The sequence below is a fragment of the Myotis myotis genome, unplaced genomic scaffold, assembly GCF_014108235.1.
Source record: "Myotis myotis isolate mMyoMyo1 unplaced genomic scaffold, mMyoMyo1.p scaffold_m19_p_1, whole genome shotgun sequence".
NCBI lineage: Eukaryota > Metazoa > Chordata > Mammalia > Chiroptera > Vespertilionidae > Myotis > Myotis myotis.
This window is the reverse complement of record NW_023416313.1, coordinates 90,297,335-90,830,167: the sequence shown is the minus strand read 5'-3', so window position 1 is coordinate 90,830,167 and position 532,833 is coordinate 90,297,335. Positions and strand designations below refer to the sequence as shown.

Sequence of the window (532,833 nt, the reverse complement as noted above, 5' to 3'; positions counted from 1 at the left end):
CTGTTGAGAAATCAGCTGACAGTCGTATGGGTACTCCCTGTAGGTAACTGACTGTCTTTCTCTTGCTGCTTTTAAGATTCTCTCTTTATCTTTTGCTCTTGGCATTTTAATTATGATGTGTCTTGGTGTGGTCCTCTTTGGATTCCTTTTGTTTGGGGTTCTCTGCGCTTTCCTGGACTTGTAAGTTCATTTCTTTCACCAGGTATGGGAAGTTTTCTGTTATTATTTCTTCAAAAAGGTTTTCAATATCTTGCCCTCTCTCTCCTTCTGGTACCCCTATAATTCTGATGTTGGTACGCTTGAAGTTGTCCCAGAGGCTCCTTACACTATCTTCATATTTTTGGAATCTCTTTTCTTTTTTCTTTTTCGGTTGGGTATTTTTTGTTTCTTTGAATTTCAAATCTTTGACTTGATTCTTGGGATCCTCTTGTCTGCTGCTGGATCTCTGTAAATTATTCTTTATTTCAGTCAGTGTATGCTTAATTTCTAGTTGCGTCCTTTTTCATGTCCTCCATGGTCTCACTATACTTATGAGGGATTCATTAAATTTATCGGCGGGTTTCCATAAAATTCTTGAAAACCTTATAAAACGTGGCCTTGAACTCTATCCAATCGTTTGCTTTCCTCCATTTCTGCCCATTTGTGACCTGTTTCTTTGTCTCCGCATTTTGGCAGCTTCCCTGTGTTGATAGAGTGCCCTGCGCGCCAGGTTGTCCTGTAGGGCCCAGTAGCTCAGCCTCCCCAGTTACCTGGGGTGACACTCTGTGTGCACTCTTGATGCCTTGGTTGTTTGTAGAATCACTGGAGGAATTGACCTCCAGGCCAATTGGCTGAGAATCAGCTGTGTCTAAAGTGGGCGAACTTCTGTGCTGAAGACACCCTTCTGGGGCAAGACTTGCTTCAGTGGGGCTTTGGTGCTCACTGAGTCTGCTCCCTGAGTGTGTCCCTTATGGATCTGAGGAGTTGCAATCTGGATGGTCCAGTGGCTCTGGATTCTAAGGAGGTGCTAATTCAGCCTCTGCCTGAGGCCACACAGCAGGAGCCACGAAGAGGCTCAGCTGTGAAGCAATGCAAGCCGCTGCGGGGCCTTGGGCCTTCTCTTGGAAGTTCCGGGTCTGCCTGGCTGGGCTGCAGTTAGGTACATTCACATGCAAAAGCCTCTGCCGCAGCCTGGGTGGGACGGGGCGTCTCAGGGAATCAAAGGGCTGATCAAGGAGCTATGGCCGATTCTCCGCCCGAGTCGCGGGTCTCAGTGTCCCGGTAACGGCTGCAAGCACCTCTGAGGGAAAGCCGCCTCAAGTTCGCCGCTGCCGGACAGACCAGCTTCTCCCGTATGAGACCTGGGTCCCCAGAGACTTCCAGGAACCGGAGTTCAGAGCAGTCCGGAGTTTGTGATTCAAAAAGACAGCCGCGTCCTCAGGTGCCACCCCCTTTCCTCACGCGCGCGAGCCGCCGTACCTCTGCACTTCACCTCCGCAGCACTCTGGCTCTCAGCGTGCTTTTCTTTCCTTCTAGTTGTAGAATTTACACTCAGCCAGCCTTCCTGTTGTTCTGGATGATGTTTGCTCAGGTCCTTTGCGGTAATTTTCAATTGTTGTGGGAGGCGACAATTTTCCCGGTGTTTACCTATGCCGCCATCTTAGTTTTGGTCCCACTATGCTTTAATTATGCTCAATTTGTAACAATGAAAATACATCCTGCATATCAGATATTTACATTACGATTCATAACAGTAGCAAAATTACAGTTATGACATAGCAATGAAAATAATTTTATGATTGGGGTCACCACAACATGAGGAACTGTATTAAAGGGTCCCGGCATTAGGAAGGTTGAGAAGCGCTGCTGCAGATGATTCCACTTCCCAGCTTCAAGTCATCCCAGCTGGTGGCAAGTGGAAATGCAATGAGCTGGCCTCACTGCAGATTTGTGCAGCAGGTAAGTGCTGCTTTAAGACACGAGGTTTGGAGGTGGTTTATTAAGCAGCAATAAGTAACTGGCACAGATACTGACATTGAGAACAGAATGCTGGTTTTCAAAATGGCGGCCAAATAGGTGGACGTGCCCTGCGCCTTCTCATGGAGCAGATAGAAGGAACAACTAAATCGAATAACTTCCACCCGGAATTGGCGAGTTAACAGCTGGTGAGACAATCCATGGCTGGAAATTACAGGGGACACCTGGAGAATGGTAGGATCCGGGATCTGGGCTGGAGAGAAAGACTCGCGACCACTGGGACAGAGGGTCAGAAAGAACCTGCGCGGCACCAAGTCCGTCCCTTGGGGACACGGTAACACTGGACGGTGGAGGGTCCGCAGGACGGCTGGCAGCCGGGCATCTAGATTTGAGTCCACAGCCATGAGAGGCCGCGCCCAGGAAGGCAGCCTGAAGAGCTGCCGAGCAGCGCGGTACCAGGGGGAGAGAAGCTCGCAGTGGCGCGGTTGTTTTGCCTTTACATTTTCCTTGCTTTTACTCACTAAACCCAGTTCATAGGACCTTTCCATTACAAACCCTCACCGCGGCTGTGGTGCAGTTTTGTGGAGGCTGGGGAGAGGCTGCGGAGAGGAGCAGGATCGGGAAAGGTGACCAGGAATCCGGCCCTGGCACATCCCGGAGCCTCCAGCCCTAAGCAGCCATTTCCTCCTGAAGAGCCAGCCCCTCGCAGCGCCCGCAGGGCAACTGGTGCAGCCCAACCCAACCTCAAGCTTTGCAGAGGAAACAGACTCTAAATAGAACCAGGGAGCCCTTGGGAATTGGGTTGAGGTGCTGTTTTCTCCTGAAACCAATACAGCAACACCCCCACCTAAAGCACATGTCAGAAATAAATGCTTGTGTAAATAAGAATGAAAGCAGACAGTGAAAGTAGGCAGATTGGTCCTGCCAGCCTGCAACCAAGACTGTGGAGACAGATACAGAGGAGTGGTGGATCACTGGGAATTTCTACACAAGCTGACTACCTACCAGGAAACTGAGAAGTGGCAGACAGGACAGTAGAGAGGCGTCTTAAACCAGCCCCCCCGGGACATTAAAACGGGGCTGAAATGAATGACACTTCAGTTTTTTATTTTTTATCTTTACCTTAAATTTTTTTTCTTTATTATTCTTTAACTTTTTATTTTTTGTATTATTTTTCATCATTCCATTTTTATTATTTTAACATTATTTTATCTTATTATCTTTTTTCCACCCTTTTCTTCCTCACTTCTCCCTTTTTCATCCTGTTTCTCTTCTCCTATCTCTGCTATATTTTTTCTCTCTACACCTTGTTAAAAATTGATCTTCCTTATCTGCTTTATTGACATATTATTATTGTAGTCTCTGTTGGCTTACTCATATATTTAATTTCCTCTCCCCTGCTTCAAGTCCATGCACGCTTCTCTTTTCTCTTTCTTCACTAGTCAGTTTTTTTTATGCTGTTGTTTTTCCTCTCCTCTCTTGATCTCTTCTTCTCCTAATAGCTTAATTAGTTCCACTCAGTAAACTCAAACCTATCTACATCTCTCCTCTATTCTCCTTTTCCAAAAATAGATGAATATATAGATAAATTATTTTAAATGTTTTTTTGTTATTTTTTTATCTTTTTATTTTTTATTTATTGACTAGAGGCCCGGTGCATGAAAATTCGTGCACTGGAGGGGGTCCCTCAGCCCAGCCTGCCCCCTCTCAGTTGGGAGCCCTCAGGGGCAGGAGATAACCCAGCGATCAGGAGAAGGTGACTCCCCATCACAACCGACAGACATGCCTCCCACAATGTTGTTGTTGCAGCTGCTGCCGCTGTTGCTCCCGGGCATCTCTCTGTGCTGTGGTTCATACTCGCCATGCTGGGGTTGTGCCCCAGGTGAATGAGGTTTAAGGCCTGGCCCTGGGGGTTCAGGCCTCCCATTGCTTGCTGCTGCGGAGGGACAGCAGGTCCTGGCCCGTTGGTTGCATGGCGTTCAGATTCAGCAGGCTGGGCTAGAGCTGAAGGCAGGGCTGGCTGGCTACTTACTTGGTCATGTACTATTTGATGAGAGCTGCCATCAGTTGAGGGTTTGACTTGAGGATGTTGAGCATGTGCGGCTGCTGAGGGAGCTGGGAGACTTCAGGGTCCGTAGCAGGTCCTGCAGGGCACCTGGAGAGATACTCTGAGGGGGCTGCACCTTGGGTCTGCATAGACATCACAGGTCTGGGCATGCCTCACATTGGCTGTTGCTGGGGGATGGGTGTCAGCTGCCACTGCCAGGGCTCAGGGGGCAGAATAACAGGCCCACTGACTTGGTTGGGTCACATTCAGGCCCATGGGGGCCGTCTGGCTCTCAGGGGTCTCTGTGCCTCAGGGGCATACCGTTGTTGGTGCTCACCCAGTACAGGTGCTGCTGCTGCAGCTCACGTGCAATCTGCCGGGTGCCTCCACTGCTGCAAGTGGGCTGGGCAGTGGGCGGTGGGGCTGGCACCTGGTTGGTGGGCTTCCCAGTGCAAACTGTGGTGGGGGGCTGAGTTCTGGCCACGCTGGAGAAGTCGGCTAGTGACATGCTCACAGGAGAGGTCTGGGGTATAGTTGGCGGCTGTGGTGTCCAGGGTGTGCTGGGATGCAGTGTGGGGGGTCAGGGTGGTGCTGAAGGAGGGGAAGGCAGACTCAGCTGAGGCACGGTGTGGGTGTTGATGGTGGCATCCACTGGCACATGAGCTACGCGTGCTGCCGGCGGTGCTGTATCTCCTGCTGGCGGAGCGTCTGCTTGATGTCGAGGCAGTAGGGAATGGGGCACGTGTTTCTTGGCAGTGTTGGGCATGGTAGCAGCAAAGGGCAATGAACTATTTGCACACTCCGCAACCTCCATTGGTCTTGTGCTGGCAGCCCTTGGTGTACTGCACAACCCATCTCATCTTCTGGAAGGACAGCTGTGGGCACTCGGTGTTGCAGTACTAGCGGGCATGCCTCAGGGACTGGATGCAGCACTGGATGGCCTGGCACTTCCACTCCCGGAGGCTCCTGAACTGTGGCTCACCTGCCACCCCTGCGGGAACAGAGGCAGCCCTGCCTCCTCCGCTCCAGCTCCCCCGCCTCCTCCGCTCCGGCTCCCTGCCTCCTCCTCTCAGGCTCCCCCGCCTCTTTGCTCTGGCTCCGCAGCTGCGTTACCACCTCCTTCCCAATGGCTCCCTCAGCAATGGCAGCGCTGTTTTCCTGAGCAGCCAAGACCTCTCAAGACCTCCTCTTTCCCTGACTCGCCAAGAAACAGGCTGTTTTGGAGCCAACTTTTATTGTACTTGCTGCGGCGATGAAGCAAGCATTCCACCAGGCTGCTCACACTGTCCGCTCTCAGCGGCTGCCCTCCAGGACTGGAGGACTCTGGCGGGGCTGAGAAGACTGGACACTGTCATCTTGTGGCTATGGATGCTGCCATCTTTGTGATGGAGTGGCAGTTAATTTGCATATTACCCTTTTATTAGATAGAATTATTTTGTTTTTTACTTTTCTTCTTATCCACTCATTCTCTTTCTACCACCTCTATACTGAACCATGACCATTGCCCTATTCATTCAATTTCTCTACCTTACTTTCTGGAAATAAGCTCTGCCTCTACAGATTCTGTCCCCCCTACCCCCCTTTTTTTTCTGGGTGCTTGTTGTTTGAATTTTTTTGTTTATTTTTTTGTCCTGTGGAGTTTTCTCCACATACATGTATATTTTTTCTCCTTCATTTTGCTTCTTTTTCTTTGTACTCTTACCTTTTCCCTTTTTCTCAGTACCATTTTTGCTTTCTTTTATCTCTCCTAATTCTATTTCCTCTGGTGGTCACTTTTATTGGGGTTATCGGTATCGTGAGTACATTTGTGTTTTGTTCCCTTTGTGTCATATCTTGTCGAGTTGTATTTTGTGTTGTTCTGTCAATGTGGTAGAGAGTGAGCCACATAACCAGAAACACAGAGAGGATACTCCATCCATGAATGGGACAATAACACTCAAGACACAACTACACCAGGAGAACCCAAATATCCCAAGTAGGGAACATCCGTAAAATACCCAACCATAATACCTGAGAGTTGCAACACTGGATCCCACAAAACATCTACTATACAAGAAAAACTCAAAAAAATCTGGGTGACATAGAATTTTGATCTAATACATAGTAAAAACCCACAAAGGAACAGCAAAAAATGGGGAGGAAGAGAAACACCACACATACAAAAGAAAAGGAGGAATCACCAGAAAAGGAAGTAAACAAAATGGAGGCAAGCAATTTGTAAGAGAAACAATTCAGAACAATAGTTATAAGGACACTGAAAAGGATGGGAGACAAATTCAACATGTGTAAGAATCAAGGGGAAATGAAGAAGAACCAAGTGGAAATGAAGAATGACATATCTGCAATAAAGAACACAATGGAAAGTATCAACAGCTGAGTAGAGGAAGCTGAGACTGCATCAGCAAACTAGAAGACAAGGTTAAAAAAAATACCCAAGCATAGCAGCAACTGGGAAAAACAAACCTTAAAAGCAGGAGGAGAACGTAAGGCAGCTATGGGGCAACAGGAAATGACCATCTGCATGGTAGTGGTGCCAAAAGAGAGGAGACTGAGCAAGGAATAAAAAATCTGTTTGAAGAAATAATGACAGAATACTTCCCTGATATTGAGAAGAAAAAATTCACAAAAGTCCAAAATGCACACAGAGTCCCAAACAAGATGAACCAAAAAAAAACAAAAAAAAAAACCCTGACACCAAGATACATCATAATTAATTAGCAAACACCAACGACAGAGTAAGAATCTTAAAGGCTGACCAAGAGAGACAGAAAGTTACCTATAAGGGTTCTTCCATTAGATTATCAACTGATTTCTCAACAGAAACACATCAGGCCTGAAGATAATGGAATGAAATATACAAAGTGACGGAAAGCAAGGGACTGAACCCAGCAAGGCTATCGTTCAAAATTGAAAGGGAAATCAGGAGCTTTACAGACAGAAAAGGACTAAAGGAGTTTATTACCACCAAGCTGGCAGTGTAAGAAATGCTAAATTGACTGCTGTAAAAGGAGAAAATAGGAAGGGAAGAAGGAAAACAGGAATAAAAAATAAAAATGGCTACAAACAAATACCTATAAATAATAACTTTAAACATAAATGGACTAAATGCTCCAATCAATAGACAATCAGTGGCTAAATGGATAAAATATCATGACCCATGCATATGCTGTCTACAAGAGACCCACCTCAAAACAAGGGATTTACACGACTGAAGGGATGGAAAAATAACTTCCAGGCAAATGGAAATGAAAAGAAGCTGTGGTAGCAATACTTATGCCTGACAAAATAGACCTCAAAATGAAGGCCACAACAGGAGATAAGGAAGGCCACTACATAATACTAAAGGGATTGATACAAAAAGAGGAAATAACACTGGTAGACATATATGCACCCAATGCCTAAGTACCCAAATAAAAACAACAACAACAACAAACAAAAACAAACAAACAAACAAAAACACCTCCTGGAAGATATCAAGGGAGAGATCAAAAACTATAAAATCATAGTAGGGGACTTTAATACCCCACTGACCTCACTGGCGAAATCCTCTAAACAAATAATCAGTAAAGAAACAGCAATACTAAATGACTCACTAGATCAGATGGACTTAATTGACATCTTCAGAACATTTCACCCCAAAACCATGGAATATATGTTCTTCTCAAGTGCACATGGGACATTTTCAAAGAGAGACCACATATTGAGTCACAGGCAAAGTCTCTCCAAATTCAAGAAGATTGAAATCATATCAAGCATCTTCTCAGACCAAAATGGCATAATATCAGAAATAAACTACAACAAAAGTAATAAAAAAATTCAAACACTTGGAAGCTGAATAGCATGCTATTAAACAATGGGTAGGTTACAAAAGAGATCAAAGAAGAAACTAAAAACACCCTGGAAATGAATGACAATGAAAACACAACAATCCAAAGTCTATGGGACACAACGAAGGCAGTCCTGAGAGGTAAGTTTATAGCTCTACCAGCCTACCTCAAAAAACAACAAAAAAATTTCAATAAATCATCTAACTCTACAACTTAAAGAATTAGAAAAGAACAACAAGAAAATCCCAATGTGAGCAGAAGGAAGAATATAATCAAGACCAGAGGAAAATAAATGACATAAAGACAAAAACAAAACAAAACAAAACAAAAAATGATCAATGAAACCAAGAGCTGGTTCTTTGAAAGGATAAACAAGGTTGATGAACCTCTAGCCAGGCTCATCAAGAAGCAATGAGGAGAGAGGATCCAAATAAACGAAATCAGAAATGAAAGAGGCGAAATAACAACAGACTTCACAGAAATACAAAGGATTGTTAAAAAAAATACTATGAATAACTCTATTCCAACAAACTGGACAACCTGGAGGAAATGGACATATTCCTAGAAAAATACAACCTTCCAAAACTCAATCAGGAAGAATCTAAAAACCTCAATAGGCCAATAACTATGGAAGAAATTGAAGCAGTAATCAAAAAGCTCCCAGCAAAAACAAAACAAAACAAAAAAAAAACAAAACTGGGGCCAGATGGCTTCACAGGGGAGTTTTACCAAACACGCAAGGAAGAACTAAAACCTATCCTGCTCAGACTATTCCAAAAAACTCAAGAGGAAGGAACACTTCCAAGCACATTCTATGAAGCCAACATTGCCCTAATACCAAAACCAGATAAAAAGAGAACATGATGAAAGATAATTACAGGCCAATATCCCTCATGAACATAGATGCCAAAATCCTCAACAAAATCCTAGCAAATTGGATCCAGCATTACATCAGAAAGATCATACACCATGACCAAGTAGGATCTATCCCAGGGATGCAAAGATGGTACAGTATCCACAAATCAATAAATGTGATACATCATAAACAAATTGAGAGATAAAAACCACATGGTCATATCAATTGATGCAGAAAAAGCATTTGACAAAATTCAACACCCATTTTTGATAAAAGCTCTCAGCAAGGTGGGAGTAGAAGGATCATACCTCAACATAATAAAAGCCATATATGACAAGCCCACAGCCAACATCGTACTCAATGGACAAAAACTAAAACCATTTCACCTAAGAATAGGAATGAGACTGGGATACCCACTTTCACCACTCCTGTTTGCTAGCCATAGCCATCAGACAAGAAAAAGAAATACAAGATATCCAAATTGGAAAAGAAAACGTAAAACTGTCATTTGCAGATGACATGATATTGTACATAGAAAACCCTAAAGAGTCCATCAAAAATTATTAGACTTAATTAATGAATTTGTCAATGTAGCAGGATACAAAATTAAGCCAAGAAATCTATGGCATTTTTATACACCAATAGTGAACTTACAGAAAGAGACATTACAAAAAAGTTCCATTTACCATTGCACCAAGAAAATTATGATACTTAGGAATAAACTTAACTACGGAGGTAAAAGACCTATACTCAGAAAACTACAGGACACTGAAAAAAATAGAAGAAGACATAAACAGATGGAAGAACATACCATGTTCATGGATTGGTAGAATCAACATCATTAAAATGTCCATACTAGCCAAAGAAATCTATAGATTCAATGCACTCCCCATTAAAATTCCAATGGCATATTTCACAGACCTAGAATGAACCCTCCAAAAATTCATCTGAAATACTAGTTTAAAAAAAGACCCTTAATAGCTGCAGCAATCGTGAGAAAAAAGAAGAAAATAGGAGGGATCTCAATACCAGATATTAAGCTGTATTACAAAGCCACTGTTCTCCGATAAGGGTTTAATCTCCAAAATTTAGAGGAACTCATACAACCTAACAAAAGGAAGATAAACAATTCAATCAAAAAATGGGCAAAGGACCTATATAAACACTTTTCGAAATTGGACCTAAAGAAGGCCAAGAGACATATAAAAACATGCTCAAAGTCACTAATCATTTGAGAGATGCAAATCAAAACAACAATGAGGTACCATCTCACACCTGTCAGAATGGCTGTCATCAACAAATCAACAAACAGCAAGTGTTGGCGAAAATGTGGAGAAAAAGGAACCCTTGTGCACTTTTGGTGTGAATGCCACTGTGGAAAACAGTACGGAGTTTCCTCAAAAGTTAAAAATGGAACTCCCATTTGACCCAGTAATCCCACTTCTAAGAGTATATCCCAAGAAATCAGAAACACTACTCAGAAAGGACATGTACACCCCTATGTTCACAGTGGTATAATTTATAATAGCTAAGATTTGGAAACAGCCTAAGTGCCATCAGCAGATGAGTGGATTAAAAACCTGTGGTACATCTACACAATGGAATACTATGCTGCTGCTATAAAAAAGAAGGAACTTTTACGATTTGCAACAGCATGGATGGACCTGAAGAGCATTATGCTAAGCTAAATAACCCAAAGAAAGATAAATATCACATGATCTCACTCATTTGTGGAATATAAAGAACAACATAAACTGATGAACAAAAATAGATCCAGAGACAGAGAAACACCAAACAGACCGTGAAACCTCAGAGGAAAGGCCGGGAGGGTAGGGAGTGGGGGGCTTGTATGCATGTATATTAGCGTAACCAATGGAAACAGACACCGGGGCAGTGAAGGCTTGTCCTGGGTGGTGGGAGTGGCCGGGAAGGGGTTGATGGGGGAAAAAGGAGACATATGTAATATGTTAAACAATAACAAAATTAAATTAAATTAAAACAGAGTGTTGACACTAAAATAGAATCACTCACACACTGGGAGTGCCTTTGAACTGCAGGTGGATGGAACCTGACATAATGTAGAGAAGCGTGAGAATAAAAACCAAAAGGCCTCCAAGAAATGGTGAGTGGAGGCCTGATGGCCTCTGAGGAGGCTGACAGCAAGGGCTTCTGGCATTTATCTGCCTAATTTTCATAATTTTTTTCCTAAACTGCTGTAAAATCAGCAAAAATGCCTTGGCAATTTTAGCATAGTTTCTAGCATATTGGTTGGCACTCAAAGGGTTAATTGACCTTTTCCTACAAATATGAAATGTCATCAGTATCAATTTCTAAAGTCTTACATATATTTGGGGTGTTTGGAATTTCCCATTCTGTTCCAATCATTTATCTGTAAATAAATACTTTCTGAAAGTTTATAGCACCTGATGATAGCTAGAAGGGTAAACCGGTGTCTACTGTACAAAATTTTCTTAATTTCATCACAACAATGAAAGATAGCATGTAACTGAAAATATTTTTTAAATATCTTTTATTGGTTTTTTACAGAGAGGAAGGAGAGGGAGAGTTAGAAACATAGATGAGAGAGAAACATCTATCAGCTGCCTCCCACACGCCCCCACTGGGGATGAGCCCGCAACCAAGGTACATGCCCTTGACTGGAATCAAATCCGGGACCCTTCAGTCTGCAGGCTGACGGTCTATCCACTGAGCCAAACCGGTTAGGGCTGAAAATATTTTAAAACATATTTACTTGGTTGTAAAATTGATAAACATAGGAAGGCACACATTTTGAGAAAGTGAGTCTTCCTAATCAGGACCACAGCCATCTTCCCACTCAAAGTTCCTTCTGAGGTCCCGCCATTAAGAACATAGGTGCACACTGATATAAAGCGGTTCTTGGATTTTATCCAAAGAACTTTTAGCTCAGAAGGTGATCGATTATGGGAATTATTTCTCTCATTATTCATTTTTCTATAGCATGTGACATTATAGTGTACAAATGTGTACATCCTAAGTAATAGAAACCTTATATGCAAATCGACCGAACAGCAGAATGACCAGTCGCTATGATATCACTGACCACCAGGGGGAAGACGCTCAACGCAGGAGCTACCCCCTGGTGGTGAGTGTGCCCCCACAGGGGGAGCTCAACTCAGCCGGAAGCTGGTGAGGGCAGTGGCCGTGGCAGCAGCCTCTCCTGCCTCTGCAGCAGCACTAAGGAGCATTGAGCAGGCTGGAGGTAAGGAGCGAGGGGTCCTGGACTGTGAGAGGGTGCAGGCCTGGCTGAGGGACTCCCCCCATTCCCTCAGCGCTCGAATTCTGTGCACCAGGTCTCTAATCTAGTACAAAATGCTGTATATACTTAATTTTGTTTCCATTATTGATATGCAGTTACATCACTCAAAAGTTGTCAGTAAAGTGTTCTGTAAGAGGCACTGTGAGCGGGTCCTTATGGTGTTGTCTTTGCTCATGAAGTTGGTCTGAGGGCTAGACCCCAGGTCAGGTGTCCACCAGGGAGGAGCTGCAGGGCCCTGGCTGACAGGAGGCTGCTCCCACCTGCTGAGACCCGCAAGGGGCATCTCTCCCAAGTCCACCCGCCTCCTCCCAGTGGACCCCGGGCCCCCAGCCTCCCAGTCCCCATCACCTGCTCATCCTGTCCCTATCGTTCAGGCCACTTTTCCTGAACAATAGGATTTTTTTCACTTTCCGCACGTTGCCCACGCTGGCAGCTTTGTGGATCGCTCCCATATCTGTGTCTCGAAAGAGAGGCCTTCGGGCTCCCACGCCACTGCTCCCAGGATTGGTGGGGGAGTCCATGGCCGCCACCCTGGGGCTTTTCAGAAAAGAAAACACCTTCTTCATGGCGGAGAGTCAGGGCTTCAGAGAAGCCGCACCTTCCCTCCGCTTTTCGCGCCTCCTGAGCTCAATACTAGCTCTCTAGCCAACCACCTCACGCCACAGCATTCAAGCAGGGCAGTTTGGCAGTTTAGCAGCTCTCCCCTCGGAATCACAGTAACCAAGCAACGGCCTCTGACATCACTAGGCATGTGCATAGGGCCTTGTGGTCAAGGGCAGCCAGAGCCCATGTGCAAAGCCCAAGTAACTCAAATCGCAGAGGCTGCCTGGTGGATGTGTCTCCCTGGTTAGAGCTTCTGCCTGAGCACCAGAGGGTGGCGGGTTCCATAACTGGTCACGGGCATGAACCTAGGTTGCAGATTAGATCCCTGGTTCCATCAGGTGCGTTCGGGAGGAAGTCAACCAAAGTCTCCTTCATATCGGTGTTTCTCTCTCTGCCACCCCCACCCCTCCTCCTTCCCTTCCTTCCACAAAGAAACAATTAATGGAAGTAATATACTCCGTGAGGATTAACAAAAATTAAAATTAAAAAAAATCTCAGTGATTGTCTGTGGGCAGGTCTGGGTTCTGTTCAAACATCCCTGGCAGTTGGCCAGGTGTGTCCAGAGGCTTGCAATAGTTACCCGGTGAAAAAGCAGTCTTTGCTTACGACCAGGGCTAGGGTGGTGTGGAACTTCAGGATGCTCAAGGTCTGGTCCCTGAGAAAACTCACGTTAAAAACACCTCTACATCTCCCAGTGCCCCAGTTTATATCTGTTCCACATCCCTCTGGCCCCAGCCAACCTCTAGGGAATTTAGCAGATGCAACAACAGAAGGATGTTTTCATGGTTTCAGAGATTGTGGCAATATGTGTCTGCAGGTGCAAATTTAATGAGAAACCAGTGCCCGTTCTCCAGATGAAAGCACCTTTCCTCAGGCCTCTTAATCCTCCCCCTTTGGCCTACCTCTTACATTTAATTTGTGTAAGAGGTGGGCCAAATAAATCTTTAATCAATCCAAGATTTATTTTGGAGCATGGTGTTCACATTTAAGAACTTCCTTAAAAAATGGCTATTCACCTGTCCCAAACCACCTTTTCTCACCTAGTTTAAAATGTCACTTTACTGTGCATTAAACTCTCAGATTATGTTTTTTTGTTTTTGGGTGGTCTGTTTTATCCATTGAACTGTCTGCTTCTTTTTGCATCAGCACTGCACTATTTTAACTTCTTTATAAAACGTATTGTAGTGTTTTACAGTTTCAATGGTCCCCGTCTTTATTATTCTTTTTCAGTCTCCTCCTGGCAATGTTTACCTTAAAATTATTTGAAATGAAGTTCTAATCAGTATTCCAGGTTTTAAAAGAAATCTTAGTGAAATTTTAATTAGCTTGAGAATTAATTTTAACTGACAATCTCTTAAATCAGTATATGCCGATACATATGATGTCTCTCAATTTATTTAAGTCCTATTATATGTTCCTCTTAGCTTTTGGTAGTTATTTTTTAAACAAATCTTTAAAAAATAATCTTATTTATTTAGACAGAAAGAAATATCTGTTGTCCCACTTATTTATTCTTTCTTGTTTGCTTCTTATATGTGCCCGAACTGGGATTCAAACACACAACCTTGGCATACCTGGACCATGCTCTAACCAACTGAGCTCCCACGCAGGGCGATACTTTCATTTTTGGATTTTTGGTTTGTTCTTGTTGTCGACACGATTAGCGATGTGGTAGTATTTTTTCCTTATGTAAATCCTGCCCACTTTAGACATATCAGGGATTTTTCATTTTTTATTGTGATAGAATATTTTTCCATTATAATTATAAATGATTATTATATTAATATCTTTACAGTTGACAATCAGACTGAAGACGTTTTCAAGATGTACTTTTGTAACTGGTGAAGGAGTTGACAGTTTATGGCAGGTTCGCAGGGAAGGCAAACTGGATGGTAAAGATTTCACCAGAAAGATGTAATATTGAGGAATTTTTTTGATGCAGATGAAAAAACAAGAAAAGTAAAATGCAAGCAAGAGAGGCTGTTTTTATTGAAGGGTAAATTTTTTTTTAATGACATAAAATACCTATTTTTTCCTCAAATCCCTTTAGCCAAATTTTTCAGTAATTCGCTTACTGAGCTTATCATCTTCACCAGTATGAAGCCTCTTGTGCTCCATACATGTTCCATATTCTTTAAGATTTACAAACTTAAAATCTAAATACACATTTCCCCTTGCTTTCATCTTTCTCTATCAGCAACTCCTGTCTTTCCATCTTTATTCCATTTCTTAGGAAGGTAAACTAGGTTGACTCCATATTCCACAGTAACTGGTATGAACATGTGCGCCCCCACAGAGACTCCTGTTAGTGTAGTTCTTGATGCAGCAACTCCAATAGGACCACGCCTGCTGTGGTGGGTGAAACGCACAGGAGCAGGAGCAGGCCCAGGGCAACAGCTAACGCAAACCCAGCTGACTCAGAGCGCACCACATCCCTACTGCATTTGCTAATGATTTCAGGAGCTAGCCAAAATGAAGAGTAACAGAAACCAACACTGCATAAAACGCACCAGGAAAATGTGAAAGTTTGGTACACACATCTTACAGCAAGACAAACACATAGATTTTAATTTAGGGAGTTATTCTTCTGAGGCCATTTATTGCCATTTTGTTCTTTGGTTCAATAGTTCGCAAAATTGCTTGGAAATGGAAACCCGGAAGCTGAATGCCTGGACCTTCCACAAAAATTGCTGCTGGTGAAGGGGTCCCTGCTGAGGGACGAGTGCCTTCATTGGTAAAAGAACAATTAACCAAATCAACAACAAAAAATTCTCAAGATGACTCAGCTTAGCTAGACCAACTGGTTTTTGGGCATGGGAATGGTTTCAACGATGATGACCAAGCATTTGCCTCCCTCAGCAGCCCAATTAGAAAATGACCTATTGTACCCTATTTGCTCCTCAGATTTACAGGAGAGGCTCTCTGTAGTGACATGTGACGAGAAGGCTCTGACATTCCTGATTCAGCCTGCATTGAGGATCAAAGACATGACCCGGCTGCAGAGAGGTAGGAACCAGTCACCAGGACTCCAGGTCAGTGGACCCTAGAGTTTCTCTATGGACCAGAGATAGAGTAAACGTTAGGCCAACTCTGAGTGTCTGCATTTCCTTGGACAAACAAGCAATTGGAATTTAAAATTTCCCATTCCTAGATTTTTGTAAAACTAATTTTGTACCCAGAGCAGATGCCCTGTAGTAAGGTATTGCTTGGAATCCTCATGCGTATCTAAGACTCAAATAATGCCCTGGTTCTGCTTTCCTGCACACTCATTTAAGTTATGCTAATGGAATTCATAATGTGTAGACTAGTATTTATTTTGTAATGAAAAATGACTGAGAGATGGATGCCTTACCAAATCCCTTAGCAAACATTTTCCAATTCCAGTTCAAAGGCTGTCATTAATGTGTTTTCCCTGTAAGAGTAACCAAGAAACATGTGGAACACTCTTCCACAACCGATTCATTTGTTCTCTGGGATGTGCAAAACCAGGGCAGACTTGAAAATGACCTGAACTTTGAATGTCCTTGTGAGCCAACACACAGATCCATCAGCAGGTGCAAGTCCTAACTGAAGAGGTGCAAAGAGAACTTTGGTCCAATCTTTGGCTGAATACTAAGCAATGCAGACCCAGCAGCAAATCTTAGGAAGCAAGAGTTAAACATTTTATAAATGGACAGACACGAATGTCTGCACACTCCAAAAGGGACAAACTTCACAAATTTGCTGGAGGAAACTTATTAAACAAAACAAGGACAACCCTTTAAAAAGAAAATCGACTCCATATTGCAACACTAGCTGAAATTCAATAAGATTAGAAAGAAAAAAAAATTAGAAAACAAAGAAATAAGAAAATGTGACCCTTACTAAGGAAGAAATAGAAACTATCTCCTCAAGATGTTGAATTTATCATAGACTTAAATGCATCTGTTGTGAACGTGTTCAAAGAACTAGTGGAAGCCATGTTTAAAGAATTAATGAAAATGATGATGAAAAGAATGCAATGTATGGAGAATCTCTATTAAGATAGAGAGTATATGAAAGGCCAAATAGAATTTGGAGATGAAGAATACAATGATCTGAAACTCATTGATTTGACATGGTAGAAGAAAGAATGAATTGACCCTGAAGAATCAAAAGAAATTATTCAATCTGAAGAGAAGAGAGAAAACAATGAAGAAAAGTAACAAAGCCTGAGAGACCAGATCAATACCAAGTGTTTCAACACATTTGCAAGAACAATCCCAGAAGAGAGACAATAAAGGACAGATAAGTATATTTGAAAAAACTAATTGTCAAAAAAATTCTCAAATTTGCCGTGGCCGGGTGGCTCAGTTGGTTGGAACATTATCCCATACACCAAAACACTGTGGGTTCAATTCCTGTAAGGGCACATACCTAAGTTGTAGTTCTGATCCCTGGTCAGGGTGTGTATGGAGGCAACATATAAATGGTTCTCTTTCACAATGGTGTTTCTCTCTCTAAAATCAATAAACATATCCTCAGATGAAGATAAAAAAACAAACTCATGTTTGATGAAAAACATAATGAACATATCACAGTCCAACTATTAAAAGTAAAGGCTGAGAAAAACTTCTTAAAAATAAGAGATAAACAACCTATCACCAAAGGAGACCAAAATTTTGATTAATAGCTAACTTCTCTCCAAAAATAATGGAAGTGTCTCTGGGGTAACATATTCAAAGTTATTTAAAAAAAACAAAACTGCCAGTCCAGTATGGCTCATTGGTTGAGCATCAACCTATGAACCAGGAGGTCACAGTTCAATTCTCAGTCAGGGCGCATGCCAGGGTTGCTGGCTTGATTTCCAGTAGATGGCATGCAGGAGGCAGCCAATCAATGATTCTCTCTCATCATTGATGTTTCTCTCACTCTCCCTTCCTCTCTGAAATCAATAAAAAATAAATTTTTAAAAAAGAAAATCTTTAAAAAAATAAAAAAGGTCAGTCCATGTATTATGCTATACCCAGCAAAACTATTCTTTAAAAAAGGCAAATTAAAGATATTCCCAACAAAGACTGAAAATATAAGATAGCAGTATAGTATTGTATTGTTGAGTTGTAATATATAAAGATATTACAAATGACAATAGCACAAAGAGAAGAAAATGCTAAAATATAGTTAATCCATGTTACCAGAATTAAATTTGTATTATTTTGAAGTGTACTATGATAAGTTGACGTGTATTATCATCCCTAGAGCAACCACTAAAATGTAACTTAAATAAAAGAGGAACAGGAGACCTCTTTAGCTATGAAAAAAACAGAAAACAAAAAGTGATATAGCAGATATTATAAACAACTATATCAATATTAAACATGAATGAACCATACCCAACTGAAATAACAGAAGAGATTGCCAGACTGGAATTTAAAAAAGCAAGATCCAGCTGATAAAGGACTTGCAGTCACAATATGTGATTTCTTAAAATGAATAAAACAACAGTGCAATATACAGATGATGATGTACTGTAGAACTGTATACCAGAAACCTACATAATTTTACTGACCGATGTCACCCCAATACATTCAAATTTTTAAAAAAAGAAGAAGAAGACTATAAGAAGTACTGTACAAGATGTGGAGACACTGGAACCCTCAAACACTGGTGGTTGGAATATAATATTGTTGTATAGTTATTTTGGAAACAATTCCTCAGGTTCATAAAAGTTACCACATGACTCATCAACTTTAATCCTAGAAGTCTACCAGGAGAAATGAAACACAAATCCACACAAAGACATGTACACACATATACATATACACACACAAAGAGGGAGAGGGTGGAAGGGAAGAGCAAAAGGGAGGCGGCAATAGAAAATTAGGCAAATGAACACAACTAATGAATCTCTGTCAAGAGTAAATGGAAATAACTTCTATTATTCTGTTAACATTTCTGTACGTTTGAAATTACATCAAATTTAAAATTATTTTTAAAAGGGGCACAAATATCATGTGGCAAGTTCCTGCAATCAACATCCTCAATGAAGACCATATACAGCTTAAAAGTTATTAGAAAACTACAGGTAATTTTAATAAAATCACTTCAAGAATATAATTTGGTTAAATATAAAAAGCAATAAAATATACTCTAATTTTTCTATTGAGTTAAATAAATTTGTAAATCCTGTAACAGCATGTTCATATTCACAAAATCTGAATGAAAAACAAACACAATTTTCCATTTCTGATACAGTGTAATTCAAAAGTTCATTTTGAAGGGGACTGAGCTTTTGATCTAATTTTCCTTTCAATATCAAGCATCATTATATACTTATTCAAAATTGGAAGTGTCATTTTTTTATGTAACAAAAGACTGCAGTCCTGAAATAAATTTCATTAGTGACCATGATAATGTTAAAAAAAAAAAGACCACAAAAATGCATGGTACATTTTTAAAAGTTTATAATCACTTAATTCTGATTGTACCTTTACATTTACAATTCACTATTTTTAAGATTTTTTTTTTTTAAACACAATTTTATATGTGGACAATCTGGAGCATAATTAAGTGTATCTTAATGAAGTTTCCACAGATGTATGTAGAAATATGGTGTACCAGCAGCCAAATAGCATCACTTCTTTATCAAAGATCAATGGTACTACCTAAAAATGAGGACAATTCTTCAACAATTTCATTTTTTCTAAGTAAAAAGACTTCCAAGGAGCTCAAGGCACAATTTTATTCACATCTAGTAGAGTAACCCAGCATAAAATCATTATTCATGTGCAACTTAATAACTGATGGACATTTCTCAAACAAGCTGTTTCAATCCTGATAGTTCTTTATTTTCTTTAACATAGTTGCTATGGATTGCTAATTTGCAATAGGTGTCATCATGAGAATAACCAAAAGTAGATAAATGTGACAAAAGGTTGAGAAAGTGTTTCACACACTTGAGTGATACCAGGTCAAAAATGGGAGAGAAGTGTTGCAAAAGGAGAGTACTGCAATGCTACTTATATTCTTGCAGTAAAACCAGCAATGGACCCATTTCAAGAGAGATCACCTCAATTCCAATTTCTTCCCTTCAAGAACAATTTGAATCTCTTTGGCATCCAAAGTCTCGTAGGTCAATAAAGCTTCTGCTAGATTCTTATGCTCTTTTGCATGAGTCTTCAAGATATGTTTTGCTCGTTCATATGAGTCCTAAAATAGAAAAGCAGATCTATAAGAGGCAAAAAAAACTTAGGAGAAGCAAAAGCCATAAGAGAGAAAAGAAAAAATCTATGTACCCTAAAAATGTGTATCAATTTATTTCTATTTATAAAGATAAAAGCATTTAAAAAAATTTTTATTGATTTTAGAGAGGAGAGAAACATCAATTTGTTTTTTTCTTATTTAATCCTCACCCGAGGATAAGCATAGAGAGAGGAAGGGAGAAAGAGAGAATCATGGATGTGTGAGAGAAACATCAATTGGTGGCCCTCCTTATGTGCCATGACCAAGAATTGAACCAACAACCTTTGGTGCACAGGACCATGCTCAACCATGGAGCCACTCCAGCCTGGCCATTGGCTGACTCTCATACGTGCCCTGTCCAGGGATCGAATCCATAAACTCAACTTATCTGGACAACGCAACTAAGCTACCCAGCTAAGGCAAATAAAAACATATAAAAGCTTGGTTCCCAAAAATAATACTTTTGTACTTTCCAAATGTTTTATTTTTTACCTCAAAATCTATCACATAGGAAAATTATTACCTAGGTCAAGAGGTACTTTAAAAAATTAAAGTATACTTTGTATTTATCTGCTTTTTAAATAAGGCCTCTGAACATAGAAATCTATTTATCTATTCAGTATGTATGTTTAAAAAGAAGGAAATTTGCTCCTTTTGCCTCTTGATTTCACTGATTTATTTAACAGCCAGAAAAGACCTATTATTTCTGTTTTTCACTTGTATAATATACTTTCTTGTTAATTTGTGACAACTATAACAGTATTACTACAGCTGATCCCTGATTTCCATACATTTTTCTTTGCAATCCACCTTGAATTTGTCACTTAAGTCCTTCAACTGTCTTTCCAAAAGTGAGTTTGGGTTGAGTTTATCAGGTCGTAAAATAAAGACACTACTAACAATTCATTTATGGCAGTGTCACATTTGTCTGTACAATGTTTTTGCCAATATTTTTATATTTAGTCATATTTTTGCCCTTATAAAAATGGGTGGAAAAGAACTTGGGCCAGTGTTGACTGGCCCCCAGGCCTCCTGGCCATCCTAGCCAGCTGGCACAGCAGGGGTGGCTAACGGCTCTGACCACAAGACCACGCCTGGGATTGGGCCCAGGGATAGAGGTGAGCCCCACCTGCCGCTCTGCCTGAGATCCTGGGGTTGATCTGAGGATCCCTCTCAAGCCAAAAAGCCAGGACCTTTGCAAATCCATTGATTCTGGCTGGTCCCAGTCTTCGGGGACCCACGCCACCATCACAAGTAGCAGAAGAGGATTTCTGGGCTGATCCTTACCAACACAGATGATGTAAACACTCTGAACCGTGATGTTTTTGTATCAATGTTTGTGCAATAATGAATGTACTCCCTCTTCTATCAAGCTCTACTCCTTTCAAGTTCATGCTATTTGACTACAGCCTTACCCAACAGCCTTCACTGTGCTAACTAAGTCCACATTCACTAAAGACTTCTGGCTCTTGGCTTAGTCTTCTCCATTCCAAGACCTACCTTCATGCAACCTCAAATAGAACCATATCCAACCTCTGAACTAGCTCCACATCCATGAATCTTTCCCAACTTTTAATCTTCACTACACTACCTCCAGTTCAACAAATATGAAACTGACCTTATGACCTACATCCTTGCCAGCCTTAGGCCATGACCAGTGTTTACTCAGTAAATGATACAACTGAGTTGCATGGGGCAGAAATCTAAAATATTGTTTTTAGATTCATAGCTGCTCTCTCAACCAAAATATCACAAAGGCATTTGGTTCCACTACATCAGTATCTCTTGAACCCACATGTTTCTCAATTTCTACATTTCACCACCCGAACCCGAGCATCCATTATACCGTGACTAGATGACCACAGTACCTACCAACTGATCTCACTGAATCTACTTTTACACACTCTTTTATCCTAATCTGTATTGAACCCTGCAGTCAATATGACCTTTGTTTTGCTTATTCAGTATTCTGAGCATATGCACACTGCTAGGCACAAGCAAATAACACATGCTGAATATATGTCAGAATGGGAAAACAATAAAGAATCAATAATATAGTTCATTCTAATAACTCTTATGGTTTTATAAATAAAAGAAAATTAAATATTTATAATCACTAATATAAACTGTTCTTAGTCTACAGTCAGAATAAAATAAAGATCCAGTCTATGTATGACCACAGGTCTCTAACAACATATTTAAATCAAGGTTGCCCCCTGGCCAGTGTTGCTCAATGATTAGTGTTGCTCAATGATTAGAGCATCGGTCTGTGCACCAAAGAAGTGTGGATTCGATTCCCAGTCAAGGCTCATCAAAGGCACATTCCTGGGTTCCAGGTTTGATTCCCAGCCCTGGTAGGGGCCTGTGTGGGAGGCAATTAATCAATGTGTCTCTCTCACACCTCTCTCTCTCTCTCTCTCTCTTTCTCTCTCACACACACACCTCCACCCCTCCACCCCAGCCCCATCCCTTCCACTCTTTCTAAAAATCAATGAAAAAAATATCCTCAGGTGAGGATTAACAAATAAATAAATAAATCATGGTTGAAATAGTGCACCTATTATCTTTATTATCTTTATTTCTAAAGAACAAAAGGGTTTAACCCAACTATTTAGGCACATTATGACTAAATAAATAAATGTAGAAAAATATGATCATTACCTTCAGAAGGATTCTGATTTCTTGTTCAATAGCTGATTGCGTTTCTGGACTTAGTTTCCCCGTATCACTGTAGGTCATAACTCCAAGCTAAAACAAATGGAAAGAAATTGAACAGAAAACAAAACAAAACAAAAAACTCCACAAATAAAACATAACAGAGGGCCCTAACCGTTTTGGCTCAGTGGATAGAGCGTCGACCTGTGGACTGAAAGGTCCCAGGTTCGATTCCGGTCAAGGGCATGTATCTAGGTTGCGTGCACATCCTCAGTAGGGGGTGTGCAGGAGGCAGCTGGTCGATGTTTCTCTCTCATCGATGTTTCTAACTCTCTATCCCTCTCCCTTCCTCTCTGTAAAAAATCAATAAAATATATTAAAAAAAAAAAAACACATAACAGAGGAAGTACCATCCTATACATAAGAAAACCAATTTCATGGAGGGAAATTAAGAAATTCAATATAAAATGGCCTTAAAGGCAAAGAAATTTTATCATTTTTCTGAAAGTATAACACTAAAACTAAAGTGTGAGCAAGACAGAAAATTTAAAATCATAAGTATGCTAGTGAGTGCCTTCTTAGAAAACTCTGGCAGCTATTCCAAGTCCAGAAATCCACAATTCAGAGTATTAGAATTGCTTCATGGAACCACAGCGATAATGCAAGAAAGTGAAAAGGGTAAAGTATGGCAGGCTCAGCAAGTAGATTTTTTATGTCATATGAATAGAAACGGCAAAGTATTTGTCTTACATTTTGTTAACTCATGAACGAATAATTATTAGTGTTCAAGTAGGTAGAATGGAAACAGAATACTAAACTACTCAGAAAATAAGGTTTAGTTTAGAATAAGCAAAGACAACTCCATTTGGAATGAGACAGAGGAAAGTAAATATTATCAATTTAAAATGAAAACCCTCTCTCAAGAGACACTTGGCACATATCATTGGAGACATGAGGAATAATAAAATTAGCCAATACCTTTTCACTCATTCCAAATTTGGTAACCATCCACTTTGCTATTTTAGTTGCATTATCAAAATCACTGGAAGCACCTAAAATTTTAAAATAAACATAGAACTCATTTTAAAAAAAATATCTTTAAACCAACAAACACAATTTGAACTAACGCCATTGTTTACAGCCAACCTGTTGTTATATGGTCAGTTCCAAATATAAGCTCCTCTGCCACTCTTCCTCCCATACTAACATCCATTTGTGCAAGCAGCTGAGCTCTGGTTTCATTCCACCTGTCATTCTCAGGCAACAGGGAAACCTAGACAATTGAAAAACCGAAAAAAATTCAGGGAGTTTTGGAACACCTACAAATAACCAGAATTATCATCTGGTCCTCCCACCTTACTTAATACCATGATGCTGAAAGCCCCAAGACATTTAGTAGAGATGACCATCAGGTGACTGATGACAAAACCAGCAATTTATAAAATAAGGAAAATTATTTTATAAGTAACAGGTAGATAATGCTGATATAGGACTCTTTTATCCTCTGTTGCACAAAAAAGCTTAAAATCTCTACAATTAGAAAGATATGAGAACAAAATTTGTACTCAATAAGAAAAATCTTAGAAAAACTACTGAGCCAGTACATTTCTTTTGTGGGGGGAAAAATGCAATTACATAACTAAGAATTATAATTTGCTGCTATTCCAGAATTAAATTTCATATTGTAATATATAATATCTGGAATATTAAGGATATTCTTTATTAAAAGATAAATTTCACAAGGATCTCTAATTTCAAGATGGTTCAGGAAGTTAAAGAAAATATCAACAGCCCTAGCTGGTTTGGCTCAGTTGTATAGAGCATCAGCCTGTGGACCGAAGAGTCCCAGGTTCGATTCTGGTCAAGGGCACATTCCTGGATTGTGGGCTCAATCCCCAGTAGGGGATGTGCAGGAGGCAACCAATCAATGATTCTCTGTCATCATTGATGTTTCTATCTCCCTCTCCCTTCCTCTCTGAAATCAATAAAAATACTTAAGAAAAAAAGAAAAGAAAGAAAGAAAATATCAACAGCCCTAGCTGATTTGGCTCAGTGGATAGAAGGGTCCTGGATTCGATTTCAGTCAAGGGCACATGTCAGGTTGCGGGCTCAATCCCCAGTGGGAGGCGTGCAGGAGGCAGCCGATCAATGATTCTCTCTCATCATTGATGTTTCTATCTCTCTATCCCTCTTCCTTCCTCTCTGAAATCAATAAAAATATATATTAAAAACATATGAGAAAATATCAAAAAATTTAGCAAGTAGCTGAATGTTGTCTTAAAAGGATTTTATCAGCAATTTCATGCATATCCTTCTGGAAAGTGCTATCTAAAAGCAAAGAAAAACTGCAAGATACTTACATGTCCAAGTGTTGGCCCTCGAGGCATGATTGTAGCTTTGTTGATAGGCATTGCATCTTTAGTGTAATATGCAATAATAGCATGGCCAGATTCATGATATGCAGTGATGGTTTTGTTTTTGTTATCGATTTCCACACTTCTACGTTCAGGCCCTAAAAGCAAAAAATTAATCAGGTTAAATGCTCCATTAGAGAGATATATTTAAAGGAATGAAACCTATCTGCTTCAAAGTTGTTCTCAGAGTAACATGATTTAATTTCATTAAGAAATATTTTAAACAAAGTAAAAGCTTAAAAATAAGTACATATTAACTACAATGTCAACTGAAAACCAAAATTGTTAGAACTATCATCTTACTCTCATAGCCAAAGGGAAAGCTTAATTATATTTCTAGAAATTAAACTTTCAATTTAAAAGGAATGTCTTATCTAACCTGTTTTGAAGCCAATTCATGAGTTATAGTAAAAAATACTAAGAAGAGTAAAATTAACTATCCTTTCATCAGCAATATTAGACAAGAGTAAAAACATAGGCACCCATGATCTACATTTGTCTGTGAGAGGCCAAATTGTTTTTCTTCATTCAAATATATATTTTCATGTCCCTATACATTTGTTTTTATTATTATTTGTTGTTGTTAATCCTCACCTGGGGATATTTTTTCCATTGATTTTTAGAAAGTGTAGAAAGGAGCAAGGTGGGGAAAGGGAGAGAGGGAAAGAGGGAAGGAGGAAAGGAAGGAAGGAGGAGGGAGGAGGAAGAAAAAGAGAAAAACATTGATGTCAGAGAGGCACATCGATTGGCTGCTTCCCACACCTGCCCCAATTGGGGCCCGTGATCTAACCTGCAACCCAAGTGCATGCCCCTGACTGGTCATCAAACCCTCAGCCCTTCAATTCTCAAGCCAAGATTCTAACCACAGAAAAACACTGGCAGGGCTACCTTTGTTTTATTAATAACCTCTCAAAATGAAGAATTTATTCTCTAACATACTGAATAGTATAAGACAGGAAAATAAAGAAAACCTACCCATTAGAATTTTATCTTTGGAAAATTCAAGTTCTTTCATGGTAACCATTTCTTTTCCATCAACAGCTGCCTTTAAAGCAGCTTGGTTCACAAGATTCTCCAACTCTGCTCCAGAGAAGCCAACAGTACCTCGAGCTATGATTTCTGGATCAACAGCTGTGTAGATATAACACAATATATTAAAGTTCCAAAACAGCCAAAAGAAAGTTTGCCAGAAAAAACCCAAATTCCGAAAGAAAAAAACAAAACAGCCATCGTGAACTATAATTTAAAATATTTATCTTAATTAAACTAAAAAATTTATTTTACTAACTTCTAAGGGGAAAAAGTCAAAATTGTTATAAGTATTACATTAAAACTGCCATTGGGACAAATAACAAAAGCTCTTAAATTTAAATAGCTTTGTGAAAAAACAAAGAAATGTAGAGTTATCTGATCATTTAAAAACCTTCAGTTATGACCTACATCATTAGTGGCCTAATGACAAATTGAAAAAGCATACTCATAGACATTTTTTTTTCCCCTAAAATTTCATTTTGAAATATTCTGGACATAAAAGCTCCCTTTATTATGGAAAACTTATTTGGTTTTTTGTTGTTTTTTTTTCCTTGATTCAGCTATCTTGAAAATACTGCAGCTTTAATAGCTGCTTTTATTACTCAGGTTGGTCCATGATATTTCCTTTCCATGTGTTTTGTTTCACAGGTGGTTTTCCCCTCCTTTGACACCAAAGGGACTATATCATGAGATACTGTGCTCATAATATGCAGGTGTTTTTTCTATTGTTTCATATTTTGCATTTATCTTTAAAAACATACATACATTCATCTTTAAGTATTATCTATCTGAATACTCAAAAGAAAACTTTCATTCGAATCAGAATTCAAAATGATAAAATCTACTGGATATGCATTAAGTATGAAATGGACTTTAAAAAAAAAAAAGGACATATAAATGCAAGAAAAAATGATGTATAAAGGAACTGGTCTTTTAAAACATTGCTCAAGTAACAACCACAAACAGGATGGATTGACATATTACCATTTTATGGAGATAACAATGTTTATATCATGGAATAAGACTTACACTGATCAAACTTTATTTTATTGAGATACCATTTCAAAATTTCTGTTCGACCTCTTACATCTGGCCTTGGAACTGTAACCTGCATGTCAAAACGACCAGGACGAATTAAGGCACTAAAGAGAAAATACAAAAAGAAAATGAAAATTAGTAAGCTGACTATGCTGAAGGTCAAGTTAAATAGGACCACCACACTCAGGAGAGGTTAGAAAGACAATGCAACCAGAGGTTAGATGGAGTTCTGAAGGTAAGTATTCAGATAGTTCCTTATAAAACATGGCTCAAGTAAGTTTTAATAACCAGAAGACAGAGCAAAGGTATACATTGATAAATGTGTACCTACAGACAGCAGACACCCCTCAGAAACAAAAATGTGCAGGTCAATCAGCCAGGGAACAGATAATTCTAAACCAGTCTATTAGAGTCTCAGGCAAAGACAAACTATCAGATGAAACAAAAATATGAATAACTTTTATAATAACATCAATAAAAATTTAAAATTATACTAAATTTTATTTTAAAAGTGCTCTCCAGCCCTAACTGGTTTGGCTCAGTCAATAAGGAGCATCGGCCTGCGGACTGAAAGGTCCCAGGTTCGATTCCAGTCAAGGGCATGTACCTTGGTTGAGGGCACATCCCCAGTGGAGAGTGTGCAGGAGGCAGCTGGTCGATGTTTCTCTCTCATCGATGTTTCTAGCTCTCTATCCCTCTCCCTTCCTTTCTGTAAAAAATCAATAAAATATATTTTTAAAAAATAAAAGTGCTCTCCACCCAAAAACGTTTTTGTGATATATAAGTTGTCAGAGGCCTTTTAACAGCTTTATTGAGTTAACTTACATATCACCAAATTTAAAGTAGGTAATCCAGCATGCTCTTCCTCTCTCTTGAGCAATTTCCCTTCCTCTGGGCTCCTTCTCTCGGCATTTCTTTTTCCTAAACCCCAAGTGCCCTTCTTTTGCCTCTGTGGCCTTTCCTGTGCCCACACAGCCCACCTGGCTTACCTTTTCTATTTCTGTGACTTTCTAAATAAACTTTCTCTTATAATTTAAAAAATCAGTGGATAATTCAAAGCTCTTTAATATACTCAGAATTCTGTAACCATCACCACAATCTAATTTTAGAATGTTTTCACCACCCCTCAAAAATAAAACACAAAAAACCATATCCACTGGTAGTCACTCCTCATTCTCCCCAGCCTCTGGCAACCATTAATCTATCTACTTTTTATTGCCCTGGATTTACTTATATTGGACATTTCATATAAAGGGAACCACATAATATATGATGTTTTGTGATGGACTTCCTCCCCTTAGCATCATATTTTTAAAGTTCATCCATGTTTCAACATATATCAGTACTTCACAAAAATTTTCTTTCAATACTTACTTATCTAATGCCTCTGGGAAGTTTGTGGCTCCAATGATGATAACTCCTTCATTGGGTTTAAAACTATTTAAAAAAAAAAAGTACTTTTTCACTAAAAATTAAAACAGCACACATATATAAATGCTCTACATAAAACTGTTTATCATTAATCTTAATAGCAAAGAAAAAGGATTGGTATTTTTATGCCCCAAATAATATCTTTATTTTTTAAAAGAAACAAATGTTAGCACAGTGTACTTCACTACAACTGCTAATATATAGTCACCAAATCATCTGTGATTATATACCTGCACAATATTTGTTTTACTTAGGAAGAGATGACCTGACACAAGAAGCTTGGGCACCTGACTAAATTTTTGAAAAATTATTTTCAAGTTTACCAATTTAAATTATATGCTCCTAAACTTCCTATTTGGTTCCAGAATGTGTTATAAGAAATATTTTTGCTTCTTTCCAAGCAACCCCACCTCTTGCTTTTTATATTATGAAAACTGGTGCAAGCTTTTAATCTGTCGCAACACTAAAATCTGGTCACAAATTGGGTAGGGACCAGCATACTCTCCCTTTACATCTCCAAATAGTATCAGCAGGAATCACTGCTTTCCTGTCATAATAAATAAAAAAGGTGCAACTATCACCAACCTAAATGAGTTGATAAATTAACTATGCTATTAGAATTCGAAACAATACAATCCTGAAAATAGCTTGTCTTGACCTTCTGCATGAAGGACTACTGTTGCCTACAAACATAAGATTTTTCCTCTCTCTAGAATGTTACCAAATATATTCCAAAGACAGAAGATTCAATTACCCATCCATTTCAGCAAGTAGTTGATTTATAGTCTGCCTTGAATATGGATGCATTGGAGATTCAATTCGCTTCCCACCAACAGAATCTAATTCATCGATGAATATAACACAAGGAGCATTCGCTTTTGCTTCCCCTAGGAAAACAGAAAAGATTCAAATTTTATCTTTTTTTTTTTTTTAAATATATTTTATTGATTTTTTACAGAGAGGAAGGGAGAGAGATAGAGTTAGAAACATCGATGAGAGAGAAACATCGATCAGCCGCCTCCTGCACATCTCCCACTGGGGATGTGCCCGCAACCCAGGTACATGCCCTTGACCGGAATCGAACCCGGGACCCCTCAGTCCGCAGGCCGATGCTCTATCCACTGAGCCAAACCGGTTTCGGCAAGATTCAAATTTTAATGAAAAATCATATAAATATTAAAAACCTGCAAAATTGTCAAAAGCCAACAAAAAGTATTAGGGAGGAAATACAACAAAACGGATTTCGTTGTGTTCTCTCTTTTTTTTTCTCAATGATGAAGAACAATAGCCTTAGGGTACTCTTCTCCCCTCCCCATGTGGGAATCTGTACGGTGAGATTCTTTCCCCTTCCCCACGTGGCTAAAAGAAAAAAAAAAGAACAATAACCTCAGAAGGAAAAAAATAATTATACCATAAAGAATGATATATATTAAAAACAGCCGTAGCCCACATGGCTAAGTGGTTAGAGCATCGGCCTATGTACCAGAGGATCAAGGGTTCGATTCCCAGTCAAGAGCATGTACCTGGGTTGCAGGTTCGATCCCCAGCCCCAGTCAGGGTATGTGTGGGAGGCAACCACACACAGATGTTTCTTTCTCTCTTCTCTCTCCCCCTAACACTCCCCTTCACCCTCTCTAAAAATTGATGGAAAGCCTTAGCCAGTTTGGCTCAGTGACTAGAGTGTCGGCCTGTGGGCCAAGGGGTTCTGGGTTCAATTCCGGTCAAGGGCACGTACCTCGGTTGCAGGCTCCTCCCTGGCCCAGGCCCTGGTCGGGGCACATGCAGGAGGCAACCAATCGATGTGTTTCTCTCATATCAATATTTCTCTCTGTCTTTCCCTTTCCTCTTCCACTCTCTCTAAAAATCAATGGAAAAATTTCCTCGAGTGAGGATTAAAAAATAATAATAGATAAAAATAAAAATCGATGGAAAGAATATCCTCCGGTGATGATCAACAAACAAACAAGTAAATAGAAACAACTGTGTATTCACTCATTCTTCCTACTTGTTTCAACTATATACAATCAGGTTTGAGGTTAATTACATACTATAGAAATGATGAACTAAATAAAAAACAAAACAAAAAGACCCAGCTTTTCTGCAGCGCCCAACTACATCTAACACTTCCATTAGCTACTGTGACTGTATTTGGGAAAAAAATACAGTTCTGTTTTAGCTCACTTATGAGATCCCCTGAAACCAGCCCGGCCAGCATGGCTCAGAAGTTGAGTATCAACCAATGTACTGGGAGGTCACGGTTCAATTCCTGGTCAGGGCACATGCCCCGGTTGCAGGCTCAATCTCCAGTAGGGGGTGTGTGTGCAAGAGGCAGCCGATCAATTCTCTCACATCATCATCTCTCTCTCTCCTTCTCCCTTCCTCTCTGAAATAAAAAAAAAAAAAAATTTTTTTTAATTCTCTGAAACCAGAACCCCCAAATAGCTTTGTTCAGCTGAATAACAATCTTAAGTAGAAAGAAAGGGTAAAAAAAACCTCTTCCCCTGAAATTAAAAAAAAAAATTAGTATTGTATAAAAGATACATTTAAACATACTAAAAAGATTTCTTATGCGGCTGGCTCCCACACCCACAAACATCTCATCAAATTCTGATCCAGAAGCATAATAAAAAGGAACATCAGCTTCTCCAGCTACAGCCCGGGCAAGAAGGGTTTTTCCTGTTCCTGGTGGTCCAACTAAAAGAATTCCTATTAAAAAAAAGTATACAAGAATAATTGAAATTAAAAACAAAAACAAATTCTGACATAAATCTTAAAAATGAATAATTAATTTATAATGTTGAGGTTACAAGCACATCAATGACCAATATTTTGAAACATAGCAAAATATATTTCTCTATACTAATAATTCACTTCAGGATCTTCTCCATAACTCATTATCTTGTATCATCTAAATACTGTTTACATATCAGCCATAGACAGGACAAAATCTTGGGGGAAAAGAATATAAACTTATGACTAAGCAAATAAGATTCACATAAAACAGTTTGAGACCAAACAACAAATGTAATGCATGAACCTTGAACTGATGCACCTCCATAAAAAAGCACATCATTTAGGCCTGGCCGGCATGGTTCAGTGGTCGAGCACTGACCTATGAACCAGAAGGTCAGGGCTCAATTCCTGGTCAGAGCACATGCCCAGGTTGTGGGCTCAATCCCCATGTGGGGCATGTAGGAGGCAGCCGATCAATGATCCTCTCTCATCATTGATGTTTATCTCTCTCTCTCCCTCCCTTTCTCTCTGAAATCAATAAAAATGTATGTATTTTTTTTGTTTGTTTCTTTTTTTTTTTTTTTTTTTTTGTTATTGCTTAAAGTATTACAAAGGGTGTTACATATGTATCCATTTTATCCCCCCTCCCTAGACAGTCCCCTAGCTGTATTTTTTTAAAATTCTAGGGGCATCTGTTGAAAATTTGAAAAATGCTGGTGAGTTCATGATATTAAGAAAATAGTGTTTAGTTTTACTTGGTAGACTAAATTATTATTTTTATTTAGGACAATGTCCTTATTCTTACGTGATACATAGCAAAATATTTAGATGTGAACAAAGTAGTTAATGTCTACAGCTTTCTTTCTAATTTTTCTGTATGTTTGAAAATTTTCATAACAAGTTTTTCATGTTAGGATAATAGAATTCCCTGGTTTACATAACTTTTTCATTTTTCAGACATTTCAAAAAGCAACAAAATTGTATTAATGCTATATATTAATATTAAAAATACTTTTTTAAAATATACTAGTATTTTTCTATTGATTTCAGAGAGAAAGGGAAAGAGGGAAATAGAAACATCAGTGATGAGAGAGAATCATTGATCAGCTGCCTCCTGCATGCCCCCTACTGGGGATCGAGCCCACAATCCAGGCATGTGCCCTTAACTGGACTTGAACCTGGGACCCTTCAGTCCACAGGCCCTTGCTCTATCTACGGAGCCAAACCAGCGAGGGCTAAAAAACTCTCTTTAAGAAAAACTCCAAAATATCCTGCAGACTATACTTGTATTCTCATGTTATTGTTGTTCCAAAATGGTTTAAATCATCCTCATATCAATTTCTGTAGAGTATATCTTGGTACCTGAGAATTTTCCCACAAATTTATAAAATATTACTTTGATCAGAAAGAAAAATAATTTTTGTTTGTTTTAAACATGTTCCTTATGACGTTACAGTACTGATTTAATAAGTGAACTCTACATTAAGAAAGATTCATGCATAAAAGAGAAAAAAAAGATTCATGCAGATATTTTTATATACTAGTGAACAGTCTCAGTAGAGATACTATAGAGTATAAAAACAAGCCTTATATAGTAGTGCCTCTTGAACTCACTAAATCCATTTCTAGCACTGGAATCTACAATAATTTACAGATAGCAAATGAATAAATCTAGAATTTGTTCTAAGGAAATAATTAAGCATGTAGGCAAAGCCTTAAGATATTAAGATAGTCACAACAGTGCTAGTTTAAATAGTAAAAGATAAGAAATAATTTAAAAGTTCAATATAAATGGTTAAACTAAAGTATCCTTCTAGAAGGACACTATAAAGTCATTACAATTCTGTACCTAAGTCCAATATTGGGTTTTTCCCTCACATCAACAAGCAATTTTGATATCAGCTGTTTATCCTACAATTCAATTCAATTCTGATACTACCTGGAGAAAGCATTAGATTTCCACAAGTTAAGAACTCAGTACCATACACTGTTCCCCGCTCCCTCTTGAGAGCTTTCCCAAAGGCAAGACCAGGTTATTTCCTATGCTTTTTGGCTGGTCAAAGGTTCTAATGTCTTCCTCCTTGGATATTGTTAATTTGCTAGAGTAATTCACAGAACTCAGAGAAACATTTATTTAGTAGATTACTAGTTTATTATAGCATGTTTACTTGGAGCAACCATATGGTGGGGCAAGCAAACCCCATCCTTCTGGGTTTCTATGGAGACCTCATTACATAGACATGATTAATTAAATCACTGGACATTGAATACTGATTCAACCTCAAGCCCTTCTCACTCCCCAGAGGTGGGGAAATGGTGTGTGTGTGTGTGTGGGGGGGGCGGGCGGGTGGCGGGCGGGGGTGGTACTAAATGTTCCAACCTTCTAAGCACAAAGTAAGTTCTCCTGGCAACCTGCCCCCATCTTCAGGTGTTTTCTAAAAGTTACCTCATTAACACAACAAAACACACCTTTATTTTAATATATATATTTATTGATTTCAGAGAGGAAGGGAGAGGAAAGAGAGATAGAAACATCAACGATGAGAGAGAATCACCGATCGGCTGCCCCTTGCACACCCCCTACCGGTGATCGAGCAACCTGGGCATGTGCCCTTGACTGGAATTGAACCTGGGTCCTTTCAGTCCACAGGTCGATGCTCTATCCATTGAGCCAAACCAGGTAGGGTGAAAACATACCTTTAATTGCTCTCTTCACTATGAAATTCCAGGTTTTAAGAGCTCTGTATTAGTAACAGGGACTAAGACCAAATATGTTTTTTACTGTAAATCACAATTATCACACAGTAATTAAAATTCATATTGAGCGTGGCTGGTATTGCTCAGTGGTTGAGCATCAACCCATGAACCAAGAGGTCCCTGGCTCAATTCCTGGTCAGGGCACATGACCAGGTTTTGGGCTTGAACCCCAGTGGAAGGCGTGCAGAAGACAGCCAATCAATGATGTTTCTCTCTCATCAATGTTTCTATCTATCCGTTCCCCTTCTTCTCTCTCTAAAAAATCAATTAAATATATTTTTTAAAAATAAAAAATCATATTGAGTAATAACTGTGAGAAAACATCAGACAAAACCAAACTGAGAGTCATTCTACAAATTTATGTGTACTCTATACAATTTTGAAGATCATAAGAAAACCCATCCTTATCCCTGTTTAAAAAAAAAAAAAGCTGAGGAATTTTTTCAGATTAAAGAAAATCTAAATGTTATATGTGAACATGAATTGGGTCCTCAACCTGGGTTGGGAGTGCAATGAGGGAACTTAACTAAAAAGGTTATTATTGGGACAAATACTGAAATTTGAATTTGATAAATTTTAGATCATTGTTAAGTTTCCCGATTTTAATAACTGTACTGGAGTTATGTAAAGAAAATATCCTTATTCTTAAGAAATATATAATGAGCTATTTAGAAATAAAGAAGCATACATGATGTAATATTTAGAACTTCCTCTCAACTGTTCAAAAAATACATGTATGTAAAGAAAGTGAATGAGCAAGTAACCCAAAATGTTGTGCATGGGTTGAGTAGAGTTCTTTGTCAGATTCTTACAAACTGACTTAAAGTTTATATGATAAAATTTAAAATTACACAAAAAAGGGTTATAGAAAGGTATGTTCAGAATGAGCAGTTATTTATGAAATAGTAATTAAGCACTAAACTTTAACCAGTTAAATCTGATAACAATTAAGTTAGTAATATATTACACTATTTTTTTTATCGTAAATATGGTAAAGGGAAAATATCTTACCTTTCGGAAGTTTGCCTCCAAGCACAGTAAATTTTTGTGGATTTTTCAAGAATTCCACAACTTCCTGTAACTCTTGTTTAGCTTCCTCCACCTAAAATGACACAATTTACCAAACAATTTTAAATAAAGATTTGATTATCAAGGCCTGCTCCCTGGAAATTGGAAATTTAATTGGAATTTTTTTTTTGTTTCAGTAAAAGGAGTATACAAAAAATATCCCTTTATAAATATACAAAGAGTTTTTTCCTGGCCCTTACTGCCAATTATGCAAAGTCTCCTTATATATCTCAACAAAATACATTTTAAACTTCTTTCATTTTCAAAAAATATTGTTTCCTCCAGTTAACAAAAACTATTATATTAAAAACTCTATTCAAATGTGTCAGTGATATTTGATCAAGTTTAAAATCCAGAATTTTTTTGGACCTGGTTATAGGCTTCAAGGGCAAATTATGTGGACTTACTATATTTTATTAATGATAAGTATATTACTGTATGATATGTTACTAACAGTATATTGCCATGCTATATTAATGATAAGGAATCTGTGTTTAACTTAAAACATTAATTTGTGATTATGAGGCTGTTTTCATTATACGGAATTTCTACTAGATTATAAATTATTCAGTTCCTCATAAACACCAAAAGGCATTAACTAGAATTGAACTATGATGTAATGATTTATTTTTAATCTTTATTGTTGAAAGTATTATATAGGTCCTCCTTTTTGTAATGATATTTTGTAAAGGGATATGGCCAAAAAAAGTTTAGAAGATTTAATCCCCAAAATATTGTTTGCAGAACTGTCATTTTTAGCACGAATGAAGCCCAATCTCGCCAACAAAAATAGTAAGTAGAGCATTAGCTCACTTTTTAAAACTCTGATGTAAGATTACAAAAGCTCCCTTTCAGAAATGGTGAGACATTTTCCTAGTTAGCATACTAGAAAAGTCACAAATGCAAATGATATCAAAAGTCACTACTGCCAGAATGATACCAAAAATTAGTGCAGAAGGCCAGATGTTAAACAACATAGGTGCCCTAGCCAATGTAGCTCAAAGGTTGGAGCATCAGTCCACACACCAAAGGATCACAAGTTCGATTCCCAGTCAAGGGAATGTACCTGGGTTGCAGGTTCGATCCCCAGCCCAGGTCAGAGTGCCTTTGGGAAGCAACCAATGGATGTGTCTCTCTCACACTGATGTTTTTTTCTCTCTCTCTCTCCTTCTTTCTTCTCTCTCTCTCTCTCTCCCTCTTTCTTCTCTCTCTCTCTCTCTCTCTCCCTCTTTCTTCTCTCTCTCTCTCTCTCATCAATAGCTCCATGAACAAATAATGAACATTAGGTCTTTAGGTCCTTTATTCTCTCTTCCTCTAGCAAACATTGTTCTTTGTTCAAATACATGCATGGCTTTCCCCATCTTCTTCATATCTTCACTTATGTGTCACCATCTCAGTTAATCATTCCCTGAACACCCCAATTAAAATTGTGACCTTTAGGCCCTTGCCGGTTTGGCTCAGTGAATAGAGTGTTGGCTTGGGGACTGAAGGGTCCTGGGTTCGATTCTGGTCAAGAGCACATTGCCCGGGATGTGGCTCAATCCCCATCAGGGGGCGTGCAGGAGGAAGCCAATCAATGGTTCTCTCTCATCATTGATGTTTCTATCTCTCTCTCCCTCTCCTTCCTCTTGGAAATCAGTAAAAAAAAAAAAAAAAAAAAAAAAAAAAAAAGGTCACCTTTAGAAATTTTGAAAATGGCAGCAGAATGGATAGAAGTTACTCTCACCTCTTCCCAGGACCATATCAGAGTAGTGACTAAAGTACAGAACAATCAACTTGAATAATCATCTGTCCTCTAGTTGAACAGAAGGCTTATAACTAAGAATTTACAGAGGAACCCGCATTGAAACAGGTAGGAAGGGCATGTGCGGTGGGTGAGAATCCTTTGGGCTATTTTGGGTGAGAGTTCCCTTAGAGAAGCATCAGCCCTATGCCAGGTTACCTAGCCCAAAGCACTAGAGCCCACACGGTATGTGGCTGCGAAAATCAGCAGGATTCCACACACCATCATGAGCAGTGGGAATGCTCTCTTAAAGGGTCAGTGCACAAACATGGTAATCACCTTGGCCTCTACCAGAGAACAGCTGCTGGGGGTGAACTGGAGTCACAAAGGGAAACAGAAAATCTGAACAGACCAATTAAACCAATGAAATCAAAGAAGTAATCGAAAAACTTCCAACACTCTCTTTGTGCATCTACTATGAGGATGAAGACCATTGTCAGCAATCTGACTGTTGACATTCCAGAAAATGTCCACATCACTCTGAAGGGACTGTGAAAAGCCCCAGAGGCACCCTGTGAGGAACTTCAACCATGTCAATCTAGAATAGTCTCCTTGGGAAGAAAAAGAAGAGGCTCCAGGCTGACAGATGGTGGAAAATAGAAAGGAACTGGCCACCATTCACACAATCTGCAGTCATGTACAGAACATGATCAAGGGTATTACAATGGGCTTCCATTACAAGGTTGAGGTTTGTGTATGTTCACTTCTCCATCAATGTCGTTATTCAGGAGAATGGTTCTCTTATTGGAATCAGAAATTTCTTGGGCAAAAAATATATCCACAGGTTTCAGATGAGATCAGGTGTTGCTTGTTCAGTAACTCAAGTCCAGAAAAATGAGTTAATTTTTAATAGATATGACAATGAATTTGTATCAAATTCAGCTGCTTTGATTCAGCAAGTCACAACAGTTAAAAACAAGGATATCAGAAAATTTGGGATGATATCTATTTCTGAAAAAGGAACAGTTAAGCAGGCTGATGAATAAGACCTACGTTGTCCAGCTATAGAAACAGCAAGATGCCCAATCTTCCTTCAGACTTATTTGGGACATTTTAAATATGCAAAACAGCCATGTTTTGACTTGGAGGGAAAGAAAACTCTCCAAGAAAACAAAGGTTCTAGGCCTGACTGGTTAGAGCATCAAGCAGATATGCTAAGGTTGTAAGTTCAATCCTCAGTCAGGGCACATAGAAGAATCAACCAATGTCCCTAGCTGGTTGGCTCAGTGCTTGGAGGTCAGCCCTTAGACCAGCCGTGGGCAAACTACGGCCCGCGGGCCGTATCCGGCCCGTTTGAAATGAATAAAACTAAAAAAAAAAAAAGACCGTACCCTTTTATGTAATGATGTTTACTTTGAATTTATATTAATTCACACAAACACTCCATCCATGCTTTTGTTCCGGCCCTCCGGTCCAGTTTAAGAACCCATTGTGGCCCTCGAGTCAAAAAGTTTGCCCACCCCTGCCTTAGACTAAAGGGTCCTGGGTTCAATTCTTGTGAAGGGCACATGTGGGATGCAAGCAATAGATGTGTCTCTCTCAAATCAATGTTTTCCCCTCTCTGTCTCTCCCCTTCCCTTTCCCTCTCTCTAAATATCAATAGAAAAATATCCTTGGGTGAGGATTAACAAAACAAAAATAAGAATCAACCAATGAATACATGAATAAGTGGAAAAACAAATCAATGTTTCTGTCTCTCTCTCCCTCTCTCTCCCTTCCTTCTTCCCCCCATCTCTCTCTCTCTCAACTCTCAAATCAATAAATTAAGAAAAAGAAAAGGTTCTTAACCAGATGTCTTCAAAGGTCAATTTTACTAAACATTCAAAGAAGAACCTATCCTCCTTAAACTATTCTAATATTTTCAGGAGGAGGAAAGACTCTCATGCCATCTTATGAGGTCAGCATTATTCTGATTCCAAAACCAGAAAAAGACATTACAAAGAAATAAAGTGATAGGCCAATATCCCTGATGAACATAGATGCAGAAATCCTCAGCAAAATATTAGTAAACCAAATTCAGCAATACATAAAAAGATTATACATCATGATCAAGTGAGATTTATTGCTGGGGTGCAAGGTTCGTACAGTATCCCCAAATCAATTAATGTGATACATCTCATAAATAAAATGGGTAAGAATCATAAGATCATATCAATAAATGCAGAATAAGCATATTGACAAAATCCAGCACCCATTTATAACAAAATCTATCAGAAAGGTAAGAATAGAGGGAACATACCTCAACATAATAATATGACATACCTACAACTAGCATCATATTCAACAGGGAAATACTGAGTGTTTGCTTTAAGATCAGTAACAAGAGAGGAGTGTCCACTTTCACCATTCTTACTCAACATAGCCACAGCAATCAAAAAGAAGAAATAGCCGCTCCTGGTGCTGCTTGTGTGCTCGTTTGGTGCGGACCTGGTACCTCTTTTGTGAAGCGGCAGCTGAGGAGACTCCGGCGCTCGCCATGGCCGACGAAAAGCCCAAGGAAGGAGTCAAGACTGAGAACAACGATCATATTAATTTGAAGGTGGCGGGGCAGGATGGTTCTGTGGTGCAGTTTAAGATTAAGAGGCATACACCACTTAGTAAACTAATGAAAGCCTATTGTGAACGACAGGGTTTGTCAATGAGGCAGATCAGATTCCGATTTGACGGGCAGCCAATCAATGAAACAGACACACCTGCACAGTTGGAAATGGAGGATGAAGATACAATTGATGTGTTCCAGCAGCAGACAGGAGGGGTCTACTAAAAAGGGAACCTGCTACTTTACTCCAGAACTCTGTTCCTCCAGACCAAGAAGACATTCTCAATTAGAAAACTGCAATTTGGTTTCAACACATCTGACTACTACAGTATAGTTTTCTCTATTCTTTCATTTTCCCCTTCCCCATTCTTTTATTATTGTACATAAAGTAACGGATGTATGTGCACAAGCATTTGCATTTTTTTTTTTTTTTAACTAAATGGCCAATGGTATGTTTTGATCTACATCAAATGGAGATGGGATGGGGGAAAAATACTGGTTCTGTGAAAACACCCCCTTTCTCCATTAGTGGCATGCTCATCCAGCTCTTATCTTTATATTCCAGTAAGTTATTTTGCTCTCACTGTTTAACAAAAAAGAACAACATAAAAATTCTTGCATACCTTGTTTGATTGGAGAATTTTAATGTTTTTCATTTATCATTGTAAAACCAAGGACAATTTTATAACTTTTTTGTACGTAGCTGTTACATGTAGGGCAATCTGTCTTTAAGTAGGGATAAATTACTCTAAAAAAATGAATCCTAGATAGTTTTCCCTTCAAGTCAAGTGTCTTGTTGTTTAAATAAACTTCTTGTTTAAAAAAAAAAAAAAAAAAAGAAGAAATAAAAGGTATCTAAATTGGAAAGGAAGAAGTAAAAATGTCATTATTTGCAGATGGCATGCAAATTGTATATGGAGAACCCTAAAGATAAATGAATTCAGTAAAGCAGCAAGATACAAAGTAAGTATTCAGAAATTAGTTGCATTTTTTAAAAAGATATGCTTTTATTGATTTCAGGAAAGGAAGGAAGAGGGAGAGAGAGATAGAAACATCAATGATGAGAATCATAAATTGGCTGCCTCCTGCACTCCTCCTGAACAACCCAAGTATATGCACTGGCTGGGAATCAAATGGTGACCTCCTGGTTCATAGGTTGATGCTCAACAACTGAGCTGGTTTGGTTCATTGAGTACAGCACCATCCTGAGCACTGAAGAGTCGCAGGTTCAATTCACAGTCAAGGGCACATGCCTGAGCTGCAGATTTGATTCCTGGCTCCAGCAGGGCACATGTGGGAGGCAACCAATTGATGTGTCTCTCTCACATCTATGTTTTGCTCTCCCACCCTCCCACTTCTTTCCTTCCACTTTCTCTAAAAAAATCAATGGAAAAAATATCCTCAGGTGAGAATTTAAAAAAAAAAAAAGAAGAAAACAATTCCCCTGATTTAGAACTCCATAAAAAAAAACACAAACCCCTACAAATAAATTTAACCAAGGACGTAAAAGATCTGTATTTGGAAAATTATAAGATCCTAAAGAAAGAATCTGCCCTGTGTGGCTTAGGTGGATGGAGTATTCAGCCCTGCACCAAAGGGTCGTGGATTTGATTCCCAGTCAGGATACACACCCAGGGTGCAGTTTCAATCCTCATTTGGGGTATGTATGGATGGGAGGCAACCAACTGATGTTTTTCTCTCTCACAATAATGTTTCTCTCTCTCCCTTTCCTTGTCTTAAAAAAATAAAAAAGAAATTAAAGAAAGAAAAAAAACAAATTGAAGAAGAGACAATTAAATGGGAGCATATACCAGGCTCATGGACAGGAAAAATTAACATCAATAAAATATCCAACTACCCAAAATAATCTATAGATTCAACACAATTCCTATCAGTGGCATATTTCACAGAACTAGAATACTCCAAAAATTTATATAGAACCACAAAAGACCCTGAACAGCCACAGCAATCTTAAGAAGAACAAAATTGGAGATATCACACTACCTGATATCAAATTATACTACAAGGCTACAGTAATCAAAACAGCATGATAAAAACTTAAAAACGGGAGAAACCAAGATGGCGGCATAGGTAAACACCGGAAATTGCTGCCTTGCACAACCACTTCAAAAATACAACTAAAAGACAAAACGGACATCATCCAGAACCACAGGAAGGCTGGCTGAGTGGAAATTCTACAACTAGAAGGAAAGAGAAAACCACACTGAGACTCAGAGGAGGTGTGGAAGTAAAGTGCAGAGGTACGGAGGCGCACGTGGAAACGGCTGGCAACTGAGGACGTGGTTGTCTTTTTCAATCGGGAGGGAGTCACATGCTCCTGACTGCTCTCAACTCCAGTTCCGGGCGAGTCTCTGGGGACCCAGACTCCTAGGGGGAGAAACTAGACTGTCTGGCTTCAGGCAGAACTCAAAGACAACTTTCTCTCAGAGGTGCTTGCAGCGATTACCGAGGAACACTGAGACCCGGGACCTCTTAGGGCAGGGGTGAGGATCAGCCATAGCTGTTTGTTCCGCCCTGTTGATTTCCTGAGACCCCGCCCCACCCAAGCTGCTAGCAGAGGCTTTTGCATATGAATGACCTGGCCCTTGGCAATCTAAAATTACCTAACAAACTGCAGCTGGGTCAGAGAGACCCAGATCATCCAAAAGAAGGCCCAAGGCCCCACAGCAGCTTGCATTGCTTCACAGCTGGGCCTCATCTGGGCACCTCCAAACCCCAAATAAAGAAGAGGAATCTGCAGATCTCTCCGTAGTTCCTGCTGCGTAGCCTCAGGCAGAGGCTAAATTAGCAACTCCTTAGAGACCCAAGAGCCAGTGTACCCAGTAGTCAGAGTGGGACCATCCAGATTACAACTCCTCAGATCCATAAGGGACACACTCAGGGGGCAGACTCAGTGAACACCAAAGCCCCACTGAAGCAAGTCTTGCCCCATAAGGGTGTCTCCAGCACAGAAGTTCTCCCGCTGCAGACACAGCTGATTCTCACAGCCAATTGGCTTGGAGGTCAATTCCTCCCAGTGATACCGACAACAATCAAGACTTAACTACAACAAGACTGTGCACAAAGCCCACAAAGGGGTGCACCAAGAGTGTCCACCTCAGGTAATTGGGGAGGCTGAGCCACTGAACCCTATAGGACACCTAGCACAGAAAGCCACCCTATCAACACAGGAAAGCAGCCAAAATGAGGAGACAAAAAAAACAGGTCACAAATGACAGAAATGGAGGAAAGCAAACTACTGGATATAAAGTTCAAAACCATGGTTATAAGGTTACTCAAGAATCTTCTAGAAACCACTGATAAATTTAGTGAGACCCTCCATAAATCTAGTGAGACCCTCGAGGATATGAAAAAGGACCAACTAGAAATTAAGCATACACTGACTGAAATAAAGAATATTATACAGAGACCCAACAGCAGACTAGAGGATCCCAAGAATCAAGTCAAAGATTTGAAATACGAAGAAGCAAAAAACAGCCAACTGGAAAAGCACAAAGCAAAAAGAATCCAAAAATATGAAGATAGTGTAAGGAGCCTCTGGGACAACTTCAAGCGTACCAACATTCAAATTATGGGGGTGCCAGAAGATGAGAGAGAGCAAGATATTGAAAACCTATTTGAAGAAATAATGACAGAAAACTTCCCCCACCTGGTGAAAGAAATAGACTTACAAGTCCAGGAAGCACAGAGAACCCCAAACAAAAGGAATCCAAAGAGGGCCACACCAAGACACATCATAATTAAAATGCCAAGAGCAAAAGACAAAGAGAGAATCTTAAAAGCAGCAAGAGAAAAACAGTCAGTTACCTACAAGGGAGTACCCATACGACTGTCAGCTGATTTCTCAACAGAAACTATGCAGGCCAGAAATATTCAAAGTGATGAACAGCAAGAACCTACAACCAAGATTACTTTACCCAGCACAGCTATCATTCAGAATTGAAGGTCAGATAAAGAGCTTCACAGATAAGAAAAAGCTAAAGGAGCTCATCACCACCAAACCAGTATTATATGAAATGCTGAAAGGTATCCTTTAAGAAGAGGAAGAAGAAGAAGAAAAAGGTAAAGATAAAAATTATGAACAACAAATACATATCTATCAACAAGTGAATCTAAAAATCAAGTGAAGAAATAATCTGATGAACAGAATAAACTGGTGAATATAATAGAATCAGGGGCGTAGAAAGGGAGTGGACTGACAATTCTTGGGTGGAAAGGGGTGTGCGGGGTGCAGGAAGAGACTGGACAAAAATCGTACACCTATGGATGAGGACGGGGGGGGGGGGGTAAGGGCAGAGGGTGGGGTGGGAACTGGGTGGAGGGGAGCTATGGGGGAAAAAAGAGGAACTGTAATAATCTGAACAATAAAGATTTAATTTAAAAAAAAAAAAGACTTAAAAATATACATAAAGATCAACGAAACAGAATGGAGAGCCCAGAAATAAACTCTAGCCCAGCCGTGGGCAAACTACGGCCCGCAGGCCATATCTGGCCCGTTTGAAATGAATAAAACTAAAAAAAGAAAAGACCGTACCCTTTTATGTAATGATGTTTACTTTGAATTTATATTAGTTCACACAAACTCCATCCATGCTTTTGTTCCGGCCCTCCGGTCCAGTTTAAGAACCCATTGTGGCCCTCGAGTCAAAAAGTTTGCCCACCCCTGCTCTAGCCTCTATGGGCAAGTAACATTTGACAAAGAAGACTACAAAATATAAAACTAAACTCTCTGACATTTCTCGCAGCAAAGTTTTTCTCTACTTTATTGCCTCTGAAAAGGGAAACAAAAGAAAAAGTAAACAAATGGGATTACATCAAACTGAAAGGTTTTTTGAGCAGCAAAGGAAACCATCAAAGAATGAAAAGACAATCTACTGAATAGAAGAACATTCAATTCCATGATAAATGGTTACTATCAAAAATTTACTAAAAACTCATACAACTCAACACCAGAAAAACAATCAAATTTTATTTTTTATTTATTTATTTATTTTTATTGCTTAAAGTATTACAAAGGGTATTACATATGTGTCCATTTTATCCCCCCGCCCTAGACAGTCCCCTAGCCTCCCCTATCCCCCAATGTCTTATGTCCACTGGTTATGCTTATATGCATGCATACAAGTCCTTTAGTTGATCTCTTACCCCCCTACCTCCTGCCCCGCAACCCTCCCCGGCCTTCCTGCTGCAGTTTGACAATCTGTTTGAGGCAGCTCTGCCTCTGTATCTATTATTGTTCAAAAGTTTATAATGGTCTCTATTATCCATGAATGAGTGAGATCATGTGGTATTTTTCCTTCATTGACTGGCTTATTTCACTTAGCATAATGCTCTCCAGTTCCATCCATGACGTTGCAAATGGTAAGAGTTCCTTCCTTTTTAGAGCAGCATAGTATTCCATCGTGTAGATGTACCACAGTTTTCTGATCCATTCATCTACTGATGGGCACTTAGGCTGTTTCCAGATCTTAGCTATGGTGAATTGTGCTGCTATGAACATAGGGGTGCATATATCCTTTCTGATTGGTGTTTCTGGTTTCTTGGGATATATTCCTAGAAGTGGGATCACAGGGTCAAATGGGAGTTCCATTTTCAGTTTTTTAAGGAAACTCCATACTGTCTTCCATAGTGGCTGCACCAGTCTGCATTCCCACCAGCAGTGCACAAGTGTTCCTTTTTCTCCACATCCTCTCCAGCACTTGTCGTTTGGTGATTTGTTGATGATAGCCAGTCTGACAGGTGTGAGATGGTACCTCATTGTTGTTTTGATTTGCATCTCTCGGATGATTAGTGACTTTGAGCATGTTTTCATATGTCTCTTGGCTTTCTGAATGTCCTCTTTTGAAAGGTGTCTATTTAGGTCCTTTGCCCATTTTTTGATTGGATTGTTTATCTTCCTTTTGTTAAGTTGTATGAGTTCCCTATAAATTTTGGAGATTAGGCCCTTATCAGATATGACATTGGCAAATATGTTTTCCCACACAGTGGGTTTTCTCATTGTTTTGTTGATGGTTTCTTTTGCTGTGCAGAAGCTTTTTATTTTGATGTAGTCCCATTTGTTTATTTTTTCTTTAGTTTCCAATGCCCTATGAACTGTATCGGTGAAGAAATTGCTTCGGCATATGTCTGAGATTTTGTTGCCTTTGGATTCTTCTAGAATTTTTATGGTTTCCTGTCGTACATTTAAGTCCTTTATCCATTTTGAGTTTATTTTTGTGTATGGTGTAAGTTGGTGGTCTAGTTTCATTTTCTTGCATATATCTGTCCAATTTTCCCAACACCATTTATTGAAGAGACTATCTTGGCTCCATTGTATGTTCTTGCCTCCTTTGTCAAATATTAATTGAGCATATTGGTTTGGGCCGATTTCTGGGCTCTCTATTCTATTCCATTGATCTATATGCCTATTCTTGTGCCAGTACCAGGCAGTTTTGAGAACAGTGGCTTTGTAATACATCTTGATATCTGGTATTGAGATCCCACCTACTTTGTTCTTTCTCAGGATTGCTGCAGCTATTCGGGGTCTTTTTTTATTCCAGATGAATTTTTGGAGAGTTCGTTCTAGATCTCTGAAGTATGCCGTTGGTATTTTAATGGAAAGTGCGTTGAATTTATAGATTGCTTTGGGTAGTATGGACATTTTAATGATGTTGATTCTACCAATCCATGAACACGGTATGTTCTTCCATCTGTTTATGTCTTCCTCTATATCTTTTTTCAACGTCCTGTAGTTTTCTGAGTAGAGGTCTTTTACCTCTTTAGTTAAGTTTATTCCTAGGTAGCTTAATTTTTTTGGTGCGATGGTAAACGGGATTGAAAAACAATCAAATTTTAAAATGGGCAGAGGACCTAAATAGATGCTTCTCCAAAGAGGATATACAGATGGCCAACAGGTATATAAAAAGATGCTCAATGTCACTAATTATTGAAATACAAATTAAACGACAATGAGGTATCACTTCACTCCTATCAGACTGGCTGTCAACAATAAATCAACAAACAGGTGATAGTGAGAATGTGGAGAAAAGTGAACCTCTGATACTGTTGGTGGGAATGGTGATTGATGCAGCCACTATAGAAAACAGTATGGAGTTTCCTCAAAAAGTTAAAAATGGCCCTAACCGGTTTGTCTCAGTGGATAGAGTATCGGCCTGCAGACTCAAGGGTCCCAGGTTCGATTCTGGTCAAGGGCACTTACCTTGGTTGCGGGCACATACCCAGTAGGGAGTGTGCAGGAGGCAGCTAATTGATGTTTCTCTCTCATCGATGTTTCTAACTCTCTATTCCTCTCACTTCCTCTCTGTAAAAAATCTATAAAATATATATTTTTTAAAAAAAGTTAAAAATGTGTCCGGCCAGTGATTGAGCATTGGCCCATGAACCAGGAAGTCACGGTTCAATTTCCAGTCAGGGCACATGCCCAGGCTGCAGGCTTGATCACCAGTAGGGGTCATATAGGAGGCAGCTGATAGATGTTTTTCATTGATGTTTCTATCTCTCTTTCTCCCTTCCTCTCTCTAAAACCAATAAAATTTAAATATATATATAAAGGCAACTTGGGTAGAATCCATGCTCTTTGAAAAACTAAAAATTAAAAATGGATCTGCCCCCCCTTCCTGGTTGAGAAGGCTAGAGATTTTGCTTTTTTTAAAAAAAACATAGTATATCCTGGACACTGGAAATCATTTTAAGTTTATATATATATAAATCTTTTACAGAGGAAGCCAAGCAGAGAGAGGTTTAGGTTGATTAAAAATGGGGGTGGAGTAAGTGTATGCTACACGGAATTACAAATAAATACAGAAAAACTTCCTGAATAATCAACTGAAGACTGGCTGGAGAGAACCCTGATAACTGAGAATGGAAAGTGGAGTCTACATAGAGACTGGTAGGATGAGTTGAGGTGCAAAGGGGCTGGTGGAGCTCCCACAGTCAACAACTGAAGTACCAGAGAGATATCTCAGCTGTGGGGGATTGATATTGAGAACTCTGGGGTCTAATCCCCAAGATGGACCCCAAGTAGAGAGCACCAGAACTGAAAAGGGTGCCTACATAATATCTGACTGTGAAAAGCAGCAGGTTTGTTGCCTGCAAGAGAGAGACAGCTGGAAAAGCAGGCACCCTCTTAAGGTACAACACACAAATTTCCATGTGTAAGTCAGTCACCCTGTGCTCCAGCAGAGGAACTGGAGTAGACTGGAGCTGTTTGAGCATAAGCCAGGGTTGGGGGATCTGGGATTAGAGCTCAGAAGGCAGGCACCACGGTTTCCTGTGCTAAATCATTTCCTCATACTGCAGAGGTCATCTTTCTCACACAGATAACTGCGATAGTCAGTGCTGCCCTTGAGGGGAAAACAGCTGACCCACCCTACTGGAAAACACCTTGCCCCATGGTGTGCAATTTCTGAAGTCCATAAAGAGACTGAGAATATAAGAAGGGAAACCATAAAAATCTTGGAAGAATCAATAAGCAGCAAAATATCAGACAGATATCGTAGCAATATCTGTACCGATAGAGCTCCTAGGGCAGTGATGGCAAACCTATGACACATGTGTCAGAGGTGACACACGAACTCATTTTTTGGTTGATTTTCCTTTGTTAAATGGCATTTATATATATATAATAAATATCAAAAATATAAATCTTTGTTTTACTATGGTTGCAAATATCAAAAAATTTCTATATGTGACACGGCACCAGAGTTAAGTTAGGGTTTTTCAAAATGCTGACACGCCGAGCTCAAAAGGTTCGCCAGGACGGATCTAGAGGGTATTATGCTAAGTGAAATAAGTCAGATAGAGAAAGATAAATACCATATAATTTCACTTACGTGTGGCATCTAAAGAAAAAAATAAATGAATAAAACTGAAAGAGACTCATAGATACAGAGAAAAAAATGGCTGGTTGCCACAGGCAAGTAGAGTTGGGAAACAGATGAAAAAGGTAAAGGAATTAAGAAGTACAAATTAGTAGTCACAAAATAGTCATGGGGATATACAGTACAACATAGGGAATATAGTCAACAATGTTCTAATTACTATGTATGGTGTCAAGTAGGTGTTGAAAATATCAAGAGGATGGTCTAACCCAGTGATGGCGAACCTTTTGAGCTCGGCGTGTCAGCATTTTGAAAAACCCTAACTTAACTCTGGTGCCGTGTCACATATAGAAATTTTTTTATTAATGCAGTCATAGTAAAACGAAGATTTATATTTTTGATATTTATTTTATATATTTAAATGCCATTTAACAAAGAAAAATCAACCAAAAAAATTAGTTCGCGTGTCACCTCTGACACGTGTGTCAGAGGTTCGCCATCACTGTTCTAACCACTATACTGCATACCTGAAACTAGCACAAAATAATACTGAATATAAGCTGTGGTTTGAAAAATAAAATTTTAAAAATAATAAAACTGTGACCTTTATCCCAGAACTCCCCATCCTCTTTACACCTTGCTCCATTTTCCACCATCATCCTTTATCACTTAACATCTATTATTTCCTTATATACCATATATCCTTGTCCAATTCCTGTTAGAATTAAAACTCCATGAGAGCAGAAATTTTTTTCAGTTCTTCTATCCCAGTACGTAGAACAGGGACTGGCACTTAAAAGACACCATTAATTATTTGTCAAACCAATGATTTAATTAATTGCCTATGAACTAGCAGTGAACCATTCTATTCACTCAAGGATTAGATCTATGCACTCCAAGCTTCTAATGATGGCTTGGTCTTTCCGGTAACCAGCCCTCATCGCCCACCAACAGACACCTCATTAGGACAGAAGACCCTCCTTATCATCCAAGAAATTCCAAGGGATTTAGAAGCTCTGTGTCAGAAATAGTGCTCTAAGGCCAAATAGTTGAACAAAAGATGCTTCCAGTTCTCTCATCACATAGGAAATTATGAGTGTTTTAGGAGCTCTGCTCTAGGTACTGGGTGCAGAGACCAATATATATATTTTCTATTATTCACACCTTTAAAATAAAATATTAACCTTATACAGTTAATGTTTAAAGAGGTGAAGGTAAACTTTTTAACTTACTCCTTTAACATGCTCAAAGGTGACATTTTTCATCTGGACAGGATCTACTGCAGAATCAAGCCCCGTTGTTGTCCGGAAGCGGACTAAAAGAAAGAAAATGTTCATATGTTTAAAAGATTCATATAATTCCAACCACCTTATTTTTTCCTAAGCAAGAAAGCAAAGCCCAGACAAATTATATATCTAACTTCACATACACTAAATTAGAGTGAGGAGTAAACACTAGGTTTTTTTGGATTTGTGGACCATATTCAAGGAATAAATGACTCACGTTGAAATTACATCATTGTATTTTCCAATTAAAATTAAGGATAGCCAATGACAGAAATCTTAAATCAATGGTTCTCAAACTCCAGAATGCATAAACATCACTTGAAGTATGTTAATGCAGGTTCTCAGGTCATGGCACAGAAGTTCTGGTTTGTAGATTTAGGAAAAGGGCACTGTAGAGTTTGCATTTTTAACAATCATCTTCAGTTATCGTGATACAACCAGTCAGGGATCTACACTTCGAAATATTTTGCCATAACAAAACATACAAATCTAGGCATTTAAAAATAAAAAAGTAAAACTTAACACTTGCACTTTTTAAATAGCCTTCTTCCTCTGACAACTATTATTATATGCTGTTAGATGAATTACCAATAATGATATCACTAAGAATAAGAAAGGTAGTAAAAGCCCTAGCTGGTTCGGCTCAGTGCATCCGCCTATGGACTAAAGGGTCCTGGGTTCGATTCAGATCAAGGGCACATGCCCGAAGTTGCAGGCTCCATCCCCAGTAGGGGACGTGCAAGAGGCAGTCAATCAATGATTTTCTCTCACCACTGATGTTTCTATCTCTCTCTCCCTCTCCCTTCCTCTCTGAAATCAATAAAAATATATTTTTTAAAAACAGATAGTAAAAGTTTGATAGAATAGTAAAATATCTGGGATCAACTATGGGGAACAAGCAAATCAACTAGGCAACGAAAAGCTTTCTTAAACTTCTCCCCCTTTGGTAAACTTCCAGACTAGACAGATATAAATGAGTAAACTAAGTAATTTCTAATTTCCTCAAAATAAGTCACAACTATTATCTTTAGGATACTGAAATATAAAAGCCAAATGTGAGCAGGCAAAAACTTAGGATTAACAAGAAATACTTAGCAAATCAAGAGCATACAAGTCGGGAGAGCAGATTTAAAATAGCAATTCTAGAATACACATAATTAGTTTAGCCCACTAAATTACTTTTTAAGACTTTAATATGCTGAAACCGGTTTGGCTCAGTGGATAGAGCGTCGGCCTGCGGACTGAGGGGTCCCAGGTTCGATTCCGGTCAAGGGCATGTGCCTGGGTTGCGGGCACATCCCCAGTGGGAGATGTGCAGGAGGCAGCTAATCGATGTTTCTCTCTCATCGATGTTTCTAACTATCTCTCTCTCTTCCTCTCTGTAAAAAATCAATAAAATATATATATATAAAAAATTAGAGTTATTACCCTAAGGCAGTGCATTACATACTGTAACGTGTTTTGCAAAATGTAAGCCATTAATTAAAAAAAAAATCAGAGGTCAAGCCATCCCTCCCTCTAACAACCCACTCTATTATTCTATACTGGGTTTTTTTTTTAAAAATTCCTGTATATTTTTTTTACTGATTTCAGAGAGGAAGGGAGAGGGAGACAGAGAGAGAGATAGAACCCGCAACCCAGGCTTGTGACCTGACTGGGAATCAAACCTCGACCTCCTGGTTCATAGGTCAACGTTCAACCACTGAGCCACACCAGCCGGACACTGGTTCTTTTTTTAAAACAGAAGGAAGCATGAGATGGTGAATCTAGATGTAAAAGCGATTTCTGGATGTTAAAAACCCCGTCTCAGGTTTCAAGTCACACAAAAAACTAAAAATATCTCAGGCTACATGCGAGTTCTAGGATGAAGTCCTGATCCAAATCAACTGATGTTCTTAATAATACATCAGTTTTTTTCTCTCAAGGTAATCACGAAGAAAGTAAAAATAGTAGTTGAAAAAGCAATTAGAGCCACTTAAACCTCACATTACTTCATTTCAGATTGGGAAACTAAAAAACTATAGGACACATTTAATTTTATATAAAGTAATTTTTAATTCATTCAACTTATTAATTTGTCTTTAAAATAACTGTATCACTTTGTACTTTGTACTGCTATTATAAAATTCTGCTGCATTTTTTTTTAACTTAATAATTGGACCGGTATAGATATCCCTGGCCAGGTGGCTCAGTTGGTTGGAGCGTCATCCCATACATCAAAAAGTTTAGGGTTTGTTTCCCGGTAAGGGCACATACCTAGGCTGCAGTTTCAATCCCTGGTAGAGGTGTGTATACACAGGAGGCAACTGATCGATGTTTTCTCTCTCTCTCTCTCTCTCTCTCTCTCTCTTTCTCTCTGTCTCCCTTCTTCTTCCTCTCTTTAAAAAAAAACAAACAATAGTGAACCTCTGTGAGGATTATAATCTAGGAAACCAACCACTATCACTACTAGAAGTTGAAATAACATTTTCACTTTAACACAATCCTTGGAACTTTCACAAAACATTATTTTCTCAAAATGCGCAAAACTTGAATTTGTACAGTGCCTAGAGAAACTTTTCTTGTAATCCACAAATCAATGTAAAGTTTTCTTTCTTTAAGTCTTAAATATTAAATAGACTATGAAAAAGAAATGAGTATGTGAAATATTTTTTAAGATTAAATTAGTACATCAGATAAATAAAAAGAAACTTTACCAGATAAAAATGGGTTTTTTAAAAGTCCATAAATGCCTAATAGCAGCAGAACAAAGAGAATCAGACGAGTTCGTCTTAGAGAATCTGGAGAAGAAAGAAAAAGCCGTAAATCAAATGATATCAATGAGAAATGACAGCTCAATGAGATGCAAACATTAGGTTACTGATGGTAATCATATTTCATCACACACTTTTCGGACCTGGTGTTCTTTTGCATAATTGCCATAATTTCCTTTTAGCACCTTGCTACCAAAAACTTCATAAAGCCTTGACTTTGGTTTCTCAGTTGAGAAAGGGAAAAATACTAGCAGATATTTCCATTTCTGCACAACTTCAGTTATAAACATAATACAATATAAACAATTAAAAACTGGATAAGTAGTAGGAAAGTTATTCATAATCACTTGAAGGTAGAACTTTGACTTCCTTTCATATACTCTCTTCAAACATGAATGTCAAATTAGCTTACCATTGGTTTTTTGTGTTAGTGCTTGAGCTTTCAGAAAACCCTCTGCAAAACCAGTTTTAAATGCATCTTGGTGAGCCTCAGGTATGTTTTTGGTTTTCATGAGTTTGTCCAAAGTCTCAACATCTGATCCCCTGTCCCGCAAAAGAAATCCCTAAATACACAAGCAATTCATTAGTATTAACTAACTGTAAAAGGTAGTAACACTCCCCAGAAATATTCTGACCACTCACACACTCAAAAATTTATAGAAATTCTAGAATTTTTTAATCTTATTGTTAGTGTGACAAATTTTATAAAAACTCAATAATAAATTACTTAGTCAATGGCTAGGAAACTAACAGTGGATCCTATACCTATGTCAATTAAGAAATTCTCTGTAAAAACACTATACTTAAAATAGGTTGACTTAGGGTTCTAATTGCTTGATGTTCAAACTCCTTTGATGAATAAACAATTATCTGAATGCTTTCCATCTATTGGAGAGAGATATATAAAGTTTTGACATTATATCAAAAGTACTAGGTATGGTGGTAAACTAAATGCTACCTAAGGAAGTCAAGAAAGGCCTTTCAGAGAATGGGATATCTTAGCCACAGAGAACAAACAGCATGGACAATCTAAAAAGGCATGAAACAACAGTCTTTAGAGCTGAAGAACTACAAGATTATGTGACAGGACTTTAAAATGCAAAAGAAGAAGAAAGTAGGAGTACAGAGGGGGTTACACATTGAGAGATGAGAACAAAAAAATGTAAAGAAGAGAACAAACAATAACATGCCTTGTGTTTCATGGCAGGTGACAATAAAGCAGGGGAATACAATTATGACATGTAATACATTTTAGACAGACTGGTGGGTGGCAGTCTGGAGGCTAAACTGAAGGTAGTAAAACTAAAGGCATGGAGACTACCTGAGTGCCTGTAACCATTTCTTGCCTAGATTACTGTAAAAGTCTATGCAATAGACCTGGGAGGGGATAAAAAAGAGATTTAAGAAGCTGGGTTGGATCAACAGGATTTTAATGATCAATAGGACTTAGTGACTAATGGATGTGGGAGATAAAAGATGGACACATCAAAGTTGATCAGCAGGCTACTAGCTTGAGTGGATGCTACTCATAAGCAGGTATAGGTTGGTAGGGAAAAGAAATAGAGTGAGATGTCTAAGGCCAATGGAGAGATAAGTCTGACACCCAGAAGAGTTGCTGTTAGGATTACACAGGATACTCATCCTTTATAAGTAGAAAAATGGAGAAAATTAATAAGCCTGCAAAAGAACTCAGATATTGAAGGTTCTCATTTTAATAACTACAAAATTATTGCTCTTTCAAACAAACAAACAAACAAACAAACAAACAAAAATGGTCTAAATTACCTTCACAAATGATGGTGCTATATACTGTGTTTCTGCTAATCTTTCAGAGGTGGACTGCAGACGTCGTGTCCTTGATTTTAACGTTTTAAAACTCCGAGACTGTATGAAAACTGAATGAAAGTGTCACATTTACTTCTCATTGTACATTTTGTACAAGAAGAGAATTATGCCTAAGATTCAAAATGCTGACACCAGACCTGTACATCCTAGGTCTTCATCTTATTTTTTAATAGTTCTTTCCCTGCCACTTCAACACACTTGTCATTATAATGGATTGATCTATGTAATCGACTTTACTTTTATTTTGGTAATTTAAAAATGTAAAAAACAAAAAACAGATGTGTATCAAATAAAAATCAGTGTCTCCTAATTCCTCAAATCCCACTCCTACTTCCTATAAGTAACCAGTTTTTGTTAATTCCATGACTATACTTCTATGTGTTTAAACACATGTTCTTTCTATAAAAATAGTATATACCTTTCTGCCATTGTTTTCTTTCACTTAATATATCATGGACATTTTCAAAATAGGTCAGACAGTACATTCAGCTTAATGGCTGTTTATAGTTTTCCAATTTTTTATCTGGATAAAGCAATTTATTTAACTATTTCTCTACTCCAGACATTAAATGCTTCCTATTTTTTTTAAAAAATACATTTTTATTGATTTCAGGCAGGAAGGGAGAGGGAGAGAGAGATAGAAACATCAATGATGAGAGAGAACCACTGACTGGCTGCCTCCTGCATACCCCCTACTGGGGATCCAGCCCGAAATCTGGGTATATACCCTTGACTGGAATCGAACCCTGGACCCTTCAGTCTGCAGGCAAACGCTCTATCCAATGAGCAAACCAGCTAAGGCACTTCCTATTTTTTATTGCTAAAAATAATGCTGCAGTAAAATTCTTATGCCTATTTTCTTACAGTACATGCAGACAAAAATCCTAATAGTAAAATTGTAAGATTTACATGGTTTAACACTTAAGAAATTGCCCTCTAGAAAGCTATTATCAATTTATACACCCACCAATGAATATGATTATCCTTTTCTCCACAGCCTTTGCAACAATGGGTAATATAAATCTTGTTAATTTGTACACATCTGATGGACAAAAAGTAGTATTTTATTTTAATTTGCATCTTGGAATAGAAGTGAGAGTAAAATTTGGAAAAAAAATTATTTTTATTATTTTTATTTCTTTAGTAAATTGACTACTCATGCATGACCTGTGCACATATTTTCACTTGCAGAATATGTATACTACCCTTCAGTTATATTTATTTCATACATTTCTTTTAATGTCTTTGTCTCTTAATTGATACAGTAATTTATAAAATTAATGTAGCCCTATCTTTTAATCTGTAGTTTTTTTGCATTGTACTTTTTATTAATTTCATAGAGGAAGGAAGACGGAAGAAGGAGAGAGAGGTAGAAACATGAATAATGAGATAGAATCATTGATTGGCTGCCTCCTGCATGCCCCCCACAGGAGATGAAGCCCACAACCTGGACATGTGCCCTGACTAGGAACTGAACCATGACCTCCTGGTTCACAGGTCAATGCTCAATCACTAAGCCACGCTAGCAGAGCTTCTGTACTGTGCTTTATCATAAGTAGAAAAATGGAGAAAATTAGTAAGCCCACAAAAGAAATCCGATATTGGAGGTTCTCACTTTAATAACTTGAAAATTATTGCTCTTTCAAACACCCAAACTATGATTTTAAAGGTAGTCTACTGACTTCATCTAATACTTTGATTTTTTTTGTCAGACCTTTACCTACTTAGAACTTTTGTTTTAATGTAAGAAAAAAATCAGATTCTGTTTTGTTTTGTTTTACATCCAAGTTTAAAATCAACTTAATTTTCATAACAAGTCTTTACTAGAATTGTACTGAATTGATAAATGTAGGTGTGAATTGATATTGTTATAATACTAAGTCCTTCTATAAAGGATTATGGTATTTTTCTTTGTATTTTACTCAGCTCTTCCTTTACTTCTTTCAGTGAAGTTTTCTACACACACACACACACACACACACACACACACACAATGTGTGTATACATTATGTTGCATGTTTCTTGTCAGGATAAAATATTTAATGGGTTTTGAAAAAACTGTAAATAAACTCTATTGCTAAAATAACCATTGATATTTATGCATTTATCTTGCATGGTATCTACGTAATGAACTCTTACTACTTGAGCAGCCTTTCAGTTGATTTTCTTGAATATCCTGATAAACAAGCATCTTACCTAAAATTATAATTCTGCTCCCCCCTTTTTTAAATCAGCTGAGGATATTTTTCCATTGATTTTTAGAGAGAGGGGAAGAGAGAGGGAAAGACAGGGAGAAATATTGATGTGAGAGAAACACATCAATTGATTGCCTCCTGCATGCACCCTGACCAGGACCCGGGCCAGCGAGGAGCCTGAAACCGAGGTACATGCCCTTGACCAGAATCGAACCCAGGACCCTTTTGGTCAGCAGGCAGATGCTTCATCCACTGAACCAAAGCGGCTAGGGCCCCCTTCTTTTAGCTTATATATAATTCCCTTCTTTTTCTTTTTAATAACATTGCTCAGAACCTCCAAATTACTGCTGCACACAGGATATCACACACCTTGTTTCTAATAATAATGAGATCCAAGAGCTATCCTTAAGAAATTAAAATTTATACTCTAACTTTTTAAGAATCTTTAGGAAGCACAACAATTAAAATATATCACACAGCTTTTTATCATACACTGAAATAACATTGCTTTTCTTCTCTCTTTTACTCCTTAATCATAATTTTTAGCACATTGTAAACTTGCTTTTTCAGAATTTACAGTTTCCGTATCTATATTTTTAAGCTAAATCGATCCTTTGTATTTTTTGTTGCTAATATTTTAGTATCAGTCATTTCATAAAATAAACAGGGAAGCCTATTTTATCTTTTCCTTATTAATAAAATAGTTTGAAATAGCAGGAGACTGCTAATCCTGGAAAACAGAATATAACCATAAAGACATCCCAGCCTAGTGCTTTGGGGCAAAGGAACTGTATTTCAAAACTGTCACTTTTCCATTTTTACAGTATTGTCTTATCTCTTATTGTGTCAATTTTGCTAATTTATAGCTTGAATAATTATGTTCAAACACATTTTTATTTACAATATAAAACTATACACAGCATCTTGTAACTTTTTTATTTTTTATTATATAAATTTCAGGTGCACATTATAATTTGACTTCTGTACATACTATAAAATTATCAGCCCCCAAAACCTAGTTACTATCTATCACCATGCAATTGAGCCTCTTCGCCATTTTTTGCCTATTTCCCAATTCCCTTCCTCTATGTTCCCTTCCTTATCTGCTCTGTATCAATGAGTTTTTGCATTGTTTGTTTTTCAAGATTCCACATGAGTGAAATCATAAGGTATTTGTCTTTCTCTTTCTGAACATTCTTATAATTTTATAATCTTCACTAGAGGCCCGGTGCATGAAATTCATACACTAGGGGGTGGGGGGTCCCCTCAGCCCAGCCTATGCCCTCTTGCAGTCTGGGAGCCCTAGGGGGATGCCCGACTGATAGGGAGGCAGACTTCAGGCTGAGCGGTGCTGCCCCTGTGGGAGCACACTGACCACCAGGGGGCAATTCCTGTATTGACCGCCTGACCCCTGGTGGTCAGTGCATGTCACAGCCACCGGTTGTTCCACCATCCAGTTGATTTGCATATTAGCCTTTTATTATACAGGATTATCTGTGGCAGGTCTCACTTTTCAGTTCTAATATTGTTTGTATTTCCTTACTGTTTCTTAGACAGATTTGTCTGTTCTATTTTCTTAATTTTTTTTCCAAAGTAAATTTGTTTTTGGCTCATTCGTTTGTTCATTCATTCTTTCAATCATTCATTCATTCATTGTTTTAATCTTTACTCAAGGGAAGATATTTTTCCATTGATTTTTAGAGAGAATGAAAGGGGGGAGGAAAGAGAGAGAGAGAGAGACAGACAGACAGACAGACAGACATTGATGTGAGAGAGACACATCAATTGGTTGCTAGCCAAACACGTCCTGACCAGGGCCAAGATTCAAACTTGGGACTCTTCAGTCCACAGGTGAGCCAACACTCTGACCACTGAGCAAAACTAGCTAGGGCTGTTCTTGATTTCATTAAGTAAAATGTTCTTGCTGTTATATTCACTTAATTTCATGTCTGTTTTGTCCATATTAATTTCTATTTAAAACATTCTCAAAATGATTGTTAATAGATTTATTTCCCATCCTCATTTCCTAATAGCTTATACAATGCTCGATATATCAGTATATCACCAACCCAAACATTTTGATATGCAGATTTTCATTGTGGTTCATTACTAATTGTTTGTCATTTCAGTTTTGATTTTGATATTTCCCTTCAGTCACAAGAAACTCAGAAAAGTATCTTTAAATTTCCACATATTTAGGTTATTTTTTTAAAATATATTTCTTTATTGATTTAAGAGAGGAAGGGAGGAGAGATAGAAACATCAATGATGAGAGAGAATCATTGATTGGCTGCCTCCTGCACACCCCCTACTGGGGAACGAGCCCGCAACCCAGGCATGTGCCCTTGGTCAGAATCGAACCTGGGACCCTTCAGTCCGCAGGCTGACGCTCTATCCATTGAGCCAAGCCGGCCAGGGCTATTTAGGATATTTTTTAACTCTCCTTTCTGTTATTCGATTTCAGTTTTGTTGTATGATCAGAGACCCTGACCTCTGAGTTATAAATGTTTTGAAAATGAAGATATACTTCATACCCTAATACAGTTATAAATGTTTTGAAAATGAAGATATACTTCATACCCTAATAATTTTGGTCTCCATGAATATTTAAAAATATATCATTCTTAAGTATATTTCTGTCTTCTGCATTAACAATTTCTTCAGAGGATTATTGGTCTTGTTACTCAACTTCATGCATCTCTTTCATGCTGCAAGCTTTCCTCAAATATGTGAAGAGTCTTGCTAATTCATTGACAGGTTTCTTCAAACCTACCAAGGTTGTAAATGCATTTAGACTATAAAATATAGACTTATGGTGAATCAGCAGGATGCCTTCAGTGTATGATTCAAGTCCAAAAGCAATCTGAAGTACTACTGTTGTTTCTCTCTTCAACATCAGAGTTCAAACCAGGAGTCTTCAGAGACAAACTCTTCTCAACACACACACACACACACACACACAGACCCATATTGCAAAGGTGTTTCTTGCCAATTGTAGCCTAAAATTTAAAAGCTGTATCTGCTCTGCAATTGGCCCATTTCTTGATATCTTTCAACTGTTTACTATATCAACCATCCGAGAGCCCATTATACTTTATTAGAACTTTGTGGGTTTTACTAAGTTCCACTGGAAATAGTATAGACTTCTTATACTGAGTTCCATAAAGGTAGATAGCATCTGTCATTTTTTTTTTAATATATTTTATTGATTTTTTACAGAGAGGAAGGGAGAGAGATAGAGAGTCAGAAACATTGATGAGAGAGAAACATCAACCAGCCGCCTCCTGCACATCCCCCACCGGGTTGTGCCCGCAACCCAGGTACATGCCCTTGACCGGAATCGAACCTGGGACCTTTCAGTCCGCAGGCCGACGCTCTATCCACTGAGCCAAACCGGCTTCGGCAGCATCTGTCATTTTTATTTATTACTGTGACCTAAAATCCATCACTACTGCCTGATATAATGTTATCATATGATAACCAATAAATATGAATAAATGCATATTTGATTTTGCTAGCAATTTGATGCCATCTACTTCATAAACTACTAGAGGCCCAATGCACAAAATTCATACAAGGGGCTCAGCCCTCTCAGCCCCAACTTCGTCTGGAAGATCGTTCAGGCATCTGGTCTAATTAGCATATTATGCTTTTTCATTATTATAGATGTATGTAAAGTCCTCAAATTTCTGACACATTTATGAAATCCCTCTTCTTGCCCTGACTTCTCATTTTTCTATTTTTTTTCTGTCTTGCATTAGTATTTTGAAAATGAGGGAAAGTAAGCAAATGTGCTTAGTCATTTTGAAGCAAGTATACCCTAGGCTATGATTTACTATGGCATTTATCACATTCAAAATTTAGCTCCTACTTTATATTTTCCATAGATATACCCAAACTAAATAACAAATACTCTATAAGTTTTACTGTGTGCTACAAATGAATGTTTTCAATAGTTAGCATCATTAAGAAAGACAAATCAGAATTTATTAAATACATCTATTTTTTTCCAAAATAAATAAAGTCATTGCTTCATACCTGGCCAGTACTGAAGATCTGAACAAATGCTCTTCAGAGTTCTTGAATGTTGTCTGTACAAGCAAGAGGAACGTAAAGTACTAAATACATCAATATAACCTAGAGGGGAAATGAAAAAAGTAAATGTTTTAATTACAAAACCATAAAAAAAATTCATATAAAACATAGTTTTACCAAGTATTAGAAAAAATCAAAATATGTTTTGCCTTTCATTTGTACATACTTTTATATATATATATATATATATATATATATACACACACACACACATATATATATATGTATACATATATATATAAAAGCACTGCTAATCTATACTAATAAAAGGGTAATATGCTAATGAGACCAGGAGACCTTCCGGTAGACATTCTGGACGTCCTTCCAGACAAAGCCACTGTGGCAGAGCCGAGGCAGAGGTGGTTAGGGGTGATCAGGCCAGGAGGGGAGGGCAGTTGGGGGCGAGCAGGCTGGTGGGGGGGGAGCAGTTGGAGGTGAGCAGGCCAGCAATGGGGCAGTTAGGGGCATTCAGGCCAGCAGGGAGGGCAGCTGGGGGTGATCAGGCCAGCAGGAGGGGGCAGTTGGGGGTGATCAGGCCGGCAGTAGGGGCAGTTAGGCGCAATTAGGTTGGCGAGGGGGGGGGGGGGGGGCGCAGTTGGGGTGAGCAGGCTGGTGAGGCAGTTGGGGGTGATCAGGCCAGTGGGGGGATAGTTGGAGGCGAGCAGGCCAGCAGGCAGAGTGGTTAGGGGCGATCAGGCCAGCAGGAAGGCAGGCAGGTGAGCGGTTAGAAGCCAGCAGTCCCAGATTGCGAAAAGGGTCCCAAATTGGAGAGGGTGCAGCCCGGGCTGAGGGACACCCTCCCACCCCTAGCCCCCCACACACACACACACACGAATTTCGTGCACCGGGCCACTAGTCCAAATATAGTTCTTCACCACTTTACTATCCATCACTTGTCAATTGTGTTATCTGATATACAAATATAGCAGCCAATGAAATTAAATTCAAATTAAGTGGTAAAAGACATATATGTGTAGCTAAAGTTACTTTTTTTAAAATATATTTTTATTGATTTCAGAGAGGAAGGGAGAGGGAGAGAAACATCAATAATGAGAGAGAATCATTGATCGCTGCCTCCTGTACGCCCCACACTGGGTATCGAGCCCACAACCCGGGCATGTGCCCTTGACAGGAATTGAACCAGGATACTTTCAGTCTGCAGGCCAACGCTGTATCCACTAAGCCAAACCAGCTAGGGCTAGCTAAAGTTTCTTTTACTTAAGAACATAAAAAGATAAAGAATCATTATTTCCTAGAGACAATTTAAAATCCTCTAATGAACAATGTGATAAAACCAGATATACTGCGATCTTTCTCTCTCAAGGCTTCCATAGATTTGGAACAAAGAATGGTTCTTCTATAGCTATAAGCCATGAAAACTTTGGGGTTCCTTCCTAAGTCCTATTCTTAACTAATGGGCCCCATCCTACTTTATTTACATGAGCCTGCAGAAAAGTTATGAAGAAACAACAAAAACAGTGGTTCTCATCTGTCCTTGTATCCCAGTAAGGATTCAATAATTCTTCTAAGAACCCTTAAAGTCAGAAAACCCTTCCTAATACCTCTGTCTGCCTAAGCCTAAAAAATGGCTGGCAGTAAGGATACATAAGTAAGAAAACTAGAAGGGCATAATAGTAAAAATATGACAAAAATAATAATAATAAAAATTTTACTCTACTGAATACTTACTATGGGCCACAGGACTTTAAATTATTTCATCTGGTCCTCTAAAGTGAAATAATTAGAAACCATTAACAAAACAACAAGAAAGCCCACTGTACGGGAGAAGATACTTGCCAATGCTATCTCAAATAAGGGTTTAATCTCCAAAGTTTACAGGGAACTCATACAAATTAACAAAAAATAAACAATCCAATCAAAAAATGGGCAAAGGACCTAAACAGACACTTTTCACTCAAAAGAGGACATACAGAAGGCCGAGAAACATGAAAACATGCTCAAAGCCACTAATCATCTGAGAAATGCAAATCAAAACAACAATGAGGTACCATCTCACACCTATCAGAATGGCTATCATCAACAAATCAACAAATGACAAGTGCTGGAGAGGATGTGGAGAAAAGGGAACCCTCGTGCATTGCTGGTGGGAATGCAGACTGGTGCAGCCACTGTGGAGAACAGTATGGAGTTTTCTCAAAAAATTAAAAATGGAACTGGCATTCGATCCAGTAATCCCACTTCTGGGAATATATCCCAAAAAGCCAGAAACACCAATCGGAAAGGATATATGAACCCCTATGTTCATAGAAGCACAACTTCTAATAGCTAAGATTTGGAAACAGCCTAAGTGCCCAGCAGCAAATGAGTGGATTAAAAAACTGTGGTACATCTACACAATGGAATACTACGCTGCTATAAAAAAGGAACTTTTGCCGAAACCGGTTTGGCTCAGTGGATAGAGCGTCAGCCTGCGGACTGAGAGGTCCCGGGTTCGATTCCGGTCAAGGGCATGTACCTGGGTTGCGGGCACATCCCTGGTGGGGGATGTGCAAGAGGCAGCTGATCAATGTTTCTCTCTCATCAATGTTTCTGACTCTCTATCTCTCTCCCTTCCTCTCTGTGAAAAATCAATAAAATATATTTTTTTAAAAAAAGGAACTTTTACCACTTGCAACAGCATGGATAGACCTGGAGAGCATTATGCCATGAGAAATAAGCCAGTTGGAGAAAGATAAATATCACATGATCTCACTCATATGTGGGATATAATGAACAATATAAACTAATGACCAAAAATAGATCCAGAGACTAAGAAACACTGAACAGACAGTCCAACCTCAGAGAGAAGGCAGGGGCGGGTAAGAGATCAACCAAAGGACTTGTATGCATGCATATTAGTATAACCAATACACACGGACAGTGGGGGCTTGTCCTGGGGACATGGAGTGGTGGGGAGATCAGTCAGGGGGAAAAAGGAGACATACTTAATACTTTAAACCAGTGGTCCGCCGACCACTGGTGGTCGTGAAGTCCAAAAGGTTGGCGACCACTGCTTTAAACAAACAAACCAAAAAAAAAGAATCCCCCCAAAAATAAATAAAGTGAAATAGTTATTCCTCACACTCATATGAAAAAAACAGCAATTAAAGAAATTAAATAAATACTAATCAATCAGAAGCAGAATTGTATTTCATCCTAATCTACTCCTCACTCTTTTTCTGTTGTTGTTGTTAATCCTCACTCAAGAATATTTTTTCCATTTATTTTTAGAGAGTGGAAGAGAGGGAGGGAGGTGGAAGGAGGGAGACACACAGAGAGAGAAACACTGATGTGAGAGACACATCGATTGGTTGCCACCCACACACCACAACCAAAGCTGTGGATCAAACCTGCAACCAGGTCCGAGACCCTCTAACCACTGAGAAACACGAGCTAGGGCTAATATTTTTATTATTGACATTATTACAGATGTCCCAAATTTCCCCCAATTTTGCCTCTTCCACCCAACCCCTGACCCACCTCAGGCTTTCACCACATTAGTATTTGTGTCCATGGGCAATGCATATATGTTCTTTGGTTAATCTCTTCCAGTCTCCCCAACCCCCTCCCTCTAAGATCTGTCCATCTATTCCATGTATCCATGCCTCTGGTCCTATTTTGTTTGTCAGTTTATTTTGTTCATTATATTCCAAATACAAGTGACATCATGTGCTATTTGTCTTTCTCTGACTGGCTTATTTCGCTTAGCATAAAAATCTTCAGGTCCGAGCATTATGCTAAGCAAAATAAGCCAGTCAGAGAAAGATAAATATCACATGATCTCACTCATTTGTAGAATATAATGAACAACATAAAACTGATGAACAAAAACAAATCCAGCCCTAACTGGTTTGGCTCAGTGAATAGAGCGTTGGCCTGTGCGGACTGAAGGGTCCCAGTTTTGATTACGGTCAAGGGCATGTACCTTGGTTGCGGGCACATTCCCAGCAGGAGGCAGCTGATCGATGCTTCTCTCTCATCAATGTTTCTAACTCTCTATCCCTCTCCCTTCCTCTCCGTAAAAAAAAATCAATAAAAAATATATTTTAAAAAAAAAAACAGATCCACAGACAGAGAAGCATCGATCAGACCGTCAAACCTCAGAGGGAAGGTAAGGGCAGGCGGGGGTAAGGGGAAGAGATCAACCAAAGGGCTTGTATTCATGCATATAGTAAGCATAACCAATGGACACAGACACCAAGGGGGTGAGGGCATGAGTGGGAGGCTGGGGGGGAGAGGGGGGGTCGGGGAGGGCAATGGGGGACACATATGTAATACCTTAATCAATTAAAAAAAGTTTTTTTAAAGAAAAAAATAAAGTCTGTGATTCTAAATCAATCAATCAATCAATCAATCAATCAAAATCTCCAGTCCATCCATGCTACTGCGAAGAGTAAGAGTTCTTTCTTTTTTATAGCCAAGTGGTATTTCATTGTGAAAATGCCCCACAGCACTCTTATCCACTCATCTACTGATGGGCATTTGGGCTGTTTCTAGGTCTTAGCTATTGATAACACTGTCATTAACACAGAGGTTGCAGATTCAATTCCCAGTCAGGGCACATACCTAGGATGAGGTTTCGAGCTCCAGTCGGGGTGCTTGTACTGATTTTAAAAATCTGTTCTTGCCCGGCTGGTGTAGCTCATTGATTGAGTGTGGACCTATGAACCAGGAGGTCATGGTGTGATTCCAAGTCAGGGCGTATGTCCAGGCTCCATCCCCAGTAGGGAGGCATGCAGGAGGCAACCAATCAATGATTCTCTCTCACCATTGATGTTTTTATCTCTCTCTCCCTCTCCCTTACTCTCTCTCTGGAATTAATAAAAAAATATATATATTTTTTAAATCTGTTCTTTTATCAATATAGAACAAGTATTTTGACAAGCTTCTAACATTCCTTGTTTAGGCATCATCCAAAAAGAATTCATAAAGCTGACATCTCTTCCAACAAAATACCCACTTATTGTTACAAGACTCAAGAAAATATGTAGACAGTCTATAAAAAAAAGGGACTGTGACAGTTTCTTCAATATATTCTGAGATTAGTAGTATGTTACATGGAATGCAATATATGTAGTATAATGTATTAGATCCTGGAACAGAAAATGAATCCTAGTGGAAAAACTAGTGATTTGAAAAATTAAACTTTTATTTGGTAAAAATCTAATTAAGTCTATAATAATAGAAGTCTGTAGTATAGAACTTTGTACTACCTTTACAACTTCTCTGTAAATCTAAAATTATTCCAATATAGCCCTAGCCAGTGTGGCTCAGTTGATTGGATGTCATCCTGTATACCAAAAAGTCACTGATTTGATTCCTGGTCAGGGCACAAGCCCGGGTTGTGGGCTTGATCCCTGATGGAAGGGGGGGGAGGGGGGGGCGGCCAGGGCGTGCAGGAGGTAGCCAATCAATGTTTCACTCTCACATCAATGTTTCTCTCTCACTCTCTCTAAAATCAATAAAAATATCTTTTAAAAATAATATAAAATAGCCCAGCTGGATTGAGCATTGAGGTTCGATTCCTGGTCAGGGCACATGCTCAGGTTTAAAGCTTGATCTCCAGTGCGGGGCATGCAGGTGGCAGTCGATCAATAATTCTCTCTCATCACTGATGTTTCTATCTCTCTCAAACTCTCCTTTCCTCTCTGAAATCAATAAAAATATATTAAAAAATAACAAAATAAAATAATTCCAATATAAAAAGTTGAGAAGGAAAAGAAAAAGAAAGGAAAGAAGGGAGGAAGGAAGAAAGGAATTAAACAAGTAGCAAAGAATCTGGTACACAGTGATTGTGATAATCACTACTATAATTATTAATAGTATTAAAATTAATTAAAACAAAAAATATATTAACTTACCATATTTATTTTCAAAGAAGGACTGTGCAGAGACATGAGATGTATGCCAATGGGAAGAAATGTTTTTGCCTTTACAAATTCCAGGAAGTAGACTGTCTACCAATTGATCAATCTGTCCAATTTTTAATTCAGATAATCCAAGGTCCCTTAAGTTAAGCACAGGCTGTAAAACATTAAGTCAACGAAGTAAACATTAATGCTATCAAGATATTTAATTTATAGAGTACTCATCAGTTGAAGCAATATGGGTTTTTAAAAATCTAACAAATATACTGGTTTCCTTTTTCTTTCTAATATATAAATTGGTGAAAATATTTTCATAGTTCTTGTTTTCTTAAGGTCAGGCATGTGAGTTTTGACAGAAGTTGAAAAAAATTATCTTCTCAATGGTATCATCACTAGTCTTCAGAGCTTTAAAGCACCCTCCAATCTCTAATGCCCATAAACAAAAGCCCATCTATATTCTATATATATAAAAGCCTAAGCAACCAGTCGACCAAACAACCAGTCGCTATGATGCGCACTGACCACCAGGGGACAGATGCTCAACACACAAGATCGGGCACCCTCTTGTCTGGATTGGGCCTGTGGGGACTGGGCCAAAACTGGCTATCCCACATCCCCCGAGGGGTCCTGGATTGCAAGAGGGCACAGGCCAGGCTGAGGGGCCCCACCAATGTATGAATCAGTGCACCGGACCTCTAGTTTGATAAATAAAGTGTATGCTCTGCTACCACAGGATATCTCACTCCTCTGGCCTTATTGCTAAGATCCTTCTTTGAACTGACAGGTTCTGTAGTTAACCATATCTATCTTCTAATGAGGAAAACTAAACAAAGTAAAAAATATGTGAAAACTATGCAATATACCTATCTAAAATAGTTCTAACGTAACAAATAAATAGGACTTATTTTTTTTGCCCATGTGAGATGACTGAGACACTAAAGACAACAATTATAAGCCCCAGACAGTTAGAACATCAAGTAAGAGAGAAAAAAGAAACAGAACAAATGACAACTTTTTATAATATAGCTTTAGATTGATGTCCAGGAGTTTATCAGTTATTAGCTTTGTAAGAAGTCATTCATATTCTTAGAATCCATTTCCTTGTTAATAAAATGACTATGAAATATGTCCTGCCTATTTCATGAGATAGTACAGGTCAAAGGAAGAGATCATGCTGTGTTCATCTACCTATCTTATCCCACACATAGTAAGATAAAGGCATCATGACGCAATTTTTTTTCATTTTCACATTTACTCTTTATTATGTGGTATGTAATGCAAGTATGTACTATGCTAAAATACTTATATTTCCAAAGTACATTTTACATGGTACAGCCCATAGCCTCTGCAGAAGCATTATTAGTAACATGTGTCTTTATACTTTACAATCCATTGTTGGTTGCTGTGAAAAGTTTAACAGATGAAGAAAAAATAAAACAAAGCCAAATAGGAATACACTTTTCTAAATATACACATATACAGCTTACAATGGACTACAATAAAAACAAGTCAAATAGCATTTGATGTAGTATCTATAAAATGCAGACTGTAAAAATAGTCAAAGGAACATGAAATATATTTTAACTTTAAAAATGCCTTAGAAAAAAGTCTTAACAACCAAGAATCTGATATGGTGAATCTGAAGAATATTACATAGAAAAGAATCTAGAAAAAGGCTTAGGTGTTAAATGTTTATTTCCTCTTGCTCAGAAAATGAGGAGTATAAAATTTCTCAGTGTGACTTGTGCAGCCCTTCATAGGCAGTGCCCATCTTGGCCCAGCCAGATTTCTTAAGTCTACAAACAAAGCGTGAGCTGAACATCATCCATGCCTGCTGAAAATGGCTTCTGACTCCCTCTTTTTCCTAGGACAAGTTTTTTTCTGGGTTTTTGTTTGGTTTGATTTTTAAAACTGTTTCTACAAAGAGGGCATAAGAGATTTAAAAAACACACACAAAACTTTCTAAGAACATTATTTTAGAAAACCACCACAAATAGAGCCGGTGAAGCTCTTCTCTTTCACCTCTTTTACTGTGGTTCATTGTTTTGTAGTATATGTTTTGCGGTTGTTGGTTTTTGTTGTGGATTTTTTTTGTTTTTGTTTTTGTTTTGGTGTATGTGTGGGGGGGACTTTTACCTCAAAGGAATTGCTGAAAATTCATTACTTATTTTTATCCCTAACATTCAGCACCTCATCCAGAAATAAGGGCCCAAGATCAAGCTTCACGGAGAGGCAGAAACTTGCCAGATCAGAGGGGGACTCCTCTGGTTCAGTCTTTTCCTTGCCAAGCTTGCACAAGGGTGGAATGGTCAAACATGTCCTTGGCACGGGCACTGTTCTGAAAGGTTAGAGGAGTAGCTCTCCCTACCCTAACTGCACTGCCACGCGGACCCACTGGAACCACATGAGACATCTCCCTGGTGGACTGTCCCATTCTCCAACAGACTGCTTTTCTCCTGAGCCTTTTCCTCCATGACAGTCTCACAGTTAAGCCTGGGCAGCTTTGTTGGCCCAAAGGTCTCCTGTTTGGAATCAAATGTCACTAGTGACAATAAGGACAACATGAGTGCTTGTGACCCACCATGGTTAAGAGGGAGATGGCATTTTAGAGCACAGGGGAGGGCATTTCTGGTTCTGCTGGCCCAGAAGGACTCATTATGCCCAGGGAACTCATTCTGGTATAATTCCTCTGGGTTTCCAGGTAAAAAGGTCACAGGTTCCTTGAAGTAAGAAAATGTCTCCAAAGACGTCATGCTGGCCCTCTGCCAATGTGAATAGTGTGGCAAAAGTCTCCAAGGGGATGACTAACATGTCAGGAGACAAAATGTTCTTCAGCCCCGGCCTGTGTAGTTCAGTGGTTAGAGTGTCAGCCTGCACACTGGAGGATCTAAATTCCCAGTCGAGGGCATATACCTGGGTTGCAGGTTCAATCCCTTCCCAGGTCTATCAGTGAGTGTGGAAAGAAACTAACTGATGTCTCTCTTTCACATCAATGTTTTTCTCTCTCACTCCCACTCCTTCCCTTTTCCACTCTCTCTAAAAAAAATTAATCAATGGAAAAAATATTCTTGAGGGTTAATTAAGGGTCTTGGCATTTTGAGAATGTCTCTTTTGCAAAAGGGAAAAAGGGACACTTTCTTCACAGAGGTTATATGTTTTCAACAATCCCTTCTATAGGACCTGTCTCACCACTTGTGTCAGGTACCTTCAGAAGTGGCTATGAAAGGAGACAGAGGTCAAAAAGACCTCCCTAAAGTTTCAGCAAAGCGGGGCTTTCTGAAGAGCCAGTTACAACATCCAATCCCTTTCACAACATGGAGAAATCAGCAGCACCTGAGGATCTCAGCTGCCACCCCAGCTGCTGCCTGGAGGCTCGTATACAGTCCCTCCCTGCTAGTGCAGACCCAGCCTCACAGCCCAAGGCTGCTGACCTCCAGGCACCTCTGCCGCTGGGGACAGCCTGCTGGAGAGAAGGTGCGAGCAAAAATATTTCAAAGTGTCTTTTAAACTGTTAAAAACTATCTCTTTCTGAACAAAGCCACAGTGGCAGGGGCCGAGGCAGAGGTGGTAGGGGAGAGCAGTTAGTGGGATCAGGCCGTCAGGGGAGAGCAGTTAGGAGAATCCAGCCAGGAGGGGAGAGCAGTTATGGGGATCAGGCCAGCAGGGGAGAGCAGTTAGGGGTGATCAGGCAGGCAGGGGTCCCGGATTAGAGAGGGTGCAGGCTGGGCTGAGAGAACCCCCCTACCCCCATGCACAAATTTTGTGCACCGGGACTCTAGTACAATATAAAGTACATTATCATAACGGAAACAAAAGACTACAGTATTCAACAGCTTTTTTTCAAACATATTTTTATTGATTTCAGAGAGGAAGAGAGAGGGAAAGAGAGAGAGAAACATCAATGATGAGAGAGAATCATTGACTGGCTGCCTCCTGCATGCCCCCTACTGGGGACTGAGCCCAAAATCCGGGCATGTGCCCTTGACGGGAATTGAACCCAGGACCCTTCAGTCCACAGGCCAACACTCTATCCACTGAGCCAAACTAGCTAGAGCAAGAGCTACTTTTCAAAAGTTATCTTGTAAAATGGGAAGCCCAAAAGTCTATTTATAATGCATAGACTTCAAAAGGCAAACAAAGATTCTTAATGAAGACAGAAAATTATTCCCCTTACTCAGAGTGTCATCAGGTCTTAGAAACATAAGAGAAACAGAGTACATATAAACATGGCAATTTTCATGCAACATGTTAACTGCCACTAAAGAGATGACTTCTAAAAATGGTGAGAGAGCCCTAACTGGTTTGGCTCAGTGGATAGAGTGTCAGCCTGCGACTGAAGGGTCCCGGGTTCGATTCTGGTCAATGGCATGTGCCTTGGTTGCGGGCACATCCCCAGTAGCGGGTGTGCGGGAGGCAGCTGATTGATGTTTCTCTCTCATCGATGTTTCTAACTCTCTATCCCTCTCCCTTCTTCTCTATAAAAAATCAATAAAATCTATTTTTAAGAAAAAGTGGTGAGAGAACACAGAACACAGAGCAACTAATTTTCTAAAGTCAGAGGAGGCTTCACTGAGGTAACACCTAATTTGAAAAACGATGGGGAAGGAAAACTTGGAGAAGGGGGCAAACAAATAGTCATCAAAGGGCTTGGGATGTCTGAAATGTAGTAAAAAGTTTAGTGATGAAAGGACTATAGAACAGAAAGGTGGGCTATGGCCAAACTGTGAAAAGCTTTGTTTGAATTTAATTCTGTAGGTAATATGATTAGTTTTGTTTTACAGGAAGAAAACAGAAAATAAAGATGATAAACTGGCTGATGGAACAAGAGAAAAAATTATATGAGCCTAATTTAAGCCCTTAGAAGGATGGAAAAATAAATCATAGACAAAAGACATTTGAAGAAACCAGTAGAGAGCATAAGGATTGAGAGGATTTCTGGATGAAAGCCCCCCAAAATGTACTTCCTTACTGACCTAGCAATTTCACTTAATGAGTCAAAGATTTAGCAACCTGGATAGTAAAATGGTGTTGTTTATAGCAACAAAAATTTAGAAACAATATCCAACAACAGGACATCATACGATGAAGACTTTGAAGACATTAAAAAATTGGAAAATGTATGACATAACAAGTTCATAGGACTATTAACACCTTTCGTACCACACAGAAATCTCTAAGACATACACCAGGGACCGCACGTTTTTGGGCAAACTGCACGTTATTTAAATCATAATAACTACAGATCATAATGCACTTTAGGTGTTGTTTTTCAATAATTATAACATTTTTATTTACAAAAACAATTAAACAATTAAAGTTCCTAGTACTTTTTTAACGTATGGTACTGCATAAAACATTTTCTAAAAGCACCAGGAACTTGAAAATGAAGACTATTCGAATGACCAAAATACAATGTAACTGCAATGCTTTATGGGTTCGTGCAATTATATAGTTTTTCGTAGATTGACCTGCACTTTCCACCAATGAGAACGCTTCATTCGATGTGGACAAGACAGTGTGTTGACAGCTAAGGTCCATAACAGATGGCGTGTGAAAAAAACGAGAAAACTCGTGAGCGGTCCTTAACAGATGACGCGCGAAACACAAGAAAGCTCGTGAGCGGTATGAAAGGTGTTAAATGAAGAAAGCAAAATCCGGACTATTAAATGAAGAAAGCAGAATCCAAATCAGCACTGCAATGTTATTCAATTATCTATATTTATAAAAGGCTAAGCGACCCGCCAACTTGGCCGGTAAGTATGAAGTGCAATGACCACCAGAGGGCAGACATTCAATGCAGGAGATGCCCAGCTATAGCAACTCTCACATTCTGGGGCACCCTTCGAGCCAGCCAGGAAGGGACTGCGGGAGGTTGATGCCAGGGCATGTCCAGCCCGCCTCGCCAGTCCCGCCCTGTCAGCCACCTTCTAATCAATTTCCTTTCAATGTGCAACGAATCCGTGCACCGAGCCACTAGTAAAATATAAAAGTGCTAGAGGCCTGGTGCACAGATTCGTGCACCAGTAGGGTCCCTCGGCCTGGCCTGTACCCTCTTGGAATCCGGGACCTCTTGGGGGATGTCGGATAGCTGGTTTCGATCCAATCCGGACAGGAAGGAGCCCAATCCCTGCAGGCCTGATCCAGACAGGAGGGAGCCCGATCCTATGCATTGAGCATCTGTCCCCTGGTGGTCAGTGGGTGTCATAACAACCGGTTGACCGGTCATTTGGTTTCTTAGGCTTTTATATATATACAGATAAAAGGGAAAAAAAAGAGCTGGTTTGGCTAAGTGGATAGAGCATAGGCCTATGGACTCAAGGGTCCCAGGTTCGATTCTGGTCAAGGGCACCAAAAAAAAAAAAAAAGAGGCATGAAATATAAACACAAAATGTATGCATTATATCTGAGGAATAATAGGTTCATAGGTGAATTTCATTTCTCCCATATACATATTTTCCAAAATTTCTAAAATGAATATAATTTTACTGCATGTAGCATATCTAAAACACATAGTATTTTCCTTAGGAAAGCTCTCTTGACCTATAATTTGGAAGAAGGGTGTCAGGATGTAGAAAAACAATGGAATGCCTACAGAAAGAGGCAACAGGAATTGGGCAAACAGTATAAAAGGAAAACATAAAGATGATGCAAACAAAGTTTCAAATAATTAAAATTTTATCTTAAGACTGACCTAACAACTTCCTTCAACTCTTCCTCAACTGTCCTTTGCCATAGGCCCTGATATCAGAACTAAGTACATAATCTATTTATTGGTTAAAGTGGCTTTTAAAACTTACCTAAAGATTATAATGTTTTCTATTTAAAAAATGTATTCTGAACTATAATAAGCACCTCTCTTATTAATGAGCTTCATAAACCCAAGGGTTCCCAGGGTAGGAATTCCCTATATCCTAGGCAACACTGATTTTATAATTCTCTAAAATACTGAAAGTACAGTTTCATAGCTTATACATTTCACTTGCAGGTACCTACATTTTAGTTGTTCAATTACACTATTCTATCCTCCGTGAGACTTGGCAGGTAAATATGGTCGGTTAACTATGGGTGCACTGCTACTACTGGAACAACACAACAGAAAATCTGCATAGTATCACACAAGTAGTAACCTAGAAGTGAATACCAAGTTTATTTCCATATAAAATTTTATAAAAATGAAATAAAGTAACTTTTCTAACTGTACAATAAAGCCATGATTAGACATCTTTAATCACAAAGGAGATTAAAGATTAAGCTGATGACAAAAATCACTTTACAAATGTCTAAACATAGAAAAATGCTTCAAACATGTTTACAATGTACTAAATCAAAATGCTTTCTCACACAACCAAGGTAAAAACCATTACCTCATTGCTGGGAGCCTCATGCTCAGGAATCACATCTCGATGCTGGTTTTGAGAAACTGATGCACTGACAGAAGATGATGTGCTTTTTGGAGAATGGAAGGCATTGATGAGATGACTCAAAGGAACTGTAACCTAGAAAATGATGTAAGTTGATATTTAGCAATGTACCACCACAAAATGAAATATTTCAAAGCATATATCCAAAATTTGATACTTCTCAACTTCTCCCCTACACCTTCCTGTTCTAAGTCACCATCACGTATATGTAGATTTTTATAATAACCTCCTAACTGCTGCTCTCCCTGTGTGTGCTCTAGCAAAACTAAAGTCAGATCCATCACTCCTGTTCAAAACCCTCCAATGGCTTCTCTTTTCACTAAAATAAAAGCCAAAGTCATAAATACTATGATACACACAGCCCTCCTTGGGTCTTTACTACCTCTCTGAATTTATTCACTACTATGCTCCCCCCACCCCCCTTCATTCTCTCTGCTCCAGCCCCACTGGGCTCCTTGCTATTCCCGAAACACACCTGGCAGGTTCTCACTTCAAGGTCTGCACATTATTTATTCCCTCTTGTCAGTTAGTAACATAGCCTGCCCTTATACACTCTTGAGTTCTTAACTCAAAAGTTCATCTACGGATCCTGAGTGTACCACTCTCCTGCACTGTGAATCTCTGCATTGAATGTCACTGTAAAGTATTCAGAGCTCAAACTCCAGGCCAAACCAGAGGCTAGGAGGCTATGGTTTTGAGCTCCCACTTTCTAATCACTAGGTCTTACTGATGACCAGCCCAGCCCTGATGCTATCTAGTACATAAGCTATTTATTGGTTAAAGAGGCTTCAGAAAATCTGAAGTCACTTTATTGACAGAAATCACCTTATTCACTTTATTAGCATATATCACTTTATTAGCATAAATCCAGGAGTGATCCAAAAGGACTTCTTATAAATAATTACACTCCTATGGCTCACAAAATTCAAAAGATTTTTTTGCCCTGGCTAGGTAGCTCAGTTGGTTAACCATCATCCAGATACACCAAGATTGCGGATTCAATCCCAGGTCATACAGGGCACATAAAAGAATCAACAAGTGAATGCATAAATAAGTGGTATGACAAAATCGATGTATCTCTCTCTCTCTAAAATCAATAAGTAAAAATTCAAGAATAAAAGAAAGGAATTCCAAGGGATTTAGAAACTCTGCTAAAAATGGGGAACACAAACGAAATCTTTATTCTTTATTATACAACACTAAAATATAAATTCCATGTGGCAAGGGATTTTTTTTCCTTATATTGCCTTATTTTTCTCTATTTTATTTATATAATATAAAATGTTTCATAAATTACATTTTTTTCTTTATTTTATTCATAACTTACATATTTTATTTTTATGTTATTCAATACCACAGCTCAGTGCAGCAACAACGCACAAAGTAGATGATAGATAAATATTTGTTGAGTAAATAAATTAAATAGGTTCTGCCTATGCCAGGTTTTGTACTATGTGCTTTACTTATATTATCACTTAATCTTCATTTAACAGCCATAAATTTGTTACTATTACACTTCCTATTTAATTAAAACAGCAAGAATTTAGATAGGTTCAGTGGCATGTTCAAAGTCACACAGCTAGTAAGTACAGGAGCAAGAATTCTAACCCAGACCGTCTGAATACAGGTTCCAAGTAAAGACTTTTCATTTCAGTTATTGATACAAAAATAAATGTATTATGTTAATTGAAACAGGCTGTAAAACTATCTGTAAATCTGTTCTTAACTATGCCAACACATACTTGTGTAGAGATTTAAAAAATATAGAAGAATTTATTTTAAAAAGTGATCTCTTTGAATAGGAGATTTTACAGGTCATCTTGATTTCATTGTTTATATTTTTCTTTTCAGCATTTTTGGCAATGAGCTGTATTATTTTTAGAGCCAGAGTGAAACAGAAAGTTCTTTTAAAACTAGGGGAATAGCCCTGGCTGATGTGACTCCCATGGTTAGAGTGCCAGCCCAAGCACCAAAGGGTTGTGGGTGGGCCTGAAAGTTGGGTGGGGCTAGGTAAATAGTGTTATCCAGACTGATGGAGACTCAAATATGGTACCCATCTGCCAGCTGGGGGATGGGGGGGGGGGGGGGGCGGGCAGGTGAGGGCTCAGCCAAAGAACAATATGCCAGAGTGTTCTACAAAAAATGTAAATCTGATCATGTTACTCCCTGCTTAAAAGCATTCAATGGTTTTCAACACAAATGAAATCTAAAGTCCCTTATTGTAACTCCCTATATGGTCTGTTCCAAGACTTCTCCCCAACCTCATTTCTGTCATTGGGCCTCTTAATCACCACACTCTAGCAGACACAGTGTTCTTATTTTTGTTTCTTCCGGCTGCTAAGCTCTTTCCCATACTGGGACCTCCAGATGTCCTTCCATCCTTCTGAGATACCATTCATTCTTTTTTTTTAACATATATATACATATATGTTTTTATTGATTTTAGAGTGAGAGGAAGGGAGAGGGCTAGACAGAGGGAAACACCTATCAGCTGCCTCCTGTACTCCCCCTAGTGGAGATGAAGCGGGAAACCCAGGCATGTGTCCTGACCAGGAATCCAACCTGAGACCACCTCTGGGTGCATGCTCAACCAACTGAGCCGCACCAGCCAGGGCTCCCTTCATTCATTCTTCACTTGACTGACTTCTACTCATCTACTTCACATCAGCATCAAGATTCCACATTTGCTTTCTTTACCTGGCACATTATTGACACCCAGTAAATAATCACTTCTATTTTCTATTATCCAGCAAAACAAACAACAAAAAAACCCAAGGGTGTTTGAGCTACACAATTATATGTTTTTCTGTCTTTTTAAATATTTTTTATTGATTTCTGAGAGAGAAGAAGGGAGAGAGAGAGAGAGAGAGAGAGAGAGAGAGAGAGAGAGAAACACCCTGTGAGAGAGAAACGTGATTATAGTGGTACACACTCCAAGCGGGATCGACCAGCAACTCGGGTATGTGCCCTGACCAGGAACCAAACCATAACCTTTCAGTTCACTGGATGACACAACACAGGGCATAATTATGTTTAAACCAAGAAACTAAAGAGCATTCAAAAAAATACTTTAACATCTGAATATTTTCAAAACCCATTTGCAAAATTTTAAGAACTCTGAAGGAAAAAAAAAAAAACCTTCAATATGACACAGAGAAAAGACCATGTGAAAAACATGTGAAGATACATGGCCAACAAGTCAAGGGGAAAATGTTACCATCAAAAGAGATTTTTAAATGAACCCAGAACAAAACTTTGCGACAAGTGTTTAGTGCTTACGAGGAGATAATTGAAAACTCTTGGAATCATTTTTCTCTGCCCCATCTTTTGCTTTAAGAAAAGATGGGGAGGAAGCGGAATCAAAACGTTAACTGCAGGCAGTCAATAACTTGAAAATATCTGACATTTCTGGTCCAATAAAAAAGAAAGAGCTTTCGTGGCAGATCATCCAAATTATTACAGCACGTTTCGGTTCAATTCCATTTAAGGGGAAAGAGAATAGGGGATCGGAGGCAGGAAAATGGGAAGCAACTATTTACTTGCTTCCTTCACATCGATGGCAAAGAGGACTCCTGTCCTCCCCTATGGCGTCGATGGCAAGGAGGTCCCCCCACCCAACCTCTACGCCCGAATGTCCGGCACTAAACAATGCCTGATGGATTCCCCAACAAAAATTCCACGCAGTCAACTCGACAAGCCAAGATCCCCATCACGCTTATGTCACGGCCCTGCTTCACCGTCAGCCCTTGACTCTGAGCGGTGCCCCGGATCCATTCTCGCCCCCAGAACTCATGTTGGTCTAATCGATTCCCTCCAACGATCCCTTAGGTAGGAGAAACTGCTTCCAAGAAAAGCAAATGGCAAACAGACGCGGGCGGAGGGGGACTGGGGGACGGGCTGGATGCCGGGACTCACCTGGGGCTGCACCGTGCTCGACAGGGAAAACATCGCCTTCGGGCCCTCAGCGACCTCAGCCGCCGGCTGAAACTGCCCGTCTGTCCACGCAAGGAAGGGGCGCAGCCCTTTTTCTCCCTCCCCTTACCCACACTCTCCCAAAGAACGGAAAATGGCCTCCCCTCCCTACAGCTGCGGCACCGATCTTCTGCCCCGGAAGCAAAGCTCTAACGCAACAGTACTTCCGGGGCAGGGCAGCCCTCGGCCTCCCAGTGGCGTCTCTGCGGGTGCTGCTGGCCCCCGAAAGCAGTTGATGATCATGCGGAATAGTACATTGGCTAACCGCGAAAGCTTCCTTGGCTGTATTTTCCTGTTTCTGAGGGACCGGCATGCATCCCGTTAAACCTTTCTGCAGCTTCCTTATGCAATGCATTGTGTCCCGACTGGAACAGAATGAGCTGTAAGGTCTTTTGTTACAAGTTTTTTTTATGTCTTCACAACAAGTAGAAAATTCTGACTCATGATCCTAATCTGTTTCAATCAGGCACGTTACATCCGGTTAAAATGTCAGATTATACCACCCGATTCCTGCTCTTCCAGTTTCTCGACGTCTACGATTTCACTAGCTACCATTTTCCAGAACAAACCCAACCGGTTTACATTTCAGGGGGGAGCAGGGGGAGCGGGGGAAGGTCGCGAAGGAGTTTTTTTTTTAAATGCAGGAAGTCGGGATCCCAACAGCCTCCTCTGAAGGTCGAGAGTTAACTCTTCAAACCCCGCGGTTCCGCTTCAGGGACCCGCTGTCCCTTCTCGTGTTTGCAGCACCGCCTCCCCACCCCCTCTTATTACAAATAAATTGGGCAGTGGCCACTGCCCTGGAGTCGCGTGTGGTTGGTTGGAGAAATTCCCAGCGTCCCCGCCCTCACGCCCATTGGATCCTGCGGCGTCTACAAAGGGGAAATGACTGAGATGGGGCTGCGCGGGGCTGGACTAGGCGAGCGCGGCGTCGTCGTGACGTCACGGCTGCGGCGGCGTGGGCGGGGCCTTACTTTGAACCCAGTTGGCGGGAGCGGCGGCTGGGACCGGGGCTCTGGCGCGGCTGCAGGCTTCAGTCTGGGCTGGCCCGCAATGGAGTCCACCGCGGGGAGCGAGAAGGAGAGCGGGAGAGGCGCAGCCACAGGGAAATGCGTGGATAGGATCTCGGTGCCAAGACCTCCCTCCATCGAGGAGTTCACCATAGTGAAGCCCATTAGCCGGGGCGCCTTTGGGAAGGTGTATCTGGGACAGAAAGGCGGCAAGTTGTATGCAGTCAAGGTAAGAAGCTCTTATTTCTGCCCCCTGGATGAGGCAGGCCCCGGGGCCGCTGCAGCAACTAGATTGGGTGGCCCGGTTTGCTGACGCCTGCTCGGACCGCGGTGGGCTGACTTCTCAGCAGGGTGACATCAGCCCAGGGCAAGTTGGTTGTCTCAACTCTGCCCCACCCTTCTCTTCACGCCGCGATTGCTTAGGAGACACCAGAACTTCTGAATCCTTTATACCAGCGGTTCTCAACCTGTGGGTCGAGACCCCTTTGGGGGTCGAACGACCTTTTCACAGGGGTCGCCTAAGACCATCGGAAAACACATATATAATTACATATTGCTTTTGTGATTGATCACTATGCTTTAATTATGTTCAACTTGTAACAATGAAAATACATCCTGCATATCAGATATTTACATTATGATTCATAACAGTAGCAAAATTACAGTTATGAAATAGCAACGAAAATAATGTTATGGTTGGGGGGTCACCACAACATGAGGAACTGTATTAAAGGGTCGCAGCATTAGGAAGGTTGAGAACCACTGCTTTATATTGATTTGGCCTTTACAGGGATTAAGTTTGAAACTTTAAATGTGAAAGTTATTTTCCAAATTATGTCTTAATTCTATCCGTTCGACATAGATTAATGTCTGACCTGCTATATAGCGAGAAGATCTCATTAAACAACCTCATTTTTTTTACCATCAAACCTTCCATTTTAAGTCTAGAATGTATTTTTATTTAAAGACTAAACTGAAATATGTCCTAAATCAGCCTTTTATCCTTGCAGCGGTATGTAGCATTCCAAAAGCATTCAAGAGCTTTCAATGTGTTTGAAGTTGTTCTGCTCATTCTTGCTTATCCAGTCTCATAGTTTCAGATGACTCACATTTCAGCAGTCAGTGTCCATGATAAAGGGAAGGGGAGAGCCATCTGACCAGCAGGAGAAAGTTTCAACTTTCTATTGGACATTGCTATATAAATGTCTAGCAGGCATCTCCCTGTTCTACTGGCCTAACTTTGACCACTCCTCTCCACTAACTGCCTGAATTCTGTCTGAACCTCCTGTATTCCCTCTCCATTTAATACCAACCACCACCATTATCCCTGTCATAACCTTGTGTCATTTAACTTTCCTCTATTTCAACTGTGTAGCCTATCTTCTCAAGAAATCTTGTCAATTTTGTCTAACATTCTTATTACCCCTTCCATTCCAATTCCCAAGTCTGCCCTTCATTTTGTCTTCCTCCTTTAATTCATTCTCTTTCTTTATTCCTTCCTTCTTAAAGTAGAGTTTGGCTTTTAAGTAAATTAAAGATTGGGTAACCATCACCACAGTGAAATTTTAGAACATTTCTATCACCCCAAAAAGCTCTCTGCGGCCCATCTGCAGTGCCTCCCCCTTCTACCCTCCTCCCAGGTAACCGACAACCTACTTTCTATCTTATAGGTTTGTCTTTTCTAGACATTGCATATAAGTAGAATCATACAATATACGGTCTTTGGTTTCTGTTCACTTGAAATGATATTTTTGAGTTTCAACAGGCCTTCATTTCCATACTAGTCTACTAGAATAGCTCCCTAACTTGAAAAACTTTTTTTTTTTCATCCATTCCTTAGTCCGTGGCACACAAGCTAAAGTCTGCATTCCTTAGAAAAGCATTCATTTGAAAGAAAGAAAGAAAGAAAGAAAGAAAGAAAGAAAGAAAGAAGAAAGAAAAGAAAAAACATTTCTGCTTCATTCTGACTCTAAACTTCCACCTGTATCTTCCACACATCCTGTGTTCTAGCCACTCCAGACAATTGACTAGTCCCTGAATTTTGCATTTTGTCTTCCTTCTGAGCTTATCTTTATTCTGGTCCCTCCTTAAGTGCTCTTCTTCTACCCTTCTCTGCTCTTCGCCACCTATGTTGTTTATGTATTAAGGTTTATCTTAGCCTCCCCTTCATACCTTCCCTGCCCTTTTAGATCCATCCCATTAAAATGAACTCTTCCTTGCTTCCTATGTTCCCAAGATGCTTTGCTTTTCCTTCTACTGTACTTTCTAAACAGTCATTATCCATTGTTGAAATGAAAACCAATGAAACAAATTCATTTTTCAGTATTTATTGAGCATCTCTTCATTTGTAAGATCTGGGCTACAGTGGTGATCAAAACAAACCTGCATTCATGGAATTTCCATTCTAATGGAATGATAGGTTACAAACTAGCTTTGTCAGTTTTCCATAGTTTTCTTATGGTAAGGATCTAAGGTTGGAATTGACAGTGTACTCATGATTTTATTAAATACCTCATCTTCTTTTCCTTGCGATAGTCCTGAAATTTGATCTCAATGTTACTATTTAGTTAGGGCTCTGCATTTAATGTAGATTATAGTTTTGTCTCTCTACTGGTTACCTTGAGACTTGAAAAAAGTAGTGTTTGGTGTGTCTTTTTTGTAAGGCAGCATTTGAGACTAAGTTTCAGTAGTTCTAACCATGTATTAAGATTTTATTTTCTAGGCAAACTTCCTACATTCTTTCTCTTTCTGATTCTATTTCCATCCATCAAAGAATCAGAAAGTGAAAAATATATACAGTGTGTCCCCCCCCAAGAAAAATATACACACATTTTTGAATAATTATAAAGGCAGTGTTTATGAAGATACATTTCATTTTCAAAATTGAGCTCTTAGCTGTTAAAGTGTGTATACATTTTTTTGCGGGGGACACCCTGTAATAAGTTACTCTTTCTCTGTGCCTAGGTTCTGGTTATCTGGGAGCTATTAGGAATATTACTACCTTTTTTTTAAAATTTTGTTTTATTGCTTAAAGTATTACAAAGAGTATTACATATGTCTCCTTTTTGTTTTTCCTCCCTTGACCTTCCCCTGGCCTCCCCTACCCCCCAGTGTCTTGTGTCCATTGGTTATGCTTATATGCATGCATACAAGTCCTTCGGTTGATCTCTTACCCCACCTCCCCATCCTCCCCGACCTTCCCACTGTAGTTTGACAGTCTGTTCGATGCTGCTCTGCCTCTGTATCTATTTTTATTCATCAGTTTATAATGGTCTTAATTATCCATAAACTAGAAGCAGGGTGCACAAAAATTTGTGCACTGGCAGGGGTGGGGGATCCCTCAGCCCAATCTGTGCCCTCTCATAGTCTGGGATCCCTCGGGAGATAACCACCTGCTGGCTTAGGCCCGCTCCCCTGGTGTCAGATGGCACGCCCAACCCTGCAGTGTCTGCCCCGTCTCCCCCGGTCACAGATGGCAGGCCTGGATCCCGCACTGGGTGGGGTGGCTGCTCAGATAGTGCTGCTGCCCACTCCACACACGGCAAGCCCGGATCCTGCGCTGGGGCAGGCCGGCGGCTCGCGATTGCGCTGCTGCCCACCCCACCCCGCACACAGCAGGCTCGGTTCCCTGGCCAGGGCGGCCGGCGGCTGGGGATCGCGCTGCCACCAGCCCCAGACGGGGTGGCAGAGTGGGATCTGCCTGCAGTATGCAAATTAGCTGCCATTTTGTTGGCGGTTAATTTGTATATCACACTGATTAACCAATGGGAGGCGTAGCGAAGGTATGGTCAATTACCATGTTTGTCTATTATTAGATAGGATAAGTGAGATCATGTGGTATTTTTCTTTCATTGACTGGCTTATTTCACTTAGCATAATGTTCTCCAGTCCCATCCATGCTGTTGCAAATGGTAAGAGTTCCTTCTTTTTTACAGCAGCATAGTATTCCATTGTGTAGATGTACCACAGATTTCTAATCCATTCATCTGCTGATGGGCACTTAGGCTGTTTCCAGATCTTAGCTATGGTAAATTGTACTGCTATGAACATAGGGGTGCATATATCCTTTCTGATTGCTGTTTCTGGTTTCTTGGGATATAGTCCTAGAAGTGGGATTACTGGGTCAAATGGGAGTTCCATTTTTAGTTTTTTGAGGAAACTCCATACTGTCTTCCATAGTGGCTGCACCAGTCTGTATTCCCACCAGCAGTGCACGAGTGTTCCTTTTTCTCCACATCCTCTCCAGCACTTGTTGTTTGTTGATTTGTTGATGATAGCCAGTCTGACAGGTGTGAGATGGTACCTCATTGTCATTTTGATTTGCATCTCTCGGATCATTAGTGACTTTGAGCATGTTTTCATATGTCTCTTGGCTTTCTGAATGTCCTCTTTTGAAAAGTGTCTATTTAGGTCCTTTGCCCAATTTTGATTGGATTGTTTATCTTCCTTTTGTTGAGTTGTATGAGTTCCCTATAAATGTTGGAGATTAAACCCTTATCAGTGATAACATTGGCAAATATGTTCTCCCATGCAGTGGGCTTTCTTGTTGTTTTGTTGATGGTTTCTTTTGCTGTGCAGAAGCTTTTTATTTTGATGTAGTCCCATTTGTTTATTTTTTCTTTAGTTTCCAATGCCCTATGAACTGTATCGGTGAAGAAATTGCTTCGGCATATGTCTGAGATTTTGTTGCCTTTGGATTCCTCTAGTATTTTTATGGTTTCCCGTCTAACATTTAAGTCCTTTATCCATTTTGAGTTTATTTTTGTGTATGGCGTATGTTGGTGGTCTAGTTTCATTTTTTTTGCATGTATCTGTCCAATTTTCCCAGCACCATTTACTGAAGAGACTGTCTTGACTCCATTGTATGTTCTTGCCTCCTTTGTCAAATATTAATTGAGCATATTGATTCGGGTCGATTTTTGGGTTCTCTATTCTATTCCATTGAAAAATATGTCTGTTCTTGTGCCAGTACCAGGCAGTTTTGAGAACAGTGGCTTTGTAATACAGCTTGATATCTGGTATTGAGATTCCACCTACTTTGTTCTCCTTTCTCAGGATTGCTGCAGCTATTCGGGGTCTTTTTTTATTCCACATGAATTTTTGGAGAGTTCGCTCTAGTCTGTGAAATATGCCATTGGTATTTTAATGGGGAGTGCGTTGAATTTATAGATTGCTTTGGGCAGTATGGACATTTTAATGATGTTGATTCTACCAATCCATGAATATGGTATGTTCTTCCATCTGTTTATGTCTTCCTCTATCTCTTTTTTTAATGTCCTATAGTTTTCTGAGTAGAGGTCTTTTACCTCCTTAGTTAAGTTTATTCCTAGGTAGCTTAATTTTTTTGGTGTGATGGTTAATGGGATTGCTTTTTTAGGCTCTCTTTCTGTAAGTTCACTATTGGTGTATAGAAATGCCATAGATTTCTTGGCGTTAATTTTGTATCCTGCTACATTGCCAAATTCATTTATTAAGTGTAATAATTTTTGATGGAGTCTTTAGGGTTTTTTATGTACAGTATCATGTCATCTGTGAATAATGACAGTTTTACTTCTTCTTTTCCAATTTGGATGCCTTTTATTTCTTCTTCTTGTCTAATTGCAATGGCTAATACTTCTAGTACTATGTCAAACAGGTGTGGTGAGAGTGGGCATCCCTGTCATGTTCCTTTTCTTAGGGGAAATGGTTTTACTTTTTGCCCAACTACCTTTGGATTTTGTTATAAGAAGAGCAGACCTCCTACCTTGAGCTAGTGCACAGGCCCTGTCGGAGCCCAGTGCAGCAGGTCAGGGTGATTACTTGTTCGCCAACATGCTGGGCATGTCGCTCTTCCTGCTTGTCATTCTCTATCACTATGTGTCCGTCAACACTTCCAAGAAACAGGAATGAAAGTGGCACCTTCTCCGCCCCAGGGTTCCAGGATATGGTCTGAGGCAAGTCAGTCAAAGACCATTTGCTTACTCTTTTTCCTTCTTAAAAGGGATGTGATACTTTTGACACTAGATATCAACATTAGCAATTCTCTGTTGGAAAAATTCTGCTTTTGTTTTTTTTCCACATTAGCTGTTTTTCTGGCAGTTTCCTGGTGGCAATCCAAGGTCCAAATGACATCTAGGCGTTTTCTCCCTCTGGTTGTTTCTTGGTGGTAATTTCAACCCTGAGAACAATTTGTAATTAAAAATGAATGTCTTTTGTCATGTTGTCTACTGTAGGTTGTCAAAAAAGCAGACATGATCAACAAAAATATGACTGATCAGGTACAAGCTGAGAGGGATGCACTGGCCCTAAGCAAAAGCCCTTTCATTGTCCACTTGTACTATTCACTGCAGTCAGCAAGCAATGTCTACTTGGTGAGTAAACAATTTTACTTTTTTGTCTTCAATCAGCAATCACTGAGCCCAGTGACTTAAGACTAAAGTCTTCGAGCTCCGAGTACCTCAGTTTAAATTCCAGCTCTTGCACTTACAGTGAAACATCAATTCTCTAACTTCTCCCATCTCCAACAATTGGGTTCTCTATCAAGTTATTTACTGAAAAAATGTCTCTGATTGTGGAACAACCCTTTCATGCTGACTCATCAGCGTGACAAAGAGCATCTCTCAGTACTACATGCCAGGTGCTGTGCTAGGAACAGGAACAAAAAGATGAAAACATATATTATGGAAACATTTAAACATATGCAAAAAAAATCAAAAGATTAATGTAATGAACTTGATTAGCCTTTCATATAATGGTTTTTGTCATCCTTGAATTCATTGCCTGGATATATTATCTTATTAAAGCTTGAAGATGATGATTTTTACATTTCTATTATTGTTTTAGTTCTGATTAGCTAGAATTTTTCTATAAAGAACTTTCCCTTGTCATCCAAATTATTACTCTGAAATACAGCTTTTATGAGGGAAGCAGAATAAGTACTTGATTCTTTTCCTTTCATCACCAACTTTCAGAAGAGCTACTTCCAGATGTTTATAGTTTTCCTTTTAGTTTTTGTTAAGTATCTTTATAAATTCATGGAACTGTATAGATTTATAACACATAGGTTGTATCCACTGTAGTCATGTTTCAATTGTCCCATCTTAAGTGAATGGGGACCCCTTTGGTTAATTATCTTTTTATACTGTCTTAGACCACAATCTAGGTGATAGTGATTATTAAATTTCATTGCCACTAGGCTATCATTCCTTTTAGGCCTTTTCAGTGGATGGACCAGGAAATACATCTTTATAGAAAGACAAAATTATAACATGAATTTATACTGGTATTTTCAGCTCAATGGAAGGTTATAGAGTTTTTACTTAACATCTTGAAAAATATATAAATTATAAAATGATTGGGAGAAAATTTTTGTATTTTTTTACCCTGCGAATCTGAGATCCTAGTAACATTAACATAATTACTTGCTGTAACATACAATAGATGTATAGCTAAAATATTTTGAGAATAACAATACCAATATTGTTTTGCTAACAGTAATAAAACAATTGGATTTGATTTTGGATTTCTTTGAAGTTCTTTTTGTCCTTTTGTTATACTTTCAAGTTCTGAGTTTTGATGTCACTTGAAATAATACTCTGTGAGGGTATGATGTAGATCTAGGTGCATATGTTACCCTTTTATATCAAAGATTTCTACTGAAAAGCAGGAATCCATAAAAGTTCTAGAAGAAAATTTATATCAGTATTTTTATAATCATAGAATGGCACAAAATTTACGTAGTACAACATAAAACTTGCTTAAATTTTAAAAACATGTGACACAAAATACCATATGCATGGTCAAATGACATGTTTGGATAAAATAGTTATTGTCCAGAAGAAAAACAGGCTAATTTTACTACTATGTAAAGAGATTTGCCAAGCCGGTATACCTCAGTGGTTGAGCATCAACCTATGAACCAGGAGGTCATGGTTCAATTCCCAATCAGAGCATATGCCCAGGTTGCAGGCTCTATCCCCAGTGGGGGGCATGCAGGGGTCAGCCGATTAATGATTCTCTCTCATCATTGATGTTTCTATCTCTCTCTCCCTCTCCCTTCCACTCTGAAATCAATAAAAAATATTTTTTTAATAAAGAGATTTTACAAAGCAATAAAAAAAGGATAAGTACCCCAGTAGAAAGTGGGCAAAGAATAGAAGTAGTTCATAGAAGAAATATAAAACACCAAAAATAATATGTAAAGATACTACATCTCCCTGAAAATAAACATTTAAACTGGTCTATCTTTTCTTTCTTAGATTAACAAAGATGAAAAGGATTGGTAATCACTGTTGATGAGAATATATTTCCAGTACTAGTAGGGCATATGGCACAGATTCTGTGCTTAATAACTGTTTTTAATGATTGATTTCATCAATAAATATTGATTAACTTCTATGTACCAGGGAAACTACTAACCTAAGGAGGAAAGAAATGACCTTGTTTTATGAAGTTCTTAAGTAGGCAGTATTTTATAGCTTAAAACTATAGAAAATTTTGGAATAATAACCAGTATGTATAAAAGAAATAATAGAACTTTGCAACCACACACAGCAATAATGAAATGATCTGTAGTTGCATAATGCTAAAATCACTGAATGAAAGTTTGTTGAGAAACAGGTTATTTATGTAGCTTCAAAGTATCTCCCCCAGATTAATTATTAATTGCAAAGGGGGAAAAGTACTTCTTCAGTGAAGAAATCTGGAAGTCACAACTTTAAGTCATCAAAGATATCATCACCAGTAAAAGAACACACTGATGTTAGTTGAGTGTCTCACCTGGTGGGAGTCACGGAAAAGGACTCAACATTGCTAATGTAGTATTCCTGCCCAAAATGCATAACTTGAATTGAATCATGAAAAAATAATCACGTGTCATAAAAGACTGCTTCCCACTATCCCCCCTAAAAAGCTAATAACTGTTTCAGATTAAAGAATACTAAAAAAGACATGACAACTAAATCCCATTCCTGATTCTGGCTTAGGCATGAGGGATGGGCAGAAATGCTCTCAGGGACAATATTGAAATCAGAGAAATGTGAATATGGACAATGTGTTAGATAATTGCATTATATTAGTGTTAAGTTCTCAGAATTATATTATGCCATAGTTAAGTGAGAACATCCTTTTTAAAAAATATATATTTTTATTGATTTCAGAGAGGAAGAGAGAGAGGGAGAAAGAGATAGAAACATCAATGATGAGAGACTCATTGATAGGCTGCCTCCTACACGTCCCACACTGGGATTGTAGCCTGCAACCCAGGCATGTGCCCTTATCAGGAATCAAACTGTGACCTCCTGGTTCATAGGTCGATGCTCAACCACTGAGTCAGGCCAACCGGGCTGAGAACACGCTTGTTAGCAGATACATGATGAAGACTTTAGTAGTGATAGTTCATGATATCTTCAACTTATTCTTGATTATTTAGCAAAGATTTAAAATTATGCATTAATATTTGCTAATGCTGCCATATAGTTTTTTCAATTAAACTCTTTTACCTGAACAAAATTACCTGCTTTTATGTGTGTTAATAACATTAATAATTGTTATTTTGAAACATGATTATCTTAAAGGTTCGCATAAATATTATTTATTTTATAGTCATATATGCGGAGAGGGAAAAAGTGAATTTGGCAAACTATTTTAGAAACTATATGGTTACCTTGCTCACCAGAATATTGACTGAATCAACGAAACTTTTTGTACAAATGTACAAAAGTTGCAAATAAGATTCCTAAGGAATTTACAATGAAGAAGGGAGACTAGTGTAACACACAGGAAATAATTAAGGAATAATATAAATGTATATAATTAAGAGTAGTCAGAAGGCAGTTTTATGGGGGATGAGGAGAGTGGAAGGCCAAGCATCAATGTCATCATGGAGGTGGGATATATACAGACACATGGATAGATTACTAAGGTTGGAATAAGTACAAGGGCAAGGGAAAAGGGAGGAGACCATTTGCTAACCAGTTATGATCCTTTGTTATTGTATTTTGTTAATTCTAAGACTTTATTGATTCAAAAATTCAAAAAAAAAACCAACTATATGGTAGCCCTAGCCATTTTGGCTCAGTGGATAAAGCGTCAGCCTGCGGACTGAAGGGTCCCTGGTTCGATTCTGGTCAAGGACACATACCCAGGTTGCAGGCTTAATCCCCAGTTGACTGTATGCAGGAGGCAGCCGATCAATGATTCACTCTCATCATTGATGTTTCTATCTCTCCCTCTTCCTTCCTCTCTGAAATCAATAAAAAATATATATATTGAAAAAACAACAACTATAGTGGGGCCTTGACTTACTAGTTTAATTCGTTCAGAGACCGAGCTCGTTAAGGAGCTCGTTAACTCAAATTACTCTATCAACTCAATGCAAAAAATCAGCCGAGAGACAGCTGGTATCTCAAAAAACTCGTTAGTCAGGACACTCGTAAGTCAAGGCCCCACAGTATATGGTAACATGACCAAACCTGGTATTAATGCAGACTGAGTGGCACCATACTAAACTATGGTTCTTCATAGAGAACCATACTAAAACTATGTAACTGTGATGCTCAAATAATATAAATTTTAATGTAGTCATATTGGTTTTATTTTCCAACATTTATGTTCCTTTCTGATAGCTAATGGAATATCTTATTGGTGGAGATGTGAAATCTCTCCTACATATATATGGTTATTTTGATGAAATGATGGCTGTGAAATATATTTCTGAAGTGGCACTGGCTCTAGATTACCTTCATAGACACGGAATCATTCACAGGTAAAAACTGACTTTTCTGTAGACTATTACTTAAAAACACAAATAATCAAATTATGTTTTAAATATTTGCATAATCATTTGCCCATATATCCAGGTTATCTAAAGTCTATTATTGACATGTGAAATTAACGGGTTCCATCAGTTCTCTCTTTGTGTCCTTGTGTTTTTAATAATATGTTGCTTTGATCATGAGTGTACCACTTTATTATAATAAATATTGAATTGTTTTTTTTCCAATCCTTTACCACCATACAAAATTACCATATTTTATAATCCCAGCTGATTTACGGTGGGCAAAGAAATTCAGGTTTAGTGGTTCTGCTCTATGAAAGCTTGTTATTAACCTCCTTGAAAGAAGTAAATAGGATTTTGACCTAGCTTGAGATTTATTTTATCTAATGACATTGATTTCATTTATGAACTATCTAGTGAATGATGCAAAAGATAACCATTAAATTAGTTTTCTTTGTTATAGATTCATATATATAAAAGGTTGTTTGCTTTTTAGACTTTTCTGTAGTTTCAAAGTCACCAATGAGTGCCTTATATTAAAGGAAATAAATAGGGTTTGAGACTTCTGTAACTTTTCTTCCCCTCAAGAAAACTCTAACATCAATACTAGCTCTCTTTTAATCATATCCTATTTATTTTCTGTATGTGCAGGGATTTGAAACCAGACAATATGCTTATTTCTAATGAAGGTCATATTAAATTAACTGATTTTGGCCTTTCAAAAGTCACTTTGAATAGAGGTAAGAAAAATAGCAGGTAAGTACCTTTTATAAAATCCAAAAAATTTTAGCACTGGCCAGGTAGCTCAGTTGGTTGGAGCTTCGTCCCATATACCAAAATGTTGCGGGTTCGATTCAATTAGGACACATACCTAGGTTTGGGTTTGATCCTCAATTAGGACCCCTACAGGAGGCCACCTATTGATATTTCTTTCTCTCTTCCTCTTCTCTCTCTCTCTCTCTCTCTCTCTCTCTCTCTCTCTCTCTCTCTCTCCCCCTTCCCTCTCTCTAAAATGAATAAAAAACATATCCTTGCCCTAGCTAGTTTTGCTCAGTGGATAGCGCATTGGCCTGTGAACTGAAGAGTCCGGGGTTTGATTCCAGTCAAGGGCACATGCCCAGGTTGCAGGCTCAATCCCCAGTTGGGGGTGTACAGGAGGCAGCCTATCAGTGATTCTCATTATTGATGTTTCTCTCCTCTCTTCCTCTCTGAAATAAATAAAAATATATTTTTTAAAAAACACATATCCTCAGGTGAGGATTAAAAAGAAAATCCAACAAATTTTAGACACCACATTTCATTAACTTACACTGTTTTTTTATAATTATTTGTTCTGAAATAGACTGGAAAGATGTAATGGTACCTTTCTTTCAATTAAAGATGAAAAATATAAATAATTATTTTTAAATCCTCAAAGGTCCTTGAAGATCTTTAGATCTTCGAAGAGGAACTCACAATTTCTGGGGTTTTTTTTTACTTTTTACCTCTACTGAAACTGATTCTGACCAATTAAACATTCCTAAAATAACTATAACATGGTGAACAGTTAATAGCTAAAGAACTTATCCAAATATATTTGACCAACAATAAGACCTTATTAAACAAGGGGTAAAGAAAATGAAAATACAATTCACACACACATATTAAAAATAATAAATGATTCATTTTACACTATTAAACTAGCAACAACAAAAAAAGAACTTATTGCTTTATCAATATGAGGTGTAAATGGCCCTAGCCAGTTTTGCTCAGTGACTAGAGCATCAGATCCTGGAGTGAAGGGTCCCAGTTTCAATTCCGGTCAAGGGTATGTACCTCAGTTGCAGAGAGCATGCAATGTTTCTCTCTCCCTGTCTAGTCCCCTCCCTTCCGCTCTCTTTCTAAAATTCAATGGAAAAATATCCTCAGGTGATGATTAACAAATACACATATACTAAGGAAATTAATTAGAAGAAATATTTTAATATCTCTATTCGCCCTTTTCTATAATAGAAATGTCAACCAAATTCACGATAGACAATGACAGATGGAAACATGCGCGTGTAATTGGCTCCAGTGAGAGCTTTTATATGTATCACACATGTGTGAGTCAACTTAGCCTTTTATGTATATAGATAAACTTGCTTAATTCGACCTGCTTTCTGATTTAGCTAAACATTTTTCAGCCCAGTGAAGCACCCCAACTTCACTTTCAGGTAATTGTCAGCAACACAGAGGTAAATATCAACATGAAGCATAATATTATTGTAGATCGTGGAGGGAGAAGAAAGGGTAAAATATTTAACTGTAGCAGTGTTTGACTATATTCTGCACCGTGAGAAAACCTGAAGTCATTTTCAAGTTCCACCATTTCTTCTTTTCAGTCGGATCAAGTTTCTAAACTTTCTAAATTGCCGTTGTCTTGCTAATGAAAAGAAAATAGGATTCCACTGAGTCTCCTATCTACCTACTCCAAGACTTCTGTGAGGATCAAATGAGATGAGGCACGTGAAAATGCTTCATAAACATTTGGTTGAACTATAAAATGTTTGCACCTGACTATAAAGCAAGTCAGGTTTCTGGGCTGAAGAAACTTCAAGGAGGCTAATCGCTAGGGAGAGGAAGCTGGGTGTTGCTATGTGGCGTCATTACCCGGTGCCCACAGCGACAGTGTCCAGGCTGGGCTGTGGGCCACATTTTGTGCCATGAGGTCTTGGTAGCGTTGGCTGCAATTTGGTGGGATGTCGCTCCGGGGTGGTGGCAGGGTCTGTGTCCCACTTAGGGAAGCCAAATGTTGTTTTGTCGGTGCCAGATCTGTGGTGCCGTTTGTTTTTAAATGGCTAGTACGCATCATGGCAGCACCTGCGTTGAGCATCTGCCCGCTGGTGGTCATTGCTCGTCATAGCTACTGATCAGAGGGAAGGACAGACACTTAATCTTTTATATACTGGTATATAGATGACATAAATGAAATTTGTTACATTCAAATTTTCAGTCAATTTTTAAAAGTTTTATATCCCATGCAAAGTTATATCCTAAACTTCTCTTACCATTTTTGACATATCTACACTAATAAAAGACAAAGATGCTAATTGACTGTACCTTCGCTACACCCATCAGCCAATCAGAAGACTATGCAAATTAACCCAACAAAGATGGCTGCTAAATTTGCATACTGCAGGCGGGGCGGCACAGCGTGAGCCACTGCCTGCCCGCCACCATCCGGGCCTCCCGTGTGCGACCCAGGGTGGCAGGGCAGGGCAGTGCGATCCGCCGCCATCCAGGCCTGCCACCTGCGACCCAGCACAGAATCCGGGCTTGCCATCTGCGACCCGGGGAGCAGGCCTAAGCCAGCAGGTTGTTATCTCCCGAGGGGTCCCAGACTGTGAGAGGTCACAGCTCGGGCTGAGGGAGTCCGTCCCCCCCCACACACACACCCCCCGCTAGTGCACAAATTACTGAGCACCAGGCCTCTGGTCCTATATAATAAAAACCTAATATGCAAATTGACTGAAAGGCAGAATGACCTGTCACTATGATGTGCACTGACCACCAGGGGGTAGACGCTTAACACAGGAGCTGCCCTGAGCCCGCAGGCCCCAGGCCAGCCAAGGTGGGTGCCAGTGGGGGCCCCCGATCGCCCTGCTGGTCACTCCACAGATGAGCCCTGGTTGCCAGCCAGGCCTAGGTTCCCTACCCATGCACGAATTTCATGCACCGGTCTTTAGTCAAGAAATAATATGATATTATATGTGGGTGTTGAATTATTTTATTTTACAGTGTTATATAAAGATCTGTGTTAATTTCTATCTTGACCTATATTTGCATATTTTAATTAACATGAAGGGCCCATAATTTGTATTAATTCCTTAAATAGATTCTGATATTGAAATTTAATTTATATTCCTATCTTTTGATTTCTTTCTTAGTTTTGCTTACCACCACCTTTTCTAATATTTTATTTACCAAGAATTATTTTGTTGCCAGTTAGATAACACTCTTGTTTAGTGACTGAGTACTCCCTGAAAAGCTAAGACTTTTTGTCATTACACTGAATTTTAGTCATTCCAGAGCAAGACTGTTTTATCAGACTAATGATTTCAATCAGTGGCTTAGTTTTTTTATGTTTGCTCTATGGCAGTGGTCGGCAAACTCATTAGTCAACAGAGCCAAATATCAACAGTACAATGATTGAAATTTCTTTTGAGAGCCAAATTTTTTAAACTTAAACTATATAGGTAGGTACATTGTTATTAACTTAATTAGGGTACTCCTAAGGCTTAGGAAGAGCCACACTCAAGGGGCCAAAGACCCGCATGTGGCTCGCGAGCCACAGTTTGCAAACCACGGCTCTATGGCATCTGGCTTTCCTGTGTCTGGCACAAGCCAATTGGTAGATAATTTAATGTGGAAAGAGGGGCAAAGTTCAGGACATATGATTATAGACTTAGTCAATGACAGTTAAAATTTTTAAAAATTTCATATACTTTTCTTTCCATAGATATCAATATGATGGATATCCTTATAACACCATCAATGGCTAAACCTAGGCAAGATTATTCAAGGACCCCAGGACAAATATTATCTCTCATCAGCTCTTTGGGATTTGTAAGTACTTGATAAGAAAAAAATCACATAACATGGCCTTTCATGATTGCCATTTAAAATATAAAATATTTTTCTTTTTAAATAAATGATCAAAATGAATGTAAGTAACCCTAGCAGGTTTGGCTCAGTGGATAGAGCATCAGCCTGTGGACTGAAGGGTCCCAGGTTCAATTCCGGTCAGGGGCATAGGCCCAGATAGCAGGCTTGATCCCCAGTAGGGGGCATGCAGGAGGCAGCCAATCAATGATTTTCTTTTATCATTGATATTTCTCTCTTCCTCTCCCTTTTTGAAATCAATAAAAATATATGGTTTTTTTAAAATTAATGTAAGTATGAAGCATGTGAGGTTACTCTGAGAATTAATCTACGTAGGTCTATGCACTTACCAGTAGGTGGTGTTTTTGTGAAGATAAATATTAACATTTATATTTGTCTTTCTCTTTTTTATAGCACCCACCAGTTGAAGAAGAAAGTCAAGACTCTGCAAATACTCTTTCAGCCCATGTATCTGAAACATCACAGCTTTCTCAAGGACAAATTTGTCCTATGTCTGTAGAACAAACGGACAGTACTCCTTATTCTAGCAAACTACTAAAATCATGTGAGTATAAAAGAAAAAAGTTTACTTCTAATATCAATTTAGCAATAAAAAAATACAAATATTTGAATACTCTGTGGCATGCCTGTATTTCATTGTGTAGACACTACTTCTGACAGGGATTGTTGCAGATGTTTAAGTCAACAGAACAGAAATTCTAGCTAATGAGATAATCTTCAATTATCTATAGCATTAGAATGACCATTGGGTAGATTTCACTATATTGGGTCTATGGAAATCTTATATAGAGAAGATGTAGTACCTGTAATATTGTTATGTGTTTGTAAAATTTCTGAAAGATTTTTTAAATAAAATAGTCAAAGAAAAGTTATAATTTTTTAAGTAGCATACAATAAAATACAAAGCCACGTTCTAGAAGAGGAGAGTGGGACACTTGACATTTATATGGTACTTAACATCACTCTTTATTACTTGGCAATTTAGTTCTCCGCACTCATGTTCTTCATCTTGGGAGTGTGAATAACAGAGTGTTAGTTGTTTCATGGATGTTACCTCATTTTTAATTTGGTCCTCAACAAATCTGTACATGTCTAGAACATATACTGTTATCTTCTTTTTGCAAATGAGAAAGCCATTATTTGAAAACGCTTAGTCACACACTAGTAAATGGGTAAGCTGAGTCCTGGTTGCAAATACAATTCTCTGTTCACTTGTCCTTTCCTCCAAATTAGTGAATCTTGTTTCTTCTGTCAAAACCCACTATAAAAATGAAAATACCTGAAATACATATATATAGGTTCAATAAACAAAGACTGATAAAATACCAGGTGTACCGGTTAATAATGTGGGTTTTTTTCAATATGATGGAGTTAACACATATGCTGATATATATGCGATTTGATATGTATGCTATTTTGTATTGACAAGCTTCAAAACTTCATATGTCAAATTCTGAAGATGTTAACATCATAGATATTTTTACGCTTAAAAATGTTGAACTTCGTGCCAAAAAAGCATTTGCCAGAAGTTTTAATACATTATTTTGAAGAAAAGTGCTGCTGAAAGTTATCGTATACTTTGGGAAGCTTATGATGAACATGCTCCATCTCAAGATGCTTGGGAACACTGGTTAAAATGCTTTAAAAGTGATGATTTCGATGTGAAAGACAAAGAACGTCCAGGTCAATTTGAACCACGCTTTGATTGTAAAACGACCGGAATGGGCCAGAAGACACGGCAAAGTAATTTTGCTTCATGATAAAGCACCATCACACACTTAAAAACCAGTTAAAGACACATTAAAAGATCTTGCTTGGGAAGTATTAACCCACCCGCCATATTCACCAGACCTTGCTCCTTCAGATTCCCACTTGTTCTGATCGATGGCACACGCACTTTCTGAGCAGCACTTCAAAGCGTACGAAGAAGTGGAAAATTGGGTCTCTGAATGGTTTGCCTCAAAACAAGGAAAGTTCTATTGGGAGGGTATCCTCCACAAATTACCTAAACATGGGGAAATCTGTAACTAGCGATGGACATTACCTTGAATAAAGCACTTTTGATGTTTCTCTTGAAATTACCGTGTTTTCTTTGATTACAAAATCCGCATTATTAACCGGTACACCTGGTATATAATATGCCAATGTTATTTTATAGCCTTAGTCTTAAGAAAAAATAATTGTAACTCCCCTAGTCATTCTTTAGTCAGAATTAGATAGCTGCAAGGCACTGTGCTATGGATAAAAAGATGGATAAAAGATATCCTTGCCTCACAAGAAATTATACTTTTGTGGTGATTATAGGTATAAAATGGTAACAATAACAATGAAATAAATGTCACAGAGGCATACTTTTATGCAAAACAGAAAGTGACAAATACTAACTTGGAAAATCAGGAATGGTTCTAAATAAAGATATAGCAACAGCCAAGCTAGACTCAGAAAGAGGAACTTAACTCCAAGTATAGTGGAAAAGAGCATTTCAGATAGAAGCACTAGCATGAAAAAGGCATGGACACATGGAAGTATATTCATATTCCACCTTCACACCATAGGGACTTACTGTATTATGTGAGAACTAGAGGCGTGGTGCATGAATTTGTGCACAGGTGGGGTCCCTCAGCCTGGCCGGTGATTGAGGCCTATCGGGGCCAGCCAGATGGGGGGAGGGACTGCAGGAGGTTGGCCAGCAGGGGGGATGGGGAGGGCCCACAGGAGGTGGCTGTGGGAGCACACTAACCATCAAGGAGTGGCTCCTGCATTGAGTGCTCCCTGGTGGTCAGTGCGCATCATAGCAACTGGTCGACAAGTTGTTCAGTCATAACGGTTGCTTAGGCTTTTATATATAGAGACTAGTGGCCCGGTGCACAAAATTCGTGCACATTGAAAGGGAATTAATTAGAGGAATGTAATTTGGTCTCACTGTCTAATATCAACAATAGCTGAGCGTGAGGCAGTCCGCGTTTCTGAAATTCAATGACATGAATTTTAGCTATTACTTTGCCAAATAAATGGAATTTACAGATATCATTTAAGAGCATTCAGCTTAATATTAAAAACTCTGGCTACCAAGTCAGGTCTGTTTTCAACTTTTTGCCAGCGTTGTAAATTGTTTGCAATATCTGCCCATTTGGGGTTGCATGTCATGGTTATGAATAAATCGGGCTTGCCATACTTTGTTACAATTGCCATAGCATCCCGATATTGCTGCTGCATATTTCTGGGACTACCCTCAGAAGATGATGGAAGTATTATCATTGTACCCAGTTAAGGGCACATACCTGGGTTCCAGGTTTGATCCCTGGCCCCTATGTTTCTCTCACTCTCTTTTTCCTTCTCTCCCTCCCTCCCTTCCACTCTTTTTAAAAATCAATGGGAAAAAACCCTCAAGTAAGGATTAATTAAAAAAAATAGCTCTGGCCTTTCTCGCTCCCTGGCCATCTTGGCGGCTGCATCTGGTTGGGGGCCGTCCCGCACTTGAGGCAGGAAGATGGTGGCCGCAAAGAAGATGAAAAAGTCGTTGGAGTCGATCAACTCCAGGCTCCAGCTGGTGATGAAAAGCAGGAAGTACGTGCTGGGGTACAAGCAGACGCTGAAGATGATCCGACAAGGCAAAGCGAAGCTGGTCATCCTGGCCAACAACTGCCCGGCCTTGAGGAAATCTGAAATAGAGTACTATGCCATGTTGGCCAAGACTGGTGTCCATCACTACAGTGGCAATAATATTGAATTGGGCACAGCGTGTGGAAAATACTACAGGGTATGCACACTGGCTATCATTGATCCAGGTGATTCTGATATCATTAGAAGCATGCCAGAACAGACTGGTGAAAAGTAAATCATGGGAAGTCTTTCTTTAATAAAATTGGCCAGAGCTTGGTTTAAAAAAAAAAAAAAAATAGCTCTGTTGTGCAATACTTAATACTTTGCCTAATTATCTGTAAAGATTCAGGTTCCATGAGAAATTAAGAAAGATGTGTCAGCTCTAACTGGTTTGGCTCAGTGGATAGAGCGTCAGCCTGCAGACTGAGGGGCCCCCGGTTCGATTCCGGTCAAGGGCATGTACCTGGGTTGCCGGCGCATCCCCTGTTGGGGGTGCGCTGGAGGCAGCTGATCATTGATCGATGTTTCAAGCTCTCTATCCCTCTACCTTCCTCTCTGTAAAAAAAAAATCAATAAAAGCCCTAACCGGTTTGGTTCAGTGGATAGAGTGTCGGCCTGTGGACTAAAGGGTCCCAGGTTCAATTCCGGTCAAGGGCATGTACCTTGGTTGTGGGCACATCCCCAGTGGGGTGTGTGCAGGAGGCAGCTGATCGATGTTTCTCTCTCATCAATGTTTCTAACTCTCTATCCTTCTCCCTTTCTCTCTGTAAAAAATCAATAAAATATATATTTTTTAAAAATCAATAAAATATATATTTAAAAAAAAAAAAAGATGTGTCAGCCCTAGCTAGTTTGGCTCAGTGGATAGAGTGTCAGCCTGTGGACTGAAGGGTCCTGGGTTTGATTCTGGTCAAGGGCACATGCCCAGGTTGTGGGCACGATCCCCGGTAGGGGGCGTGCAGGAGGCAGCCAATCGATGATTCTCATCATTGATGTTTCTATCCCTCTCCCTTCCTTTCTGAAATCAATCCTATATAATAAAAGCCTAATATGCAAATCAACCAAACAGCAGAACGACCAGTTGCTACGATGTGCAGTGACCACCAGGGGGCAGACGCTAACGCAGGAGCTGCCCCCAGCCCGCAGGACCCAGACCAGCCAAGAGTGTGGCGCCAGACTGGCCAAGGCAGATGCCAGCTGAGGTTCCCCCCAATCGCCCTGCCGGTTGTCCCACAGATTGGCCCTAATTCCTGGCCAGGCCTAGGGACCTAACCATTCTCAAATTTAGTGCACCGGGCCTCTAGTAAAAAAATTTTTCTTTTTTTAAGAAAGATGTGTCATAAGCTTCAATATTTTCTCTTCCCTACAGGTTTTGAAACAGTCGCCTCCAACCCCAGAATGCCTGTGAAGTGTCTAACTTCTAATCTACTCCAGTCTAGGAAAAGGCTGGCTACATCCAGTGCCAGTAGTCAGTCCTGCACTTTTGTATCCAGTATGGAATCTGAATGCCACAGCAGTCCTACATGGGAAAAAGATTGCCAGGTTAGAATGAAATTTATCTTAACGAAAACCAATTATGTATGTGAAATTAATGATAGAAACACTTTTTATCTTTTCATTTAAATTCTGTATGGAAATGAAACTGTTACATCAACAGCAGTAAAGGTACTCTTCATTTTCCTGTACATTCGGTCAAATTCTTTTGAAATATTTTACTTTTTGCCCTATCAGTGGATAGACATCGGCCTGCAGACTGAAGGGTCCTGGGTTCGATTCTGGTCAGGGGCACATACTCGGGTTGCGGACTTGATCCCCAGTTGGGGGTGTGCAAGAGGCAGCTGATCAATAATTCTCTCTCATCATTGATGTTTCTATCTCTCCCTTCCTCTCTGAAATCAATAAAAAAATATTTAAAAAGAAAAATACATATATTTTACTTCTTATTCAAATGTGAAATTACTCATTTTATATGAGATTTCAATTTTTAAAATTTTTGCTCTAAATTGATAGTAAATGTTTGTCTTCTAGACACCTAAATAGACTTTTTTTAATTTCCTACCTGTGACACAGATATTAGCTTGTTGATTTTTTTAACCTATATCTTATTTTTAAACTAACACTACCTCTTTCTGTACTGTTTTCTGCCAGTTTCTCATTTAATGGAATGGCAACTCTTCTGGATAAGAAATAACTTTTACCTAAGAGTTTTTTGGTTTTTTTTTATTAAATTTATTGGGGTGGCATTGGTCAACATGAACATATAGGTTTCAGGTGTGGGTTTCTATGTTACAAGATCTGAATATTGCACCATGTGCTCACCACCCAAAGTCAAATCTTGTCACCCCCTAACCCCCAGAAATAACTTTAGACCACAAAGATAATATATGTGTACCTTTAAAAGCTTCTATTCTAAGAAAATTGCTGCTAAATGAGTGGATTTACTTAATTATTTTACTTAGATTATATATTCTGTTTTTGCTATTTTTAAAAGCTATTAAAACTGAGAGGAACTAAAATTTTAAATTGTAATAAAGTTGCCCTCCTAAAATTTCAATAAAATAATGTTAGATTAGCCCTGGCCAGTGTGGCTCAGTTGGTTGGATTATCATCCTATACACCAAAAGATGGCGAGTTTGATTCCTGATCAGGGCATATACTCAGATTCTGGGTTCAATCCCCACTGGGGGCTAGTATGGCAGGAAACTGATCAATGTTTCTCTCTCACATAAATGTTTCTCTCTCTCTCTTTACCTTCCTCTATCATATCAGTGGAAACATATCCTCGCATGAGGATTAAATATAATAATAATCATCTTGATAATAAAAGGCTACTATGCAAATCAACCAAACAGCGAAATGTCCGGTCGCTATGATGTGCACTGACCACCAGGGGGCAGACGCTCAATGTAGGAGCTGCCCCGTGGTGGTCAGTGTGCTCCCAACTGCTGGCTTAGGCCCACTCCTTGCAGGGAGTGGGCCTAAGCCAACATTTGGACATCCCCCTAGGGCTCCCGGACTGTGAGAGGGCGCAGGCCGGGCTGAGGGACCCTACCACCACCACCACCACCACCCCCAGTGCATGAATTTCATGCACTGGGCCTCTAGTAATAATACTAATAATGTTTGTTAGAATAATGGTAGTGCACAAAGAATAAACCTTCTGTTTGATTAAATAATTTGGATTGTATTTATTCCTCATTCTCAATCATATGATTTTCTTTATTGTTGGATATTTGCATTTTAGGAGCAAGGTCAAACTATTTTTTAGTTAAGACAGGATTTCTCAATTGTTTTTCTTTTTCTCCTTATAGGCTGCTCTGTAGGTAATATGTATATGTTACAGAATAAACCAGATTTGCATTACTAGTACTATTATTTCATTTCTGTCCTATTCAAGAAAAAAATATACTATTTTAACTGTACACAGCTTTGCCTTCTTCCTCTACTTCTGCATCTCTGAGGCATGCAATGATTGGATTATAGAAGGACAAGGGAACCCTGATAAACCCTATGCTAATCCCCAATTGCATCATTTCTGTGCTTACAGATCAATGAGTTGTAATGCAGGAATTTTCTTTGGTTTATGACTAAGTGCTCCAAATTAATACTGAGTTAATAAAATTTCATTTTCACATGTCAAAAATAGGTACTATTAAAGATAGTGATTGAAGACTCCCTTTAATTGAATGATCTTGTAAAAATTCTAATTAATGCACCAATTTGTAATATTAGGTACAAAGCTCATATCACCCAAGAACAGGGGTCCTCAAACTGCGGCCTGCCGAAAACATTTATCCAGCCCTCCGGGTGTTTTTGCCGCTGCTGCCTGTTGCTTAGCAGCCGACTAGTTTTTTTTAAAACTATAGTCTGGCCCTCCAACGGTCTGAGGGACAGTGAACTGGCCCCCTGTTTAAAAAGTTTGAGGACCCCTGCCCAAGAACATCTGAGATGGTTGGAGTTCAGTTTTCAAGAAAAACATTTTATTATTAATGTATCATTAATTCAACTTATTGACAATGGATTTAACCCATGTTATTTTTGTTTTTTCATTATAAATTACCACTAATTTAGCCTCATCCTTATCAGCTTGGTGTTATTATACTTGTTTGAAGTGATACATGCTTGTATTAATAATATTTTTGACTATTCCCGCCGGCCTGGCTCAATGGTTGAGCATTGATCTATGAACCAGAAGGTCACTGTTTGATTCCCGGTCAGAGCACATACCCAGTTTGCGGGCTCAATCCTGAGGTGTGGGTTGTGCAGGAGGCAGCCCTTGAATGATTCTCTCATCATTGATGTTTCTCTCTCTCTCCCTTTCTCTCTGAAATCAATAAAAGTATATTTAATAAATAATACTAATAATATTTTAGCTATAATTTACTATTAACTATATTTATATCAAGCCCTGGACTTTTGCAGTTCAAAACAAAATCAATGATATTCCTAATGCTGCCTTACCCCAAAATTTGTCTAAATATGTTGCCTGTTAATTTATTCTATTTAAATAACATGTAATAGAGTATCAAATAAGTATTATAGAGTAATTGATTTACATTTTAGACCAGTGTTTCACTCTAAATAATGTGTATAAATGTATGCTGTAATTGTATGCTATAATTTATGCTGCTTTTTAATTATGTGTTATCATCGTTCTGTTGTTCCATTGGAAAGTAGGAATAGGTAGCATAATAGTTTATGAGGCATTTATTCCACCTAAGTGGACAGAGGTTTAATAGGTTAAAAAAATCTCAGCTTTATATAACTAAAAAACGGTTCTCCCTCTCCTCTTAGGAAAATGACGATGAATCGGGCTCTCCAATGATGAGTTGGAACACAACTGAAAAGCCTTTATGTACAAAATCTATGAATGACATCGAGACCATAAGTTTCAATAAGAAGAATCTTGAATTAGCCCTTTCTCCCATCCAGAATAGTAGTGCCATTCCTGCCAGTGGAAGCTCTTGTGTAAACCTTGCTAAAAAGTGCTTCTCTGGGAAAGATTCTTGGGAAGCAAGAGAACTGGATATAAATAACACTAATATGGCCACTTGCACAAGACAGTCTGGTTTTCATCAGTCAAATCAGGGGACTGTAAATTCTGCTGGTATAACTGAAGAGCACCTTGGGAAAAAAAGTGTTAAGAGACATTTTGAGTTAGTTGACTCCAGTCCTTGTCAGGAAACTATACTGAATAAAAAAAATTGTATAGAGTATAAGCATAGTAATGTAATGAGAGATTGTTACACAAATCAAAGTACAGGCTTAACAACTGAAATTCAGGACCTTAAATTATCAGTATATAGAAGTCAGCAAAATGACTGTACTTATAAGGAGAATATGGTCGATTCTTTTATGGATAAACAACAAACACCAGAAAAAACAAATATCCCAGTGATAGCAAAAAATCTTATGTGCGAACTGGATGAAGATTGTGACAAAAATAACAAGGACAACTTAAGTTCTAGTTTTCTATGTTCTGATGATGATAGAGCTTCTAAAAGTATTTGTATGGACTCTGATTCATCTTTTCCTGGAATTTCTATATTGGAAAGTTCTTTAGAAAGGCAGTCCTTAAATCCAAACAAAAGCATTAAAGAATCTTCTTTTGAAGAGTCAAATATTGAAGACTTTCTTAGTGTATCACTCAGCTGCCAAGAAAGTACCTTGCCAAAAGGGGATGAGGATCCTGTTGTCCAAGACAGTAACCAAAAAATGTTAGCTCCTTCTTCAGAGGTGTTGAAAACATTAACCGTCTCTAAAAGAAATGCTGTAGCTTTTCGAAGTTTTAACAGCCATATTAATGTATCCAATAGTTCAGAACCATCCAAAATGAGCATTAATTTAGATGCAATGGATATTTCGTGTGCTTATAGTGGTTCATACCCCATGGCCATAACCCCAACTCAAACAGAAAGACCCTACTTGCCATATCAGGTATGTATACCTTTCTAACACTTTGTTCTTTGGATGGTAGAAAAGTAAACTATGAAAGCCAGACTCTTGCCTCTCAGCTGAACGGTATGATATTAAGCACACAGTTTTGGTTTACTTACTGGAAAATTTGTTGGAAGTTTTAATGCAGAAAGGCAAAGCTAGTGGTTGTACTGCTCTATACACTTACACATATTTACGATCATCGATATATATAAAAGTCTAAGTGACCGGCCGGCCGGCCAGTAGCTATGACGCGCACTGACCACCAGGGGGAAGATGCTCAAAGCAGGAGTTGCCGAGCTGTGGTCACTTGGCAGCAGCAGTTCTCAGGTGACGCACCTGGAACCAGAGAGGAGGAAGTCCAATTCCGGGGGCTGTCACCCGAGAACCACCCTCTCCCTATCTGGGACCCCTCAGGGGATGTCGGAGAGGTGGTTTCAGCCCTATTCCCACAGGCCAGGCAGAGGAACTCCACTGGTGCACGAATCCATGCACTGGGCCTCTAGTATATTTATAACTACATATTTTCACTTGACCCCAGAAAATCTGTGAGTTATAAAATTAAAATCTACTCTGCTCTCTTCTAAAGACATATTTAGGTGATCTCTTCTTTACAGAAAAAACGTTGAAAATACATATTCTAAATCTTATTTTATTTTTATTTTCTAACCCCTTTTATTTTCCCCTTGGAGAGACATCATAATTTAAAAAAAGTAGAAATTTGAGAGTTACAAATTGGGTTTTCTATTCAGAACTTACTGGGTGACTTAGAAGTCCCTTACCCTCAGAGTCTGTTTCCCTTCTGTCTGTAGAATATAATGCTCTCTGTCCTGCTGAGCTCAGAGTCCTTATGAGACAACAAAATACCTTAAGCACTTAAACTCCAGTTAGCACAAGAGGTTATTTATATTTAGTTCTATCTTACATATTATCATAATATTTCAGTCATTTGTCAGTCTCAGGCTCCTACAGTGGAGTTTTGGGTTTTTTTGTTAACGTTTTCATTTTGTCTTACATGTCCAGATCTCATTGAAATAGTTGGTGTTACCTAAACTATTGAGTATTGTTAGATATGAGGACTTTGTATAATTATAATTCTTTATGAGTCCTTTTTCAAAATTAAGGATATGAGTATGTCCTTTATGCCCAGCTTTTTTGTTTTGGCATTTCTGTTCACTGTAAAAAAAAATTAAGATATTTATTGTCTTTTTAAAATTTTTTTTAAATTAGCAGACCCCAAGTCAGGTCAAGTCAGGAACTCCGTATCGAACTCCAAAGAGTGTGAGAAGAGGGGCAGCCCCAGTGGATGATGGGCGAATCCTGGGAACCCCAGACTACCTCGCACCTGAGCTGCTATTAGGCAGGGCCCATGGTAAGGCAGACATGTCTTGAGTTTTTGAAGTGTACCTATCACTACATTTTCTTTTGAGGTAAAATTGTTTTAAATTTCTTTGGTACTTGGATTACCTGAAGTAGAAGAAAATTAATTACTCATGCATTACTCTTTCCTCCTACATATAGCATTTGTTACCGGGAAAAAAGGCATGCAGCCGTTTGTTGTTTGCTTCTGGTATAGGCTCAGTGACCCAGAGAAGCCCCACCTTTCAGCCCTGGTTTCCTTTGCTTTAAACGTCTCCTCAAGTCTGTTGTAGCTTGGGCTCAAAACATACAAAGTTGAGCCAATACCTCTGTTCAGTCTGCAGAAACCTGTTCCTGTTTAGCACTTAACCTCACTTGTACCCTCACCAGAGGGTCAAGCCAGAAATGAACTATTTTTCAAATTGAAATATAGGAAAAAAAGGATGACATTTTCACTTATCCTTTTTTCCCTTCCTACATTCTGAAAATGAGCCGTATTTGTGTCCGAGGGTTACTGTAACAAAGTACTATCACCTGGGTGGTTCAAAACAATAGAAATTTATGGTCTGACAGTTCTGGAGGCTAGAAGTCTAAAAATCAAAGAGTTGACAGGACCATGCTTGGCTTGTAGGTACATCACTCTAATCTTCCCTCTTCATATGTGTTCTCCTTTGTCTCTGTAGTCTCAGGGCTGTTCTTAGGAAGACCCCAGTCATATTAAATTAGGGACCCTCCCTACTCCAGTGTGACTTCATCGTAACCTAACTAATTATGTCTGCAAGGACCCTATTTCCAAATGTCACATTCAGGGAACTTCAAGGTTAAGAGTTCAACTTATCTTTTTTCAGGAGGGCATGATTCAACCCACAACATAACCCTTTCTTCTACATCTTTATATATATTTACTTCAGAGAGAAAGGGAGAGGGAGAGAGAGAGAGAAACATCCATGATGAGAGAGAAAATCATTGATTGGCTGCCTCCTGCATGTACCACAATGGGGATGGAGCCTTCAGCCTGGGCATGTGCCCCTGACCGGGAATTGAACCATGACCTCCTGGTTCATATGTCGACGCTCAGCCACTGAGCCATGCCGGCTGAGCCCTTTCTTCTACATCTTTTTTTTTTTAAATACATTTTATTGATTTTTACAGACAGGAAGGGAGAGGGATAGAGTGTTAGAAACATCGATGAGAGAGAAACACCGATCAGCTGCCTCCTGCACACCCCCTAATGGGGATGTGCCCGCAACCAAAGTACATGCCCTTGACCAGAATCGAACCTGGGACCCTTCAGTCTGCAGGCCCATGCTCTATCCACTGAGCAAAACCGGTTAGGGCTCCATATCCTCTGTTGTTTTTGCCAAAACCGGTTTGGCTCAGTGGATAGAGCGTCGGCCTGGGGACTGGAAGGTCCCAGGTTCGATTCTGGTCAAGGGCATGTACCTGGGTTGCGGGCACATCCCCAGTAGGAGATGTGCAAGAGGCAGCTGATCGATCTCTCTCATCGATGTTTCTATCTCTCTCCCTTCCTCTCGGTAAAAAATCAATAAAATATGTTTAAAAAAAAAAAAGAAAAACTCTGGAGACTCTTTAAAAGCCAGGTTAGTGGTCGTAGCGTGTGAGACCCCAAGCTCTCACGGCAGCCACCTCTCAGAGTCACTGACAGGCCTGTATTCCCAGTCCGCTCCTTAGACATGTTTGTTTTCAAATTTTCCACAAGTATTTCCATAAGTAGCTTAGAAAAGCCAGTCCCCAGTTATCTTCCTGTCCAATTTTTTCTCATCTATCATCAGTTCAAATGTCACCTATTCCATAAAATGCCCCTCGATCAGTTATGGAGACTTACTTATTCACTGCTGTATTACTTCATTAGAAACTGTTGAAAGCTCAGGTCACTCCACCTATGTTATAGTTAGTTGTTATATTTTAGTTACTGTATTTTCTCCACTACAAAAGCTTAAGAATGTTTCCTAAGACTCGTGTCTGAAGTTTCCCTCGAGATCGCAGTCCAGGAGAATTCCTGGGCAGCACTCAGTCGCCGTTGAGAAAAACCTCTCCACTGTTGCAAGTGGACACATTTACTGTTCACCTTTATTAGCCAAAGCAATAAGTTCCTCGGGGCACGTAACTGGTTTTGTGCAGTGAGCACCCCTTTTGCTAAGTCATGGATTTGCTAACCCATTTACTGTATTACAATGTGCATGTTCTCTAACTTAGGATAAAGTATGAAAGTAAGCTTCAGATGTAAAGATTTACTTTATCAGATCTTGCCACTATTTTAGTGGGGCACCTAGGTACCTCCGCTACCTAGTGATATATTTTTAAATTTTTATTTTCTATAAAAGTGATTTGATATATCGTTTTTAAAATAACAAGTCATACAAAGCAATTTATAATCAAAAGGAGAAAAAAAAACAAAAAATAGCAGTTCTCTGTTCTCTATCTGTTCCCCTCACATCCCCATCCCAGGTCCCAGGGACAGTCCCTGCTCCTTACTACATGTGCACCTCTCTGTTTCCCACTGTCATGCTGAGGCACAGCTATGACTCCTCTGATGCCCTCCATGGTCTTCCCCTCGCCATGCAGACATAGGAACTCTGCCAGATTCTCCCATAGCTTCTTTTTTTTCTTTTTTCTTTTCTTTTTTAATTAATCCCCAAGGATATTTTTTCCAGAGGATGTTATTTTCCATTGCTTTTCAGAGAGAGTGAAAGGGAGAGAGTGAGGGGGTGAGAAGGAGAAAGAGACAGACAGACATTGACATCAATGTGAGAGAGACACATGGACTGGTTGCCTCCCAAACACACCCTGACTTGGGACCCAGGTACGTGCCCTTGGCCAGGAGTCGAACCTGAGACCCTTCAGTGCGCAGGCTGGTGCTCTAACCAGTGAGCACATCGGCCAGGGCACTCTCATAGCTTCTTGTGCATATTTTTGTTTCAACTCTCTTAACATTGTGTTAAAATTATCCGTGTTGTCTCTCCCAAAGCAGGCTATTTTCTCCTGAGACAAAGCTCTTTCTTAATCATCTTTGTACCCCTTATACCGTCACAATCCCTGTTATCTAATTCAATGCATGATGAGAGAATGAACTCAGAATTTTAATACAATGCACCTAACTATTGTTTTCTTACCTGCAGGATTTCTGACTTCCGGTGAGTGAGCTCTTTTAAAGCAATATGGCAAAGCACATTAAACAGAAAAGTCAAAGTATAACTAGATCACATTGCAGAAAAAAATTATTTTTCACTTCAGCTCACTTATGAATTATAAACATGAAGTATCTTCTGTCTTCTGAGCAGGAAGACATCCAGGGTTGCTCTGCTCTGTGAAAACAAATGTAGGCGTGCAGCATTTTTTATAGTTTTTAAAGGTAGCAGAGACTGAAGATACCACTTTTCTTTTTTTTTTTTTTTTTACTACAACAGAGAAAATAGGCTTGATAAAAACAATAAAATTAGCAGCTACAAAATAGCTGGAATTTTCTAAACCATTTAATTCTGTTATTATTAGAAAATAAAAAGTATAAACAGTATCAATATACCAATTATAGAAGTGGGTTGTGAATTAGAAAGTCAGTAGTATAAAATCAGTTTGTTCTCTTTCTCGGGCTGATGATATAATTGCTACAATTAATCCCAATATATGATCTTATTAGACTTTGACTCACATATATGGGTATGTGTGACATATCCATGGAGAAAGCATGTATGTTTTTGACATGAGTACATTTGGGCTGAGCTGGTCGAAGGGTCCTAATTTCTAATCTAAGTAAACTAAATAAAATGTATGTTTTTTCCTGATGTCCCCCTACTTTTCTGTTGTCTGGTTATATTCATTATATTATCTAACCTACAGGAATACTTTCTTGGTGCTGCTTTTAAAAATCTACTAACTGAGGTGGTTTGTATGTTTTTATAGTGATTACTAAAGACATAAAAGCCTGTAGACCCTTTACATCTTGTGTTCGCAGGGGAAATGGGGTTATGTTGCTTGCAGGTGAAAAGGCATTCTATGTGCATGTGATTATTTTTCCTAATGGCATATTCCACAGTACTTTCCTATTTGTTTTAAAAGGGTGGCAGTTGTTTAAACATTGTAATGGATTTTGCGAAATTGGATTTTAAGAGTGATTTCCAGGCAAATTTAGCACTAGACTATAGAATCCCTATTCTAAATTTGTACTAAAGTTAACCATTTTGGGACTAAAGTTAATCTTTGGTTAGTAAATACCTTATTCATGAACAGAACTAAACAAAAGCATAAACCAGATCATACGGTCATTTTAAAAATAATCCTTTAAAACATCTTTGTATATAATTGGTGCTTTCAATAAAAATACTATTTAGAAATCAGTTTTACCTACTTATTAAGACTTAACTCCTAATTACCTCAAGCTGTAGTTTAAGTGAATATTATTTGTTAAACTAATTTATCCCTCTATGAACTTAAAAGGAATAAAACACATGAAAACACTTTGTAAGTAAGGCTTTCCATAATTACCAGGCTATCCTCCAATTAGTATAAATGTAGCTACTTCATCTCATACTTTGTGAAGTGCGTGAAACATGAAATCAAAATGTTATTTCCCAATTTGAAATTGAGAGGTACTGTAATTACTTTTAGAGAATAATCTTTAGATTAAATGCATTCCTGGGTTGTGTTTTAGGATTTAGAACATGTAACTATCCAGAATATTAGGTTATTAATAAATGACCAAAGATAGCTTTAACTTTTCTTTAACTAGCTGTATTAAATGCTAATTTTAACTTCTTAGAAAATAGAGAAGGAAAGTAATTTCCATATTGCATAAATGAAGGTCATCTGACTGTACCTTATGAAGCCAGAAGAAAGCCTTAGGAAATGAGTGCTTTGTGCCCAAATATCCATGTACTAATGTTTTAGTTGATCAAACATTTGTGGAAAATTATTTCAAATTCAACTACTTCCTTTTAAATTCTAGGTCCTGCGGTAGACTGGTGGGCACTTGGAGTTTGCTTGTTTGAATTTCTAACAGGAATTCCCCCTTTCAATGATGAAACACCACAACAGGTATTCCAGAATATTCTGAAAAGAGGTGATTCTTTTTCTCCTATTAAGATAGATTCATTTATCTCTGTGTATTATATTGAGCAATGATCAATAAGCTTATTCATATTTGTAGATATCCCTTGGCCTGAAGGTGAAGAAAAGTTATCTGATGATGCTCAAAGTGCAGTAGAAATACTTTTAACTATTGATGACACAAAGAGAGCTGGAATGAAAGGTAAGCTTTTGTATTAATAAACTCTTTTACCCTTGATTTGTTTCAGGGGCAGAATGTTAATAATATGAAGTTCACAGTACTAAAGATAATTTAACTGTTAAATTTGTTTTAACAGATTTTTAGTTTATTTTTGCCCTCTAGGTATCCATTGATATTTTTGTCCTTATTCTACATTAAAATTTACTGTGGTCAGGTTGTGACAGTCACTCATTTAATTTTATTAATCTCAAGCAGGTACCTGAAACAGTTTTATCTTGTCAGTGTCTTAGGTTTATCAGAGCCTAATAAATACAAAGAAAAAAAATACAAGAAATACTTTTTTACCAAAACTTTAATTCTATAATTTCATACTGCTTCTTTTCTGATACCATTATTGATTGATAAATGTATCAGGTACCATACTACCTGAAATAAGACTAATTGGTCCATTATGATCCATTCAGTGGTTTTTTTCCACTGCAGGGATATGTTAAACTATAGTTTTGAACTGCTAGTAGATCTCATCAGCTGCCATCAGATCCTTTTTTGTAACAGGGTATATAGAGAGACAAATAAGCATTACATTTCCATTTACAGGGTATATTTAGAAAATTTAGCTTTAGTAATATGTCATTTGCATCAGCTTCTGAGTGTCCCCTCTAATAAGTTCCGTAGTTTGTTTGTTTGCTTGTTTGTTGTTTAACAAATCCTATAGAGTGACTTTTAGGTGCCAGACAATGTTGTTTCGGGTACTAGAGGTACCCATATTCCAGTGGAAAGACGAAGTAAACAAATGCAACCATGACATAATGCCATCTAGTTGTAAGGACTATGGAGAAAGATAAAGCAGGCCCTGGCAAATGTTGCTCAATGACTAAAGTGTTGTCTTGTGCACTGCCGGCTCATGGATTCAATTCCAGGTCAGGGCATATACCCAGGTTATGGATTCAATCCCCAGTTTGGACACATGCATGAGGCAGCCAATCGATGTTTTTCTCTCCCTCTCCCTCTTTCTCTCTAAAATTAATGAAAAGCATATCCTCGGTTGAGGATTAAAACAAAACAAAAAAAGATAAAGCAGGGTGAGAGAATACAAAGTGATGGTAGGAGATATTTTTTAGATGGAGGGGTCAGGAAACCTCTGTGAAAAGTGGACTTTGAGCAAAAATGTGTATAATGTGAGAGTACAGACATTTGTGTAAACTGAGCTCTAAAACTGACTTTAGAACAAGGGCTCTCAACTGGGGTGACTTTGCTCCCAAAAGGACACTTGGCATTGTCTGGAGACATTTTTGGTTGTCACAGTTTGGAGCACTGAGTAGGTAGAGGCCAGGGAGTCTGCTCCCCATCCTACAATGCACAGGAGAGTCCCCACAACAAAGAAATATCTGGTCCCAAATTTCAGTTGTGCTGAAGCTGAGAAACCATTTTTCAGCAAATAGCTATAATGTACAGTAATTTGCTCAAAATAAGTGGAGACAGAAGAAAGGCAGTTTTACCAGTGACCTCAGATTTCTGCTTGTTTAATGAACAGTTTAGTTTACATAGGGAAGCCGATGGTAGGGGTATTCTTCAGTTACAAAACAGTTGCTTCAACTGTTTTAGTTCCTTTTAACCTGGATTAGAATTCCTTTGTAGATTCAGTTTAAGTGAATAGCTATGATGAGAGGGTCATAAAGCACCACATCACATTCAGATATCACAATTTAAGAATTACTACAGCAAGTAGCTCTAAAGTAATCCATGCTCAGATATTTATTTTGAACAATTAAAAGACAAATAAATTCTCTAAATGAAAATTGATTTTGCTGTGTTATCCCTCTTGCTACCAGTCTTTCAGTTTAGGAAAAATGCAACATGTAGACATATGGATTTTCCAACCCATTACCCCAATACAGACACATAATTCTTTCCCGTCTGTGTAGTCTTCTCCCAATATTTTCCTCAAATATGATTCCTGCTTTTTTTAATTAGTTACTGCCTTAATGTCTACTTCATTATTTTGGCAATGCTCTTATTATTACCTCATGAAGTGAAGGATTGAGAAAGGTGGTATGTCTAGCAACTAAATATCAGTGTGATCAAAAGAGCACACTTTCATTTTAGTCGGTAGAAGGTAATAGGAAAGATGATCATCCTGCTGAATAGTTAGTGTTTTGTGAAGGTGCAAGTCAGTGATATCAAGGAAGTCAAAGAACCATAATAAAAATGTGTCAGAAGTGTCATCCATGTATATGCTGAAATCACCATGACAGATAAGGATGGAGCCAGCCCAGACAGCAAGGGAGTGGAGATGAGCTTCTTGCTGAAGTTATCCAGGGCAATAGGTAGTGCTAAGGACTGTAGAGCTGTGAAGAGGTGGGATGAGAAGACTTGGGATGAGAATGGGACATTAATCAGGAAGATGAGTGGTTTGGGAGCTGTATGGGGATCAGGAAGTAGAGCGCACTCGCTCTCTTCAAGTAAGGGATTTTGTGAGAAGATGCAGGCAATGAGAAAGACTTCTGTTAAGACAAATCATTCAATCACTCATTTGACAAATACAGATCAGGCACCTGTCCTATACCAAGTGATATACAAAATGACACAGTGTGTGTCATTGAGAAGAATGTGGGTAAATAGAGAGACAGACAAACAAATGCCTATGAAAGTGACATAAAGTAGGGCAAAGTACATGTGAGAGTGTCTCTTCTTCATTCCGATAGAACAGTACTTGCTTAGGTAATGCTGTCATATTATTTCATTTTGTTTTCTATTTTTCCAAAGAGTTGAAACATCATCCTCTCTTCAGCGATGTAGACTGGGAAAATCTCCAGCATCAACCTATGCCTTTCATACCCCAACCAGATGGCGAAACAGATACATCATATTTTGAAGCCAGAAATAATGCTCAGCACTTGACCGTATCTGGATTTAGTCTATAGCACATAAATTTTCCCTTTAAGCTAACCTTGTCTTATAGAAAAAGCTACCATAATTATATATTCCTTAATATGATTTTTATTTAAGGGGGGGAAATCATTTTTCCTGGATCAATGAGCTTTTATATATGGTTACAGCTTCCACAGAGGTAAAAGGCCATCAAGAATATACGCAATAAGTTATCTTAATCTCAAAGCTTCTTTCATCTTATTTATTTTGTCACTGCACTTTATGAAAATTAATGCATCAATAAAACTAGAATGGCACTACCATTTTAGAGAAAGTGAGCCTTGAGCTGGATTTTCTTTCTCTTCTGTTGATTTCAGTCCACCATTCAGTTCGGTGTTAAAATAACAAAACACTATCCAGTTTTATTTTAATGTAATTTATTTGTACATGATTGCCTACAAAAGCTATAGTCTCCAGGGCAATCCTTTAAAGCTGCATTTGTGACCTCAATATGCAGCTGGAAAGTTTCTTCATTCAGTAGTGTAGCTCCTTTTGGGAATGAGGGACAAACAAAAGAACTATGGTTTTGGCTGACTTTCCTATGAATATAGTTTTGCTCCTTTGACTGTTTGCTTTGCTTTCTCTACAATGCATATCTGTTTAAAATAGTTATGGAAAGGTTAGTCGTGATATACTGTAGCAATTTTAACAGCTTGTTCAGTTTTAGTAAAAAATGTGATGGTTTACATCTTAAAATAATTTGTTTAAAATATATGCAGCATTACCAGCCTGATCCTTTATAAAAAATTTACCTTGGCTTAATAAATATAATTGTAACATACTTCAAGTGTATTATTTGTCAACATCATTCTTTTATACACGCACTAAGATTCAGCTTCACAGACACATTGAGGCTTTCAGCATACTTACCATTCAAAAGAGCAGAGTTCAGCCGAAACAGGTTTGGCTCAGTGGATAGAGCGTCGGCCTGTGGACTGAAAGGTCCCAGGTTTGATTCCGGTCAAGGGCATGTACCTGGGTTGCGGGCACATCCCCAGTAGGAGATGTGCAGGAGTCAGCTGATCGACGTTTCTCTCATCGATGTTTCTAACTCTCTATCCCTCTCCCTTCCTCTCTGTAAAAAATCAATAAAATATATTTAAAAAAAAAAAAGAGCAGAGTTCAAATTGAAGTGTACTGTATGTAAATTTGCTGCTAATCTATTTAATACTATTGTTCCTTTTGCATTTGGCTTTATGTTTTTACTCTCCAGTACCATCCCAGTAAAAGCCTTGCTAATGTAGCTGAGAAAGACAGGACAAGTGTAAAACTTACAGTGAAAGATAGACAGTTATAAATAGTGCTATATAATTTAATCCATGGCTTAATGTTTTTACTGAGCTTGTTTTGCTAATAGTAATGATTACTTAGATTTAACCCTCCTAATAGTCGTCTCTTCTAATAAAATATTTAAAGTTATTAAAACTTCATTTAATATAAATTATATATTTCCTTAATTAGGTAAAAGAATAAGATTATTTTTTTAATCCACGATTATTGTTTTTTAATCCTCACCAAGGATTTTTTTTTAATAAAGCAGGAAACTATGTTTTATAATTCATGAAAGAAAGCTAAACTAAAAAAATACTGGTGCTCAAAAGAGTAAGATCCAATCCTAGAGGTTTCCTTATGCTCAGCAGGTGGGAATGCACTGATATTTCACTTGCTGGCCATGCCCTGGACCAGGGATATTTTCCTATTGGGGAAATGTACAGTGACTCTGTTCCCAAGGCAAACAACCATGCCTTTAAGTGGAAAAGTGTGCTGTTATTGACCTAGCATGTGCTGCTATAGTCGCCTGGAACTCTGCATGCTGTAGTGGTGTTTACTGGGAACAAGTGGTATATTATCTAAAATTAACCCTTTACAGCATCTGTCAAGATGCGGTGGGTTCAGATACTGGTTAAAGAAAAACCTGAGGCTTCCGAGCAACGTGGCTGAGTAGGTAACCTCGGCACTTGCATCTTCCCACAAAACCCTAACCCTAACCCTAACCCTAAATCACAACTAAAACTATAAACAACCATCACTGAGAGCAACCTGAAGTCTAGCGGAACAGAAGTCCCCTAACTAAGCATATACAGAGAACCCACATCTGAGCCTGGTAGGAGAGGTGGAGATAAGGAACAGGCAGATCCCACACCCACATACAGTTAAAAAAACAGAGATGGATTATCTCTGTTGCGGAAGGTCCCCTGTGAATCCAGGAGTCCCAGCTCCACACCAGGATCTCCAGCTCAGGGTTCCAGTGCTGGGAAGAGAACTCTCCATAACTTCTGGATGTGAAAACCAGTGGTGATTGTGGCTGAGTGAGACAAGGTGGCTGGAAACCCAGGCGTCCCTCTTAGAGGGCCAGCACACAGACTTAGATTCACACCCTCTGAGCTCCAGTGCTGGGGCAGCAGCTTGAAAGGCACCAGGGACATAAGGGAGGAACTGAGTTGTCTGGCTTCAAGGCGAGGGTTGGAGGGCAGCTTTCTCCCAGAAGAAGTGCTGGCAGAGGCCATTGTTCCTTTGCTGAGCCCTCCCCTTCACAGATCCAGGGCCATATCTGAGTATCCACCTTTCTGGCTAACATCATTCACCCTGTCCTGGTGGTTCCCCGAGAGCCCAGCCCACCCAACTTGTGGGCCCACCCAAGCTGCTTCCAGTGGCATTTCAATACACACAGCCTGTCTTGGCTAATGCAGCAGACTTTCCTAAAATCTCTCAAAGGCCCACAAACCCCAACAAGCAGCATGTGGCCTCAGCATGCCCTGTACCTCTTGTTAAGTAGTGCCAAGCCTGGGACTAGCAGCAACTGGTCTCAGCTCACAGCTTGGCCTCTCCCAGACACCTCCAAGGCCAGCACAAGTGGCAGCCATATGCAGCTCGCTTTGCAGCTCATGCCAGGTGGCCCTGGGCAGGGCACAGGCAGTGGCTGATCTTGGTCTGCACCTCCCAGTAGGCCCCTGAGCCAAGTCACCCAATAGACATCTTCAGATTACACTGGAGCTGCCCCCAACCTCCTCTACCAGCAACACACTCAAGGGAAAGACTCAGCTGGCACCAGAGCCCTGCTGAAGGGAGTCCGGCTCTATGAACAAATATAGATACAAAAACATAGAAGCATCGAACAGACTGACAAACCTTAGAGAGAAGGCGGGGGATGGGGTGAGGGGGGAGAGGTAAGATGCTGGAGGCTAAGTCCAGCGGGTCATAATAAATGCGAGAAGTCCTCAAAAGATTGAATGGACTCTTTCAGCAGGGCTGAAAATCTGCAATTCCCCCAACCTGATGGTCCTTTACTGTTTACCAAACCTTACCTTTGATATATGTATCTGCTTTGCTAGAGGTTAAAATGTGTGAATAAAAAGCCCTGGGTCCAGAGATTCGAGGAGCTTAGTCACTAGAACTAAGTTTCCATCTGGCACCCCAAAATGCCTTCCAAATTCATATTTCTTCTCTAGTCTCTTCATTCATTTATGCACAGCCCCTTCTCCAGATTCCTTGAACCCTTGTAGATGTGGAAAAGACCCCAGCAGTAAGAGATCAACCAAAGGACTTGTATGCATGCATATAAGCATAACCAATGGACACAGACAGTAGGGGGGTGAGGGCATGTGCTTGGGTGGGAACAGCTGGGGAGAGGCCAATGGTGGAAAAAGGAGACATATGTAACACATTCAACAATAAAGAATTTTTTTAAAAAAGGTACAAAATATTCACAGCACAATTTCCTAAGATGTTAACAGTAAGTAGACTTGCATTTTCTCCTTTGTGGCCTGAGAGATGCTTTTTTGTCATCTGAAAGGGTTGTCAGGTCAAGAGCTGATGTTTTGTTCAAGGCAGCTGATCAATGATCCTCTTTCACTGATGTTTCTATCTCTCTCTCTCCCTTCCTCTCTGCAATCAATCTATAATAATAAAAGCACAATATGCTAATTAGACCAGACAGCCTTCCAGGCGACCTTCTGGACGAAGCCTGGGCTGTGAGGGAAGCCCGGGTCCTGGGTGCAGGAGGGAAGCCCAGGTCCCGGGTGCCAGAGGGAAGCAGTGCCAGCAGCCAGGGGAAGGAAGGCCTACTCTTGAACGAATTTTGTGCATTGGGTCTCTAGTAAAAATATATTTTAAAACTCCAGTTCCAAGCTTCTGTACTTTAGTCCACATGTCCCATCAGTGAACAAGCCTGAAAAATGGTAAATTCAATTGGGGAAAAAATGTTTTATTGATTTTTAGAGAGGAAGGGAGACAGACATAGAAACATCGATGAGAGAAACATTAGCCAGCTGCCTCCTGCACACCCCCTACAGGAGATCAAGCCCACAACCCTGGCATGTGCCCTAACCAGGAATGATCCTGCAACTTCTTGGTTCATGGGTTGATACTCAACCAGTGAGCCACACCGGCCAGGCTAGCAGGCTAATTTTTAAGTTAATAATTTTGTATGTCCCACAAGTGATGTTATAAATACCCAAATGGCCCTTGAAAGAAAAAAGGCTCCCACCCCTGTCCTAAGTGTTAAAGAGCACTTGGGGCATCTTTTGTTCTAATATTTGGTCTTTGATCCCAGTTACTGACACAGGGCTCCTAGATCCCTTGGAATTTCCTGGGTGGTAGGAGTGTCATTCATTCTAATGAGGTGACTCCTGGACAGGGCTGGTGACTAGAAAGACCAAGTCATGATTAGAAGCTTGGAATTTTCGGTCCCATTCCTCCATTTTCCAGATAGCGGAAAGACTGGAAATGGAGTTTAGGTTTGATCATGCCTCCATGATGAAGCTACTATAAAAATCCCACTAGTTCAGGGTTCAGAGAGCTTCCAGGTTGGTGAACACGTGGAGGTGCTGGGAGAGCAGTGCACCCAGAGTGCAAAGAGCTCCATGCCCTTTACATAGCTCTTCCTTCTGAGTTCATCTGTATCCTTTACCATATCCTTTTATAGTAAACTGGTAAGCAGTAAGTTTTCCTGAGTCCTCTGAGCCACTCTAGCAAATTAAATCAACCCAAGGAGGGCATTGTGGGAATTTCCATTTGTAGCTGCTTGGTCAAAAGCACAGGTGACAATCTGGACTTGCAATTGGCATCTAAAGTCAGGGGAGAGCAATCTTGTGGGACTGAGCCCTTAACCTGGGGGAATCTGATGCTATCCAGGTAGATAGTTGTCAGAATTAATTAATTAATTTAAATATATACTTTTTATTTTAGAGAGGAAGAGGGAGAGAGAGATAGAAACATCAATGATGAGAGAGAATCATTGATCAGCTGCCTCCTGCACACCCCACACTGGGGATCAAGCCCTCAACCCAGGCAAATGCCCTAACTGTGAATCAAACTGTGACCTCCTGGTTCATAGGTCACTGAGCCACGCCAGCCGGACGTGTCAGAATTTATTTAAATGCTAGAACACCCAGCTGTTATCACAGAAGTGCTTATTGATGTGAGGGGGAAAAAATCCGCACAGCTGGTTTCTGAAGTGTGAGTAGTGTAAGAATAAAAGAAAACACAGGAAGACTGAATTTTTTTCTATGCAACTGGTTTTTAGAAAGAAGCATCTGACATGTTTTCAAACTTAACATTTACAACTGCAAACAAAAAGGCAATGGAGTCTGGCTGATGTGCCTAAATGGTTGAGCATCAACCCATGAACCAAGAGGTACCTGGTTTGATTCCCAGTTGGAGTACATGCCTGGGTTGTGAGCTCCATCCCTTGTGGGGGAGGGTGTGTGCAGGAGGCGGTTAATTGATGTGTCTCTCTCATGGATATTTCTATCCCTCTCCCTTCCTCTCTCTCTAAAATTAATAAAAATAAAAAAGTTTTTTAAAGGCAATGCAGCAACATCTTCAAACTTCAGAAAGGAAGAAAGACATTTTTATACATGCAAAGTCCCCAAATACTTCCCTCTTGTGCATCCTTCCTTATTTAAAAAGACACTGCAAACCAGGCTCTATCAAAATAAGAGAGTGAACCAAAAGAATCCATAGAATAAGGGAAGCAGACTGTCTAATAGAGGAGTTAAAGAGAACCCCAAGGATAATGGTCAAGTGTGAGCCTAGGATAAGAGCTGTGTCCCAGTCACAGAGGGCAGCAAGTTCAAAGCAGGTCAAAAGTTTCCAGAAGACTTTGTCAGATATATGAAATTGATAGAATATCAATGAAATTGATATTCTGGTGTGTCTGAATGTCTTGATAGGTTATTTAGACAACGGGTGTAGAATTAGAGATTGAATTATTGATAAGTAGAAAGAAAAGCTAGCAAATGAAAACAAGTTAACTCCAGCAACACTGAACAGGTGGGCCCTGGCTGGTGTGGTTCAGTGATTGGAGCATCTGCCTGCACATCAAAGGATCGCGGGTTTGATTTCTGGTCAAGGGCACGTACCTGGGTTGCATTTCCACCCCCATCCCCAGTTGAGGCACAGGCAGGAGGCAATCAATTAATGTGTCAGTCACATCAATGTTTCAGTCTCCCTCTCTGTTTCTCTCCCCCTTCTTCCCCCCTTCAACTCACTCTGAAAATCAATGGGAAAATATACTCGAATGAGGATTAAAAATAACAATTTTAAAAAGCTGTGCAGGAGCCCTGGCCGGTTTGGCTCAGTGGATGGAGCATCGGCCTGCGAACTCAAGGGTCCCAGGTTCGATTCCGGTCAAGGGCATGTGCCTTGGTTGCGGGCACATCCCCAGTGGGGGGTGTGCAGGAGGCAGCTGATCGGTGTTTCGCTCTAGTCGATGTTTCTAACTCTCTATACCTCTTCCTTCCTCTCTGTAAAAAATCAATAAAAAAAATATATCTATATATATATAAGCCTAAGTGATTGAACAACCCAATGACTGGTTGACTGATTGCTATGATGCACACTGACCACCAGGGGGCAGATGCTCTACACAGGAGCTGCCCTGTGGCGGTCAGTGTGCTCCCACGGCCAACCTCCCACAGCCCCTCTCCCCGGCCAGCCAACCTCCTGCGGCCCCTCAGCCCAGCCAACCTCCCACTGCCCCAATCGGCCCCAATCGCCTGCCAGGCCGAGGGACCCCACCTGTGCACAAATTTGTGCACTGGGCCTCTAGTATATATATAAAAAAGCTGTGCAGGAAAGGAAAATGATCATAGGTTAATAAATTGCTCAGCTGTGAAGAGTCTTTGCATGGCCCTAACAATATGAACTCTGAGTACTGATCGAACCTAATACAAATGTGTGAGGAGACAATTCTTCATGGCTCTCTTGCAATTCTGCCTGTCTTGTGAGTGAGGCACTTATTGCCCTTCATTCCAGACCATCTTTTCAAGGATGTTTGTACAATGAACAGCCTTGGAAGACAGAGATGATATCTCTTTTTGCATAAATGGCAGGATACTTGCTAATGTAATATAGACTAGAGGCCCAGTGCACAAAATCGTGCACGGGTAGGGTCCCTAGGCCTAGCTTGCAATCAGGGCATTCTTACACCCACTTGCCAGTCCTCAGTCCAGCCCCACCACTGCCACCCACCCCGGTTCCTCTTTTGCCATCCAGCGATCAAAAGGACAGCCCACTCTACCTTAGGTGCCTTGTGCCATCAAAGGGCACCTGGCCCTTTGCTCCCTTTAAAGAAGTAAAATAAACACCCTCTCTCTTCACCTATCTCTTCTCTCCCTTATGAATCCTTTCACAGCCAGCATCAACAGACAAAACCTTAACAATGACCTGGGAAACTCAACCAGAAAGGGCTATATGCTGTGGGAGGAGGTGCAGGGAACTAGGGCTGCCCCCTGGCTCCTGCCCCGCCCTTCCTCCCTCTGTCCCTGCACTGGCCCAGCCGCCTGGCTCAGCCCCTCCCCCATGGCAAACTGCTCAGCTCAGGCTCTGGCCCCGCCCATCCAGGGGGAGGAGCATGCACAGTTTCTTGCAGACACAGAAGCAGCTGTGGAATGGGCAGGTGGCGGATTCTTCCTGAGGAGGGTGTTTGTCTTTAAAGCTGTTGTTCTCCATCCACCTCCCAGCAGTGAAGGCTGAGGGTCACTGCAGGTGCTGAAGCCCTTGTTGAAGTCTCCGCTCTGGAGCCTCTCACAGCAGTGAGTCCGCATCCCAGGATGCTGTGGAGTGGAGGCACCACATTCCTTTTGGAAGAAACTGAAGATCCATTGGAGCCTGCCGGCCAGGGGAAGGGACTAATAGGTCTGCCTTCTGCCTGCTCGCCAGTCCCCAGTCCGGCTCTACCACCACCCAGCCCAGTTGCCCAGGGTTCCCTGGTGGCCATCCAGCAATGGGAGCCTGCGGGCTGCAGGGAGGGACCAAGAGGTGGTCAATGCATGTATAGCGACTGGTTGATCGGTCGTTCTAGTCGTGACGCATGGCTTTTTATATATATAGATAAGGTCTCTCTCTCTCTAGTAAAATTTTGCCTGCTTACTACCATTAGAAAAGATTCAGGTTCCTAAAGTCAGCATTCCTCTCCTGTAATCCATCTGCAGGTGTCACCTGGCTTCTTGGCATCACTCTGTGGGAACTGGGCCTGGAGCATCAGTACAAACTTGCTAATACTCTAGCTACTAATGTTGGACCAACACTTCCAGTGTCTATCTCTGCAAAACGGATTCACATGAAACATCAATGGTCCCCATTCCTCTCTTGTGGTCCTGTGCCACGCCAGCCAATCAGAGCAACTATATGCAAATTAACCCAACCAAGATGGCGGCCGACAAGCCACAGAGCTGAAGCAAGCAGGAGGCTTGGTTGCCCTGGCGATGGAGGAAGCCAAGCTTCCCGCGGCCAGCTGTAGCCTCTGCAAAAGGCAACAAAGTTTCAATTATAGAAGATAAATAAATCCCAGATACCTGCTTCCAGCCAGGCTCCACTGGGAGCTTGGGTGGCTGAAGGCTTTGGCCAGCCTGCAAACAGCCATCAGCCCCTCACCCTAGATGGCCACACCCTCATGGGGTGAGGGTCCCTGCTGGGGGCTTGACCAGCCTGCAAACAGCCATCAGCCCCTCACCCAGACTGGCTAGGGACCCCAGCAGGACCCCCACCCTGATCTGGGACACCCTTCAGGGCAAACCAGCCAGCCCCCACCCAGGCACCAGGCCTCTATCCTATATAATAAAAGGTTGATATGCAAACTGACCCTAACAGCAGAGCGACAGGGAATCACTGGTCACTATGACACACACTGACCACGAGCGGGCAGACGCTCAATGCAGGTGCTGCCCCCTGGTGGTCAGTGTGCTCCCACAGGGGGAGCTCTGCTCAGCCACAAGCCAGGCTGACGGCTGCCAGTACAGCGGTGGTGGGAGCCTCTCCCACCTCCTCAGCAGCGCTAAGGATGTCCGACTGCAGCAAGGCCTGCTCCCCGCTGGCAAGTGGACACCCTCTGAGGGCTGCCGGGCTGCCAGTGGGATGTCTGACTGCCAGCTTTGGCCCAATCCCCTGGGGAGCGGGCCTATGCCAGCAGGTGGTCATCCCCCAAGGGGTCCCAGACTGAGAGAAGGCACAGGCCAGGCTGAGGGACCCTCCCGAGTGCACAAATTTTTGTGCACTCGGCCTCTAGTGTGTGTGTGTATATATCAGTGGTTCTCAACCTTCCTAATGCCGCGACCCTTTAATACAGTTCCTCATGTTGTGGTGACCCCAATTTCATTGTTACAAATTGAACATAATTAAAGCATAGTGATTAATCACAAAAACAATATGTAACTATATGTGTGTTTTCCGATGATCATAGGCGACCCCTGTGGAAGGGTTGTGACCCACAGGTTGAGAACCACTGATCTATCTACACTAATAAAAGAGAAACATGGAAATTGGTGTCACTCTGCTATGCCCACCAGCCAATCAGGATGAGTATGCAAATTAACCCAACAAAGATGGTGATTAATTTGCATATGCAGGCGTGGAGTGAAGACTGAAGGCTCTGCCTGAGCGAAGACTGAAGACGACTGAAGATGACTGAAGACTGAAGAGGCTTGGCTTCTCCACTGCAGCTGGAGCAAAGGCCTGGGTCCTGGGTGCCAGAGGAAAACTGGTGCCGGCAGCCAGGAGAAGGAAGGCCTATTGCAGGAATCTCTTCATGCAACGGGCCTCTAGTCTATATATAAAAGGCTAATATGCAAAGTGTCCCCTTGGGAATTCAACCGGGAGTTTGATCACTCACTATGACGTGTGCTGACCACCAGGGGGTGGCGCAGAACATAACAGGCAACCAGTGGCAGTGGTGGAGTGCTGAGGGAGCAAGAGGAGGGGGAGGTGGAGAGGCGGGGTAGAGGGGAACCTGATCAGCCCTGATTGCTGGCCAGGCCTAGGGACCCTACCCATGCACGAATTTTGTGCACCAGGCCTCTAGTAGATATCTATATCTATATCTATCTACTAGAGGCCCGGTGAACAAAATTTGTGCAGGGGGGGTCTCTTAGCCCAACCTGCACCCTCTCCAATCTGGGACCCATCAGGGGGTGTCTGACTGCCTCTCCCAATCCAGGAATGCTGGCTCCTAACCACTCGCCTGCCTGCCTGCCTGATCGCCCCTAACCTCTCTGCCTGCCTGATCACCCCTAACTGCCTCTGCCTCCCCATACCCAGGACCCAGGATTCCCTCCTCCAGCCGGTCACAGGCACCTGGGACCCGGGCTTCCCTCCCTCTGACCGGCCCCAGCTGCAGGGGACTGTGGGCAGGCGGCTTCACCTGGGCTGCAGCCACAGGCACCCAGGACCATGGGGAAGGCGGCTTGTCCCTCTCCCAGGCCGCAGCCCCAGCCAATGGTGCCTGGGACCACGGGGCAGGTGGCTTGACCCTCTCCCGGGCCACAGGCACAGGCGCAGTCGCTGGCGTCCAGGACCACAGGACCACAGGGACCACGGGGTGGATGGCTTGTCCCTCCCCCAGGCTGCAGCCCCAACCGCTGATGCCCAGGACCGTGGGGTGGGCGACTTGTCCCTTTCTTGGCTGCAGGTGCAGGCGCAGCTGCTGGCACCCAAAACAGCAGGGACCGTGGGGTATGTGGATTGTCCCTCTCCCTGGCTGCAGCCTGGCTGGTCCCCATTCCTCTCTTGTGAGCTCATTTCTGCCTGGCTGGTCCCCATTCTTCTCTCCCCAGTGTTGAGTGTCTGAGCCATTATGCCTTGATGACATGATGGCATGAGAACCATTTGCATATTAGCTCTTTATTATATAGGATATATATATTAAGTGTATATATTTAAAAGATCTCTTATTTGTTTTTTAAAAGGAAAAGGACATTCATCATTTTCCAGCTATGAAATGTGGTACAACTGGGAAGGAGGATTAATGGAAAGCCATTGCAGGTAGACTTCTATAACATGCAGCAGAACATTAATATCTTAAATAACACAAATAGCTAACATCACTTTTATCACTATCTGTAGAAGTTAAAAGTTATGTACTTGTATTAAAAACACAAAACCCTCTCACCATTTTCCACCTAGGAACAACTGTATGTATTTAAGATGTCTGATTTAAGGAGCATTGAGTGGCTATAAGAAGCTATTTGGTATAAGAATTGAAACTAGATTTTTTACTGGTTCAGTAACATTCACAACTAAATGAATAAATGAATTAAACTTTATCCCAATTTCTGATTTTTATAAAATTATATGTAACAGCATGGCTTTATTTTGAAAAAGTATGATTCCTTTCTATGAATTCCTACTATTTATTTTCATTTAATCCTTATTGTATAAAAATCAATGCACTTCTAACAGCAACACGTAATAAAAACCATATCATTTCTCATTAACTTTTTATTTTTAACTTAGATTTACAATAAACTGAAAAGATCATTAAAAAAATATCATCGCCGTCAATTTAAAAGTTTAAATGAAGTTCATATTAAACAAAGCAGTAACACTATAGCCTATAATAACATCTTTATTTATATATACAAGAACTGTGTGCAAAGTGCTTTTCAAACTATAAAATAAGACTTTGGAATAGGATACAAAGAGTTAACCCTAGGAATTAGTATTCCCTAATGAATTCCCTTGTAATGAATCACAACTGCTTACTTTCTTAATTTGCATTTTATTTCTTTATATACTAAAAAAAAGCCACCATTTTTGATACCAGATTGATATCTAATTTTTAAAAATAATCCATGATTCATGGATCTAAACTTTTTCCCTAAATTGAGGAGTTTTTAAAATATTAGTCCTGGCCGGTGTTCTCAGTGGTTAGAGAATCAGACCAGGCACCTAAGGGTCTTGGGTTTGATTCCTGGTCAAGGGCACATACTTCGGTTGCAGGTTCGATCCCAGGCCCCAGTTGGGGTGTGTGAGAGAGGCAACCAATCAAGGTGTGTCTTTCACATCGATGTTTTTCTCTCTCTTCCTTTCTCCCTCCCTCCCTCCTTTCTATTCTCTCTAAAAACCAATAGGAAAATTATCCTCAGGTGAGGATTAACAAAACAAAAAAAAAGACGCACAATCATATTAGATCCCTCTCTAGGGACACATTTTAATTAAGATGGGATTAAAAAATAAACATCAAGTTACATGAAAGGAAAAAAAGAGTCTTGGGAAAAGCAAATTGTATTCTTATACATTTTTCTTCAGGCAAACAAAGAACCACCCTCCATAAAAGAGATGTATTACTTTCTCTCTTATTGCAAACACTCTGAACACATGATGCTAAATCCAGTTTCATACATATCAAGAATGCTTAAAACATTTGCTACTAAACCTTTAAATCAAAGATACCTTTAAAGTACAAAGTATATCTAAATAAGCAGATAGACAGGAAAAATAAGTCCAACCTAGCTGGTGTGGCTCAGTGGTTGAGTGTTGATGTATGAACCAGGAGGTCATGGTTCGATTCCCAGTCAGGGCATATGTCCGGGTTTCTGTCTCTATCCCTGGTAGAGGGCGTGCAGGAGGCATTGGATCAATGATTCTCTCTCATTATTGATGTTTCTATCTCTCTCTCCCTCTCCCTTCCTCTTTCTGAAATCAACTAAAAAATTATTTTTTAATTCCAAACAAAGTTGTTAAAGATCTAAATTACAGTCTTCTTTCTAGTTTAAATGTGAGAGGTAGAGGAGAGAAACTTAAATTTGCATTAATGGGATATGCCTTATTCATATGGAAGTACATAGCGTGTTAGCTTACAAATCCTTTTAATATCCCTATGAAATAGGCATTTATCAAATATTATACCCCGATGAAAAACTGAGGCACTAAGAGGTTAAAAGTCCAGGCTGGGTAGTTTACCAGTTGCAGAAAAGTAATTTTCATGTGAATCCTTTTTGACCTTTGTAAAAACAGTATAAATAAGGTCTTTCATTTTATATTTCAAAGCACCTGATGAAGCAGAAACAAGATATACTCAGTTAAAGACAAATGATTACAAAGGAATAAATGTATAGGATTTAATAAAAATCTTATTAATGATCTGCAGGCTCAGAATAAACTTTCATACCTTAAGCCCATCCTTCATCTTTCCCATCAGAAAGTTATGTCTATTCTGTGAATCATTTGTAAAAACTAAGCCTCTTATATATGGCTCTAGTTTATAATAATGTTGTTTGAACACTAAAGTCAGAGCTGTGAACACCCAACAAAGATCATAGAAGTTTTCCACTTCTTGACATGACAATTCAGTGACTAAGATATAAAGTCAATTTAATCTACTTGAAATTTACTTCTGGTTTGCATTCTTTCTCATATTTAATTTAGAAAATTAAAAATACCCAGTTATAAATCTAATCTCATTATCACAACTGTACCTAAGCAGCTTATATTTCTCTACAGGAGATAATCAGGTAAACATGTTACCAAACAATAATTAATAATTTAATGTCCTTCAAGTTCAAGGGTAGGGGAAATCTATGTATGCTTATAACCTAGTTGAGATTGATTATTCAAGTATCAGCAATATTAGTCCTTAAAATGTTATCATTGTGTAGTGCAAAATATATATGTATATATATGTACACAAACCAAAGGATTGGACAACAAAAAGCAATGTAATAATCACAAACTAGGATTTTCTTGTGATTCCACAATCCATTTCCTTCCAAGGTCATCCAGGCCTAGTAGTCTTCTTGAGTAAAATACCATTTTCTTCAGTTCAGTTTTCTTTAAAAAGAAAGTAAAAACCAATTTCCTATGTATAAAAACGCAACCTGAATATGAAACACACCCCATGCCAAAGAATTCTCTAACATAATCCTAACATTCAAATTCAAAATAAAACCATAAACCCACAAATGATCCTTATAAACTTATTTCATGTCACTTATAGTTCAATAGGAAAGATCTAATTGCAAGTGCTGATATTATCAAATGGTTTATAATAAATAATTTAAATATATATTCCTCCTCCCACAGCTTCTAAATTCTCAATCTCTTCTAGTTGGCTATTACAGTTCAGATTTTTTTACATTATTTAATAATTTATGAAATTGGAAAGGCTGTTAAACAAAATAGCTTAATAAAACGACAAGTTGACAGATGTACAACCTGGACTATTAATTAATATATATTATGTATCTGTTACATTTTGGGCACTGTGCCAGGCACTGGGGATTTAAACATAAATGAGGCAGGCTCTCAACCCTCAAAAGACCTCTTAGTTTAATTGAGGGGGGGATATATATAAACCAACAATTCAGATATGTATAATGCAATGGTTTTAATGATAGCAGAGTGAATGAGGTATCAGAGAATTGGTGGGCTTATTATCACAAGACACAACAATCACATGTGATCTGAGTTCTGAGAAAGATTCCCTGAGCTGTAATTAAAATCTCTATACCCTCCCAGCACTCAAGATGCCAAAATGGCTGAAACTGTCTCAGCACAGATTTATTCCTCTCCTCTGTGGAAATGTTCATATACAACCCCTTTGGCGGAAGTGATATTTTAAATAATCAGGTCATTCCTTATCCTGTGAACAAATCTTCTTAGTTATACCTCCTTGGCAGGAGTGACATTTTAAGTAATCAGATCAACCCTAGCTGGTTTAGTTCAGTGGATAGAGCGACGGCCTGAGGACGGAAGAGTGCCGGGTTCAATTCCGGTCAAGAGTATGTACCTTGGTTGCAAGCTCCTCCCTGGCCAGGGCCCTAGTGGAGGCACATGCAGGAGGCAACCAGTTGATGTGTTCCTCTCACATTGATATTTCTCTCTGTCTTTCCCTCTCTCTTCCATTCTCTCTATAAATCAATAGAAAAATATCCTTGGAGTGAGGATTAAAAATAAATAAAATAATAATAATAGCAATAATCACATCAATTTTCATATAACTCATGGCATAAAGAAAAAAGGCCCCTGCAGGAATAAAACTGTAGGTGGTTCTAAAGACTCAAGTGCCTGAGCAAGTTTTTAGCAGACATGTTAGCTGGAAGGTGCTTGAACAGTTAGCAAGATTTATCAAGAACCAGTGTAATGCAGATTACTACACGAAGTCTTTTGCAGCCTGGCTGGTGTGGCTCAGTGGTTGAGTGTGGACCTATGAACCAAGAAGTCACTGGTTCAACTCCCGCACGTGCCTTGGTTGCGGACTCAATCCCCAGTGGGGGCCGTGCAGGAGGCAGCCAATCAATGATTCTCTTGGATCATTGATGTTTCTATCTCTCTCTCCCTCTCCCTTCATCTCTGAAATCACCTCTGAAAAAAATAAAAATATTTTTTTAAAAAGTCCTTGGCAGCTCTTCCTTCTTGTGGCCATCGTAGAAGCACCAGCAGTCAAAATGAAGTTCAGTCCCTTTGTGACTTCTGACCAGAGCTAGAACCATAAAAGGCATTTCAATGCACCTTCCCACATTTGAAGGAAGATTATGTCTTCTCCTCTTTCTAAAGAGCTGAGAGAGAAGTACAATGTTCAATCCATGCCCACCAAAAGGATGATGAAGTTCAGGTTGTTCGAGGAAATTACAAAGGGCAGCAAATTGGCAAAGTAGTCCAGGTTTACAGGAAGAAATATGTCATCTACATAGAACCAGTGCAACAGGAGAAAGCTAATGGTACAACTGTTCATGTGGGCATTCACCCCAACGAGGTAGTCATCACTAGACTAAAGCTGGACAAAGATCCTTGAACGTAAAGCCATATCTCACCAAGTAGGAAAGGAGAAGGGAAAATACAAGGAAGAAACAATTGAGAAGATGCAGGAATAAAGTAATATTATATACAACTTTCATTAAAAATTAAAAAAAAAAAAGCCTTTGCAGATTTATACAACTTAGTCTATAAATCCTAATCCTCTACATTATTCTATGACAGTGGGGAAATAGAGTGGACATCACTCTCTTTAGAACTTTAGAATGTTTTTCAGCCTTTTAATGAAATCTCTCTCTCTTTTTTAAATTAACTTGCAAAATGCAGGGTATGGTGTGATAGGGAAGAAAATATACAAAAAACAACAAATAAGGGAATAGGAATAAAATTCTGCCCTAGTCCACTGAACTCTACTCTGGTTGTACTGCTGAGATTCTTTTTCCTCCTCAGAAGCACGGGCCTGCCTTTTTGGGCCGGTACCATCTTCACCAGGCCCCACTGAAGAATGTTTCTCCTGAGATCCTCTCCACCCCTGCCTAATTTGGGGTGATTATTTTTTTAAGAGTATGTTTATTGAAGTTGGGACAGTGAAACAAGGAAGAGCTTATGACAGAAGCAACAGGAGAGAGCCTAGGCAGAGCTGCTTTGGCTCACCAAGAAGTAAAAGTCACAAGGACAGAAGTGAGCCAAGGTGGGGCTGCTATTGGCTCACTGGAAAGTCAGAGAAAAAGAGGCCGTGAGGACTGGGTCAGGGGGTTAGCCCAGAAGAAGTTGCCAATGCCTATTGTTCCCCTGGTCACAAGTCTCCAAGTCTTCTAGGGACCTTTAGAGTTTTAGGATAAAGAGACTTCACTCAAGCAGGTGTTGTCCAATGGTTAGAATGTTGGCCTGCACATCAAAGGGCTGCCAGTTCGATTCCTCGTCAAGGATGTATACCTGTGGTACAGGTTTGATTCCCCGGCACCAAATAAGGCACGTTTTGGAGGCAACCAATCATCTCTTTCTCTTTCTCTCCCTCCCTCCCTTCCTCTCTCTCTAAAAATCAATGGAAAAAAATATCTTTGAGTGAGGATTAAGAACAAAAAAAAAACCACACAAGAAAATTCACTTGAAAAGGAGATTCAAGTGGGTGTGCTACAAGAGGGCTCGCCTTTCCCAGGTTTGTGTGTGTGTGTGTGTGTGTGTGTGTTTTAATATATTTTTATTGATTTCAGAGAGGAAGGAAGAGGGAGAGATAGAAACATCATGATGAGAGAGAATCATTGATCGGCTGCCTTCTGCATGCCCCTACTGGGGATCGAGCCCACAACCCGGGCATGTGCCCTTGACCAAAATCGCAAAATCGAACCTGGGAACCTTCAGTCCTTAGGTTGATGCTCTATCCACTGAGCCAAACCAGCCAGGGCCCTACCTAGTTTTTAATGACTATGTTTCTACTGAAAGCTCAGTATTTCCAAAGAAACTATATGACAGCAAATTTATTAATCTGAGCAGACTGATAAAGAAAAATAGTCAGAAAAAGTAATACATTAAGAATAGTCATTTGGCCGAAACCGGTTTGGCTCAGTGGATAGAGCATCGGCCTGCGGACTGAAAGGTCCCGGGTTCAATTCCGGTCAAGGGCATGTACCTGGTTTGCGGGCACATCCCCAGTAGGAGATGTGCAGGAGGCGGCTGATCGATGTTTCTCTCTCATCGATGTTTCTAACTCTCTATCTCTCTCCCTTCCTCTCTGTAAAAAAATCAATAAAATATCTTTAAAAAAAAAAAAAAAGAATAGTCATTTGGACTTAACAGGTCTGCTTTTAGTATTTAAGTCATAGATAATTTATTATTATTATCATTATTACTATTATTTTCCCTTTTTCAAATTTTATTTTTTTCACATTTTATTTTTTTAAAATATATTTTATTGATTTTTTACAGAGAGGAAGGGAGAGGGATAGAGAGTTAGAAACATCGATAAGAGAGAAACATCGATCAGCTGCTTCCTGCACACCCCCTACTGGGGATGTGCCCGCAACCAAGGTACATGCCCTTTGACCAGAATCGAACCTGGGACCCTTGAGTCCGCAGGCCGATGCTCTATCCACTGAGCCAAACCAATTAGGGCTATTTTTTTTACATTTTAATTGTATTTCTTTTTAAAATATATTTTTATTTATTTCAGAGAGAGGAAGGGAGAGGGAGATAGAAATAGAAACATCAATGATTAGAGAGAATTATCAATTGCCTGACTCCTGCATGGTCCCTACTGGAAATCAAGCCCACAACTAAGGCATGTGCCCTGACCAGGAATCAAACTGTGACCTTCTGGTTCATGGGTCGACGCTCAACCACTGAGCAACACCAGCTGGGTACATTTTAATTGTACTTTATTTTTTCCATTACCTTTTATCACCTCTATGCCCTCTTCCACCCCCACCCATCACTTTCCATCCCACTCATGGATAATTTTAATAGCAGAATTATGAGGTTAGGTAACTGGGGAGAGGTGGCACTACAGGAGACTGTTCAGGGCCGATTTTTGAACAGGTTTGCAAGTATTCTTCATCTTCATATCACATACAGAAAGATTTTTCTAATCCACTGCAAAGTAATGTGAGAAATTTCTTTTACTTTTAAATTTACATTCTTCTATCCTTAGGGGGTGTGGAGAGGGTTCAAGCAGTGGACCTTATTACTATTAATGTTAAAAAAATGTTTTAAAGCTCACTACAAAATAGCCATTTATGTTCCATATGTATAGGATTATCTCAGTGTGTCTGTTTAAGTCCAGATGCACATTTATTAGATAAAATTAAAGCTTTTTCATATCCTATGGCACTTCAGTTTGCCATCCTGCCAATAGTGAGCTTCAGCACACAGTTCTGAAAGCTTACTACATACACACACTGTAGTAGGGGATGAGGTACAGGATGGTCCCTATTATGAGTAGGGCAAATCATCTCCTGCTCACACTTTTCCCTTCCTAACAGGATTCTTGATCTTCCTTTTCATCTCCATAACAGACCTAGCTCCTCCAAACCATGCACACTGGTCTCTAATCTTTATTCCTGAAACATCAGATTAAATATTGTTAAACCCTGCCAGATCAAACCTTGCCTAAATCCTCCTAAGGCAAAAATTTATTTCAAAATCAAACATGGCTCTATCTCGAACCCCATTTAATTTGGTACATATATAAGCAAATAATACATAAAAACACTATATTTCATCCAAATGCAGTCACGCAGTGCTATATAACTTGCAATTTGGAAGAACTAAACACCTAACGTACAACAGAAAATTTGATAAAAATTCAATAACAACAAAGTAGAAAATTAAAAATAGGGGAAAATTTCTTCACTCAGAGACATCTATAAATAACTGAAAGGGATATTTAGGAGAAATTGTGTATATATCTACTGGTAAAGAATATTTTTAAAATATAATTTTAGAAAAACTGCTATTTTGGGTGACTGCTGAAGCAAAGTATAGTTTGCTTTTTCAGCCTTTAATAAAGTGACAAGATGCCTTCATCTTGGACATAAATTATTAACCAAAGTAAGTTTTTTGTCTTATGCCAAATTTCTCTACTCTCCAACTCCCACTTTCTACATAGGAAACATGAAAGGGAACTTTGAAATGCATTGCAAACTATGTAAACACCTGGCTTTAGTGCCACTGTTCCCTGCAGCTTAAATTCCTGCATGTTGAAAAGGTTTGGTTCTTTTTTCTTCCTGTTATCAGGGAAATCAGAATTTAAAACATTGTTTAGCCAACCACTGTAGGAGAAATGTAAAACGTATTAAAGAAGAAAGGACTTAAAGTAAGGTCTATATCTTAACAACTGAAATGACACATACACAAGAGAAGCAGGAAGGGAGTAAATAATATTGGGAAAGCAAATTATGCCTCTGAAATCCTACTAAAGTTTTTCAAGTGGGCAGGTATATCAAAAAGCATATTTGGTTCATTTGGGAACATAAAGCAGAGAACAAAGAAGACTGAAACAATTCACCTAATGTCACAAGCATTTCAGTTTCTCTACTATAAAATATAAAGAGCCCTAGCCAGATTGGCTCAGCAGATAGAGCACTGGACTGCGAACTGAAGGGTCCTGGGTTTGATTCTGATCAAGGGCACATGCCAAGATTGTGGATGTGCAGGAGGCAGCTGATCAATGATTCTCTCCCATCACTGATGTTTCTATCTCTCTCTCTCTCTCCCTTCCTCTCTGAAATCAATAAAATATCCTCAATAATAAATGCCTAATATGCAAATTGACCAAACAGCAGAACAACCAGTGGAACAACTGGTTGCTATGATGTGCACTGACCACCAGGGGGCAGATGCTTAATGCAGGAGCTGCCCCCAGCCCATAGGCCCCAGGCGAGCCAAGGGAGGTGACTGGCAGCAATGGGGAGCAGGGCTGGTGAGTGTAAAACGCCAGGCCGGCCAAGGCGGGTGCCAGCAGGAGCCCCCGATCACCTTGCAGGTCGCCCCACAGATAGGTCCTGATTGCCGGCCAGGCCTAGGGACCTTACCCGTGCATGAATTTCATGCACCGGGCCTCTAGTCTATAATAATAAAAGTGTAATATGCTAATTAGACAGGATGTCCTTCCAGACATCCTTCTGGAGTGACCTTCTGGATGAAGCCAGGGCTGTGAGGGAAGCCCAGGCCCCAGGTGTGTGCGGGTGCCAGAGGGAAGCCAGTGCCAGCAGCCACACACACACACACACACACACACATACTAGCGGCCCAGTGCACAAATTCATGCACCTTAAAAGAACTGTGAGCCGTGAGGCTGCAATGGGCACAGGGGCGGGTCTCGGCCCATCCTCCACGCCCCTGCCCGGCCGCTCCTGACACGGCCCCTGGCCCCCTGTCTGCCAGCAGTCTCATTCCCACCACTGCCGCTCCCACGCTCTGACAGTGCCGGCCCTGCTTGCACCCGCTGAAGGCATGGAGCAATTGGGGCCAGTGCCAGAAGCGGGTGTGAGCAGCAGCTGCTGCCCTGATCACCCCTCAGGAGCAGGGGGAGGTAGAGAAGCCCTCGGGGCAAGCAGCAGCTGCCGGCAGCCGCTGCTTGCACCCACTGATGGCGCCAAGCGATCGGGACCGGTGCCGGGCACCAGCAGTGGGTGCGAGTGGTGGCTCCAGCACCAGCAGTGGGTGCAAGCAGAGCTGGTTCCAGCAGCAAGTGCGAGTACCGGATGGGACCACGGCACATGGGAGCAAAGAATTTTCAGTAACCACCAGAGGCTCGCCCCAATGACAGTGACCAGCACCCTGCCTTGGTCTGGCAGTTCCGCTCACCTGCTTCACCATCCTGCTACAACTGACACCCGCCATGTTCCACGCATACCCCCTGGTGGTCAGCGCACGTCATAGCAACCAGTTGTTCCAATGTTTGGTCTATTTGCATATTAGCCTTTTATTATATAGGATAACTGGAGCATTTATACTAGTGTCTGATAATCCCTTCATAGAGAAGGGCAAATGTTTGGTTTTTGCTTTTGTTATCAAATGTAGTAATTAGAAACTTGGGTTCTTTGGTAGAGGAACAACACGCCCATTATTATGTAAACCTAGATATTTTTTAAAATTTATTTCTACTGCACTCAAAATCTTATTATTAAGTTCCCTATTTCTTTTCCCCATCTGTTGTCACTTAATGGGAAATGGTGACAAAATACAAAAACATAATCAGTGAGGCCAGCAGTGAGGTAAGCAATTTCCTATGGGCCCATCCATGGAAAGTAACTCAGTTTATATAGTGCCCAAAAAAGTGCTTTAAGGATTTTCTTGCACCTAAGAGTTTTGGCCTCAGGTATTCCTAACCTAGATAATCTCAGAGCACTTTCAAGAATTGCAATCTCTTACTCTCATATTTATCTCAGTTACCTCCTAGTATCCCAAACTGGAATTCCTGGCCCTCAAATAAGAATAATCCCTATTTCTAGAGAATGTTCAACTACAAGCTGAGCATTTTCTGAAAATCAATATCTATATTTCAAAGGTATAGAGAGCATGCAGGGTTTTTTTTTTGTTGTTGTTTTTATCTATCCGTTGTCCTTTTTTTTTTTCTTTAATCCTCACCTGAAGATATTTTTTCCATTGATTTTTAGGGAGAGTAGAAGGGAGGAAGAGAGAAACATCGATGTGAGAGACACATTGATTGGTTGCTTCCTACACCTGCCCTGACTGGTGCGGTGATCGAACCTGAAACCCAGGTATGTGCCCTTTACTGGTCCAAGGGCTGACACTCTAACCCTCAGCAAAACTGTCCAGGGCTCCATTGTCCTTTTTATTAGTAAAGGGCCCAAAATAAAGATCAGACTTCAAGAACATTGTTTCTTCATAACCCATAAAAGTAAGCCTATAACCATTTTGTTATTGCTGCTTAAATCAAAGGTGCATAAATCTACCATATACTCTCAAGTGAAAAAAGGCTTAAGTCCAACAAGTACCTAGAAACCCACCATGTATCATTTCCAAAATAATTTCAATCTCACGATCAGTACAACATTCAGTATGACAATATATCCATGAAATGGGCCTATCCTTTTAACTGCAGCTAAAGGCTCTTCTTTATTAAGAGTTTATGCACCACTTTGAATTATAAAACTGTAATATTACCTTCTCCTTCTTTGATAATATAAATACACCAACCACTGGGCAATAAAAGGCCATATGATAGCAAAGGTTAATGCACCAGGAGACATCTCGAAGGGCCACCACGATGATCTCTAACAAAATAAAATAAGCTGGTCAGCAATCTATTACATAGTGTATGTATAAACTTAAAAACAATTCACAATTCTGAAAATATATAACTAATAATAAATCACCTGATAAAGAGAGGAGGATAATCTGTATTTCAGACAATAATTTGGCAAATAAACTTTAAGGAGTAGTTCAGACTTAAACAAACACAAAATAAATATATGCTTTTAATTTCAAAGTCCTAAAGGGTAGATGTCATCTGGAATTCTTTAAGGGCTTAATATAATCTAAATTAACTGTAACTTACTTGAAACCCTGGCTCGTAGATTTAAAAAAGATTTCTTACCTGTGAGGGAGGCAGATTACTAGTCTGTAAGGTTGATGATTTTGCCTATAAATACAAATGAAAGTGATTTAGCTTTGATAAATAAGAAAAATACAATAATTTTTCTTTTTTTAAAATATATTTTTATTTATTTCAGAGAGGAAGGGAGAGAGAGATAGAAACATCAATGATGAGAATCACTGATCAGCTGCCTCCTGCATGCCCCTACTGGCGAGCCCACAACTCAGGCATGTGCCCTTGCAGGAAATCAAACCCGGACCCTTCAGTCCACAGACCAACACTCTATCCTCTGAGCCAAACCAGATAGGGCTACAGTAATTTTTCAATTTCCTATCTTAAAAACAAAACTGAAATTAGTTTATTCTCTCTTCTTCTGTTATGATTTGATTATCCTGAAAACCATATTGACCAAATGACAAGGTCCCTAGCATTTTTTAAAGTCCCTGAAATTACTAGCCTAATAAATACTTTTGACGTTTTATATTTTAAATTTTAGAAATTATCAAAATCTTAAGTTGCCCAGATGGTGTGGCTCAGTAGGCTGACCGTTGAGCTATGAACCAGGAGGTTTCAGTTTGGTTCCCAGTCAGGCTGGATCCCCAGTAGAGGGCACACAGGAGGCAACCAATCGATGATTCTCTTCATCATGGATGTTTCTATCTCTCTCTCCCTCTCTCTTTCTCTCTGAAATCAATAAAAACGTTTAAAGCAACAACAACAAAAAACCTTAAATTAACCTAAACCATTACTTATTTTACATTTTTATTTAATTACCTAATCAACTTTTCTCATGAATTTATGGATTTTTTTATTTTAAAAATATTTTTATTGACTTAGAGAGAGAGGATGGAAAAGGGAGAGAGAGAGAGAGAGAGAGAGAGAGAGAGAGAGAGAGAGAAAGTATCGATGTGAGCAAAAAAATCCGCTGCCTCCTGCATGCCTCCTACTGAGGATCAAGCCTGCAATTTGGATACGTGCCCTAACTGGGAGTCGAATCTGCAATCTTAAGGTGCACCGGACAACATCCAACCAACTGAGCCACAGCAGCCAGGGCTATTTATTGATTTTTAGAGAGAAAGAGGGAAAGAAAGGGAAGAGAGAAAAAAATATTGATTTGTTGTTACACTTATGCATACATTGGTTGTTTCTTGTAAGTGCCCTGATGGATGATCGAACTCACAACCCTGGTGTATCAGAATGATGTTCTAACCAACTGAGCTACCTGGCCAGTTGGTTAGAAATCTTTAATTTCCATACAATCTACCAATTTACAAACACACTTGAGAACTGCAGTCTTCATCATTAATTAAAAATGTAAAGATTAGCGCTGACGAGTATTGCTAAACAGAATAGCCCATGGACCAAAGGGTCTCAGGTGTGATTCCCACCCAGTCAAGGGCACGTGCCTAGGTTGCAGGATCGATCCTGGGCCCTGGTCAGGGTGCATGAGGGAGAAAGCAATATGTTTCCCACTCATCAATTTTTTTCTATCTCTCCTCCTCCCTCCCTCTCTCCCTTCCACTCTCTCCAAAAAATCAATGGAAAAAGTATATCCACAGGTGAGTATTAACAACAATAAAAAATTGTAAAGATTACATACATGATATCCAAAGATATGTTTTGGAACTCCATAATAAGTTATAGCAAAAGAGATATTGATAGATTTGAAAAATGTATTATTAGTGTTATAGGTTTTAACTTTTTTCCAGCTTCATTTAGGTATAATTGACAAATAAAATTATATATATTTAAAATATACAACTTGAAGATTTGATATACGTATACATTAGGATAGGCATGGCAAACTTGCAGCCAGTTGGCCACATGCCTCATATAAATGAGGCATTAGGAAATGATTACCATACTCAAGTTAATTAACACCTCACATAATTACCTTTGGGGGGAGTATTGTAGGTTTTTATTTTTTTCTTATTTTGTAATATATTTTTTACTTCAGTGAGGAAGGGAGAGAGACAGATAGAAATATCAATAATGAGAGAGAGAGAAAAAATAATAATAATGAGAGAGAATCACTGATTGGCTGCCTCCTGCACTGGGGATGGAACCTGCAAACCAGACATGTGCCCTGACCAGGATCGAACTGGTGACGTCCTGGTTCATAGGTTGATGCTCAGCCACTGAGCCATGGTGGTCGGGCATATTGCAGGTTTTTTTTAATGAGAAATATATATTAAGGAGAAAAATTTGAAACTAATTTAGGAAACAAAGCTCATCCCAAACACAAGTTTCTTTAGGCTAGATGTTAGAAACTTATTATTCCAGTTTCTCCATTAATTATAACTTCAGAGAAATGGTATAAAGATTAATGAGATCATTCATTGATTCATTCAATAAAAATTTACTGAGTGTCTATTATGTAGTAGTCACTATTCTGGGCATTGAGCAAAGTGACAGAAATCGCTGACCTAATGAAGCTTATATTCTAATGGAAGGCTACAGGTAATAACAAATAAATCAGTAAAATATACTGTATGTCAGGTAGTGATAAATGTCATAAAGAAAAATAAAACAGAGAAGGGAGATGAGACATATTGGAGGAGGGAAAGCTTAGAAGCAGGAGTGGCCCAGGAAGGCTTTGCTGAAATTTGAGCAAAGACCTAAACAAAGAACAATTGTAAGCTACGTGGGTAACTTCTGTGCAGAGAGAACAGCAAGTGCTAAGACCCAGGGTGGGAGGGAGCCTGCTGCTGGCAAATGTGTGTGGCCCAGTATGACTACACCTTACAGGTAAAACTAACTTAATTTTCTCTGGATGCTGCACTAAGTCTTCAGACCATTAAGGTGTTAAAGAAGTTACAGTTCTAGTATACTCAAGTTGCAAATGTGGAAACAATCCAGAAAAGGTAAAGATTTTTATAACGTTCTTGTAATAGTACCTTGCAGGCATAATAATATCTAACCAAGAAATTCACTTTAATGGCACTTCTCCAGGCTTAAGAAATAGAAGTATCGCTTCTCGGCCTTTTGGCTAAGATCAAGTGTAGTATCTGTTCTTATCAGTTTAATATCTGATACAAAAAAAAAAAAAAAAAAAAAAGAAAGAAAGAGAAGGTAGTCCTAACCGGTTTGGCTCAGTGGATAGAGTGCCAGCCTGCGGACTGAAGAGTCCCAGGTTTGATTCCGGTGAAGGGCATGTCCCTTGGTTGCAGTAGGGGGTGTGTAGGAGGCAGCTGATCAATGTTTCTAACGCTCTATCCCTCTCCCTTCCTCTCTGTCAAAAATCAATAAAATATATTTTTAAAAATGTTTTTTAAAAAAAGAAATAGAGGGTAGATTTACAAAGTTGAGCTCGCAGTTATCTGATGATTTATCCAAGGTCCCATAAGTCAATATGATTTAGAAAGGAACTCAAGGTGAGCAAATCAGCAACTACTAACAAATACTAAGACAGAATCAGAATAAATGCAACTATAAGTAAATTTTTTTTCTAAGTAACAAATGCTCTGGAAAGGCAAATGAAGATTCCCAAAGGCACTTGCTTACAACTAAGAAGTAACTGGAAATCTATATATATCAGGGGTCCTCAAACTTTTTAAACAGGGGGCCAGTTCACTGTCCCTCAGACCGCTGGAGGGCCGGACTATAGTTTAAAAAAAAACTATGAATAAATTCCTATGCACACTGCACATACCTTATTTTTAAGTAAAAAAACAAAACGGGAACAAATACAATATTTGTATTCGCATGTGGCTCGCGGGCCGTAGTTTGAGGACCCCTGATATATATAAAAGCCTAAGCGACCATTAGGATAGAATGACTGGTTGCTATGACGTGCACTCACCACTAGGGGGCAGACGCTCAACGCAGGAGCTGCTCCCAGCCCGCAGGCTCCGATCGCCAGTGGAGCCTGCCTGCCAACCTCCTGGTCCCTCCCCCTGGCCAGCAGTCCCTGATTGCCTGATTGGGCTGGGCCCCCGGGCTGGGACGGGGAACCGGGGGTGGGTGGCGGCAGATGTGGCCCCTTTCCCAGGGGGGCCAAGGGCCGGCTCCCTCCTCGGGGCCAGCAGCCAACCTCCTGGGTCCCTCCCCTCGTCCCTCCCCTGGCCAGCATGCCCCAATCAGCCTGCTGCCCATCTGCTGCAGTGGTAGTTGGTCCTTCCCCACAGCCGGCAGGCCTCCAGCAACCTCCCAGTTCCTCATCCTGCCGGTAGGTCCTGATGACCTGATCAGGGCCTGTTCCCGGGAACTGGGGGTGGGTGGCAGCAGACACGGGTGGTGAGGGAAGGAGGAGGGGGGAGGTGGGGAGTCGGGGAACCTGATTGGCCCTGATTGCCAACCAGGCCTAGGGACGCCACCTATGCAAGAATTTCGTGCACAGGGCCTCTAGTACTTATATAATAAGCAGCATAATTTTTTGCTTTAATGATATTTATCCATATATATTGTTAAAGAAAAAACTCAATGATACTTGTCAAAGAGAGAGAAACACTGATTTGTTGTTCTATTTATTTATGCATTTATTGGTTGCTTCTTGTATATGCCCTGACCAGAGATTGAACCCCAACTTTGGCATATTAGGACAAATATTAGCTCTAATCAACTGAACTAACTGGCCAGGGCTAAAATTGTATTTTTAATATACTTAAAAGAATAAAATATCCAGAGAATTGCCCTGGCTGGGCTATTTACACAAATTTTCATTCATACAAATGAATTATGCAAAATTTAAGGGGGAAAGTCCTTAATCTGTCAGAATCTTTTTTTAAAAAGACAAGGACCCCATCCAGCCAGTGTGGTACAGTTGATTGAGCATCAGTCAACCAAGAGGTTGACAGTTTGATTCCTGGTCAGGGCATATGCCCAAGTTGTGGGCTCGATCCTCAGTATAGGGCATGCAGGAGGCAGCTGATCGATTATTCTCTCTTAGCGTTGATGCTTCTATCTCTCTCTCTCCCGCTCCCTTTCTCTCTCAAGTCAATGTAAATGTTTTTTTAAAAAAATACAATTAAAATGTGAAATAATAATAAATTATCCATGAGTTAAAATACTAAGAGCAGACCTGTTAAGTAAGTCCAAATGACTACTCTTAATGTATTACTTTTTGTGACTATTTTTCTGTATCAAGTTTGCCCAGATTCATAATCATATAGTTTCTTTGGAAATACTGAGCTTTCAGTAGAGAGGTAGTAATAAAACCTGGGTAGGGGCAGCCCTCCTTGGGGCACACACATTTGAATCTCCTTTTCGAGTGAATTTTCTTTCTTTTTCTGTTTTGTTAATCCTCACCAGAGGCTATTTTTTCCATTGATTTTTTAAAAAATATATTTTATTGATTTTCTACAGAGAAGAAGGGAGAGGGCCAGAGAGTTCAAAACATCGATGAGAGAGAAACACCGATCAGCTGCCTCCTGCACACACCCTACTGGGGATGTGCCTGCAACTAAGGTACATGCCCTTGACTGGAATCGAACCTGGGACCCTTCAGTCTGCAGGCCATCGCTCTATCCACTGAGCCAAACTGGTTAGGGCTTCCATTGATTTTTAGGGAGAGTGGAAGGGAGGGAGAGAGAGATAGAAACATCAAGGAAAGAGAAACATCACACTAATCAATGTGTCTCTCTCACATCGATGTTTCTCTGTCTTCTCCTCTCTCACTCTCTCTAAAAAGATCAATGGAAACATATCCTTGGGTAAGGATTAACAACAACAAAAAGAATCAGTAACTTAATATATCTTTACAGCATTTTTAAAAAAGATTTTATTGTTTTATTGATTTTTAGAGAGGAAAGGAGAGTGAGAGAGAGAGAGCAAAACATTGATGTTAGAATGGAACATTGATGGGCTGCTTCTTGCACATCCCCAGCCAGGGATCAGGAATTGAGCCCACAACCCAGGCAAGTTCCCTGACTAGAAATTGAACCGTGACCTCCTGGTTCATAGATCAATGCTCAACCACTAAGCCACACCAGTCAGGGCTCTACAGCATTTTTAAAAGAGGTCAAGATAGAGGACAATGCTTACTACAAAAGAATGAGTCTTTCATGATGAACTCTCCGGCATTAGTATGATCTATTTATTAGTTACTTAAATTAAACTATTTTTAAAGTTCTTATTCTTCTACCACCAAGCAACCTATTCCTTCCTCCAAAATGGTACTGCTAATTTTACACTAAAATTTTACTATTATTTTAACTGGCATTTAGCTTTTGGGTCAGTTTGAAGTAATATTTTCGAAAGTAGGTCCTATTTATTTATTTTTTAATCATTAAAAGACATTGATTTCTGTAAATTTGATCAATATAGATTATACAGTTTCAAAACATCAACAAGTAGACAATAAACTTGGAAGCTTACCTGTGAAGCTGTTAGTGTTTCCAGTTTATGAAGTCTCTGAAGGACGTTCTGCATGTCCTCCTGCAGTCGCATGAGCACAAGAGCAATCTGCTCATTGAGGCTGCCTCTTGTTCCTCTATCTGAACCCCAGCGTTCCCCATCACCTCCACTTCCCATTTGCCGACCCTTGGTTCCTTCGCTCAAATGTTGCATCCTATGTCCTATTTTAAGAGAGCAAAAGAGGTTAGTTGTAAGTTATTCCTGTAAAAGTAGAAATAGTGTGTTTTATTCATTTTCCTATTATTTAAGATCTAACTCTCCTAAGTGGAGTGGGAGCAATCAGGAACTACACAAAATAAATTACTGGGGTCAAAGAATAGATACGTACACTTCTATTTATATTGATATATTCTTGGATTTTTTTTTTTTTAAATATATTTTTATTGATTTTTCACAGAGAGGAAGGGAGAGAGATAGAGAGTCAGAAACATCGATGAGAGAGAAACATCGATCAGCCGCCTCCTGCGCATCCCTCACCAGGGATGCGCTCGCAACCCAGGCACATGCCCTTGACCGGAATCGAACCCGGGACCTCTCAGTCCACAGGCTGACGCTCCATCCACTGAGCCAAACCGGCTTCGGCTATTCTCGGATTTTTGTTTTAAGGTTTTATAATGTACTTAATATACTAGTACATGACTAAATGCATATAATTCACAAATGATATATACATATTCAGGGTGCATTCTCAAAAATTCTTTACTAAAAGTAACAATATTGAAAATATTTGAAGACTTTCTTTAGAGTATTAAAAACTATATTAAATAGCTATATTTTCCTTTCTGGTCACTGTAAGTCTCTCAAGTGATTTAAAATGCTTTTCTTGGCATTTGCTGGTTTGGCTCAGTGGATAGAGCATGGTCTTGCGGACTAAAGTGCTCCAGGTTCAATTCCAGTCAACAGCACATACCCAGAGCTGCATGCTTGATCCCCAATAGGGGGCATGCAAGAGGCAGCCGATCAATGATTCTCATTGATGTTTCCATCTCTCTCTCCCTCTCCTCCTCTCTGAAATCAATAAAAAAATATATATATTAATAATAATAAAATAAATAAAAACAAAAAATGTTTTAAAAATAATATAAAAATAAAATGCTTTTTTTATTATAAATTCCATTACAATTTTATAAATATTAAAATCTCATTACTATAAAAATGTTACTATATATCCATTTATTTTTTCCTATGTATATATTTACAGAATTTACCCCTTATACACGATTTTGTATCCTACTTTAAAAAAATACTATAAACATTTATAATCATTGAATTTTATTCCAAAAACATTGAAATGGCTGCATAAATTCCCTAGTAAGACATGAAGTAATTTATTCAATCTTATTATCTACTTTTGGATAGGTATGATCAATTCAAATTTTTGCAATTACAAATAACATTGAAATAAATGTCTTTGTATATAAATTCTTGTCTAGATTTCTACTGATTTTTTTAGGACAGAAAGATCTGAAGAAGAATTACTGGGTCAAGGGTTAACAACTCTGTGGAGGTTCCTCACGAGTGTTGCCAAGCTATTTTTTAGAAAGGCTGAGATGTTCTGTACTGCAATGTATAAAAGGTACCACCATGGTACCCTACCTTTGCAGAAATGAAATACTTTAAGTTTTTACATTTGCTAATATAATGGGTAAGTTTTGCTTGTTTTTTGTTTTTTTGTTTTTAATATATTTTATTGATTTTTTACAGAGAGGAAGGGAGAGGGATAGAGAGTTAGAAACATCAATGAGAGAGAAACATCGATCAGCTGCCTCCTGCACACCCCCTACTGGGTATGTGCCCGCAACCAACGTACATGCCCTTGACCAGAATCGAACCTGGGACCCTTGAGTCTGCAGGCCGATGCTGTATCCACTGAGCCACACCGGCTAGGGCTGCTTGTTTTGTTTTCCACAATAAACCGAAAATTATCTACCTCATTGCCCTTCAGCATCCTGGAACCCTAAAGCAGCAGTATTCACAAAACCATGTCTTAATTTGTTTTATGTAGGTTTTTTTCAACCAAATTCACAGATAATCCTTTAATGTTTTATGATCTCATAAAATTAAACAGGGATTTTCCTTTTATTTTAGGTGTACAACATAATGATTTGGTATTTGGATATATTGCGAAATGATAACCACAATAAGTCTAGTTAACATCCGTCACCATATGTAGTTACAGATTTGTTTTCTTGTGATAAGAACTTTTAAGATCTATTCTCTTAGTAATTTTCAAATATATAATATAGAGTCATTTAACTGTAGTCACGTTGTATATTATATCCCCATGATTTATTTATTTTATAACTAAAAGTTTGTACCTTTCAACTACCTTCACCCATTTTGCCCTCTTTCCACCTCTGGGAACCACCAATCTGCAATTTGTTCTCTGTATTTATGAGCTTGTTTTTGTTTGTTTGTTTTTTAAATTCCACATAAGTGAGATAACATGGCATTTGTCTTTACATTAATTCTTTTTTTTTTTTTTGACAATACCTATTCATTCCTTACTATGAACAATTATTTTCTTTTCTTCCCCATTCAACTCTCTATTACCTCATCACAATATTATTCTTTTTTCTTTTTTTTAAATATATATTTCTTTATGGAGTTCAGAGAGGAAGGGAGAAGGAGAGAGAGATAGAAACATCAATGACAAGAGGGAATCACCGCCAGAACCGGTTTGGCTCAGTGGATAGAGCGTCGGCCTGTGGACTGAAAGGTCCCAGGTTCGATTCCGGTCAAGGGCATGTACCTTGGTTGCGGGCACATCCCCAGTGAGGGGCGTGCAGGAGGCAGCTGATCGATGTTTCTCTCTCATCGATGTTTCTGGCTCTCTATCCCTCTCCCTTCCTCTCTGTAAAAAATCAATAAAATGTATTTTAATTAAAAAAAAAAAAAAAAAAGAGAGGGAATCACCGATGGGCTGCCTCCTGCACACCCCCGACCGGGGACTGAGCCCACAACCCAGGCATGTGCCCCTAACCAGAATCTAACCTGGGACCCTTCAGTCCACAGGCCGATGCTTTATCCACTGAGCCAAGCCAGCCAGGGCCACATTATTATTCTTAATGCTTACTTTTTTACTGTTAAATATTATTTTATTTGTTGTAACATTTTATGTATCTGAGTTGTCAACGTTAAATGATATCTTTTGACTTAAGTGAAAAAATGTAAAAAAGACAAAGAATTTTAATTTTTTTTTTCTTAAGAATTTTAATTTTTATCAAAAGTAAGTAAAATAAGCATCAGCACAGTTGGAGGAACTGCTAAGTGACTACTCAGGGAGTGAAAGTTGGCTGCCTCAAAAAATTGCATAAAAGATATAAATATAGAAATGCCCCTCCCCATATTTTTTAGAGAAAACACCACTATGCCTTGCGGAATAGAAGGAGAGAACTAGAAATTTTAAAAAATGGTCAGATGTTATGTACAGATAACTTTTAACACTGCCTTTATAAAGTGATAGTTGTAATGTTTTTCCAATCTAGAACCTACCATTTTGCTAATTAGGTTATAAAGACAGCAAAAAAAAAAGAAAGAAAGAAAAGAAAGAAAGAAAGAAAGAATACACACCTCTCCCTCTTCTGACATTAGAGAATTCCTCATTTTCTCCACCCCGTTTCTCAGGGTGTGGCGCTCCACTGTTACTTCTGCCATCTTCTCCTCCATGCTTTACTTCACCTTTTCCTTCGACTGCTGCCACCTGCATCTCCCCAATGTTGCCATTTCCAGGAGAAATTTGAACATCTTCAGGAAAACCAGAATTTTCCAAGGGCTTATTGGGATCACCACCCAAGTAATATCGATATGGTCCATTGTTTGATGTAAAGCTATCTAAAGACTACAAATTTAAAACAAGACTTAATTAAAAAGCTACAAACACAAATTATATACCACAAAGTTTTCTTGTTAATAGATTACTGTTTTTATTTTTAAAAATTTCATGTTATTATGAAAGTACATAAGACACTGGGGGATAGGGGAGGCTAGGTGACTGTCTAGGGCGGGGGGGAAAAATGGACACATATGTAATACCCTTTGTATTACTTTAAGCAATAAAAAAATAAAATAAAATAAATAAAAAATAAAATGTGAATATATTTTAAAAAAATAAAATAAAATTCTTCAATTCATATTCTGCCTCCTATATGTAGGGAAAAAATGGGATAGAAATGAATCATCCATGAACAAAGAATTGAGAAATTATGGCAATAAATTGTTCTCATGAGTTACTCACTCATCCAAGAAACATTTAAATGTCTACTTTAGCCTAGTTACTATGCTAAACAGTAAGGACAAATATGAAAAAAAAAGAGAATCTCTGCAAGAGGCTTCTACTCTTAGCAAAAGAGAGAATATTATTATAACATAGTTTGATAAGTATAATGAAAAAGATATACAAAGGCTGTTACAGGAGCTCATACTGGGCTTGGTCAGGACAGCCTTCCTGGAAGAAATGATATGAACTAAAACTTGAAGAACAACATAGGGAAGAGGTGGCCATGTAAAGATGGAGGTCCCAAGTCAGGGAGCCTTGGGGCAAGGAGAGCTGGATGAAGCAAGGAACAGATTGTCCCCTGGAGCCTTCAGAGGAGCACAGCTCTGCTAACTTGATTTCAGATTTCAAGCCTCCCTATACTTCTAGAACTATGAGATAATAAATTTCTTTTGTTTTGTGTAAAAAAAAACCCCACAAAACTTTAAGAACAGATGAGTATAAGCCAATTCCAAAGTGTGGTAATGATGACAGCATGTACCAATAACATAGTAGTGGGATAGAGGATGATTTGAGAACTTTTGAGATTACAGAATCCATAGGACTTGAAGACTGAATGTGGGGAGAAAGGGAAAGGAAAAGACTACATGATTTGTGAAACCCATCAAAAGAAACATAGAGGATAAGGAGATTCAGGGGACAAAAAGAGACAATGGTGTGGTTATAGATAAGTAAAAACATTGAGATTCCTAAGCAAGATGTCTAATAGGGCAGTTAGAATTCAGAAGAGAGATATAGCTTGGAGATATCACTTTGAGAGTATTTAGCATGTGATTGATGGTTAAAACCAAGGTAGTAATAATTAGGAATATATGCCTGAAGAACACCAAATTTAAGAGGTCAACAAGAGGAAGAAAAACTCACAGAGGAAGGTTACAAAGGACCTCAGCAGTATAAAAAGAAGCTCTTAAAAAATGGTGTAATGGAAGCCAAGAAAATATTTTCAAGGACAAAGTAGCTAATATTGTTTAATGATATTCAAGTGAGATGGGAAATGTAAAGCATCCATTCAAATTAGCAACAAACAAACAAACAAAAATTAGCAACAAAGTCATGATGATACATATCTGAAGAGAATCAATATCATGAATGAACACAACCAACAGAAAGCCTGACTATAAAGGGGAGGAGGGAGATAAGACAATATTTAGAAGGCATCAGAAGGTTCAGAGAGTCTTTTCTTTTAAAGATGGAAGAAGTATAATAGCTTGAGAAAAAAAAAGAACCAGAAGAGGGACATTGTTTGGGAATAGTCTGGAAGGTATAAAAAATGAAGGTTCCCAAAGAGGTGAGAGAAAAAATAATACATTTTAGAGAAATTGGCTTGAGGTGGGAAGGTGACAAAGACTGAATGGGTGTAGCTTAGAGTCAGTAAGTCAAAGACGTAAGTGTCCAGGCGTGAAGTTGGAGTAACAACCTAAGAGCTGCTATCTTCTCAGTGCAGCAGAAAACAAATTTACTTTATGAAAGCAAGGAAAAGGTGAAATGGGACTAATAAATATCAATCCCCTACCCACACCTCTCATTCTGGTAGAACTCTAGCTCCTTATGCGTTAGGTGCTACTCAAAGTGTGGTCTGCAGACCAGCAGCATTAGCATCAACTGAAAGCTGATTAAAAATGTAAATTCGTGGGTCCCATCCCAGACCTATGAAATGAGAAAACCTGGGGTTCAGGCCCAAGCATCTGTACTATCACAAGCTCCCCATTAAAATTTGAAAAGTACTGCTTAATAGATAAGGAGAATGTATAAAAGAAAGGGGAAAGAAAAAAATCTAAAATGTTTCTCTCTCTTATACTCTTATCTTAGAAATCTAACTCACCTGATAAAATTGCAAATGTTCTACTGGTATGGATTGGTTTTCTGGTTTGAAATATCAGAAATATCGATATGTATATTTATTTATTTTTATTTGTTTATTTATATATATAATATTTCATATCTTCAAATATCAATTTCAGTTTCAGAACAGTACTTCCAAACCATTATCTATTCCTTCCATTAAGTGGTTATTCTAGAACAGCGGTTCTCAATCTGTGGGTCGCGACCCCTTTGGCGGTCGAACGACCCTTTCACAGGGGTTGCCTAAGACCATCCTGCATATCAGATATTTACATTACGATTCATAACAGTAGCAACATTACAGTTATGAAGTAGCAACGAAAATAATTTTATGGTTGGGTCACAACATGAGGAACTGTATTTAAAGGGCCAGAAGGTTGAGAACCACTGTTCTAGAACATGTTTTTTTTTCAGCTTCTGCAAAGTAGTAACTGCTAATAATTTGATCTTTTAAAATCTCAACCTTTGCCCTTAACCACAGCCGATCAGTGATTCTCATCATTGATGTTTCTATCTCTCTCTCCCTCTCCCTTCCTCTCTGAAATCAATAAAAATATATATATTTTAAAAAGAGTGAGCTTAGCCCTGACCCATGTTGTTCAGTGGTTACAATGTCAGCCTGTGCACCAAAGAGTCACTGATTCGATTCCCAGTCAAGGGCATATACCTAGGTTGCTGATTCCATTCCCAGCCCTGGTCAGGGCACATGCGGTAGGCACCCAATTGATGTCTCTCACATCGATGTTTCTCTGTCTCTGTCTCTGTCTCTCTTTCCCCTCTTACCTCCCTTCCACTCTTTCTCTCTAAAGATTAATGGAAAAAAAATCCTGAGATGAGGATTAACAAAAACAAATGAACAAACAAACAAAAGAGAATGAGTTTAAATTAAAAATAGATCAGATAATAAAAAAGATTTTAATTATACTAGCAGATTGACTAATACCTCAATGGATAAAAAATAGATGAAGCTTTGAGGACAAAATAAATAATGACTCTTCATGTTATTCTAGAAGTCAAAAGAAAGTACAGTAAAAGGAACTCATTATAAAGTGATAACTGAACTACAGAGCAAGAATAATGATGGTGTAATTGTACATAGAATATAAGTGAATTCAATGTTCTCGTGGAAGAAGGAAAAAAAGAAAACTATTACAGAAGCAACATGAGAAACAAACATTCTACAGACTATAATCTTATTTTTAAACTTTTTATTATGGAAAATTTCAAACATACTAGAGTACCAATCACTGTTTCAACAATTATCACTTCAGGGCCACTCTTTTTTTAAAAAAATATATTTCTTTATTGATTTAAGAGAGGAAGGGAGAGGGAGGAAGAGAGAGCAACATCAATGATGAGGGAGAATCATTGATTGGCAGCCTCCTGCCCAGCCGCTACTGGGGATCAAGCCTGCAATCCAGGCATGTGCCCTTGGCTGGAATCGAACCCGGTACCTTCCAGTCCACAGGCCAACGCTCTATCCACTGAGCCAAACCTGCTAGGGCCAGGGCCACTCTTGTTTTATTTTACCTATGACTCCCATGCTCATCCCCAGTGAATTATTCTGAAACAAATCCTAAATATCATATTATCAGACTAAATGCTTTATTGCAACATGATAAATACAATAAGTACACAAAATTTCAAAAAATATAGTTTACTCTTGTTATGTATATTGGGCTAGGAACATGCTTAATTGCTACATTCAAGAGGAAATTATAAATTTTTTAGAAGTACTTTTTTAAGTGGAAAATAATAAGAAAAAGAAAATCTTCAAATCATAATAGGCAAAACATAAATGTGGTATTAGTTGTTCACAAATAGAACTTGGAAAAACAACTTGATTCTTAAGGATTCCAAAATTGATCACAGAAATTACATACATTTTTTAAAGTATCCACCTAAACAATTGTGGGTGACAACTTATAATTAATCTGCTCTTAGAGAGGATGGATGACGTGGTAGGGCTGCATCGTACCTAAGAAGGTTCCCTTCAAGAACGGACATCTGCACTAGGGTTTAAAGGATGTGAAAGAGTAAACTCTGTGTATGTGGCAATGAATGGTGGATTACATTCCAGCAAAATGAATGCAAAGATGCTGGTGCTGGAAGAAAGAAGGGGAGATGGGTTGGCATATTAGAGCAGGGGTGGGGAACCTTTTCCTGCCAAAGGCCACTTGGATTTTTTTAACATCATTCGCAGGCCATACAAAATAGCAACTTTAAAAAAGCCTGCTATATTTGGTTAAATACTTAAATAAGTCACTCCTAATGCCTTGGCAGGGCCAGACCAAATGATTTTGCGGGCCTTATTAGAGGAACAGAGGGAAGGCTAGGGTAGGTATGAGCAAAGTCCAAACATGAGAGTGGTATGAACAGAGGCCAAAAAGATAAGTAGGAGCCAGATCAGGCAGAGCTCCATGAAGGAGTTCAGTTTAACAACTGACTTATAGAGAAAACTAGAGGCCTGGTGCACGGATTCATGCACCAGTGGGGTTCCTTGGCCTGGCCTGCGGAGATTGGGCCCAAACTGGCTCTCCCAACATCCTCCAAGGGGTCCCGGATTACAAGATGGCACAGGCCAGGCCGAAGGACCCCAACGGTGCACAATCAGGGCTGGGAAGGGACCACAGGAGGGCTCCAGGGTGTGCCCGGCCCATCTCGCTCAGTCCCAGTCAGCCGGACCCCAGCAGCCAGCTAACCTACTGGTTGGAGCATCTGCCCCTTGGTGGTCAGTGTGCATCATAGTGACTGGTTGAACGGTCAAATGAATGGTAGGACACTTAACATATTAGGCTTTTATTAAATAGAATAGGAGCAAACCTAGAATCTAGTAACCAAATATTTACTGATTAATCTCATCTAGTTCTTTATCACCAACCTTCCCCAATGAAATCTTTTTAAAAAGAAAAAAGTAGCCATAGCTAGTTTGGCTCAGTGAATACAGCGTCGGCCTGCAGACTGAAGGATCCTAGGTTCAATTCTGGTCAAGGATACATGCCCAGGTTGCAGGCTCAATCTCCAGTAGGGGGCGTGCAGGAGGCAGCTGATGGATGATTCTCTCTCATCACTGATGTTTCTATTTATCTCTCCCATTCCCTTTCTCTCTGAAATCAATAACAATATTTTAAAAAAAGAAAGAGAAAAAAAAAAGAAAAAAGTAGTCTGGCCAGAGTGGCTCAGTTGGTTGAGCATTATCCTGTGCACCAAAAGGTTGCCGGTTCAATTCCTAATCAGGCATATACCAGGGTTTCAGGTTTGATCCTTGGTAGGGGAGGCAATGGATTAATGTTTCCCCCTCTCTCTCTCTTTCTCTCAAAATCAATAAAAATATTTTTTTTAATTTTTTGAGAAAGTTAAGAGGTAAATTTAGATGCATTATAACATTTTTTAAAAATATATTTTATTGATTTTTTACAGAGAGGAACGGAGAGGGATAGAGAGTTAGAAACATCGATTAGCTGCCTCTTGCACACCTCCTACTGGGGAAGTGCCCACAACCAAGGTACATGCCCTTGGCCGGAATCAAACCCGGAACTTTTCAGTCCACAGGCTGATGCTCTATCCACTGAGCCAAACCGGTTAGGGCACATTATAACATTTTTAAAAAGGGGAAATACAAAGAGAAAAAGTTAAAATCATTACTTCAGGGAGGCAAAAGAGAAATAATTTTCTATAAGGCACACTGAACTTTTAGAACAATGGAAGGGAAATAGTGGTAGGATTCAAAACAACCAAACATAAATACAGCTGTCAACGCTGCTAGTCATTAACAGAAAAAGTTGTCAAAGAGGGAAAAAAAAACCCATGTAGTTTTGCCCTGGCCAGGTAGCTCAGTTAGTTGGAACATCGTCCCGATACGCCAAGATTGCAATCCTTAGTTAGGGCACATACAAGAATCAATCATGAATGCATAAATAAGTGGAATAATAAATCCATGTCTCTCTCTCTCTCAAATCAATAAAAAATTGTTTTAATTCATGTAGTTTTAATTATTTTTTAAATGATAGCTTCTAATACGGAATCTTAATTAACTAAAATGTGAAAAGAATTTCAACTCAAACTTTCAGTTCAACATATTAAAGTCAATGTCAAGTACAGATCTGTTTCAAAATTATTTAGTTTTCTTAAATGTTAATCAATGTTTCAAACATGGGGACTAGCATAAATTTATTGTCTGCCTACCCATCCTACCTCTCAGAATATTTACAAATATTATAAAATATAATAGTTAAATTATTTTGAATATTCAGGAATTTAATATATTTTCTAATTCACAAAAGAAAATTTAAAATAAAAATGTTTAAACATTTTAGAGGTACATTTTCAAAATGATGAACAGCATGTACATCTGGTATTAACAGAAGTTATGCAGCAAGCCTGGCTGACATAGCTCAGTGGTTGAGCATCAATCCATGAATGAGGAGGTCACTGTTTGATTCCTGGTCAGGGCACATGTCTAGGTTGCGGGCTCGATCCCCAGTGTGGGGCATGCAGAAGGCAGCTGATCTATGATTCTTTCTCATCATTAATGTTTCTATGTCTCTCTCCCTCTCCTTTCCTCTCTGAAATAAATAAAAAATATATATATTTAAAAACAAAAAGAAGTTATGCACCAAATTCTGATACACCACTTTGAAAACTTACCTATCAAAAAATGTCATTTTTCACTAATAATGGGGTGGTGAGGGTCTGGGGCAGAAGGCAGGGGTGGGTTGTAGGGGATTAATGGGGGAAAAGTAGGGGCATATGTAATATTTTCAACAATAAAGAATTTTTTTTAAATGTCATTTTTACCTCTTCCTGGCCAAGTTGTTCCATGGAATCACAGTAAACTTCACTGTCTGAATCACTTGTCAAATGCTGAATTCCTGAAACATCTTCAACATGATCATCATTTATATCTAAAGATGAAAAAATGCCCAGATAGAGTAATTATTCTCTAACTGAAGAAAAAATGCATTTATCCTATTTTCAAAATTGATTAGCTCTATATTATTTTCATACTGGGAGACAAATTTGATTTACCAAGCCACAACTGTTTTTCTTTTAACTTACCAAAACATTAAATTTAGTTGATAATTTTTATATGAAAAGATATCAAAGTATTTTACAATGGAATTATACAAAGATACTGCCCAGATCAAACCTTATAGAACTCAATAACCTTATAAGGGAAAACTGAATAGCAGCTAGGAAGCCTAAAGTTAGATGACTATTGCAAGTTTGATTGTACCATTTAGAAATTATATTTCTTAGTTACTTGGCTGAATTGCAATAATGTTAATAATTCACCATATATATATTATAGGCTCACCCCTACAGCCCTAAAATATGAAAAGAGTATAGCTTACCTTGCTGATTGAGGAGAAAGGTATCCTATAATCAGAGTTTTAAGTTAAAAGAAACATCAGGAATAAGAGTAAAAATTTCAAAATTTGCCCTGGCCAGTGTGGCTTGGTTGGAGCATCATCCCATACACCAAGAGGCTGTGGGTTTGATTGCTGGTCAGGGCACATACCCAGGTTGTGGGTTCAATACCCGATTGGGGAGTGTACAGGAGGCAACCATTCCATGTTCCTCTCTGACATCAATGTCTGTCTGTCTCTCCCCCCCCCCCCCCACTTTTCTGTCTCTCTCTCAAATCAATTGAAAAATAATTCAAAATTTTATTTTAAAATGCTATATAAAAACAAATTAAAAATCTCAGTGAAAAACATAAAAACCCTGGTCCTAATTCACTATCTTTCAAAGATATAAACCCTTATAATATAAATAAACCCTTATATACCATTGAATAAGAGATTTTAAATTCTAAATTGCTCCTAATATCTTGAAATTATTAAAAGAATACCTTATTCATAGGAAAGAGACTCAACAAATAAATATGGGAGAATACCTTGGTGAATGCAGACAGCAGGTTTTCCAGTTTGCTCCAAGTTTTGATCTGCAGGTTTTACTTCTTCAGTGCTTCTGCCACTTGGGGAAGAACTGGCATGGATATCATTCTGTACATCCTGAACAAAGCTGTCTTTATCATAGCCATTAGTGACAATGATTTCCAAATTCTTATGCTCTGTGGATTTCTTCATCATTTTCTTATCTTTTATGTGAAATTGGAGAGATTCATAAAAGTTCACATTAGGTCAACTTCTGCATACTCTGTTCTGATATCAAGCTACCCATATCCCTTTGAAGGGTTTCCTACTAGGAGCAGAGAGATGGGGTACTCCTAGAAAAGGGGTGTTTTATATGCTGAGAACTCACACAAATTGTATTGGTTTCAAAACTGTTTCAGTTCACTGTAAATTTCTCAGAACCTCCTTTGAGAGATAATCTCTCAAGGTCTTCACACTCTCTCAGGAAAAGCAAATTGTTCTATGAGACCGAGCAGTACAAAGGGGTACATATAGCAAATAAAGAGATCCTTCAAAGAAAGTATTGCTTGTCTTGTCTTAATGGAACCAGAAGGCAAACTTAAACTGGGCAGTTTGTTTTAGTGTCTTTTTGCCTCCTTTCTAAAACAATCTTCCAAGAATCACTGGTACTCTTACTAACAAGGATCCTCTAATTCAGGGCCCTATGATTCCAATCTTCCCTCTTTGTCAAAACTTCTACCTGGCCCTGGCCATGTGGCTCAGTTGGTTGGAGAGTCAGCCTGTGCACTGAAAAGTTACCAGTTCAATTCCTGGTCAGAGCATATACCTAGATTGTGGGATCAATACTTGGCAAGTATAGGAGGCAACATATCAATGTTTTTCTCATACATCAATGTTCCTCCCTCTCTTCTTCTCTCTCCCTCCCCCTCTTTTGAAAAAAAAAAAAATCAGTAAAAAACCATATCCTTGGGTTAAAAAACAAACAAAAAACCTTCTGTTTGAATCCTATTCTCTTGATTCCACTCTATTCTTGACAAGACATTCAGAGTATGATTATCTCCTCTCTTTGATAACATATGCATATTCATATTGGAAACAATACACCAAAGGAATATATTTCTAATGCAGATTTCAGGTATCACATTGGGAAGAGTGGCCTATTCCTGTTAGCCTTCAATGGACATTTGTCCCACCTATGCATAAGCGTGACTGTTTCTGTAGCCCTTTTGGAATACAAAAACCTGGTTATAGGGTCAACAACCCACATCCCACCACTTCCTACAATGCCAAATCAGCCCAAGCCTCTCCATATCCTTTTATCTTATTTAATGTAAAATTATTATCCCACCATCCAAAGATTACCATTATCACTTTGTTCTGCTCCTTTCACTTCTTCCTGGGCCTCTTCTTCCTCAGACTCAGCTCCACTATCACTGCTTTCAGCTTTACCATTAACAGTTTTGGCATTTGGAGGAGAAGTTAGAACATTACCAAGATCTAAAATATAAAAATGACCATTTAATTTCTAATCATATAACATACAATAATGCTGTGATCCTATATAACAAAAGGCTAATATGCAAATCGACCGAACGGAGGAACGACTGGTTGCTATGATGCACACTGGCTACCAGGGGGCAGACGCTCAACGTAGCAGCTGCCCCCTGGTGGTCAGTGTGCTCCCACAGGGGAGCACTGCTCAGCCAAAAGCCAGGCTCATGACTGGCAAGCACAGCAGCAGTGGCGGGAGCCTCTCCTACCTCCACAGCGGTGCTAAGGACCGACCCCTCAGGGGTCCCAGACTGCGAGAGGGTGCAGGCCAGGCTGAGGGACCCTCTCCCCCTGTGCACAAATGTCATGCATCGGGCCTCAAGTTTACAAATAATAGGATAATTCTGAAGTAAACAGGTTCTGATATATAATTATAGTATTCTTTTCATTCTTTTTTAAGATTTCAGAGAGGAAGGGAGAGAGAAAAGAGAAACATCAGTGATGAGAGAGAATCACTGATCAGTTGCCTTCTCTCTGCCCCCTACTAGGGATGGAGCCTGCAATCTGGGCATGTGCTCTGACCAGGAATCGAACCGTGACTACTTGGTCTATAGGTTGATGTTCAACCACTGAGCCATGTCAGCCAGGCAGTATTCTTCTCTTTGACTACAAATATTACATATATTACATAAATAAATCCCTTCAATTATCAGTTTATAATAAAATGATAAAACAATATTAAAACCTTTCTGAACAAGGTGAGGATAAGTTATTTTTAAGTTAACATCAATCAAAATAGTAAAGCTAGAGATGAATGATCTTCTTTATACATGGTAAATGAAGACAGTTGCTATAAGCTAGCATATTAAAAACATAAGTATATTATTTTTGGTCCTAATAGCAATCATATTATAGTTAGACTACATTAAAAAAATTTTCCTTTTATTACTTTTAGGGCTTCAGGTGCACAACTTTTCTTTTTCTTTTGTACAACTTATATCTTTATAAACTTAAAAAAAAAAGTATCAGCCCAGCTAGCATGGCTCAATGGTTGAGTGTCGACCTATGAACCAGGAGGTCACAGTTTGATTCCTGGTTAGGGCACATGCCTGGGTTGTAGGTTCCATCCTGAGTTGGGGGCGTGCAAAAAACAGCCAATCAATGTTCCTCTCTGATCACTAATGTTTCTCTCTCTCTCTCTCTCTTCCTCTTTCTCTCTCTCTCTCTCTCTCCCCCACTTCCTCTGTGAGATCAATAAAAAAATTTCATAGTATCAGTTAATGTGATCAATCGTTTAAAAAGGCATATAGTCCTATTGCCCAAACTCATGCTATGAGAGTAAATACATCAGAGCTTCTCATATGTTAATATGTACAGTAATCTCCTAAGATCTAGCTAAAATGCAGATTCTGAATCAGTAAATGTGGGCTGATCTCAGATTCTGCATTTCCATAAAGCTCCCATATGATACCAATGCTGATGGTTACTGGACCTCATTTTGAGATACAGGGAATTACATTCTCATCGACTCTTTAAGCTACTAAAGACCTCTTAAGTACCTACTGGTCAAAAACAGTGGTCTTTCTCCATAAACTTTTGGGCTTTATTTTCACTTATATATATGCACTTCGGATGATTCCCTGCATCATGAATAACATATTAAATTTCAAAATCTTCATACATCTTAAATAGTCAGACCTATATTCTTTTTTTAATTTTTATTGAATTTACTGGGGTGACATCAGTTAATAAAATTATGTATGTTTCAGGTGCACAATTCCATAATACATCCTCCGGATATTGTACTGTGTGTTCAACACCAAAGTCAAGTCTCCTTCCATCACCACTTATCCCCTCCTTTACCCTCTTCTACCTTCCCTCACTCCCTTTCTCTCTGGTAATCACCATACTTTTGTCTGTGTGTAAGGGTTTTTTGTTTTGGTTTGGATTTTTGCTTAATCCCGCAACCTTTCCAGCCATCCTCCCAATGCCCCTCCCCTCTAACAGCTGACAGTCTGTGTTCTGAATCTGATTCTCTCTTTTTCTTTTTCTTTTTTTAATCCTCATCCAAGGATTTTTCATTGATTTTTTAAAAATATATTTTATTGATTGTTTACAGAGAGGAAGGGAGAGGGATAGAGAGTTAGAAACATCAATGAGAGAGAAACATCTATCAGCTGCCTTCTACACACCTCCTACTGGGGATGTGCCCGCAACCAAGGTACATGCCCTTGACTGGAATCGAACCTGGGACTTTTCAGTCTACAGGCCCATGCTCTATCCACTGAGCCAAACTGGTTAGGGCTCCATTGACTTTTTTAGAGAGAATGGAAGGGAGGGGGAGGAGGGGAAGGGAGAGAGAGAAACATCAATGTGAGAGAGACACATCAATTGGTTCCCTTCTGCTCTAGCCCCGACCGGGGCCAGGGATTGAACCTACAACTGAGGTACATGCCCTTGGCCAGGAATCAAACCCAAGACCCTTCAGTCCCCAGGCCGAAGCTCTATCCACTGAAGAACCAGCCAAGGCTGATTTTATTTTGTTCATTAGATTCCACATATAAGTAAAATCGTATCATACTTGTCTTTCTCTGACTGTTTTATTTCACTTAGCATAATACTCTCCAGGTCCATCCATGCTGTCAGGAAAGGTAAAATATACTTCTTTTTCACAGCCAAGCAGTATTTCATTGTGTAAATGTACCACAGCCTTTTTATCTACTCATCTACTAATGGGCACTTAGGCTGCTTCCAAATTTTGGCTATTATAAATAACGCTGTTGGTGTATATATTCTTTGGAATCAGTGTTTTGGAGTTCTTCTGATATAATCCCAGTAGTGGAGTTGTTGGGTTCAGACCTATATTCTTATTTAAGTCTACCTAATTAATGAAACTAAAGACTTAAAATTTAAATCTATCATAGGCATTGTGTTCTAGTCTCACTTAGAAAATCATAGTAGCAGCATAGTTCTTGAATCTCCCTTATTCTCCCAACAACCAAAAAAGCAAGAAAAACAACAGCAAAAAGAAAAATACCAAAAGGTTAGAGCATCGTCCTGATATGCCAAGGTTGCAGGTTAGATCCCTGATCAGGGCATATACAAGAATCAACCAATGAATACATAAATATGTGGAACAGCAAATCGATGTTTCTCTCCTTACATCTCTCTAAAACTCAATTAAAAAAAACACCCCAAATGCCCATCAAATGAATGACTGTCAAACACTATTTGATAGCAGCAAAAACAGCATTACAATAGTCCAATAATGTAAGTTGTAGAAAGCAGAGAATTATTAGTGAGCCTTATTCCACACCCCAAAATCAATTAATGTAACATACCACATTAACAGACTAAAGGACAAAAGCCACATTATAATGGCAGCAGATGCAGAAAAAACATTTGACAAAATTCAACCTTCTTTCAAGATAAAAATGCTGAAGAAATTAACAATATAAGAGAATTTCCTCAATCTGACAAGAAGCATCTATGAAAACTCACAACTAGCATTCATACTTAACATAAAAAGACTGAATTTTGTGGCCCCCAAATAAGGAGCACCACAAAGACGTCTGCTTTTATTATTTCTATTTAATATATTGTAGAAGTTCTAGCCACGGCAGTTAGGCAAGGAAAAAAAAGATACAGAGCATTCATATTGGAAAGAAAGAGGTAGAATAATCTCTTTTTTTACAGATAACTTGCTATTCTATATGGAAAATCCTAAGAAATCTACAAAAAACTATTAGAACTAATAAATAGTTTGATGACGTTGAAGATACAAGGTCAATATACAAAAATCAATTATTGTTATGTGTTTCTATAACCTAACAATAAACTATCCAAAAATAAAATTAGAAAATGGTTCAAATTACAAAAGCCCCAAGAAGAGTAAAATACTTAAGAACACATTTGACAAAAGAAAAGTGTAAGAAGAATTATACACTGCAAATGACAAAACAGTGTATAAGAAACAGTGTTGTAAGAATTTAAAGATCTAAAAAAGTGAATTAGAAGGCAATATTGTTGTGATGACAATACTTCCCAAAGTGATCTATAATTCACTGCAATCCCTATCAAAATCTCAGCTGGCACTTTTGGCAAAAATTGACAAACCGATTCTAAAATTCATCTGGAAATGCAAGGGATCCAGAATAGTCAGAACAATCTTGAAAAAGAACAAAGTTGGACAGCTCAAACTTTCTAATTTCAAAATTTACTATCTATATATAAAAAAGCCTAATATGCTAAGTGTCTGACTGTTCGACCAGTAGCTATGATGTGCACTGACCACCAGGGGGCAGATGCTCAACGCACAGGCATGGAAACATGGAAGAGACTGATGAATCTCAGAGGGAAGAGCGGCGGGGGGAGGGTGGGAAGAGATTAACCAAAGAGCTTATATATATAGTAGAGGCCCAGTGCACGAATTCATGCACCAGTGGGGCCCCTCAGCCTGGCCTGCAGGATTGGGGAAAACAGGCTCTCAGACATCCCCCGAGGGGTTTCGGATTGCGAGAGTGTGCAGGCGAGGCAAATCCACCAGTGCACAATTGGAGCCAGGTAGAGATGCAGGAGGTTAGCCAGCCAGGGAGGGACCGCGGGAGGGCTCCAGGGCGTGTCCGGCCATCTCGCTCAGTCCCAATCGGCCAGACCCCCCAGCAGCAAGCTAACCTACTTGTTGGAGTTTCTGCCCCCTGGTGGCCAGTGTATGTCATAGCGAGTGGTTGAGTGGCCTTAGCATATCATTAGCATATTATGCTTTCATTGGTTGAACAGATGACCAGACACTTAGAATATTGGGCTTTTATTATATAGGATACTAGGGGCCCAGTGCATGAATTTGTGCACCTTGAAAGGCACTGTGGGCCATGAGGCTGTGGTGGGCACGGAGGCGGGTCTCGGCCCATCCTCTGCGCCCCCACCCTGCCCCTTCCACCACAGCCCCCAGTCCTCTCTCTGCTAGCAGCCCGCTGCTGCTGCTCCCACATGCTGATGGTGCCAGTCCCACTCACACCCGCTGACAGCACGAGGCGAATGGGGCCGGTGCCAGCAGTGGGTGCAAGCGGGGCAGGCGCCCTCAGCAGATGCAAATGGAAGCTGCTGCCCTAATCACCCCTCAGGAGCAGGGGGAGGTAGAGAAGCCCTCAGGGGCGATTGAGGCCAGCAGGGCCGCTCGCACTCGCAGATGGCACCGAGCAATCGGGACCAGTGCCAGGCACCGGCAGCAGGTATGAGTGGCGGCTCCAGCGCCAGCTGCAGATGCAAGTGGTGCTGACGCTGACAGTGGATGCAAGCGGGGCCATCACCAGCAGCGGGTGCAAGAGGTAGCTGCCAGCCCCAATTGCCCCTCAGGAACAGGGGGAGGTGGAGAAGCTCTGAGGGGCAAACAGGGCCAGCAATGACAGCTCGCACCCACTGACGGCGCCAAGTGATTGGGGCCTGGGCCAGGTGCAAGCAGTGGGTGCGAGCGGGGCTGGTGCCAGCACCACGTGTGAGCGCGGGCTGGACCACAGCATGCATGAGCAAAGAAATTTCAGTAACCACCAGAGGCTTGCCCTGATGACAGCGACCAGCACCCCTGCTCACCTGCTCTACCTTTCTGCTGCAGCCAACACCCACCATGTTCTGCGCTCTGCCACCTGCTGCCGATGCCAGCCATGTTCTGTGAGCACCCCCTAGTTGTCAGGGCATGTCATAGAAACTGGTTGTTTGGTTGTTCCGCTGTTCGGTCTATTTGTACATTAGGGTTTTATATAGATAGACTAGAGGCCTGGTGCACTGTGCACTGCTGGGGTCCCTTGGCCTGGCCTGTGGGGACCAGGCTTCAACCAGCTGTCCAACATCCCCCAAGGGGTCCCGGATTGCAAGAGGGCACAGGCCAGGCCAAGGAACTCCACCAGTGCACAAATCTGTGCACCAGGCTTCTAGTATATGTATAGTCTGAAAAAGCCCATGGGGAAAAGATACATCTGTTCTATTAACCCTACATGGCTATTTTGAATAAAATGCTTTGTTTAAATAAAAAAGTCAACAGGGTAGCCCTAGCCGGTTTGGCTCAGCAGATAGAGCTTTGGACCAAAGGTTCCCAGGTTCAATTCCAGTCAAGGGCACATACCTTAGTTTCAGGCTCCTCCCATGCTCGGCCCATGGCCAGGGCTCTTGCAGGAGGCAACCAATCAATGTGTTTCTCTCACATTGATGTTTCTCTTTGTCTTCCCCTCTCTCTTCCACCCTCCCTAAGAATCACTGGAAAATTATCCTCGGGTAAGGATTAGCAACAACAACAAAAAGTCAACAGGCAAACTATCCTGCGATGTGGCAATATTTTACAAAATTGCAAACACCCAACAAACACCCATATCCTTTGGTCCAGCAATTATCTTTTAAATATTATTTCTTATTGCCGAAACCGGTTTGGCTCAGTGGACAGAGCGTTGGCCTGCGGACTGAAAGGTCCCGGGTTCGATTCCGGTCAAGGGCATGTACCTGGGTTGCGGGCATATCCCCAGTAGGAGATGTGCGGGAGGCAGCTGATCGATGTTTCTCTCTCATCGATGTTTCTAACTCTCTATCTCTCTCCCTTCCTCTCTGTAAAAAATCAATAAAATATATAAAAATAAATAAATAAATATTATTTCTTATTTTATACTTCCACATATATAGAATGACATTTGGACATGGTCAAGTTCAGCAGCATTTGAAGATCAGAAGAAGAATTAATCTAAATGTACATTAAAATGGTACGAATTATGTTACAATGCCCTTACCACACCTAGACTCAGATATGATTCAAAATACAGAGTATTCTAACTTTGTAAAAGTAAAACACTATATATACTGTATATCACATAACATAACAGAATGTAGGCAGCGCTCACTAAAAAAAATTAAGCCTTGGCCAGTGTGGATCAATTGGTTGGGCATCATCCTGTATGCTAGAAGGGTACCAGTTTGATTCCCAGTCAGAGTACATGCCTGGGTTTTGGCTCTATCCCCAGTAGGGGGTGTGCAGGAGGCAGCCCATCAATGTTCCACTCTCACATCAATGTTTCTCTCTCTCCCTCTAAAATTTAATGAAAAAGTATTTATTTTAAAATTAAGATTTTTTTCCCAGCAAAATATATGAATAGTTATACTAGATCAGCGGTTCTCAACCTGTGGGTTGTGACCCCTTTGGTGGTCGAATGACCCTTTCACAGGGGTCGCCTAAGACCATCGGAAAACACATATATAATTACATATTGTTTTTGTGATTAATCACTATGCTTTAATTATGTTCAATTTGTAACAATGAAAATACATCCTGCATATCAGATATTTACATTACGACTCATAACAGTAGCAAAATTACAGTAATGAAGTAGCAACGAAAATAATTTTATGGTTGGGGGTCACCACAACATGAGGAACTGTATTAAAGGGTCGCGGCATTAGGAAGGTTGAGAACCACTGTACTAGATGGACTAAATAAAGACTTCAAATAACCATGTCATTTTAAGTTAGGGTTTGCCCCTCAATTAGTTCATGTCAGGACAAGTTTTGCTGCCAAATCTATATATATAAAAGCCTAAGTAACCGAATGACCGAACGACTGGTTGCTATGACATGCACTGACCACCAGGCTCAACACAGGAGCTGCCCCCTGGTGGTCAGTGCGCTCCCACAGTGGGAGTGCTGCTCAGATGACCAACGGGTGCCAGACGCAGGGCTCTCAGCTGGCGAGTACCGCTGCAGCAGCATGAGCCTCTCCCAATCGGAACTGACTGGGCGTGAGCCTGCGGAAGGTGCAGGAGGGCTGGGATGAGCAGAAGCAGCAGGCAGGAGCGGGAGGCAACATTGGACTGCTGGTTTCTGCCTGATCCAGGCAGGCCACACCGAGGGACCCCCCCGGTGCACAAAACCGTGCTCTGAATCTCTAGTGAGTTATAAAAAAAACACAAAAAACCCTGGGTTTATAAAGCTTTTATAATTTTTAAATTAAAACTAAGGAATTGTACATCTGTCTCTGAAAAAATAAATAAATGAGCATCTGCCTCTGGCCAGTAGGTATGACACTACTAAAGCAGGTCCAAAGTTATGCCCATCTGCATCCTACAAACATGATTCATAAAGAGAAAAACACTTAATATTCTTTTGACTTGAATAAGCCTGAGTAAGGAAGAGTATTTTATAATATTTGACTCCTCTAGGCAAATCAGATATAGCAGGTATGGTATAGAGTTATGCCTAGTAAGCAGTCACTATCAGTTATGGCAGACACAAACTGCAGGCCTTATGACAGAACAGGATGATTACCGTCCTGAAACACTATAATTTCCATCAATTAGTAAAAGATGCCTTATAAATAGGGATGACAAAGAAAAGGGGATACCATATATATTAAAACATGTATAATTTTCATTTAAATTGACTCTTATCAATTCATTTCACTCTGCTTTCTAATAAAATTTCACTCCTGCTAATATATAAAAGATATACATCTTTCAATCATTTATGGAGTACACAAAAAGACACAGACACTGGCCCGAAAAAAAGGAGACTTATGTAATACTTTCAACAATAAAGATTTTAAAAGATATATGTATATTTAAAATAAATAAGATCAATCAATCAATAAATAATAAATATAAAAAATAGTCATTGATATTTCCATCTCCCCCTCTCCCTTCCTTTCTGAAATCAATAAAAAAATTAAAAATAAAAATAAATAAAATCAAAGCTAGGTGAATTCACTGATACCTTATTTTAGCTTGCTAAGCTACAGTTAAACCAAGCACTTGCCCTGGATTGCGTGGCTCAGTTGCTGGAGCATCATCCCATACATCAAAAGGTTGTAGGGCCAATTCTTGATCAAGGCACATGCCAGGCCTGTGGGCTTGATCCCCAGTAAGGGGTATGAAGGAGGCAGCCGATCAATGTTTCTCTCTCCCTGCTTCCCTCTCTAATAAAAACATATTTAAATAATAATTTTAAAAATAAATAAAATCAATAAAAACATATTCTCAGGTGAGGATTAGAAATAACAAACAAAAACAAACACCTAGCACTTTAAAGTAAATATAGCATTTTAAAGTTAGCTAAAAAATGGTTTCAGCCATGATACTGATAATAAAATATATAAAGCAAACTAGAAAATATAATCCATCAAAATAAAACTATGAATTCTGTTATAATTTTATACATACTAAGTGAACTACCTATCATGTTTTAATAACTTAAGAGTTAAAACTTAAGATTTTTATAATATTTTTAGTATATTTTTATTGATTTCAGAGAGGGAGAAAGAGAGAGAAATATCAGTGATGAGAGACGACATTGATCAATTGCCTCCTGCATGCCCCCACTGGAAATCAAGCCCACAGTTGGGCATGTGCCCTGGCCAGGAATCAAACCATGACCTCCTGGTTCATAGGTCAACACTCAACTACCAAGCCACACCCGCCTAGATATATTTTAGAACTTTATGCAATTTATTTGCTTGGATTTAAAACTCTTGAGTGACAAGCTTGTAAGTTATATAAATTTGTGCAAAATTCTTTGATATGTAAATTTTAAACAAAATTTTACATGGATTTCACTATTCCTACCTTCTAAGTATTTAGAGATTTTCTCCAGTCGGACTAGCATGTGAGAATAAAAAAAAAAAAAATTAGGCATATAAGTATTAATGTATCATAATGTATCAGTTGCTGAGTTAAAAATGACATAAAACAGTCCAACCTGAAGTTAAATCAGAACTTCTGCCACTTTTTTTGTCCTCCACAATTTCATAAAATGGACCTATGACATGCAGCAATTCTTCAACTTTCTCAGTCATTGGCATTGTTTCAAGAATCTGTAATCAAAAGAAACAAATCTTGTGAAATCACAAATTATTAAGCTGATCTAAATTACTAGCCAATAATACAACATTTTGATAATTTTGAGATATGAGGTTCATTTATAGACTCTCTTAAGTATCTATATTAATTATATACTTAATGGATATAACCTCCTAGAAAAGTTTCAAATATATTAAAAACTTAAAAATGTTCTCATTTTGCCCTAGCCAGTTTGGCTCAGTGGCTAGAGTGTCAGTCAGCCTGCGATAATTTTTTATGAGCATGAATGATGTTATAAATATCCTTGATTCCAGTCAAGGGCATATACCTTGTTGCAGGCTCCTCCCAAGCCCAGGCCCTGGCTCATGCAGGAGGCAACCAATTGATGTGTTTCTCTCACATTGATGTTCCTCTTTGTCTTTCCCTCTCTCTTACACTCTCCCTAAAAATCCATGAAAATACGTCATCGGGTGAGGATTAACAACAACAAAAATAGTTCCATTTTGAAAACTAAGTTTCATGTAAAATTTTATACAACAATTTATAAATTGTGCATTAAAAACTAAGGACACTAATGGTAAATAAAATAGAAAACTGTGGGATTAGTATAAATTGTATGTTCTTTGACTCTATGGTATTATTATTTTTTTAATATATATTTTTATTGATTTCAGAGAGGAAGGGAGAGAGAGAGAAAGAAACATCAATGATGAGAATCACTGATTGGCTGGCTCCTGCACACCCCCTACTGGGGATTGAGCCCGAAACCTGGGCATGTGTCCTTGACTGTAATCAAACCCAGGACCCTTCAGTCAGCAGGCCAACACTCTATCCACTGAGCCAAACTGGCTAGAGCTCTATGGTATTATTTTTAACTAGAGGCCCGGTGCACAAAAATTTGTGCACTCGGGGTTGAGGGGGGGTCCCTCAGCCCGGCCTGTGCCCTCTCGCAGTTTGGGACCCCTTGGGAGATAACGACCTGCTGGCTTAGGCCTGCTCCCGGGTGGCAGAAGGCAGGCCCAATCCCTAGGTGCAGCCCCTGGTTGGGCTCAGAGCAGGGCTGATTGGGGAGTTGGGGCGCTGCCCCCTGTCATGCACAGAGCAGGGCGGATTGGGAGGTTGCGATGCCACCCTCAGTCACACTCAGGGTAGGGCCAATTGGGGGGTTGGGGCACCGCCCCCTGTCACACTCAAGGCAGAGTCGATGGGGAGGTTGTGGCGCCACCCCGTCACGCAAAGAGCAGGGCCAATCAGGGGGTTGGGGCACTGCCCCCTGTCACGCACAGAGCAGGGCCGATCAAGGGGTTGGTGAGCTCCCCTCCATCATGCACAGAGCAGGACCCATCAGGGGGTTGGGGAGCTCCCCCCTGTCACGCACAGAGCAGGGCCCATCAGGGGGTTGAGGAGCTCCCCCCCTGTCACGCACAGAGCAGGGCCCATCAGGGGGTTGAGGAGCTCCCCCCTGTCACTCACAGAGTAGGGCCTATAGGGAAGTTGGCACACTGCCCCCTGTCACACACAGAGCAGGATGGATCAGGGGGTTGGGGCACCGCCCTCTATCACCCACAGAGCAGGGCCGATCAGTGGGTTGGGGCGCCGTCACTGTCACACTCAGGGCAGGGCCGATGGGGAGGTTATGGCTCTACCCCATCACACACAGAGCAGGGCCCGTGGGGGGGGTAGGGGGGTTGGGGCGCCGCCCTCTATCACCCACAGAGCAGGGCCGATCAGGGGGTTGGGGCGCCTTCCCCTGTCACGAATGGAGCAGGGTGGATAGGGAGGTTGTGGCCCCATCCCCTGTCACACACAGAGCCGCAGGGCGATCAGGGGGTTTGGGCGCTGCCCCCTGTCATGCTGATCCCAGTGCTGGGAGGCCTCGTGGCTCCACTGATCCCAGTGCTGGGAGGCATATTACCCTTTTACTATATAGGATAGAGGCCTGGTGCACGGGTGGGGGCCGGCTGGTTTGCCCTGAAGGGTGTCCTTGATCAGGGCAGGGATCCCCACTGGGGTGCCTGGCCAGTCTGGGTGAGGAGCTGAGGGCTGTTTTCAGGCTGGGACTGAAGCTCCCAACTGCTCCTTTTTTTCTTTTTTCTTTTTTTTATTCTGGGCCAGCTTTAGCGCTGAGGCTCCAGCTCTTAGGCCTCCGCTCCTGAAAGCAGGTATCTGGTTTGTTTCGGTTCTCGAAACTCTGTATCAACTCCAGCTCTGAGATCCCAGCTCTGAGATCCCAGCCAGCTGAAAGCTGGTTTCTGGAGTTTTGTTTAGCGTCTGTATTTGTTACAATGTTTGAAACTGCAGGCTCAGAGGCCTGCAGGGGCAGGCGGGGAACATTGGAGTCCTCTGTCACTGAAGCAAGCAAGCCTCATGTTAGTTTCAAGCTGCCTGGCTGCCAGCCGCCATCTTGGCTGACAGTTAATTTGCATATTGCCCTGATTAGCCAATGGGAAGGGTAGCGGTCATACGCCAATTACCATGTTTCTCTTTTATTAGTGTAGATAGGGCACAAAAGTAATGTAGAAAATAACCACTTTTAGACACCTTTACAACTGTGGGCCAATTTAGAATCATCAAATTTAAACAGCAAGGTATATGAACTAAAAAGGCATTCAAATAAATAACTATCAATTGGTGATTGGTGGTAATGCTATATGTCAAAGAAAAGCCGTAATGTGCTTCTTTAAGTCAGGGGTGGGGAATGTCCACAGGCCATATGCCCCACGAAATCATTTGGTTTGGCCCTGCGAAGGTATTGGGGATGACTTAATTAAATGTTTGACCAAATATAGCAGGGTAATTTTTAAGTTGATAATCTTTTATGACCCATGAATGATGTTATAAATATCCAAATGGCCCTTGGCAGAAAAAAGGCTCCCCACCCTACCTTAAGTGAAAAGGTATGAATGTACATATAAAAAGAACACAGTACATACAGATTTCAGTACTATCCTCGATTTCAGGCATCAACTAGGAATCTCAGAACATATACCCCATGGTTAATGGGGGATTAACATACACTGATCTATCTTTAAACTCAACAGACATAATGCAAATTATTCAAATACTGAATGATTTTCTGGAAATCCCCATAATGCAGCCTGTAAAATTGTACAGAAAACAAAATTTTATATTTCTTTTTGATTATAAATCAAAATAAACTATATATAAAAACATAGATTATTTACCCCAAACCATGCTAGTTATTCTATTCCCTCAAAGCTAAAATCCTATTAAGTTATTTTAAAAGAATTTTTATTCCTGCAACTTTTTTGGTGGTATTTCACAAAACAGTTTATAAATCATGAAAAGCATAGTTTTCATAAAACATTATCTATTATAACATATAAATAAAATTAATAAGGCTCCTTAAAACCTTGAATGCAAAAGCATGGAATAAGATTTATACTAAAAGAGTAATTTTAAAGAGCAATAGTACAGTGATTTGTCAATTCTATTTAAAAACATAATTCAATGACTGCTTCAGTTAAGTAAATTATTGCTATTAGAAAAAATCCTGCCCTAGCTGGTTTGGCTCAGTGGATAGAGCATCAGCCTGCAGAAGGGTCCTGGGTTCGATTCTGGTCAAGGGCACATGCCCAGGTTGTGGGCTTGATCCCCAGTAGGGGACATGTGGGAGGCAGCTGATCAATGATTCTCTCTCATCATTGATGTTTCTATCTCTTTCCCTCTCCCTTCCTCTCTGAAATCAATAAAGATATATTTTTAAATAAATAAATATAATTTAATAAAAGAAAAAATCTCAAATTCAGTTATGAAATCTTTGGGATAATGTACTATCCCCAATGATTATTTGGAGCATGTAATTTTATCTACTGATGTCCACAGAGTTAACATCTGAAAATAAATGAAAACGCTAATCAAGTTTTCAATCTATGCACATCTTAAATTTTTAAATTTACCTCTAAAAGTTTTCTATAAACTTTATTATATTCACAGTATAAAATGAAAATTCTAAAGTCTCAGTAAAAATAGCTGGTGTATTCTTTTAATTAGAGAAATAGTTATGAAATTCTACAGGCACAGTGAGAGCATTTTAAAATAGCTAAAAAGCAGCAGTAAAGCTTTAATCTTTCTGGGGAAAAAAGCAGAATACACATTGTTTCACCACCCTCTCCCCAAATTTAAACTGTGGCTACATTATGTATTAATAAAATTCAAAAGGAAAAATGAGTAAATTTTCTTAATGTGTCAATCCAGATTTATGGAACTAAGGTGTACCCTAAAAATTATAATGATATTTAAGGTAAAGAAAAGACATAGTTATCAAACCAAAAAAGCTTTAGATTCTCTTTCTCTCTCTGAGTTTGAAAGGCTCCTTTGTTGTTGTGTTACTGATAGTTAGCCAGAAAAACTAAACTCTGCCCTCTGTTATAAACAAAGTCGCTAAAAAAAAACTTGTGGAAATGTAACAAAGGGCACAATTTGAGCAGTGTAGACGTGATTAAAACAAAACAAACCCAAAAAACTAGTTTGAATCTACCAAATTGAAATTACTACATGGATTAATACTCTTAAACCACCTGGCAAAAGAAACCTATTCTTTTTTTTTATAGATTTTATGTTCAAAGATAATTTATTTAAGATTATAAACAGACCTAAATTTTATAACTTCTGATCCATCTCCAAGATATAAATGGTCTTTTATAAAAAGGCACCAAGTTCATTTTTAAAATCTAAGATTTCTTCATAAATTTGCTCCTCTAAGCAATGCCTTGAACAGACTCAAAAGAGTTAACAAGGAATGCACTTAAAAAAAAATCTTTATTGTTGAAAGTACTATGTGTGTCCTCTTTTATCCCCCATTGGCCCTTCTAGCCTGCCTCCACCCCTCCCCAGGCCTTCACCACCCTATTTTCTGTGTGCATTGATTATGCATATATGCACGCAAGTTCTTTGGTTGATCTCTTCCTACCCACCCACCCTTGCCTTCCCTCTGAGTTCCACAGTCTGTTCCATGCTTCTATGTCTCTGGATGTATTTTGTTCATCAGTTTATTTTGTTTATTAAAAGGAATGCACTTTTTAGTAATCAGAGAAACTAAATGCATCCTTATTCTGCTTCAAAGGATCTTTGCATTGACCAAAAAAATGCTTGTTACTGAGAAATAGTGATGGTAATTTATGAGTCAAAAGGTGTATAAGACCATTGTGAGGAAGGCTTATGAACGATTTCACCTAAATAAAAAAATTCCAAAGCAGAAATGCTTTCTAGACAGTCCAGGTACTTCTCAGACTCTAAGGGACATCAATATTTTGAAATATTCATATTTATGCACTTTCTGCAAAAGTGAACTATCCAGGAAGACAGGGAAAAGGAAAAAACACGCAAAAGAACAAAATATGATGTCACTCCAATGTGATATATCTAAGGAAAAAACACTTAAGATGATCTTTGATGAACTTAGACAGATAAAGCCCTAATAAATTCAATAATCTAGGTTCTATATTCTAACAGATTATAATCTCCTTGTTCCTTAAAACAAAGCAGCTAATTTGCCTAGTAACAAAAAATTAAATTAGAATGGTTCTAGATGTTTTTATTTTTTATTTTTATTTTTTCATATATTTTATTGATTTTTTTACAGAGAGGGGTAGAGAGTTAGAAACATCAATGAGAGAGAAACATCGATCAGCTGCCTTCTGCACACCCCCTACTGGGTATGTGCCCGCAACCAAGGTACATGCCCCTGACCGGAATCGAACCTGGGACCCTTGAGTCCGCAGGCCGACGCTCTATCCACTGAGCCAAACCGGTTAGGGCTAGATGTTTTTATTTTCTTCTATGAATTATTTTCCCTACCTTTTTCATTTCTTCAACATATGCAATCATGGCTTCCTCTTTGGTCATATCACCCAATGAACTCCAAGCATCCCTAAAATTGAAAATATGCACATAACAACAAAAAGACACCTGGTTTTTCTTGAAATAATTTTCAATTGTTTTATTTCATTGATGAACATTATATTAGTTTCAGGTGAATAACCCAGTGAGTAGACATTTATATTTTAGTATACTAGTATGTGCGGTTGAAGTGAGTAGTGATTAGACATTTATATAATTTGTGAAGTGATCACCCCGATAAATCTAGTACCCATCTGACACCATACATAGTTACTACAATATTATTGACTATATTCCCTATGCTGTACTTTACATCTCCACAAATATTTTGTAACTACCAGTTTGAAAGACACCTGATTTTCAATTGCTCAGAATATAATTTATAGTTAATAATATAGGGTCATAAGTTTAAACCGAGCTCTACTTAAGGTCATGTTATATTCCCAAAGGATCTCTTTAAATGCACCACCTTGAATAAAAGTATCACAGTGAATAAACTGACAAATTAAACAGTATTTTAAATTAATAAGTATATAACCCATGTATAGACTATAGATTATAGATGCTTTACTATATAGACTATAGATTACTCATAAATATTTGCTACAGAAGTTTTTATATCATTATAAAGAACAATGACAGAAATAAATATTTTAGAAGCCTCTACATGAACTGTCACAGCTATGTTTTAAACCAAGTTTTGGTTTAAAGTGCCCATTAATTTAAATAAAAGTCTAACTTTACACATTTGAAAAATGGCAATTATTTCTTCAAAAAAGATAAAACTGAGGGACAGGGACATTTTAAACCCCTAGATAATGAGAATAGTCCTTTAAAACTTTTGCCTAAAATGAAAACCTCTCTTCTTATTATTTTTTGTTTGTTTTGCTAATCCTCACCTGAGGATATTTTTTCCATTGATTTTTAGAGAGAGTGGAAGGGAGGGGGAAAGACTGAGAGAGAGAAACACTGATGTGAGAGACACATCGTTTGATTGCCTCCTGCAGGCCCCACGACTAGGGCTGGGGATAGAACCCGCAACAGAGGTACATGTCCTTGACCAGAATTGAACCCGGGACCCTGGGCTGATGCTCTATCAACTGAGCCAAACCAGGTAGGGCAAACACCTCTCTTTTTATATATTTTTTCTGGAAGCAACTTCTTTTTTTGGAAGTCAATTCTGAGGAAAAATGGTAAATAAACTTTCTTTAAAAAGATCAAATATGTTGCCATTATACTTAACCTATTATTATTATTTTAATATATTTTTTAATTGATTTCAGACAGGAAGAGAGAGGGAGAGATAGAAACATCAGTGATAACAGAGAATCATTGATCAGCTGCCTCCCGCACACCCCCCCCACACTGAGGACGAGCCTACAACCTGGGCATGTTGCTGACTGGGAATCTGTGACCTTGTGGTTCAGTACATAGGTGGATGCTCAAACACTGAGCAACACCAGCTGGGCTTAACCTATTATTTTATGACTATTCATAAAGCTCTCAGAGAAAACTAAGAAAATCCTCAAAAGAGTTTAAGGACTTAAAATTCAGAAAGAAGAAATTTAGCCTTCAAAATGTGTGGCTCTTAAGACATACTTCACCAATTAGCATGCTCTATTCATAATGAACAGTCTAGTTAGACGTTTTGTTAGATATTTATACAGTCTTCAGGAGTACTTAAAACATCAAATGTTGCCTGACCAGTGTTGCTCAGTGGTTGAAAGTCAACCCAGGAAGCAGGAGGTCACCAGTTCAACTCCCAGTCCGGGCACATGCCAGGATTATGGGCTCGATCACTGGTGGGAGGCATGCAGGAGGCAGCCAATTAATGATGTTTCTCTCTCATCAGTGTTTCTATCTCTCTATTCCCTGGCCTTTCCTCTCTCTGAAATCAATAAAAATATATTTAAAAGAAAAAGAAAAATGGCAAAGCTATCTCTGGATTTTTCTTTTTTCCATTTATTTGATTGATTTGAGAGAGAGAGAGAGAGAGAGAGAGAGAGAGAAACATCAATTTATTGTTTCACTTATTTTTGCATTCATTGGTTGATTCTTGTATGTGCTCTGACCAAGGATTGAACCCGCAACCTTGGCATATCGGGATGATGCTCTAACCAACTGAGCTACCCAGCCAGGGCGACTCTGGATATTTTATTATTCTTTTAAATATATTAAAAATCAAATTTTAGCCTTGGCCACTTAGCTCAGTTGTTTAGAGCCCTGTCCCAATACACCAAAGTTGGGGTTTAATCTCTGGTGAGGGCACATACAAGAAGCAACCAATAAATGCATAAATAAGTAGAACAAGTCAATGCTTCTCTTCCACTCTTTCTTTCTTGTCTTTCCTCTCTCTAAAACAAAATCAATACATTTCTTTAAAAATCAAATTTTTATTCAAGTACAAGAAATTCATGCACTGGGGAGGGGGGGGTCCCTCAGCCCGGCCTGCATCTATGAGCCCAGTTTCCCTCTGTGGGAGTGCACTGACCACCAGGGGGCAGCTTCTGCATTGCATGTCTGCCCCCTGGTGGTCAGTACACATCATAGTGACTGGTCATTCTGGTCGTTCCACCCTAACAATGGCTTGGGCTTTTATTATATAGATAGTGGGACAAGAATGATGCCTTAGATAAAATGTTAGTAGGCAGTACCTGAATCATGTTCCTAGTTAGTTTTTATCTTAAAGGCTCAAAACAACGTCACTTTACAATTCACTATTTTTCATGTCACGTCAAACAGGCAGGAAAGTTTGTTCCTTTAACTCTGTATGGGAGTTGCTCTTAGCATAATAAAAAGAAAACAACTCCAGAAAAGAAAAGACTAACTGAAAATTCTTTTATTATCTCTGGTGTACCTACAGCTTGTGGTTTTATTGTTTTCCTCTCTTCCTCAAAATATTCCTATTTGTGTGAAATTGTATTAAGAGTACAACAATGAGCCTTAACCGGTTTGGCTCAGTGGATAGAGTGTCGGCCTGCGGACTGAAAGGTCCCAGGTTCGATTCCAGTCAAGGGCATGTACCTTGGTTGTGGGCACATCCCCAGTGGGAGGTGTGCAGGAATCAGCTGATCAATGTTTCTATCTCATCAATGTTTCTAACTCTCTATCTCTCTCCCTTCTTCTCTGCAAAGAAACAATAAAATATATTTTAAAAAACGAGTACAACAATGATAAAAATTGTATCCTATACTTAGAACATTTTATGCACAGGATAATATGGGAGTGCACTGACCACCAGGGGGCAGCTTCTGCATTGCGCGTCTGCCCCCTGGTTGTCAGTACACATCATAGAGACTGGTCATTCTGGTCGTTCCACCCTAACGAAGGCTTAGGCTTTTATTATATAGATAGTGGGACAAGAGTGATGCCTTAGATAAAATGTTAGTAGATTATATATATAGGTATATATATATAATCACATAAATAACTATCATTACAATAAAATTTCCTTCACAGATCTCTATATAAAATTACCATTTATATCTTCCAATAGGATCCCAGAATCCAGGTCTTGATAGTTTACAGGGGCCTTCAGTTGCCTGCTTATAGAAGCTATAGAACTTGAGCATCATTTCATTTGTTGGCTGGAATGAACCTTTTGGAAAAATAACATTAAATAAAGGTCACTTGAAAAAATATAAATAAATAAATAAAGGTCACTTGGAGAATACAATTGATGATCTAAGGCTACAAAGTCACTGAGCTATACATATTGTAATTTTCAATAGTTCATTAATAGTTCAAATAATTATTTCTATCCTACAAAAAGAAAGTTATGGCTCTGTTAGTTGTTTTACTCTTTCAATTTTAAAAACTCTGAGACAACACTTTAATAACGCCTAACACAGTTCGATAGATAAAAAAACAGCTCTGGCCAGGTAAGTCAGTTGGTTAGTGTGTTGGCCCAATAAGCCAATGTTATAGGTTCTATCCCCAGTCAGGGCACATACAAGAAGCAACCAATGAATGCATAAATATGGAAAACAGTAAGTCGATGAAAAAAAATATTTATATATACCCAACTTCTCCTCTCAATCCCTCACCCTACCACTAATGTACAAGCAAGTGTCATTTCCTGTCTGGACTACACCACCTTCCCTGCTGGTTGATTCTATTCTTGCGTTCCCTTCAGTATGTGTTATACCCAGTAACCTGAATGATTATTTAAAAAGTAAATCAGCCCTAGCTGGTTTGGCTCAGTGGATACAGCATTGGCCTATGGACTGAAGGGTCCCAGGTTTGATTCCAGTCAAGGGTATATGCCCAGGTTGCGGGCTCAATCCCCAGTAGGGGGCATGCAGGAGGCAGTGATCAATGATTCTCTTTCATCATTGTTGTTTCTATCTCTCTCTCCCTCTTCCTTCCTCTCAGAAATCAATCCTATCCAATAATAGAGAAACATGGTAATTAACCATAACTTCTCTACCCCTCCCATTGGCTAATCAGCGAGATATGCAAATTAACCGCCAACAAAGATGGCAGCCAGCAGCCACGCAGTTGAAGCGAACATGAGGCTTTCTTGCTCCAGTGACGGAGGAAGCCAAGGTTCCCTGCCTGCCGCAGCCCAGCTCTGAGCTCCACATGCAACAATGTTGCAATTATAGAAGCTAAACAAACCCAGAAACCTGCTTTCAGCTGCCAGCAGGCTCAGAGCTTAGAGCGCCAGTGATGGCAAGAGAGTTTCAATTATAGAAGCTAAACAAACCCAGATACCTGCTTTCAGCCAGCCACAGCCTCAGACCTGGAGCCGGCTCTCAGCTCCAGTGACAGCTATGGAAGGTAAATAAATCCCAGAATAAAAAAAATATTTAAAAAAAAGAGGCTGGGAGCTTCAGTTGCCCACCAGCCTGAAAACGGCCTTCAGCCCCTCACCCAGACTGGCCAGGCACCCCAGTGGGGACCCCCACCCTGAAGGGGGTGTGACCAGCTGCAAACAGCCATCAACCCGTCATCCAGGCTGGCCAGTCACCCAAGAAGGACCCCTACCCTGGTCCGGATCACCCTTCAGGGCAAACCAGCCAGCCCCCACCCATGTACCAGGCCTCTATCCTATATAGTAAAAGGGTAATATGCAAACTGACCCTAACAGCAGAAAGACTGGGAATGACTGGTCACTCTGACACACACTGACCACCAGGGGGCAGATGCTCAATGCAGAAGCTGCCCTCTGGTGGTCAGTGTGCTCTCACAGCGGGGAGCTCTGCTCAGTCACAAGCCAGGCCAATGGCTGTCAGTATAGCGCTGGTGGTGGGAGCCTCTCCTGCCTCCTCAACAGCGCTAAGGATATCCGACTGCAGCTTAGGTCTGCTCCCTGCTGGCAAGTGAGCATCCCCTGAGGGCTGCCGGGCTGCCAGAAGGATGTCTGATTGCCATCTTAGGTCCAATCCCCTGGGGAGCAGGCCTCAGCCAGCAGATGGTCATCCCCCGAGGGGTCCCAGACTGTGAGAGGGCACAGGCCGGGCTGAGGGACGCCCCCTCCTCCCCGAGTGCACAAATTTTTGTGCACCGGGCCTCTAGTAAAAATATATATATATTTTAAAAGTATAGTAGAAGAAGACATCAAATAGTTAAAAGAGGATCTCTGGATAGTAGACATACAGGTTATTTTTACTCTGCTTTTGCTCGTTTGTTTTTAAAATATTTACTGTCAGTATATATTACTTTTATATCAAAAATTATAAATATAAATATTAAAACTATAAAAATTTTTATATTTTAAAAACTTTATAGATTGCATTGGTCAGTGTGCTCAGTGGTTAGAGCATCAACCCATGCACTGAAGGGTCCTGGGTTTGATTCCCAGTCAAGGGCAGGTACCTGGGTTGAAGGTTTGATACCCAGCCCAGGTTGAGGAGTGTTCGGGAGGCAACCAATCAATGTGTCTTTCTCACATGGATGTTTCTCTCTCTCTCTCTCTCTCTCTCTCTCTCTCTCTCTCTCTCTCTCTCTCTCTCTCTTTCTTTCTCTTTCCCTCCATTCCACTCTCCAAAAAAAAATGGAAAAATATCCTCAGGTGAGGATTAACAAAGAAAAACTTTATAGATTACATAATAAACATGTAGTAATCGAAAGCTAGTAGTATATGAATGTGAAAATTATGGGAGACAAGATGAGAGCTGGTGTTTCAGGTTTTGCCAAGAGTGAATAATTAATTCCAAAATCACAATAATAATTATCTCTACAACATATGCTCATTTAGGAGTATCTATTAGATATACTATTTCAATGAAAAGTCCTTCTTTATATAGCAGAGGGAAATTTTTTTTAAAACTACAGTTAAAAATTGTTATCTATTTAAGTAGACAGATCTAAATTTAAAACATCAAAATCCTCAACTTACAATATCTTCAGGAAGTGAATCAAATAAAGTTTAAAGGTTTTTGGTTAAGGTGGATGACATATACGTTAGCATAGGTTACAGCCAAAACTGATAACATATAATGAAGGTATTCTGTAAGATACTGAATTAAAGTATAATTTCTGTCCTTAAGTTTCTCACACATGATAAATTTGATATATGTGTTTAAAGTATTATCTAAGAATTAAAATTTCTAAAGGTCAAGGGAATACCAGACATAGATGTTATAGGATTCATTATAACCTTAGGCCTTAAGTACAGATTACGCAAAAAGGAAAAAACAACAAACCCTGGCTGGAAAGCAAAAAGAAAAAAAAAAAAAAACACCCTGGCTGGTGTGGCTGTTGATTGAAACTCCCATACACCCAAAGGCTGCCAGTTGGATTCCCCATCAGGGCACATTCCTGGGTTGTGGGTTTGGATTCCTGATCAGGGCACATGCCTGGGTTGCAGGTTCAATTCAAATGAGGGTGAGTACAGGAAGCAGCTGATGGATGTTTTTCACATGCATCAATGTTTCTCTCTCTCACTCTCCATCACTTGCCCTCTCTCTCTTAAAAAAAAAAAATTTTTTTGTAAAACATCCTCAGTGAGGATTTTTTAAAAAAAGATTATAGCCAGCACCGGTTTGGCTCAGTGGATAGAGCATTGGCCTGGGGACTGAGGGGTCCCGGGTTCGATTCCGGTCATGGGCATGTGCCTTGGTTGCGGGCACATCCCCAATGGGACATGTGCAGGAGGCAGCTGACCGATGTTTCTCTCTCATCGATGTTTCTGGCTCTCTTACCTCTCCCTTCCTCTCTGTAAAAAATCAATAAAATGTATTTTAAAAAAAAAAGATTATATATATAATATATACAATATATATATATTATAATATATGTAGAATAAAAGCCTAAGCAACCGTTATGGCAGAATGACCAGAACGACTGGCTGCTATGATGCACACTGACTACCAGGGGGCAGACGTTCAACGCAGGAGCTGGCCCCTGGTGGTCAGTGTGTTCCCACAGGGGGAGTGCTGCTCAGCCAGAAGCCGGGCTCACGGCTGGTTAGTGCAACAGTGGTGGCGGGAGTCTCTCCCACCTCCACGCAGCACTAAGGAGCAACAAGCTGAGCAGTAAGGAGCAGTGAGCAGGTGGGCGGTAAGGTGTGAGGGGTCCTGGACTTCGAGAGGGCACAGGCCATTATATATATATAATATATATATAATATATACAATATATAACATATTATATATTGTATATATATATATTGCTCTGGCCAGTTTTACTCAGTGGATAGAGCATCAGCCTGCAACTGAAGGGTGCCGAGTTCAATTCCGGTCAAGGGCACATGCCAGGGTTGTGGGCTCAATCCCCAGTAGGGGATGTTCAGGAGGCAGCCGATCAATGATTCTCATCATTGATGTTTCTATCTCTCTCTCCCTCTCCCTTCCTTTCTGAAAGCAATAATATATATATACACACATACTAGAGGCCCAGTGCACTGGGTTGGGCGGTGGGGAGTCCCTAAGCCTGGCCTGCACCCTCTTGCAGTCCGGGAACCCATGGGGGATGACTGACAGCTTAGCTGTCAGTTGGACATCCTTAGTGCTGCTGCTGAGGTGGAGAGGCTCCCGCCACCACCGTGGCGCTCACCAGCGGTGCTCCCCCTGTGGGAGTGCACTGACCACCAGGGGGCAGCTCCTGTATTGAGTGTCTGCCCTCCTGGTGGTCAGTGCATGTCATAGCAACCAGTCATTCTGCAGTTACGTCGATTTGCATATTAGCCTTTTATTATATAGGGCTAGAGACTAGAGCACGAAATTCATACACAGGGGGGAGGGTCCTTCAGCCCGGCCTGTACCCTCTCCAATCCAGGACCCCTCGGGGGATGTCCTACTGCCAGTTTAGGACCGATCCTGGCAGTCAGACATCACTCTTGCAATCCAGGACCTCTGGCTTCTAACCGCTCACCTGCCTGATCACCACTAACCGCCTCTGCCTGCTGGCCTGATCGCCCCCTAACTGCTCCCCCATGCCAGCCCGATTGCCCCCAACTGCTCCCCCCTGCCAGCCCGATCACCCTTTAACTGCTCCCCCCTGCCGGCCTGATTGCTCCTAACCACCTCTGCCTAGGCCCCTGCCACCGTGGCTTTGTCTGGAAGATGCCTGGTCTAATTAGCATATTAGCCTTTTATTAGTATAGACTAGAGGCCTGGTGCATGAAATTCATGCACTGGGGGGTGGGGGGGAAGAAGGGCGATGTGTCCCTCAGCCCAGCCTGCAACCTCTTCAATCTGGAACCCCTCAAGGGATGTCTGACTGCCCATTTAGGCCCAATCCCACAATCCAGGACTGCTTGCTCCCAACTGTTCGCCTGCCTGTCTACCTGATTGCCCCTAACTGCTCCCCTGCCAGCCTGATCGGTGCCTAACTGTTCCCCTGCTGGCCCGATCACCCCAACTGCCCTCCCCTGCTGGCCCGATCACCCCAACTGCCCTCCCCTGCTGGCCCGATCACCCCAACTGCCCTCCCCTGCAGACCTGGTCCCCCCCCCAATTGCCCTCCCCTGCAGGCCTGGTCCCCCCCCAACTACCCTCCCCTGCCAGCCATCTTGTGGCCACATGGGGCGGCCATCTTGTGTGTTGTAGTGATGGTAAATTTGCATACTGGTCATGGCTAATTAGCATATTCAGACATGACTAATTAGCATATATTGACTAATTAGCATATCACTCTCTTATTATATAGGCCTAGAGGCCCAGTGCCTGAATTCGTACACCAGTGGGGTTCCTTGGCCTGGCCTGCGGGATTGGGCTGAAACTGGCTCTCTGATATCCCCTGAGGGGTTCCGGATGCGAGAGGGCACAGGCCAGGCTGAGGGACCCCACCGGTGCACAATCGGGGCCGGGGAGGGAACGCGGGAGGGCTCCCGGGCATGTCCGACCTATCTCACTTAGTCCTGATCGGCCGGACCCCAGCAGCAAGCTCACCTACCAGCCAGAGTGTTTGCCTCCTGGTGGTCAGTGCATGTCATAGCAAGCGGTTGAGCAGCCTTAGCATATCATTAGCATATTACACTTTGATTGGTTGAACAGCTGACCTGACACTTAGCATGTTAGGCTTTTATTATCTATAATAATAATAAAAACATAATATGCTAATTAGACTGGATGTCCTTCCAACGGCCTTTCAGACAAATCCGGGGCTGCGAGGGAAGCCCAGGTCCCGGGTGCCTGCTGGCAGCCTGGGGGAAGGAAGGCCTACTCTTGCACGAATTTCATGCATCAGGCCTCTAGTATGAGATATAAATATGTATATGTACTAGTATATACATGATCTTACTTTTTGAAAAACAATCCAGGGCAAACCAAACAATTTAAAAGTAAATATTTAATAATTCATAACTTTTGTCTCAATATCAATTTACTTTCAGAAGATAACAGTATTTTGAACATTGTCCAACACAGGTGCCATTTGGCAGGATATCTTAACTGCAATATCTTCTTAAATATTATTTAATAGAAACTTTATTTACATTTACATGGGTTTCTTAATAAATGATATGTAAAGAAAAAAGAAAGTAAAAAATAATAAGGAATATGTAATGTCAATAAAGGTAGTAGACTAGACACAGTAAGTCTAGCTTTATTAATTTTCAAAAATATATAAAAATATGTAGTTTAGGAGAAAAGATGATAGTACAACTTATACAAAACTCTGAGAATCATGCCTTTCTATAAGCCCTCTTAATCAGACATTTTATAAAATCACTACCTAAATAAGTTCCTATAATACTTCTTTACATTTTGTTCACTCACTCTTACCTTTCAATCCCCCATATTTCCTCCTCCAATTTGATAGTTGACATTACAAAGGAATACTAGCCCTAGCCAGTTCAGCTCTGTGAACAGAGAGTGGGCCTGCGGACTGAAGGGTCCTGGGTTTGATTCCGGTCAAGGGCACATGCTCAGATAAGTGCAGGAGGCAGCCAATCAATGGTTCTCATCATTGGTGTTTCTATCACTCTCTCCTTCTCCCTACCTTTCTGAAATCAATAAAAATATATTTTTAAAAAAGAATACTATTTTGTGTATATTTGTTTCCAAACTTTTTGAATCTGCACTTAATTAATTTTTATTAAATGGTGTTGAATGTTCAATATGCAGCCAAATGATGATTCATAAGAATAGAGAAGATGATATTAAATACTATAATCATACATTAATGTTGTATTCAGTTAGTATTACATTCTGTCACAATAATAGTACTTAAAAGCATCATTTAAAATATAGGGGGTTTTTTTCAGAAGGATATATTGCAGGAAGATAGAAAGTGAAAAATAAGCTTCTCCACAGAAAAAAAAACAAAACCCTGAAAATTTGAATAATGGCCTTAACCTTTCCCACATCGGTCAAAGACATAAACTTATAAATTCAAACAGTACTGCAACCCCAAAGAAAATAAATATGAAGAAAACCATACCTAGACACATCCTAGTCAAATTGCAGAAAATCAAAGGTAGAGAAAAATCTTCAAAGTAGCCAGAGAAATGACACATTAAATACAAAAGAACAACCTGAATTACTTTTCTCCCAGGTCTAATATGAGTATAATAAGGAGAAACTAGTACAATAGCAAAAAAAAGTAGTAAATATATATATATATATATTACAATAAATAGTTTTACAAATGAACGTAGTTGTTCTTTCTTTTTTTAATTTTTAAAAGATCTTTATTGTTGAAAGTATTGTATATCATACAGGAAATATTTAAACGTTACATTGGCGTTGGTTCTATTGCATTGAAAGAAGTTATGAATAGCTAATTTGTAAAGATTTGGGAGGTATTGTGTTTGATCTTGTCTGTGAAAACAGTTTCTTTTTTTTTTTATTGTCTACAGTTTTACATATGTCTCCTTTTTCCCCAATTGACCTCTTCCCCCAGCCCTTCCCGGCCCGTATTTGTTCTTTCATTTCTTTCCCTTCATGTCAAAGTTTTCAAAAGGCTTAAACAGTAGATTTTGTGAGTATGCGCCACCAGGCTCCCATGCCAGTTTTTTAACATACCCAAATCCGCAGTCATTAAAAAACAAGGCTTTTGCTTTCAACAACACTATAAGGTACTCAAAATCTGGATAACGTATTTGTCTCAGGCTTGAAAAATCAGCAAGGAATCAATTCACATATAATGCCTCCCTTTCGTTACACTGCTTTTAAAGCAGAAAAGAAGTGGGTTAAGTAAGCAAGGGTCGAAGCAGAGAGATTAAAAGAGGTGAGAATGACGGAGAGGTGAGGTTCAGAAACTGGGGCCTCCCAGGCCTCCGCGGGAGGCTTGTTCCCCCGGGGCCCCCAGTGCACGTACCATTTTTGGGCAAACTCTGGATCACCTTCACCGCCGCCTCAAACCTGGTTTCATGCACGGATCTCGTGTCTGCCATCTCCAGCCGCCAGAGCCCGCCCCGGTCGCAAGGTCTGTGGGCTGGAATCAGAAAGCAGCAGCACCAGCTTTCCCAGGAGCCTGCATGAAACTGGAACAAGGAGCGCCGGCCGCGGGTCACACATGCCCAAAGGGAGGCGGCCCAGCAGCCCAGCTGGCCAGCTCCCCTGCCCTATCCAGGGCACCCCGACCCGGGCGGCCCCGCTCCTGCCTCCTCCCGGGGGCGTGACCGAGCCCAGGAGCCGGCCCGCGGAGGCAGAACTCACCGAGAGGAACACCATCTCTAGCAGGAGGGGGAGGGGCTCGGGCCGCCGGCGGTCGCGGAGCCCTTTTCCCACCCGCGGGACCCGGGCGGAGCGGCCACACCCCCCATCGCGGCGGGGTCTCCGGCCCTCCGCGCCCGCCCCGCGGCCCCGCCCAGAGCCAGCGGAGGACCCACTGGCTGTGGCCGCCGCCCCTGCCGCGCTGCAAACTCCACCCACCGCCCCCCGGCCGCGACGACGACGGGCCCGAGATCCGCGAAAAGGAGTGAAATGGGAGGGCGGGGGGCGCGGTGTCCACTTTTGGAACAGACGAGACCCAGGCGTACACACCAGCGCGGCGAGCATGGGAGCAGCACGTGTCCATACTGCTGGCCAAAAAAAAAAGACTGGTCATCAGCGCCCGCCGTGTTAGGTTAAGGTTAGAGGAAGGTGATGGGACGTAAACAAAGGGCTTTAGACCGGGAGAGGCTCGGTGCGAACCTGAAGTTCTTCCAGTTAAGCCCTGGCCGGGGTGGCTCGGTTGGCTGAGCATGGGTCCCGGGCACTTGGAGGTCCTGGACCCATTCCCGGCCTGGGTACGAGACCGGGTCGTGGGCTTCATCCCCAATAAGAGGCGTGCAGGAGGCAGCCAATCTGTTTCTCAATCTCTCTCTCCCTTTCCCTTTCTCTCTCTAAAATCAATAAAAACATTTTTTTTTAAATTCTACCATTTAAGTTCTGTGACCTAGGTCAAGTTAACTTAGCCTCTCCCGTGGCAATCTTTACACGACCCCGAAGGTGGATGAAAGGTTTTCGGGATAATGCGTGGAGGTGTTTCGCAGCGCTGGGCTCGCAAGTCTCCGACAGCTTTAGCCGCCAGGAGAAAGGACGCTGGTCCCAGCAACAGCGAAAGGAAGGAGGGGCAGGTCGCCTGCTGCCAGTCTGGCCGGGACAGGGAGCGCACCCTCCCCTGCCTCTCTAACAAGGAGCCCCCAGGAAGCGGAGCCCGGCCTAGCTCCTTCCCGATTTCATAGGCCACGGGGGGGGGGGGGGGGGAGCGGGGGAGGAACTTGTGCGGATCGGCAGCCCTAGACGGTACCCGGGCCGTCACCTTTCCTGCACAAGCCCGGTGTCCCGAGGCCCCTAGAAATCGCTCCCAGGCCCACTGTGGGGGGCCGAGATGGGTCGTGGGGGTGGAGTCCGGCGGCCCGGAAACCCCCAAAGTCGCCAGGTCCTTGTCAGTTCGGGATGGGTTAGGAGGTTTACTAGTACAAATCTACCACTACAAACCTATAGCAATTACTCTTCCCTCGAAGCCGCAGTGCCGGCGTTTACCTGGGTATTGCCGGGCAAGGCCTGTTCGGTAATGTCCCTGACGCCTGCCCCGAGGACTTGTGGGAAATGTAGTCTTCCTCGGCTTGGCGCTTCCGGACTCCACCTCCCGGAGGCTGGTGTTCCTCCCACCTGTTCCGGTTAGGCTTCTGGGTGCGCAGGCCCCTGAGCGCTCGCGGCAGAAACCCCTCCTTCCTACTGCGCCGCGCCTGGAACAAATTCAGAATACCACATCCGCTTCCGCCAGAGGGACCTGCTGCGGTATTTATCGCAGGGGTTCTGGTGTGGTCAGACTTCAGTTAGAAAATTGGGATCTCATTTCCTGCTCCTGATGCTTAATAACTTCGAGGTTATGGATAAGAAAGCAAAAGTGCCGTCAGGTAATAAGGACGACGGCCGGGTTTTTGCCAAGCTTATGAGACATATTCCAAAAACAAGCGAAGGTGTGTACGAATGAGGAAATTGACTCATTACCTGATTTGCCCAAGGCCGCGCACCTTAGTTGGTAGCAGAGCCTGGGGTCAGTCAGCCCAGACAAAAAGAAACGCTTGCTTTAGATCTTGGGCTTTTAACAGAACACCAACGTGTTAGAGACTGATAATTTTTTCTAATTTACTCAAACTAGGAAGACTTGATATGTTTACTATCTCCTGCTTTTCCTACCTTTTTCTTGTTCTTAAGCGTTCTTTACAGTTCCAATTTAGTCAGTCATGCATAGTTTTAAAAAAGGGTTGTGCCCTAACCGGTTTGGCTCAGTGGATAGAGCGTCGGCCTGCGGACTCAAGGGTCCCAGGTTCGATTCCGGTCAAGGGCATGTACCTTGGTTGTGGGCACGTCCCCGGTGGGGAGTGTGCAGGAGGCAGCTGATGGATGTTTCTAATTCTCTATCCCTCTCCCTTCCTCTCTGTAAAAAATCAATAAAATAAATTTCTTTTAGAAAAGGGTTGGGTGTTTATTTCTAATCTAGGACTTCATTTTTAAAACGTTGTTAAGCTTCTGGAATAAGCTGGTTTACAGCATGTTTATAACAGCACTATTTGGTAAATAGCCCCAAACGGGGAAACAACTCAGTGACCAGCAGCAGTAGAGTAGGTAAATATGAACTACTGAAGAGCAATGGGAGCAATGAACCACATCTATTCAGCCCCGTCACATAAACATAGTGTTAAGGGAAAAGAATCTAGATCCACAAAAATGTAAGATTTCATTAATACAAAGTTCAAAATCCGGCAAAACCAATGTATGTTCAAATTCAGGCTGGAGGTATAGTGTCTGAAAGGGGGTGAAGGAATTTCAGGGTTCTGTTAATGTTCTGTTTCTTGAATTAGGTGCTTGTTACATGACTACGTTCACTTTGTGGGACTCTGTTGAAATATGTCGGAAAAAATATGTAGCTAAGATTTGCTTATTTTTCTTTGTGTGTGTGAAAATTCAATTAAAATTTATATTAAAAAATTTTAAGTGCCATGAAGACAAGAGAGTGATTACCTGGCAAATGTATCTGATGCAGATGGGGAAGATGTCACTGAGGAAGCAACATTTGAACTGTTTTTTTCTGGGATGAAATGGTATTTACAAGCAGAGAAGATGGGAAAGAACCATTCTAGGGAAAGGTGGGACCGCACACCATATGTGATAAGTAGTAACTTTGTTCGTGTGAAGGAACCATAGATATGAAGGAAGGTGGGACAAGGCATTGGATGAAAAGCTGGTTAAAGGTCATGTATGCAATGCAAAGGAGTTTGTACTTTGCTCATAAGTCTATAGACTATATACTTTTGTATCAGCTACAATTTGATCTGGAAAGCAGGACCACTATGATTGATATGGCATAAGATTAATTACAGGGATTAGACTTTATATATTTGTGAGGCTGGTAACGAGGCTTATAGAAGACTACGGCCTCTGTGTCTGGAGGTGAGCCTAAAATTGCTGTAAGTCAGAATGTCTTATATTCAGGAACTGATGTGAAATAGGGAAGAGCAAACACAAACTGAAACCCCTAAAGACAAAGTGGAACTAATCAGGACAAATTGAATCCTATATTATCTCACCACCTCTAAACTCAATAACATGGATAACCTTCAGAACAAAATGGCACCAATCTCCATAGAGCTGAACTCATGCCTGACCTAAGACTTAGAGAAACTGTGGGCCACGTTGCTACTCTGTGCCTGGTACCCTTCAGAGCTGCTTCACTTTTTCTGCCAAATCTCGCAGTAATTCTTATGGCCAACCCTAAGTTAGAACAATACAGGGAAGAGAATTCTGGAGATACAGTTCTAGCTTCTCTAAGAATGGTGACTCAATACAAAATTCACCACAATTGTTCTAATTGTTGTTCTCAGAGCGACTAAACAAAATTTATTCCAGGAATATATACAAAGGTAAACATTTAAAATCTGCTAACAGAAATAAAAAGAGAAAACAACCCTTGGCAGTTATGGACTGAATGTTGGTGTCCTCAGAATTCTTAGGTTGGCCGTAACCGGTTTGGCTCAGCGGATAGAGCGTCGGCCTGCGGACTGAAAGGTCCCAGGTTCGATTCCGGTCAAGGGCATGTACCTTGGTTGTGGGCACATCCCCAGTAGGGGGTGTGCAGGAGGCAGCTGATTGATGTTTCTCTCTCATCGATGTTTCTAACTCTCTATCTCTCTCCCTTCCTCTCTGTAAAAAATCAATAAAATATATTTAAAAAAATTCTTAGGTTGAAGCCCTAACCCCAACATGACTACTATGTTAAAGCTTAAGTGAGGTCATAAGGGTCAGACTCTACTCCAATAGGACTGGCACCCACTGTGTGAGAACACAGCAAGTAGGCAGTCATCTGTAAGCCAGTAGAGAGCTCTCACCAGAAACCAAATCAGCTGGCACCTTGACCTTGGACCTCCAGGACTGTAAGAAATGAATTTCGGTTGTTTAAGCTACCCAGGCTACAGTATCTTCTTATAGCAGATAAAGACACCAGCCATGTTTCTGAAAATCATAGCCAATTAGATAAAATAAGAAAAAGAAAAGAAATGAGGTATAAATATTTTAAAAGAAAAAATATACAAAATTATTATTTTTAGATAATACAATTGTCTATCTAGAAAATAATATTGAGTAGACTGAAGTTCTATTGAAATTAATACGAGTTCAAGAAGATAAATAATTTTAGATGAATACACAAAATCTTCAGTTTCTTATTAGAATTTAGGAATAAAAATGTCAAGCCCAAGTAGATTAAAGAGTTAAACATAAAAAAGTAAAACTATAAACTTTTATCTTCACTTTCTTTTGAAACTACAGACTTTTAGGGGATAAAGTCTTAATACCACAAGACAAAAAATGAATAAGATATAAGAATCAGGAAAGAAAACGTAAATATTTCATTATTTGCATATGATATGTTATCTACATAGAAAATTTAAGGGAAACTACAATTATTATAACTAGGAAAAGGTTCAGCAGTTTGTTGAACATAAGATCAATCAATAGTGATCTGGTAAAGTAATAAATTAAATAATGTTATCAGAGAAATCAATTTATCACAGCAATAAGTTCCAAAGTATTAGCAATAAATTCCACTAGAAACAAATAAAATAAAATAAAAATAAATTTCACTAGAAACAAATAAAAGATGTGTAATACCTTAAAGAAGAAAAATCATAAAATTTATCAATGGGCATAAAAAGACCTGGATAAATGGACATATGTTAATTATATTCAAAACTTTAAAGATAAAAAATATTTTCAAATTAATCCATAAATACAATATAACTCCAATTATAATTCCCACAGGACTCTGAGGAACTTTATAAACTGACTGAAAACCCTAAAGTAAGGCCCAGAACAGACAAGATGAATCTCAAAAGAACATGAAGGAAAGTTATTATTAGGGAAGGCTAACTGCTACAGTCAACACCTGCAGTAACTCAGAGGTTTAACACAATAAAGTTTACCTTTCATTATGTCATAGTGCAATAGTTGGTGGAAGAAGAGCCAGGGGAAGGTGGATTCTACTCCATTTAGTCATCCAGGAATACAGGATCCTTCTGTCTAATGACTTCATCATCCCGTAGGACCTTAGAGTCTTACCCTGGCTCCACTGCATCCAGTCAGAAGAGGTTAGAGAGAAGGCATAGAGAATCTCAAGGGATATTTTTAGGAGCCAGGTCTGGAAGTGGCAAAAACCACTTTCCACCAACATTTCATTGGTCCCACTTAACTTCAAGCAATTTTAGTCTATCTAAATATGCAGAGGCCCTCGCTGGTTTGGCTTAGTGGATAGAGCATCGGCCTGGGACTGAAGGTTCCCGGGTTTGATTCTGGTCAAGGGCACATGCCCAGGTTGCGGGCTCGATTCCCAGTAGGGGGTGTGCAAGAAGCAGCCAATCAATGATTCTCTTTTATCATTGATGTTTCTATTTCTCTCTCCCTCTTCCTTCCTCTCTGAAATCAATAAAAATATATTTTAAAAAAATTATCTCTTAAAAAAATAATAAATATGCGGGGGGGGGGAGGGGATTGGACTTGGTGAACAAATAACAATCTCTACCACAAAGAATTGACCCTGAAAAATAGCATACTTAACAATCAGTAGTAATTAATAAGTGTGATGTTGACTGAAAAAAAACTAGTTTAGCGGGTCAGAATAAAGAACCCAAAGATAGGCAGACATTAAAAATTAGTGGAGCCCAGCTGGTGTGGCTCAATGGTTGAACATGGACCTATGAACCATGAAGTCGGGGTTCTTTTCCCTGTCAGGGCACATTTCCAGGTTTTGGGCTCCATCCCCAGTGTGGGGTGTATGGGAGGCAGCTGATCAATGATTCTCTCTCATCATTGATGTTTCTCTCTCCCTTCTTTCTTCCTCTCTGAAATCAATAAAAAAATATATATATATATATTTAAATTAATGTAGAGCCCTGGTTGATGTTTCTCAGTAGTTAGAAAGTCATCCAGGGTCATGGGTTCGATTCCCAGTCAAAGGCAGGTACCTTGGTTGAAGGCTTGCAGGCTCTATTCTGGGCCCTAGTTTGGGCATATGCAGGAGGCAACCAATCAATGTGTCTCTCACATACATGTTTCATTCTCTCCCTCTCTCTCCTCCTTTTCCTCCTCCCTCCTATCCACTCTCTAGAACTCAATGGAAAAATATCCTCAGGTGAGGCTAAAAAAAATAAATAATTATTAGTGGAGAAAGGATGAAATCCTATATAATAAAAGGCTAATATGCAAATTGTCCCCTCAACCTGGAGTTCCACCAGGAGTTCGACCAGGACACCAATTGCCTGTGGCCCCTCCCCCCAGCCATCCCCACCCCAGATCACTCCCACCTCCACCCTGATTGGGGGGGACCAGCCAGAACCCACCCATGCAGAAATTCCTGCACCAGACCTCTAACCCTATCTGATAAAGATGTAATATGCAAATTGACCATCACTCCAGCACACAAAGATGGCTGCCCCCATGTGGACACAAGATGGCCAGCAGGGGAGGGCAGTTGTGGGCAATCAGGCCAGCAGGGGAGGGCAGTTAGGGGTGATCAGGCCTGCAGGGGAGGGCAGTTTGGGGGGGCCAGGCCTGCAGGAGAGGACAGTTAAGGGCAACCAGGCCAGCAGGGGAGGGCAGTTAGGGGCGACCAGGCCGGCAGGGGAGGGCAGTTAGGGGTGATTGGGCTGGCAGGCAGGCGAGCGGTTGGGAGCCAGCAGACCTGGATTTTGAGAGGGATGTCCGACTGGGATCGGGCCTAAACGGGCAGTCGGACATCCCTCATGGGATGCCCCAGCACACACATACAGCTGCTCAGCAAAGGCTAGGACACTTCTTTGTTGAAAGAATTAAAGGAAATCTCTAATATTTGCTTACTATTAAAATAACTGGGTAGGTATTTTGGTGGCTACACGTGACAAAGAATTCAGATATTACAGAAATAGCACAGATGTCCTAGCGGCTGCTAGGACCTAGCCGGTTTGGCTCAGTGGATAGAGCATCGGTTCAAGGACTGAAGGGTCCTGGATTCGATTCCAGTCAAGGTCACATACCGGTACCTTGATTGCATTCTGGATCCTAGGCCCTGGTCAGGGCACGTGCGGGAGGCAACCAATGTTTGTATATCTCTCTCTCTGTTTCTCACCCTCCTGTCACTCTTTCTAAAATCAATGTAATAGGAGCTGCCAACCCTGGCTGGTTTGCTCAATGGTTGGAGTGTCAGCCTGAGGAACAAAGAGTTGCAGATTTGATTCCCAGTCAAGGGTAGATACCTCAGTTCCAGTTTGATGCCCAGCCCTGGTCGGGGCATGTTGGAAGGCAACCAATCTATGTGTCTCTCACCTCAATGTTTCTCTCTCGCTCGCCCTTCCTTCCACTCTCTAAAAATCAATGGGAAAAATATCCTCTTGTGAGGACTTAAAAAAATATGTACTGCCAAACCAAATTGATACTTCCAAAGTGATTGTGCCCTTTTATACTTGTATACTCATGTATATACCCTACTGTGTGTGTGTGTGTGTTAGATGCAATACATTCTTGTCAACACTAGATATTGTCTGCCTTTTTTGGGATGTGGAGTGGGGTGTCTGGCTTCTTTCACTTAGCAAAATGCATTTGTGATTCATCCATGACTTTGTATTTGTATATAGTTTATTACATTTTATAGCTGAATAGTACTCTATTGTTTGGGTATACCAGTTTGTTCATAGAGTTAAAGGACATATGCATTGTTCCCAGCTTTTTGCGATTATGAGTAAAGTTATTATAAACATTTATATAATGGATATTGTATGGATATAAATTTTCGCATCTCTTGGTAAATATTTAGGAATAGGATGCTGGGTTATATATTAGGTGTATGTTTGGCTTGATAAGACATTAATAAACTTTTCCACTGGGGCTGTAGCAGTTTGTAGCCAGTAATGTATTTGAGTCTAGTTTTTCACATTCCACTAGCACTTGCTGTTATTGGGATTTAAATCTTAGCCATTCTAATGGATACACAATGTAGTCTTTTTAATTTTGCACTGCATCCTTAGAGCGTACTGTTATCTTATTATGGTTTTAATTTGCATATCCTTGATGAGTAATGAGTTGAATGCCTTTTCATATATTTCTTGGCCTCTTGTGAAGTACAGTCTTCTTCTTTTGTCTGTTTTTCACTCAATTGTTTATCTTTTAATTGACTTGGAGGAGGTTGTTTAAAAATGTATATTCTGGAATGCATCCTCTTTCAAGTGTATGTGTTATGGCTTATCTTTTTATTTATTTTTAAATTGTTTTGAGAGAGAAACATCGTTTGGCTGCCTCCCACACATGCCAGACCTGGGTTCAAACTTGCAACCTGGGTATGTACCCTGAGCAGGAATTGAACCAGCCACCTTTCAGAGTATGGGCCACTGTTCCAACCAACTGAGCCACACCGGCCAGGGTTCTTTTTACTTAGTGTCCTTTAATGAACAAAATGTTTTAATTTTAATAATGGCTATAGTAGGCTGACTATTGGTCCTCCAAAGATGTCCATGTCCTTATTCCTGGAAACTGTGAGTATATTACTTTACATGGCAAAAGGGACGTTGTAGATGTAATCAAGATAAGGATTTTGCGATGGGGAGATTATCTTGGGTTATCTAGGTGAAACCTATGTAATCATAGGGTTCTTATAAGAGGGAGGGATGATGGTCAGCGTCAGAGAAAAGGAGATGTGGTGATAGAAGCAGAGTCAGAGAGATTTGAGATGCTCTGCTGTTGACTTGGAGATGGAAGAAGGGATTCCTTGAACTAAGGAATGCATATAGGCTCTACAAGCTGAAGGAGGCAAGGAAATGCATCCTCCTTAGCAGCTCCAGAGGGAACAAAGCCCTATCTACACATTAATGTTAGCCAACCAAGACTTCTGATTTCCAGATCTGTAAGCTAATTAATTAGTTTTGTCTTGTTGCTAAATTTGTTATCGCAGCAACAGGAAAAAGTGAGTTATATTTTCATTTTATTAAAGAGCAATTTATCAATTTTTTCCTTTTTTTTTTGTTAGTACTTATTGTATTCTAGTGAAGAAACTTTTGCCTGCCCAAGCTTGTGAAATTACTGTATGCTTTCTGACAGAAACTTTATTGCTTTACATTTTATATTTAGACCTATGATATATCCTGAAATAAATTGTGGGAGTATGGGGTGTGGTAGGTTCCATGTTCAAAGTTCTGCAGTTTCACAGCCTTCTCGGGAAATGTTTTCTTCTCTGGAATCACCCTGGCGCGCCCCCTTCCGGCGCTTTTAGGAAACTCCGCACTCCCCCCCCCTCCCCCCCGCACCCGTCTGCCCCGAGTGGCCCGCGTTCTCTTTTCCGGGGCTCTCTAGGACGCATGCGCTTTCGACGGGGAGGCTGTGGGAAACTACAATTCCCAGAAGATCATGTCAAAGGGGGTTGGGGGGGAATCCCGTGGTGGGGGAGGAGGAGGGAAAGGCTGAAGGCTCGCGAGAGAACGAGCTGGCGGCGTCGCGCGAAGTGGGTGGAAGGGGTGGAGACGGCAAGGAGGAAGCGGAGGAGGTGCAGTCCCACAATACTGGGCGGGAGGGCGGGCGGGCGAGCGGCTTGTATCCGGGCGGCGAGGCGCTCGGAGTCTCCGCGGACCCTGCCGCCTGTCCCTTTAACGCGAGAGGAAGCGATGCGGAGGGGTGGAAAATGGCAGAGCTGCAGATGTTACTAGAGGAGGAGATCCCGTCCGGCAAGAGGGCGCTGATAGAGAGTTACCAGAACCTGACCCGGGTGGCGGACTACTGTGAGAACAACTACATACAGGTGAGGCGCGGGCGGGCTGAGGACCCACCGCCGCCGCCGCCGGGCGCCCAGCCCACACTGGGCGGGGTGGGAAGCTGCCCCGACCTCCGCGGCCGCCGCGGTCCCCGCCGCCAGCCCCCGTCGGGGCAAGTGGCTGGGCTGTGGGAGTCGGGCTGCGATACAGGAAGTGGCTGAGGTGGTGGAAACCCAGAGCAGGGGAGAGAGAAAATGGGCGAGGGCGCGGGGAACCCGCCGCGGGCTCGGCCCCCCGAGTGGCGCTGGCCCTCGGCAGGCAGCCTGCCCGTCTCGGGTCTCGGGGCTCGTGGCCGGAGTCCCAGCTGCAGCCTCGTTGCCTCCGCTCGGAGCGGGGTCCCGGGCGGCAGGAGCGGGGAGAGGAAGAGGCCGGGAGGAGGCGCGGGGAGGAGCAGCAGCAGCAGCAGCGAGAGGAGAAGCGGGGTGTGTGTCGGGGGAGGGGAGGGTGCCGTGGGGGCGATTATGTCAGTGCCACCCGGAGGGTGTGTCTTTCATTTATTTATTAAAAAAAAAATTGGTCATGAGTCACAATTACACAGACCTCCCCGCGGAGAGGAGGAAGCGAGTGGGAAATGAGGGAGGGCGTCTAGGAGAAGTTCATCTCAAAATTCCTTTAAATTGAAGGGTTGCGTCTCCGCCTGCCCGCTCGTCTTCACGGCGGGCTTCCCCCCTCGTTTTCACTTCCGCCCCACCATCCCGTGTGTCTAGAGGGGGTTAGGGCTCTGCGTTATTTGAAGACACAAATGATCTTTACGTGGAAAGTGTCTTAAATACTCCCGTCCCCAAAAGTTCTTGGACGGTTGGCTTCTTAAATAACTTAAAGTACAAGGGTGTAGTCGCCGCTTGCTGATTTCCTGAAGGTTTCTCTCTTTCCAACTTAAGTCAATGTATGTGATATGCCTCCAAAGTGATGGCCGTGCCTATGCGGTTTTAGAACCATACGGTATTAGTTATTGTAGATTTATTAGAAAAAGTCGGAGGCCTTAACTGTGACAGATACTTGTTTTTATTTTAATGATTGAAAGTGAATTCAGTGGTGTGGTAGATTGGTTTGTAGATCTTTTCATAAACCAACAGTTTGTGGTTGAAGTAAAAAAAAAAAAGGTAGCAGAATACTTTGTGTCAATATAATGGCACCCAAAAATTCGCTTGTTAGTGATAAGGCATGACCAAAATATTCTTTGAAAGATTAGGATTATTGCAGTTCAGAGCTAAAGTATTTATAGAAAGCTTCCCACGTGATGATCATTTTTAAGAACCAGTAGTTTCTATGTTGGCAAATGCTTATCCTCCCTATTTTTAGAAGAAGATTCTGTTTTCAGAATATTTTGGATATTTCTCAGTTTCCATATTAGTAACATGGTATCCTCAGTAGCACTACTAGGAGTTTCTCTCACAATTTTTTAAAAAAACTTTTACTTGAGGCATTTTACTGATAAACTTGTTGAGTGGCTGCCACATCTACTCTATTTCTTGTTTTTACAAACTTTAGCCCTTTTAAAATACTCTAAAATCTAGTAGAAGTGTGGATATAGTTTTCAAATAGAAAAGTGATCTTACAGTTTATTGATATTGCAATAACTTTTATTCAACTTGACATGAAAAGCCTTCAAATTGAGGTGAATCTCAGTTTGCTGCAGGTTTTTAGGATTTTGATGGAGTCAAAGGGAGAGGGCAGGAAGTTAAATTGCCCCCATTCCAGAAGTAATCTCATTATAGAAGTCAGAAGATAAGTACTTCACAAAGGTGTCTTTTTTTTGTTTTGTTTTGTTTTGCATGTTGGGAAATCTGACAAGTATATGGTGTGGCAACTACTAAGTATTGGCAAATGCAAACATGTTTTAACCTGTCTGGTGACTATTTCTTTCCCAGGTAGTTGTCTGCTGTAAAGCTTTTTCTCCCCCCTACCTGACCGCTTTCCTTTTCCCCTCTTGCTACCATCATGTAACTTGGAAGCACTTTTTGACTTATTGGTAATATCCCTAATTAAGCCATATTATTTCTCATGTAGCCTCTTTTAAACATGTTAGTACTCTTAGTACCATGGTACCAAGAGCCACCATCAGTGGCTCCAATTTTCTTTTTTGTGGTCCTAACCTTTACATCAGTGAGGTATTTTGATCTTACTGGGGGAAAGAGATGTTTATCTTAGTAGCCTTTAAACTTTGGACTGCATGATGCATTAGGTGCCATCCTGAGGCTCAGACAGGCTTAGAAGATGATGAAGACTTTGTGGAAGTTAATGTGGTAGCTGATTTGTGAGCTGTTGTACTGCTAACTTTGGTGCTGTGTATCGGGAACTAAGAGAACTAAAAATACCCATTTGAAAGGCTTTTGAGATCTTTCTGTATCCTTTGTATACCTGGTTGGGTTATAATCAACACCCTACATATTATATATCTCCTCTAGGGCAAGTATGTGGTTTTTATGTTGTGAGGATTTTCTTAAGGTTAGTTAAATTACTGCCTAGGTGATTTTTATCCTGAGAATTCAGTTTTCATTTTGTTGTTTTCCTACAGTTTGGAAGTACTGTCCAGTTACACCAAAGTATTTATTTAAAAAAGTAGATTATTAATTTCAGAGAGGAAAGGAGAGAGAGATACATAGAAACATCAATGATGAGAGAGAATCATTGATCAGCTGCCTCTTGCATACCCCCCACCGGGGATTGGGGACCGGGGATCGGGGATGGGGATCGAGCCCACAACCCAGGCATGTGCCCCTGACCGAAATAGAATATGGGATCCTTCAGTTCGAATTCTGACGCTCTATCCACTGAACCAAACCAGCTAAAGCTAGACTAAGGTGTTTAGTTGACAAGTTCTTTTGGCTCTAGTGTGGTTGAGTCCTTGAGTTGTTCGTTACTTTAATTATTAAATTGTATTATTAATAACAAAACTTTTCCAAAAAGTACATTCTCTCAAACAGGACAGGATTTTTGAAATTGTTTCAGGGAAATAATATTTAAAATAGAAAGTGTTTTTTATAGAGAGACAAAGAAAAATCTTTGCCCTTTTTCCATCTTTTGACCAGTTTGAATATTTTTTAGTAGATTATGTCAAGGACAGTTACTCTTCAACTTGAACATACTTACTTGCTCTACTTTAGGGTCTACACTGCCTTTATCATGGGAACTATTTTGGGGGAACAGGAAGTGAGCTAAGCTAAAATGAGTAGAGACTGCTTAAGAAAGGTTTCTCAGAATGCAAATTTCTATGTTGGGTAAAGACAGAAACATCTTAAGTTAATTTAAAATTTTGGCTAGGATTTCCTTCAATAAAAGAGTTTTATTTGGGTTAACAAGTATATTCTAAAGTTTGGGAGTATAAAGGGGATCTCATCAGTGAGCTACTTAGTAGTTTATTTCTTCCTCCTATGACACTAGTTTGTGCTAATTTGCTCATTGTGCACACTTGATCTTGGAGGACAGGTATTTTTGAGCAGGAGCAGTTTGGGATAGGTAAAAGCTAAAATTTCTGGTACTGAACAATTTATGCCAATTTATAAATGAAGTCAATTATTAAAATACTTATTTATCATGAGCAATTTAAGGTTCAGAGAAATTCAATACTTAGTCTAAAGTTCCATATCTCATAAGAGATAATGCCTGGAATTAAATCCAGATTTTCTGATTGTATATTCTAAGTTCTATTTTTTTTTAAAATATATTTTATTGATTTTTTACAGAGAGGAAGGGAGAGAGACAGAGAGTTAGAAACATCGATGAGAGAGAAACATCGATCAGCTGCCTCCTGCACACCTCCCACTAGGGATGTGCCCGCAACCCAGGTACATGCCCTTGACCGGAATCGAACCTGGGACCTTTCAGTCCGCAGGCCGACGCTCTATCCACTGAGCCAAACCGGTTTCGGCTCTAAGTTCTATTTAATGACTACTGAGTTAGGGTGCTTACTTCAGGATAGGGGATAAAAAAAGATGGTAATAGAGAAGGGATGAGGATAATATACTTGCTTCTATTTATTGAGTACTTATTTTGTCATAGATGCTGCTGGTTGATTTGTATTATCTTTACTCCTTGTAAAACCTCTCTATGATAGGCAATATTCTCTTAAAGATCTGGAAATTAGGACTCAAAAAAGTTAAATGAATTTTGTTTGATCAGATAGTAATTGGCAGCCAGGATTTCTGCCCAACTCTGACAGGTTCCACAGGTTCCACAGTTGTGCTCTTTCTATATCACACTGCCTCCAGCTGTAAATGAGTCTAGAACTCAGACTATGCTTAGATATGTCATGGAATAGACTCTTGTTGGGCATGCCTGGGAACCTGACAACTATTTTACCATTGTTTCTTCTGAATTCCAAGTGGCAAATATAAGAACTGGTATGTGTGTAATTTGGGGATGGTTGCTTTGGCACTTGAAGTGTTGAATTATAGGAATCATAGGCTAATTTTTCCCTGAGCTCAGTGGATCCTTTTTCTTTCTGTGTATCCTTGCCTGTTTTTTCTATTCTGATTCAGCTTTACTTTGATTAGAAAATTTGTAAAACAATTAATAGAAGTTAACAAAACAAAATGTTTTGGAACATTTTGATTTCTACACAAACTAGATTCAGGTAAAGATAGTCAAAGTGACTGAGGAGATTAGGACAGATTGGAAATGGTAGAACTTTGACATTTGCACTTTATTTAATTTTTTAATCCTCATCCGAGGATATTTTTCCATTGGTTTTTAGAGAGAGTGGAAGAGAGAAGGAAAGACAGAATTATTGATGTGAAAGAAACACATTGGTTGTGGGCTGGAAAGGAACTGCAACCTAGGTACATGCCCTAACCCAGTAGTTGGCAAACTCATTAGTCAACAGAGCCAAATATCAACAGTACAACGATTGAAATTTCTTTTGAGAGTCAAATTTTTTAAACTTAAACTATATAGGTAGGTACATTGTTATAAATTTAATTAGGGTACTCCTAAGGCTTAGGGAGAGCCACGCTCAAGGGGCCAAAGAGCCACATGTGGCTCGCGAGCCGCAGTTTGCCGACCACTGCCCTAACCTAAAGACTCCCTTGGAATCCTGTATATTTCCTCTGTAACACTTATTACACCTGTTTGACATTTGATGCTGGTCTCTAAGAAAGCAGGTCAAGGCTTTTCTTGTTTATTTCTGTATCTCCAGTGCCTGCCTAGCACATAAAGCTCTCAAAAGTTTACATGAACTGTATAAGCAGTCTGGAAACTTGGTTCTGTTCCTCATTCTATATTTTCACCAGCCTTTAACTGTATTTTATCCTCTATAAAAGGATGAGTTTGAATTAGATTATGTCCAAAGTGACAATTCTGATGATATTTAGTAGAGTTTGTTTCTCACTTCCAGCCCTACAATTCCCATGTTTTCATTAGTTTATTTTTGAGTTCTTCAGTTTCCTCTGGAAAAAATAAATCTCTTGATTCTCTTCAACAAATGGTGTTGGGAAAATTTGACAGGCACATGCAAAAAGATGAAACTAGACCGCCAACTTATACCATACACATGAATAAACTCAAAATGGATAAAAGACTTGAGTGTAAGCTGTGAAACCATAAAAATCCGAGAAGACAACATAGGCAGCAAAATCTCAAGACATCGTGCGGAGCAGAATTTTCACTGGTACATCTAGGGCAAGAGAAACAGGAAAAAATAAACAATTGGAATTGCATTGAACCAAAAAGCTTCTGCACAGCAAAAGAAACCATCATCTAAATGAAAACGGGACCCGGCAGGTGTTGTTCAGTGGTTAGAGTGCCAACCTGCTCATGAAGGGTCTGAGGTTCAATTCCCGTACAAGGGCACATATCTTGATTTTGGGCCCCTCCACCCCCATCGAGGTGCCTGGGGGAGGCAACCAGTTCATGTTCTCTGTGGGAACCATGCCAGTGTCCCCAGATAGTCAAGGCAAATGGGAGCATAGAGGCCTTGTTATCAATACACCAGAATGGCCAAGGCCACCCTGAGCCTGAGAATCATTATCAGACTCTGAGCCTGGGAACCTTTACCAGCCTTTGATGCTGGTCTCTGGGAATCCTAACTGAATTGCACAGAAGTGCCTTTCTGTAGCAAATGGCTGATGGCAAAGTGCCTCTTTTGTTAGAGCTTGTTTGAGCATGTATATAAGCTGTCACTGACCAGGGGAGAGAGCAGCTGGGCAGAGAGCTCCAAGTAGAGACTTAAGCACAGAGAATGTAGCTCCTATGTGTGTGGGAGAGGCTAGAGAGCTCACAAGGAGCTGAGAGCTGGTACTGCCATGATACAAGGCTAAGAACTCAGAGAGAGCTCAGATATAGCTATTAGGTTAAGCAGCCAGTGTGCTGGGAGAGAGAAGCTCAGAGGTAGTTACTATGTGAGGCTACAGAGACCAGCCAGTGTGCTGGGCAGGGGAGACAGGAGAAGCTGCCGAGCTGGAGAGCTCAGGTACCGCTATGATGTAAGGTGGTGAGTCTAGGGGACAGTGTGTGGCTGCTCAGATAATAGCTGTGGGTACAGAGATTAATGCTGCTTTTGTGGGGAAGATGTACATGTTAACCAGCTGGTGTCTGACTGCCTGCTTGTATGGACTTTTCTGTGGAGAATTGTTTTGTCTGACAGCTATATGGCCACTGGCTTCTGCAATAGAGACTCATTCTTATACACACACAACCTCTCATGGCTTCTCTCTCTGCCCCACTGCCGAGAATTAACCTGTGTTTTTGATACTTGTTGGACTAAGTTCCCAACAGTTAGTACAATGGTCAGGGTTCGAGAAGGACCTGCCCTGGCGTAGTCGGGAAGAATTGAGAAGAATACATGGACTTAGAAAAACTCAGAGCAGCAGTGCTGAGCAGTGTTCCTGCGGTCTCTGACAGTTTCTCTCACATCGATTGTTTCTCTTTCTTTTTTCCCCCCCGCCCCCAGTCCGAAAATAAATGGGAAAAACAGAAAAATATCCTCAGGTGAGGAATAACAACAACAACAAAAAAATGAAAAGTGGACCCTAGGAGAACATATTTTCCAATGATACATCTGATATAGGGTTAACTTTTCAAAATATGTAAAGAACTCATACAACTAAAAGGAAGTCAATCCAATTAAAAATGGGCAAAGGACCTGAATAGATACTTCTCCAAAGAGGACATACAGATGACCAATAAACATATGAAAAAATGCTCAATGTCACTAATTGCCAGAGAGATGCAAATTAAAACTGCGATGAAGTATCACCTCACACTGGACAGAATGACTACCATCAGTAAATCAGCAAGTGCTGGTAAGAATGTGGAGAAAAGGTACACTAGTACACTACTGGTGGGAATGCAGACAGGTGCATCCATTATGGAAAACAGTATGGAGTTTCCCCCCCCAAAATTTAAAATGCAACTGCCCTTTGACCCAGCAATCCCACTTCTAGGAATATATCCTAAGAACTCTGAAACACCAATCAGAAAGAATATATGCACCCCTATGTTCATAGCAGCACAAATTATAATAGCTAAGATCTGGAAACAGCCCAAGTGCCCATCAGTAGATGAGTGTATAAAAAAGCTGTGGTACATCTGTACCATGGAATTCTATGCAGCTATAATAGGTATATCAGTTAATAATGCGGATTTTGTAATCAAAGAAAACATGACAATTTCAAGAGAAACATCAAAAGTGCTTTATTCAAAGTAATGTCCATCGCTACCTACACATTTCTCCCATCTTTCAGGTAATTTGTGGACACTGTCCTAATAGAACTTTTCTTATTTTGAGGCAAACCATTCAGAGACCCAATTTTCCACTTTGTACGTTTTGAAGTGCTGCTCAGAAAGTGCATGTACCATCAATCGTAACAAGTGGTAATCTGAAGGAGCAAGGTCTTGTGAATATGGCCGGTGGGTTAATACTTCCCAGGCAAGATCTTTCTTTTCTTTTCTTTTTTTTTTTTTTAATTTATTGATTTCAGAGAGGAGGGAAGAGGTAGAGTGATAGAAACGTCAATGAGAGTCATTGATTAGCTGCCTCCCGCACGCCCTCTACTGGGGATCGAGCCCACAACCTGGGTATGTGCCCTTGACCGGAATCGAACCTGGGACCCTTCCGTCTGCTGGCCGACGCTCTATCCACTGAGCCAAACCTGGCTAGAGCCAGGCAAGATCTTTTTTTTTTTTTAATTTTTTTTATTTTATTGATTTTTTACAGAGAGGAAGGGAGAGGGATAGAGAGTTAGAAACATCAATGAGAGAGAAACATCGATCAGCTGCCTCCTGCATGCCCCCTACTGGGTATGTGCCTACAACCAAGGTACATGCCCTTGACCAGAATCAAACCTGAGACCTTTGAGTCCGCAGGTCGATGCTCTATCCACTGAACCAAACCGGTTAAGGCCAGGCAAGACCTTTTAACATGTCTTTAACTGGTTTTGAAGTGTGTGATGGTGCGTTATCATGAAGCAAAATTACTTTGCTGTGTCTTCTGGAACATTCTGGTTGTTTCACAATCAAAGCGTGGTTCAAATTGATTATTTGTTTTCTGTAGCGATTAGTATTAACCGTTTCACCTGGTTTTAGAAACTCATAATACACCACACCTTCCTGATCCCACCAAATGCAGAGCATTGTCTTCCTTCCGAAGCGATTTAGCCTTTGCAGTCCATGTTGATGGTTGACCCAGATCAACCCATGATTTTGTGCATTTGGGATTCTCAAAATAAATCCACTTTTCATCTCCAGTCACCATTTGATGCAAAACAGACTTTCTGTCGTGCCGTTGAAGCAACATTTTACTAATGACTTTGCGGTTTTCCATTTGTCTTTCGTTCAGTTGATGTGGCACCCATTTTCCTTCCTTTAAAATCTTTCCCATTGATTGTAAACGAACAGAAATTGTTTGCTGAGCAACGTTTAATCTTTCTGCAAGTTGTTTTTGAGTTTGGCACGCATCTTCATCCAATAATTGTTGGTCTTCAAACTATTTCGGTTGACCTGGATGTTCTTTGTCTTTCGCATCGAAATCATCACTTTTAAAGCGTTTAAACCAGCGTTCACAAGTATCTTGAGATGGAGCATGTTCACCATAAGCTTCCCGAAGTATACGATAACCTTTTCTTTAAAGTAAAGTAATGAATTAAAACTTCTGCAAATGCTCTTTTTTTGGCACGAAATTTGACATTTTTAAGTGTAAAAATATCTATGATGTTAACACCTTCTGAAAATTCGACATATGAAGTTTTTTTAAAAAAATATATTTTATTGATATTTTACAGAGAGGAAGGGAGAGGGATAGAGAGCTAGAAACATTAATGAGAGAGAAACATTGATCAGCTGCCTCCTGCACACTGGGGATGTGCCCGCAACCAAGGTACATGCCCTTGACTGGAATTGAACCTGGGACCCTAGAGTCCACAGGCCGACTTTCTATCCACTGAGCCAAACTGGTCAGGGCGACATATGAAGTTTTGAAGCTTGTTGTCAATACAACAAAATAGCATGCATATCAAATTGCATATGTATATATATCAACATATGTATAATTCCATCTGTTGAAAAAAATCCGCATTATTAACTGGTACACCTAGTAAAAAAAGGATCTCTTACCCTTTGAGACAGCCTGGAGGAACCTGGAGAGTATTATGCTAAGTGAAATAAGCCAGTCAGGGAAAGACAAGTATCACATGATCTCACTCATATGTGGAATCTAATGAACAAAATAAACTGACCAACAAAAAAGGGTGAGGTATGGAGGCATGGGACAGATTGACAAATCTCAAGGGAGGGGGGAACAGGAAGAGATGAATCAAAGAACTTACATACTTATGCATAGCCTGTGGACACAGACAATAATATGATGAAGGCCTGAGGTGGGGCAGGGGATGGGTGGAGGCAAAGGGGGGGCAGGTGGGGACCCTCTGTAATACTGTCAGCAATAAAAATGTATATATTTTAAAAACCTCTGATTTACTTATACCTATCTATTCCTTTTGTTGTAGTTATGAACTATGCTTCCTACTAAATATTCTTAAAATCTTTATATTAAAATCAATTTTTCTAAGTCTTATTGAAAAGATTAGATATAGGTGATGGTGTGTTAAATTAGAATGTCTGTCTTTATCCCTTGAGGAATTTTCTATAATATAGATCAACAGTACTGAAGCTTATGATCTCAGGACTCTTTTATTTTTTTTATTTATTATTATTATTTTTTTACACTTGCAGCATTTGTTTGGTGGTGGTGTCGCGTTGGTTACAGTATTAATAAAGTCATGAATTAAAAATCCACTAGATATTGGTAAGGAATGGCTCTAAATACTTTTTTGTCTTCTGTTTTTATTAAATGTCTAAAAAACGCAGAATCTTATCAGGACTCTTATATGCTTCAAAAATATTGAGGGTGCCAGAGAACGTTTCTTTTCCTTTTTTTTTTAAACTATTTTTTAAAAATATATTTATTGATTTCAGAGAGGAAGAGAGGAGAGAGAGATAGAAACATGAATGATGAGAGAGAATCATTGATCGGCTGTCTCCTGCACACCCCCCACTGGGGATCTAGCCGCAACCCAGGCATGTGCCCTCGGCCGGAATCGAACCTGGGACCCTTCAGTCCGCAGGCTGACACTCTATCCACTGAGCCAAGCCGGCTAGGGCCAGAGAACGTTTCTTTAGGTGGGTTATATCTATCAGTATTAACTATATAAAAAATTAAAATGGAGAAGTTTAAAACATTTTTTAGTTCATTTAAAATAACATGTAGCATCTGGCTGGTATGGTTCAGTGGTTGCGCATTGACCCATGCACCAAGAGGTCACTGGTTCAGTTTCTAGTCAGGGCACATACCTGGGTTACGGGCTCAATCCCCATACAGGAGGCAGGCAATCAATGTTGTTTCTCTCTCATCGATGTTTCTATCTCTCCCTCTCCCTATAAAAAATCAATAAAAACATATTTAAAAAACAAAACAAAACAAAAATAAAATACACGTAGTTCTGGCCAGTTGGTTGGAACGTCCTCTGTGCACCTGAAGATTGCGGGTTTGATTCTTGGTCAGGGCACATTAATATATTTTTTGAGAAATAACCATAGATTTCCAAAACAAAAACAGTTGAATGAGAAGAATGGCATTGTTTTACATTATTGCAAATTTCTTTAGTGACTGGCTAATAGAAGAAAGCTAGATTCTCATATCTGCTTCTGCATTTAACCTGTTGTGATATTTTATTTTGGATGAGAATCTTTGGCTTCATACAATTATATAGTTGGAAAGGAAAGTATTTTCCATAGCCTGTGCATTAAATTGTGAATAATTTTCTTTGATACTACATCACAACTTGTCAGATAGTAGTTTCTTAAAGATTGTTTGCAATGTGGACTTTTTTGAAACCATATCAATGAACAATCTGTACTGCAGTACATTAAAAGTTGTTGCATGGGTCATTCAGAAAATATTTGTTCACTGAGTGATGCAGATTTGAATATTGGCACATTTCATTATATGATACTAGAGGCCTGGTGCATGAAAATTGGTGTACTCGGGCGGGGGGTGTCCCTCAGCCCAGCCTGCGTCCTCTTGCAGTCCAGGACCTTTCGGGGGATGTCCATTTGCCAGCTTAGGTCCATTCCCCAGGGGATCAGGCCTAAGTTGGCAGTCAGACATCCCTCTGGCAGCCTGGGAGCCCTCGGAGGATATCTGGGGAGCAGGCCTAAGCTGCAGTCGGACATCCTTAGTGCTGCTGAGGAGGCGGGAGAGGCTCCCACCACCACTGCTGCACTCACAGCCCTCAACCCGGCTTGTGGCTAAGCGGAGCTCCCCCTGTGGGAGTGCACTGACCACTAGGGGGCAGCTCCTGTGTTGAGCGTCTGCCCCCTGGTGGGTCAGTGCACATCATAGCGACTGGTCGTTCCCCGAGCTGGTTAGGGTCAATTTGCATATTACCCTTTTATTATATAGGATGAAAAAAATCATATTAATATCACCACAGATGTTATGAGTCATAATTGAACAGCTTCCCAAGCTCACCTTGATGGATACAAGTTTTCCAAAATTCTAATTTTTCTTGAAAGCTCTAATTGTACTCTTGGCAACAAATATTTCCAATTATTTTCCTTCAAGTAATGGGCTCAATTAGTACATTTTTAGGAAAATGTTTGCCAAATATCCAATCTGAATAATCAGTTTGTCATTTCTTTTTTGAAGAATAATGAAGTCATTTTTTGGCTGTCTATGGCTTGCTTATTTATTTATTTTTATTAATCCTCATCTGAGGATATTTTTTCATTGATTTTTAGGGAGAGTAGAAGAGAGGGAAAGACAGAGAGAAACACTGATGTGAGAGAAACACATCGATTGGTTGCCTCCTGCACGAACCCCGACCAGGGCCCGGGCCGGGGAGGAGCCCTGCAATCAAGGTATAATATGTGCCTTTGATGGGAATTAAACCCAGGACCCTTGAGCTCTATCCACTGAGCCAAATCAGCTCCAGTGGTCGGCAAACGGCGGCTTGCGAGCCACATGCGACTCTTTGGCCCCTTGAGTGTGGCTTTTCCACAAAATACCAACTTCTGCGCATGGGCCACGAAGTTTCAATCACACTGTACATGTACGCCTGCCTGTACGTGGTATTTTGTGGAAGAGCCACACTCAAGGGGCCAAAGAGCCGCATGTGGCTCGCGAGCTGCAGGTTGCTGACCACTGAGCTAGGCCATTCTATGGCTTATTTAGCTTGCAAATAAATTGTACAAGTGCTTTTCCCTAAAGGCAACCATCACACTTAGAATGCAGCAGAATTACTTTATGTAGACTTTCCATTTTGTCACACAGAACCTTAAAAGGCATCTTAAGGGTCAAGATTGAATAAGATTAGTACTTTTTTCTGCTTTAGTAAGAACATTTAAAAAATACGTTTTTATTGATTTTAGAGAGAGAGGGAGAAAGAGAGAGAGAAATGTATACGAGATAGAAATGTATACGAGATAGAAACATCATCGTTTGGCTGTCTACTTCACGCCCCCTGCTGGGGATTGAGCCCGAAACCTGGGCAGTGCCCTGACCAGGAATTGGACCAGAGACCTCTTGGTGCATGGGTTGACCAACATTCAAGCACTGAGCCACACCAGCCGTGCGAGAACATTTTTAAGTGAAGCCAACTTTTTTCCTTTGAGTGGTTGGCAGTAAAGAACTCAACGACTACTAGTACATTTGGTGACACTGTCTTCATTTGTGCTAAGAGGCTAGTAATTTGCTTTTGCATTATCAGTGCAAATGTCAACACAGAACAGAAAGCAAATGCAAGAGAGGATATCATAGAAAAATTTAAAGAAGGCAATCTATTTTTACAGATCCAAAGAGTATCTCAAAAAAACTCAAGAGCTGTTAATACAGCATCATAGTGCTTCAATAAAATGTCAGTTGGAACTCAGAAATAAAGATCTGGAATATGAACTCTTCCAAAATGAAAACTTCTCAAAATTGTAATAAAATAGAATTGGAAAAATATAAGCAATTCTACCGAGAAGAATTAGAAGGTAGAAAGTCATTGGTGAATAAACTAAACAAGACTAATGAGAGGCTAGCAGAGGTCAGCACCGAACTTTTCCTGCAGAAACAGCAGAATAGATCTTTACTCAGCACTCCTAATATGAGGCCAGTCCTGGAGACACCTTGTGTTGGAAATCTTTTTTTTTTTTTTAAATATGTATTTTATTGATTTTTTTTTTTACAGAGAGGAAGGGAGAGGAATAGAGAGTTAGAAACATCGATGAGAGAGAAACATCAATCAGCTGCCTCCTGCACGCCCCCTATTGGGGATGTGCCCGCAACCAAGGTACATGCCCTTGTCCGGAATCTAACCTGGGACCCTTCAGCCCGCAGGCCAACGCTCTATCCACTGAGCCAAACCGGTTAGGGCTAGTTGTATTTTTGAAGTGGTTGTTCGAGGCAGCAAACTCCGGCGTTAACCTATGCCGTCATCTTGGTTTCATTCGGGCGATGGTTTTCTTTTTAATGCTGTTGTATTCCTTTCAGTGGTTCTCAACCTTCCTAATGCCACGACCCTTTAATACAGTTCCTCATGTTGTGGTGACCCCCAATTTCATTGTTACAAATTGAACATAATTAAAGCATAGTGATTAATCACAAAAACAATATGTAATTATATATGTGCTTTCCGATGGCCTTAGGTGACCCCTGTGAAAGGGTCGCGACCCACAAGTTGAGAACTGCTGCTAACTGGTATTTAGACTTCTTCTTGGTTAAATTATTTGGTTTGGATTCAGTATGTGGTAATTTATTAATAAAGTATTTTCCCTCTTGTTTCTTTCTTTCTTTTTTTAAAAAGTATATTTTATTGTTTTTTTTTTTTTTACAGAGAGGAAGGGAGAGGGATAGAGTTAGAAACATCAATGAGAGAGAAACATCGACCATCTGCCTCCTGCACACCTCCTACTGGAGATGTGCCCGCAACCAAGGTACATGCCCTTGACCGGAATCGAACCTGGGACCGTTCAGTCCGCAGGCCGACGCTCTATCCACTGAGCGAAACCGGTTAGGGCCCTCTTGTTTCTTTTACTTTATAACTGTGTATGAACAGAATATCACTCTGTTCACATCTCAGGTTTTTTTAAAAAATATATTTTTATTGATTTTTGAGAGAAAGGGAGAAGGAGAGAGATTGAAACATCGGTGGTGAGAGAGAATCACCGATCTGCACGCCCCATACTGGGGATCGAGCCCACAATCCAGGCATGTGCCCCTGACTAGAATCAAACCCAGAGCCTTTCAGTCCCTAGGCCAGCGGTTCTCAACCTGTGGGTCACGAGTCCGTTGGGGGTCAAACGACCCTTTCACAGGGGTTGCCTAAGAATATCGGAAAACACATATATATAATTACATATTGTTTTTGTGATTAATCACTATGCTTTAATTATGTTCAATTTGTAACAATGAAATTGGGGGTCACCACACATGAGGAACTGTGTTAAAGGGTCCTGGCATTAGGAAGGTTGAGAACCACTGCCCTAGGCCAATGCTCTATCCACTGAGTCAAACCAGCTAGGGCTCAGGTGTTTTTTTTAAAGAGCTGCGAGAATGACTCTGCATCTTAGATGATTTTGTAATAGCTGTAATTTAGAATTTCAATAAAAATTTATTAATTGATTCTTACACTTTTGTGAGTCCTTTACTTTCATGTAACAGATTAAGAAATTAGGAAAATGTAGTTTATCAGAAAGCATACTGGCTCCGATTGTTTTGTTTGCAAAATATGGTTAATGAATCCCTAGGATTGACACAGCTAAGATTGATTTTGTGAGACTGTATTGTAAGCTGTGTGAGGAAGTCAATGGTAGGACTAGATACTTTTGTTGGTATTTATAGGACTTTTTTTTTTTTTTCTTTTAAGCAGAAGTACTTTGTTTTCCTCAAGTCAGTTAAGTAAGGGTTATGCTGATTGTGAAAGTATTAATTACCACTTTACCTTGCAATTTGTGAAACGAAGCATTATACTGCATTCTTTAAGGAATTTCCTGGCAAAGCACACTTATTTGGGTTTGAATTAAGGATGTGAGTTTGTTACTTTGGTGAGGAATACCATAAAAAAGTGTTACATATTTAAGTTTTGTTTTATTTATAGAATCTGTCCATAGAGTATTAGTTGTTTTGTAGATCAAAAACATTCTTGTAGAGCATCTTCCCGATATGCCAAAATTTCGGGTTCAATTTCCAGTCAGGGCACATATGAGAATCAACCAATGAATGCATAAACAAATGGAACAACAAATTGATGTTTCTCTCTCTCTTCTCTCTCAAATCAGTGAATACATTAAAAAAAAAGTAATTTACAGAAACATTCTCAGCTATCCTGAGAAAGCTTTCTCTATTGTCTTTCCCTTTTGGTTAATTACAAATTCATGTGGTACATTTAACACACTTTACTAAATAACCCTTTTCTACCATGTAGTTCCTAGTTTCCTTGCCACAATTTACTACACAATTTAACTCCCCCTTTCTTTTGTCTAATCAATTCTCCCCAATTTGTTGCCCTTATGTTAAGATGGTGTATAAGCCTTAAAGTATAACCACTCCTTTGAGTTGCTCCAGTTTTCCCACATATATGCATGTTGTATATATAAATAAAACTTTTTTTCTGTTAAAAAAAATTCATGTGATACACCAAATAGATAATGATGACTTGGAGTGGTTAATCTTAGGGAAAATACTTTAGTAGTTTCACTCTAACACATTAGAATTATACTTTGTTCACTCTTAGGATTATAGACTGGGATGAAGTGTGGCCTAGTGGAAATACCATGCCTTTCCTTTGGGCAAGGTACCAGAGCTCATCATTCCCCGCCCCCCCCCCCCCCCCCCAAAGTTGCCTTTCTTGTGTGTGGTACAGAGTACATATTAAAACAGAATTCCTGTTTCCATTCTTGTCTTCTCTGTATTTTCCAATCTACTTTATAAAACTGCAGCTGAAGTGATGTTTCTAGAGCCAAAAACTGGCCTTGTCTTATCTTCCTAAAAATGCTTCAGTGGTTCCCCTTTAGCCTCAGGAAGTCTAAATTCCCCAAGGGCCTATAGGATTTCTCTAGCCTTGTGTTGTATTTCCCTATTGGGCCTGCTGACTACTTAAGCTTGTTCACCTCCAAGCTAATGTTCTTGTTCATTTCATTTTGCTTTTGCTCTTTGCCCTTCCCTTTACTGACACCCAAGCTGCTTCTGTTGTTCAGAACATTACTAGCAGGTGAAATAAAATTCCTATCGCTTAAGTGCATATGACAAGATTAAGAACTTCGTAAAGCCAAACCGGTTTGGCTCAGTGGATAGAGCGTCGGCTTGCGGACTGAAGGGTCCCAGGTTCGATTCCGGTCAAGGGCACGTACCTCGGTTGCGGGCACATCCCCAGTAGGGGGTGTGCAGGAGGCGGCTGGTCGATGTTTCTCTCTCATCGATGTTTCTGGCTCTCTATCCCTCTCCTTTCCTCTCTGTAAAAACTCAATAAAATATATTAAAAAAAAAAAAAGAACTTTGTAAAGATCATTGGACTAGGATTCAGATCTGAGTTCTAGTCCTAGCTTCTTTACTTACAAGTTAGAGTATTCTTGGACAAATTAGTATCTCTAAGCTTGATATGTGCCTTTATCTGTGAAACCAGGATGTTTGCTTAGTTTACTCTGTGAAAATATTTTGAGAACTAAATAGTTATACATAACAGTTAAAAGTATTACTGTCAAGCCCTGGCTCGTGTTTCTCAGTGGTTAGAGTGTTGGCCCAACCACCCAAGGATTGCAGGTTTGATTCCTGGCCCAGGTGGGGGCATGTGCCTGAGGCAGCCAGTCAGTGTGTCTCTCTCACATTGATGTTTCCCTCCCTCTCTCCCTTGCTCTTTTCCACACTCTCTGAAAATCAATGGAAAGCCCTGGATGGTTTGGCTCACTGGATAAAGCGTCGGCCTATGGACTGAAGGGTCCCAGGTTCGATTCTGGTCAAGGGCACATGCCCAGGTTGCATGCTCGATCCCCAGTAGGGGGTGTGCAGGAGGCAGCCAATCAATGATTCTCTCTCATCATTGATGTTTCTCTTTCTCCCTTCCTCTCTGAAATCAATAAAAATATATTTAAAAAAAATCAATGGAAAAAATATCCTCCAGTGAGGATTAACAAAAACAATAACAAAAAAAGTATTACTTTCAATATTCTATTTTGGGTATTTATAAGTAAAGGGTGTATTTCTTTTATTTTTTTTTATTTTTTTTAATTTTTTTTAAAATATATTTTTATTGATTTCAGAGGGGAAGGGAGAGGGAAAGAAAGATAGAAACATCAATGATGAGAGAGAATCACTGATCAGCTGCGTACTACCTGCCCCATGTGGGGACCAGGCCTGCAACCCAGGCATGTGCCCTTGACCAGAATTGAACCTGGGACCTAGAAGGGTGTATTTCTTAATGTTTGAGGAAAAATATTAAGCTGTAGATTGAATTATGCCTCCCCCTATTTATATGTTGAAACCCTAACCGCCCATGTTACTGTATTGGAGATAGGGCTTTTAAGGAGGTGATCAAGGGTTAACTAAAGTCATAGGGTAGAGCATCCCTTAGAACTGGTGCCCTTACAAAAGAAGACGAGATATCAGAGATCAATTTTTTTTTAAAATATATTTTATTGAGAGAGAGAGAGAGTTAGAAACATCGATGAGAGAGAAACATCGATCAGCTGCCTCCTGCACATCTCCTACTGGGGATGTGCCCGCAACCCAGGTACATGCCCTTGACCGGAATCGAACCTGGGACCTTTCAGTCCGCAGGCCGACGCTCTATCCACTGAGCCAAACCGGTTTTGGCAGAGATCAATTTTTGTTCACAATGTGAGAGGACACAGCAAACTAGAAAGAGAACTCTCACAAGAAACAATCCTAATGTTGAATTTTCCAGTCTCTAGAATTTCTGTTTAAATCTCTGTCTGGTATTTTTGTTATTAGTCTGAACAGACTAATACAGATTAAAATATAATTGCCATGTGGGAAGGGCAAACTAGACTGATTTCTCAGATAATATTTTAATGAGTAACACAGTCAGCTGTAAATTAATGGATTAGTTTAGAAAATAGCCTTAATTATTTGAGTTACCCTAATTTTTTTTTTTGTCTATTTGACTAGGAGTATTACTACAAATTGTTACTTTTAAGTTTAATCAAGACTCTTTTTATGAAACTTATTCTTTCTTTTCCTCATATACAAGTTAAATTATTTAGAATGTATTTGACTGTAGGTAATAAAACTCAATTGGATTTAAATATTAGAGAACATTATTTTATATCACAAGAAACTCTAAAGTAGGATTGCCCAGGGTTGGCTAATTCTTTTTAGAAAAAAATATTTTTATTGATTTCAGAGAGAAAGGGAGAGGGAGAGAGAGATAGAAACATCAGTGATGAGAGAGAATCATTAATTGGCTGCCTCCCGCACGCCCCCTAATGGGGATCGAGCCCACAACCCAGACATGTGCCTTTGACTGAAATCATCCTGGGACCCTTCAGTCTACAGGCCAACATTCTATCCACTGAGCCAAACTGGCTAATTCTTTAGCTCAGTGTCATCAAGGATTCTTTTGTTTTCCTCCTCATATTGGCAGGATGGTAGAGAGGTTTTATTAGCCTTATTCGTAGTGTCTGCAAGATAGTTGCAGAAAAAATGTTACGTGTTTATCTGGAAATGTCACAAAATGAGAGCACAAATCATAATCCAACTATTAACATGCTGATTTATCTGGTGAGTTAGTTTGTATAGGTACTTAATTATACCAAACAAAATTAGATTCTGCTGTATATACAGATATATATTCTGTTGGTTTTTTTCTCCATTAAGATTATATGAAGAGAATTTGCTTAGTTAAAATCATTTTTTCTGATTATTGAAAAAACTCGTTACAGAAAAACATAAATATTAAATCACCCATATTTGACCACCCAGAGGTAACTACTAATATATTGGTAAATTTTCTTTTAGATGGTTTTTGTGTGTCCATTCTGCACATTGCTTTTTTTAAAAAAAGCAGGCCTATAATTATTTTATAACCTCCTTTTATTATTGAATATTTTATATACCTTGTGGTTCATACTCATGCTTCTTTTCTTCACTCTCAGCCCATACCTGTGGCCTTAAGAGGAGTTTCAGTTGACTGAGGCAGAAAAAACTTAATCCTAGTTTACAAATTGTTCTACATCATATGCTGGTACCATCTGAAGATGGCTATCTGTAGCACTGTCTCCATACGCAGTGATGACTCAGAAGTGCAGTGTTGAAAGGAAATTCTTCCAGTGGGTAGAACTTGGAGCAGTGTTTCTAGTTGTTCATTTTGCCTAGAAAGAGAGATAATTAGAGATGTAGATCCCTTCTGATTTGTGGCAGTAGCTAATTGTTTAGGTAATTCAGTATGGACTTGGAAGGAACATAATTGGAAGTATGTAGATACCTTTTTGAACGGACACAGTAATATTTGTATTTGGTGTGAATGTCCATCAAAGAGCCACCTCAGCAAAGAAGGACCTTAATAATCAGGTGGATGTCACCTCTGGATTTCATCCTCTTTCCCCATCCATCTCTATCCAGTGGGCTCATGAAAAAAGGACCTCATGGTGGCAGGTATGGAGGTTGTACATATGCTCAGCAAAACGGACTTCCACTCACCAACACCAACCTGGCTACCTTTACTGCTGAATGACCACTTTGCCAATAGCACAGAGCCATTTTTAACCCCCAGAGATTGCACCATTTTTCTAGGGACAAGCTAGATATCTGGTGGCGGGTGGCTTTTATTGAACTACCTTCATAATGGAAATGACAACACTTTGTTCTCCCTGAAATAACTACCTACTCTGGGTATGGATTTGCCTTCCCTCCCTGCTCTGTTTCTGTCAAAACTACTTGTGACTTTCAGAATGCCTCAATTATGTCATGGTATTTCATATCACATTATTTCTGACCAGGCAGTTCATTTTGTAGCAAGTGGAATACGGCATTGGGCTCATGTTTGTGGAATCCTGTTCTTACCATGTTCCCCATTGCCACTTTTTGCTGCACAGGATGATCCTCCAACCAACTGAATCATAAAGGCCATAGCTCTGGGTTTTTTTTCCTGTTATAAACAAAGATGGTATGGCCATTCTTAAACATATAGTTTCTTTGATTAGGTCTTTTATTTCTTTGGAGTAAATTCCTAGAAGTGAAGACTATATCTATTTTAAAGAACTGTGATACATACTGTCTAATTGCACCCTTCAGCATTATGTGAAAGTGCTTGTCCAAGATACACTCTTTTTTTTTTTTTTTTAAATATATTTTATTGATTTTTTACAGAGAGGAAGGGAGAGAGATAGAGAGTCAGAAACATCGATGAGAGAGAAACATCGATCAGCCGCCTCCTGCACATCCCCCACTGGGGATGTGCCCGCAACCCAGGTACATGCCCTTGACCGGAATCGAACCTAGGACCTTTCAGTCCGCAGGCCGATGTTCTATCCACTGAGCCAAACCGGTTTTGGCCAAGATACACTCTTGATCATCATGGATCTTTCAGTTTAATTCTTTTTTTTTGATGAACTTTATTTCTTTTTATTTATTTTTTAAAAATTTCTTTATTGATTAAGATACTACATATTAGTTTAATTCTTTTAAGATAATATGGGAAGATAATTTATTAAATGGGAATTAATGGGAGGAAGTGAATGCCTTGAACTGAGTATGAAATACTTAAACTTGTTACTAATTTTGTGTTTAAATGTAGTTGCTCTTTCTAAAACTGGGTTTTTTACAAGTTTTGCATTAAGCCTGTTTTTAAAATTATTAGTCTTATAGTATGGTGCAGGATGGTAAAGAAGTTTGTCTGGGATAAGTGTCATTGACATAGGTTATAATTATGATAAAACTTAAAATTTCAGAGTCTAATTATCTAGTTATTAAGAGATGCCTTGCTCTGACCAGTTTGGCTCAGTGGATAGAGCGTTGGCCTGTGGACTGAAGGGCCCCAGGTTCGATTCCGGTCAGGGGCATGTGCCTTGGTTGCGGGCACATCCCCGATGGGGAGTGTGCAGGAGGCAGCTGATCCATGTCTCTCTCTCTCTTGTCGATGTTTCTAGCTCTCTATCCCTCTCCCTTCCTCTCTGTAAAAAATCAATAAAAATATATTAAAAAAAAAAAAGAGATGCCTTATGAATATAAATTGACTTGTAAAGGTATAAAACATTTTTATATTAGGGCTGAATTTGGAATTTTATATAATGGGTATATTAGCTATTGATTGTGTTCTTTAATTAAAGAAGAGACTGTGTTACAACTCCACTTCCTGTCCATTAAAGAAAAAACTGACACAGCCTTGGCCAGGTAGCTCAGTTGGTTAGATCATTGTCCTGATATGCCAAGTTTGTAGGTTCAATCCCCAGTCTCAGGGCACATACAAGAAATCAACCAATGAATGCATAAATAAGTGGAACAACACTCAGATGTTTCTCTCCATTTCTGTCTCCCCTCTCCCCCCATCCCCTTTCTCTCTTAATAAAAAACAAACACAAAACTGTGACATAGCAGGCAGCAGAGACATCCCTTAGATTTTGTCTGAAATGAAAGGGTTCATGCTAAGTGGGAGGTGGTAAGGAGGAGATGTGCTGAAGCTCACAATGACTAGGTTTCAACCTGAGTTGTTATGAAAAAAGTAGTATTATTTTTGCTGGATATTTGCCATAACCTGGTGGTTTTTTTTTTTTTTATTTAGTTTTCACTTTTATTGGAATGGGAATTGTGTTGAAGAAAATTAAGTCATTTTAATATTAGCTGTTACCAGAGGCCTGTTGCACGAAAAGATTCGTGCAACAGGCCTTCCCTTCCCCTGGCTGCCTACACCCGTTTTCCTTCGGCACCAGGGACCCAGGCCTTCACTCTGGCCAGAGCCGCCTCCAAAGCCTTCCGCTCCGCCAATTTGGCCTTCATATGCAAATTAATCATCATCTTTGTTGGCGGTCAATTTGCATATCTTGCTGATTAGCCAATGGGAAGCATAGCGAAGGTACGGTCAATTACCCTGTTTGTTTATTATTAGATAGGATTGAGTGTATCTATACCTTAATCCCCATGATTACATATTTAATAGGTTTGTCAATAGTGAACCAGCATTTGGTCTGTGCACTCTTTTTTCCCCAATTCTCTCATCCCTCACCACAAAGTGATGGATTCCTTCTGGAATTTTTCTCAGATCTCAAGCCAACCAAACCTTTAGGTTAGCTTTCAGCAAAGTAGATGTTTTTTGTTTGGTACTTTAATAGTATATGAAACTCTTCCTGTTATAGGTGTTAAGACTTGAAACTTAAATCTTTGCCATCAGCATTAACATATATTTTTTCAAAGGGGCCCTTAAACCAAGAGGTTTATATGTGTTCCTTATATACTGTATTTAATCAATTCTAAGAAACTTTCTCCTCACTCCCACATTTAAACATTTCTGAAATTGGGATGCTTTTACAATTAATGGTGTTCTTAAAAAGCTGTCAGCCAGGCAGCAGTTGTCATTGTTTGTACTTGCATGAACTTGATTGTTTTTGCTGGTGGTTTAACTGGATTATTGTAACCTGTCAACAGACCATTTGGGGACCATTTGAAGAACGGATAGAGTCCTGCCTTTTGTCTTAAAAAATATTTTTTTGGCACCTGCTGGTAAGATTAAGCCAGCACCAGCATAACAATTTGCAATGTTGTCAGCAGCTTAGCAGATAGTCCTGGAAATAATTGTGGAGCCTTATTTTATATACTAGAGGCCCGGTGCACAAAATTCATACACTGGTAGGGTCCATAGGCCTGGCCTGTAGTCAGGGCCGATCAGGTTCCTCTCCTCCCCACCTCCCTGCCTCCTCCTTCCCTTGCTCCCTCAGCACCCCACCTCTGCGCTGGTTGCTCGCCATTTTTCATGCCATTCCCTGGTGGTCAGGGCACATTATAGTGAGTGATTGAACTCCTGGTCTCCTGGTCGAACTCCCGAGGGGACACTTGCATATTAGCCTTTTATATATATAGATTTGTGTGGCTTTATTTTTGGCATTCATGATTAAATCTTTATTGGCATGATTTGATTGGCAGTCACCACTATGTTTATTCAGGGCTTGACTAACCATTTCTATTTCCATCTTATGCCTCAGAAACTTCGCTAAGTAATGACTGGAAGAAGCATTGGGAAGGGGGACTTCTATATGGAGCCTTATTTTATTTTTGTAAAAGATTTTTAAGAATTGATTTTTAGAGAGAGAGGAGGGAGGGGGAGAGAGAAACATCAGTGGGCTATCTCCTGCACACCCCTGGATTGAGCCCCAAACCCAGGCGTGTGCCCCTAGGAATTGAACTGGCAATCTTTTGGTGCATGGGATAATGTGCAGCCACCTGAACCACGCCATCCAGAGCTGGAGCCTTATTTTATTCTTATTTTTTTCATTGATTTTTAGGGAAAGTGGGAAGGGGGAGGAAGGGAGAGTGGGAGGGACGAGGGAGGGGGGAGAGAGAGAGAGAGAGAGAAAGAAACATTGATGTGAGAGAGACACATTGATGGTTGCCTCCTGAGTGTGCCCCAATTTGGGGGTTGGGGAATGAACTGCAGCCCTTTGGTGCTCAAGCCACTGATCCACGATGGCCATGGCTGGAGTCTTATTTTAAAAGATGTATTACCCACTCTGGGAGGGTAGCTCAATTGGTTAGAGAAGTGGTTGCCAACCTGTGGTCCGTGAGGTTCGAAAGATTGGCAACTGCTGGTTTAAGGGAATTTTTGGAGCAGCAGTCACCAACCGGCGGTCTGCGGACCACTGGTGGTCCGTGAGGTCCGAAAGGTTGGTGACTGCTGGGTTAGAACATTATATTAATACACCAAGGTTGTGGGTTCAATCCCCAGTCAGAGCACATACAAGAGGCAATCAATAAATGCATAAATTAATGGAACAACAAATTGATGTTTCTCTCCTTCTTTTCCTTCCCCTCTCCCCTCTCTCTCTAAAAATCAATTTAAAAAAAGTGTCATCTAAAGTTCACAGTGAAAAGTTCACAGCATCAGCTAAATGGTGTGTGTATATATATATTTTTCAGTCCTCACCCGAGGACATTTTTTCCTGATCTCTAGAGAGAGTGTAATCTTTAGAGATCAATGGAAAAGAGACACATTGACCGGTTGCCTCCTGCACATTCCTCAACCAGGGCTGGGGATCAAACCTGCAATGGAGGTATGTGCCCTTGACCAGAATGGAACTTGGGACCCTACAGTCCACAGGCTGATATTCCAACCACTGAGCCAAACCGGCTAGGGCTAAATGGTATTCTTGCCACTATTTAATCTGAATCTCATCATGAGGGAACATACACATCTAGATTGTAAAACTTTCTATATCTATAGTGTAACTGGCCTGGATTTTAAGAAAAGAGATTAGGACTGGAGAGATTGTTCTAGATTTAAGGGAACTAAATAGCTGTGAACAGTCTTTGTTTGGACCTTGGATCATACAAAATAAAAGATGTAAAGGTTTTTTTTTCGTAAGTTGGATATATTTGAGTTATGAACTCTATAGTAGTAATGATTCTCTTTATGATCAAGGGTGACATATACAGTTCACCGTAAATAAATCTGAAAGAGGGTTTTCTATAAGTACAAAATAAAAATTCTTCTTAAGAAAGCATTCTGACATAATTGAGTTGGCAGGTTTTTCTAAGTGATAGATAAAAACGGTATATCTAACAGTAGCTGGTTTGCTGGAGTCATTCAAATACAGTATTTCTTTTGTAGATTTAGGTTATTTTTAATAGATTCTCATGAAATTGCTTCCATAATATAATTGGAAAAACCTTATTTGAACATTTAAAAATTCTATGGGAAAATACTGACTTTGAAAAAGTTTCTGGGAGGTTTGGATGAGAGGTAAGTTAAGTTATTAAAAAAGGATGTGGTGCCCTGGCCGGTTTGGCTCAGTGGATAGAGCATTGGCCTGTGGACTGAAGGGTCCAGGTTCAATTTTAGTTAAGGGCACATGCCTGGGTTGTGGGCTGGATCTCCAGTGGGGGGTGTGCAGGAGGTAGCCGATCAGTGAGTCTCTCTCATCATTGATGTTTCTATTTCTTTCTCCCTCTCCCTTTCTCTCTGAAATCAATAAAAATATATTTTAAAAAAATGATGTGAAATTTCTAGAAAGAGTGAGAGGAAAGGTAACGGTAGAAGCAACATGGCAGAAAATTAAAAAAATACACGAAACCAACTCTTTTGTTACCAAGCAGTTACATCCTTTGCAGTTAGGACGAAGAGAAATTATTGCTCCTCCGAAAACCCCAGATTATTTTCAAGCCCTCTTGGCAGACTTTAAGGAAGGGTTCGAAATGAGTAAAAACGGCATTTTAATAAAATAGTTATATTATTATTATGAAATGAATTTGTACACCGGGGGAGGGAGCCCACAGGAGGAGAGTGGCTGGCAGGCCCCGATTGGGTAATTGGGGCTGGCTGGTGGGGAGAGGGACTGCGGAAGGTTGGCGGGCCACCAGTCGTGGGAGGTTGGCTGTGGAAGCAAATTGACCACCAGAAGGCAGCTCCTGTGTTGAGCATCTGCCCCCTGGTGGTCAGTGCGCATCATAGCAACATGTTCCGGTTGGTAGAAATGGTCGCTTAGGCTTTTATATATATAGATTTTGTTGAATAGTCCAATACTATAGGCTATATGTTAAGTATAGGTTTCTTTTTCTATATAGGATATCTTTCAGTAAAGTAGGGCCTTAACTTAAAAGGGGGTACTCTTTTTATATTTTAAAAAAACCTTATCCGAGTATATTCTGTTGATTGGTTTGGTGGTGAGGGAATGGAGAGATAGATAGATAGATAGAGACATTGATGTGAGAGAGAAGCATCGATTGGTTGCCTACATAGTGTAGCGTCCCAACTGGGTATGGAACCTGCAACCTGCAACTCAGGTAGGTGTCCCCTCTCTCCTCTTCTTCCTCCCTCCCTCCCTCCCTCTGTTCTTCCCTTTTGCTCTCTAAAAAATCAGTGGAAAAAATATCCTTGATTGAGGATTAACACACACACAAAAAGATTAGTGAAACTTAAATTTTAATGTATTTGAGATACAAAACTTTGCAAGCATTATAAAACCAAATAAAATGTGAATTTATAAAACTAAATCTGACACCAAACTTAAAGCACAGGTACATGGGTTTATCATATTATTCTTTCTACTTATATATATATTAGACTCTATACTAATCTGGGGAATCATAAGAGATATTTATAATTAACTGTACATGTTTTCATGTGAATTGCTACAATTTCTAAATAATGCCATATTTTGTTTGGTCACTTAGAGGAAGTTGAATTTGAACTTGTTTTTTAACAGGGCACAATACATTGATGCCCTGATTAAAATCAGGGTCTTAATATTAACAGAATTAAAACAAGGAAAGTAGGCAACTAACATTTATTGCAGTAATCATGAAGCTATTGAAAATTGCTTTTTGAAAAAGATGCTATGGCCCTAGCCGGTTTGACTCAGTGGATAGAGCATCAACCTGCGGACTAAAGGGTCCTGGGTTCGATTCTGGTCAAGGGCACATGCCCGGGTTGCGGGCTCAATCCCCAGTGGGGGGCGTATGGGAGGCAGCTGATCAGTGATTCTCTCTCATCATTAATGTTTCTCCCTCTGCCTGCCTCTCTGAAATCAATAAAAATATGTAAAAAATAAAAAGAAAGAAAGAAAAGGAAAAGACGTGAGGGAAGAATAGCACCTGAAAAATGCTCATTATTCAATTTTTAAAAAAGCAGTATATATGTAGCTATAGCACCCAGATGTCACTTTTTACATTCTTGTATAGATACATATATTGAAGAGACTTGAAGAAAGTACACTAAAATGTTAACACAGTCTATTTAAATGATAGGATCATGATAATTTAAAAAATATTTTTTATTAGTATATTTCTCTTTTTTATGTTAAAAAATAGGCCGAAATTAAAAACCCATATTGTATTTGTTTTCATTTAGAATGTATTTCTTTTTTTAAAATAATTCTTTATTGTTGAATGTATTACATATATACCGAGTGTATTTCTATTCAGGCATAGTTATGACAAGGATTTTTTTTGTGTGTGTCTCTTTTGGGGTTCAGGTATTTTCATGTAAGAGAAAGAGGGAGAAAGATTTTTCCAGTGGTAATTGGTGAAGGTGGAGACTCTGATGGAGAGGAAATATGGTTAAAGGTAGATACATGTATAGAGAGATTGCTTATGGCTAGTAATTTCCACTTTAGATAGTAAAAAGAAAGAGATTACTTTGCTTGTATAGTCAGTCACCTTGAGGGATAAGAAAAGGACTTACAGGAGTTGATATTACTTGAAAAGGTTCTTTACTCCAGCTAGCAGATCCTGACTCAGTAAAGCTTGGTTTCCACAAGTAGATAAGCTAGGAAGAACAGAGAGCTGGTTTTATGTATAGACTTTCATAAAATTCAATTATCTAAGGAATTTCCTGTTTAGTTGTTGGCTACATTGTTTATTTTGAGTTTAGTTCCTTTAAATAGTTAACATTTTCATTTAGAGCTAAATATATTTATTTCCATTCTAATCAAACTTCATCATTGGCATAAGAGGAGTGGCAAATGGATTTCATATCATGTGTCACCTCCTAGTGATTAGTTAAGAGTGTTTAGACTGCTATAATTGATTAACAATGTTTGTTTTAGCTGCTTGGAGAAATTCTGGCTAATTGTCTCTTATAATCCATTTTGTATGATTCTTGGACCATACAAAGGCTGCTTGATAGTTATACAGTAAAAGCATGAAAGAGTGAGGGAGACCAACTATTGGATACTAAACTTACAAACCTAAAATAAGTGACAACAACCATCCCTGTGTAGATTAACTTTTGACTTTTAGTAGAGGACATTAACTGTGACTATACTATACTCTCCAGTAAGGTAGTCACAATCCACATATGGCTATTGAGCATCCTATCTAATAAAGAGGTAATATGCAAATTAACCCTCACACCATCACAAGATGGCTGCCTATGACCAGGCCGGCAGGGGGGTTAGTGAGGGACGACCAAACAGCTGAACAAGCAGGCTGCATGGGGTGACCAGGCTGGCAGGGGGCTTAGTGAGGGATGACCAAATGACTGAACAAGCAGGCTGCGTGGGGAGACCAGGCCAGCAGGGGGGAGCAGTTGGGGGTGACCAGGCCGGCAGGGGGGGCAGTTAGGGGTGACTAGGCCAGGGGGGAGTAAGTTGGGGGTGACCAGGCTGGCAGAAGGGGATAGTTGGGGGCGACCAGGCCAGCAGGAGAGGCCATAAGGGGTGACCAGGCCGGCGGAGGGGGGTGGATTGTTAGGAACAACCAGGCCAGGAGGGAAGGGGCAGTTGAGGGCAACCTGGTTGGCAGCGGGGGGCAGTTAGGGGTGACCAGGCCAGCAGGGGGGCAGTTAGGGGCTACCAGACCGGCACGCATAGGCAGTGAGGGGCTATCAGGTTGGCGGGGGGGGGGGGGCACTTAGGGGCGACCAGGCAGGCAGGCAGGTGAGCTATTAGGAGCCAGCAGTCCAGGATTGTGAGAGGAGGCCCGATCCCCGGGATCGGACCTAAACCAGCAGTCAGATATCCCCCAAGGGGTCCCGGATTGGAGGGGGTGCAGGCTGGGCTGAGGGGACCCTAACCCCCTTGCACGAATTTCGTGCACTGGGCCTCTAGTTTTACAGTATGCCTAGTTTGACTGAGAAAATGAACTTAAATTTTATTTAACTATATTTTAAATTTAAATGTGAAATGGAAGCAGTGTAAAATACTATTTTCTGTTAAACATAACTTTGTTGTTTTTGTAGGACTACATTTTATATTAACTATTGCATCAGACATGCATGAGAGGTTTTTATTTCTAGGCCTGTAAGTATCACCCATTTCTGCTATCACTGCATTGAGAACACTTAGCAATTAGGGAAGCTGGGAAATAAAGAGTAAGTTTATGTTCTGGTGGAAGGGAGAATACATTTTAATACAAAGCTAACAGGTTGTCCTCTACTCATGAAAGAAAAAAAAAAACTGTGCAATGTGTAGCCAATACACTGAAAACAAGGAAACAGACAGGTGAAGCTCTAGAATACAATGAATAACTGAAAATAACCCAGTCTCACTCAAGATTAAAGATTACCAAGTCTAGATTGGTAAGCAAACTAATAATAGATGTTACTTCCTTAGCCTCATGAAGGGCATGTGCAGAAAAACCTACATTTGATGTTTTAATGACAAAAGATTGAATGTATTCCTTCTAATGTTAGGAACAACTACTTCTATTTAACAGTAACGAAATTCGCCCCTGTGAACGAAATTCGTACACTTGGGGAGGGGGAGGGGTTCCCCAGGCTGGCCTGTGCCCTCACAATGTGGGAGCCCTGCGATTGATCTCCCCAAAGACGTAGGCCCCGCCCAACCATCTGGGGCTCCTCGATGGATTGCCCCAAAGAGGTAGGCTGGAGTCGCCGGGACCTGCCTCAGTGCCCAGTGCCACACATGCAGTGTCAAGTCCCTGCCCACTCACGCGCGCCCGCTGCTCATGCAGCCTTCTGGTGATTGATTGTTACAGCATGAGGGCATCATGGCATGAGGGCGTGATGCTCACATAGGATTTTATTAGTATAAATTGAACTGGAGTTTCTAGCCAGTGCAATTGACCAAGAAAAAGAAACCAGGTATACAGATTGGAAAGGAAGAGGTAAAATTATGTTTATTTACAAGCAGCATGAGTTTTTAGGGAAGACTGTTGTAATTGATTTAACTACTGATTGGTATCTACAAAAAGAAGCTACAGTTAATAAGGGAATTCAGCACTGTTGTAGGATTGAAAGATCAATATTCCAAAGTGAGTTGTATTTCTATATGTAATGAATAATTGGCAATTGAAATTATAAAAACAGTCTTCTTCATGATACAGTCAAAAAGTATGAAATATAACAAAATGTCTGCAACTGGTACATAAAAACTATAAAGCTTTGTTGAAAAATTTAAGAGACTAGAGTTATTAAATCTAGTAGTTTTAAATGTATGCAGCAGTGAAAAAGAAGAACCTCTCACCCTTTGAGACAGCATGGAGGGACCTGGAGAGTATCAGTCAGAGAAAGACAAGTATCACATGATCTCACTTGTGTGGAATCCAAGTAACAAAATAATCTAATGAAAGGAGTGGATCCAGAGACATGGAGGCATGGAACAGAGTGCAGAATCTCAGAGGGAAGGTTGTGGGGGAGGGTGGGCAGGTGGGAGGTAATCAGCCAAAGACCTTTATGCATATACTAGAGGCCCGGTGCACAAAAATTTGTGCACTCGGGGGGGAAGGGGGGTCCCTCAGACCGGCCTGTGCCCTCTCGCAGTCTTGGACCCCTCAGGAGATAATGACCTGCTGGCTTAGGCCTGCTCCCGGGTGGCAGAGGGCAGGCCCAATCCCTAGGTGCAGCCCCTGGTCGGGCTCAGCGCAGGGCCGACTGGGGAGTTGGGGCGCCGCCCCATTATGCACAGAGCAGAGCAGATTGGGAGGTTGTGATGCCACCCTCAGTCACGCTCAGGGTAGGGCCAATTGGGGGTTTGGGGCACCGTCCCCTGTCACACTCAAGGCAGGGTCGATGGGGAGGTTGCGGCGCCACCCCGTCATGCACAGAGCAGGGCCCATCAGGGGGTTGGGGCACCGCCCTCTATCACCCACAGAGCAGGGCCGATCAGGGGGTTGGGGCGCTGCCACTGTCACATTCAGGGCAGGGCCGATGGGGAGGTTATGGCTCTACCCCATCACACACAGAGCAGGGCCCGTTGGGGTTGGGGAGCTCCCCCCTATCAGGCACAGAGCAGGGCTGCTCAGGGGGTTGGGGCCCCGCCCCCTGTCACACACAGAGCCGCAGGGCGATCAGGGGGTTTGGGCGCTGCCCCCTGTCATGCTGATCCCGGTGCCGGGAGGCATATTACCCTTTTACTATATAGGGTAGAGGCCTGGTGCATGGGTGGGGCCGGCTGGTTTGCCCTGAAGGGTGTCCTGGATCAGGGTGGGGGTCCCCACTGGGGTGCCTGGCCAGTCTGGGTGAGGGGCTGAGGGCTGTTTTCAGGCTGGGGGTGACTGAAGTTCCCAACCGCTCCTTTTTTTCTTTTTTTTTTTTTTTTTAATTCTGGGCCAGCTTTACCTTGAGGCTTGGCTCCAGCTCTTAGGCCTCCCTCCGGTGCTGAAAGTAGGTTTCTGGCCTTTGCTTACAATGTTGCGAATCTGCTGGCTGAAGTCCAGTGGTATTTGTTACAATGTTTCTTAAACTGCCTGCTCAGAGGCCTGCAGCTGCAGGCGGGGAACCTTGGTTTCCTCCAACGATCGTCCGTCACTGAGGCAAGCAAGCCTCATGTTAGTTTCAAGCTGCCTGGCTGCCGGCCGCCATCTTGGCTGACAGTTAATTTGCATATCTCGCTGATTAGCCAATGAAAAGGGTAGCGGTCATACGCCAATTACCATGTTTCTCTTTTATTAGTGTAGATGTATGGTCTGTGGACACAGACAATGGGGCATGGCGCGGGGGGGTGGGGGTGGGGGGGTAGGCTTGGTCTGTTGCACTGTGTAATACTTTCAACAATAAAGAATTATTTAAAAAAGTAAAATAAAATAATCAGCCATTTCCATACTTTTCTAAAACTCAGAAATTTGATTAAAGGAACAGTATATCAATGTTTGTTTCTAATAACATTTATAAGTTAAAAAATAAATAAAGGAGACGTGAGTAATAGTAGAGGGTTACTTTGTTCATGGGTTGGAATATTTAATATTGTTAAGATGAAAGTTTTCCTTAAGTTGATATATAGGTTCAATACAGTCTCAGTCAAAATTTCATCGGGCTCCTTTGTGGAAATTGACAAGCTGATTATAAAGGTTATCCAGAGCAATCTTGAAAAAGAAAAACAAGTCTGGGGAACTGACTTAAAGAATTACGATAGCTGCCCTGGCTGGTTTGGCTCACTGGATAGAGCATCGGCCTGGGGCAGGGGTCCTCAAACTGCGGCCCGCCGAAAACATTTATCCAGCCCGCTGGGTGTTTTTGCCGCCGCTGCCTGTCCTGCTTAGCAGCTGACTTGTCCCGGGCCCACAGTGCGCATGTGTGGAATGTCTGAGGGATAGTGAACTGGCCCCCTGTTTAAAAAGTTTGAGGACCTCTGGGCTCTGGGGACTGGAGGGTCCTGGGTTCGATTCCGGCCAAGGGCATGTGCCTTGGTTGTGGGCACATCCCCAGTGGGGGGTGTGCAGGAGGCAGCTGATTGATGCTTCTTTTTTTTTTTTTTTAAATATATTTTATTGAGTTTTTACAGAGAGGAAGGGAGAGAGATAGAGAGTCAGAAACATCGATGAGAGAGGAACATCGATCAGCTGCCTCCTGCACATCTCCCACTGGGGACGTGCCCGCAACCCAGGCACATGCCCCTGACCGGAATCGAACCCGGGACCTTTCAGTCCGCAGGCCGACGCTCTATCCACTGAGCCAAACCGGTCTTGGCTGATCGATGCTTCTTTCTCATCAATGTTTCTGGCTCTCTGTCCCTCTCCCTTCCTCTCTGTAAAAAATCAATAAAATATATTAAAAAAAAAAGAATTACCAAAGCTATAGTAATCAATACAGTGTAGTGCTGGATGAGACTTAGCAGATATATCAATGGAACCCAAAAGTGCCCCAAAATAGACCCACACTGATGCAACTAATTGATTTTCGAGTAAAGAGATAGTCCATTGAAGAAAAGATAATCTTTTCAACAAATGATGGCAGAACACTTGAGTATTTATATGCAAGGAAAGAATTTTGACCATCATCCTAACCTTATATCTTATGCAATAAATTAATATGAAATACATCGTAGATATAAGTGCAAGAGCAAAAATTATAAAACTTCTAGGAGAAAGCATGACAGAAAGATTTTAGTGACCTTGATTGAATTTGGAAAATAATTTTTAAAATAAGACACAAAAATTATAAAATATAAAAGGAAAAAAATGATAAATTAGACTTCATCAACAGAAAAACATTTTCTTTTCAAAAGACTACAGACTGAGAAATATTTGCAAAACCTGACAAAAGATTTGCATAAGGAACTCAATAGGAAGGCAAACAACTTAGTTAAAAAATGGGCAAAAGATTTGAACAGAAACTTTATCAAAGAAGAATTGGATGGTACAAAGGTTTTGAAAAGATACTCAACATTATGATTTGAAGGAGAAATGGAAATGAAAACCAAAATGAGATATCATTATGTACCTATTAGAATGGTTAAAATTAAAAAGACTGACCATAGCAAATATTGCCAAGGATGTGGAGAAACTAGAACTTACATACATTGCTGGTGGGAATGCCAAATGGGACCACTATCTGGGAAAATAATTTGGCAGTTTCTTACAGTGTTAATTTAAACATGTACAATATTTAACTTACTATGGACTTAGCAGTTCTACTTCTAGATATTTACCTAGGTATAGCCCAAGAGAAATGAAAACATGTCCACACAAAGACTTGGACTCAAATATTCATAGCAGCTTTATTCAGAGTAGCCCCAAACTGGAAGCAACCCACATGTTTATCAGCTGATGAGTGGATAAGCAAATTGTGCTAAACACATACAATGGAATATTACTTAGTAATAATAAGGATGAATTTTGAGGGCAATATGCTAAGTGAAAGAAGCCAAGCACAGAGCACTATATACTTTTGATTCCATTTATATGATACTCTAGAATAGGCAAAACTGTAGTGTAGAAAGTAAATTAGTGGTTTTCCAAGGTCCAGAGGATGGGGAATTGATTGTAAAGGACATGAGGGAAAAGTTCTTTATCAGGCTTATGCTGGCGGTTACACTACTGTATGTATTTGTTAAAACACATCGAATTGCATACTTAAATTTTCTTTTTAAGTATTAAGTATATATTTTCTTTAACTATATCTCCTACTTCAGTAGTACATATGGGTGAAGTTATTTTCTCTCAAGTAATTGATACTTCATACCTGTGTTTAGTACTTTTAAATAAATATGTAGACACTTACTATAGAGATGATTTTATGTGCAAATAATGTATAGACATTCTACCCATTCGATTTTCCAAAAACAATTACCTTTTTAAAAGAAAAGCACACCACGGATTTTAAAAGGCTTTGGATTCCTCTGCTTCTACATTGCTGAGCTGGAAAAATAAAGCTTGTTTTACTAGGAATCTCAAGTTAGAATTTTCTCCAAAGTGGAAATGATAGAGCATAGTGCCATTTCAGAAACAGACTGTTCAGCTTTCACCCCAACATCCACAATTGCCAGGTTAAAATAGTCAAACCAGACTATTTAAAATAATCCAAGAGAATTGGGCTTCAATATATGAGGCCACTATGTTCCTTCTAAGATGTTAATAAACCAAAACATGAAATACTGAAATCAAAACAAAGGATATGAGTACTTAAGGGTAATTATCATACTGACTGTTAGTTCCTTGTTATATCTCTCATTCTATAATGTTAGTAAAGGGAATATTTTGACTGCAAAGAAAATTTTATTTTATATATCACTAGCCATAAATTTTTGTCATTAGTTATTACATAAATGCTGCCTAGTGCCATTATCCAAGTGGCATAATACTTTTATGTCCATAATTTACTTCTGTATTTACAGAATTTTCATGATTTACATAAGTACATCTATCAGTGAAGGTTTAACATTGAAATACAATCTAGCATCCATAATATCTGGTATTTTGCAGATAGCAATGTAGGAGATGTATTTTTTTAAGTGTTAAATACTCTTTATTTGGTATTTACACATAAGCCACTACAATGCCTTCCATTCAGTAAAAGGCAACAGTTTAGATGCAGGGAATTTTAATTAAATTGGTATTGTTGGGACCAAAAAGATAAAATGGTCACTGCCAGCTTATGTGCAGCCCTTGCCTTTTAACAGGCTAATGAACACAGCTTGAAACAAGCGAGTCTTGCAGGTCTAAGAGACAGTGAAGGGACATCCTTAGAATTTAAACATATTAATACATATTAATACAAGTTATATAAATCTATAAACCAATCTCCTATAGGTTTTGAGATGGCACTCACCACCTCTATGAAAAGTTGAACAGTACCAGTCAAGTCCAATCATATTTTTAGGAGAACCAAATACCATCAAAGCTTAAAAAGCTGACCATATTCATTTTTAAAAATATATATATTTTATTGATTTTTTACAGAGAGGAAGGGAGAGGGATAGAGAGTTAGAAACATCGATGTGAGAGAAACATCAGCTGCCTCCTGCACGCTCCCTACTGGGGATGTGCCCACAACCAAGGTACATGCCCTTGACTGGAATCGAACCTGGGACCCTTGAGTCTGCAGGCTGACGTTCTATCCACTGAGCCAAACCGGTTAGGGCCTGACCATATTCATTTAACCACAAGCCAAACTTGTTTAAATCAAGACTGCCCCGAAGAAATGCTCTATCAGTCATTCATGATGTGAATTCTGATGTATGAGGTCAGTTTAAATATGGTACACGTAAAGAAAGTCATGAGACATTTGTAGTAAACAAGGCAGTGGCCAACATTTACTCATTGGTAGCTTTTTTGAGATAAGCTATAAAGTCTGCCCTTTCTGCAGTCTTCTTTTTTTAATTTTATTTATTTTTTGTTAATCCTCACCTGAGGATATTTTCCATTGATTCTTTTAGAGAGTGGAAGGAAGGAGGAGAGACACAGAGAAAGAAACATCTATGTGAGAGAGACACATTGATCGGTTGCCTCCTGCTCATGTCCCAGGTGGGGCCGAGGATTGAGCCTGCAACCGATGCATTTGTCCTTGACTGTAATCAAACCCAGGACCCTTCAGTCTGTGGGCCAGCACTCTATCCACTGAGCCAAACCAGCTAAGGCTCTGCACTCTTCATAGTGCTAGTGAAGATCATTTTTGTTTCAGGGAAGTACTTCTTGGGATTCTCCAAATACTCCATCAGTGTAACCTCTCCCCAGGTGGTACCTTTGTTCTTGTTGGCATCTGTGTAAGAAAATCTAAGGGCCTGAACTGTCTTTCGCCCAAATAGACTGTGGAGATTGCCCAGTCTTGTGCTTGCCTCCCTTTTCCACAGTATGGCACTGGGTACACTTCTGAACAAAAATCTTGGCCTCAAGCTCACCCATTTTTAAATTGCTCTTTGGTCGCACGCAAGGAGACTCTCTCGCAACATCCTGCTCTCTTGGAGTTGTATTTTTTAAAAAAATATTTTTATTGATTTCAGAGAGGAAAGGAAAGAGAGAGAGAGTGATAGAAACATCAGTGATGAGAGAGAAATGTTGATTGGCTGCCTCCTGCACACCTCCTATTGGGGATCGTGCCTGCAATCCCAGGCATGTGCCCTTGACTAGAATTGAATCCGGGATCCTTCAGTCCGCAGGCCGATGCTCTATCCACTGAGCCAAACCAGCTAGGGCCTTGGAGTTGTATTTTTTTTTTTTTTTTAATATATTTTATTGATTCCTTACAGAGAGGAAGGGAGAGAGATAGAGAGTTAGAAACATCGATGAGAGAGAAACATCGATCAGCCGCCTCCTGCACACCCCCCAATGGGGATGTGCCCACAGCCCAGGTACATGCCCTTGACCGTAATCGAACCCGGGACCCTTCAATCCGCAGGCCGACGCTCTATCCACTGAGCCAAACCGGCTTCGGCTTGGAGTTGTATTTTTAACCACTTTTCCATTTGAGTCATCTTAGGTAAAAATAAATCAATAATTTAGACTTCCTAAGTTTCTAAAGGAGATTTCCCAGTGTGCTTATAGATTTGGTTAGACAGTAAGATTGTCAGAAACAACTTCCATGTCCACATCCTCTTGTAATTTCTGTAACATTTTATCTTCCAGCTGCTTTCCGTTGCATGCAAAGGAGGCCCGGATGAGATCAGTGTTTTGCTTGCTTCTTTGATGTTGTGAACTTTCTGTAGTTCTTTATTTTTCTCCAACATGTTCATTATACATTTAGTTTGGCGTTTCTTTTTGATCTCTTCGACTCTTCATTGCATCAGCCGTTTCATTCCACAGCTTTCACTGGTATTTGACAGGTTCATTTCTACATTTTTCAAATTCAAATTAATTATTCACTGTAAGCTCTTTACCAGTTGTTTTCTGGAATGCTTCAGTCCACCTGACCTTGTGAGGGTCGAGTTTCTTTGTAAAGTTTTTATGACACTTGGATTTACAAAAACCGAAAACCTTGCAATTTTTTCGGAAAATGTCATGCTGTGGCAGGGGCATATGGGCCCCAAACAGAAAATAATACTTCTTGATATACATGTTGAACTCGCATAGATACCCATCACTCAAATACCAAATTTGAAAGGAAGCCATACTTAATTGTTTTGTATTGTATGTATTTCATACTTTAATAAGATGGTTCCTAGCATCTTCTAACTGACCAATGACTTTTTGTTTTTTTAAATTTTCTAATATTGCTACAAACTCTTAGAAATACTTTATGTATAATTCCGTTATAGTTATCCTCATTGACGTTTACTAGAACATTGTCCCATCTTTGGCCCTATAGCAGCTTATTCCAGTTGATTCCTGAGTCCTTAGGGTCTACATGACCCTAGAGTAGTCCTTGGTTCTTCTACATTCTTTGTGATATACATGTTCCAAGTGCGTATTGTACATTTCTTGTCCTGGACCTGAAGCCATCTAGGAGTTTTGGTTCCTTGCTTTGGAGAGTAGTATGAGACAATTTGAATAATAAGTGGTGCTTGCGTGGCTGCTAGATAGTCATTGTTTTTAGGCCTTTTTTTTTCTCTCCTCCCCTCCAGCTTTACTGAGGTATAATTAACCAATAAAATTATAAGATATTTAAAGTCTATGTCATGATAATTTGATATAGACATACATTATGGAAGGATTTCTCCCATCTGGTTAATTAACACATCACCTCACATATTTATATTTTTTTGTGTGTGAAAACATTTAAAGTTCCATTCAGCAAATTTCAGTGATATAGTATTATCAACTATAGTTATCATGTTTTATACATTTAGGCCTTTTCATTGGATAGAGCTAGGGTATTTGATACATGATACAATATGATAAAATACAAATTGGTTTCAAACTAATACTTTCAGTTTAAATCCAGATCTACAGATTTTTTCTTTAACTTTGTCTGACATCAGAATTTCTTTTGAACCATGCCAGAAGTCTCAGTTCTTAATGACAAACATAATTAATGACTTCCTTTATGCCACATTACACAAACAACAGTCTCAGAATAATAATTTCAAAACTACCGTCAGCAGTAAAGTGATTGAAAGCAGTTTCAGTTTTTTTTCCTCTTTCATTATTTTTATCCTAAGGATAAATCCCATTAAGAGAATATAATCAGCCTTGGCCGGTGGTTCTCAGTGGTTAGAGTGTCGGCCGGAAAACTGAAGGGTCTTGGGTTGGTTCTCAGTCAAGAGCATGTACCTGGGTTGCAGGCTGGATCCTGCACTCCAGCATGTGCGGGAGGCAACCAATCATTCTCTCTCGCTCTCGCTCTTGCTCTCTCGCTTTTGCTCTCTTTCTCCCCCTTCCTCCCACTCTCTAAAAATAAATGGAGCCCTGGCTGGTTTGGCTCAGTGGATAAAGCGTCAGCCTGCAGACTGAAGGGTGCTCAGTTCGATTCCTGTCAAGGGCACATGCCAAGGTTGTGGGCTTGATTCCCATTAGCGGGTGTGCGGGAGGCAGCCGATCAGTGATTCTCTCTCATCATTAATGTTTCTATCTCTCCCTCTCCCTTCCTCTCTGAAATTTTAAAAAAAATTATATACACACACACACATATTAAAAATAAATGGAAAAAATATTCTCAGGTGAGGATTAACAACAACAAAAAAGATATAAAATTTCAATTTCAATTACTACAAATAAATAATAAAAAAGAACATACAATCAGCCTTGGCAGGTGTGGCTCAGGTGGTTGGGCATCGTCTAGTGCACCAAAAGGTTGCTGGTTGGTTGCATGCCCAGCTCTGGTAGGGGGCATGCAGGAGGCAGTTGATCAATGTTGTGCTCTCACATCAGTCTCTTCCCCTCTCTCTAAAAAACATATACAATCAAATGACTTGCTTTAAAGTAACTTTTAGAATGTTTCCTTTCTGGTTAAGCCACTAGTTTGAATTACATGAGGCTCCTTGATTACTTTTACATTTAATTTTGGTGAATTTCTTTTTTAAAATTTAATTTTATTTCATCATTGTGTAAATTATTACATAGTTTCTAAAACAAATCTACAAATCAAAGTAATGTTTAAAGAATTTTATCCATGTTTCTTCAACTAACCCACTCACCCATCTACACTAATAAAAGAGAAACATGGTAATTGGCGTACGACCGCTACCCTTCCCATTGGCTAATCAGGGCAATATGCAAATTAACTGTCAGCCAAGATGGTGGCCGGTAGCCAGGCAGCTTGAAACTAACATGAGGCTTGCTTGCTTCAGTGACGGAGGACTCCAACGTTCCCCGCCTGCCGCTGCAGGCCTCTGAACCTGCAGTTTAAACATTGTAACAAACATAGAAGCTAAACAAAACCCCAGAAACCTGCCGGCTTCAGCCAGTAGGATCGCAATATTGTAGCAAAGGCCAGAAACCTACTTTCAGCAGCGGAGGCCTAAGAGCTGGAGCCAAGCCTCAAAGCTAAAGCTGGCCCAGAAAAAAAGAAAAAAAAGAAAAAAAGGAGCGGTTGGGAGCTTCAGTCACCCCCAGCCTGAAAACAGCCCTCAGCCCCTCACCCAGACTGGCCAGGCACCCCAGTGGGGACCCCCACCCTGATCCAGGACACCCTTCAGGGCAAACCAGCCGGCCCCACCCATGCACCAGGCCTCTATTCTATATAGTAAAAGGGTAATATGCCTCCCAGCACCGGGATCAGCGGAGCCGCGAGGCCTCCCGGCACCGGGATCAGCGTGACAGGGGGCAGCACCCAAACCCCCTGATCGCCCTGCGGCTCTGTGTGTGACAGGGTGTGGCGCCCCAACCCCCTGATGGGCCCTGCTCTGTGCGTGACAGGGGGCTGCGCCCCAATCCCCTGATTGGCCCTGCTCTGTGCGGGACAGGGTACAGAGCCCCAACCCCCCTGAAGGGCCCTGCTCTGTGAGTGACAGGGGGAAATGCCCCAACCCCCTGATTGGCCCTGCTCTGTGAATGACGGGGTGGCGCCGCAACCTCCCCATCGACCCTGCCTTGAGTGTGACAGGGGGTGGTGCCCCAACCCCCCAATCAGCCCTGCTCTGTGTATGACAGGGGGCAGCGCCCCAACTCCCCAATCGGCCCTGCTCTGAGCCCGACCAGGGGCTGCACCTAGGGATTGGGCCTGCCCTCTGCCACCCGGGAGCAGGCCAAAGCCAGCAGGTTGTTATCTCCCGAGGGGTCCCAGACTGCGAGAGGGCACAGGCTGGACTGAGGGGCCCCCCTCCCCCCCGAGTGCACAAATTTTTGTGCACCGGGCCTCTAGTCCTATATAATAAAAGCATAGTATGCAAATTGTCCCCTCAACTGGGAGTTGTCTGGGAGTTTGATCAGGGGGTGGAGCTGGCGGGGGGGGGGGGGGGGCAGAAAGCCCTGGCTGCAGCAGCAGCAGGTGGCCAGGGGAAGGGAGGGAGTACCTGGGCAGCAGCTGGCAGCCACTAGGGCCTCTAGTATGTAGTAAAAAGTGTTACCTTGGCTAGTGTGTCTCAGTGTTTACAGTGCTGGCGTGTGCACTGAAGGTTCCATTCCTAGTCAAGGGCACATGCCTTAGTTGTGGGTTTGCTTCCTACCCCCGTTCTGGGAATGCAAAAGGCAACCAGTTAGTGTGTCTCTCACATCAGTGTCTCTCTCCCTTTCTCTCCTCTCTGCCTCCTTCTCACTGTTTTCTCCCTCCCCCCTCTTTTCTACTCTCTCTGAAAAGCAATGGAAAAAAATGTCCTTGGATGAGGATTAACAACAAAAAACAAACAAATGTTATGATTTACTCAAGCATATATTTTTCTATCTTCCTTTCTAGTGAAATAATAGCATTCTATAAACATATTTAATATATAATATTTTTCCTATATTTCATATCTATGATAAATTTTAATTTAGAAAATAGTTATAGTAAGATATTAACAACAATAACTAATAAAATAGAACAATTTAACAATACACTATAATAAAAGTTATGGCAACATGGTCTCTATTCATGTCTTCCATGCAAAATTTAATACCTTTTCCATCTTAACATAGTACATCATGTACTGTGGCTATAAATTTTATAGTTTGAGGTGCTATAGCAAAACTAACATGAATTTCATTTTCCTTCACAATTTCATGGATGAAAATTCATTCTTACTAGATTTTAGCAGCCTCAGTATACAATTGTTTATTAAGTCAAGAACTTTTACCTTTTCACTTAAAGGAAGCACTTTACGGCTTCTCTTTGGTATATCTGAATTGCGAACATCATTATTGCTCTTTGGGACCATTAAGTAAAATAAGGGTTACTTGAACACAAGTAACTGTTTGTAAACTATTTGTTAGACTTCTGTTCCATTTTTTTTCTATTGATTCTTGACCTTTCTTCATTTTTAGATGATATAAATTAATGCTATCTAACCCTTTGTGATAGAGTAGTAAGTTGCTACCTCCCATCCTCATCCCCAAAGACAAGTTTATTACTCATCTTTAAACTTCACTCTGAGCTTTGCTTTGAACTTTGCATACCACCTTACTCTGAGGTATAGGAGTTTGGGAAAAACTGGTGGGTAGAGAATTGGGTAATAAGAGTCACAGTAGTTTTTATGGAGATCAGAGACTTGATCATAATGGGTAACAGGGAGGTTTGATTTCCAGTGGTAGTTAATGTAAACAGGAATATAAGGTGGAATGGATTTAGTCCATATCATTGTTAATGGGTGTTGGTGATTTTTTTTTTGGTTACAATTTGTTAAGTAGAACCTCAGGATGTCATCAGATGGTGAGCCAAGGTTCAATAAAAGACTGAAGGGGAAGTGAAATAGAGAAGTTTATTACTGACAGGTCCCGGAGGAGGTACACAGTATTCCTCGAGGATACACATGGAGAAGCCAATGCAGGGGTGCAGAGAGAGTGAGCAGCAGGACCTGGGCAGATGCCTTTATTAGGGTCTGTGGGTGGAGTGCTTTGGGGTTCCTAGGCTAAGGCTGGATTGGTCAGTTCAAACCAAAAAGAGTGGGTTTTTTATAATCTCTAATGGGAATGGGGTCTTATCTAAGGGGAACTAAAGGGGAGGGAGCTGGGAGGCAGGGGATACTTTATCACGAGGGGTTTTGGGGGAGTCGTATCAATCGCATGTATATATTTACTTGTGATTCTTGAGGGCTATTATCTAGGGCATGTACTTGCTTAGAGGAGCTACTGTCAGTTCAAGAGCCCTTCAGGCCTGTTACCAAGGCAGCAATATTATGGAATAGTTTAAATTCTCAACAAGGGTTGGGGAGCTTGGGCAGACTTAAGGTTCTAAAGATGTAATGTGATAAATTTGTGGTTCAGGAGCTTTAAGCAACTTAGCACCACCTGTTACAGTGTGCCTCTGATGTCAATTGCTTGGTGGCTCCTTTAGTGGACCTCAATGGACGGGCTGCTCAGGAGGGAGTAGTTCACATCTGGCTGACAGGGATTTCTGCTATGGCTTTACAAGTGTCAGACTATCATCAGAATGGCCCATTTTTTTTTTTTTATTCAATTGGGTTTTTCTATTACAAAGAACTATAACTCTGCCTTTCTATAGAATATGTGTTTAATAAATATTGGTTGTTTTTGTTCTTATTTCAGGCTACAGACAAGAGAAAAGCTTTAGAAGAGACCAAAGCCTATACAACCCAATCCCTAGCTAGTGTTGCTTATCAAATAAATGCATTGGCCAACAATGTACTCCAATTGCTGGACATCCAAGCCTCTCAGCTTCGGAGAATGGAGTCTTCCATCAATCATATCTCACAGGTAACATCTTATAAATAGCTTTAAGCAACCGGCAGCATATGTCAAAGGAATAGATAGCCTGGATATATGGATTCCTTACTCATTTTCTTACCGACTTACTATAGTTATTATCACTTTCAGTTTTAGCTTTGAGGTCAGTAAACCAACTCTTCTTTTTAAAAAGTTTTTGTTTGTGTGGTAAAATATACACAACATAAAATTTATCATTTCAACCATTTTTAAGTGTATAGTTCATTAGCATTAGGTATATTCACATTGTTGGGCAACCATCACCACTTACCCTATTTCTCTTATAAGATCTTTCTTGAAGTAAAGTAAATTGCACACAATTAAAGCACAGTTTTATAAAATTTGATACTTACATTATCCATGAGACCATCAGTACATTCAAGATAATGAACATCCTCCCCAAATTTCTTCATACTCCTTTGTTATCCCTCTTCATTTCCTATACCCTGTCCTCATGCTTTCTGTCACTATGGATTAGTTTACATTTTCTGAAATTTTATATAAATAAAATCAAATATTATATACTATTTGTTTGTCAGGCTACTTTCAATCAGCATAATTATTTTGAGATTCATTCATATTGTATATAAAAATAGTTCACTCCTTTGTAATGCTGAGTACGATTCCATTGTTCCACATTTTGTTTATCCATTTATGGTTCTTTTTTATTTTGGAATATATTTTATTTTTATTTTTTTAAAATTTTTGCTTGTGCCATGCACTTTTTTTCTTTTTCTTTTTCAAATCATTTTAATAACGTGGCAGTCAAAATACGAAAAGCAGACTCAAACTTGTTTTTTTTAAGGGGGGGGGTGCTACAATGATTGCTTCCCACAAGCATGATCTAAGGTAATGATGACACTGATTCCAAGGAGCAAGGGTGGTAAGAAGGCCTCAAGGCTCACAGACTGAAAAGCTTGGTTTCGGAAAAGTCTCAAGGGGTCCCAGGTGGCAGGAGAGACATGAAATTTAAGGGACCTTCACAGTACAGGGCGCGGCTGCTGGGTCATCAGTACCTTGAAACGTTTCTTGATGGTCACTCTGTGTTGAGAGTATTTGTCGTCTGGGGAGAACCGAGCAGGATGGGCCGAGCAGGTCTGTTGTCCAGTAGGATCAAACTTCTTCAGGGTATAAACCCGGTCTCCCTGTTCATTGAGGTAAGAGTGGAGAAACATCTCGCTGAAGCAGGAGGTCCCAATTCCGTCTGCACTTCTCGGTCTCCTGAGGGCCTCACGTGGTCGCCTGCCATGCACTTTTTAAAAAATATATATTTTTATTGATTTCAGAGAGGAAGGGAGAGAGAGGGAGAGATAGAAACATCAATGATGAGAGAGAATCATTGATCGGCTGCCTGCTGCACGCCCCTCACTGGGGATCGAGCCCACAACCCAGGCATGTGTCCCTGACCTGAATCAAACCTAGGACCCTTCTGTCCGCAGGCTGAAGCTCTATCCACTGAGCCAAACTGGCTAGGGCTGGAATATATATATATATATATTTTTTCAACTTAAAAATTAGCCTGCTATATTTGATCAAACATTTAATTAACTCACCCCTAATGCCTTGGCAGGGCCAGACCAAGTAAATGATTTTGTGGACCTGGTACGGCCCACCCGGGATAGACGAACAGAGACAAAGCGCATGGAAGCCAGAGCTGCAGAGTGTGGAGTGGGGAGGGCGAGGCTGGCACTCAGGAGCTGGGGTCCTTTTTCCTCCTCTGGAATCGCTGGAACTTGCCCTGAATGGCCAGGGCAGCCTTCTCTGTCTCCGGCGCTGTCAGGTCGATGTCCACCTCCTCCTCCCCCCCCTCGGCCTTCTTGGCATTGCAAGCTTCCCCCTTTTCCTCTGGGCCAGGTGCCTGGTTGGCTGCTGGGGATGTTTTGGTGTTAAGCTCGCTCATCTCGGCGGCTGGACAAAAGGGCGGACTGAGGGAGCGGGCGGCAGGTGCAGCGCGGCGTGGGCCTGGGGCGATGGCGGCGGGGCTGCGGGCTGGGCACGGCTGCCCGGGAGGCGAGGAGCGTCAGTGCGGGGCCTCCGCTCCTCGCCCGCTCGCTCCCCGCCGGACCCGCCGCCTGGGTCAGCGGCCAGGTCGCAGCCCGTCTGTACCCTCCCCTGGAATATATTTTTATTGACTTCAGTAAGGAAGGGAAAGGGAGAGAGAAATAGAAACATCAATAATGAGAGAAAATCATAGATTGGCTGCCTCCTACAAGCCCCCTACTGCTAGGGATGGCTCACCACTGGGGCCTGTGCTCTGATTGGGAATTGAACAATGACCTCCTGGTTCATAGGTCGATGCTTAATCACTGAGCAACCCAGGCCGCGCTATCTGTTTACATGTTGATGGACATCTGGATTGTTTTCAGGTTTTGCCTATTACAAATAAAACTGTGAATATGTGTACAAGTCTTTATATGGTCTTGTGTTTTTATTTCTCTTGGGTAAATTAGCTTCCTCTGAGTGGAATGGCTAGGCCACATGGTAGATGCTTGTTTAACATTATAACCAGATTTATAGCCAAATTGTTTTCCAAAATGATTATACCATTTTACCTTCCCATCAACACTAATGAGAGTTTTAATTGCTTCACATTCTCACCAGTGCTTGCTCTGGTCAATTTTTAAAATTTTAGCCATTCCAATAGTTATGTAGTAGTGTCTTACTGTAGTTTTAATCTCCCTTTCCCTAGTGATTAATGATGTCGAATATCTTTTCATGTGGTTTCTGTAGATTTCAATATTTAAGCCTTGCATTTCTTTGTCACATTTATTCCAAAGTATATCATATTTGTCACGCTCTTTGGTATTTATTTTAAATCTTAACTTGAGTTTTTTCTTGCTTATATATACAGAAATACAATTGATATTGATAAACTGTGTGCTTGTTAAAGTCACTTACTAGTTATAATATTTATTATATAGATTCCATTGTATTTTCTACATAGAATATCATGTTTATAAATAAAAAGTTTTACTTCTTTCCATTTTATATTTTTCTCGCTTTTTACTTTTATTTTTGTTTTACTGCACTAGTTTGAAGCTTCAAGACCATGTTGAAATAGGAGTAGTGAAAGTGGTCATTGTTACCTTGTTGCTATTTTAGTAGAAAGCAGTCTTTTACTATAAAGTATGATTGTAGTCTATATGTTTTTCAGAAATATGCTGTATGAAGTTGTTTTCTTGTGCTAGTTTGCTGAGAGTTCTTGTCAAAAATGGGTAATGGATTTTATAAAAAACTTTTTATTTGTCTGTTGAAATGATCATGTATATATTTTTTGGTCTGTTAATATGGTGAATTACATTTTTTTTTCTTTTAAATGTTAAACTGCCCTTGCTTTCCTGGGATAAACTACTTGATTGTGACGTATTATCCATTTTATAGATTTTTAGACTTATTTTGCTAAAATTTTGTTAAAAATTTTGTTTCTATGCACCTGAGAGTCTGTAGTTTTCTTATAATATCTGGTTTTGGTGTCAGTATAAATGTGGTCTTACACCAGGGAAGCTCCTGCCGGGTTGGCGCTGGCGCGCATAGGCATCTGGGAGCCTGGGTTGGGGCGGCGCCCGCTTGTGGAAGCCAGCAGCGGGGCCTGGAGCTTCCTCTGCGTCGCCATGGTGATGCAGGGAAAGCTCCTGCCCTACTGGAGTGTGTGTGCGGTCACCGGTGGAGGTTCTCGCTCTGCAGCCGCTTGCGTGCCCGCCGGCACCAAAAAGCCTGTGTCCCTGGGATAGGCATCCTGGGAGCCAGGCCACCCTGAGCCTGTAGGTCTGTGCCTAGGCCTGGAGCAGCTGGGGTCCCGGAACGTGACAGAGGGTGCACGTCAGGCTGAGGGGACTCTCCCCCCATTCTCCCCCTCACCTCCCACCCCCCCCCCATGAATTTCGTGCACCGGGCCCCTAGTCTTTTTAATAAGAGACACTCATGAAATATTAAAAATTATTCTTAGAAAGGAATAGTAGGTTGGGGAATAAGTACAATTCATGACCTGATATTTAAAAGATAAATTGTGATTTAATGTTCTCTTAAAACTTCATATTTACCTTAGATCCTACTTTGGATAAAAAATGGTTATACGTAAATTAAGCACAAATTTTTTTTTTTTTGAGATGTATGTATAGTTATCTGGAGTATTCTTATATTCTTAAGAGGTGACAGAAAAGTGTCATTGGATGGTACTAAGAAATTTCATATGGGTCAAAGTCACAGATCCAATTTTTCCCAGTATTAAATATATATTTCAGAATATATATATACACTGATACCAGTGTTTTATATTATGTATTCCACCAAAGTCTTATTTTGTAGCTCATCTTTTCTAAATAGAACTATTTTGTAGTGTTTATATAGGTCATTCTGAATCAAGTTAACTTCACAGTTGATTGGGACCTTGTTTCAAGCTTATTGAACAAAGCTCTGTAACTCCACATTGTGGGCACAGGGCCATTTCCAGAGCCTGGTCCAAATAAGCAGTAACAGACGAAGATTGTCTCTTTCTTGGCTAAAGGCTTTCTCTGTTTGGCTTGTCTCAGGACTCTTACACTTTTTCTACTTGTTTCATACTCCTCTCCTTTTTCTATTCAGGGCAGAAGTGTTTCAGTTTTTATTCTGTAGTTCTTATTTTAGCAAACATTTATTGCGCTTTTAAACTCATATAAAGTTCTTTGCTTGAAACCTATAATTCCTGCTCTGAATTGGCAGAGGCATTTGTGAGGCTAGTCAGCCTTCCAATATGATACAGAAAATATGTGCAATATTAAATAGTTTTGCTATGTCATACTTCTTTCTTGCCTGCTTTTTTTGTCTTTTGATAATTAAGAAAGGATTTTTCTGGAGGATTTTAAAAAGAAGAATGCCCCCTCTCCCCACCCCCAGATTGATAAGGGAAAAGAGAGCATAATTAAAATAACATTTTTGTACAGTAGTTTTAAATAACCATATCTTAAAAGATAACTTGAAAATATTATCTCTTTATGAGATTTAACTTTTTAACATTTGTTTTAAGAACATATATTTCTTTTTTTAAAAAAATATTTTATTGATTTTTTTACAGAGAGGAAGGGAATGGGATAGAGAGTTAGAAAATCAATCAGCTGCCTCCTGCACACCTCCCACCGGGGTGCGCCCTCAACCAAGGTACATGCCCCTGGCCGGAATTGAACCCGGGACCGTTCAGTCTGCAGGCCGATGCTCTATCCACTGAGCCAAATTGGTTAGGGTGGAACATATATTTCTTAATAGAATAACTTGGAATATTTTAATTATTCCTCTAGAACCTTATTCAGTTTCTAATTTCATTTTGAAAATGGCTGCTCTGTCCTTAAAAAGAAATTGTGAGTTTGGTTTTCAATTTTCTTAGTCTTTCTTTAATAACTCTTTTATTGATTTTTTTTTTAAAAAGTCATGTGTGATACTGCCAGTCTTTTTTTAAAAAAAATATTTTTCTTTATTGATTTCAGAGAGGAAGGGAGAGGGGAGAGAGAGAAACATCAATGATGAGAGAGAATCATTGATCGGCTGCCTCCTGCACGCCCCCTACTGGGGATTGACCCCGCAGCCCATGCCTGTGCCCTTGGCTGGAATCGAACCTGGGACCTTTCACTCTGCAGGCTGACGCTCTATCCACTGAGCCAAGCCGGCTAGGGCTCTTTTATTGATTTTTTATCATGCCTGTATACCATAGACAGAGAGAGAGAGAGGGAGAGAGAGAGAGGGAGGGGGGGAGAGAATGGAAAAAACATTAATTTGTTGCTTCACTTATTTATGCATTCATTGGTTGCTTCTTGTATGTGGCCTGACTGGGGATCGATCCTGTAACCTTGGCATATCAGGGTGCCGTAACCAATTGAGCTTTCTGGCCAGGGTTATCTTTAATAACTTCTTTTAAAAAATCTTAATTGTTCAGAGTATTACAGATGCCCCCCCCCCCATTGTCCCCCTCCACCTGTTCCGTTCCTCCCCAGGACTTCACCACCCTATTGTCTGTGTACATAGGTAATGCATATATACATGTAAGTTCTTTGTTTACCCCCTCCCCCCAATTGGGAGGCATTGTAGATCAGTTTGGGAAGACTTGGCACCAGTAATACTACATTGGATGGGAGTGGGGCAATGAGAGAGATGTATGGTTGTGAGTAGGTAGCGGTGTGTTGTACCTGGCTATGGAAGCCACATAATTTTTTTTAGGCTAATCTTTCAGATTCCCATTTCATTTTTCCCCCCAATTTCTTCCCTTATTTATTATTGGATGGGGGAAGAATTTCATTTTATTGTCATTTGATGTTTGGGCTCTAAACAGAAACACTGTCCTATATTAAGCCTAGTTTTTGGATTTTGTGAGCTTTGAAATATGTATAAGGTCTTCAGGAATATACCCGCGCCATAAAAGGTGATTCCCCCTAAACATGTTCATTTTATCCATTACTTCCAGATTTATCTCATATACATTCTCTTTTGACTTTATCACCTCTCCTTTAGTTGCTGCTGAATCAGCAAGTATGATCTTCATTGATCAGATTTTGCCTTTGGGTTTCTATCTTTTCTTTAGTTTGTCTTACCTTGGAATTATTGAGTTTCAAGTTTCTAGAACCTTAATGCTCAGTAGATTGGCTCTGAGGAGACCTCCAAAATGCTATTATTGCTAGTGGCAAAAATGGAGATTTAAACATAATGCACATTTTAAAAAAATTTATTTTTAAAAATAAAAATTATATATACTTAAGATGTACAATATCATGATTTAATATACATTACATAGTGAAATAACTACTGTAAAACTAATGAACATATCTTCTTATATAGTTAACTTTTTGGTGATGAGACCACCTGAAATTTACTCTCTCAGCAAATTTTTGCTATATTAAATACTGGTCATCATGCTGTACATTAGATCTTTAGACTTACTCATCCTCCATAACTGCAACTTTGTAGCCTTTGCCCAACTCTGGTAACCACCTTCTACTCTGCTTCTGTGTGTTTGAACTTCTTTAGATTTTCCATTTCTCCCAGCTCTGCACCCCTGGTAACCACCTTTTATTCTCCTTCTGTGTTTTCTACTTTTTTAGATTCCACATATAAGTGAGATCATCCAATGTATGTTTTCTTTCTGTGCCTGGCTTAGTTCACTTAATATAATATCCTCCAGATTCCACATTCATATATTTCTAATACACAATGTGATATGTCTGTTTTTGTATTAACATTGAGAAATACTTTACCTTAATTGCCGGTTTGAGATTGGATAGTTTGAAATAAGATTCATACTTGGTTAATTTTTTTAGTATTTTCATATTAAGCAATATTATAGATTCTAATAGTACCCTATCCCCATGTTAGATAAGCAAAATGGAATCTTATTGAACTTAAAAACTTGTATAAAATTTCAGAACTAGTAAGTCAAAGAGCCTAGATTTTCTGATTGCATGTTTGTGTGTTGTTTTTTACACCAGTGCTTTTCTGCTGTGCTTCATAGGTCCAGGGATTGCTACAGATGATCACCTGGGCTTTCTAGTCCCTCTCAACTAGGGTAACTCTTAAGTTTTATCTCCAGTATATTAGAATTGAAAATAAATTTTCTTTATATTGATCTGCTTCTTTTGCTCTCTATAGGTGAAGCAAAAGTGTGAAAGTAAGGGCATTCAAGTATGTGAAGGAATGATCTTCCTGAAAAAGCTAACTTTGTCTTGGTGAACAAAGTTGGTATGCATGCTGTTGTTATATAAATGTTCCAGTCCTGTTCCCCTCCTCCTACCTACTTTATTCACTCGCTCTGCCATATGGAGGGTTGTGTGTTGCCTGATGGATTGTGATTTGGACTTTCATGATTGATTCCTAATTGGGAGACCAGAGAGGGTGTAGACTTGGGTAAATTTTTCAAGTAATTTTTTTTCCTTTTTATTTTTTAAAATGTGTTTTATTGATTTTAGAGAGAGGAAGGGAGAGAAAGAAACATTGATGCAAGAGAGAAACATCGATTTGCCTCCTACTGAGGATAGAGTCCATAGCCAGCAATCTGGGCATGTGCCCTGACTGGAAATCGAACCAGTGACCTCTTGGTGCATGGGACAACGCTCAACCAACTGACCCAACACTGGCCAGGGTTCTTTTTATTCAATTTATTGGTGTGACACTGGTTAACAAAACTATACAGGTTTCAGATGCACAATTCTACAACATACCATCTATACAGTGTATTGAGTGTTTACCGCCCCAAGTCTCTGTACATCACCGTTTATACCCCATATACCCTCCTCTACTCCTCTCCCTCACCTCCCTCTGGCAATCATCACACTGTTGTACATATCCGTCAGTGTCTGTCTGTCTGTCTGTCTGTCTCTCTCTCTCTTTCTCCTCTATTCTTCCACCCTTCTACCCAGTCAAGTAATTTGAAATAGTGTCCGGAATAGTTCTACAATGATTGAAGTAAGTAAGAAGGCCGAACACATGATTTTAAGGAGAATTATGGACAAAATGGTGTATGAGAAAAATGTGGAACAAACTTGAGCCATTTTGAATTTTTTTTTCCCATGAAGACAGGAACCATGTGGGATGTTCTTTTAATAGGTTTTAAGCCAGTAAGAGATCTTTAAAATTTTTCATTTTGTTTTCTCAAGTTTACTGGTGTGGTTTTTTTTTAAGAAAATTAAATGTATTGGGGTAACATTGGTTAATAAGATTACATAGGGTTCAAGTGTACAAATCCATGATACTTCATTTGTATATTACATTATCTGCCCACCACTCAAAGTCAAACCTTACTTCGTCAGTATATATTTGACCTCCTTTACCTTTTACTACTCCCTCACCCCCTTTCCTTCTGGTAACCACCATACTGTTTTTTTGTGTCTATGAGATTTTGTTTGCTTTTCTTATTCATTTGTTGCTTTCAGTTTTATATTCCACATATGAATGAAATCACATGGTTCTTAACTTTTTCTGTCTGATTTATTTTGCTTAGAATTATATTTTCATGGTCTATCCATGTTGTCACAGGTGGCAGTATTGTACCTTTTCTTATGGCTGGGTAGTATTCCATTATATATATGTACCACATCTTGTTTAATCTAATCATCTATTGGAGGAAATTTTGGGTGTTTTCATGTCTTGGCCACATGAATGATGCTGCAGTGAACATAGGGGTGCATATATCTTTGCAAACTGTTTTTATAAAGATCACTATGCTTATATCATGGAGATCAGATTGGAATGAGGCTAGATTGGATGCAAATGATCACTTAGAATGCTACTGTAGTAGCTAGGTTGAGCAATGATAGTAAATTGACTGGGATTAAAGTGTTGGAAGCAGAAGGAAACAAATTTCTATTTTGTATGTATATATTTTCTCTTAAAAAATAGAGGTATAATAATAGACAACACTGTTCATTTCAGGTATACAACATTGGTGCCAGATAACCAGCCCCAGTTTTCATAGAATTCTACAAAGAGAGCTAATTGATGCCTGCCCTGTGAATTAGGTGTATTAAAACAAAGGAACTCTCAGCTTAGGGGACCAGATATTTTATAATGGGCAATAAGCATTCCTTACCTTTGCTGTGTGTATGTAGACACTGTATCTTCTAAGGCATTTACTATATAAGCTAGAGGGCCAGTGCATGACATTCATGCACAGGTATAGGCACGGGTAGGGTCTCTAGCTGCTGCCTGCCACGGGCTGGGGCCTCCTTCCTCGGCTGTGGGCTGCTGGCCGGGGCCTCCCTTCTCCAGCTGTGAGCTGCCAGCCGGGGCCTTCCTTCCGTGCTGCCCCGTGGTGTTCAGCGCATGTCGTAGCAAGCGATCGAACTCCCGGTTGGTCGAACTCCTGAGGGGACACTTTGCATATTAGACTTTCCTATATATAGACTAGAGGCCTGGTGTACAAAAATTTGTGCACTCGGGGGGGTCCCTCAGCCCAGCCTATGCCCTCTTGCAGTCTGGGACCCCTTGGAGGATGTCCACCTGCTGGCTTAGGCCCGCTCCCTGGGGGATCGGGCCCAAGCTGGCAGTCAGACATACCTCTGGCAGCCCGGCAGCCCTCGGGGGATGTCCACTTGCCAGCGGGGAGCAGGCCTAAGCTGCAGTCGGACATCCTTGGTGCTGCTGAGGAGGTGGGAGAGGCTCCCACCACCACTGCTGTACTGACAGCCATCAGCCTGGCTTTTGGCTGAGCAGAGCTCCCCCTGTGGGAGCGCACTGACCACCAGGGGGCAGCTCCTGCATTGAGCATCTGCCCCCTGGTGGTCAGTGTGTGTCATAGTGGCCAGTCATTCCCAGTTGTTCTGCTATTAGGGTCAGTTTGCATATTACCCTTTTATTATATAGGATAGAGGCCTGGTGCACGGGTGGGGGCCGGCTCGTTTGCCCTGAAGGGTGTCCCGGATCAGGGTGGGGATCCCGCTGGGGTGCCTGGCCAGTCATGGTGAGGGGCTGATGGGTGTTTGCAGGCTGGTCACACCCTCTTTAGGGTGGGGGTCCCCACTGGGGTACCTGGCCTGCCTGGGTGAGGGGCTGATGGCTGTTTACAGGCTGGTCAAGTCCCCCTAACCCCCAGTGGGGACCCTCACGCCATGGAGGTTTGGCCAGCCTGGGTGAGGGGCTAATGGTTGTTTTCAGGCTGGTCACACCCCCTTTACAGTGGGGGGTCCCCACTGGGGTGCGTGGCCAATCTGGGTGAGGGGCTGAGGGCCGTTTTTAGGCTGGCCAAGCCCCTGGCGACGGAAGCTCCCAGCCTCTCCTTTTTTTTTTTCTTTTTTTTTTTAAATTAAATCTTTATTGTTCAGATTATTACATTTGTTCCTCTTTTTTTCCCCCATAACTCCCCTCCTCCCAGTTCCTGCCCCATCCTCCGCCCTCACTCCCCACCCACTGTCCTCATCCATAGGTGCACGATTTTTTGTCCAGTCTCTTCCCGCATCTCCCACACCCCTTTCCCCCCAAGAATAGTCAGTCCATTCCCTTTCTATGTCCCTGATTCTATTATGATCACCAGATTATTTATTCACTTGATTCTTAGATTCACTTGTTGATAGATGCATGTTTGTTGTTCATAATTTGTATCTTTACCTTTTTCCTCTTCTTCCTCTTCTTAAAGGATACCTTTCAGCATTTCATATAATACTGGTTTGGTGGTGAGGAACTCCTTTAGCTTTTCCTTATCTGTGAAGCTCTTTATCTGACTTTCAGTTCTGAATGATAGCTTTGCTGGATAAAGTAATCTTGGTTGTAGGTTCTTGGTATTCATCACTTTGAATATTTCTTGCCACTCCCTTCTGGCCTGCAAAGTTTCTGTTGAGAAATCAGCTGACAGTCGTATGGGTATTCCCTTGTAGGTAACTGAGTTTCTTTCTCTTGCTGCTTTTAAGATTCTCTCTTTGTCTTTTGCTCTTGGCATTTTAATTATGATGTGGTCCTCTTTGGATTCCTTTTGTTTGGGGTTCTCTGGGCTTCCTGGACTTGGAAGTCTATTTCTTTCACCAGGTGGGGGAAGTTTTCTGTCATTATTTCTTCAAATAGGTTTTCAATATCTTGCTCTCTCTCATCTTCTGGTACCCCTATAACTCTGATGTTGGTACGCTTGAAGCTGTCCCAGAGGCTCCTTACACTATCTTCGTATTTTCGGATTCTTTTTTCATTTTGCTTTTCTGGTTGGGTGTTTTTTGCTTCTTCGCATTTCAAATCTTTGCCTTGATTCTTGTGCTCCTCTGGTCTGCTGTTGGGAGTCTGTATAGTATTCGTTATTTCAGTCCGTGTATGCTTAATTTCTAGTTGGGTCTTTATCATAACATCGAGGGTCTCATTAGTTTTCTTGAGGATCTCACTACATTTATCGGCGGCTTCTAGACAGTTCTTAAGAGACCTTAAAAGTGTGGTTCTGAACTCAATATCCTCCATTGACAGTTTTGTCCTGTTTCTTTGTCTCCGCATTTTTTATGCTTTCTTGGTACACCCCCTAGTGGTCTTTGTGCGCAGTCTTGTTGTTGACGGCAATACCGGGGGTGATTTGACCTCCAGGCTAACTGGCTATGAGAGTCCGCTGTTTCTGCAGTGGGAGAGCTTCTGTGCTGGATCTCTAGAGCGGTGCTAATCTAGCGTTTGCCTGAGGCTACCCGGCAAATGGCTCTGCGCAGGGCTTGGGCGGGGCGGGTAGGAGGGGATCTACAGGGCAGGCTGGAGCGAGCAGTTATGGCTGCTCTCAGTTCCGTCCCTAGGGGCTCTGCCTCACAGAGTCCCAGCAACCGCTCAAACCTTGGAGAGAAAGCTGCCTTCGAGTTCCGACCGAAGCCAGACAGTCCCGCTTCTCCCGTTTGAGTCTGGGTCCCTAGAGACTCTCCCGGATCTGGAGCTCAGAGTCTGAAACTCCCTCCCGATTGAAAACAACAACCGCGCCCTCCGCCGCCAGCCCGCTCGCGTGCACTCAGCACCTGAGTATTTCACTTCAGCACTGCGCCTCCTCTGAGTCTGGGTATGATATTCTCTTTCCTCTTAGTTGTAGAAGTTCCACTCAGCCAGCCTTCCTGTGGTTCTGGATGATGTCCGTTCCGTCTTTAGTTGTTTTTTGAAGTGGTTGTTCGAGGCAGCAATCTCTGGCGTTAACCTATGCTGCCATCTTGGTTTCTCCCTCCTTTTTTTCTTTTTTTTTTTTTTCCTGGGATTTATTTACCTTCTATAATTGAAACTTTGTAGCCTTGAGAGGAGCTCAGAGCCGGCCAGGGCGGGCAGGAGTGAAGCCTCCTGCTCGCTCCAGCTCCGTGGCCACGGCCAGCTGAAAGCAGGTATCTGGGGTTTATTTATCTTCTATAATTGAAACTTTGTAGCCTTGAGAGGAGCTATGAGCCGGCCAGGGCAGGCAGGAGGGAAGCATCCTGCTCGCTCCAGCTCCGTGGCCATGGCCGGCTGAAAGCAGGTATCTGGGGTTTATTTATCTTCTATAATTGAAACTTTGTTGCTTTGAGTGGAGTTCAGAGCCGGCTGTGGCAGCTGGGAAGCTTGGCTTCCTGCATCATTGGGGCAACCAAGCCTCCTGCTTGCTCCAGCTCTGTGGCTGCTGGTCGCCATCTTGGTTGGGTTAATTTGCATATAGTTGCTCTGATTGGATGGTGGGCGTGGCTTAAGGTGTAGTGAAGGTACAGTCAATTTGCATGTTTTTCTTTTATTAGTTTAGATATCCAGAGCAAAGGCACTCAGGTGTCTTTCCTTGTAAGATGTGCAAAAGTGCTGGACACCCAAGGGGAGTTGTTTTCACGTACCTTATTTTGGAGTTGTGAAAACGTTTTTGATAGAGGTTTTTTCCCATTCCATTTAAAAAATTATGGTAAAGCCCTAGCTGGTTTGGCTCAGTGGGTAGAGTGTCGGCCTGTAGACTGAAGAGTCCAAGGTTTAATTCCAGTTCAATGCCTGGGTTGCAGGGTTGGTCCCCAGTGGGGGGCATGCAGAAGGCAGCTGATCAATGATTCTCTATCATCATTGATGTTTCTATCTCTCCCTCTCCCTTCCTCTCTGAAATCAATTTAATAAGAAAGAAAAGAAATATATCTCAAAAAATTATGGTGAAATGAAATCTTAAATGAACATTAATATTAAACTTGTGGGGTTTTTTCCTAACCATACCCCCATCCCTTTATTTTTTTTTTTTTTCAGTTCAGTTTGTGTCCTTGCTTTTTCTCACCTAGATTACCATAATTGCCTAACTGGTCTCACTAGTCAGTAGTCTTGTTCTGTCTGTCATCAATACCTGTGCCAGAGGAATCTTTTAAAATGCAGATCTGATGATGTTACTCAATTTAAATTTTATTGGTTTCCTATTACTATTAGGACAAATTTAAATTGTTGAGCAGTTGTATTATTTTTCTTATGCTAACTACTATCCAGTTTTTAAGTGTTGACAAGTAAACTTAAAAATAATTTTAAGGCCATAAAAGCCAATATTAGCTAGGCTGTGACATCTGCTCTTAGTTTCTCTTATACTATTGTCTGCAACATGCAGTTCTTTCTGCCTTGAATAACTTCCATATTTGCCTATTCATCCTGAAAAACCTACCTCCTCTATAAAGCCTTTAAGTCAGTGGGTCTCCACCTTCCTAATGCCGCGACCCTTTAATACAGTTCCTCATGTTGTGGTGACCCCCAACCATAAAATTATTTTCGTTGCTACTTCATAACTGTAATTTTGCTACTGTTATGAATCGTAATGTAAATATCTGATATGCAGGATGTATTTTCATTGTTATAAATTGAACATAATTAAAGCATAGTGATTAATCACAAAAACAATATGTAATTATATATGTGTTTTCCGATGGTCTTAGGCGACCCCTGTAAAAGGGTCGTTCGACCCCCAAAGGGGTCACGACCCACAGATTGAGAACCGCTGCTTTAAGTGAACCCATCTCAATTTAGTTTGGTACCTTGCTCTGAACATCTTTAATTTTTTTCTTTTGTTAATCCTTTCCATTGCTTTTCAGAGTGAGGGAGGGAAGGCAAGAAAGAGAAAGAGAAACATTGATGTGAGAAAGACACATCTATTGGTTGCCTCCCACATGTGCTGGACCTGGGGGTGGGCAGTGAACCGGCAACTCAGATACATACTCTTGACTAAGAATCAATCCTGCTACCCCTTGCTCTGCTGGCTGAGACTCTAACCACGGACCTACACCAGCCAGGGCTGCACACCTTTAAGTTCCAATAAACTGCATGTGTCACTACTGCACTTATCTCATTGTATTCTAATTATTGATTTACTTTTTTTTTTTGCATCCTCACTACATAAAGTGTAATTTACTGTGAGTATGACTCCAGTCATTTCTCACAAACACCAAATCTTTAGGAAAGAAAATTGCTTTGGAATCAAATCCATTAAATTCATTTTTAAAATTACTTTTAAGCTATTCCCTGTTTTGAACCTTGAGGATATTAATTTGCTTAATTTTGAAGGGAAAAATATAGTATTCACTGGAAAATAGATGTGATACAGTTATATGGTCCAACCTGTTTATGATTCAAGATATATGGGCATCATATTTATTATTTACTATACTATGCCTAATAATATTCTCTTGCATTGTTTATATTAAAATACAGACGGTGGACATTCATAAAGAGAAAGTGGCGCGAAGGGAGATTGGTATTTTGACAACAAATAAGAATACATCAAGAACTCACAAAATAATAGCACCTGCAAATATGGAGCGCCCTGTAAGGTATATTCGGAAACCTATTGACTATACAGTTCTGGATGATGTGGGCCATGGTGTCAAGGTAAGCATTTTTATTGCATTAACTTAAAATAACTTATTTACCCAGTAAATATTTTGGATAGCAAAATGCTGATAAAGATTATTTTCCTGAAGAATTAGTAGATTGTCTTAGTTAGTAACTAGCATTACAATTTTCATCGAACACTTATTTAGTATTAGCTATGTATTATACCAAAATGGGGCGTAATTTTAGGATAGGCTATATTCAAGAAGCTGTTAAAACTTGAAGTGGCTATTCATTCACTGAGCTATTTTAATCCTAGACTATATTATAAACTAGAGGCCTGGTGCATGAAATTCGTACATGGTGGGCGGGGGGTTGTCCCTCAGCCCGGCCTGCGCCATCTCCAACCCAGGACCCCTCGGGGGATATCTGACTGCTGGTTTGACAAAAATTCAAATTTTTTGTCAAAAACTGGCAGTTGGACATCCCTCTCGCAATCCGGGACTGCTGGCTCCTAACCGCTCGCCTGTCTGCCTGTCTGATTGCCCCTAACCGCCTCTGCCTGCCGGCCTCATGCCCCTAACTGCTCCCTGCCAGCCTGATCGCCCCTAACTGCCCTTCCCTGCTGGCCTGATCGCCCCTAACTGCCTTCCCCTGCCGGCTTTATCGCCCCTAACTGCCCTCCCTTGCCGGCCTGATCGCCCCTAACTGCTCTCCCCTGCCAGCTTGATTGCCTCTAACCACCACCGCCCTGCTTTGTGGGTCCTGGGTGTGGGTATCAGGCTCCCTCCTCCCTCTTGTCAGAGTCTGGAGCGTGCCGTGGGATCCAGAGTCCAGTCCCCGCCCACCCGCGTGCGCCTGGAAATCCCAAGAGACCCAGACCAGGCTGGCCCCACCCCCATTGGGTGAGACCCAGACCTGGCTGACCCCACCCCCGTCAAGCCCCACCGGCATGTCAAAGTCCCCAGCCGGCTCTGGGAGGAGACGCAGTGTCAGTCATGTTCTCGGCCGGCATCAGGCAGGGACACAGGCTCCTGCTGATCAGTTGTTACAGCGTGAGGGCATGACGACCATTTGCATATTAGCCTTTTATCATTATAGATTTGTTTTGAATACCATATCTTGTTTTCTCTCTTTTTTAAAAAAAAAATATTTTTATTGATTTCAGAGAGGAAGGGAGAGGGAGAAGGAGAGAGAAAAACATTAATGATGAGAGAGAACCATTGATAGGCTGTCTTCTGCACCCCTCTACTGGAGATGGAGCGTGCAATCCGGGCATGTGTCCTTGACTGGAAGCGAACCTGGGATCTTTCAGTCCACAGGCTGACGCTCTATCCACTGAGCCAAACTAGCTAGGGCTTGTTTTCTCTTTTTTTAAAATATATTTTTACTGATTTCTGAAAGTAAGGGAGAGGGAGAGAATGATAGAAACATCGATGAGAGAGAACATCAATTGGTTGCCTCCTACATGTCCTTCACCAGGGATTGAGCCCACAACCCGGGCATGTGCTCAGACCGAGAATCTAACCAGTAACCTCTTGGTGCAGGGGTCGATGCTCAAACATTGGGCCACACTGGCTGGCTTAAATTCAGTTATTTTAGACTAGATTTTTAAGATATTTTTAGACTAGATTGATCTATAGGATTTGGATTTTGAGAGGCTGGAAGAACTTTTTTGTATTATTTAACTTGTCTTTGGATTAAAATTTATATATATCTTACACATGTATATGTGCAAGTGCACACACACACTCATTTATTCACTCACTTGTTCTGCTTTTGCCCAATCTTGATTTTTTCTTCCTACCAAAGCAATATATACTCATGAATAAAGTTTTTTCATCCTCTTAGAATATCTCCTATTGTCCCTTCAATAATAATTGTTTAATACACAGTACTTAGCAGAGTATAAGATGAAACCACATTTTACAAGGATAGGGTGAGAATATTTAACTATTTTATATATGTATAAATGGGAAGTGTAAACACAGCATGATCTATACTGAAAGTATACACATGTGAGTTTTGGCAGTCTACATTTTTGTAATACAGGTATTTTAGACTCGGGGTTTTTTAAACTTTAAACAAATTATGATAAAATATAATCACATAAAATTTACCACTTGAAGTGTACAGTTCTGTGGCATTAAGCACATTCATATTGTTATGCAGACTTTTTCAAAATGTATTTTTTTCTTTTTAAATTACAGTTTATATACCACATAATATTAGTTTTAGTTATACATCTCAATGATTATATAACTTACTAAGTGATCATCCGGATAAATCTCATACTCATCTGACACCACGTATAGTTATTAGATTATTATTGATTGGATTTCCTATGCCCTACTTTACATCTCCATGACTAATTGTTACTACCAATTTGTACTTCTTAATCCCTTCACCTTTTTCACCCATCCCAACCCTCCTCCTACCTGGCAACCCTCAAAATGTTTTCTGAGTCTGTTCTGCTTGTTTGTTTAATTTATTTTCAGATTAAATTGTGAATAGATATGTATTTATTGTCATTTTATTGTTCATATTTTTTATATTTTCCCCCCTTCTTAAATAAGACCCTCTAATATTTCATGTAATACTGGTTTGGTGGTGATGAGCCCCTTTAGCTTTGTCTTGTCTGGAAAGCTCTTTATCTGTCCTTCCATTCTAATTGATACCTTTGCTAGGTAGAGCAATCATGGTTGTAGGTCCTTGTTTTTCATTACTTTGAATATATTTTGCGAATACCTTCTGGCCTGTCATTTCTGTTGGGAAATCAGCTGACAGTCTTTTGGGAGCTCCCTTGTTGGTAACTAACTGCTTTTCTCTTATTGCTTTTTGTTGTTGTTAATCCTCACCAAAGGATATTTTTTCCATTGATTTTTATTTAGAAAGAGTGGAAGAGAGGAGGGGAAAGAGTGAGAGGAAAAAACATCGATGTGAGAGAGACACATTGATTGGTTGCTTCCTGTACATGTTTTGACCTGGGTTGGGGATCAAACCTGAAATCCAGTTACTGCAAACCAGGTACGGGCCTTTGAATGGGAATTGAATCCGTAACCCATAGGTGTATGGGCCAGTGCTCAAACTACTGAGAACACCAACTAGGGCTCTCTTGCTTTTTTTTTTTGTTGTTGTTAATTCTCATCCGAGGCTGTTTTTCACTGATTTTATTTTTTAAGAGAGAGTGGAAGGGAGAGAAGGAGGATAGGGGGAAAGAAACATCGATGTGAAAGAGACACATTGATTGGTCACCTCCCCCACACACCCCAGTCAGGGCCAGGGATTGAACCTGCAACCCAGGTACATGCTCTTGACTGGGAATCAAACCTACAATCCTTCTGTGTGTGGGCCAAAGCTCTAACCACTGAGTTACACTCGCCAGGGCTCTTGATACTTTTAAAATTCTCTCTTTGTCTTTAACCTTTTGCATTTTAATTATGATGAATCTTGGTATAAGTCTCTTTGGGTTATCTTGTTTGGGATTCTCTGTGCTTCCTGGAGTTGTATGTCTATTTCCTTCACCATGTTAGGGAAGTTTTCTGTCATTTTTTCAAATAGGTTTTCAATTCCTTGCTCTTTCTCTTCTTATAGCACCCCCATGATATGAATGTTAATATGCTTGAAGTTATCCCAGAGGCTCCTTACATTATACTTATATTTTTGGATTCTTTTATTTTTCTCTTCTGATTGGGTGTTTTTTGCTTCCTTCTGTTCCAAATTGCTGTTTTGATTCTTGGTTTCATCTACTCTACTGTTGATTTCCTGTAAATTATTCTTCCTTTTCATTAGTGTATCCTTCATTTCTGACTGGTTCTTTTCTATGGTTTCCATGTATATTTTTATGCTGATTAAGTCCTCTCTAAGTTTATCTACTCTTCTCCTAGGCTCTTTGACATCCTTATGAGCAATGTTTTGAACTCTGCATCTAGTAGATTGCTTGAATCCATTTTGTTTAGTTCTTTTTCTGGAATTTTGTTCTGTTCTTCCATATGGGTCATGTTTCTTTGTCTCCTAATTTTTGCAGCCTCACTGTTTTTTTTTTTTTCCTTTCTATGTATTAGGTAGAATTACTATGTCTTCCTGTCTTGATAGAGTGATCTAATGTAGCAGGTGTTCTGTAGGGTCCAGTGGCACAGCCTCCCTGTTTAGCTGAGCTGGGCACTCTAGGAGTGCCCTTTATGTGGGCTTTGGTATACCCTCCTGTTGTTGTTGAGTCTTAATTGCTGTTGACACATCAAGGGGAAGGATTTATTCCAAGGTTGATCGGTTGCAAGGACTGGCTGTGACCATCGTGGAGTATCAGCTATGCAGGGTCCCACCCCACAGAGCAGGATTTCATCAGGTCTTTGGTGTCTGCTGAGTCCACCCCTTGAGTGTGTGGCTCGTGGAGGTGATTGGGTGGTGCTTCAACCTGGTCCGAAGCTTTCCAGTGGGTGTGCTTGTTCTGGGGACGACCCGGAGGTATAGGACAAGGTCAGTCACTATTTGTGTTCTGCCTAGGTCAGTGGTTCTCAACCTGTATGTCACGACCCCTTTGGGGGTTGAACGACCCTTTCACAGGGATTGCCTAAGACCATCGGAAAACACATATATAATTACATACTGTTTTTGTGATTAATCACTATGCTTGAATTATGTTCAATTTGTAACAATGAAAATACATCCTGCATATCAGATATTTACATTACGATTCATAACAGTAGCAAAATTACAGTTATGAAGTAGCAACGAAAATAATTTTATGGTTGGGGGTCACCACAACATGAGGAACTGTATTAAAGGGTCGCGGCATTAGGAAGGTGGAGAACCACTGGCCTTGGGCCACCCAAAATGAGCTACAAAGCAATCTGCAGATGGCTGGTATTTATGCTGGGCTTTGAGGTGAGGTGCCCAGGAGAGACCAAGCTATGAACCAAGCCAGCTGCCACTATTGCTGCGCCTGGTACTACTTAGTGAGAGGTGCAGGGCATGCAGAGGCCAGATGCTGCTTGTTTGAGGGATTATTGGAAAGTCTGACACAGGAGCCAAGACTGGCTATTCCTATGTAAAAGCCCGGGAAACAGCTTGGGTGGGCCCGCAAGTTGGGTGGGGTCGGGTGGGGTCTTAGGGCAGGGCATACCCTTTTAGACAGTTGGATGGAGACTTGGATATGTCATTTGTTGGCTCATCAGTGGCCTCTGCCAGCACTCCTGTCAGGGAGAAAGCTGAACCTCCAGCTCTCGCCCTGATGCCATACAGTTCAGTTCCCCTCCGTATGTCCCTGGTGCATTTCAGGCTGCTGTCCCAATGCTGGAACTCAGAGTTCAAGTAAATCTGTGTGTTCCTTTTTAAGAGGAACATCTGGGTCTCCAGTAGCCCTCCATTTCAGCCACAGTGCTTGCTGTTTGTTTTTAAAGAGAGAGGAAGGGAGAGGGAAAAAAGGAGGGAGGGGAGAGAGAGAGAGAGAGAGAGAGAGAGAGAGAGAGAGAGAGAGAGATAGAGAGAGAGAGAGAAACATTGATGTTAGAGCAGAACTTCAATAAGCCGCCTCATACATGCCTACCACCAGGAATCGAGCCCACCACCAAGGCCTGAGTGAGAATTGAACCAGCAACTTTTTGGTGCATGGTCAATGTCCAACCAGCTGAGCAACACCAGCCAGGGCTCCTCCCAATTTTTAACCACCACATGTGGTTGTGATACCAGCCTATTCTTTTTTTTTTCTTTTTTTTAAAATATATTTTTTATTGATTAAAATATTACATATGTGTCCTTATCTCCACGTTACCCCCCCCCCCCCGCTCATGCCCTCACCCCCCCCCCCCCCCCGTTGTTTTTGGTTAGGCCTGAAGTCCTTTGGTTGATCTTTCCCCCTTACCCCCACTCTCCCCTACCTTCCCTCCAAGACCCGACAGTCCAATCAATGCCTCTCCGTCTCTGGATCAGTCCTTGTTCATCAGTTTACGTCGTTCATTATATTCCACAAATGAGTGAGATCATGTGGTATTTATCCGCTCTCCAGTTCCATCCATGCTGTGGCAAATGGTAAGAGTTCCTTTTTCTTCTTCCTTTTCTTAAAGAATACCTTTCAGCATTTCATATAATGCTGGTTTGGTGGTAATGAACTCCTTTAGCTTTTTCTTATCTGTGAAGCTCTTTATCTGACCTTCTATTCTGAATGATAGCTTTGCTGGATAAAGTAATCTTGGTTGTAGGTTCTTGTTATTCATCACTTTGAATATTTCTTGCCACACTCTTCTGGCCTGCATGGTTTCTGTTGAGAAATCAGCTGACAGTCGTATGGGTACTCCCTTGTAGGTAACTGACTTTCTTTCTCTTGCTGCTTTTAAGATTCTCTCTTTGTCTTTTGCTCTTGGCATTTTAATTATGATGTGTCTTGGTGTGGTCCTCCTTGGGTTCCAGCCTGTTCTGAGTATTCACCCCTCCTGCCAGTCTTGAAAGTGGTTTCTTCTTTATATCCTTAGTTGTAGGACTTCCCTTCAGCTACATTTCAGGCGGGTCTGAATGATGATTGTTCTGTAGTTTAGATGTAATTTTGATGTGGATATGGGAGGATTCAAGTACCACATTTATCTACTCTGCCATCTTGACTGGAAGCCTTAAAATCTATTTTTGACTGGGGAAGGAGGATGAGTGGTCTGTTAGAATAGTGTATCTTAGAAGCTTTTATGTGGCGTATTTGTTCATATTTTGTTTGTGTGTTATACAAATACAAACATTTATTTTTTCACCAATAGTGTATTGCTGATTTTTTTTATTTTCTCCACTTTTCTGACTTTTTAAAAAAGATCATTGTGTCCTGGACAGTTCGCTTAGTGGTTAGAGCAGGGGTGGGCAAACTTTTTGACTCGAGGGCCACAGTGGGTTCTTAAACTGGACCGGAGGGCCGGAACAAAAGCATGGATGGAGTGTTTGTGTGAACTAATATAAATTCAAAGTAAACATCATTACATAAAAGGGTACGGTGTTTTTTTTTTTTTTTTAGTTTTATTCATTTCAAACGGGCCGGATCCGGCCCACGGGCCGTAGTTTGCCCACGACTGGGTTAGAGCATCAGCCTGTGGACCAGCCTGTTGACCGAAGGGTCTCGGGTTTGATTCCCGGTCAAGGGCACATAGCTGGCTTGCAGGTTCAATCCCCAGCTTTCAGTCAGGGTGCATGCAGGAGGCAACCAATCAGTGTGTGTCTCTCACATCATTGTTTCTCTTATCTTCCTCCCCTACTCTTTCCCTCTCTCCTTCCCTCCAACTTTCCCTTCTACTCTCTAAAAATCAATGGAAAAAATACCCTCAGGCAAGGATTAGGAAAAAAAAAGTCGTTGCTTACTTAATTATTTCTAACATATCTTATACCCAAGGATAATGTTATTCAGGTTTAATTTCTAAATCCAGGTGTAAAATGTAGTGGCTAGGTAGAATTCCAGACATTGTTTCCAGATAAAAATGAGCAATATCGTTCTAAAGACAGGTACATTCCTCTTTAGGATAATATCCTTAATGTTGTCTTTAGGATCACCTAAAAAATGTTAAATATATATTTAGGATAGCACATATTATGGAAAGAACTTGAAACCCCTAAAATCTATAAAAAGTTAGGTTCTACAACATGACAGTGTTCTTAAGTGGCATAGCACTTATAGTGGTGCCTTAGGACTGTACACATTATTTCATACTAGAGGCCTAATGCACGATATTTGTGCAAGGGGCTTGGCCCTCGCAGCCGCGGCGGCTTGCCTTGGCCCTCTCTACCCTGGCTTCATCTGGAATGCGTTCAGCTGTCTGGTCTAATTAGCCTATTATGCTTTTATTGTTATAGATTATTCATATATGTACATGTGTTCATATTAATACATATGTATGTGTTATTTGATATATAGACTAGATGCCCAATGCACGAAATTTGTGCAAGAGTAGGCTAGCCTTCCCCTGGCTGCCAGCACCGGCTTCACTCTGGCACCTGGGACCTGGGCTTCCCTTGCAGCCCCAGCTTCGTCCTGAAGGTCGTATGAAAGGACATCTGGAAGGATGTCCGGTCTAATTAGCATATTACGCTTTTATTATTATACACTAGTCATGTTTCATAGAAGTAGCCTTTAAGATCAAAGCAGCTTCGCACGGCCTGTGTAGCTCAGTGGTTGAGTGTCGATCTATTAACTCATGGTTTGATTCCCTGTCAGGGCACATGCCTGGGTTGTGGGCTTTTGTGGGATGTGAGGAGGCAGCTGATCTATGATTCTCTCATTATTGATGTTTCTATGTCTTTCTCCCTCTCTCTTCCTCTCTGAAATAAATAAAAATATATTAAAAAAATAAAATTAAAAAAAGATCAAAGCAGCTTTTCTTCAGTTTTGAATTCGGGCTAAACTGGTTCAGAAGGTATTGGCCTGCTTAAGTTTGGATCCATCAAGTTACAAACAGGAGGGTTTCCAGACTCTATTTCGTAGTTAAAATTTGGCTAAGGTATTAACCTGCATAGTGATTTTGTTTTTAGACTTGGAGGTGTTTCGTCATTTTTCTGAATTTGAAGCAACCTGTTATTTTGAATTGTAATATTTGCAGTGTACCACTTTAAAAAATACTATACTACTTTTCAAATAATGAATACTCATATTTATGCATTTGTTATCCAGTAAAGTCTTAGGTCTTGTACACTGATGTATTAAAGTAGCCTTACATATTATGTGTTACGGTATTTGTTTTCAAATCTGAGTTTATCATCTGTGATTTATTTGGAATAGTTCCATAGGATAAAATACAGAACTAAGAAATTATTGGGTCTGTATGAGATTGGCATAAATAAGTGGTAGTTTCCTTATGAATATATTCTTCTTTTGAAAAATATGTGATACACATGAATATTTCCCAGCTGCTAATGGATATCTTTTTCTTTACAAAATATTTGAAGTAATGGCTGGGTAAAAACTTATTAACAGGAAATGAATAACTGTAAACATAAACCTGTCCTATTAGGTATAACATATTTAGAATTAATTTCTACTTTTTCCCCCCCTTTTTGCCAACGTAAAGTGGCTAAAAGCCAAGGTAAGAGATATTATTTATCATTTGATACACAGTTTTACCTCTATATTGATAGAGGCTGCAGAGCCACTAAAATTTGAAAACTCTTCCTTCATCTGCCTGCTTTTTCCCCATAGGATTTATATAGATTAAATATACTCAAACTCAATACAAGTAGCTACATTTAGCTTGGATGTGTCAATATATCAAAGATATATTGACATCTGCATTTATATAGGAACATTAATTTTGCTAACATGAATTGCTTTGCTTATTTTTTGATAGTTGCCTTGCTTTTATTGACATAAACAGAAGGTTTCCCAGACATCATATATGACTTTGTTTCTTAGTTTTTAGGATAAAGATGATTTTTTAGATGAATATTTTAGCAAATTGACACTGAGATCTATAGTTTAAATTCATGAATACATTTTTAAAAATTTTAGGAAACTTCATATTTGAATGCAGATAAGTTTAATCTAGGTGAACATGTTTAACAATAAAATAATATATAAAATCCAATAATTTCACCTGTATTTTTGCCATAGATTGGTATGAATAATAGAAAAAGCCAAGTGCAATTGGTTTCTTGACATTTTAAAATGTAGAACCAAAGTCTGTTGTTAAAACTGTCTGGGAATCCTTACTTCACATTCTGATATTAAAAATAATAACTTCGTATCAAAACACCAAGAGAACAATTTGATATAAAAATAAAAGCTCTTTTTCCTGCATTATAGCATGGAAATAACCAGCCTGCAAGAACTGGCACACTGTCGAGAACAAATCCTCCTACTCAGAAACCACCAAGTCCTCCCATGTCAGGCCGAGGAACGTTGGGGTAAGAATCCAAGTAAATTTTACAAGAAAATTCATATAGTAAAGGAAAAGATTATTCTGTGACTTAAGTAAATGTAGGGGTTCTTGCTATGGACCCCTCTCAGTGTGACGTTACCTTTTACAAATTCATTTTGGTGCTTATTTCCATGAGCAGAATCCAAAATGAATCTACTTATTTTATAATATTCTCTTCTATGGAAGTCTGTACTAGACAAGTTCTTTTGTGTATGTGGAAATGTGCATTATTTATTTATCTTTTTAATTCCTTTAAAAAAAAAAGAGCAATTTGACTTAAGTTTATTTCAAATGAAATGACCATGTATTCATTCTATGTGGTGCTTTCACAAGTATTTACAATATTTATATTACAGAACTTTGAATAAGTGGTCTATTTTGTATAGTTTGGCTTGGTGACCTGCAGCTTTTCTGTTTCCTCTATTACTTTCTACCTAAGATTTAGAGGCTCTTTACCTGGAATATTTCTAACGGTGCTTGTGCTAGGTAATCTTAGGGCCCTTCATATTTTTTATTTTATTTATTTTTTTTAATCTTTATTGTTGAAAGTATTACATAGATCCTCTTTTTCCCCCCCCATTAACCTCTTCCAGCCCGCTCCCATGCCTTGCAAGGCCCTCACCACACCATTGTCTGTGTCCACAGGTTTTTCATACTTCTCACCACACCATTGTCTGTGTCCATAGGTTTTGCATACTTCATACTTGAGTAGCTTTGTGAGAAGACCAGTTGGGGACCAAAAAAGATAACCATTGGTGGTGTTTTCCTTCTCAGTTCTTTGTGCAATAAAATATGTGAATATTTGGTAGGACACTTCTGAAAGATTGTTCACCTTAACATAGAAAATAATATATTAGAGCTCTTTTTTTTTTTTTAGTGGAGGGCTGGGAAATAATTTTCATAGTAATAGGGATCAACAATCAGCCTTTTTTAAAAATAGACTCTTGGTTTTTATTTTCATTCTGTAAAACTCCTTACCCCTGCAAAAAATAGATGAAGTTATTAAATAGAAAAGTTAAAATCACTTATTTTTTTTTTAATATATTTTTTATTGATTAAGATATTACATATGTGTCCTTGCCCCCACGTTACCCTCTACCCCCCACCCCCCCCAACCCCGCTCATGCCCTCACCCCCCCGTTGTCCATGTCCATTGGTTAGGCCTATATGCTTGCATATAAGTCCTTTGGTTGATCTTTCCCCCTTACCCCCACCCTCCCCTACCTTCCCTCCAAGTCCCGACAGTCCAATCAATGCCTCTCCGTCTCTGGATCAGTCCTTGTTCATCAGCTTATGTTGTTCATTATATTCCACAAATGAGTGAGATCCTGTGGTATTTATCCGCTCTCAAGTTCCATCCATGCTGTGGCAAATGGTAAGAGTTCCTTTTTCTTCTTCCTCTTCTTAAAGAATACCTTTCAGCATTTCATATAATGCTGGTTTGGTGGTGATGAACTCCTTTAGCTTTTTCTTATCCATGAAGCTCTTTATCTGACCTTCTATTCTGAATGATAGCTTTGCTGGATAAAGTAATCTTGGTTGCAGGTTCTTGCTATTCATCACTTTGAATATTTCTTGCCACACTCTTCTGGCCTGCATGGTTTCTGTTGAGAAATCAGCTGACAGTCGTATGGGTACTCCCTTGTAGGTAACTGACTGTCTTTCTCTTGCTGCTTTTAAGATTCTCTCTTTATCTTTTGCTCTTGGCATTTTAATTATGATGTGTCTTGGTGTGGTCCTCCTTGGATTCCTTTTGTTTGGGGTTCTCTGCGCTTCCTGGACTTGTAAGTCCATTTCTTTCACCAGGTAGGGGAAGTTTTCTGTCATTATTTCTTCAAAAAGGTTTTCAATATCTTGCCCTCTCTCTCCTTCTGGTACCCCTATAATTCTGATGTTGGTACGCTTGAAGTTGTCCCAGAGGTTCCTTACACTATCTTCATATTTTTGGAATCTCTTTTCTTTTTTCTTTTTCGGTTGGGTATTTTTTGTTTCTTTGTATTTCAAATCTTTGACTTGATTCTTGGGATCCTCTTTTCTGCTGCTGGATCTCTGTAAATTATTCTTTATTTCAGTCAGTGTATGCTTAATTTCTAGTTGGTCCTTTTTCATGTCCTCCATGGTCTCCCTATACTTATTGAGGGATTCATTAAATTTATCGGCGGTTTCCATAAAATTCTTGAAAAACCTTATAACCGTGGCCTTAAACTCTATATCCAATCGTTTGCTTTCCTCCATTTCTGCCATTTGTGACCTGTTTCTTTGTCTCCGCATTTTGGCAGCTTCCCTTTGTTGATAGAGTGGCCCTGCGTGCCAGGTGTCCTGTAGGGCCCAGTAGCTCAGCCTCCCCAGTTACCTGGGGTGGACACTCTTGGTGCACTCTTGGTGCCTTGGTTGTTGTAGAATCACTGGGAGGAATTGACCTCCAGGCCAATTGGCTGTGAGAATCAGCTGTGTCTAAAGTGGGAGAACTTCTGTGCTGAAGACACCCTTCTGGGGCAAGACTCGCTTCAGTGGGGCTTTGGTGCTCACTGAGTCTGCTCCCTGAGTGCGTCCCTTATGTATCTGAGGAGTTGCAGTCTGGATGGACCCCCTCTGACCACTGGGTACAGTGGCTCCTGGATCTAAGGAGGTGCTAATTCAGCCTCTGCCTGAGGCCACACAGCAGGAGCCACGAAGAGGCTCAGCTGTGAAGCAATGCAAGCCGCTGCGGGGCCTTGGGCCTTCTCTTGGAAGTTCCAGGTCTGCCTGGTTCGGCTGCAGTTAGGTACATTCACATGCAAAAGCCTCTGCCGCAGCCTGGGTGGGGTGGGGTCTCAGGGAGTCAGAGGGCGGAGAAAGCGGCCATGGCCGATTCTCCGCCCGGAGTCGCGCGTCTCAGTGTTCCGGTAACGGCTGCAAGCACCTCTGAGGGAAAGCCGCCCTCAAGTTCGCTCGCTGCCGGACAGACCAGCTTCTCCCCGTATGAGACCTGGGTCCCCAGAGACTTCCCGGAACCGGAGTTCAGAGCCGTCGGGAGTTTGTGATTCAAAAAGACAGCCGCGTCCTCAGGCGCCACCCCCTTTCCTCGCGCGCGCGCGCGCGCGCCGCCGTACCTCTGCACTTCACCTCCGCAGCGCCTCTGGCTCTCAGCGTGCTTTTCTTTCCTTCTAGTTGTGGAATTTACACTCAGCCAGCCTTCCTGTTGTTCTGGATGATGTTTGCTCAGTCCTTTGCGGTAATTTTCAATTGTTATGTGAGGCGATAATTTCCCGGTGTTTACCTATGCCGCCATCTTAGTTGCTCTCTATCATGACCAATCAAAATCACTTATTGAAAAATGAATGGTATTACATCTAGAATCAGAATGTGCTATACTTGTCCATTGTCTATAAATTTCCATAATGAGGTAGGAATAAATTGCAGAGGAGATATTTAGTTTTCATAATGTACAAGGACAGTGGCTTATGGGTGACTGAACTGGGAATAATGTATATGTCAAAGTTTGATATTGAGCATTTCAAAAATTATAACCATTATATTTAGAAGTAGGATTAATACTTTTCAATTACCCTTTCCTACGATTTTTCTAGGAAAAGGTAACACATTTTAGTTTTTGTGAAAAGTAACAAAAATTCATTTACTCCAATTAAGAATTTTTTAAAATAACCTTTATTATTAAAAATGTTTTTAAAACTTGCTTTCTAATTCTGGCTGAGTAGCTCACTCAGTTGTTTTGAACGTTGTCCCAATATGCCCAAGTTATGGGTTTGACCTGTCAGGGCATATACAAGAGGCAACCAATGCATAAATAACAGGTTGATGTTTTTTTCTTTCTCTCTCATCAATAAAATTAAAAACACACACAATAAAACACTTGTCTTCTACTTGGTTACAAAGGGACAATCACATTTGGGGGGAAATGCCATTTTATCTTATTCATTATTCCTTTCTTTGACATTTCTTTAGACGGAATACGCCTTACAAAACCCTGGAACCTGTTAAACCTCCAACAGTTCCTAATGACTACATGACCAGTCCGGCTAGGCTTGGAAGTCAGCATAGCCCAGGCAGGACAGCTTCTTTAAACCAGAGACCGAGGACACACAGGTAATCCTTCAGGTTGAGTCTTTGACCATTTGCAAGTTGGGATTATTAACTGGTCACAAACCCTGTACAGTTGCTGAGTAAAGTACTATACTGTTAACACAGAGTATAAAAGTTGAGGTAACAATATTGTATAAGTTTCTGTTATAACTTCTGTTTTTTTTTTAGATTTTTAAATATATATTTATACTATAAGCAGATTGCTACTATTTCTTCCTTTTGACAGAGGTACAGATATGTATTTGGACATAAGCTAAAGAATGTTTTTTAAAACAGTCTTTTAAAAAAGATTAAGGTAACTACTCTTAAATGTAGGGTGTCCCAAAACAATGAAAATGTATACAAACTTAACAGCTGATAGCTCCATTGATGTTTATTTCTTTTTAGATTTAACCTATTGGAATTAATATTATTCAAAATGTGTGTACATTTTTCGAGGCCATTCTGTATTTTGGGATAATAGGTTAAATATTAGGAATTATACAATGTGATTTAAGCTTTAAGAGGTTGGAAAAAGGAAGACCTAGCTTAGATCCGAGAAAGAATTAATAGAGTTGGTATGCTCTAGAGCAGCGGTTGCCAACCGGTGGTCCGTGAAGTCCGAAAGGTTGGCGACTGCTGGTTTAAGGAAACCTTTGGAGCAGGTTGGCGACCGCTGCTCTAGAATATGTTATTGTATGTACCGTTTTTTAAAAATTTCTAGAAATCAACTGCCCAGTGGGTTTTTAAAAACTTGGTTTGGGAACATAACATAAATTTAGAAAAGTATTATTCAGTATGTAACTTAATGGGTTAAGACAATTTGAACACATTGGTGTAACCATCACCCAAGTCAGAAAATGGAACATTACCAACAATCCAAAAGTCCCTCTTAGACCCTTTCCTAACTATTACCTCTACCTTCTCCCCCCAGAAGTAGCCACTCCATTTTGGGGCACATTATAAAGATACATTGTATAGTTTACTTTATTTTATTCTTTAACTTTACCCTCCATTTAACTTGGGGAAGAACCTCTCCTTACCTTGACTTTTTTTTGGGTTGGTGTATTAGAGGTAAAACTTAGCAGAATTGCCCAGACAGCATGGCTCAGTGGTTGAGCGTTGACCTATGAACCAGGAGGTTGCAGTTCGATTCCTGTTTGGGGCACATCCCTGGGTTGGGGGTTCAGTTCCCATAGTGGGGCGTGCGGGAGGCAGCCAATCAATAGTTCTCTCTCGTCATTGATGTTTCTGTCTCTCTCTCCCCCTCCCTTCCTCTCTGAAATCAGTAATAATAATTTAAAAAACTTAGCAGAATCATTTTTTGGGTTTTAACTAAAGAGGGTATCTGGCTCTTAGATTCTGTGTAATTGACATTTGTTGTTATTGCTGCTGTTAGTAAATAAATGCTTACATTGGTATATGCAGTTACTATATCAGGTCAAGTTCAGTGAGTACCACAAGTGTTCTTTTTTATGTTTGTTATTGAATTTATATTAAAACATGGTTTTTCTCTATCGTTTAGTTATATTCAGCAGCCAGTTATTAAGAGTTACTTCATTAGATGCGAGGGATATACCAATATGATATAGTTCTTTTTTTCAGAAGCGCATTCTGTTAAAACAGGGATCAACAAACTTTTATAAAGGGCCAGATTGTCAATATTTCTGGGATTTGCCTACATTACAGTTACATAGCTCCCCATTGTAGTATGAATGCAGCCATGGATAGCATGTAAATGTTCGAGTGAACATGCATTCCAATAATATTTTATATATTGTAGTGAAATCTGCCTTTCATATAATGTTAATGTGTTATAAATATTCATCTTTTGATTTTTTTTTTAGCTACTGAAAAATGTAAAAAACGTTCTTAGCTCATAGGTCATAAAAATCAGATCATGAGTCAGGTGTGGCTTAGGTGCTGTAATTTGCCAACCCCCATGTTAGAAAAAAGCCAGTAATTGTAGAAGAGAATAATTAGTGGGGAAATATTCATGTCTGTGATGTATTGGTGTTACAAAGCAGTGTACCTGGCTTGGAGTTAAGGGAGTTCTTCACATTGAAGCTATTTTTGTAATAGAAATAGCTTTCTTTGCTTTTCTTTCATTAGTATGCACTGATGTAATTATAGAATGATCACATTGGAGAAAAACATTTTTTATCTAGGCAGTACAAGTCTGCCCTGTTGATTTTTTGGGGGGCCTATTAGGCGAATTATGTTGGTTTTAAAGTATAATATGGAGCCTAAGACTACAAATGCACATCTGTACATTTGCATACATGTACATACACACATTGCTTACTAAAAATGATTATATAGTGTGAGGTCTTATACCTAAAGGGATAGTAAATCTATAGGAATTCGAAAAGTAGGGAATTGGTTAAAGTTGAACAGTAATGACTATTCTAGAATGCCTGACACTGAAACCTCACTGCTGCCTTTTTTGTTGTTTTGCTCATTTTCCAGAAAATACTCTATTTTAGCACCATTCTTTGAAATGAGAGGTTTTTATACTATTTCCATGCTAAAATTGGTTAAACTTTTAATTTCCATAGCATCTGTACATTTTTTAAAAAAAGAATAGTTTATTGATTTCTTTTTAAGAAAGAGAGGGAGAGGGAGCTGAAATATCAATCAGCTGCCTCCTGCACACCGCCTACTGGGGATTGAGCCTGAAACCCAGGCATGTGCCCTGACCCAGAATCCAACTGGCAACCCTTTGGTGTACAGGATGACACCCAGCCAACTGAGCTATATCGGCCAGAGCAGCATCTTGTTCATTTTCTTTTGTGGCATCTGTCACACTGTTTGTTTAGTTTTTAAATTGATTTCAGGGAGAGGAAGAGAGAGATAGAAACATCAATGATGAGAGAGAGACATTGATTGGCTGCTTCCTGCACGCCCCCTACCAGAGATTGAGCCCGCAACCTGGGCATTTGCGCTGACTGGGAATCAGAATTTGAGCTCCTGGTTCATAGGTCGATGCTCAATCACTGAACCAAATCAGCCAGGCTTTCACACTGTTTTTTAATGTCTATTTTTTCATTCTTAACTGTGAGCTCCATGACACCATGGTTCATGTCTGCCGTATTTACTACTATTCATAGTAGGTTTTAAATAAATCCTTGTTGGCTTATTGTATATAAGATTTTCATTTCTCAATACGATGATCTCTTCTGATAGTTCTGAGTACTATATTAAGGTTATATTGGTTTCCAATAGATTGAGTAGAGTGAAACACAAGAATCACAGTGGTTAGAATATCAGTCCACATAGTGAAGGGTCTTGGGTTCGATTTCCAGTCAAGGGCATGTACCTGGGTTGCAGGCTCAATTCCAGGCCCTATTCAAGGCGAGTGTGGGAGGCAACCAATCGTTATCTCTTTCGCATCTCTCTCTCTCTCTCTCTCTCTCTCTCTCTCTCTCGCCCCTCCCCTTTCTTTCCTTCCCCTTTTCCCTCCCTCCTCTTTCTCCTCTCTTCCTCCCTCTCTTCTGCTCTTTATAAAAATCAGTGGAAAGAATATCCTCGGGTGAGGATTAACAAAATTTTGTATTGAACAGTTTCTAAAATTTTTTTACATATCTATATATATAAAAGCCTAAGCGACCATTACGACTGAATGACCTGAACAACCGGATGATGAGTTGCTATGACATGCACTGGCTGCCCCCTGGTGGTCAGTGTGCTCCCATAGCCAGCCACCCGTGGTACCCTCCCCCTGGCTAGCCAACCTCCCGCAGTACCTCCCGTCCTCCCTCCCTCCCCCGCCAGCTGGCCCCCATCGGCCCCTGGTGCTAAACCATTCCTAAACTACCTGCGTCTGGGTCAGGGTTTCATACATAGCGGAGCAGCTCCCTCACTGCAATCTATTGAAAGTCAACCCTCGACATAGGGTTTGTCTCACTCCCATCCTCTCCCTTCCTTGGGGGCCGCCGGCCTGCTATGGTGGTGGTGTGGCGGCAAGGGGGCCAGTCAGGGAACCGTGCGGTGGCAGGGTACCGATGACGGTGGCATCGGAGGCATCCGTTCCTTCCGCACCTGGCCTGGCAACTGTTGTCTCCTCTCCCTCCAGGCCCTGGACTGGGATGGGGAACTGGGGGTGGGTGGGTGGTGGCGGATGCGGCCCCTTTCCCAGGGGCGCCCAGGGCTGGCTCCCACCTTGGGGCCAGCGGCCAGCCTCCTGTGGTCCCTCCCCCCGCAGGCCCTGATCCACCTGGCCCCGATCGGCACAGCACCTATCGGCCCTGATTGCCGGTCAGGCCTAGGGACCCCGGCCGTGCATGAATTTGTGCACCAGGCCTCTAGTATATCATAAAAGGGAGTAGTTAGTGGCTTTGAGTTGATTATTATTATTTTGGGCGGCTAAATCACTAGAATTCCTTTTTTCACAATTTTTTCTTTTCTTTCTAGTGGAAGTAGTGGGGGAAGTGGAAGTCGAGAGAACAGTGGAAGCAGCAGTATTGGCATTCCCATTGCCGTGCCTACACCTTCACCACCCACTATTGGATCAGGTATATTATTTATTAATCTATTTTAATATGTGGTAGTACTTATGAGCTTGGTTATGGAAGCCTGAAATAATTTAGTTATATTAGATCAAATTATTTATTTGTGTGATTGTTGCTAGAACATAAACACAACAAATTTAAGAACATTTTTGGATTAGTTTTTACACAATCTTAAGTGTGTTTTTTTGTCTGTTTTACCAGCTCTTTCTTCTTACATATAAAGCATATTGGACAGCTTTATTAAATAACTTTTTGGCCATTCTGCTTTAAAAAGAGTTGCCGTGGGCATAGTCAAGAAAATTTATTATTTGAAGAACAAGCTAATATTCTTGTTTCTCCAACCAAAGGATTAGAGACTATATTGTGAATTATGTATCAGTACGTTTTGATGTTGCCTTTTAGGCTAGTATCTCAACTTGTGTTAATTTATTTTGTGACTTTACTATATTTATGTATGATATTCAACATACTTATTTCAGTAAAATACCATGAGTAATAAATGGGATTAAAAAAGGAAAAGTTCTTTTACTTTTTAGATTACATAAATGTTTAAGAAATTATTGCAAAGCATTAAATTAGTCCCTTGATTTTTTTAGTAAATGCAATGAAGACTTTGTAGGAAAATTCTTATTTGTTTGAACATGCTTTACATATGGGAGTGTGTGTCTCTCTTTTTTTCTTCTTACCCAAACATTTTACTTTCTTACTGTTTCAGAATGTTTAGTTCTCTTTCTTGTACTCTGACCTGCATTATAAACTATCTTATTAGAAAACGTTTCTGTCCCTCCTCCTCCTGGAGCTCCAGCCCACCTCTTCTCCCAGTGAGCACTGTGCTAGGTGAGACTGCACAGCCATTGGAGCGATTTAACTTAACTCTGCATAATTCATAACAAACTCCTCTGTTAGACTACTAGCCTTTAAAGTTATTAGGTTATAAGTGGTAATGCAAAGGTTAAAGTGTTAAATCTAATTTGCACTAATTTCTTCTGGTGAAAGGCCTCTGAAGTTACATACAAAACAAATATAAAATAACTCTTTTAATATAAAATGTTTCTATGCTTAGCTTATCTCCAATTTAATGTGGTTTGTATTTGTTGTTTGTTTAGATTTTTCTAGAGAAATTATAGCAGTGATTGTTCAAAACCATTTTTTAAATTAGTAATGTAATCTTTTAAAAAATGAAACTTTATTTGGAACTCCCTGGTATATACAACAGTCAAAGTACTAGAGTGAAGGTGGAAGACAGGAGGAAGAAAAATGAAAAGAAATAGATGTATGGGATAGGGTGCTCGAGACTTTCCTGTGAATCACAATTTGAAAAATACTGATATAGTCCAGTACTTAACGCATGTGAGGATGCCATGAAACATTTTTTTCCCCAGTAAAATACATTTAAATTGTTCCCAAGTTTAGGGTGACTAGATAGAGCATATAAGGAATTCCAAATATAGACTCCATATAAAACCAATAGGCCTAGAAATACACATTATCAGTAATCTGGGTAGAAATGTATAATGACGTGTTTCAAATAATGCGAGCTATGTTACATATTGTGAAATAAGCCATCTAGTAGCATCTTTCAAAACATTTGCACTTGTACTCAAAGGAAAAGGGGCAACAGGAGGTAATATGAAGATCCCAATAGAAACTGTTTACAGAAAGTTTGTATGAAAAAAAAATTCCCTCAACCTGATTGATAATCAAGAAAATGAAAATTAAAACCACAGTGACATACTGTTTCTTTTCTACCAGGTAGTTAAAAATGAAGAAGTCCCTTAGTACCAAATGTTGGTGAGCATGTCCAGTAACAAGAAAAAGTACATTGCTGGTCAGAATTTATTAGTTGATACACTCACTGGGGAAAGTAGTTTGTTAGCTAGTCAAGTTGAACGAGTTTTTACCTTAGATTTACCAATTTCATTTCATATTTACCCTAGAGTATTGGTTCTCAAAATATGATTATGAGACTTCTGAGAGTTGCCAAGATTCTTTCATGGAATTCTTGAGGTCAGAACTATATTCATAAGATTTATTTGCCTTTTTCATTCTCATTCTGGTACTGTGGACTTTTCCAGAGGCTAGATAACATATGATGAAATCATTACTTTGACAGCTGATGGAATGTGTATTTGTGTATTCATGTGTTTAAAGATATATCAGTTTTAATTTCTATTACTTTTATTATAACCCACCTCAACCAAGCTTTTTGAGGTTCTTTAATTTTAAAGAATGAAGCCTAAGACCATGAAGTTTAAAACCACTGCCCTAGAGCAGTGGCTTTCAGAATGTGACACCCAGAATAGCAGCATCATCACTGGGGAAATTTGTTAGAAATGTGAATTTTCAGGTCCCATCTAGACTTACTTAGTCAGAAACTCTGAGGACTGGAGCCCAGCAATCTGTATTATAACAAGCTTTCTGGGTGCAATTCTGGTCAGTGCTCAAGTTTGAGAACCACTATTCTAGAAAAATTCAAGAACCGTATTTAGGAATGCTCATAGTAGCGATATTAAGAATAGCAAAACTCTGGATGTAACCAAAATGTCTAGTAATAGAATGGATAAATTGTGGAATGTTTACATGTGAATGTAGCTATAAGAATTAATATATTGATATACTTATCAACATGGGTGAATTTTAAAAAATATCAAAGGAAAAGAGCAAGCCAACAGAATACATAATTATTTTATTATAAATATTTATAAATTTGCAAAATCTCTGTATATTGTTTAAGATTCTATATCTGCGATTTTTTTTAAGCTATGTATAGTAAAGAAATAGAATGTTTAACACATATATTTTGGAGTTGTGGATCCAGAGGGGGCATACAGGAAACTCCAGTGATACTAGTAATATTCTGTTTCTTGAAGTAGGGTATTTATCTTATTTTATTAAAAAAATTATATATGTATTTATAAAATAGTTATATATAATCATTACAAATATTATATAACATATTAGCATATAACTATTTGCATTTATGTATATGTATAATTTATATAACATAGCTATACACACACACACACACACACCCTTTGGTATTATGGTTTATTTTATAATAAAATATTAAAATAGGCATAGTTTGGAACTGCTGAATAAGTTGGTTTTGGGTTTTAAATCAAGAAAAACAACTTGGATTTCATACATTTTTATACAGGTAGAGAAATATAAAAATCATTATAGTGAGAATTGTATTAAAAGTAGCTTTAGGCTTACTTCTTAGCTTTCTAGAAAACCTAGCTGTCCAGGGTTACTCATGAAAAGCTTTTAAATCGACTATTATTTTAAAAATGTGTTTCTATTTTGAAAATGACCATGTGGATGATTCAAATAATTAGTGACTGCCTATGGCTTGGGAGTTCCAAAATGTTAAATATTAGCACTTTTAATGAACAACCTCTGCTGAACAGTTTTATCTAATAATTTTTATCACCTCTAGGGGAGGTTAAATTAGACAACTGAATGAAAATAAACTAGGATGCTGTCTTTTTTACATAGTCATGGTTAGATGTTTAGGTCAGGCAAAAAAATAATACTGTTAATCCCAAAGTAACCTTTGGAAAGTATAGTTAACTTTAGAGGCTTTGAACTTTATTAACCTTTTAAGTATTAAACTTTTGAAATGTTGGTCAAGATGACTGAATAAAATATTAAGCATTATTAATACTTTAGTAAGTTTAGATATGCATGATAATTTTATACAAAAGATTGCTTTGAGTATAGTATGGAGAAAAAGACCTCCAAGCATGGAGAAAGAGAATGGATTTCTATAAGAGCTTTGAAACTGGAAGTTGTACTTCTCTTAAAAATGATTTTACTATAATATGTATTGATAACTGCTGATACAAGAAACATTCAAATTTTAGTACAATTTGTGGAAAATATGCTGAACTCTTTAAATTTTATAATTAAACCTGGATTTGGCTGGATAGAATCTTACACAGTTTTTTTGAAGATTTGGCAACGGAAAGGAAGAAGCTTGTAAATCAAATATTAATGTGTTCACATTTAAAAGCTGACGCTTTCTACTTCAGACTATCCTTTGGTGCTTATTTTGTTAGAGAGACACAATTTACATATAAAATCTATGTGTGCTAAAATAATACAGTAAAAATGTATACATAATATTAGCAAAATATTTGGGATTATGCTAAATTAAATGGCTTAAGAATGTAACTTTATTTACTTTTGCAGCTTCCCCACTATCTGTTTTTCCTTCTTCAGAGATGGAGCTATTTGTGTTTTATCTTTACTTTTCTCTTTATTTTTGCTGTGGGCCTTAAAACTAATAAATACTTCTTACTGTGAGTCTCCCTCTCTTTGTTCTGCTATTGGAGGTGATATGCAGTGCTCAAATTCTTTGTTGGTTGCCTTTGACTAATGCTTTTCAGCGGCCCCGGGCTCAGCTCCTGGTTCCCAGTATGGCACAATGACCAGGCAGATTTCTCGACACAACTCTACCACTTCCTCGACATCTTCTGGTGGATACAGACGAACTCCCTCTGTGACTGCTCAATTTTCTGCTCAGCCTCATGTTAATGGAGGTCCACTTTATTCTCAGAATTCAAGTAAGCTTTTGCTTTGCAGGCGTACAGCACCACTGAGCTCCTTTAGAGGGAAATTGTTTGAAATTGTTATTTTGCTAGTGATAGACAACAATTGAAACCATGCCGCTTTCTATTTATTTAGTTGTTTCTTCAATCATACTATTTAAAAAATTATCACTTTCGCTCAAATAACTCAGGCTTACTGTACTTTATACTAAAATTTAACTGATGCTTTAAAATGATATTTTTATTACTATAAATAGAACTAGAGAAGAAAAACTGAAATTAATTAAATTGAATTTATTTTTATTGGCATATTTGAGGCTGTTCAATAACAAGAGAATTTAAAACATTGTGAATATTTTTCTTTAAAATAACAGAATTGCTGGCTATCACTTTTAAGCTTCCTAAACTATGCTGAAATGAATTCAAAACCATTAAAAAAAAGTTAGTGATGTTTGCTTATTATGTCTCTGAATAAGATAACAGTGGGGAGGATTTTTAAAAAGTTTCTTCTTCACCTTGAATTGCACATCTCAACACTAACTGCAGTCAATGTTTAAAAGCTGATAAGGTTAGAAAACCGTTTGGGCATATAATGTCAGGAAGTTTGAATTGCTTGTGGTGGTTATTAATTTCACTTTCCATATCAAGATGCTTAATCCAAAAAGGAAAAACAGATCTGAAATGAGTCTATTGTCCAGTATTTGTTATTGGCTTGAAGGGTGATCACTGGGACTAGACTGAAACACACTTTCCCCGTAAGCTTTTGTAACTACTTTCTAGAACTGCATGTTTTATTGTTGACTTAGGAAACACTGAGTAAAATCGGTAGTTACAGAATAGTCATGGGGGGATGTGAAGCAGATAGAGAATATACTCAATAATATTGTAATAACTATATATGGTGTTAGATGGGTACTAGATTTATTGGGGTGATAACTTCATAAGTTATATAAATATCTACTGTGGTTGTAAACCTAAAACTCATATAATATTGTATGTCAACTGTAATATAACAATAAAAAAGTATTAAAAGAAAATTAAAAAACACCGAATACTCCGTGTTAACATAGGAAGTTGGTTTAAGTTCTTTTTATTTATAGTGCATGTTCTGAACATGTTTTTTAAAAAATATTTTTTATTGATTTCAGAGAGGAAGGAGAGGGAGAGAGAGATAGAAACCTCAATAATGAGAGAGAATCATTGATCAGCTGCCTCCTGCACACCCCCTAATGGGGATTGAGCCTGCAACCCAGGCATGTGCCCTTGACCAGAATCAAACCCGGGACCCTTCAGTCCACAGGCAACACTCTATCCATGGAGCCAAACCATCTAGGTCCTGAACATGTATTTTAAAGCAGAGCTGGGGAAAGTTACATTATTGGGGTTTTTTTTGTTTGTTTAATTTTTAGAGTTAAAGATTAATTGTATTATAGCAAAAAAAATCTCATATGAATTGAAAACCACTTTAGCAAAAATGTCAGAATTCATAGGTAATCCTAAAATTTATAGTTTTTTTTTCTAGACTAACATTTTCATCTAAACGACTAAAAAACTTTATCAGTTAGAATTTTACCTTATAGTTTCCTTGGTCTCCTTTGATAGTGAAAGGTACCTAGCGTCTGAATATTCCACAGATTATCTGATTATTAACCTCACTAGTTTTATAAACTTCTTTCATTTTACACTGCACTTTTAGATCCTATCTTTATGTTTATTTTTTTTCTTTTCCTCAGTTGGACATTTAAATTTACTCTGCAAATAGAGTTTTTGGTGACTTCACATAATACACGTTTGTGTAGTTTTATTTAACAGTACTGGGTGGGTTATTTACAGACAAGACATTTTTATTACTGAATGTCTATCTTTTGGATATTGTAAAGTAAGTTTAGCTTCAGATTTTAAAGATATTATTATGTCTTGTCAAATTAATCATCCTTTAGTCTGAATTACTGTTGGTGTTGTAATAGTAGATGTGAATGTTTTTAGTGTTTTGATGTGCATATTTCCTCTTCTTTCTAAATGTGATGGTAATTATTAGTATCTTCACAGCAAAGCTTTTCTTTTTCTTGACATACTAACCAGCATGGCTAGTTACTAAGGGTTGTTTCTAGAAAAAAGTAAAACACCTGAAAAATATGTGGGAGTTTTTAAAAATAAAAAACTATAACATTTTATTCATTGAAGAGCCTTCTATATACAAATATCAGATGGAACAAGGCCAAGTCAGTGAATTAAATGCTAGTTTAGCCACACAATGAATATTAATTGCTTTAAATTATTGCTTCTTTAAACACTGAACCTCTCAAATTTTTACACTTACCAACAAAATTTTTAACTTGAATTAATTGAAGTAACTTTTTGATTACGTGATCTTTGGGAACCAATGAATTGTTTTTCTCTGTCAATTTAGTGTCACTTGTTGTGACTACCAGTAAACTGAGTTTTGTTATCCATTCCTATTGACTTTTTTGAGCAATCTTTGGCAATTACTGTCTTGTTATGAGACAAAATGGTAAAAGTATGTATATTTCCTTTTAGTTTGCTAATTTTTAATACATTTGCTGCCCACATGAAAATTTGGTATTTATTTCTTTTAAATTATGTCCTCTCTAGAAAGAAGTTGGAATATTTTTCCAGCTGCTAATGATTTGTTAGAAATTACCTAAATGCAAATAATTGCCTATTTTAAAGTATTGTTAGACCAGGTTTTCTTTATCAGAACAGTGATAAAAAGAAAGAAGGTCACTTTTGAGAGATATTTTATTCTTTGAAACTCAGCAAACAGTTAGCATGGGATATAGTAAATTTAGGAGTGATGTCTTTAAAAATGTCAACTTAAAGGGTAATATAAACCGTATTTTACAAACAAGGGTTTTTCCTGGAGAGCTATGTGTAAATTTATATATAAAATAAGAATTTTTTAAAGGAAAAACTGTGATTGATATAGTTACTTATATGTGATCTAAACAGCTGTTTCATAACACACTTGGTTTCTAATATACAACATTACCCTAAAGCTAGAACAGCCTGTTAGGTTATAGAAATATGGCAAAGATACAGTATCCTAGAAACTGCTATCAGTATTTCACTATTAACTGTTTTTTTAGTCTTTTTTTAAAAATATATTTTTTATTGATTTCAGATAGGAAGGGAGAGGGAGAGAGAGAAACAATGATGAGAATCATTGATTGGCTGCCTCCTGCACGCCCCCTACTGGGGATCGAGCCGGCAACCCGGGCATGTGCCCTCGATTGGAATCGAACCAGGGACCCTTCAGTCCGCAGGCCGATGCTCTATCCACTGAGAAAACCCGGCTAAGGCTAAAGTCTTTTCTTAGAATTTGAAGTTTTCATTGCATGAAAGTGAATGTGAGGGTAAATTTAAATCTCTCCCAAACAATATAATTAGGATTAAGTTAGAAGTATTTTTTTTTTCAATAAAATTAACCAATTGGCTAAACACAACTCAGCTTTAGATTTTCTAGTGTGTAATCAGCTTGAAGGTTCTGCAGGTTTTTGTTTTGTTTTTGTTTTGTTTTGTTTCATTTGCAAACTGTTCTTTGCATACTTATGTTTGTGGTCCTTGTAACTGACTTCTGCTTTTTGTTTCCTTTTCTTTCCTTTACCTGTTTTACTTCCCCCATTCTGTGTTGTTGCTATCAGTTTCTATTGCTCCACCCCCTCCCCCTATGCCTCAGTTGACTCCACAGATACCTCTCACAGGCTTCGTGGCCAGGGTGCAGGAAAACAGTAAGTTTGGAAAAACTGAGCTGTCAAAGGGTAGAGGCTGTCTCCTTATAGCATGCATGGCTGATGAGTCATCATTTTCCTTACTTTTACTGAGAAGCTAATCTTATCTGAAAACAGGTGCAGCTATGTTATTGAAACTGAAGAGCACGATCTTTAGTTTTTTCTCTTGTGTGCATGATTACTGACCTATATAAATTTCGAAATTGCAACTTTCTTATGTATTCATATGATCTAAAACATGAAATCTGATCTTTGCAGATTCTTAAGGAAAGTATAATCAAACACAAAGGAAACTACTAGCTTCCAATAATTATTTGAGGAATTAGAAAACATTTGGTATTCAAATATATCTATAGATTGTTTTGTGAGATTTTGTTTATTACATAATTGGGACAGGTCTGTTGCTTTTTTCTTTAGTTACAAAAAATATTTTGGAGAAGACTTTGTAGCTTTCCTTAGATTTTGATACATGAGTAATTTTTAATCTATATAAAGATTCATTGTTAGAATAAGAATGAATATGCAAGAATAAGTAAATTACATTCACGATATGTATTCATCTGAGTGATTGTCATTATTGAGCCCTTTTCATGTTTTGGCTAGCTACATGCAGGCCCATGAGGATTATTTATGAATATACAAATCTGTCATCTTTTTTTTAGGGCTTCTTTGAAGGAAGGTCAGGGAATTTTGAAAATTCTTTTAAATATATGGATTTAATTAGGGTAGATAGTTTATATTGCTGTCTGATTATTTTAAGGTTTTTGGAAGATGTGTAATCCTAGTCACATGATCATAGTGAATGTTACTTGACAAAATAAAGAATACCACTATCACAAATTTTATTAGGCCAAAATAGCTATTGAGATTAAGATGGTAAGGTGGTCAAGTAGTAATTTACTTTATTTGGGACCATCACCATTCAAATAAATCTCAGAATGTTGTGAACAAATGTGTAACCCATTTGATCAACCAGTCTTCTAAGATAATACATTGTGGCAAATTTCATTGTTCAGCTTGTGCTGACCCTTTTGTGTTATTCTACCTATTTCCTCCATTCCTCCAGTCAAATATTTGTGGATTTAGTGTTATGTGTTAGGCTTTGGGAAGAATACAAATAGTTTAAGACAGAGTCCTTACCTGTAAGAAATGTATGATTTAATGGATATTAAATAAACTATAAATAAACTATAAAACATTGTAGTTTCAAAATATTGAAATTTCTGAGTGCAAATCAACTTTGAAATCTGTGTTTAAATATATATAAATAAGTGAATCTTATTTTTAATAATAAGTGAATAAGAGTAAATTGCTGGTCTTTAATGCTGTGTTTAAAAATGAAGCCGGTTAAACTTTTTGAACTGCCTTACAGCCAAGAATTTTTAGAAACTATTTAAAAATATCCATAATGACCTTCCATTTAGTATGACCGAAGATCTTTAGTAACTTTAAATAGAAATTCAGAATTAATGTGCCTTATTCTAGGTATGCCTGGCCTTTGCTAAAGAGGTCCATGGTACTAGTTTAGTTCTTTCACCAAACAGATGAATTTGAGTCAGTCATTGTTCTTGTGCTGCAGAATGCCCAACTTTATTTGCCATCTGTTTTCTTTGAAAGCATACTGGGAAGATTGGTGAGAAACTGTATCATCAGTATCTTAAATTTATTTATTTGTTTGTTTATTTAAATTCAGTTCTCACCTGAGGATATTTTTTCCATTGATCGTTAGAGAGAGAGTGGAATGGAAGAGGGAGGAGAAGGGGAGAGAGAGAGAAAGGAAACATCTATGTAAGAGGGACACATTGATTGGTTGCCTCCCACAATAGTAATAGAAAGCTTTAAGGGTTATTTGTGGGCAAAAGTAAAATAGATCCAAGCATTCAGTGGAAAAATAAGTTATAAACATAACAGAATGAGCGTTACCGCACAAGGCTTATTTTCTAGTAGGCTTTTTCATTCCTCAACAGGATAAAATAGAAATTCACAGCATTGAAGTGGAAATAGGGCTATTAAATCTGAAAATGTTTTAAATCTTGATCCCTTGTTATATTCTCAGCACTTTATTCCAAATAGGGTGGAGTAAACTTTAAAACCTGTATTAAGATAGATTATGACTTTTTTTGATCATATAAAAATAGCCTTAGAAATTGGCATGTAAGTTAGTATTTTGGTATTCTGAATTTCTTCCCTGTAGCTATTATATAATTCCTGTGTTAATTTGTACCAAAACATTTTCATACGTCTTTAACTTTTAAAGAAATGTGTGCATAAGAAATTTAAATTAAGAATTAGTTGTGTTCCAGTTTTGAATTCCTTAATGTTGGGAGCATTTGTTACTTGGTGTCATAATAGTTCAGTGAACACAGTTCTAGCCTCTACATTTTACCACTTATACTTTTGATTATTTAAATTATACACACATACTACATCTAGAATTGGAGGTGTGAGTTGGTTTTATTGTTTTGCATGATATAAGTTACTTTCTGTGTATTTTTTTTTAATTATTACCACAAAACTTTACTTTTAAAATCTTTGTTTGGATGTATTCTTAGAATAGATCTTTAGGGTCTTGTCATCCCCTCATCTATGTTATGTTTTACTAGCAATAAGGCAAAAATCTTAGCTTGCTTTCTACATTTAAAAAGTTGATTATGAGTACAAACATGTTAAAAAATATTCTAAGACATTTTCTACTAGTTGGGGATTTTTTAATTTAATTTTTTCTTGTTAAGATTTACATGAAAGAATAGAAAACCTATACATAGAAGGATACCTAATACCACCGACTTTTCTTTCTCCCTTAAAACAAACAAAATAAATATCTATCCACTGAAAACTTATTTCTGGGCAATTAAAGATATTTAATCTAAAATCAGAGACATGAATATTCGCAATGAATAGCTATCAAACCATTAATGTAATATTATTCATAATGTTTACTGTAGTCCAAATGATAAAAGTGACATAAGGCTTATTTAAGGACTTAAATTAATTAAAGAGTGACAGTTGTTTAGACCTGAGCCTTAGAATTAAGGAAACTTCTTTACTCCTATAATCTTTATATAAAGAGATAGTCTCCTAACCTGCATCCATTAATTTGTAGTACTTCCTAATACCTTTATTTTTAGCTCATTTTATTATAGCAAAATTATTCTTGAATAGTGGAAGCTTTAACACACCAAGCTTTTATTTCTAATCTTGCATGTTTTATTATAGTGCATGCTTTATATGAATTAGAGCTTTCTTAAATTCTTTTAATTTATGAATTTCCATTTAGTCTCGTTTTTTTATTCAAATTAATTATCTGAATTTTTTCTAGTTGCTGATAGTCCAACTCCTCCACCACCACCTCCACCAGATGACATTCCCATGTTTGATGACTCTCCACCTCCGCCACCACCACCTCCAGTGGATTATGAAGATGAGGAGGCTGCAGTAGTTCAGTATAATGACCCATATGCAGATGGGGATCCTGCGTGGGCCCCTAAGAATTATATTGAGAAAGGTAAGGTAAAATCATCTATTAAAGGAAAATAATGTAATTATAGAATTTAGAGCTATGAAGAACATTTAATCCAGTTTTCACAATCTTTTGAGTAACTTTACCAGTCAAGATGATATAATTAAACCTTATTTCCTATACATTTCCAATTTGAAGAGAGGATTCTTTATATTTTAAATTAAAAATGTTATAATGTTAGCTGTACATTTTTATCTTTTTTTTAAAAAACTATATTTTATATCATGAAATAATGTGTAACTCCAACGTCCAAATTTACCTATTTTACCTGACAGTCACCTTAATTATCTTTTAAGAAACAGTGTGTAGGAAAGAAAAAGTCCTGTTTTTAGAGTCCTGTTTTGCTTTTTTAATCCAATTATGTGCTATTTAAAAATCTGTATTTGTATAGTGTTCTGAAAAATACTTATAATTTAGTTGATCACATTTGATTACATTTGGAATGTATTCCCTTCCATTCCCTGTATTGGATTAACTGATCTTAAGTAAGTAGCTGTAGCTCTTGAGACCTGTTCCATTCTCCCCTGCCCAAGTTTTAAATACATAGCTAAAAGTAAATTTCCTATTTTCCTTTTTTATATTTTTTAAGAGTAAATATTCTGCATATAGTTCAGGAAGTCTTGAATGTTCTACTTTCTATTAAGATTTTTATGTACCTTCAAGTAGAAATAAGTTGTGGTTATTATGAGGGTGATAAACTTGAATAGCCTTGAATTGTGTTTTTACTCATATTTCTGGCTTGGAAAGCAAATTTAACTTTAAGTATTTATGAAATTGGAACTATTATATTTGAAGAAGTTGAAAAATTGGGAATGATAGAACAGTGAATAACCTAGCACAATTAAAAAATATCTTCACAAGTTGAAATGATGAGTCTTAAATCAAGGTTATTACATATTTTTTTGTAAAAGACCAAATAAACATTTTTAACTTATTTTATTTATTAAATTTTTAAATAAGTTTTTACTAGTAGCCCTGCGCATGAATCTGTGCGCCGGTAGCTCTCTGTGGGGCCTCACCGCTCCGTGCATGCTGCCAAGGGTGACTACCAAGCGTTCCGCGCCCTGGCCTGGCCAGAGGCCCATCCGCGGCTGGGAAATGCAAACGACTTTCCTCCCTGTTCTCTGGAACACCAATAAAGGCCTTCCTTCTTCTTTCTTGGCCAGCTTTCACCCCTGTGCCTCTGCCACCAGCCCCTCCTGTCACACTATCCTTCATCCCCTCCACCCCCTGGCTGCCCGAACCTGACCTTGCCCAGGAGTCAGGGGCCACTCAACTCTGCTCAGCTCACCGGTTCCTTCTCTTCTTATGCAAGCGTTTTGCGCCCTGGCCTGGCCAGAGGCCCATCTGCAGCCGGGCGCGGAATGCTTGTCTCGTTGTGGTGGCGACGAAGCAAGCATTCCGCCGGGTCACTCACACTGCCTGCTCTCAGCAGCCGCCTCGCCGGGACTGGGGATCTCCGGCTGGGCTGAGAGGACTGGGCTATGTGCGCCGCCATCTTTGGATGGAGTGACAGTTAATTTGCATATTACCCTTTTATTATATAGGATTGATTTCAGAGAGGAGAGGGAGAGAGAGAGAGAAACATCAACGGTGAGAGAGAATCATTGATTGGCTGCCTTCTTCATGCCTCCTACTGGGGATCGAGCCCGCAACTCTGGGCACGTGCCCTTGACCGGAATTGAACCTGGGACCCTTCAGTTCGCAGGCTGACGCACTATCCACTGAGCAAAAGCAGCTAGGGCAATAATTTTGTTTTTTTAACCCTTTGTGGTCCAATTTTATTATTGGAATTCAAACAGTCTGGTCCAAATTAATTGATGGGATTGAATGTTGAACTTACCGACAATGCATATAATCGTAGCAGTTTTCGGTGTCGACCTCAGCTCCATGTTGGACCTGCTTCTAGCGCCTGGTCTGTTGCGTCAGCCTGGACGTTGGGCCGAAAAGGGTTAAATCTTTATTGTTCAGATTATTACAGATGTTCCTCTTTTTTCCCCCCATAGTTCCCATCCACCTAGTTCTCACCCCCCCCCCCAGGTCCTTGCCCCTCCCCACTGTCCTTGTTTATAGGTGTAAGCTCTTTGTCCAATTTCTTCCCGCACCCCCCACACCCTCTTCCCATCGAGAATTGTCAGCCCGCTCCCTTTCTATGCCCCTGATTCTATTACATTTACCAGTTTGTTCTGTTCATCAGGTTTTTTTTAATTCATTTGATTTTTAGATTCACTTGTTGATAGATATGTATTTGTTGTCACTTTGTTGTTCATAATTTTTATCTTTACCTTTTTCTTCTTCTTCCTTTTCTTAAAGAATACCTTTTAGCATTTCATACAGTACTGGTTTGGTGGTGATGAACTCCTTTAGCATTTTCTTGTCTGTGAAGCTCTTTATCTGACCTTCAATTCTAAATGATAGCTTTGCTGGGTAGAGGAATCTTGGTTGTAGGTTCTTGCTATTCATCACTTTGTATATTTCTTGCCACTCCCTTCTGGTCTGCATAGTTTCTGTTGAGAAATCAGCTGACAGTCTTATGGGTACTCCCTTGTAGGTAACTAATTGTTTTTCTCTTGCTGCTTTTAAGATTCTCTCTTTTGTCTTTTGCCCTTGGCATTTTAATTATGATGTGTCTTGGTGTGGTCCTCTTTGGATTCCTCTTGTTTGGGGTTCTCTGTGCTTCCTGGACTTGTAGGTGTATTTCTTTCACCAGGTAGGGGAAGTTTTCTGTCATTATTTCTTCAAATAGGTTTTCAATATCTTGCTCTCTCTCTTCTGGCATCCCATAATTCAGATGTTGATATGCTTAAAGTTGTCCTCGAGGCTCCTTACATTATCTTCGTACATTATCTTACATTATCTTTTTGCTCTTCCAGTTGGGTGTATTTTGCTTCCTTGTATTTCAAATCTTTGACTTGATTCTTGGGATCCTCTAGTCTACTCTTGAGTCCTGTATGTCATTCTTTATTTCAGTCAGTGTATGCTTAATTTCTGACTGGTTCTTTTCCATTTTTGGGGCATTCTCACCAAGATCCTTGAAGGTCTCAGTAAGTTCCTTGGAGGTTTCTAGAAGATTCTTGAGTAACCTTATAACTGTGGTTTTGAACTCTATATCCAGTATTTTGCTTTCATCTATTTCTTTCATTTGTCACATGTTTCTTTGTTTCCACATTTTGGCTGCTTCCCTGTGTTTGTTTCTATGTATTGGGTAGCTGCTGAGTCTCCCTGAGTTGATAGAGTGGCCTTGTGTGGTAGGTGTCCTCTAGGGTCCAGTGGCTCAGTCTCCCCTGTCACCTGAGGTGGACACTTTTGGTGCACCCCTTTGTGGGATGTTTGCACAGTCTTGTTATAGTTAAGTCTGATTGCTGTTGGTATCACTGGGAGGAATTGATCTCCAGGCCAATTGGCTGTGAGGACCAGCTGTGTCTACAATGGAAGAGCTGCTGTGCCGGAGACACCCTTGTGGGGCAGGGCTTGCTTCAGTGGGGCTTTGGTGCTCACTGAGTCTGCCCTTTGAGTGTGTCCCTTATGGATGTGAAGAGTTGTATTCTGGTATGGTCTCACACTTACCACAGGGTACACTGGCTCTTGGATCTCCAAGGAGGTGCAAAGTCACCCATTGCCTGGGACCGCCCTGCAGGAGCTACAGAGAGATCTGCAGATTCCTCCTCTTTGTATGGGGTTTGGAAGTTCCCAGACAAGGCCCAGCTGTGTAGCAAGGCAGGCTGCTGCTGCTGCTGGATTGATTGCTTTGGGGCTACCTGACCCAGCTGCTGCCTGTTTGACACGTTTTAGGCTGAGAAAGGACAGGCCATTCATATACAAAAGCCACTGGGCACAGCTTTGTTGGGATTGTAAATTGGGTGGGGCGGGTTCTCAGGGAATCACCATGGCAGAGCAAACAGCAATGGCTGCCAATCAGCCCTACACCAGAGAGGTCCCAGGGTAGGAACAGTGGCTGCTGCGAGCATCTCCATTTGAAAGAAACCCGCCCTCGCGTTCTGTCCTGATTCCAGATAGTCCAGTTTCTCCCCATAAGTGTCTGGGTCTCCCAGAGTCTTGCCTGGAACTGGAGTTCAGAACAAGCAGGAGCTTGTATCTCCCTTCCAATTAAAAAAGCAGCACACCTGGATGCCAGCCCGTTCTGCGCCTCCAAACCGCCTACCAGTCACAATGCACTTTCTTCTTACCACTCTAGTTGTAGAACTTCCACTCAGCCAGCTTTCCCGCCGTTCTGGATGATAGTTGTTCTGTCTTTATAATTTGGATGTGGTTGTGAGAGGTAGCAAGTATAGGTCTTTACTTATCTAGGGCAATATTTTTAACTTTTTTAAAAAATTGAGGTTAAATTGACATAACATTATATTAGTTTCAGGTATACAATGTAGTGATTCATTATTTGTATATATTGCAAAATGAAATATTTAAATCTTTGTTAGCCACTGCTATAGCACAAAACAGCCATAGACATTGCAATTTTTTAAAAAATATATATTTTTATTGATTTCAAAGAGGAAGAGAGAGGGAGAGAGAGAGAGAGAAAAAAAACTTCAGTGATGAGAGAGAATCATTGATCTGCTGCTTCCTCTATGTCCCACACTGGGCATCAAGCCCCAACCTGGCCATGTGTCCTGACCAAAAATCGAACTGTGATCTCCAGGTTCATGGGTTGATGTTCAACCACTAAGGCTGGGTGAAAGGAAACATTTTTATTCTGCCAAATGACTTTGAGAATGACGGGCCTTTGTCATGATTAGTTTAAAAGTCTATAGCATTCAAAATTTAATTCATTATCAATCTGAATACAAAGAAGTTAATGTTATCAAAGGTAAACCATAAATAATAAATAGTAATTGACTAATTAATAGTTTACTTTTAAATTATTACATTATTTTCTTTACTGTATCTAACAGTCACTCAATTCTTTTGGGTGGCTTCTTAGATAAAAATAATACCAGGATAATAATTTAATATTATTTATTCTTTATGTTTGGGGGTTTTTAAAGACAACTTTATATGTCAGTGAGCTTGTAATCACAATACTATGATTCTGCTGCAGGATTAAAATGGACTTGTTGAGTTTACTTAATACAGTGTTTCGGAAAGGGGAGAGAAGATTGCCTGTTTTAATTTAGCAAATAATATCGATTAGTACTTCAAGCCTCTTATAATTCCCTAATTCAGAATAATTGTGGGGACTAACCATCTTTTTTGGTGAAAAAGTAAGTTCCAGAACATCTTAAACGTCTTAAGAACTCTGTATTTTAAGAAAAACTACACGAGGCAAATCAATGAAAAAAATCCATATCGCATACCATTTCACATTTACTAGAAAAGTACATATAATTTGAGCATCATTATGCTATGAAGGCAGAATGAAGGAATAATTAAACTTATCAACCAGTAGTTAGAAAACTAGAATAATTTTTATGCCTTTTTTTTCTGACACTGTGCAAAGTGAATATTTTGAACTCAAAATAATCACTGATACTACAGAATTGCAAATAGTTCTCTCAGTCTTAATGCATCTTTACTGTTATTTCCCCTTAAAAAATCCTGTTGATCTTTAAAGTGCTCTGTAAAAATATTCTAAATATAGCCCCATAAGTTACATGAATATTTTCCTTGGATGAGTAGGATGAGATTTATCTCCAGGTATGTATATTTTCAAATTAGATAGCTGGTTTACTGATTGGTTATGCAGCTTTGCTGCCCAGTTGTTATTTTGAAAAATTGTTTTGCATACTGTTGCCACTTAGTAGATATTTGAACAAATGAATTGAAATGGCTAATCAACCCTTAAAATTCAGAGATCTTCCCTAAATAGATTGGTAGAAACTATTGTTTTCTCTAGTCTAATCAATTAGTCAGTTTGGCCCCAAGCTCAAGTTATTAATTTAGGTACATGGTTAGCCACTGGTCTACCTATATTTATAGATGTAAGAGTTACGAATATTCATAAAAATAGTTGGTTTTGCTATACTATAGATTTAATTGGCATTACATTTTAAAATTCACATTATGTTGGATATAGTGCACTCACTTGTTATTTCAACTCTTTTTTCCATAGTTGTGGCAATATATGATTATACAAAAGACAAGGATGATGAGCTGTCATTTATGGAGGGTGCAATCATTTATGTAATAAAGAAGAATGATGATGGCTGGTATGAAGGAGTCTGCAATCGAGTGACTGGTTTGTTCCCTGGGAACTATGTTGAATCAATCATGCACTATACTGATTAAAATTTTTTGCTTTTAAAGTAGGTTCTTATTATTATTCAGTCATACTGTGGGACTATTAATGGTTAACAAAATTGTCTTAAAATGTGCCCATATTTTCCGGACATGCTGTTTTATTGGTATAATTGAACGTCTACCTTGTAAGCATAAATCTTTGAGGCAGTTTGTGTATTGCTCAACAGCAATTTATACAAGAGCTGTCCATAACTGTTTATGCTTATATACTTACTTACACAATGTTAACTTTATGACCAGCTTAAATATTCTGGGGATCTGGGGTATAATATTTAACAAATCATGATTCAGATTGTACCATTAATGTTTCAGTGCAGCATGGTTACTAATGCTATGTCAGACTAATATTAAAATCAGAAACTTAAATGCTGGTGCTGGTCATACCTTTTGTTTAGACTCTCTCATTCTTGAACTATAACTGTTTGTTTAAAGCATGCATACAAATTAATTATTGAAATATACTTCTTAAAAATCCAGGATGCTTCCAATTTGTGTGATATTTTCTTGGAGTACTCATACTTAGGTCTCTTGAAATGAATCGAGTCTCTAAGGTTTCCATGTGAAATAAAACAAACAAAAAAGGGTTATCTATAATGTTGTAATTTGTAACTAAGTTTTTTAATGAGTGAATTTGCATTATAAATTTTTTCCACTCACAAATACTTAAGTGAACCAAAGGTTTTTGTCCTTTCCTTCACTGATTTGTTTTTAAAAAAATAAATAAAAGATACTGATTTATTGCAGAATTATTGTTCTATTTTCTCAGCATATGAACTTCAGCCTTATCTCAACCTGTCCCAAAATCAAATGTGACGGATTTTTGAAGATTTAAAATCTGAAAGTTATTTATAAGTCAATCTACTTAGTTGCTTTTCTAAAGTAATTTTTTTTTTCAGAGCTAAGAAAATGTGTAAAATTATTCACTTCTGTGGGTAAAATTCTTAAGGATTGCTGTTATTAGTGCTCGTTTTCCAGTGGACTGTTGTTCAATGAAAGGAAATTATAAGTATCTTTTACATACTGTTTTGTAGAAGTGGATGCAATTGATTTTTGAATAGGCACTATTTTATTCATTAACTGGTACTAGCAACACAAAAAGATTTTTAAGGTAATTAGGGGAAAACTGGGTCATATATTAATCAGTGAACAGGGACATACCTGAGCAATAGATTTGTTTTGTCTTTTTGACATAATTGAAATGCAACACATGCACTTTGTGTGTCTCCTCTTAATTTGAGGTTTAGAAGGATGTTTTATCTTGTGTACAGTTCTGTATTGCCTAGGATATTAAAATAGAGCGCTCAAATGTGGGTTTCTGTGTATTGAGGAATTCTCTGGATTTCAAATTGCAGTTTATGTACTGGGCGTTACAGACTATAATAGCATAGTAAATGGTAAGACTAGTGCAAACCATTTATTTCTGAGAGTTAAAGACCATTGCTACCAAATCAATGTGACTGTTGCATATGCATTTTGTCTTGATAATTTTAAACATGATTTCAGTATCACTAGTGATAAGCTACTACATTTTACATTTCATTTTTTCCAAGTGGAATGTTGTCTTAATTTTGTATATAACTCATCTAAATTTTATGTGCAGTCTTTTATAATAAACCATTCTCTTACATGAAATTTTGGATGCTGTTAAAATCTAATGCTGATTGAAATGTAACCTCACAGTTCTCTGACATTTACTCCTATGGTGAAACAAGATAAACCATTTTAATTTTAACATTGATTATTTATTTGTTTAATGGCTTTACATGTGACTATTAACAGTGTAAACAATACCACATATAACCATCAAGATGCCTCGATTAGAATTTACAGGGCTAAAACAACAGTTTCAGATGATTTAATTATTTTAAAACTTTTCTGAAAAACTTTGCTAATAAAATAATTGCCCATCATTAAGGTGGAAATGATTTTTTAAAATGATTTTTGGTTATGTGCACATGAAGCAAAGTATATTCCACAAAATTCTTTAGGCACAGTCTGGTAAAATAGCTGCCAGGAATAACAGAAAGACTTTGTCATTTATCTCTTGTGAGTACAGTTTCCGAGAGTTGTATGAGGGCATCTCTTTCTGGGGATGGTCGAAGTTTACTGATTTCTCTTACTGCTTCATGGCAGTACCGCTGGGCGAGGTAGGTTGTTTGCTGCACACCATCACTCTATGAAATACAGAAAGAAACAGAACAGATGTGTGTTACCTACTGGATTGGCTCTTAAGTTCATTATAATGAATTAAAAACTATTTTGAGATTAGATTAGTTAATAGCCAAACTATGTTTCTAACATTCTTTCTTAAACTTATAGTTCCAGCTTCCCCTGCCTAGTTCTTTTAGGCCCTTTTCTCTGATTAAAGCAAATTTTTACTCTATTAGTGTACAAAGTAACTAACTCATTAATATCAAGTAGCCATCTATTTTTTTCATTTTTAAATATATTTTTATTGTTGATAGAACTACAGATATTTCCCATTCCTACCCCCTTCCTACCAGCCTCTTAGCCATCTATTTTTAAGTACTAGAACTTTTTAAAAAGTTGTTATAAAATATCTATACAATAAATTTTTAAATGAAAAAATCTTAAGTGGAAGTTTAAAAAAACATGTACATAATAAAAATACATAAGAGCCAATGATGAAAATGTACACAAGAGCTGAGTTCTCTTCTTCTAAAGGCACCAGCTTTTTTATCCATTGGTTTTTTAAATTTAATTATCAGCATTAGTTATTATCTATTGCCTGTCTGCTAATAAAGATGAGGATTTAACCTACACGTCCTTTGACCCAAATTTGATTATACACGGTGGGGCAAAAGTAGGTCTATAGTAGTGAGTACATGAAAGTTTGTTTTATTTATTAATTATTGTATTATTTTCCATAAAAGCAACTATAAAACTACATTTGCCTCCACCTTATATTGCTGCCTTTAGTTCTTCTGTTGTTACTTTTGCCTTTTTATTTATTTATTTATTTATTTTTAAAAATATATTTTATTGATTTTTTACAGAGAGGAAGGGAGAGGGTTAGCGAGTTAGAAACATCAATGAGAGAGAAACATCGATCAGCTTCCTCCTGCACACTCCCGACTGGGGATGTGCCCGTAACCAAGGTACATGCCCTTGACCGGAATCGAATCTGGGACCTTTGAGTCAGCAGGCTGATGCTCTATCCACTGAGCCAAACCAGTTAGGGTGATTACTTTTGCCATCTTTATCTTGTCTGACTTGATCTTGTGTAGATGAGGAAACCAGTGCTCCCATTCTTTCCATTCTTTCCGAGATGAAGGGAGAGGGCGAGTAGAAACATCAGTGATGAGAAGGAATCACTGATCAGCTGCCTCCTGCACACCCCGCAATTGGGGATGGAGCCCACAACTCAGGCATGTGCTCTGACCAGGAATCAAACCATGACCTGGTTCATAGGTCAACGCTCAATCAGTGAACCACTGGCCAGGCCCATTCTTTCCACTTTTAACTGTACCTTAACACTACATACAGGTTTGCATTCTATTTTGTAACTATGTATGTTTGTTTTTTTCTAAAAGCTGAACATTTACATTATCGAAAGCTTACATTTCTGTAATATAAAAATGGGTACTGTATGATCAAGTCAGCAATTTTATTTCCTTCTCCATGGTTCCAAGTTCATGATGCCTCTATCACTGAGTAGAATATTCCTCACATGTTGAAAGGCCTCTGATTTTCTATACTCTACCAACTGACACAAACTGACACATTTTAGTTGGCTGTGCCTTACTGTACTACAGAACACACTTCTACATGTAATTGCCTCCTTTTCTTCCTTTTTGGGAAAGGAGCTCAAATTCCCAATATTTCTAATTCCTTAATCATTCTATTTGTTACATATATACTAGTATGTATTTATTAGCTCTTGTACAATTACCATTGCAGGATGACTTTTTATTGAATGCTTGGGTTCATCCCACTGGTTTTAGTATTCACGTCTTTCTCTTGGGATTTTCACACTTTTGCTAAAATACACCCACAAATAACTTACCCAGAAAATGGGTATTGGAAGCCGGCTGTTTAGTCCTTAAGTGTGATAATGACATGCATTCAGAATTACTAGACTAGATACAGAATTGTAGGTTTAAAATGTTTCATCACCATTTATTTGGAAGGCCATGTTCACTGCCTGCTAGTATTTATTAGAGGATTGTGCTGATGCTCTTAGGAGCTTCTCTTATTTTCTTCCCTTGCTGTTTTACATCTTGGAAGATTTTCTCAATTCCATGTTCCTACTTTTCTTAGGAGTTAGTTTCCAGTCATTTAAAATCTCTCAGAGCTCATTCTCTTCCATTGTTTAAAGACAATATCCTGTTCTTGTTTTATGAGTGCAGTTATTTTTTGAATCCCCTTAATTATATTTTTCTTCTTTGTTTATCTTAGTCTGTTTCATTCAGCAAACTTTAATCAGTTATTTAGTAATCCTACTAAATACTAGTTATCCATTCATATTTAATGAGGGAATAGTGAGTGATTAGGAGCTCTGGGTGGAAAGGGAGCTAAAATTGGAGAATTTGTTCTGTGGGTTCTTTTTCTAGGTGCTTTGATGCATAGGCTTGCTGTACAGTGTTTTACAATAAGAACTACAATTAATTTGTTGTCAGTCCCACTTCTGAGCCTTCAGTAACACCGTTATTTCTGAAGCCAGAACCTTTCCCGGCACAGAACTTTTTTGTCAGCTATAGCCCCCTCTCATATTGAATTTTTACTGGTACTGACAAACTACCCTCCAACAGGGTGGTAACCCATAGCAGATTATGATGCTTAACAGTATGGAGAGTTAAAAGAGAAACATATCCTTTGGAGGAGTTTTGCTTTTTGGAAATTAAAAAAAATCTAAAAGGTAATTATTTGGAATTCTTCCAAGTATTGTACTATTCATAGCTCTCAGACCCTATTTGCTTACTAAAAACTGTTTGCTCTCTTATCTCATTAACTAGATCTATTGGTTCCAAGTGACTTTAGATTTAGATATTAGAAAGAGTTCATTCTTAAAATATAGTCATCAAAACTTAAAATATACAGAAAGATCTAGCTTAAACAGAAAAGCACTGAGTATATGTGGCAATATATTTGAAATAAACTTATAGCTCCGAAGGTTAAGAAGTTTAGTTTGCCTGTGTTTAATTTTTTAAGTTAACATATCTTAAACCACACATTTATGGCAGTTATATAGGATAGAGTAGGAAAAAGCCAATTTTGAGTAGATTGCTATAATATTCTATCCATGTGAGTGCCTGGACTAGGTTGGAGGCAAGTCTGGTGACTGGGAGTATCTTCATGCTGCTGATGGGTGTGGGGAGACTGGTTCCATGGATCTCAACACATTAGAATCACTTGGGTAGCTTTCAAAAACTGTTAACGTCCAATCCCTTCCCAAGGCCAATTAAATTAGCATCACTGGAAAGAATTCTGGAAGAAAAATGAACTATACAAGTTTTTCCTTCTGAAGAGTTTTTGTCAAATCAAGAATGGACCGCCGAAACCGGTTTGGCTCAGTGGATAGAGCGTCGGCCTGCGGACTGAAAGGTCCCGGGTTCGATTCCAGTCAGGCGCATGTACCTGGGTTGCGGGCACATCCCCAGTGGGAGATGTGCAGGAGGCAGCTGATCGATGTTTCTCTCTCATCGATGCTTCTGACTTTGTATCTCTCTCCCTTCCTCTCTGTGAAAAATCAATAAAATATATTTAAAAAAAAAAAAAAAAAAGAATGGACCAAACTTGGTCTGGTTTCTAAAATGTAATGTTGTTGTTACTTGTTTGGTTAAAAGAACTTTCCCACATTGTATCTGCTGATACCTTTTTTTTTTTTTTTAGAATAATCTTACCTGTAGTACATATTGTCGAGCTCTGTCCACATCTCCTGGCAAACTGAACCGTCTCATTATCAAAGCATTCATTTCTGGGAACTAACCATAAAGAAAGAAAAATCTATTTATTGCTCCTGGCAGAATCAAATGTTCTAATCCTAGTTTGTAACAATAGGAAACAGTAGGGAAAAACAAAAAGGTGATTTGTTCATGTAGGGGAGCAGTAAATTGTAGCAATTAAAGAAGCAGAACTAAGAAAGATACCCATTTTCCATGCCCAGGGACAGGGCGGGTGCACAGTACTCATTCTGATGTTCTGTTCTATCCATGGCCCACTGCTAAGTAGTAAAATCTCCTGACTTCTTTTATGGTTCTCGAACTTTTGATTGCACCAGGATCACCCCAAGTTTTTAATTCAGTAGAGGTGGGTGGAGCATGCATTTCTCATAGATTCTAGTGTCTGCTGACATTTTCAGAATTACTGGGTTATGATGAGGGTGGGAATTAGGCATTCTACTTTTAGTATTAAATTGAGTGACATTTGGCCCGACTGGTGGTGTTCAGTGGTTTAGTGTCTAACCATGAACCAAGAGGTCACCAGTTCGATTCCTGGTGGAGGCACATGCCCCAGTTGCGGGCTTGGTCCCCAGTAGGTGGCATGCAGGAAGCAGCCAATTGATGTTACTCTCTCATTGATGTTTCCATCTATCCTTTTTCCTTCCATGCTCGCTCTCTCTTAAAAAAAACAAAAAACAATAGAGTGACACTTAAAAGCTACTGGGGTTTCTGAGCAGCGGGTATGCATAGCTCTGCCTTAGCTTGTGGAGTGGACTGGATCAGTGCAGCAGTTCTCACTGCTGACTGCACACTGGAATTACTTGGGGGATTATAATACTCTTGCCTGGATCTGCTGCCAAAGACTGATTATATTGGCTTGGGTGTGGCCCTGGCATCCGGATTTTAAAAACTCTCCAGGTGTTTTTCTGTGCAGCCAAGGTTGAAAAACCATTGACTTAGAGGAGAGAGAGGTAGAAACCTGGTAAGTCAGGTTACTGTAGTATATTATAAAGACCTGTGTTAAGCTGATGGTAATAAGAGGAAAAGAGAAAACAGGCACAAAAGGCTTTGAAAAAGAAAAACCTATCTTTTATGATACTTAGCAACAATTTAGGAGAATTGTCACCATTAATAGAATTAGGAAGCCAGGGCACCGTTTTCCAGATCCAGGCTCTTGTTTTGGTGCTGCCACAGCTAAGTGAGTTCCTCAGTGTCTTGGGTCCTAGCCTCCTCATCTATGTCATGGAGGAGCTGAACTACATGGTCCAAAATCCAGTAGCTCTAACAGCTTACGGTTCCACAAAGTAAGAAGTCAAATGGTATTTGGACTTGGATACGTCAGTGCTTAAAGCAGTTGCCATAGTTTTTCCCTGGCAGTGAGCCTGAAAGGTGAAATAAGTTGTTATACTGAAACCACCACCATGTTGTTAGTAATCCTAGAAACAAAAATAGAACACACAGAAAACCTCAAACAGATGATGGCAGATGAGGCATTAAGAATGTTCCTTTCAGAGCAAAGTATGTGTCAGAACGAGGTTCCAAACAGGTATAGGCTGCTAACTTACTCATAATATTTAAAGAGCCAGCAACTGGTTAGTTCTTAAATGAAAACCAGTAATCTGCTTTAGTTACTGGTCTTTTAAGAATAAAATAATTTAAGCTTCACACGAAACAAATCAGGAAAGCTCAAATCAATCTACTTTAGTGGTTAAAATTTTAACCACAGAATTTAGGTTGTTAAAAGGCATTTTAAAAAACATTTTTACTGATTTCAGAGAGGAAGGGAGAGGGGGAGAAAACATCGATACAGATGCATCGATTGGCTGCCCCCCTGCTGGGGATTGAACCGGTGACTTCTTGGGGCATGGGTCAACACAACACTGAGCCATACCAGCCAGGCTAAAAGGCATTTAAAAAATTATTTTGTGTTCATCGGTTATGCATGTATTCATATAAATTCATTGGTTAATGTCTTCTTACTCACCCTCCCCTGCCTTCCATCTAAGATTCCAGTCTGTTCCATGCTTCTATGCCCCTGGATCTATTTTGTTCATCAGCTTATTTTGTTCTTTAGATTCCACATATGAGTGATATAATGTGATACTTGTCTTTCTCTGACTGGTTTATTTCACTTAGCAAAATATTCTCCAGGTCCCTCCATGCTGTCTCAAAGGGTAAGAGATCCCTCTTGTTTGTTGCATAGTATTCCATGGTATAATAAAAGCATTTTTTAAAAAAAATATATTTTATTGATTTTTTACAGAGAGGAAGGGAGAGAGAGAGTCAGAAACATCGATGAGAGAGAAACATCGATTAGCTGCCTCCTGCACATCTCCTACTGGGGATGTGCCCGCAACCCAGGTACATGCCCTTGACCGGAATCGAACCTGGAACCTTTCAGTCCGCAGGCCGACGCTCCATCCACTGAGCCAAATCGGTTTTGGCAATAAAAGCATTTTAAAAATTAATACCACATTCCAAAATTGGCTTTCTAGAAGCTTATATTCGCAAAGCTGATGCAGTACTGTCCTGGGCATCTGGTAAAATCACATTGTTTATGGTTATGAGTTTTTTCTGCAATACCGACAAGTGTGGTAAAATGTGCTGACTACATGGCTTTTTAATTCCTTTTACTATAAAAAGCACTGATAAAGCAAAATTTGAAAAAAATATTTGCATTAAATGTATGTCCTTCCTTTGAAACATGTACTGTGTGCAGTTTTATTATGCAAATATCAAACTCTTCCTGAGACACTCCTCTGTGCCCTTCATGTGTATTAGAGAAGAAATGAGAAACATAATGGGAAGAACAGTTGCCTGCCTGCAGATTTACTGAGAAATAAAAGTTTTGTTGGCTCAGTCTCTGTTTTTCAGAGTAGGAGAACCACATTCTAACTCTGTGAAATCTAAGCTATACCATAAACTAAACTACAAAGGATCAATTAACTGGAGTGCACCTAAACAAAACTTAGGTCTCTCTTTAAGGCACCAACTAGTCACAATAGCAGAAGCCTGTGCAGCTGGTGCAGGGGCTGGTGATGGTGATGGCAGCTGGAAGTACAGCTACGGTCTGACATTTAGGTTTGGAGACTTAGTAAATAAGCAGAGGAAGAAAGGAAAAGGTCTCTTAAAGGATATTTGAGAACTCACTAATGTAGTCACACACACACACACACACACACCCCACTTCCATTTTGTTTCTGAAGATTTCAGAATCTGAGACCTATATCTTCTTTAAAGATTTAGCACAAGGCCCTACCCAGTTTGGCTCAGTGGACAGAGCATTGGCCTGTGGATGGATTTGATTCTGGTCAAGGGCATGTACCTCGGTTGCAGGCTCCTCCTCAGCCTGAGCCCAGTCGGGGTGTGTGCAGGAGGCAGCCAATTGATGTGTTCCTCTCACACTGATATTTCTCTCTGCCTTTTCCCTCTATCTTCCACTCTCTCTAAAAATCAATGGAAAAATATCCTTGCGTGAGGATAAAAAATGAAACAAAACACACATACACAAAAGATTTAACCTGAGGTTTTTCTTACAGAAAGTATGTACATACATACTCATGGAAGGACACTGTCATCACTGGGACCTCTCTAGAAATCTCCAACCTTTTCTTAAATCCCTTGAATCAACTGTTATCAAGAAACCCCTTCAGAGACTGTGTAATCTTAGAGGGAAGGCAGGGAAGGTTGGGTGGGAAGAGATCAACCAAAGAACTTGCATGAATATATGCATAACCCATGGACACAGATAATAGGGTGGTGAAGGTTGGGCTGGAGAGTGGGAGTGGGCTAGAAGATGTCAATGGAGGGAAAAGGGGGAACATATGTAATGCTTTCAAAAATAAAGATTAAAAAAAAATCCCTTCAGAGAGACGTCAAAAATAATGAATTCCAGAGAGAAAGTTTCTATCAAATTGCTGGATCCAACAAATGCCAAGTTCACCCTGCTAAGTTAAAAAGGAAAAGCCACTTCCCAAGGTTCATTGTCTTGGTCCAGTGAGACTCAGTGTCACAATGGAAAAGTTCAAACATGGATTTTTCTAATATACAAACAAAGCTCACCTGCCTATGGACAAAGAGTACAAACAGCTTACAACTAACTTCACTAAATGGGTAGGTTAATCACAAACCATGAAAGCTGACACACAGGCTCTTCTGTGAGTGTTGTCAGTGCATTTTCAGAGCCATGCCTATTCTGTGGGGATACCTACTGGAGACCAGCTCACCAGGCACTAGCTTTTACAGCAGTGGCAGCAATGCTATACTGTGTAATAACATGAACAGTGGTCTTAGAAGACTTGGAGCGTTTAACTGCCTGCTGTGCTCTTTACTTAATGTTTAATGTTGGCCAGGTTTGAGCATCACTTTCTTATTTGTAGGATGAATATAATACCACAAAAGAGGATTTGTTAGATTAATGTCTAAAGAATCCTTTGCTGCCGGGGTCCAACCCCAGCAGGTCCAGGAGTCCCCAAAGGTGTGGATGGAGTCGGCAAAGAAGGAATGACACAGAGACAGCGTTCAGTTGATCAGCAGCCTAGCTAGGATCTCTAGCCAGGATCTCCAGCCAAGTTCTGGTCTGGATCTCCAGTGAAGTTCTGCTCAGGATCTCCAGCCAGGTTCTGTGTCCATGTTCTCTTGCTAGGTTCTCCAGCCAGGTTCTGTAGCCATGTTCCCTCGCTAGGTTCTCCAGCCAGGTTCTGTCCAGGTTCTCCAGCTGGGTTCAGTCACCAGGTTCTAGTCAGGTTCTCTTGCCAATTTCTGTAGTCAGGTTCAGTCCAGGATCTTTTGCCATGTTCTCTCGCTAGGTTCTGTCTCTAGGTTCTGAGGCCAGTTTCTGTCCAGGATCTTTTACCATGTTCTCTCCAGCGAAGTTCTTCTGTCTCTAGAGAACGTTCTGTGTAGGTTCTGTGCCTAGGTTCTGTCTCTCTTCGTTCTGTCTTGTTACATCTGTATTTATACCAGTTGATTCCAATCCTATCAATCTCTATTTCAAAGGTTAGGGCGTTTCTTATCTCCATTCCAGGGAGTAAAGATTATGTAGCTTAAGCATGATTGTTCGTAGTTAAAGTGATTAATTACCCACCTGGCACTTAGTTAAGAGGTTTTATTCCCTCCCTAACTTCAGGGAAAAATCCCTACCTGGGGAAACAACCTTTCTCAGAGACCTTGGTTAAAACACATAGTGCCAAGAAGGTGAGCAAACATATTAAGAACAGTATGCCATATATGCCAGGTCCCTTGAAACAGCAAGCATGGGCCGGCTCCCGGCACTTTGCAAACTATGAAAACAGTGTATTTTCATTAAATGGAGATACTGCACATTCTGTTATTTTTGGGACTTGTTTTACCCCAAAGTTCTGGCCAAAAATCCTTTTCTTTGACAGTGTAATCTTTAGTAGAGCATATGCTTGATTTGAAAACAATTTATGAATGCACAAGAGGCCCAGTGCACAGATTTGTGCACCCGTGGATTCCCTTGGCATGGCCTGTAGGGATCTGGGGAGGACCTGCTCCCACTCATCCCTGTCAGTTGAGCAGCGCTCCCACTGGGGAGCGCATTGACCACCAGGGGGCAGCTCTCGTGTAGAGCGTCTGCCTCCTGGTGGTCAGTGCACATCATAGTGAACAGTCAAATGGTCATTTGGTTACTTAGGCTTTTATATATACTAGTGGCCCAGTGCATGAAATTCATGCATGAAGGGGGGGTTCCCTCGGCCCAGCCTGCACCCTTTCCAATTGGGGAACTCTTGGGGGATGTCCGACTATAGGGATTGGGCCTAATCTGGCAGTCGGACATATCTCTCGCAATCTAGGACCGCTGGCTCCTAACCGCTCACCTGCCTGCCTGCCTGCCTGCCTGATCGCATGTAACTGCCTCTGCCTGCCTGCCTGATTGCACCCAACTGCCCTCCCCTGCCGGCCTGATCTCGCCCCAACTGCCCTCCCCTGCCGGCCTGGTCTCACCCCCAATGGCCCTCCCCTGCAGGCCTGATTTCGCCCCCAACTGCCCTCCCCTGCCGGCCAATTTGGTTCTGATTGGTCGGTTTCTATGCCAGTTAGCATCAAAAGCCCCACCTCCTAGGCAGCCATTGGCTCCTCACAGTTCACCCAGATTTGGTTCTGACTGGTCAGTTTCTATGCCAGTTAGCATCAAAAGCCCCACCTCCTAGGCAGCCATTGGCTCCTCACAGTGCACCCAGATTTGGTTCTGATTGGTCGGTTTCTATGCCAGTCAGCATCTCTGGGCCTATCAACGGGGCCTGAACAGAGAGGCGAGGCTGTTCAGTAGCCTCCATGGAGGCCCGGAGAGAAACAGGTGCGGCTGCTGGCGAAGCCCGGGGAGAAAGAGAGAGGCAATGGCTGATTAACAGCTGCCATGGAGGCTGCGGATCAGACCCTGCCTCTCTCCAGGCCTGATCCGCAGCCCCGTAAGCAGTCAGTGCTGGGTCGCCACGGCAACCCAGCACTGACCTCAGGACTGTCTTCTGGTGTTCAGTCCTTGGTTGGTCGTTATGGACCCTAGGTTTTTATATTTTAGGGTAGACTAGAGGCCTGGTGCATGAAATTTGTGCACAGTTGGGGTCCCAAGGCCTGGCTGGCAATCAAGGCCTATTGGAGCCTTCTCGCCCATCCTGATCAGGGCCAGGCCAGCTGGGGCCTGCCAGCCGCGGGGAGGGACCACAGGAGGTTAGCTAGCCGTGGGAGCGCACCGACCACCAGGGGGCAGCTCAACAGGAAAGTGGTCCTGACCAGAGTTACTTCCTGCTGAGCCTCAATCTGTGTTCAGTTTTCTGATACTTCAATGTGCCTTTTAACTCCTCCCACTGCCTGATGGGCAGATGGGAAAAGTGCTGTCTGGTGAGGGTGAGTGTGCGCCTTGTTATACTGGATTTCCCAGTGAAGCACATAGAAAAATGTGGTTTGGGGCACTCTAAGATTTGATCTTTTTCCTAGTTTTTTTTTTTTTTTTTAAACTCGCATTATTGATCTCTTTTAGATTACTGACAAGTTAGTTATGTAGGAGTGGTTCATTTTCCTCCTGACTTTGCCCCACTATATCTGAAGGCAGAATTAGTCATCACTACTATGTAGAAGAAAGCAGATTAGTCCCTTTTGAAATATGCCCATAATAAAACACAATCAGAAGAGGCATCCACTCTCAATCACCTTATGGTTTAAGTAGGACTCAACTATTCGTACTATGGAGCTCATGACAATTATTTACAATTAAGACTGCTTTTTAGTAGACTGTGAGGTGCTTCAGGGAGAGGTCTGTCCCTTAGTCCTCTAGATAACCTCAGAGCCTAGCTAAAGGGATACTGACCAAGTAGGTTGAATCTTGATGCAATCAGTCCATCTTATTCTTCTTTATTCACATTTACTCCCAGTTTCTAAAGAGTAGATTGATTTTTTTAAATTGTGTAGATGGTAACTAGTGACCGATCTTTCTAATCGCAGGCATACCTTCACATGGTGCATGAATCCTCTGTTTTTGTGGCTTAATGGTAAAGAAAACGTTCCTCACTCATGCTTTAATGTATATAAGGGGATTTTGTAAGTTTTTGTCAGAACTTGGCAATGTATTAACATTCTTTTTTAAAAAAAATATATTTTATTGATTTTTTACAGAGAGGAAGGGAGAGGGATAGAGAGTTAGAAACATTGATGAGAGAGAAACATCCATCAGCTGCCTCCTGCACACCTCCTACTGGGGATGTGCCCGCAACCAAGGTACATGCCCTTGACCGGAATCGAACCTGGGACCCTTGAGTCCGCAGGCCAACACTCTATCCACTGAGCCAAACCGGTTAGGGCGTATTAACATTCTTGAGTTTTGGGCTGGTGAGTTAGTCTCAATAGGAGAAAAGACCCTTTTATAGCACACCTTTCACTTCTCATCTCTGCCTCAAAATTCTGAGAGGATGGAGCCCAGTACTGAGGACAGATGATTCCACAAAGTGCTCCCACATTGCACAGCCCTCAATCCTCAACTGCCTGTTGTCCACTAGTGTGTTTCCCAAAGTAACCTGGCCCCGCCCCCCACGCCATCAGCCTCTTCTGAGAAGAAGTGTCCTGGTTTTGGTTCTACTACATTGTGGGGAAAAGATAATTTTTCCTTTTTTTGGTCAGAAGCAGATCAAAAGCAAAGTCTCAGGTTTCTATAATATTCAAATAGAACCACTGAGTTCTATGGAAGGCATGATTTATCTTTGTAAATTTTGGGAAAGTATAGAGGCAAAATCTCTAAAAGACTAAAAGTTACTAAAATTTCAGACCAAAGAGCTAATTTTTAATGTCATGGCATAGTGATGAACATCTTACTGCTTTGCAAAATAATGTATTAAATACTACAAAGATGAAATCTACTAAAAGGATGTCCAAATACAAGCCAATGTCCCACTTCTTCCAAATGACATTTGGCACAGCCAAAATGTCCAGAGCAGGCTCTGGGACTGTCTGCCCTGCAAGTCACTGCAGGATCTTTAAAGCCTCCTAAGCTCTTCATCTATGTTAAGAATATGAAGCCAGCTTTACTTACTTCCTTAATGGACAGCCCCTCAATCTGGAGGAAGAAGGAACTATGTGGTTCTAGCAGTGCATTCCACTGACTTCTTGACATTTTGAGGCAGTGCCCGAGGCTCTCTGAGAGCAGCCAACAGTCCCATAAACTTCGGGAACTGGAGAATTTCTCAGAATTCCTTAAGCTTGGAGGCCCTTCCTGTGCCTTTGTAAGGGGTTCTGAGGCACACCCCAAGTCCAGCCCTATAATCAAGATGTGGAAACCACCTTGTCAGTGCTCCAAATACATGGAAATAATCATAATGCTATCTTAAATTCATACAGCACTTAATTTACAAAGTATCTCCATGAATATTATCTGTTGATCCTCACAACTCTAGCATGAAGGTTGTAATCTTCTCAGTTTTACAGAAAAGGAAACAGATAAAGCTTGGATGTGCAATGACTGACCCCAACATCTCATCATCAACAGAGCCAGGATCAAATCCAGATAGAGGTCTCTGACCTAAATGCTTTCCTATATATTCATGATCTAAACTTCCCACTAGCTGTGCCTGGAAGATACTGGTTCTGTAGGACTGCACAGCAGTGTGTCCAAGGGACTTGTATAAAACCTACCTGCTGACAAGCAAATAAGACAGGGCCAGTGGCTAACCCGAGCTTCAGATCAGCTGATGTTGGCTTGCCCATCTGCTCAGAACATGAGGTGAAGTCCAGTACATCATCTATTAGCTAGTGAAAGGACAAAAGGAATGTCATAAGCACCACCATCCCAACATCACGGCCATGCTTCCCACTGTACGAATAGGCCAGTCTTACAAAGCGGACCAACCTGAAAGGCTATTCCCACATTTTTTCCATATTGATAGGCAATCTCATGCACCACTGGGTCAGGGCATCCTAGGACAGAGACCTGGAACAGAATAAGAATTCCGAGATAAGTGGCTGGCAGGCAGGAGCGAGGCAGCCAAACACGCATGGCAGGAGTCAGACATCTGTTCCCTTAAGTAAGAGGCAGTGAGGCTCGATGGTGTACAACCGGGAAATATTGCTGTCAGGAGACCAAACACGTGCAAGTACAGCTGACCCTTGGACAATGTGGAGTTATGGGCGCGGACCCCCAGGCAGTAAAAAATCCACATATAACTTTTGTGGGTTTTTTGTTGTTGTTCAATTAATACTTACCCGAGCATATTTTTTCTATTGATTTTTAGAGAGTGGAAGGGAGGGAGCAAAGGGAGAAGGGAAAAGAGAGAGAAACATCGACTGGGTGCCTCCTGCACGCAACTCAACTGGGCTGGGCATTGAACCTGCAACCCAGGTACGTGCCCTTAACCAGGAATCATACCTGTGACCTTTTTGTTGCATGGCTCGACTATCTAACCACTGAACACACCGGCCAGGTTTTAATTCCCCCAAAATTTACCTACTAATAGTCTACTGTTGACTGAAGCCTTAGAAATAACAGTCAATTAATATATATTTTGCATGTTATGAATATTATATGTATTGTATTCTTACAATAAAGTTAGAGAAAAGTGTGAAGAAAGTCATAAGGAAAATACAGTTAGAGCAGCGGTTCTCAGCGTGTGGGTCGCAACCCCTTTGGGAGTCGAACGACCCTTTCACAGGGGTCGCCTAAGACCATAGGAAAACACATATATAATTACATATTATTTTTGTGATTAATCACTATGCTTTAATTATGTTCAGTTTGTAACAATGAAAATACATCCTGCATATCAGATAATTACATTACGATTCATAACAGTAGCAAAATTAGTTATGAAGTAACAACGAAAAGAATTTTATGGTTGGCGGTCACCACAACATGAGGAACTGTATTAAAGGGTCTCAGCTTTAGGAAGGTTGAGAACCACTGAGAGTATTTACTGGACAAAATCTGCATGTAAGTGAACTCGCACAGTCTAAACCTGTGTTATTTAAGAGTCAACTATACCTGTGTTTTGTTTTTTTAAAAATATATTTTATTGATTTTTTTTTTTTTTTTTTTTCAGAGAGGAAGGGAGAGGGATAGAGAGTTAGAAACATCAATGAGAGAGAAACATCGATCAGCTGCTTCCTGCACACTCCCTACTGGGCATGTGCCCACAACCAAGGTACATGCCCTTGACTGGAATCGAACCTGGGACCCTTGAGTCCGCAGGCCGACGCTCTATCCATTGAGCCAAATCGGTTAGGGCTATACCTGTGTTCTTAATGAAAGGATTTTAGTCTCTGATAACTTCCTTAAGTTCTAAGAAAACTATCCTTTCTCTCCCTTTTTTCACAGGATAAACCCTCTTTCCCACTGCTTAGGAAAAGCCAAGCTAAACTAGACCAGTCTTGCTGGTTAATTTTGAAAGGCGAAATAAAGAGACTCCAATATGTGAAATTCTGGCTTCTAGCAGTTGTCCCAATTGTTGGTTTTCTGTTATTTTTCTAGCCCTTATTTTAGGGATATGGTATCTAATATAATAATACACACAAAGATGCCATACATATTTCCCCATTTGTAGTCCTTTTTTACAATAAGTTTTTAGTGATTCCACTTATTTCTGAAATGTGTGTAATTGCCTAAAGCCTCATGCTTCAGACATAGATATTGTTCTTTCATTATCAAAGGATCATCCCTGGTCCTACGGTCTCCTCCGTATTTATTTGTTTTCCTTTCCAGTGGGGGAGAAGTAAGACTTTTAGCTAAATCTTTCTTAAAACTCCAACAAAACTAGCTATCACTGGCCACCTGAGTGTAGTTCCTACTGCTCTGCTGAGCATGCTGAGCAGGCCGATGCCCAGTTTTAGGGAACAAATACAATAAAAACCAAAATGGGGGAAGGGGACAGGCATCTACTCTACCAGAGAGGGAGCATCTACATTGATCCCCCACAAGAAAGCCAGACAGAGCTCCCAGAAACAAAGGAAGTGCTGAAAGAATCATATCCCATTGTGTGGACATACCATGGTTCCCTCAGCCACTCAGGCATTTAGGTTTCCAATAGTCCAATTACAAATACTAGGGATATGGTCATCGACACAGGAGCGAGGTTAAAGGGCCTTCCCCACTGGTTAAGTTTGGGGCAATTGGGCATTAAAATAAATAAGAATAAAGGATTATAATCCAAATAATAAAATAAGAAACCAAGAGTCCATAGACAAAAATTTTCCTTAACATAGCCCTGGCTGGTTTGGCTCAGTAATTAGAACATGGGTCCATAGGTTTGATTCCAGGTCAAGAGCACATACCTGGGTTCAGGCTCGATCCCCAGCCTCTAAGTCAGGGTGCATGTGGGAGGCAACCAATCAATATGTCTCACATTGATGTTGTTGTTTTTTTCTCTCTCTCAGAATATTTGGAATATTTCTGTCCATCTATTTCTACATATAGAAACTTTTATTCAGAGAGCCCACACTGATTTTGTTTTATTATTCTAATAGTGCTGGAATTTAGGAATAAATCCCATGAAAGTGGGTATTTCTCTCCCTCTTCCCTAATCTCCACTCTCTCTAAAAAAAAAAAAAAAAAAAAAAAAAGAAAAAGAAAAATCCATGGAAAAAATGTTCTCATGAACGACTAAAACAAACTTCCTTAGAATAAAATACCAACTCAATGTAAAAATGTGATGTAGAGGAATAATGGAATTATTCATTTGGCAACCAGCATAGTAATAACTGTCTCAGGAAAGGATTATAAATAGATGCTAAAACCAGAGCCTGGGAGTTTTAACTTGAAAGTGAAGAAACCTGGCAGGCACCACCCTAATCAGATGATCAAGTGAACCTCACTAGTAGTAAGATAAGAGCTGTTCCAGAACAAAAGAGACTACAGATGCACGACAATTAAATGCAACATGAGAGCATGGATTGGATCTTGGACCAGAAAAAAATTGTTTCCATTTGTTATAACAGTATTAGGACAATTGGCAAAATGTGAATAAGGTCTATCTGTAGATTAGATAATAACATAACCAAAAAACAGTATTCTATAAATAGACCCACATAAAGTTCTGTGGTGGCACTCTGTATCATTGAAAACTAAATAATAGAAAGACAGCTTATTGATTCCAGCCACAAGAACCCACATAAATTCAGAAAACTGAATGTAGGAATACCACATCCAGTTCTTGGTTCAAATCCCAGCTCAGCCACTGTCAGTCGGACTGAATAACACTGGATGGCAACCAGACCTCTCAGGTCTCATTCCCATCAGATTTTCTGGAGAACAAGTCATACCTTCACTGGAAAGCTACAGGATGTACTCGGCATGACTATGTACATAAATAGCCAATCATTTAAGATTACTTCTACTTTCATATCAACCAGTGCCACAAAACAATCCTAGATAGCCCTCTCTTAGATTTTCTTAATATTTCCACTAAAATACTATGAGTGGTTAAAAACAGGGTGAAGTAATGGTGTCCTTAGTAGAATGAATTATAAGCTGCTAAATTTCCTTCAAGTTCTATAACATCATGGAATTCCATTAGTTCTCAATAATCCTGATGTTTAAATTCTCTTTATCCCCTCCTTTTGGCATCTGTAATTTGCTTTGCATGCATTCTTCTGGAGTCCACATATAAAAATAGCAATTTTGAAAACAACACCTTTGGAATATATCTACCCATATGCACTTACATATAGAAATTTTTATCCAGGGAGCCCACACTGATTTTGCTTTGTTATTCTAATAGGCTGGAATTTAGGAATACATCCCATGGAAGTGGGTAGTTCTGGGATGATGCCAGCATGCCCCCTAGTGGACAGAATTACACATTTCATATTTAATAGGGTGAGCCATGTTAACATTTGCATCCACTGTTCACTTGCTAATCTGAAGAAAAGGTGCTCTTTATAAATCAATACATGTGCTATAATGTCTTGGCTTCCTAAGCAGAGGTCTGTGACCACAATTAAGCCTTTCTGGGATGAGTGGGGCCCGTCTCCTTGGCTCCCTCATAGGATTCAATCACTGAGGGCATTCGTTACTGGGCTGGCTCCACATGGTGCTGCTGCCATGTGCCTGTGGGATGCCCGCTTTGTGTGGACAATGATTCTCAGTGTTTCTAGCTCCAACAGTCCCTCTACCTGCTAGTGCCTCTAACTGCAGGCTCAAGTTGCTGAAACCACCAGCAAGCTTCAATGAACACACCAGGAGCCTTGTAAGGATGGATCTTGATCTTCACAGAAACTTTAGTGATCAAGGGTATGATCAATTAATGGAACAGCGTTATGGCACCCTTTTAAATAGGTCATTCTTTTAGTTGGCATTTGTGTCTGTCATTTTTTCATCAATCTCCCTTTTTTAACCTTTACAGAGGATATTTTTCCCATTGATATTTTTTAGAGAGTGGAGAGGAGGAAAGAGGGGGTGGGGAGAGAGAGAGGAGAGAAACATTGATGCAAGAGAGACACATCCAATGATTGCCTCCCACACGCATCCCGACCAGGGCCCAGGATCAAGCCTGCAACGAGGTATATGCCCTGGACCAGGAATCTAATCCAAGACCGTTTGGTCCATGGGCCAATGCTCTAACCACTGTGCAAAGAGGCCAGGGCACATCTGTCTCTCTTTTTTAAAAAACTTTAAATTTCTTGGGAATAAAAATAGCCCCTTTAATAAAGAAAAAAGTGGCTGAAATCATGGCCAGCATGTTCTACATAATTTACATTCCTTTGGGTTTCATTAGGTCTTTTTTAGGATGAAAATGTTGTCCTTGTTCTTTTCTGGCTCACAATTATCCATTTCTTGACACTTTTCAAAACAGAGACACTGCTGGCAGGGGACTTTTTTACCCAAGAAGCTCGAGGAAAAGCTCTTTAACTGTAATTATGTTAAGAGTCTATCATGACAGCAATTGACATTTGCCGCTTACTAGTTTTCTTTCTTGTTGCTTTAATTACAAGGGACTATTACTTGCCCAGGATTCATCTCTATTACATCTGTTAGGCTGGGACATATAACAGGGATAATTCTATGGAGAGAACTCTCACTTTTTATGGGCTAGCACTGGACACCACACGTTTTTAGTCTACAGATTAAGGACAATGCTAACTGAGCTTTTAAAAAGAAAACTACGTGGACAGTGGAGGGAAGACCAGGGAGAATGCTAACTAAAGAAAATGTTATGGCTCACAATTTATGTTCTGAAGAAAAATGGCTTGTTTATATTTCACATAAATATAATGGGAGAATCTACTACTCATAAAAAAACACAAAACACTAAAACAATCTAGTATTATAGTTAGACTTTTTTTCCTGGGAAATACAGCACTTCATAACTTTTTAAAGGTACACTATGGGACAGCAATCATGAAAAGAATTACTCATATGCTGTCCAAAAGATAACATAGTTTGGAAATTAGATTTAGTGACTAAAGCTTATTTGGATTAAACACTTGGGGGGGGGGGAGATAAAAAGTGAATGTCTGGAGAGAAACCAAGATGGCGGCATAGGTAAACACTGGAAATTGCTGCCTTGCACAACCACTTCAAAAATACAACTAAAAGACAAAACGGACATCATCCAGAACCACAGTAAGCCTGGCTGAGTGGAAATTCTACAACTAGAAGGAAATAGAAAAGCACACTGAGACTCAGAGGAGGTGCGGAAGTAAAGTGCAGAGGTACCGAGGCGCACGCGGAAAGGGCTGGTAGGTGAGGACGTGGTTGTCTTTTTCAATCGGGAGGGAGTCACACACTCCTGATGGTTCTGAACTCCAGTTCCGGATGAGTCTCTGGGGACCCAGACTCATACAGAGAGAAACTGGGCTGTCTGGCATCGGGCGGCATTCTCTCAGAGGTGCTTGCAGCGATTACCGCGGGACACTGAGACCAAGGGCCTCTTAGGACAGGGGTGAGGATCAGCCATAGCTGTTTGCTCCTCCCTGTTGATTCCCTGAGACCCCACCCCACCCAAGCTATGCACAGAGGCTTTTGCATATGAATAGCCTGGCCCTTTGCAATCTGAAATTACCTACCAAACTGCAGCTGAGAGACCCAGAACATCCAAAAGAAGGCCCAAGGCCCCAAAGCAGCTTGCATTGCTTCACAGCTGGGCCTCATCTGGGCACCTCCAAACACCAAATAAAGAAGAGGAATCTGCAGATCTCTCCATAGCTCCTGCTGGGTAGCCTCAGGAAGAGGCTATATTAGCACCTCCTTAGAGATCCAAGAGCCAGTGTACCCAGTGGTCAGAGTGGGACCATCCAGATTACAACTCCTCAGATCCATAAGGGACACACTCAGGGAGCAGACTCAGTGAGCACCAAAGCCCCACTGAAGCAAGTCTTGCCCCATAAAGGTGTCTCCAGCACAGAAGTTCTCCCACTGTAGACACAGCTGATTCTCACAGCCAATTGGCCTGGAGGTCAATTCCTCCCAGTGATACCTACAACAATCAAGGCTTAACTACAACAAGACTGTGCACAAAGCCCACAAAGGGGTGCACCAAGAGTGTCCACCTCAGGTAATTGGGGAGACTGAGCTACTGGGCCCTATAGGACACCTAGCACAGAAAGCCTCTCTTATCAACACAGGGAAGCATAAAAAATGTGGAGACAAAGAAACAGGTCACAAATGACAGAAATGGAGGAAAGCAAACTACTGGATATAGAGTTCAAAACCATGGTTATAAGGTTTTTCAAGAATCTTCTAGAAACCACCGATAAATTTAGTGAGATCCTCAAGAAATCTAGTGAGACCCTCGAGGATATGAAAAAGGACCAACTAGAAATTAAGCATACACTGACGCAAATAAAGAATATTATACAGAGCCCTAGCCGGTTTGGCTCAGTGGATGGAGCGTCGGCCTGCGAACTGAAAGGTTCCAGGCTCGATTCATGTCAAGGGCATGTACCACGGTTGCGGGCACATCCTCAGTGGGAGGTGTTGCAGGAGGCAGCTGATTGATGTTTCTCTCTCTTCAATGTTTCTGACTCTCTGTCCCTCTCCCTTCCTCTGTAAAAAATCAATAAAATATATTTAAAAAAAAGAAAGAAAGAAAGAAACGGCCCTGGTGAGGTCGGGACGGCCCCAATCAGCTTGAAACGGCCCCCGGTGAGGCCGAAACGGCCCCGGTGAGGTTGGGACGGCCCTGGTGAAGTTGGGATGACTCCGGTGAGGTTGAAATGGCCCCGGTGAGGTAGGGACAGCCCCGGTGAAGTTGGGACGGCCCCAGTGAGGTCGAAACGGCCCCGGTGAGGTCGGGACGGCCCCAGTGAGGTTGGGACAGCCCGGTGAGGTCGAAACGGATAATAAAGACCAATATAAACTGATGAACAAAAATAGATGCAGAGGCAGAACAGCATTGAACAGACTGTCAAACTACAGTGGGAAGCCTGGGGAGGGTTTGTGTGTGTGTGGGGGGGCGTTAAGAGATCAACCGAAGGACTTATATGCATGCATATAATCACCAATGGACACAAGACACTGGGGGGTAGGGGAGGCCAGGGGAATGTCAAGGGGAGAAAAAAAGGAGACATATGTAATACTTTGTAATACTTTAAGAAATAAAAATTATTTAAATAAAAATAAAATAAAGTAACCACACACACACAAAAATATTATACAGAGATCCAACAGCAGACTAGAGATTTGAAATGTGAAGAAGCAAAAAACACCCAACAGGAACAACAAAAAGAAAAAAGAATCCAAAAATATGAAGACAGTGTAAAGAGCCTCTGGGACAACTTAAAACGTACCAACATCCGAATTATCGGGGTGCCAGAAGAAGCGAGAGAGCAAGATACTGAAAGCCTATTTGAAGAAATAATGACAGAAAACTTCCCCTTCCTGGTGAAAGAAATAGACTTACAAGTCCAGGAAGCGCAGAGAACCCCAAACAAAAGGAATCCAAAGAGGACCACACCAAGACACATCATCATTAAAATGCCAAGAGCAAAAGTCAAAGAGAGAATCTTAAAAGCAGCAAGAGAAAAACAGTTAGGTATCTACAAGGGAGTACCCATACGACTGTCAGCTGATTTCTCAATAGAAACTATGCAGGCCAGAAGGGAGTGGCAAGAAATATTCAAAGTGATGAATACCAAGAACCTACAGCCAAGATTACTTTACCCAGCAAAGCTATCATTCAGAATTGAATGTCAGATAAAGAGCTTCACAGACAAGAAAAAGCTAAAGGAGTTCATCACCACCAAACCAGTATTATATGAAATGCTGAAAGGTATTCTTTAAGAAAAGGAAGAAGAAGAAAAAGGTAAAGATAAAAATTATGAATAACAAATACATATCTATCAACAAGTGAATCTAAAAATCAAGTGAATAAACAATCTGATGAACAGAATAAAATGGTGAATATAATAGCATCAGGGGCATAGAAAGGGAGTGGACTGATAATTCTCATGGGGAAAGGGGTGTGGGGGGGTGCGGGAAGAGACTGGACAAAAATCGTACACCTATGGATGAGGACAGTGGGGGGCGGGTAAGGGCAGAGGGTGGGGTGGGAACTGGGTGGAGGGGAGCTATGGGGGGGAAAAAGAGGAACAACTGTAATAATCTGAACCAGAAAGATTTAATTTAAAAAATATATATAAAAATAAAATTTTTTTTTTTTTTAAAAAGTGAATGTCTGCATAGCAAAAGACAAATATGAAAACCGCAGCAGAAGTTCTCCACTGTTTGGGGTTCTTTTCTCAATGACCTCTTGGGGTTTGTGGTACTATTTTAAGGTTCTCCAGTGAATTTTTTTCTAGGAGAATTAGCTCCCAAGAAAGAGCTATGAGGCTTTATTTTTTTTTAACTTGAAAAAAGACAGAACGTACATACTGCTTTACAACTGTTGGCTATCAGACTTGCAGTCTTCTTGAAGGTCTTTTCAAGGTAGTGTGCAAATCTTTCATTCTCATTCTCTTTTGACCCTAGCTGAAGAAATTCACCTAAAAAGAAGGAAAGGGGTAATTTGAGACATGGTTTTATTGCCCAGTTACATACTAAGCAAGAATAAAAAATAAAAGTCAGAATTAACCTACCACGCACCAGATCTTCAATAACTTGGGTTAAAATAGATATAACAGTTGTATTTCCAATTCGTGCCAGAGCTATAGATGCTGCAGAAAGAATTAAATCTCCAGCAAGAACAGCCTAGAAAAGAAAAAACCTTTCAGAGAAAAGTGTCAGAGCAAGGGTGCCAATAATGAAGCTGACTTCTCACAAGATACAAACAGAATGAGAGGAAGGGGTCATCTTAGATGTAAGTTTTCCCCTTCCTCTTGCTCAACGGATTTTGTGAAAACAGTTCCAGGTTTGGGACATTGTTTGGACTGGATTGGCTCTCAGAGCTTACCCAGTCTAGCTCTCCACTTCTGAGCTGAAGAAATGATGCCGGGACATGGCAAGGATCTTACCCTCCAGCTTCATCCCCTGGCCCCTCCAGGAGCAGCGGCTTTCAGTTTAGTTATGCTGGACCACTCGCTCAATCCACCTTGTTGTGCCTTTGCATTTAATGCTTCTTCTGCCCCCAAGTCCTTCTCCTTCTTCATCCAGCACTCATCTGTGTAATTAGCTCAGATGGCACCTCCAGAAGTCTACTCAGATCCCACTCAGCCTGATCCGATGTCTCTGTTCTGAGGGAGCAGAGCACCCCTTGCACAATGCGTACGGTGCACTTTTCCTCAATCGGTGATTCCCTATTTACTAAACTGCTTGAGGGTCCAGACTGATAATTATCCTAGCTAGGACTTAGCCTACCCCAGCGCAGGGCACAATACAAAACACATTTTTCTCAATGAAAACTAAACTAAGGCACCTGGGCTCCAAGTTCAATACTCTCTGCACTATATTACACTGCCCCTCATTTCGACACAAAATAGTTTTTTCACTGAATATTAGATAATCAATATTATTGCAATTTTCTTTAATTGTGAGATGCCCATACAGTATATGCAACTAACCATAAATTAGACATAACTGAATTATATGCTATAATCAAATACAGTAACTTTCATACCAAAAGATATGCCTAAGTGTTATGTTATAGAGTAACTAGTTATAAATGCTAGAGTTCATAGGAATTTTAATTTATAGAATTTTCAACAAACCACATTTTAAGGTTTTATTGTCTACTGCTTCTCTAGTATCTAAAATTAATGATTTCACTATGTTTATCAATGAATTGTCCTTTTATATAACATATCTTGATATAACTATACATGTATGAAGCCATTTTATAATTATGATATATACATACACATATAGATCCGTTCATCTATACTACATCATCAGCAGATCTCTAAGCTTTTACCTCTTTCCTCTGGCCCTAGGGTTCCTGGAAGCAAAAGTTCTAGCATATGGAACTGAAGCTGCTAGATGTGGCTTCCTGGAGTGAGGGGTTAAAGGAAGGCATGTCTGGGAACTCAGGCAGGGAAATGGAGGCTCATAGAGGTGCACTGTGTGACTTTTTAAATTTTATTTGATCACGATCATAGTAGTGTGGATTGAGGGACAGAAAAGGGGAGATTGGCAGGTGGCTTTGTGAAGGGCAGACCAGTCTCACAGCTCAAGGGAACCACCTTCCTTCACCCACACTCAGAAAGAGGCCCCCAACAATGGAGGCTGTTATAGAGGGGACTGATCAAGGAGAAGACCTTCATTTGTTCTCTTAATCTTTTTCCCTGACCAAGAGCCCAAATTAGGCTTTAAGAATAGGCCCTGAACACTGACAGCTGACCACCGGGACACATCATAGAGTTACCCACAACCCTTTAAAAACAAAACTCGACCCTCTCTTTACCAATGTTCTGATGAATGGAATTCGGCCAATGAGACACAAAACCTTTAATCTACAATTTAAAATAAAAACCTCACAGCCCTAGCCAGTTTGGCTCAGTGGCTAGAGAGTCTGACTGCGGACTCAAGGGTCCCAGGTTCTGATAAAAAAAACAAAACAAAACAAAAAGATAAGACATGAATACTATTCTGAAAGTTGGTAGACCACATTTGAAGAAGCGTAATTTTTTAATGAGACAAAAATGAAAAATAAATGGAATCCAAAGAACATTAAAGAACAAATAAAAAACTGTACCTTCTTTTCACCCCAGATCTTATTAACTGTGTGCTTTCCTCTCCGAGAACTGGCATCGTCAATGACATCGTCGTGAACGAGACTAGCAGTGTGGATCATCTCTGCAATTAGAGCTATGGAGCGCTGGCTGGCTTGCACATCTCTAGTTAACAGAAAGCAATGCTTTTTAACAGATACCGCCAAGAACCTTCTCAGCATTCATCTTGTGAACACTGGACATCAAATCTAGGACAAAGAATTTTATTTCTCTAAGAGAAACTGTAAAAACTTTTGGCTTTCCTACAGAGACATTTCTATTACTTGGAGAATATTTGTTTCACGCCAAGATTATGTTTTACTAGAGGCCCGGTGCACGAAATCCATGCATGGGTAAGGTCCCTAGGCCTGGCCAGCGATCAGGATCCATCAGGACCTTCCAAATGCTGGCCAGGGACTCCCTTCCCCGGCTGCCAGCTGGGGCCTTCCTTTGTTCTGCGCTGCCCCCTGGTGGTCAGTGCATGTCATAGCAAGCAATAGAACTCTCGGTTGAACTCCCATGTGAACACTTTGCATATTAGGCTTTTATATATATACTAGAGGCCCGGTGAACAAAAATTTGTGCACTCGGGGGGGAGGAGGGGGTCCCTCAGCCCGGCCTGTGCCCTCTCGCAGTCTGGAACCCCTCAGGAGATAACGACCTGCTGGCTTAGGCCTGCTCCCGGGTGGCAGAGGGCAGGCCCAATCCCTAGGTGCAGCCCCTGGTCGGGCTCAGAGCAGGGCCGATTGGGGAGTTGGGGCGCCGCCCCGTCATGCACAGAGCAGGGCGGATCGGGAGGTTGCGATGCCACCCTCAGTCACGCTCAGGGTAGGGCCGATTGGGGGGTTGGGGCACCGCCCCCTGTCACACTCAAGGCAGGGTCGATGGCAGGTTGTAGCGCCACCCCCTGTCACGCACAAAGCAGGGCCAATCAGGGGGTTGGGGAGCTCCCCCCGTCACTCACAGAGCAGGGGCGATCAGGGGGTTGGGGCGCTGCTCCCTGTTACGCACAGAGTAGGGCCGATAGGGGAGTTGGGACACCGCCCCGTCACACACATAGCAGGGCGGATCAGGGGGTTGGGGCGCTGCCCCCTGTCACCCACAGAGCAGGGCCGATCAGGGGGTTGGGGCACTCCACCGTCACACTCAGGGAAGGGCCAATTGGGGAGGTTGCGGCTCCACCCATCACACACAGAGTAGGGCCCATGGGGGGGTTGGGGCGCCGCACCCTGTCACACACAGAGCAGGGCCCATGGGGGGGTTGGGGCACCGCACCCTGTCACACACAGAACCGCAGGGGCGATCAGGGGGTTGGGGAGCTCCCCCCTATCAGGCACAGAGCAGGGCCGATCAAGGGGTTGGGGTGCCTTCCCGTCACAAACAGAGCAGGGCGGATAGGGAGGTTGTGGCCCCGCCCCCTGTCACACACAGAGCCGCAGGGCGATCAGGGGGTTTGGGCGCTGCCCCCTGTCACGCTGCTCCAGGGGCCAGGAGGCCTTGCTCCGCTGATCCCAGTGATGGGAGGCCTTGCGGCTCCGCTTGACACAGGGGCAATGAGGCCTCGCTGCTCCGCTGATCCCGGTGCTGGGAGGCCTCGCGGCTCCACTGATCCCAGTGCTGGGAGGCTCCGCTGATCCTGGTGCCAGGAGGCCTCGTGGCTCCGCTGATCCCAGTGCTGGGAGGCATATTACCCTTTTACTATATAGGATAGAGGCCTGGTGCACGGGTGAGGGCCGGCTGGTTTGCCCTGAAGGGTGTCCTGGATTAGGGTGGGGGTCCCGCTTGGGCGCCTGGCCAGCCTGGATGAGGGGATGATGGCTGTTTGCAGCTGGTCACACCCCCTTTAGGGTGGGGGTCCCCACAGGGGTGCCTGGCCAGTCTGGGTGAGGGGCTGAGGGCCGTTTTCAGGCTGGCAGGTGACTGAAGCTCCCAACCATACCTGTTTTTTCTGTTTTTTTTTTTTTTTTTTTTTTTTTTTATTCTGGGATTTATTTACCTTCTATGGCTGTCACTGGAGCTGAGAGCCGGCTTTAGCTCTGAGGCTCGGCTCCAGCTCTGAGACCTCAGCTGCTGAAAGCAGGAATCTAGGTTTGTTTGGCTTCTATATTTGAAACAATGTTGCGACTCCAGCTCGGCTGGCTGGCTGAAAGCATGGGGTTTGTTTAGCTTCTATAATTGCAACGTAGTTGCTTAGACTGCAGCTCAGAGGCTGGCAGCGGTAGGTGGGGAACCTTGGCTTCCTCTGTCACTGAAGCAAGCAAGCCTCCTCTTTGCTTCAGCTGCCTGACTGCCGGCCCGCCATCTTGGTTGGCAGTTAATTTGCATATCGCCCTGATCAGCCAATGGGAAGCGTGTCGGAGGTATGGTTAATTACCATGTTTGTCTATTATTAGATAGGATATAGATGGACACTGCATTAAAAAGTAGAATTCGTATGCTAACAAAAAGAGGATAAACATCGCAGAAATCTTGCCATCAGGCTGAAGAATCATCTGTCTGTCTTATATTGTGGTCTTGGTCAGCTGATCAAGTTTACAATTAGGTTACAATTAAATTTCAAAGGTGAAGGGGGGAGATAGGTGAGAAGAGTTCTAAAAGAGTGTATTAGAGAACCAACAGTCAAGATGTTCAAAGCTTTTAATACTGTCTTCAATGCTTAGTAAGACCATCAATAACCAAAATAGAAGTTTTGTAAAAATGTTCTTCCAATTTATATTTAAACTTTACAAAGGAGAAATTTCTACTTTTGTTTCCCAGATTTAACACAAAATACAGGATAAACACTCTCAAGAAGATACACAGATGTTGAGTTTTATAGTTAAAAGGGACTGCACCCCTGTTTCTTTTTAATCATCATTATCACCATCACCATCTATGAGAATTTTTAAAAACTAAATTTAAAGAAAATCAGACTAGGGAAATAGTCAACTGAATTTTCAGAACCTAAAACATATGCCTGACTTAAGCACATGTTTACCAAATGTTTCACTTATCGCAATAGCTTACTTTTCAAATATTATCAAGTTACCTCTTACGGGAGAGAAAAGTGAGAGGGATACTAAAATATGACTTTTTCTTGAAAAACCTAATCTTGAACATCTGTAAAAGATAGTGCTCATTCTGATTCCTCAAACCTGGCAGAAAAACAATGAAAAATGAAATGTACTTACATTAAAGATGCTGGAATTTAACTACAGACACTAAATCAGCAAGAGGATATCTCTTGATTTTACTTTAAATACAATTTTATAATGTGATATCTCACTGGCTCCTCTGACCTAATATGTTAGAACTAAACCTCAGAACCTGCCTTTAGCCCTGAAATCCATTGTAAACTTCTGCTGATTATCTACACTAATAAAAGACAAACATGCAAATTGACTGTACCGTCGCTATGCCATAAACCACACCCACCAGCCAATCAGAGTGACTATATACAAATCAACCCAACCAAGATGGCGGCCGGCAGCCACGGAGCTGGAGCAAGCAGGAGGCTTGGTTGCCCCAATGATGGAGGATGCCAAGCTTCCCAAATGCCACGGCAGGCTCTGAGCTCCACTCAAAGCAACAAAGTTTCAATTACAGAAGGTAAATAAACCCCAGGTACCTGCTTTAAGCTGGCCATGGCCATGGAACTGGAGTGAGCAGGAGGCTTGCGTTGCCACTGGCGATGGAGGAAGCCAAGCTTCCCTCCTGCCCCCCCTGGCCAGCTCTGAGCTCCTCTCAAGGCTACAAAGTTTCAATTATAGAAGGTAAATAAATCCCAGAATTAAAAAAGTAAAAAGGAGAGGCTGGGAGCTTCCGTCGCCAGGGGGCTTGGCCAGCCTGCAAACAGCCATGAGCCCCTCACCGAGGCTGGCCCGGCACCCCAGTGGGGACCCCCACCCTGAAGGGGGTGTGGCCAGTCTGAAAACACCCATCAGCCCCTCACCCAGGCTGGCCAGGCACCCCAGCAGGACCCTCACCCTGATCTGGGGCACCCTACAGGGCAAACCAGCTGGCCCCCACCCATGCACCAGGCCTCTATCCTTTATAGTAACAGGGTAATATGCAAACTGACCCTAACAGCAGAACGACTGGGAATGACTGGTCACTATGACACACACTGACCACCAGGGGGCAGATGCTCAATGCAGGAGCTGCCCCCTGGTGGTCAGTGCACTCCCACAGGGGGAGCTCTGCTCAGCCACAAGCCAGGCTGACAACTGCCAGTACAGCAGTGGTGGTAGGAGCCTCTCCCGCCTCCTCAGCAGTGCTAAGGATGTCCGACTGCAGCTTAGGCCTGCTCCCCGATGCAAGTGGACATCCTCCGAGGACTCCTGGGCTGCCAGAGGTATGTCTGATTGCCAGCTTAGGCTCAATCCCCCGGGGAGCGGGCCTAAGCCAGCAGGTGGTCATCCCTTGAGGGGTCCCAGACTGCGAGAGGGCACAGGCCGGTCTGGGGGACCCCCTACCCCCGAGTGCACAAATTTTTGTGCACTGGGCCTCTAGTTTATTAATATGTCACAATCAGAACAGTTCTAAATATTCTAGATCACAACACATTCTTTCAAGAGGAAAAAGGAAAGCAACAGAGGGCAGGGACAAGTCATCCTGTAAAACCACTTTCTTAAAATATGAACATGGAGGTTCAGATGGCTCCTACGAGTTGTTCTGAATCCCGCAGTGAGACATTCACAGAGGCCACAGTAGGAAGCTTGGACCTTATGGATTCTTCAGGTAAATTTATTGAGCCCTATCTTATTTGAGCTTAATGCAAAGAAAATATATAGACTTTTACAGTTTTTTTAATATAAAAAAATACAAAAGGCTAGATTTTAGAATATTTTCTCAGCTGGATTTCTAAGACAATATACACTTCCTACTGGTTAGTAGTGGAACTACCTCAAAAAAACTATTAAGGCCTCTCTCTAGTCTTTCTCCTGCATTCATGAGTCAGGTACCACTTTCGTTCCCATAAACCACGCTAGCAGACGGGTTCCTCCTGGGAACCTGCACTACAATGGCAGTGCTCACTGATACTAGAGTTTTTGTGAAGATATTAAAACAATAAAGATTTCTTAAAATATTTTTAAATTTCATAGATGCTATCAGTGTATGAAAATGGCATTTTGCATGGCTAAATTCTCAACAGATGACAGATGAAATCAAGATTCTTCCTTAGAATGTTATTTGGCATAGAACAAACATTACATTTTAGATGCTTTATAATTTTATCTAATGCACTTTTCCCTATACAATTAGGTTTTAATGTGTGTCAGCTTCTATCTGGAAAATATTGCCACTGCTTATGCATAGCACAATGCATAGCATAATGGTGTGGCAGATACCCAAAATTTACAGGATATAGGAAAGTCTCACACTATCTTTAAGATGAAATTTCCAAAGTGCCACACTGAGCCATGCCTTCAAAAAGCTGGGCACCATGTCTACTTCCTGCTTGAAAACAGTTGCCACACCCTCCCACCCTCTTGGAGAGGAGCTAAGAAAGCCCGACAGGCGAGACAGCATAAGCAGAGGAGGCCCGAGTCTTGAAATCTGGCTATGTCCTCTGTACATCACACCTGCAAGACTGTGTATGATTCATACCTTCAGGACACTTGTTTTTCCTTCATTAAAATGGAAACAAAAATTTTATAATGAATAATTTTAAGCACAGACAAAAATAGATATCCTATATAATAAAACCCTAATATGCAAATCGACTGAACAGCAGAAAGACTGCCCGCTATGACACACACTGACCACTAGGGGGCAGACGCTCAATGCAGGAGCTGCCCCTTGGTGGTCAGTGTGCTCCCACAGGGGGAATGCCGCTCAGCCAGGAGGTGGGCTGGCTGCTCCTCAGCGCTGCCTCAGAGGTGGAGAGGCTCCCGCCACTGCTGCTGCGCTCACCAGCGGAGAGCACCGCTCAGTCAGAAGTTGGGCTCATGGCTGGTGAGCGCAGCAGAGGTAAGGAACGAGGAGTACCGGACTGCTAGAGCCCCGGACTATGAGAGGGATGTCTGAAGACTGGCTTAGGGGGGGATTGGGTCTAAGCCAGCAGGCTGACGTCCCCCAAGGGGTCCCGGACTGTGAGAGGGTGCAGGCCAGGCTGAGGAACCCCGAGTGCATGAGTTTCATGCATCGGGCCTCTAGTAATAATGACCTCCCACACACACTCCATCCAGCTTCCTTGTGATTTAAAAAAACTGTTTTCCTCTATTCATACTAATACATAATGTGAAGTCTGAAACAAATTACAAGTAAACCCCCAATGAGGAAAACTTGTCTATAAAAAGAAATATCAAACCTTGGCAATGTATTATGTTGGTTTGGAGCAAAGTAGGGAAGCAAATAAATTAAAATAGTAAATCTGGTTTCACTTTAACAATAGAGACCTAGAGAGCTGCTATTCCCAAATCTAGAGGCTGTACACAGAGTTCTCAAGTGGCATACAAAAGGCTCTAGTTCTGTTTTAAAATGTTCTTCTCTTCGTCTCTCCTGACAATTCTAAAAATTGGTGTTTCACTTGGCTTGTTAGAACTTTGACAAGCTCACTGTTTCTTAAATATCTATCCCTGGTCCACCATATGGGAATCAATACTCTTTAAAATGCAGGCGGAGGCCTCAGACACTGAATCACAATCTCTCATGGTGGGGCACAGGAACTGTATTTTTAAAAAGCATGTCAGGGGATTTTGATGCACAGTTTGGGGAACACAGCTCTGTCTAGAGCAGCGGTTCTGAACCTGTGGGTTGCGACCCCTTTGGGGGTCGAACGACCCTTTCACAGGGGTCACCTAAGACCATCGGAAAACACATATATAATTACATATTGTTTTTGTGATTAATCACTATGCTTTAATTATGTTCAATTTGTAACAATGAAATTGGGGGTCAACACAACATGAGGAACTGTATTAAAGGGTCACGGCATTAGGAAGGTTGAGAACCACTGGTCTAGTGGGAGTAATAATTTAATTTTCTGTAAGCCAAATGGAAGCTTTTCTTAAAGGTTTTGGTAGAGGCTCAACCTTTGCTGACCCACTGCAGCACCACCTATAAACTGTGGGAAAGTGGGATGAGAGTCTGTCCTATCCCTATGGGTGACCTGAACCTTGGGGCATCAGTTCAGAGGTCCTGTGCTAAGGACTTCCCAAGTCTCTTCACAGCTCGAGAGCAGAGGCTCCTGCTCTGAAAAACAATCACCGGAGGGAGACCCTTCTTTCCTCTCATCCTCTGCGTCACTAGGAGTTTTAAAGATATGATTAGAATCTCATCAGTTTGGTTCTGAACAAACTCACTATTTAAAATGCAAATGAAGTCTCTGTCTTTACACAACTCTCAGGATGTGAACTGCATTTCCTAAATCCTTGATAAAGACACATGTGTTCAAGTTTCCAGTATGCTAATCATATATCCATACAGACTACCTTTATCTGCTACTGAATTGACTTGCTCCAAGTCTGGGTCCTTGAACTACTGAGACTGTGGAACATGTTCTTTCCCTTCTGATCCACTCTGTCAGATCCATCTTTCTCAGCAAGCAAAACCACACCAGGCCCAGCTCTCCCGTTCTCCCCAAACCCCTCTCTGCTTTAAGTGTCATGGAACTAACAGCTAGATATTGAGCTCAGTAAGAGCCTCATCCACAGGAGTCCTTCAAGGGGGGCGGGGGGGCGGGGACTTTAGGAAGGGTCCTTATTCTCAAGGATTTGGGACTTGGAGAATAATGTAGCTGGGATACTGTGCTATCCAAATGCATGCCTCCCTCACGGCTCACAGCCTAGTGCCAGATGGGGGCCTCTGCCCCATGCCTTCAGCAAGCCCTGCTCTGATCACCTAAGGGGAGAATGACACTGCAGCTAAGACGTTCCTGGAGAGGGCAGTCTTGAACTTACTTTTTATACTAGCAATGCCTTCTGTTATGTTCTCCAATGTTTCCTGCAACCAACAGTTTATATAGTTTAGAAAAGGAAGCTGAGAAAACTTTCACCTGCGGGGATAACAGCTGACAGGAGGTACAGGAGTGCAGACTATTTTCCTGTTCGTGTTCTCTCTGAGGGTAATGAACTGTATTGAGTATTAATCTGAGAAATAAAAAATATAAACACACATTTCCCTAGATGAGTTGTTCTCAACCAGGGTCGGTTTTGTTCCCCAGGGAACATGTAGCAATGTCTGGAGACACTGTGGGCTGTCCTCAGTTCGGGGGAGGGGGCACACTGGCACCTGTGAGTAGAGGCCAGGGGTGCCACTATGTGCTACACCTTAGGTCCATGCACATTGACAACCCCTCCCTCCACAAATAAGATGGCCCAAAACCCCAGCCGGGCCAATGCTGAGAAACCTGCTCTAGAGTCTAGACCACATGCGATGCACTTCGAGTCTGGCTCGGAGGGAGCACTGCTGCAGCTCTGCCTTCTAAGTGAATTGGAAATGGGCCGGATGATGGTTAAAAAGTCACTGCCAGACATTTCACTGCTTGTTCAAACCATCCTGGGGGCTCGCCGAAAGTCTCAGGGTGACTGGGAGGCACCCCTGAGCACCGTGCGCTGTGTTGGAGCTGCAAGGGTGCAGCAGCAGGGCACCAAAGTTGTGGTGGGCAGAGGGGAGCACCTGCTAAGAAGCAACATCTGATGCTCACTCTTACAGCATCCTTAAATTTAGTGCTGACAAAGGCATTCTTTAAAATGTATGTTGAACCAATGAACTTGTATGCATATAGGCATAACTTGTGGACACAGACAATGGGGTGGTAAGGGCCTGGGGAGGGAGGATGTGAGCGGGCTGGAAGAGGTTAAGTTAATGGGGGGAAAAGGAGGATCTATGAAATATTTTCAACAATAAAGATTTTAAAAAATAAAATATAAAAAAAAGAAGGCAGATCCTGGCAACTCACTAATATTAGATCCCCCTGCCCCCCCAACACACACATCCTTTATAAGAGCTTGTTTGCAATGAAATGTCAAGAGTGGCATTTTCAGAGTTTTACATCTGCCGTTCTCTCAGATTGCCACCTACCTGGTTAATAAACGCACTATAAATATTCAAACAAATAAAAAACAGTTGAAGATGGTAAATTTTACAATGTATGTCTTTTACCACAATAAAAAATGTGAAAAAAAATCAGAAAAAATAATGTGTTGAGGAAAGGGACTATACTACAAATGTTCGACCCTAGGGAAATGTATAAGTACATTATGGTCTACTGGAATTTCCATCAATAGAATACATGATGTAAAAATAACAACTAAGAAAACACTCCGGCACCATGATGACTTTAAAAAAAGATTGGTAAGGAAACAAAGCAGAACTCAAAATTATTTGCATACTGTGGGACTGACAGGAAGAGGGCGGGGCAGAGGGAATGATAAAGACTGCTGTATTTGGTAATATGGGTACATCCTCTTTCCTTTTAAGACTTCCTTTAATACTAAATGTTGCTGTTGTTTTCATATTTTAAAATCTTAAAATATATTCGAAACACGAAAGCTAAGGATCTACAGTCAAAATGCCTTTTTTAAGCCCCAGACAGGCAGGCGCTGCAGGGGGTGTGGTGCCCAGAATCTTGGCAAAGCTTATCACTTCATACCCATCAACCTTTGGCCTAACTGGCACGTGTGGACAATGATTACATGTATGCATATATCCTGGTAGTCTCTACTTCTGAATAAAGAAAACTAAATTTGACTTTTAGCCTTCTTCTAAAATGCTTATTTACAGCTGAAGTAGTTCTTCCATGGACATGAAAAAGGTGGAAAAGGAAGGTGCCCAGACCAGATTCCAGAGTGACTTAGTGGCTCCTAGTCAGAATCAAGTCATCATCAAGTGAATTCTTAGATGCACGGTACACCTTAAACAAGAAGCTAAACGGTGACCTTGGGAAGGAAGACCTGCCAAATATAAGAGGACAGAGCAGCAGAAGCAAATGACTCACCGGGAGTTGTTATAATGGCTATTACACGCTCGGGCCATTAGCACCACGATAACTGGTCGAAAGGCTTTTCCTTTTCCATCAAAGTAGTACTCAGACATTTCCTTAAGTTCTATTGGAGATATGAGCAGTTCCTGAAATAAAGAGTCTCTGTGTCAATATGGCATCATAACTGCATAGAAAGTCAACAGGATTTCTTTTACAAAACTTGGATTTGATTTCTGTGTATTCATCTTAATTGAGAAATTCAATACTCAGCTGGAAAAGGTTCCTCAATGGTATGGCCAAAACCCTGGCTGCCCTGTGACTGGACAACAAGCAATGCCTGGCTTTACTCCAAGTGGCATAAGTGCGAGAGCAGGCGTTGCCTCCAGTGACTCTGAGAGGCAGCAGGAAGGGGAGGAAAGCTCTGAGTGACTCAGCCCACCAGCCCAGTGACAGCTGGAAAAGGGGGCAGGGGCTGGCTAGCAGTGTGGAAGAGGGAGAGGAGGGGACAAAGACAGGGAGTTTGGGAGCCAGTGGCTGTGGGGAGCCATGAAGCAGGTCAGGGCTGTCCTGGGAGGGAGAAGCTGTGCATCTGGCAGAAGGTAAGATGGTGGCCGGGAAGAAGCAGCAGCGGTAAATTCAAAAGGGAAGTGTAAGACGTGGTTTGTCTGATGAGAGGGGCTTACAAATGAGTTGGGGAGACAAAACTTTTTTTCCTTTTTTTAAACTGATCTTGGAGAGAGAGAACAACATTGATTCGTTGTGCCACTTATGTATTCATTGGTTGATTCTTGTATGTGCCCTGACCTGGGATGGAACCCGCAACCTTGGCATATCGGGACATTCTAGCCAACTGTTTTTTGTTGTTTGTTTTTGTTAACCCTCACCTGAGTATATTTTTCCATTGAGTGGAAAGGAGGGGGAGAGTCAGAGAGAGAGAAATATCAGTGTGAGGGAGACACATCGATTGGTTGCTTCCTGCATGCGCCCCATGCTCCCCAACCTGCTGGGAATTGAGACTGCAACCGAGGTACATGACCTTGACCAGAATCGAACCCATGACCCTTCTCCACGGGTCAATGCTCTAATCACTGAGCACCGGCTAGGGCTAACCAACTATTTTAAAAAAGAAATATTCAGTAAATAATGCGGTCATATCTTGAATAATGCTGTAAATTAAATCCATTATAAGTTCAAAGTAGGAGAGAGCAGTGTAGGCTAAAAAAAACTAAACATTTTCCGGAGATCAGCTTTGACCTGGGATTAAGGATAAGTAGGTCTTCGATTTGTGAAGAGGAGAGCTCCTTCCAATTGATGGAGGTGTTTGTGTTTTACCTGCTGTACAAGGGCTTGCTGGAATTAATCACAGCGGATCCCCCAGAGGCAGTGGGAGCTAAAAATGGACCCAGAGTCCTGGCTGGTGTGGTTAAGTGGTTAGAGCAGGGGTGGGCAAACTTTTTGACTCGAGGGCCACAATGGGTTCTTAAACTGGACCGGAGCGCCGGAACAAAAGCATGGATAGAGTGTTTGTGTGAACTAATATAAATTCAAAGTAAACATCATTACATAAAAGGGTACGGTCTTTTTTTTTTTTTAGTTTTATTCATTTCAAACGGGCCGGATCCGGCCCGCGGGCCGTAGTTTGCCCACGGCTGGGTTAGAGTGTTGGCTTGTGCACCCAAGGGTTGCGGGTTTGATTCAGGGTCAAGTGCATGTACCTCAGTTGTAGATTCCATCCCTAGTCAAGGCAAGTGCAGGAGGCAACCAATGTGCCTCACATCAATGTTTCCCTCCTTCTTTCCCTCCCATCTACTCTCTCTAAAAATCAATGGAAAAGATATCCTCAGGTGAGGATTAACAAAAACAAAACAAGACACACACACACACACACACACACACACACACACACACACAGGAATGGACCCTCCTAGGCACAGGAGAAACTATATAGCAGGTTAGTCATTAACTCACTAAATTATAGACTGAGTGCCAAGAATGGTAATAAATGTAGAGGTTACAAAGATAAATAAGACAGCCCCTCCTTGCCTACAGGAGCTCAGAGTCTAGATGGGGAGAAGTAATAAAACAGTAACTGAAATAAAACACAATAGCGGGACGGGTGCTGTCCCTGAGATAAGCACAGTTACCCTGGGATCACATAGGAGGCACCTCTGGCCATTATTACACACTTGGGCCATTAATTAGCATGATGATCATTGTTCAAAAGGCTTTTCCTTTTCCATCAAAGTAATATTCACACATTTCCTTAAATTCTGCTGGAGATATGAGTAGTTCAGTAGAAAATATGAGTAGATGGAGACATGAGTTCAGGTGGAAATATGAGTAGGTGGAGATATGAGCAGGCTCTGAGTGAAAGAGGGAGGGGGACAGCAAGGATGATAGCAACAGATAGGGGTGCCTAACCTAAGGCAGTGGGACTGAAGGCAAGAGACAGACCAGGGCAAGCATGTCCAACTCTCGGCCCGCGGGCCACATGTGGCCCACAGTGAATATTTCTGAGGCCCAGTCAATATAATGGGATGTAAGAAATGGTTTACAAAAAAATTCGTAACTTAATTTTTACAGTATCCTGTTATACATAATTATTAATAACGAACTACAATGCTTGCTAATGACTGGTTACTATAATTGTGTTGCATTCATTTCCCTTTCGCACCTTACACGCAGGCTCACCATTTCTCTCCACTAATACTAGCAGCAAGTATTTTAGCAGCTGATTGCCACATCATTAGTCTGGTACTGATTTGTTTGGTGTGCGCAACAGGAAATATTTTGCTTTCGGAGAACAAGAAAAATAGGTTTATTTGCGTTATGCTTATTAATTTGTGCAGTTATTCAGTGTCTGGTAAGTTAATGTTCAAGAAAAAAATATTAATTTTTATTAAAATGTTTTATTGTTTTATGTTAACGATTATTCATTTATTTAAGCCCTTTGTATTCAGCATGGCTCTATCAAAATAAACCTATGTGTCTATGAAAAATGAAGCTTTTGTTTTTTTGCGGCCCACATAAACTTAAACCTTATTTGGCCCATGTTAGCCTTTGAGTTTGACAGGCTTGGACCAGGGGATGTGGAGGGGGAAAGAGATGGATGAGTGGAGGATCCTTCTGGGGATCCTGGGAAAAACAGGAGAAAAGACAGGAGGGAAAAGTAGAGACTCACATATGTTAAATTTGAGAGCCATGGACACTACATGGAGCCGCCAGTGAACAGTTAGATGTTAGATGTACGGGTTTCAAACCATGATTCAATCTAGAATAGAGGTATTTCTTGGGAGTCGTAAGCAATGGGAACAGGTAGACTGAGGACACAGTGGAGGGGCCAACAGAGGAGGAAGCAGGCTGAAGAATGGTCTAAGAATCAGAACAAGGCCAGGGGAAAAGTGTCATGGAGTGGGAGTGGTCCACAGTGATCAATGTTCAAAAAAGTCAAGGATGATAAAAACTGAAGTGTCCACTGGGTTTATTAGAAGGAAGCTACTGAAGACCCAGGCAAAGGCAGGTTCTGAGAAGAGGCTGGAAAGAAAGCCCTAGTGTGATGGTGGAGTGAATGTGAAGGGGCAAAATAGAGACAGAGGAAGAGCATACTGTGATGGAAGGGAAGAGGTAGGACACCGGGTCCAGGAATGGTCCTTTGAAAGACAAACATGAGCCCTAGCTGCTCATCATTGATGTTTCTATCTCTCTCTCACCATCCTTCCCCTCTGAAATCAATAAAAATGTTAAAAACAAAACAAAACAAAAAGACAGCCCTAGCTGGTTTGGCTCGGTGGATAGAGCGCAGACCTGTTGACTGAAAGGTCCCCAGTTCGATTCCGGTCAAGGGCCACGCCCAGGTTGCGGGCTCAATCCCCTGTAGGGGGCGTGCAGGAGACAGCTGATCAGTGATTCTCTCATTGATGTTTCTATCTTTCTCTCCCACTCCCTTCCTCTCTGGAAAAAAAAAAAAAAGATGAACACGAACAAATTGGAGTCCCTAAAAGGCATAGGAAAGAGACACAAAGAGCGAGAGTCTGCAGGTCAAGGAGAACAGGCTACTGTGGGAGCAGTGCCCCAGGAGCTGGGGATGAAACTTAACTAGAGGTAAGGGGACTATCCTGGAAAGGAAGGGACGTTCCCGTCAGAAGACGGCACAAATGAGCTTGTACGGTGACAGAGCAGGCACTGAGGGAGCGCCTCCTTCAGGGGCTCTGCGTGGCCGGTCACGTAGGAGTGGTGTTGCTGTGAAAGCTGCCAAGTGGGGTGGAGCTCGAGGAGGATGGAAAGGGGAAGGGAGCTGACGAGCGGCATGTGGGCATTTCTGGCAGCGTTTGGGATACAGTGAGGCCGGGCACCACTGAAACTGTTGGGGAGGAGAGCACTTGATGATGAAAGCAGTCCGGCACTGACATTCAGGGCCAGATAAGGGAGACGACAGCAGGAGCCATGAGGCTTCAGTGCTTCAACAGGGGTGGACTAGGGGATGGAAGTGGAGAGAAAATGTCAGACAGCCCACTGGACAGGTAGGTGCTACCTGTGCCATTTTCTTCAGGTACCAAACTCTGCAACAACCTCTTTCTGGAGGTAATGTGTTCGGTCCTCCATATTGCCCTACGGCTGTTGCTCAAGAAACTTCTGAAACCTGACTTATGAAGTCTGCAATGGCTCTGTACATATCTGAAACCCGCGTCCTGTTTTCATAAATCTAAAAGCTCAACATACTTCACAGCATCACCAGAACTGTCTTACCTTCCTAATGTCCTCATACAGACCTTTCAAATATCTCCTACCAAGCTGAAAGGGATCGGTGTACTTCTCACCGCTCCGAGGTTTACTGTAACAGAACACGGCCGATGTTGTGTGATGGAGCCTGGGACAAGCACAGATGCACAAAATGTAAGTTTGAGTGTTATTTTATAAGAATTATACACACATTTGCATATGCAGATATATATAATATTCAGATGATAGAAAACTTAAGCCCAGATACTTGCTAGAAATTAAGCATTAATCTAAAAGGATCATTGTAATTTAGAAAAACATACAGAATTCTGTTCTTGCTAAACAATAGTACTATTTATATTTATTTTTATAACCAGGACCTGGAGAACCCACAAAATCAAAGAAAGACTAAACCATGTTTCTTGTGTTCTGAGTTAAGTTTTATAATATTCCCATTTTTTTTGAAAAGGGAGAGATCACACAGGGCAGATAGATATTATAGCAGTTATCCAAACAACAAATTCAATTTGTTGGACTAGACCACCAAATTTAGAATAGAAATTTACTGGTAATATGGCTAATAATTTTGGTAGTTGCAATACAAATGATAAACTTACCGTGATATACTGTACATATTTAGACAGGCAGATGTTAAACTCTTCACAAGATAAAAACAGGACATCTGTAAAATAAAAATATGTAAGAATATTCATGAAAAACTTGTTTATTACACTAGACAAAAACTCTCACAGGACAGACTGATGGTTGCCAGAGGGGCATGGGGTTGGGGAGCTGGGTGGAAAAGGTGAAAGGATTGAGAAGTACAAATTGGTAGTTACAAAATAACCACAGGGATGTAAAGTACATTTGATCTCAGCCCAAAGACTGAGAAGTGACGGGGGATGTAAAATATAGCAAAGGAATATAGTCAATAATCTATACTAATAAAAGGGTAATATACTAATTAGACCAGGAGACCTTCCGGACGTCCTTCTGGACAAAGCCATGGTGGTGGGGGCGAGGGAGAGGCGGTTAGGGGTGATCAGGCCAGGAGGGGAGAAGTTGGGGGTGATTAGGCCGCTGGGGGGGCCAGTTGGGGGCGATCAGGCCAGTGGTGGGGGCAGTTGGGGGCGATCAATCAGGCCAGCAGGGGGGACAGTTGGGGGTGAGCAGGCCGGCAGGGTGGGGGCAGTTGGGGGTGAGCAGGCTGGTGGGTGGGAGGCAGTTGGAGGCAATTAGGCCAGCAGAGGGGGCACTTGGGGCGATCAGGCCAGCAGGGGAGGGCTGTTGGGGGCTTTGAGGCTGGCAAGGGGGGACAGTTGGGGGCGAGCAGGCCAGCATGCAGAGTGGTTAGGGGTGATCAGGCAAGCAGGCGAGTGGTTAGGAGCCAGCGGTCCCGGATTGCGAGGGAGTTGGACATCCCTCGAGGGGTCCCAGATTGGAGAGGGTGCAGGCCAGGCTGAAGGACAACCACCCCCCCGTCCCCCCCCCACACACACACACAAATTTCGTGCACCGGGCCACTAGTGTTGTAATAACTATGTATGCTGCCAGGTGGGTACTGGAAATATGGGAACACTTTGTAAAGTTTATGATTGTCTAACCACAATGCTGTTCACCTGAAACTAATATAAAATAATACTGAATGTAAACTGTAATTGAAAAATAAAAATTTAAGGAGCAAAAAAGAATAAAGAAACTCCCATAATTCATGATAAACATAATCTTTTGTTGTTGTTGTTAATCCTCATCTGAGGATATTTTTCCATTAATTTTTTAGAGAGAGTGGAAGGGAGGGAGAGAGACAGAGAGAGAAACATCAATGTGAGAGAGACACATTGACTAGTTGCCTCCCACATGCACCCTGACAAGGGCCGGGATCCAGCCTGCAACAGAGGTACATGCCCTTGACTGGAATCAAACCTGGACCCTTCAGTCCGTGGGCTAAAGCTCTATCTGCTGAGCCAAACCCCGTAAGGCAGTGGTTGGCAAATTGCGGCTCGCGAGCCACATGCGGCTCTTTGGCCCCTTGAGTGTGGTTCTTCCACAAAATACCAACTTCTGCGCATGGGCCATGAAGTTTCAATCACACTGTACGTACGCGCCCCACATGTGGTATTTTGTGGAAGAGCCACACTCAAGGGGCCAAAGAGCCACATGTGGCTTGTGAGCCGCAGTTTGCCGACCACGGCACTAGGGCAATATAATCTTTAAAGTTGTCTGTTTATAGGTAGATTGCAAACTTTAGAAAAATTATCATAGACATTTCTCTTCCTTATTACAAAAGCAATATTAGTCATTATAGAAATTACAAATAAGAAAAAACCAGAAAATAAAAGCAGCTATAATCTATCCCTTCCTACAAAGAAAGCTACAGTTTCCATATTCTTATCTATCTTTCCAGATCTGAAAAGTAGTTTTAAAACAATTTCCTTCCATTTAACTAAGATTGGTCAGAGAATAGTAAAAATTGGTATTATTTACATTCTTTTAAATTCTTACACTGATTTAAAACAAAAATAATCAAGATGCCAAAAACATCAGCCCATATGGTGAAAAGGAAAAAAGATTTCAGTGTTAAGGAGGTAATTTACATTTACACAAACACTGCCTATTTTAAGTTATTGTTCCAAAACATACTTGGAAATGGTACTTAAAAAAAAAAAGTTTTTATTGATTTTAGAAAGGAAGAGAGAGGAAGAGAAACATCGATATGAGAGAGAATCATTAATCAGTTGCCTCCCACACACACTACACCAAAACCTGCAACCTGGGCACGGGAATCCAACTGGTGACCTTTAAGTAAATGGGACTGAGCCACCCCAGCCAGGGTGGTACTTCTTGATATGGCATAAAAACAAACATCTCAGCAGCACATTCTGATAATCTATAATAATAAAAGGGTAATATGCTAATTAGACCAGACGTCATTCCGGATGAAGCCGGCAGCCAGAGCGAAGCCTGGGTTCGGGTGCCTGCTGGCAGCCGGAGGGAAGGTAGCCTGGGTCCCAGTGCCAGAGGGAAGCCGGTGCCAGCAGCCAGGGGAAGGAAAGCGCACTCTTGCACGAATTTTCATGCACTGGGCCTCTAGTACTAACATAATCAGAGATCAAGAACAATAGAACTTCCAGAAGATTCAGAGGTGGTGATGATGCATATTAGTTACAACAGTTATTGAGCATAATTATGGGAGGAATTGTGGCAGACCCTGGGGACCTAAATATACAGACTGCCAATCTCGATGAATTCAGGGACACAGGCATTTCAAAACTTATTAATCTAATATAGTAAGGGTTCTTACAGAGTATTTGAGAATTAAATTTTTTTAAATTTATTTTGAGAGAGAGCAGACAGACAGACAGAGACACTGATTTGTTGTTCCACTTATTTATGCATCCATTGGTTGCTTCTTGTATGTGCCCTTGCCGGATCAAACCCACAACCTTGGTGTATTGGCATGATGCTCTTTCTGGCCAGGGCTGAATAAAGCATTTTGACAAAAAGGATAAATTTAGCACAAGAATCACTATATTAGTAATAACATCAAACACCATTTGATCCTCATAACTACTTTCTTTATTGGAGAACTTGCAGTTGAGCAAAGTCAAGTCTAAAAACTGGTATATAGATGCTCTTGGACTTACGATAAGGTTACATCTCAATAAACTAATATAAGTTAAAAATATTGTAAGTTGAAAGGCATTTAATATACCTAACCTACTGAGCCGCATAGCTTAGCTGGTTTCTAGTGAGTATGTATGGCTTTGCACCATTATAAAATTAAAAAAAATCTTAAGTCGAACCATTGTAATTCAGGCACCACCTATACAGATGTTTGCAATTCAGTATGGTCATGTGCTGCACATTTTGATCTATGATGGGCTGCATATCTGATGGTGGTCCCCTGAGATTATAATGGAGCTGAAAAATTCCTGTTGTCTACCGTCAACGTAGCACAACACATTACTCACATGTTTGTGATGCTGCTGGTATAAACAAACCTCTCTGCTTCAGTCACATATAAAAACAACAACAACATAGCACCGTAGGCTACACTATCTAGGTTTGTCTAAGTATATTCTGTGATGTTCATACAACATCATCTAACAATGCATTTCTAAGAGTACATCGCCATGGCACATGCCTGCATATTGAAGAGAAGCAGAGTTTGCCAGCCCAAAATATGCCTCTTTGGGGTATTAATTTTTTTTTAAGAATCAAAGACTCTAGAATAACCTTTGACCTTCCCTTAACTGCATAAAAGAGTTTAAACAGAGGACCTGCTCCAGGAAGGGCCCTATCATCACAGATAAGTATGATTTAATACAAACTTTATGGTTTATCAAGAACTAGGTGTGATAGACAGAGGGGCACTTAGCAAGACCCATTTGATCAAAGTCCTCTCTGTGTTTCATTGTTAAAGATGGCCAGCAGCCCTAACCGGTTTGGCTCAGTGGATAGAGCGTTAGCTTGCGGACTGAAGGGTCCCAGGTTCGATTCTGGTCAAGGGCATGTACCTTGGTTGTGGGCACATCCCCAGTAGGGGGTGTGCAGGAGGCAGCTGATCGATGTTTCTCTTTCATCGATGCTTCTAACTCTCTAACTCTCTCCTTTCCTCTCTGTAAAAAAAAAAAAAATCAATAAAAAAAAAAAAGATGGCCAGCAAACATTTGTCAAATAGTTGCTTTTCCATCTCTATAAGAATTGCATTCATCCCCTCTGAAGTTGCAAACCACTACCCTCCCTTTTTTCCTTAGGTCTTCTGGCCCCTTATTCTTATGGAACCCCGTATGTACATATGTAATTGGTTATTTTCTCCTCTTCATACGTTTTATGTCATTTTAATTATTTGATCAGCCAAAAGAACTAGGAAAGGAAATATCAAAAGTAAAAAGCCCCTATAGTACTGTGTATATTATGTGATCCCACTAAAAATTTACACACACACACACACACACACACACACACACACACACACTGCACAGGAGATAGGGTTTGAAAGCATATAAACCAGGGTATTAAAAATAGTTATTTTAGAATTAAGATTGTTTTTTTTTGGGGGGGGGGGCATTAATTCCTTATTTGTTTACTAGAGACCTGACTTGCACAAAATTCGTGAAAGAGTAGGTCTTCCTTCCCCCAGCTGCTTGCACCTCCGGCCACTGGCAGCCCCGGCTTCACCCAGAAGGTCGGCCGGTCGAATTAGCATTTTACACTTTTATTATTATAGATATTTTGTGATTTTTCTCTAATGAATATATTTTGCTTTAGACATAGATAAAAGACAATAAGCCCTGGCCGGTGTGACACAGTTGGTTGGAAGGTTGTTCAGTACATCAGAAGGTGGCAGGTTCAATTCCCAGTCAGGGCACATACTCAGGTTGTGGTGTGATCCCTAGTTGGGGTGTGTTTGGGAGGCAACTGATCAACGTTTCTTTCTCACTTCCTCTCTCTAAAATCAATTAAAAAAAAAAAAAAGACAATAAAGTTTGACTTTTCCAGGAAGGCAGGGCAGAGAAAGATAATCTAAGTTCTTTCCACCATAGCATTACACATTCACTAAGCCAATAAGAACATTTATGATGTCCCAGGCAATTAAAATATCCCAAGAAAACAAAGGGATAATTTTTTTTGATATGACATTTAACCTACTTTTGTCAGTCTTTATACCCAATCAATTCCCATCAATTCAGTATCCTATGTAATAAAAAGATAATATGCAAATTGACCACCACACCCTCACACAAGATGGCTGTCCCTATGTGGTCACAAGATGGCCGGCAGGGGAGGGCAGTTATGGGCGACCAGGCCAGCGGGGGAGGGCAGTTAGGGGCAACCAGGCCAGCAGGGAGGGCAGTTGGGGGTGACCAGGCCGGCAGGGGAGGGTAGTTGGGGGCGACTGGGCTGGCAGGCGAGGGCAGTTGGGGGCAACTGGGCCAGCAGGGGAGGGCAGTTGGGGGTGACCGGGCCAGTAGGAGTTGGGCAGCTGGGGGGGACCAGGCCTGCAGAGGAGGACAGTTAGGGGTGACCAGGCTGGCAGGGGAGGGCAGTTAGGGGCAATCGGGCCAGCAGTGGAGCAGTTAGGCATCCATCGATCAGGCTGGCAGGGGAGTGGTTAGGGGGTGATCAGGCTGGCAGGCAGAAGCAGTTAGGGGCAATCAGGCAGGTGAGCGGTTGGGAGCCAGCAGTCCTGGATTGTGAGAGGGATGTCCAACTGCCAGTTTAGGCCCGATCCCTGTGGGACATCCCCCAGGGGGTCCCAGATTGGAGAGGGTGCTGGCTGGGCTGAGGGACACCCTCCCCCCCCAGTGCATGAATTCCATACACCAGGCCTCTAGTCTTTATATATAAAACCCTAATATGCAAATAGACCAAACGGTAGAACCAAACAACCAATCGCTATGATGTGTGCTGACCACGAGGGGGCGCGTGTGGGACATGGCAGGCGTTGGCAGCAGGTGGCAGAGTGCATAACATGGCGGGCATTGGCCGCGGCGGGATGGTGGAGCAGGTGAGTGGGAACCCCAGACCAAGGCAGGGAGCTGGTCGCTGTCATCGGGGTGAGCTTCTGGTGGTTACTGCAAATTCTTTGTTCCTGAGCGCCATGGTTCTACCAGGTGCTTGCACCCACTGCTGGCCCTGATCGCCCCTGAGGGCTTCTCCACCTCCTCCTGCTCCTAAGGGGCGATTGGGGCAGCAGCCTGCTGCCGGCGCTGGCCCCTCTCACACTCGCTGTTGGCGCTGGCTCCAATAGCTCCATGCCGTCAGCGCGTGGGAGCGGCGGCAGGAGCCGGGCTGCCAGAAGACAGGGGACTGGGGGTTGTGGTGGGAGAGGCTGAGCAGGGGTGCAGAGGATGGGCTGAGACCTGCCTCTATGCCCACCGCAGCCTCAGGGCCCACAGTTTCTTTCAAGGTGCACAAATTCATGCACTGGGTCCCTAGTTTATTATAATATTTATTCAGTATGAGACCTAACCTTTAACCTGGGGTGAAGGGTTAAAATGACATAGCTAATACAGAGTGCTCTTAACCCCTAGGCAGTGTGACAGTTGTTAAAAGCATGGTCTTTGGAAGATGGATCTTGGTTCAAAATTTAGAGAGTAAAGCTCTGAGCTTATTACACTGTATACATCTAATATAGTACCTATTCAATCAAGCTTTTTCTGCTTTAAGACTATCTTAGGGCAATGTTCCAAAGTAGGATTAGAGACATTCAGAAGAGTATTACAGTAGCCCTCCTTATCTGCGGGGGATACATCCCAGACCCCTGGTGGGTACCTGAAACCGCAGATATGTCATGTTTTTCATTTAAAAAAAAAAAATAATATATATATATTTTTTACATGAAAGAAGTACTTTACAGCTTCTCTTTGGCATATCTGAATTGCCAGCAACACTACTCTTATATGTTGGGACCATTTTTAAGTAAAATAAGGGTTACTTGAACACAATCACTGTGATACCATGACAGTCTGATAACTGAGAGGTCTACCCAGTGACAAAGGGGTAGGGTAGTGTATATAGCCTGGAGACACTGCACAAAGGGATGGTTCACATTTGGGTAGAAAAAAGCAGGACTGGGTAAGAATTCATCAAACTGCTCAGAACAGTGTGCAATTTAAAACTTAGGAATTATTTATTTCTGGAATTTCCTATTTAATATTTTTGGACCACGGTTGACCACAGGTAACTGAAACTGGAACACAAAACCATGGATAAGGGCGACTACTGAAAAGTATTGAAAGGGAGTTGTGAAACTAGAACTGTGTCACTTAGGTGTACTAATACTAGCACTACCAACAATCAATTGTCCAATTCTGGTTTTGTTCCCTGATTCCATCACATACTCTCCCTGAAAGTCAACCTTGCCTTCTATAAACTTACTTTTTTTAAAGAGAAAACGCTGAGTAAGAATCAAAGACATATTAACAAGTGGTCTGGCTTCATCTAATGCACACTGGTTTTATCTGATTACAAGAATTGTTCACACTACCAACGGAGAAGTCGGGAGAATGTACAGACACCAGGAAGTAGCAGAGCTGTGGTGGAGAGCTAGAGGTGGCTTTATTATTGTTGCTCTTTGTCCCCAAGGACTTTCAGGCCTTAAGAGACCTGAACTTACCAAACACAAGCTTGAGGCAGACACCAAAAGCTAATGTATTAATTAACAATGAAACACACCATGGACACACAAATCAGAAATACAGGGCATTGGCATTCTCAGTACAGTCCCTCCTTGTGATCACTAAGACATATCCTCTCCAGGAAAGCACCCTTTCCATTGCTAAGAAAGTTGCTGGGGGAGGGGAGGAATTAAAAAAAAGGGGAGCATCAAAGAAAATAAGTATCTATCCAGTGGCATAGATAGGTGTATCCATCTCTCCAAATGATGTCCTCATCTGTGGTACCAGAAACCTCTAAAGCCTGGCCAGGACAGTACTAAAATGGATGCCAGCAAGGCCCCGAGGCTCTTTTCCCATATTCCCATATTCTCCCTTTATTGTAGACTAGAGGCCCGGTGCATGAAATTCGTGCATGCGAAGGGGGGGGGGGGGCGTGTCCTCAGCCCGGCCTGCACCCTCTCCAATCTGGAACCCCTCGGGGGATGTCCAACTGCCGGTTTAGGCCCAATCCCACAGACCTAATCGCTCTCCCAATCCGGGACCGCTGGCTTCTAACCACTCACCCGCCTGCTGACCCAATAGCCCTAACTGCTCTCCCCTGCCAGCCTGATCACCCTAACTGCTCTACCCTGCTGGCCTGATTACCCCTAACCTACTCTTCCTGGGCCCTACCACCATGGCTTTATCTGGAAGGACATCTGGAAGACGTCCGGTCTAATTAGCATATTACCCTTTATTAGTATAGATGATATTTACTGGCCCAGCTGCTATTCTCTCACCAAATGCCCATTTTGGATAAGATGTGATATTCACTTTGGCACTATTTCATATAGGTAAATGGTGTTTGATGGGTACATGGGAATATGAAATGTACCAAATCGGACTGAAACAGAAGAGTCCTAAATTCAAAACACACACAAAGAAGCCTCGAGGAATGAGAGGTGAACACATGCAACTACTATGTGACTAGAGAGCCTGTAAAAAGGAGAGCGAGCCTATAGATTCTGGGCAGTTATGCTCAATAGCATGGGCCCACGGCGGGTTGAAAATCACTAAAAAGTGCAGAAAGGACTCAGAGCCATTGAAACGTGTCAAATTACAAGAGCTACACTGACTGAAAAGGGAGCAAAATGAGACTGGGTCTACAGGCAGTAGGGAAAGAGTCAAAACCATAGTTAGTGCTGAGATTGTGACTCTACTTCAAGAAGTCATAGGTCAAATTAAAGATGACCCAAGGTTTCTCTACTTGACATCCTCGGGGCTTTTCTCCTTGCACCCGGTCCAGGTAAGCTCTCCCTCCGAAGCAGCTACGTACGGCTGAAATCCAGTCCACCCTTAGCATCAGACCTGCATCCTCCACAAGACCTTTTCGGCCTACCGAGGCCGCGGGATCCTCCGTATCTCGGAGGGTTCGGAGTGCCTTTGGCTCTAACATCCCGGCTCAGTTCTGCTCTCCCGAAGCCCTGGCTGTGTAACTCAGAAGGAAACCGCTGTAGACGATCTCCAGCCTTGACTTAGACCGTGCCCTAGGAGACTCTATGACCACTCCTCCGGCCTTTCCCCCCGGGGACCGGGCTCCTCACTGCTCCCTCCCCAATCCGCAAATTCTCTCCGTCCCGGGAGGTCGCTCTGCGATTCCGCGCGGCGCGCCCCTGCTTTAGGCAGACAGACGCTGGGAGCCCACCTCCGCGCCCCACCCTGCGGCCCGGCCCCAGCCTGGCGCCAGCCCGCCCAGGGGCCACCCCAACGCAGCCCCAGCGCGGCGCACGTGCGGCTCGCGCCCATTCATTCCTGCGCGCCGCTGTCATTGGGATGTGACCTCTGCGCCCGCCCCGGCGCGCTCCGCGGCCTCACCTGCGCACGGACAGCGGCGGCGGGGTGCTGCCCGGAAGGGCCCGTGAGGCCAGGGGAGCCGGGCCCGGGAGTCCGCGCCGCCCGCCTCCAGGAACAGCCGTGTCTCCACCGCCACCAGCTCGAGGCCATGGTTCGAGTCTGAAAGTCGCGGCGGGCGGCGGCTCCGCCCTCGGGCCGAGGGTCCTCCTCCGGGACCCGGAGCCGGAAACCCGGCACAGGAAGAGCTTCAGCCCCGCTCGGGGCGCCTCCTCTTCCTCCCCTTCCCTTTTCCCCCCCTCTCCTACCCCACCCGGCAGCGCCGCTAGCGCCCCCCAGCGGCGGCCTCGCACGGCTTCGGGCGCCTTTCTGCGTCTGAGCCACGGGGACCGCTCGGCCTTCGGGGGCGGCAGCAGGAGAAGGGTACGCGGCGCCTGGGCCCCTTCGCGCCCCCGCCGATCGAGGGTCCGGGAGGAGCTAGTCGTGACCCTCTCCCTGGCCAGCCGTCTTTCCCGAACGCTCCCTGGGGTTCACGGGGAGTCAGTAGCTCCAACAGAGCAGACAGTACCTTGGGGTGACCGGCTGTTAGCAGAAATGCCGCCGTGCGCCAGACTTCCAGTCACTAACTTCTCTTCTGCATATTCAGACGGAAAAATGACTCCAAGAATCGGGTTCCCGTTTTGCTGCTTAAGCCGGAGGCTACACATTCCGCGGCTGCTTCTCGTGTGTGTGACCTGCCACGCCGCTGCCATCGGCGCCTTATTGCAACCTGGCCTGGAAGGAAATGCCCGCCTTTTGCAACTTCTCAGTAACAAGTCAAACCAGGAGCAGGGCTATTGTGAAGCAGAAGCTAGATTAGCTTTGTCTCTCGACTTTTGGACTCTCTCCTCTGAAAACCTCATAGGTATACGGTGGCACAGTTGAGCCGTCTTGCTCGCGTCTGGATGTGTGAGCGCTATGTGTGGGTGCACTGAGCTGTGGGCGATTGTTTAATATCGAGTAATGTTGAACCTACTTATAGCCAGCTCAGGGGATATGGAGAATGTGCAGGATTAGTACCCGAAATGGGTTAGAATAGTGATTTTCATCCGGTGTGCCACAAGAATTTTTAAAACACGCGATTCCTGACTATTTAGTCAGAAGCACTCACCTCTTTTCCCTTAGATTGTCAAATAAAAAAATGGCAAGAGCCAACCAAATAGCCAAATCAAAATTATGTCTTATTTTTTGTCAGACCGGAAATATATATATATATATGTATATATATATATATATATTACATATGCCGTAGAATTAGTTTAAGTGTGCTATGAGATGAAAAAGTTTGAAAATCTGGGTTAGAAAGACCTTTTCTTAATTCCATTGCCAGATCCTTTCTCGTGGTCATGAGAGCGTGTATTTATAACAGAAATCCATGATAGAATTGATCATTCAACACATGCATACAAACCCACACAGCCAGTGAGAGAAAGTGTAAGGTTTAGGGAAGAAACTTAGTCTGTCCTCAAAAAATTCACTCTGAGGAAACAGACCAGCCAAGAGGCAACTGTAATTCTCTGATATTTTCCCTTGTTCTAAACCAGGTTTTTTGCATCACAGTGTAAGTGTCCATGTAGCTGGCACATATTTATCTTGAAATATATTGTTTTTTACTGAATAAAATTATAGAATAAAGAAATTTCTCAATCCAATTTTATGAGCCCCCTCCCCCAATCGTGAAGAATATTATTTTTAAAAAAGGTCTCTGGTGCTTTACAAATGAAGGTTGTTAATACACACCTGTGACTTATTAGTATCTTCATAAAGCTTTATATATTAAATATCCAACAGGTAGAATTTGCCAAAGTAAGTATAGCAATAAACACTTGTACTTGCAACAATTGTATTATTTAGATACCATCATTTGCCCTTTTTTTTACAGGAAACAGATAGAGGAATTGAGTGTCTTATGCAAGCTCACATAGTTGATAGATAGAGCACAACACAATTCTGTCAGGTCATTTTTATTTAGAAATGGTTTCCCCAGATTAAAACAAAATACCTGGTTCTTAAAAAGATGTAATACGACAAGGGTAACTAGGGAGGGCAGATGAAATTCATGAAGGCTTCTAACACCATAGTATAACTAAACTGATGAACAATAACTCACCAATAAAAGAAAAATAACCCACCATTAGGGCATGTAAAATACCAACTAATAGTTCCTTTGACCCAATTGGGCCAAGCATGAGTCTAGGAAGTTAAAAGCATAGTCTGAACTGTGCAAGTAACTGCAAACAACTCCCCTTTGCATAAGCTCAAAATGACCTTTCTGACTGCACTTATACAAATGAAACAACCAGTATTGACTGATAAAATGGAATAAGTATATTTAAAGCATTTTCAAAGTTATTTCTATGTTGGGGACTTGGCTACACATTGAGACATTGTCTTTCTGTGGTGCTGATACTGTTCAAAACATGGTAGGACCAGGTTTTACAGATTATATACATAATATTATATACTTATTAACCATGTCTTGGTTCATAGTACTGCATAAAAGTACATCATCCTGAGGATATAGGACATGCTCAATTAATTATCAAGGTAACTGTTAAAAGCACATTTACTGAGAGAAGAGATTTCAAACAGTTGCACATAAAGGCTAGCAGCTTTAGGGGATTTCATATTCTTAGGCAAAATTGAATTCTAAAGAATTTTGGAATTACTGATTTCTCTGAAATGTTAAAAAAAAAAAGGTTAACATTGGAGTTTTTGGTGGTATTTTTAGTCTATGACTGATTAGTTGGTTAAACTGTAACAAGGGTGAGGGTTGGGTCTGCTGAAGCATTAGCCTTTTTTGTCCCATGGCCAATGATCACAAGGTAGTCAATGATCAGCTGCCTTGCCAAAATGTGAATCAGTGCAAAATTGTAAGTACTAGTGGAAATTATATACTGCCCATGCTCTACTAAAATGTCATTTATCTAACACTCTATTTCCACACAGAGGCTTTCCTAAAAGAGAAGAAAATATACTGTTGAGTTTTCCCATTGATTTTTAGAAAGAGTGGAAGGGAGGGAAGGAGAGGAAGAGATACTTCAATCTGAGACATATCAATGGGTTACTTCCGAAAGCGCCCTTCGGTGCGCGGGCTGACACCAACACAGCCCAGGACCATTAAATGATTTATGACATTGACATGTTGACAACATAACTTCTAATCAGTGACATAGGCTTTTGTGTTCCTTTGTCTTATAGTTTTAGTAATACACCTACATTTTCTATTTTTTAAATTGCTTTGGGTTAGGGAACGATTAGAATTAAGATTTATAATTAAGTTTTTTTAAGAATTTTACTTAAAAGTAAGTATGTTCAGTAGATCTAAAGCCTGTGCAGAGCTCTCTCCTCGACAGTTTTTTTTTTTTTTAAGATTTTCCAATCTTTTTTTTTTTTTTTTTTAAATATATTTTATTGATTTCTTACAGAGAGGAAGGGAGAGGGATAGAGAGTTAGAAACATTGATGAGAGAGAAACATCGATCAGCTGCCTCCTGCACATCTCCCACTGGGGATGTGCCCGCAACCCAGGCACATGCCCTTGACTGGAATCGAACCCGGGACCCTTCAGTCCGCAGGCCGATGCTCTATCCACTGAGCCAAACCGGTTTCGGCATCCTCGACAGTTTTTAAAATAACGCATATGTGCTTTAGTGCCTGGACTTCATGAAGCATACTTTATCTCAAAGGCAGTTTAAACTTCCAGCCTTGGGAACAGGTATGTTATCAAAAGTTTTGAATTTTCTGGTGGAATTGGAAGTGGTTTTGTACCTTTAGTAAAGTATCCACATATTTTAATTGATTTTTCTGAAAGGCAAAAAGAATGTGATTAAATGCCTAATATGTTTTGATCGGATGCCATTGAATTGCCTAATACTATAATTATAATACTGTAATGATCTCACCTCCATTTTATTTGTATATTTTTATTTGTAAATATTGCACATCCTATTGATTTACCATGAGTGAAAATCTTTGAAGACAGATATATGTCTTGTTTTAAACATTTTTTCGTCTCCTATCTTCTTGGACAGTTCCACATACTATTGTAACTATATGAATTTTGGCTAGATAATAGTTGAAAATTATAAAATAACCTTTAAGTAATAAAGTATAAAGAAAATAGTGTTTTAAGTTGATTTTCTTTAAGACCATAGCCTTTTAAAGGGATATTAATATTGTAAATGCAACAAAAGAGAACATTAAGAAGGTTTTGTTTTGTTTTGTTTTGTTTTATCAGCTGTGTTGCCAGTTGATCCTGTTAAAGAAAATTATGTTCGTAAAGTGAAAAACTGTGTTTTTTCCATTGCTTTCCCTACTCCTTTTAAATCAAGAGTACATCTTGTGGCAGTTTCAAAGGTTAGGTTTTATTTTTTCACAATACAAATACTTAACTCACTACAACTTTCGTGTAAAAATATATTAATATTTTTTCAGAGTTAAATTGTTAGTCTTTGTGTTTAAAATTCAGACACTTGGAGAATGTCATTCTTAGAAGTCAGTTTTTGTTACTTATTCCTAGAGCCTCTACTCAGGTTCATCTTCAAATTGTCTTACAAGGTACAGGTAAATGAGTTAAGTTCTTAGAAATGGGTCTTAATAACAAATTCTAAATTGTTCTCTCATGATATAAATGAATTTGGGATAAAAATAGGACATTTACTTTTTCTAGTTTCTTTAAAAAATACATGCTAGAAAAATATTATTTATACATCATAAGAAATATATAAAACTTTTAGAACTATAATAGAATAAATTTTCCCAAATAATCAGAACATATGGAACATCTCTTATGAAAAAATATTAATGTATTTTTGGAAGAGGTTTAGTCTTTTAATTTTCTTTCTTCCATTAAGTCTCTTTCCTTAAAAATTATTAAAGGATTTTATAAGGAGTTTTTTGTTTTTTTTCCATTCCTTAGGAAGTTCTAGAAGATATTTTGGACCTTGATTTATCCGTCTCAGAAACGGATGATTTTATCCAGCTTGTAAGTGGCAAAAAGATAGTATTTGGATCCATTCCATTGGCTCACAGATATGGTGGCCATCAGGTAAGAGTAGCATCAGATGCATTGCTTTCCTTATGGAAACATAAACAGTTGGTGGAAATGTTGTATTTTTGAAGAAGTTATTTTGCATTAATTTCTCCAATTGAGAAGGTTAATTCCAATGTAACCCTGATTTGGAGGGGGGGGGGGGGGGAAGGGAGGCTAGCAATCTGAATCTGTGCCAGCAAGCCCAGTGTACAGTCTTGATAACCTATAATTAAGTCATTGCCTCTTTCCCAGAAACTGGTCCTGCAGAACCTGTTATATAAATGCTCACATTTCACAGAGACCATAAACTGTGAACAGTGCACAGCCCTGGAGTGGGGGTTATTAGTGCTGGCGCCAGGCCAGACTATTAGATATGACCTGGAGACCCCCAACACCTGGGGCCTTCTTGCAAAAGCCCACGAAACGGACCAGAAGCATAATCCATATTTGAGGGACAAGGACACCAGAAAAGATATCAAAGAGAAGCCCCCTGCATGTTACTTTGCTCAGACTTGGAAAGTTATTCCTCTGAGTCCGCTGGCGTAAAATAAACAGTGTAACTCCTTTTCTCTAATGTGTTGCTTGGTTTTTCTCTGGACTGCAACACAACAATAGCATATTAACAAAATATTTCTAAAAGAATTGTCACCATAAGATATTTTTAGATTAACTGATGTGATTTCTTGCTGTGATAAAGCTAGAGCCTAAATTTCTTTTTTTTCATTAAATCTTTATTCAGATTATTATAATTGTTCCTCTCCCCCCCCATAGCTCCCCTCCACCCAGTTCCCACTCCACACTCTGCCCTTACCCCTCCCCCCACATCCATAGGTGTACAATTTTTGTCCAGTCTCTTCCTGCACCCCCACACCCCTTTTCCCCCGAGAATTGTCAGTCTACTCCCTACCTATGCTCCTGATTCTATTATGTTCACCAGTTTATTCTGTTCATCATATTATTTATTCACTTGATTTTTAGATTCACTTGTTGATAGATAAGTATTTGTTGTTCATAATTTTTATCTTTACCTTTTTCTTCTTCTTCCTTTTCTTAAAGGATACCTTTCAGCATTTCATATAATACTGGTTTGGTGGTGATGAACTCCTTTAGCTTTTCCTTGTCTGTGAAGCTCTTTATCTGACCTAAAATTCTGAATGATAGCTTCGCTGGGTAAAGTAGTCTTGGTTGTAGGTTCTTGGTATTCATCACTTTGAATATCTCTTACCACTCCCTTCTGGCCTGCATAGTTTCTGTTGAGAAATCAGCTGACAGTCTTATGGGTACTCACTTGTAGGTGACTAACTGTTTTTCTCTTGCTGCTTTTAAGATTCTCTCTTTGTCTTTTGCTCTTGGCATTTTAATTATGATGTGTCTTGGTGTGGTCCTCTTTGGATTCCTCTTGCTTGGGGTTCTCTGTGCTTCCTGGACTTGTAAGTCTATTTCTTTCACCGGATAGGGGAAGTTTTCTGTCATTATTTCTTCAAATAGGTTTTCAATATCTTGGTCTATCTCATCTTCTGGCACCCCCATAATTCGGATGTTGGTATGCTTGAAGTTGTCCCAGAGGCTCCTTACACTATCTTCATATTTTTGGATTCTTTTTTCATTTTGCTTTTCCGGTTAGGTGTTTTTTGCTTCTTCGTATTCCAAATCTTTGACTTGATTCTTGGGATCCTCTAGTCTGCTGTTGGAACTCTGTATAATATTCTTTATTTCAGTTAGTGTATGCTTAATTTCTAGTTGGTCCTTTTTCATATACTCGAGGGTCTCACTAAATTTATCGGCGGTTTCTAGAAAATTCTTGAAAAACCCTATAACTGTGGTTTTGAATTCTATATTCAATAGTTTTCTTTCCTCCATTTCTGTCATTTGTGACCTGTTTATTTGTCTCCCCATTTTGGCTGCTTCCCTGTGTTGATAGAGTGGCTTTGTGTGCTAGGTGTCCTATAGGGCCCAGTGACTCAGCCTCTCCAATTACCGGAGGTGGACACTCTTGGTGCACCCTTTTGTGGGCTTTGTGCACAGTCTTGTTGTAATTAAGCCTGATTGTTGTAGGTATCACTGGGAGGAATTGACCTCCAGGCCAATTGGCTGTGAGAGTCAGCTGTGTCTACGGTGGGAGAACTTCTGTGCTAGAGACACCCTTCTGGGGCAAGACTTGCTTCAGTGGGACTTTGGTGCTCACTGAGTCTGCTCCCTGAGTGTGTCCCTTATGGATCTGAGGAGTTGTAATCTGGATGGTCCCACTCTGACCACTGTGTACACTGGCTCTTGGATCTCTAAGGAGGTGCTAATTTAGCCTCTTCCTGAGGCTACCCAGCAGGAGCTATGGAGAGATCTGCAGTTTCCTCTTCTTTATTTGTGTCCTTCAGTAATCACTGCAAGCACCTCTAAGAGAAAGCTGCCCTCGAGTTCTGCCTGGTGCCAGATAGTCCAGTTTCTCCTCATATTAGTCTGGGTCCCCTGAGACTCCTCCAAAACTGAAGTTCAGAGCAGTTGGGAGCTTGTGTCTCCCTCCCGATTGAAAAAGACAATCGTGTCCTCATTTGCCAGCCCTTTCTGTGCACACGCGCGCGCCTCCGTACCTCTGCACTTTACTTCCGCACCTCCTCTGAGTCTCAGTGTGCTTTTCTATTTTTTTCTAGTTGTAGAATTTCCACTCAGCCAGCCTTCCTGTGGTTCCGGATGATGTCTGTTTGTCTTTTAGTTGTATTTTTGAAGTGGTTGTGCGAGGCAGCAATTTCAGGTGTTTATGCCGCCATCTTGGTTTCTCGAGCCTAAATTTCTTTAATGGAATTTAGAAAACTGGGCCAGCACAAGTATAGAATTTCTGTGAATTATTGCTACAGGACTCATTCAGTGAAGAGATTTAGGCAAAGTCAGGTCAGGTAGCACAGTTTGTCAAAATAAAAGCCTTAGAAGGACAAATAGATTTTAACTTTCCTGAGATAGCTGTAGAGCAAAGTTTTAGAACTGCTAGAAATTATATCAGGATTACTTGGGGATGTTATAGATCAGTGATGGCGAACCTTTTGAGCCCTCACTTTTGAAAAACCCTAACTTAACTTTGGTGCCATGTCACATATAGAAATTTTTTGATATTTACAACCGTAGTAAAACAAAGACTTATATTTTTGATATTTACTTTATATATTTAAATGCCATTTAACAAAGAAAAATCAACCAATAAAATGAGTTCGCATGTCACCTCTGACACGCGTGTCATAGGTTCACCATCACTGTTATAGATGCTGAAGTAATTAGGAAGGTACCTTCTAGAAATGAAGCAAGTTCAGGTATGGTCTCTAATAATCTTTTTTTAAAAGAAGAAGGAGCCCAGCCAGTGTGGCTCAGTGGTTGAGCGTCAACCCATGAACTAGGAAGTCACAGTTCCATTCCCATTCAAGACACATGCCTGGGTTGCAGGATCGATCCCCAGTGAGGGGCGTGCAGGAGGCAGCCGATCAGTGATTCTCTCTCATTGATGTTTCTACCCCTGTCTTCCTCTTCCTTCCTCTCTCTGGAATCAATAAACACACATTAAAAAAAGAAAGGAGAAGGAACACAGAACCAGTTGTTGAAATCGCTGTGACTTTCCTTTAAGCTAGAGAAGATTAACTTAACACTGTTTTTCTTGGTGGCTGGTTTACTCAGGAATAGTTTTTAGGACAAATAGCAAAGTATAATAGAGTTGGAGTAAGAATTAAGTTAGGAAATATATGAAAAGGGCTTTCATGATAGCTATTTTTATAATTAGTATCAAGCTCTGTTTGCTGTGGTAGTTAATTCCTCTAAGATTTTTATTGCTTCCATTTTTCTACTACCTAAGAAGGAAAATTAACAGAGAAGCTAAGAAGCAAAGTGGCATGACCATTAGAATTGAAAAGGACTCAATGGGTCATCTAGAACAAACATGAACCTCAGTGTCCTGATCAGTAATGTGCCAGGGTTGACCAAAATCCTTGCAGCAGTTGTGAGAAGTGCCCTGGGAAAGAAATCTGCTTAATTTTATTTGACTCACCCGTTTTCCAAACATATTTGACTACAGGAGTCTGTGATTGCTTTGTTTTTAAGAAATAACTCTCAACATTTTGCTGAACTATGTTTCTCAGTTTAGAATCTTCTGGACTAGATGATCCTTACAGTTTTTCCCATGGTTCAAAAAGTCATTTCCATATAGGGTAAATTTATCAGCATTTATACCAGTACTCGCATGTGCTGTTAAAGTACAAATGCAAACCTTAAGCCCTGCAGAGTGTTGTTAAGCTATACTTTTTTTGGTACTGTTTTGGGTAGTAAATTAGACTATACTTTTATCAATTTCATATTTCTCCTCTTGCTACTCCTCCCTGATTTGAAATTATAAATATTTGTTTATAAGTATGGCTTTGCCATTTTGAACTTAAAGTCCAGTAAATGCTTTCTCTCTTTTTTAAAAGCGTATTTTTATTGATTTTGAGAGAGAGAGAGAGAGAGAGAGAGAGAGAGAGAGAGAGAGAGAAAGAGAGAAAAGCATCAATGTGAGAATGAAGTATCAATCAGCTGCCTCTTGCATGCCCCCCACTGGGGATCAAGCCCGAAACCCTGGCATGTACCCTGACCTGGAATCGAACCCCGCAGCTTTTCTATGCATGTGATGATGTCCAACCCACTGAACTATGTCAGCCAGGGCAATGCTTTCTCTTTTAGTAATGGAGAACTACCTTCCTGTTTCCCGATTTCACTCCCAGCTTTGGGTTCACCATTCTTTCTGCTTACCTTTCATGGTGTGGGATATACCTAACATATTGGCAACTTTAGAACTTTCCAGAATATGCTGAGAGCACCTCTCATACCTGTGCTTTTAGACATATTCCACAGCTAAAATTAATTAATGGTGGCCCAGTCCTAGTTAAGATAAAAAATTGAATTACTGGACACATTTTTTCTTCCAGAACTGTAAATATTGTTTAAATATTCCACAGCTGTTTATAGAACTCCTTTTAAATGCCAGGAGCTATGATGGTGAATAAGACTTGTCCCCTTTGCTCAAATTGCTAATACTTTGGGGGAAGGGATAGAAAACTAAACAAATTCCAATAACATTAAGTTGTGATATGGGTAAGTATAGGAGTTATGGCAATTTATCGGACCTCCCTCCTAGTCCCAGAAATTTAGAAAAAGTTTTCTGGTGGAAGTAACTTCTATGTGGAGAATAGACTGACATCTGAATTAGCAATAATTGTTGGCAATAATAATTAGCATCTTTTGAACACTTGAAAATGTCGGACTTAGTACGTGGCATTTTGCATATACAAGAATGGGTAAAAGTTTACAATTGTATGTAAAAGAGAGTTTATTCTTTTTTTGTTTTGTTTTTATTTATTTTTAAATTTTCTTTATTGATTAAGGTATTCCATATGTGTCCTCATCCCCCCATTCTCCCTGCCCACAGAGTTTATTCTTGTATTATTATTTATTGTTGTATTATTTTCCATACAAACAATTGTAAACCTACTTTTGCCAATCCCTGTATTAGTGATAATTCTTACAACAAGGGTTATCCCACTTTACAGACAAAGTTTTATTTTTCAAAATATACAGCCCACGAGACCTATTGCTCATGCATCTTCTCCAGCAGCCGGGGCATCCCCATCCTCAGCTGGTGTCTCTGGTGTAAATTACCTGAGCTCTGTGCCTGGAGGCTGGTTTAATAAGGCCTTTACTAAGGAGCCCCTGAAGGGCTGCCCTGCTCAAAGAGCCACGACTCTTCAGTCTCTCCGAGACCACAGCTGGGGTAATGAGCTTGTCATTGGGAACTTCCTTACAGAGTTTGTCACACAAGACCAGGTTATTGAGCTTGTCCCAAACTTTGCCTTTGGACCACTTCTTCTATTTGGCCCGCCCCACCCCCTTTACCCCCCCTCCCCACCCCCGACTTCTTCACGTGGTCTTTGTCTTTCTTGGCTGACTTTCCAGCATCTTTCTTCTTCTTGCCGTCCTTGGGTGGCATTGGGAGACTGGGAGGGCAGGGCACCGCTGCTGCCTCACCAAGATGTCGGCCCGAGAGCTCACTCTCAATTTTGATGAAATAGCCTTGGCTATAAAATTACTGTAAAAGCTCATAGGGATTAATAAACATGACTGATTTTCCTTTTTCCCTTTTAGTTTGGAATATGGGCAGATCAGCTTGGGGATGGAAGAGCCCATCTTATTGGAACTTACATGAACAGGTACCACATGTTTTCTTGAATAGCTTTTCTGCTAAATATTTACATGAATTTTCTAATACTTACATGTTTTTTGAAGGCTGGGTGAAAAGTGGGAACTTCAATTAAAAGGCTCAGGAAAGACCCCATACTCCCGGTACAGTTTTTTTCATTTTTTTTTTATTTAACTAAATTAAAATGATGTTGTCTTTATCGTTGAAAATCTTTAATCTTATTTCCTGTAGAAATGGTGATGGCAGAGCTGTACTTCGTTCCTCAGTGAGAGAATTTTTGTGTAGTGAGGCTATGTACTATCTTGGAATCCCAACCAGCAGAGCTGCAAGGTAACTCCTCTTTCGTTGGAGCTAACTTTCAGGACTGGATCATGTTATTTCCAGAAACATTAGTAAATTGAGCAGATAAGCTTCTGCTTATAGTTTTTTATAGTTTTAGGTGTTGTTATTTTTTTGTTAATCCTCACCAGAGGATATTTTCCCCATTGATTTTTAGAGAGAGGGGAAAGGAAGGAGGGAGGGGAGAGAAAGAGAGAGAGAGAAAAACAGAGAAACATCGATGTGAGAGAGACATGTGCTTCCTGAACGTGCCCTGATGGGGTGGGGATCAAACCTGAAACCTAGGTACATTTCTTTGACTCAAAATCAAACCCTAGACCAGGGGTGGGCAACCTTTTTGTGAGTGCGTGCCAAAACCAGCAAAATCTCTGACTCAAAATTCTTCTGCGTGCCAACCCTAATTTTTTGAGAACATGTTACGCCTACTTGATATCTCTTAAGGTGTACATATGTGAAGAACCTTGAAGAAATAATAATATTCACTCAAGCGACAAAAACACAGTATATGATTATGAAAAATACATTTATTTTTAAATGTATACATGTACACTGATAGTCCGACAGAAAACTTTATGACTCTGTTTGATATTATCAGTGGGACTTTTGCTGCTGCATCACTGATGACAGAGATTTTACATCAGGTTTATATTTCGTGACCCTCAGAGATATGCACGAGCTACTACTTTCATCCATCAGGCTACTCCTATTATGAGACTTAACAAAATTCATCACTGAGAACAAAGATTCACAACTGTAAATGGAAGATTATAAGAGAGGGTTTCACGTGCCAGCAAAAGTTACTGGCGTGCCATATGTGGCACGCGTGCCAGGGGTTGCCCACCCCTGCCCTAGACCCTTCGGTGTGTGGGCTGAGAAACACCAGCCAGGGCAGTTTTCGGTGCTTCTTTGTTTGTTGTTAATCCTCACCTGAGGATATTTTTTTCCCATTGATTTTTTTCAATTTATGTATTTTATTTATTTATTTATATTTAAAATCTTTATTGTTGAATGTATTACATAGGTCCTCCTTATTCCCCCATTAATCTCTTCCAGCCTGCTCCCATCCCTGCCCTCCCTCCCGCAGACCATCACCACCCTTTTGTCTGTGTCCCCCGGTTATGCATATATGCATACAAGTTCATTGGTTGATCTCTTCCCACCCACCCTCCTCTTCCTTCCCTCTGAGGTTCAACAGTTTGTTCATGCTTCTATGTCTCTGGGGCTATTTTTGATCATTAGTTTATTTGATTCATTAGAGTCCACATATGAGTGAGATCATGTGATACTTATCTTTCTCTGACTGGCTTATTTTGCTTAGCATAATACTCTCCAGGTCCATCCATGTTGTTGCAAATGGTGAGAGTTCTTTCTTTTTTATTGCCACGTAGTATTCCATGGTGTAAATTTACCACAGCTTTTTTTTAAAAAAATAATTTTTTGATTTCAGAGAGGAAGGTAGAGAGATAGAAACATCAATGATGAGAGAGAATCATTAATTGGCTGCCTCCTGCACACCCCCTACTGGGGATCAAGCCCACAACCCGGGTATGTGCCCTTGACTGGAATCAAACCCAGGATCCTTCAATCCACAGTCCGATGCTCTATCCACTGAGCCAAACCAGCTAGGGCATACCACAGCTTTTTTTTTTTTTTTTTTTTTAAATGCTTTCTCTGCATCAATTGGTATTATCATATGATTTTTATCCTTCATTTTATTTATTTTTATACCACAGCTTTTTAATCCACTCATCTACTGATGGGCACTTAGGCTATTTCCAAATCTTAGCTATTGTAATTGCACTGCTATGAACCTAGGGGTGCATATATTCTTTCTGATGAGTGTTTTGGGTTTCCTAGGGTATAATCCTAGAAGTGGGTGGGATTACTGGGTCAAATGGGAGTTCCATTTTTAATTTTTTGAGGAAACTCCATTCTGTTTTACATAATGGCTGCATCAGTCTGCATTGCCAGCAGTGTACTAGGGTTCCCTTTTCTCCACAACCTCACCAATATTTGTTGTTTGTTGATTTGTTGATGCTAGCCATTCTGACTAGTGTGAGGTGATATCTCATTGTCTTTTTGATTTGTATCTCTCGGATGATTAGTGACTTTGAGCATTTTTTCATATGTCTCTTGGCTTTCTGTATGTCCACTTTGGGTAAGAGTCTATTTAGGTCCTTTGCCCATTTTTTAATTGGATTGTTTGTCTTCCTTTTGTTAAGTTGTATTAGTTCCTTATATATTTTGGAGATTAACCTCTTATCCAATGTATCATTGGCAGATATGTTCTCCCATGTAGTGGGTTTTCTTGTTGTTTTGTTGATGGTTCCTTATGCAGTGCAGACACTTTTTATTTTGATGTAGTCCCATTTGTTTATTTTCTCCTTAGTTTCCATTGTCCTAGCACTGTGGTCGGCAAACCGCAGCTCGTGAGCCACATGCGGCTCTTTGGCCCCTTGAGTTTGAGTTTTCCACAAAATACCGCCATACTCAAGGGGCCAAAGAGCAACATGTGGCTCACGAGCTGCGGTTTGCTGAGCCGCAAGTTTGCCGACCATTGTCCTAGGAGATGTATCAGTAAGCATATTGCTATGAGAGATGTCTGAGACTTTGGTGCCTATGGTTTCTTCTAGGACTTTTATGGTTTCATGACTTACATTTAAGTCCTTTATCCATTTTGAGTTTATTTTTGTGTATGGTGTAAGTTGGTGGTCTAGTTTCATTTTTTTTGCATGTACCTGTCCAATTTTCCCAGTACCATTTATTGAAGAGACTGTCTTGACTCAATTGTGTGCTCTTGCCTCCTTTGTCAAATATTAATTGAGCATAGTGGTTTGGGTAAATTTCTGGGTTCTCTTTTCTGTTCCATTGATTTATCTGCCTGTTCTTGTGCCAGTAACCATTGATTTTTAGAGAGAGTGGAAGGGAGGGGGAGAGACAGAGAGAGAGAAACATAGATGTGAGAGAGACACCTCGACTAGTTGCCTCCTGCATGTGCCCTGACCACGGCCGGGGATTGAGCCATTGAGCTTGCAACTGAGGTATGTGCCCTTGTCCACAATAGAACCTGTAGGCCCTAGCCGGCTTGGCTCAGTGGATAGAGCGTCGGCCTGCGGACTGAAGGGTCCCAGGTTCGATTCCGGCCAAGGGCACATGCCTGGGTTGCGGACTCAATCTCCAGTGGGGTGCGTGCAGGAGGCAGCCAATCAATGATTCTCTCTCATCATTGATGTTTCTATCTCTCTCTCCATCTCCCTTCCTCTCTGAAACCAATAAAGAAATATATTTAAAAAAAAAATAGAACCCGTAGCCCTTCAGTCTATGACTGATGCTCTAACCATTGAGCAGAACCAGCTAGGGCTTTAGGTGCTTCTTGATAGCTTGCTTGCAGTTAAAGTGTAACTTTAATTGTTTGATTCTCTTATGTTCCAGTCTAGTTGTAAGTGATGATGAAGTATGGAGAGATCAGTTCTACAATGGGAACATTGTGAAAGAACGAGGTAATATCAGTTTTTAGATTACTTGTATAAAATTTGACTAAGTTTTTTTTTTAACTTTTTATTGACTTTTTTGGGTGACATTGATTAATAAAATTGTATAGGTTTCAGGTGTACAGTTCTATAATACATCATCTGTATGTTGTATTGTGTGTTCAGTACCCAAAATCAAGTCTCCTTCCATCACTATTTATCCTCTCTTTACCCTTTTCTACCTTCCCCACCCTTTTACCCCCCTGTTGTCTGTGTCTATGAGTTTTGTTTTTTTCTTAATCCTTTCACCTTTTTAGCCCCACAACCTCCATTCCCTCTGACAGCTGTCAGTCTGTTTTCTATCTGTTTCTCTTTTGTTTGTTAGTTTATCTTGTTCATTAGATTCCACATATTAGTGAAATCATATGATATTTGTCTTTCTCTGACTGGCTTATTTCACTTGACATAATACTCTCCAGGTCCATCCATGGTGTCGCAAAGGGTAAGATTTCATTCTTTTATACAGCTGAGTAGTATTCCATATGTAAATTTACCACAGCTTTTTTATCCACTCATCTACTGATTGTGCTTGAGCTGCTTCCAGATCTTGGCTATTGTAAATTGCACTGCAGTGAACATAGGGGTGCAAGACTAAGTTCTTTAAAAACAATAGATATTGGACATCTTTTCAGTCTTCTTAAAGAATGACCTGTGGTTCTTCTAGATTTTTTAGCATTATCTTACCTAATAATAGACAAACATGCAAATTGACCATACCTTAAGCCATGCCCACCAGCCAAATCAGAGCGACTATATGCAAATTAACCCAACCAAGATGGCAGCCAGCAGTCATGGAGCTGTAGCAAGCAGGAGGCTTGGTTGCCCCAATGATGGAGGAAGCCAAGCTTTCCGGCCAGCTGCTGCCTCCTCTCAAGGCAACAAAGTTTCAATTATAGAAGGTAAATAAACCTCAGATACCTGCTTCCAGCCGCCATGTCCACGGAGCTGGAGCGAGCAGGAGGCTTGGTTGCCCCAATGATAGAGAAAGCCAAGCTTCCCGGCCGGCTCTGAGCTCCACTCAAAGCAACAAAGTTTCAATTATAGAAGGTAAATAAACCCCAGATACCTGCTTCCAGTCTCTATGGCCACAGAGCTGGAGCGAATTAAAAAAAAACAAAAAAAGGAAAGGCTGGGAGCTTCAGTCACCGTGGTCCTTGGTCAGGGACCCCCACCTGAAGGAGGTGTGGGAAGCCTGAAAATGGCCCTCAGCCCCTCACCCAGACTGGCCAGGTACCCCAGCGGGGACCCCTACCCTGAAGGGGCTGTGGCCAGCCTGCAAACAACCATCAGCCCCTCACCCAGGCTGGCCAGGCACCCCAGCGGGACCCCACCCTGATCCAGGACACCCTTCAGGGCAAACCAGCCGGCCCCCACCTGTGCACCAGGCCTCTATCCTATATAATAAAAGGGTAATATGCAAACTGACCTTAACAGCAGAATGACTGGGAATGACTGGTCACTATGACACACACTGACCACCAGGGGGCAGATGCTCAATGTAGGAGCTGTCCCCTGGTGGTCAGTGCGCTCCCACAGGGGGAGCTCTGCTCAGCCATAAGCCAGGCTGATGGCTGCCAGCACAGCGGTGGTGGCGGGAGCCTCTCCTGCCTCCTCAGGAGAAATAAGGATGTCAGACTGCAGCTTAGGTCTGCTCCCCACTGGCAAGTGGACATCCCCCGAGGGCTGCTGGGCTGCCAGAGGGATGTCTGACTGCCAGCTTGGGCCCAATCCCCCCAGGGAGCAGGCCTAAGCCAGCAGGTGACATCCTCCGAGGGGTCCCAGACTGCAAAAGGGCATAGGCCGGACTGAGGGACCCCCCTGAGTGCACAAATTTTTGTGCACCGGGCCTCTAGTGATATTATAATAGCATTTCCTTTCCCACATTCTTTTTTTTTTTTTTTAAATATATTTTATTGATTTTTTACAGAGAGGAAGGGAGAGAGATAGAGAGTTAGAAACATCGATGAGAGAGAAACATCGATCAGCTGCCTCCTGCACATCCCCCACTGGGGATATGCCCGCAACCCAGGTACATGCCCTTGACCAGAATCGAACCTGGGACCTTTCAGTCCACAGGCCGACGCTCTATCCACTGAGCCAAACCGGTTTCGGCTCCCACATTCTTACATCACTAATCCATCCATTTCAAACAGCAAACATCTGGGAAGTGAACAAAAAATGTTTATGGACAGTTTACAGAATGTTACAAAGCTAGTACATGAAAGTTCACACACTTTCCTTCTAGCAAAGCCCTCGGACCTTTCCTTAAAGCCTGGCTGCTCTTACTTCATGTTTACTTCCAATAAGTTCTATTAACTTTTCCTCAACCTTAGTAGGTTAGAAAAAAAAATTAGAAAGGGGATAAGAATGTGTGCTGTAGAACAGTAAAAAGGGAGAGACTAAGAAATTTGACTCTGAATCTTTGGGGAGAAAGGGGACCTAAAAATTGATAATAAACATATTTAACTGCTTAAAAGGCAGAGCTACCAAGCCCTGCTGACAGCCTTCCATGCTTTATTGGGTCACTGCATCACAGGGCAGCATTTTTACTGAGGTTCATAGTGATTCACCAGAGCACATTTAAAAATATATATATATATATATTTTTTTTTGATTTCAGAGAGAAAGGGAGAGAGAGTGAAAGATAGAAACACTAATGATGAGAGACAATCATTGATTGGCTGCCTCCTGCACACCCCACACTGGGGATCGAGCCTGCAACCTGGGCATGTGCCTTTGACCGGATTCGAGCCTGAGACCCTTCGTCCACAGGCCGACGCTCTATCCACTGAACCAAACCGACTAGGGCACCAGAGCACATTTTATGTTCTTTATACTTAGTGCATAATATGTTTTGATAGGATTTTCATTAAAAAAAAATCCCCCAAAGTATTTATGCTTAAATGAATTAAGGGTTATATATATATTTAAATAATTTTATTGATTTGAGAGGGTGGGTAAAGGAGGGGGATAGAGAGATAAACATCCCTGAGACAGAAACATCTATATGCTGCCCCTTGTACGCCCCCTACTGGGGATCAAACCTGAAGCATGGGCATGTACCCTGACCGGATTTGAACTGGTGACCTCTTGGTTCATGGGTGAATACTCAACCACTGAGCCACACTGACTGGGCAAGGCTTATGTGTTTTTATGGTATCTCTCCACTTTAATTTCATCTGGATAAAATGGACATTATTGCACACAAGCCTATAACAACTATGCAGGTCTTTTTGTTAATGGTGATTGGAAATGAGAGTCCAACCACAGACTGTTCATATGATGGAAACAACACTGCTTACTTCTGTGGCTGTGACTTATATATATTGTTTTTTTTATTTTTTTAAATTTTATTTATTTATTTATTTATTTACTTTTGTCTTATTGCTTAAAGTATTACAAAGAGTATTACATATGTCTCCTTTTTTTCCCCGCCCTTGACAATCCCCTGGCTTCCCCTACCCCCCAGTGTCTTATGTCCATTGGTTATGCTTATATGCATGCATACAAGTCCTTCGGTTGATCACTTACCCCCCTCCCTCCTGCTCCCCAACCCTCCCCGGCCTTCCCACTGCAGTTTGACAATCTGTTTGAGGCAGCTCTGCCTCTGTATCTATTATTGTTCATAAGTTTATAATGATCTTTATTATCCATGAATGAGTGAGATCATGTGGTATTATTCCTTCATTGACTGGCTTATTTCACTTAGCATAATGCTCTCCAGTTCCATCCATGCCGTTGCAAATGGTAAGAGTTCCTTCTTTTTTACAGCAGCGTAGTATTTCATTCTGTAGATGTACCACAGTTTTCTAATCCATTCATCTACTGATGGGCACTTAGGCTGTTTCCAGATCTTAGCTATGGTGAATTGTGCTGCTATGAACATAGGGGTGCATATATCCTTTCTGATTGGTGTTTCTGGTTTCTTGGGATATATTCCTAGAAGTGGGATTACAGGGTCAAATTGGAGTTCCATTTTTAGTTTTTTGAGGAAACTCCATACTGTCTTCCATAGTGGCTGCACCAGTCTGCATTCCCACCAGCAGTGCACGAGTGTTCCTTTTTCTCCACATCCTCTCCAGCACTTGTCATTTGTTGATTTGTTGATGATAGCCAGCCTGACAGGTGTGAGATGGTACCTCATTGTTGTTTTGATTTGCATCTCTCAGATGATTAGTGACTTTGAGCAAGTTTTCATATGTCTCTTGGCTTTCTGAATGTCCTCTTTTGAAAGGTGTCTATTTAGAATTCAGGGATGGGCAAACTTTTTGACTCGAGAGCCACAGTGGGTTCTTAAACTGGACCGGAGGGCCGGAACAAAAGCATGGATGGAGTGTTTGTGTGAACTAATATAAATTCAAAGTAAACATCATTACATAAAAGGGTACGGTCCTTTTTTTTTTTTTTTAGTTTTATTCATTTCAAACGGACCGGGTCCGGCCCAAGGGCCGTAGTTTGCCCACGGCTGATTTAGATCCTTTGCCCATTTTTTCATTGGATTGTTTATCTTCCTTTTGTTAAGTTGTATGAGTTCCCTATAAATTTTGGAGATTAGGCCCTTATCAGATATGACATTGGCAAATATGTTTTCCCACGCAGTGGGTTTTCTCGTTGTTTTGTTGATGGTTTCTTTTGCTGTGCAGAAGCTTTTTATTTTGATGTAGTCCCATTTGTTCATTTTCTCTTTAGTTTCAAGTGCTTTATCCATTTAGAGTTTATTTTTGTGTATGGTGTAAGTTGGTGGTCTAGTTTCATTTTCTTGCATGTATCTGTCCAATTTTCCCAACACCATTTATTGAAGAGACTATCTTGACTCCATTGTATGTTCTTGCCTCCTTTGTCAAATATTAATTGAGCATATTGATTCGGGCCGATTTCTGGGCTCTCTATTCTATTCCATTGATCTATCTGTCTGTTATTGTGCCAGTACCAGGCAGTTTTGAGAACAGTAGCTTTGTAATACATCTTGATATCTGGTATTGAGATCCCACCTACTTTGTTCTTTCTCAGGGTCGCTGCAGCTATTAGGGGCCTTTTTTTATTCCAGATGAATTTTTGGAGAGTTCATTCTAGATCTATGAAGTATGCCGTTGGTATTTTAATGGGAAGTGTGTTGAATTTATAGATTGCTTTGGGTAGTGTGGACATTTTAATGATGTTGATTCTACCAATCCATGAACACGGTATGTTCTTCCATCTGTTTATGTCTTCCTCTATATCTTTTTTCAACGTCCTGTAGTTTTCTGAGTAGAGGTCTAAAACTCTTTAGTTAAGTTTATTCCTAGGTAGCTTATTTTTTTTGGTGCGATGGTAAATGGGATTGTTTTTTTAGTCTCTCTTTCTGTAGGTTCACTATTGGTATATAGAAATGCCTTAGATTTCTTGGGGTTAATTTTGTATCCTGCTACATTGCCAAATTCATGTATTAAGTCTAGTAGTTTTTTGATGGAGTCTCTAGGGTTTTTGTATGTATAATATCATGTCGTCTGCAAATAAGGACAGTTTTACTTCTTCTTTTCCAATTTGGATGCCTTTTATTTCTTCTCTTTGTCTATTAGCAATGGCTAATACTTCCAGTACTATGTTGAACAGGAGTGGTGAGAGTGGGCATCCCTGTCTTGTTCCTGTTCTTAGGGGAAATGGTGTTAGTTTTTGTCCATTGAGTATGATGTTGGCTGTGGGTTTGTCATATATGGCTTTTATTATGTTGAGGTATGATCCTTCTACTCCCGCCTTGCTGAGAGTTTTTATCAAAAATGGGTGTTGGATTTTGTCAAATGCTTTTTCTGCATCAATTGATATGACTGTGTTTTTTTTCTTTCAATTTGTTTATGTGATGTATCACGTTTATTGATTTGCGGATACTGTATCATCCTTGCATCCCTGGGATAAATCCTACTTGGTCATGGTGTATGATCTTTCTGATGTACTGCTGGATCCAATTTGCTAAGATTTTGTTGAGGATTTTGGCATCTATGTTCATGAGGGATATTGGCCTGTAATTCTCTTTCAATGTGTTGTCTTTACCTGGTTTTGGTATTAGGGTGATGCTGGCTTCATAGAATGAGCTTGGAAGTGTTCCTTCCTTTTGAATTTTTTGTAGTAGTCTGAGGAGGATAGGTTTTAGTTCTTCCTTGAATGTTTGGTAAAACTCCCCTGTGAAGCCGTCTGGTCCTGGGCTTTTGTTTGCTGGAAGCTTTTTGATGACTGCTTCAATTTCTTCCATAGTTATTGGCCTATTGAGATTTTTAGATTCTGCCTGATTGAGTTTTGGAATGTTGTATTTTTCTAGGAATTTGTCCATTTCCTCCAGGTTGTCTACTTTGTTGGAGTAGAGTTGTCCATAGTATTTTTTAACAATCATTTGTATTTCTGTGGGATCTGTTGTTATTTCGCCTCTATCACTTCTGATTTTGTTTATTTGGGTCCTCTCTCTTGGTTCTTGGTGAGCTTGGCTAGAGGTTTGTCAATCTTGTTTATCCTTATATTGTTAATGTGAATTCCAAATCACAATCTTAAAGGTTCCAAGTAGTTCCCCGTATTTCTCCTTTTTAGGCCATTACTAGAATTTCTATATCTAAATGTTCACATATATACAGATATTTTGATTGTGCTTTTATGCTATTTGCCCAGCAGCCACTGTGGTATATTGAGAAAAGTGCTGGACAGGCAAACAGAATATGTGACCAGCTCTGTGGGAATTGATTTGTCACTTGGAGGAAGTTACATTCTGGCCCTGTTTCTCTATCTAAAATAAGGCTGTTAGATTAGGTGATACATTTTGTGTCTTTTAGTGATAACATTCAGTGATTCAATGCCTATTCATTAAATAGACATTAGAATAACTTACTGAGCTCTTATGTTTTCTAAGTGACTACATTTTTATTGCTCAAAAAACCCCCACATGAAAATAAATGTCTAGATTAATATTGTGAATACATCCTGAGTATACGGTAATTCAGTCAATCCAGAAAATACTTATCGACCCTTTTTCTGTGCCTACCATTGGACTAAACTCAAGGTGTCCAGGAATAGTGAGTATATATCATAGTCCTTAGTCTCCATAGAGAAAAGACTTAGATACATGGAATAGATGAACAATAAAAGATCTGAAGTCAGTAACAGGGGGAACATTTTAGCTTTATGGAGGAAGTGGGAATTATCTTTTAAAATATATTTTTAAAATTTATTAATTTTCAGGGAGAGAAACATTGATTTGTTGTTCTACTTATTTATGCATCCATTGGTTGATTCTTGTATGTACCCTGACTGGAGATCAAAACCGCAACCTTGGTGTATTAGATGATGCTCGAACCAACTGAGCTACCCGCCCAGGGTTGGGAATTGATCTTGAGTATAAGATTAGGAAAGATTTCAGGATGGGGTGAAGAGGGTGTGAGGTAGGTATAGCAGGGGAGACCAGCACAAAGGCCCAGAGGTAGCAGGAAGTCTATTGAAGAACAGCACCAACAAAGCAGGAGCCCCTCGGATAGACTTCACCTTGATATCTAAACACATGTAAGTACAGCATTTCCTAAAAGCAAGAAACATGAATTCTATTTATTAATTGTATTACTAACGTCTATAATCAAAACAGAAGGCAGTTATACAGAATTTCAAACAAACCCAAATACAAAATGCATAGATTCAATTTATTTCTTCAGTGTATTCATAGTTAGAACATATGCAAACATTTATTTATTTATTTATTTATTTTTAATTAAATCTTTATTGTTCAGATTATTACAGTTGTTCCTCTTTTTTCCCCCCATAGCTCCCCTCTACCCGATTCCCCCCCCCACCCTCCGCCCTCACCCCACCCCCGCCACTGTCCTCATCCATAGGTGCACGATTTTTGTCCAGTCTCTTCCCACATCCTCCACACCCCTTTCCCCCCGCCAAGAATAGTCAGTCCACTCCCTTTCTATGCCCCTGATTCTATTATAATCACCAGTTCATTCTGTTCATCAGATTATTTATTTACTTGATTTTTAGATTCATTTGTTGATAGATGTGTATTTGTTGTTCATAATTTGTATCTTTACCTTCTTCTTCTTCTTCCTCTTCTTAAAGGATACCTTTCAGTATTTCATATATACTGGTTTGGTGGTGATGAACTCCTTTAGCTTTTCCTTATCTGTGAAGCTCTTTATCTGACCTTCAATTCTGAATGATAGCTTTGCTGGATAAAGTAATCTTGGTTGTAGGTTCTTGGCATTCATCACTTTGAATATTTCTTGCCACTCCCTTCTGGCCTGCAAAGTTTCTGTTGAGAAATCAGCTGACATTTGTATGGGTACTCCCTTGTAGGTAACTGACTGTCTTTCTCTTGCTGCTTTTAAGATTCTCTCTTTGACTTTTGCTCTTGGCATTTTAATGATGATGTGTCTTGGTGTGGTCCTCTTTGGATTCCTTTTGTTTGGGGTTCTCTGGGCTTCCTGGACTTGTAAGTCTATTTCTTTCACCAGGTAGGGGACGTTTTCTGTCATTATTTCTTCAAATAGGTTTTCAGTATCTTGCTCTCTCTCTTCTTCTGGCACCCCCATAATTTGGATGTTGGTACGCTTGAAGCTGTCCCAGAGGCTCCATACACTATCATCATATTTTTCGATTCTTTTTTCATTTTGCTTTTCTGGTTGGCTGTTTTTTGCTTCTTTGTATTTCAAATCTTTGACTTGATTCTTGGGATCCTCTAGTCTGCTGTTGGAACTCTGCATAATATCCTTTATTTCAGTCAGTGTATGCTTAATTTCTAGTTGGTCCTTTTTCATAACCTCGAGGGTCTCACTAGATTTCTTGAGGGTCTCACTACATTTATCGGCGGTCTCACCAGACTTTTTGAGGGTCTTACTAAATTTATCCGTGGTTTCTAGTAAGTTCTTGAAAAACCTTAAAAGTGTGGTTTTGAACTCTATATCCAGTCATTTGCTTTCCTCCATTTCTGTCATTTGTGACCTGTTTCTTTGTCTCCATATTTTTTATGCTTCCCTGTGTTGGTAGAGTGGCTTTGTGTGCTAGGTGTCCTATAGGGCCCAGTGGCTCAGCCTCCCCAATTACCAGAGGTGGACACTCTTGGTGCACCCTTTTGTGGGCTTTGTGCACAGTCTTGTTGTAGTTAAGCCTTGACTGTTGTAGGTATCACTGGGAGGAATTGACCTCCAGGCCAATTGGCTGTGAGAGTCAGCTGTGTCTACGGTGGGAGAACTTCTGTGCTGGAGACACCCTTATGAGGCAAGACTTGCTTCAATGGGGCTTTGGTGCTCACCGAGTCTGCCCCCTGAGTGTGTCCCTTATGGATCTGAGGAGTTGTAATTGGATGGTCCCACTCTGACCACTGGGTACACTGGCTCTTGGATCTAAGGAGATGCTAATTTAGCCTCTTCCTGAGGCTACCCAGCAGGAGCTACAAAGAGATCTGCAAATTCCCCTTCCTTGTTTGGGGTTTGGAGGTGCCCAAATGAGGCCCAGCTGTGAAGCAATGCAAGCTGCTGTGGAGCATTGGGCCTTCTCTTGGAAGTTCTGAGTCTGTCTTGCCCAGCTGCAGTTTGTTAGGTAATTTTCAGATTGCAAAGGGCCAGGGCAGTCATATGCAAAAGCCTCTGCCGCAGCTTGGGTGGGGCAGGGTCTCAGAGAATCAACAGGGCGGAGCAAGCAGCTATGGCTGATCCTTGCAAACATTTATTTATTGAAGTTAACTTTCAGTTAGTTACACAAATGAAAGGAACTTGTAGGGACTATGCCATAGAAATCTATACTTATAATAGGATAATATGCAAATTGGTCGGAAAGCTGTCATTTAACGACCAATCAGCAGGCTGCGTCCCTACCCCCTGCACTGGCCTGGAGACATGAGGCTCATGTCCCCGACCCCGGCAACAGCCCCGGGATGTGAGGCTCACGTCCCCGTCCCCCGCACTGGTCTGGAGACTTGAGGCTTGTGTCCCCGATCCTGACAATGGGTCCTGGGACATGAGGCTCGCGTCCCCATTCCCCCTGTGCCGGCCCACGTATGTGAGGCTTGTGTCCCTGCACCCTCTAATTAATTCCCTTTTAATGTGCATGAACTTCGTGCACTGGGCCACTAGTAACTCAATAATTCACTAACTCACAATTGAGGAGATAGTGGGATTTTGATGTTTGGAACCTAATGATTTAACTGAGTAGTCTTTAGGTAGGTCAGAGCCTTGGTATTTCTGAAAGTGTTGTGGCTCCTAACATTCTAACTGATTCAGGCTTAAAGAAATATAGAAAAAAATCCTTGATACTTCCAAGGGTATAAGTTAGTTGTTTTTCCAATACAGATACTGAATTCTTTTTTATTAAAATAATTTTATTTTTTAAGAAAAGCATTTAGATCAGCGGTTCTCAACCTGTGGGTCGCGACCATTGGAAAACACATATAGCATATCAGATATTTACATTATGATTCATAACAGTTGCAAAATTACAGTTATGAAGTAGCAACGAAAATAATTTTATGGTTGGGGGTCACCACAACATGAAGAACTGTATTAAAGGGTCGCGGCATTAGGAAGGTTGAGAACCACTAATTTAGATTATGTTTGCATAGTCTGAAATAGTTTGTGCTGAAGTAAATGTTTCTTTTGCAGGTGCAGTAGTGCTTCGCGTTGCAAAATCATGGTTTAGAATCGGATCATTAGAAATTTTGACTCATTATGGTGAACTGGATTTACTAAGGTTAGAAAATGACATTTGTTAAGTGGTAGAAGATAATTGAAAAATGCTTGTTTATGTGTTGGGAAGTTAACTTGTGTGTGTGGGCCGGGGGAATGGGGGGAGAGAAAAGCAAGCAAGAATTTATTGACTGCAGCAAAAATATACTTAGGACAATGAAAGAAGGGAGGGCACAGAAGAAGCAACAGGAGAGCCTAGGCTGGGCTGCTTTAGTTCACGGGGAATTCAGAGAAAAGTGGGCCTTGGAGACAGGTTCAGGGGGTTAGCCCAGATGGAGCTGCTGCTGCCCATTGCTCCCCTGATTGCAAGTCTCATGGGGTCCCTTAGAAGTTAGGGAATACGTGCCTTTGAGGAAAGGAGAGGGGGAAGAGAATGGCATGGGCATGCTCCCTGGAGGGAGAGCACCAAGTTAAATATTTTTGGTTTTCTATAAATAAGTATACTTATTTTATTTATTTATTTAATCCTCATTGAAAGATATGTTTTTATTGATTTTAAAGGAGGGGGAGACAGAGAGGGAGGGAGGGAGGGAGGGAAGGAGGGAGAGAGAGAGAGAGAGAGAGAAGAGAGAGGGACATCAGTTGGCTGCCTTCAGTGTGCTCCCCGACTGGGGATCAAACCTGAAACCCAGGTATATGGCCTGACCGGAAATTGAACCAGTAGCCCTTTGGTGCATGGGACAGTACTCAACCAACTGAGCCACTCTGGCAGGGCTGTTCTGTTGTTTTTATACTTCGTATATATATTTCCATTATTGCATGCATTGTGCTGTAATGTCATTATTTTTTATATGTTATCCTCTAATCAACTATATGTTTTTTGAGGGCTGGGCCTGAGTCTTATCCTTCTTCTTCCTATCACTTGCACAGGGCTTGTAGATATTCCATGGATGTTTATTGATTAATCTGAATTTGTAACATAATAAGATGGTATCTAATATGATGTTAGAAACATAGTTCCAGTTTTGATTAATATTGAGGAAATATTTCTCTATTGCTGTTTTGGGGGTACAGTCTTATTTTAATTTTTAAAAATTTTAAGTGTGAGCCCTAGCTGGTTTGGCTCAGTGGGTAGAGTGTCGGCCTGCAGACCAAAGGCTCCCGGGTTCCATTCCAGTGAAGGGCATGTACCTTGGTTACAGGCTCCTCCCTGGCCTGGGCCCTGGTCAGGGCTCATGCAGGAGGCTACCAATCAATGTGTTTCTCTCAAATTGATGTTTCTCTCTGTCTTTCTCTCTCTCTTCTATTCTCCCTAAAAATCAATGGAAAAATATCCTCAGGTGAGGATTAACAAAAATATTTAAAATAAAATAAAATTTTAAGTGTGGAATCTAATGAATTAATGAATTGCAGGGTGGATTTAGGTGATTGGATATTCAATACTGTATTCTGAGGAACACTGATGCTATCTCCTTTTAATTTCCAGGACATTATTAGATTTCATCATACAGGAACATTTCCCCTCAGTAGATATCAAAGAACCTAATAGATATGTGGTAAGTTTTTATTTATTTTTTAAAATATATTTTTCAGAAAAGAACAGCATCCTTGGTGCTCTGACTTCCCTTCTCTGGGGCTAAGCCCATGAAAAGGCCCGTTGTCCGGGGCTAGTGAACCAGAGGGTGTTTGCCGGCCTGGCTTTGCTGCTTGCATCTGCGGGACCCACCCCTCCTCCATCCCCACCCCCGCTGGTCCCGGGCTCACCTTCCACTGGATCTGATTGGTTGGTGGACCTGGGTAGCCTCGAGGCCCTGTGGGGTTTGGGGCCTGAACAAAACAGATTCCCTGCTCTGAGGAGCTTGATGACATCACTACAGGATCACACTCTAGATGCCCCCTCTTGCTGCCCCACCCCCGCAGGACACGAAAAATCTTGAGGAAACTAGCTGAGCCGTTGCAACATGAAGGAATGGATTTACTGAAACAAAACTGTAGCTTTTTTGTCCTTTCTGAAGGGCCAGAATATGTAATTTTTTTCTAACAAAGGAAGTCAAGTCAGATGGCTAGTAACTCTAGGTGATCACTCATTGGTACTTGGCCCAGGGGTACTTTGGGGGAGTCAGGTTAATTTAATAACCATTACACTTTCCTTCGTAAACGCCTATTTCCTTTAACAGTTTAGACACAGCTGGGGGGTGTTCTGAGGTGATCCCATGTGGTAAACTTTGGTTTATGCTGTTGGTTGGTCAGAGCTCCCACCCTGGCTTCTCAACCGACACGGGCACCCTGGGGTGGGCACCCCCCGCTCTGACCAGCTCTGGGGCTGGACTCTGCTCACTTGGAGTGGTTTTGGGCCCCAAAGCCTTGGCTCCTGTTGGTTTGTCCCAACAGCAGACAAAGCCTCACATTGCCCTCAGTCCCCCCTTTTTCTTTTGAAGGACCAATTTTTCATGGTACTTGTCCTGATTGTTTTCATAGTGTTCAAATCTGTATTTTTGTATGTAGAGGGAAATAATTTTCTCAACACTAACCGCTAATATTGTATTAAATTGTCATGAAGGAGTTCTTGTTTAATAAATGGACATGTAAAAATGAAAAGAAAAAAAAATATATTTTTCATTGATTTCACAGAAGAAGGAAGAGGAAAAGAGAGATAGAAGCATTAATGAGGAGAGAATCATTGATCGGCTATCTCCTGCACATCCCCCACTGGGGATCGAGTCCACAACCTAGGCATGTGCCCTGACCAGGAATCAAACCATGACCTCTTGGTTCATCGGTTAATGCTCAACCACTGAGCAGCACTGTCTGGGCTGTGGTAAGTTTTTAAAGAGAAAGAGCAATACTTTTGCTTTCTCTCATTGGCCAGCCAATATTAGTAGTTACACCTTAGGACTGAAAAAAATTCAGTTAGGCAAGGAAATATAGAGCATCATGAACATTTTAGAGGAACTTAAGATGAACCACTTCATAAATAAGGCATAGATAAGGAAGTTGTTTCCTTTGAAAGTTATCTAGAAGAAAAGAATAGGTGCTACTACATCCTAACTGTATACATTTTTGTTGTTGTTAATCCTTCCACAAGGATACAATCAAGGTTTGAGCCCTTGACCAGAATCAAACCCAGGACCCTTTGGTCTGCAGGCTGATGCTCTATCCACGGAGCCAAACTGGATAGGGCTGAATACATTATTTTTTGAGAAGCACTTATAAGTTGACCACATATATTCTTCTCTCACCCATTATATTTCTAAAATAGTAGTTCTAAAGTAAACATAATAGGAAAATGTGATTTTCTATTTTTGTGAAAAAATTTTATTCTTTTAAGAGTCACAGAGAAGAGAATCCATTATTTTTCTTGGTGACTCATTTTAAAGTTTATTAGTTCACTTCACTTACATTTAACTCCCTTGTGCTGAATTCTGATGCTTTTTCCTTTTTTTGTTAATCCTCACCCAAGGATATTTTTCCTGTTGATCACTAGAGAGAGTGGGGAAGAGAGGAAGGGGAAGAGACAGAGCGGGGAGAGGGGGAGGAGAGAGAGAGAGAGAGAGAGAGAGAGAGAGAGAGAGAGAGAGAGAGAGAGAGAGAAAGAGAAATAATCAATGTAAAAGACATCCATCAGTTGCCTCCTGCACCCTGGCTGGGGATCGAACCTGCAACCCAAGTACATGCACTTGACTGGGAATTGAACCTGAGACCCTCTGGTGTATGAGCCAGGCTCTAATCACTTAGCAACACCAGCCAGGGCACTTTTTCCTTTTTTTTATTGGACATGGAGAAAGCCTGGTCATCATGCTGTGTATGAGCCTTTTATATATTATTTCTAATTGAATAATTTTATGTTCTTCCATATATAATTTCTATTTATTTAGTCATCTGTTGGCTAGCCTTTATAAAATCTGAAATTTTCTTTAGGAATTTTTTTCCATTGTGGTATCTGAGACGGCACAACTGATTGCTCTATGGATGTCTATTGGTTTTGCTCATGGTAAGTTATCTATTAATGTTTCACTCGCCGATGAGAAAGTAGAATGAATCTGTAGAGACAGAAGACTTCTTTTTTATGTATTTCAAAATATTCCTGCTGATGGACTTCTTAACATTTATAACATACTAGAGGCCCAGTGCACAAAATTAATGCATGGGAGGTGTGGGGGGCTCCCCTCAGCCTGGCCTGTGCCCTCTCTCAATCCGGGACCCCTCAGGGGATATCAGACCTAAACTGGCACTCGGACATCCCTCTTGCAATCCAGGACCATTGCGTGCACTAGTGACCATACTTTTCATACAAGTGAAAGGAATCTTGCTGTTGTATGTGCAGCTACATTTTTTTTGCCCTGATTATAAAAAGTAGTACATAACATAATCCTATTGAGGCAGTAGTACCATTTTCCTCCATCTTATGGGTGGAAAAACTGAAGCAGAGAGGAGTTAGGTAATTGGCTTTGTCACACAGTTACAAGTGTCAGAATCAGGGCTGACCACAAAATGTGCAAGCCAGAGTCCATGCATGTCATCGCTGCATCATCCTGTTTTTTCAGTGTTAGAATAGCCTTGCCAGGTTTTAATTTTTAAATCTTAAGAGACTGTTCCCAATATATAGGGTATGGTCCCTAGGCCTGGTTGGCGATCAGAGCCGTCTGTGGGGTGACTGGCAGGCAGGGCGATGGGGGGGGGGGGGGGGGCGTTGAGTGTCTGACCCCTGGTGATCAGTGCACATCATAGCGACCGGTTGTTCTGCTGTTCGGTCAATTTGCATACTAGGGTTTTATTATATAGGATGAGTTTGTTTTTAGCAACAGAGAAACAATTTGCTCATGTTTAAAGTGGTTTTGAATTGAATAGTGTACATAAAATAGAATAAGAATGACCTTATGAGTATATATTTAGATTTCCTTAAAGGTATTTTTTAAAGTCTTAATTATAAAGTACTAGAGGCCCGGTGCATGAATTTGTGCACCAGTGGGGTCCCTTGGCCTGGCCTGCCTGCAGGATCAGGCCGAAACCTGCTCTCTGACATCCCCCAAAGGGTCCCAGATTGTGAGAGGGTGCAGGCCAGGCCAAGGGACCCCACCAGTGCACGATCAGGCCTGGGGAGGTATGTGGGAAGTTGGCCAGCTGGGGAGGGACCTCAAGAGGGCTCCAGGGCGTGTCTGGCCTGTCTCGTTCAGTCCTGATTGGCCGGACCCCAATAGCAAGCTAACCTACCAGTTGGAATGTCTGCTGCCTGGTGGTCAGTGCATGTCATAATGAGCGGTTGAGTGGTCTTAGCATATCATTAGCATATTATGCTTTGATTGGTTGAATGGATGACTGGATGACCGGACATTTAACACATTAGGCTTTTATTATATAGGATTACCTGCTTATGGTAAAGAATTTAAAATATAGGTCATTTTAAGTTCCATTCTCTAGGATAATCATTAACAATTTCATATCAAGTTTTCTAGACTATGTTGATGATATTCGTATGTCTCCTACAAAAACAGCAAGGTAGCATTGCAAGGAATATCTGCCTGAACCATGAATAACTGAAAAGCAAGTTCTGTATATACTAAGGTCTCTAGATAAATACCACAGGAGGACTTCACATTGTAGAACTTCTTGAAGTTGGCTTGCAAAATTTCTTGAAACTGGCTTTAATTTTCTCACATGCTCTGTATCTCTCTTAGGGCTGGATGGGAAACAGGGCAGGTGTTTCAGAGTTTTTGCTATTATGAACTGTGTTGCAGTGACCACCATGAAACTACATCTTTGTATTCTCAAAGATGAGTTTTTTAAAAAAATTTAATATGTTTTTGTTGATTTCAGAGAGGAAGGGAGAGGGACAAAGAGATAAAAACATCAGTGATGAGAGGGAATCATTGGCTGCCTCTCACTAGGGATCAAGCCCACAACCGAGTCATGTGCCCTGATCGGGACTGAATTGTGACCTCCTGGTTTGACGCTCAACCTCTGAGTCTCTGAGGCCAGGCTCGAAGATTAGTTTTTTAAGTAAACCCCTAAAAGTGGAATTGCTGGGTTAGAGAGTCTGTACATTTATCATTTTGATAAACAGAACCATCTTCCTCTGAAAAAGGTTGAAACCCTCTCTATTGAATACTGTGCCACCATGCCCAAGAACCCATATTAGGCTGGTGTGTCCATGGCCTCCTCCGAACCCACACTCAGCCTCCATTCATGAGCCCTGCACCTAAGCGGTCTTTCTCGCCCCACCTCCCACACTGCTTGTGGTCTGCAACTCAGTACTGTTAATGTGGGTAGGTATCCACATTTTCATCTTCTCCCCTTCTCACAGCCTTTGAAAATTAATTTTATTCCTTTACTAGTCTCAGTTCCATTCCAAATAACACATATTTTAAACAACTGCTAGAAATTGAGAATAAATAAGAGGAAGTTTTATTTCTTGGGACTAAAGTATTGAAAATGTTTGGGGACAGAGGAGTATAAAACAAAAGGCTACATTTATTTTTAAAATATAGTTGTAATATAAAACTATTTGTCTTCTTTAATTAAACTTTTCAATTGATAATTAAATTTTGCTTCATTAAATTTTGCTTTCTAAAAAAAAAAAATGCATTTCCATGACCTTTTCCATTCTGGAAAATTTTATATGGTTAAAAAATGCTTTTGTTATTTTATCATGTTTTTGTAAATCTTTGTTGTTTTAGGTGTTTGTAATACTGATAACTTCAGTTTGTTATCCATTACAATTGACTATGGTCCATTTGGTTTTATGGAAGCCTATAATCCAGGTATGTATGATTTATATGTATATATAGATACCTTATTTCACAAGTTTATTTTAGATAAACTGTTATAGCTAATACAATGATGGGGTAGTAAAAGAACTGAGATCATTTGTAGAATGGTAGTTTTGTGTTGTACTCAGTCTTCTAGGTGCTATAGGGATACAAAAATGAATTCTTTGTAACTCCTGCCCTTAAAGAATTACATGTTAGTGAAGATGACCTGAAGGACAGTAGGGAATATGTTGTCAGACAGATGTGAGTTTGCTTTCGGGCATCTGACCCTTAACGGCTCTGTGCCCTTGGACAAGTTAACTTAACCTCTCACTTACTAACATATAAAATGGAGCTAACACTAATATAATACTTGACTGTGGAAGGATGAGAGAGGGCTTTGTGGACAACATACTACTTGAGTTGGAGTTTGAAATCTGTATTTGATGACCTGGAAATTCTTGTAGGTTAGAAATGTATTTATCTATTAGGTACATATTCACATTATAAAATATTTTCATGTGTATGGACATTAAATATTTATATTACTTTTGAGTTAAATGTTTAATGTTAGAAAAAGTTTTACCTAATAAATAGAAATTTATTAAGTTTAAATATAAATTAAAAAATGAAGAAAACAGCTCTTTGTTGTAATTATCCTTATTATATAAAGATAGAATTTTTGTGTTAAACAGATTTTGTGCCAAACACATCTGATGATGAAAGAAGATATAAAATAGGAAATCAGGCCAATATTGGGATGTTTAATTTGAATAAGTTGTTACAAGCTCTAAACCCATTACTGGATCCAGGGCAAAAGCAGCTGTGAGTAAATCCTAAACCTACCAATTAAATCTGTGTGAAAATATATTTGTAAAATGATCATTTTTTATTTTTATTGATTTCAGAAAAGAAGGGAGAGGGAGAGAGAGAGGTAGAAACATCAATGATGAGAGAGAATCATTGTTTGGCTGCCTCCTGCATGCCCCCTACTGGGGAAAAAATGATCATTTTTGAAAAACAAGAAAGTGACATTTTGAAAACCAGCTTATTATTTAGTCTTTAATAATGACAGCATTTCAAACTCTACTTTTCTCTAGTTCAGTTTTGGCTTTTTTCCATAGTTACCAGGATAAGTTGTTTTCATATTTATTGCTTTTTAGATGTGAAATTTTAGTTTATTTCTTCTTTGATCTAAGAGTTCTTTATCACTGTTTCTTAATGTCTAAGTAGTCGGACTTAGTATGTCCATATTTTTGTGATCAAAGAATGTGTTTGGTAAAATCTGCCATTCAAAATGCGTTAAGGATTCTTTATGGCATAGCCTTGCTTTACCTTAAGAGCGAGGGCCTAAAAAAAAAAAAAAAAAAAAAAAAAAAGAGTGAGGGCCTGCAGCAGCCACTGGGTCCCGGATTGTGTTAGGATTTTATTGATCTACCACTGGGCATTGCATTTCTTGAGGGCAGGGACCACATTTTATTCATTTCGGTGTCTCCAGTGTATTTGCTAGAAGATAATACATATTTTGTTTTACACTCTCCTCTCTACCTCCAATAAAAAATTTACAGTACAAGATCTCAAGTGGAAGACAAGGCATATAGCTATTTTATTAATCCCAGGCAGCAAAAAATTACTACAATAAAGATTTTTAAAAGTTTATATCCATACCTGGTTTTCTTATTTAACTAATTAATTAATAACTATATTGGTAATACAGTCACATAATTAAAAATCAAAGTGATATAAAATGATATTCATTAAGCAGCCTTTATCCCACTCTAGTCTCTATTAATTTTATATCTCTTTAGCTCTGCAGAGTTCATTCAGTCATTCTACAAATATTTATTGAGGTGCTCAGTATGTGCCAGACACTGTTGTAAGTGCTAAGGGGATAGCAATGAATAAAACAGCACAATAATTGTGCCCTGATAGTGCTTACTTTTGGTGGGAGAGACAGTCAATAAACTGTAAATAAGTTATATAGCATATTAGAAGGAGTTAAATGCTATAGAGAAAAATAAAGCATTAGGTAGAGAGTATAGGGAGGGAAAGAAAGTTTGCAGTTTTAAAGGATGGTCAGCAAAGAACTTGAGTAAAGGCTCAAAGGAGTAACAGGAGCAAACTATGCAGGTATCCACAGGCTAGCGAGTAGCCTGTGAAAGGCCCTGAGGTGGGAGTGTGTGTGTGTGTTGGGGTGGGGGGGAGAGGGGGGTGGGGGGGGGACGGTGTTTAAGGAACAGCAAGATGATTGCAGTAGAATGAGCAAGGGGAAGAGCTGTAGATGAGATCAGGAAGGTAAATCAAGCAGAGCTTCAGAATGTGTTGAGTTTTTGTGTAACTGAAAATACATTTGAGAATGTTAAGAAATAGAAACTATTTGTTTAAAGATGGGCTTAAGGTTAAAAACTCTAATTTTTATATTTTTATGAAAGATTTCACTATATGTTCATACTTTCAGACAAGTAAAATATTGTTTTGGGTGAGTTACTGCTAATGAGTTATTTTTGGTCTAAGATGATTTTAAAACTATACCAAAAATACACATTTATATCAACATTTATCCTGTAATATAATTATATATAGTAGTATTTCAGGAATGATATGGTATGATTTGTACTGTATCCAAATCTTTCAGACAATAAATTTGTATTGATAATTTTCTCTGTGATCTATAATAATAAAAGTGTAATTAGACTGGACAGCCGAACCTTCTGGACGTCATTCCTGACGAAGCCGTAGTGGCGGGGGCTAAGGCAGAGGCGGTTAGGGGCGATCAAGCAGACAGGTGAGCAGTTAGGGGCATCAGGCAGGCAGGCAGAGGTGGTTAGGGGTGATCGGGCAGGCAAGTGAGTGGTTAGGGGCAATCAGGCAGGCAAGAAGAGTGGTTAGGGGTGATTAGACAGGCAGACAAGCAGTTAGGGATCATCAGGCAGGCAGGAAGAGTGGTTAGGGGCAATCAGGCAGGCAGGCAGGCAGGCAGAATGGTTAGGGGCGATCAGGCAAGCAGGCAGGCGAGCAGTTAGGAGCCGCCGTCCCAGATTGCGAGAAGGTGCAGGCTGGGCTGAGGGCCCCTCCCACACCCTCCTCTAGTATGATATATAATTAAATCACTAAACAAGAATCAGTAGGACATAATCTAATGTTATTTAATACATGAGAAGGTTCGCTTTGTTCTTGTAAAACGTAATTCAGGAATGCTAATTTTAGCCCTAGCTGCTTTGGCTCAGTGGATAGTGCTTTGCCTCGGCCTGTCGACTGTAAGGGTCCTGGGTTCGATTCCAGTCAAGGGCACATCCCCAGTGGGGAGTATGCAGGAGGCAGCCGATCAGTGATTCTCTCTCATCATTGATGTTTCTATCTCCCTCTCCCTCTCCTTTCCTCTCTGAAATCAATAAAAAACATATTAAAAAAAAGAATGCTAATTTTAAATCAAGGTTTAACTGTGCTTTTTTTCTTCCTATAGTGCCGCTCAGATTCTTGAGGGGTATCCTGTTCTCTATTACACAAGGTTTGTCCTTTTTGAATGCAGATGTTAAAGCATCCCGGTTGGTTTGAGGACAAGTCTTAAAATAGTGAGAATTTTAATAACATGTTAAATTGGCATTTCTTCTTTTAGATTTAGAGAATTGTTCAAAGCCAAATTGGGACTACTTGGAGAAAGGAAGGGTGATGATGATTTAATTGCATTTCTCTTACATGTGAGTTTATCATTTAATCTCTTTTTCTGATTAACATTTGAATTATTAATTAGCATCTTCTCAAAGAACTGAGATTGATAAATATACTTATTTTCATTATTATTTTCATTAGCTCATGGAAAACACAGAAGCTGATTTTACAATGACATTTCGGCAGCTCAGTGAGATTACTCAAAGCCAGTTACAGGAGCTCAACATTCCTCAGGTATTCATTAGTGACATTTGGATTTTTTAACTGGGTTATTGAGGTATAATTTATATTCCATAAAATTTCACTCACCTTAAGTATACAATTCAGTGATTTTTAACTAATTTACACATTTGTGAAGTTATCACAATGCAATTTTGGAACAATTCCAACACACCTTGGTCCATTGTGCCCTTTTGCAGTCAGTCTCTGCTTCTACGCTCATCTCCCAGCAACTACTGATTTATTTTCTATGTCTCAAGGTTTTCATTTTCTAGACATTTCCTATAAATGGAATCATACAATATGTGGTCTTTTGCATCTGGCTTCTTCACTTTGCATATTTTGAGGCTCATTCATGTTGTAACCTGTATCAGTAGTTCTCGCCTCTTTACTTCATTGTATAGACATACCACATCTTACTGATCCATTAGGGTCATTTCCATCTTTGGATATTGTGGATAAACACTGCTCTGAACATTTGTGTACAAGTTTTTGTGTGAACACATGTTTCATTTCCCTCGTGTATATTCTAGGAGTGGAATTGCTGGATGGTTTAGTAAATTTGTTTAAATTTTAAATTTTAAACTGTTTCCAAAGTGGCTGCACTTAATTCACTTTTAAAAATATATGTTGCCGCCCTAGCCGGTTTGGGTCAATGGATAGAACTTTGGCCGGTAGACTGAAGGGTCCTGGGTTTGATTCTGGTTAAGGGCATGTACCTGGTCAGGGCACATGTGGGAGGCAACCAACTGATGTGTCTCTCCACTCTCTAAAAAAAAAAAAATCAATGGAAAAATATCAAGTGAGGATTAACAAAAGCGTATATGTTGCCTTTTCATTTCAATGATAATACATTGAATATATTGTTTATGGAATAATATGGGTATTGCCAGAAGATTTCTATTTACTATATATTTTTAGAAACATAGATCTATTTTTAAGGTCTCAGTCGTATATATTGCAGTTATTGTTTTTATCATTGTTGAGATTAAAACCTAGTCTTATTTTTTTCAATTTTAATTTCTTCATTATCTTTCTTCATGACATTCTCTATAATGTTATCTTTTTATAATTCAGAAGATATTCAGCCTCATTTATGCACTCATGCAACACGTACTTATTGAGAACTTACTGTTGTTGACAGTTTGTTCTGGGATAGACATTATAGTAAATGTTTTACAAAATAATAAAAATTTATTAATAATATAGTGACAGTAATAGCTAACATTTGAGTCCTTATTATGTTCTAGACACTATTCTAAGCATTTTGTATATAAAATCTGTGACATAACATATAAGGTAATACCATTGTGATATCTATTTTACTGATAAAGAAATGGAGGCATAGAGAGATTAGGTAACTAGCGCCAGGTCACACAGCTAGTAAAAGGCTGGCTAGATTCAAACACAGGCAGCTTTCCCCAGAGTTCATGCTGCTAGTAATTCCCAAGCTCTTTTTCATTTAAAAAAAGGATGGGCCAGTTCTTTCCTCAGTCCCTTGATCCAGGCAGTCACCAAAGGAAAGGTATCTTGGGCTAAGTCATAAGGCTTGGAATTAGAGTGGAGTTTGTGGAGTTTCCACAGTTGTTTTCATGTGTATGTTTAGGGGGAAGTGTTCTGTGGTGACTGGAGAGATCTGGCCCTGGCAGCAGATTAGGTGCTTCAAATTCAGGGTTCCCTTTTGACAGGCTGTGTGAGCTTGTACACATTACTCAGTTTCTCTAACCCTCACTTGTTTCACCTGTAAGATAGAATTAGTAGTAATGCCTACCTCATTGGTGCTCAATAATGTTGTCTAGCAGTAGAGATTTTAGACTTCTGGGGTGGTTTTCAGGCCGGCCATGCTCCCATCAGGGTGGGAGTCCCCACTGGGGACAGTGCCGGCCTGAGCGAGAGGCTGGGGCCGTTTGTAGGCCAGCAATGCTCCCATCGGGCTGGGGGGGGTCTTTGTTGGGGGTGGGGCCCGCCTGAGCGAGGGGCTAAAGGTCATTTGCAGGCCATCTATGCCCCCATTAGTGTAGGGGTTCCCGCTGGGGCGGGGCCTGCCTGGGCGAGGGGCCTGGGGCAATTTGCAGGCCAGCCAAGCCCCCGGCTTTGTCTGGAAGGTCTCTGGAAGGTCTCCCGGTCTAATTAGCATATTACTCTTTTATTAGTATAGGTACTAGAGGCCCGGTGAACAACATTTGTGCACCGGTAGGGTTCCTAGACCTGGCCGATGATCAGGGCCAATTGGGGCCTTTCGGTTGCCGGCTGGGGCCTCCCTTCCCTGGCTGCTGGCTGTCAGCTGGGGCCTTCCTTAGTTCTGCACCGCCTCCTGGTGGTCAGTGCACATCACAGTAAGCAATCAGTCTCCCGGTCAAACTTGTGGGGACAATTTGCATATTAAGCTTTTATATGTATAGATTTCTATGGCACTCATCCTATATAATAAAGAGGTAATATGCAAATTGACCATCACTCCAATACACAAGATAGCCGCCCCCATGTGGTCAGAGATGCCCGCCCCATGTGGATACAAGATGGCCGGCAGGGGAGGGCAGTTGTAGGTGATCAGGCCAGCAGGGGAGGGCAGTTGGGGGTGATCAAGCCTGCAGGGGAGGGCAATTGGGGGGGACCCAGGCCTGCAGGGGAGGGCAGTTGGGGGGACCAGGGCAGCAGGGGAGGGCAGTTAGGGGTGACCAGGCTGGCAAGGGAGGGCAGTTTGGGGGACCAGGCCTGCAGGGGAGGGAAGTTGGGGGGGACTAGGTCAGCAGAGAAGGACAGTTAGGGGCAACCAGGCTGGCAAGGGAGAGCAGTTGGGGGGACCAGGCTTGCAGAGGAGGACAGTTAGGGGCAACCAGGCTGGCAGGGGAGGGCAGTTAGGGGCAATCAGGCCAGCAGGGGAGCAGTTAGGTGTTGATCAGGCTGGCAGGGGAGTGGTTAGGGCAGGGGTGGGCAAACTTTTTGACTCGAGGGCCACAGTGGGTTATTAAACTGGACCGGAGGGCCAGAACAAAAGCATGGATGGAGTGTTTGTGTGAACTAATATAAATTCAAAGTAAACATAATTACATAAAAGGGTATGGTCTTTTTTTTTTTAGTTTTATTCATTTCAAACGGGCCGGATCCAGCCCACAGGCTGTAGTTTGCCCATGGCTGGGTTAGGGGGTGATCAGGCTGGCAGGCAGAAGCGGTTAGGGGCAGTCAGGCAGGCAGGCAGGCAAGCAGTTGGGAGCCAGCAGTCCTGGATTGTGAGAGGGGTCCCAGATTGGAGAGGGTGCAGGCTAGGCTGAGGGACACCCCCCCCCCATGCACGAATTTCATGCACTGGGCCTCTAGTATCCTATCTAATAAAAGAGAAACATGCAAATTGACCATACCCCCGAACGCTTCCCATTGGCTAATCAGGGCGATATGCAAATTAACTGCCAACCAAGATGATGGCCAGCAGCCAAGCATCTGAAGCGAACAGGAGGCTTGCTTGCTCCAGTGATGGAGGAAACCAAGGTTCCCCGCCTGCCACTGCCGGGCTCTGAGCTTGCACTCTAAGCAACTATGTTGCAATTATAGAAGCTAAACAATCCCCAGAAACCTGCTTTCAGCCAGCTTCGGCCTCAGAGCTTAGAGCGGCAGTGATGGCAACAGTATTTCAATTATAGAACCCAAACAAATCCAAATGCCTGCTTTCAGCAGCCCAGGCCTCAAGCTGGAGCCGAGCCTCAGAGCTAAAGTCGGCTCTCAGTTCCAGTGACAGCCATAGAAAGTAAATAAATCCCAGAATAAAAAAAGAAAAAGAAAAAAAGGAGAGTCTGGGAGCTTCAGTCACCTGCCAGCCTGAAAATGGCCCTCAGCCCCTCACCCAGACTGGACAGGCACCCCAGTGGGAACCCCTACCCTGAAGGGGGTGTGACCAGCTGCAAAAGCCATCATCCCCTCATCCAGGCTGTCCAGGCACCCCAGTGGGGACCCCCACCCTGATCCAGGACACCCTTCAGGGCAAACCAGCCGGCCCCCGCCCGTGCACCAGGCCTCTATACTATATAGTAAAAGGGTAATATGCAAACTGTCCCTAACAGCAGAATGACTGGGAATGACTGGTCACTATGACACACACTGACCACCAGGGGGCAGACGCTCAATACAGGAGCTGCCCTCTGGTAGTCAGTGCACTCCCATAGGGGGAGCTCTGCTCAGCCACAAGCCAGGCTGATGGCTGCCAGTACAGCGGTGGTGGTGGGAGTCTCTCCTGTCTCCTCAGTAGCGCTAAGGATGTCCGACTGCAGCTTAGGCCTGCTCCCCGCTGGCAAGTGGACATCCCCCGAGGGCTGCTGGGCTGCCAGAGGGATGTCTGATTGCCATCTTAGGCCCAATCCCCCGGGGAGCGGGCCTAAGCCAGCAGGTGGTCATCCCCTGAGGGGTCCCAGACTGCGAGAGGGCACAGGCCAGGCTGAGGGACCCCCCCTGTCCCCCAAGTGCACATATTTTTGTGCACCGGCCTCTAGTATATTTATAAATATGTATATTTCTAAAATGGAATTGAATATTTCTTTACACACTTTCCTTAAATACAGGGACCATGTCTTTTGTTTTTGTTAATCTTTGCCAGAGGATATTTTTTCCATTGCTTTTTAGAGAGTGGAAGGGAGGGAGGGAAGGAAAGGAGAGAAAGAGAGAGAGAGAAGAGAGAGACACAGAGATAGAGAAAGACCTCAATGTGAGAGACACATTGACTTGTTGCCTCCCGCAACCACCTCAACCAGGGGCAGGGAGCAAACCTGCAACCCAAGTGCATGCCCTTGACCAGGAACAAACCTTTGTTGCGCGGGCTGATGCTCTAATCACTGAGCTACACTGGCCAGGGTGGGACATGTCTTATTAATTTTTATATCCTTCCTACCTAATAAAATTCCTAACAATAGTTGATGTTGCATAAGTATTTGTTAAATGAATTAATAGATGACTAAATAAAATGCAGTTGCAAATTAAGTTATTAAAAGTAAATTATTTTAAGGAAGTTCCATATTTAAAGGAAAACTTGGTAATACAAGTATTCATGTGTATGTAATCTCTATCGGTAAGAACTTTGTATATTTTTCATTTCTCTTAAACCATGCCATTACATGGATGTCTATAAAATATTATTCCTTTTTAGTACTACTTCTACTTGAAATAGTATACTTGAAAAAATATGGATAGTATAAGAATGTAATTAAAAGAAACACAGTTAAAATAAACTGAACAAACATTAATAGAATAAGCAGTCTATTACTATATTTTCATTTAGCAATTTTGGGCACTGAAGATGATTTCAAAACATGAACTCTTTCCTGCCTGGGTGTCCCAGTACCTTTTGAGACTGAACAGGTAAGGTAATCTAATTTACAAAAAAGCATGTGACGTATTACTTTAGCATAGTCAATCCATCAGATCCCTCCCTTTCCATTTTTTACCATTTCCTTTTTACTCTTGGGTTCTTTGCACTGGTTGAGGCGTCTGCAGTAACACTTCACCCATGGGGAGTGCACTTATCTGTTCACCTCAGCTCTCTAACACACCGCTCCCCAGGCTTCCCAAGCCCTGTAGCAGGAGAGCTTCTTAGGCTTTTTACCCAGTGTTTACTTATTGGCACATCTTGTACAATTGTAAGAAGTTACTTTGTTTTGGAACTCAAATGAATTCGAAGCAACAAGCAAGAAAGAGTAAAGGAGTTGTAGGTAGAGGCAGCTGAAGGAAAACCACAGGACACAGGAGCAAATAGCCCATCACAGTTTAATGGCCACTGAGGGCCATTTATAAAGATTACCCTGAGTAATCAAGAAAAAGGTAAAATATTTTCAGAAAACTGTTTAAGGTAAGGAAAGGTTTCAGTCAATTTTTACACAAAAATATTTTTAACTTGTAAAAGTAAAAGGTTTGATATTATCTAAACTAACTAACCAAGGTAGTATTTTACATATTTTATCAACTCAGTATTTTCTATATTCCTTTTAGATACTGATCAATGTGATTAATTTTTTTTTCAATATTTGTCTTATGAAATAATTCCTACCCTTTTGGAAAAAAAAGATATAGTTTGGGAAGATGGTAGATAATTTTGTTTTTTGTTTTATTTATTTTTAGTAACACGAATAATTCAGATTTTGAAAGAAGAAAAAGAATGATGAGTAAGTAATCATTTTGATGTTTTAAAAACTTTAAATAATCACATAAAAGCAACATTTTAAAAACCAGAAGTAATTACGTGAGGGAACTGAGTTTGTTTTTTTTAAAACTAGAAGAATTCTAGATGAGTAAATTTTAGTTGAGTTGAAGTATCATATATGAGCTTTCTAATTCTAGTGGGTGATTTTTAAAATGTATATATATTTTTTTCTGATATTTTACAGAGAGGAAGGGAGAGGGATAGAGAGTTAGAAACATCGATGAGAGAGGAACATTGATCAGGTGCCTCCTGCACACCCCCCTACTGGGGATCGAGCCTGCAACCCAGGCATGTGCCCTGCCTGGGAATCAAACCTGGGACCTTTCATTCCACAGTCCGATGCTCTATTCACTGAGCCAAACCAGTCAGTGTTCTAGTGTGTAATTTTTAACTCAGAGGATGAAAGCTGTGTTTTTAGTAAGTTTCCATATTGGTCTAAAGTAATATAGTCTTAAAAGATGGTGGAGAGATAGGAAAATGGCTTGGGTTATGGTGGAAAGAACATGAGTTTTGGAATCTGGCAGATGAATCACATCTTGCCACTTTTAAAAAAAATCTTTATTGTTGAGAGTATTACAGATATCCCCCATTTGTCTCCCCATTGCCCCCCTCTACCAGGTTCCCACCCTGCCCCAGGCCTTCATCACCCTATTGTCTGTGTCCATAGGTAATGCATACATGCATATAAATTCTTTGGTTAATCTCTTTACAACTTCCTCCCCTCTTCCCTCTAAAATTCTTCAGTCTGTTCCATGTTTCCATGCCTCTGGTTCTGTTTTATTCATTAGTTTATTTTGTTCCTTAGATTCCTTATTTGTTTATTTGATTTTTAGATTCAATTGTTGATAGATACGTATTTATTGTCATTATATTGTTCATATTTTTTACCTTTTTCTTCACTGCTTTTCTCTTTCTGCTTTTAAGATTCTCTCTTTGTCTTTAACTTTGGCATTTTAATTATGATTGTATTGGTGTGGGCCTCCTTGGGTTCCTCTTGTTTGGGACTTCCTGTGTTTCCTAGACTTGTAAGTCTATTTCTTTCACCACATAGGGGAAGTTTTCTGTCATTATTTATTCAGATAGATTTTCAATATCTTGCTCTCTCTCTTCTCCTCTTGGCACCCCATAATGCAAATATTGGTATGCTTAAAGTTGTCTCAGAGGCTCCTTACACTATCTTTGTATTTTTGGATTCTTTTTTCTTTTAAAAATATATTTTTATTGATTTTTTACAGAGAGGAAGGGAGAGGATAGAGAATTAGAAACATCGACGAGAGAGAAACATCGATCAGCTGCCTCTGGCACACCTCCTACTGGGGATGTGCCCACAACTAAGGTATATGCCCTTGAGTGGAATCGAACCCGGGACCCTTCAGTCTGCAGACCGACACTCTATCCACTGAGCCAAACTGGTCAGAACTCTTTTTTCTTTTTTCTCTTCTGATTGGGTGTATTTTGTTTTTTCATATTTGATTCTTGGAATTCTCTACTCTACTATGGAATCCCTGTAAATTATTCTTTATTTCAGTTAGTTTATGCTTAATTTCTGACTGGTCCTTTTTCATGTCTTTGAAATTCTCATTAAGATCCTTGTAAATCTCAGTAAGTCCTTTGAAGCTCTCATTAAGATCCTTGAGCAACCTTTTAACCATTGTTTTGAACTTTGTATCTAGTACAGGGGTGGGCAACCCCTGGCACGCGTGCCAAACATGGCACGCCAGTAACTTTTGCTGGCACTCTCTTATAATCTTCCATTTACAATTTTTTTCTTAATATCGACTTTTTTATTTTTCAGATAAATTCAGTATAGGTTGCATCTTAGATAAATAAATAAGTTTACATGACAAGTTATCTTAAAGACCATAGACATGGATTGATGAGAGAGGGGAAGAGCAATTTCAATAGTGTCGAAAACGAACTATTGAGGACTTGGAATGCCATTCTAGAAAATTTTTTCTGTTTAAAAAAACTTTGCAACAGCGTTACTCTCCATGTTTTCATCCACATACGCTTGTGAATCTTTGTTCTCAGTGCTGAATTTTGTTGAGTCTTGTAATAGGAGTAGCCTGACGGATGTAAGTAGTAGCTCGTGCATATCTCTGAAGGTCACGAAATATGAACTTGATGTAAAATCTCTGTCATCAGTGATGCAGCAGCAAAGTCCCACTGATAATATCATAAAGTTTTCTGTCGGACTATCAGTGTACATGTATACATTAAAAAATAAATGTATTTTTCATCATCATATACCGTGTTTTTGTCGCTTGAATGAATTTTATTATTTCTTCAAGGTTCTTCACATATGTACACCTTAAGAGATATCAATTAGGCGTAACATGTTCTCAAAAAAATAGGGTAGGCTTGCAGAAGAATTTTGAGTCAGAGATTTTGCTGGTTTTGGCACGCACTCACAAAAAGGTTGCCCACCCCTGATCTAGTAGTTTGCTTGCTTCCATTTCATTTCGTTCTTTTTCTGGAGATTTCTCATGTTCTTTCATTTGTGACATGATTCTTTGTCTCCACATTTTGGTTACTTCCCTGTGTTTGTTTCTATGTATTAGGTAGATCTGCTATGTCTCCTGGAATTGGTAGAGTGGCCTTGTGTTGTACATGTCCCGTAGGGCCCAGTGGCTCAGCCTCCCCAGTCACCTGAGCTGGGCACTCTAGGTGTGCCCTTGTGTGGGCTGTGTGCACAGTCTTGTTGTTGAGCCTTGATTGCTGTTGGTATTACAAGGAGGAATTGACCTCCAGGCCAATCAGCTGTGAAGACCAGCTGCTACTACAGTGGAAGAGCTGCTGTGCAGGAGACACCTCTATGGAGCAGGACTTGCTTCAGTGGGGGCTTTCGTGCTCACTGAGTCTTCCCCTTGAGTGTGTTGCTTGTGGATTTGTAGAGTTGTGATCCGGTATGGTCTGAGACTGTCCATCAGGTGCACTGGCTCTGGTCTCCTAGGAGGAGCAAAATCAGCCACTGCCTGGAGCCACCCAGTAGAAGATACAGAGCAATCTTTAGATGGCTACTACTTGTGTTGGGCTTAGAAGTGCCCAGGCAATGCCAAGCTGTCTTGGGCCCCTTATTGATAAGTATAGGGCTCGCTGACACAAGCTGTTGCTTGTTTGAGAGATTTTAGGAAAGTCTGAAGCCTGAACCAGCACAGGCCATTCATATGGAAAAGATGCTGCAAACAGCTTGGATGGGGCTGCAAGTTGGATGGGGTGGGATCTCAGGGAATCACCAGGGTGGAGCAAACAGTGTGAGCCAGGTTGATGGAAACTCAGATATGGCCGCCAGTCAGCTCTGCAACAGGGAAGGTCCCAGCATAGGAGCAATGGCCTCTGTGAAAATCCCTGTCTGGGAGAAAGCTGTCCCTAAATTCTTGCCCCAATGCCAGACAGTCCAGTTGCTCCCTGTATGTCTCTGGATCCCCTGAGCTTTTTCTCCAAAGGGAGTGCTGGAGCTCAGAGGAAGTAAGTCCATGTAAGTTTCCTTTAAAAGGAAATGCCTGGGTCACTGAGCCATAATCCCTGCTGGTTTTTCCAGCCCGAAGTTACAGGGACTTCTTTTCCCAGCTCTGGAACCCTGAGCTGGGGATCTGGTGTGGTGCTGGGACCCCTTGCTCCTCATGAGAGCCCTCCACAGCAGAAATATCCCTCCCTATTGAAAAAAAAAAGCCACATCCATGGGTGTTGGACCAGCCTATTCCGTGCCTTCCCCTTATCAGTCTCTGTGGGCTTTCTTCTTTTTCTTTTTTTTTAAAATTTAAATTCTTAATTGTTGAAAGTATTACATATTTCTCCTTTTTCCTCCATTGATCTCTCCTCACTCACTTTCACCTCCCAGCACAGGCTCTCAACCCCTCTACTCTCTGCCCCTCCTACTAGTCTCATGTACTTTCTCCTTCTGCTCCTTCTCCTCTTCCTTCTCTTCCTTCTTCTCATCCTTCCCTCCTCCTCCTCCTCCTTCTCCTCCTCTTTCTTCTCCTTCTCCTTCTTCTTCCTTTTCAATCTTTATTGTTGAAAGTATTGCATAGGTCCTCCTTTCCCCCCCATTAACCTCTTCCAGCCCAATCCCGTCCTCCCTGCTCCTCCCCCCAGGCCCTCACCACCTTATTGTCCATGTCCACAGGTTATGCATATATGCATACAAATTCATTGGTTTATTTCTTCCTACCCACCCTCTCCTGCCTTCCCTCTGAGGTTCAACAGTCTGTTCATGCTTCTATGACTCTGGATCTATTTTTGATCATCAGTTTATTTGGTTCATTAGATTCCACATATGATATGAGTGAGATCATGTGATGCTATTTACTCTGACTGGCTTATTTCACTCAGCATAATACTCTCCAGGTCCATCCATGCTGTGGCAAATGGTAAGAGTTCTTTTTTATTGCCACGGTATTTCATTGTCTAAATGTACCATAGTTGTTTTATCCACTCATCTTCTGATGGGCACTTAGGCTGTTTCCAAGTCTTAGCTATTGTAAATTGCGCTGCTATGAACATAGGGGTGCATATATTCTTTCTGATGAGTGTTTCAGGTTTCTTAGGATATATTCCTAGAAGTGGGATGACTGTGCTTTCTTCTTTACTTCTATAGTTGTAGGACTTCCCTTTAGCCAGCTTTCATGTGGTTGTGAATGATCATTGTTCTGTATCTTAGTTGTAATTTTGATGTGGTTATGGCATTTACCCATGCTGCCATCTTGGTTCCTGAATTTTTTCATTTTGCCACTTTTTAGATGTGTAATCTGAAAGATATTTAACTCTCCCAAGTTTTAAGGCCCTTAGCTTTGTAAAATTGGGATATTTTGCAAGTATGTTGTAATGATGAACAATAATGCATGTAAAGTGTCTTGTTACAGTGCCTGGGCCATAATACACATTCAAATGATAGCTCTAAAAATAAATCACCTTTATATATTGATTTCAGTTTGCTATGTGACTCTTGGCTTGGAGAAAGAAAAAATAGAAGTTCTTTTTGCAATGTGAATTCCAACAAGATTAAAGAAGTTAAGACAGAAGAACCTAAATCCTTAGGTACTCTTTGTTAGGGTTTGGCTGATGATGTGGGCTGTGAAAGAATTCACAATTGAGAGAGGAGATAGATGCAGAGAGGAAGTTTATTTTACTTAACACTAAGGGAAAGGGCTGTGCATTGCTAATTAATCCAGGGACAAGAAAACAAAGGGCAGCTCTCCTTTTAAGCCCTGGCTGTTGTTAAACAATAAGGAAGGGAGAGGGATTTTGGGGCTGAAATTGAGCAGACATCAGGGGAATTGTAATTTGTTTGTTCTTTAGGAAACAGTCCAGGGCAGCTGTCCTAGGGAGGTGTCTTATCAGTATTTTTCCAAAGCCTGCAAAACATTCTTAGAGCAAAAGTTATGAAAAGTTCAAAAAAGGCTTGTTTGAAGGGGTAGTGGCAGGGAGGAACTTTCTACCAATTATCCGTGAGTTATAAAAACAGCAGGGAGGAGGTGTATGTAAAAATGTAGCCTTGAAAGTAACATGTTGTCTTGCAGTTTGAACAGAGGGGCTATTTGAATCAGAGGGGCTAACAATCTTGGGGGTTAATTACCAGGTGCTTCTCATAAATTATGGAAGGCTACAGCAAAGAAAAAGAGTATCCTAATATTTTGCTTTACTTAGGGCTTGTATAGGGAACTACTAGTGTCAACTGAGTCATGTCAATGAAATGACTGGCAGGCTGTGAGTTTGACATACTTGCTCTAGGTAGTTCCAGCATTATGCTAGGGAGATATTTTTTAAAAGCCCTAAAATATCTCTATCTGCAATAAAACAAGATTGGTGGTAATTCTAAAAACTTGTCAGTGTAATACTGCTTTTCTTCATGCCTAGTAATTAATTTTGTTTTGTTTTGTTTTTGTTAATCCTCACCTGTGGATATTTTTTCCATTGATTTTTTAGAAAGTGGAAGTGAAGGAAGAGACATATCAATGTAAGAGAGACACATCAGTTGGTTGCCTCCTGCACTCCCTGATAGGGGGCCGGGAATAGAACCTGCAAACCAGGTACATGCCCAGTCAGGGCAACCGAACCCATGACCCTTTGCTGTGTGGGCCAGCACTCTAACCACTGAGCAACACCAGCCAGGCCTAGTCGTGAATTTGTGGCACATGCTCAGAAGAATCTTTGTCTTCATTGGTCAGCTGATTAGCACACAGCTATTTAGAGCTCAAGGCAAACTTAAGTTGAAATCCTGGATTTGAACCTCATTTTAGAATACAACCTTAGGCCTACTCCATTGACTTTCTATCTACCATTTTGCAAATGACATGCCACTGATCATGAGAGAATGAATTGGCCCAAACTGGGACTGGCTCAACACAAACTTACTGCTTTTGGAAAATAACACACAGAGAATGCTAGACTCATTGCAAGTCAGACACCCAAGCAGGCGGGGGCTGCGTCCCACGTGGAGTGTTTCTCTTGGCCCTCTGCGTGCAGCATCAGGGATTCTTCCACATGGCCACAGTACCTGACTGTTTAGTAAGGGGCACTGACCTCTTTTTCCTTAGATAGTTAAATTAAAAAATGACAACAGTCAACACAATAATAGCCATCTGGTATGAATGAATCAAAATTATTCCTATGTTCTTGTCAGACCTGCAAAAAATATAACATTTTTTTTGGTGTGTTGCAGAATTTTAGTAATTAGTTTGTGTGCACCATAAGATAGAAAACGTTGGAAATTGCTGAGTTAAGGTGATAGTGTTGTTATAGATACGCTGCCCGGTGGCACGGGAGAATAATCAGTTGGGCACTCGGGAGTCAGAATAGGAGCCTTTAATGCACTAGTGCCGTGACGCAGGGGAGTCAGTCTCCAAATCCTGAGTGGTGAATATGGACGAAGCTTTCCCTGTATACCCTTAGTTCCTTTGTCCCCCAAATATGGATCAGGCTTCTGGACTTTTTGCGGGCTTTGCAGCCCCCGTGAATTGGCATGGGGGAAGTGAGATTACACTCAGAGGCCTGTCTGGCGCCAGTGCTGCCAGCATGCTCAGTGGGTTGTATATGGTTCATGGTTTATGGCCTCGTAAAATGGGAGTATTCCAGGAAACAGGTTCTGCAAGGCAGGACAGGCATCACAGATAGGAACAGAGTTTATGGGCAAGCAAGAGTGTGCGTCAGAATGCAGGTTACTGGCACAGATTCAGATAGCTAGCCGCCCCAATGTCTTATTTTTCCTATCAGTGTAAATTTAAATAGTGGCCTCAAGTTCATATTGGAGACTTGACCTTTGGTAGAGTAGAATAAAAGAGAAATTTTCTACTTTATCCTTCCTCTAGGGCATCAGAAAGAGAGAAAAAGGAGAACAGGTTGAATATGCTAATTTGAAATAATTTTTTCTTAAATTATTATTATTATTTTTTAAAATATATTTTATTGATTTTTTACAGAGAGGAAGGGAGAGAGATAGAGAGTTAGAAACATCGATGAGAGAGAAACATTGATCAGCTGCCTCCTGCACATCTCCTACTGGGGATGTGCCTGCAACCAAGGTACATGCCCTTGACCGGAATCGAACCTGGGACCCTTCAGTCTACAGGCCGACGCTCTATCCACTGAGCCAAACCGGTTTCGGCTCTTAAATTATTTTAATAACTACTTAACAATTGAGTCAGATTTATTTTAATTTATATATTTTTATTTTATTAAATAAATGATAAATCAAACTACCATTTTCCAGCTTCATTGCCAGCCCATTAGAGATTAGTTGAGTTTAATAAATTGAAGTGTCCAGCTTCTGTGTGTGTGTGTGTGTGTGTTCAGCTTTTTATGCCCATTGGACCTGTGGAATTTCTGATACATTGATATTTTCCAATGACATGTTTTATTTGAGATTATGATGTACTCATAACACATTATCTTAAGTCTCTTTTCCCAGCACTAAATTTACTTATTCAGCAAACATATTAAGCCCCTATTATGTGCTATTTTTTGGGTAGTCACATTGCTTATAAAGCTGAAACTACAAAGGTTAATTAGATACCTGCCCTATATTTTAGTCCATCAGTGATCATCAAATTATGTGGAACTCTAGTTGGATTTTTGTTTTGGACATAATATTCCTTACCCCACTGCTTAAAATTTTAATGCCCAAAGAAATAATCCACAAACAGTTGTAAACCAGGAAAAATGTACAGAATTAGATAATTCCTCAAAGAATCTTATAAACACATCTATAATTTTATGGTTTTTAAGTAGTTTGTATATTTATAATATGGCCCCTTACTAAATAGTCAGGTACTGACTGCATGTTTTATCCTCCCCTCCCCCATGACATGGGCTTTATTTGAGGACTGTTGAGGGAAGAGAGAGAGGAGGTGGGAATGGTGGATTTGGGGAAAGGGGCTTCTCAACTTGCTTTTTACTTTAGTGCAGGTTGCCTGGAGGCTGGGATGAGTGAGAATGCTGTAGAGGTGAGAGAGGAGGAAAAGGGAAGGCCATGGAATGGACACGTTCTTAGGGAAAAAAGCCAGGCCAGGATATTGGGACCATGGGTGGGGAGGGAAGGCACTCTTCATATACTGAGACTCAACCAAGGTCACTGCTCAATGCCAACTTCCCCAGGCCCACTGCCCCATGCCGGCTCCTGACCCAAATGCCTGCCCTGCTAGCTTCCTCAACTTCCTGTGGAGAGGAGGAGGATGAAGATGTGGGGAATGGTGGAACCTCTGCCTCTGGGTCCCTTTCCTAGGAGAATTGCTCCTAGGCAAGTTCTATTTATAGCTGCAATTCCCAATGTATTTTAACAGTATTTTGTTGGTGGGTTTCTAGCAAATGACAAATATGTCAAACTTTTAACTGGATGACTCCACTCTCCCTCTGCCTAGGCTGAGTGCTTCCACAATTTTTATTGCATGTAGTTTTCTTTTTGTTTAAAGATGGCCTATCTATATTTTGTGTACAGGGGTTTTTATTTTAAAGTAGTTGTCTATGAACTCGTTAAAATTTGAAAAATGCAGACTTGTAAAAAGAATAAAAAATATCCCTGTATTCCCAAAGATAATTACTATTTTCTTTAAAAAAATTTATATAGCCCTAGCTGGTTTGGCTCAGTGGATAGAATGCCTGTCTGCGGACTGAAGGGTCCCAAGTTTGATTCTGGTCAAGGGCACATGCCTGGTTGCAGGCTCGATCCCCAGTAGGGGGCATGCAGGAGGCAGCTGATCAATGATTCTCTCTCATCATTGATATTTCTATCTCTCCCTCTCCCTTCCTCTCTGAAATCAATAAAAATATATTTAAAAAATAAATATGTTTTTATATGGATAAATTAACTCTGTAGAAAATTTCTCTTTTATTCTACTCTACTAGAATGGTAATTTCTCCAGGCCTCTAGAGCTTCCCTTATGTCACCCAGTGGATAAATTATTTTGGAAAGGTCTCATCTCAAATAAAGACAGTTTCTGGAATTTTTCTACATGTACCATTGTTACAATGCATTTTAATATTTCAAAATGCATGGTTATTATAAAAAAAATCAATGTATAAAGAATTTTGCCTGCAGATAATCTTTTCTGTATGCTCTTGGCAGCATTAGCACTAAGCAGTCCTCCTGAGTCAGACCTTAATTCTGTGATTGAAGATGTTAAAAGCAGCAACTTTTCCTCTCTCCACTTAGAATAAAGGGCCTAATTCAGATGAACTCACTGCTTTCTCCATGCTTTATGAAATGTTTATCGAACTGAACATAGTGAAGTAGGCAACTGAATGCTGAAACACTGGAAAGAAAACATGTTGCTCATAATGCTCAGAAAGTCTTTTCTGTACCATTAGGTAAAAAATATTGCACATCTACACTAATAACAGACAAAGATGCTAATTGACCATACCTTCGCTACACTCACCAGCCAATCAGAAGAGTATGCAAATTAACCCAACAAAGATGGCCATTAAATTTGCATACTGCAGGTAGATCCCTTTGCTCCACCCTTTGCCTGTGGCAGCGCAATCCTGAGCCGCCACCCGCCCCAGCGCAGGATCTGGGCCTGCCGTGTGTGGCCTGGGGGAGACGGGGCAGGCACCGCAGGATCGGGCGTGCCATCTGCCACCAGGGGAGCGGACCTAAGCCAGCAGGTGGTTATCTCCCGAGGGGTCCCAGACTGTGATAGGGCACAGGTTGGGCTGAGAGACCCTCCCCCCCACCCCCACCAGTGCACAAATTTTTGTGCACCGGACTTCTAGTCCTATATAATAAAAGGGTAATATGCAAATCGACCAAAAGGCAGAATGACTGGTCGCTATGACATGCACTGACCACCAGGGGGCAGACGCTCAACACAGGAGCTGCCCCCAGCCCCCAGGCCCTGATCACGATTGCCTGATTGGGGCCTGCCGGCCAACCTCTCGGTCCCTTCCCCTGGCCAGGGAGGCTCTGATAGTTTGATGGGGAATGGGGAACCAGGGGTGGGTGGCAGTGGATGTGGGCAGCACCAGGCCAAGGCCCCCGCCCCACCAGTCACCCCACACACAGAGGGCAACTGGTGGCAGGGGACGGGGCCAGCAAGTGGGCAGGAACGGCCAACCTCTTGGTTTTTCCCCCTGGCTGGCAGGCTCTGATTGCCTGATGGCGAACAGGGAACCTGGGGTGGGTGGCAACAAGCACGGGTGGTGCTAGGCCAAGGCCCCTGCCCCACTGGTCACCCCACACATGGCGTCTGGTGGCGGGGGACGGGGCCAGCAAGCAGGTGGGAATGGCCAACCTCTTGGTTCTTTCCCCCAGCTGGCAGGCTCCAATTGCCCAATGATGAATGGGAAACTAGTGGTGGGTGGCAGCGGGGGGCAGGGCTGGCTGCCAGCAGCTGGGGAAGATGGCCCTGATTGCAGGCCAGGCCTAGGGACCGTACCTGTGCACGAATTTCATGCACTGGGCCTCTAGTTATTTATAAACAGCCAAAATTGACTAATGCTGGTAATTTTTCTCATTAGAGCCTTCCAGCAAAGTTATTGAATATTATCTAATTTCAGCTGTAATTTCACATGATCTGTGTTGACCTAGTAATTTATGGTTCCAATAAGTGCTTTCCCCTTTTGTTTAAGCTATTAATCCTAGATACGTGCTGAAGAACTGGATGGCAGAGTCTGCAGTGCAGAAAGCAGAAAGGAATGATTTTTCAGAGGTAAGGTGGTTGACTTTTCTGCATATATATATTTTTATTAATTTTAACTATGTCACATTTAAATTTTTTATTTTATTTTTTATTGTTGATAGTATTTACAGATATCTCCCATTTCCCCCCCCTCCCCCCCAACCCCTTTAATCTCCCTCTGTTCAGGCCCTGCCTACCACACAGGTCTTCATCACTCTATTGTTTGTGTCCATGAGCTATGCATATAAGTATGTAAGTTCTTTGGTTTATCTCTCTTCATTCCCCCACCCCCACATGGAGGTTTGTCAGTCTGTTCCATGCCTACATGCTTCGAGTTTTATTTTGTTGGTCAATTAGTTTTATTCATTAAATTCCACAAATAAGTGAGGTCATGTGATATTTGTTTTTCTCAGATTGGCTATTTCACTTAGCATAATAGTCTCCAGGTTCATCCATGCTTTTGCAAGGGGCAAGAGATCCATCTTTTTTACACCTGCATAGTATTTCATTGTGTAAATGCCCCACAGCTTTTTTATCCACTCATCTACTGATGGGCACTTTTCAAATATTAGCTACTAGTGGCCTATTGCACAAAATTTGTGCACTCGGGGGGGGGGGGTCCCTCAGCTAGGACACACTTTGCTCTTTTCTATATCTTCTATTTATCTCCTTATTATGTTCATGCTTTTCTTTAAGTTCCTCAACATATTTATAATAGCTGTCTAAAATTCTTGTCTGCTTTTGATCATTATTGTTTTTTAGTCTATTTATATTTCCTAATTTTGATTCCCACTTTCCTGCTTCTTCCCAGTAATTGCTAAGTGTCGAAATTTTTTGTTCTTCTTTTAAAGAGCAGCTTTACTTGGAAGACAGTTAAAGTGCCTGCAGATTAGCTTTCAAGACTTGAATTTAAGCTCTGTTGGTATGGAATTATGGTAGCCTTTAATCTAGGGCTATTTAGCCTTAATATCGTGGGGTGACCAGGCCAGCAGGGGGATTAGTAAGAGATGACCAAATGACCAAACAGCAGGCTGCGTGGGGTGACCAGGCCCTCTGGGGGGCAGTTGGGGATGACCAGGTTGGCATGGGGGGCAGTAAGGGGCTACCAGGCCGGCAGGGGGTGCAGTTGAGGGCGACCAGGCCAGCATGGGGGTCAGTAAGGGGTGACCAGGCTGGCAGGGTGGGGGGCAGTTAGGGGCGACCAGGTCGGTGGGAGGCACAGTTGGGGGCGACCAGGCTGGCAGGGGGGACAGTAAGGGGCGACCAGGTCAGCGGGGGGGCAGTTAGGGGTGACTAGGCCAGCGGGGGGTGGGGCCATTGGGGGTAACTAGGTGAGTGGGGGGGCAGTTAGGGGCAATCAGGCAGGCAGGCAGGTGAGCAGTTAGGAGCCAGTGGTCCCGGATTGTGAGAGGGATGTCCAACTGCCGGCAGTCAGACATCTTCCAAGGGGTCCCGGATTGGAGAGGGTGCAGCAGGCTGGGCTGAGGGGACCCCCCCACCCTGTGCATGAATTTTGTGCACCAGGCCTCTAGTTGTAAATAATGCTGCAATGAACATACGGGTGCAATATTCTTTCAAATTAGTGTTTCTGTTTTCTTTATATATATTCCCAGAGTGGAATCAGTGGGTCATAATACAGTTCCATTTTGAATTTTTTGAGGAAACTCCATACTGCTTTCTCCAGTGGCTGTTCCAATCTTCATTCCAAGCAATGGTACACAAGGGTTCCCTTTTCTCTATCTTCGTGCAGCACTTTGTTTGATGATAGCAAAGATTTGAAGAAGCCCAAGTGTCTATCAATAGATGAGTGGATAAAAAAAGCTGTGGTATATTTACACAATGGAATATTACTCGACTGTAAAAATGAAGGAAATGTTACCATTTGCAACAGCCTGGATTGACCTGGAGAGTATTATGCTAAGTGAAACACGCCAGTCAGAGAAAGACAAGTCCATATTATTTCACTTGTATGTAGAATCTAATGAACTAAATAAACAAAATAGAAACAAATGCATAGATATAGAGAACAGACTAACAGCTGTCAGAGGGGAAGGGAGTAGGGTGCTGGGTGATAAGGGTGAAGGGATTAAGCAAAAAACAAACAAACAACTCATAGACACAGACAAAGTATGGTGATCACCAGAGGGAAAGGGGGGTGGGAGAGGTAGAAAAAGGTAAAGGGGGGATAAAAGGTGATGGAAGAAGAATTGACTTTTTGTGACAAAGACACAATACAATATACAGATGATAAGTTATAGAATTGTACATTTGAAACATAATTTTGTGAACCAGTGTCACCCCAATAAATTCAAAAAAAATAAAAAAAATAGAAAATCAATATCTCTTGTCAGGACCATAGGTGTAGTTTCCAGTGTCCCCACAGGAGACCTGCCTTGAGAGTCACCACACTAAAGAAAGCCCTAGGGGGTGGAGGGGAGAAACCAAGATGGCAGCATAGGTAAACACCGGAGATTGCTGCCTCGCACAACCACTTCAAAAATACAACTAAAAGACAGAACGGCCATCACCCAGAACCTCAGGAAGGCTGGCTGAGTGGAAATTCTACAACTAGAAGGAAAGAGAAAAGCATACCGAGACTCAGAGGAGGCGCAGTGCAGATGTAAAATACTAAGGTGCGGAGGAGGTGCATGCGGAGCAGGCTGGCAGCTGAGGGCGCGGTTGTCGGGAGGGAGTCTCAGGCTCTGAGCTCCAGTTCTGAGTGAGTCTCTAGGGACCCAGACTCATACGGGAGAAGCGGGGACTGTCTGGCAGCGGTCGGAACTCGAGGGAAGCTTTCTCTCCGAGGGGCTTGCAGCGATTACCGGGACATTAAGAAGCAAAGCCTCTGAGGGTAGGACTGAGATCAGCCATACCTGCTAGCCCCGCCCTGTTGATCTCATGGGACCTGCCCTGCCAAAGCCCTGTAGGGAGGCTTTTGCTGGATAGCCTCAGGCAGAGGCTAGATTAGCACCTCCCTAGAGATCCAGGAGCCAGGAAGCCAGAGGTCAGAGTGGGACCATCCAGTTTGCAGCTCTGTGGAAACATAAAGGACACACTCAGGGGGCAGACTCAGTGAGCACCAAAGCCCCACTGAAGCAAGTCTTGCCCCAGAGTGATGTCTCCAGCACAGAAGTTCTCCTACTGCAGACACAGCTGATTCTCACAGCCAATTGGCCTGGAGGCCAATTCCTCCCAGTGATACCTACAACAATCAAGGCTTAACTACAACAAGACTGTGCACAAAGACCACAAGGGGGTGCACCAAGAGTGTCCTCCTCAGGTAATTGGGGAGGCTGAACCACTGGGCCCTAGAGGACACTTAGCACAGAAAACCACTGTATCAACACAGGGAAGCATAAAAAATGCGGAGACAAAGAAACAGGTCACAAATGACAGAAATGGAGGAAAGCAAACTACTGGATATAGAGTTCAAAACCACACTTTTAAGGTCTTTCAATAATTTCTAGAAACTGCCGATAAACTTAATGAGATCTACAAGAAATCTAATGAGACCCTCGATGTTGTGATAAAGAACCAACTAGAAATTAAGCATACACTGACTGAATAAAGAATATTATACAGACTCCCAACAGCAGACTAGAGGATTGCAAGAGTCAAGTCAACGATTTGAAATATTTGAAATATGAAGAAGCAAAAAACACCCAACCAGAAAAGCAAAATGAAAAAAGAATCCAAAAATACGAAGATAGCGTAAGGAGCCTCTGGGACAGCCTCAAGCATACCAACATCCGAATTATGGGGGTGCCAGAAGAAGAGAGAGAGCAAGATATTGAAAACCTATTTGAAGAAATAATGACAGAAAACTTCCCCTACCTGGTGAAAGAAATATACTTCCAAGTCCAGGAAGCGCAGAGAACCCCAAACAAAAGGAATCCAAAGAGGACCATACCAAGACACATCATAATTAAAATGCCAAGAGCAAAAGACAAAGAGAGAATCTTAAAAGCAGCAAGAGAAAGAAAGTCAGTTACCTACAAGGGAGTACCCATATGACTGTCAGCTGATTTCTCAACAGAAACTTTGCAGGCCAGAAGGGAGTGGCAAGAAATATTCAAAGTGATGAATGCCAAGAACCTACAACCAAGATTACTTTATCCAGCAAAGCTATCATTCAGAATTGACAGTCAGATAAAGAGCTTCACAGATAAGAAAAAGCTAAAGGAGTTCATCACCACCAAACCAGCATTATATGAAATGCTGAAAGGTTTCTTTAAGAAGAGGAAGAAGAAGAAAAAGGTAAAGATACAAATTTTGAACAACAAATACACATCTATCAACAAGTGAATCTGAAAATCAAGTGAATAATCTGATGAACAGAATGAACTGGTGATTATAATAGAATCAGGGGCATAGAAAGGGAGTGGACTGACTATTCTTGGGGGGAAAGGGGTGTGGGGGATGCAGGAAGAGACTGGACAAAAATCGTGCACCTATGGATGAGGACAGTGGGTAGGGAGTGAGGGAGGAGGGTGGGGTGGAAACTGGGTGGAGGGGAGCTACGGGGGGAAAGAAGAGGAACAAATGTAATAATATGAACAATAAAGATTTAATTAAAAAAAATGGGTGGAGGACCTGAATGGACACTTCCCCCAAGAGGACATACAAGTGGCCAAGAGACATATGAAAAATGCTCAAAGTCAGTAATCATCAGAAAGATGCAAGTTATAAGGACAATGAGGTACATGCTCATACCTGTCAGAATGCCTACCATCAATAAATCAACAGACAAGTGGTGAGGATGTGGAGAAAAGGGAACTCTGGTACACTGCTGGTAGGAATGCAGATTGCTACAGCCACTATGGAAAATAGTATGGAGTTTTCTTAAAAAATTAAAAATGGAACTGCCATTGACCCAGTGATCTCAATTCTAGGAAAATATCCTAAGAAGCCTGAAACACCAATCAGAAAGAATATATGCACCCCTATATTTATAGTAGTGTTATTTACAATAGCTAAGATCTGGAAACAGCTCAAGTGCTCATCAGTAGATGAGTGGATTAAAAATGGTGGTACATTTACACAGTGGAATACTATGCAGCTATAAAAAAGAAGGATCTATTAGCATTTGAGACAACATGAAGGGACCTGGATATTATTATGCTAAGGGAAATAAGCCAGAGAAAGACAAATAGCATATGATCTCACATATATGTAGAATCTAATGGGCAAAAAAAAAGGTTGAATAAAATAGTACCAGAGGCATGGAAAGGTGGAACTGACTGACGAATCTCAGAGGGAAGGGGTGGGGAGGGTAAGAGATTAACTAAGTACTTATATTCATGCATGCATAACCCATGGACACAAACAATTGTGCAGAGAAGGCCTGGGGAGGAGGAAGGAATGGGGAAGATGGGGTCGATGGGATAAAAAGGGGGGACATCTGTAATAATTTCAACAATAAAGATAAGTTCAAAAAACGAAAAAAAAAAAAAAGAAAGCCCTAGGGATTATATCAGGGATTTATAGTTCTCCCAAGCCAGAAGCTATTTTTCAGTCAAAAGCAATGTTGTGTGGTGATACAGTTGACTTACCACACCTCACCTCATCAGGTTGCCAGGGAACAGACCTAGAATGTTAACTAAAGTTTACATTCTCATGCAGGAAAGGAAAAAAAAAGTTTATTTTTGATAAACCTTTTACATGAAATCCTTTACATATACAACTTGTGTTTACCTTCTTGCTTCAAACATTTCTTGAGAATCCACTCTATGTGAGGTGCTGTGGATAAGTATAAAAATTGATTCAAGGAGCTTTCAAACTAGAAGGGGAGATCAGATAGATTTAAGACCGACTTTAATAAAAGGATGTGTATAGAAAGTACCTGGGGAGAGTTGAAGGCTCTAACATTGATGATGATGCAGTCTTTCTATTTAAAATATTGGTAGGATAGTAGTATACTCTATTTGATCTCTTGGCTTTACTTTCTTATTATAATCATCCACTGTTTTCTATCAGAACTATGCATTTTCTTAATGCAAGAAAGTGATAAAACCAGTGGGAAAATAGTTTAAATTGAGATATAGTTAACATATAATGCTATATTAGCTTCAGGTGTACAACATAATGATTCTTGCAAAATGATCACCACAATAAGTCTAGTTAACATCAATCACCATATGTGGTTACAAAACTCTTTTTTTTACTTGGGATGAAGACTTTTAAAATTTACTCTCAGCAGCTTTCAAATATGCAATATTGTATTAAATATAGCCACCATACTGTACATTACATCTCCATGATTTAATTATTTTATAACTGGATGAAAATATATATTTCCCCTAGAATTATTATTTAAAGAAGTGTGTTCTTTGATGCCTCAGTTTATAACCATGGGGCAAAATTGTAATATTTGTTACTTAAAATTTCTATTTTTCCACAGAAAATTCCTTAGTACTTGGGGCAAAATGAGGAAGCAGTCTCAGTAGGAATCAGGCCCTTGATTTGTAATGATTGAAAATTATTGACATTGTTTTATTTTTTTCAATATTTCAGAAAATTATAATCCTCTAACTGCTGTGAATTTTAATAATCAGGATATATATGTAGTCTTCATGACACTGTACATATTCACTCTCCTGTTTTAACATAAAACTAGTACTTAAGGAACTTTCTGTGGAACAATAGAAATTTTAAGTAACAACTATAATTGAAGTTTTAATAAAATGTAAAATGTTCAAACATTTTCAAACAAATTTAAAATGTCCCTTGTTAGAAATTTAGAAAACTAATAAGGGTCCTAATGGAGAAAATCTATATTTATCTATTTAAATTGTTTACCAGGTCTATCTTCTGCAGCAAGTTCTTCAGCATCCTTTTCAGAAGCATTCTGCAGCTGAGAAAGCAGGCTACTCCTCACCTACTCCTGCTTGGGCTAGACATCTCAGAGTTAGCTGCTCATCTTGATTTGGAAAAAAGAAATTAAAGAATACTTCTGTCATTGAACTTAACATAGAATAATTAATTTCATAAATTCTTATCTACATTTTGATGAAAATCCTGAATTTCATAGTGATTATATATAAAAATATTCTTAACTAGATAAACTGGACCTATTTTTTATAACATCTTTGTGATCATTTCTCCCCCCCCCCCCCCCAAAGCTGCTTTATCATATATTTGAGTTACAGGAATTTACATCACATCTGGGAGGGCCTTTGACATCATGAGATCCACCCCCTTAACACTGGGCGGGAGAATCAAACTGGGTGGTCTTTGTCTGGTCCCGCCTCCAGGGCGGGGCTTTTGCCCTCACACGGAATCCAGCTGATGTAAATTAAGCCAAGTGTATTCTACAGGCCCTTAACACCTCCCCCTTTTTAAATATATTTTTGCAGCTAAAATCAAAAGCAAAACCTTACATCAAGAACAAGGCTTTGACTAAAAACTAATAACAAATTGACATCAATGCAAACACAATAATAGTAGAGAAATCAAACTACAGCTACGTCAATATTCTTGCTACTGATTGAAAAGTCTCTTTTGCTGCTGGTGCATATTTGCTCAGAGTCCTTAGAGTTGATTGTGCAATGTCTTATAGAAGGCTGGCAGCTAACCAATGTCAGCATGGCCAGAAACATGGTTGCCTTGTTTCTGCCTTCTGTTGGCTTTAGTAGTTAACTCCTTCTGCATCACTGTCATCAGGGCAACTCTCAGTCCCTTGAACGATGGGGCAAGCAGCTTCTCTGGGTCCATCATGGCGACGCACGTAACGCTCTGGCATCCAGATTGGCTGTGCTGTTCCTTCTGGAAAGATAAAAAACACAACCTCTTCCCGACATTATTATTGCATCTGAAAAAATTTTTGTCTGGTTTTTGCCTTCTTCAACCAGGCTAAATTTACTAAATTTACTAAATTTACTCCTCCACTTGGTGGAGGAGGCCTGATGCCTTTTGGCTGCTGTACAACCCTCTGCATTGCAATTCAAAAAATTTTAAAATATAAAGCAAAAAATTTTTAAGTATAAAATCATGACTGAGTTTGCATTTGAGGTGAGACATAACTTCTGTCTCCCCCTTTTTGTTTTATTTTATTTTTTAAAAATATATTTTATTGATTTCTTACAGAGAGGAAGGAAGAGGGATAGAGAGTTAGAAACATCGATGAGAGAGAAACATTGATCAGCTGCCTCCTGTACACTCCCTACTGGGGATGTGCCTGCAACCAAGGTACATGCCCTTGACCTGAATCGAACCTGGGACCCTTGAGTCCGCAGGCTGAGGCTCTATCCACTGAGCCAAACCGGTTAGGGCCCCATTTTTGTTTTAATAATTGCATCTTAATAGTATGGTTGGTTTACTTCAAAATAGCTTGAGAATTAATAAGTGATATTAGTTTTATGATAAATTTGATATTGCTGACAAAAATACTGAAAACAGAATTAGCGTACGTGAATCCATTGTCTGTCTTTAGCTTTAAGGGAGGTCCTAGTACCGTAAAGGCAATAATTAATTATGTGCTAGGCACTCTTCCCTGTTACTTTTCCTTAATACATCTTGATAAGTGAAAGCTTCTTGAAAGGTTTGAGTCCTTTTCAGACTCTTTAATTCACATTTGCAGACATATAGCAGATTACTGCTAACATGGAAAGAAGGATGTTCTCAGGTGTCCCTGGGCTCTTGGTCGCTTCCGGGCTCCTTGTTGTCCACTTCGTCTTCTTCCCACTTCCTATCTTCAGTGGGATGCTTGGGATCATTGCTATCTGTGGGCCGGGCAATTGATTATCTGCAGCTGTAAGGCGTGTCTCCTGGTGTGGACTCCTCTTTAAGTTGGCCAGTTCCTCCCTCAGGTCCATGTTGAAGTTAATATTTCTTGTGGGAATCCACACAGGTTTGAGAAATTTTCTTTTCTGTTCTGTGACGGCCGCAATACTCTGAGGCAATCCCTAAAGAAATGGCTAACCTCCTTGCTTTGCCCCCCCCCCCCCGCCCCCCGCTGAGCCCCACGTTGGGTGCCAGAATATTCCAAGCGGTTTCCTGGGGCTGTCTTCTTCCTGCATCCCGCACAGAGAAGGAGACTTAACCGGTTCGTGCAATCTAGGTGGCGCTTTTGGGATTGAAGAAATAATGAAAGAGAGACATAAAATAGATTAAAAGCTTGGGCTGGGTGTGGTGCCTGCCCTCCGGAGGGACAGGCAAAGAGAGCCTACCCTCTGGAGGAACAGAGCACACAGAGCCATTTTTGTTTGAATTAATAACTTTAGTGGAATAATGAAGTGTTTTTGGTAAATCACGAGTTATCCTCAATAACTGAGAAATCTTGATAATATTTTAATTTGTAAGTATTCATCTAATACTATGTACCCAGTACTTTGGGACACATCTAATAAGTATAATAATTTCACTGTACTCTAGAGCTTTGTTTTGTCTATTACGGTCATTCTCAAACATTAACTAAAGAAAAGAGCATAGTTTAATGAACCTCATTTACCATTCATCCAGCTTATCAATCATCAATGCATGACCAATCTTGCTTCATCTACACCCCTACACACTTCCCTCAAGTTCCTAGTTACTATTTTAATTGAGGTATAATTTATATATCTCCAAGTATTTTAAAGCCCTGCTGGTTTTTCTCAGTGATTAGAGTATTAGCCCACAGACTGAAGGGTGGTGGGTTTGATTCCAGTCAAGGGCACGTACCTTGGTTGCAGGCCTGATCCTCGGCCCCCATCAGGGTACATGTGGGAGGCAACTAATCGATGGGTCTCACATGGATGATTCGCTTTCTAAAAATCAATGAAAAAAAAAAAATCCCCACGTAAGGATTAACACACACACACACACACACACACACACACACACAAGAATTTCCCAGCCCTGACTGGTTTGGCTCAGTGGATAGAGCATCAGCCTGTGGACTGAAGAGTCCCAGGTTCGATTCTGGTCAAGGGCATGTACCTTGGTTGTGCGCACATCCCCAGTAGGGGGTGTGCAGGAGGCAGCTGATCGATGTTTCTCTCTCATCATTGTTTCTAACTCTCTATCCTCTCCCTTCCTCTCTGTAAAAAATCAATAAAATATATTAAAAAAAGAATTTCCCAGACATTGTTTCATTTAGTTTATAGATATTTCTGTATGCATCTCCAAACATTAATAATTTAAACACATACCCATGATAACATTATCATCTTAAGAGAATTAACAACTAACTCCCTAATACATGAAACCAAATAACCAATTTTCAAATTTTTCCCATTATTTTATGTTATCAGCATTATATTTATATATAAAAGGCTAATATGCTAAGTGTCCATCTGGGTAATGACATCATGTAGCAACACCCACTTCCTCTCCCTAGTGACTAGCCTCCTTAGAGTTTCTTTAGCCCAACTTGCTTTATAGCCAGGTGGAAACATTTTACATTTTAAACAAATGTCTGAAGTGTTTTCACATGCCTCATCTCATTTGATCCTCACAGAAGTCCTGGAGTAGGTAGATAGAAGACTTGGTGGAATCCTATTTTCTTTTCATTAGCCGGAAAAACAGAGATTTAGAAAACTTAGAAACTTGACCTGACTGAAAAGAAGTAAGAAATGGTGGATCTTGAAAATGACTTCAGGTTTTCTCACTGCGCAGAATATAGTCAAACACTGCTACAGTTAAATATTTTACCCTTTGTTCTCCCTGTGTGATCTACAATAATAATATGCTCCGTGTTGATATTTACTGCTGTGTTGCTGACAATTACCTGAAAGAGAAGTTGGGGTGCTTCACTGGGCTGGAAAAAGTTTAGCTAATCAGAAAGCAGGTCTAATCAAGTTTATTCTATATCTATAAAAGGCTAAGTTGACTCACGCATGCGCGATACATATAAAGCTCTCACTGGCACAAATTGCACATGTGTGTTTCCATCTGTCATTGTTGACCATGAATTTGGGTGACACTTCTATAGAGAAAGGGCAAATAGCGATATTAAAATATTTCTTTTAATCATTTTCCTTTCAATGTGCACGAATTCGCATACCGGGCCACTAGTTATTTTATAATTGTTTATTTGAATTGGGATACACCTAGGGACTGCACATTAAAATTAGATAATAAAACTTCTTAAGTTTATTTTTAAATTTTTTTAAATGATTTTAGAGAGAAAGAGGAAGGGAGAGAGAAGGAGAGAGAGAAAGAAACATTGATTTGTTGTTCCATTTATTTATGCATTCATTGATGATTCTTTTACATGCCCTGACTTGGGTTCAGAGCTGCAGCCTTAGCTTTTCAGGACAATGCTCTAATCAACTGAGCTACCCAGATAAGTACTCTTAAGTTTTTTTGTGTGTTTTTTAAATCTGGCCACATCTTTTTTTCTTGCAATTTTTTGTTTAGTTTTGAAGAAACCAGATAATTTATTCTGTAGTGTTTCCCAGTCTGTATTTTGCTGATTACATCTCTGTGGTATTAACATGTTGCTGCGTCCTTTATCTATATATATAAAACCCTAATATGCAAATAGACCAAATGGTGGAACAACCAAATAACTGGTCGCTATGATGTGTGCTGAACACCAGGGGACACATGTGGAATATGGTGGGCATCGCCGTGGCGGGATGGTGGAGCAGGTGAGTGGGGGTGCCAGACCAAGGTGGGGCACTAGTTGCTGTCATCGGGGTGAGCCTCTGGTGGTTACTGAAAATTCTTTGCTCCCGCATGCCATGGTTCCGTCCGGCTCACACCCTCTGCTGGTGCCTAGCGCCGGCCCTGATCACTTGGCACCGTCAGCAAGTGCGAGTGGCAGCTGCTGGCCCCAATTGTCCCTGAGGGCTTCTCCACATCCCCCTGCTCCTGAGGGGTGATTGGGGCACCAGCTGCTGCTCACACCCACTGACAGCGCTGGCTCCGCTCGCACCCGCTGCTGGTGCCGGCTCCAATAACTCCACGCCGTCAGTGTGTGGGAGCAGCGGCAGCAGTGGGAGCGGGGCTGCTGGCAGAGAGGGGACCAGGGGCCACAGTGGGAGCGGCCAGGTGGGGGCACGGAAGATGGGTCGAGACCCACCCCTGTACCCACCACAGCCTAGCAACCCACAGTTCCTTTCAAGGTGCATGAATTTGTGCACTGGGCCCCTAGTATTTCTATAAATCTAGAGCTTGATTCAGATTCATATTTGATAGAAATACTTGCTATCAGGAAGCCAAATGTTATGTACTTCCACCAGGTCTCTTTTTGTAATATCAGTACCATTGACAATTAATCACCTTGACCCACTGATTCAATAAGGTTGTTGATGACAATCTAATCCTATCACTCATTTATTAGGAATCCTTCTAAAAAGGAAAACTTTCTATCGTTAGTTATTTGGTTATCCTGAGATACAGAAAGGCAAACTAATGAGTGGGTTCCCAAGCATGTTAGTGTCAGTATCAACTCTTGAATTTAAGCATATTTTATGTTTTATACAATTGCATTTATTATCTTTACTGATGTACAAAGTGTCCCATATTGGCTCCTTTGGACATAATCCTAAAAGTTTTTGATAACTTCCTTGTTTTCTGGTGTGTATGATGTTTCAGGTTCATCCTTTATATTTCTTAACTTATCCCTGAAATAAATTACTAGCAATGTAAAGAAAGAAGTATACTTCTTTCTTTAGAATTATATATATATATATATATATATATATATATATATATATATATATAATTCTTTAGAATGTGCTAAAAAAGGAAAGAAAATAGAATCATATAAAATGCTTAGTTAGCTTTTTGGCAGGTGATGTCAGGAATGGCAGTATGAGATCCTCTTGGCCTCTCACCTTGAAGTTTTAACAATTTGAACAGTTATAACTCAACAAAGGATTACCCTGCTCAGCACAAAAATACACTGGAGAGAGCCACACATTGAAACATCTAAAGGTGGGTAAATGGAGCAAAAAGGGAAGGCCAAAAGGAAGAGTAGCTGATAGAGCCAAGGATGCAGCCTGGCAGCTGGGAGCTCACAGCAGGTGCCACAACCTTTTGCAGCAAGGATTCAGGATCTGGAGAAGGGGCTGTGCATAAATGGATACACTAGACAAGAAATATAAATTTAGAAGACATGGGGAGAGCCAGGTGAAGACCTTACTCTCTAGGGAAGAGGTTCCTCGAATCTCTGGACCCACAGCTTTTTATTTACTAGAATACACATTTGCCCTTTAGCAAAGCAAACACTCATATCAAAGGTAAGTTTTGGTAAACAGTAAAAGATTATCAGGTTAGGGGATTGCCTAGAGCAGCCGTGGGCAAACTATGGCCTGCGGGCCGGATCCGGCCCGTTTGAAATGAATAAAACTAAAAAAAAAAAAAGACCGTACCCTTTTATGTAATGATGTTTACTTTGAATTTATAATAGTTCACACAAACACTCCATCCATGCTTTTGTTCCGGCCCTCCGGTCCAGTTTAAGAACCTACTGTGGCCCTCGAGTCAAAAAGTTTGCTCACCCCTGGCCTAGAGCCACCATTGTCAAAAAGTTTGCCCACCCCTGGCCTAGAGCCACCATTGTCTCGACAGAACAATTGGTGCATAACTTTTAGCCCTTGCTAAAGCCCAAGGTCCATCAGCCTTCTGTGTTCCCTGCTGCACTTTCATGATAGTGTAGACAATGGGTAGCTTCCAGCAAGCAGGGCTTTGCTGGAGAGGGGAGGAATCTTGTGGTGGCTGACACTCTCTCAGCTAGGAGTAGCAAAGGGACTGGGTGGGCACTCCAGCAGGAGTGAGGAGTATGAGCTGTGGCTGAACCAAGAGACCTGAGCAAGGACACACAGCACGGGAGTGTGCTGTGGTTGTCAGGCAGTGGGCATTTCAGACAGAAAAACAATTATGGAGACTGGTTGCCTCCCCTTAGCCTCCCATAATGCACCTCTCTTTGCCCTTGGTGTCAGGTTGTGGAGCACATTGTCTGTGAGCCCAAGAACTGGCCCTACAGAATCGCATTTCTTCCTGAGTGAAGGGTGCACTCTGTGACCAGTTCCAGGATCAGGGTATAAGGGAAACCCCTATAAATTAAATTAAAATAAAATGCTCACTTAAAACACAAAAGGCAGAAAAAGAATGGAAGACAAATATAGGAACAAAGAACAAGGGCATCTAGTAGAAAACAGTACCAAATATGGTAGATGTTAATCCAATGATGTCAGTAATCAATTTAAACAGCAATGTTGTAAACATACCAATTAAAAGGTAGAAATTATTAGAGTGGATCAAAACTCAATATTTTTTATTGCTTTTTCCCTGTGAAGGAAGGGTATGTTGTGGAGACATTAGGAGACGCGGCTATCATCCAGCTCTGGGGGATCTAGGTTAAGTATATCTGCAGGCCCGATGTCTTCCTCGGTTTATTTTTGTAATAAACCTTTTAATGACTAAATTAAGCATTATACGTTCAAAGTGACAACAGAACCTTCACAATATTCAAATCATGTCAGTTTTGTATGCTCCCAGAGGAAGAAGCAGGGGAGGGAAACTCACTTTGTTTTTATTGGGTCTTCCTTGAAGCCCATGACAACCATCTCTCCCTTTCCCTTCCCAGCACCCAGGTGTATTCTCTGGGTCCTCTTAATCCACAGTGATGAGTCGCAGTACCGCTTTTGTCAAGTTTCAGCTGCAAATGATTTGACAAGGAATGACCCTTAACTCACCCCAGGCCAATGAGGTTCTGTTTTAGAGAATTTTCCCCTTTCATTTTTCAGAAAATCCTGAAAGTCATGGAGATGAAGGTGGAAAATATGCATCAAGACTTTAGACTGAGCATGTCAAACTTGTGGCCCATGGGCCGCATGCGGCCCACAACAAATATTTTTTGGCCCAGCCAATATAATGGTATGTAAGAAACGTTTTAATGAAAATTTCATAACTTAATTTTTATAATATCCTGTTATACATAATTATTAATGAACTACAACGTTCGCTGATGACTGATTATTATAATCGTGTTGCATTCATTTCTCTTATGTGCTTTGTGCAGGCACACCATTTCTCCCCTCATACTAGCAGCGAATATTTTAGCAGCCGATTGCCACGTCATTAGTCTTGGACTGACTTGTTTGGTGTGCGCAACAGGAAATATTTCATTTTCGGAGAACAAGAAAAATAGGTTTATTTGCATTACAATTATTAATTTGTGCAGTTATTCAGTGTCTGGTAAGTTAATGTTCAAGAAAAAATATTAATTTTTATTAAAATGTTCTATTATTTTATGTTAACTCTTACTCATTTATTTCAGCCTTTTGTATTCAGCATGTCTCTATAGAAATAAACCTACATTTCTATGAAAATTGAAGCTTTTGTTTTTTTGCGGCCCACATAAACTTAAACCCTATTTGGCCCATGTTAGCCTTTGAGTTTGACATGCTTGCTTTAGAAGGTGTGGGATTTGTAAAGCTCTTTTTAAAACATCAAGTATATTATTAAAAGTGTGAATATTGCATTAGATTCATACATTGATATTTCTAGAAATACCATCTTCTGGGGGGAAAATTTAAACTTTTATTAATTTGATGCTCTGAACATCATAAAATAAATGAACATAAAACATTATTTTGGTTAACTTGGAAAGCAAGATACATTCCACTGACTTGGAAGTCACAGGAAAGATATGTACTTGTAGACAGGTATTCTAAATTCCGTGTTAGGTTAATAGTTATGAATGTACTTGAGAACAGTGAAACGTTTTACATCATTTCTAGTTAGAATACTTCAATATTTTATCTAAAATGATCAAGCTGTCATGACAATAAAGTAAGAAAGCTACATCTGTGTTTAGAACTGATTATACCGATCACACAAAGATATCTGTATGTTTCCCTTAGGGCAAGTTGCCTCTTTTCTTCTGCAAAGCTTTCATGAGATCTGACATGAAATCCTGCTCCCCGCCCCCTCCCGCCCCCGCGCTGGGTGGTCCTGGGTTCTCGTGCCTCTTTGGGGGAATGGGAGGCCTTTTGGTGGCAATGGGGGGCGGCCTCGGGGATTCGGGTGCCAGGGCGGGTGGTGGCGGAGGAGGGGGCGGTAATGACCCCGCATCCCCTACAAATGATGGCGGAGGGGGAGGCACAAAGTCTGGGGGCGCATCGTTAAAATCAGGGGGTGGTGGCGGGAGCTCTTGGTCCTCCAGAGGTGGGGGCGGCGGCGGTGGCGGCAAAAAGTCATCGGGTGGGGCCGGGAAGCCGGTGCCCTTGGCCTTGGCGGGTATCACTGGGCTGCCGCTGGCATCTGAGGACCGCCGTATGGGAGGTGGCGGTGGCATGCTGGACTTCGGACGGTGATGGACCTTGGGGGTTCCTGGGTCCTGTTGACCATGAGCTGGCTTCTTGTCCTTCAACAAAGCAACAGCATTATTCTGGACAGGCAGCCACAGTAGAGAAGACATTTCCATTGACGTGTGAGGTCTGGCTGACTGAGGCAGTGTCTGCTCCTGGGAGCCCCAGTCCCTCAGTCCCTGAGACTACAAGGTTGTTTCAGGAGTTCATCTTTCCTCTGGGACAGGAGACAGACTCCAAAAGGCCTTTAACATTATCACTTGGGGCACTAGCCTACCCTGTCTCCTGTAAATGCAAGACTGCACCACAGCACTGCGGGAGGAGTTGTCTACTGTATTTAGACTATATATGTATCTCCTCAGAACCGCTGCTATCTTTAAAAGAGCTTAAGTAGGATAGACCTTAGCTACCTGGGAGATGGCTCAGGAATTAAAAAGGAAGTAAAGGTGCTCTCCTGGAATTCCCACTTATGCCCCAGGGTGCAGGCATATGCATCCATAGCATTTTTCTTGGTCTGGATTGGGCTGTGACCCCTGTCCAAGCTCAGGGGTCAAGAGCAGGTGTGTCTACAATTATTTTGCCCTTGCTACTATATACCCTCAGTGGCAGAGAGGTGGTTAAGGAGTGTCCCAAAACCTTCCCCAAATCTCAAATGTTCTACTTTCGAAGGGAAAAAGAAAGCCAGGACAGTTCTCTGTGGACTACAGGTAACCCTTGTGTAAACCCACGATAAAGGCTGTCCGTCCAGGCAAGGACTGTTTCCCTGCTGGCACCTGAGAACAAAGGTGCCTTTTCCCAGGACTGTGGGGTTCTCCGGAGGAGCTAATTATAGGCTTAACAGCTTCAGGGGACGTGGCAGGTGGTAGAGCAGGAGTGTGCACACCTGGTCTAGAGTCTTAAGGATTTACCTTTTCCTGGCTGTGTGAAAACCAGATGGCTAATTATAATCCCTATTATTATCTAGGGTTTTCTCAGGATTATGATGTAATCAAATGAAATAAACGTGAGTGGTTCCAAAGAGGAAGATCATGAAGCATGTGCTATTGGTAGAAACCAGAACATCAAACTTGGCCAAAAGTTTGTTATCCTAACAAAAGCATGCCAATGGTAGTAGAGATCATAATAAATTATATTTGTATAATGTAACTTCCCCAGAAATTTCAGGCAGCTGAATTGAATCCTTCTGTTTTAGTGATAATTATTATTGCAATTTACATTTTATCGGGGTTTCATTTCTTTCTTTCTTTGCCTGAAAACCTCTTCCCAGTAAAGATTCCATTTAGAAGTTTTCTTCCCCTCACAAAGTGCCTTACAATAGAGTTTCTATTTTAGTTTATTTACTTAACATGATAAGCTAATTAACTGGTGATGTATTTTTTAAAAAATTTCTGAACCGGCAGTTGGGGAATTGATGGTGACACATTATTAAGTGATTTCTATTCTGGGATCCTTAATTGCTTTCAGCTTTTAAAAGTGTTTGTCTTCAACTGGCACCACAGAAACCGTGAACATCACACAGCGGAAAGCACAGTACGAGCTGAGATGGCAGAAACACAGCTTGTAACGTTACTTGTTTCCACCACTGGCTGACGGACAAAATGAAAGGTGGAAATGAAGTGAAAATTTTTTAAAGCTGCAATTATTTAAGGTTGTTTTGAATCACACATGGGAAATAGTCAAGGAAACTTGTATAGTGAATGGAAATGTTATCAACTGGGCTAGTAACTAAATTATAGCTTCTAGCTACAGTTTTTAGAAGGATTTAATGAATCTTCATTAACCCCCTCTACTGAGAAAAAAAAGAGTTATAGAGAATAGTATACCAATTTGGCTATTGTTTTGAAATGTGTTTTCTTCTCCATCACCCTGAGGATGTATGTAGAACATTAACAGAAAAATTTAAATGCACATTTTATAGTGAAATACTTTTAGTAGTAGTCTTCTAATCTGGTTTTGGGGCTCAGTAAGCATTTAATGTAGGGCTTCTGACTAACTCGTTGCTCTAATTTATTCAGAAAAAGTAAGTAGAAATCCCAAGGGCTTAAAAACCCAGGAGCCACTTTCAGAGAGTCTAAAACCATTGACTAAACCAAGAAAATCGCTTCAGCCAGATACATGTAGCTAAATTAAAAAGAGTTGTCAATCCTCAGCATTAATATAAAAATTGTACATTTCCCCAAAGCAGTGTGATGGCAGTTGGTTTAACTTTCCATTCCAGCCTATGTAATTTTAAGATAAAAAATATATAAAGCAATTATCTAAATGAAGTTATAGGGCCTTAGTCGTTGGAACTAACTACTGTATTCTCTTTTTAAAAGGCCAGTTATTAGAACACCACTGATGGTTTGGAATGTGGGTTTACAGGGGACAGCTGGATAGAGGTGTGTCAGTTACTCTCGGGCCTACCTTAGTTGTGTCAACGTGTCTCTGGGCTTCCTCAGGAACAGCACTCGCTGAGTGTGCAGCCTGGGGAATCTGACCATTGGCCTGGGCGGTGCCTGCTGTAAGTCCTGAGAGGGAGGAAGAGAAACAAGATGAGTAGGGAAGACGTTCCAACATTCTTGAAAGTTCATCTGAAAATAGAAAGCAGTTTATAGCTCTAATGCAAAAGAAAGGGATTCATGGGCATAGTATGGTTAACTGGGAACCTTAGGAAAAATCGGAGGTTTTATGTCAGGACTTCTGTGAGGTTCAGCAGATGGTTCAGGAAAGTGAATGCTTTGTACAGGCTACAAAGTCTGGATTAACCGGAAGATAGTATGTTCCACTTTTAAACACTTTTTGGTCATTGGAGAATAAACCTTGAAAACCTCGTTCAAAATATTCCTGTTGTTGAAATGTATCTGGTTTCATACCCTGCTGTGTACAGGAACAACTTTTGAACATTATCCTCAACAAAAAGTACTTTGGGAACAAAAATAGTAGAGGGAATTGAGCAAAATGTGCAGCTTCCCCAAAATACCCCTTTGCTTAGCCCATAAAGTTTGCAAAGGGCCGGTCCCACCACCCCACCTGGCAAAGCGGGAGATGGCATCCTCTTGGGCAGAGTGAGATGGCTTAGGAATGGGCATGAAACAGCCCTTCCTGGGACTTTTTCGGAGATGAGAATCTTTGAACTAAGATTATTGCTGTGTGAAAAAATACGCCCGGAGACTCCATGGTAATCCTTGCCACCCCATGGGGACAGTGCCTAAGAAAGAAACAGTATCTTGATGATACCATGTCAACCTGGACCCTTCGGTGCCTGAAATGAGCCTAAGCCTACCCTTCCTAGTTTTGTGCATTAATAAATCTCTACCCCTCACTTTTGTTGCTTAAAATACATTGGGTTGGATTCCTCTCAGTTGCCATGTTAAGAAAGTAGTTGACTGACTAGCAGTAGTTGCTGAAGTCATGAAGTCATTTAATAAGTACCAAAAAAGTCTCCATGTCTGTTGCCCAATATGAAAGAAAAACTGCCATTTATCAAGAATGAATGGCCCTGGGCCAGTGTTTCTCAGTGGTTAGAGCATTGCCCTGTACACGGAAGGGTCTCGGGGTTGAGTCCCAGTCAAGGCACGTACCTGGGCTGCAGATCCGATCCCGGGCCCTGGTAGGGGCATGTGTAAGAGGCAACCAATTGATGTTTCTCTCTCTATATACATATTTTTAAAAATACGTTTTTAATTGACTTTTAGAGGGAGAGGGATAGAGAGGTAGAAACATCAATGAGAGAGAAACTTCATTAATAAACTGCTTCCTGCATATCCCCTACTGCAGATCGAGCCCGGAACCCAGACATGTGACCTGACAGAAATCTAAACTGGAGATCTCTTGGTTCCTGGGTCAACGCTCAACCATGGAGCCACACCGGCCAGGCTCTGTCTCTTTCTGTCTCCCTTCCTTACACTCTAAAAATCAATGGAAAAAATATCCTCAGGTGAGGATTAACAACAACAACAACAAAAAATCAATGACTTATATTGTTAAGCACTTTGGATGTAGAACAGTGCCTCCATGTTTTCTCAGTAGGTTGACCATAGCAGAAACACGTGGGTCCCATGTGGTTTACGCCTCCCAGCCAGCGACCTTGCACCACTTGGGCATGTTTCTCCAGGACTCTGGTTCAACAATGTAAAGAAGAGAGGGCAGGAAAAGAGAAAGGGGAGTGTTAGGGTTTTGGGCACAACTAAAGAAGAGATACAGAGAGGAAGTTTAGGAAGAGGGCCACTGCATTGCTAATCAAAACAAAAAGCAGCCCCCCCCCCCCTGCTTTAAAGCCTTGGACAAGGGAGGCAGGGGGGTTTGTTGGGCAGAAATTGAGAAGACATCAAGGGGTTTGTATTTGAAAATTTGTTTTTTAGTCTGGGCAGATGTGCTAGGGAGGTGTCTTTATCAGCCTGTAAAACATGCTTAGAGCAAAAGTTATGAAAGAGTTCAAAAGACGCTTGTTTGAAGGGAACTGTCTACTAATTATCCCTGAGTTGTGAAAAACAACAAGGAGAAGGGGTATGTATGCAAGAATGTAGGCTTGAGAGCAGCTTATCTTGTCTTGCAGTTTGAATCAGAGGAGCTAACAATCTTTGGTTTGAAGTAATTACCAGGTGTTCTCATAAATTGTGGAAGGCCACAGAAAAGAAAAGAAAGGCCCCTTTTCTGTCCTTACAGGGAGGAGGTGGGCAGAAAGGGATTCTAGATCCGCAGAGAAAAGTTGCCAGCTAAAGCTGAGGCGGCATCAGGCAGAATGGGACCCGGGCTTACTGCCTCCAGCCCTACCAAGTGAAGTCACAGCATGTTCTCCCAGGTACAGCTCGTGCCAGCTCCACACTCACCTCAGCCCCAGTTCTTGTTCTGACCTATGGTGTGTAATTTCAAGGTCGGGGGATCACTCCTCTCTGAGGGAACCCCACTCTGTAGGCCAATGACTCAGGCAGGCAGCTGTGGGTGAAGGGGGCTCCTTGACCAGTGCTCCAAACAGCCTGAGGTTCAAGTAAGTGCAATCAGCCAGTAACTCCTGACCCCAAAGAACATTTTTTAAAAAATGAGATTAAATTTCATATATTTCTAAAAAAATATATTTTATTGATTTTTTTACAGAGAGGAAGGGAGAGGGATAGAGAGTTAGAAACATTGATGAGAGAGAAACATGGATCAGCTGCCTCCTACACACTCCCCACTGGGTATGTGCCCCCAACCAAGGTATATGCCCTTGACTGGAATCGAACGTGGGACCCTTCCGTCTGCAGGCTGACGCTCTATCCACTGAGCCAAACCAGTCAGGGCAAAGCACATTTTTTAATAAAACATCATTTTTGAGGTTCACCTTAACTGTTTTTTGTGGGGGAGTGGGTGGTGGGAGGATCATAGAGCTTGATTTTGACCAGGCCCTTTGGATGGACATAGGTCCCTGCAACATTTTTGGAGAGCCCTACTTATTTTGTGCTGTGAGTTTAGATGAAGAGAGAGGCTTTGAAAATAAATAATATTTGGCAAGAACTCAACTCAAGCAGGCCTCTGTTGCTAAGATGTGACCATGGTCACTGTGTATGTATATGTTTGTACATACTGAGAAGAATGAACTTCACCTTCTATTTGAAAGTGCTTCACTTCCTTCTAAACTCACCTTCAGTTCCTTCCACACCAGTAACTACTATAGACCTTAATATCCTACACAGCCAGTGCTCATGGCAATAAATTCTAAGATGTAAACGGAAAGAAAGTTTACATTGAGGACTTTTTTCTCTTTAGATGCTCACTGAAGCATCCTATATAATAAAAGGCTGATATGCAAATCAACCGAATGGTGGAATGACTGGTCACTATGATGCGCACTGTCCACCAGGGGGCAGACGCTCAACACAGGAGCTGCCCCTGGTGGTCAGTGCACTCCCACAAGGGGAGCACTGCTCAGCCAGAAGCCGGGATCACGGCTAGCAAGCGCAGCTGCGGTGGCGAGAGCCTCTCCTGCCTCCGCGGCAGCACTAAGGATGTCTGACTGCCGCCTTAGGCCCGCTCCCTGCGGGAAGCAGCCCTAAGCCATCAGCCAGACATCCCCTGAGGGCTCCCAGACTGCTAGAGGGCACAGGCTGGGCTGAGGGACCCTCCACAAGTGCACGAATTTCGTGCACCAGGCCTCTAGTTTTATTAATAAGCAGGGGTGGCACCCAGTATGGTTTATTTAAAAAAAAATCTCAGCTAGTTTGTTCTCTGTAGGGCTGGTGTCAATGACAGAACCTAAGGATTTTTGATAAATAAGACTCTTCCAACTTGGGTTAATTCACTATCTACTAAGGCAGCGGTTCTCAACCTGTGGGTCGCGACCCCTTTGGCGGTCGAACCACCCTTTCACAGGGGTCGCCTAAGACCATCCTGCATATCAGATATTTACATTACAATTCATAACAGTTGTTGGGGGCCAGATGTAAGCTGGCAAGGTCCTTGCACCTGAAGGGGCTAGGAAGGCTGGGACCCTTACCCACACAGTTTTCCCAGACTTGTTTGGATGGCGATTATCAGTAGAATGGGGTTAACATTTGTAGAATGAGAACAGCCTTTCATAGCTTGCCAAGAAGTCTGTGACTATTTACTGAGATATGCTGTACTGAGAACTTGTCCTTCTGCTGTATCTCTCCCTTAGAGATTAAGAGGAACAAAGAATACATTCCTCTTGACAGACCTCCGATTCAGTGTGTTGTGTATAAATAGGATTGTATAGCTAATAAACTCGCTTCAGTTCATCAAGAGAACTGGGGTCCTCCCGACCCCGCTTTCCTGTCTTTCTTTCTTTTCTCAATTCCCACCTCCCTGCCTCAGCCCGGCTCAACCCTGTCAGGCTGGCCCTGACAACAGTAGCAACATTACAGTTATGAAGTAGCAATGAAAATAATTTTATGGTTGGGTCACAACATGAGGAACTGTATTTAAAGGGCCAGAAGGTTGAGAACCACTGTACTAAGGGTTAGTCCATCATGTACAAGATCCATCTTTTTAATCAATGGAAATCTCATCTGACTGCTGCAATGATGTTCTTCAAAAACTGGCTTTAAGCAATCATTTAGAAGGAATGGAACTAACATTTGCTGTGCATTTAGCATTAAGGACATTAACATACATTATTTTACTTAATCTTCAGAGAAACTCTATGTTAGGACTATAGGGCAATACTATCCTTAACAGCCATTTATAAGCTTCCCACCACAGGGGAACATAACACCAGGAAAAATTCAATGGACTCCAGGAGTCAGACCATACAAGGAATTGAAACTGTCCTGAAAACACCTGATAGCACACCTGCATTCCATCCATATTTCACGCCCACCAGCTCAGCCCCTCAAACCCACTGATGACAAGTTTCCCACCAGTGACTGCATATAAGGATGAAACTCCATCCTAGGTGCTGCCATCATCAACCCAATGTCCCCTTGGCTGTGTAGCCAGGTACTGTGTAGCCAGCCCTTCCCTTTGGATACCCTGTCCCCTTTCCCCTTTCCTTAAATATATTCATTTTTCTTTAATCACCACATGAGATGGCTATTAAATAATTGTTTCATTTGTTGTCCCAACCATCTTCTAATTCCAGCTAAGCATCTATTATCTGCCAGGCATTGCACTAGGCTCTGGGAAAACCATAATGTACAAGACAGAAATGGCCCCTGGCCTCGTGCTTTCCATCAGAGTCTAGAGCAGTGGTTCTCAACCTTCCTAATGCCGCGACCCTTTAATACAGTTCCTCATGTTGTGGTGACCCCCAATTTCATTGTTAGAAATTGAACATAATTAAAGCATAGTGATTAATCACAAAAACAATATGTAATTATATATGTGTTTTCTGATGGTCTTAGGCAACCCCTGTGAAAGGGTCGTTGGACCCCCAAAGCGGTCGTGACCCACAGGTTGAGAACCGCTGCTCTAGAGGAAGGAACTCACAGATTATAATCATCCATGGCTTATTAATCATGCCTGGCTTACAAAGGACAGTTCATTTGAGACCTGGGATAGGTAGGGATACAGCATCTGTAAAGTCTCTGAGAAAAGATGGTGCTGGAGGATTTACAGAACTGGGAAAAAGCAAATGGTATGTGTGGTAGGAACAGGAAGATAGGGAGGGAGAAGAGGCAGGAGAGATGGATAAACACATATTATGCATCTTCGTTGGTCTTTCTAAGGACTTGGGACTTTATCTGAGATCAGTGGCAAGTTTCCAAAGTGCTTTCTTTAGGCAGGGGGAGGTCTCATGGAGGGGGAGAAGCCTGCAAGTGCAGGCTTAGCTGGAGGCCAACTCAACTCAACCAGTGCATGAGGCCAAGTGAAAGATGACGGTGGCTTGGGTTTGATGAGATGAAAAGACAGGACAGATTTGACCAATAGTTAGAAGGAAGAATCAGGATTAGGAGCGACTGGATTTGAGGGTATGTCCTGCACGAGAAATGGGGTAGACGATGATCTTATTTATGGAAACAGAGAACCGCAATGGAGGAGCAAGTTTGGAGGGTAAGATGATGGGATCCGTTTTACAGATGCTGGGTTTGAGCTGTCTGTGATGTATCCAGGAAAGCCACTGAGCAGACTGTTGGATACATCGGTTTGGAGGTCAACAGAGAAGGCTGGAGTGATTTGTATGTTTATAGGTAATCAGCACACAGATGGTGCTGAGAGTGGATTAAGTCTAGTTGACCTCACTGCAACTTCTGCACATTCAAGTTGGTTTTATCCTTTGAAGCAGCAAAGAACATAAATGCTGGCCTTTGCTATGACACTGGAAAACTGACCAGACATTTCCGCCATTAATAGTTGGCTCCAGTTCTTTCACCATTATTTATCTTAAAGATAAACGTGTTTGAATTTCAGCTCAGCCACTGAGAAGATACTAGATCAGGGGTGGGCAAACTTTTTGACTCGAGGGCCACAATGGGTTCTTAAACTGGCGGAGGGCCGGAACAAAAGCATGGATGGAGTGTTTGTGTGAACTAATATAAATTCAAAGTAAACATCATTACAGAAAAGGGTACGGTCTTTTTTTTCAATAGTTTTATTCATTTCAAACGGGCAGGATCCGGCCCGCGGGCCGTAGTTTGCCCACGGCTGCACTAGATACTAGTTTCTCCCAGCCTCAGTTTTCTCACCTGTGGCAAGGGGATAATAATTTATACTTTGCAGGGCTGTTGTAAGAACCACAAGCTATATGTTGCTGCATGTAGTCCCTATTTCATCCCTCATTGCTCTTCCCTCAGAGACACAACAAGGAGCTGTAATGCTACCCTTAAAATGTGGGTCCAGCCCTAGCTGGTTTGGCTCAGTGGATAGAGCGTCAGCTTGCGGACTGAAGGGTCCCAGGTTTGATTTCAGTCAAGAGCACATGCCTGGGTTGCGGGCTCCATCCCCAGTGTGGGGCATGCAGGAGGCCGCCGATCAATGAGTCTCTCATCATTGATGTTTCTATCTCTCTCTTCCTCTCCCTTTCTCTCTGAAATTAATAAAAATATTTAAAAAAATGTGGGTCCAGGATTGGGTACAAAGCTCTAGCCATGATGTCACTGAGGCAAAACATCAGGGAATGATCTTGTCCTTGGTGTGGGCAGTGTGGTGGAGACTAATGAAGCCTTGGACAAACAGAACACTTGTTCTCTGATGAGACAGCTTCCTACCAGCTCACTCTGAGCTGGTGACCACCATCTGATCCACAAGCATATCATGAAAAAAAGGTCAAAGCTCTGCCAAAAGTCAGTTATAAAGAAACAGATACAGGCATGTATATGTGTAGCTATGTGTTTGTTTTTTATTGATTTTTAGAGTGAGCAGGGGAGAGAGAGAAAACCATCGGATGTCTCCTGTCCCTGCCATGACAGGGGATGAAACCCACAACCTAGGTATGTGCCCTGACCGGGAATCAGACCGCAGCCTTTTTGGTGTGGGAGAGCGCTCCAGCCAATTGAGCCACCCGACCAGGGCACTATGTGTAGATCTTGAGCCTGATCATCAGAAGAGAAATATATTCTGTACTGTCTACGAAGTTCTGTTTTTATAAGATGTGTTGGATAAGTCTGACCATGAGCTCTGTGTGAGGACAAGAAGAAGGCCTTTCTTTTCCTTTGCTGTGGCCTTCCACAATTTATGAGGAGCACCTGGTAATGAAACCCCAACACTGTTAGCTTCTCTGATTCAAACAGCTCCTCTGCTCAAACTGAGGGACAGTTACTTTCAAGGCTACATTCTTTCATCCTCTTACCTGCTGTTTTCACAACTCAGGGATAATTAGTAGAAAGAGCCCTTCCACCCTCTCCTTCAAACAAGCCTCTTTTGAACTCTTCATCATAGCCTTTGCTCTAAGCATGTTTTACAGGCTTGTGAAGATGCTGATAAAGACACCTCCTTAGGACATCTGCCCTAAGGAACAAACTATCACCCCCCTGATATGTGCGCAACTTCCTTGTTGCTTAGCAACAGCCAGGGCTTAAAAGGGGGAAGTCACTTTCCTTTCTTGCCCTTGTATTGATTAGCAATGCACTGGCCCTTTCCCTTCATGGAAAGTAAAATAAACTCCCTTTCTCTGCATCCATCTCTTCTCTCAGTTGTGAATTCTTTCACAGCTTGCACCACCGGCCAAAACCCTAATACTCTGAGCTCGAAGAGGTGTCAGAATTTCTGCTCTGTGTGGTACCTGTAGAAGGCGGAGTTGGTGTAGCTGCATTGCCAGTGCCCAGGTTTGTCCACCGAGAGGCCAGCCCAGCCTTTGCCACGGCCCGCTGATAGTTGTCATAGAGAGTCTTTCCGTACTAGGGAGGAAACACAAAAGCAGCAAAAAGTCATCTATTTACCCCAAATTCTGCACTCATTTGCAATGTACATATTGAGGGGGGGAATACTTCATGAGTACTCTTTTTACTCTTTTCTCAAGTTGTTTTTTTAATACAGTTGATCCTTGAACAATACAGGTTTGAAATGCGTGGGTTCACTTATATACAGATTTTTTCAATAAATGCCATAAATATATTTTTTCTTCCTTATAATTTTCTTAATATTATGTTTCTCTAGCTTTATTATAAGAATACAGTATATAATACATATACCATATAAAATATGTGTTGCCCTGGCCGGGTGGCTCAGTTGGTTGTAGCCTTGCCCCATACACCAAAAGGTGGCAGGTTTGATTCCCGTTCAGGGCACGTACCCAGGTTGCAGGTTCGATCTCTGGTTGGGATGTGTAGTGGAGGCAGCCGATTGATGTTTCTCTCTCTTTCTCTCTCTCAAATCAATAAGCATATCCTCCAGTGAGGATGACAAAAAAGTGTTAATTAGATGTTTATGTTATTGGTAATTCCGGTCAACAGGTGGGCTATTAGTAAAGTTTTTGGGGAGTAAAAATTTATACCCGAGATTTTTAACTGTGTTATTTCATGTGTTAAATAATTTTCCAGACTAGCAGAGACAGTTACTACTTTTACTTAGACATTAGAGGAGAGCTTTAGCTATGGAATTCTGATTACATGTCTTTGTGTAATTCTACACCTTGTGTATGTGATTACACCTCATGTTTCTTAATTCCACACTACACTGCAATGCTCTCCATGAGTAAACAGAGATCTGAAAAGTCTCATGTGAAAGGAAACCTCTGATTCTCAGGCCATAGGAGAGGTCTATGTTTCTATCCCTGTCACCTATTTAAAAAATACAATGGGCAAACAAATAATATCGGTGGCATGGACATATTAAGAATGGATCCCCCTTGACCTTCCCCCGGCCTCCTATACCCCCCAGTGTCTTGTGTCCATTGGTTATGCTTATATGCATGCATACAAGTCCTTCAGTTGATATCTTACCCCCACCCCCCAACCCTCCCCAAAAGTCAAGGGGGAAAAAAAAGGAGACATATGTACTACTCTTTGTAATACTTTAAGCAATAAAACAAAATTAAAAATAAATAAATAAAATAAAATAAAAGCTAGTACTTACAAACTTGGGGAAAAAAAAGAAAAGAATGGATCAACTGTTTTACAAGAACACAAAGACTGGAAGGACAAGCAGGTGGTCAGCAAATTCAAATTCAAGATAAGGTGGAGTCCAAATGCTCACTCACCTTTGCGATCCGTATTCCCGTGACCCACTGGTTTAGAGTTCTGTCATCATCACAGCAGAGATACTTGATGTACTGGGACTCCTTCTGAATTTGGGGATGCTAGAAAATAGTCATATCAAAGACCATTCATAAACTCTTCATTCATTAGTGCTTTTCAAAAAAATTTTAAACTTTTTAAATTGAATTTATTAGGGTGATATTGGTTAATAAAATCATATAGGTTTCAGGCGTATAACTATAATATTTTAAAAAAAAATTAAAAAACTCTAACAATGTATGTGATTTCCTGAGATGGTGGCAATAGTTACTGGGAGTAATTTTAGGATTGGTAAGAGCGATACTTTTAAAATGGGCTAAATTTTGAAGGGATTTAGGAAATCTGGGACATGATTTATCATAAGCACTTCTTACTATATTACCAATTATAATTTTTATTTCTGCTTTTTTTGACCTTTGAAAGCTTTCACTACTATCATTTTTCTAGCCCCACAAGAAATTTTTCCATTTATCAGATTAGGGAATTTACCTAATATGATTCTTATGTCACAGAATTAATAACGTTTTTTGTGATTCCCAGTCAATCCTAAGGTTATTCTGCTACTTAGGAATTATACTTTCTTTTTTAAATATGTTTATATTTATTTCAGAGAGAAAGGGAGAGGGAGAGAGAGATAGAAACACAAGTGATGAGAGAGAATCATTATTTGGCTGCCTCCTACATGCCCCCTACTGGGGATTGAGCTCGCAACCCAGGCATGTGCCCTTGACCAGAATCGAACCTGGGACCCTTCAGTCTGTAGTCTGATGGCCTAGAATTATCCTTTTTTAACTGTGATCTCCTACCCAAATGGGCCATTTTTGGTCTCTGGATGGATGGCCTGGAGATGCAATAATTCTGTCTAATCTCAAGTGGCAATGTCCTTGGGTGTTGCACTAGGAATCATCAGGCCTTCCCAGAGCTCACAGTGAGAACAGTGATATGGGCAGGCACGAAGGGAAAGAGAGACACAGGTCCCTGGTCATATAGATCCCCTGCACCCATCTTTCTGAATCCTCATTGCCTTGTAATTTCTGTTTTATGCCTCTGTCTCTGGTAGCCTGTGTGTTCCATGAGGGTGGGAACCATGTCTGCCATTCAGTGATGAAGACCCCCAGGGCTTCATACATGGCCTGGTACATGCTCAGTATTCCGGGCCAAAGGTGGAAATTATTGTTAAGAGAAATAAACAAGTGCAAGAATTCCTGTTCGCCAGAAGTCTTATGGCCATAAGGCGAGGGGCCAGCAACCAAATCTAGGTTCTGAGATGAGAACCATGTACATTTTCATGGGTCTTTATAATTTTTCATGAAGTTTGTGATACAGAGAGAAATAATTTCCAACCATAACCATTTTGTGTGTGTGCTCAGGCACATGCTACCACCTCTATCTTCCTCCATTTCTCAGAGGAGTTCGTTAATCTTACTAGGATCAGCATAAAATTGCGGGTGGTGCTGAAAGCGAGATGGAATGCTGCCGGAGACCAATTCCAGCATGTCACAATTTCAAGAGTTTCATCAAAAGGTTGATGAAACTTGGGAGACTCAACAGGGTTGAGTCACACATGTAGTCATCTGCATCTGGAAACGGCTAAAAGCATTTCCCCAAACCTGAATAGGATACATTAAATTGATTGTGGCTGCCAGACAGCTAAAAGGCATCTTAATCTACATGTTATTGCCTCCTACTGGCCAAATACCTGAACAGCCGTAGGCTAATTCCCCCATTCTGACAATGGACTCTGTACTAAACCCTGACCCTTTGAAGTGTATATCTCTGCCTTGCCTCAGGAAAAGTTGTGTTAATAAAAAGCATAGGGTCCGGGGGACGAGGAGAACCTGACACCTTAGACTTAAGACCTTAGAACTTAGCTCCTTTAGCTAAGCTCCTCTGACCCCCAAATGCCTTTCAAAATTATATCTCCTCTCCGGACTCTTTATTAGTCCCCAGATTCTTATTTAACATCTACGCACAGCCTTCTCCAGATTCCTGAACCCTTCTTGATGCTGGGACAAGAACCCCGGCAGAATGCGAAGAGAGCTGGAAGCCACCTTCGGTGTGCAGGAAGGGAATGAAGCTGTCCACTTCTCTCAGAGTATTTATTGCACAGATCTCCCCACTTCAGTTTTGCTTTTGGCTTAATCACTGACCTTCAAGGAAGTGGCTATTTTCAAAGTTGATCTTAGCCAAGGTCATTGTGCTTTGAACTTCAGTTTGAATCTGAGAAGCAGCATTTGGAGTAGTCACCTTGCTGATCTATCTAATGACACAGCCAGTAAGAGTCAGTGGTATTGCTGACTGTGCCCAGAACAAATAACAAGACCCACAGAGACTTGGAGAGCTTGGTGAGAGGTTAGTAATTTTTGGTTTAAAAAATGAGAAAACCAAGGCTCAGACAGGTTACTATATATTTTACCCCATGGTCCACTAGAAGCTTGGAATCTCTTGTTCTACCCCCTAGAATTCACGCATTTTTATCAAGCTATTAAGCCAAAATTCCAAACTCTAAAGATGCCTCAGAAAAATTCAGAAATTATAAAAAATTCCTCCTTTTTGCCTTTGAGCCAATTGACAAAAGTCTACCTTTATACTTTTAATAGAGGCCCAGTGCACTCCCTCTCTTTCCCCGGCCACCTGATGCTGTCTAGGGCTTCCCTCCCCAGCACCCCCTACTACACCCCCCCCCCCCCAACAGCTGCCCCCTGGTCAAACTCCGGGTCAAGGGGACAATTTGCCTACTACGCTTTTATTATATAGGATCATTTTTTAAAGAATATTTTTATTGATTTTGGAGGGGGAGAGAGAGAGAGATCAATGACGAGAGAGAATCATTGATTGGCTACCTCCTGCATGCCCCCTATTGCAACCTGGACATGTGCCCTTGACTGGAATTGAACCTGGGACCCTTCAGCCCACAGGCCGAGGCTCTATCTACTGAGCCCAAACTGGCTAGGGCTATACTTTTATCTTTGCATAAACTGTTCCCTTTATTGAGGTCCCTCAGCCCTCAGAATTTGTGTCAGCGTCACTTGAACCAGTTCCACAGGCTTCCTCTCTCCTGAGCTCCACATTAGGCTCCTGAATGTAGCCTGTCCTTTTCCATTCTGGCCGGCAGATGGCAACACACACTTTTCAATGTGTAACACGATTTTATTGGGGTTCAATGATTCCTCATTAATTCTGAGTATTAGATTTCATTTTTGTAAATGTTATCCCATTTGAGTCCCGTTGAGTCCCTTAAAAGTGAAACTGACCAGCAACTCAAATAATATGATCCACCAGCAAAAAGAGGATTTGTTACATTAACTAATCAGGTCACACTGATGGAAGGTAAGCTGAGGACTCATTCCCTGAATGGAACGTGACATTCCACAGATGCCCGAAGTACTCCTTTCAACATAAAACTCACAGCGACAAACCAAAGTCCTCCTCTTTCAGCACCAGAAACACAGTTCCCTAACCTGGAACAAGGTTCTTGTTCTGACTGTCAAATAGGAGGGGAAAACATGGTCACTTCAGCAACTTAATGTTTATAATTGTTCTTAGAAAGCAGGTTTGTGTTTTTTTTCTGAGAAATTGAAAAAGGTGACATTGTTACTTTGGTTTTGCCACATTGAAAGTATTTATTTATTTATTTGGTGCATGCCATGTGAGAGCCAGGCTCCCAGGAGCAGACTATAACTCGCATTGTGCTTGCAATGAAATGCACAAAGCAACGTAAGTAGAGGTATCCACAGAAATAGCACAATAAACAATTTCATCCAAATAGAGTGAAATGTGGCCATTCCCTTAAACATATGGCTTTTGAGCATAAAAGAGAGGCAAGAACTCTTGAACTTGCATTCTATCAGTGGCTTCCTCTATGATGAGACAGATGTACAGACCCTGGTTCATTTTCTCCAACATTAATGGGGGAACCTCACTGATGTCCTTACACCACATGTGTACTATGAACATATGCAGCAGAATTAAGCATCAGATGACCTCGAGGACTCTTGCAATGCTCAGATTTTATGGCTCTAAGATGAGTTACCTGGTAGACACCAGGCTCTTTCCCGGCTCCCTTGTTAACACAGAAATTCTTTTCGCTCCCTGGCCATTATATAGCAAGTCTCTGTGCTGGTTCTCCAGTCATGTTTTGGGACCTTGCTAAGGGGTTTACTGCCTAACTGAGCCTTTTGTTGCAAAATTATTTGCAAAGCGGTTTAAGGAAAAAATGTTGGTTCAGTTCCACTCTTTTGCAATTGGTTTGATTGTCTCTACCATAAAAAGAGAGAAGCTCAGCACGGAGCACAGAGGTCGGGGCAATTGCAGAACATCACTGTTAAAAGGGAACTTACAGATCCTCTAACTTACACATGAGGAAACCAAGTGCCAGAGAGAGTAAGCCATGCGTCCAAGTCCAAAGAGAGTGGCAGAACCCTAACTAGAACTGAGGCCTCACACATTCCACAAATACTTCTGGGTGTTAAGAAATACACCAACTGCTGAGTAAATAAAGATGAGTAGGAGGCTCACACCATAATTACCAGTAGAAGGGGTGCCTGGGGAATAAAAACCTTCTTGGCTGGACTTATCAGTCAGTATGTGTCCACGGAATCATGCAATCTTCTTTTATTTTTTAAAAAGTAGATTTTTACTAATTTCAGAAAGAGGAGAGGGAAAGAGAGAGAGAGACATCAATGATGAGAGAGAATCATTGATTAGCTGCCTCCTGCATGCCCCCTCCCGGGGATTGAGCCCACAACCCAGGCATGTGCCCTTGACCAGAATCGAACTGGGACTCTTCAGTCTGTAGGCCAATGCTCTGTCCTCTGAGCCAAATTGGCTAGGGTGGAATCATGCAATCTCTTAACATACTTCCCCATATGCTGCATTCCTTTTGAAATGTATGTGTGTATTTTTTGAATTCTGTAAATCTGCTTATCCCAGTGAAATATTTGAATATCAACAATTCTTTCGATAGTGGACAGAAAGGGAAATATGTGACCAAAATGTTCATAAACAAATAAGTTCTCTAAATGGTGACAGAGCCTTATACTCAGCAAATTAATAAATATTCCCAATATTTTGGGAAGGAACTGACAAGCATGCAAAAGAGCAAAATGAGCAGGGTGATGGCACATGAAGAAACTGGCTTGAGGCCAGAACAGATCAACGCTGTGAGAAAGAAGGAAATACATGTTCCGCTAGGGTTGCCCCTGACTCTTGTTGGTTCCTAGATCCATGAGGCCTGCGGGCTTCTCCACCTCTGAGCTTTCTTCCCCAACTCTTTCCTGGAGGCACAGGCCTTGAAGATGAGGGTTTTAAAAGTTCTAGTCCAATATCCTGGGTCCCAGCATTCCATCTGCAGCAGTGCCCAGGATAACCTGTGTCCCAGTCTGATAATTCAACTTAGGCTGTGACTCTAGGACCTAGTCCCAAATGTGTGTTGGCACAGGAAGCTGAGTCTGTTCACTGTGTCTAAAGTCTCATCTTGGGGACTTCTAGGCCCGAAATCTTGTCTTTCTCCAGCCGGCCATCCCTGCTCCCGTCCATGGCCCTGGCGCTGGGGCTTGGGCCTTTGCTCCTTCTGACAACTTTCATCCTGTTTGTCCACTCGGGAGGGTATTTCATCACCAGCTAAGTCCTGACTGTTGATGTTTAGACTTAGGACACTGAACTTAAGAAAAATGGATATTCCTGGGCCCCATCCTTAAATATTTTGATTCAATGGGTCCAGGGCCTTGGAATCTGTATTCAGCCAGTTTACTGACCAGCATTTCAGAACTTTTCTCCCTACTTGAGAGATGTGGGCAACACTTCAGAGATGAAGTGCATAGAACCGTCCACATGGAAATGAGGGCCTCCATTCTGGTCATTTCTCAGGGTCTCAGGATTCCAAACCTGGACCACAGGGTCAGATAGGAACACAATGAAGACATGGTTCAAGGGTGCTGGCGGTGGTGTACGGCGGGTAAGAGAAGATATTTTGTTTCCTAGTAAATAGTGTCTGAGTAGCGGCCTCTGGGGCCCCACCTGGCGTCTCATTCTGGTTTCATGTCTATAAATGAGGGAGAATCACAGCTCTCACTTCATAAGGTTGACAAAAGGATTAAATGAGTTCGTATATGTAAAATTCTTAAAACACTCAACCCAGATGCTAAGTGTTTGCCATTATTCTCATTGCCCTTCCTATGCCAGGAACAGAGAAGGAAGTGCAGGAACCTGCAGTAGGCAGGGCATTCTCCTCATCTCTCTCTCTCCCTTCTGACCCCAATAGGCTCCACCTCAGGGCCTTTGCAAGAACTTATTGTTCTTGTTCCTGGAATGGTCTCCTCCAGGTAATTCTTATTCACTCACTTCACTCACATCTTTTGGTTGAAGGTCTCCCTTGGAGAGCTATTCCCTGAACACCTCATCCAAAGAACTCCTGGCCCCAGTCCGGGCACATCTGTCCTCTACCCTGCTTCATAACCACAGCCTTATCATGCCCTGACATCACATTGCATGTTTTTTGTTTATTACCATTTCCCACACACTGAATGTAAACTCCATGAGGACAGGGGTTATCATATGTTCAGTTCACTTCTGTATTCCTAGCACCTGGGACAGTGCCTAGCAGATAGCTAGCATTCAATGAAAATTGAATAAATGAATTTTTTTTTTTTTTAAATTGTGAAGTAGCTCTTGGTATCTTCCCAGTCATCATCCCTTTTTTTTTTAGTATATTTTTATTGATTTCAGAGAGGAAGGGAGAGGAAGAGAGCGAGATAGAAACATCGATGATGAGAGAGAATCATTGATCACTGCCTCCTGCACGCCCCCTACTGGGGATCGGGCCCACAACCGGGACATGTCAAGTTCCTAATTTCTAAAATCTTCTTACAATGGAATAAGGGTCCAATAAGTAATGAACTGAAAAACTTATTCAGTATTATCAATAAAATTGTATATAAAATTTGTTCAAAATGTAGAGCTTTCCTTTTCATAAGCGATGAAGAAGCCCATACAGATTCACTTTAATTTTTTCTTTTTCTAAAAATTGAATTTATTGGGGTGGCACTGGTTAATAAAATATATAGGTTTGAGGTTTTTATTGTATTGTGTGTTCACCACCCCAAGTACAGTCTCCTTCCATCACCATTTACCCCTGTTTCCCTACTTTATCCTCTTCTACCTTCCCCATTCCACTTCCCCTCTGGTAATCACCAAGCTTTCAGACAGATTCGCTGTAAAGTTGTAGACTTGGGAAATGATCTGAGCTGGTAGAAATGTTTCCTCCTTTCCTATATTGATTTAAAATAAAAAGCTTACTATCTTATACTTGCGGTTAACTATATGACATTTGACATTTTTTTTCCTTAAAAGGAAATATTAACTCACATTGCATATAGACATAAAATGAAGACTTCTTACAACATACCTTTAAAACAAAGCAGTAGTCAGTGGGTGCTTTATATTTCATTTTACACTGAATTCCATAGTAAATGTTGACATTTTCGAACTGTATAAAACACGCCAGATCTCGAGATGTCTGAAAGAGAAAGAAAAAAACAAACCTTAACACAGTTGACGGTTAATATTTTTCCAAGGTTGTTCTTGAGGGCACAACTAAGAATGACGTTTTAGTGGAAAAATGTTGAATTTTAGTTTTTATTTATTGAAGCATCTATCATGTTTAGTTTCCTAAATGCCAAGCCTGCATTTTAAGAGGCAAAGGAGTTCACCTAAAACGGCGTGCCACAGTCCCAAGAGTGGAGTGAAAGATTCCACTGCTGTTCTGGCACCTGCACATGGACTCCCAGGGTCAGCGCTGACTAGTTAACCTTGAGGCATCATTATTGACAAGACAAGGTAACCAGCCACTTATATCAGAAATGTCATTTTGGCTTTTGCCATCACTAAGTCAGTGATGGATTTCATGATTGAGCGTTAAAGAAAAAAGTCCCCTTCAGGAGGAACAGTGAGCGGAAAACAGCACACCCTTCACGCACTTCTTCCTGAGGAAAAAAGATTCCTTTCACACTTCCTCTTTATTGCCCATGGTGTTGCTACGGAAACAGATCTCTCCCCCATGTATAACATGCATGGTGAAGGCTGCTACCTCTAATCTACATATTTGGTTACACTTCAGTTACGAATTTGTTCTATTACTCTCCCCCCCCCCCCCATCACATTCTATAATTCTTTACCTAGTTAGTGAATAGAGTGAAGGGCAGAATTGCTACACCTCAGTGCCCAATTATTCCTTTATTTATGGTTGTTGCTTTTTTCTGATATGATATTTTCTTCTAGATTTTCAAAGTTTTAACTTTTTAATTAGAAAAATAAAACATATTCATTATAATTTAAAGAACAAGGCAAATATACCTAATAAAATGAAAATCTTCCTTCATCATTCCTTTTTCTAATTCCACTCTTTTCTCCATAAATACTATTGTTAATAGTTTAGTAGTACTCTTCCACATGTTTTTGGGTAAGCATTTATACACATATGTATGTGGAGATATCATACATACATACATATTCTTACACACACACAATTTCTGAAACACGAGTGAAATTTTACTATAAATACCATTTTATACCAATTTACCTTCCAACCTCTGTGCAAGAGAGTGCCATTTTTCTTACCCACTCCTGCTGAAATTTGGATAGTATCAATATTGTTAATATTATCAATCTTATGGGAGGAAATATTTCACTAATTTACATTTCCCTGCTTTTAGTAAGATAGATCAACTTTTAACTTATTCAGTGGCTACTGATATTCCTTTTCCTGTCAATTCTGACTAAATAACCTTTGCCTTTTTTTTATGAGTATATTTATCTTGTTCTTACTGATTTGCTGAACTCTTTGTATTTTATTGGTCTTCATACTTGATTATACATCCTGCAGTTGTACTCTCGGACTCTATAGCAAGTCTTTAATTTCTTGTTTGGATCTTTGGCCATGAGGAATTAAGAACAACTTTGTACATCAAACCTGTCAATTTTCTCCTTATAATCTTGGGTTTTTAGTCTTGCTTAAGAAGGCTACTCCATGCCTAAATTATGAAAATATTAATGTATATTTCTTCTAAGATTTTATATTCCTTTTTCCTAAATGTGTTTAATTAATCTAGAATTTGATTTAGAACATGGTATAAGGCCTAAATTTATTTTTCTAAGTGGATGTACATTTTTTTCAATGCTACTTATTGAATAGCACATTTCCCTCCTTTGCTGTAAAATGCTTACTTTAATTTCCTTTCCATTAGATGGCTCTCTGTTTATCTGCTTGTCTCTACCTGTCCTACTTTTGTCTAATGTTTTTTTGAGGAGGAATTCTACCTTAATGTTCTTCACAATTTTTGTGGTGTCATCTTTCTGATTAATTTTAGAAACAGTCTGTGAAATTCAAGTAAAATGAATTCAACTGAAATTTTTCTTGGGATTGAATATATAGAAAATTTGGGGGGAAGAATTAATCTTTCCATCTAGTAACATGTTACATTTCTATTCATTCAGTTATTTCACTTCCTTTATTAAATTTTATATTTTATGCCACATAAGCTTTCAACATTTCTTGTTGATTGTTAGGTATTTTGTATTTTTTATTTCTGCTATGCATGAAACCTTTTGCTTTATATTTTAATTTGCATATTGTTTGTGTAAAGAAAAACAATTTCTTATTTGGTAAGTTTATTTGATCCTAATAGTGTTTCCATTGAGTGTCTTATATAGTTAGATAGACAATTGTGTCAACTGTGAATAAAGATAATTTTTGCCTCTTCTTTTCCAATAATTACATTTTTATTCTTTTTCTTGACTTACTGGCTAATTCCTCCACTCCACTGTTAGTAGCAGCTGTGAGAGAAAGTATGTTGTCCTATTGTAACATCACTAGGGGTGTTGTTTGTAGTAGGTTTATCTATGTCTCATTTATATGTAAATGCCAAAGACATAGCATTTCTAAAATAAAACAAATCATGAGTGGGTCAACTGTGACGTCCCCAGAGTATGACTGGACTGAAGATGGCACAGCTGGGACTGTATCAGTAGGAACTAATAGTAGCTGCCTTGGACCAAGCATTACCCATAATGCCTCCCCTGCATTCCAATAGAGATAACATTGTCTTATAGATTCTGGGCGCAGACCTGCATATTCACCACGACTTCACCTGCATGGGGTTGTGGGTCAAGCCTATCAGAAGAGGCCTGCAATTTGTGAATATTCCATTTGGTGGTGTCCTGGATTGGGCAGTGCAGGCAAAATGTTCTGGCTCACCCCAGATATAGGTGAGAGAGATTCTAAAGTTTTCAAAGACAAACAAAAGGTGGAAAAGCCCTGAGACTCTAAGAAGGGTCTTTGAAAAAGATAATCGTCAAAATGAGAGTCAAAATGATATTTCAAAGAACTTACTCTATGCTTGTAGATTTGAGGCACTAACTCTGAATTACCAAGTAAAAATTAAATGACGTCTGAGGAACTTTGCTAAATTAGGAAAATGCATATAGTACACCTCAGAAGACAACTCCATGTTCAGAGGTTAAGGGCTAAAATCTAAATGAAGATCTATCAAGACTTCTAATACCTCTATGATCCCAGATAAAAGAAATTTTACTGACTATAGAACAAAATAGTCAATACAGGGGGGAAAATTCTCAGGAATAAGTATACAAAGTAACAAATTAATCTCTAGAAAAATGCTTTGGGCATAATTTTTTTGTTGTGGTTGTTAATCCTCACCCAAGGATTTTTTATTTTATTTTATTTTTATTTTTTAGAGAGTGGAAGGGAGAGGGAGAGACAGAGAGAGAGAGAGAAACATAGATGTGAGAGAGACACATTGATTAGTTGCCTTCTGCACCCGCCCTGACTGGGGCCAAGGATCAGGCCTGCAACCAAGGTATGTACCTTGATAAGAGTCGAACCCAGAACTCTTCAGTCTGTGGGCCGACTCTCTATCCACTGAATCAAACTGGCTAGGTCTTGGTCATAATTTTTGAAACCTGACTTTAAACAGATAAAATTCTTCACTTTCAAGAGAGAGCTATGGGAAATATTACAAGAAGATTTCTATAAATCTATCCCAATAGGGTAAATATTAGTATAAATATTGTAATAACATCACTCTCACAACAAAGTAAGTGTATTTAAATTGCCACCTGAAGATTTCTTTAGTTTCACTTCCATGACACTTTTTTTACTAGATTTTTCCCTTTCTAACCTTAGTCTTCCCTTTGGGTACGTAATAAATTCCAGAAGCTCGTAAAAGGAAATAGCGCCTTTTCCAGGATTTCTTTCCATCTTCTTTCAAATAAAGAGCTCCTTCAAGTTCTGGCACAATGACAGATGTTCCACAGAAGCTTTCCTGAAATTGAGATTCCAATTATATAAACACATGAAAGGTAAAATACATTTTGTTCACATTTAAACAAACTGTGGCAAACTAGCCTTTAAGCTAATAGTTATTTTTGTCTACAGCTCTGATTGAAGGTATTTATACATATAAAAGCCTAAGCAACCATTATGACCAAATGACGGGAATGACTGGTTGACCAGTAGCTATGACGCTCACTGACCACCAGGGGGCAGACACTCAATGCAAGAGCTTCCCCCTGGTGGTCAATGTACTCCCACAGCCAACCTCCCGCCACTGGCTAACCTCCCACCACTGGCCAACCTCCCGCAGTCCTTCCCCTGTCCCTCCCCCTGGCCTGGCAGGCCCCGACAGGAACTGTGTGAGATGGCCCGATTGGCCCTGATCGCTGGCCAGGCCTAGGGACCCCCACCCGAGCATGGATTCATGCACCGGGCCTCTAGTATATTTATATTGCATGCTGTTTGCCTAAAGAGAGTGAGAACTCCATGGTGCTTAAGAGTCCTGGCTGCTGAATTAGACTTGAAGGCTTCTTGACCACTTAGCACTGTGACAGTGGGAAAGTAACTAAACCTCAGTTTCTTTCCTTGAAAGAATGGAGCAATAATAGCCCCAACCTCATAAGGAAGTTTGTGAGTACAGGTAACGTCCTCCTCTTTTCTTCTATTTTGCAAAATTAACTTACCTCCAGTAAGCATTCCTTGTTCTTAGCATTCATCTTCTCATTTGTTTCTTTGCTTTCTTTTTTTCCTTTGTTATCCAAGTAAAAATTCTAAATAAAATATTAAAAGATCAGATCAGTTAGTCTTCGTCACCGTGCCAGCCACTGAGGAACTCGCGGTCTTGCTGGAGAGAGATGCACCGTAGGAAATAAACTGGGAACCACAGTGCATGCTCTCTGTCAACCACAAGCTCACCGAGGGTCTCCTGCGTGCTGACTGCCGCATGACTGGGCAGACGCACACCTCCTCTCTCTCCCGTAGCGCACCATCAATGAGGAAACAAACATAAGATTGAAAACACTGGCAGAGGACACGACATCATTTGGTTGTTAAATTCTGTGGCCTAGATTTAGAACACGTGGAAAAGCTGGAAGCTGGGAGGCCTGGGGCTGGACTGAATGAAGGTGGAGCGCATGTTCCACGTCCAGGAGGGAGCCGCTCGGCTGGTGGACGCCATGTACGATTCCAAGGCCCCGTGGGCTAGAGGCCCTGGCTTGTCAGGAGAAGCCTGGAGTCTGGATTTTTGTAACTGTTGGCAACTAATTTTAATTTTAAAAACGGTTGGTCAATCACAACACAGAGGGTGCTGCTCGGCAACTCCTCAGGACAGAGAGAAGTAGAGAGGGCCTTTCTTGAAAGAGAGTCAGCCTAACCAAGGCAGGGAAGACCATGGCACTCACAAATGGGCGCATGTTCTCTAAGCAGAGTCTGTATAAATCTAGGTATCGTAACTTGTTAATACTGAATATCGATACGGTGCTTGAAACTAAATGTTAAATCCTTAGGTTTCAAAAAAAAAAAATCATGATCATACAAGGGCTACATTTTACATCCCCAGTGCAGCTGAAGTGTCAATGTACAAAGTGATTAGTATGAGCAACCGCTGCCATAGTTGAGGACTTTTATGTGAAAATGTAGAGCAGCGGTCCCCAACCTTTTTTTGGCCATGCCCCACCTAAGCATCTCTAAATCCTGATGCCCCTCCCCCGGGGCATATAATTATTATTCCCAAAGTGCACTCCTATTTACGTGGAGGAAGCCTAAGAGGCCATTAACTTGGTCTAAACAAGCTTCCAAAGAACATGGCATCCATGAAAAAGAAAAATAAAAGAATGAAAGGACAGCTGAAGTACTGAGGAAGAAATCACTAAGAAATTGTTAAAAAATAATAATAGCAAGTGATATGAAAAAATAGCAAATAAAGTTTCAAAACATATAATAGAGAACTGAAATGCATAAATGTCACAATATATATTTATATACTGTATATGAGGACCCTAAAACCATAAGAAATACAAAAAAATTCACTGTTAATAACTCATTCTCGAATTGCCCCCCTTAATAATCAAATTGCCCCTCTGTGGGGCATATGCCCCACACTGGGAACAACGGATATAGAGTTTTACAAAATAATGCATGCAAAAATGTATTAAAACTAGAACATATACCTCTGGAGCACAGTGAATGAATTAAGGGCCCCCCTGAACGTAGACACAGAAGTTTATTTGTACTAGAGGAGTGTTTCTGCATGTGTGATCCCCAGACCACCTTGCTGCTCAATAAAATTTATGTTTCCGGCCTCCCAACATACTAAACAGACATTTCTGGTGCAGGGCCTGGGAATCTGAATTCTGACATTCTTCCTGGATAAATTTTATTCCTATTGAAGTTTGAGTACAGAGTATACTGGACACAGAGTTAGGAAGCAAACTGCTGGGCAAATAAAATTTGCAAAATTAGGATATCTCCCAAAAGTAGCAGGCATAAAAACGGTGACTTAAACAGAGGGGAAAAGTCAAGTATAATTCCTTTGATAATTTTTTTTATTGAATTATCTTGTAATATGTTTTCAAGGCTTTTAACTTCTACTTGTTATTTGGATGGATAGTAGATTGTGAATTAATGTGATTTCATATAGAGTTCAGAAACTATCTTAATTTTACATGTTTGGCTTGAAGAGTATGACTAGGTATAATCGATAACAAATACTACCTGCCAGGACTCTACACTAAGGCGTTCTGGGTATGCTTTTCATTTCAGCCATTCAAGAACAACCCTGTAACACAGGTGCCATTGCTATGATAAAGATCGGGAAGCAGAAGGATTACGTGATTTGCCCAAGGCCAGGCAGTGCCAGAGCTTTGAGTTTTTCCCAAGTTTTCTCAGCTCTAAATCCCACAGGAGAGAAGCCAGCGCAGCAGTGTGGATGTACTCAATGCCACGGACTGTAACTTAAAATGGTTAAAATGGTAACTTCTACATTATGTACCGGCATATTTTACCACAATAAAAGCGAGATGACCCAGTCATGAGAGTGAACGCTGAGAGGGCCGCTAGCAAGCACGCCTTCCTTGAGGGCCCTGGAAACGTACAAGTTGAAAGAATGAAACGAGAACACTCCATGGCATGTGCTTTTCATCCTCACCTGGGAACAGGAGAGAGTGTGTCACCCTCTGCAGGGACAGGTAAGGGTCTTTCTACACTGTGAAGGGCCCCACTCACTAGGGTCCGGATCTGAGCCATGTCTTTCTCTGAGACTTTTTTTCTCTGAGATCCCTCTCTTTTTCAACTTCTGAATACCTTTCCCCCCCTTTCCCAGTGACGGTGCTACACTGTGCTTTTGTTCTGATGAGAATGCAAAACCACGAAGTAAATCCGAGCTGGAGAACAGGAGGGCGGTCCTTAGAAGGGACGGGCTGCCCTTGGCCAGGACTTCCACCTGTCACCTGGTCAGCCGGCTCACTGCGAGCTGCTCTGTAGCAGCAGCAGAACGCAGGAGTTAATTTATTATCTGATGCAAAAGAAACTGGACAATCAGGTGAATTCAGTCACAGCTTGATCCCTTCCGCATAGATTCTGAAAATGCAAGACGTGGGACAGCTGGATAGGAAAGAAACAGCAAATACGTTACTTGCTTAAATAGAACCCTTCTTGGAATAAAGAGTAAATCAAGCAAACAGTTATTGTCCAAAAATAAATATTTGTGAGTAGCCTTTACATGTAAAATATCTGTTTTTAAGAAGCTTTCTATCACATTGAGAAAATAAACAGAAATAGATGATAGATTGATGGACAGTTGACTATGAACAGGGATTGGCAAAAGTAGGCTTACAGAGTGAGTATACAAAAACAGTTTTTCTTGTATTATTATTAATTTGTTAATTATTGTATGATTTATTATTATTAAGCTACTTTTGCCCACCCCTGTATGTATCTGTAGGTGGGGGAGCTATAGAAGATACTTCATAAATTCAAAATGAGTGAAATTCTATAGGTTTTCAGAGAGGAAGACATCACTGTGGGCCAAGATGATCAAGGAAGACTTTACAGAGAAGGTCAAAGTCTGACTAGATCTTGGAAGATGTTCAATATTCAGATAGGAAAAAAGGAGTAAGGAGAGCATTTGAGGCAGGAAGAAAAGCACGTACAAAGGCCCAGATGTGGTTAAATATTGGGTCTCTGTGGACCACCAGTGAACACGGTTCTGGCCGGAGCTGGGGATTAATACAGCACATCCGAGGAAGGCCTGACCACCACTCCCAACTCTCCTCTACTGCCCTGTGCCAGGATACCCCTGCTGCCCGTGGTCAGGTGACTGTGCAGTGCCTGCCTAGAATGGGCAGTGCTCATTCCCTGGTCCCGCTGATGCTGGGTTTGGCTCCCTGACTTGTTTGGCCAACAGCATGCAGGTGGAAGAGTCCATGCACAACTGTGAGCAGAGGACTTGCGAGGTGGTGGCATGTTTCCACTCTCTCCTGCCCTTTCGCCACTCACCATGAGAAGGCTGTGTCACAATTAGCTGCTGGGCTGAGGACAGTAAGAGGCATGCGGAACTACCTGAATCTGACTCACCATCCGGAGCCAAGAACAGCTGGCCTGCAGGCACGGAGAGGGGAAATGTCTATAGCTGCAAGCCACTGGGATCCCGAGGCTGTTTTCATGCATCCAAACCCTGACTAATACACACACCCACTCCGGCTGGTGAGAGGATCTATGTACTGAAGCCAAGGGCTGACTCTGCTTTAAAACAGTAGCCTGGGGACCATACATGTGATTACTGGATTACTGTATGACCGCTGCCGCTGGGCCTGGCCCTGGGTGGTCACGATGAAGCTTGGTGGGAGAGGGAGGTTGGAAAGGTGTGGAGGGAAGATGCCCTGAGGCGCCTTTCTCTCCCCGTGGCTGGCGCCCTGCTACACCTGAGGGGAAGGAGGAAGTTGTATCTCTCTGTTCCTCCTTTGAGCAGCCAACGGTAAAACGCAACCACCACCAAATTTCAGTCAAGGAACAGAACAAACGAAGGAATGGAAATTGCCTAATGTATCGATAGTGATTATTGTCAGAGTGTGGGATCATGGATGATTTAAAGTTCCTCTCTCATTTTTCAACTTTTTAAAAACAATAAGTTGATATTATACTTGAAGTCAGGAAAATAAAAGATGTTATTAAGAGAAATAAAAGCCAATACCGTCTCTGAAACACAGATTTTCTGGAGACTAGTGATGAATGGCCAATGTGAACACGGGAGTGCTGCTCCCTCGCCAGACACAGTCCTCAGTCCGTAGGACCCTCTGTTTCAGGCACCGACACTGGTCTTTGCATAGCAGGGCTACATGCCAGCACAGCCAGGGAAACAAAACCCTCTAGGGTGTGGCTGACTTCCATGTGAACATCTGGCCCTTTCCCAGGAGGAGCAGACCCCCTGCGAGGAATCAACTGGGAAGGACTTTCCTAATGACAACCAGACTGGAAAACGAAGCTGCTTCTTGAATAAAGCTGTTTTTATTAGGACAGGAAGGTTCTACTGCCCCAAAACTCTTTACCCAAAAGAGGCAGTACCACCCAGGTAAGAGGGGCCCCTGTCTTGACACCTCGCTGTAAAGGGCCCCTGTTCTGACCCTCAGCCAGCCACTCCCCTGCTCACTGTGAACCTACAGCAGCTCTAAAATATAAAACTTATTTAAAAGAAAAAAAAAAACCTTAAATGGATGCTAGTGAGAATTAAATTGCCATGGAACTGTAGAGAATTTTTGTTGGATAGCTTTTGAAAATGTCAACATTTATAATATGCTGCACACTGCATTATTTGCATTTATTTAAACTGAGAAAAACTGTGTATGTCAACATACAAATGCGTGAGGTATACATAGCTTTTCAAACTTCTTCAAGGGAGTATCAAGCACAGAAGTTTGGTGTCCGTTCATAGAGGCATCTTTGTGAGCAGAGTTCTCTATGTGGGAAGAGATGAGTGAGCAGAATTGGGGGGTCTGCCGAGAGGAAGGACAGAGCTTGTGGAGGGACAGAGTGAGAGAGGGAAACAGGCAGAGGGAGGGCTGGGGTCAAGATGCTGCTGCCGTGGTCCCCGCTCCAGCCCCTGAAAGTCCTGGTCATGCTTCCTTTCATTCGTCTGTATCATTTCAACAATGACTTTTGAAAAAATTCTAATTAGGGCAGTTTCTGTCCTCATGACCAAGCGAACCCCAATGACACCTTGCGGCAGTGACTGCACACTCAGACTTCAGCGATGGCTCTGAGGAACCACTGACCACCTTGGATCCTCGCCAGGACCCAATCGTTAGGCTCATGCGTGGTTCCTGCACCTTAGGGGTGAAGCTAAAACAGTGAGTGTCCCAAAGAGCTGGTAAGTCTCTCTTTAATGGAATAGGGCACAACAGAAACCAGTATGGGAATTCATTGCTCTGTGTTTCCTCATTTTTAATGGGGTGATGTGTTATAAAATCCTGGTGGAATTCCTTTTAAAAAAACATTTTTTTATTGATTTCAGAGAGGAAGGGAGAGGGAAAGAGAGAAAAATCAATGATGAGAGAGAATCATCTACTGCCTGCCTCCTCCATGCCCCCTACTGGGGCCTGAGCCCACAATCCAGGCATGTGCCCTGACCGGAATCACCTCAGTGAATGGCGCCAGAATCTATCTAATTCCTGAGCCTGAAACCGGAGTGTCATTGTCATTTCTGCCTCTTCCTTCTATGCTTCCCTATTATTCACCATATTTTGCAAATTCTTCCTCCTACCAAACATCTCCCAGTGCCCTCCATTCTATTATCATCTCTTGCTGGGCTTCTGTAACCATCTCTCCATAACAAAGCAGCTTTTGCTTTGCTTCCTCCAAGCCCATTCTCCATAGTGCAGAAACACCAAATTAGTTAAAAAATTTCCCTGCTGTGTATTTGTCTTTAAGACTTTGGCCCACTTTTCAAGTTTTTTCTTTCTCGTTTAATCTCTATTTCATTCTTAGCCAGTTTAGCTTGTTTGACATCTATTCCTAAAGTTTTGGGTTTCTGGTAGGGTACATGAGAGGGATGTTAGTGTAAACCAACAGCCTGATGCCACTGGCCTTTGTACTGCTGCCAAACAGGAAGGCGCTGAGTCCTGGCCAGGTGTTAGGCCTCCACCAGCTTCGACAGGCATTGAGGTGGCAGAAAAAACAATGAACAGTACCTCTGCCTACTCTCAGTGGCTTCAGAATCTTCCATCTTATAACCTCCTGCAGATAGCAATTCACTCATCATCTCTATTTCATAAATCATGTTTCTGTAAGAACGAAGTCCTAACCCTAAAGAGAAAAAGTGCCCACTGCCCAGAGGCATAGAGAGTAGGGATAAGGGCAAACCATGGACTTTGCCTGCTGACAGATATCGACTGTAGATCAATCTTGACCTGATCTAGGATGAGTGAAGAAGAACCAACATCATGCTTATGACAAAATACTGTAGGACCTCAGGAGAAATACCAATCTGAAAGACTTTACCAACAACATATCTATACAATCAGTGAACTTTAGGATTCAGAAGAAAGTTGTAGGAAATTATTATCTCCAGGAGAAGGTGGTAAGATAGATAGAAAAGTATTTCCGGGGGAGGGGTCTCATGCAAACTCAACCTGGAAAATGGTCCAAATACTATCCATGAAGAGTACTGATCAGAAGATAGATTATTCAACCAAACATTGAGAAAATAGAAATAGTTAAAATCAGTCCCTTAAAAAATGCATCCATTTCAATTTTGGCCTTTATATTTGATTGTAAATTAGGAGAACTATTTACTTATAATACGAACATATTATTATCCCAAAAAATTCACTAGAAAGATTTCTGCTCACCCCTATGACACAGTAGCTTGACACAGTGATCAAAGCTCCACAAAAATAAGTAGAAAATCCCTAGCCAGTTTGGCTCAGTGGATAGAGTGTCGGCCTGTGAACCAAAGGGTCTTGGGTTTGATTCCAGTTAAGGGCACATACCTTGGTTGTGGGCTCCTCCCCAGCCCGGGCCCTAATCAAGGCGCATGCATGAGGCAACCAATCGATGTGTTTCTCTCACATCGATGTTTCTGTCTTTCCCTCTCTCTCCTACTCTCCTAGAAATCAATGGAAAAATATCCTCGGGTGAGGATTAAATGGGTATTCAAATGGAAATAAACACTTGAAAACATACTCAAATCAGTGGCAATAGGAAAATTCAACTTAAAACCACAGGAGAGAACACTACACACCCACAAAGAACAGCTAAAAAAAAAAAAAAAAAAAAAAAAAAGCAACCCCCCCCCCCCCCGCCCAAAACAAACAAACAAAACCCAAAAAACCTGGTAACACCAACGGCTGGCAAGCATCTGGAAGTACAAGAATTCTCATACAATGCTAACGAGAGGGCAAATCATACAGTCACTCTGGAATACAGCTTGGTACTATTTACTAAAGCCAAATATATGCATAAGCTATGATTCAGCAATTGCACTCATAGGTCTGTATGCAAGAGAAAAGTCTACATGTGTTCAACGAAGACATGTATGTGCAAGAATGTTCCCAACAGTGTTACATGTTAAAGCCCCAAACTAGAAACAAATCAAATATCCATCAATAATATAATGAATAAACATATTTTGGTAAAATCACACAATGGAATACTAAACTGCAGGGAAAAAGAGTAAGTTATTCTATATGCAACAGTACAAATGAAAGCTGGATTTAAAAAGCTAACCACAGAAGAGACTATGATGTCATTACATTTTACATAAAGTTCAGAAAGAGGAAAGGCAATACTAGGAGAGATCAGAATGGTGAATGCCTTTGTAATGGGGCTAAGAGCTGGGGAAGGGCAGAGGGAGGCACTGTTAATGCTCTACATCTGATGTGAGTAGTAACTGAGTGGGTATGTTTAGTTTCTAAAAATTCCTAGAACGTAGTTATGTCTTGTGCACTAATTCATTAGACACTGTGACAAAATGCAGACATCCACTAATACCCATTCTCCTCTTCCTCTTCTTACTTAACAATAGTATAGCCATGTTACACAACTGCTGGGCACAATTCTTTTTTTTTAAAAAAATTATCTTTATTGTTGGAAGCATTACAGATGTCTCCTTTTTTCTTCCATTAAACCCTTCACCTCACTCCCATCCCTTCCCCAGGCCTTCACTGCACATTGTCTGTGTCCATGGGTTTTGCATATATGCATATAAGTTCTTTTCTATGTACAATATCATGTTATCTGAGAATAATGAAAATTTTACTTCTGCTTCTCCAATTTGGATGCCTTTTATTTCTTCTTGTCTGATCGCTATGGCTAGTACTTCCAGTACTATGTCGAACAGGAGTGGTGAAAGTGGGCATCCTTGCCTTGTTCCTGTTCTTAGAGGAAAGGGTTTTAGTTTTTTTCCCGTTGAGTATGATGTTGGCTGTGGGCTTGTCATATAAGGCTTCTATTATGTTGAGGTAAGATCCTTCTTCCCACCTTGTGAGAGTTTTTATCAAGAAAGGGTGTTGGGTTTTTGTCAAATGCTTTTTCTGCATCAATGGATATGATTATACGGTTTTTATCTTTCAGTTTGTTTATGTGCTGTATCACATTTATTTTTTTGCGGATATTGTACCATCCTTGCATCCCCAGAATAAATCCCACTTAGTCATGGTATATTATCTTTCTAATGTAATGCTGGATTCGATTTGCTAGAATTTTGTTGAGAATTTTGGTGTCTATGTTTATGAGGGATATTGGCCTTCAATTCTCTTTCTTTGTATTGTCTTTATCTGGTTTTGGGATTAGGGTAATGCTGGCTTCAGAGAATGAACTTGGAAGTGTGCCTTCCTCTTGAATTTTTTGGAATAGTCTGAGGAAGATAGGTTTTATTTCTTATTTGAATGTTTGATAAAACTCCCCTGTGAAGCCACCTGGTCCTGGGTTTTGGTTTGTTGGAAGTTTTTGATTACTGCTTCAATTTCCTCCATAGTTATTGGCCTATTCAAATGTTTTTATTCCTCCTGGTTGAGTTTTGGAAAGTTGTATTTTTCTAGGAATATGTACATTTCTTCTAGGTTGACCAGTTTGTTTGAGTTGCTCATAGTATTTTTTTATGATTCTCCATATTTCTGTGGGGTCTGTTGTTTTTACACCTCTTTTGTTTCTGATTTTGTTTATTTGGGTCCTCTCTCTTTGCTTCTTGGTGAACCTGGCTAGAGGTTCATCAATCTTGTTTATCCTTTCAAAGAATCAGCTCTTGGTTTCATTGATCTTTTATATTGTTTTTTTGGTCTCTATGTCATTTATTTCCACTCTGATCTTTATTATTTTCTTCCTTCTGCTCACTCTGGTGTTTTTTTGTTGTTGCTATCTTTCTAATTCTTCAAGTTGCAGAGTTAGATGGTTTATTACCATTTTTCTTGTTTTTTTGAGGTAGGCCTGTAATGCTATGAACTTCCCTCTCAGGATTGTTTTCACTGTATCCCAAAGATTTTGGATTGTTGTGTTTTCATTGTCGTTTGTTTCCAGGATGTTTTTTATTTCTTCTCTAATCTCTTTGGTAACCCACTCATTGTTTAATAGTATGCTATTTAGCCTCCAAGTGTTTGAATTTTTGTGATTGTTTTTACTATAGTTGATTTCTAATTTTATGTCATTGTGATCTGAGAAGATGCTTGATATGATTTCAATCCCCTTGAATTAGGAGAGACTTTGCCTGTGTCCCAATATGTGGCCTCTTTGAAAATGTTCCATGTGCACTTGAGAAGAATGTATATTCTGTAGTTTTAGGGTTGAATGTTCTGAAGATGTCAATTAAGTCTATCTGATCTAGTGAGTCATTTAGGGTTGAAGTTATTTTGCTAATTTTTTGTCTAGAGGATTTATCCAGTGATGTTAATGGGCTATTAAAGTCTCCTACTATGATTGTGTTGCTGTCAATCTCTTCCCTGATGTCTTCTATAAGTTTTTTTTTTTTTTTTTATGTATGTGGCTGCTCCTGCATTGGGCACATAAATCTTTACCAGAGTTATTATCCTCTTGTTTTATTGATCCCTTTATAATTATGAAGTGGCCTTCCTTGTCTCTTGTTATGGTCTTCACTTTGAGGTGTATTTTGTCAGATATAAGTATTGCTACCCCTGCTTTTTTTTTTTCATTTCCATTTGCGTAATACAGCAGTTCTCAACCTGTGGGTCACGACCCTTTTGGGGGTCGAACGACCCTTTCACAGGGGTCGCCTAAGACCATCGGAAAACACATATATAATTACATATTGTTTTTGTGATTAATCACTATGCTTTAATTATGTTCAATTTGTAACAATGAAAATACATTCTGCATATCAGATATTTACATTACGATTCATAACAGTAGCAAAATTACAGTTATGAAGTAGCAACAAAAATAATTTTATGGTTGGGGGTCACCACAACATGAGGAACTGTATTAAAGGGTCGTGGCATTAGGAAGGTTGAGAACCACTGGCCTAATAGATATTTTTCCATCCCTTCAAGTTCAGTCTGTGTGAGTCCTTTGTTCTGAGGTTAGCCTCCTGTAGACGGCATATGTATATGTCATGTTTTCTTATCCAGTCAGTCACTCGATGTCTTTTGATTGGAGCATTTAATCCATATTACATTTAATGTTATTATTCATAGGTACTTGTTTGTAGCCATTTCTGAACTTTATTCCTGTGTTCCTTCCTCCCTTTCTATTTCTTCTTTTTACAGCATTGCCTTTAGCATTTCTTGCATTGCTGGCTTGGTAGTGATAAACTCCCTTAGTCTTTTTTTGTCTGAGAAGCTCCTGATTTCCACTTCAATTTTGAATGATAGTCTTGCTGGATAGAGTATTCTTGGATTCAGACCTTTGCTTTGCATCACTTTGTACACTTCATTCCATTCCCTTCTAGCTTGATGTGTTTCTTGTTTCTCTTGAGAAGTCATTTGATAATCTGATGGGGAATCCTTTGTAAGTAACTCTCTGTCTCTCTCTTACAGCTTTTAAGATTCTCTCTTTGTCGTTAACATTTGCCATTGTAATTATGACTTGTCTTGGTGTGGGTCTTTTGGGATTCATCTTGCTTGGGATTCTGTACTTGTATAACTTTTTTCTTCCCCATATCAGGGAAATTTTCTGTCATTATTTCTTTAAATAGATTCTCTAAACCTTGCTGCTCTTCTTGTCCTTCTGCCACCCCTATTATACATATGTTACGTTGTTTTGTGTTGTCCCAAAGCTCCCTTAGGCTCTCCTCCTGCTTTTTAATTTTTTTCTCCAGTTGCTGTTCAGATTGGGCTTGTTTCTCTACCTTTTCTTCTAACTCACTGATTTGGTCCTCTGCTTCTTCTAGTCCACTGTTGAAACCTTCCATGGTGTTTTTGATTATAGCTATATCACTTTTGATTTCTTTCTGATTTTTGCATAGGTTGTTAATATTCTCGTCCATCCGTTTTATAAACTGTATGACCATTACTCTGCATTCTTTTTCTGTCTTGTTGATTGCCTCAGTTTCACTTATTTCCTTTCTTGGTGATTCATCTTTTTCTTTCCTCTGTGCGTTGTTTCGTTGTCTCTCTGTTCTAACTATCACCAGAAGGTCCAATCACCAAGTTGTAGCGGCCTGGGCCGTGTGCTGTGGGAGCTTTGCGCCACCTGTCACTGAAGAGCTCTGACACCAAGACGTGTGGCTGCCGTGGGTCTGTGGGAGCCCCGCTCGCCCAGGATAAGAGTCACTGGCATTCAGTGTGGCCTCGTGCGTACACCTAGAATGAGAGACCCTGCCTGCACAGTGCTGAAAAAGAGACCCTGCTGTTGTGTGCCAAAAATCAGAGTCCCCTAGCATGCACCAGGAGTCAGTGTCCCCTGTTCCTGCACTGAGAATTGAGTATTGTAGTCTTTATTGCTTGGTGTGGCCTCGCGCTGAGAATCAGGTCCCTGTGTGCGCATGCGCCGAGTATTGGAATCACTGGCTCTTAGTGTGTGTGTACGCGGAATCAGGGAACCCATATGTGGGTGATGAGAAACAGAGTCAAGTCACTGGTGCTCAGTGCTGCCTCTCGTGTGGAAAATGAGGGTCCCCGGTCTGCTTGGAGGACCAGGTTGCACAGCTGCCCTGTGTCGATGGGAGGTCCACTCCTGCGCAGTGGGAGACAGACTTCCATGCGCCCTCACCCAGAATCAAAGTCAGGTGGTACAGTTGCCCTGAGTGGGGCCGGGGTCTGGTTGCGGGAGTATGCACTGCGGGAAACAAACTCCGTGACCATGCGCCCAGGCTCAAATTCAGCGCAGCCTCCCTGTGTGGGCAGGAGGCCTGCTTATGCGGAGAAGGTCTAGCAATTCCTACGTAGCTGCAGAGGGCTGGCGGGGTTAGGGATGGGCTCTGTGACTCACAGAAATCCACGGCTGGGGTGCCTGGAGTCTTGGTCTCCGTGGGTCTGCAGCTGTGGTCACAGGTCTTTTACCTGAGTGGCTGTAGGGTCCCGGTGTGCGTCTGAGACCAGATTGGGTGGTGGCGAGGCTAGGATCCTAGTCTCAAGCATGTTCTTCAAGATGGCGTGATTTCTGTGCCAGTGGTGTTCTTCCCAGAGTGTTTGCAGTGGCAGCGGGGTTTTGCCTTTTAAGACTGCTCTGTTTGGCAGCCCCCTGGAAGACTTGTAGGATCTGACTGTCTCTATCTCAAACACACACACACACACCACACATGTCCACACACTCCTGTATTGCTCCCTCACTCTCTCACACATTCCCCCTCCCTACTTTCTTGCTGGTCGCCATCTTTTCTCCAGGATATTCTTTAGTTCAACTATGTCATTCTTAACTGCTGCTTGATTCGTATTCATTGTTTCTACTTTTTTTCATGCTAGTGCCATTCTCACTGAGTTCCTTATAGTTCCCATTAAGTTTCTTTAGTTCTAAGTTGTTTGAGCATCCTTTTAACCAGTACTTTGAGTTCTTTATCTGACAAATTGCTTGCCTTCATTTCAGTTAGTTACCTTTCTGGTGAGTCCTCCTTTTCTTTCATTTTAGGGCTGTTTCTTTGTCTCCCCATTTTAGCAGTCCGGTAGTATGAGTGAGGAGAGGGGGCTGGGCACTCAGCTGGTAGAGGAGGCAAGGTGGGGTGGGGTCTGCTGGTGAAGGAGGTGGGGTGGGCTAGGTGTTCCAATGCTCCAAGGGGTGGCAGGCCTCACACTCCACTGGTCAAGGCAGAGGGGCAGGCAGGTGCTCCGCTGATTGAAGGGGCAGGGCAAGCTGGCATGTAGATCACCAAGGTGTCAGCGCAGACTGCCCATCAAGGCAGGGGGCAGGTTGTCCGGGGGCCAAGGTTCAAGCATGCTGGGTTGCTAAGACTGTCTTGTGTGATTGGGGGCATTGGGTCCTAGCAGTGGGGCTGTGTGCACTTGTCTGTCATCTAAGGGACCTAAGACATGGCTGCTCCCTGCAGTCTCCTCCTGAGTAGGACCCTGGGGATCCTCCTAAATGGCGTGCTCTCCAATTACAAGCAGAGAGAAGTGCCTGATTGAGCAGCATGCGGCAGTGGCCGGCAGCTCCTCCATCAGGAGCACCCAAATAGCCTGACTGTAGTTCCCCCACTGACCAACAGAAGCCCATCCACATTCATACCCATTGACACTCTCCCTCACCCCCACTCACCCACTCATATTCTTACTCTCGCTCCCATGCCTGCTGCCATGTTGGTTCTCTCGTTGGGTACTATTCTTATAGACTCAATATGGAGGAGTGATACAAGTGGTGGCCCTGAATGTAACTTCCCAAATTTAGCTATGTGTGTGGTTGTGTTACAGGATAGCAAGAAGCTAGAAAAATTCCAAGGCAGGAGGAATAGGGAAACTGAGACAAGAAAATTAAACAAGGCCAAACAATTTGGCAGCCTGCAGCCAGCTTGCAAATATCAAGCCCTTACCTTCTCCCAGCCAAGGACACTTGAGAGCAAATGATTAATGTATCTCCAAGGACAGAAAAGCCAGCAGTATTGGGGCTTGGAAAGATAATCACAAATCATGGGAAGTACAACAAAGTAAAAGGGGGATCTTGAAATTTAATTTGTACCAAGATACTTGGCAGAGGAATTTAAAAAATCTACAGCACCCCCTCCCGCAATTCGCTCCTCAGATTAGCCGAGAGAGCCCATTTACACTTTATGCCAGTAGATAAATTCACTTGCTTTGCTCCTTTAATAAATGTGCGTGTTTTACTTTCCTGATAAATTTAACACAATTATCTGGAGTTACTCGTTTGAACTCATTCATACAACAGGACAGGAATTGAGGAGAGGACAGCCCTCCCTCCGGCCCTCCCCACTCCCCAGACCCCACCCTCTGACTCAGGAGGCTGTTCAACAACACCTCTCTGGTGTCTGTGAGAGGTGCCTGTAACAGCTGTTCTGGTAGAGACCACATTTCTCAGCTTCCCTTATAGTTCAATATCACCATGTAATTAAGTTCTGATCAATGGGATATAAGCAAAGTAAAAGGGCCATTTCCAGGTCTCTGCAGTAAGAAGTCTGGTGGTGTACTCCCCTGGCTCTTCCCCCGCGTATACAGACTGGAAATGGTCAGGTGGAAAGCAGCCTTGGACCCAGAGATGAAAGTTCAGCATGGCAGAACCATTCTACTAAATCTTCCAACCTTTGTCTGGGCTGGTATGTGAGGAAGAAATAAGCTTCTAGTTCAGATGGCATTCTAACCAACAGAGGCATTAAAGTGTGGGGTTGAAGGCAGTTATGGTTTGAAGACTTTGTATTCTGTTTGCTATTTGTCACAAACAACAATACTTAATTGCTTTGTTGTCAGTCTGCCACCACACAACTAGGGAAGACCCTCGAGAAAAGCACAGTACAGGGGAAAGAACATTTTCCTATAAGAAAGCTGCTCTAGAGTATCCTTTAATTCTGACTATAGTAAATGAGACCTGGGTTTTTTTTAACCTGTAATAGCTAAAGGTGTCTGGATATATCCAAGGCTCTCATCTGTGTCTACTATAGTTAAATTCTTTGACTTTCCTGAAAAGACTTAATGACCATCATGCAATTACAGTCGGCTGGAGGCCACAGTGGGAAAGCCTAGACTTCTGTGACATCCTTGTACACACAAGTTGAAGGAAGCTTTTCAAATATGGAGAATAATGCTTTTTATTACGTAGGCTATAGAACTAAAGCACAGGAAGTTGTGTATTTTCCAGGTGTGCCTTTTGGTCATCCCAGCATCAATAAGCACCAAATATGAAGAACAAAGAAAGCAATATCTTCAAAATATGAAGCATTAATGGCCCAGGGTGCATAAAGGTATATTGAATTAATGTAGCCAAAGAGAAATAAGGACACAAAAGAAGGACTAGTCAATGGATTGATGTGTTTTGGGTGATGAATCAAAATGGATTATTTTTTTTCTGGATTTCTCAAAGGGCTCTTAGTTTTCATATGGCCCAAGAGTTGAGTTTATGCTTCTTTGAAAGGAATACATTTGTGATATTTTGTGAGGTAATGAATGATGCAATCATCTGGAGTTATTCATTTGAATTCATTCATACAAGAATGAATTCCACAGGTGACATTTAAAAAACCCTCCCCTTTTTATATGGCTTACTGATATACAAGTTATCTTACCTGGGGGTTTTTAAATACAGCATATTTTTCCTCTTTCTTCAAAAATACCACTTTATTTTCTGTGTCTCTTGTCCAGTCTGATAAGACTTCAACAACATTTTCATGGTCTTCAAAAAACCTTTCTGATGAAATAAGAAAAACAAGACAGTATTGAGTTAAGCACAATTCCTCATACTTCACACAGGGTTTTATTTTTATTTTTTAAGTTTTATTGTTTAAGGTATTACAAATAGTAGTACATATGTCTCCTTTTTTTTCCCCATTGACCTCACCCCAGCCTCCCCTAACCCCTGCCACATGCCTTCACCTCCCCCCCCACACACACCCAGTTTCTTGCCTTTGTTGGTTGTGCTTACATACATGCATACAAGTCCTCCCGTTGATCTCTTACCCCCTAAACCAGCCGTGGGCAAACTACAGCCTGCAGGCCGGATCCGGCCCGTTTGAAATGAATAAAACTAAAAAAAAAAAAAGACCGTACCCTTTTATGTAATGATGTTTACTTTGAATTTATATTAGTTCATACAAACACTCCATCCATGCTTTTGTTCCGGCCCTCCGGTCCATTTTAAGAACCCATTGTGGCCCTCGAGTCAAAAAGTTTGCCCACCCCTACCCTAAACCCTCCCCTACCCTCCTGCTATAGTTTTACAGTCTGTTCACACAGGTTTTTAGAAACTCCTATTTCTTTTTCTTTTTTTTTTTAATTTATTGCTTAAAGTATTACAAAGGGTATTACATATGTGTCCATTTTATCCCCCCGCCCTAGACAGTCCCCTAGCCTCCCCTATAGAAACTCCTATTTCTTAGATGATGTCACACTGTAACATTCCTGTTACATTAACTCTTTTAGTGTATCAGGTCTTCAACTTATTTTCCATAAAAAACATGGTAAATGAACCTACACTATAGTAATAATGGTCAGCCATTGGATTTTTTACTGTAAATAGTTTCAGGTAGAGGTAAACATTCTCTCTGTGAGGAGGGCAATTAAGCAATAATTGGTTTAAACAACTGTGAGATATGAGATGAGCACTCTAAAACATCATTCCTTAAACTCTTAAAACAATACATGAATATTGGAACCAAACCTAAACATAAGGGAAGGCTTTCACTTTTGTACTTGACTCAGAGTTGACAAAAACTTCAAGAGGTTCTTTCAGTGTAGGCCATTTCCTCCAGAAAAAAATTTCTCTAAAAGCTTCTGTGGGAACCACGTCAGGGACCTTGGGTAGTCAAGACCAATGGGAGCACGGAGGCCTTGTTGTCAATACACCAGAATGGCCATGGCTTCTCTGAACATGAGCCTAATCGAGGTGCCCAAGGCCAAGACACCATGAGCAGGTGCAAGGACACGCGGTACACGGTGCCCTTCTGCAGCCAAAATGATTGCTGTCATTGTTGGCAACTCAGCCTTCTTTGACCAGGAGTCTGCTAGAGAGAGAGCAGCTGAGCTGAGGTTAGAGAGCTCAGGGAAGAGAGGCGATAAGCACAGAGCATGTAGGTCCTATGTGTGCAGTAGAGAAGAGAGCTCAGCTGGAGCTGAGAGCTGGCATTGCTATGACGTAAGGCTAAGAACGCAGAGAGAGCTCAGATATAGCTATTAGGTTAAGCAGCCAGTGTGCTGGGAGAGAAGCTCAGAGGTAGTTACTATGTGAGGCTACGGAGACCAGCCAGTGTGCTGGGCAGGGGAGACAGGAGAAGCTGCCGAGCCAGAGAGCTCAGGTACCGCTATGATGTAAGGTGGTGAGTCTAGAGGGCAGCGTGCGGCTGCTCAGATAATAGCTGTGGGTACAGAGACTAATGCTGTTTTTGTGGGAAGATGTACATGTTAACCAGCCAGCGTCAGGCTGCCTGTCGGAATGGACTTTGCTATGGAGAATTGTTTTGTCTGACGGCTATATGGTCCACTGGCTTTTACAATAAGACTCATTCTGGAGCTCCAGTGGCACAATCGGTTAGCGCGCAGTACTTATACAATAAAGACTCATTCTTGTACATCCACAACCTCGCATGGCTTCTCGGTCTGCCCCGCCGCCAAGAATTGAATCATACTTAGCTCTCCAGAGCACCAGAGCTCATGCAGGGCTCCTGCTGTCTCTGACAGCTTCGAAAGCAGGAAATTCTCTATGCCACCAAGCTCTCCAGGTAGATAATTGCTCTGTGAGTGGTATTAAGAATGAGAAGTAACAGTATTTCCTTAATTTTTCTTTCTTCTTTTTTTTAAGTAGATCAATTTCTATCAACATTACTTTGCTCTTTGGGGTAGAGCCTCTTCAGCTAGACAAAGTATCAGACATTAGGCGAGTGGGAGGGAGAAAGGGAAAATGGACAGTGATGTGAAGCAGAATTAAACTATAGTTAAAAATGGGAACTCGAAAGAAACATTAGCAGACAGACACCCAGGCCATCCAGAATCTGCTCAGCTTATAAGCATGCAGTACAAAGTATCATTCTGTTACTTTCTTTCTTCTATGCGTCACTAGAGAGTGACAGTATTAATGCTTACTTTCCCCAAGGTCTGCCACCTGCTACAATTTTGCCTCTTCGTTTCTTCCTCACTAAGAAATGAAGAGACAAGAATTGAATCTGGAAGAAGGGAAGTGATGACTCGGAAGTCTTGATGACTTTCAACCAAAAGACAAAATAGACAAAAACCCATAGTAAAGCAAACCCAAAGATTTTGGGGACTTACCAAGTTGTAGTTCTGGGTATATTTCATAAAGACACCAGTCTACACTGCAGTCACAATGGGTTTTCTCGAAAAGGTTGTCTAGAACGTCTCGGGCCAATTGCCGCTCATCCACCATCAGCGACTTCGTGCTGTTATCATTCATGTGCACCTTGACAACCAGCTGAGGATAAAGCCACAGAGCAGCCACTCAATGTCAGCCACTGAAGAAGGCCACCAAGATTGAAGGTTTCAAACCTGCTATTGCTTCTGTTAATTTAAATAAGAAAGTGTCCTGCGAATGGACTCAATATGAATTCACTCACACTCTGAATGCTTGTCTAAGGTGCTAGGAATATAGAGGTGGAGAAACCAATTCACAAAAATAGAAAAATGTGCAATAAACAAAGTCCTTGCCCGGCAAGAGATTGCATTGTAATGAGGGAGGCAGAAGACAAACAGAACCAAGGAAGTGTTGGCTTCCTGTTTTCCTGACATTTGTCTGTTACTTATTCAGGTTCATCCTGGAGCCCAGAAGCATTTCTTTTTTTTAATATTTTTTATTGATTTTTTACAGAGAGGGTGGGAGAGAGATAGAGAGTTAGAAACATCGATGAGAGAGAAACATTGATCAGCTGCCTCCTGCACACCTCCTACTGGGGATGTGCCTGCAACCAAGGTACATACCCTTGACCGGAATCGAACCTGGGACCTTTCAGTCTGCAGGCCGATGCTCTATCCACTGAGCCAAACTGGTTAGGGCCAGAAGCATTTCTTGATTGAAAGCCATACCTGCATCTTTGTAACAAATTCTTCTCTTTTGTTTGGCTGGAGCAGGGGTCCCTTTTCATGCAACCCAAGAATTCTAAGACAATCATTGCCCAACCCCCAGCCTGCAGTGCACACAACTACTCCACACACAACCAGTAGAGAAATCCTGTAAACATCACCAACCAGAACCATCTGATATTCTTGCTTAAATTTCTATTCTTTTTTTTTTTTTTTTCTTTCAGAGAGTGGAAGGGAGGAGGATAGACAGGGAGAGAGAAACATCAGTGTTAGAGAGTCACATTGATTGGTTGCCTCCCATATGTGCCCTGACCAGGGTTGGGGATTGAGCCTGCAATGAACATACAAGGTACGCACCCTTGACTGGAATCGAACTTGGGACCCTTCAGTCCGAGGGCCGATGCTCTATCCACTGAGCCAAACCACTAGGGCTTAAATTTTTATTCTAACTTGAAAAATTAGAAAGGGAAGTGTGAAATAGCTACAGACAAGTTCTGCCTATTTTGTTTCCCTAGGTTTGGTCATGGTAATTCACAAATGAGACTCATCATTATTTAAAAAGTGATTAGGTGGACTGGAGAAAGATGCTATAAAAATGGTAACATTTCTTCCTCCCTAAAAGTTTGGGTTAGATTCTGAACAAGCTGGGAAACTACCCCTCCTGTCCCACTTCCACCTAATCTGATTTTCAGAACATCATGTTGTCAACAGATGAAGGTGCAGTTCCCACCGATTGTTATGCAGAGTTACTGATAGCAACCAAGGACGTGGGCGGTGATAAAAATCTGGGTTAGAAGCAGGCAAGGACCACAGGTGGAAGCTTCATGTAGTGCAAGCATGTCAAACTCAAAGGCTAACATGGGCCAAATAAACAAGGCATGCGGTCCACGAGCCGCGAGTCTGACATGCTTGATGTGGTGCCTTGTCTTCCCAAGTGTCAAAATGTAGAAATCAGGCAGGAAAAGTGCATTTCTAGCTCCTGGTACCATTCGAATTCAGGCTTCCTAGGAACACCTTTTCCACCTTGAAAACCTGTAGCTCAGAAACCTCTAGGTGGATAGTTGCTTTCATTCATGTTTGTCTTCTGCTGCATTTAAAATGATAGGTCCAGTGCCAAAGACACATTCACCTGACTTACGAAATAAGGCCTAGAGCTGTGGTCGGCAAACTGTGGCTGGCGAGCCACATGCGGCTCTTTGGTCCCTTGGGTGTGGCTCTTCTTAAGCTTTAGGAGTACCCTAATTAAGTTAATAACAATGTACCTACCTATATAGTTTAAGTTTAAAAAATTTGGCTCTCAAAAGAAATTTCAATCGTTGTACTGTTGATATTTGGCTCTCTTGACTAATGAGTTTGCCGACCACTGGCCTAGAGGGTCGCACGGAAAAAGAGATATTCCTTAAATAGTGGTCTTTACTATGATTTATTTTCTATGGAAGGCATACCCATTGATCTCTGCCGAGAATTATTGCAATAAAGCAGCAATTTTCAATGTTTTTCATCTCATAGCACACAGAAATGAATTTCTAAAATTCTGCGGCACACCAAAAAATATATTTTTTGCTGATCTGACAAAAAAAAGGTATAATTTTGATTCATTCACACTGGATGGCTATTGTTGTCTTGGCTGTTGTCATTTTCTTATTGACAATCTAAGGGAAAAGAGGTCAGTGCCCCTGACTAAATAGTCAGGGACTGCGTGTCTTAAGAGTTCTTGTGGCACAGCCATTGAAAATCACTGCCACAATGTAGCTTCATGTCCTAGGAAACACTGCCAATGCTGGGATTTAGAAGACTTACTTTTCCTGATGGAAAAATTAATGATATTTGACCACATTTCATTCTTACTTAGGAAATCTTGAGAAAATAAAACATGCTGGTGTTTGAAAGGACAGAACAGGACTGATAGCTGTGTCCCTAACCCCTCCTCCAAGAAAAAGCCACAGAATGTATCAGTTACTCAGCCTGCCTTTATCTCAGCCAATGGCAAAGCAAGGGAAACTAGCTCAAGGCCAAAAGTATGCTAGCCACCCCCCTGTCTTTGTGTAACCAGATCCTAGCTGCACCCTGCCCTTGCGTCACTAGCCCCCGGCCCTCACTCAACCAACCAGAATCGACCAAATCAGTGGTCTGAGTGTGCCCCCACCCCCCGACCCCAAGCCCTATAAATTCTTTGTTCTCTTGGGACGGGGCGCTCTCTCACATCCTACCGCTGCGCCAGTAAAGGAGGCAGAGGGACCAAGCCTGGGCTTGAATAAAGACTCTATGCTTTTGCATCGGACTCGGCGCTCCCTGGTGGATCTTTGGGGATTTTGAAATCTGGGCATAACAGTGTTTTATTTTTATATAGAGAAAAAAAAAATCACCTAATTTGACAATGATGAAAGATTTTTTTTTGCATAAATTGCAAACTAAATTTAATCCACATGTAGTTATGAATGCCCCTAATTATAAAACTTAGAAAATAAGAAAACCAAGAGAAGGCTGGTAATTTTTATCAAGAATGAATCATATTTATTATTTTTCACAGCTTCCATCTCATTTACAATCTGAAGAGTATGTATGCTAACACATAACACTGCTAAATCGCAGTGATACACTATAGGTAAAATGATTCAAGAATGAAAAGCTTCCCTTTTCTAATCCAATATAGTATCAATTTTCAACAGGTGTGCCACAAGAATTTTTAAAACATGCAACACCTGACTACTTAGTCAGGGGCACTAACCTTTTTCCCCTTAGATTGTCAAATTAAAAAATGACAAGTATTCTCATCACTGATGTTTCTATTTCTCTCTTCTTCTCCCTTCCTCTCTCTGAATTCAATAAAAACATATTTTAAAAAAAGAATCAACTAATGAATGCATGAATAAGTAGAACAACAAATCGACGTGTGTGTTTTTCTCTTACTCTCTCTAAATATCAATCGATTAAAAAAATAAGTCTGGATCCAGGGATAGTCATGGAATATTTATTGAATATCAATCAACATGTACTGAGCACTTTTACTCAAAGGACCATGAACATAAGTCCAATGCCCTGTGTGAAAACAATGAGCCACCCAACTCATTTCATTGTGAGGCGCTCCTAAGGAGTCTCAGCATCAGATGGCATGTGCTTCAGAAACTGAAATAAGACAAAACCGTTTCCTCTCTCTCTCTATTTATCAGTTAACCACTATTAACTTTAATTAGGCATATGCTTCTACTAAGGTCAAATACAGGTGTTTCTGCTATAATATAATGAATGTACTCCTGAAAAACCTATGCTCTACAAAAACACGCACAGTAAAACTACAGGCTTATTGGGGGAAAGGTTAGGGGCAATCTCTCAAACCTTCAGCAGTCTCTGAAACCAGAGCACTACTGGGCAATAACTTGGACATCCAGGGCAGGCAGCGAGGCTGGAGGCTGCCTCAGGGAATATGAAAAATGCACAAAAGCAATCTCAGCAATGCTGAGATGGAGGCAAGGCCAACAGAAGCTGAGCTCTGACCCAGGGAAGGTGGGCCCAGACGGTGGCGCCCCCTGCTGTTAGCTAACAGCTGAGCGGAACCAGAGAGGCCCCTTGAGTGTGAGGGAACCCTGGGTGGAGAGGCTTGAAAACGTCCACACGTATATTAACATAAGTCTCCTTTTTATCAATCACGAAGGCGCTAGCTGATGTCATAGAAAGAGGACCTGTATCATTTATCTGTGTCCTTAAATTTAAGAAATTATAATTATTTGGAAAGTAGCACTTGGCATTTTATTTTTTAGTAATGAAGTATAATAAAATGCCATTAATTTAACTTCCCCATGCAAAAGTGATATATAGTTTACCTTCTTGACCTTGGCCTCTTTCAGTTTTTCCAATGCCAGCTTAATTTTATCAGCCTTCGCCTGGGCTTCTTCTTCTTCCTGCAAAATGACAGCCAACCCAGTCCATTAAAGAATACCAGCAAGGAAGCACCTGTGCCATTGCTAGTGTCTTAGTTACTTTATGTTAGCAAAAGGCTAGATTACTGGGCACCAAATTTCACATAATTGAGTTTCAGAATGAAGTAACCATAACAAAAATCTCCAGCCTAGAAATATAGGCTAGCAGAGCTTCACATATTTGATCCAAAAAAATCTCTGCTTGGCTCAAACCTTGGGTATAACCTGAGGAGTCTACAGGTGTATCTCAAGGGATTTTGAGCACTTCCAGAAATTATATGCTTTTAAAAAAAACACACCATTTCAAGTGGCACTAAGTATATTCACTTTTTGTGCAACCATCACCACCATCCATCTCTGGCACTATTTTCATATGAGGTACTTAGAGTAGTTAAATTCATAGAGACAGATGCCCTAACTGGTTTGGCTCAGTGGATAGAGCGTTGGCCTGTGGACTGAAGGGTCCCAGGTTCAATTCGGTCAAGGGCATGTACCTTGGTTGTGGGCACGTCCCCAGTAGGTGGTGTGCAGGAAGCAGCTGATTGATATTTCTCTCTCATCGATATTTCTAACTCTCTATAGCTCTCCCTTCCTCTCTGTAAAAAAATCAATAACATATATTTTTAAAAATTCATAGAGATAGAAAGTAGAATAGTAGTTGCCAGGGGCTTCAGGGAAGGGGGAATAGGGAATTATCATTTAATAGGTATACAGTTTCAGCCCCAGCTGGGTGGCTCAGTTGGTTGAAGTGTCATCGGTACACCAAAGGTTTTGGGTTCAATTCTGGTCAGGGCACAGACTAGGTTGTGAGTTTGATCCCTGTCCCCAAGCGTACAGGAGGCAACCAATCTATGTTTCCACCCCTTCTCATATCAATAAAAAACATATCCTAATAAACATATCCACAAGAAAGAAGAAAATCCCGCCATTTATTACAATGTGGATGAACCTTGGGGTATTATGTTAAGTGAGATAAGTCAGACAGAGAAAGACAAATACTGTATGATCTCACTTAAATGTGGAATCTAACCATAGAAACAGAGAGTAGAGTGGTGGGAGCCAGGGCATGGGAGATGAGGGAAATTGGGAGATGTTGCTGAAAAGGTACAAACTTCCAGTTATATGGTAAGTTTGGGGGATCTAACGTACAGCATGGTGACTATAGTAAAAAATGCTGTATTATATACTTGAAAGTTGTTAAGACAGTAGATCTAAATGTTCTCACCACATATACACAAAAAAGGTAATTATGTAGAGTGATGGAGGTGTTAACTAATCTTATTGTGAAATCATTTCACAATCTCTGATTCAAATCATCGTGTTGTACACCTTAAACTTACAGATATTATGTTAAATACAGCTCAATAAAAATGAAAAAAAGAGCCTCTGCTCTATATGGATCACCAATTTTTAAAAATAAATATGTTTTTATTGGTTTTTAGAGGGCGAGGGATAGAGATAGAAACATCAATGGGAGAGAAACATCATCAATTGGCTGCCTCCTGTACCCCTGCTACTGAGGATCAGGCTGCAACCAGAGCATGTGCCCTGACCAGGAATTAAACTGTGACCTCTTGGTTCCTGGGTTGACGCTCAACCACTGAGCACACCGGCCGGGCTATGGATCACCAATTTTTATTTTTTTTATTTTTATTTTTATTTATTTATTTTTATTTCTTTTTTTTATTATTATTAGTTAAGGTATTACAAATGTGTCCACATCCCCCCCATTAACCCCCAACCTCCCCCCCACACACAAACTCATGCTCCCATTCCCCCGTTGTCCATGTCCATTGGTTTGGCTTATATACATGTATACAAGTCCTTCGGTTGATCTCTTCCCCTTACCCCCGCCCTCCCCTACTTTCCTTCTGGGGATTGATAGCCTGATCGCTGTTTCTCAGTCTTTGGGTCTGTCCTTTTTCATCAGTCTATGTTGTTCTCTATAATCCACAAATGAGTGAGATCATGTGGATCACCAATTTTTAAATAATTTTTCTACAATAAATACATAATATAGCAATGAATATGATTTAATATTTGATTTACATTTAATATCTGTTCATTCTAAAGGCATTATAGGAACTTTCAGGGTTACTAGGGTCATATTTATGAACACCAACCATCACACAGTTCAACAAATGTGGAAGTCATAACAAATTGAGTGATATTCTTACTCTAATATATATTTTAATCCTCACCTGAGTTTCCAATGATTTTTAGAGCGTGGAAGGGAGGGAGGAGGGGGAGAAAGAGAGAGAGGGAGAGAAAGAGATAGAAACACTGAAGTGTGAGAGACACATTGATTAGTTGCTTGTGCCCTGACCAGGGTGGGGCTGGAATCTGCAACTGAAGTATGTGCCCTCGACCAGGAATCAAACTGCGACCCTTTGGTCCCCAGGTGGATGCTCTAACCACTGAGCGACTGGCCAGGGCTAAAACATTTTGGAAGTGCTTTACTCTAAGAAATCTTAAAAGTTTTTTTTCACTTTTATGAGAGAAATGTGATAAGATGATGTCCCAAATAATGACCACATCAACTGTCTAGTTATTTTCCCAGTATTTACAAATGTATTAATATCAAGTACTCATCACCTGCCTGTCCACAACACCCTTCCCTAACTACATTACAAGTAATTCTTAGATATATCTTTGCCCTACTGAACAGGGCTGACCAATTTAGCAAAATTCCATTTAGTTCAATTCAGAAATATGTAAGGAATGCTTTCTATTCTTCATGTGCTGGGTTAGCCCCAGCGACACAGAAATGTATAAATCAGTTCCACAGTTCATACCAAGTTAATAAAACACCCTCAAAAGTTGATTATTATTAGGAAGTGCTGCATATAAATACAGATTTTAGCCAAACTATAATTCCTGATTATGGCCTTAATATGTTCTTTATACACACCCAAGGGTCTTATTTCTAGAGAACTCTGCCTTTCCAATGAACATACTCAGTATCCTTATTTCTTACTATCTCAGAGCTTTCGGGGTACAAACTTATAAATGTCACCCTCACTTTGAAGAAAATAAAAATGATGGGTAGCAGAGGTCCTGCCGTCTCTGCCCCAGGCGCTTACCTGAGAGAGAGGTTCAGGAGGTGGTGGTGGCAGAGGCAGGTCTAACATGGGGTCTGCTGGTGGAGGTGGTAAATCATCCTCATATTGGCTCATACTAGTTGCAACGACATTTGCTCCGTAACCAGGAGAGGCTGCGCCACTGGAATGTGACACTTCCGGAGGGGCTGGATGATACGGACCCTGAGAAGATTCTTTCTGTGCCTGGATTGTCCTCTGTTCAGCTTCACTTATATCTGCTACCAGATCTGCCATGAGCGCATCTAGATCTTGGTCTTCCAGTGCATTTAAGGATTCTGATAAGGGAAAATTATGTTAATAATAAAAACAAAGATTTGTGCCTGAAAAAATGGAATAAAGGTTATTTTCAGTATAGTATTTGAATACTGGTCTTGAGGGATTGAGGGTGGGTATAGGGCAATAAGGAGAGGCTGGTAAAGGGGGAAAAACTTTCAGTTATAAGATGAATAAGGTCTGAGGGTCTAATGGTGAGCATAATTAATAGCACTGTATTGTACGACTGAAATTTGTGGGAGAAGAAAACTTAGATGTCTTTATAAAAAAAGAGAGGAGAGAAAAGGTTACATATATGAGTGTGGAAAGGTAAATCTTCATTGCTCATATGTGCAAGTATATACCATCTATTAATGCTATAATTTCATAAAAGTGTATTTTTTTTGAAATTTCATGAATGTTACCTATGCAAAAATGATTCATAGTTTACCTTCTTTTATTCAATGTTATGATGGAAATAACAGCCAGGAAAAATAAATGTATAATAGAGACCTGGTGCACCAAATTCGTGCATGGGTAAGCTCGCTAGGCCTGGCTAGTGATCAGGGCTGATCTGTGGGGTGACTGGTCCCCGCTGGCATCTGCCTTGGCCTGCCTAGTGCCACCCGCTCACCAGCTCTGCCCTCCTCACAGCTGCCAGTTGCCTCCCTCTGTGGGGTGACTAGAGGAGTGATTGGGGGCCCCCCGCTGCACCTGCCTTTGCAGGCCTGAGGCCTGCCGGTTGGGGGCAGCTCCTGCATTGAGTGTCTGCCCCCTGGTGGTTAGCGAGCATCATAGTGACAGATCGTTCTGCTGTTTGGTCAATTTGCATATTAGGATTTTATTATATACTAGAGGCCTGGTGCATGAAAATTCATGCACTGGATGGGGGGGATGCCTCAGCCCGGCCTGCCCCCTTTCACAGTCCAGGAGCCCTCAGAGGCGGGAGGCGACCTGGCAATCAGGGGAAGGCAATGCCCCATCACACCTCTGCTGCTGCCACTGCCGGCAATGCAGGCCTTGGCTGGCCCTGGTTACCTGAGCCTCGGGCGGCCCTGGGTGACTGGGGGGCTGAGGGGACTGGGAGTCTCCGGAGGCGGGACCGGCCTTGCTGTGCGCCTGCTGCCCCGACGGGGCTGAAGGGACTGGGTGCTGCCTTCTTGTGGCTGTGGGCACCACCTTCTTTGAGGGTGTGGCAGTCAATTAGCATATCCCCTCCTTATTGGCTGTGGGTGCTGCCATCTTTGTGATGGTGTGAGGGTCAATTAGCATATTCCTCTTTATTAGATAGGAAGATAGCAAATAATAGAAAAGAGGATGGGGGAAAAAGAAAATTGGAAGAGGTGTATTATAATATATCAAGGTACAGGCATTGGCACCTAAGTGTTTATAAAAAAATATTACTGAAAATAACAGAAACAAAGAAACCCAATGAGTGTCAGAAATAAAACTTGGAACTCTGGATTTCTGTAACTGGATTTCTCTATTATTTTGTTTTTCAGATTTTTGGTAGGCACTGCCATTCTTTGGCAAATCTTTTTCAAGATTTGCAATGAATTTTCATTCATTTGGAGGTGATTACTTCAAACTTCACTTAATGTGAATAGCATGTGGGCTAAAGATTGTCTCTGCACTAAATAAAAAAGATAGTTTTGTTAATAAAATAACATGACAATCTCAGGAAGAATAAAAAATGTCAGAGCAAAACAGAGCAAATATATCAAATTATGTAGAAATTAAAATATATTATATTTGGAAGCATCCATTCATATATTATCAATCATTATCCAACAAACAGTTCAACATTATCCTTGAAGAAACATTTACTTATTACTTTTTTATATTACTGTGCTTTGTTTCTCTAAAGCAGTGGTTCTCAGCCTTCCTAATGCTGCGACCCTTTAATACAGTTCCTCATGTTGTGGTGACCCCCAACCATAAAATTATTTTTGTTGCTACTTCATAACTGTAATTTTGTTACTGTTATGAATCATAATGTAAATATCTGATATGCAGGATGGTCTTGGGTGACCCCTGTGAAAGGGTCGTTCAACCCCCCAAAGGGGTCGTGACCCACAGGTTGAGAACCGCTGCTCTAAAGGCTTAGATAAAAATTCCCTTTACTTCTTAAAAAACAATTAAGAGAGTTTTGACACTACACAATTGCAGGATAGTGTTACCTTTCATTACAGGCAAAAATATTTTCTTGCCCTTTCAATCCAATCCAGACACACACAAAAATGCTATCTGAAATTCAGGATTATAAAAATTACACTCCCTACGGTGTCCAGGTTCCTTAAATTTTGTTTTCAAATTGTAGTTCCACACAGATTTTAGTCATTGTTATAATTTAAAATTATTTAAGGAAAGAAATTATTATGCTTACCATTTAAATCCTTAAAACCCACACTGTAGTTAAACTCAGCCCTGGGAGGTTTAGGGTCCGAAGGAGGAAGAGTGTCGACTCCTAAACTCTGTGGAAACAGATCCCCGCCCCCCCCCGAAAAGTTAATCATGAGACTAACATTTTTACAGCACATTTAATCATTAAGTCAAAAGTCATGTATTGTTTACACATTTTCTCTCTAGGTATGTTATTTTAAAATGATATTCTTATTTGAGAATGTTTTCTGTGATTTCTGCCCCCTGCATAATATTAGAAATTAAAAATTATTCTAGGAAGTACATCTTGAAACAAAACAGGCCAACGGAGAATGATGAGAATGAGAAAGTTAATTTTTACAAACAATAGAAAAAATTTCCTGTAATGATGCATTTGTAACATATGTACTATACATTTTTCTTTAAAAACGCACATTATTTTTATTTATTTTGTAGAAAAGCTTAAGATCCCTACCTTATTTAGGAATATTGGGTTGTTTTTATTTCAATATTTTATGCAGGAAGTGATGAATCAACGCTGCTCTGATTTATGAGAACACGGCAAGGCACCCCAGTTTGCCTGACTCTGTAACCTGGGTCAGCAGCCTCAGCGCTCCAGTCACTAGTGACTGACCCTGAGTTAATCTGGTCTTTCTCAGACCTGAAGCCTATGGCTGAGTGGCTTTCATGTTACCTGAGGGGGCGAAGTTCTTACAGTGTAAAGAGGCTACAGTAATTCCCTTTTAGTCCTTTAAAATGTAGCATTTCCTCAAAAATTTTACTAATTTTCTTACCTAGTCTTTCTATAAAGGTAAGTGCAGGGGAGATTGTTCAGTGCTGGTGGTTGTGGGAGGGATTCACTTGCAGAAAATCCCTCCATTAGCTAAATGATTGGCCACAATAAGCATGGAAATTGCCAAAACAGAAGGTATGTGTGACCAATGCATTCAATCAACTGAACTCAGGTATAATTAGGAAAAATGCTTTATTTCCTGGCGCCCCCTGCCCCCCCCCCCCCCGCACTGTCACAGTTACATCAGCAATATATAATATCGTCAATCTCCATTTTTTAAAAAGATAGCTCTCTTTTCAGATTAAAATCTAATTATTTAGCCCCATTTTTTTCTTCTTCCTAATTTGATAGTTAAAGAAGGAGATTTACCTGGGTCAAAAGATCCATCTCTCCCAGCAAATTGCTGAACATTTGGTCGATATCATCATTTGACTCATCCATCTGAAAAAGAAAGAAACCCATCTATAAACAGTCTAATAAAAACCTGATCTCTCTCAACTGAAGGATTTGTATGCATGCATATAAGCATAACCAATGGACATAAGACACTTCGGGGTAGGGGAGGCTGGGGGAATGTCAAGGGGCGGGGGGAAAGAAGACATATAATACTCTTTGTAATACTTTAAGCAATAAAACAAAATTAAAAAAATAATAAATTATAACAAAAAACAACAACAACAAAAAGCCTGATCTTTCGATAATTGTCCCATCTCTTTTTTTTCTCTCCAGGTGTCATATGGAGAGGAATGCTCATTTCAGCTTAAAATTCCATGACTGATCCCATTCCTTGGTCCAAGATTAAACGAAACCCTAGAAACTGTCTCAGAGCTACAATCAGACTTTGTTTCTCCAGACCAATCTAGTCTCTGGGGCCAAGTGGACAACGTGGGCATTGTTCAGGAATTCACCTCCCTGCAGGAAACCCTCCTTAGAGAGGAACAAACCTCATGCACAGGTGGTTATGAAGGAGAGAGATGCAGAACTTCACCTCCACTTACAAATTTACACAGAAATATGTCAGGAGTCAGAAAGCATCTTTACCAAATGATTCTCTGCTTTACAAAAGCTCTCTGAAACAGCAGCTTTGGTTATTGACTTGGAAGTATTGGGGTGATAAACACTTAGAACCAAATGGCCACACAACCAAGTGATGAGAGACTGAAATAAATCCTGATGCAGTATCTTACATCAGAACTTTTCTTTGCCTAAGACAAAGGAAGCAATTGCTCAAGAAAGGAGAAGTGTTTCCATACAATGAGGTGGGACACCCTGTGAGGTCCAACTAGCAGCTCTCCTGACACTTTTGGCAGGGTTGAATTAGGAAATTAGGAGACGTGATTACTAGCCTCCTTCAGCTACTCGTTAGTAGTATGCTGTTTGGCAAAGGGAGTTAACTACTTCACCTATAACGTGAGTTTGCTGGAGATACTTTCTAAGGGTCCTAAAATGCTCTAAAACATTAGAAGATTAATGCTAATTACATTCAAGCTAAGAAGTCTGGTTAGAGGATCAGCATGGGTTTTAATTATTATATATGTTAACTTAAACATATACAAAAGTAGAGAAAATAATATTATGCTTTTCATGAAATCAATTTTTAGCTTTAACCATTGCCAATTCACAACTGATATTTTAATTTTAAATATAATACCTATGTTTTCTCCCAATAATTATTTTGAAGCCAATATTATTTTTCCATAAATATTTCAGTATGTAGCTCTAAAATATTTTTTTTTACCATAACCATACTACTATCATCTCTGTGATGATTACTAATTTTCCAGAACACCCTATCTGGCTTTAGCGGGGTTATCTTGCAGGAACATGGGTAGCTACAAAACTGGACTGGCCAGGAAAGGGTTAGGAAGGGGACTTCCGTTAAAACTCGAGAGGTCTATAATACCGTGGGACAAGCACATTCCTAAGAAGCAGACACATATCAGAGAACCAGGTGTACACATACACGGGACGGGGGAATGCAAGGAAACCATTCAGTGAATGCTCAGGGTCTTTCACACAAGGTAGGCAGGTGAGCACTCAGGTATGAAAGAGACCGACCAGGCAGACACTGCAGGTGTGAGTCTATGTGTGCAGGTCTAAGCGGTCACGGAGGACTCGAACAGAGCATCAGTGAAGAAACATGGAAGATGCCCATCCTCTTTATGTGGTTGTTGGGCTTAGGATTCATTGCAGTCAGGAGGAGGAGACAGAGCTGCAGGAGGGGAGGAGAGTCAAAGCTGGCTCCATTTGAATGTGGTTTTATCCCCTCCCAGTTGCTTACAAAGTATCTGAATCATACCCTCCCTTCAATTTATCTACAAATGGCGGAAAGAAAGTATTTTAGTCACCAAAATGCCCTTGGTTTCACAGACTGTCCGTTCAAAAATTTAATCTGGTATTCAAAATCTTATAATGGGTGATTCATTCATTGTTTTAATAAGAGGAAAGTAACAGAAAATAATAAAATTGCAGAACTGCCCATTTATTTTCATTAGAATATTATGTAGTAGGGGGATGGGGGTGCTGGAGGGAGTCAATGGGGAAAAAAGGGGGACATATGTAATACTTTCAACAATAAAGAATTATTTTAAAAAATAGTATTATGTAGTATAATAATGTGACAAAAATAGAAGAATCAGATGAATAATTATTAACAGGATAAGTTGACAGTATTAGTGTTAATATATTTCCAACTTTTCATAAGGGAAAAATAATCTATTCAAAGTGAAAAAACATATTTATGTTCTGACCTCAAAACAGCCACCAGTATTACAATATAGTCACAGGATCCAAAGATAATGCTAATAAGAATAATCTTGCTATTGATGTTTTCTCTTAAATCATTACATTTGGAAAAGTACTAAAGTGATGAAGAATAAAGTCTTGAAAGGAAATATGACACCCATGAATCAGAAAAACCCAGAGCCCAAAGACCTTGGTTTCTCAGCCTGTGCACACCACTGATACACAGCGGCTTAAGGACATCCAGAATATCTTACACTTAAGATGGAAATAACTCAAAACAGAGTTCTCATGACTTCTGCTGACACTCTTCTAGGTTCATTTGGGAAAAATCTTTCCCCTTGCCCTTTCATTCCTCTCTCCCAGAGTCTGTTGTTATGGAATTATTAAAAGCAGTCAGCATAAAAAATGCGCTGTAAACCTAGGTGTAAGTAAATCTGCTACTGAGCGTAGCAGATTTAAAAGAGTTGCGTCCTTGGTGAAAATAATAATTCATTTGAATTAAGAGCTATTATTAACATAAATTCATGAATTTATATTAATCTGTAAATACAATCATTTTACATACTTACCTTATTTCTGGAATGGACAGACCCAGTCACTCAAATATACGCCCCCCCACTCCCGCCCCCAACACACACACAAGTGTGACAAAATAGGGATGTGTCTGTGTCTATTTGCATGCGTGGTATTTTTCAAAGGTCAAAATTAAGTTAAGAGAGAGAGAGAGAGAAACACCCATCCCCAAGAGCTGCAAGTGTTATTTGGGTCAACAGCAGGGAGGGGCTGCCTTAGTGAAGTAACAGATTGCAAAACAAGCAATGTGTTATCATGTTGGGTGGAATTAACATCTTTTTGTGAGTATGTCATTTCTGAGTTCCGTTTGTGTCCTGGGAAGAACACCAAACTGCTGAGTAAAAGAAAACTAGAATAGTACTTTATCAGATGGATTTTGTTGTTTTTTTGGGGGTGGGATGGGGAATGGATAGGAGAGAGGTTGAAATTCTCCCCTAGATCTCCTGAACATCCAAGGAAATTTTCCCCAATGCTTACTATTTCCCCAAGGCTCAAATTTCTAAGCCTGTTTTCATCCTCAAATACTTTCTCTTTTCCACTTTCTCTTTTACAGACTTCACATATACATATTTTAAAAACCTACCCGTACCAAAAAAAAAAAAAAAAAAAATGGTTACTATGTGAGGTGATGGGTGTGTGAGCTGAATTTTTTGTGGTAATCATTTCACAGTATATGAATATATCAAATCATTATGTTGTACACCTTAAACATACAGTATTATATGTCAACTAGAGGCCCGGTTCACAAAAATTTGTGCACTCAGCGGTGGGGGGGGGGGGAGGGGGCCCCCCCAGCCCAGCCTGCGCTCATTTGCAGTCCAGGACCCCTTGGGGGATGTCCACCTGTCGACTTAGGCCCACTCCCAGGGGGATCAGGCCTAAACTTGCAGTCAGATATCCTACTGGCAGCCAGGGAGCCCTCGGGGGATGTCCAACTAAAGGCTTAGGTCCCCAAGGGATCGGGTCTAAACTGTTAATTGGACATTCTTAGTGCTGCCACGGAGGAGGGAGAGGCTCCTGCCACCACCACTGAGCTGGCCAGCCATGAGCCAGCTTCTGGCTGAGTGACACTCCCCATATGGAAGTGCACTGACCACCAGGGGGCAGCTCCTGCATTGAGCATCTGCCCCCTGGTGGCCAGTGTACATTATAGCAACCGGTCATTCTGCCGTTCAGTCAATTTGCATATTAACCCTTTATTATTATTACTAGAGGCCTGGTGCACGAAATTCGTGCACTGGGGGGTAGGGTTCCCTCAGCCCAGCCTGCTCCTCAGTCTGGGAGCCCTCAGTGGATGTCCTACTGACGGCCACAGTCTGGCAGCAGAGGCTCGGAGCAGGCGTCGTGTGTGTGTGTGTGTGTGTGTGTGTGTGTGTGTGTCTGCTGGGGGTCTGCCCCCAGCCACATTGGAGGCTCAGAGTAGGCACTGTGTGTGTGTGTGTGTGTGTGTGTGTATGTGTGTGTGTGTGTGTGTGTGTGTGTGTGTCTGCTGGGGGTCTGCCCCCAGCCACATTGGAGGCTCAGAGTAGGCACTGTGTGTGTGTGTGTGTGTGTGTGTGTGTGTGTGTGTGTGTGTCTGCTGGGGGCCTGGAGCAGGAGTCCCTCTGTGTTGATCTCTCAGGCTCCTGGCCTCCACTGCGTGTTGTACTCTCCCTTGAGCTGTGGCCAGAGTGGGGCCGCCCTTGCCTGCTGTGGGATCACAGCAGCGACCCAGGAGCAGGCACTCAGGGGGGCTGGCTGCAGGCCGCCCTTGCCTGCTGTGGGATCGTCGCAGCTTCTTCGATCACCGATCAAAGGCGGCCCGGTTCTCTGATCCAGGGCCATGGGGCAGGGCAAAGGGGGCCCTGAGGGCCGCCTTCGCCCTTCCCCTGCTCTTGCCTGCCGCCTGGGTTTCCAATCACTGTCCTTCCCCTTTCGCCTCCCATCATTGTGCCTACGTATGCAAATTAACCGCCATCTTTCTTGGCAGTTAATTTGCATATTGCTCTGATTAGCCAATGGGAAGCGTAGCGAAGGTACCGTCAATTACCCTTTTTGTCTTTTATTAGATTAGATATAGGATGTCCCTATTTCCCCCCTTTTGCCCCCTCTGCCCAGCTCTTGCCCCCCCACTTCTCTCTGGCCATCACCATACTGTTGTCTGTGTCCATGGGTTGTGCATATATTTTCTTTGGCTAATCCCTTCTTTAAATTTTTATTTTCAGATAAGTGCTTATAACTGCACTATTATATACTTTCTATTATACCATTTAGAATTAAGATATCTTTTAATTGAACCCTTGTAAATTTTAGCACAATTTAATAAATTATGCTAGAAGCAATTAGGAGATTTTTCATGTAATGCAGATACATTTCAATTAATATTTTATTAATTTTTAATTTTTTAATATTTTAATTTAAAATAATCTCATACATGTAAAAAAAAACTATAAAATACTACAGCATATTATATGTACCCTTCACCCAATTTCTTAGGTGTTAATAATTTAAACATAATCATTATACAACTAACAAAATTTGGAATATATTTTTCTTATAATCTCTTTAATGTTACTTAATCCATTTACTTTGTTTTTGTTAATCTTCACCCAAGGATATTTTTCCATTGAATTTTAGAGAGAGTGAAGGGGAAGGGAGAGACACATTGATTGGTTGCCTCCTGCACATGCTCTGATAGGGACTGGAGATCAAGCCAGCAACTGAGGTACATGCCCTTGACTGGAATCGAACCTGGGACCCTTTAGTCCAAGGGCTAATGCTCTATCCACTGAGCAAAACAGGCTGCAGCTTAATTCATTTACTTTTAATCTATATGTGTCTTTATATTTAAAGTGGGTCTTGTTTTTGATTCACCCTCATAATCTGTCTTTTAATTGGTGCATTTATGCCACTGACTTTCAGAGTGCTTACTGATAGAGTTACTGCCATATCAGGTGGCTTCTGGGGTTTCTGGGGCCGGCCTGCGACCTGGGATCAGATCCATCATGGGCGGCAGGCAGGTGGCATCTGGGGCTTCTGGGGCCAGCCTGCGGCCCGGGAACAGATCCGAACACGAGTGGCAGGCAGGCAGCTTCTGGGGTTGCACACGGGGGCCTGGATAGCGGCTCGCACTGGCAGCTCGTGCTGTTCCACTCTGCCTGCAGTATGCAAATTAGCTGCCATCTTTGTTGGAGGTTAATTTGCATATCACGCTGATTAGCCCATGGGAGGCGTAGCGAAGGTATGGTCAATTACCATGTTTGTCTATTATTAGATAGGATTATATCTCAATAAAGCTGGGGAAAAATCTGTCCTAAGTACTCTGCAACAAGACATATATTTTATCTATGGCAAAGTTAACTTCATATATTTAATTCAGTTTGGATGCAGGTGTCATTGCTCTTCGGATTGGTAATTTCAGCTATGATTTGGGATCTTGATCAGGACAGACCTTATTTTACCTGTCAGGGTAGTTTGCCTCAGCTGAGCCCATTTATTATGTAACAAACATTTTCATTACTATTCTCCTCTGCATTCTCCTCCCACATGCCCTATTTTGTCTAATGCTTGTTATTCATTTATTACTACAATTTAGAAACTTGAGTGTGGTCCTTGACACCTCTCATTTTTCCATTCAATCAGTCAAAAATCCTCCCTGTTTTTCCAGTGTTCTCCTTTATGTCCCCACTGTGAAGCCATAGATTAGACCCTCATCAGCCCAACCAGCCTCCAGCCTCCCAGATCCTCCATCAAGCCTCACCACCATCACTGGGAATTTGAAATACAAATGTGCATGTGTCACCCTCCTGTTAAAACCTTCATGGCTGATCAAGAGGAAGTGGAGCCAGTTTAGGTCTGAGCATGTCCTTTAAGTCCTTCATAATTTCCCCGATCTACTTTACAGGGTTCAGCTCTTGCCATTCAGGGCTCCTGATATTGATTTGAACAGGCTTTAAAAAATTGTTTGTCTTTATATATGCTATGATTCGTGCACAGGTGGGATCCCTCAAGGTGGCCTGCGGGGATTGGTCCCCAACTTGCACCCCCAGCCTTGCAGCTCTGCAGCCCTTCCTGGCACCCCACCTTGGCCTGGTGCCACCCCCTCACCTGTCCACCATCCTGCCTGCAGGGCGATTGATTGGGTCTGCCCCCCCTGCCTCCCCCTCCCCACTGGTTGCCCGCCGCTGCCACTGGTTGCTGTCTGAAGGGTGATCAGTCAGGGCTGCGCCCCCGCCCCCGCCCCCCCACCCACCTGGCTCCCTCAGTGCCTGGAAGCCAGGTGGCAGCCTCGCCTCCTGCCACTGCTGCTGGTTGCAGTCTGCAGGGTGATCGGTGGGGCAATCAGGCCCCACTCGCACCCTCCTTGGCTGGTGCCACCCCCTCACCTGCTCTACCATCTGCTGTGGTCCCAGGTCCCACTCTCATCTGGGCCCATTGGGGCTGGCAGCTCCTCCACTGCTGTCTGCTGCCAGCACCACCGACACCTGCCATGTTCCACGCTGCCCCCTGGTCAGCGCACATCATAGTGAGCGGCTGAACTCCCGAGGGGACAATTTGCATTATTAGGCTTTTATTATATAGGATTTCCTTTAAATAATATCTATTTCTGCCCATTTCTCCTTCATAAAATCCTATTTATCATTCAAAACCCAGCTCCTGTGTCAATACTTCAATGGGTCTTCATAATCAGTAGAGAGATTTGCCAGCCTTGCATCTGGGAACCATATCAGTAAATCCTGGTCCCAACAACAACCTTGATATCATATTTAATCTCCCTGGGCTTGAAGAGAATAATGCATAATTCATAAATTGTTGTGACATTTAAACAAAATAGCATACGATTCTTGGCATAAACACCAATAATAGCATTTACCATACTGAATCATGTTCTTTTTGTTACTATGTTAGAATCTCTTTCCAGACTGGGAACTATTATTAAGTAAGGGTCAGATCTGGTTAATCTTTGCATTAAAAAAATGCTTTGTTGAAAGCCCAAGTCTCCTCCCAAACTAACAGGAAAAAGTGCGCTAGAGCGCAGGTCTCAGGCTGCCTAGGGAGCTAACATTCTACCTCCTGCGCCCTGGACATGGACCCTGCTGCACAGCACGCAGAGGCCTGACACTCACTGCATTCCAGGGCAGCACAGTCCGTAGAAGCTCTAGGTTTGTGGAACCTCACTCACTACAGCAATAGTTCTTTTTTTGCAGTGCTTTCCAAACGAGTAAATACTAATAGTTACACAGACAAACTTTGTTGGTAAGCACAGAGATTTCATTGGAGCTCAAATCTATTTAGGCTTGAATCAGTTTTCAAACTCCCATTTTATTATTATTATTATTATTATTATTTTTTTTAGTAAACTCTAATAACTACCCAGCTTGAATGACATTAACAATAACTTTCCTTCTTAGCTAATTCAATCTCAAGTCAGTTAAGATTCAAGTAGTAGGTTAATTAGCCATTATTTAATACCTAAAAACAAGTTATGTCTTCTATATTAATTATTCTTTTATTCACATCATATGGCTAATTAATTTCATTCCCATAAGCATAGATTTATAGCTCACTTTAGAACAGCTTAATTATACAGTAATATCAGGTTATCTGCATTAATTTAATATATAATTTATAATATATTTGTTTTGCTATTTACTTAGAATTACATGTCCCTGCCTTGTACTGGGTTTGAAAATAGAGAATAAAGTATATGTGCTTATGTGTACTTGTCGATGCCACATTTTGATTTTTCATATGCATTAATTTTATTTATATATTTATTTACTTATTTTGTTTTTGACGCAATTGTATTTTCCAAATTCTCTTCAAGGTGTATATTTGACTATAGCTAGAATGATGGGGAAGCACATTTATTAATATCTCTCTTATATTTTTAATTGAATTTATTGGGGTTACATTGGTTAATAAACTTATATAGGTTTCAAGTATACAATTCTATAATACATCATCTGTATATTGTATTGTGTGTTTCTCACCCCAAATCAAGTCTCCTTCCATCACCATTTATCACCTGTTTACCTGCTACCTCTCCCCCATCCCTTTTCCCTCTGGTAATTACTATACTGTTGTCTGTGTCCAAAACAACTGTTGTTGTTTTGCTTCTTCCTTTCATCTATTTCACCTAGTCTCCTAGTCCCACTCCCCTCTGAGAGTTGTCGGTCTGTTCTCTGTATCATCTTGTTTTTGTTCATTAGATTCCACATATAAGTGAAATCATCATATAGTATTTGTCTTTCTCTGATGGCTTATTTCACCTAGCATACTACCTTCTACCTGTTGCGAAAGGCAAGATTTCCTTCCTTCCTTATATATATATTTTTTTTCACTGCTGAGTGGAATTCCATTGTGTAAATGTACCACTTCCTTTTTATCCACTCATCTACTGATGGGCACTTGGGCTGCTTCCAAATCTTGGTTATTGTAAATAGTGCTGAAATGAACACAGGGGTGCATATATTCTTTTGAATTAGTGTTTTGGGTTTCTTTGGATATATTTCCAGAAGTGAAATCGCTGGGTCATAAGGTAGTTCCAGTTTTTTTCCTTTTTTAAAAAATATATTTTTATGGATTTAAGAGAGAAGAAGGGAGAGGGAGAGTTAGCAGCATCAATGATTGGCTGCCTCCACATGCCCTCTATTGGGGATAGAGCCCGCAACCTGGACATGTGCCCTGACTAGGAATCAAACTATGACAATCTGGTTCATGGGTTGACCCTCAATCACCGAGCCACAACAGCTGGGCCCATTTTTAATTTTTTGAGAAAACTGCATAATGTTTTCCATAGTAGCTGCAAAAGTCTTCATTCCTATTAACAGTACACAAGGGTTCCCTTTTCTCCATATTCCCACCAGCACTTGTTTGTTGATTTTTTGATGGTAGACATTCTGACAGGTGTCTGGTGATGTCTCATTGTGGCTTTAATCTGCATTTCTCTGATGATCAGTGATGTTGAGCATCTTTTCATGTCTACTGGCCATCTGTTTGTCCTCTTTGGAGAAATATCTATTCAGGGCCTTTGACCATTTTTTAATTGGATTGTTGTTTTTGGTGTGAAGTTGTTGAGTTCCTTATAAATTTTGGATATTAACCCCTTATCAGATAAGTCATTGGTGAATATGATCTTCCATTTAGTAGGTTGTCTTTTCATGTTGTTGATGGTTTCCTTTACTATGCAAAGATTTTTTAGTTTGATGTAGCCCTATTTGTTTCTTTTTTCTTTTTTTCCTCTTGCCTGAGGAAATGTATCAGAAAAAAAAATTACTACAAAAAATATCTGAGATTTTGTTGCCTATGTTTTCTTCTAGGATTTTTATGGTTTCGAGTTTCATATTTAAATCTCTAACCCATTTTGAGTTTATTCTTATGTATGGTGTAAGAAGGTGGTCTAGTTTCATTTTTTGCATGTATCTCTATAATTTTCCCAGCATCATTTGTTGAATCATGTGTTTATATTTAAATTTGCTAATTTGTAAAAACAAAAATGAATACACATATAAACATTTTCAAATACTGCCCTCTTATATATGTTATATTTCTTTGCTATGTACTAAATTTTGAGCATAAGAATATTAGATGAAGGATTTAATACATTTAAAACAAAAAGATATATTCATAAAAACATAAAAGTTTGTATATTCAATAAAATAGGTAATAGTAAACATAAGAATTTTTCGTAAAACAAAACCAATGAAAAAGATTGCTTTTCTCCCAGAGGGAAAGTAGGGGAGGGTGGTGGTAAGGGGAAGAGATCAACGAAAGGACTTGTATTCATGCATATAAGCCAAACCAATGGACACGGACAACAGGGGGATGAGAGCATGAGTGGGGGAGGGGGGGAGGGAAGTTGGGGGTTAATGGGGGGGATGAGGACACATTTGTAATACCTTAACCAATAAAGAAATTAAAGATTAAAAAAAAAGATTGCTTTTCTTACAGATTTTATAAAGTGCACCTAACAATTTCTTCATAAAATAAAAAAGTTAAAATGTTTATCTTGCGATTATCAATTCTTGGCCTTACAGAAATGACACATTCACTGGCAGCCAGCATCAATGCAATACAGTCTATGCTATTTCAATTTTTATAAGGATTTTATTTGTCAAAAGTCTGCTTTCTTGTAGTGCCCGATTAGGATATTATGAACTCATGGGTGTTCTAATTTGAATGGTTACAAAGCTTATCTTTTCAGCTGTGTTCTTAGTTATGCGTAATCCTTACTTGGATTGAGGTACTGATACCAATAACACAATATAAATATTAGAGCAGTAAGGATTAAAGGAAAAATCAGAACACTTGTTCATAAAAAATTTAAAGGAAACAACAAGGAATATATAAAAAATGACTTTCTGATCAATAAAATGATCAGTCAATTTAAGTTCAGACATGTCAGAATTGATCATCAAAATTCTAGCAGAACAGTTGCTACTTATCTACCAAGGAGAAATCAGTCCTCTCTGTTGCTTCTGAGCATGGCTGCGAGTTGAGATAGATAGATATATGATAGATAGGTAGATAGACTGGATGGATAGATAGATAGATAGATAGATAGATAGATAGATAGATAGATAGATGATAGATAGATAGATAGGCAGATAGATAGATAGATATCATTCCCCATTCCCTCTATCTGCCTGATAATAACAATAATAACTGATAACTATTAGGTGTTCTCAGGCTGTGCCAGGCTCTGTCCTTGTGCTTTACATGTTCTGCTGATTAAATCCTTCTTCACAACCACCCTATGTAGGACACTTCTATTTCCATCTTACAGATGAGGAAGCTAAGGCACCCAGAGATTAAGTAACTTGCCTAAAGTTACACAGTTTAAGTCAGTCAACAAATATTTATTGATCCCAGGTACTGTTATAGGCCTTAGCAAATCTCTGGAAGATTTTTCTCTTTGGGTTTTCCACAATTGTATTTCTCTTCATCAATGTGCTAAGGATGAACTATCTAGGACAGTGGTCGGCAAACTCATTAGTCAACAGAGCCAAATATCAACAATACAACGATTGAAATTTCTTTTGAGAGACAAATTTTTTAAACTTAAATTATATAGGTAGGTACATTGTTATTAACTTAATTAGGGTACTCCTAAGGCTTAGGAAGAGTCACACTCAAGGGGCCAAAGAGCCGCATGTGGCTCGTGAGCCTCAGTTTGCCAACCACTGATCTAGGAGATTATCTACATATGACACCCTTTCAATTTTATTTTTATTTTTATTTTTTTTATTTTTTTAAAAATATATTTTATTGATTTTTTACAGAGAGGAAGGGAGAGAGATAGAGAGTCAGAAACATCGATGAGAGAGAATCATCGATCAGCTGCCTCCTGCACATCCCCTACTGGGGATATGCCCGCAACCCAGGTACATGCCCTTGACCGGAATCGAACCTGGGACCTCTCAGTCCGCAGGCCGATGCTCTATCCACTGAGCCAAACCGGTTTCGGCTCAATTTTAAAGATAATTAAATAAAAGTGTTTGCATCCTTGCATTGAGACTGTTAATTTTTTTACCCTACATCCTATCATGTATTTTTTAGTGCAGGTGAACAGCTAGATTACCCAAGCTTAAATATCTAGATAAGAAAAAAGGTTGAAAAATATGAGGTTCTGTCAGTATCAATTTGCTTTGGTATTTTTAATTTTTTAAAAATTTAAAAAGTCATGTTTTTTCAAGGAAAAATGTCAGCCCACACATTACAACTACAGATACAAAAGAAGAGAAAAATTTTAAAATCTGTTCATGATAAGGATCACATGAAGTAAGAAATAAGTTGTGCAACATCCAGATGATCACAAATGCTGGTGGAAATTATGAAATAGCTAGATTACAGTGTGACTGGAAAATAATTGACAATATTGGAATTTACCCGACTCCTTCAGTGTAGTTTTTTCTCTCCCCCCTCCCCTCCCCCAAAATGCAATGAAGGCACTTAACAAGAGGAAGTGGTTCACAGAACAACATAGCACATGGTTAAAGGTTCTTGCAATGTTTGGGGGAAGGGAGGAAGCTAAAGATTTTGTGTAACAGGAAACAGAAGCACCTCTGAAATGACACATCATATCAAATAATATCCAACAAAAAAGTAAGATGAAAAAATCTCTTGGGCCAACTTAACTGCTTTTGTTCAGTACACCCGAGAACATTGAACATTTTAAGAAATAGACTGACTAACAAGGGATTATCCTATTATAGGGTAATCACTATGGTGATATGAATAATTCAGACCAACACAACAATCACATGGGAAATTGGTATGAACACTGTGATATGTATGTGTATGGTCATGCAAAAGGAATGGCCAAAACAATTGGGTTCTTTATGAAGCAATATTGTGATGGCAAAAGTTAGAGGAAAAATATTTTAAAATAAAAAGTTAATCATAAAATGACATGATTAATTTCAATTTAAAAACTATTGAGAGGGTGCTTTGAAAAGCCTTAGAATTTGTCACAGTGTAGAAACTGACATACACACACAGAACATGGGATGGACTACCATATTTTTTTAAAGTATGATTTGATTTTTAAATTCACTTATTTTTTAATTGCTCTGCTTTTGAGTGAATGCAGGGTGGAGTGGGGCCGAGTAAATCTGCTAAGTCAAGCTCTAGGGCAGGTGATAGGGCTATAAAAGACCTCAAAAAGTCCAATAGGACTCAGAAGTAAATAGTATGTGACACAGGGAAACAAAGGGCAGCTCATATGAACACAATTTTCTCACTTGCATCTGTCCACATGGCTTTTCTATATCTCTGGGAGACAAGCTGTAGACTAGGGTCATTTGGATTTACATGGCCTGAAAAGAGATGAGATTTTAAGTTCCTTTTTTGTTCTGTTTGGAACATCTATATAAGCAATGGGGAACTGTTTTTGTATTTAGGATCTGACATGAAACCAAAGTGACAGTATAATTTCAGGTTTTTTGAAGAGATGAACATAGAAAAATATTATTCACTTATTTGTAAATAAAACTGCAGACATTAATTTTCATATATTAACTCCTGTGAATAGTTATCTGTACTCACTGTTTCTTACTCATCTCTATATTCTCTTGAAATTACTCTGCTGTGGCTGAATGTTTGGGTCTCCACCGTCCCAAATTCATATGTTGAAACGCTAATTCCAATGTGATAGTATTTGCAGATGGAGCTTTTGGAGCTAATCAGGGCATGAGGGTGGAGCCTTCATGTTGGAAATAGTGCCCTTATTAGAAGAGATATGAGAAAGCCTGTTCTTCTCTCTCCCTTCCCACCATATGAGTATACAAGAGGACAGTCTGCCAACCAGGAAGCAGGTCCTCACCAGACACAGGATCTGCCTGTGCTTTGATCTTAAACTTCAGATTCCAGAACCGTGAGAAATAAATATTTGTTGTTTAAGCCACCCAATTTATGGTATTGTAATAGCAGCCCAAACTGACTAAGACATACCCCGTTGGACTTTTGTTCCCACCGTGTCACCAAACTGTGTCAAGATTACCAATGACTTTCATGTTCCTAATTCAATGGTTGATTCATAGCATCTTAAACAGAATTTGACACCATTCGTGGATCACACTCTGTCGGAAATCTCTGCTCACTTGGCTTCCGTGAAAGCCTTCTTTCCTGCTCTTCCTCCTAACAGAGGCCAATTGACCTTGAAGCTTCAGGGGTCCTCACTTGCAGGCCTCTTCTAAGACTGCTTTTCTCTTATGGCACTCAGCAGCAGCATGGAACACTGTTTTCCGGCTGGGAGATCATCCTGGTAGGGGTTGGAGTGAGGCCAGTGGGCTGCCAGCACTACTGACATCTGCCAGACTCCAGCAAGAGCTGGATCTATAATAGATCTCAAGGACTTGGATCCCATCTTTTATTCCAGGGAGAAGATCTGAAGGAGATGCTTTTGTGCTCTGCTCCTTGTGTGGGGTCACCTTGACCCAGGCTCAGTCTGGCCACCTTACATCACTCCCAGGAGCAGCCTAGCAGTTGGAAGTGAGCAGAAACTGAAGGTTGTGTGGTCCTGACAGAGTTGAACCAGCTACCTTTTGGGCTACGGGGAGCCATAGGGTGCTATGCCATATCTAGTGAGAGCAAATGCTTAAGTTCTCTGAGGTCCTGCTCCTGGGCACCGCCACAGTAAGAAACCATAGAGGAAGTCACAGATGAGGCCTTACCACAGAAAGCTGTAAGACTGAAATAAACTTTGCCTGCTCTCTCAGTAACAAAATTAATTTTGAGCAACCATGCTGGAAGAAAGACTAAATTATCTATTTCCTCTATAGAAAATTGTATTTCAAATTCATCCTCAAATGGAGAGTTGATCAAAGAATATGCAGCCAAAAATGTGGGGAAAAAATAGTCAGTTAATAAATAATAATAATAATAATAATAATAATAATAATGATAATGTGTTACTTTTTGGATTTTGTGACGTTTGTAGTATTTATTTTAAAGAATTAGTAATTTGTTGTGATTTCCTTTCTCTCTCGAGATATTTACTTTAGTTCTTAATTTTTTCTCCATAAATTTATATTTTTAAAAAAGGGGTCTCCCCAAATTATGTAAGATTTAGGCCCCAGGGATCCGGCTTGGTCCCTGTCTACTTCACTGGCCTCTTTTCTTGCAGCTGCCTCCAGTGGTTCCTGTCATCTCCCTGATCCCCTAGTTTTCCTCCTGAGTTCCATCTACTCTCACTCCCTACACGACATCAAGCTTTAAATACCACATATATGCTGCCAACTCCCAAAGTGCATCTCTAACCCAAACTTCTCTCTTACATCATATATTCAACTGCTACTTAGCACCGCCCTGCCCCTGCCTTTCTGATTTTATCTCCTTTAACTTCGCTCACATGGGCTCCCAGCTGTTCCTTGGTCAGCATGCATTTGTACATGCTTTTCTCTTGGTCTGGAACACCTGTTTCCTACTTCCCTAAATGGCTTGCTCTCTCACTGCCTTCAGGTCTTTGCTTAAATGTTCCCTCATTAATGAGGCCTTCCCTGACCTATTTCAAAATCAGCTCTTTCCCACACCCCAGTTTTCCCTGTTTATATTCTTCTTTGCTTACCAGCTAGAATGTAAGCCCCAGAGAACAGGGATTTGATTGCTCTGTTTACTGCTGGATTCCCAGAAAGTAGAGCAATATAGACACATGATAGACACTAAGTGAATGGATAAATAAATTTTAAAATGTGCAATATATTCACCTAAGCTTCATGAGGGCAGGGGACATCATTTTATTCTTTAGTGCCGAGCATGGTACCAACGTTGGCCATGGAAAACCTTCGAAAGTACAGTGGGACCTTGACTTACGAATGTCCCAACTAACGAGTTTTTCGAGATACGAGACGTTTCTCGGCAGATATTTTGCTTTGAGTTGCAAGCTAAAATTCGGGTTATGAGCCAGCTTCAGATACCCCACCGCTAGTTGGTGCAGCGAACGTCATAGTGAACGCCACAACATCAGCCCAGCATCACGTGTCTCACTCGTTCACTTCTTGATTTGACATACGGGTAATTTGAGTTACGAGCTCCGTCACGGAACGAATTAAACTCATAAGTCAAGGCCCCACTGTATTTGAACACTTTTGTATTTCAATAAATGAATGCCTCATGGCAGAGCAATGGAGGAGAAATGAAGAGAGGAGATAGATTAAAAAAAAAAAGGAATGATTCTACAACCACCACAGTGGGTGTCAAGAATAAACAAAGGATGTTGACACCAATGGGTGAGAGCTGGGGAATGCTATTCACTCAAAGTGTCACCCCTGATTCTGCTAAGTCAAGCTCCAAGATAAGTGAGAGGTGAGATGCTTGAATATGACCCAAAATGCTAAGCACAACTCAGAAGTGAAACTATGTGACACAGAGAAACATCGCTTACCACTTTCAAAGGGAATATTTTAAATGGAAAACTTGGTGGACACACCTTAACCAAATGATCAAACTTAGAATCATCATTGGTGAGACATCATGACATCATGTGCCCTGACATGATAAACTGAGGATGTGGCTTCACCTCTGGAACACTGAGGCCAAAATGTTTAGCTTGAGTCCAGCTAGTCAAGAGGAATCAGTAAGATAATTCCAAAATGAGGGAAATGAACAAAAGAACTTGTCTGGACTTTTCAAATACAAAAAAGGGCATTTTTGAGATAATTTGGAAAATTTGACTATAGTCTATATATCAGGAAAATGTGTTAAATTAATTACATTTCCTGAGTGTGATAATTGTATTGTGGTCATGTCAGAGAATGTCTGTTCTTAACAGAAAAGCGATGAAAAAAAAAAAAAAATAGAGCAAAGGTGATAAAATGAAAACCTGGGTAAAGGCAATATGGGTGTCCATTGCACTATTCTGACTTTTGTTGTAGTTGAAGTTTTGAAACTTCAAAATAAAAAGTTGAAGAAAACAGAACCAATCTTTTAAGTCAGATAGAACTGAGTTTGAAAAAGCAAAGCACAGCAAAACAAAACAAAAAAGAAAGAGGAAGAGAAAAGAATGAAAAGTAAAGGCAGGCAAAGACACTGTGCATTGCTGATATGTATCATATCTAATTTTCACAAAAAACATGTAAGATTAATATCTGGCCATGACTTTGAGATCTATCTCTTGACAAAGTGGAAAAGGAGAGGAAAGCATATGCCTGGGACTAGATGTCTTGCTTAATGAACAGGTTGGAATGGTATATCTGGTAATCATAAGATTTTGATTGCTGATTTAAAAATATTAATCTCCTACTCTCTTCCTCTAACGCCAAGTTGAAAGTGAAAAAAGATAAAGGGGAGGAGGCTAAAACGCTTTGGTTTCAATTTTGCATTTGATTTTGTCAGTGAAGACCAATGTGTGATTTCCCTCTGTGATTACTAAAAATTCTTAAATATCCAAGCATGGGAATTACTGTCAAATGACTTTTTAAAAAAAATTCCAGCCGAAACCGGTTTGGCTCAGTGGATAGAGCGTTGGCCTGCGGACTGAGAGGCCCCAGGTTCGATTCCAGTCAAAGGGCATGTACCTGGGTTGCGGGCATATCCCCGGTGGGAGATGTGCAGGAGGCAGCTGATCGATGATTCTCTCTCATCGATGTTTCTGACTCTCTATCTCTCTCCCTTCCTCTCTGTAAAAAATCAATAAAATATATTTAAAAAAAAATTCCAAAAAAAAAAAAAATTCCAAGAGAGTTCATTTGGGGATATTTATAAAGAATTCTGAAGAATTAAGAGTCATGATGTTGGCCATCACTGGAGTAATGAGAACCAGGTATGTCCACTGAGGCTTGGGAAACGGCAGTAGGTAGAGCACAGATCTCCAGTCTTTGCTTAGAAAGCACAGCCATCCAAGAGCTGAATCTACCATAACATGCAGCCACTGAATTGTTGAATACTACTCTAGGACTGATAGTCTGCAACCAGAAGGAAAAACTAAGGCAGCTTATTTCTTGAATTCAAAAATATATATTTTGACATTTTAATGCTTCTGAAATAATGGCTGATCCAGTAGAACATGAAATGTGGCTACCTCCAATAGGAATCAGCTATAACGTAGTTTTTATCTATAAACTGAGTAGAGCAGAAAAGGTATCTATTCCTGTAATTGTCATTTAAGTTGAGTTATCTTGGAGATTAAAAAATGGCAGCTGAGTAAGTGGATACTACACAGACAGACTCCCAGGCCTAAACTGGAATTACAACTAAAATACAAAAAAAAAAATTCTGAAAAATCAACCCTCATAACCAAGGATGGAAAGCAGAGACTGCATAGAGACTGGTAGGAAGGACAGAGATGCGAAAGGGTTGGCAGGCTCCCACAGACAACAGCTGAAGTTTCAGCAAGATATCTCAGCTGTGGGAGTTCCCAGTGCTAATACTTTGTTGAGAATTTTAGAATCTATGCTCATCATGGATATTGGCCTATAATTCTCTCTCTTTATGGTGTCTTTATCTGGGTTTGGAATTAAAATCATTAAAATGTCCATACCATTCAAGGCAATCTACAGATTCAGTGCAATCCCTATTAAAATACTAACAGCATATTTCACAGATCCAGAACAAATATTCCAAAAATTGATATGAAACCAAAAAAGACTCTGAGTATCTACAGCAATCTTGAGAAAGAAGAACAAAATTGGAAGCAATCACAATACCAGATATCAAGTTATACTACAAAGCCACTGTAATCAAAGCAGTCTAGTACTGGCACAAGAATTGGCATATACATCAATGGAACAGACTAGAGACCCCAGAAATTGACCAAAGCTATTACGGTTAATTAATATTTGACAAAAGAGGCAAGAGCATACAATGGAGTCAAGACAGTCTCTTCAATAAATGGTACTGGGAAAACTGGACAGATACAAGCAATAAAAAAAGAAATCAGATCACTAACTTACACCATATACAAGAATAAACTCAAAATGGATAAATGACTTAAATATAAGTCGTGAAACCATAAAATCCTAGATGAAACCATAGGCAGCAAAATCTCAGACATCTCTCAGCAATATGTTCATGGATACATCTTAGGACAATGGAAACTAAGGAGAAAACAAAACAAATGCAACTACATGAAAATAAAAAGGTTCTGCACAGCAAAAGAAAACATCAACAAAATGAAAAGAAGTGTATGGGAGAACCTATTTGGTAATGACACATCTAATAAAGGGTTAATATCCAAAATACATAAGGAACTCATACAACTTAACAAAAGGAAGACAAACAACCCAATTAAAAAATGGGCAAAGGACCTAAATAGACACTTATCCAAAGTGGAGATATAGATGGCCAAGAGACATATGAAAAAATGCTCAAAGTCACTGATCATCAGAAAGATGCTAATTAAAATGACCATAAGGCACCACCTCACACATGTTAGAATGGCTACCATCAACAAATGACAAGTGCTGGCAAGTATGTGGAGAAAATGGAGCCCTAGCACACTGCTGGTTGGAATGCAGACTGATGTAGCCATTATGGAAAACAATATGGAATTTTCTCAAAAAATTAAATATGGAACTGCCATTTGACCCAGTGATCCCACTTCTAGGAATATAACCTAAGAGACCTGAAACACCCATCAGAAAGAATTTATGTACTCCTATGATCATAGCAGCACAATTTACAATAGCTAAGATCTGGAAACAGCCCAAGTGCCCATCAGTAGAAGGTTGAATAAAACAGTCATGGTACATCTACACCATGGAATACTTTGCAGCAGTAAAAAAGAAGGATCTCTTACCCTCTGAGACAGCATGGAGGGACCTGGAGAGTATTATGCTAAGCGAAATAATCCAGTGAGAGAAAGACAAGTATCACATGATCTCACTCATATATGGAATTTAATTAACAAAATAAATTGATGAAAAAAAATAGATCCAGAGACAAAGAAGCATAGAACAGACTGAGGAATCTCAGAGGGAAGGCAGGGGAAGGTGGGTGGGTGGAAAGAAATTATCCAAAGAACTTGAATGCATATATGCATAATGCATGGACACAGACAATAGGGTGGTAAAGACCTGGGGTAGGAGGGCAGGGGCAGGCTAAAAGGGGTCAATGGGAGAAAAAAGGGGGCATATGTAATACTTTCAACAATAATTTTTTTTTAAAGTTGAGCTATCTGTATTGGTAGTAGAATATACAGTTCAACTTAATTTAAATTTGAATGCCAAATTATCGTTTTAAAAGGTTTCAGAGACAAAATTTTTGTCTGAAGAAGATTGCCATTCACTGACTAGGACAAGCAATTAATGGCACCAGAAATTGCCAAAGCCCTGATTAAAATTTTTAAAGTTAAAGGAAAATATAGCAGATTTATGCATCATTAGAATTACCTTTTAGGTACCAAATGCTTACTTGTCAAATACTTTTAATTGGATTTCAAGAGAAGTTGTTTAACTTCCATCAATACTTAAGATAATAAAAAAGTCTTTAAAACATACAAAAAATATAAAAAGTTCATAACTTTCTTTGATAAGCTTAAAACTTATATTGCAAACTCCAAAGGTTTTAAGGAAAAATATTCTGTATGGGTTTGGGTAATGGACAGTCAAGTGTCCTGGCATGCTCTGCGCATCTTAGATTCTTAATTTAGAGTCTTTAGATTCTCAGTTTGAGAAGTGAAGACTCACTTTTGTTTTGTTATACAAACATGAAGTGATATGCAATTGCACAAACAACTGTACACTATGCCCTAAAATGTTTCTGAACATTTAATGCAGTATCCCTCACTCCAAAAAGAAAATGTTAATGATAACAATGTTGAATGTTCTCAAGATCAGAACTGAAAAATGACCTTTGCCTTGAGCCATACAGAAGTCACTGGCTATCTCTGGAGGAACACTGGGAGTGGAAGCCAAACAGAGCACCTTCAGAAGTGAGTGGGAACGAGAGATAAGAACACAGACAACGTTCATGAGAAGGTGGTGTCCATGGATATTGTAAAATGCTTTCCTCTCTATCCTTTGGAATTCTTCCAAAGTCATTTTCATGGCTCCAACCATCTTTCATGTGGTTGTGTTGCACCATCATTTAATCAGTTCTCTATTATTAGAAATTTATAGTTAGCTTTTCCTTTCAAAACATGGTGATATGACCTGGATGTTTTCATTTGCAAAAATATTATATTCAGCATGGCTTAAGGATAAAGTTGAACATATAAATTAATTCTTGACTTTCTGTGGGGTGAAACATTTTCCGTTTCACACCTGGGTCAATGTTCTGCGTTTGGAACCTATAACCCCCAAGGATTGTGGCTACTGGTCAAGATAATGATCAAGTGTGATAAAGACTGCATTAATGAGCTTAGGCAGTGTGTGTTCCACGGTGCCATTAATTTCTCAGTATTTGGAAGTATTTATAGCCATATCTGTGACTATGTATTCAAAACTCTATAGGCATGAACATGCTATGCAAAACACTTACCTCAGAAAAATTTGAGGTACATTTAAAATTTTTCAGTGGCCACCAGTTTTTATTCTTTCCCTAAGTCTTTTAATAAATTTTCTCTTTTCTCTCTCAAAGATACTACTGACAATACTTTACACCCTTTTGTTTTTTTTAATGTTTTTAAATATGTTCTTATTGACTTTAGAGAGAGAGAGGAAGAGAGAATTAGAGAGAGACAGAAACATGGGTGAGAAAGAAACATCGATTGGCTGCCTTCTGGGATTGAGCTGCAACCCAGGCATGTACCCTGACGAGGAATCGAACCGGCAACTCTTGGTGCATGCGACGATGCTCAACCAACTGAGCCAAACCAGACAGCCTTCACCCTTTCATTTTAAAACAAGAAAGGAACTGATTTTTACTCCCCTACATTCAAGATGATTCATTCCTTAAAATAAAACAAAAAAAGCTAACTTTTTTTCAAAAATCACTCTCCATAAGTAGCTGAGATGTAATATATGTGGGCTTCTATTTTGTGTGCGTTTCCCTCATGACATGTGGGCCCATCAAGGTGGGCCTCAGTCTGGGGGACCGCTGAACCACACAGAGCAGACAAGACCTCCCACAGGGACACAAACTGAGTCTAGAACAGAGTGTAGTTCCACTTGTTGGCTGGGTAACCTTGCATAAGTTACTTAACCTCTCTCTTTTCCTTCTCTTATCTTCAATAAAGGTGTGACAATTAGCTACCTCATGGAGTCAAAGTGAGAACTCTAGAAATTAATACATGTTGAGTGCACAGAACAGGGCCTGGCTTAAATCGGAGAGCTTAGTAAGTATGGGTCCTAATACCATGAAGCAATTGGAACTGTAGCCATTTTTCTAGCCTCTGAGAAGCCTGGAAATACCACGTGCAAGGACACAGGCAGAGTGCAGACACTCTCATCATGGTTTTGGAGAGGAAAATGATGTGACTACAGCATGCCATATTATTAGAGCCAACAATCTCCTAATTTGGACCTCTCACCCCATCTCTTCCCCACCAGGAAAACTACCTGGCTACAGGGATGCTCTTGGTGGTAGTTGCTCGGGTGGGGAGGTTATGAATTGAAAGAAAAGGGAGAGAGTTAAAAGAAGAAAAGGACTGTATCTTTAGACATCTTCAAGGAAACCAAGAACACAGATCTGTTTTGTGGATTACATTGGAGCTATCCAGAGTAACTGCTTGGTCAATGCTAATTACACAGTGATCAAAAGAGGAAGGCGGAGTTGCCATCTCAGGAAGGGCGAAGGCGAAGTCACAACAGGAGCAACATGCAACCTGCAAGGACAGCATCCGTGTTGTAGCTGGGGAGTCACAGACAGTACAGAAGGAATGAATGCAATCCTTGGCACAGGACAGTCTGAGGGCTCATGTAAGACATGCTCATGACTCTGGGAATGAGATACAGAGAGCCTACGAGCTATGGTTGCAGGCCCACTGTTGCAGGTGGCTAGACAATAACCACATTTCCCAATTGTTCCCTTAGGTTGGCATAGCCTAGAGCAGCGGTTCTCAACCTGGGGGTCGAATGACCCTTTCACAGGGGTCGCCTAAGACCATCGGAAAACACATATATAATTACATATTGTTTTTGTGATTAATCATTATGTTTTAATTATGTTCAATTTGTAACAATGAAAATACATCCTGCATATCAGATATTTACATTACGATTCATAACAGTAGCAAAATTACAGTTATGAAGTACCAACGAAAATAATTTTATGGTTGGGGTCACCACAACAAAAGAACTGTAATAAAGGGTCGTGGCATTAGGGAGGTTGAGAACCACTGGCCTAGAGAAATGGGTGACATACAAATAGAGACATGTAGCAATCACTTGATTATTTTCACCTAAACTTATTTGCATATGTAATTATAGATTTTACCATGATTTTTAAGTTGTAAATTCATTAATTCATTAGCTCAAGAAGCATTTATGGAATGCAAACTCTACCGGACCCTGTAGTAACTGCTAGAATCCATATCTTGAATATTTGTTAGATGAATGAAGTTCATATTCTAAAGAGGGCGACTGACATGAAAATAATACTACACAACAATAATGTGAAAGACATAATAAAATAACAGGGGTTCAGAGAAGAGAAAACATTATTTTTCTTTGGGTGAGAGGTTGTTCCCAGCAGCCTGTGAAGATGGTGGGATAGATAGCAGGTAAGAGCAAGAGCGTGCACACTGCATTCTGAAAGATCTGGGTTCAGCTCTGCACTTACTGTGGGGTGGTGCTGGGAAATTTAGCTTTAATAGCTTTGGTTTCTAAATCTATACCATGGGGATATTTTGCTGAATTTTTATAAGGATTAAATATGATAATGTGTGCAAAGGGTTTACCAAATGTCTGATACATGCTAAATCCTCAGGAAGTGGTAAGAGTAGTTGTATTGTCATTGGCACTGTTTGGTCAGTACATGTCCTTATGAGAAGATTGTCAGACGCTGAAGAGCACATGGCAGGTTGATACAGTTACGTAACCCAGTGAGATCAAAGCTAATCTTTTGATTTGGTTCTGCGTTTTCTCTGCAACAGTGTGGTCCTCTGACTAATAGCATCAGCATCACCCAGACACTAGTAATGCAAATTTTTGAGCCCCGCTGCAAAATTACAGAATCAGAAACTTTGGGGGTGAGGATCAATAATCTTTGTTTTAACAAGCCTTCCGTGTGATTCTATTGTTTGAGAACTACTGCTTTATAAGTAGATGGCAAAGTAAGTAAAACAAAACAAAACAAAACATAACAAAACAATAGAGAATAGGCAGAAAGTAGAGGGATGATGAGAACCAAAACCTGTAGCCAAGACAAAAATGGCTTGTACCCCTATAGTTTGGATATTGTTATGTTTCTTTTTTTTTTAAAAAAAATATACTTTATTGATTTTTTACAGAGAGGAAGGGAGAGGGATGGAGAGTTAGAAACATCGATGGGAGAGAAACATCGATCAGCTGCCTCCTGCACACCTCCTACTGGGGATGTGCCCGAAATCAAGGTACATGCCTTTGACCAGAATCAAACCTGGGACCCTTCAGTCCGCTGGCCAATGCTCTATCCACTGAGCCAAACCGATCAGAACCATTGTTATGTTTCTTGTTGTCCCACAGCACCCTTAATCTGTCCTCCTGGTGTTAAATTGTTTTTTTCTTTTTTGATTCTCTGATTGAGTTATCCCCCCTCCCCCATCTTCTAATTTGCTGATCCAATTCTTGGCTTCCTCTAATCTGTTGTTTATTCCTTCCAATGTGTTCTTTATTTCTGCTGTCATTCTTCATTTCTCAGTGGTCATTTTACATAATTTCTATATCTTTTCTCATGCTGTTGAGCAACCTTATAATCATTTCTCTGAACTCTACATCTGATAATTTGCATATCGCCATATCATTTAGCTCTTTTTCTGGAAAATTCTCTTGTTCTTTCATTTGGGGCTTGTTTTGTCTCTCTCTCCCCATTTTTGCTGCCTGTTTGGGTTTGTTTGTATGTATTAGGTAGATCTGCTGTGACTCTCAGTCTTTTTGAGGGTCTGGTGTAGGTCAATGCCAGGTGTACCTGTTTGGAGCTATCAGTGATCCACAACTTGTGGCTCACTGCTGGGGCTAGGTGCACACATCAAGGTCTGCCTTTCCTAGCCTCAGGTCCAGAAGCAGATCAGGCAAAGACAGGGGGACATATGTAATACTTTCAACATTAAAGATAAATTTAAAAGATACATTAGAAATTATTTTATCTTTTCATTATCTAAAGGAACAGTATGAAAAAAAACCTGGTGTTTAACCTTAGATATTGAGAACTCAAGCTCATTTTTTACCATGAATGTTCCTGCCCTGGGCACCGCATAAACTCTTGAAGCAAATATTCCTTCAATATCAGTACCAATATGAAGCACTTTCTTTCCTTGTTCATTACAAAGAGCATATTCACAGTATAATAATGATATAATGATCATTGTTGGTATTTTAAATATGACCTCCAGTTCTTTGACACTTCTCTCATTAAGTCATCGGATCTCTATCCCCTCCCTTGATGGAGGTGGTATGATGGAAGTTGAAAGTATTACATATGTCCCCCTTTTTTCCAATTGACCCTCTCCATCCGCCCCCGCCCCCCACCCCAGTCCTTCACCACACTGTGGTCTGAGTATGCATAAAAGTTCTTTGGTTAATCTCTTCCCACCCACCCCTGATTTCCCTCAGATTTGTCAGTCTGTTCCATACTTCTATGTCTCTAGATCTATTTTGGTCATCAGTTTATTTTGTTAATTAGATTCCACATAAGAGTGAGATCATGTGATATCTGTCTCCCTCTGACTACCTTATTTCACTTAGCATAATATTCTCCAGATTTCTCCATACTGTCTCAATGACGTTAGAGGGTAGGCCATTAAAAACCCCTCCCAGCCATCTCCAGTCCTCCTGTTCCCCTCCCTTCCCTGGACTCTCAGAATTCCCTCCAGTCATTCCTTCTAAGAGCTGACATGGCTGCCACACTATGAGAAGCCCAAGCCACCTAGAGAGGCCACAGGAGGCATTCCAGTAACTAGCCTCCACCCAGCCCAGAGGCTAGGTAAATGAGTGAAAAATCCTCTACATATGCCTCCTCTCTAGCTGTATGAGTCACCTCTTCCCAGCTGAGATCACGGACAAGCTCAGACAAGCTAGCCCTGCTGTAGCCTGTCCAGATTTCTGACCACAAGATCTGTGACCACAGTAAAGTGCCTGCTTGACAACACCCAATTTGGCGTGGGTTGTTATGCAGTAGTAGAGAAGTGGAACAAATAATCATAATGAGTAGCATTCCTAAAGTACCTTCTACGTGTCAAGCACTATACCATGCTTTATATGCTACAGCTCTCACCCTTTCAACTGCATGGCAAAATGTATATAGGGTGTCCCCCCAAATTGTATATATACACTTTGAATAATTATAAAGGCAGTATTTATTAAAATACATTTCGGTTTCAAAATTGAGCTATCAGCTGTTAAAGGGTGCATACATTTTGGGGGACACCCTGTATAGATGCCATCCCCATTGATAAGTGAAGAAATGGGGTCTCTGAGATAAGTATCATGCAAGGGCACACATCTGGTAAATGACAAGTTTATGTCAAAATTCAGGATATTACAAATGCCCAAATGTCATTTTTTAGCCACCTAAAGGTGAGAATCAGGAGATGGCAAAAACTAGAAATTAATATGACACAATTATATTGTGGTTGATTTTTTTTAAAATTTAAAAATGTTAATACTTTTTCTATGAAGAATTTAAACATTGTATCTACTCATCAGAATAAAAATAATTAATTTATTAATTACAATGAGTAATCATTATAAGCTATAATAATGTCAGCATTAATCATTTGATTTAATTTCTTTGGCCATAATTATGAGATGTTTGTCATGAAAATTACAGAAATTTTTTTCCTTGGATTAGCCAACTAGATAGAAATTAGCCCGTCTACAGAGTATCACTAACAGCAAACTAGTAAAGATCCGAGGGCATTTATGAAGCAAACTGGGCATGGATCAGTTCAGTGAACATCGATAATATTTAATTGCTCTATAAGAGTTTCTTTACTTTCTTTGTGAAGGATATTTACACAATTTCCTATGGGTATCATTTCTATATGTGGCAAGTGAGAGTCTTTTAATTTAATTATATATTTTTTCCACACAGTGTCCTTGTATGTGATCACAACCCGTCTATAGCAACTGCATTTTAAATTTCTTATAGCTATGAGAAAGCACAAGAAGAATGGAAAGAATGTACTTGAAAACACAGAATGCTCCAGAGTTCTCTGTCATGATATTTAGACTTCTAAAACAATCCTTTGTTTCATTCATGCATCAAGAAAATAAAAGCAGTGGATAAGGAACTTGTAATTACCCCTTGATCATCATTCAAATGGTACTTTCTGGGGCCCTGCTCTACCATCAGAAAACTTATTAGGTGTGGATGTGATAACTGCATGAGTGAAATCTGAGTTCAGTGCTAACTACTGCATGAGCTTAAGCAACTTACTCAACCTTGCTGAGCTTTCAGTTTTTTCCTCCTGTAAAATGGGGATAAGAAAACCTTTTTCATAAAATTGTTGTAAGGACTAAATTAGCATAGTCTGGCCCTGGCACACAGTGGTGCTTGCATGTAGGTAAGGATGTTTAAAATGAACTGAAAACATCTGGTTCCAAAGAGTTGATGGTGAATATACACTTGATCTTAAAATTCCAATGAAATCCTATATAATAAAAGCCTAATATGCTAAGTGTAGGTCTACTGGTCAGTCGTTCAACCAATCAAAGTGTAATATGCCAATGATATGCTAAAGCCACCTAACCACTCGTTATGACGTGCACTGACCACCAGGGGGAAGACAGTTGACCAGTCGACTAGTCGTTATGATGTGCACTGACCACCAGGGGGCAGATGCTCCAACGGGTAGGTTAGCTTGCTGCTGGGGTCCGGTCGATCAGGACCGAGCTAGACTGGCCTGATATGCCTTGGAGCCCTCTCTTGGTCCCTCCCTGGCTGGCCAACCTCCCACATCTCTCCCTGACCCCAGTAGTGCACCAGTGGGTTTCCTCAGCCTGACCCGTGCCCTCTTGCAATCCAGGACCCCTCGGGTGATGTCGGAGAGCTGGTTTTGGCCTGATCCCACAGGGCAGGCTGAGGGACCCCACTGGTGCACAAATTCGTGCACCAGGCCTCTAGTGACTCTATAACAGCCTGGGAAGCAAAGAAGGATGGCATTATTAGATCAACATTTTGAGAAATTTCTGGAAGCTGTTAAGGGGAAGGGACTTGCAGACTGAATAACTATAGCTAAGGAAACGATAGCCCAATATGAATCTATAGGGGGGCTGCTAAATTTAACCAAGAAAAACATCCAAGGTCAGGGTCAGCAAGGATGGGAATGTGTAGGTACCCAATTGGAGGAGGACTTATTTAAAAGACTGAATGACTTGGGCCATTTGACTTCTCTGTTATAAGGAGCAGTGAGATGCCACTATTGCCCCCAGTCTAAAATCAGCAAGAATGCTTGCCTTAAATAATGTGGGCAGTGCCTCACTGGTTCCTAAGGTGGATCTTGAGCCCCCAACACAAACAGAGCAGTGCCTAGAAAGTCTGGGCCTCAGAACTGACAGGCGGCCTCAATCCAACCAGCTAACTATATCCAATCAATCAGTCAATCAGAAGGGAATGGAAAGAGAACCCTTCACACCAGTGATGGCGACCCTTTTGAGCTCGGCGTGTCAGCATTTTGAAAAACCCTAACTTAACTCTGGTGCCGTGTCACATATAGAAATTTTTTGATATTTGCAACCATAGTAAAACAAAGACTTATATTTTTGATATTTATTTTATATACTTAAATGCCATTTAACAAAGAAAAATCAACCAAAAAAATGAGTTCGCGTGTCACCTCTGACACGCGTGTCATAGGTTCGCCATCACTGCTAGAAACTCTCCAGTGCTCCACCGGCAGGACAAAGTTTTGCTGGTCTCGGCAAACAGCATTCAAGCAAGGCTGAAACTTACATGTCTGATTACTATCAAACCAAAGGGGAAAGTTGCCTGTTTCTGAGGCCTCACATTTAGCTATAGAACTCTTCAGTTAGCCTCCTAGTCAAGAAAGAGGGTTTTTATAGCTGCCAAGTAAATGCATACCACATTCTTATATTATTCTAGTCTTTCAATTAAAATTATGAATCAAAGACTATACTTTGAGAGATCATTTCTATAGTCCGTCTAAAATTATGAATCAATTACCAAGGGCCATGAAAAATTTGAAGAAAAACAAGAGCATGGGAGCATCAAGACTAAGAGCCAGAATCCTGACATCTGAGGAAACCAGAGTTGATGAAAGAAATAGAAAAAGGGTTTCTAAAAGATCTCTACTCATGTCTTCAGAGAGGTGTAAGTTGACATAAGGAGAATAAGTTGCTATGAAAAGGCAATCAGAAAATGAGAACAATTTAAAATCACTTATAAATAGTGATGCAGAAATCCCAATTAAAAAATTGATTCAGGAAGAATATTAAAAGAATAATATATAATAAGTAGGAATACAAGAACAGCTGACCAGTAGGAAAAAAAGTAAATCATTAAATATTAAATGACAGATCATATGATCATCTCAAGGGATGGTGAATAGGCAGCTGGTAAAATCCAGTATCCATCCCTGATCGAAACCTCTCAGTAAGGTTGAAATAGTTAGTACTTTCCTTAACTTGATAAAGGGTATTTACCAGAAACCAATGCCAACCATTATTCTAATTGTAAAACAGAGAAGAAGTTCCTATTAAAGGCAAACACAAGCCAGAGAGTCTCATCATTATTGCTATTACTTCAGTTTGTTCAGGTGGTCTTAGAAAATAAAAATCCAGAAAAAAGATCTCAAATTTATAGATAGTCCATGGCAGGATTTGGCAAATAGAAATTAATAATAAAATATTAAATGAATTTTAAAATCTTTATAAGAGCATTTTCCTAACAATTTAGGGATCAGAGAAAATTTCAAAAGAAGAATTTCAAACTATCTAGAAAATAATCATAATAAGTTACATACTCCACAAACATAATTTAACCAGATCCAAAATTCAGAAGAAATTTTGGAGAAAAAAATGACTTTCACAATGTCGATAATTAAAGCAGAATAGTAATAGTGTAGGAATAAAGTAGATAATAATGACACATAGAATGCAGAAATATATTAAAGAACATCAAAGAATTTGGTCTTTAATAATCTTAACAGAATCTAACACATAAAATGAAATACAGTCTTAATTTCCTTTGATTAGCATATTATGGAGTCTTTGCTTAGTACCTATTTTACCACTTTTTTCCTGAATATTGTGACTCCTCAGTGATGCCATAAAAGACAGATATATACTAATTAAAGTACAACTTTGCTTTGTTTTTATATGAATACTGAGAGAAAAATATGATACTGTGTTTAGTTAATTTCTTCAGACAATTATTCATGGACTTTTGCAGAAAACATCTTAATAAAACTTCCAAGAAACCATCCATTAAATACTCATACATTCGATTCCATTCATCTTCCTATTGTCCAAGGGGGATGTCTTGATAAAGGTATTAGATAGTACAAAGTATTCAGATTTCATAAATATGAATAAAGGTATAGCTTAACTACTTTCTGAAATAAAGGTGGCAGTAAATTTGCCATTTCATAAGAAGCACTTAATCATTTCAGCATTGATCCAGATTATCTTTGGGGTAGATCCTCCCTGACCTTTGTTTTCTATTATCCTTATTTCTACTATCTAGACACTGAATGAAGCAGAAACATCTTACTTCCATCTCTCTCTTCACTTGAAACCCTGCATTTATTCTTCCCATCATCTGCAGGGCACTTCCTCAAGGCGGTCCCACCAGAGGTTCAACTGCAACATGGCCCATTCCAGTTCCCTCTCCTCCACCGCATCCCCATGCCCCTGGCTTGCCAATATTGTGCAACCATCACCACAATCTAATTTTAGAATATTGTTTTCTCTCCTAAAAGAAACCCATACCCTTTAACAGTCACTTGCCATTCACCCCAACCCTCCCCAGGACTGTAAAAGTACCACTCTGTTTTCTCTGGACATGTCATATATGTGGAATCATACACTCTGTGTTCTTTCCTGTCTAGCTTCTTTCACTTAGCATAATGTTGTCAAAGTTCACCCATACTGTAACATGCATCAGCATGTCATTTCTTTTTATTGCTGAGCACTTCATTGTACTGAAACATGACATTATGATTACTCATGCATAAGTTGACGGACATTGAGGTTGTTTCCACTTTTCAGTTAGTATGAATTATGCTTCTATGAACATTTGTGTACAAGATTTTGCATGGATATGTTTTCAATTCTCTTGGGATTCCTGGGAGTGGAACTACTGGGCTATATGATAACTTTAACTTTTGAAGAACTGCTAGACTTTCTCAAAGGTATGGAATGATTTTACATTCTACCAACAGTATGTTAAAGTTCAAATTTCTCCTCAGCCATACCTGTGTCTGTCATTAAAAGTTCTCATTGTGGCTTTGATTTGAATTTCTGTCTAATGATCTTGAGAATCTTTTCATGTGTTTAGTTATTTCTATATCTTCTTCAGAGAAAAGTCTACTCATATCCCTGTCCCAGTTCTAAAAGGGATTATATATTATATCTTATTACATAATATATATATCTTTAATATATATTATGTTGTTGTTACAACAAAGTTCTTTCGATATATGCTTTGCATAGCAAGTATTTCCTCTCATTCTGTGCATGTCTCTAGTCTTTATACTCTTTTTAAAAAATTTATCTTTATTGTTGAAAGTATTACAGATACCCCCCTTTTGCCCCTCAGTGACCCACTTCACCCCAAACCTGCCTCCCCCAGGCCTTCACTGTAATATTGTCTGTGTCGATGGGTTATGCATATATGCATGTAAGTTCTTTGATTTATCTCTTCCCACACCTCTTTCTCCCTTCCCTCTGAGATTCTTCAGTCTGTTCTATGCTTCTATGTCTCTGGATCTATTTTGTTCATCGGTTTATTTTGTTCATTAGATTCCACATATAAGTGAGATCATGTGATAGTTGTTTTTCTCAGACTGGGTTATTTCACTTAGCATAATACTCCAGGTCCCTCCATGCTGTCTCAAAGGGTAAAAGATCCTTCTTTTTTATTGCTGCATAGAATTCCATTGTGTGAATGTACTAAATCATTTTTATCCACTCATCTACTGATGGGCACTTGGGCTGTTTCCAAATTTATACTTTCTTGATGGCACTGCTTACAGTACAAAAATTTTAAAGTTGGATGTAGTCCAACTTATCTATTTTTTTCTTTTTTCAGTTCTGCTTTTGGTATTATATTTAAGAAACTGTTGCTTCATCCAAGGTTATAAAGATCTACTCTTATCCTTTCTTCTAAGAATTTTATAATTTTAGCTCTTACATTTAGGTCTATGATCCATTTTGAGTTAGTTTTGTGTAGTGTGAGTCATTATTTTTAATGGATGTTATTGAGAACAGAGTGTTTTTTAATACCTAAAGGACTCCCCCCACAACACACACACAGCAAATGCACATTCAATTAGAATATACTCACTGAATCATTTGTGCAAATGTATGCACTAGTGAACCGGGCAATAGATAAAAATGAAAAAGAAACTGTAGCACCAAGTTCTACACTATTATAATCCAGGAGCAACCCTCATGGATTTGGGGCAAATTGCTTTTGCAAAGAACTGACTCCACCCAAACTGGTTTAGATCCATAGAAAAATTATTGATTATCCTGGCGTGGAAATTAATCCTTGACTTAAAACACACAAATATAAAAACAAAAACAAACAAAACCAAACTAAACAAAATATACCCCCAAACCTCAAGAACCCCAAAGAGCTGAATCACCAGATACAGAGTGAAATTCATCTTCCAGAAGTGTATGTGTCTTATATTTTATGTGTTTATGTTTTACATGACTGTTACATTGCAACTTTACTAAGTTGAACTAAAAATCCCCAAACGCATTTTTTATGGTGCTACATTCATAGTACTTAAATCACATTCCACATTTATATTTCAATTAACTAAGCAATATCCTGTTTTTATCAGCATCTTTGTTTGCCTCTTGGTAAAGAATCTGAACCACCTGCACCACTGACTCACTGTCCTGTCCTAGCAGGTCCCTGAGCAACATGAATGACGCTGTGCTCTGTGACAACCAGCCAAAACCAAAATTATTCTCTTATCCCTTCATAATGTGGTGTCAAATTGTGGAGGGCCATTCAAGGCACTTCCTTGTCACTATCCACCACAGGGCAACTACCCCGAGGCCTTTCCCAAGAGTGATCAGGAGCTGTACTGTAGCCCAGAGAGACCCTGGCAGGTTCCAGGGCCAGGTCTGTAGGCTGTCTGAGCACTCTTGGTCTAAAGTGTTTAAATACAAATTATGAAAAGTCCTGTCAATCAGAAAAAGGCACACAGGAGGTGAAGGAGTGAGTGACAGGGAGGCCAGCACTTCCCGTCAAGGAGCAGAGGCTACAGGATCCATGGCCAACAGTCCCAGATTGTGAGAGGGATGTCCAACTGCCGGTTTAGGCCTGATGGGGTTGGGCCTAAACCGGCAGTGGGACACCCCCTGAGGGGTCCCAGATTGGAGAGGGTGCAGGCTGGGCTGAGGGACACCCCCCCTCTCCAGTGCACGAATTTTGTGCTCCGGGCCTCTAGTATATTAAATAAAGTTTATTGCTAAGGTTAATGTTACTTGTGTCTTTTTTCTCTTTTTAATGTGGCTTCTTGAAAATGTAAAGTTATCCATGTGGTGTGCATTATATTCCCATTGGAGAGTGCTGCTCCAGGGTATTCCAGTTTTGTTATGACAAGTGCCTAAGCCAGGGGTCCTCAAACTTTTTAAACAGGGGGCCAGTTCACTGTCCCTCAGACCGTTGGAGGGCCGGACTATAGTTTAAAAAAAATCTATGAACAAATTCCTATGCACACAGCAGCGGCAAAAACACCGGTGGGCCGGATAAATGTTTTCGGTGGGCCACATGTGGCCTGCGGGCCGTAGTTTGAGGACCCCTGGCCTAAGCATTTGAATCAAATATGATAGACTGTGTTGACTGTACCATATGAATATAATCTGAATATTACTAACCAAGTGTTAAATCAGAATCTCCTCATTTCCTTTCCCACTGTACTTTGTGCTCCAGTACAGTACTGCTAACCTATTTCCCATGTGGTACCTAGAGTGACCTTCTTCCACTGTACCACCTGGAAATACCTTTATCTTTCAAAGGGCCTCTTGGTCACCCCCATATAATGCCTTCCCTAGAAGCACTCTCTTTGCCATATTACTTCTATACCTATCACCGCACATGACACATTGCAATATGTTCATTGACAGATTTGTCTCACCCACTAGACTAGAAGCTTCTTGAGGTTAGGGGGCCATGTGCTCCCCAACACTAGCATATGGTTGGCCCTCAACAGATAATGTGTTGAACTGCAAAAAGCAGTTCCAATTACGGAATGTTGAGCAGAGTTTCATTCAAATGAAGTGTGTAGGTACCTATGCCCCTTTGCAACCTGCACAGAGCCAGGAGGGCTTCTCTGCTCTGATAGTCAGTGCAGTGAGCCACTCGGTGTTTCAGCTTCTCTCTTCATGAGGTATATAAGTGCCTAATCACTATGTTGTACAGCTGAAATGAATGTAATATTGTATGTCAACGTTGATTGAAAAATAAAATTAAAAAAATTTCATAATCAAAAAAACAAAATAAAGTTAGTGCTCTTATGAACCATCTGTTCACAGCATTTCACTGCGTTTCCCCACATTCCCGGCTCACGCAACTTCACTTCTCTTTGTTGCTAACAGTAAGAGCATTAGTAAAATTAAGAAATTGTCTTGGGGCCCTGGCCAGGTAGCTTAGTTGGTTAGTGTCACCCCCAAAATGCCAAGGTTGTGGTTTCAGTCTCCGGTCGGGGTACATAGAAGAAGCAACCAATGAACCCATAAATAAATGGAACAACAAATCAATATTTCTCTCTCTTTCTCTATCTCTTTGTCTCTCTCATTTCCTCTCTGTCTCTAAAATCAATAAATAAACTTAAAAAAAATAAAAAACCTGTCTTGGTTGCCAAGCCACATTGTTTATGGAATTTAATCAAAAGGAAATCATTCTCCTAAAAACACCAGAACCAACCAATACTACATCCCAAACCCAATCAGTTCATTCAATTGTCAGTTGTGAATTTGATATCAGCAGAGATGAAAGTTTGTAAAACTATAAATATAGTGACCTCAGATAAATATACTTAACCAGTAACTTAACGAGGATAATACACTCTAAATCACCTGAAAAGTATTTTGTGGTACTTTTTCTGCCAAATAACTAATTTGTTGTTTACTTCTTGAGATGAAATCCTAATAATGCACTTAACTGAAAACTGGACTTATGCCCTATGAAAAACATAGGCTATTAAATGGTAGTTAATGACTTAAGCAGCATTCTATTAAAGAAGTACACTGCTTTGATACCTATTATAACTAAAACAAATGATCTTGGTAGCTACTTTCTAATAACCACTTTCATTTTTCCAAATATCACAATAGTGCCACTTAACATGCTTCAGGAGCTACTAGTGTGCCTTTAGCCCAGCTCCAGCACTTGCACCCATTTGAAATCTAGTTGTGCAGGGAAGAAGCTCACCTGTCTTCCAAAACTGGTCATAGGTTTTGAAAATATAAATATCTTAAACTCTAGGCATAAAAGCTCCTTTGTGGAAAAGGCCTTATCCTCCATCCCTTAGAATACTGCTGTTAAACTCATAATCATAGAAACTTTGTCTTGCATAATGCCCATGTCACTGGTTTTAAATTCATGTATGAATATGGGGAGTCTTACTATTCATTTCTTATTCTTCCATTTATTAAAAATAATTTTTATTGTCTTGAGTCTCATAGAGGTGGATTATTACTGATTAGCTGACTATATTCTGATTTTATCTATTGCTGGTCATCCCTTCCAACAAGTTATGAAAGAATAGTTAAAGGTTTAGGATTCCCAAGATCTTGTTTTATGTCCCATTTCTTATACTTTGTAATCTTCAGCAAATTTCTTAAACTCTCTAATCTCTCATTTCTAATTTTGTTATCAGCAAGGGCTTGCTGCTCAACATGCATAGAAGCCAATACCATTGACATCGGCTTTTAAGAAAATAAAGAGCTTTTATTTGCGAGTTGACCGGCAAGAAGACAGAGGGCTCACCCCAAATCTGTCTCCTGGTCCAGGGGCAAGATTTAAGGGGCTTCAGCACCAGATCATCCTGGACAATGGTCCCTTCACTTCAGAAAGGATTCTGGGGTTCAGGTTCTGGTCATGTGGGTACTTTGTATCCATGGGGGGGTATGTGCACAAGTATTGCTCATGAGTGGTGTTTATTTGTAAGTGGGGTATCCAAGGTTTAAACTTCATTTCGAATCTAGTTAGAAACAGGATAGGATCAGTTTAAGCTGGTTCTCTGGTCACAATTTTGTAAAATGAGAGTAATAATAGCATCTTCTCAAATAGTTAACTTAGCCTGACTGCCTGAGCCTGATATATAATAAGCAAATAGTTATACCAATTGATGCATCAAATCCAGATCCAAAAGTGAATTTCTGTTGTCTCTCCCCCAACAGCCCCATGTTGATGACAATTCCATCATTCCAGGTGTTTTGGCCAAAAGCTTTGACTCCTCATTCCCTCACACCTCACATCCACTCTGTCAGGAGATCCTGTTGGCTCTACTTTCAAAATATATGCTGATTCCCAAAGCTTCCTAATGGGTTCCTTGCTCTCATCCTTGCTCCAGCCAGTTAATGCTCAAGCAGTGGAGGTGAGACTTTTAAATGTCAGGCAGATCAGGTTTACTCCTCTTCTCAGAATCCCACAAAGGTCCCTCAATTTCACTCTGAGTAAAAGCTAAGGATTTTTAAATGGCCTACGAGACCCTATAAGATCTGCCACCTCTTCACATTCCTATTACCCCTCCAGCCACATCTCCTGTTACTCTCTTCCTGCTCACTTACCTTCAGCCTCATGGGCTTTCGTGTTCCCCAAATATACCAGGCATGCCCTTGCCTTACAGCCTTGGCACTGGCTGTTTCCTCTGCTTGGAACAGTTCCCTCAGATAGCTTCTTAACTCCTTCAGACCTTTGGTCAAATCTTATCTTCTCCATGAGACCAAGCCTTACCAACTTCTATAATGTCGAAACTTTATTTTGCTCAACTTTGTCTGTGTGATAGCACTCTTAATTTACTAATATCTATAATTTTTACTTATTTATTATGGTTATTGAGTATTGTCTGTGGCTCCTCACTAGCATATAAGCTCCACAAATGCAGAGCTCTTTGCCTCTTCTGTTTACAACATGTCTCATGCACCTAGAACAGTACTTGACAAATATCTTTGGAATGATCAAATTGTATTTATTTATTTGTTAATATATTTTATTGATTTTTTTTACAGAGAGGAAGGGAGAGGGATAGAAAGTTAGGAACATCGATGAGAGAGAAACATCGATCAGCTGTCTCCTGCACACCTCCTACTGGGGATGTGCCTGCAACCAAGGTACATGCCCTTGACTGGAATCGAACCTGGGACCCTTCAGTCCGTAGGCCGATGTTCTATCCACTGAGCCAAGCCAATTAGGGCTCAAATTGTATTTAAAGTAGAAATCTAAGTACTATGAAAAAAAAAAGCAGTTCCTAAATTCCATATTTTTTACTACACTTAAAAGTTATAGCTATCCACTGATAAATCTTGGTCATTTCAGTAATGACTAAGATACTACTAAGTATTTCCATGGTACTTAACTTTAGCCATGTGTAATCTACTTTGTTTTTATGCTACTTAAGTTATAATAAGTTGTCTTTATGTAACAGGACACTCTATTTATGATCATGTTTAGAGTAAGCAGAGATTCTAATTCCAAGTGCCAAATTCCAAACTCTATTTTCCAGTTTGACATCTTTCCAAATGCATGTACATGCTTTCTAAATGTTTTCCAAAAAACCAGCACATTCAGAATAATGAAAAAAAGGGTAATGCTATTGAAAGGAAGTCAGAAGATGTATTGATAATGTTTTACTTTTAGCTGGGCGGTAGACAAAGATGTTGGCTTTATTATTTATTTTAATTTACCCATATATCTATCATATTTTATGTGTATGAACTATTTCATAATAAAAAAGGAAAAAAGAACAAATCTAGTCTAGTGTTTACTTGTTCTACTATCAGTCTTTATTTTTCTCTTCAGTTTGATATAACTCTCTGGACATAGGTCTTCCAGCCAGTTGGTAGAAACACAATTGCTGTGTGATGCAGCATTTATCCGCCCTCCCTTCCCACAACCATGTCATTGATGAGTCTGTGATATGTAATGAAATCAGAAAGATCCCCAGTAGAATTAGAAAAATATAATTATACTCGCAATTTCATTGATTTAATTAATCTTGCAAGCTATCAAGAGGGATTAGAATACAATAAAGATAATGAAAACAGGAACACCCAAATACATAAAAGAACTTCTGGAAGACATCAATGGAGAGATCGACAGCAATATGATCATAGTAGGGGACTTTAATACCCCACTGGCATCACTGGATAAATCCTCTAAACAACAACAACAAAAAAAACAGCAAAGAAACAACAATCCTAAATGACTCACTAGATCACATGGACTTAATTGACATCTTCAGAACATTTTCACACCAAAGCTACAGAATATACATTCTCCTCAAGTGCACCTGGGACATTTTCAAAGATAGATCACATATTGGGTCACAGGCAAAGTCTCTCCAAATTCAAGAAGACTGAAATCATATCAAGCATCTTCTCAGATCACAATGGCATAATATTAGAAATCAACTACAATAAAAACAATAAAACAATTCAAACACTAGGAGGCTGAATAGCAAGCTATTAAACAATGACTGGGTTACCAAAGAGATCAAAGAAAAAATTAAAAAATCCTAGAAATGAATAACAATGAAAACACAACAATCCAAAACCTATAGGACACAGTGAAAGCAGTCCTGAGAGGGAAGTTCATTGTATTACAGGCCTACCTCAAAAAACAAGAAAAAATGGTAATAAATTATCGAACTCTACAACTTATAGAATTAGAAAGAGAGCAACAAGAAAAGCCAAGAGTGAGCAGAAGGAAGGAGATTATAGAGATTAGAGCAGAAATAAATGAAACAGAGGTTTAAAAAAAACCAACAATACAAAAGATCAATGAAACCAAGAGCTGGTTCTTTGAAAGGATAAACAAGATTGATGAACTTCTAGCCAGGCTCACCAAGAAGCAAAGAGAAAGGACCCAAATAAACAAAATCAGAAATGAAAGAGGAGAAATGCCAACAAATCCCACAGAAATACAAAAGATTGTAAAAATATACTATGAACGACTCTATTCCAACAAACTAAACAACCTAGAGGAAGTAGATATATTCCTAGAAAAATACAACCTTCCAAAACTCAATCAAAAAATAAAAAAATGTTAACAGGCTGATACCTAAGGAGGAAATTAAAGCAGTCATAAAAAAACATCCAGCAAACAAAAGCCCAGGGCCAGACAGCTTCACAGGGGAGTTTTACTAAACATTCAAAGAAGAACGAAAGTCTATCCTTCTCAGACTATTCCAAAAAATTCAGGAGGAGGGCACACTTCCAAGCTCTTTCTATGAAGCCAGCATGACCCTAACCCCAAACCAGATAAAGACACTATAAAGAAAGAGAATTACAGACCAATATCCCTGATGAAGATAGATGCTAAAATCCTCAACAAAATTCTAGCAAATCGGATCCAGTATCACATCAGAAAGATCATACACCATGACCAAGTGGGATTTACTCCAGGGATGCAAGCCTGGTACAAAATCCACAAATCAATAAACATGATACATCACATAAACAAAGTGAGAGATAAAAATCACATAATCGTATCAATTAATGCAGAAAAGGCACCTGACAATTTCCAGTACCCTTTCCTCATAAAAACTCTCAGCAAAGTGGGAGTAGAGGGATCATACCTCAACGTAATAAAAGCCTTATATAACAACCTACAGCCAACATCATACTCAATAAGCAAAAACTAAAACCATTTCTCCTTAGAGGAGGAACAAGACAGGGATACCCACTTTCACCACTCCTGGTCAACATAGTACTGGAAGTGCTAGCCATAGTGATCAGACAAGAAGAAGAAATAAAAGGCACCCAAATTGGAAAAGAAGAAGTAAAATTGTCACAATTCGCAGATGTCATGATATTGTACATAGAAAACCCTAAAGACTCCATCAAAATACTACTAGAACTACTAAGTGAATTTGGCAATGTAGCAGGATACAAAATTAACACCCAGAAATTGATGTGGTTTTTTTTTTTTTTATACACCAATAATGAACTCACAGAAAGAGAAATTTTAAAAAAAATCACATTTACCATTGCAACAAAAAAATTAAGATACCTAGGAATAAATTTAACCAAAGAGATAAAGACCTGTACTCAGAAAATTACCTGACACTGAAAAAAGAGATAGAGGAAGACATAAACAAATGGAAGAATATACCATGTTCATGGATTGGTATAATCAACATCATTAAAATGTCCAAACTACCCAAAGCAATCTACAGATTCAATGCAATCCCCATTAAAAGATCAATGGCATACTTCAAAGATCTAGAACAAACTCTCCAAAAATTCATCTGGAATAAAAAAAGACCCCAAATAGCTACAGCAAAGTTGAGAAAGAAGAACAAAGTTTGAGAGACCACAATACTAGATATCAAGCTATATTCAAAGCCACTGCTTGGTACTGGCACAAAAACAGACATATAGACCAGTGGAACAGAAAAGACACCCCAGAAATCAAACCAACCCATTATGCTCAATTAATATTTGACAAAGGAGGCAAGAGCATACAATGGAATCAAGACAGTCTCTTCAATAAATGGTGTTGGGAAAATTAGACAGATACATGCAAAAAAATGAAACTAGACCACCAAGTTACACTATACACAAAAATAAACTCAAAATAAATAAAGGACTTAAATGTAAGACGGGAAACCATAAAAATCCTAGAAGAAGCCATAGGCAACAAAATAGCAGACATTTGTCGTAGCAATATCTTTACTGATACAGCTCCTAGGGCATTGGAAACTAAGGAGAAAATAAACAAATGGGACTACATCAAAATAAAAAGCTTCTGCACAGCAAAAGAAACTATCAGCAAAACAACAAGAAAGACCACTGCATGGGAGAACATATTTGGCAATGTTATCTCGGATAAGGGTTTAATCTCCAAAATTTATAGGGAACTCATACAACTTAGCAAAAGGAAGGTAAACAATCCAATCAAAAAATGGGCAAAGGACCTAGATAGACACTTTTAGAAAGAAGACATAGACATACAGAAGGTCAAGAGACATGAAAACATGCTCAAAGTCACTAATCATCCGAGAGATGCAAATCAAAACAATGAGGTACTATCTCACACCAGTCAGAATGGCTATTGTCAACAAATCAACAAATGACAAGTGAGGATGTGGAGAAAAAGGAACCCTTCTGCATTGCTGGTGGGAATGCAGACAGGTGCAGCCACTGTGGAAGACAGTATGGAGTTTCCTTAAAAAATTAAAAATGGAACTTCCATTTGACCTAATAATACCACTTCTAGGAATATATCCCAAGAAACCAAAAACACCAATCAGAAAGGATACATTCATAGCAGCACAATTTACAATAGCTAAAATTTGGGAATAGCCTAAGTGCCCATCAGCAGATGAAGGGATTAGAAAACTGTGGTATACAGTGGAATACTACGCTGCTGTAAAAAATAAGGAATTCTTACCATTTGCAACAGTGTGGATGGAATTGGAGAGCATTATGCTGAGGGAAATAAGCCAGTCAGAGAAAGATAAATATCACATGATCTCACTCATTTGTGGAATATAATGAACAACATAAACTGATGAACAAAAATAGAATCAGAGTCATAGAAACATCAAACAGACTTTCCAACCTATGAGGGAAGGCAGAGAGTCAGGGGTAAGAGATCAACCAAAGAACTTGTATGCATGCAGATGAGCATAACCAATGGACACAGACTGGGGTGTGGGGGGGGTGGTGAGTGCATGTGCTGGAGGGTGGGGGCAGTCGGGGAGAGATCAATGGGGTAAAAAGGAGACTTATGTATTACTTTAAACCATAAAGAACTTAAATTTTAAAAAGATAATAAAAACACATGACTGCTGCCAAAGATTATTTTTTCAAGACATAAAAAGATAATAACTTCACAACTGATTATACTATCTTGTCTTCCCACTAAGAAGAACCTAACTAAACAAAGGAGCTAATAAGGAGCCTTGGCTGGTGTGGCTCAGTTGGTTGGAGTGTCGACCTGTGCAACCAAAGGTCTCGGATTGGATTCCAGGTTAGGGCATGTACTCGGTTTTGGGTTCAGTCTCCAGTCAGGGTGCATACAGGAGGCAACCGATTGATGTTTCTCTCTAAAATCAAACATATCCTTGGTGAGGATTAAATAAAAAAGAGTACCAATAAGGCAAGTTATTAACTTGGTTATCTTCCTTTAATCTTCCCTTCCCTGACCCCACAGAAAGGTCTATGTTTTTCCATCATTTAAGTCCTTATCCCTAATATAGCACCTCCAGAGCTGATATCACACTGGCTCAGCTCAAAGGTCAACTGTGCTTCCGACTCTCTGTGTAATCTTCTTTTTTCAAATAAATATATTTTATTGACTTTTTACAGAGAGGAAGAGAGAGGAATAGAGAGTTAGAAACATCGATCATCTGCCTCCTGCACACCCCCTACTGGGGATGTGCCCGCAACCAAGGTACATGCCCTTGACCGGAATCGAACCTGGGACCTTTCAGTCCGCAGGCCGATGCTCTACTATCCCCTGAACCAAACCGGTTAGGGCTCTGTGTAATCTTCTTAACCTCTCTGTGCTTTCATTTATTCAATAGTATAAGCCCAGGATGTAGGGACTAATGAAATGATACATTTAAATTAACACAAATCTGGTACAGAATATAAGCTATAACTATTATTTACTATTACCATTTGACCGAGTTGATTAAAAGAAAGAAAACAGCTCTTATGAGTCTTAATGGCTCAAGTGCATAGTCAATGTTCATGAAATGTTTGGAAACTGAGTCATGAATTCAAGCTTCAGAATACACACTGAGAAGGTGTGGAGCTTTGGAGTGGTGTGACACCTCTGCCTGCTCATGTCTCAGGGTTGGTGCCCACAGGGCCAGCTGCCCTTGTGACATTTTAATGGGACAACTCAGAGGTGGAACTGACACAGTATCTGTACTTTTAGCAAACACTTTTGGAGTCCTAACTCTGGTGCCAGGAATGTGGCTAGGCAATAAGGAAGCAGTGGTGGCAGGTCACATCCTCTCCTCAGGCCCTGACTTGTCACATCTCATGTACAGTCTAGCTCCTTAAACTATTTATAGGTCATTAAATGCCATAGCTTAGTTCTGCTATCCCCTCTTCTCAAAAGAAATCTAACTGATACTTTTCTAGCAGTTTCCTATAAAAGTTATGCACCTCATAATAATTACAACTCCAGTACATATAAATATTATTATACAACCAGTGTACCAATGCCTTACATCCTGACGTTTATTATGTACTCAGATGTATAATAAATACTAAAACTTTAAGTTACTTGCCAGTTAGGATGACAGGACTAATATAAAATATGTATATATTTTCCACACTAAAATATTAATTATGTTAATAAGGATTGTTGTATTTTGAAGTTAGCATTACTAAGATCATTCTATTGCCTATAAATCAACGCATGAGGTTCTATAAAATTGATTTTAGTGTGATAGACTGTAAAATGCTAACTTAATTTATTATAACATTTGTGGAATCACTAAAAGTGTTAGGTATAAAAATAATTAAATAAGGTTGAGGAGTATTAGAAGTAAATGAAAATAATAATGCTTTTTGAAAGGATGGTTAAAAAAATTCAAAGTGGCATATTAAACAGTCATTTATAACAATGAATTTTATAAAAAGCTAACTGGAAGAATAATATGAAGATATCTAGAAAACTTTATAAGTGAAAAAAGGCAAAAGATAGAGTGGGTAATTAGTATACATTCTTGGGATATAAAAATACAAAAAATGTAGTGGACACTAACATCATTCAGTAAGGATATTATGATTAACATTTAAAGTAACTAAATCATAGTCATCCATATTACAAAATTATATTTCTGGAGAAATAACAATTGAAGAATTTTGAAATCTAATATTGACCTACCCAAACTTGGGCACATCAACTCAGTTTTTCAACAGAATGGAAATTTGCCATCAATAGGCCAGAAATTGACTGTATTCAGAGAAACAAAAGGCCTCTAAAGTATCGGTTCAGCATCTAACAAAATCTGTTGTCATTATTATTTTCTCCATTCTTTTTGGTTAGTAATCTGCAATTCTAACTTTATCGGCATTCCAGGCAGGACAAATTCAAAGAATTATAGCAATTCGCTAATTGCTCTTTTAATGACAGACATAATGTAGTGCAATAATCTCACTTTACTGGTAAATTATCTCAGGTTCAGAGAGGTTAAAGCAACTTATTCAAGACCATCCTTGTTCTAGTTAAAGGCAGAGATGAACCCAAGTCTCCCAAATACCCAGAAAAGACACATATATTAATAATATTATAAAAATTACTACGTACTGATGGACTGAAGATGACATTAAATTTCTTTGACCTTTCACCACATGTTAAGCAGGCAGGAAATACCATCTGGAAAACATGACACATTTCTTAGTGGAACCTTGGTTAATTTTGCCAGCCAGCATTACTGTGCCATTCCAGTATTGCAGTGAGGCCAGAGGAAAATTGCCACTGGGGGCTTATGCAAGGGGACAAAGGCTCTCTTTCTGAAATTTCGATTCAAAGGCCTAGAATTTAAAGTTAGAAGCAGCCTGGTACCCTTGCCTTGTTTAAGCCACATTATGCCACCAGAAACAATACCCTGGGGAGTGATAAACTCATGTGACCTTTCCCTCTCTGTTACTTACTTGCCTGTTACTCCATTTCTCTTTCTCTAACGGTCACATTGATTATTCTTTTGAACCACTTTGCTGTGAATGTCTAGGAAACAGCACAGTTAGCCTTCCACATGGTATGAATAATAAGAAACCCCTCCCCAGAGGAAAATGAGAGGTACACTGAGCAAAGTTTTCAGTGGGGCCCTTGATCTGAGGCCTTCCAGTGTATCAGGCATCTTACTACTTTCCTTCATGCTATAAAACCACACCCTGGACATTAATTTCCAAGCCAAATTACAAACCTCTGCCTGGTGTCCATATTTTCCCTCTATCTTCCTTTAAGACAAAAACAACCCAACAATTTGGAAGAAAAGTTATTTTTAAAAAGAAGAAACAGTTGCTTGAAAGTTCTCAATGCAGGCAACTCAAATTGTACAAGACTTGCATTTAATCTACAGCGCCCAGAAATGCCCCAGGAATCCCTTCCAGTTGGCTGGGCTTCTGGACCTGGGGGACAGACAGCGGTTCCTCCCTGTTCCTCATGGGAACTTGTAGCAATTTTCTGGGTAGGAAATCAGTCAAATCCGATGAAATCCGGTGTGGGGAAGTCCAGCCTCAGCCGCAAAATTCCATGGAGCTGGGTCAAGTGCAGACATCAGTGGTGGGACCCTGGGGAGCGGGTCCAAGAGGGGGTGGGGGCGCGCGCCTCTCCGGAATGCGGGGTCGTGCCTGGGACCCAGGGGCTCGGTGACGGGACAGCCCAGGGACCAGGCTGCAGCTCCCAGCGCTCCCGGGCCGGCTGGCACCGCTTACCTCGAAGGCTGTACGGGGACCTGGCGGGGGTGCGGGCAGGGCAGGGGTCGGCCTCGGGACACCGGAGGGGAATGCGACGAACTGCACTAGGCTGCACCGGGCTCAGGTCCGCTGCCTCAGGGAGGAAGTGGTGTCAGCCCTGCCCTTCCCCCGCGGCGCGCAGACGTGGGGAGCTCGCAGCTGTTTTGCATGAGGTGCAAGGGGGGCGCACGGATGGAGCACGACTGTGAAAAGTCGGGGCTGATCTGTCCTCACTGCATGTGTACCTCATTTCCTCTTACTTGCCCCCTCTACACTACAACCTTGATAACCTTGAAGAAAAGAGGTGTTTTATTCTTGTTTGTTTGTTTGTTGTTTCAAAAAGTCTGGTAAAGTTGTGCCTTCCTGGCTCATCCCTTCCTTACTTGCATCAAGTGCCCCCTTCTCTCAGGAGTGATCCCTGGTGAATTGACCCCTCTGTCGCCTCAATATATTAGTGGAAAATGGCAAAGGGATTTGGGGCCAGAAGATGGTTTGGCCACAGCCCGAGGACCAGATTTCTTTCTAAACTGTCTTTCTAAGTGTTTACTTCAGTCCTTCCTGTGTTTCCTCTGTCTGGCCCGCTGTGCAAATGCCCCTTCCTGGCTGTGCATCCCACCTGGGGCAGGCAGCTTCAGAGTGGGGAGGGGAGCTGCCCATGCATTCCACCTGTGCACGGGGTGGAGACTCACCTGCTGTTCCTTTGCCCTCTGGTTGGAGATCAGCTTGCCTCTATGGGACCTGGGAGTGGCTGGAGGGATTGGAGTAGGGGTGGGAACAGGTGCACCCAGCAGAGGCCATTACTTAAGGATCAGATTGACAACCTTCTCACCCCCAAAGCTTAACCACACTCAGATGGCATGTGAAGCTGTAGCCTCTCACATATTTGGTGGAAATCCAAAATAGTAATGGCATAAGTTCTAGGGGTGGGGTGGGCGGTGGGGGGTGGGGATGGGAGTGGTGTTAGGCAATAGCCAATTAATTTACATATGGAATTACAACTTTGACGCAGAGATCACATTTCTAAGAATGTATTACAGAGATTAAGTGATGAAAAGAAGTAATGCATATGCACAGGGTCTTTCTGGGCACTCCTATTTTTAACAGCCAAGGACTGAGTGGAAATAACCCCAGTGGCCTTGGGGAGGGGAGTCTCCTGAGAGAATGAGGGGAGATCTGAAAATACAGCAGTTAAAATCCATTACAATTTGTAAATAGGGTTGCAGTAACCTCCTCCTCTTCCCCTATACAGCTGTCTTCAAGTATTTCCATGTGGAGAGGTGGTAGAGACATACAGATATAAATTAGACATATGTTAGGCAATTTCACAGTTCAGTCATTTAGTTAATGAGAAACTATTAAGCATCTACTCTTCTAAAAGCAATGAAGATAAATAGCAAAGAAAATAATTACTTTTCTCATGGATGGTACATTCTAGTTGGGAGAAAGTAGACAATCAACAAATATTTAACAGGTCAAGTGTGAACAAAAAAGTGACCACATACTAAACATGACAAGCTCAGGGGGGGGGTGGGGGGGGGGTGGGGGGGGTGGAGGGGCAGGCGGGGGGGGGGGGGGGCAGGTGCATGGCAGGCCTTACAAACTCAGAGACCTAAAGTAACCACCCAGTGTTATCAGTCCCCTTCCCCCTGGGTGCTTGGAGTTGGGTCCTTACAATATCTGAAGAAAAAGAAATTTCTGAGACTCACGCAGGAGGAGGAGTGATTTACATCCCTGGGTTTGCAAAGTCCCATTTCCCTTCATCCAGGCCTAGAAAATGTGCAGCTGGGGACTCGGCAGAGCTTGAAGCAGAGCCAGTGTCCAGAGTTTCCTTTCCACAGTGGAGCTGGTTGCTGCATAACCTCAGGCTACTTGCAGTCCATTAGTCCATTGTGTGTGGGGGCCACATGGCCTTGGCCTATGTGGGCAAATGCAGGAGCATGAGAGTCCCGCAGGCCAGGAGCGTGGGCCTAGCAAGAGAGAGAACTCCTTTGTTTGGGAGGTAAGTTACTCAGATCTTCTCCACTTGTGATGGCCACACCTACTCTAAGCCAATGACCTGTTCCCAGGTGTTCCTGACAGTCAAGTACTTTCCCTATTTCACGGAGACTTGACTGGGCATGTGTCTATTCCTCCCCTGTCCAGTCCCTTCCTCCTGCCATCTGTGGGGACTAGCCCTGGGGAGTGTTAAATTGCAGTTTCCTGGCAAAGCTGCACAAATGACATGCCTATAAAATGTGTCCTTCCCCTTGCTCCTCTCCAGTTACTTTAACTGGGTTTATTACAGCGGTATCACTCATGCAAAAAGAAGCCGTCCATTTATGGATGAGAACAGAAAACCTCAAAACCAAAAATATAACCTGAGATTTTAATGCACAGTAAAGAGACATTTTAAACTAGGTGGGAAAAGGTGGTTTGTACAGGTTAACACCATGCTCCGAAATAAATCTTGGATTGATTAAAAATTTATTTGGAAGAAATAAAAAGTGAGTGTGAGAGGTGGGCCAAAGGGGAGATTAAGAGGCATGTGGAAAGAGGTTTTATTTCATCTGGAGAACAGGCACTGGTTTCCACAAATTTGTACTTGCAGGCACATATTGCCATCATCTCCGAAACCATGAAAACATCCTTCTGTTCTTGCATCCCTTACCATCCCTGGAGGTTGGCTGGGTCCCAGAGGGATGTGGAACAGACATAAATTAGGGCACAGGATATTTAGAGATGTTTTTAAGGGGAGTTTTCTGGGGCACTAGACCTTGAGCATCCTGAAGTTCCACACCACCCTAGCCCTGGTCGGAGGCACAGACTGCTTTTTAACGGGGGTGAGTCACCTTTGTAAGCATCTAGAAACACTTGGCCAATTCCCAGGGATGTTTGAACAGAATCCACACCTGCCCACAGGCAGTTCCTGAGATTTGTGAGGCTTGGGCCTTGGGCATGGGCTCTAGCTGCCCTTGACCACAGGCTCTGTGCACACGGGCAGTTATGTCAGAGGCTGTTGCTTGGTTACTGTGATTCTGAGCTGGGAGATTCCAAACTGCCAAACTGTCAAACTGCCAAACTGCCATGCTTGAATGCTGTGGCATGAGGTGGTTGGCCAGAGAGCTAGTTTTGGGCTCGGGATGTGTGACAAGCGGAGAGAAGGTAAAGCTTCTCTAAAGCCTGAACTCTTCGCCATGAAGAAGATGGGCATTTTTTGGAAGAGTGCCAGTGGGGCCCTGGTCTCCTCTGCCAGTGGGGCCATGGTCTCCCCTGCCAGTGGGGCCAAGGTCTCCCCTGCCAGCGGGGCCAAGGCCTCTCCTACCAGCGGGACCAAGGTCTCCGCTACCAGTGGGGACCAGGCCTCACTTACCACTGGGGCCACGGTGTTGCCTCCCTGGGGGGACACGGTGTCCCCTCCCTGGGGGGCCAAGGTCACCCCTACCAGCAGGGCCAAGGTCTCTGCTACCAGTGGGGACCAGGCCTCACTTACCACTGGGGCCACGGTGTTGCCTCCCTGGGGGGACACGGTGTCCCCTCCCTGGGGGGCCAAAGTCACCCCTACCAGCGGGGCCAAGGTCTCCGCTACCAGTGGGGCCCAGGTCTCACTTACCATTGGGGCCACGGTGTCGCCTCCCTGGGGGGACACGGTGTCCCCTCCCTGGGGGGCCAAGGTCACCCCTACCAGCGGGGCCAAGGTCTCTGCTACCAGAGGGGACCAGGCCTCACTTACCACTGGGGCCACGGTGTTGCCTCCCTGGGGGGACACGGTGTCCCCTCCCTGGGGGGCCAAGGTCACCCCTACCAGCGGGGCCAAGGTCTCCGCTACCAGTGGGGCCCAGGTCTCACTTACCATTGGGGCCAAGGCCTCCCCTACCAGCGGGACCAAGGTCTCCGCTACCAGTGGGGCCCAGGTCTCACTTACCATTGGAGACAAGGTCTCCCCTACCAGCCAGTGGAGCAGTGGCATAGGAGCCAGAAGGCCCGACTTTGACAAAAATGATATGAATGTGATCCACAAAGCTGCCAGAGATGACAACCACTGGAGAATGCAGCAAATCTTCTTTTTCAACATAAGTGATGTGAATGAAAGAGACAAGAATGCAGGTAATTGGGACTGCAAGGCTGGGGGTCTGAGGTCCACTGGGAGGAGGTGGGTGGACCTGGGAGAGGCACGCCCTTGCCTGGCTCAGCAGCTGGAGAGCAGCCTTCTGTAAGCCAGGGCTCTGGGCTGACTTCCCTCCTGGGACCCCGCAGCACCTCCCTGGTGGACACCTGACCTGGGGTCGGGCTCTCAGACCAACTTTATGAGCAAAGACAAAAACATAAAGACGCACTCATTATTCTCTTACAGAACACTTTACTGATGTCTTTTAAGTGATTTAACTACATATCAATAATTGAAACAAAATTGAGCATATACAGCACTTTATATTTGATGTACACATTTTATACCATAATGTTGCATAGTATAGGAAAGTGAATAATGAGAGAGATAATTCCCATAATAGATCAACCTCTAGGTTAAAAGTTCTTTGGATAAAATCCAATAACCACTTTATATCAATGTATGCCTATGTTTTTTATTAAAAATATTTTATTGATTTCAGAGAGAGAGAGAGATAGAGAGAGAGAGAGAGAGAGAGAGAGAGAGAGACATCAATGTTGAGAGAGAATCATTCATCGGCTGCCTCCTGCATCTCCTGCATGCCCACATTGGGGATTGAGCCCACTACCCAGACATGTGCCCTGTCCTGAATCAAACTGTGACCTCCTGGTTCATAGGTTGAAGCTCACCTACCAAGCTACATCAGGGCTCACCTATGTTCTTTATGGAGCGACCTCAGAAGGAATTTGAAGTGGGAAGATGGCTGTGGTCCTGTTTAGGAAGATTCAATTTCTCAAAATGTGTGCTATGTTTATCAATTTTACAAGCAAATAGATATGGTTTAAAATTTTCAAGTTACATGTTATCATTTACCATTGTGATGAGATTAAGAACATTTTTGTATAGTAGGCACAGGTTTACCCTTCTATATATCAACATATGCTATATATTTCTACAAAGTAGTTTATTCCTAGTACCTGAAAAGACAGATAAATGATTGGAACAGAATGAAAAATGCCCAAGCACCCAAATATATGTAAGACTTTACAACTTGATGCTGGTGACATTTCATGTTTGTAGGAAAAGGTCAGTGACAAATGGTGGAGAAATATCTGTTGAGTATTTGGAGAAAACTAGCTAGATTTTGATCTTTTCCAAATAAATTCCAGATTAAAAATGTTAAATAATCAAAATGAGAAACGTACCAGAAGAAAACACAAATACCTACTTATACTTTCCTTTTATGATTACAAACACGTCAAAAGCAAGATTTCTCGAGGTTGATTGAGCAATATAAAAAATTCAAGCTCTGTCAGAAAATAATATTAGTAGGGTAAGAGAAAGCAGGTATCTGGGTTTGTTTAGCTTCTATAATTGAAACATTGTTGCCATCCCTGCCACTCTAAGCTCTGAGGCCGAAGCTGGCTGAAAGCAGGTATCTGGAGCTTGTTTAGCTTCTGTAATTGCAACATTTTTTCTTAGAGTGCAGCTCAGAGGCCGCAGAGGCAGGCGGGGAATATTGGCTTCCTCCATCACTGGAGCAAGCAAGCCTCCTGTTCGCTTCAGCTGCTTGGTTGCCTGCCACCATCTTGGTTGGCAGTTAATTTGCATATCACCCTGATTAGCCAATGGGAAGCATGTTAGAGGTACGGTTAATTACCATGTTTGTCTATTATTAGATAGGATTCCCTATACCCATCAATTCTATTTATACTAAAATATCTTTATGAAATAATTAGACAATTTACATAGTTTGTTTTATTCAGCACTGCTTAAAATAGCAATATAATAATAAGAAAAAGGTCAGTTTGGTTACACAAACACAAAAACAAATTATGATCTTGTCTTAGCCAAAAATAGGTGCAAAATAAGATAAAATTTATTTCTGAGCATTTGTATTAAAAATGAGCATTTCTTTAAAAAATCTGATTTCTGCAATGAACATGTACAAAAATTCCAGTAAATATTATTATGAATGAAATAATCCTGGGGAAGAGCAATAATATGAATCCTGCACAGATAAAATAATTTTTTTAAAGTTAAATCATTTCTTTTTGTCTTGTTTTTGACAGTATGACAGATGTCTCCTATTTTTTTTCCATTTTTGTCCCCCCTCAACCCAGCCTCCACCCCACCACATGCCTTTCCCAAACTATTGTCCATGTCCATGGGTTATCCATATATGTATATACGTTCTTTGGCTAATCTCTTCCTGTTCCCCCTTCCCCACCCTGAGATCTGTTATTCTGTTCCATGCATCCATACCTCTGGACATTTTTTGTTCATCAGTTTATCTTGTTCATTAGATTCCACATATAAGTGAGATAATGTAATATTTGTCTTTCTCTAACTGGCTTATTTCTTTAAAAAAATAGAAAATAGAAGTGATTATTCCTATTCCAGAAGTGTCATTTTAACTTATAGAAGTTTTCTTAAAAAATATTGAACTCTCCCACTATGTTTATTCATTCTTTCAATCCATCTTTACATGAAACATAACCTGAATATCTATTATGGAGCAGACATAGTCTACACAGGACCCTTCCAGTCTATCTACCAGGCCCTTTTTTCATCCTTAAAATGTTCATGTTGGCCAATATGAGCAAAATGAGAAACTGAAAATGAAAGTATTAGGACTTAGTCACAGTTGAAGCTTTTTTCTCCCTGGTTTCAAACAAAAGTATTTTTGAAGGTAGGAAATTGTAAAGGGTAACCTTTACCTGCCCTTTTGAAAAGCATAATAGGATCAAATAATATTGATCATTGGGAACATCTGTTTTCCATACAATCTGTACATTCAAATATTGGACAAAATGAATCATCCTATTTATTTGAATCCTGCATTTCCTTTGGCTTAAGTTTTCTTGAACATCAAATTACTTTAAAAAATTATTATTTTGCTTTTTTAGTCCTCTTTCCCCCACAAGGTTTTTAAGAACTAAAATTTATTTAAATGCTAACCATTGATTAGAACTGCAAGAGCTCTGTTGTATTCACCATTATTTCACTTAATGTAAGGTACCATGGATGGAATGATGCCAGTATTTTATGTATCACTAAAATTTTTTAATGCTGTCAATAAGTTTTAACACATTCTGAATTAAAAATTGGATTCCAAAGTCAGAGATGTTAAAGTGTGAGAAGATAAGCATGTTAGAATCATTGAAATACTGTCCTCTTTCTGATCCTTAAAACAGGTCTGCAGAATAGATGTAATGATATCATTTTACTTAATTGAAATGTTGTCTTTATAAAGTGGCAGTAATAGTAATAATGATACTAATATTATCTAACAATTATTGAGCCAGTTTTTTGTGTGTGCTAAGAACTATAGTAAACACTTTGCATAGATTCCCATTAAGCAAACAGTGGTGTCCTGGGAGATACCTATTATTTTTACCCCCATTTTGTTGATGAGAAAATTGAGGCACAGAAAGGCCAAGTGATAGCTAATAAGTGACAGTTAAGATAGGATCAGACCCAAGTTGAGCTGAATTCCCAGGTCATCCTCTCTCTATTCAAACAGACTTTTCCTTCATTAATGTGGTGAGTAACAAAAACTAATAAATATTGTACTCTTTCCAGAAGAAAAAGAAATGTTGGTTTTGAAGGCATAGGGACAAATGTTTACAATTACATGGATAATTTATGTTTTGAGATAGTGCCCTCTAAGTTCCTAAAGAGTCCTCTGACTCCCATAGGACTGCTCTCCATGTGGCCTGTGCCTATGGCCATCCAAGAATGGCGAAACGCCTAATAAAGAGACCGTGCCTGTTGAACCTCTGTGACATTGAGAAAAAGACAGCTCTGATTCACGTATGTACTCGCCAACTATGTCAACATGAGTTGGGTTTGCTTTAATTACCTACAATAAAAATGAATTTATCTCATTGACTGTAAGTCATTGATGAAGGACATGAGATGGGGTTGATTTAATGACTTAGAATAAAAATGAGTTTATCTCATTTAACGAGAAGCCATTGGTGAAACTTGTGGAATGTTTACTTTGAATTCCTAGAACTTATAATCTATTTCTTGGCATAATACTGACAGGCCATACAATACAGAAATACGGAATGTGCAAATGTGCTGCTAGACTACGGTCCCGATCCAAATATAAAGGACAACGATGGCAACACTGCTCTGCACTATGCTGTCCTTGGTGGCAATATAGCTATCGTGCGAAGGCTGCTTGCCCGAAAGGCAAATACTGAAGTGAGAAACAAGGTATAGCTCAAGTAACCTTATTTATTAAATATTTGAAATACATGTTTTTAGTTTAGTTAAAGGCATTTTTTTTTTAAAAAAGTATGTTTGTATTGAGAGAGGAAGGAAGAGAGAGAGAGAAACATCAATGATCAATGATGAGAGAGACTCACCCATTGGCTGCCTCCTGCACACCCCCTACTGAAGATTGAGCCCACAAATCTGGCATGTGCCCTGACCTCTCATCAACCATGTCCTCTAGGTTCTTGGGTCTACACTCAAACACTGAGCCACACCAGCTGGGCACAAGCATTTTCTTTCTCACATACATACACTGAATATAATATATCAGGCCCTGTCACCATGGAAACACTCCAAAGCCCAATCAGGGGGCTGGGGAAATGTAGTGTCCACGGTAGGGGGCAAAGCTCTGTCTCCCTTCCACCCCAGAAGGAAGAACTTCCTGTTAGTGCCTGGGAGTGGGAGATAGGCTCAGAGCCCACTAAGGCGGAAGGCCTGGGGGAGTGAAGTGATGCTGGGGACTGGCTGCTGTGCTGCCAGGGGCTTAGGAAATGGTGCTGCTGGGGATGGGTGGGAGGAGGAGGCCTAGTACCCAGCAAGGGGAGCTGGGTGAGTGCAAGAGGGAAGAGGAAGCCCCAGTCCACAGGCAACAAAATAACAACAGGATAGCACGATAGGAACACAGATTCTGGGAACCCGTACTGTAAATGTTGGAAGTGAGATTTGGAGAAGGATGCTGCAGTTAATCTGTTGAAGAGGCAGTGGAGGGCATATTAAAGGGAAGAACAGTCAGTGACTGCACAGGGGTGAGAAGATAGGGGCTCCTTTTTTTTTAATCCTCACCAGAGGATAGTTTTCCCCATTGGTTTTAGGGAGAAGGGAAAGAGGGGAGGGGGAGAGTGAGAGTGAGAGAGAGAGAGAGAGAGAGAGAGAGAGAGAGAGAGAGAGAGAGAGAAACATGTATGTGAGAGAGACACATGGATTGGGTGCCTCCCCCATAGGCCCTGACCAGGGATGGGGATCCAACCTGAAACCCAGAAACTTGCCTTTGAATAGGAATCTAACTCCCAACCCTTCCATGTGCAGGCTGACACTCCAGCCATTGTGTAACACTGGCCAGGGCAAAAGGGGCTACTTTTTATTTACTTTCTATATTATATGTGTAAGTCCAGAGTATTTTTCATAATTTTTAATATTCAATTAGGATATATGTAATTTCTTACATTATAAACTGTTTTTGCTGCTTTACAGAGTGACCTCACACCACTTGCACTTGCTAAACTTGCAAACAATGAGAAAATGGTGAAATTTTTAGTAGCCAGAGGTGCAAAAGATGATCAAATGAAAAGGTACAGTATTTTGTTCTTTTTATATTTGGAGAGTACATTTATTAAAGCTAGGGCCAGTGAAACAGGAAGAGCTTCGGATAGAAGCTGGTGTTAGTCGGAACCATCCTCAGCTGCCAAGAGATTCAAATAATGACACAGGAAAAAATCAGAAGATCTTTCTCCTTTGTTACTATATCTATACCGAAGGTCACTTTATACCCTGTGGAGCATCTTTGTTTAGGTAGTGGAAGGCCCCTTGTCGCTTCCTCAGAGTAGTAAGCACCAGATTTCCTGAGGTTCCATAATTGAGGTTGGCCCCTCAGTGATCTCTTTGCCATAATAATGAAACTTCCCCAAGTGATTTGAATTTACCTCAGGTTTCAAAATATTTTAAATTATGCCTCACATGGAAGCCAGTCAACAGAAAGCTCTAAATCAAAAGTAGGTTATTGGGCCTTAAAATTGCTAAGGGCCCATCCATGACCCATAAATATCCATGGGTGGCCAGTAGGATTGCATCTTCCAAGCCAATTGGGGTGGACAGGGAGATTAAGCATCGTTCTCATAAAGATTTGCTTGGTCACAGTTTGAGGAAGTAGAGAAGGGGTAGTCTTAGTCCAGGCCAGATACTGACCTTTATCAGTTTTCTGTGGTTGGTATGATTTGCTACAAAAAGAAGGGAGCATTGTGTTATCTGACCTCATGAGGTAATATATTTGTACATAAATTCAGTTACCAGTTATGTAGCAGCTGAGATACCCTGAAATACAGACCACTATCTGAGTACAGGTAATTAATAGACTTAATAACATTTTCTGAAATCTGCAACATTTAGTAACCATGACAAGTTCACATTGGGATTTATTTGGGATTTAAAATAGTTTCAACAAATAAAATTCATAACCAGCTTTCTTCTTTGCTTTATTGTTTTTCTGAGCATAACTTTTGCTGTATTATCTCACTTGATCCTCCTTAACCTTCTGAAATAAATAATAAGATTCTTATTTTGTAGAGGAGGACCTTGAGACACACAAAGTCCTATTGGTTATAGAATTAGGATGTGTGAGTTTAAGACATTTGTGATTATGTCTAGCCTACTCTAATTAATTCACTGAACTATACTGCCCTCATATCATGACTGTTATACCTTATGTTTTTTCATTACATACTTCATAAAACATTTGTATAGCTTACACATTTAAAGTGTACAGAATAATTGAAGTTTTAACATTAGTGCTGATATTATCTGAAATATTCTAAGAATTTACTATATTTGGAGAATATTTTTATGTTAATATTAAGAAAGTAATATTACTTATCACCGTTTTTTTTTCTTTTCTGCACAGCAAGCAACAACTAACGTCTAAACATAAAGAAAAAAAGGAACCTATGTGTACTTTCACTCCTGGTAAGATTTCTGAGAATGACTTCCTCTTGGTGCTCCTACCATAGATGAAGTAAGAGTAGGGAAGTTTTGATAACGAAAGTGCAGGGAAAAAATACCAATGTGTAAGTTGCAAGTATAGTTTTCCTTAATCTCTTTCTTAATAGAATAGTAATCAGTATTATTAACAAAGTTAATTGTAGGTAATTTAAAATGTGGGCAATATGGTTTGCAAAGAAGTTTATTTATTTAGTTCTGACCCCTAAAATCCCACATTATGTCTTTATGTTAAAAAAAAAAAGATGTGCAGTTAAGATGGTGTATGTTTCCTCTATATGCACATTATACCAAACTAGACTTATTCTGAAAGTGAATCTTCAGTTTTAACTGTGAATGGATTATATTTAGTAAATGAATATTTGTTATAGCATAGTGATTTGTCCACCAAAAAAAGTAACTATAACCAGGAACTCAACAATACTTTCCTAGTAGCATAAACAGATGTCAAACAGTAAGAGCTACAACACTTAGCCAGTGTGTAATATTCCTGATGACATTGTTTTGTAAAGACATCTACCCATAGTTCTGAACTCAGAAAGGCAATGCTTGTTGAGAATTTTCATATTATACCAACAAGGTCTCACTATTTTCAACTTTATTCCTCAGAAGTCAAAATAGAATAGTATCGGTTGACTTCATTAATTTAGTAATTATCAGGAAACTGGAATATCTTTAGAACAAGATGCTCTGTGTCCAGTATTCAGAAAAAAATGACAATAAATATTTGAACAGCCCACCCTGGGACTCAACCAAGTACAATAAATGTACAAAAATCTTTCCCAGTGACAAAAATGCCAGATGTGGCACCTACTTCATTGTACAGGCTGAACTGTATGATGACACCTTGCCCTTGATATACCTTCATCAAAGGGGTTGTGTAGGTTAGCTTTGCAATTTATAGGAAATCAATGAAATAGCATTTTGAGCTTGAAGTTACTCATAATCTGAGAGAAGTGTTACTGGTTTATTTCTCTGCTTTTCTAAACAAAATTGTCAAAGAAAATGTCAAAATTCAGTTATTCATTTTTCAGCTGAATGGTCTGCCATTTAACTTTCAGGTGTCTTTCAGGTACTAAGTGTTACTCTGATGTGGCCAAATTGGAACATTTCAAAAACAGTCATTGCCCTTTAAGTTCATGTGAAGTTCATTTTAATTTCCATGATTTGCTATATTTTATTTAGTGCTTACTGGGTGCCAGATCATTAGGGTTTTACAATTATCCTTGTTTATTCATTTTATTGGAGTTTAGTATGCACCAGCCCCTTTAAGTCTATGCTGAGAATTCAAGTTTTTAAAATGTGGGTTAAGCTTTGGCTGGGTTTCTCAGTTGCTGTAAGCACTATCCCTGATATGCCAAGGTTGTGGATTTGATGCCTGGTCAAATACCAGACTGATCCAATGAATGCATAAATAAGTGGAACTATAAACTAGTGTTTCTCTATCCCTGTTTCTGTCTCTGTCTCTGTTTCTCTATCGTTAATCAGTTTTTATAGTTTAAAAATAAATAATGTGGATTAGTTTTAAAATAAGCATGCAGACCACAAAGAAGTTTTCCAGGTAAAGTGGCAGAAAGGTGATATTTAGTAGTGGGAACATCTATAGAGATTACATGTTTGGTCACAGGAACAGCAGGGCAAGGGCCAAGATGCACAAGTGAACTTTGCGGGAATTATGAGCAGTAGAGTTTCAGAGGTGCAACATGTGTGCTATGGGAATGGTTGGTAATGGGTGAGTGCCTAGCTAAGGCAGGCTTAGGAAAGTTTTTACTACCACAGAGTGGTCTAGAGCGTATCCTCCAGGCCTTGGGAAATTTCTCAGATAGGATGCTTTTAGCTTCGGGATTAGGTGGCCTAATTAACAGAGGCAGAAACAGTAGAAACCAGGAATGTTTTGGTGACTCAGTGATGTCATCAGGATCGCAGTTATTGTCCTTTGTGCAGCTGTGAAGTTGTCAGCATTCATGTCTGCTTTCCTGCTCAGTAATTAGCTCTGGCTCCAAAGCCTCCTATTCTCACATGTCAGTATGTGAAGGCCAAAGGGACTGCTTTTCCGTAAACATTTCTTTTTCCTTCTACAACATTTTGTTAAAGTAGAGTTGGCACACATTGTATTACTTTAAGGTGAACAACCACAGTGGTTTGACATTTATGTTCCTTATGATGTGTTCACAATTATATGTCTAGTAATCCTCTATCACTGAGCAAAGTTATTATGATATTGGCCCATTCCCTTTAATGCACACTATGCCTTATGGCTTATATATTTTATAACTGGAATTTTGCACTTCTCATTCATATTCTTCTATTTCACCTGTCTCTTCAGCTAACTACCCTCTGGCAATTGTCAATTTGTTCTTTGCAGCTATGCGGTCTGTTTCTGTTTTGTTGTTTTACACGGCATCTCTAAGTCAAACCACATGGTATTTAATTTTCTCTGTCTAATTTCACTTAGTATAAGACCCTCTTGGTCAATCCATGGTTCCATAAATGGCAAGAATTCATTGCTTGTATGTTGAGTAATTCTTCATGATGTGTGTGTGTGTGTGTGTGTGTGTGTTTGTGTGTGTGTATACATTCTACATCTTTCTTTACTTTTCCATTGAAGAACTTCTACATCGCTTCCATATCTTGGCTATTGTAAATAATGCTGTAGTGAACATAGGGGTGCAGATATCTTTTCAAATTCTTCTTCATGTTTCTGTTGGATAAATATCCAGGAGTAGATGGCAGTTCTATTTTTATTTTATTGAGGAATGTCCACTGCTTTCTGGCACAGTGACTGTGCCAATTTACAATCATGTGAGCAGTGCTCCAGGCTTTCTCTTTTCTCCATATCCTCGCCAACACTTGTTATTTATTTATATTTTGATGACAGCCATTCTGAGAGGAGTGAGGAAGTACTTCCTTAGGAATTTCATTTGCATTTCCCAGATTAGTGATGGTGAGCTATGTGTTTCCTTAAATTTTTTTTAAAAATATGTTTTTATTGACATTAGAGGGAGAGGAAAGAAAATGGAGAGAGACTGAAACATCAATGAGAGAGAGCCATCACATCCATGGGCTTCCTCCTTCACACCCACTCCTGGGGATCAACCCTGCCACCCTGGCATCTGCCCTGCCCTGGAATATCACCAGCGACCTCTTGGTGCATGGGGTAATGGGCTCCATCTACTGAACCACACTGGCTGGGCCTATGTCTTTGTTTTAATTAGGAAGAAACTGAGAGTCTTGCAGTTGACTTCCCTAGCTTTTTATAGGCTTCGGTTAATCGCATGCTCACACCTAAACCAATCAGAGGTAAACTAGTGACTCTGAAGAGCTTATTATAATCATTTCTCCTTTTGGAAGTGATACACAAAGAAGATACCTACTGCTTTGTGCATCAGAATAGTGGATGTACAAATAGAGTTGTGGTTCTCCAGCAAGAATGAAGACTAAGGTCAAAAGCCAGAAATATTTACTGCAGGGATTCATTGGAGTTTTGAGCAGAAGAGGAACAAGATTAGATTTGATAAGGGCCCTCTGATTGTGGTGTGAAGCAGGGATCACCAACCTTTCTCTACAAAGGGCCTGATTTTAGTCCATGTGGTCTGTCATATGTACTCAAGTCTGCCATTGTAGTATGAGCGCAGTCCTAGAGAATCTGTAACCCTGTATAGGCACGGCTGTCTTCCAGTGAGACTTTATTTGCAAAACAGCTTGTATTGGCCTGTGGGCCCTAGTTTGCTGACCCCTCATGTAGAGAATAGATGGAAGGAAACTGCATAAAGGGCCTGGAAGACAAAGGAACATTTTGCGTCCTTGGATGAACATCAGTCCAATTTGAAAGCTTTATGCTTCCATGGTCACATGAGATAGGAAGCTAAATTTATTCCATTTAAAATGTTGGTGCTTTTCTAGGTCTATGTCTCTCTCATTTGTTTTGCTTAAAGAAATCTTATTAATTTAAAAAGGACCAATAATAGTTGTTGGTATATTGCCCCCTGTGAGAGCCATCTTTTAAGAGCTCATGTTTGACTAGGGCAGTTGACAGTAGCAAAGTAAAGCAGAGAAAGTAGAGAGGTCTAGTCCATATGATTGTGGTGATGATTGCAGGGGAAGATTTAGTAGGGAGAGAGAAATCTAAGGTGCTTCATAGGTTTCCAGGCAGTGCACTGGCATTTAGATTGGGCATAAAGAACAGGAAGACCATACTATGGCATGCACCGGTGCCAGGCCAACCAAGGTGGTTGCAATGCAATTGGTCAGAGGGTCCGCTGTCACCCCGCAATCGCCCCTCAAAGGAAGCCCAGGCAACCAGTCAGAGGGGCGATTAATCGGGCGGGGGGTGGGGGGCTCTGCAATTGTCCCAGAGAGAGAGGCCCAGGCTACTGTCTGTGGGGTGATCAATCAGGGGGCTCTGGGGAACCAGGGAACTGGGTGTGTGTGGGTGGTAGAGGTGGGTGGGGGGCATGGCCCTGAGGCAGCCCGGGCCAGGAGTCAGCCAGGGCTGGAGAGGCCTGGCAAAGGGGGCTGCGAAGGCCTACCCTTGCACGAATTTCATGCATCGGGTCTCTAGTATATAACTACTGTTCTTCTGCAGTTATTCCAGTTACTTGATTGATTCACAACTGTTGTACAAAGGAATTAAACCTTGTTTAGTTGGAGAAAATGGTCAGTGTGATGCCTTCATTTCCCTTATAGAAACTTTGATACTATAGTACATGTTGTCAATCTTTAGGATTCTGCATTTTCTATTGTGACTAAATAGTAATGTTGCTTGTTTCACATTATTTTCTGACATCAATGTTTGATTTATCCCTTTTATGTCTTTATTCCAATAGTTATAGATCTACAGAAAATTCCAAATGAAGCATGGACCGAAACAAAATCAATGATAGGTGCTTTTTGAAATCATGTATAACATTTCAATTCAAAGAATATTTTCACATAATGCAATTTTGTTAGAGGTTCCTAAATCCACACCTAGGTTTGTTTATTCACTAGAAAAAGTTACAGGACCCAGTATATAGTAGTTGTGCTCATACCTGAGATTTTGATAGTGAAAGCCCACAGTCAAATCAGCCAAGAGAAGAGGTGTGTGTGACAAAGGGTGGAGGACACCAGGCACAAGCTTCCAGGAGTCCTCTTCCTGTGGGGTTACGTGGGGTGATTGGTTAGTCAGTGTATAATTTTGATAACACACGTGAAATATGTTATCTTCCAATCTTGTTAGTGTCAATGAGAGGTTTTTATGGCATGCTAGTCACATAGGCATCTTCCCCATAGCATGTACCAAAATTCTAGATTCCCAGAAAGAAAGCAAGTGTTCAGCATGAACCCCATTGGTTGTCCAAAGTGTTTAGATGCAGGGAGCTACTCTTCTCAGTTAGGGAAAGGGGGAAACCCTCCCCAGATTCAGGTTTTCAGACACCAACTGAAGGGTAGCCATTTAAGCAGGACTTTCTAAGGATAGCAGTCTTAGGCCTGCTGCATGAAATATTTCTGCACAGCAAAATTGACTGACCTTTTAGCCTTGATCTAAGAATTTATTTTAAGAGCAAGTAATATTTAACATAACATGGTACTGGTTTCAGTCACATCATCCATAATTGCTTGCAATGCTGGTTACATTTGTGACTCTTGTTAAGTATTTCACAGGTATTTGTACATAAATTACTAGGGCAATATTCTGATACTGGGGTTTTTATCTTAATTTTAAGGTTACTGTATCTTGAAAATTGCATTAATATGTTGATATACCATATGTTAATAGCAGATTCAGGGAATACATTATTTTAAACAACAATTTATAAACCACATTTTCTAGAGCAGTTTTAGGTGCACAGTAAATTGGGTGGAAAGTATAGAGAGTGCCCATAAACCACAAATGCAAATATACACAGCCTAACTCATTTTTATTAATGAATTAATTTTTTATTGATTTCAGAGAGAAAGGGATAAAGAGACATAGATAGAAACATCAATTATGAGATAGAATTATTGATAGGCTGCCTCCTCACACACCACACCGGGTATGGAGCCCACAACCCAGGCATGTGACTCTACTGGAAATCGAACCTTAACCTCCTGGTTCCTAGGTCAATGCTCAATGACTGAGCCACGCGGGCCTGGTGGCTTGCTCATTTTTGACCTCCAGCAAAAGTGAAGTATATTTTTTACAATGGATGTATGTGCATTGACTCATCATTATCAACTAAAGTCCTTAAAACAGTAAGGTTCACTCTTGGTATTGTGCATGCTATAGATTGTGACAAATGCATGAAAGCACATACCCATCATTAGAATATAGAATCATATCATACAGTATCGCTTCACTGCCCTAAAAATCTTCTGTGCTCTGCTTTTTCATGCCTCATTTCTCCCTAAGCCCTGGAAACTTCTGATCTCTCTTACGTCTCGCTAGATTTGCCTTTTCCTGAACATTGTAGAGTTGGAATCACACAGTGGGTATCTGTTTGAATATTTAAAAAATGAATTCCAAGGGAATTGGATGTAGTTATCTAAGATGTTCGAGGGCCTTAGTTGTTTGTTGTTGTTTTTCATTAGCATAGGATGTGATGACATATACCATACAAGCTGAAAGAGAATGATTTCTATAGGCATGTTCCACCTAATGGGAAGGTTAAGAAAGATGACCTCACACACTATTGCAGAGCACTAACCATTGGACCACCCTGCTCTGTGAGGGGTGTTCAGAGAGACTCTTCCAACTGAAGGAGACAGCCTCAAGTAGTTCAACTTTACACACCAGGAATCACAAAGTCTTTTCTACCTACATTCCAATTGGAAATGGAGCCAGAGAGAATTTGTTTCCCCTATTTTACTATGCTGCAAAGTGTAGTGCCTAGTGACAAAGGTTCCTTATGATACGGGTGTTTCATCCTGGACTAGCTAGTCTGCACCTACTAGTAAGAGCTGGAGGATTTGTATTGTGTTAGGGAAAAATAAGTATACTCTCCTCTAACTGCTCTTAATGGAAGACACCAGAAAGCTCATGCTATTTAAGTTTGACATGGTTAGTCTATAGTTCTGTTCCCACTAACAATAATATTTTCTGTCAGTCTGATGGGGTTTGGTTAGGATTATTGTTCCTTGTATATAGCAGGGCTCAAGTAAGTATCAAATTTTGATAGATCCCATTCTTTTCTTTTCTTTTTGGTATATGTTTAAAAAGAGAAAGTAAATGTTCTTAATGCATTAATGGCCTACAATAATATTCACTCTAGTATAGTCTTCAGGTGTGTTCCCAAAGTTACACTTTCTAGCAATGCGTCAATTCAGTACTTTTAAAGTCCTGTATTCTTATTGTTTTAAAATATATTTTACTTTTTTTTTTAATAGTGCATAATGTCTCTAAAGAAGACTCTTTAAGCAGGTAGGATTTTATAAAATTATATGCTTGCTAAGAAAATGCAGAGAAAAGAAACTAACATTTCTAAAGTGCTCTACTGTGGGCTATATACCAGTGGTTGGCAAAGCACGGCTCATGAGCTACATGCGGCTCTTTGGCCCCTTGAGTGTGGCTCTTCCACAAAATACCACCTGGGGGCATGCACGTACAGTGCGAATGAAACTTCGTGGTCCATGCGAAGAAGTCGGTATTTTGTGGAAGAGCCACACTCAAGGGGCCAAACAGCCGCATGTGGCTCGCGAGCCGCATTTGCCGACCACTGGTCTAGGTCATCAGCCAGAAAACAAACAAAGGCTCAGCTATTTCGAAGAAGCAGTGGGCCAAATACTATATCTCAGAACTTTTAAGATTTTCACCTGCCCATTTCATTCCAAGTAGGACCACTATGCATGGGGCTACAAATTTCAGCTGTGATTTTTCTAACTAGTTATTTGGGGTCTTGAAGTGTTGACTGTAGCAGAAAAATCTGTAGTTTCTGGGGACTATCTCCTATATCCCCCCATCTCCCACCCCCCACAACCTTCTTGAATTTTTCAGGCATATAAAGGATTCCCTAAGTCCAGGAAGACAATCTTCTCTCACAAGTCAGATGGAGATGTAAAAAAGGACATTCTAACTTTTATGTTGTTTCCATTGATTCTATTGCTGTTGAGTTGCCATTGAAACCCATCATATAATCATGATTGATCTTTGCTCCCGGGTTGGCCTTGCTGATCCAGATTCTTGAGTCTTCATGTTGACTCACACTTGGACTTGAGGGTCACACCTTTTTTTAGTTTACATACATGTACTCTGTATGCTTAGCCACTATGCCAATTACCAGCACCCTATTCTGGCTGCTGGGCCTCCTAGCTCTAGCCACCCACAGCCCCCCTCCCACATGGGAAAGCTTATATGGAGCTCACTTCTTAGCCCAGACCTTTGGGGCTGAGTTTTCCTTTGAGCATCATGGGGTTTTCTGGTTTGTTTTGTTTTTCTGCTAGCAGGTGTTACTTACAACAATACTAAGCTGCCACAGAGATTCAAATAATGACACAGGAAAAGATCAGAAGTTCTTTCTCCTTTGTTACCATATCTATACCCCAAGGTCACTTTACATCCTGTGGAGCATCTTTGTTTAGGTAGTGGAAGGCCCCATATCACCTTCTCAGAGTAGTAAGCACTAGATTTCCTGAGGGTCCATAATTGAGGTTGGGCCCTCAAGGGATCTCTTTGCCATAATAATGAAACTTCCCTGAGTGATTTGAATTTACCTCGGGTTCAAAATATTTAAAATTTTGCCTCACATGGAAGCCAGTCAACAGAAAGCTCTGAATCAAAAGTCGTTATTGGTAATTACAATTGCTAAGGGCCCCTCCCGGACTCATCAGCAAGGGTATGTGACCAGTAGGATTGTATCTTCAAAGCCAGTTGGGGTGGACAGGGAGATTAAGCATCGTTCTCATAAAGATGTGCTGGTTCACAGTTTGAGTAGTAGAGAAGGCATAGTGTGTTAGTCCAGGCCAGGTCTTGATTTTTATTAGTTTTCTGTGGTTTGTATGATTCGCTGCAAAAAGCAGGGAGCATGGTGTTATCTGACTTCATGAGGTAATATATTTGTACATAAATTCAGTTGCCAGTTACATAACAGCTGAGATGCCCTAAAATACGAAGTAGAGGTAATAACCAGAATTAATAGCATTTTCTGAAATCTGCAGGATTTGAATTTTAGAAACTATGAAAAGTTCACATTGGGATTCATAGTATTTGGAATTCAAGGATAGTTTCAACAAATAAAGTTCATAACTAGATTGTTTTCTTTCTTTCCTATTTTTCTGAGCATGTCATTTTGCTGTATTATCTCATTTCATCCTCCTAACCATCCTCCTAACCTTCTTAAATAAAGTAATAAGATTCTTATTTTGTAGAGGAGGACCTTGAGCCAAAGAAAAGTGACTGTTTGAGAACAAATAGCTGTGGGTTATAGAAATAGGAGGTGTGAGTTTAACCCCTTTTGTGATTATGTCTAGATAACTCTAATTAATTCACGGAACTAGACTGTCCTGATATCATGACTATTATACCTTATTTTGTTAGAAATTACATACTTCATAAAACAGTTGTACAACTTACAAATTTAAAATGTGTGGTACAATTAAAATTTTAGTTTTAGTTCTGATATTATCTTAAATATTCTAATAACTTACTATGTTTCAAAAATACTTTATGTTAATATTAAGGAAGTAATATTACTTATCACCATTTTTTTCTGTTTTTGGTACACAGCCAGCAAAAAATAACCTCTAAAAATGAAGAAAAAAAGGGACCCCAAAAACCTGAAAGTCATACTCCTGGTAAGACTTCTGATAGTGAATTCCTCTTGGTGTTGCTACCTTAGATGAAGTAAGAATAAGGAAGTTTTGATAATGAAAGAGAGGGAAAAAATACCAACAATGTGGAAGTTGCATGTATAGTTTTTCTTAAACTCCTTTTTTTAAAAAATGTATTTTACTGATTTTTTAGAGAGAGGAAGGGAGAGGAACAGAGAGTCAGAAACATCAATGAGAGAGAAACATCCATCAGCTGCCTCCTGCCCACCCCCCACTGGGGATGTGCCCGCAAACAGTACATGCTCTTGACCGGAATTGAAGTGGGACCCTTCAGTCCAAAGGCCAGCGCTCTATCCCCTGAGCCAAACTGGTTATGGCTTAAACTCCTTCTTAATAGAATAGTAGTCTAGTATTATTAACAAAGTTAATTGTAGGTAATTTGAAATCTGGGGCAATATCGTTTGAAAAGAAGTTCATTTATTTAGTTCTGATCCCTAAAGTCCCACACTATATCTTTATGTAAAAAAGAAAAAAGATGTTAAGTTAGGATGTTGTATGTTTCCTTTATGTGTCACATTATACCAAACTTGATTTGTTCTAAAAATGAATCTTTTGTTTAGTTTTAACTGTGAATGGATTATATTTAGTAAATGAAAACCTGTTTTTACATAGTGATTTGTCTCACTAAAAAAGTAACTATAACTAGGAACTCAACAATACTTTCCTGGTATCACAAACAGATGGCAAACAATAAGAGCTACCACACTTAGCCAGTGTATAAGAATCCTGACAACAGTGTTTTATAAAGACATCTGCCCATAGTTCAGAACTTGAAAGGCAATTCTTGTTGAGAAGCACAGGGTATTCTTCATATTATACCAACAAGGTCTCAGTATTGTCAATTTTATTTCTCAGAAGTCAAAACAGAATGATACGTTGACTTCATTAATTTGGTAATTATCAGGACACTGGAATTTCTTTAGAACAAGAAAATCTCTGTTGCCAATAATCAGAAGAAAATGATAATGAATATTGAAATACCCATCATGGGACTCAACAAATTTTAAAAAATATACAAAAATGTTTCCAAATAACAAAAATGCCAGATGTGGCACCTAGTTCTTTGTACAATCTGAACTGTCTGAGGACACCTTGGAGTTGGTAGACCTTCATCAGAGGGTTTGTATAGGTTGGCTTTGCAAGTTATACGAAATAAATGAAATAGCACTTTGATCTTGAAGGTGCTCATAATGTGGGAGAGGTGTCCCTGGTTTATTTCTCTGTTTTTTTAAACAGAATTTTCAAAGAAAATGTCAAAATTCAGTTATTCATTTTTCAGCTGAATGGTCTTCCATTTAACTTTCAGGTGTCTTTCAGGTACTAAGTGTTATTCTGATGCTGCAGAATTGAAACGTTTTAAAAACAGTCATCGCCCTTTAAGAGCATGTTAAGTTCATTTTAATTTCCATAATTTGCTGTACTTTATTTAGTGCTTACTGGGAGCCAGGTCGC

At 40.5% G+C, this 532,833-nt stretch overlaps 11 protein-coding genes and 4 pseudogenes across 44 annotated transcripts; 7 read left to right on the top strand and 8 right to left on the bottom strand.

Moving 5' to 3' along the window:
- Positions 1–18,992: 18,992 nt before the first annotated feature.
- YME1L1 (YME1 like 1 ATPase) lies at positions 18,993–77,622 on the bottom strand. 2 transcript variants are annotated; one of them, XM_036344801.1, is made up of 20 exons: positions 77,455–77,622; positions 73,483–73,614; positions 66,113–66,275; positions 60,195–60,293; positions 54,929–55,003; positions 53,902–54,011; positions 52,529–52,679; positions 52,060–52,143; positions 49,310–49,392; positions 34,859–34,949; positions 30,911–31,063; positions 29,112–29,244; positions 28,301–28,363; positions 26,918–27,030; positions 25,832–25,987; positions 24,803–24,954; positions 23,589–23,715; positions 23,421–23,494; positions 22,449–22,535; positions 18,993–19,754 (listed from the first exon to the last, which is right to left on the bottom strand). In XM_036344801.1, exons 1-20 carry the CDS (start codon positions 77,485–77,487, stop codon positions 19,611–19,613), a joined length of 2,223 nt encoding a protein of 740 aa, XP_036200694.1. In that variant the 5' UTR covers positions 77,488–77,622; the 3' UTR covers positions 18,993–19,610. The 2 variants fall into 2 exon arrangements, with proteins under 2 accessions (XP_036200694.1, XP_036200702.1); XM_036344809.1 differs by lacking the exon at positions 54,929–55,003 and having other exon boundaries at positions 19,611–19,754; positions 77,455–77,620.
- Positions 37,122–37,684, top strand: LOC118673674 (annotated as a pseudogene).
- Positions 39,091–39,864, top strand: LOC118673680 (small ubiquitin-related modifier 2). Its single transcript, XM_036344832.1, has one exon. The coding sequence runs from the start codon at positions 39,175–39,177 to the stop codon at positions 39,460–39,462; it is 288 nt and encodes a 95-aa protein (XP_036200725.1). The 5' UTR covers positions 39,091–39,174; the 3' UTR covers positions 39,463–39,864.
- Positions 66,724–73,340, bottom strand: LOC118667952 (annotated as a pseudogene).
- Positions 77,623–78,511: 889 nt separating the features above from the next.
- MASTL (microtubule associated serine/threonine kinase like) lies at positions 78,512–113,774 on the top strand. 6 transcript variants are annotated; one of them, XM_036344735.1, is made up of 13 exons: positions 78,512–78,747; positions 84,731–84,868; positions 89,123–89,262; positions 89,926–90,014; positions 93,755–93,861; positions 94,312–94,462; positions 98,891–99,063; positions 102,316–103,458; positions 104,692–104,830; positions 107,958–107,972; positions 109,781–109,894; positions 109,982–110,083; positions 112,829–113,774. In XM_036344735.1, the coding sequence occupies exons 1-13, from the start codon at positions 78,562–78,564 to the stop codon at positions 112,984–112,986; spliced, it is 2,655 nt and encodes an 884-aa protein (XP_036200628.1). In that variant the 5' UTR covers positions 78,512–78,561; the 3' UTR covers positions 112,987–113,774. The 6 variants fall into 6 exon arrangements, with proteins under 6 accessions (XP_036200628.1, XP_036200646.1, XP_036200618.1 ...); XM_036344725.1 differs by having other exon boundaries at positions 78,514–78,747; positions 104,689–104,830; XM_036344762.1 differs by having other exon boundaries at positions 78,516–78,747; positions 104,689–104,830; positions 109,781–109,869; positions 112,829–112,962.
- LOC118673665 (60S ribosomal protein L30-like) lies at positions 97,394–97,817 on the top strand. Its single transcript, XM_036344786.1, has one exon. The coding sequence runs from the start codon at positions 97,409–97,411 to the stop codon at positions 97,754–97,756; it is 348 nt and encodes a 115-aa protein (XP_036200679.1). The 5' UTR covers positions 97,394–97,408; the 3' UTR covers positions 97,757–97,817.
- Positions 113,775–125,390: 11,616 nt separating the features above from the next.
- ACBD5 (acyl-CoA binding domain containing 5) lies at positions 125,391–185,043 on the bottom strand. Of its 7 annotated transcripts, none has more exons than XM_036344715.1 (14): positions 183,601–184,508; positions 183,260–183,425; positions 175,028–175,148; positions 171,509–171,581; positions 165,588–165,702; positions 165,455–165,487; positions 155,736–155,870; positions 154,394–154,597; positions 153,292–153,398; positions 145,950–146,217; positions 142,338–142,537; positions 136,023–136,067; positions 135,590–135,699; positions 125,391–127,067 (listed from the first exon to the last, which is right to left on the bottom strand). In XM_036344715.1, the coding sequence occupies exons 1-14, from the start codon at positions 183,940–183,942 to the stop codon at positions 126,935–126,937; spliced, it is 2,052 nt and encodes a 683-aa protein (XP_036200608.1). In that variant the 5' UTR covers positions 183,943–184,508; the 3' UTR covers positions 125,391–126,934. The 7 variants fall into 7 exon arrangements, with proteins under 7 accessions (XP_036200608.1, XP_036200562.1, XP_036200588.1 ...); XM_036344669.1 differs by having other exon boundaries at positions 125,391–127,039; positions 183,601–184,500; XM_036344695.1 differs by lacking the exons at positions 125,391–127,067; positions 183,601–184,508 and adding exons at positions 131,127–131,551; positions 184,912–185,043.
- Positions 138,992–139,110, top strand: LOC118660816 (annotated as a pseudogene).
- An 8,401-nt stretch (positions 185,044–193,444) lies between the features above and the next one.
- ABI1 (abl interactor 1) lies at positions 193,445–289,640 on the top strand. 9 transcript variants are annotated; one of them, XM_036344508.1, is made up of 11 exons: positions 193,447–193,684; positions 237,004–237,171; positions 252,250–252,426; positions 261,399–261,413; positions 262,130–262,230; positions 266,190–266,330; positions 270,720–270,820; positions 275,209–275,385; positions 279,033–279,119; positions 282,439–282,624; positions 288,707–289,640. In XM_036344508.1, exons 1-11 carry the CDS (start codon positions 193,568–193,570, stop codon positions 288,880–288,882), a joined length of 1,446 nt encoding a protein of 481 aa, XP_036200401.1. In that variant the 5' UTR covers positions 193,447–193,567; the 3' UTR covers positions 288,883–289,640. The 9 variants fall into 9 exon arrangements, with proteins under 9 accessions (XP_036200438.1, XP_036200468.1, XP_036200401.1 ...); XM_036344545.1 differs by lacking the exon at positions 237,004–237,171 and having other exon boundaries at positions 193,445–193,684; XM_036344555.1 differs by lacking the exon at positions 275,209–275,385.
- LOC118673611 (H/ACA ribonucleoprotein complex subunit 3-like) lies at positions 238,010–238,355 on the bottom strand. The gene has a single exon (XM_036344647.1). The coding sequence runs from the start codon at positions 238,353–238,355 to the stop codon at positions 238,161–238,163; it is 195 nt and encodes a 64-aa protein (XP_036200540.1). The 3' UTR covers positions 238,010–238,160.
- LOC118673607 (Purkinje cell protein 4-like protein 1) lies at positions 238,853–239,099 on the bottom strand. The gene has a single exon (XM_036344635.1). It carries the CDS (start codon positions 239,078–239,080, stop codon positions 238,871–238,873), a length of 210 nt encoding a protein of 69 aa, XP_036200528.1. The 5' UTR covers positions 239,081–239,099; the 3' UTR covers positions 238,853–238,870.
- Positions 289,641–290,614: 974 nt separating the features above from the next.
- On the bottom strand, positions 290,615–340,657 carry PDSS1 (decaprenyl diphosphate synthase subunit 1). 5 transcript variants are annotated; one of them, XM_036344598.1, is made up of 11 exons: positions 340,522–340,657; positions 330,618–330,682; positions 330,028–330,148; positions 325,297–325,427; positions 315,359–315,500; positions 313,308–313,419; positions 313,105–313,214; positions 304,153–304,233; positions 303,939–304,052; positions 294,759–294,839; positions 290,615–291,068 (listed from the first exon to the last, which is right to left on the bottom strand). In XM_036344598.1, the coding sequence occupies exons 2-11, from the start codon at positions 330,680–330,682 to the stop codon at positions 290,928–290,930; spliced, it is 1,098 nt and encodes a 365-aa protein (XP_036200491.1). In that variant the 5' UTR covers positions 340,522–340,657; the 3' UTR covers positions 290,615–290,927. The 5 variants fall into 5 exon arrangements, with proteins under 5 accessions (XP_036200491.1, XP_036200475.1, XP_036200483.1 ...); XM_036344582.1 differs by lacking the exon at positions 340,522–340,657 and adding an exon at positions 339,978–340,199; XM_036344590.1 differs by lacking the exons at positions 294,759–294,839; positions 340,522–340,657 and adding an exon at positions 339,978–340,201.
- On the top strand, positions 330,092–408,426 carry LOC118673513 (protein adenylyltransferase SelO-like). 10 transcript variants are annotated; one of them, XM_036344441.1, is made up of 20 exons: positions 330,092–330,174; positions 340,600–340,857; positions 344,232–344,350; positions 344,913–345,041; positions 351,174–351,238; positions 351,315–351,371; positions 351,460–351,558; positions 355,000–355,067; positions 365,708–365,795; positions 367,218–367,287; positions 369,650–369,722; positions 372,406–372,489; positions 373,173–373,302; positions 375,941–375,985; positions 376,094–376,175; positions 376,288–376,380; positions 381,629–381,708; positions 382,465–382,508; positions 393,611–393,690; positions 400,462–400,743. In XM_036344441.1, exons 1-20 carry the CDS (start codon positions 330,132–330,134, stop codon positions 400,582–400,584), a joined length of 1,830 nt encoding a protein of 609 aa, XP_036200334.1. In that variant the 5' UTR covers positions 330,092–330,131; the 3' UTR covers positions 400,585–400,743. The 10 variants fall into 10 exon arrangements, 7 of the variants coding, with proteins under 7 accessions (XP_036200334.1, XP_036200360.1, XP_036200325.1 ...); XM_036344467.1 differs by lacking the exon at positions 330,092–330,174 and adding an exon at positions 340,112–340,376; XM_036344432.1 differs by lacking the exon at positions 330,092–330,174 and having other exon boundaries at positions 340,383–340,857.
- Positions 350,627–351,018, bottom strand: LOC118673600 (annotated as a pseudogene).
- An 898-nt stretch (positions 408,427–409,324) lies between the features above and the next one.
- Positions 409,325–510,634, bottom strand: LOC118673511 (amyloid beta precursor protein binding family B member 1 interacting protein). The gene is made up of 14 exons (XM_036344417.1): positions 510,495–510,634; positions 464,221–464,292; positions 463,063–463,150; positions 460,407–460,699; positions 457,228–457,305; positions 452,642–452,801; positions 449,947–450,068; positions 434,027–434,113; positions 433,189–433,332; positions 429,399–429,509; positions 421,957–422,055; positions 420,541–420,655; positions 412,311–412,414; positions 409,325–409,960 (listed from the first exon to the last, which is right to left on the bottom strand). Exons 2-14 carry the CDS (start codon positions 464,290–464,292, stop codon positions 409,454–409,456), a joined length of 1,980 nt encoding a protein of 659 aa, XP_036200310.1. The 5' UTR covers positions 510,495–510,634; the 3' UTR covers positions 409,325–409,453.
- Positions 510,635–532,833: the final 22,199 nt, after the last annotated feature.

Coding starts and splice junctions, on each gene's coding strand:
- LOC118673680 (XM_036344832.1), top strand. CDS start 39,175: ATGGCCGACGAAAAGCCCAAGGAAGGAGTCAAGACTGAGAACAACGAT.
- YME1L1 (XM_036344801.1), bottom strand. CDS start 77,487: ATGTTTTCCCTGTCGAGCACGGTGCAGCCCCAG. Junction 23,716..24,802: donor GAGGGCCAACACTTGGACAT/GTAAGTATCTTG, acceptor TCAATTGTCTAG/GTTTCCCTGTTGCCTGAGAA. Junction 23,495..23,588: donor AACTGACCATATAACAACAG/GTTGGCTGTAAA, acceptor TTAAAATTTTAG/GTGCTTCCAGTGATTTTGAT.
- MASTL (XM_036344725.1), top strand. CDS start 78,562: ATGGAGTCCACCGCGGGGAGCGAGAAGGAGAGCGGGAGAGGCGCAGCC. Junction 93,862..94,311: donor TCATCAGCTCTTTGGGATTT/GTAAGTACTTGA, acceptor TCTTTTTTATAG/CACCCACCAGTTGAAGAAGA. Junction 110,084..112,828: donor AAAGAGAGCTGGAATGAAAG/GTAAGCTTTTGT, acceptor ATTTTTCCAAAG/AGTTGAAACATCATCCTCTC.
- LOC118673665 (XM_036344786.1), top strand. CDS start 97,409: ATGGTGGCCGCAAAGAAGATGAAAAAGTCGTTGGAGTCGATCAACTCC.
- ACBD5 (XM_036344715.1), bottom strand. CDS start 183,942: ATGCTCGCCGCGCTGGTGTGTACGCCTGGGTCTCGTCTGTTCCAAAAG. Junction 155,871..165,454: donor AATCTCTAAATACTTAGAAG/GTAGGAATAGTG, acceptor TTTATATTTTAG/ATCTTGGTAATGTTCTAACT. Junction 136,068..142,337: donor AAACACTAACAGCTTCACAG/GTAAGCTTCCAA, acceptor TTGTATTTATAG/GCAAAATCATCAACCTTACA.
- ABI1 (XM_036344508.1), top strand. CDS start 193,568: ATGGCAGAGCTGCAGATGTTACTAGAGGAGGAGATCCCGTCCGGCAAG. Junction 237,172..252,249: donor CCATCAATCATATCTCACAG/GTAACATCTTAT, acceptor ATTAAAATACAG/ACGGTGGACATTCATAAAGA. Junction 270,821..275,208: donor ACCACCCACTATTGGATCAG/GTATATTATTTA, acceptor AATGCTTTTCAG/CGGCCCCGGGCTCAGCTCCT.
- LOC118673611 (XM_036344647.1), bottom strand. CDS start 238,355: ATGTTTCTCCACTCTTACCTCAATGAACAGGGAGACCGGGTTTATACC.
- LOC118673607 (XM_036344635.1), bottom strand. CDS start 239,080: ATGAGCGAGCTTAACACCAAAACATCCCCAGCAGCCAACCAGGCACCT.
- PDSS1 (XM_036344582.1), bottom strand. CDS start 340,106: ATGGCCTCGAGCTGGTGGCGGTGGAGACACGGCTGTTCCTGGAGGCGG. Junction 313,215..313,307: donor TATTGAAGATCTGGTGCGTG/GTAGGTTAATTC, acceptor CCTTCTTTTTAG/GTGAATTTCTTCAGCTAGGG. Junction 294,840..303,938: donor TCTTATTTGCTTGTCAGCAG/GTAGGTTTTATA, acceptor CTTTATGGTTAG/TTCCCAGAAATGAATGCTTT.
- LOC118673513 (XM_036344432.1), top strand. CDS start 340,548: ATGCCGCCGTGCGCCAGACTTCCAGTCACTAACTTCTCTTCTGCATAT. Junction 367,288..369,649: donor AAGAACCTAATAGATATGTG/GTAAGTTTTTAT, acceptor AATTTTCTTTAG/GAATTTTTTTCCATTGTGGT. Junction 375,986..376,093: donor CCTGTTCTCTATTACACAAG/GTTTGTCCTTTT, acceptor TTCTTCTTTTAG/ATTTAGAGAATTGTTCAAAG.
- LOC118673511 (XM_036344417.1), bottom strand. CDS start 464,292: ATGGATGAGTCAAATGATGATATCGACCAAATGTTCAGCAATTTGCTG. Junction 434,114..449,946: donor CTGTATTTAAAAACCCCCAG/GTAAGATAACTT, acceptor TATTTTATTTAG/AATTTTTACTTGGATAACAA. Junction 409,961..412,310: donor GACACGTTGACACAACTAAG/GTAGGCCCGAGA, acceptor GCTTTGTTGAAG/GACAAGAAGCCAGCTCATGG.